Genomic DNA, 576716 nt, shown 5'->3' on the forward strand with positions numbered 1-576716 from the left:
ATCAGGCCCAAACTCACTCCACTCTACTTCAAATATCTCAAACTCTACACCTGTGCTCTCACTCTCCAACCCCCTCTTCTCTTTGAGGAAAACATCAGTGCCCCAATCGAAGGATTCAATTCAGTTCCCACTCTTCCACCTAAAAAGTTATGCTCCCTCATTTTATCCCCTCTCAAATCCATTTAGATGTGTTCATCTTATCTTCCCAACAAGACCCTGAACTCCTTGTGGCAGAGACTGTGCTACACTCTTCCACAGCTTCCATGACAAAACTTACAAAGAACAACTGACTTGAGAGAGTAACCTGATTTCAAGCATTCAATACACTATAAATCCTTGGAAAACCAGCATCTGAAAAGCAGTTTAGCATAATTGTTAAGAATACCTACTTTGGAGCCAGACTGCTTGGATTAGAATCCTAGTTCCACTATTACTACCTGTGTGATATTGGACAAAACATTTTATTTCAAATTTCCAAACATACAAAAACTGAAAAAATTTTACAGTGAAAACCCAAATACCCACCACTAGATACTACCATTAACATTTTTTTGTACTTGTATCTTGTGAATGGGTTTCAGCCCCAGACAAGTTCACTATGGATTCAATGAGACCAAAAAATGACACTGGAACCTGCTTGAGCTGAAAGGGTTTGTACCCAACTTTATTCCCATGGTAGCAGATCGATCAGTTGAATCCTGTCCACTCAGAGCAAGTCTGCACACAGCAATCCAGTCTCTGCCTCTGGGCCTCTTCACCCCGACAGCCATCTCAGTCTCTGTCCTCGGCACTGCCACCACTCCAGTCTCTGCCCTCCTGCAGCCATGCAGCAGCCTGGAGCACTGGGCAGAGCTCTTTATATAGAGTCAGTAACAGCATATTGCCTACACATGTGTAGTGAGTAAGCCAACTAGGGCCAAGTGAGAATCCTGGCCATAGGAACCTTCACTTTATCCACAACTTGTTTTATCATATATACTTATTATCCATCCTTCCATCCATTGATCAGACCCTTTTGTTGCTGTATCTTATAGTATGTTGCAGACATCAGTACATTTCCTCTGACACACTTTAACATGCATGTTATGAACTCGAGTTAAGGGCAATTTGCATTTAACTTCTCTATGCCTCCGTTTTCTCATCTACAAAACAGAGATAATAATAGTACCTACCTCAAAAGATTTAAGGGAGGGTTAATACATATAAACACTTAGAATAGTGTCTGCATATAGAAAGTGGTCCAAAAAAGTTAATTATTGTTATTACTCTAGCAAAACCCACTCAATTGCTCCTAAGAGAAGCAGGCAAGTTTGCATCTCCTCCTTCCTCTCATCCCCATACACATAAATTCATGAAATGTCTTCCAGTTTTTCTGAGGTTCCCAAACCAATAGGAGTTTCTCCTTTCTCCCAAAACAGACAACTTCCTCCAACCTTCACACCCCTACACACTCAGTCACCCTGGCCTGAAACTATCTAGCTTCCTTCTTGGCTTTGGAATTCCTTTCTCATCTGTCTTCACTGCACCCTATTTGGGGCATTTGAAGAGAGAACACTTGCAAAGAGTTGGTGTCTTGCATATGAGTTTCAGCCCTGGGCAAGTTCACTATGGATTCCATGTGACCAAAGAAATGACAGTAAAACATTATTGAGGTGGAAGGGTTATACCCAACTTTATTTCCACAGTGGCAAGTTGTGGATAAAATGAAAGTTCCTGTGGCCAGGATTCTAACCTGGCCCTGGTTGATTTGTTCACTACACAAGTGTGGGCAATATGTTGCTATTGACTCTATATAAAGAGCTCTTCCCAGGGTTCTGGGCAACACGTTGGCATGGCTGCAAGGCTGCAGGAGAGCAGAGCAGAGGCTGGAGTGGTGGCAGCACTGAGGACAGAGGCCCAGAGGACAACTGTGTGGGTAGAGAGGCCCAGAGGCAGAGACCAGCTTGCTGCACACAGACTCATTCTGAGTGTACAGGATTTTAGTGATTGACCTGCCACTGTGGAAATAAAGTTGGTGTTCAGAAGTTGGGGTTCCTGTGGCCAGGATCCTCACTGATCTTAAACCACTTGATAATGTAACTGGCCTGTTGCTAGGCTACTGTTTCCACACCCATAGGCAATAAGCTATTATTGCACTATATAGAGAGCTTGGCCCAGTGCTCTGGGTGGAGGCAGAGACGTTAGTGCTTGACCTATCACCCGGAGAACAAGCTGGGTAATAAAGCCATTCACCCCAAAGAAACATTCTACTGTCATTTATTTGGTCACACTGAATCCATAGCAAACTTGCCGGGGGCTGAACCCATTGGCAAGACAGTTGGGTATAACCCTTTCACCCCAAGAATGTTTTACTGTCATTTCTTTGGTCACATTGAATCCATAGTGAACTTGCTTGGCACTGAAACCCATTGGCAAGACAGAGCATAATCCACTTGATGCCCTTGACAGTTTTCTCTCTTGGATCCATCACCACACTTCTTGACCAAGTTGTATGTGGTAGGCAGAATTCTAAGAAGGCTCCCCAAGATTCTTGGTCCCTAGTGTAAATGTCTTCTCCTATTTATTCAAACTCTAATTTAGGTCTGCTGTGAAGGGATTTTGCAGACCCAATTAAAGTCCCTAATCAGTTGACTATATTTTAGGGAGATTGTTCTGGGTGGACCTGACTTAATAGTTGAGCACTTAATATAAGTCAAACACATTCAAATCAGCAGAGGCTCTTTTACTTGCTTTGGAGAGGCAAACAACCATGTTATGAACTTCCTGTGGGGAAGGCCACACAGAAGAACCTCATGACAACCTATAAGAGCTGAGAGTGATCCACAACCAACAGCCAGAATGAAAACAGAGACCTCAGTTCTACAACCACAGGAAATAAATGCTGCCAAAAATCAGTAAGCTTGGAAGAGGACCCCAGGCCTCAGATGAAATTGCAGCCCTTTATTTAAGTTGATTTCAGCCTGGTGAGACCCTGAGCAGAGGACCCAGTAAATCTGTACCTGGACCCTGGCCCATAGAAAGTGTGAGTTAACAAGTTTGCATTGCTTTAAGTCACTGAATTTGTAATAATATATTACACAGCAATACAAAACTAATACAGCGTGGGGAAATTCCTCTTTTCCCTTAGTTCAGTGAAATAAGGTTGGAATTTGTCAAAAAGAGTTTCTACTGGAGCATTTACACTTCCTGCTGTCCAGGATATTAATCCAGCCACCTTGGTTTCCCCAGATTCCTTGGGAGACCATGTATTACCTGTCAAAAAACAAAGTTTCTACCAGGAAAGTAAGGATAAAAACAAATACCAACATAAACCCACCTAATTTTACATAACATTGAACTCTGATCCAAAGGTAACTCAAGTAGACCCTGAGGTTGGCTTGCCTGACACAGCTAATGGGACATCCCATCCCAGTTCCTTCTTCTAATATCTCAGCACTGTCTGGGATGAGGGGGTAAATAATAAAGCAAGCCACTGAGGTATAGAGCCTCAGGGTCTGTGTTATATCCTGTTTTAGTTCCAAAGCCTCTATAACCTTCTGGAACAGAAAGTCCCCTTCTTTTTTTATCCTGAAGATTATTCTTTGGGATTACATACCTGTGAGAAAAGTGGGCAAGAACATGGTGTCTGTCAGGCTCCCTCACACAGGATATCCAGAGAGGCATGACTCAGTATTATGTCATCTTGCTTGTACTGCATGACAGGAAACATATGCTCCACTGGCACAGGGCCGGCCTTGTCCCCCGGTGGCACTGGGTCGGCTTTGTTCCAGAGCCCTATAAGAAGGCTACCCAGAAAGCTCTGCTGCTGCTTCCACACCCCGAATAAAGGCATGTTCACAGTCTTGTCTGTACCTCAGTTATTCTTCGGCCCGCCCAAATCACAGTTCAGCCTTCCAGGTGCGAATCATCTGCGCTTACAATACCCTTCTGCACCAAACTTGCAGTCACTTCTCTAGCCAATCAGAGAGGTTTTCAGGGTTCTGGCCACTGGAAATCCTGCCTTCTCTCCTGACCTAGCCTGCCCTGTGGTCCGTGGATCACTGACTGAAGCTTACTCAACAGCCAGTTTGTAGGTTTATGCTCTTTAATTAGTGAAGTGGAAACAGCTGCTGATTGAAGTTCATGAAGCTGCCTCCTTCTTCCCTGCTTATAGTATCAAACGTGCCTCCAGAAGCTGCCTTATATTCTCTTGGAACAAGGTGACATTTTTTAACTCCAGTCTCAAAATAATCTGTAAAAATTCTGTAAGATCATGCTCAGAAGTTACAATTCAAATCTGTACAACAGTTCATGGGATAAATAGAAATATACAATGACCAACTATCAGATCTCAAAGGAACCTTAGAGATTTTCTAACTCTGGTACCCAAATGTGGCTTGTTCAGAATCCACCAGGGAGATTTTTGATACAGATCTTGTATCCTACATGCAGGTATCAGCATGCAGGACACCTAGAGTACAGCTCAGGACTCTGTACTTTCAAAAATTGTCTACAGATGATGCCTATGCTCAACTAGGTTTGGAAACCAATGCTTTTGTTTTTCCTCTTTCCAGATATGTGGCTTTCCTCTCCTATACTGCTGTAGGTTATAGCACTGTTGAAGGCTGCCAGCTCCTTAGCTCCATTCACGATCGTCTTACTTTTTGGAAGATAAAAAGATATTTAATCCTCACAAAACTCTGTGGTGTGGAGTATTATTATCTCCATTTTACAGATGAATAAAACTGAAGATTAAGAAAGACAAGTAGCAAATGATTTCAGTCATCTGTGGAGTATAAGAACAAAGAAAAAAACTGAAGGAACAAAACAGCAGCAGACTCACAGAACCCAAGAATGGACGAACAGTTACCAAAAGCAAAGGGACTGGGGAGGATGGGTGGGAAGGGAGGGAGAAGGGGCATTACGATTAGCACACATAACATGGGCGGGGACGCAGGGAAGGCAGTAAAGCACAGAGAAGACAAGTAGTGATTCTATAGCATCTTACTACACTGATGGACAGTGACTGTAATTGGGTATGTGGGGGGGCAACTTGGTGATGGAGGGAGTCTAGTAAACATAATGTTCCTCATGTAATTGTGGATTAATGGTACCAAAATAAATAAATAAATAAATAAATAAATAAATAAATAAATAAATAAATAAATAAATAAAACCTGAGGATTAACTTGTTCAGGGTCACATAGTAAGTGGTGGACCCAGCAATGAAAACCAAGTCTCCTAATTCTGAAGTGCCTTTTGCTGCTTCCATAATGACCTTATTAGCCAAGTGGTGAAGACTTCCCAGAGAGGGTAGGGAAAGGGCTGGAGCAGAAGGGTCTATCAGGCAGGGACTAGGGACAAAGGCAGAGGGAATGTAGAGAAGTGGTTCTCAACCAGGGATCATTTTGCCCCCCAGGGGACATTTAGCATGTCTGAAGACATTTTAAATTGTCACAACTGGGTAAGAGTCTGCAATTGGGCCAAGGGGGTGCTACTGGCATCTAGTGGGTAAAAGCTAGGAATGCAGGTAGACATTGTACAATACATAGGACAGCCCACAAATACACACACACATCCCAAAGAATTATCTTACCCAAAATGTCAACAGGGCCAAGGTTGAGAAAGTTTGACCTAGAGTGTAGGAAATTGGCTGAAGTTGATGCAATATGCTTCTTTGAATTAAACATAGGGAATATGGTCAAAAATAAGGCAAGGGAGGAATGTCAGGGCCAGGCACCACAATATCCAGCTCTTTCCCAAAGGGGTCTCAGATAACCCTTGGAGGTCTTCTGCTTAAGAGCCTTAAAAGCAATGCTCCTATTCTCTCCTCACCTCGAACTTTTGAAAGGACCACAGTTCCCATCACAATTCTAGAACCACTGTCCACACTACTATGAGTGAGAGCAATTTGCCCTCACAGAGAATGTTCATCAGAGAGAGACACAGAGAAAAGCAAAGGAACAGAAACAGAGACATGGGCAGCTGCAGAGAAAACAAGTTTCAGAATATGCACAGGAAGTAGCCAAAAGAGATTCCATTTGGATATTCACCAAATAAATCATGTACCTATTAATCTAAAAGAAAAATTAATCTTAAAGTAAAATGTTTCTGAGGTAGGAGGCAGCTGAAGAGATAAATGACCTTGCTAATCAATGAGCCAGGGATCGAGCTTAATTTGTGGTGAGTTGCAGAGGTCATTCTGGAGATGCCTGGACTGTCCCAAGGTCCAACTGGAGCACAGGGAGATCTGGCTCTATATGCAGGGTCCTAGTCATTAGGAAAAATACTCTGAGCTGGGCAGACTGGCAGCAGGAGGCCTAGAGAAAATCTTGAAATATGATCCTGGAGAATCAGCCAGTATGATTGATGAAGACAGATGAAAGAAACTAAATCTGGACTGGAGCAAGCCTGAGGAGGGAAATGATAGCAGCCTGCCTGTATTTGGACTGTGTAAACACAGCTAAAGGGAATGGATAGGTATGGGGATAAGAGGCCTATTGGGCAAAAGGATACTGAATCTTGAAGGAGGGAAGGGCAAGAAAACAAAAAGGGAATACAAGACAATAATGATCATCATTACCTACATTTACCTATATTTCAAATGTGTTTGGGCTGGCTTTGGGTACCAAAAATAACTCTTGCTTGGTTAGTGGAGAAGGTAAGGCCCAGGACACTATCTGTATCAGGCCCCACTACCCAACCTTTCTTTACCCAGAGTTGTCTCTGGGACAGAGTCAACTCTCAAGGCAATATAGTGCTCTGGGGAAAGAGAGGTCCCTTCCAGGTAAGGTGAGTAGGGAAGGCTTCACAGAGGTTGATTGCCTGACTTCATTTATTGAATAAACCTTCACTAAGAGCCAAAGCATGCAGAAGATTATGCTAGGAAATGTTGGAAATACAAAGGAAATGTTGGACATGGTCCCTGTCCTCCAATAGTGTATAATGTCCTTCAGGAAAACATGCCAACAGAGCCATACAACATTAGTTGTATCACTGTTTGTCACTGATAAAGGAAGGCAGCACATACAAAGAAGTCCTACGGTGCCTAGACAGGCAGACAGTGGACTTCAGACAAGGCACTGAGACCTACTGTCCAGAGAGACTTCTTGGAGGAGCAGGGACTTGGATGATAGGTAAAATTTAGTGGGGCTGAAAGAGAAAAGGAAAGTCTGTCCAGGAGAACAGAACAACCAAAAGCATAGTTTGGGTATAAGAAAATAATCTCATTAAGGAATAGGGGTAGAAGGACCCTTCCTGATGACTCTCAAATCATTCTACATGGGTGACCATAGGATAGGTTACTTACCATTTTTGCCTACACATAAGGTCAGCTTTCAAACATTCCTTTACTAAGTTGGATAAAGCCTTCCCTGGCTTAGCCCTGGATTTATTTTGACTTCCTGTCCACAATGGCCCAACTGGCTGTCTCCTCAAGATAGCTTTTTGAAAGGCGGATTATGTTCCATCACCCACCATCCAAGGTCACTAAATGAGTAAGTATCATCTAGCCATGTTATGTCAGGACATCTAGAAAGGTCTGAATGATTTAATTTCAATAAACATGATGTAGAGATGCATTCCAGGCCTTCTACCTGGGTATGTTAACAGCTATAAATCCTGAAGGAGTTGTTACCACATCTGAGAGCCAACTCAGGTACTCCAGTTGAAAGGTGGAAGAAAACCCCAATGCCCCTTCTAAGTCAGTCTGGTATTTGCAGCCACCAGGTTACAGGAGCTGCTTTTGACAGTTTTCACCATATGCACAATGAACGGATATTAAACTAGTAAAGCAAAGTGGCATTTTGCTTTGGCACCTGAAATGCTTCTTTCTCTCAGTGGAAAATTCTCCATTATACACTGAATACAGTCAACACTATAGGACAAGAGTTACCATAATGGAAATTAGGAACCGACAAATAGTCTCTCCTACCATAGCCGGCAGCCTCCCTCCATAATGACCTGCCCAGAGCCCTGCCCAGTATTCCTCTGTACCACACAAATTCAAGCACATTGTTCATTCTGTTATTCAACTATTCATTCAACAATCTTTACCAAGCACTGGCTATATATTAGGCACTGTATCAGGTACTGGGGATCTAAGCTAATAAAACAATCCCAGTCCCTATCCTCCTGAAGCTTACGTTCTAGTGAGGAGACAGATATTTAAAAATTACACAAATAAACATATACTTATAACCTGTGATCACTGCTATGAAGGAAAAGATCAAAGTATATATCGATTCTCATTATTCTCAGTAGTTATACTCCTAAAGTTGCTGCCAACACTGAATTACTGAATCCCAAACCATTTGTCCCAGGAAAATATAGGTTAACTTCCTGTGAGCCCTTAGTCACATTTTCATCAACCAATCGATACACAACCTTGTTTTAAGTGTATCTGTTTAAAGAGAGTTTATGTAATATATTTTGTTGAGTCATTAACACTGAACTCACAGCCAATAATAACTCATGCCTGAATGGAGCTTATCTAACACACAACTTTTCTCTGTAAGACACATCATAGTCTTAATCTGAGCAACTCTAGAGATCACTTCAGGACTATGCATGAGGACTGTATTAAACAGCAAAATCACCAATAAACAGCAGCAAAGAAATGCAAAATGTGGCATGCAGACCACATGAAAGACTCTTGTTTACAGTATAAGAGCTGAAACAAGAAGGCAGAGTATCACCCTGTTCAATCCCAGCTAGAAACAAATACTTTGGACAACTAAAAATTTTCACTGCTCCATGCCTATCCATGCATGATGGCCAAAGTGCCATGAATATTTTTTTACTTTTTATTCAATTTATTTAAACTAAATAAACCAGTTCATACATTTCTCTAAACACCCAATCCCTGCTTCTTGCACCCACCAATCTGCTCTCTGCATCTATAACCTTGGTATTTTGGTTTCAGATTTTTCCACATATAATGAGAGATCATACAGTATCTGTATTTCTCTGTCTGACTTATGTCACTTAGCATAATGCACTCAAAGTCTAACCATATTATCACAAATGGCAAGAATTCGTGTTTTTATGACTGAATAGTATTCTGTTATACACACACACACACACACACACACACACATAACACAATTTCTTTACCCATTCATCCATCTGTGGACACTTAGGTTGTTTCCATATCTTGGCTATTGTAAATAATGCTTCAATGAACATGGGGGGACGGGCAGACACCTTTTTAAATTAGTGCTTTCATTTTCTGTGGCTGGAAAACTGGAAGTGGGATTACTAGATCATTGGTATTTCTATTTTTAATTTTTGAGGAACCTCTATACTATTTTCCATAGCGGCTACACTAGTTTATATTCCCACCAACAATGCACAAGGATTCTCCACATTCTCACAAACACTTGTTATTTCTTGTCTTATGAAGTGAATATCTCATTGTGCTTTGGATTTACATTTCCCTGATGACTGCTGATGCTGAGCATCTTTTCATGTCCCTGTAGGCAATCTATATGCCTTCTTTGTAAAAAAGTGTATTCAAATCATCTGTCCAACTTATCATCACATTGTTTTTCTGCTATGAAGTTGTCTGAGTTCTTTATATGTTTTATATATTAGCCCGTTATTAGATATATGATTTGCAGTTCTTTTCTCCCATTCAGTAAGTTGCCTTTTCATTTTGCTGATGGTTTCCTTTGCTATGCATAAGCTTTTTAATTTGATGTAGTCCTACTTATTTATTTTTTATTTTGTTGCTTTTGCTTTGGTGTCAGTTCAAAAATCATCACCAAGACCTATGTCAAGGATCTTACTGCTTACCTTTTTTTCTATAAATTTTATGGCTTCGGGTCTTATGTTCAAACTTTTAGTCCAATATGAGTTAAATTTTTGTATGGAATAAGATAGTAGTCCAATTTCATTATTTTGCATGTAGCTGCCCAATTTTCCTAGCACCATTTATTGAAGAGACTGTCCTTTCCCCATTGTATATTCTTGGCTCCTTTGTCATAAATCAATTGACCATATAGGTGTAGTTATATTTATGCACACTTTATTCTATTCCTTTGATTCATGTGTCTGTTTTAATGCTAATACCACATTGTTTTAATTATTACAGGTCTGTAACATAGTTTGAAATCAAGGGACATGATGCCTCCAAGTTTTTCTTCTTTCTCAAGATTGCTTTGGCTATTCAATTTTTTGTGGTTCCATACAAACTTTAAGATTGTTTCTTCTATTTCTGTGAAAAATACTATTGGCATTTTAATAGGGATAGCATTGAATCTGTAGATTTCTTTAGGTAGTATGGACATTTTAACAATATTAATTTTTCTAATCCATGAGTAAGGAATATATTTCCATTTATTTGTGTCATCTTCATTTCCTTCACTAATTTCTAATCGTTTTCAATATATAGGTTTTTCACCTCCTTGGTTAAATTTATTACTATGTATTTTCTTCTTTTCAATGCAAATTTAAATGGGATTGTTTTCTTAATTTCTCTTTCTGATAGCTATTAGTTAAAGAAATACATCCAATTTTTGTGTATTGACTTTGTACACTGCATGGTTACTGAATTTGTGTATTAGCTCTAATAGTTTTTTGATGGAGTTTTTAGGGTTTTCTATATATAATATGTCACCTGCAAATAGTGACAGTTTTACTTCATCCTTTCCAACATAGATGCCTTTATTTCTTTTTCTTGTTAATGGCTCTGGCTAGGACTTCCAATACTATATTGAATAAAAGTGGCAAGAGTGGACATCTTTGATTGTTCTTGATCTTTAGTGGAAAACCTTTCAGCTCTTCACCATTGTATACAATGTTGGCTATGAGCTTGTCACATACAGTCTTTATTATGTTAAGGTATGTACCCTCTATCCACCTTGCTGAGAGTTTTTATCACAAATAAGTGTTGAATTTTATAAAAATGCTTTTTCTGCATCTACTGAGATAATCATATAATTTTTACCCTTCGTTTTGTTAATGTGGTATATCACCTTGACTGATTTATGGGTGTTGAAACATCCTTTCATCCCTGGAATAAATCCCACTTGATCATGATGTATGTTCCTTTAAATGTATCATTGAATTTGGTTTATCAATATTCTATTGTATTTTTGCATCTATGTTCATCAGGAAATTAACCTATAAATTTTTTTTGTAACAACCTTGTCTGGTTTTGGTATTAAGGTGATGCTGGACTTATAATATGTATGTGGAAGAGATCTCTTCTGTTTTTTGGAAGAGTTTGGGAAGAGCTGGTATTAATTCTTCTTTGAATGTTTGGTATAATTCACCTGTGAAGCCATCTGGTCTTGCGTTTTTGTTTGTTGGGATGTTTTTAATTACTGATTCAAACTCCTTACTAGTAATAGGTCTGGTCAAATTTTTTATTTCTTTGTGATTCTGTCTTCAAAGGTTGTGTGTTTCTAGGAATTTATCCATTTCCTGTAGGTTTTCCAATTTGTTGGCAAATAATTGCTTATGATTCTTTGTATTTTTGTGGTACCAGTTGTAATGTCTCTTTCATTTCTGATTTTATTTATTTGAGTCCTTTCTATTTTTCTCTTGGTGAGTCTAGCTAAAGGTTTTTCAATTTGTTTATCTTTTCAAAGAACTAGCTCTTAGTTTCATTGATCTTTTCCATTGTCTTTTTAGTCTGTATTTCATTTCTTTCTGCTCAAATCTCTGTTATTTCTGTCCTCTTAACTTTGGGCTTTATTTGTTCTACTTTTTCTAGTTCCTTGAAGTATAAAGTTAGGTTGTTTAAGACTTTTCTTATTTCTTCAGCCAGTATTTATCACTATGAACTTCCCTTTTAGAGCTGCTTTCACTGCACGTCATAAATTTTAGTATGTTAGATGTCCGTTTTCATTTGTCTCAAGGTATTTTTTTAATTTTTTATTTCTTTGACTCATTGGTTGTTTAATAACATGTTTTTAATGTCCATATATTTGTGAATTTTCTAGTTTTATTTGTGTAACTCATTTTTAATTTCATCCATTGGAGTCAGAAAAGATGTTTTTATATGATTTCAATCTTCTTAAATTTATAAGACTTGTTTTGTGGCCTAACATATGATCTATCTTGGAAAATGGTGCATGTGCCCTTGAGAAGCATGTGTATTCTGTTACTTTTGGATGGAATGTTCTGTAAATATCTGTTAAGTCCATCTGGTATAACCTGTTATTTAAGGCTAATGTTTCCTTATTGATTTTCTGTCTGGATGATCTATCCATTGATGTAACTGGAGTACTAAAGTCCCCAACTAGTGTATTTATATCTATTTCTCCCCTTAGATCTGTTAATATTTGATTTATATTAGGTGTTCCTATGTTGGATGCATTAATATTTACAAATACATCATTTTGTTTGACTGACCCCTTTATTATTATGTAACAACCTTTTTTGTTTCTTATTATAGCGTTTTAAAGTCTATTTTTCTGATATATGCATAGCTACCTAAGCTTTATTTTGGTTTCCATTGGTCTGGAGTAACTTTTTCCATACCTTCACTCTTATATATCTGTCCTTACATCTAAAGTTTATCTCCTGTAGGCAGAATATAGATGGGTCTTTTTTAAATCCATTCATACACTCTGTGTCTTTTACTTGGAGAACTTAGTCCATTTACCTTTAATTATTACAATTTTGTTCATTGTTTTATAGTTTTTTTTAGTTCCTCTGTGTTCCTTTCTCCTTCCCTTACACTCTTTCTTTGATGTTTGATGCGTTTCTTTAGTGATATACTTATATTACTTCCAGTTTATCTTTTGTGTATTCACTATAGGTTTTTGCTTTGTGGTTATCATGAGGCTTACATGTAACAACTTATATATATAACAGTCTGCTTTAAGTTGATAATAAGAAGTTTTATCCCATTCTAAAAACATTTTTACTCTCCCCCAAGTTTAAGTTTGATGTCATATTTTACATATTTTTATCCTGTCTATCCTTTAACTATGTTATAATAATAGTTAGTTTTACTACTTTTATCTTTTAACCTTCATACTTGCTTTATAAGTAATTAATCCATGATTTTTGCTATATATTTACTTTTTAAAGAGATTTACTCTGTCATATGTGTTGTTGTTACTGGTGCCTTTCAGTTTAAATAAGTGCCTTTAACAATTCTTGTAAGGCCAATTTAGTGACAACTGACTCCCTTAGCTTTTGTTTCTTTCCACTTCAATTCTGAATGATAACCTTGCGGGGTACAGTATTCTTGGAAGTTATTTTCTTTCAGCACTTTGAATATATCATTCCACTCCCTTCTGATCTGCAAAGTTTCTTCTGAAAAATCAGCTGATACTTTTCTAGGGTTTACATTATAGGTGACTACTTGTTTTCCCCTTGCTGCCTTTAAACTTTTCTCTTTACCTGTTGACATTTTAATTATAACTTCTTGGTGTGGGTATCTTCAGGTTCATCTTTTTTTCAACTCTTTGGGCTTCCTGGATCTGAAAAACTTCTCCAAGGTAGGAAAACTTTCAGCCATTATTTCTTCAAAAAAGATTTCTGTCACTTTCTTTCTTATTTTCCTGGGTGCCCTCTAATGTAAATGTTACTCGATTTAAAGTTGTTCTATAAGTCCCTTGAGCCAACTTCACTTTTTTCTTTTTTTTTCCTTTTTTCTTCCCTAATTGGGTGAGTTCCACTGCTTTGTCTTTGAGGTAACTGATCCTTTCTTCTGCTACATCTAGTCTACTGTTGAACCCCTCTAGCATATTTTTCAGTTCAGCTATTGTATTCTTTGTCTCTGTGACTTCTATTTGGAACTTTGTCATATTTTCTGTCTCTTTGTTGAAGTTCTCACTGTGTTCATCCATTCTTCTCCCCAGTTCAGTGAGCATCTTTATGACCATTACTTTGAACTCTTTATGAGGTAAAGTGCTCATCTCCATTTCATTAAAGTTTTATATTGTTCTTTCATTTAGAATATATTCCTCTGTTTCTTCATTTTCCTTGACACTTTTTGTTGATTTATTTACAATACATGAAACAACCACCTCTCCCAGTCTTGAAGGAAATGAATGTTTTCACTCAGCCATGCCCCAGCTTTTGCTCATCTCTCAAAACCCTGTGCTTGCCTATTCAGCTGATTAAATTTTTTTATTAAAATATTATTGATATACAATCTTATGATCATTTCCCATAAACAACAGAGTGGTTTCAACATTCACTCATATTATCAGGACCTCACCCCCTCCACTGCTGTCACAGTTGATCAACATAGTAAGATGTCATAGGGTCATTAATTGTCTTCTCTGTGCAGTATTGCCTACCCTGTGACCTACCTATACTGTGATTACTAATTATATTGCCCCTTAATCCCTTTCTCCCTCCCCAACCACCATTCCCAACCCCTCCCCTTCGGTAACCACTAGCACCTTCTTGGTGTCTGTTAGTCTACTGCTATATTGTTCCTTCTGCTTTGCTTTGTTTTTATACTCCACAAATGAGTGAAATAACTTGCTACCATATCTTGGCTACTGTAAATATTGCAGCAATAAACAGGGGTGCATATGTCTTTTCATTTCACAGATATTGGTCTCTTTGGGTAAATTCCTAGGAGTGGAATTACTGGGTCAAATGGTATTTCTATTTTTAGTTTTTTGAGGAACTTCCATATTGCTTTCCAAAGTAGTTGCTCCAATTTACATTCCCACCAACAGTGTAGGACGGTTCCGCTTTCTCCTCATCTGCACCAGCATTTGTTGTTTCTTGTCTTTTCGATAGTGGCCATCCTAACTGGTATGAGGTGATATCTCATTGTGGTTTTAATTTGCATTTCCCCAATGATTAGCTATGTGGAGCATTTTTACATGTGCCTGTTGGCCATCTGAATTTCTTCTTTGAAGAAGTGTCCTCTGCTCATTTTGTAATCAGGTTATTTGTTTTTTGGATGTTGAGATGTGTGAGTTCTTTATACATTTTGGATGTTAACCTCTTATCAGATAAGTCATTTACAAATATATTCTCCCATACTGTACAATGCTTTTTGTTCTGCTGATGATGTGCTTTGCTGTACAAAAGATTTTTAGTCTGATGTAGCCCCACTTCTTAATTTTTTACTATCTTTGCCCTGCCAAAGGAGATGTATCCAGGAAAAGTTGCTCATGCTTATATACAAGAGAATTTTCCCATGTTTCCTTCTAAGAGTTTGATGGTTTCAGGACTTACATTCAGGTCTTTGATCCATTTTGAGCTTACTGTTCTGTATGGAGTTACACAATAATCCATTTTCATTATCTTACATGTAGTTGTCCAGTTTTTCCAGCACCAGTTGTTGAAGTGGTTGTCTTTTCCCCATTGTATATTCATGTCTCCTTTATCATATATTAATTGACCATGTATGTGTGGGTTTGTATCTGGGCTCTCTAGTCTGTTCCATTGATCTATGGATCTGTTCTTGTGCCAGCACCAAACTGTTTTGATTAATGTGGCTGTGTAGTAGAGGTTGAAGTCAGGGTGCATACTCCCCCAGCTTTGTTCATCTTTCTCAGGATTGCTTTGGCTATTTGGGGACTTTTGTGGTTCCATATGAATTTTGTACTATTTATTCTAGTTTATTGAAGAATGCTGTTGGGAGGAGGGGCTCAAGATGGTGGCGTGAGTAGAGCAGTGGAAATCTCTTCCCAAAACCATGTATATTTTTGAAAATACAACAAATACAATTATTCCTAAAAGAGAGACCAGAGGACACAGTACAACAGCCAAGCTACATCTACATCTGCGAGAACTCACCATCTCATGAAGGAGGTAAGTTACAAAGCCATGACCTGTCAGGACCCGAGCACTGCCTCCCCCACCCCAGCTCACTGGCAGGAGGAAAGAAGTCAGAGTGGGGAGGGAGTGGAAGCACAGGACTGCTAAATAACCAGCCCTAGTAATCTGCACCAGGAACACAGACACACATTGCATGGTGTGCTAGATATTAGAGAAACAGAAAGGTAGGGTCCAAAATGAAGACTGCAAGTGGATTTCCACAGCCAGCTCCCCTGGGATAAAAGAAAAGCAGGCACTTTTTAAAAGTCTTAAAGGGACAAGGGCTCAACAGCTGAACAAAATCGTCCAAGCTCACTCAGCTCATCAGACTGGGAGTCTTGAGGAACTTCAGGCCCTCTAAACCCCTGGTGAGTAATGCAGCATCAAAGCCCCTCCAGCCTGCCATTCGTTCCCCCCAGCTGGTGCTACAAGCTAACTGGCTGACCCACCAGAGCTGCGGAGCAGCCGGAAAGCAGCCTCGCCCACAGCAACCACAGAGTCTCCTCCCAGCACGCAGCTAACCGGGACAGGCAGCAGAAGCTGGTGCAAGGTCCGAAAGACAAAAAGGGACACCATTCTCACAGGAGAACACGCCCACCACAGATACAACACCCCCTGCAGTGCTCTAGGCTAGCCCAAATGTGGCCCCGCCTACAGCAGCTCAGGAGATTGTCCCAGAGTCTGCTTCTTGTGTACGGGTAATCAACACAGGCACTGGAAGCCAGAGCAAGATCCAGAAGGAAGGAAGGCACACTGTTTTCACAGGAGAACACACCCAGTGTGGCTGTGATTCCCTGCAGCGCTCTTTGCTAGCCTGAGGGGGGTCCTACCCACAGCAGCTCAGCAGATTGTCCCAGAGTCTCCTCCCAGTGTGTAGGTAACCAGCACTGGCAGCAGAAGCCAGAGCAAGGTCCAGAAGGCATGAAAGGGTGCCATTCTTGCAGGAGCACACACCCAGTGTGGCTGCGACCCCCAGCAGTGCTCTAGGCTAGCCTGAGGGTGGCCCCACCCACAGCAGCTCAAAAGATTCTCCCAGAGTCTGCTCGCAGTGTGTGGGTAACCGGTACAGGCAGCAGAGAAAGGCAAGGTGACCAAAAAACAAGAAGGGACTTTATTCTCCCAGATGACACATGTGCCACCTGCCTGCAACCACTTCTATCACCATAAAAAGGAAGAAGAATCTGACCCAGTCAAAAATCACTCAGACAACCCCAGAGAGAGGGCCTGGTGAAATAGATATAACCAATCTTCCTGAAAAAGAATTCAAAATAAAAGTCATAACCATGCTGATGGACCTGCAGAGAAATATACAAGAGCTAAAGGATGAAGTCCAGAAGGAGATAACAGAAATGAAACAATCGATAGAAGGGCTTAAGAGCAGACTGGAAGAAACTATTAGTGGAATAGAAATCAGAGAACAGGAATACAGAAAGGCTGAGGCAGAGAGAGATAAAAGGATGTCTAGGAATGAAAGAATATTAAGAGAACTGTGTGACCAATCCAAGCACAACAGTATTCGCATTAAAGGGGTACCAGAAGAGAAGAAGAAGAGAGAGAAAGAGGCATAAAGTGTCTTTGAAGAAATAGTTGCTGAAAACTTCCCCAAGCTGGGGAAGGAAAAAGTTTCTCAGACCATGGAAGCCCACAGATCTCCCAATACAAGGGACCCAAGAAGGACAGCACTAAGACATATAATATTTAAAATTGCAAAGATCAAAGACAAGGACAGAGTATTAAAGGCAGCCAGAGAGAGAAAAAAGATTACCTACAAAGGAAAACCCATCAGGCTATCATCAGACTTCCCAACAGAAAGCCTACAGGCCACAAGAGAATGGCATGATATATTTAATGCAATGAAACAGAAGGGCCTTGAACCAAGAATACTGTATCCATCACGATTATCATTTAAGTTTGAAGGAGGGATTAAACAATTTCCAGACAAGCAAAAGTTGAGGGAATTTGTCTCCCACAAACCACCTCTACAGGGTATTTTAAAGGGACTGCTCTAGATGGAAGCACTCCGAAGACTAAACAGATGTAACCAGAGAAAATAAAATCACACAAAGAAAGCAGACCAACAAATACTAACTAAAGGCAAAAAATAAAATCAACTATCCACAAAAACAAAGGAAACACAAAAGAGTACAGAATAAAACATCTAATGTATAAAGAATGGAGGATGAAGAATAATAAGGGAAAGAATTAAAGAATCATCACACTGTGCTTATAATAGCTTAATAAGGGAGTTAAGTTAGATGGTTAGATAGTAAAGAAGCTACCCTTGAACCTTTCATAACCACGAATCCAAAGCCTGCAATGGCAACAATTACATATCTATAGATAATCGCCCTAAATGTAAATGAACTGAATGCATTTACAAATTAAAAGACACAGAGTAATAGAATGAAAAAGCAAGACCTATCTATATGCTGCTTAGAAGAGACTCACCTCAAACCCAAAGACATACACAAACTAAAAGTGATGGGATGGAAAAAGATATTTCGTTGCCTATCTGGATGCCTTTTATTTCTTTGTGTTGTCTGATTGTCATGGCTAGGACCTCCAGTACTATATTGAATAAAAGTGGTGATAGTGGGCATCCTTTTCTTGTTCCTGATATTAGTGGAAAAGCCTTCAGCATTTTGCTGTTAAGTATAATTTTAGCTATGCATTTGTCATCTATGGCCTTTATTAAGTTGAGGTACATACACTCTATATACCTTTTGTTGAGAGATTTTTATAATGAATGGATGTTGAATTTTCTCAAATGCTTTTTCAGCATCTATTGAGTTGATCATGTGATATTTGTCCTTCTTTGTGTTGATATGGTATGTAATACTGATTGATTGATGAATATTGTATAATCCTTACATCCCTGGAATAAATCCCACTTGGTCATGATGGATGATCTTTTTGATGTATTTTGTAATTCAGTTTTCTAATATTTGTTGAGGATTTTTGCATCTATGTACATCAAGGATATTGGTCTATAATTTTCTGTTTTGTGGTGTCTTTGGTTTAGGTATTACAATGATGCTGGCCTCATGGAATGAGTTTGGAAGTATTCCTCTTCTTCTACTTTTTGGAATACTTTAAGAAGTATGGGTATTAGCTCCTCCTTAAATGTTTGATAAACTTCAGCTGTAAAACCATCAGGACCAGGAGTTTTATTCTTAGACAGTTTTTAGATTACCAAGTCGATTTCATTGCTCATAACTGGTCTCTTCACATTTTCTGTTTTTTCCTGGGTCTGTCTTGGAAGGATGTATTTTTCCAGAAAGTTGTCCATTTCCTTTAGGTTATGCAGTTTGTTAACATATTTTTCATAGTATTTTCTAAAAGCTCTTTGTGTTTCTGTGGTGTCTCTTGGGATATTCTCTTTTTTTATTCTGATTATGTTTATGTGTGTACACTCCCTTTTTTTATGAGTCTGAATAGGGATTTATCTAATTTATTTGTCTTTTCAAAGAGCCAGTTCCTGGCAAGGATGTGGAGAAAGGGGAACCCTCCTATACTGCTGTTGGGAATGTAAATTAGTTCATCCATTGTGGAAAGCAGTATGGAGGTTCATCAAAAAACTAAAAATAGAAATACCATTTGACCCAGGAATTCCACTCCTAGGAATTTACCCCAAGAATGCAGCAGCCCAGTTTGAAAAAGACATATGCACACCTATGTTTATCACAGCACTATTTACAATAGTCAAGAAATGGAAGCAACCTAAGTGTCCATCAGTAGATGAATGGATAAAGAAGATGTGGTACATATACACAATGCAATATTATTCAGCCATAAGAAGAAAATACATCCTACCATTTGCAACAACATGGATGGAGCTTGAGGGTATTATGCTCAGTGAAATAAGCCTCGCAGAGAAAGACAAGTATCAAATGATTTCACTCATCTGTGGAGTATAAGAACAAAGAAAAACACTGAAGGAGCAAAACAGCAGCAGACTCACAGAACCCAATAATGGACTAGCAGTTACCAAAGGGAAAGGGACTAGAGAGGATGGGTGTGAATGGAGGGATAAGGGGAAGGGAAGAAAGGGGGCATTGTGAGTAGCATGTACACTGTGGGGGGGCATGGGGAGGGCTGTACAACACAGATAAGACAAGTACTGATTCTACAGCATCTTACTACACTGATGGACAGTGACTCTAATGCGGTATGTTGAGGGGACTTGGTGATGGGGGGAGTCTATTAAACATAATGTTCCTCATGTAATTATAAATTAATGATACCAAATAAATAAATAAACAACATGCTTATAAATATTCAATGGATCAATGAACAAATAAAAATAGAAGTTAAGAAATACATGGAGACAAATGAAAATGAAACAAAAACAGTCCATTTGCAGAATGCCACAAAGGAAGTTCTAACAAGGAAGTACATAACAATACAGTCCTACCTCAGCTCACAAGAACAATCCCCAAATAAACAGTCTAAACTCACAATTAAAGGAACTAGAAAAAGATGAACACATGAAACCCAAAGTTAGTAGGAGGGACATAATAAAAATCATAGCAGAAATAAATTAAATAGAGAAGAATAAAACAATAGAAAGATATCAATGAAAATGAGAGCTGGCTGTTTGAGAAAATAAACAAAATAGATAAACACCTATCTAGAGTTAGCAAGAAAACAGAGTGTGCACACATAATCAAAATCAGAAATGGATATCACAGATATACAAAGAATTATTAGAGAATACTATGAAAAATTATATGCCAGTAAATTGGATAACCTAGGAGAAATGGATAACTTTCTAGAAATATACAACTTTCCAAGATGGACCCCAGAAGAAACAGAAAATCTGAAAGACCAACTACCAGGAATGAAAGCAAACTGGTAATCCAAAAACTCCATATGAACAAAATTCCATGTCCAGATGGCTTCACAGCTGAATTCTATGAAACATTTAAAGAAGAGCTAATATAATCCTTCTAAAAGAATTCCAAAAGATAGAAGAAGAGGGAATACTTCCAAACTCATTCTATGAGGTCAGCTTCATTCTAATATCAAAACCAGGCAAAGACACCTCAGAAAAAGAAAATTACAGATGAATATCTCTGATGAACATAGATACCAAAATACTCAACAAAATATTAGCAAACCAAATTAAAAAATATATAAAAAAAGATCATCCATCATAATCAAGTAAGATTTATTCCAGGGATGCAAGGACAATATAATATTTGTAAATCAATCAATATATACATCACATTAACCAAAAGAAGGATAAAAACTACATGATGATGTGAATAGATGCTGAAAATGCATTTGACAAAATTTGACATCCATTCATGATAAAAACTCTGAACAAAATAGGTACAGAGAGTACATACCTCAACACAATAAAAGCCATATATGACAAACCCACAGCCAACAACAACTTAACAGCAAAAAGCTGAAAAATTTTACTTTAATATTGGGAACAAGACAAAGATGCCCACTCTCACCACTTTTATTAAATAGAGTACTGGATGTCTTAGCCATGGCAATCAGACAACACAAAGACATAAAAGCATCCAAATTGGTAAGGAAGAAGTTAAAATGTTACTATCTCCAACAGGCACATGAAAAGGTGCTCCACATCGCTAACTATCAGAGAAATGCAAATTAAAACCACAATGAGATATCAACTCATACCAGTAAGGATGGCCACCATCCAAAAGACAAACAAGAACAAATGCTGGTGAGGATGCAGAGAAAGGGGAACCCTCCTACACTGATGGTGGGAATGTAAATTGGTTCAACCATTGTGGAAAGCAGTATGGAGGTTTCTCAAAAAGCTCAAAAAAGAAATCATTTGACCCAGGAAATCCATTCATAGGAATTTACCCTAAGAATGCAGCAGCCCAGTTTGAAAAAGACATATGCACCCCTATGTTTATTGCAGCACTATTTACTATGGCCAAGAAATGGAAACAACCTAAGTGTCCATCAGTAGATGAATGGATAAAGAAGATGTGGTAAATATACACAATGGAATATTATTCACCCATAAGAAGAAAACAAATCCTACCATTTGCAACAACATGGATGGATCTAGAGGGTATTATGCTCAGTGAAATAAGCCTGGTGGAAAACGACAAGTATCAAATGATTTCACTCATCTGTGGAGTATAAGAACAAAGAAAAAAACTGAAGGAACAAATCAGCAGCAGACTCACAGAACCCAAGAATTGACTAATAGTTACCAAAGGGAAAGGGACTGGGGAGGATGGGTGGGAAGGAAGGGACAATCAGGGAAAAGGGGCATGATGATTAGCAGACATAATGTAGAGGGTGGGAGCCATGGGGAGGTCTTTACAACACAGAGAAGACAACTACTGATTCTACAGCATCTTACTACACTGATGGACAGTGACTGTAATGGGTATGTTGGGGGGACTTGATGATGGGGGAATCTAGTAACCATAATGTTGCTAATGTAATTGTAGATTAATGATACCAAAATAAAATAAAAATAAATAAACAAAATAAACACCAAAAAAATGTTACTATCTGCAGAGGACATATTATAATACATAGGAAACCCTAAAGACTCCACCAAAAAAACTATTAGAACTAATAAATGAAGTCAGCCAAGCTGCATGATACAAAATTACTACACAGAAATCTGTTGCTTTCCTATATACTGAAAATGAACTATCAGAAAGGGAAATCAGGAAATCACCTCCATTTACCATTACAATAGAAAGAATAAAATATGTAGGAATAAACCTAACTAATTGGTTAAAGGCCTATACTCTGAAAACTACCTATAAGACATTTATGAGAGAAATAAAAGAGAAATGAATTATACACTAATAAATTGAAATCTACTCCACGCTCATGGATAGGAATAATTAATAGTCGAAATGGCCATGCTTCCCAAAGTGATTTACAAATTCAATACAATTCCTATAAAAATACCAGCAGCCTCTATCAATGAACTAGAACAAATAGTCCTAAAATCCATATGGAACTAAAAAATCTACAAAGAGCAAAAGCAACCAAGAAAAAGAAGAACAAAGCTGGGCGATTATGCTCCCTGACTTCAAGCTTTATTACAAAGCTACAGTAATCAAAATAACTTGTAACTGGCATAAGAACAGACCCATAGATCAATGGAACAGAATGGAGAGCCCAAATATAAACCCACACAAATGGTAAATTAATATATGATAAAGAAACCATGAATATACAATGGTGAAAAGACAGCCTCTTCAACAACTGGTATTGGGAAAACTGGAGAGCTACATGTAAGAGAATGAAACTGGATTATTCTCTAACTCCATAGAAAAAAGTAAGATGGAAATGGATAAAGACCTGAATGTAAGTAAAGAAATCAAAAAACTCTTTGAAGAAAACATAGGCAAAACAATCTCTTGAACATAAGCATGAGCAACTTTTTCCTGGACACATCTCCCTGGGAAGGAGAAACAAAATAAAAAATGAACAAGTGGGACTATATCCGACTAAAATTCTGTACAGCAATGCATACCATCAGCAGAACAAAAAGGCATTCTTCAATATTGGAGCATGTATTCATAAACAACTTATTCCATAAGGGGTTAATATCTAAAATATATAAAGAACTCATATACTTCAAGACAAAGAAAACAAATAACCCAATCAAAAAATGGGCAGAGTAACTGGTTTTTTTTGGTTTCACTGGATATGGCTGCTAATTGTAGGTCTGCTTTGGTTATGTAGCTGTATTCCTATTATGTTAATGTGTGCACACAATTTAATTAGTAGTTTAAAACCTATACATGCTTATGTTACACTACAAGAAGATATGACAAAGAAATAATCAATCTTCCCATGTTTTCTTCTGTCTGCTACTTCTATAGCTTTTCTTCTTCCTTCCTAATTACAACCCTTAAGTAGAATTCGTGCCTTATATCGAAATTACCGAGTATCATAATTCTTCCAAGTGGTAAAGATACCTCAAGACAAATGCAGGGCATAGAAGCCACAGGGCATAAATCTGCAAAGAAGTAAAAAGCTAACCTTTTCAAACAATATTGCTTCTCTCTCACTTATCAACTTTACATTTCCCTCTATGACCCGGGAAAATGACTGGTTAGCCAGGGGTAAGATTCCTCAAGGGAGAAACAACCTAAGACAGGCACAGTCGCAGGGGGGCCATCAGGTGAGAAATTGGGGATCAACAGAGGTGAGGCTCAGAACCTCACCCCCCCTGTTTTGAGAGAAATCTTCTGCATCCATGGATGTTTTATTGCCCTTGTCTAGCTTGGATTAATACTTAGTCTAGATGCACACACCTGATCATCTACAGTTCCCCTCTTACAGCACTGAACTATGTTTTCTACCTTTATCTTGCATCTACCTACCACTTCAGCATTTTATTAAAAATAATAATAATAATAATAATAATAATGGAGAAATGTGGGATTCACATATAAATCAAGTATAAAAATCAAACGAATATTCACATTTGACCTGATTGTTTATAGTTCATAATGCGTGATCAAAACCGAAAGTTTCTGTGATGACTGCCCTTGCACTGTTCACCATGTAAGAACTTATTCACTATGTAAGAATTTGTTCACCATGTAAGAACTTGTTTGTTATGCTTCAGAAGATTGGAGACTGTTGAGAATTAGGCTTGGGGTTGATTAATGATTGTGCATTGAGTCCCCTATACAGAATTTTATTGTTTTTAACAACCATTTGATCAATAAATATGAGAGATGCCCTCTCAAAAAAAAAAGAATGAACCATTAAAAACATAATTAAATCTAGGTTTTTTAAGTGGAATCTCTAGAAAGACTGTGTAGGATATGAACAGTTCATTATTAATGGAGAAAAGCAGCAAAGGGAGTTTTTCTTCTTCAGAGTGGCTGGATTCAGAGTGTCACAGCAATAGATAGTGTTCTGTGAAGGGGAAAACATCATCTCCTAAGAGGTTAGGTAACTAGCGGGAAAGTAGTAAGCATTTTTGTCAGTAGAAGAGCTTATAAAACATGGGAATCATTAAATTTAGGAGACTCTAGAGCTAATCTGAAGTTTTTACATGGTTTATCATTGCTATTATAGCTCTTAGAGAAGGTGTATATGACTTAGCTATTGGAATTAATGAAAGACTGAAAGACACCATAGGTCTCTAATGATTCCCTTGAGTCAGTATCCTACAGTACGTCTAAACCTTTTATGCAAAAAAGGGGAAAAGAAGTTTCTGAATCTAGAATTCTAGAAAGATCTTTCGGTACACATTGTGTCAGACTTTGTGCTTAAGCATGAGTATGTTTCTTTTAATTTGAAAGTATTTCATAATTTAAAGGTATTTATGTTAGCATATTTCATTTATGGATATTTCTCTAAAGAAAATAAAGTCTTCACAATTTGTCAGTTTTTACATGCTAAAAAAAAATGGGCAGAGGCCAGAATAGACCACATGCTAGGCCACAAAAAATACCTCAGTAAATTCTACAAGATTGAAATTCTACCAACCAACTTCTCGGATCACAAAATTATAAAACGAGAAATAAATTGTAGAAAGAAAAAAAAAACGCTCACAAACACATGGACACTTAACAACATACTCCTAATTAATCAATGGATTGATGACCAAATTAAAACAGAGATAAAGCAATATATGTAGGCAATGACAACAACAGCACAAAGCGCTGACTTCTGTGGACGCACTGAAGACAGTTCTAAGAGGAAAGCACATTACAATCGAAGCCTATTTAAAGAAGGAAGAACAATCCCAAATGAATAGTCTAAAGTCACAATTATTGAAACTGGAAAAAGAAGAACAAATGAGGCCCAAAGTCAGCAAAAGGAGGGACATAATAAAGGTCAGAGAAGAAATAAACAAAATGGAGAAGAATAAAACAATAGAAAAAAATCAACAAAACCAAGAGCTGGTTCTTTGGATAAATAAACAAAATAGATAAAACCCTAGCAAGAATTATTAAGGGAAAAAGAGAATCTAAACACATAAACAATCAGAAATGAGAAAGAGAAAATCATGACAGACCCCACAGAAATACAAATAATTATTAGAGAATACTATGAAAATCTACATGCTAACAAGCTGTAAACCTAGAAGAAATGGACAACTTCCTAGAAAAATACAACCTTCTAAGACTGACCAAGGAAGAAATAGAAAATCTGAACAGACCAATTACCAGCAATGAAATTGAATCAGTAATCAAAAAACTACCCAAGAACAAAACCACCAGTCCAGATGCATTCACCACTGAATTTTACCAGACATACAGAGAAGACATAATACCCATTCTCCTTAAAGGTTTCCAAAAACAAAAGAGACAGGAATACTTCCAAACTCATTCTACAAAGCCAGCATCACTCTAATACCAAAACCAGGCAAAAGCCCCACCAAAAAAGAAAATCCATCAACATCATCCACCACATCAACAAAAAGAAGGGCAAAAACCATATGAGGATCTCCATACATGCTGAAAAATCAGTCAACAAAATTCAACATCCATTCATGATAAAAACTCTCAACAAAATGGGTGTAGAGGGCAAGTACCTCAGTGTAATAAAGGCCATATATAACAAACCCACAGTCAACATCATACTTAACAAAGAGAAGCTGAAAGCTTTTCACATAAGATTGGGAACAAGACAGGGATGCCTACTCTCCCCACTATTATTCAATATAGTACTGGAGGTCCTAGCCACGGCAATCAGACAAAACAAAGAAATACAAGGAATCCAGATTGGTAAAGAAGAAGTTAAACTGTCGCTATTTGCAGATGACATGACATTGTACATAAAAATCCCTAAACACTCTACTCCAAAACTACTAGAACTAATATATGAATTCAGCAAAGTTGCAGGATACAAAATTAATACACAGAAATCTGTTACTTTCCTATACACTAATGATGAACTAGCAGAAAGAGAAATCAGGAAAACAATTCCATTCACAATTGCATCAAAAAGAATAAAATATCTAGGAATAAACCTAACCAAGGAAGTGAAAGACCTACACCCTGAAAACTACAAGACACTCTTAAGAGAAATTAAAGAGCACACTAACAAATGGAAACTCATTCCATGCTCTTTGCTAGGAAAAATTAATATTGTCAAAATGGCCATCCTGCCTAAAGCAATCTACAGATTCAATGCAATCCCTATCAAAACACCAACAGCATTCTTCAACGAACTGGAATAAATAGTTGTAAAGTTCATATGGAACCACAAAAGACCCCGAAGAGCCAAAGCAATACTGAGAAGGAAGAATAAAGCAGGGGAGATCTCCCTTCCCAACTTCAAGCTCTACTACAAAGCCACAGTAATCAAGACAATTTGGTACTCGCACAAGAACAGACCTACAGAACAGTGGACTATAACAAACTAAAAAGCTTCTGTACAGCAAAGGAGACCATCAATAGAACAAAAAGGCATCCTACAGTATGGGAGAATATATTCATAAATGACATATCTGATAAAGGGTTGACATCCAAAATATATAAAGAGCTCATGCACCTCAACAAACAAAAAGCAAATTATCCAATTAAAAAATGGGCACAGGATCTGAACAGACACTTCTCCAAAGACAAAATTCAGATGGCCAACAGACACATAAAAAGATGCTCCACATCATGAATCATCAGAGAGATGTAAATTCATATGACAATGAGATATCACCTCACACCAGTTAGGATGGCCAACATCCAAAAGATAAACAACAACAAATGTTGGCGAGGACATGGAGAAAAGGGAACCCTCCTACACTGCTGGTGGGAATGTAAGTTAGTTCATCCATTGTGGAAAGCAGTATGGAGGTTCATCAAAAAACTAAAAATAGAAATACCATTTGACCCAGGAATTCCACTCCTAGGAATTTACCCCAAGAATGCAGCAGCCCCGTTTGAAAAAGACATATGCACCTCTATGTTTATCACAGCACTATTTACAATAGTCAAGAAATGGAAGCAACCTCAGTGTCCATCAGTTGATGAATGGATAAAGAAGATGTGGTATATATACACAAATGAATATTATTCAGCTGTAAGAAGAAAACACATCCTACCATTTGCAACCACATGGATGGAGCTAGAGGGTATTATGCTCAGTGAAATAAGCCAGGCAGGAAAAGACAAATATCAGATGATTTCACTCATGTGTGGAGTATAAGAACAAAGAAAAAAACTGTAGGAATAGAACAGCAGCAAACTAAAAGAACCCAAGAATGGACTAACAGTTACCAAAAAGAAAGGGACTGGGGAGGATGTGTGGGAAGGCATGGACAAGGAGGAAAAAGGGTCACTACGATTAGCAGACATAATGTAGTGGGTGTGGGGCACAGGGAGGGCTGTACAACACAGAGAAGACAAGACAAGTAGTGATTCTATAGCATCTTACTATGCTGATGGACAGTGACTGTAATGGGGTATGTGGTGAGGACTTGATGATAGGGAGTCTAATATCCATAATGTCACTCATGTAATTATAGATTAATGATACCAAAATTTAAAAATTTTTAAAAATGGCAGAGGGCCTTAATAGACATTTCTCCAAAGAAATACAAATGGCCAACAGGAACATGAAAGGATTTTACACATCACTAGTCCTCAAGAAAATGCACATCACAACCACAGTGAGTTATCACCTCACACCAGTCAGAATGGCCACTATCCAAAAGGCAAGAAATAACTAATTCTGGCAAGGTTGCATAGAAATAGGAACCCTCCGACACTGTTGGTGGGAATGTAAATTGATGCAGCCACTGTGGAAAGCTGTATGGGGGTTCCTAAAAATACTAAAAATAGAAATTCACTTTGATCCAGTTATTTTACTCCTAAAAATTTACCCAAAAAACAAAATTCCTGATTTGAAAAGATATATGCACCCCTATGTTTACTGATACACTATATGCAATAGCTAGGATATGGAAGCAACCTAAGTGTCCATCAATAGATGAAAGGGTAAGTAAGGGGTGGTACATATACACACCAGTTAGGATGGCCAACATCCAAAAGATAAACAACAACAAATGTTGGCGAAGACATGGAGAAAATGGAACCCTCCTACACTGCTGGTGGGAATGTAAATTAGAATATGGAATATTTTTCAGCTATAAAGAGAAAGGAAATACTGCCATTTGCAACAACATTGATGGCTCTAGACAGTATTATGCTCAGTGAAATAAGCCAGGTGGAGAAAGACAAATACCATATGATTTTACTGATTTGTAGAATATAAATACAAAGCAAAACAGAAGGAACAAAACAGCAGGAGACTCATAAACACTGAGAAGTGACTAGTGGTTACCAAGGGGAAGGTTTTGGGGTTTGGGGGAGAGATATGAGGATAAAGGGGCACAGTTATTCACAATCACAATATAAGTTGATCACAGTGATGGTAGTACAGCATGAAGAATATACTCAATAATTCTGTAAGAACTTTCTACATTGATAGATAGTAACCACACTAGAGTGGGTGAGGATTTAATAATATGTGTAACTGTTGAGCCATTGTGTTGTATATTGGAAACCAGCACAAGATTGTATATCAATGCCACTTCAAGAAAAGAGGGGGAAAAAATTATATGGCAATAAATTGGACAACCTAGGAAAAATGGACAAATTCATAGAAAAATACAACCTTACAACCGGGACCCAGGAAGACACAGAAAATCTGAAAAGACCAATTACCAGTAGCATTTGAGTTGGAAATCAAAAAATTCCTATCAAACAGAACTCCATATCCAGATGGCTTCACAACTGAATTCTACCAAACATTTAAAGAAGTGTTAATACCCATCCTTCTTAAAGTATTTGAAAACTTAGAAGAGGAGGGAATACATACAAACTCATTCTATAAAGCCAGCATCAATCAAATACCAAAACCAAAGACACTACAAATAAATAAAAATTTAGACCAATACCCCTGATGAACATAGATGCACAAATCCTCAACAAAATATTAGCAAACCAAATTCAAAAGTACATTAAAAAGGACCATCCATCATAACCAAGTTGGATTTATTACAGGGATGCAAGAATGGTATAATACTCATAGGTCAACCAACATGATACATCACATTAACAAAAAGAAAGAAAAACCACCTGATCATGTCAATAGATGCCAAAAAAGCATTTGACAAAATTCAACATCCATTCATGATAAAAACTCTGAACAAAATGGGTACAGAGGGTATATACCTCAATATAATAAAGGCCTTGTATGAAAAACCCACAGCCAACATCATACTCAATGGTGAAAACATGAAAGCTTTTCTTCTAAGATCAGGAACAAGACAAGGATGCCCAATCTCACCATTTTTATTCAACATAGTACTGGAGATCCTAGCCATGGCACTCAGATAGGATAAAGAGATAAAAGATATTTAAAAATTGCTAAAGGAGAGATAACTGTCACTAGTTGCAGATGGATGAGATTATACATAGAAAACCCTAAAGACTCCACAAAAAACTATTAGAACTAATAACTGAATTTATAAAAGTTTCAGGATACTAAATTAATACACAGAAATTTGTTGTATTCCTATATACTAACAACAAACTATCAGAGATATCAAGAAAAAAACTCCATTTATAATTGCATAAAAAGAAAATACCTAGGAATAAACCTAACCAAGGAGGTGAAAGATCTGTACTCTGAAAATCATAAGGCACTCATGAAAGAAACTGAAGAAGATGCAAATATATGGAAATCTATGCCATGGTCATGGTTAAGAAGAATTAATATGGTCCAAATGGCCATCCTTCCCAAAGCAATTTACAGTTTCAATGTGTTGGGTAAATGGAAGTTTTCAACAAGAATTTCTCATCTAGCATTCAGTGATATGCATTTGAGGGCATATTTGCATATCAATGGGATGTTTACCTCAGAGAGCCACCTGTTCGATCTGGTATAAGGGGTGGAGAGTAATGGGCATTCTTTCCTCCCCCACTTTCCTGGTCTGTAATTAGTCAGGTACCTGCCTGTCACCAGGGACCCACCCAGAGTTCTCACCAGAGGAAGGGTGGGGTGAGTGGAGCATGTGCCAGTGGCTGGAGGATTGGAGCTTGGGGAGCAGAGCCAAGCGAGAGGAGGTAGAGAGCATGCTGAGACCAGAGAGGCAGAACTTGGGAGCATGTCTTGTGAGAAACTGAGCCACGAGAAATAAAATAACCATTTTTCCAACCTCTCACCCTTGTCTTTCTTCAGTGTCTTCAGATTCATAAAGAACTTCCTCTGAGTGGGGAAACCCTTCCTTCCAGAGCCATACAACACAATCCCTATGAAAATACCAATGGCATTTCTCAATGACCTAGAGCAAAAATCCTAAAATTCGTATGGTACCACAAAGACCCAAAATAGCCAAAGCAATCCTGAGAAAGAACAAAGCTAGAGGTGTTACACTCCCTACCTTCAAGCTATACTGCAAAGCTATAGTAATCAAAAAGTATGGTACTGGCACAAGAACAGACACATAGATCAATGGAACAGAATAGAGAGTGCAGATATAAACCCACTCATATGTGGTCAATTAATATACAATAAAGGACAACATCTTCAATAACTGGTGTTTGGAAAAATGAAAAGCAAGAGAATGAAACTAGATTACCATATACAAACATAACTCCATACACAAAAGTAAACTCAAAATGAATCAAAGACCTGAATGTAAGACATGAAACCAAAAAACTCTTAGAAGAAAATATAAGCAAAAACTCTGTTGAACGTAAGTAAGCATGAGCAACTTTTTCCTGGACACATCTCCTCAGGCAAAGGAAACAAAACCAAAAATGAACAAGTGGGACTACATCAAATTAAAAAGCTTCTGCACAGTGAAGGATATCATCAGCAGAACAAAAAGACAACCTACAGAATGGGAGAATGTGTTTTTGAATGATTTATCCAATAAGGTGTTAACATCCAAAATATATACAGAACTCATACGCCTCAACATAAAAAAAAAACACACAAATAACTCGATTAAAAATTGGTAGAGGACCTGAAGAGACATTTTTCCAAAGAAGACATACAGATGGCCTACAGGCACATGAAAATATGCTCCACATTGCTAATCATCAGGGAAATGCAAATCAAAGCCACAATGAGATATTACCTCATACCACTCAGTATGGCCACTATCCAAAAGACAAGATACAAATGTTGGCAAGGATGTAGAGGAAAGGAATGCCTCCTACACTGGTGGTGGAAAGGTAAATTGGTGCAGCCACTGTGGAAAGCAGTATGGAAGTTCCTCAAAATGCCATTTGACCCAGGAATTCCACTCCTAGGAATTTACCCAAAGAAAACAGAGTCCTTGATTCAAAAAGATATATGCACCCCTATGTTTATTGCCACATTATTTACAGTAGCCAAGTTATCAAAGCAACCAAAGTTTCCAGCAATAGATGAATGGATAAAGAAGTGGAACATATACACAATGGAATATTATTGAGCCACAAAAAAGCAATAAAATCCTGCCATTTGTGACAATATGGATGGAACCTAGAGGGTATTATGCTAAGTGAAGTTGGAGAAAGAAAAATACCATACAATTTCATTTATTTGTGTAATCTAAAAATAAAACAAAATGAACAAAATAGCAGTAGACTCACAGACACTAAGTGACTGGTGGTTACCATAGAGGAAGGGTTGGGGTGAGTGGGTGGGGAGGGGGTGGGGAATAAACAGGCACAAAAATATCAGTCATAATGTAAGTTGGTCATGGGGATGGTAGTACAGCATGGAGAGTATAGCCAATGATTCTGTACCATCTTCTTATGCTGACAGAATGTAAATGCACTAGTGGGAGTGAGGATTTAATAATATGAGCAACTATTGAACCATTGTGTTGTATACTTGAAACCAGTATAAAATTGTATATCAATGATACTTTAAATTAAAAAGTTGGAGGCGGAGCCAGGATGGCGGCGTGAGTAGAGCAGTGGAAATCTCCTCCCAAAAACACATAGATCTATGAAAATATAACAAAGAAAACTCTTCCTAAAATAGAGACCAGAGGACACAGGACAACACCCAGACCACATCCACACCTGCAAGAACCCAGCGCCTTGCAAAGGGGGTAAGATACAAGCCCCAGCCCGGCAGTACCCGAGCGCCCCTCGCCCCGGCTCCCGGCGGGTGGAACGAAACCAGAGCGGTTTTTTTTTTGGCGAATGCTTTTTGGAAGCCTTAAAGGGACAGGGACCCCGGTGCTAGGGAGGCAGGGCAGGAGGACCGGTGAGCAGGTGCCTGGGGCTGGCGCCTGAGGACAAAAAAAATCACGTGTTTTTTCCCTTTTTTTTTTTTTTTCTGTTTCCTCTTTCATTGTTGCTGTTGTTGTTTTGGTCTGGAGGTGCTTTTTCGAAGTCTTAAAGGGGCAGGACAGGACACTTAGACCAGAGGCAGGGAATCTGGGGATCTCTGGGCAATCTAACCCCCTGGGCAACAGGGAGCACAGAGGCCCCTTACGGAGATAAATAGCCTCCCGGCCGCTCCCCCTCCAACAGGGCTCCAGCATTTTGGAGGAGCAGCCCCAGCCAGGCCACGCACACAGCAACAGCAGAGATCAACTCCAAACCAACCGGGCAGGTAGCAGAAGCCCTGTCTGCGCACAGCTGACAAGCATAAGCCACTAGCGGACGCTATTCTCCCAGGAGAGGAAGGCCACAAACCAACAAGAAGGGAAGCTCTTCCAGCGGTCACTCATACCAGCTCTGCAAACTATCTCTATCACCATGAAAAGGCAAAATTACAGGCAGACAAAGATCACAGAGACAACACCTGAGAAGAAGACAGACCTAACCAGTCCTGCTGAAAAAGAATTCAAAATAAAAATCATGAACATGCTGACAGAGATGCAGAGAAAAATGCAAGAGCAATGGGATGAGATGCAGAGAAAAATGCAAGAGCAATGGGATGAAGTCTGGAGAGAGATCACAGATGTCAGGAAGGAGATCACAGAAGTGAAACAATCCCTGGAAGGATTTATAAGCAGAATGGATAAGATGCAAGAGGCCATTGAAGGAATAGAAGCCAGAGAACAGGAACGTATAGAAGCTGACATAGAGAGAGATAAAAGGATCTCCAGGAATGAAACAACACTAAGAGAACTATGTGACCAATCCAAAAGGAATAATATTCATATTATAGGGGTACCAGAAGAAGAAGAAAGAGGAAAAGGGATAGAAAGTGTCTTTGAAGAAATCATTGCTGAAAACTTCCCCAAACTGGGGGAGGAAATAATCGAACAGACCATGGAATTACACAGAACCCACAACAGAAAGGATCCAAGGAGGACAACACCAAGACACATAATAATTCAAATGGCAAGGATCAAGGACAAGGAAAGAGTCTTAAAGGCAGCTAGAGAGAAAAAGGTCACCTATAAAGGAAAACCCATCAGGCTAACATCAGACTTCTCGACAGAAACCCTACAGGCCAGAAGAGAATGGCATGATATATTTAATGCAATGAAACAGAAGGACCTTGAACCAAGGATACTTTATCCAGCATGACTATCATTTAAATATGAATGTGGGATTAAACAATTTCCAGACAAGCAAAAGCTGAGGGAATTTGCTTCCCACAAACCACCTCTACAGGGCATCCTACAGGGACTGCTCTAGATGGGAGCACTCCTAAAAAGAGCACAGAACAAAACACACAACATATGAAGAATGGAGGAGGAGGAATAAGAAGGGAGAGAAGAAAAGAATCTCCATACAGTGTATATAACAGCTCAATAAGTGAGCTAAGTTAGGCAGTAAGATACTAAAGAAGCTAACCTTGAACCTTTCATAACCACGAATCTAAAGCCTGCAATGGCAATAACTACATATCTCTCAAATAGTCACCCTAAATGTAAATGGACTTAATGCACCAATCAAAAGACACAGAGTAATAGAATGGATAAAAAAGCAAGACCCATCTATATGCTGCTTACAAGAAACTCACCTTAAACCCAAAGACAAGTACAGACTAAAAGTCAAGGGATGGAAAAACATATTTCAGGCAAACAACAGTGAGAAGAAAGCAGGGGTTGCAGTACTAATATCAGACAAAATAGACTTCAAAACAAAGAAAGTAACAAGAGATAAAGAAGGACAATACATAATGATAAAGGGCTCAGTCCAACAAGAGGATATAACCGTTATAAATATATATGCACCCAATACAGGAGCACCAGCATATATGTAACAAATACTAACAGAACTAAAGAGGGAAATAGACTGCAATGCATTCATTTTAGGAGACTTCAACACACCACTCACCCCAAAGGATAGACCCACTGGGCAGAAAATAAGGACACACAGGCACTGAACAACACACTAGAACAGATGGACCTAATAGACATCTATAGAACTCTACATCCAAAAGCAACAGGATATACATTCTTCTCAAGTGCACATGGAACATTCTCCAGAATAGACCACATACTAGCTCACAAAAAGAGCCTCAGTAAATTCCAAAATATTGAAATTCTACCAACCAATTTTTCAGACCACAAAGGTATAAAAGTAGAAATAAATTCTACAAAGAAAACAAAAAGGCTCACAAACACATGGAGGCTTAACAACATGCTACTAAATAATCAATGGATCAATGAACAAATCAAAATAGAGATCAAGGAATATATAGAAACAAATGACAACAACAACACTAAGCCCCAACTTCTGTGGGACACAGCGAAAGCAGTCTTAAGAGGAAAGTATATAGCAATCCAGGAACACTTGAAGAAGGAAGAACAATCCCAAATGAACAGTCTGACATCACAATTATTGAAACTGGAAAAAGAAGAACAAATGAGGCCTAAAGTCAGCAGTAGGAGAGACATAATAAAGATCAGAGAAGAAATAAACAAAATTGAGAAGAATAAAACAATAACAAAAATCAATGAAATCAAGAGCTGGTTCTCTGAGAAAATAAACAAAATAGATAAGCCTCTAGCCAAACTTATTAAGAGAAAAACAGAATCAACACAAATCAACATAATCAGAAATGAGAATGGAAAAATCACAACAGACTCCACAGAAATACAAAGAATTATTAAAGACTACTATGAAAACCTATATGCCAACAAGCTGGAAAACCTAGAAGAAATGGACAACTTCCTAGAAAAATACAACCTCCCAAAACTGACCAAGGAAGAAACACAAAAGTTAAACAAACCAATTTCGAGCAAAGAAATTGAAATGATAATCAAAAAACTACCCAAGAACAAAACCCCGGGGCCGGACGGATTAACCTCGGAATTTTATCAGACACACAGAGAAGACATAATACCCATTCTCCTTAAAGTGTTCCAAAAAATAGAAAAAGAGGGAATACTCCCAAACTCATTCTATGAAGCCAACATCACCCTAATACCAAAACCAGGCAAAGAACCCACCAAAAAAGAAAATTACAGACCAATATCCCTGATGAATGTAGATGCAAAAATACTCAATAAAATATTAGCAAACAGAATTCAACAGTATATCAAAAGGATCATACACCATGACCAAGTGGGATTCATCCCAGGGATGCAAGGATGGTACAACATTCGAAAATCCATCAACATCATCCACCACATCAACAAAAAGAAAGACAAAACCACATGATCATCTCCATAGATGCTGAAAAAGCATTTGACAAAATTCAACATCCATTCATGATAAAAACTCTCAGCAAAATGGGAATAGAGGGCAAGTACCTCAACATAATAAAGGCCATATATGATAAACCCACAGCCATCATTATACTGAACAGCGAGAAGCTGAAAGCATTTCCTCTGAGATCAGGAACAAGACAGGGATGCCCACTCTCCCCACTGTTATTCAGCATGGTACTGGAGGTCCTAGCCACGGCAATCAGACAAAACAAAGAAATACAAGGAATCCAGATTGGTAAAGAAGAAGTTAAACTGTCACTATTTGCAGATGATATGATACTGTACATAAAAAACCCTAAAGACTCCACTCCAAAACTACTATAACTGATATCGGAATACAGCAAAGTTGCAGGATACAAAATTAACACACAGAAATCTGTGGCTTTCCTATACACTAACAATGAATCAATAGAAAGAGAAATCAGGAAAACAATTCCATTCACAACTGCATCAAAAAGAATAAAATACCTAGGAATAAACCTAACCAAAGAAGTGAAAGACCTATACTCTGAAAACTACAAGTCACTCTTAAGAGAAATTAAAGGGGACACTAATAAATGGAAACTCATCCCATGCTCATGGCAAGGAAGAATTAATATCGTCAAAATGGCCATCCTGCCCAAAGCAATATACAGATTTGATGCAATCCCTCTCAAATTACCAGCAACATTCTTCAATGAATTGGAACAAATAATTCAAAAATTCATATGGAAACACCAAAGACCCCGAATAGCCAAAGCAATCCTGAAAAAGATGTATAAAGTAGGGGGGGATCTCAGTCCCCAACTTCAAGCTCTACTACAAAGCCATAGTAATCAAGACAATTTGGTACTGGCACAAGAACTGAGCCACAGACCAGTGGAACAGATTAGAGACTCCAAACATTAACCCAAACAAATATGGTCAATTAATATTTGATAAAGGAGCCATGGACATACAATGGCAAAATGACAGTCTCTTCAACAGATGGTGCTGGCAAAACTGGACAGCTACATGTAGGAGAATGAAACTGGACCATTGTCTAACCCCATATAGAAAAGTAAACTCAAAGTGGATCAAAGACCTGAATGTAAGTCATGAAACAATTAAACTCTTGGAAAAAAGCATAGGCAAAAACCTCGTAGACATAAACATGAGTGACCTCTTCTTGAACATATCTCCCCGGGCAAGGAAAACAACAGCAAAAATGAGCAAGTGGGACTACATTAAGCTGAGAAGCTTCTGCACAGTGAAAGAAACCATCAATAGAACAAAAAGGAACCCTACAGTATGGAAGAATATATTTGAAAATGACAGATCCGATAAAGGCTTGATGTCCAGAATATATAAAGAGCTCACATGCCTCAACAAACAAAAAACAAATAACCCAATTAAAAAATGGGCAAAGGAACTGAACAGACAGTTCTCTAAAAAAGAAATACAGATGGCCAACAGACACATGAAAAGATGCTCCACGTCGCTAATTATCAGAGAAATGCAAATTAAAACTACAATGAGGTAGTTTTACCAGTAAGGATAGCTGTCATCCAAAAGACAAACAACAACAAATGTTGGCGAGGCTGTGGAGAAAGGGGAACCCTCCTACACTGCTGGTGGGAATGTAAATTAGTTCAACCATTGTGGAAAGCAGTATGGAGGTTCATCAAAATGCTCAAAACAGACCTACCATTTGACCCAGGAATTCCACTCCTAGGAATTTACCCTAAGAACACAGCAATCAAGTTTGAGAAAGACAGATGCACCCCTATGTTTATCGCAGCACTATTTACAATAGCCAAGAATTGGAAGCAACCTAAATGTCCATCGGTAGATGAATGGATAAAGAAGATGTGGTACATATACACAATGGAATACTACTCAGCCATAAGAAGTGGAAAAATCCAATCATTTGCAGCAACATGGATGGAGCTGGAGAGTGTTATGCTCAGTGAAATAAGCCAAGCAGAGAAAGAGAAATACCAAATGATTTCACTCATCTGAGGAGTATAAGAGCAAAGGAATAACTGAAGGAACAAAACAGCAGAATTACAGAACCCAAAAATGGACTAACAGGTACCAAAGGGAAAGGAACTGGGGAGGATGGGTGGGCAGGGAGGGATAAGAAGGGGGGAAGAAGAAGGGGGGTATTAAGATTAGCATGCATGGGGGGGGAGAAAGGGGAGGGTGGGCTGTACAACACAGAGAGGACAAGTAGTGATTCTACAACATTTTGCTAAGCTGATGGACAGTAACCGTAATGTCATTTTTAGGGGGGACCAGATATAGGGGAGAGCATAGTAAACATAGTATTCTTCATGTAAGTGTAGATTAAAGATTTTAAAAAAAGAAAGAAAGAAAGAAAAGGGGGATACTCCTTGATAGGATAAAACTATTGGTAAATCAAAGATCAACGCATGCTTTAAATATTCTTAATGTTGATCACTTAAAGGGTGTCAGATGATCAGCTATGGAGGTACTCTTTTCTGATAATATTCCTTTCTCTTAATAAAAAAAAAAAAAGCAGTTCCTGTGTGCTGACCTCCAATGAGTTCTGCACAGTGGTATAGAGGGCATGTCAAAGTGTGGGCAAAGGGTCTGTTTGTTTCTATGCAGAAGATCAAGGCCTAGCTTGGCTACCCAGAAAATGAACTAAGATACGATACGAGGAGGAGCTTCCGGCATCAGCACTCTCTGGAGGACTTGTGCCAGGGGATGATCATCAAAAAGCCTCCACAGGGATCCGGACGATGCTGCGGTTGTGGCTGCGTCCACCCCACCGTTTCCTGGACTTGCCATAGGAATGAGGAGGGAGATGTCTAGGCTGGCATGTGCATACAGTGAGACAACGAATTTGACCAGATCTGTACTGTTGGAACTCAACCAGGAGTTGGGAGGGGTGCAAGTTGTAGCACTCCAAAATCTTATGACTATAGACTATCTACAGTTAAAAGAACATATGGGATGTGAACAGATCCCAGAAATGGGTTGCTTTAATTTGTCTGATTTCTCTCAGACTGTTCAAGTACAGTTGGACAATATCCATCGTATCATAGACAAATTTTCACAAATGCCTAGGGTGCCTAAATGGTTTTCTTGGCTTCACTGGAGATGGATGGTAATTATAGGTTTGCTTTGTTTATGTCACCGTATTCCTATTATGTTAATATGTGAGCTCAAGTTAGTTGGTAGTTTAAAACCTATACATGCTTAAGGTACTCTACAAGAAGATATGTCAAAGAAATAATCAATCCTCCCATGTTTTCTTCCATGTGCTACCTCTATAGCTTTTCTTCTTCCTTCCTAATTACAACCCTTAAATAGAATTCGTGCCTCATATCGAATTTACCGAGTATCATAATTCCTCCAGGTGGTAAAGATACCTCGAGACAAGTGCTAGGCATAGAAGCCACAGGGCATAAATCTGCAAAGAAGTAAAAAGCTAACCTTTTCAATAAATATAGCTTCTCTCTCACTTACCAACTTTACATTTCCCTGTATGGCCCCGGAAGATGACTGGTTAGCCAGAGACGGGTAAGATTCCTCAAGGGAGGAACAACCTAAGACAGGCACAGTTGCAGGGGGGCCATCAGGTGAGAAATTGGGGATCAACAGAGGTGAGGCTCAGAACCTCATCCCCCCTGTTTTGAGAGAAATCTTCTGCATCCATGGATGTTTTATTGCCCTTGTCTAGCTTGGATTAATACTTAGTCCATAGGCACACACCTGATCATCTACACTTGCCCTCTTACAGTACTAAACTATGTTTTCTACCTTTATCTTGCATCTACCTACCACTTCAGCATTTTATTAAAAATAAAAATAATAATAATAATAAAGGGAGAAATGTGGGATCCACATATAAATCAAGTATAAAAATCAAACGAATATTCATATTTGACCTGATTGTTTATAGTTCATAATGCGTGATCAAAACCGAAAGTTTCTGTGATGAACGCCCTTGCACTGTTCACCGTGTAAGAATTTATTCACTATGTAAGAATTCGTTCACCATGTAAGAACTTGTTCGTTATGCTTCAGAAGATTGGAGACTGACGAGAATTAGGCTTGAGATGGATTAATGATTGTACATTGAGCATTGACGACCCTATACAGAATTTTATTGTTGTTAACAACCATTTGATCAATAAATATGAGAGATGCCCTCTCAAAAAAAAAAGTTAATTTAGTTTAATTTAATTTAATTGGAATAATGTCCAAGGATTACAAACTGGTTTACAGGAACTAGACAGGTAGTCTAACTGAGAATGTAATTAATAAGGAAATAGAGGACTGTGGCAAACTGGAAAGTACAGATCCTGCCCCAACTTGGCAGCCAAAACTCAGGATAACTGATTGTGGTCAAGCAGGCAACTTGCCTACTATCAACTGATCCTATTATTTTTAAGTTTCTCACTTTTTAAATGTGGGCAGCCAATTCAAAATGTTTTAAAACACTTCTCAAGTCAGATAGGCTGGAAATTCTGGAATTGGCCTTCAGATTCCCACTTGTCAACTTCTACTCATCCCCAAAGAGATCCTGCCTCTCTCAGCCTGCTCAACACCTGATCCTAGATGTCAACAGAGCTCTGAGCCCTTGTCCTGATGCCCTGTCCCAACAAGGAATTAGCCTGGAGTCCTAATGCACTGAAAGCAAATCACCTGTCCATGCCCTATTGGCCCATGAACAATGTTGATATCCACATTTACACATTAAGCCATCCCCATTCAGGGAGGAAATACATCTGAGTCTCCAACAAAGGATGAAATTCCAATACACATATGAATGGAGGCTTTATGAGCTCTCATGGCATTGGCTGGTGTTTAGAGCAACCCGGTGGCCACTGATGCCACAAAGGTTGAGAAACAAGATATTTTCCAACTAAAGTGAAGTGAGGTTCAGCAACTTCCCTCTTCATTCTTCCTCTAGAGAAGTGGGCAAGAAGCAGAGGAGAAGAAATGGCAGACAAGCCCTTGGATGATCTACCAGCCACAAGATATCCTCCCTCTGACAAATTCAGGTCTTCTAGGCCAACTTTTCCTGGGTAACTTTCCCAAAATTTATCTAAGGTTCCCACACTCTAAATGGAGAATATTGAGACCCAGAGTGGCAGCCTATCAAGTCCTGGGTATTTCAGGCATCAGCACATTAAGGAACCATGCTCCAAAAAGCTCAGGCAGTGGCTTTACTTACATATAAAAAAGCAAGGAAGAACAATTTCTTTTCATAGCCAACCCTTGAACTAGAGAATCCTGAAAAGAAGAATCAAAGGACAAATTTACAGAGCATGCATACAGGGCATGCATGCACCCTCAAAATACACACTCATGCCTACAACCCATACAGAGTCACACACAAACCAGCCCTGCCCATACTTTTGTTGTTGGGAAATTCAATCCTGAGAGGTTTCCTTGCATTCTAGGTGAGACCTCAACCCAGGAGAGGGCTCTTGACTCTGATCAAGAAAGAATTCACAATCAAGCCGAGCAGGTGCAAGCGAAGAGTAGCTTAATAACACAAAAATACACACTCAAGAAAGGAGTGTGGGCATGTTCAAGAGGTGTGCAGCCATTTATTAAAGCAAAAGTAAAAGTACATACTCAAGAAGGGATTGCAGGCATGCTTGAGAGATGAGCAGCACAGTGAGGTTTGGATTGAGTAGTCTTATAGCTGGAGTTTCGCAGGTGGTGGAATATGCATCGTGAGAGGTAAGATTTTCTCAGAATAGGGAGGGGACTTCTAGAAAAGGGGCTATGCCCTCTTTTTGTAGTGATGTGGTCCACCTTGGAACTGTCATGCAACCAAGGGGTGTGATTTTTAGTATTCTAGTAAGGGGTTTAGTGAGCTTTGGGGTGATTGTAGGTTATTTTTGTTTCCCATCCCAAATCTAGTTGGTTTGAACTGTTTAGAAACTGTATTCTGTAACTTGCCATCAGTTATTTTGGTAGAATCTAGCTGGTTTGTTTTAACCTATTCTGCCCACTGGCCACACACACTGTCCTCAAGCTTTTCTTGACTTGCCCAGGCTCTGGCTCTTTTTCTGAACTACACTGCCTATGTCACCTGCAAATTCAAATTTGCTTCAGCCAGTAAATCACTTACCTTCCTGTCTTGGTCATCAACACAAAATCCTTGGCATTGATCCTTCAGACACAAAAAACTTATTCCTGCTCAACATCAATAGCACCAGAGGAACTTTGAACTGGGAATTATACCTCTTTCTAAAGGAGTTTAACACTTGGCCAAGCAAAGGCCTCAGGCTATTCTGTGAGCATGTGAAAAGCTTCAGGAGCTGCTTAGGGGTATGAGCAGAAATAATCTTTCCAGACTAATGGCTTTTCTGGGCCTCAGGTCTGATCTCTAAGCCTGGAACAGAGTTCAGCAGGCCTCCTGAGTCAGTGTGACTCAAAACTTATGGAGGGAGCAGGTAAATTGCTAGAGATTAGTTCTGTTTGCTCTTGGAGGCTTCACAAGAGAGAATCCCCCAATGTGGTCCTAGGTGCCTCTGCATGGGTGCCAAATGGCAAGCCCTGTATGGGTGAAAATTAGGTGGCCTCCTATCAGGGCAGGTTGAGAAATGACCTAAGAGGCCCCCTAACAACAACAACAAAACTCAGCCCTCTCTTGCCCAAACATCTGGAATCCACCATTACTCATTCCACCTGGAGCAGAGAAAGCTCCCTGTTGAAATGTAAATATATCATCCAATTAACACCCATTAACACATTAGCATAGGTTTTTTCCTTTTCCAAATTTGGCAAAAAAAAAAAAAAAAAAAAAAACAGCCTAGAGAACAGAAAGTAGAGACCTAAAGGGATGGTAAATAGGTTTAGGTAAAGGTCAGCAAGGCTGGAGGAGAAGGGGTGGGAAAGGGGCCTAAAAAGCAGTAACTATGAATCTTTTACAGTTTACAAACTGCTTAGGCCTCACAATAACCCCAGTAAATTGTTTCTCCATCCTCTTCTTACAAGCTTAAAGAGGATAATTGACTTGCCCGAAGCTAATAAATGGCTAAACTCAACAGTACATCAGCTCATCATTTGAGTTGAGCTCTACAAACATTTCCAACACATCAGCTCCATTAAGGCAATATGTTCTTTGCCCAACAGAGAAGGTCAAGACGTTGTCATCATCCTCGAGAAGCTCAGAGTACATAGAAAATCAGGAGATTGTGAGAGAGGCAAATATCATGAAAAGGTACTTTGAGAACACAGAGAAGTGGCACCTGACCCGGATAGAAAAATGGGGGCAGAGCAAGATCAAGGAAGGCTTCCTGCAAGAACTAAGACTTGAATTCAAATATTCTCACTCCAAACGCCATACTCTCTCCATACCCATGATGATAAACATCATGATGCTTTGACACCTCATTTTTCCCAGCCCAACAGATAAGACATACCATGCTCCAAGATCACAGGCCACCATCACTCGTAGGTTCTAACTCTGGTACTTACAGCTGTGCTATCAGGTCAGCCAGGTTTCCAGACCCTTCCCTCATAATCAGGGCCTCTGTGGGCTACCTGCAACATTGATTGTTCTTCTTCTTTAACTTTTGCACAGTGGGAAAGGGGGGGGACCTGAGGAGTCTGAGTTATGGATGAAGTTCAAGTTCTGCCTCATTGAAAATCAATATTTTGCTCCTTATTTGAGTCACCTTATTAAAAACAAAGGTATTAAGTGCTTACTATGTGCTAGATATTGTCCTAAGCTTTTTGTAGACATCTCATTTCATCCTCCAGCAACTGTATGCAGTAGGTACTATTAATACCTCCAACTTACAGATGAGGAAATTGAGAGTTGGAGAGATCAGATGACTTGGCAGAGAATGGGTTCTAACTCAGGCCTGGATAATGTGGTCTAGTAGACTACTGTACCTGAATTGTAGGTTCCCCTCCCCTGTCTTTCAACTACTCATTCCATTCATTGTCTCATAGTGCTTATTAAGCACCTACATATTTAAGGTACTATATTTGAATATCCTATAATTCAGATACAAAGATATATAAGACAAGGAATTTACCTTCCAGCACTTCGTAGAACATAAACCTGCTGATTTTTACAACTTAAAGATCACATTGTCCAACCCCTTCATCCTACAATTAGTAAACTAGAGCCTAGAGAGGACAAGTGAGTCACCCAAAGTCACATAGCTGGTTACTAGGTGAGCCAGGATGAAGATGGATCTCCCTAATTCACTGGCCCTCAAACTTTATGTGTCAAGACATGTTAGGCAGAAAGACAAGATATGTGTGGGTGAAGGGAGTTATTCCACTGGACTTAGGGCCAATTGAGCCCACTAAATGGGACTCAAAGAGTTAACAAAACAAAACCAGAGAGCCAGAAAGGACTCATAGAGTTAATGAGTTAATTCATTGAAGTTTCAAAGGCCAGGACTGACTTGGAATGTCCAGATATTCCCCAGATAAAGGAAAGTATCAGTGCAGGCCATATCTTCATTGCGCCAATTAGATCATGCCATTGTAAAATCTACTTACTCTGTGAAAAAAGCTCAGCTTAATCTCTATGTTGTTCTTCCTCTTCTTACAGCCCCTTAATCGAATAACTTTGTAACCAGGACAGGAGATAAACTCCCGAAGTGTAAGTAAACCTATGTGGATAAAGAATACTGAAATCCAGACCAACACACTCACCTAAATAACCCTATTCTTAAGACAAAACACCTGTATACGTCATGCTGACTCCTACCCAAAAAGCTCTATAAAACCCCAAGCCCTAAACCCTTAGGGGCACCTCCTCTCTGAGGTTGCCTGCACTCACCTTTCTGTGAGGATGCACCTTTTTGCCTTAAAGACTTCTCACTGCTCAACTTACTACGTTTTGTCTCTATTCTTCTAGTGGTAATTGTCTTTGTTACTTGCTATTTCATTCTGTTCTCCAGACAAGCACAAATCTTTACTCTGCCTGTCTACTTCAGATAAGTAGGGAGGGGCAGCTGAGAACTCTGATTTGAGCTTGCAAGTTCCCATCACCTGGGTGACCCAGATGGGACTGCAGCTGTACAATTGTGCTCTTTAGTGGCCTGCCTGAAAATCTTCTTTCTTTGCCTTTTATAAATTCTCAGAACATAATCTCACTCCATCCAGTGCTCTGCAGCTCCCCCAAATCCTGGGGTGGTAGGGACTTAGTTCCCATCCTATGCAGATTCAAGCAGACACTGGACACCAGGTGACCCTGGCTTTAGAAGTTGGCAAGGGATCTGCCCAATGCCAAGCAAGAGTTGAATGAGCTTCCCTTTCCTGCCTCTGTTCTTCTTTGCTATCTGCTGCCTGCAAGGTAGCTGCCATTCCCTGATACTCTCACTTTAATGAATTCTTTCCTCACCTTGCACTCTACTCTGACTTCCTGTGTCTCTGAACTGAATTATTTCCCAACAGAAGGATCTTCTATCAAATGCAGATTCCAGAGCCTCTCCCTAGAGTACACACTCTGAATCTATGGAGGTAGTACCTGAGAATCTGCACTTAAAGAAAGGCTGCATGTGGTCCATGGACCACACAAAGAAAAGCTGCTTCCTGTGTCCTGTTGCATCATGTGTATCATTGAATCAGCACAATCGAACTCCTTTTACCCTGAGGCAAGACAGAAGAGCTAAAATTGATCAAAAGCAGGAAAATATTGTGGACACAATCTACTTGGAGAGGTAAGACCAATGCAAAGGAAACAGTTGGGAAGAAATACATGACAGTAAAGAAAGTATTAATGAATGTCTTGCCATGTGTTTCAGCCCTGGGCAAGTTCATCATGAATTCAGTGAGACCGAGGAATGACAATGGAACGTTCTTGGGGTGAAAGGGTTTATTACCCAGCTTGTTCTCTGGGTGATAGGTCAAGCACTACAATTAAGTCTGCATCCAACAGTCTGCTGGTCTGTAATCCTCCTTTATCTCTTCCTCTGCCCAGAGCACTGGGCAGAGCTCTTTATGTAGTGACTCAGTCCATAATAGGTAATTGCCTACAGGTGTGGAAGCAGTAGCCTAGCAGCAGGCCAATTATATCATCAAATAGTTTAGCATCAGGTGAGGATCCTGGCCATAGGAACCTTCACTTTATCCACAATGAAATACATAGGAAAGACAGTCAAGGCTATAGCAGTCAGAGGAAGAAAAGCTCTCTGTGGGCTGAGATGATCAGGGAGGCCTTTCTGGAGGAGGTAGGGCTTGTGTCCAGCACTGCAGGACTAGAAGGATTGTGTGGACAGGGAAAAAAACATACCAGGGACAGGAACTACTCTGAGCAAAGGATCAAAGTGAGGACATGCAGATTGTTCAGGAGACAGAGAGGAGGCCATCCCAATTCTTCAAACAAATCAAATTCTGTGTTTGTACAGAACTAAATACAGTCAGCCCCTGCCCGTGGAGCAACATGGTAAAGGGGCTGGGAAGGGGCAATAAACAATCAAATAACCAAATGGTGATTTGGGGTAGTAATAGGTTCTATGAAGACAATAAATAGAATGATATGGCTGGGGTGGGAGGAGTTGTCTAACTAGGAAGTGAGGGACAGCTTCTGAGGAGATACCATTTTTGCCACTAACTGAGGGTAGATACAGAAGAGCAACAGTGAAGAGGACAGGTGTCTTGCCAATGGGTTTCAGCCCTGGGCAAGTTCACTATGTATTCAATGTGAACAAAGAAAATTGACAGTAGAACACTCTTTGGGGTGAAAGGGTTATACCCAACTTAATTTTCAGGTGGCAGGTCAGTCACTAGAATCCCATTTACTCAGAGTGAGTCTGTATGCAGCAAGCCAGTCCTTTCTCTGGGCCCCACTGTCTGCACAGCCATCCTCTGGGCCTCTGTCCTTGGCACTGCCACCATTCCAGCCTCTGCTCGGCTCTGCTGCAGCCTTGCAGCCCTGCCACCGTGTCATTACCAGAGCACTGGGCAGAGATCTTTTCATAGAGTCAACAGCCATGTATTGCCCACAGGTATGCAATGAGCTAGTCAACCATAGCCAAGTGAGAATCCTGGCCACAGGAACTCTCATCCTATCCACACTCCACCCCTCCAGGATTCTCTCCTCTCAATCTATGTGCCCTTAGTCCTCTGCAGTGGTCCCTGTGCAAGGAAGCTTGAACATTGTTCTTCAGCCTCTCCAGCAAAAAGTCTTGCAGACACACAGGCCAGACTCGTGGCTCTGTCTCTGACCTCTGCCTCTTTGGTGTTAATGGCTGGAACTGCTGCTCTGGATTCAGCTGTTGCCATAGATCCAGTAAGGTCCTGTTTGGCTTACTGTCTAATTTCCTTCCATCTACTCCTGCCTGTATCAAATCAACCCATATCTGGGTCCTCATAATCCTCACAAGGCCCCTCAAATTCCTCCTGTGAGTAACAGGTCTAATTTGTTTCCAGGTTTTCATTACTTGAACTACTGTACGTGTCACCTTGCATTTTGTAATAGCTGCCTCAAGGCAGGCTGCACTGTCAGGGAAGACAGCTTTCCCGTCTCTGATCCCAAAACAACAATTCCATCCACCCCTAAGTCCCACAGCCACCGGCTCAGCCTGAGTATAGGGGCAGACCATAGAGTGCTCCACGACCTGGGGAGGGGGCTGTTCCTCTCCTTGGGGAACTTTCAGCTGCTGGGTCTTTATTTTCTTTACAACCACTGGGCATGCTTTCAATACAGGAGGGGCCAGTGCCTCCAGCACCACCCCTTCATCCTTCTCCATCTCCTCCATTTCTGGGACTGATGGCACCTTTATCTCCACTCCCTCAAGTGCCTCCTCTGCTATAGTGCCTTGCAACAATGCCAGCTCAGTCTTCAGAAGGTCTCTTAACCTTCAGCTCAATGCTTCGCAGCTGGCGTTCTCATGCCACCTCAGCCTGTGCTTCCCTCAGGAATTCGTCTTTTTCCTTGATGGCCTCTTCCTCCTTCAGAACACCTGGCAGTGCTGCCATCTTGTCTCCAATGGCACCTTGCTGCCAGCACTCTCGTGCTGCCTTCTCCCACATCAATGCCATCTCCTTCCTCAGGGAATCCACAGAAGTTTGCAGCTCGCATTCTCGTGCCACCATTTCTTGGGTCTCCTCTGTAGACTCTTTTAATACTGTGACAGGCAGCCAATCCACAGTCCCCACTGCCTCACGGGCACTCTGCTTCTCAAAGGATCTGCTTACTATACCAAGTGACACCCCTACGCCTCAGGTGTCACCTCTACCTGCCTCCAGTTCTTGGGTGGGGCCCAGTCCTCCAGGAGGCAAGCCACCTCAGACCACATACCCATTGGGGGACAGTCCACTGTCTCCCCATTCACAGGGGCAGCCTGCTGAAGCACCCCTTCCATAAGGGCAGCCTGTCTTTTTCCCTGGTCAACAATGAACCCTGCTGACTTTCACCAATTGTCTTACCAATGGGTTTCAGCCCCGGGCAAGTTCACTATGGATTCAATGGGACCAAAGAAAATTGACAGCAGAACGCTCTTTGGAGTGAAAGGGTTATATCCAACTTAATTTCCAGGTGGCAGGTCAGTCACTAGAATCCCATTCACTCAGAGCAAGTCTGTATGCAGCAAGCCAGTCTCTGCCTCTGGGCCTCTCTGCCTGCACAGCTGTCCTCTGGGCTTCTCTGCACAGCCATCCGACATAGCCATCCTCTGGGCCTCTGTCCCCAGTGCTGCCAGCACTCCAGCCTCTGCTCTGCTCTCCTGCAGCCTTGCAGCCCTGCCACCATGTTGGACCCAGAGCACTGGGCAGAGCTCTTTTTATAGATGCAACAGCCATGTATTGCCCACAGTTGTGCAGTGAGCTAGTCAACCACAGCCAGGTAAGAATCCTGGCCAGAGGAACTCATCCTATCCACAACAGGAAAGATAGTTGTTGAGACCATCACTGGGAAATCTCCACCCTAGCTTATCTGCTTTCATCTAAGCCCAAGTGAAAGACATATATGGCAGCATTAAGCCTGTTTTTTCAATTTGTTCAAGATAGGATGGGGTCTGGAAAAAGGCAAAATGTATTTCTGGATCACTGGGTAGAATCAGTCTGGGGTCTAGCCTGACAGAGCAGGCCTCATCTAAAGGCACACTTTGCCCTAACATTCATGTCTCACTAAGCCCAAGTCCTCACATACTCTTCCCCTTCCCTCAAATACCCAGCAGTTCCCAAGCTGGTTCAGCTGTCTTAACTCTGTGGGGGCCAGAGGCCCTGCAGCCAAGGCATGACCCAGCAAAGTGACCCAATGCCCAGGTGCTCGGCCTAAAATGGCCCAAATGCACCCAGTCATCTCTCTCCTTTTTTTGAAGCCACAGTCTATTGCTCTACAGTCAGGGCCTGCAGCCCATGCAAGGAAAATGGCTCATTAAACTTAAGTGAATCTTTTATCCCCTTCCCTTCCCTTTCCCAGCAGTCTCAGAACCCTAGCAACAGTAGCCATGACTTGTGTGTACAAATAGCACGTGGAAAAAACACCAGGTTGGTGATTTGTCTACAGCACCCCAACATCCCCTTTCTGTGCCCTTTTCTTCACTTGAAGACAACCTCTCCCTGGCCAGATGTCCAGTACCCTCATGGTTTCTCCTTTCACATCATCTCCTTCTCTCAGGAAACAATAAAAGCCCATTAATATTAAAACTGAAGTAACTAATGAAGCTTAAGAAGCATTTGAATTTTGACAGCATGGAATTATAGGTCTTAGTATATAGATGTGGAAGTTATGTGCTTTTTGTTTTTTGCTTAGGAACCTTATGTGCTTCCCAAACAATGATGTTAGGAAGACAGTTGCATCTTCTGGCAATATGGAGTTAAACTCTGGTTCCCTAAGGCAGAAGCTAAAAGAAAGACAATGAAGGAAGCAAGAAAGAGCTAGGACACAGATTTGTCATAACTGCGGGATGAGTTTATTTGTTTTTAACCATAATAATGATTAATATTATGGCAACACTCTGCATTGTGGGTATAAAAACACAGTCCTCTCCCAAAATATGACTCAGCCTCTGTGCTCCCAGATACACTGAAATTCCTTGGAAGGCAGCTGTGGGCCTTTGTGCAGGCTCCCATTCTTGCTTTTTTCACAGTTGGACAAATCAAAGCATACCACAACCCTACTGCTAGAGGTCCAGTCATAAGGAAAGAGGGACTGAGCCCACAAAATCCCACACAGTCCAGCCAAGCATGTCCTGTTCAGACGAACATTTCCCTCACCCCCAACTGACATCTGGGAAATGGGCTACTTCCAGGCCAAACTCCTGTTTAACAGCGATCCAAACATTTTAACCTGGACCTTTGAGTAGAAGGGTTTGGGAAAGGCCAGAGGGATAACTGTTTGCCATTTTCCTTTATCCATAAAATTCCTATTCTCCCAGAACCCTTGCTCTCCTCTTGCCTGGGAGCTCTGTGATTATATCTTTTATGCTAAAAAGTGAAAAATAACGCAGCTCTTCTACTCAGACCATAACCGTCAGTATGGTTTTTCAGTTAATTGCTTCCTGAGGGAGGAGAGGTAGGATGGAGGGGGGTGGGACAAGGGCTAGGAAGATCTTAAAAGCCCAAATATTCTAATTAACACCACTTTTGTGTGAGGACTCCAATGGTTTTCCTTTCTGTTTATCATACTTATGGAAAGGGAAGCTAAGGCCCCAAAGAGGTCAGGAAATTGCCCAGGGACACACCAAAAATACAGAGTAGAGCTTGGGAATAAGAGCCAAATACTCCATCCAAAAATGTGTGATTTTCCCCAGTGAGTCAGGAAAAAATGCAGAGAAATAGGGTTATCAGAGGAGAGTGCTTCAGTTTGAGTGCTTTCATTCAGCCTCCCAAAATGAACAGGAAAGAGAGACACAAACAGAGCCTAAATGGATGAATTAGAAATCCCTAAACTATAGAGGGCAATGACAGCAAGATGACAGTCTTTCCTGTTTTCAGAGATGCTGCTCCAGCATTGGGCCACTCCAACTGTTTAGATGTCCTTCACTGTCCTGGAGAGAGGGAAGAAGAGAAGTGTAGAGAAAATCAAAGCTCCTAGGGCCAAAATTTACACCTGGCCCTGGTTGACTAGCTCACTACACACATGTGGGTGATATGTTGTTATTGACTCTATATAAAGAGGTCTGCCCAGTGCTCTGGGCTCCACAGCTGCAGGAAAGCAGAGGTTGGAGTGGTGGCAGCCCGAGGACAGAGACTGAGACAGCTGTGCGGGTAGAGAGGCCCAGAGGCAGAGACCGGCTTGCCGTGTGCAGACTCACTCTGAATGGATGGGATTCTAGTGATTGACCTGCCACCATGGGAATAAAGTTGGGTATAAACCCTTTCACCCCAAGAACATTCTGTCATTTTTCAGTCTCACTGAATCAAGAGTGAACTTGCTCAAGGCTGAAACCCAAGAGCAAGACAGAAAATAAGAAAAGGGAGGAGGGAGAGAGAAGGAAAGGATGAAGTGGGAGAGAAAAGGAAAGAAGCTGGGGAAAAGATTTGGAAGAGAAAAGGATGTCTGAATGAATGTTTGAAAAAGAATAACATGCCATTCCAGGATGCTTTGGGACCCTAAGTTATAGTACAGGTTGGTTCCCTTTCTCCTCTATCCCTCCCCAAATTTTGTCCTGTCATGTGTGTATTCTCATTAGTCTCTGAGCCTGCCCCTCTTTCTTCCTCAGATATGCTGGCCCTGGCTCTGCAGCCTTGGGCTTCAACTATTGGGAAGAAATTACTGGGTCCACCCAGCCTATATGCTGCTTGACTTATATATTTAACAGATGTTAGTTCCCTCTGCCATTCCTCACGGGACCTAAGAAAATATAGTTTAGCAGGAAAATATCTATTCCAAATGGCCTCATTATATTTAAAAGGAAAAATGTCACATTTCCTATCTAACATCAAAACAAAAAGGTCTCCTCTTCTTGCCCCTGGGGCAACCCCTTTGGGATATGCATCTTGCCAATGGGTTTCAGCCCTAAGCAAGTTCACTGTGAATTCAGTGAGACCAAGAAATGACAATGGACAATGGAACGTTCTTGGGGTAAAAGGGTTTATTACCCAGCTTTATTCTCCCTGTGGTATTCACTAGAATCACATCTGCATCCAACAGTCTGCAGGTCTGTAAACCGCCTTTATTTCTGCATCTGCCCAGAGCACTGGACAAGATCTTTATGTATACAATGACTCAGTCAATAATAGCTTATTGCCTAGGGTGTGGCAGCATTAGCCTAGCAGTAGGCCAATTATATCATCTAGTAGTTTAGGGTCAGGTGAGGATCCTGGTCATAGGAACTTCAGTTTTCCCCACAGCATGTCTACCTAAACAGGTGGGTGCCTTGCCAATGGGTTTCAGCCCCAGGCAAGTTCGCTATGGATTCAATGTAACCAAAGAAATTGACAGCAAAACGTTCTTGGGGAGAAAAGGTTATACCTAACCTTATTTCCAGGTGGCAGGTCAGTCACTAAAATCCCATTCACTCAGAGCGAGTCTGCATGTAGCAAGCTGGTCTCTGCCTCTGGGCCCCTCTGTCTGCACAGCCATCCTCGGACCTCTCTGCCTGCACAGCCATCCAATACAGCTGTCCTCGGGGCCTCTCTGACTGCACAACCATCCCACTCAGCCGTCCTCTGGGCCTCTCTGCACAGCTGTCCCACACAGCTGTCCTCTGGGCCTCTTTGCACAGTTGTCCTGCACAGCCATTCTCTGGGCCTCTGTCCTCGGCACTACCACCACTCCAGCCTCTGCTCTGCTCTCCTGCAGCCTTGCAGTCATGCCAACGTGTCATGCCCAGAGCACTGGGTGGTGATCTTTATATAGAGTCAAATTGCCCACAGGTGTGCAGTGAGCTAGTCAACCAGGGTCAGGTGAGAATCCTGGCCACAGGAACTCTCACTTTATCCACAGTGGGCTAAGACTATGTCTACACCTCTACAATCTGACTGGCACCTTTGACCTACAGCAGTGGGTTTCACTGACCGCAGAGGAGAAAGGGACCCAAGCCAGCAATAAAACTGCTGAAGTAAGGTGAGAACCACTGTCCAGAACCCAAGTGAATACTATCTCACTCAACCAGAGTTCACTTCTCTGGAAACCTCATATATCTGGAACAAATAAAAGGATTAAAAACTGAGAAGGAAAAAAACAGCCTTGAGGAACTCAAAATAGGTGTATCTATACAGTAAAGTTTGCAGGCTTTACTCATGAAAGAGTGTCTTGCCAATGGGTTGCAGCCCCAGGCAAGTTCGCTATGGATTCAATGTGACCAAAGAAATTGACAGCAAAATGTTCTTGGGGTGAAAGGGTTATACTCAATTTTATTTCCAGGTGGCAGGTCAGTCACTAAAATTCCATTCACTCAGAGTGAGACTGCATGCAGCAAACCGGTCTCTGCCTCTGGGCCCCTCTGTCCACACAGCCATCCCACACAGCCATCCTCTGGGCCTCTCTATAGTCATCCCACACAGCCATCCTCTGGGCCTCTGTCCTCACAGCTGTCCTCTGGGCCCATCTGTTTGCACAGCCATCCCACACAGCCATCCTTTGGGCTACTCTGCACAGTCATCCCACACAGCCATCTTCCGGGCCTATGTCCTCAGCGCTGCCACAACTCCAGCATCTGCTCTTCTCTCCTGTAGCCTTGTAGCCCTGCCACTGTGTCATTACCAGAGCACTGGGCAGAGATCTTTTCATAGAGTCAACAGTCATGTATTGCCCACAGGTATGCAGTGAGCTAGTCAACCATAGCCAAGTGAGAATCCTGGCCACAGGAACTCTCATCCTATCCACACTCCACCCCTCCAGGATTCTCTCCTCTCAATCTATGTGCCCTTAGTCCTCTGCAGTGGTCCCTGTGCAAGGAAGCTTGAACATTGTTCTTCAGCCTCTCCAGCAAAAAGTCTTGCAGACACACAGGCCAGACTCGTGGCTCTGTCTCTGACCTCTGCCTCTTTGGTGTTAATGGCTGGAACTGCTGCTCTGGATTCAGCTGTTGCCATAGATCCAGTAAGGTCCTATTTGGCTTACTGTCTAATTTCCTTCCATCTACTCCTGCCTGTATCAAATCAACCCATATCTGGGTCCTCATAATCCTCACAAGGCCCCTCAAATTCCTCCTGTGAGTAGCAGGTCTAATTTCTTTCCAGGTTTTCGTTACTTGAACTACTGTATGTGTCACCTTGCATTTTGTAATAGCTGCCTCAAGGCAGGCTGCACTGTCAAGGAAGACAGCTTTCCCATCTCTGATCCCAAAACAACAATTCCATCCACCCCTAAGTCCCACAGCCACCGGCTCAGCCTGAGTATAGGGGCAGACCATAGAGTGCTCCACGACCTGGGGAGGGGGCTGTTCCTCTCCTTGGGGAACTTTCAGCTGCTGGGTCTTTATTTTCTTTACAACCACTGGGCATGCTTTCAATACAGGAGGGGCCAGTGCCTCCAGCACCACCCCCTTCATCCTTCTCCATCTCCTCCATTTCTGGGACTGATGGCACCTTTCTCTTCACTCCCCCAAGTGCCTCCTCTGCTATAGTGCCTTGCAACAATGCCAGCTCAGTCTTCAGAAAGTCTCTTACCTTTGGCTCAATGCTTCACAGCTGATGTTCTCATGCCACCTCAGCCTGTGCCTCCCTCAGGAATTCGTCTTTTTCCTTGGTGGCCTCTTCCTCCTTCAGAACACCTGGCAGTGCTGCCATCTTGTCTCCAATGGCACCTTGCTGCCAGCACTCTCATGCTGCCTCCTCCCACATCAATGCCATCTCCTTCCTCAGGGAATCCACAGAAGTTTGCAGCTCGCTTTCTTGTGCCACCATTTCTTGAGTCTTCTCTGTAGACATTTTTAATACTGTGAGAAGCAGCCAACCAACAGTCCCCACTGCCTCATGGGCACTCTGCTTCTCAAAGGATCTTATACCAAGGGCTACCCCTACAGCCTCAGGTGTCACCTCCACTTGCCTCCAGTTCTTGGGTGGGGCCCAGTCTTCCAGGAGGCAAGCCACCTCAGACCACATACCCATTGGGGGATGATCCACTGTTTCCCCATTCACAGGAGCAGCCTGCTGAAGCACCCCTCCCATAAGGGCAGCCTGTCTTTTCCCTTGGTCAACAATGAACTTTGCTGACTTTCACCAATTGTCTTGCCAGTGGGTTTCAGCCCTGGGCAAGTTCACTATGGATTCAATGTGACCTAAAAAAATTGACAGCAAAATGTTCTTGGGGTGAAAGGGTTATACCCAACTTAATTTCCAGGTGGCAAGTCAGTCACTAAAATCCAATTCATGCAGCAAACTGGTCTCTGCCTCTGGGCCCCTCTGTCCACACAGCCATCCCATACAGCCATCCTCTGGGCCTCTCTACACAGATGACCCATACAGCCATCCTCCAGGCCTGTCCTCAGCACTGCCACCACTCCAGCCTCTGCTCTGCTCTCCTGCAGCCTTGCAGCCCTGCCACCATGTCATTCCCATAGCACTGGGCAGAGCTCTTTTTATAGAGTCAACAGTCATGTATTGCCTACAGGTGTGCAGTGAGCTAGTCAATCAGGGCCAGGTGAGAATCCTGGCCACAGGGACTCTCATTTTATCTACAGAGTTTCTCTTGAAGCCAATTTATTTTACACTAAATCCTTGAAAGTGTATTTGTTTCCATAGCCACAATGAGAAACAGCAAATTACAAGTAGGCAGAAATACTGATAACAGCAAAAGTGACAGTTGAATGTAGATTTAGACAGTGAATCAAAGTCTTAAGATTTTGTCTTTTTAATAATACAGCATTACTGACTCCTATCATCAAATGTGGAGCAACTTGCTGAGTGATGAGAAACTTCACAAGTATTGTTGGCCAGTCTTGCCCAGCTATCCACTTTAAGGCATTATTAGTTGTCTCTGGACCATCCTTTCAGCCTGATCATTTTTTTGAGGGGATGATAAGTTGTGATGGTAACAGCTCAGCTAAGTTTCTTTCCTTAAAAAATAAAAACTGAAATAAAACTCACTAAGCCAAACTAAGGTAACCCCAGCCCCATTGTCAGGAATGATGGAGCCCAGAGGTTTGACTGAATGGTGTTTGGGTTGGGATTCAGAGCACCAGACTCTCTCTAGGAAAGGAACTACCACAAAAAAGTCTCTTCCCTGGACTGGTTCCAACAAATCATTGTGGACTCTTGACTGAGGTTTCTCAGGCACTTCCCCCTGGAAAGACAGGTGCCTTTGGAAGGCTGAGCTGTGGGGAAATGGAAATTCCTAGAACCAGGATCCTCACCTGACCCTCAACTACTTGATGATATAATTGACCTATGCTTGCATAATGCTTCCACACCTGTAGGCAATAAGCTATTACTGACTGAGTCACTACGTAAATAGCTCTGCCCACTGCTCTGGGTGGAGGCAGAGACAAAGGTGTATTGTGAGCCTGCAGACTGCTGAATGCAGACATGATTCTAGTACTTGACCTATCACCAGGAAAATGAAGCCAGGTGTAATCCCTTTTACCCCAAGAACGTTCCTTTGTCATTTCTTGGTCTCACTGAATCCATAGTGAACTTGCCAGGGACTGAAACTTTCAGGCAAGACACTGAGCTAAGCAGCCCCACTTGCTCTACACACATCTGTTCATGTTGCTTTTAGCATCAGAATCCCATCCAGGGCCACCAGGTTTAGCTAGTATCAACGGTTTCTGGATGTGCTCTTTGCAGTATGAGCGATAACAGGATCATCAGTTTCAAGGTCACTTGAGTGTATTTGGGTGTGAGGCATTGTCTTGCCAATGGGTTTCAGCCCCGGGCAAGTTTGCTATGGATTCAATGTGACCAAAGAAAATGACAGCAAATGTTCTTTGGAGTGAAAGGTCTTATTACCAGGCTTGTTCTCCCGGCAATAGGTGGGGCACTAGCATCTCTGCCTCCACCCAGAGCACTGAGCTGAGCTCTCTAAATAATGCAATAATAGCTTATTGCCTGAAGGTGTGGAAGTGGTAGACTAGCAACAGGCCACTTACATCATCAGGTGGTTTAAGTTCAGTGAGTATCCTGACCATAGGAACCCCAAGTTACCCACCGGCATACAATATAGACTAGTCGGGAGAAGGAAGACATGAGTCCTTAGGTATGAGGAGAGGAGAGGAGGGATTCATTACCCCACTTAGGCTGGGCCCTGAAGGAGGAACCACTGGACCATAACAATGCACCCTGGCTAAAGGCCTTGTGGATCTCTGGGGTCAATTAGATATAGGAATCAGGATCCTTAGGGGGACAGACAGGCCCAAAAGTAGCCCCCAACAATCAGAGTAGCTAGAGAGTTTAGGTACCAGGCATCAATCCTTCAAATTATACAGATGGTAGTGCTGAGACCATTCGCCACTGAACCTCAACCACTGGGCAGGAATGACAGGGAAAAGTATTCAGCCTGCAGGGGAGTATATTGACAAGACTTGGGTAGGAATCAAGGCCCAAACCAAGAGGACCTTAGCCCAAGCAGAGAGCCAAGACCAGTCAGATGAACAGGGCCCCACAGTGGAGAATAGGAAAAAGCTATGACAGGAGGACTGCAAGGTACTTGGGTCTTCCTTGTGTCTCACTCCAGTCACCAATGGGCTAAGGCAACTGAGGTGTCCCCACACCTCATTCAGAATTGGCTCAGGGTGGGAACTGTGAAATACTGAGGAAGGCAGGGGCTTCTAGCCCTCTTGAACAAAATGACAATTCTGTTATCAGGTTCATCCTCTGTGGGCCACGAATTCACCTTGGATTCCTTAGGCTGTCTGGTGATCGTTGCACATACACTTTTAATAGCTTTATTATGCTATATTTCACATACACAATTCACCCATTTAAAGTGTACAAGTCAATGCTTTTCTAGTATATACACAGGGCTGTGCAACCATTGCCACAGACACACACTTTTTTTATTAAACTTTTTATTTTGAGATAATTGTAGATTCATGTGAAGTTTTAAGAAATACTACAAAGAGATCTCTTATACATTTTGGTCCAGTTTCACCCAATAGCAAAATCCTGCAAAATTATGGTACAGTTTTGCAACCAGAATATTGACGTTGATACAATACACCCATCTTGTTCAGATTTCTCTAGTTCTATTTGCATTTATGTGCGGGGTGTGTGGGGGGGTGGGTTCTTCCTATGCTATTCTATTATCCTTGTAGGTTCGTGTATCTACCACCACAGTCAAGATGCTGTATAGTTCAAACACAAAGATCTTTCATATTGCCCTCATCCTTCACACGCACCTCATTTCTCCTCCCTTCCCTAAACCATGGCAATCACAAATCTGTTCCCCATTTTTAAAATTTTCTTATTTCAATAAAGTTATATAAATGGAATCATATACTATGTGACCTTTGGGGTTTGAATTATTTCACTCAGCAGAATTCCCTTGAGATTCATCCAAGTTGTTTCATATTTCAATAGTTCATTCCTTTTTATCTTTTTTTGTATCATTAATGTACAATTACATGAGCAACATTATGGTTACTAGACTCCCCCTATTACCAAGTCCTCACCACATACCCATTACAGACACTGTCCATCTGCATAGTAAGATGCTATCGAATCACTACTTCTTTTCTCTGTGCTATGCTGCCTTCCCCGTGTGCCCCCACCTTACATTATGTGTGCTAATCATAATGCCCCTTTTTTCTCCTTATCCCTCCCTTCCCACCCATCCTCCGAAGACCCTCTCCCTTTGGTAAATGTTACCCCATTCTTGGGTTCTGTGGGTCTGCTACTGTTTTGTTCTTTCAGTTTTTTCTTTGTTCTTATACTCCACACATGAGTGAAATCATTTGATACTTCTCTTTTTCTGCCTGGCTTATTTCACTGAACATAATACCCTCTAGCTCCATCCATGTTGTTGCAAATGGTAGGATTTGTTTTCTTTTTATGGCTGAATAATATTCCATTGTGTATATGTACCACATCTTCTTCATCCATTCATCTACTGATGGACACTTAGGTTGCTTCCATTTCTTGGCTATTGTAAATAGTGTTGCGATAAACATAGGAGTGCATATATCTTTTTCACACTGGGCTGCTGCGTTCTTAGGGTAAATTCCTAGAAGTGGAATTCCTGGGTCAAATGGTATTTCTATTTTGAGTGTTTTGAAGAACCTGCATACTGCTTTCCACAATGGTTGAACTAATTTACATTCCCACCAGCAGTGTAGGAGGGTTCCCCTTTCTCCACAACCTCACCAAAATTTGTTGTTGTTTGTCTTTTGGATGGTGGCAATCCTTACTGCTGTGAGGTGATATGTCATTGTGGTTTTAATTTGCATTTCTCTGGTGATTAGCAATGAGGAGTAGCTTTTCATGTGTCTGTTGGCCATCTGAATTTCTTCTTTGGAGAAGTGTCTGTTCAGAACCTGTGCCGATTTTGTAATTGGATATTTGCTTTTTGTTTGTTGAGGTGCATGAACTCTTTATGTATTTTGGTTGTCAACCCTTTATCAAATCTGTCATTTATGAATATATTCTTCCATACTGTAGGATGCCTTTTTGTTCTGTTGATGGTATCCTTGGCTGTACAGAAGCTTTTCAGCTTGATATAGTCCCACTTGTTCATTTTTGTTTTTTCTTCCCTTCCCCAGGGAGATATGTTCATGAAGGAGTCACTCACATTTATGTTCAAGAGACTTTTGCCTATGTTTTTTTCTAAGAGTTTTATGGTTTCATGACTTACATTCAGGTCTCTGATCCATTTTGAATTTACTTTTGTGTATGGGGTTAGACAGTGATCCAGTTTCATTCTTACATGTAGCTGTCCAGTTTTGCCAACACCAGCTGATGAAGAGGCTGTCATTTCCCCATTGTATGTCCATGGCTCCTCTATCATATATTAATTGACCATATATGCTTGGGTTAATATGTGGACTCTCTATTCTATTCCACTGGTCTGTGGATCTGTTCTTGTGCCAGTACCAAATTATCTTGATTATTGTGGCTTTGTAGTATAGCTTGAAGTTGGGAAGCGAGATCCCCCCTGCTTTATTCTTCTTTCTCAGGCCTGCTTTGGCTATTTGGGGTCTTTTGTGGTTCCTTAGGAATTTTAGAACTATTTGTCCCAATTCATTGAAGAATGCTGTAGGGATTGCATTGAATTTACAGAATACTTTAGGCAGGATGGCCATTTTGACAATATTAATTCTTCCTACCCAAGAGCATGGGATGAGTTTCCATTTATTAGTGTCCACTTTAATTTCTTTTAAGAGTGTCTTGTAGTTTTCAGGGTATAGGTCTTCCACTTCCTTGGTTAGGTTTATTCCTACGTATTTTAGTCTTTTTGATGCAATTGTGAATGGAATTTTTTTCCAGATTTCTATTTCTGCTAGTTCATCATAATTGTAAAGGAATGTAACAGATTTTTGTGTCTTAATTTTGTATCCTACTACTATGCTAAATTCAAGTATTAGTTCTAGTAGTTTGGGAGTGGATTCTTTAGGATTTGTTATATACAATATCACGTCATCTGCAAACAGTGACTGTTTGACTTCTTCTTTACCAATCTGGATGCATTTTATTTGTTTGTTTTGTCTGATTGCTGTGGCTAGGACCTCCAGAACTATGTTGAATAAAAGCGGGAGAGTAGACATCCTTGTCTTGTTCCCAATCCTAGGGAAAAGCTTTCAGCTTCTCACAGTTAAATATAATGTTGGCTGTGGGTTTGTCATATATGGCTTTTATTATGTTGAGGTATTGGCCCTCTATACCCATTTTATTGAGAGTTTTTATCATGAATGGATGTTGAATTTTGCCAAATGCTTTTTTAGCATCTATGAACATGATCATGTGATTTTTGCCCTTTTTTTTGTTGATGTGGTGGATGATGTTGACAGATTTTCGAATGTTGTGACATCCTTGCATCCCTGGAATAAATCCTACTTGATCATGTTGGCTGATCTTTTTGATATATCTTTGAATTCAGTTTGCTAATATTTTGTTGAGCATTTTTGCATCTATGTTCATGAGGGATATTGGTCTGTAATTTTCTTTTTGGTGGGGTCTTTGCCTGGTTTTGGTATTAGGGTGATGCTGGCTTCATAGAATGAGTTTTGGAGAATTCCCTCTTCTAATTTTTGGAAAACTTTAAATAAAATGGGTATTATATCTTCTCTAAATGTCTGATAAAATTCAGCGGCAAATCCTTCTGGTACAGGAGTTTTATACTTGGGTCATTTTTGGTTACCAATTCAATTTCGTTGCTGGTACTTGGTCTGTTTAGATTTTCTGTTTCTTCCTTGGTCAGTCTTGGAAGGTTGTATTTTCTAGAAAGTTTTCTAGAAATAATAATTTCTTCTAGGTTACCAATTGTTACTATACATATTTTCATAGGATTCTGTAATAATTCCTTGTATTACTGTTGTGTCCATCATGATTTTTCCTTTCTTGTTTCTGATTCTGTTTATGTGTGTAGATTCTCTTTTGCTCTTATTGAGTCTGGCTAGGGGTTTAACTATTTTGTTTATCTTTTCAAAAAAACCACCACTTGGTTTCATTGATTTTTTCTATTGTTTTATTCTTCTCAATTTTATTTGTTTATTTTCTGATCTTTATTATGTACCTCCTTCTTATGACTTTGGGCCTCATTTGTTCTTCATTTTCCTGTTTCAATAATTGTGAATTTACACTATTCACTAGGGATTGTTTTTCCTTCTTTAAATAAGCCTGGATTGCTATATACTTTCCTCTTAGAAGTACGTTCGCTACATCCCACAGAAGTTGGGGCATTGCACTGTTGTTTTCATTTGTCTCCATATATAGCTTAATCTCTGCTTTAATTTGGTCATTCATCCATTGATTATTTAGGAGCATGTTGTTAAGCCTCCATGTGTTTGTAAGCCTTTTTTTTTTCTGTGTATAATTTATTTCTAGTTTTATACATTTGTAGTCAGAGAAGATGGTTGGTAGAATTTCAGTCTTTCTGAATTTAGTGAGAGGCTCTTTTTGTGGCCCAGTATGTGGTCTAATCTGGAAAATGTTCTATGTGCACTTGAGAAAAATGTGTATCTTGCTGCTTTCGGGTGTAGAGTTTTGTAGATGTCTGTTAGGTCCATTGGTTCTAGTGTGTTGTTCAGTGCCTCTGTGTCCTTACTTATTTTCTGTCTGATGGATCTGTCCTTTGAACTGAGTGGTGTGTTGAAGTCTCCTAAAATGAATGCATTGCATTCTATTTCCTCTTTTAATTCTGTTAGTATTTGTTTCACATATGTCAGTGATCCTGTGTTGGGTGCATATATATTTAGAATGGTTATAGCCTCTTGTTGGACTTCCCCCTTAATATTATGTAGTGTCCTTCATTATCTCTTGTTATTTTCTTTGCTATGAAGTCTATTTTGGATGAAAGAAGTACTGCAACACCTGCTTTTTTTTCTCCCCATTGTTTTCATGAAATATCTTTTTCCATCCCTTCACTTTTAGTCTGTGTATGTCCTTGGGTTTAAGTAAGTCTCTTGTAGGTGGCATATAGATGGGTCTTGCTTTTATATCCATTTTATTACTCTGTGTCTTTTGATTGGTGCATTTAGTCCATTAAAATTTAGCATGATTATCAATAGATATGTACTTATTTCGCTTGCAGGCTTTGGATTTGTGGTTACCTAAAGTCCAAGCATAGCTTCTTTACTATCTAACCATCTACCTTAGCTCACTTATTACACTATTATAAACAGTCTTGTCAATCTTTATTTCTCTCCCTTCTTATTCTTCCTCCTCCATTCTTTATATCTTAGGTGTTTTATTCTGTACTCTTTTGTGTTTCCTTTGACTGATTTTGTGGCTAGTTGATTTTATTTTGCATTTCATTAGTATTTGCTTTGGTCTACTTATTTGCTGTGGTTTCATTTTCTCTGGTGACATCTATTTAGCCTTAGGAATACATCCTCTAGAGCAGTCCCTTTAAAATACACTGTAGAGATGGTTTGTGGGAAGTAAATTCCCTCAATGTTTTCTTATCTGGGAATTGTTTAATCCCTCTTTCAAATTTAAATGATAATCATGCTGGATACAGTATTCTTGGTTCAAGGCCCTTCTGTTTCATTGCATTGAATATATCATGCCATTCTCTTCTGTCCTGTAAAGTTTCAGCTGAGAATTCTGATGATAGCCTGATGAGTTTTCCTTTGTAGGTGATCTTTTATCTCTCTCTGGTTGCTTTTAATACTCTGTTCTTGTCTGTAATCTTTGCCATTTTAATTATTATATGTCTTGGTGTTGTCTTCCTTGGGTCCCTCCTTTTGGGAGATCTGTGGGCTTCCATGGTCTGAGGGACTATTTCCTTCCTCAGTTTGGGGAAGTTTTCCACAATTATTTCTTCAAAGACACTTTCTATCCCTTTCTCTCTCTCTTCTTCTGGTACCACTATAATGTGAATATTGTTCCATTTGGATTGGCCACACAGTTCCCCTAATATTATTTCATTCCTAGAGATCTCTCTCTGCCTCAACTTCTCTGTATTCCTGTTCTCTGATTTCTATTCCATTAACAGTCTCTTCCACCTCATCCAGTCTGCTCTTAAATCCTTCCATTGTTTGTTTCATTTCTGTTATCTCCCTCTGGAATTAATCCCTTAGCTCCTACATATTTCTCTGTAGGTCCATCAGCATGCTTATGACTTTAATTTTGAAATCTTTTTATGGAAGATTAGTGATTTCATTCTCCCCAGGCACTCTCTTCAGGGTTTGAGGGATTTTGGACTGAACATGCTTCTTTTGCCTTTTCATGGTGATGGAATTGATCACCAGTGTGTCGGCTGGAAGAACAAAGTTCCTTCCTGCTGGCTGGTCACCTTGGCTATCTCCACTGCTTGTGCTGGTCATCCACACACAGGGAGCAGCCTCTGGATTAATCCCCTGAGCTGCTGTGGGCAGGGCAGCCCTCAGCATGGCCTGGGCACTGGCACTGGCTGCAGGCAATCAGCACATGTTTGCCATGAGAACAGAGCTCATATGTGCTTTCTGGCCTCAGCACCAGCTTCCTCTGCCTGTGCTGGTCAGCTGCACGCTGGGTGCAACCTCTGGGTTTATCCCCTGATCTCCTGTGGGCAAGGAGGCCCTCGGGATTGCCTAGGGCACTGGTGGGGTTTGCAGGCAAGCAGTGCATGTTTGCCACAAGAATAAAGTCTGTTTGTGCCTTCCGAACTCTACCCCAGTCTCTGCTGTCTCTGTTGGTCAACTGCAGGCAGGGAGCAGCCATTGGGTCTGGCCTGGTTAGCCACATGCTGGGAGAAGCCTCTGTGTGGTTGCTGTGGGTGGGGCTGCTCCCAAGTTTCTCCCCTGCAGTGGCAGGTCAGCCTGTTTGCTTGCAGTGATGGTTGGGGGGGATGAATGGCAGGCTGCTTATCACCTTGAGGGGTTTCAGTGCTGCATTGCCACCCAGGGGTTTAAAGCTCCTGAAGTTCTGGTTATTAACAGTCCTGGGGGTTCCACTCCCTCCCCACTCTGATTCTTTTCCTCCCACCAGTGAGCTGGGGTGGGGGGAGTGCTCAGGTCCTACCGGGTCATGGCTTTGTATCTTACCTTTCTTGTGAGATGTTGAGTTCTTGCAGATGTAGATGTAGCGTGGTTGGTGTACTGTATCTTCTGGTCACTCTGTTAGGAATAGTTGTATTTGCTGTAGTTTTAAAGTATATATAGTTTTGAGAGGAGATTTCTGCCACCCTACTCACACCGCCATCTTGAGAATCTCTTCCATTCCTACTTATCTTACATCAATTTTAAGTGAGGGAAATCTACCAATGGCCTGATACAGTGAAGGACAGGGCCTGGAAATGGCAATGCAGCACAAGGAAGGAACTACAAAAGCATAGGTCATGGACCTCAGCAGAATTCTTCCCACTTTGGAGATATGCCTGGAGTCTTGAACTACACTTAAGCACATGGATCCCCCTTTCAGTGGCAAAGTGCACAACTCTATTCTTGAGCAATTATCCACCAGCAGTTGTCACCACAAGACATCTGACATTTGGGGGTTTGACACAGATCAGACCCCACTCTCTAGAGAAGAAATCTCAGAGGTAAGAAATGATTAATCCTAGCAGAGCCTAACCATTGAGTGCTTAATATTCCAGAAACTGTCCACATACTGAGCAACAGTTGCCTTTTGGGGAAGCAAAATCACAGCAGAAGCCAAGGAGCCTCAGGAAAGCCAAAGACTCTTGCTTGATTTTTAGTGTAGAGTTATCCTGAGGAGTACATACTCCAGCAGTCTCACTGGTGCTGATTTCATATTTCTCTTCTTTCACTCATATTGAAAATGTAAAGACTTTCTGCTCCCTCAACTTCTATTTATCCCAGGAACATCAAATTAAGTATGATTTCTGTAATTTACTTTCAAATACTAAAACAGAGACAGTGTGATATTCTGTGTGATTAGTTTAAATATTTGCTCTATGTGTAGGCAGTTGCCTTAATCAAGACTTCTCACACAAAAGCCATACTTTGGAGATGGCTACTACAGCTATCAGCTTCAGCTATTACTACTTCCTTGTTACCACCAGAGCCTATGATAATTAGCATAATAAATGTTAGAAATAAGTTTTCATTGGAAAAAATAGAGGCATGTTAACTTATACAATGATTGCTAAAAATGGGTTCTTATTGGTGAAATCAGTGATATTCAAAAAATTGGGACATATGAATATTCTAGCTTCAAGAAGATATGAAAATCTAGTAGTTCCTACTTTCAGAGATGGTACTTTCAACTTGATTCATGAAGGGTCCTGGATCCCACTGCTATTTCCAGATAATTCTTGGTCTCCTAACCCCAATAAATGGTTAATTAAATCAGTGACTGGCATATTATCACTTTGGTCTCAGGTGAACCTTTCATGCAAGAAAACTAGAAAGGGCAGAGGTCTGAAATATCATTGAGCTTCTACAACAGGTTTTATGAAAATTTTCTGCCGGTTTATTTGTGTGGGGGATTTCACTCTGATGCTTGCTTTTATTCTAAACAGGCAGAAGGCTGTGGGGACGTAGCTAACCCCTTCACTTTCTGCCAAATATTAGTGACTACCAAGTCCTACCCATAAAACCTAACAGTTGTGCATGATCAAATTTGTTTAGGTCACTTCACCATAGGACTCTAAGAAGTCCTAGAGCAAAGAAGGAGCCCTAATGGTAGGATCTCCATAAATCACTGAAAAATCCCAAGACAAAAATTATAAAGGGCAAATATTGAACTCAGTAGAAAACAGCAGTCTTTGTCACATGAGCAACCAAAATAAATAGATGTTAGGTGGGGAGATCTGCAACTGGGCTTCACTGAGGAGGACTTAACAATGTATTAGTCTCTCAAGTTGGATCTCTTTGAAAAATCGACATTTCAAATACTTGAAATCATGGAGTATTAATAAGGCCTTCACAGCCTTAGCTACTGCACAAATCTTTTTGTTTTTCTTTCATGCTCTTTGCTTTATTTCTTAAGGTTGAAATTTTCCATAACAAAAAGTTAACATAATTCTTTACATGAAATAGCAGTTTCTACAGTACCCGGAACATGATGAGCACTCCATAAATATTGGTTATTGCTTTTGGAATGAAGAATAACACAAACTTCCCTTTATTCAAATGGTATAGCTTTTTGCAAACTAGGTCTTTTTTTTCTTGTGGTATCATTAATTTAAAATTAAATGAGAAACATTATGGTTACTACACTCCCCCATCATCAAGTCCCCACCACATACCCCACTACAGTCACCATCCATCAGTATAGCAAAATACTATAGAATCACTATTTGCCTTCTATGTGACAAACAGCCCTCCCCATGTCCCCACACACACACCATGTCTGCTATCGTAATGCTCCTTTTCCCCCTAGTCCCTCCCTTTCAACCCATCCTCCCCAGGCCCTTTCTCTTTGGTAATTGCTAGGCCATTCTTGGGTTCTGTGAGTCTCCTGCCATTTTGTTCCTTCAGTTTTCTTCTTTGTACTTATACTCTACACATGAGTGAAATCATTTCATACTTGTCTTTCTCCGGCTGGCTTATTTCACTGAACATAATACCCTCTAGCTCCATCCATGTTGTTGCAAATGGTAGGATTTGTTTTCTTCTTATGGCTGAATAATATTCCATTGTGTAGATGTATCACATCTTCTTTATACATTCATCTACTGATGGACACTTAGGTTGTTTCCATTTCTTGGCTATTGTAAATAGTGCTGCAATAAATATATGAGTGCATCTGTCTTTTTCAAACTGTGTGGCTGCATTTTTAGGGTAAATTCCTAGAAGTGGAATTCCTGGGTCAAATGGTATTTCTATTTTGAGCATTTTGAGGAACGTCTGTACTGCTTTCCACAATGGTTGAACTAGTTTACATTCCCACCAGCAGTGTAGGAGGGTTCCCCTTTCTCCACATACTCACCAACATTTGTTCTTGCTTATCTTTTGGATGGTGGCCATCCTTAATGGTATGGGGTGATATCTCATTGTGGTTTTAATTTGCATTTCTCTGATGATTAGCGATGAGGAGCATCTGTTCATGTGCCTGTTGGCCATATGAATTTTCTCCTTGGAGAAGTATCTGTTCAGATCCTGTGCCCATTTTTTAATTTGATTATTTACTTTTTGTTTGTTGAGGTGCGTGAGTTCTTTATATATTTTGGATGTCAACCCATTATTGGATATGTCATTTATGAATATATTCTCCCATACTGTACGATGTCTTTTTGTTCTGTTGATGGTGTCCTTTGCTGTACAGAAGCTTTACAGCTTGATATAGTCCCACTTGTTCATTTTTGCTTTTGTTTCCCTTGCCCGGGGAGATATGTTCATGAAGAAGTTGCTCATGTTTATGTCCAAGAGATCCTCTTGATGTATTTTTGAATTCAGTTTGCTAATATTTTGTTGAGTATTTTGCATCTATGTTCATCAGGGATATTGGTCTGTAATTTTCCTCTTTTGTGTTGTCTTTGCCTCGTTTTGGTATTAGAGTGATGCTGTCTTCAGAGAATGAGTCTGGGAGTATTCCCTCTTCTATTTTTTGGAAAACTTTAAGGAGAATGAGTGTTACGTGTTCTCCATATGTCAGATAAACTTCAGTGGTGAATCCATCAGGCCCAGGGGTTTTGTTCTTCGATAGTTTTTTTATTACCAATTCAATTTTGTTGCTGGTAATTGGTCTATTTAGATTTTCTGTTTCTTCTTTGGTCAGTCTTGGAAGATTATATTTTTCTAGGAAGTTTTCCATTTCTTCTAGGGTTTCCAGCTTGTTAGCATACAGATTTTCATAGTATTCTCTAACAATTCTTTGTATTTCTGTGGGGTCCATAGTGATTTTTCCTTTCTCATTTCTGATTCTGTTTATGTGTGTAAATTCTCTTTTTCCTTTAATAAGTCTGGCTAGGGGTTTACCTATTTTGTTTATTTTCTCATAGAACCAACACTTAGTTTCATTGATTTTTTCTATTGTTTTATTCTTCTCAATTTCAGTTATTTCTTGTCTGATCTTTATTATGTCCCTCCTCCTGCTAACTTTGGGCCTCATTTGTTCTTCTTTTTCCAGTTTCTATAATTGTGACTTTAGACTATTCATTTGGGATTGTTCTTCCTTCTTTAAATAGGCTTTGATTGCTATATACTTTCCTCATAGAACTGCCTTCGCTGCATCCCACAGAAGTTGGGGCTTTGTGCTGTTGTTGTCATTTGTCTCCGTATATTGCTTGATCTCTGTTTTAATTTGGTCATTTATCCATTGATTATTTAGAAGCATGTTGTTAAGCCTCCATGTGTTTGTGAGCCTTTTGGTTTTCTTTGTACAATTTATTTCTCATTTTATACCTTTACGATCTGAGAAGTTGGCTGGTAGTATTTCAATCTTTTTGAATTTACTGAGGTTCTTTTTGTGGCATGGTATTTGGTCTCTTCTGGAAAATGTTCCATGTGCACTTGAGAAGAATGTGCATCCTGCTGCTTTTGGGTGTAGAGTTCTGTAGATGTCTGTTAGGTCCATCTGTTCTAGTGTGTTGTTCAGTGCCTCTATGTCCTTACTTATTTTCTGTCTGGTAGATCTGTTCTTTGGAGTGAGTGGTGTGTTGAAGTCTCCTATAATGAATGCATTGCATTCTAGTTCCTCCTTTAATTCTGTTAGTATTTGTTTCATATATGTTGGTGCTCCTCTTTTGGGTGCATATATGTTTATAATGGTGATATCCTCTTGTTGGACTGACCCCTTTATCATTATGTAATGTCCTTCTTTATCTCTTGTTACTTTGTTTGCTTTGAAGTCTATTTTGTTTGATATAAGTACTGCTACACCTGGTTTTTTCACCATATTGTTTGCATGAAATATCTTTTTCTAGCCCTTCACTTTTAGTGTGTGTATATCTTTGGTTTGAGGTGAGTCTCTTGTAAGCAGCATATAGATGGGTCTTACTTTTTGATCCATTCTATTACTCTGTGTCTTTTGATTGGTGCATTCAGTCAATTTACATTTTGTGTGATTATCAATAGATATGTACTTATTTCCTGTGCAGGCATTGGATATGTGGTTACCAAAAGTCCAAGGGTAGCTTATTTATTATATAACCATTTACCTTGACTCACTTATTACTCTATTATAAACACAGTCCAATGGTTCTTTGTTTCTCTCCCTTCTTATTCTTCCTCCTCCATTCTTTATATGATAGGTGTTTTATTCTGTACTCTTGTGTTTCCTTTGTCTGCTTGTGTGGATAGTTTATTTTATTTTTTGCCTTTAGTTACTATTTTGTTGGTCTGCTTTCTATGCCATGATTTTATTTTCTCTGGTGACATCTATTTAGCCTTAAGAGTGCTTCAGTCTAGGGCAGTCCCTTTAAAATATCCTGTAGAGGTGGTTTGTGGGAGGAAAATTCCATCAACTTTTGCTTATCTAGAAATTGTTTAATCCCTCCTTCAAATTTAAATGATAACTGTGCTGGATACAGTATTCTTGGTTCAAGGCCCTTCTGTTTCATTGCATTAAATATGTCATGCCACTCCCTTCTGTCCTGTAGGGTTTCTTTTGAGAAATCTGATGATAGCCTGATGGGTTTTCCTTTGTAGGTAATCTTTTTTCTCTCTCTGGCTGCCTTTAATACTCTGTCCTTCTCTTTGATCCTTACCATTTTAATTATTATATGTCTTGGTGTTGTCCTCCTTGGGTCCCTTGTGTTGGGAGATATGTGGGCTTCCATGGTCTGAGAGACTATTTCCTTCCCCAGCTTGGGGAAGTTTTCAGCAATTATTTCTTCAAATACACTTTCTATCCCTTTCTCTCTCTCTTCTTCTGGTACCTCTACAATGTGAATATTATTGCACTTGGATTGGTCACACAGTTCTTTTAATATTCTTTCATTCCTAGAGATCCTTTCATCTCTCTCTGCTTCAGCTTCTCTGTATTCCTGTTCTCTGATTTCTCTTCCATTAACAGTCTCCTGCACCTCATCTAGTCTGCTCTTAAGACCTTCTATTGATTGTTTCATTTTGTTATCTCCCTCCGGACTTCATCCCTTAGCTCTTGTATATTTCTCTGCAGGTCCATCAGCATGTTTATGACTTTTATTATGAATTCTTTTTCAGGAAATTGGTTATATCTATCTTACAAGGCCCTCTCTCTGGGGTTGTCTGAGTGATTTTAGACTAGACTAGATTATTCTGCCTTTTCATAGCAATAGAAGTGTTTGCAGGCAGGTGGCATGTGCGTCAGCTGGGAGAAAAAAGTCCCTTCCTGATTGCTGGTCTCCTTGCCCTTCTCTACTGCCTGTGCCAGGTACCTGCACACAGGGAGCAGCCTCTGGAATAATCTCCTGAGCTACCATTTGCGGGCCAGCCCTCGGGATAGCCTAGGGCACTGCAGGGTGGTTTGCAGGCACGCCCGGTGTGTTCTCCTGTGAGAACGGCACCCCTTCGTGCCTTCTGGACTTTGTGCTCTCTTCCTCTGCCTGTGCCAGGCAGCTACATGCTGGCAGCAGCCTCTGGGTCTGTCCTGGTTAGCTGTGTGCTGGGAGGAGACTCTATGTGGCTGCTGTTGGATGGGGCTGCTCCCCAGCTGCTTTGAAGCTGTGGTGGGTCAGCAGGTTTGTTTGCAGAGTCAGCAGGGGTGAATGAATGGCAAGCTGCCTATCCCCATGAGGGGCTTTGAAAGTTGCATTGCTGCCCATCTGGTTAGAGTGCCTGAAGTTCCTTAAGATTCCCAGCCTGCTGGGCTTAGTGTGCTGGGATGATTTTGTCCACCTGTTAAGCCTTTGTCTCTTTAAGACTTTTAAAAAGCACCCACTTTTCTTTTGTCCCTGTGGAGCCTACTGTGGGAACCCACTTGCAGTCTCTGTCTCAGATATTACCTTTGTGTTTCTCTAATATCCATTACACCATGCAATGTGTGTCTGTGCTTCCAATGCATATTACTAGGGCTGGTTATTTAGCAGTCCTGTGCTTCCATTCCTTCCCCACTCTTATTCTTTTCCCTCCACTGGTGAGTTGAGGTAAGGGGAAGTTCTCAGGTCCTGCTGGGTCACAGCTTTGTATCTTACCATTTTTGTGAGATGCTGAGTTCTCGCATGTGTAAATGTAGCCTGGCTGTTGTACTGTACCTTCTGGTCTCTCTTTTAGGAATAGTTGTATTTGTTGTATTTTCAAAAATATATATGGTTTTGAGAGGAGATTTCTGCCACCCTAATCACACCACCATCTTGATCCGTCTCACCCCCCACACACAAATCTTTAAAAATCTAAAATCTGAAGAATGCTCGATAGAATAAAAACTTCTCCAAACATCAGCATGAGTAATTTTTTTCTGGATACCTCTCCTTGGGCAAGGGAAACAAAGGGAAACATAAACAAATAGGACTACATCAAATCGAAAAGCTTCTGTACGATAAAGGAAGCCATCCATGAAACTGGAAGACAACCTATCATATGGAAGAATATATTTGCAAATGATATATCCGGTAAGGGGCTTACATCCAAAATATATAAAGAACTCATACATCTCAACACCAAAAAACCAAATAATCCAAATTAAAAATGGGCTGAGGACCTGAATTGACATTTTTCCAACATACAGGTGGTCAACAGGCACCTGTAAAGTTATTGAACATTATTAATCAACAGGGAAATGCAAATCAAAATCACAATGTGATATCACTCCACACCATTCAGAATGGCCACTCTCCAAAAGACAAGAAATAACAAAGGTTGGTGAAGATGTGGAGAAAAGGGAACCCTCCTACGCTGTTGGTGGGAATGTCAATTTGTGCAGCCACTGTGGAAAACAATAGCTTCCTAAAAGCACTACAAATAGAAATATCATACTAACCAGCAATTCCACTTCTGGGAATTTACCTGAAGAAAACAAATTCCCTCATTCACATATGTGAACCTATGTTCATCATAGCATTATTTATAATAGCCAAGGTATGGATGCAACCCAAGCGCCCATTGATAGATGCATAAAGAAGTAGTACATACATATGTGGTAGAATATTAACCACTCATGAAAAAGAAGGAAATATTGCCATTTGTGACAACATGGATGGACCTAGAGAGTATCATGCTAAGCAAAATTAGTCAGATAAAGACAAATACTATATGATTTCACTTATATGTGGAATCTAAAAATAAACAACAAAAAATATATATATATCCATAAATACTGACAACAGACTTGGTTGCCATAGACAGTGGGGTGGGGGGATGGATGAAATAGGTTAAAGGAACAAAGAGGTACAAACTTCAAATTATAAGTGAAATTAGTCATAGGAATGGAAGTACAACATAGAGAATATAACCAATAATATAATATCTTAGTATGGTAACAGTGGGTAACTACACTTACCATCATGAGCATTTAATAATCTATATAATTATTGAGTCACTATGTTGTACATATAAAACCAATATAATATTGTAGACCAACTATATTCCAATAAAAAGAAGAGGGAAAAATAGAAGGATAAGTTCAAAGGAGAAAAACAACTGACATATGTTATGACAAAATAATAAAACTCTGTATCTATAGCCATAAAACAAATATCAAAAACTGTTCTGGATATTTGTTGAGTGCCAGGTATGTTACACACATTAGCTCTTTTAATTCTAAAAAAAAGAAAAAAGAAAAGAATGCCTTTGAGGAAAATGAAGCTCAGAGAAGTTAACATTACTCAATGACTCATGTGGGTTTCTATGGCCTATAAACAATACAACTGGGGTTCAAGCCCCATTTGTCTGACTCCTTCAATTTCACATCATGCTCCCTCTTATCCTTTGAAAAGAAAACCTGATGGATAAAAGGGAAAGCGTCAGACAAGGAAGGAGCACCCATTCACAAAATAGTCCTGTATCATGGTGAAGTCATTCTAACACACGTCTCAAAAAATTCATTATATTGAGTGATCATAGGAATGAAAAAGAATCAAAAGACCCACTAAGGTAGAACCACACGGTCCCTGGTATACATAACACTATGTAACTGTGTTACTAATTCACTGTAAAACAGTATATATAATATATAAATTATTACATCTAAGTCTCAGAATCATGTAAGGCGTAGTAGCTTCAATTACATCTAAGTCTCAGAATCACGTAAGGCATAGTAGCTTCAATTGTTTCCATTTTACAGCAAAAGAGACAGAACTGGAGAGGATTACATACCTTGCCTACAGCTACAGAGCCAGTGATAGAGCCAGGAGTCAAACTCAGATCTGATTCCACCTCCAGTACACCTCACTGCATATCAACCCTTTATCTGATATTTCTCACCTTCTACAAGTTTACTCTTGGACTCAGAGAGAGCCTGAGACCCATCAGTTTTGGTGTGTCTCTAATTCCAGGGCTGTCAGGCCTCAGGATGGCCCAGCCCCAAACCCTTGCTGGAGGTCAAGTCATCCTACCCTCTGCATACAGCCAGCTGGTCCCAGTTATGGTTTAGGAGGCTGAGCAATTACTTTTGGGGATCTCTCTCCTCTCCCTCTCCCTCCCCACTCCCTCTCCCTCCTCTACCTCCTTCCCTTCATTTACTTTTTTTTTTCTAGATTAGGGTCAGTAGGTTAAGAGCCCTCTCCTTTAGAAATCTTCAAGGCACTTGAAGAGACAAAACTTTTTATATCTGTAGAAGAGGAGACCGACCCCTGTCACGTTGAGAAACCATGAGTGTTGATCTCACCCTTGAGCTATCTGCGCTTTGCTTCCCTTCCCCATCCCTCAGCTCTTCCTTTCTGCACACCACTTATAACCATCCTCTAATCCACACTTAGTTCAGGAAAAAGTCAGAATTTTACAAATAGCTTCATGGTCATTGCTTTGAATCACATAGCCCCATGGGTAATCTATGAGATTAAAAATTGAACTTTAAAAGCAGTTGTTTTATGGCTAGCCAAGTCATGATACTGTCATCTCATCTCACACAGGGCAACCTTTTCCTCCACTGTGGGCCTGAGATGCTAACCAAGAAAGGCCTGGGTTTGGGGAGGTCCAGATGGTCAAGAGCCAGTGAAGCCAATGCCCAGAAAGGACAATTTTGTGCTATTTCTTGGGCAGGGGCAGGGGTGGGGGAATGAGGAAATTTATACCTCTGGACCCAGCTGCAGAGATTGTGAGCAGTAGTGTGACTATGTGTGCTGGTCTGGGACATACCGTGATGACCTGTCCAGCTCCACCCCTCTCTTAAGCTACCTAACCCCCACTGAAAAGCCTCTACATTTCTATTAAACCTGGGCTATAGGATTCACTCTGTCCTGAATTAAAGGGTAATATATCTCCTTCCATACCTCACCCACTGAAGCTCGAGTAAGTAGTGTCTGGCCCCGTTTTGATCTCACAAATTCAGTTCTAGTTACTAGGCTCTTGACCCTTCCCTTATATACAGGTACCTGCCTTGTACCCAGTTCCTATGTTTGGGTTCCTGTCTTATTCCCTCAATATCTGAGGCCCTGTAGTTCCCTCAGCACTGAGGGGAAGAGGGGGTTTCCTTGCCATATGCAACCTGGGTCCTTTCTGGCAATTGAAGTACTTAGAAATGTTTAAATTAACATACTGCAATTTTAGATGTTATTTGCTCCTTAGTAAGAAAGATGATGCTAGATGAATAAGTCCTAAGATCTACTGCATGGCATACAGCCTATGGTTAATGATATTATATTGTATAGTTAAAATTTTGCTAAGAGATTAGATCTTATATTAAGTGTTCTTATCACCAAAAAAAAAAACAATAGTAATAAAGAGGATAGAGGAAACTTTTGTAGGTAATGGATATGTTTATGGCATAAATCATGGTGATGCTTTCATGGGTACATATTTTCCTCAGACACATCTGGTTGTATAATTTAAAGATGTACAGCTTTTTGCATGTCAATCATGCCTCAATAAAGTAGTTTAGAAATCAGCACTTACTCATTTCTGCCTATTTTTTCTGTCTGTTGTCACCTCCTTGTTTCTGTTAGTCATATCACTATTTTTACTTTGGATTTCTAACCTATTGCTAATGTGTCCCTGCCACCTGCAACTGTTCTTGCTGGATACCAGTTCTCAACCTAGACCCTTATCCAAAGGCTGTTGTCAGGCTCTGTGGACACTGACTCTGACTGAAGCCCTGCTCCCTGGGCCTGACCGCTGGCTTACAATCTGGTCCTCTCTGGGCTTGTTGAAACCTCCCCTTGGCACTGACTCTGACCCCCTTGGGTGTGTCTCTCCCTAAGTTCTGCTCTAAGGCAGTTATGGCACCACCGAAGCCAGCCACAACCCAGGTCCTGGGCAGGTTCTTTCACTCTGGCTCCCACACTGCGCTCTGAGGTGACTCAGACAGAGGTTGGTAACTCCCCTGCACTGTAAGCTGTCCCATGTTATCTAGGCTTCTCTGAAATGAACTTTTACCAATTACAGAGAACCAGAGGGAATAGCATGCACCCAAAAGACCAAAAATTGAATGGCTTACAGATCAACCTACATCTAATCACAGATGGTTTTGGATGACAGCATATAAGGTCATACAGATATCTTTTTAGCCTCTACTCTTTACCCCAAATTCCTTTTTGAGGGATGTTTTGTTTTGTTCCAGGAATTTCCTACTCCCTGTAGGAGAGGTGTTCAACCCTAATCACAGCCTTCTACAAAAAACAAATAGTGGATGGATTTTCAGAAGATGGTAGCCTGAGTAGGGCAGCAGAAATCTCCTCCCAAAATCATATATATTTTAGAAAATACAACAAATAAAACTACACCTAACAGAGAGACCAGAGGATACAGCACAACAGCCAGGATACATCTACATCTGTGAGAACTCAGTGCCTCATGAAGGGGGTAAGATACAAGCCATGGCCCGGCAGGACCCAAGCACTGCTCCAAACCCAGCTTACTGGTGGGAGGAGAGGAGTCAGAGCAGGGAGGGAGTGGAAGAACAGGACTGTTGAATAACCAGTCTTAGTAATCCACACCAGAAGTGCAGACACACATTGCACAGTGTGCTGGATATTAGAAAAATGGAAAAGTATAATCTGCAAGCAGATCACTGCAGCCAGCTCCCCTGGCACAAAAGAAAAGTGAGTGCTTTTTGAAAGTCTTAAAGGGACAGGGGCTTCACAGCTGAACAGAATGATCCCGCGACATTTGGCCCAGCAGCTGGGAATCCTGGGGAACTTCAGGTGCCCTAACCCCCTGGGTGGCAATGCAGCTCTAAAGCCCTTCACGGCAGTAAACAGACTGCCATTCATTCCCCTTCCTCCGTGACCCGGCAGAGCAGCCTGGGAGTGGCTGCACCCACAGCAGCCACCCGGAGCCTCCTCCCAGTGCACAACCGCCTGGGCCGGATCCAAAAGCCACCGCTGGTGAGCAGCTGCCTGGCACAGGCAGATGAAGCTGGAGCAGGGCACGAAGGGGTGCAGCTCTTGTGGGAGAGTACACTACACTGGGCATGCCTGTCTCTCCCCACAGGGCTCTGAGCTGCCCCGCCCACCACAGATCAGGAAATTAACCCAGAGGCTGCTCCTGGTGTGTCGGTAACTGGCACAGGCAGCAGAGAGGAGCAAGGCGACCAGCAATCAGGAAAGGGCTTTGTTCTCCCAGCTAACACATGTGGTACCTGCCTACAACTACCTCTATCAACATGAAAAGGCAGAAGAATTTGTTCCAGTCCAGAATCACCCAGACAACCCCTGAAAGAGGGCCTGGGGAGAGAGATTTAACCAATCTTCCTGAAAAAGAAATCAAAATAAAGGTCATAACCATGCTGATGTACCTGCAGAGAAATATGCAAGAGCTAAAGGATCAAGTTGGGAGGGAGAATACAGAAATAAAACAATGTCTGGAAAGAATTAAGAGCAGACTGCATGAGGTATTTTGGAACAGAAATCAGACAACAGGAATGCAGAGAAGCTGAGGCACAGAGAGACAAAAGGATCTCCAGGAATGAAAGAATATTAAAAGAACTGTGTAACCAATCCAAATGGAACAATATTTACATTACAGAGGTACAAGAAGAAGAAGAGAGAGAAAGGGATACAAAGTGTCTTCGAAGAAATAATCATGGAAGACTTCCCCAAACTGGGGAAGGAAATAGTCTCTCAGATCATGGAAGCCCACAGATCTCCCAACATAAGGGATCCAAGGAGGACAACACCAAGACATATAATAATTAAAATGGCAAAGATCAAAGACAAAGACAGAGTATTAAAGGTAGCCAGAGAGAGATAAAAGGTCACCTACAAAGGAAAACCCATCAAGCTATCATCAGACTCCTCAACAGAAACCTTACAGGCCAGAAGAGAATGGCATGATATATTTAATGTAATGAAATAAAACAGCCTTGAACCAAGGATACTGTATCCAGCATGATTATCATTTAAATATGAAGGAGGGATTAAACAATTCCCAGACAAGCAAAAGTTGAGGAAATTTTCCTCCCACAAACCACCTCTACAGGATATTTTAAAGGGACTGCTCTAGATGGAAGCACTCCTAAGGCTAAACAGATGTCACCAGAGAAAATAAAATCACACCAAAGAAAGCAGACCAACTGAATACCAACTAAAGGAAAAAATAAAATAAACTATGCAGAAAAAAAGTCAAAGGAAACACAAAAGAGTACAGATTAAAACACCTAACATATAAAGAATGGAGGAGGAGGAATAAGAAGGGAGAGAAAAAAGAATCATCAGACTGTGTTTATAATAGCTTAATAAGCGAGCTAAGCTAGATGATTAGTTAGTAAAGAAGCTACCCTTGAACCTTTGGTAACCACGATTTTAAAGCCTGCAATGGCAATAACTACATATCTTTTAATAATCACCCTAAATGTAAATGGACTGAATACACCAATCAAAAGACACAGTTATAGAATAGATAAAAAAATCAAGGCCCATCTATATGCTGCTTACAAGAGACTCACCTCAAACCCAAAGACATGCACAGACTAAAAGTCAAGGGATGGAAAAAGATATTTCATACAAACAATAGGGAGAAAAAAGCAGGCGTTGCAGTACTTGTATCAGACAAAATAGATTTCAGAACAAATAAGGTAAGAAGAGATAAGGAAGGACACTACATAATGATAAAGGGGTCAGTCCAACAAGAGGATATAACCATTATAAATATATATGGACCCAATAGAGTAGCACCAACAAATGTGAAAGAAATACGAACATAATTGAAGGAGGAAACAGAATGCAATGCATTCGTTCTAGGACACTTCAACACACCAGTCACTTCAAACGACAGATCCACCAGACAGAAAATAAGTAAGGACACAGAGACACTGAACAACACACTACAACAGATGGACCTAATAGACATCTACAGAACTCTACACCCAAAAGCAGTAGGATACACATTCTTCTCAAGTGCACATGGAACATTTTACAGAATAGACCACAAACTATGCCTCAGTAAATTTAAAAAGATTGAAATTCTACCAACCAACTTCTCAGACCACAATGGTATAAAACCAGAAATTGTACACAGAAAACAAAAAGGCTCACAAACACATGGAGGCTTAACAACATGCTCTTAATAATCAAAGGATCAATGACAAAATTAAAATAGAGATCAAGCAATATATGGAGACAAACAACAACAACACCAGAAAGCCCCAACATTTGTGGGATGCAGCAAAGGCAGTTCTAAGAGGAAAGTATATAGGAATCCAGGCCTATTTAAAGAAGGAATAACATTGCCAAATGAATAGTCTAAAGTCACAATTATTGAGGTTTGAAAAAGAAGAACAAATGAGGCACAAAGTCAGCAGAAGGAGAGACATAATAAAAATCAGAGAAGAAATAAATACAATTGAGAAGAATCAATGAAACTAAGGCTGGTTCTTTGAGAAAATAAACAAAATAGATAACTCCCTAGCCAGACTTATTAAGATAAAAAGAGAATCAGCACACATAAACAGAATCAGAAATGAGAAAGGTAAAATCATGACGGACCCCACAGAAATACAAAGAATCTATATGCTAACAAACTGGAAAACCTAGAAGAAATGGACAACTTTGTAGAAAAATACAACCTTCCAAGACTGACCAAGGAAGAAACAGAAAGGACAACAGACCTATTACCAGCAATGAAATTGAATTGGTAATCAAAAAATTATCCAAGAAAAAAAACCCCAGGCCAGATGGATGTACCACTGAATATTATCAGACATATTGAGAACACATAGTACCCATGCTCCTTAAACTTTTCCAAAAAATAGAAGAGGAGGAAATACTTCCAAACTCATTCTATAAAGCAAGCATCACTCTAATACCAATACGAGGCAAAGACCCCACCAAAAAAGAAAATTACAGACCAATATCCCTGATGAAAATAGATGCAAAAATACTCAACAAAATGTTAGCAAACCGAATTCAAAAATACATCAAAAAGATCATACACCATGATCAAGTTGGATTCATCTCAGGGACACAAGGATGGTACAACATTCGAAATCCATCAACATCATCCACCACATCAACAAAAAGAGGGATAAAAACTACATAATCATCTCCATAGATGCTGAAAAAGCATTCAACAGAATTCAACATCCATTCATGATAAAAACTCTCAACAAAATGGGTATAGAGGGCAAGTACCTCAACATAATAAAAGCCATATATGACAAACCCACAGCCAACATCATACTTAACAATGAGAAGCTGAAAGCCTTTCCTCTAAGATTGGGAACAAGACAGGGATGTCCACTCTCCCCACTGTTATTCAACACAGGTCTGGACATCCTAGCCGTGGTAATCAGGCAAAACAAAGAAATACAAGGCATCAAGATTGGTAAAGAAGAAGTTAAACTGTCACTATTTGCAGATGACATGATATTGTACATAAAAAACCCTAAAGACTCCTCTCCAAAACTACTAGAGCAAATTTCTGAATTCAGCAAAGTTGCAGGATACAAAATTAATACACATAAATCTGTTGCTTTCATATACGCTAATGATGAACTAGCAGAAAGAAAAATCAGGAAAACAATTCCATTCGCAATTGCATCAAAAAGAACAAAATACCTAGGAATAAACCTAACCAACAAAGTGAAAGACCTATACCCTGAAAACTATAAGACACTCTTAAGAGAAATTAAAGAGGACACTAACAAATGGAAACTCATTCCATGCTCTTGGCTAGGAAGAATTAATATTGTCAAAATGGCCATCCTGCCTAAAGCAATCTACCAGTTCAATGCAATCCCTATGAAAATACCAACAGCATTCTTCAATGAACTGGAATAGTTTTAAAATTCATATGGAACCACAAAAGACCTCAAATAACCAATCCTGAGCAGGAAGAATAAAGCTGGGGGGATCTCGCTTCCCAACCTCAGGCTCTACTTCAAAGCCACAGTAATCAAGACAATTTCTTACTGGCACAAGAGCAGACTCACAGAACAGTGAACCAGGATAGAGAGTCTAGATATTAACCCAAACATATATGGTCAATTAATATACGATAAAGGAGCCATGGACATACAATGGGGAAATGACAGTCTCTTCAACAGATGGTGCTGGCAAAACTGGACAGCTACATGTAAGAGAATGAAACTGGATCACTGTCTAACCCCATACACAAAAGTAAATTCAAAATGGATCAGAGACCTGAATGTAAGTCATGAAACCATAAAACTCTTAGAAAAAAACATAGCCAAAATCTCTTGGACATAAACATGAACAACTTCTTCATGAATATATCTCCCAGGCAAGGGAAACAGAAGCAAAAATGAACAAGTGGGACTATATCAAGCTGAAAACCTTCTGTATAGCAAAGGACACCATCAATAGAACAAAAAGGCATCCTACAGTATGGGAGAATATATTCATAAATGATAGTTCCAATAGAGGGTTGACATCCAATATATATAAACAGCTCACACATCTCAACAAACAAAAAGCAAATAATCCAATAAAAAATGGTCGGAGGAGCTGAACAGACAGTTCTCCAAAGAAGAAATTCAGATGGCCAACAGATACATGAAAAGATGCTCCACATCACTAGTCAACAGAGAAATGCAAACTAAAACCACAATGACATATCACCTCACACCAGTAAGGATCACCACCATCCAAAAGACAAACAACAACAGATGTTGGGGAGTTTGTGGAGAAAGGGGAACCCTCCTAAACTGCTGGTGGGAATGTAAATTAGTTTAACCATTGTGGAAAGCAGTATGGAGGTTCCTCAAAAAGCTCAAAATAGAAATACCATTTGACCCAGGAATTCCACTTCTAGGAATTTACCCTAAGAAAACAGCAAGCAGCCCAGTTTGAAAAAGACATATGCACCCCTATGTTTATCTCAGCACTATTTACAATAGCCAAGAATTGGAAGCAACCTAAATGTCCATCAGTAGAGGAATGGATAAAGAAGATATGGTACATATACACAATGGAATATTATTCAGCCATAAGAAGAAAACAAATCCTACCATTTGCAACAACATGGATGGAGCTAGAGGGTATTATGCTCAGGGAAATAAGTCAGGCGGAGAAAGACAAGTACCAAATGATTTCACTCATCTGTGGTGTATAAGAAAAAAAAAAAAACTGAAGGAGCAAAACAGCAGCAGACTCACAGAACCCAAGAATGGACTAACAGTTACCAAAGAGAAAGGGCCTGGGGAGGATGGGTGGGAAGGGAGGGAAAAGCAGGGGGTGGCGAAGAAAGGGAGTATTATGATTAGCATGTATCATGAGGGAGGTCACAGGGAGGGCTGTACAACACAGAGAAGACAAGTAGTGACTCTGTAGCATCTTACTACGCTGATGGACAGAGACTGTAATGGGGTATGGGGGGGAACTTGGTGAAGGGGGGAGTCTAGTAAACATAATGTTCCTCATGTAATTGCAGATTAATGATACCAAAATAAAAAATAAATAGTGGATTTTTAAGTAGCTACTAATTAATGCCCAGGGGAAGAAAGACCCCATTTCAGTTTTCTGTGCTTCCTGCCATTGAGCAAGACTCTGGCTGAGGCCTAAGCAGGCCGCAGTCCTGACAGCCTCCAGACCTTTATTCATGCCCCTTCCCAGCTGGAATGCCACTCTTCCTCTTCTCCATTTATCTGAACCATGCTCTTTCTTCAAACCCCCTCTTGCTCTCCTATTACTTCCTCCAGGAAGCACATCTGTGCTCTGCTTCTCAATCTCCTGCAATTAAAGTCTATACCACAGAATTTAGTACTTAACTCACCAAACTCTTAACCCCTGTGGCTTCATTTAAGCTAGTTTAGGATCCATAACAGTACCACAAGAATCCTTCCTAGCCTCTTCCAGGACACTTAGCATAAGCCTGAGCCTGTAATTGGGGCTCAGCAAAGACATGGAGATGCTTGTTCTAGAAACACAATGAGGGATTTCTATTCTTTTTGCACAACTAGCTGGAAAATGGAGTGCTCAGACACAGCTGTGAAAAAAAACCCTCCATCATGCTGGGGAGCAGCTACCAAAGACACCACAGTTATTTCCAGGTCATTGAACCACAAAGTGTTAGAGCAGAAAGGAATCTTAATCATTTACTCACAAACTTTTAAACCAGGGTATGCATACCCCTGGGGGGGTCCATGGCAGTGTGCCAAGGGGGGTCCACAAAGCCACAGGATAAACAGGGCATGCATTCTTAGAGTGTCAATTTTACTCAAGTATAAGAAATTTAAAACATTTCTATATTAAACATGGCTGTATCATGGAGGAGAATGCAAAGTTTGCATGCATTTTTAGGGTAAAACATGAGACCTCAAAGATACTTTTAGCTTGCAGTAGGCTGCTTTAGGTTACCCCATCCATCCCTCTCCCATACCTGCACTAGGGATTTCATTTTCCCTCTCCTCTGTCATTAGGTACTCCAGTTAAAAAGTAAATAAAAGTTTGAGAAGCTTGATCTAGTCCTGCCCCTTCTCACAGTTAGGAAAACTGAGACCCACAGATGAGAAGAATTTTAGTCAAAGCCCAGACAGTGAGTTCAGCGAAAGCTAGGACCACAGTCCACCCAAGGCAGAATGTACCGTTCTTCCTAGTGACTTGCTTAGGTGACTACTGACTGTGAACTGCACTTCTTGCTGCTCCTTGCTAACTCTGTTCTGCACTTGTGCCCATCAGCATTTTTCTCCTTGTCAAAGGTGGCACAGCCTATCCCTAGGGAAGCCTGGGGCACTAGCAGCTCTGACAGCAGGCCAGAAACTTTAGGCCCTTCCTATGGCTTTAGATACAGTGAATAATGCAGCATTTCTCAGAATTCAAAGTGTAACTGGTGAGATTCAACCCTTCACAGAAATAGCATGAAGTCTCCAGGCTTAGGGAGAGACAGTCAAAGCAGGAAGGAGGTCCTGCTACTCAGCAGCCATAGCCAAGAAGTACAGAGCTGATCTTAAGATCCCATCTTTTCCCTTTGTTTATGTAGGAAAGAGATGCTATTAGACCACCTCAGCAAGGCTCTAGGGAAATTGGGCCCTTAGAAGAGCTCCCCCACTGGCCTCCCTATCTTCTGAGTGAATCTGGCTTTAGGCTGTGGGACTAAAATAATCATCTCAGGTTTAAAAGGAAAGAAAGTAACTTTGGATTTAAAATGAACTCAGCTGTACAATCATCACATACATTCTTTGTGCAGATTAGCAGGGGCTGCCTATAGATCCACACACTTACGTCCACTTATTCACATCCTAAACACATAACTCTTACAGTTACAGTCATATGCAAATTCTTCTGTTACACTGTCACAAATCCAAACATAAGTACACTTTGTGTTGGGGAAACCACCACAATCATACTTTCTCCCTACGCTTCTCCCCTCAACGCCCAGCCCCAGACACACACAGCCACCACTGATACCCACATTCACAGTCACACACACCACATTGAGAAGTAACCCAAGTTGTGAGGGTTAGTCACATTCCACAGTGTCCCATTCCTCTCAGGGAGCCAACAGATCATTTCGCAAAGATGTCATCACCTGCCGACTAATGGCAAGTTACAGCCAGAACAAACGGTCCATTACCCACCCCCATTTCAGGCAGGCCCACAGGAGAATGACAGCAGAAACAAAGGAGACTGATCAGACAGGTGAGATGGGGGCTCATTCCAGCCAAAGAGATTTCCTTTTGTCCCTGTGCCCTAGAGCTGCAAGTGGGGAGATGGGAAGGTAGTCTGACTCTCTGCAGACTTCTCAAACTTAAGCTGTAAATCACCTAGGGCCAAAAAAAGAGACTGTTCTTTAACCTGGGTTTTCCTTGTCCAGAGCAGGACTGGGTCATGTTATAATACCTTCTATCTTGAAGAAATCCCCAGTACTTTTTGGACTAGTGCAGGAGCCACTCTCCAGGTCTGGATCTCCGCCCCATCATGTGCAACCTGGGTGTCACTGAGCAAGTTACTTAACCTCTGTAGCCCTTAGTTTTGTCACCTATTAAAAATTGGAATAATAATAGCATCTACCTCATGGTGATATAACATGATTTATATGAAAGACACTTAGATAATGCCTGGCACTTAGGATGCTCAATAAGTGGAATTATAAAAATGATTTCTTATTTTTCTCAGGTCTCCACTCCCTCATTACCTTCATGCCACACAGAGGTGACAGTTTGGTCACCCAGTCTCTGAGACAGGCCTTCTAAAGCCCAGAGAGAGCAAGACCAGCCCAATACCACACAGAAAGAGTAATACAACTAGAATGGATTGATTTGGGGTGACTAGGCCAGTGTTCTCATCTACTTCATTTCTCCCTTAGGAAACAATGAGCATAGCTTGAGGAAGCATTGGGAGGAAATATGACTGGGGCCAGGCAGGATGTAAATAATATTAAGAACAATTACCACTTAATATGTGTCGGGCACAGTTTTGAGTACATTCTACAAATTGTTTCATTGAACCTTCACAGCAGTCCTGTGAGGTGATGATTATCATCATCATCTGCATCATACAGAAGAGGAAACTGAGGCTCCAACACCTAGAACGGCTTCCAGCTGGGATTTGGATTCAGCAGTCTGACACCAGAGATGGAGTGTGCAACCACTACATGATGCTGCTGTCCACGAGGAGAGTGGATGAAGGGAGATAGGAGCAAAGGACAAAGTAGCAATGCGAGTTCTTTCTGAAACAGATGGAGGCAGTTGAGGCAATGCAGTGTTGTGGTTTGGTCCTAACTTAAGATCAAGGGTTTAAGTCTTACCTCTACCACAAGGTATGGGATATCTTTGGCCTCAGTTTCCTCATCTGTAAAATGGGACTAAAACTATTTCTTAAAGGTGTAGTAAGGCTCGGGGAGGTAATGCATGAAAAGGACCTGGAGTGAGCTTTATTAACATCACTATCTCCTCCCTCAAGGTTGCTCCCAGCCTTTGGTCATTTACAGCCTGAGTCAAAACTCTCCTGTTTCTTAAGGCATTTTGTTTTTCCTTGTCTTTTTTCACATAGGTTGCTTTATTTTTCACATCAACCCTGTGAAATATGGGGAAAGGAGTACATAATCTCAGATCTGTTGAAGGTCTTCCATGTGCCAGACAGAATTCTGGGCACTTCCCATAAGGGATTTCATTTCACCCTCACACCACCACTGTGAAGGGGTACAGTTATCCCCACTTTACAAGTGACATCCTTAATCCAGCCAGGTTTGCTTCTTTTTTTATGTACTTTGTCCTTTCATCCCATATATCCAATATAAGCCTGGCCTGAGGGTGCATCCTGCTGAGTTTTTTCTGAAAACCAAATTATTCTGAAATCTCACTGTCCTCAACACACTAATTTTTGCATAATCCGAAGGCCCATAAATTAAGAGTAATTTTCTCCCAGTGGATCTGAGAGCAAATTATGACTCTGCTTCTTATTAGCTATATGATTCTGTGTTAATCACTTAACCTCACCTCTAAATAGGGATAATGGCATCTCCTATTCCACAAGGTTGCAAAAATTAAAAATCTTTCACGAAAGTGCTCTGTCAGTTGGGACATTTCATAGAAACATTATTTAAAATAGAATCATCAGTCAGTTTAATCTCAAAAGAGTCCCAGAAGGGTAATGGATGCTTGTATCTCTGACCTTCAGTCAAGTAGGACTCCAGATCTGCAGCTGTGGTTGGTGACTTTGGGAATGTTGGGGGATTAAAAAGTGCAGAAATTTTTTTAAAAATGCAGAGATTCTCTGCAATGACTGTTGAGGAAATGACCTTTCACCTTTATCAATGTGTGATTTCTATCATCATAGAGACATCTAAATCCTTTACGTCACATTCTTCTCAAAGCAATTTCATCTACATTATTTCATTTGATATTCACTAAAACCCCCCAAAATTAGTCTTTACCAGTTAAAATTGTTCCACTTGCTTTATTACTATTTTTCCCATCTGGAGAAGTGGTCCATCTGAATTTGCAAAATCTTTCCCATCTTCCCTTCAAGACCCATCTATTACAAAGGCCACCTTGGTCCAGGGCCTGGCCTAAATCCCCAGATCAGTCTTCCCTCTGCTTTCTGAATCCACACAGCATGGGACACCTTGTACTGCCCCTTAGTCTACTCATTTACATACTTGTCTTAACCCCTGCCCCTTCTGCCCAATCTTCTCACTAAATCCACAAACTCTTCCAGGGGAAGAATGGGAAGAAGGAATGATTTCTTTGTTGTTTTATGTCAATCCAATTTTTGAAAGTTTTTACTATGGAAACTTTCACATGTGTGTGTTTATGTAGAGAGGGAATATATAATGAACACCCAGCTTCAACAAATAGTAACATGAACAATATTACAGCATCTATACCTCCACTCCTTCTGCCTTCTCTCTCTGGATTATTGCAAAGCAAATCCCAGAGAGCCTGTCATTCCATCCATAAATACTACAATATGCATGCCATCTTTTGCATTTCTGTGCGCCCTACAATTGGAAGACCATTTGCATGTGTGTTCCCTACTACTGGGAGCACATTACAATGTGATTTCTGAGCACCTACTTATATGCCAAACCTTGTGCTTGGCTCTGGAGGTTCTGTCTGAGCTAAGGAAGCACACCAGAACCAAACCACGATGTTCCAAACCAAGAATAACTAAGGTTCCGGATAGCACGGCGTGCACGTGGGAGCCCACGCACACGACCTCAAATTGCACTACTGAATTAAGCGGAATCGGTTTTCCCTTTCCAAGGAGACCCTGAATTCGAACTTGCCGCGTGACACAGGTTCTCCAGCAGGAGGCGCTGCAAAGACGGGGTGGGAACTGGTCGCTACGGTCAACTACTGCTATGGGAGCCTAGGAAGGCGGCCAGAGCCCGCTGGGAGTGCAAACTGCGAGCAACAGCGCGGTGCAATGGGAGGGCAGGACGCTGAGCTCCAGGGCCTGAGGGCGGCCCCAGAATTCAAGGGCTGGGCAGGAGTGCGGGATCGTGGTCCAGGCCGGTCACCTGCTCCCCAGGTCTTCTCGACGCCGCCAGTTGCCCTGACTGCAGCCAGTTCCCGCCACAACTGCCACTCTTCCTGATAGAATATATCTGAGCAGGGCACAGGACAGAGCGAGCAAACACCTGTTTCAAACGAGAAAAGAGGTGGGGGAAAGCCCCCACCATGCTTCCAAAGTCCTCTCATTGCGCTTGCTCTCGAGAGCCTTGTAAAAGCGCGCCCAGAAAGCCAGTAGGATCATTTTTCGAGAAGATCGGTATTTCTTACTATCTCCTTTTCCTAAGCTGTAACGTTCCTTTAAAAAAGTCTTCCCTGAGTGAGGTTTCCCGCTCCTCCCAGACCCCTTAAGGTCCTCGTTTTGGTGACTGCAGGGACCGCCGCCACCCCCATCCCCAAATTTTGTAACCGCCTTCACTTCTGGATTTTTCACTTTCTCAGCCCCCTGCCGACGAGTTACAGGTGGGGAGTGAGACTGTGGAGCAACAGAACAAAGAAACCGGGGAGCCCCGGTACCGAGCCAGGCGCCCCTTCTGTAGCCTCAGACCAGTCAGGGAACAAGAGGGGCTCAGGAACGCATGAACCCTCTATCCCAGGTCCCAGGCCGCTTTCCAAAGGCGAACAGCCTGAGGACGTGTGGGAGATGGGACCTGCCTCCGCGCAGCTGACAGACCTCCACGCAGCAGGCGTGAGTGGCCGTGGATGCCAACAGTCTCCACGCACTGGGCTTCGTTATTTCATCAGCAGTTTCAGAAAAACCTGCCAAAAGCAGTTATGCCTCACTGCAATGTGCAGCTTTTTCCTGCCATTTTTTTCATAATAAAAGAGGGAGCTCGCTCGCTCTCTTCCCCCTCCACCCCCTCTCCCCAAAAGAGCCAAATGGATACAAGAAGGGGCGGGGGGGGGGGAACACACACACCAATCTCCGAAGGGATGCCAGTGAGGTGTGGCTTGTATTTAAATATCCAACATGTCAATGTAAGGGGAGTGGGTATGTATATAAAGTGCAATTTGCATCTGATAGCTTCACGAAACCAGCTATGAGAGGCCTAGGGAGATGGATGCGGAGGGAAGCCGCACTCTGACTGAGAGCAAGGTCAGGAGTGCGCTGCCCGACGCTCCCCGCCGCTGAGAAGTTCCTTGGACGCGAACAGACGTCAACTGCAACTCGGCCAAGCGCGGATCCAGCGAGTGAGCGAGCACCACTGAATCGCCCGCGCTCGCTGAGAGGAGAGGCTGTTCGTGACCCGCGGCCCCGGCTCGGCCCCGCGCGCCCCGCCATGGCGGAGGTGGGGGGGATCTTTGCCTCTTTGGACTGGGATCTGCACGGCTTCTCTTCGTCGCTGGGGAATGTGCCCTTAGCTGACTCTCCGGGTTTCCTGAACGAGCGCCTGGGCCAAATCGAGGGGAAACTGCAGCGCGGCTCGCCCACAGACTTCGCTCACCTGAAGGGGATCCTGCGGCGCCGTCAACTGTACTGCCGCACCGGCTTCCACCTGGAGATCTTCCCCAACGGCACGGTGCACGGCACCCGCCACGACCACAGCCGCTTCGGTGAGGACGAGGCCGGGGAGGGACGGGAGGAGAGCGGCCGGCGAGCTGGGGAGCCGATGGCTCGGGGCTCCCAGCTCCAGTTCGGGGCCCGCGAACCGCCCCAAGCTCGGTGCCTTCTGGGCCCGTCGAAGCGGGAGGCCGCCGGGGACCCGGGGCAGGCGGGACACGCAGTGCGGACACTTGAGCCATGCGGCGTCAGGGCGCCTGGCTCCCTCAGACGCCCTCGGGAGGGGCAGGGACGCCTTGAGGTGAGGCCTCTCCTTTCCCCACGCCGCCCTCCCGCCCTCCCTCTCCTCGGGGGCGAGGCGATCGGTCAGGGACCTGGACGGTGCGCATCGGCTGAAAGCGGAGGGACCTGGGAGAGGGGTAGCTAAGAGCACCCGCCTAGGAGGCCAGGGACGACGACTGTGGCGCGGGGGCTGAGCCTCGAGGGCAGCAGTGTTGTGGCGGCTGATTATCCGGAGTAGACTTCCTGGGCAGCGGCCCGCACCGGAGCCGCTTTTGCCGGGCGGGGACCCGGCAGCCAGCAGTGGCACCTGCCTACCTCTGAGTTTCTCTGCCCGGGCTGGGAGCCAGTTCAGGCAGCAAGGAGTGAATGAATTGGGTTTTGGAGAAACTCGGAAAGCCTCCCGGTGTCCACTGTGTAAGAACACAAGCCCGGGGACCCCTTTTGCCCTACCTCTGGACTCCTTGCCTTGATGTCGAAACGGTCCTGGACCCACTCCCAGCTCCAAGAACAGGTGTCTCCTTGGGCCCAGGACAGCAAACAGTCCCACCTCCATCCAGGTTTTTTCTCTGCCCGCAGATTGTTCGAAGGGCAGAGCCTCCTGTCTCACAGACAATTAGTATAAACCTTGATCTGGGACAGAGATTATTCGGGTTCCAAGCAAGTCTGTTCACTCCTCAGTAATTTGGTCATTTTCATTTTCAATTTCCTGTTCTCCACTAAACCATTATTCAGGGACTGTGACAGCTACCGGTCCTTGGGACCCCCAATCGGCAGTGCCCTCTACTTCCAAGGACCTCATGGCCCAGAACACCTATCCCTAAGCCAGTAAGAGGCTATGCCTCCCCTCAGCCATGATACTGTTCCCTTCTTTCTCCCACCCTCCCCACAAACCTACCCATCCTCCTATTCCGCACACCTTGCTAAGATCTGCATCTGGAGTTCACAGTGAAAAAAGGGGGTGGGGGGTGCAAAGGCCAGCACCTAGGCATGGCCAAGTCTAGCAAATAGCTTAAGGGAAGGGCTGGTCTTCCTTGCTGGGAGAAAGCAGGAACCCTAATGAGGTCTATGTCATCTTGGAAAAATGCACTCACAGAGCTGGAGTACAGTGGGTTGTGTGTAGGGTGGAGGTAATGGAGGGGTGCAGGTGTCTGTATAAACTTGCTGCCGGTCTTCCAAAGGATGATAAGTTGGTGTGGGAGGTGAGGGAGTGTTATCTTAGCTCCTTTCCCTTCCACAGCTTGTGACTTTGCAGTCCCCTTTTGTTCCTCTTCAAAAGAAATGGGACTCCCACCCTGGCCTCAGAGCTCCCCAAAGTCTCCCAGAAATGGCTTGAAGATAGTGGGGTAGCTCATTCCTGATAACACATGAAAGAAAAGTCCTGAGATGGAGAAATGAGGAGTGGGGGCAGCAGAGGCGGAGAAACTATGAGCTAGGCTCCCAGTGGCTACAAATGTTTGTCTGCTCTGTGCCTAAGTTGAGCCCAATAACCTACAAGGTCAACAAAAAGCAGTAATAGGTTCTTGGGATAAGTGGTCTTTAATTACCTCCGTAGGGACACATCTTGATTTCTTTTCATCTGTCAAGCCTGCTAAGGGTGTTAAGTTTAAGGAGAAACCAAAGGAAATAAAACTGGCAGGAGGAAAGGATGTTTTCACTGCCTCATTTTTGGTTTTGCCTTTAAAACAAAACAAAACAAAACACTGCCTGAGGCCATCTCTGCATCACCTTTTCCTTCCCTCCTTCCCTGGCTTCTTCGCAGTTCCGTGTATTTCCTGTAAAGGAAATGATAACTGGTCAAAGCTGTCTTTTTGTAACCTCCCCTGCCAATTTTCAAACACGCATTTACTCTTGCAGTTTAGCTTTTGGCAAAGAAAGAGGTGGCGTTTGAGTTTGCTCTCTCCTCCCTCCACATTCGAGTTAATCAGCCAGGGTATTCCATAAATCGAAACTTTAACATTCTATGAGTGCTTTAGCAGTCAACATTCCAGCAGGGTAAAGTAGGCCAGACCTAAGATATAAAATATTATAGATTTCTACTTGGGGGAAGGAGGTCTCCAAAGGCCATGTAAAGTAAATAGCTATTTGTTGTAACTGGAGATCAGGGCCCCCAGGGGTTACCCTGGAATCCATGTGTTCAGAACAGGTCCGGCTGAACCCAAGAGGAGCCCTGACTCCAAATAATAACCTGTTGGCACAGCCTGTACGCCCCCCGCCCCCACCTCCACTCCCACTCCCACTGTAATTTGGAGCCAGGAGTGTTTCAGTCTCCACATTTACAGGAGGTTCACAGGAACCCTGACATTCCTGAGGGGCACCTGTGGCCTGGCAGAGCATGGAGCTTGGGAGCCAGATGGAAGGAGAGGCCTCCTGCCAGGTGGGAAGGAGCAGGCTCCTGAAGCTGCCTTGGATTTTGAGCAAGCTGGTTCTTACTTGGCAAGGTGCCAAAGCAGCACTGTCTTGGCCCTGCAGATCTGAAAGGATGGCTGGGGGAGCCCAGGTGAGTTGTGGAACCACATTAAATGACACAGTAGCCAGTCATCTAGCTACATTCTGAAGCAGTGGGGTCCAGGACAGATCCGTTTTGACCACAGCCATAAGGGAAAGGGTATAAGAACAGAAAAGTCTGGAAATTGATGAGCAAAAGCCAGAGTCTGAGGTGGACAGATCAAAATAGAGGCAGAGTTAGAGAGAGGTCTTGGGCGTTGAGAGGAGTGAGTGTGCTGAGGACAAACTTTGTCTGCTTAATGCTTTGCCTCAATCCTTTGCTGTTTACAGCCCTCTCCAGCTATAGCTGGGAAAATGTGAAAATTGCTTGTTTTTCTCTCTGCCTCCATGCTGGCTGGGATTCAGGAGAAGGTTTAGGAATATCTGTTCCATTATCATGTGCGACTAGGTTCCCACAGTTTGAATCCAGCTAATAGGAAAGTTGGCAAAGGGAAATGATGCCCAAAGACAGCTGGGCAGGGATGATTCCAGCTGCTGGAGACCCCTGGTACTGGACACAACCCAAGTGACTTCTTGTATGATCTCTCCTTTGGCATCAGGTTTAACAGAGTTGGAGAAAAACTGTGGTGACTCAAGGCAACAGCTCTTGGGTTTCATGATTTGTTCTCACACCAGATCTTGGATGGTGAGATCACAAACTGCCCTCTGCTACTTAATGAGCTCAGGGAGGTCAGAGACATGAGATACTTAGAGAATGAAGGGACTAAGACTTGAAGCTCGCAAGTAGTCTGCCTAAGCAAAGCAAATAACTGAAGGTTCCAGCAGGTTGGTATCCCTCAAAGTTTAGCACCCAGAACTGAGTCATGACCTGGTTTCTCATTTCCTTTCCATACTGGCCACTCTCCTTTGAACACACTCCTGTTTTCTTCATAACCCTCTTTAAACATGAAACTAAAAATAGTACTGTCAGTGTGGTCTAACTAAGGCTGAGCAGAGTGGGGCAGTCCCCTCCCTTATGCCAGTTACTAGACCTCTGTCAGTGCAGCCTTAGGTCACTTGAGCTTTTTTCCTTTTTTTCTATTTTCTTGTATTAGTTCTTTAATGCTGTCATAAATCACCCATACTGAGCTTACTTTGTTCAGCCAAATCCCTTAAGCCATTGTTGTGTATGTTTTGCTAAGCCACATCTCCCCATTCTAAAGATGGGCAGACTTGCAGTTGATAAACATGCACAGAAACACAAAAGAACGGTACGTGCTTTCAAGAAAACATACCTGGTTGCCTGAAGTAGGGAGGAGGATGGGATCACAGTATGGCTATAAAAATAAATAAATAAATAAATAAAAAGCCCTTCCATAGACCATGATAATAGGCCATGAGATAAGGAGCATGATTAACAAAATGTCTGCATTTGAGGCCCACCCTTCCCCAACCAAACCCCAAACCCAAGACGCCTTGGCTAATTGGTGTGGGGACCAAAGTGCTGGACTTTACATTTCTTGTAATTGAAGCTTATTTTGTTGGAGTCAGCCCCTTTTCCCAGTCTCTTGAAAACTCTGGGTTTTGATTGTGTCACCATCTCAGCTGTACGTCTTCTGGAACTAGGGGAAGCTGTCCCCTATGTCCTTACAAGTCATTTATTAAAATGTTAAAGACAGAATCAAATTCAGAACCTTGTGTGATGCAACTAAAGGTTTTGGTCCATTAAATCAGTGTCTGTTTAACCCCTTTTTGGCACTGGATATTTCTCCTTCCCCTCCTACCATCTTGTGTCTGTCTCTTTTCCCTTTGTATTATAAGAGTCTGGTAGCAACTGGTCTGCAGATAAAACTGGGAAGGTTTCAGTGCCAGAGGCCAAAGACCACACTCTGAAGTGTTCTATACAATGGCAGCAGAAGGTCTTTCTTTATATTTAAACAGATCCAAGTGGGCCACAGAAACATGTACCCTTAAGCTGCCACAAATAAACACCCATCTACCAGCCTGAGTCCTCTTCAGGAGGCTGCCCACTGGAGTTTTAAACCTAATTTCAAAATAAGCCACTTACATTTTTTAAGTGATCTTTCAGGAATCAGTCCCACTCCCTATGTAGATTACATAGAAGAATATTATTACCCTTAAGAATTGCATTTTTAGATAAGAGAGCCAGATATGAGCTCATTTCATACCTTTGGATGCCTCTCTGATTCAGTCATATCAAATTTTGGTCTGTATGTTGAAAAACATGGTTAGAGCCAGGAATGCCAAAAGGAATCGAGCTGACCGTTAGTTACACCTATGTCCATATAACAGATGTGCTATCTTAGGACAAAATTATTAAAAACTTCAGTATCACCAGGATGTCAGTTCTGGGTCCTTTTTCCCCTTAATAGTTGATTTTTTTTCCTCTGCTGCTGCTGGGTAAATGAAAATGTTTTCAAATACTCACCTCTAACTTTGTCAGCTAGAGGGACATTGCTGAATGTCTTCCCTTTCCCCCTAAAGTTGCAACATCTCAAATCAGTATTAAGTCCAATACTATCTGCCAACTCTTTGCCATGGATAAACTTAAAATGCTCAAGAGAGAAAGAGAGAATGACAAGCCTGTCAGTCTGGGGCTGCACTGGCTGAGAGCACTTTTTGGGAGGAAGCTCTCAAGGCCAAGTTTTGCCTCCTGCCAGAGGCAGGAATAACAAACTTAGTGTGTGGCCTTTGTTAGTGGCAGCTATGGGCAGTTGACAGCCTTATGTGGCTTTAAGGACAAGAGAGCTAAGAGGGTGCAGAACAAGTTCAGCCTAGAGGACAGCAAGCTAATGATGTATGCTTTAGGGAGGAGGGAATGACTTTAAGAAAACCCAGAAACCTGGACACATTTTTCCATTTAGAAAACTGCCCACCCATTTCTTGAAATGGGGTTTGCCAGCCATGGTACTGTGTGATTATGGAGCTGTTATAGCCAAAGCCTTCGCAGGTCAGAGATTGTTTCCCCCATCATACATATGGGGAAACTGAGACCCAGAGAGACTCAGTGGCTTCTCTTAAGGTTCCATTCTTGCTGCAAAGGATGGTTTCATCTGGCAAGTCACCAAAGGCACACAAGGCTGGCCTCCAGCTGGGGATAAATGACTGGTAGTTCATGTCACCTAAACAGCTTCCTCTTAGCTTGATGTCAGTGATGGAAATGACATTCACTTTTTTGCTCTAGGAATCCTGGAGTTTATCAGCCTGGCTGTGGGGCTGATCAGCATCCGGGGAGTGGACTCTGGCCTGTACTTAGGAATGAACGAGAGAGGAGAACTGTATGGGTCGGTAAGTTTAAGGTTTTTTTTCCACTGGAGGCTATTACCACTGGCGTTTGGATGATGTAAAGCCAAAGTATAAAAACGTTTGTCTAGCACTTGAAAGCATTTTTGTGAACTGTAAAGGATTAGTGTCTTCTTGTCACTTCTTGGCTGGCCAGGAACTTGGTACATAACACTTTAATTTGGCCCTCAGCAAATCATAACCTTTTCTGTGGTATATTTGCTTTTGCCTTTCCATTAGAGGGCCCACTAGTCTGATGATAACTGCAAGCTGTGCGGGTTTGTCAGTAGATGGTAGAGGTTCAGGGCATTAACCTTCCTGAGGAGCACATTCAAATTTTAATGGGTGCCCAGAGGGGTAGGTGACCAGCTGGCACAAAAATAGGCAGTGGAAGAGCTGGCCTTCAGACCTAGAGTTCTGGGATTAACGACACAGTTCCTGATTTCCAGGTTACTTCAGCTGAATCCCAAAGGCCAAATGCAAAAAAAAAAATAAAAGAAAAAGGCTGCTGACAACCCTAAGTCCCCTAGGACTGGGTCAGCTACAGTGTAGTGTGTGCTCTCTGTTCTGGAGGCTAGCCCAGAACTGGGGAGTGGTGAGTGACTTTGGTGACCTTAACCTTTTCAGGGGATCCCAACTCCTGGCTTTGGCTTTTGAGTCACATAGCATGCTTTCTGGCTGCCTGCATGCCATGAAATCAGAGCACATTTTTCCCTGACACCCAAGAGATAGGCCTGTCCCCAGCACTCAGGATCGGCATCCCCAGCAAGTAGCATGGCGGCTGGATCAAGTGTGAGAAGGGACAGAGGAAAGAGACCCAGGAGCTGCCAGCCTGAAGTAGCCAGACTGGAGGAACTTTTCAAGGAGATCTTTTCTGAACTTTCAAACTAACAGGCCTGAGACCTTTCATTAGAAGAGATCACAGCTCACCTCCCATGGAGCTTTATATAGATCTGAGGCTTTGCCTGTCAGTTGACATGGTTAACTATAATCTCAGTGGATTTGAACATGATTAGCCCCAAGTAGGGAGAAAACTCAAGGGTGCCAATGGGGCACGGGAGGCCATAGCTGAAAGTCTCAGGTTCAAACAGCCAGGTGAGGCCATCTCTTCAGTCTCCTGCCTTCAGGAAAGAGCTCACCTAAAACAATTTTGTGTGGCTCATGACAAGAGGATGAGGCAATCTAGATAAGACTGTTCTGTGCTATTTGGAAAGAAGATGCCTAAGTAATACTGGGAGATAGGACAGAAATTTTCTAATGTCGGTGTGCTATTGCTTTTTCAGGGTTTCTCCACCAACAAGGTGGGATGGGAAAAATAGTCATATAATGACTGGGCTTTGCTTTATTTTCTCACCCTCACAGAAGAAACTCACACGTGAATGTGTTTTCCGGGAACAGTTTGAAGAAAACTGGTACAACACCTATGCCTCCACCTTGTACAAACACTCGGACTCTGAGAGACAATATTATGTGGCTCTGAATAAGGATGGCTCACCCCGGGAGGGATACAGGACTAAACGACACCAGAAATTCACTCACTTTTTACCCAGGCCGGTAGATCCTTCTAAGTTGCCCTCCATGTCCAGAGACCTCTTCCGCTATCAGTAGCGGACTCCTAGTGTGACCTCTGTGACCCCTTGTGCTCTGGGGCCACAAACACTATACTCATAGCTTTTCAATCCTCTTGCCTATCGATTTAGATAACAGAGAAGCACTTACTGTTCAACTCAACCCAGCTGTTTCCTTGTTGTTCAAAGTGTATATCAAGGTTGGGTTATTTTGGGGAGGGATGTGGGAGGGAGAGGGTTGCTGGAGGGAGTCATGTATATACTTTTTTCTTTGCTCATGTTCTTTCCCCTGAGGTAGCACAGGAAAAAATGGGGGCCCTGCCAAGGTTCCATGGGTGTCTTGCCCCACAAGCTACCCAAATACCTTGACAATGGGTAAATGAAAGACCAAGGGATCTGCCATATAGATGCTACCTACAGAGCTTTGGAAAAGTCTCATTAAGAGAATCCTTGGAGCTACAGCCCTGCTGCAAGCTGGCCCTGCATGGGCTCTGCAGATTTCTCACCTGTCCTGACATGCAGTTTTCCTGCCATTGGAAGTGGGACATGGGGTAGGTTGCAAGAAAATGATATTAAAATGTAAGGATGGATACTGTGCATAAGGACAAACTATTTATGAAATGTATATGCTATTTATTTTATATATTTATTTATTTCAAAATAATTTTATTTTTAATGAGAGAAGCTATGACTGGATTTTCATCAGAAAGAATAAGGTCCTACTGAAACAGGATAAATGAGTTACTAAAGGCTTTTATTGGCAATAAAATTGTCTTTATATTGTAACTACTGTCTAGTTCTACTGATTTGTACATTTAGTAGGATTAGAAGATTGGTTAGCTTCTTCCTCTCCAACTCATGAGAATCTCCTGATGTCTCCATCACACTGCCTAGGCTAGATGATGCCCCATCACCCACAACAGTAGCATCATCTAGGGGCCTGGTCTGAAGTCCTTCCTGGTTCTATGACTTGACACTTCGTGGTGAATCAAAACTTCAGGAAGTCCTGGACCAGCAGCTCTTCTGTAAGTGGGAACTGAGGATAAGGCACAGAGAAGCCCTCCTTTGGGATTTGGCTTGGGCCCAAAGCCTGAAGGTCAGAAACCCTTGTTGGTGGCTTCTTACTTTAGACAGGAAGGTGAAGGGATTCAAAATAAACAACAATCAATAGGACAACTGATTTTTGGAACCAGTCACCCTCCCTTCTGGAGGTGTTATCCCACTCTCCCAAACTCCCCATGCCAACCAACTCTCATCTCCTACCCCTACATCTCCTAGAGAGTTCTAGGAAGCTGTTAACATATTTCCCTAAAGCAGTAGTTCTCAGAGCCTAAGATCTCCTGACTAACAGCAGCATCTGGAAACTTGTTAGAAATGTAAATTATTAGGCCCTACCCTAGACCTGCCAAATCAGGAACTCTGTGGGGTGAGGCCTAGCACTCTGGCATTCACAAGCTTTTTCAGAGGATCCTGGTGCATCATACAATTGGAAACCTAATAGCCTAAAGGAATAGTTTTCAAAAATAATTCATTTTGCAGCTAAATGGCTTATAAATGAAGTTTTAGGATCATTTCAGTCCATAAAACAAAAATAGAGTGGCTCTAGTTGAAGTGGGGCTGGTATTCCTGGATCTGCTGCTTCTCCAGAGCAGCCCCTGAGATATCTTCATTTAAAATCCCTGGACTCTTTGATGATACTTACTGAAGTAGGAGCACAGTGTTATGTGAATTTTCAAAGCAAATGCTGTCAGGAAATAAGAATCAAAGGAATAAAAGTCTAATTGAGTGCTCAGGTACCATGAACGACCGGTGGGAGTTTTTGGGTTTAGGATATTTCCCCCTGGTGCTCCTCAGTCACATCATATAGGCGCTCACTATTTTTCTAACTAATTCTGTGAGTGAAACAAATAGCTTAAGTAGGAGCTCACTTAAAAATAAAAACCAGAAAGTCTATAAAAACTCATCCAAATCGAAATACCCAACAAAGAAGCTATATCTTTGAAAATGCACACATAAGAGAGTAAATAAGACTATGTAAAAAGTGCTAAGTTGCGTGGTATATGTGATCATAGACTAGAATGCTCACCAATGGACCCACCAAGGCAGAGATCTCTCAGGACCAGCCGCAACAGCAGCCCTGACAGCAGCAAGACTTTCCTTCCCCTCCCTCCACATCTCTCTTTTCATCCCCAGTGCCACAGTCAAATGTTGCTCACAATCAAGAAACAGAGACTTAACCCACCAAGCCCAGACACCAGGAGTTAATTGGAGCCATCAAAGCAGACTCTTTTCCAAAAGGACTTTAATCAAAGGCTTGAAATAATAAAAGAACCTGAATTTATCTTACCTTCAAGTCACTGCAGTGTTCAGTCATGGAATTCCTGGCTGCATAGTCAAATCCATCAGGCTCAGGGTTCTTGTGAGGCCACAGGTCAGAAGGGCCCTGTCCAAGTTGCCAGGAAGTAGGCCTACTCTTCCTGCTCCTGAAGAGGCCAGTCCTTGGGGACTGCTTTCACTGTCTCCAGAGTAGCTGGTGCTACATTGCCTTTCCCCAGCACTTCATGAGAATCTGTTGAGGAGGAATCATGTTTGGGATAAGGGAACCAGAGAGGAGAAAGTCTCTCTTTTAGAAAGGCACATTCACCATCAGCCATCTAACTCCCTTGCTCAGCAGGAAGTTCAGAATGTAATTAATTTGTCCTTCCTAGAGAGCTCCCTGTGTTCTCAAGAGAAAATGGAGGAGGACCTTTCTAATAGGTTCTACAGCAGAGCTGGTACAATTGCAGAGGGATCCCACTGTCTTCTTGACCCTCAATACTCTCAGCAGATGCTGTTTCTCCTCTACATCTTTCTGATTCCCAGAAAAGGTGTGAGATTGGCCCTGTTCTTTATCATTGCCATTGGAGCAAAAGACATGCGAGAACATGTTCCTCAGGTGCTGGCGTCAGACCAATCCCATTTTACATCCAGATTCCTTTTCTAAACCTTTGACCCTGAACATATTCAATAATTCATTCATTAATTTAACAAATAGTATTGAGCACTTAGTACATCTTCAGAGATACAATGGCGAATAATAAGACAGGCATAGGGCCTTTCTTCATAACATGATCTAGTAAGAAAGCAGACATAAACCTGTATGTTGTAATGAGTGCTGTGAAGAAAGAGTGCAAGGTACTGTGGGAGTGTATATCAGAGCAACATAACTTATTAAGTGGGTTAGGGGAAACCTTCCTGCAAAGTGATGCTTGGGGTGAGCCCTGAAATATGAGTAGGAGTTAGCTTAGTTGGGAGTAGGAATAGCTTTTCAGGCAGAGAGAACAGGAATATGTAAAAGTCCAGAGGCAAGAAGAAGTTATGCGGTAAAAAAAACTGCGAAAATCGTATGGCTGAATTGTAGACACAGTGCCTACACCTGTAAGATGGGGGTGGTCATGGTACCTACCTCAAGGACTGCTGCTGTGAAGATTAAGTTGGATGATGTATGGAAAGCTTAACATGCTCAGCACTGTTCCTGGTGCACTCAGTAAATGTAAGCACTCAATAAATGTTAGCTATTGCTGTTACCTTTAGTTCATTATTAATAGTAGCATTAATTTGAGGACATATTTCTGAATGAATGTATGTGTCACTCCATCCCCTCTCCTATGGGTATGATTCTGTTGGGGTTTTACAAAGGAGAGGTAATAGAAAGCAAGATGGCACATGGAACAGCAATGCCATACAAATGCTGGCCTCTTCTTAAGAACATATCATGAGAACACTCACTTGGAAACTCCATCTTCTAATGCACCTGCCTATGAGGCAAACCAACAGACTCCTCACCCAACTTCCATTTTAGTTATATTTTAGCAGTGCATTCTAGGGTCCCAGGATCCTCCCTTGTTCAAACTTCCATAACCGTACCATGAATAGACAGTGTCACGTGGGTCCCATGTATCCAGAACCCACTATCCTCATTTCTCTTGTAGTTATGTCCTCTCAGCCCCATCCCCAGTCCCCTTTAATGTGCCACACACTAGACACCTAGTAAACCCCTTGTGGCAGAAGCATGCTTGCCCTTTTGGTTTCCAATCTCCTTGCATCTCACCAGTTGCAAATGCTCCAAGTTTCCAAAACCCATCACACCATCCTAACCTCATGTAACACTATATCCTCTAGGTTTTCCCAGGATCCCTTCTTAGGTTAATAGACCAACACCCAATAGGTCCCAGAACTCTGTTGCAATATAAACCCAGGGCATAGCCTCCTCACAGTATAATCTGAATATCATGTATTCATCTAGCACAGGGTAATAAGAAGGCCCCCACCCAAAGCCCCATCCAACTCTAGTTTCCAAGTGCCCACTTTCTCTGCTTCTGCTTCCTGGATTGCCAACATTGCTAGATAAAGTTATGAAATTTGGGTCATCACATGGCTCCACTATAAGTATAATCTCATCAACCTCAAATGGACTAGCCCTTCTCTACTTGACAGTCCTTCTAGTCATTTAGTTTTGATTCTGTCTGCCATTCACCATAGCTGATCATAAAAATCCCTAATATCTGAACACCTTCATATTAGCTCAGGGTTAACTAAACTTCTCTGGTGAACACCTGGCATAATTATGTAAAAACACAGACTCCTGGACTCTTTTGGGACTTCCTAAATCAGAATTTCCAACTGGGAGACTTGGTTATCTATATCAATGGCTCTCATACTCTTTGATCTGAGGAACCTTACTTACTTAAAAATTATTGAGGACCTCCAAAAGCTTTTGTTTATTTGGGTTATAGCTGTTGGTATTTACCATGTTAGAAATTAAAATTCAGAAAATGTTATTATCTAATAATTAATTTAAAATAACAATAAACACTAACATTAACATAAGTCACATTTTTATGAAAAATAACTATCTCCCCCAAAATTTAGAGAGTGGCATTATTTTAAATTTTTCCCGATCTCTTTGATGTCTGTTCTAATACAATACAGCTGGATTCTTATATCTGCTCCTACATTCAATGTGTTCCCATATGTTCTTTTGGTTGAAGTATAGGGGAAAAAATCTGATCTCTCCTAGATTTGTAATTAGAAAAGAAAGGACCTCACAGACCCTCAAGAGTCTTTAGAACACACTTTGAGAATCACTGATCTATATATTTAATAAGTCCTCAAGTAATTCTTTTCATGAGAATAGGTGGTAAACACCACATTAGTTGATGTGAGATATTACATATCTCCATTTTTCTCCAGCCATCATCCCCAATCTGTTCTGGATTAGGCAATCTCTAGTCTCTGTAGGTGAAAGCTCCCTCACATTTTACTAAGACCCAAGCCATCTAATAGTGGCTTCTTATCAATAATTTTTTGGTATTACTTAGTTTTGCTTTCTTCTTTTAAAGAAAATATTTTTGAATTTTTTATTGTGGTAAAATACATATTTTAAAATGTGAGATTTTAACCATTTTGAAGTATACAATTCAGGGACATTAATTACAATCACAATGTTGGGCAACGATCACCCTTATCTATTTCCAAAACGTTTCATCACCCCCAAACAAAAACTCTGAAAGCATTAAGCAGTAACTCCCAATTACCTCACCCTCCCAGCCCCTGGTAAGTCCTAATCTACTTTGTATCTATGGATTTTCCTATTCTGGACATTTCATACATGTGGAATCATAATACAATCTGTGGTCTTTTGTGACTGGCTTCTTTCTTGCAGTATAATGTTTCAAAGATTCATCCGTACTTTAGCATGTGTCAATAATGCATTTCCTTTATGGCTGAATAGTGTTCCATTGTATGGATATACCATCTTTTGTTTATCCATTCATTAGTTGGACATTATTAGTAGAGAGGGGTTGCATATTCTAATGGCAGCAATGTAAAGTCATGTTTAAGGGCACACACTTCAGGAGCCATCAGTGCCTGGGTGCAAATTCTGACTTTGCCACTTACCCTAAAATTAAGTAAGTCACTTAACCTCCATGTGATTCAGTTTTCTCAATTTTCACTTCTTTTTAAAAATTATGGAGAACAGGAGCCAAGATGGCAGGGTGAGTAGGGCAGTGGAAATCTCCTCCCAAAATGATATATATTTTTGAAAATACAACAAATACAACTATTCCTAAAAGAGAGACGAGAAGATACAGTACAATATCCAGGCTACATCTACATCTGTGAGAACTCAGCACCTCAAGAAGGGGGTAAGATACAAGCTGTGGCCCAGGGGGACCCGAGTGCACCTCCCACCCCAGCACCCCGGCGGGAGGAGATGAGTCTGAGCCAGGAGGGAGTGGGAGTCCAGGCTGCGTAGTCATCCACACCAGGAGCACAGACACACAGTGCGCGGTGTGCTGGATACTAGGGAAATGGAACAGTAAAACCTGCAAGCGGGTTCCCACAGCCGGTGCCCCTGGGACAAAAGAAAAGCTAGTGCTTTTTGAAAGTCTTAAAGGAACATGAGCCTCACAGCTGGATGGAAGCATCCTGGCACACTCAGCCCAGCAGCTGGGAATCTGGGGATATCCCAGTGCACTAACCCCCTGGGTGGCAGCACAGCTCTGAGACCCCTCATGGTGATGAACAGCCTCCCACCTGTTCCCACTGCAGCACAACCCACCATAGCGGAGCAGCAGTCTGAGACCAGCCACACCCACAGCAGCCATGTAAAGTGGCCTCTGCAGCTGATAAGGCCAGACTCAGTGGCCCCGTCTGAATAATCAATGGATCAATGACCAAATTAAAATAGAGATCAAGCAATATATGGAAACCAATGACAAAAAAAACCACAAAGCCCCAACTTCTGTGGGACACAGCAAAAGTATATCTAAGAGGAAAGTATATAGCAATCCAGACATATTTAAAGAAGGAAGATCAATCCCGAATGAATAGTCTAATGTCACAATTATCGAAATTGGAAAAAGAAGAACAAATGAGGTCTAAAGTCAGCAGAAGGAAGGACATAATAAGGATCAGAAAAGAAATAAATAAAATTGAGAAGAATAAAAACAATAGAAAAAATCAATGAAACAAAGAGCTGGTTCATTGAGAAAATAAATAAAACAGATAAACCTCTAGCCAGACATATTAAGAGAAAAAGAGAATCAACACATATCAACAGAATCAGAAATGAGAAAGGAAAAATCATGATGGACCCCACAGAAATACAAAGAATTATTAGAGAGTACTATGAAAACCTATATGCTAACAAGATGGAAACCCTAGAAGAAATGGACAACTTCCTAGAAAAAGCAACCTTCCAAGACTGACCAAGGAAGAAACAGAAAATCTAAACAGACCAATCACTAGCAACAAAATTGAAGTGGTAATAAAAAAAACTACCCAAGAGCAAGATCCCCATGCCAGATGGATTTACCACAGAATTTTATCAGACATACAGAGAAGATATACCGATTCTCCTTAAAGTTTTCCAAAAAATAAAAGAGGAGGGAACACTCCCAAACTCATTCTATGAAGCCAAAATCACCCTAATACATAAACCAGGCAAAGAACCCACCAAAAAAGAAAACTACAGACCAATATCCCTGATGAATATAGATGCAAAAATACTCAACAAACATTGCAAAATATTAGCAAACCAAATTCAAAATGCATCAAGAGGACCATACACCATGATCAAGTGGGATTCATCCCAAGATGCAAGGATGGTACAACATTCAAAAATCCATCAACCACGTCTACCACATAAAGAAAAAGAAGGACAAAAACCACATGCCCATCTCCATAGATGCTGAAAAAGCATTTGACAAAATTCAACATCCATTCATGATTAAAATCCTCAACAAAATGGGTATAGAGGGCAAGTACCTCAACATAATAAAGGCCATATATGACTAACCAACAGTCAACATCATACTTAACAGCGAGAGGCTGAAAGCTTTTCCTCTGAGATCGGGAACAAGACAGGGATGCCCACTCTCCCCACTGTTATTCAACATAGTATTGGAGATCCTAGCCATGGCAATTAGACAAAACAAAGAAATACAAGAAGTCCAGATTGGTAAAGAAGTCAAACTGTCACTATTTGCAGATGACATGATATTGTACATAAAAAACCCTAAAGACTCCACTCCAAAACTACTAGAACTAATATCTGAATTCAGCAAAGTTGCAGGATACAAAATTAATACAAAGAAATCTGAGGCTTTCCTATACACTAACAGTGAACTAATAGAAAGAGAAATCAGGAAAACAATTCCATTCCCAATTGCATCAAAAAGAATAATATGCCTGGGAATAAAACTAACCAAGGAAGTGAAAAGCCAACACCCTGAAAACTACAAGACACTCTTAAGAGAAATTAAAGAGGACACTAACAAATGGAAACTCATCCCATGCTCTTGGCTAGGAAGAATTAATATTGTCAAAATTGCCATTCTGCCCAAAGCAATCTACAGATTCGATGCAATCCCTATCAAATTATCAACAGCATTCTTCAATGAACTGGAACAAACAGTTCAAAAATTCATATGTAACCACCTAAGTACCCAAATACTCAAAGCAAACCTGAGAAGGAAGAATAAAGTGGGGTGGATCTTGCTCCCCAACTTCAACCTCTACTACAAAACCACAGTAATCAAGACAATTTGGTACTGGCACAAGAAAAGACCCACAGAACAGTGGAATAGAATAGAGACTCCAGACATTAACCGAAACATATGGTCAATTAATATACAATAAAGGAACCATGGACATACAATGGGGAAATGACAGTCTCTTCAACAGTTGGTGCTGGCAAAACTGGACAGCTACATGTAAGAGAATGAAACTGGATCACTGTCTAACCCCATACACAAAAGTAAATTAGAAATGGATCAAAGACCTGAATGTAAGTCATGAAACCATAAAACTCTTAGAAAAAAACATAGGCAAAAATCTCTTGGACATAAACATGAGTGACTTCTTTATGAACATATCTCCCCGGGCAAGGGAAACAAAAGCAAAAATGAACAAGTGGGACTATATGAAGCTGAAAAGCTTCTGTACAGCAAAGGGCACCATCAATAGAACAAAAAGGTACCCTACAGTATGGGAGAACATATTCATAAATGACAGATCCAATAAAGGGTTGACATCCAAAATATATAAAGAGCTCACACACCTCAACAAACAAAAAGCAAATAAGCCAATAAAAAAATGGTCAGAGGAACTGAACAGACAGTTCTCCAGAGAAGAAATTCAGATGGCAAACAGACACATGAAAAGATGTTCCACATCACAAGTCATCAGAGAAATGCAAATTAAGGCTACAATGTGATATCACCTCACACCAGTAAGGATCACCACCATCCAAAAGACAAACAAAAACAAATGTTGGCAAGGTTGTGGAGAAAGGGGAACCCTCCCACACTGCTGGTGGGAATGTAAATTAGTTCAACCATTGTGGAAAGCAATATGGAGGTTCCTCAAAAAGCTCAAAATAGAAATACCATTTGACCCAGAAATTCCACTTCTAGGAATTTACCCTAAGAATACAGCAGCCCAGTTTGAAAAAAAACAGATGCCCCCTTATTTTTATCACAGCACTATTTATAATAGCCAAGAAATGGAAGCAACCTAAGTGTCCATCAGTAGATGAATGGATAAAGAAGATGTGGTACATATACACAATGGAATATTATTCAGCCACAGAAAGAAAACAAGTCCTACCATTTGCAACAACATGGATGGAGCTAGAGGGTATTATGCTCAGTGATATAAGCCAGGCAGAGAAAGACACCTACCAGATGATTTCACTCATATGCAGACTATAAGAACAAAGCAAAAGGAGGGAGGAGTCAACATGGCGTGAGTAGGACAGTGGAAATCTCCTCCCAAAAACATATATATTTTTGAAAATACAGGTACAACTAATCCTAAAAGAGAGACCAGAAGACACAGGACAACAGCCAGACTACATCCACACATGTGAGCCCAGCACCTGGTGAAAGGGGTAAGATACAAGCACCAGCCCAGCAGGACCCGAGCACACCTCCATCCAGCTCCCGGTGGGAGGAGAGGAGTCGGAGTGGGGAGGGAGAGGGAGCCCAGGACTGCTGAACACCCAGCCCCAGCCACCCGCACCAGAGCGCAGACACAGTGCATGCGGGGGATCCTGGACACTAGGGAAACAGGGCAGCAGGACCGGTGAGCGGGTCCTGAAGCTGATGCCCCTGTGACAAAGAAAAGCGAGTGCTTTTTGAAAGTCTTAAAGGGACAGAGACACAACAGCTGGACGGAAACAACACGGATCGCAGTCCAGTGGCTGGAAATTGCAGGGAAAACTGGGCACACTAGCCCCATGGGCAACAGCTCTGAGACCCCTCACGGAGGTAAACAGCCAAACAGCACCCCCATCCATTACCCCTCTGGGTGCTGTGAAAGCAGAGAAGCAGCCTAAGGCAGGCCCCACCCTGAGAAAGGGAGCTTTCTCCATACTGGCCGGGCAAGACACAAATACACAGTCTACATGCAATTACCCAAGACAAGCCACTAGGGGTCACAGTTGTCCCAGTAAAGAAAGGCCAGTAGCAAGTGGAAAGTTTGGCCCTCCCAGCTGACAGTCAATAGCACCTATCAACATGAAAAGGCAAAAAAATATGATCCAGACAAGACTAACCCAGACAGCTTCGGCATCTGCTACATCTTCCCCTGAGAAGGAACCAGGGGAGATAGATTTAACCAGTCTTCCTGAAAAGGAATTCAAAACAAAAGTCATAGCCATCCTGATGGATTTGCACAGAAATATGCAAGAACTAAGGAAGGAGAATACAGAAATAAAACAAGCGCTGGAAGGACTTCGAAACAGAATGGAAGAGATACAAGAGACCATAAATGGACTAGAAAACAGAAAAGGAACGCAGAGAAGCTGATGCGGAGAGAGATAAAAGGATCTCCAGGAATGAAAGAATTCTAAGAGAGCTGAATGACCAATCGAAATGGAAAAATATCTGCATTATAGGGGTACCAGAAGAAGAAGAGAGAGAAAAAGGGATAGAAAGTGTCTTTGAAGAAATAATTGCTGAAAACTTCCCAAAACTAGGGGAGGAAATGGCCTCTCAGACCACAGAGGTACACAGAACTCCCATGACAAGGGATCTAAGGAGGGCAACACCAAGACACATAATAATTAAAATGGCAAAGATCAAAGACAAGGACAGAGTATTAAAGGCAGCCAGAGAGAAAAAAAAGGTTACCTACAAAGGAAAACCCATCAGGCTATCATCAGACTTCTCAACAGAAACCCTACAGGCCAGAAGAGAACGGCATGATATACTTAATGCAATGAAACAGAAGGGCCTCGAAACAAGACTACTGTATCCAGCATGATTATCATTTAAATATGAAGGAGGGATTAAACAATTCCCAGACAAGCAAAAGTTGAGGGAATTTGCCTCCCACAAACCACCTCTACAGGGAATCTTACAGGGACTGCTCTAGATGGGAGCACTCCTAAAAAGAGCACAGAACAAAACACTCAACATATGAAGAAGGGAGGAGGAGGAATAAGAAGGTATAGAAATAAAGAATCGTCAGATCGTGTTTATAATAGCTCAACAAGAGAGTTAAGTTAGACAGTAAGATAGTAAAGAAGCTAACCCTGAACCTTTGGTAACCACAAACTTAAAGCCTGCAATGGCAATAAGTACATACCTTTCAATAGTCACCCTAAATGTAATAGACTGAATGCACCAATCAAAAGACACAGAGTAATAGAATGGATAAAAAAGCAAGATCCATCCATATGCTGCTTACAAGAGACTCACCTTAAACCCAAAGACATGCACAGACTTAAAGTCAAGGGATGGAAAAATATATTTCATGCAAACAACAGAGAGAAAAAAGCAGGTGTTGCAATTCTAGTATCAGACAAAATAGACTTCAAAATAAAGAAAGTAACAAAAGATAAAGAAGGACATTACATAATGATAAAGTGCTCAGTCCAACAAGAGGATATAACCATTATAAATATATATGCACCCAATACAGGAGCACCAACATATGTGAAACAAATACTAACAGAACTAAAGGAGGAAATAGAATGCAATGCATTCATTCTGGCAGACTTCAACATACCACTCACTCCAAAGGACAGATCCACCAGACAGAAAATAAGCAAGGACACAGAGGCACTGAACAACACACTAGAACAGATGGACCTAATAGACATCTACAAAACTCTACATCCAAAAGCAACAGGATATACATTCTTCTCAAGTGCACATGGAACATTCTCCAGAACAGACCACATACTAGGCCACAAAAAGAGCCTCCATAAATTCCAAAAGATTGAAATCCTACCAACCAACTTTTCAGACCACAAAGGCATAAAACTAGAAATAAACTGTACAAAGAAAGCAAAAAGGCTCACAAACACATGGAGGCTTAACAACACGCTCCTAAATAATCAATGGATCAATGACCAAATCAAAATGGAGATCCAGCAATATATGGAAACAAACGACAACAACAACAATAAGCCCCAACTACTGTGGGATACAGCAAAAGCAGTCTTAAGAGGAAAGTATATAGCAATCCAGGCATCTTTCAAGAAGGAAGAACAATCCCAAATGAATGGTCTAATGTCACAATTATAGAAATGGGAAAAAGAAGAACAAATGAGGCCTAAGGTCAGCAGAAGGAGGGACATAATAAAGATCAGAGAAGAAATAAATAAAATTGAGAAGAATAAAACAATAGCAAAAATCAATGAAACCAAGAGCTGGTTCTTCGAGAAAATAAACAAAATAGATAAGCCTCCAGCCAGACTTATTAAGAGGAAAAGAGAGTCAACAAAAATCAACAGAATCAGAAACAAGAAAGGAGAAATCACGACGGACCCCACAGAAATACAAAGAATTATTAGAGAGTACTATAAAAACCTATATGCTAACAAGCTGGGAGACCTAGGAGAAATGGATAACTTCCAAGAAAAATACAACCTTCCAAGACTGACCCAGAAAGAAACAGAGAATCTAAACAGACCAATTATCAGCAATGAAATTGAAGCGGTAATCAAAAAACTACCAAGGAGCAAAACCCCTGGTCCAGATGGATTCACCTCAGAATTTTATCAGACATACAGGGAAGACATAATACCCATTCTCCTTAAAGTTTTCCAAAAAATAGAAGAGGAGGAAATACTCCCAAACTCATTCTATGAAGCCAACCCTAATACCCTAATAAAGATCAGAGAAGAAATAAATAAAATTGAGAAGAATAAAACACCCTAATCACCCTAATACCAAATCACCCTAATACCAAAACCAGGCAAAGACCCCACCAAAAAAGAAAACTACAGACCAATATCCCTGATGAACGTAGATGCAAAAATACTCAACAAAATATTAGCAAACCGAATTCAAAAATACATCAAAAGGATGGTACACCATGACCAAGTGAGATTCATTCCAGGGATGCAAGGATGGTACAACATTAGAAAATTCATCAACATCACCCACCACATCAACAAAAAGAAAGACAAAAACCACATGATTATCTCCATAGATGCCGAAAAAGCATTTGACAAAATTCAACATCCATTCATGATAAAAACTATCAGCAAAATGGGAATAGAGGGCAAGTACCTCAATATAATAAAGGACATTTATGATAAACCCACAGCCAACATTATACTGAAGAGTGAGAAGCTGAAAGCTTTTCCTCTGAGATCGGGAACAAGACAGGGATGCCCACTCTCCCCACTGTTATTTAACATAGTACTGAAGGTCCTAGCCACAGCAATCAGACAAAACAAAGAAATACAAGGAATCCAGATTGGTAAAGAAGAAGTTAAACTGTCACTATTTGCAGATGACATGATATTGTACATAAAAAACCCTAAAGACTCCACCCCAAAACTACTAGAACTGATATCGGAATACAGCAAAGTTGCAGGATACAAAATTAACACGCAGAAATCTGTGGCTTTCCTATACACTAACAATGAACCAACAGAAAGAGAAATCAGGAAAACAACTCCATTCACAATTGCATCAAAAAGAATAAAATACCTAGGAATAAACCTAACCAAGGAAGTGAAAGACTTATACTCTGAAAACTACAAGTCACTCTTAAGAGAAATTAAAGGGGACACTAACAAATGGAAACTCATCCCATGCTCGTGACTAGGATGAACTAATATCGTCAAAATGGCCATCCTGCCCAAAGCAATATACAGATTTGATGCAATCCCTATCAAACTACCAGCAACATTCTTCAATGAACTGGAACAAGTAACTCAAAAATTCATATGGAAACACCAAAGACCCCGAATAGCCAAAGCAATCCTGAAAAAGAAGAATAAAGTAGGGGGGACCTCACTCCCCAACTTCAAGCTCTACTATAAAGCCATAGTAATCAAGACAATTTAGTACTGGCACAAGAACAGAGCCACAGACCAATGGAACAGACTAGAGAATCCAGACATTAACCCAGACATATATGGTCAATTAATATTTGATAAAGGAGCCATGGACATACAATGGCAAAATGACAGTCTCTTCAACAGATGGTGCTGGGAAAACCTCAATAAAGATCCAGGTGCTGCTACAGCTGTAGCTGCATTCATCCCACTGGTTCCTGGACTTGCCATGGGAATGAAGGAGATATCTAAGCTGGCCGGTGTATACAGTAAAACAACAAATTTGACTGGATCTATACTGTTGGAACTCAACCAAGAATTAGGAGAAGTGCAAGTTGTAGCACTCCAAAATCTTACAACTACAGACTATCTCCTGTTAAAAGAACATATGGGATGTGAACAGTTCTCAGGAATGGGTTGTTTTAATTTGTCTGATTTCTCTCAGACTGTTCAAGTACAGTTGGACAATATCCATCATATCATAGATAAATTTTCACAAATGCCTAGGATGACTAACTGGTTTTCTTGGTTTCACTGGAGATGGCTGGTAATTATAGATCTGCTTTGGTTATGTAACTGTATTCTTATTATGTTAATGTGTGTGCACAATTTAATTAGTAGCTTAAAACCTATACATGCTGAAGTTACTCTACAAGAAGATATGTCAAAGAAATAATCTTCCCATGTTTTCTTCTGCCTGCTACTTCTATAGCTTTTCTTCTTCCTTCCTAATTACAAGCCTTAAATAGAATTTGTGCCTCATATCGAATTTCCCGAGGTAAAGATACCTCAAGACAAATGCTGGGCATAGAAGCCACAGGGCATAAATCTGCAAAGAAGTAAAAAGCTAACCTTTTCAAACAATATGGCCTCTCTCTCACTTACCAACTTTACATTTCCCTGTATGACCCCGGAAGATGACTGGTTAGCCAGAGACGGGTAAGATTCCTCAAGGGAGGAACAACCTAAAACAGGCACAGTCACAGGGGGGCCATCAGATGAGAAATTGGGGATCAACAGAGGTGAGGCTTAGAACCTCACCCCCCCCTGTTTTGAGAGAAATCTTCTGCATCCATGGATGTTTTATTGCCCTTGTCTAGCTTGGATTAACACATAGTCTACAGGCACACACCTGATAATCTACATTTGCTCTCTTACAACACTAAACTATGTTTTCTACCTTTATCTTGCATCTACCTACCACCTCAGCATTTTATTAAAAATAATAATGATAATAATAATAAAGGGAGAAATGTGGGATCCACATATAAATCAAGAATAAAAATCAAATGAATATTCATATTTGACCTGATTGTTTATAGTTCATAATGCGTGATCAGAACCGAAAGTTTCTGTGATGAATGCCCTTGTACTGTTCACCATGTAAGAATTTATTCACTATGTAAGAATTTGTTCACCATGTAAGAACTTGTTCATTATGCTTCAGAAGATTGGAGACTGATGAAAATTAGGCTTGGGGTGGATTAATGATTGTGCATTGATCATTGACTCCCCTATACAGAATTTTATTGTTGTTAACAACCATTTGATCAATAAATATGAGAGATGCCCTCTCAAAAAAAAAAAAAAAGCACAGGCAACACATAAAAAAAAAAAGAACAAGGCAAAAACTGAAGGAACAAAACAGCAGCAGAATCACAGAACCCAAAAATGGACTAACAGTTACCAAAGGGAAATGGACTGTGGAGGATGGGTGGGAAGGGAGGGATAAGAGGGGAGGGGAAAGAAAGGAGGCATTACAATTAGCATGTATAAAGTAGGGGGAGGCACAGGGAGGGCTGTGCAACACAGAGAAGACAAGTAGTGACTCTACAGCATCTTACTACGCTGATGGACAGTGACTGTAATGGGGTTTGTGGGTGCTCTTGGTGAAGAGGGGAGCCTAGTAAACATAATGTTCCTCATGTAATTGTAGATTAATGATACCGAAATAAAAAGAAATTATTAACAGAAAATATAAGACCTTGTTCTATAAACATAATAATCACAATGTGTATGTACTTCAGTCCTCTGCTATGACCAATTAAGAAATAGGGCAAGAAGTAAGGAAGAGAGAAGAGAGAATAAGGAAGGGTTAAGAGAAAGACAGAGACCCAAAGTAAAAGAGAAATAGACATACATATAAATTTAGGGACACAGAAAAAGATTTTGACATTGCCATAATATTCTCAGGTCATACGTAAGTTCATGAAACATTTTCCTCACTTTCTCTGGGTCTGGTCCTTAATGTATTAAGTGAGCAAAATAGACAGGGCTCCTGCCTTTAAGGACCTCACATATCTAATAGGGAAACAAGACAAGTAATCACACAAATAACCATTTGTATTAGTTTCTATTGCCACCATAACAAATTACCACAACTTGGTGGCTTAAAACAGCACAAAATGTATTATCTCACGGTGCTAAGTAGGATAGAAGTCTGACATGGGTCTCACAGGGCTAAAATGAAGATGTCAGCAGACCTGTATTGCTTTTTGTAAGTTCTAGGTGAGACTTCTTTTCCTCACCCTTTCCAGCTAAAGGCCACCCACATTCCTTGCCTCATGACCGTCTTCCTCCATCTTCAAAGCCAAGCAATGCATCTTTTCGAACCTTTCACTCCTAGTCACCTACCTGTGGCTCTCCCTCTGTCTCCTCTTCCACTTTTAAGGCCAGTTGTGAGCATACTGGGCCTACCTGGATAACTCAGGACACCCTCCCCATTTTGAGGTCCACTGATTAGCAACCTTAATTCTTACAATCTTAATTCTACTTTGCCATGTAACCTACCTACATTCACAAGTCTGAAGTCAGGATGTGGACATGTTCCAGGGAGAATTACTCTGCCTACCACACCATGTAATTACAAAGTGTGCATTACGGAGGCTATTGGCTTAACTGGGGCTACGGCCTTCTGTGCACAAGTAAAAAAGCATGGCATTTCCTGGAACTATCCTATTTCCAAGTTCTGTTCTGTGCTGCCTACATGTAGTTGTGTTTGCTGCTTCCTCTGGGAGGCTCTCCTCCTCAATTTCTACATGCCCATGTTTTAGAGCTATCTTTTAAGGCCTTACTCAGATGGTACCTAGACTCCATCAGGTGGAAAAATCAAAAATAAACTTAGTTCAGAATACTTCTACCTTAAAGATTCTCAATTGGTGCCTGATTTAACTTGTGAGGAAGCCACTGCATTAAAAATGCATATTTGGTGCCTTTCTTCAAATGTATTTGAAAGTATTCACACTGAATTTCTCAGAACACTTCTGTTTGGATCACAGAAGGAAATGAAAGGATAATGCCAAACCCTCAAGGCACCACTGAAGAGGGACAGAAGGAATTGCCTTGAAAACACCAAGGGGAGGTATTCCATTTCTTTAAGGCCTTGCTTAAAGTAAAAGCAGACAAGTGAGAGCTGATATACAAAAGAGAAAAATGATAAGGTACTCTAAATGGTTTGCAAAGGACTGGGATTAAATCATAGTTCTAGGAAAACTTGCAAGCTTGTCCAGTGGCAAAAACATAGAAGTAGTTACATGCTCTTGCATCTTGCCTCTTCTAGTTAGTCATGTGGCACTGGGTGAATAATTATTTTAAACCTATTTCCTCATCTGTAAAATAGCAATTATGAAAGTGACTAGTCATAGTGACTGATACATAAAAGGTGTTCAATAAATATTGCTATGTGAGAGGAGATTCAGAGAGGTAATTTGTCCAAATTTATAGATAGAACCAGGCCCCTAAATCCTAGCATAATAAAATAATTTTGTTGGTTTTTAGTTATTTGGAAATATGTAAACTACTCATGGTCCTTGTGGCACATCTTTGTAACTCGGTAAGAGTCACCCCTATCCTGATAGAGATCACTACACTAACAGCACTTTCTGTTTTGTTTTCTTGTGAATACATAGCATTTGTCATTTGAAATAGAGGATTTTGTAGTACTTGGTACATCAACCCGCCTTGTCTGAAGAAGGTTGAGTGATTCCATCCTTGGCACTGAAGGACACCGAGATCCACAAAATGGGGGCAGTGCTTCTAGATTCTACTGGTCTCAACTGTGCTGGTGTGGTGAAAGAAGAACCTTTAAACAAATTAAATATCCCTCCCTCTGAAACAAAATCCTGAGGCCAACACTCTGGATATCAAATTAAAGGTTTAGGGGATATGTCAGGGGTCTTCCCATTTCACCATGTCACACAGCAATTTGTGTTTTCATACTCCTCTACAAGTAGAGGTTTTCATACTCCTCTACTTCCCACAAACAGTTCTCATTTGAAAGCTTAGTCCAGTGCCAATCATTCTGAAAATTTGCTTAATGTGGTCCAGCAGATTGAAGAAATGAGTTGGAACATATATGTAACAGGAGATATCTGAATGGAGTGGAGGAAGTGGAATAGAAGCCAGAAGACATGGGTGCCCTTGGGCAGCTCTTCCCCCTTGGGGCGTGTTAGGACCTGATTATAAAAGTAGAGGGCTGGGCTCCAGGGTCTCTGAGAGCCCTACAATCTCTAGCATTCTATGATTCTGTAAGCATCCCCTCCTCCCCCGCTGCCCCCACTCAGCCCAAGGTATTAGAATATAAAGGTGTGTGTGCACATTGGGGTGTGGGGAGACAATGGGCCGAAAACTGCGGGCAGGTACTTCATTTGAGTTTAGCACATCTAGAAGAGTGTGCGAGATATGGGAAGAGAGGGTGGGAACACTTGCTAGTAAAATAAAGAGGTTTACTTTACTTAGAATCCAAGAGAGTCTGTATCCCTAAAGCCTTTGAAGCCCAACATTCATGTTGTATTGTTGAAAACCTACAACGAGCTGGGAATGAACTAAGCAGACCTCAGATAGATTATTTTAATGACATTTCTTTTTTCTTCAGTTTGGTTTTGTTTTCATTGAAATGTATTCAGCAGGCTAGACACAGGCTTCTACTTGCTTTGCTACTGGCATGTGAGGACAAGCAGCTACAGAAAAAAAATGGTTACTATTTCACTCTCCTTAATTTTTGTAGTTTTTATCACAAGATTGGACTTTTTATAGAATCTACATTTCTGTGATTATGCCAGTTACAGTCAACATAACCAAAAATCTTGTCTCCTACTCAACTATAAACTTCGTTCAGACCAGATAATTTAAATACTGTCTTAATTTGGGCTTTACAGTTATTAACAATAGAACGGGGAGTTTCGTTTATATTTGCTTAGAAGCTGACTTTACAAAAGCCGATTTATATTTAACTTGATGTTTTGTCATGTACATAGCCCAATCAGGCGACTGAGAGGTAAGATTCCTGAAACATGTTATCTCACTTTCTGCAGAGTTCCAGAGGCAGTAAACACAGCTCTGGGAGCACCTCTGGGCAAAAGATAAAGGAGCGTACAGCTTGTGGAAGTGGTAATTAGAGCCAATTACAACTTGACTTATCTGCTTTGTCATTAAAATGCCTGTGAGACCTCTCATTTTTCTAAACAGAGGAAAAGAAAAGGTATAGCTTAGTGGGGGAGAGGGTTAGCCAAAGGGGATTTCTAATTCTATTCACAAACTTACTGTGTAACCTTATACAAACACGTTGTTGCCCTGGGGCTCCAAAGTGAGCTTAGCTCAGTTAAACCCTAACTCTTAGAGCTAAAAAGGACCTCAAGAAACTACCTGGGCCAGTCTCGCACCTTCAGGAAAGTAAGTTATTATTATAGTCCCATTTTTCAAATGAGACATGAAAAGACTGAACTAATTTATGTAACTAGAATACATTTTCTGCCTCAAGGGCAATGGATTGTATTTTCGTTCTTTGACTTAAATGCCATGAAAATATAATTGTTCTCACTTTTCTCACAAATGTGTTATATACAGGCTAACACATAATAACCACAGAGCACTTTGAAAATACAAAGGGATACTTAATATATCAACAGAGATACTAGCACTTGAAATGGATGGTTCTCAAGGAAAAGTAACCAGAAGGGTCCTTTTAAGAATTAGCGTGAGGAAAGAAATATTACACCCAACTTGGTTATATGGACCAAACTCACTTTTCAAAGGATGTGTAAGGGTACACTTAGAAGTGACAAAAAATTAATAGGAATGCCACTAGGTTTGGGACCATTAGGTTTGAGAGGGTTATCAAAAGGAGTTAAATTTTGTGTGTAAGATCAGAAATCCTAAAAAAGTGGGTTCCTTGGGGAAGGATAAAAGTAACAGGTTTTTCTGACAACTTAAAAAGGTCACTATCTTCTACAATCTCTAGCAATTGTTTTCCTTTTGTCACTTAAAATTGTTGTCTGGTCACTGAATGCCTGGAATTCATTATCTATGCTCCCATCTCCAATCTTTCCTCACCTTGCATCCATTACTCCAGCCTAAATCACCATCTTTACCTGCTACTTTGATCACATCACAAACCCTTAACCTCCGTATTAAATTACTCCTTCATGATTTCAAGGCCCTTCATCAGTGCACTCCGTCTTTCACAAACCTTCTCTACCCTTGTACCTTTTCTTCCAAATACTGTACTTTCTCCTCATATACCCTGAAACAAATCCCATCCTTTCATCTGGTTAATAAGTCCTCTCTTTGCCTTTCATGAAAACCACAAGTTCTTGTGAGGACTATAGAGAGGGGCAGTCTATTTCAACAGGTAGAAGTGTCTTAGTAGTCATTTGACAGGATTTGCTAAAGATTAAGGCAAGCTCCCCCTCCCTTGGACACCTTCAACAGGGAGGAGTGAGGGCAGAATGGCCAGGAGCAGAATGTGGAGGAAAGCTGCTGGGTAGAGACTGCTTGTAACATGTGGTAGTTCTGAGTAGTAAAGAGGGCCTGTGGTACTTGAGGACTGTCTCACCCTTCCACTCCTTCAATTAAACATACACTGTAAAGGAATTTTACGGCAGTACATACTCTAGGGAGTCTTAACTTTTGCGCTGGAATGAGAGGAACCATTCCATTATGAGATCCAATGTGAGAGATGTGGACACAGTTTGGTTACCTGGCAGATACTGAGCTTAGAAACAGTATATATTTTGGTTTTTAATTTTTATTCATCTCCATATAACAGTATATATAAAATGCTGCACAGACAAAAAGCATTTCTGAAACTTGGTCACTCCTTTGGGATTGGCAGATTACAGACTTGTGAAAAAGAAAAATCAATGGTGGAGGAATCTTCATCTCTAAGGGTAGATTTGATGTGAAGGTAGTCAAAAGTCACTTGAGACTAAGTCTGGTGAAATAAGGTGGGTAATGACCTGAATGTAATTTTTAGTGAAATGAGCACATAAAAGGATGACCCTGTCTTACGGTTAAAGTAAGTATCTATAGCCTCAAACATGCCACCGTCCAAGGAAACAATGGTTACTGGGATAGGTAAGTAATTGTTTTTAAAGTTTTGTTTGGGGCACCGGAATATGTATCTGATTTTATGACACCAGAGGAAGACTGGAAGACTACAAAATACTAAGCTTCTTTGGAGACCAGGTTTTAATAAGGTTTCCATTGAACTGCTCTGGCTTCAGAATGGTAAGCGGCTTTTTAATCAAATGTGGACTGGTAGCCCTGCTTGACTTAAATGAGTGATGCAGCTGTTGGGAAGCAGAAAATGGTGCTAGATTACACAGAGACAACCCAAACTAACACAACACACACAGGCTTCCTGGGTACGTAAATTATTTTTGAGGTTAGAAATCTCCTTTTACAGAATGTAGTATATAACAAGAGTCAAAAACCAAACTTGCTGTCCTCTCAAAATTAAATAACTAAATGTGCAAAAAGAACGACCATTAAGTAGGACATCAAAAGCTATACACTTTTCTATGAAACAGTATGTGCACAGATTTCAAAGCTGTGAAAATGCAATAAAGAGCACAACACATTTGGTCACTTTATTAAATGACATTAAATAGTTTTAAGTTTCAACTACTAAACAGCACTTTGAATGGTGAAAACACAGATAGTATTGTCATACTTGAATGCTTTCCTTTAAAAACACAATTCCAGTCCTTATATATATTACAAAACAGCCTTAAAGAAGTAACATCTTTTCTACAGTACTTAAGATACTCAATACAGAACTGAAAAGCAGTCTAACAAAAACAAAGGCAAGTCTTCACAGCTGTATGATTTCAGCAGCCAAAGCTGGATGACGGACTGAAACATTACTATACAACTGGGACAAAACATATACAATATCACAATACTAAGAAAAAACGCTTTACACCCAAAGAAATAAAACAGGTTACAAAATGTGGAGAATGTAGCAGGCAAATCTGTATTACAAGCAACATTTTAAATCGTCATTTTTTAAGCCATTGCAACTATTTAAAACATCTAAAACAAATATAAAAATGAGCCTTTTTAGTATCTTATTGACATGATTTTGTCTTTAAATATTTGTTAAAACTTGATGTTATACTCAAAGTACATATTATGTAGCTAAAATGTCAAGTGAGAAGAGTTTATGCAAAGTGGTCCAAATTTTATTTCAATCTATTTTATTTCTAATTAGTCTTTCTATGTATTATTCTCTAAGTCACAGTTTCATCCATGGTGAAAAGGTTTAGGTTGCCTAAAATGGTCATATCTATGTCTTTGAGCAAGTAATCAGACAATGTTTAAAGTTCCCAGGTCTAGTAAATCAGGTTTAAAGTATTCTGGACTTGTAGGATTACCAACTGATAACAGCTGGCCAGAGTGTACTGCTTTCAAATATTTATCTCATTAATCTTGTCTTTTTCATTTCTTCCAAAGTAAACATACATCTCCTCCCCTGGCCCCAACTAAATAAATTTGATTATCTGGCTGGCACAATATCCAAATTTATGGAATTTGTTAGTGATAATTCACCATGGGAGGGTAGGGGATGCATCCAACCAAACCTCACAAATTGTGTATCACAAACCAAGTGAGTGCTCTTGGATATTTTACCACTAGTTCTTTCAAGATAAAAATGGAAATCTCCTAATCATCCAAACAACTCAAAGCAGTTTTGGCTAATGTGAAACTCAATCTAATCCAGTGATACCTAGAGCAAGTTTGCCACCCAGTTTTATTTTTTCTGGAATTTCGTAGCTACTTCCATTACCTGTTACATCACCATTCCAAAAATGGTTTGGCGATGTTGACACCCATAGTCTAATTATCTTTTTCTTTAAGAAACTTAACCAGATTGTACATGAATAAACTTAGTTGGTCATTTTTATAGGCCTGGATTAAGAAAAATGACAATGATTTTCTAGTAAAACTTCATGAAAGGGCATTACATGATAAAATTTTAATTTTATCAAATGATGATTCATTTTGATCATAAAATTGCCTCACAGATCTAAAGTAAAAGAAAAAAATCTTAAATTTTGAAATGTAATTTAAGAAAACCTAGGGAAATTGGGAGAAAAAAACATGATGAAAGAAAAGAAGAGCATAGAAGCCAGTGATCCTTATCTTTAAGAGGAATTATTTCACAATACTGACAGCAGTGGGAACTGTTAAAGCACATTCCTGTGTGAACTTAAAGTCAGCAATGGTTCTGCCATTGTGATGTTGTTTATAAAACAGGGTGTGAACCTAACAACCACGATGTCATCCTTAACCTCCTAAAATGCTAGAACTTGATTTTGTTAGTCCACATCCTACTGCCAGCAACAGGATGAAGCACTAGCACTGGCACCAAACAGTTAAGAGATGTGCTTTATATTAGTGCCAAGACAGAAAAATTCATGTGTGGAAGATAATCCACAACCCTGATGAAATTTTACCAGTACTTATTTCAGCACAAATAACTGAAAACAAAGACTAAAGAAGAAAAAGCAATTCTCTTCTTAGGCTGTACTTAAGGCTGTTTATACAATGCTAAGACAACTGCAAGTCTCCAAATTTTAGAGCAGTAGTAGTTAAGAATATTGCACACAATTCTGTGTCAAAGATAACCCTTAGTTTCTAACTTTTAGTCACAGAGATGACATAGCAGGAGCCCAGTTTCAGACTTCAGTCAAAAGAACATTAAAACCATTTCAATCACTTTAATCAAGAAATGGATTAAGTACAAAAGTATTTCATAACTTGAGGAATCAACTCTTAAGAACTCAGCTGTGTTTTTACATGTAAAGAACGAATATATAAATCTGTATTCTTTCCTAAACTCATTAATTTTATGACAATTTTATGGTCGCTAAAAGCAGGCATAAAAATTTAGAGAGGAAATTTGTGGAGTTGTTATTGTTATGGAAGGACTTGTTTTCACTGAAAACAATTTGAAATATCTTCTGTACTCAGTGTGTGTTAAGAAGATTCTAGGCAACATCACTGACAATGTCAGGAAGAAATGGTAGGTCCTATTTAAAAAAGAATTAAAACTAATATGGAATATTGGCATTTAAGGGGACCAAACTATACAGTTGAGTTCTGTTAAGTCATTGATTCCTAAAAAAATAAAAGATCTTTCTATGATGTTTAAAATCCTTTAATCTTTTAGTGCAAAATCACATTGATTTCCCTTGGGAAGGTCCTGGATTTTTGCTTCTCATTGGAGGTGGTGCACGCTGTAATGGTGGTGGCTGCATACCACCAGCCACTGACTGATACATTCCTCTCATATCAATCTGCTGGTAGTTAGAAGGATTCATGATTAAATTTGGAGGCTTCGGCATCATGAGATGACCCAGTGTTGCTTGTTGGTAAGTCATTTGTTGCTGCTGCTGCTGATTGTACTGCTGCTGGAGCCTTCGGTTCATAAGTATTCGCTGAACACAGCTGATTAACTAAAAAGAGAAAAGGGAGCTGTTACAAGTGTATGACCTGCCTCAAAGAGGCAGTATATCAAATTTTGAGTTAAAATCAATTTGTTAAGGGGGTACCATACCAAAAGGCAACCACATTATTGTTATCACCATTACTAATTTGATGGCATTCACAGGAGCATTTACTGCAGAAACCAGTTACACCATTTAGGACTAAATTCTCTTAATGACTTGACTATTGTATTGCAAGCAGCATTTGGGTTCGTTGCCATAGTAACCTGTCCAGCACTGTGATTAGTCTCAAGTATTAGTTACAGCACTCTTTGTCAAGTCTCCTTTCTTTGTCATTCTTTTGAGTATTTCACATGATGACAGGCAAATAAACACCTTTAGTGACAAACAGCAAAGGGAAAAAGAACTTGTAGTGGGAGTAATTCCTACCTGGAATGTCTCAAATTTCCTAATATAATTCAAAACCACAGTGCTTTCTAAGTAAAATTCACACCACAGAAATTGATTCTCTGGTGTCAAGAGTTGAAATTTCCCAGTGCAAGGCAGATGGCTGACAAAAAACTATGCTGGGAAAGATGATCAAGGATGCTAGAATATTGCTAGCCTTCCAAAGAATTACATAATTTAGTAGTAACCTGTGTCACATAGCATCTTGTAGATCCACTTTGTACTCTATAATTGAATATACTAAAAAGTATACTTATTTTGGGAAGTTATTTAAAAGTGGCAAATATGGTAAAAAGGCAAAAATTCCTCTTTAGTTGTCCAGAGTACACAAAAAATAAAATTATGTGCAAGAGATACTACATAAACTTCAGGGAGAACACTGGGAAGTTCTTACTCCTTTGTAACAAAAGATATTACCTTTACGTGACATAATCAGGCTTTCTGACAAAATGTCTGCCAGAGATAACCAATGACTATCTGTCCGTTCATACAAGGGATGGTTATTGACGTAGATGTCACACAAATCCATTACTGCAAGTTCAAGAAAGTTAAACATAACCTAGAGATAATCAGAATTCTTACCATCTGTTGTTTTGTCAATACATCATTGTAGATTGCTTCTCTTCGTTTAACATCAAGCTCCTGGCTGGCTTGTCTACTTAATGCTAATGCCTGTACTTGGGCCTCAGAGAGATTCATGTTTTCCTTCCACTAAAAGAGAAATTTTCTGTTTAGTCCTTATTGCAGTAGAACTGTGGAACAATAATTAAGGTACTTAAAAATATTCAAGACTTTTAGAGTACTTTCTCCTTTTCTTTTACTCTTTTTAAAGAAAACACTGATGTAAAAGCAGAGTACTAAGTTGACCACTATTGTACAAGGGTTAGCTATCTTGGGAATGAAAAACTATTTGGATTTAATCTGTGCAACTGATAATTAAGGTATGTTCATGTAAACAATGCATACATTTCTATGACTGATTGATTTCCCAATTTTTAATATCACCCATTTCTCTTTTGTGCCAACATCTAGGTGAAACTGCTGAGTTATAGCTTGGTACTATTATCCAGTTAACTTGTATTTTACTATTGCAAATCAAGTTGTAAAAACTATGCTCTTTCCCCCCACAGAAGTAGTGAAGCAAGCAACAATTATAAATTAAAACAAATGGGGGGGAGACAAATTGCACATTGGAGTAAGGCAACTGCCAATTAACTTACTACAGCTGAAATGATATCCTCAAGAGGCTGAATCCTCACTGCTGTTACACTGTTTGTTGCTTCCACAACTTTTTCTCTTCCTTGATTAATAAGGTCCTAGAAGAATGCAAGAAGTAGATTATATAGGATATATAAACAGACAGCATAGTTTTAAAGCACGGGGATTTTTTCTCTTGCCAATTTACAGTACTTGGTTTTAAAAGTCCTAAATAATTGAAAAGAACACAAAATTCAGCATAATTAAAGTAGAATAAAACTCATCAGTAAGAGTTTGGTTAGGAAGATAAAAGTTAGGGTTTATTGCACAAGTACTTTAATAATTCAAAGGACTCCATAAGCACATTTTAAAAAGAAACCACAGATTCAAATGAGTTATTAAATTATTGGTATAATAATACCTACTCTTTCTTATTTAATTCTTAATTGATTCTAGTATTAAATCAACTTATTTTATAATACTGGGCACTATGATTTACTTAATGCTGTATCTACACTGCATTAGAATGTAAATCAATGTACGTATTTGTTGTATTTTCAAAAACTAAGTAATTTGTTTATTCAAGATATTCTGTAACTGAAGAAAGTGCTATTTTCCTAGCCAGGCATCTGCCCTATTGTTCATTAATTAAAATAATTCAAACTACATTAATTCAAGGCCTGATTCCCTTGTGCTCACAACAAACCACATTTTACATTACTATGCTGGTTCAAAGAGGTCAACAAATAAAAGAGAAATTTCTTGGTCTATTCAGAGGTAATCTTTTGGAGAATGTGATATTCCTGCATGGGGAACCCTCAACAACAGGGTACTTGAAATTGCCTTTAATTCAAGTTAAACTACTTTTGTACTTCACAACTTACCTCCAGCTGTTGATTACTCATTGCTGACAGGGCTCCCAAATTGAAAGGAATATAAGGAGTTTGAGAGTTGAAACTGACAGGGGGTAAATTGGTCCCAGTTGGTATGTTGAAACGCATGGTCAGTCCCTGAAAACAAAAAATTATGCACTTTCCACATTGTGATTTAAAACTTGAAATTCTACATCACCTACTGGTTTAGAAGAGAATGCACATTCTCAGATCTAGGAAATAACACTCTTCAACACACAAACAGAACACCCTTTTCACCCGAAACCAGGATCTTATTACACGGAAAGCTTTAACCCCTAAAGGTGTACTCTATTTTTTGATAATTCCCACAGAATGGGGCAACTCAGAGAATTCTGATGAGACTTCTAACATCACATTAACATTAAAGAAGTTTGGTACAATGAGGTAGGAGTTCAAAAAGAATTCTGTAATTAGGATAGGTTTCCCATCATCAGGCACATTTTTGCTCAACTGGGTTGGTGTTTAAAACAGACATGGAACTATTTAAATAAAGTTGCTGTTGGAGGTTGACATTAATGTCCAATGGAATATTTTTGTGTCTTGATATTCTGTCAAAATTTAGATTTCATGGTATACATGCTAAAGCAACATTTACTCCTACCTCCAAACTCTATGCTCCTCTATGTCTATTACTACAGTGATGGCACTGATGGGAGTCAAGTGATGCTAAACATATAGCTTCTCACTAATCTCTCAATTCAGCAAGCACTAAGCTGAAATGGGGTCACTACATTTTCTTCTCTCTTCTCCTCCCACTCCACCACCCATAATAAAAAAAAAGCCCTTAAGCAGACTGTCATATTTGGGGACTCTGTTCCTGAAGACTCACTTGTTCCAAATGTGACTCTTTTCCTCCACACTGCTCTTTCAAAGGAGTAACATAAAAACCAAAACAAAAAAGCAATGAACTACCTTTTTCTCTGCTTCATACTCAGCCCAAGCTGCTTTTCTCTCTTCTTCAGTCAACTCTTCTTCTTCTTTGTGGTCCAAAAGAGAATCATGTTCATGATAACCTACAATGTGTTCTTTATGTATCTGAAGAAGTTCTGCAAGTATGGTATCCTATTTAGAGGGGTTGAAATAACAAACAATTATTTTCTTCCTCGGAATCATATCTCCACAGACAGCTCTTTGTTCCAGCCTCTTAATGTAAGAATTTCACATTTATATAGGATGTCATAGTGGTTCACTTTTTTAACGACCGCCTTTTAGCTTTCAAGGTTTCTTCCTCCAACTTTTTTCCAGTTTCTTTTATATGCAGTGTTTTGTACTTTCTTCTGAGTTGATAATAAATGCTAACATGAGTCTACTTAAATCAGAGATTACACTGGATGTTTGTGCTAAAAATCTAAGCTACTCCTGTTAATGTAGTTAACTTTACTTTCACAATTACTTTAGTTACCAACCACTATACTAACTAAAACTAAACCTGAACCAACTTCAACAGCTACAGGACTGTTTACTGGGACATGCACTCCTTCTATTTCAATTGTAGGAATGTCAAATATAAATTACACTGTAAAGACCCATGGGTCAAATTTAAACTGCTGTATCATTGTTTTTAAATTTATCATACTATCTTTTTCTTAAAGTCATGGTGCCTTATGTCAGTCTCTGAAGGTTAAAATATTATAAGCTTAAAAATTGGGATCATTTATATACTCAGCACAAACACCAAATTTCTACTCTGTATAATTATGATGATGAGAGAGAGACAGAGAGAGATTAGGGGAAGGGAGATAAGGCGAACCACAGCTATCTTAATTGATAATGAAAATAAAAATATCCTCAAGTTATTTATTAAGAAATCACAAATGAAAGCCAAGATGATGTGTGAGTAGGGCAGTGGAAATCTCCTCCCAAAACCATATATATTTTTGAAAATACAACAAATACAACTATGCCTAAAAGAGAGACCAGAGGATACAGTACAACAGCCAGGCTACATCTACATCTGCAAGAAGTCAGCATCTCACAAAGGGGGTAAGATAAAAACCATGTCCCAGTGGGACCTGAGTGCTTCCCCTACCCCAGTTCCCCAGCGGGAGGAGAGGAGTCAGAGGGGGGAGAGAGGGGAAGTGCAGGACTGCTAAATAACCAAGCCTAGTAATCCGCACAGGGAGCACTGACACACATTGCATGGTGTGCTGGATATTAGGGAAACGGAAAAGTAAAATATGCGAGCAGGTCCCCATAACGGGCTCCCCTGGGACAAAAGAAAAGCGAATGTTTTTTGAAAGTCTTAAAGGGACAGGGACTTCACAGCTGGATGGAATCATCCCAGTGCACTCAGCCCAGCAGTCTGGGACTTGTGAGGAGCTTCAGACACACCAGCCCCCTGGGAGGCAGCGCAGCTCTGACACTCCTCATGGGTATAAACAGCCTGCCGTTCATCTCCCCTCCGGAGAATCCCAGCTAGAGTGGTGGAGCAGCCTGAGGGCAGCTGTGCTCACAACAACCACCCACAGTCTCCTCCCAGCGCACAGCTGCCTGGACCAGACCCAGGGGGTTGCCGTCGGTGTGCAGCGGCCCAGCGCAGGCAGAGGAAGACGGAGCAGGGTGGGAAGGGGTGCCATTCTCGCAGAAGAGCACAACTGCCATGCCTGCCACTCAACACAGGGTTCTGGGCTACCCTGAGGGCTGGACCCCATATGTGGGTAAATGACACAGGTAGCTGAGAGGGGCAGGGTGAGCAGCAATTAGGAATGGACTTTGTTCTCCCAGCTGACCCATGCGCCAGCTGCCTACCACTACCTCTATCACCATTAAAAGGCAGAAGAATTTTCTCCAGTCGAGAATTACCAAGACAGCCCATGACAGAGGGCCGGGGGAGACAGATATAATCAATCTTCCTGAAAAAGAATTCAAAATAAATGTCATAACCATGATGACGGACAGTCAGAGAAATATGCAAGAGCTAAAGGATCAACTTAGGAGGGAGAATACAGAAATTAAACAATCTCTGTAAGGACTTAAGAGCAGACTGGATGAGGTACAAGAGACCATTAATGGAACAGAAATCACAGAACAGGAATACAGAGAATATGAGGCAGAGAGAGATAAAAAGATCTCCAGGAATGAAAGAATGTTAAGAGAACTGTGTGACCTACGCAAACGGAACAATATTCACATTATAGGGGTACCAGAAGAAGAAGAGAGAGAAAAAGGGATAGAAAGTATCTCTGAAGAAAACATTGCTGAAAATGTCCCCGACGTGGGGAAGGAAATAGTCTCTCAGACCATGGAAGCCCACAGATCTCCCAACACAAGGGACCAAAGGAGGACAACACCAAGACATATAATAATTAAAATGGCAAAGATCAAAGACAAGGACAGAGTATTAAATGTAGTCAGAGAGAGAAAAAAGGCACTTACAAAGGAAAACCCATCAGGGAATTATCAGACTTCTCAACAAAAACCTTACAGGCCAGAATAGAATGGCATGATATATTTAATGCAATGAAACAGAAGAGCCTTGAACCAAGAATACTGTATCCAGCACAATAATCTTTTAAATATGAAGGAGGAATTAATTCCCGGACAAGCACAAGTTGAGGGAATTTGGCTCCAACAAACCACCCCTAGAGGATATTTTAAATGGACTGCTCTAGATGGAAGCACACTAAAGGCTAAACAGATGTCACCAGAGAAATTAAATCACAGCAAAGAAAGCAGACCAACCAAATACTAACTAAAGGCAAAAAATAAAAACTATTCAGAAAAATGATCAAAGGAAACACAAAAGAGCATACAAGAAAATACCTAACATATAAAGAATGGAGGAGGAGGAATAAGAATGGAGAGAAATAAAGAATAAACAGAGTGTGTTTATAATAGCTTAATAAGCAAGTTAAGTTAGATGGATAGATAGTAAAGAAGCTACCCTTGAACCTTTGGTAACCATGAACCTAAAGCCAGCAATGGCAATAAGTACATATCTCTCAATAATCACCCTAAATGTAAATGGACTGAATGCACCAATCAAAAGACACAGAGTAACAGAATGGATAAAAAAGCAAGATCCATCTATTTTCATCTTACAAGAGACTCACCTCAAACGCACAGACATACACAGACTAAAAGTAAAGGGATGGAAAAAGATATTTCATGAAAACAATAAGGAGAAAAAGAAGGGGTTGCAGTACTTGTATCAAACAAAATAGACTTCATAACAAAGAAAGTAACAAAAGATAAAGAAGGACATTATATAATGATAAGGGGGTCAGTCCCACAAGAGGATATAACCATTATAAGTATATATGCATGCAATACAGGGGCACCAACATATGTGAAACAAATACTAACAGAATTACAGGAGGAAATAGAATGCAATGCATTCATTCTAGGAGACTTCAACACACCACTCACTCCAAAGGAAAGATCCACAAGACAGAAAATAAGCAAGGACCAGAGGCTCTGAAAAACACACTATAGATGGACCTAACAGACATCTACCGAACTCTACACCCAAAAGCAGTAGGATACACATTCTTCACAAGTGCACATGAAACATTGTACAGAACAGACCACATACTAGGCCACAAAAAGAGCCTCAGTAAATTCAAAAAGATGGAAATTCTACCAACCAACTTTTCAGACCACAAAGGCAGAAAACTAGAAATACATTGTACAAAGAAAACAAAAAGGCTCACAAGCACATGGAGGCTTAATAACATGTTCCTAAATAATCAACGGATCAATTACCAAATTAAAATGGAGATCAATCAATATATGGAAACAAATGACAACAACAGCACAAAGCCCCAACTTCTATGGGACACAGCAAAGGCAGTTCTAAGAGGAAAATATATAGCAATCCAGGCCATTTTAAAGAAGGAAGAACAATCCCAAATGAATAGTCCAAAGTCACAATTATTGAGATAGGAAAAAGAAGAACAAGTGAGGCCCTCAGCAGAAGGAGGGACATAATAAAGATCAGAGAAGAAATAAATAAAATTGAGAAGAATAAAACAATAGAAAAAAATCAATGAAACCAAGAGCTGGTTCTTTGAGAAAATAAACAAAATAGAAAAGCCCTTAGCCAAACTTATTAAGAGAAAGAGAATCAACACACATAAACAAAATCAGAAATGAGAAAGGAAAAATCATGATGGACCCCACAGAAATACAAAGAATTATTAGAGAATACTATGAAAACCTATATGCTAACAAGCTGGAAAACCAAAAAGAAATGGAAAACTTCCCAGAAAAATACAACCTTCTAAGACTGACCAAGGAAGAAACAGAAAATCTAAACAGACCAACTACTGGCAACAAAATTGAATTGGTAATCAAAAAAACACCCAAGAACAAAACCCTCGGGTCAGATGGATGCACCACTGAATTTTATTAGACATATAGAGAAGACATAATACCCATTCTCCTTAAAGTTTCCCCAAAAATAGAAGAGGAGGAAATTCAAATTCATTCTATGAAGCCAGCGTCACTCTAATACAAAAACCAGGCAAAGACCCCACCAAAACATAAAATTACAGACCAATATCCATGATGAACATAGATGCTAAAATAATCAACAAAATATTAGGAAACCGAATTCAAAAATACATCATGAGGATCATACACCATGACCAAGTGGGATTCATCTCAGGAAGGAAAAGATGGTACAACATTCGAAAATCCATCAACATCATCCACCACATCAACAAAAAGGAAAAAAACTACATGATCATCTCCATAGATGCTGAAAATGCATTTGACAAAATTCAACATCCATTCATGACAAAAACTCTCAACAAAATGGGTATAGAGGGCAAGTACCTCAACAAAATAAAGGCCATACATGACAAACCCACAGCCAACATCATACTTAATAGGGAGAAGCTGAAAGATTTTCCACTAAGATTGGGAACAAGACAGGGATGCCCACTCTCCCCAATGTTTTTCAATATAGTACTGGAGGTCCTAGTCACGGCAATCACACAACACAAAGAAATATAAGGCATCCAGATTGGTAAAGAAGAATGTCACTATTTACAGATGACAGATATTGTACATAAAAACCCTAAAGACTCCACTACAAAACTACAAGAACAAATACCTGAAATCAGCAAAGTTAGAGGATACAAAACTAATACACAGAAATCTGTTGCTTTCCTACAGACTAATGATGAAATAGCAGAAAGAGAAATTCAGAAAACAATTCCTTGCCCAATTGCATCAAAAAGAATAAAATACCTAGGAATAAACCTAACCAAGGAAATGAAAGATCTACCCTGAAAACTATAAGACACTCTTAAGAGAAATTAAAGAGCACACTAACAAACGGAAACTCATGCCATGCTCTTGGCTAGGAAGAACTAATATTGTGGAAATGGCCATTTTGCCTAAAGCAATCTAAAGGTTCAATGTAATCCCTATCAAAATACCAATAGCATTCTTCAACGAAATGGAATAAAGAGTTTTAAAATTCATATGGAACCACAAAAGACCCTGAATAGCAAAAGCAATCCTGAGAAGGAAGAATAAATTGAGGGGGATCTTGCTCCCCAACTTCAAGTTCTACTACAAAGCCACAGTAATCAAGATAATTTGGTACTGGTACAAGTACAGACCCATAGACCAGTGGAACAGAACAGAGAGGCCAGATATTAACCAAAACATATATGATCAATTAATATATGATAAAGGAGCCAAGTACATACAATGGGGAAATGACAGCCTCTTCAACAGCTGGTGTTGGCAAAACTGGACAGCTACATGTAAGAGAATGAAACTGGATCATTGTCTAACCCCACACACAAAAGTAAATTCAAAATGGATCAAAGACCTGAATATAAGTCATGAAACCATAAAACTTTAAAAAAAAACATAGGCAAAAATTTATTGGACATAAACATGAGCGACTTCTTTATGAACATATCTCCCTGGGCAAGGGAAACAAAAGCAAAAATGAACAAGTGGGACTATATGAAGCTGAAAGCTTCTGTAGAGCAAAGAACGCCACCAATAGAGCAAAAAGGCATCCTACAGTCTGGGAGAATATATTCATAAATGACAGATCTGATAAATGGTTGAAATCCAAAATATATAAAGAGCTCATGCGCCTCAACAAACAAAAAGCAAATAATTCAATTACAAAATGGGCACAGGTTCTGAACAGACACTTCTCCAAAGAAGAAATTCAGATGGCCAACAGACACATGAAAAGATGCTCCAAATCGCTAGTCATCAGAGAAATGCAAATTAAAACTACAATGAGATATCACCTCAAACCAGTAACGATCGCCACCATCCAAAAGACAAACAACAACAAATGTTGGCGAGGTTGTGGAGAAAGGGGAACCCTCCTACACTGCTGGTGGGAATGTATGCTAGTTTAACCATTGTGGAAAGCAGTATGGAGGTTCCTCAAAAAAACTCAAAATAGAAATACCATTTGAACCAGGAATTCCACTTCTAGGAATTTAACCTAAGAATGCAGTAGCCCAGTTTCAAAAAGACATATGCACCCCTATGTTTATCGCAGCACTATTAACAATAGCCAAGAAATGGAAGCAATCTAAGTGTCCAACAGTAGATGAATGGATAAAGATGTGGTACATATACACAATGGAATATTATTCAGCCATAAGAAAACAAATCCTACCATTTGCAACAACATGGATGGAGCTAGAGGGTATTATGCTCAGTGAAATAAGCCAGGTGGAGAAAGACAAGTATCAAATGATTCCACTCATCTGTGGAGTATAGGGACAAAGAAAAAACTGAAGGAGCAAAACAGCAGCAGACTCACAGAACCCAAGAATGGACTAACAGTTACCAAAGGGAAAGGGACTGGTGAGGATGGGTGTGAAGGAAGTATAAGAGGGAAAAAGGGGCATTACGATTAGTATACATAATGTGCATGGGTGGAGGTTACAGGGAAGACTGTAGAAGACAGAGAATACAAGTAGTCATACTATAGCATCTTACTACACTGATGGACAGTGACTGAAATGGGCTATGTGGTGGGGATTTGATAATGGGGGGAGTGTAGTAACCATAATGATGCTCATGTAATTATACATTAATGATACAAAAAAAATTATACCAGTAATACTTAAGAACTTAAGTGTATTTACCATCATCTTCATTTTCACAATGGAAAGCCACTGTATGTGAGTTAACTGCCTTTTATAGGAACACGGTTTTATATAGTTCTGAATAAGGAAAGCAGAATTCTTTCCTTTGTACTGCTGTGTAGGACACAAATAAGAGAAAGAAGATACAGGATTTCTGAAACAAACTGTGTCTACAGCTTTCCCTTTTAAATTAATTGCAGCATACTGTCAGTACAAGAAACAGATGATGAGGTTAAGAGGGCAGTAAGTATTTGTAAAGGGATCCTCAAAACATTTCTTTGGGAAAAATAGTTTTGCAAAATCTAGGGCAAGTTATGAAAGTTAACAAACAAAAATTTCACCCCTATATCCACAATCAGGGGAGAGCATTTTCTTCCCCTTGAAGCATGTATTCATATTAGTTGCTATAGTAACACTATTATTGAAAACATTACTGGAACAGAATCTATAATCACCAGGCCAACAGTCCTCAAAATGAGGTTTAAATTACATCCAAATGTGCACCTTTACTTTTCTTTGTCTAAGCTTTATTTTTCCTTAAATAAGTGAAAAACCTTAAAAGCTGGGAAAAGCATGGCCTATATTCTAGCTAGCCTAAATTACTTTAAGCTTTTAAAATGACTAGTTCAATCATTAAAACAAAATTAATGATAAACAAAAAGTTTAAGTTAATTTATTTAGAAGTTTAAAGTATTTGGCAAGCTGACAAAAATTCTTATCTAATTAATTCTGAAATTCAGCCTTGAAAATAAAATTTTAAAAAAACAATCAGGGTTTTGCCTGAGGGTGGGGACAGAGGTTTGCCATGTTTAAAAATATTTTGCTTGCCATCACTATGAATTTGAGTTTTATAATATCCAGAAATAAAATGTCACCGGAATACTTAAGTGCCATATGACCCAGTCAGAAAGCTTTGAAAAAACTTTCCTTTTATTAATTAAATATGCCTAGATCCTTAGTGAAGAATATTCCTCCTCAAAAGAGTTTCTCTTTTCAAATTTGAAGTCTGTTTCTTCCCAAACTACACTAGGGGAAAAATACAATGTATTTGTAAGTAATTAGAGAGCTACTGAATAAGTTAACACACAAACTTCTATCAGATTTTTAGGTCAAGAGCATATAACCATTGGCAAAGAGCATTTATAAATATATCCAGATTCCCAAATTGTAGGTATGAATAAGACAGTGGCACTACAGAACTTGTCACTTTCAAGGAAGAAAAGGCAGGCCTGCTAAGCTGACTCTGGTAGAGTGTAAAAGCCAGAGTCTCCTTTCATAACATTTTCTACCTAATTTAACATTTTCCTCCCTCAATTTAACACTTAAAGAACTAGATACTATATTTACTACTTAACCTTTAAAATTGGTTATCCTTTACAATTATTACAGATGCCACATGCCATTCACTGTGAGATGAAGAGTGTCATTCTAGACTTCATATGGCTATACTGAATTCCTTGGAATCTGCAGTTTTCCAAGTAGAGTTTCTAATTCAACTACATGTGTGCTATAAAAAGGAAATAGAAGACATATGAGTTAGGAATGAAAACAGCTATGTAGCTGTTCAAATTACATTTTAAATAAAGAAAACAGTCAAGATGAAAGGTAAAATGTTAAAAAGAAAAGGATATAAATGACGTCATCGAGTGATTCTTATACTGACCAAATCTCTCCTGCAATTTATATTCCTTTAATGGTCCAGGTAATAAATTATATATAAAAAGCTTAAACATCGGAGGAGGAGCCAAGACAGTGGCATGAGTAGGGCAGAGGAAATCTCCTCCCAAAACCATATATATTTTTGAAAATACAACAAATACAACTATTCCTAAAAGAGAGACCAGAAGATACAGTACAACAGCCAGGCTACATCTACACATGTGAGAACCCAGTACCTCACGAAGGGGGTAAGACACAAGCCATGGCCCGGAGGGACCCGAACGTGCCCCACACTCCAGCTCCCTGGTGGGAGGAGAGGAGTCAGAGCAGGGACAGAGTGGGAGCCGAGGACTACTAAATACCCAGCCCTAGTCATCCACACTGGGAGAGTAGACACATAGTGTGTGGTATGCTGGATACTAGGGAAACGGAAGAGTAAAACCTGTGAGCAGGTTCCCACAGCTGGCATCCCTGGGACAAAAGAAAATCAAATGCTTTTGGAAAATCTTAAAGGGACAGGAGCCTCACAGCTGGATGGAAGCATCCTGGCACACTCAGCGTGCAGCTGGGAATCCCGGGGAATGTCAGGAGCCCTAACCCCCAGGAAGCCAGCATACTTCTGAGGCCCCCTCAGGGTGATAAACAGCCTCCTGCCAGTGCTCTCTCTGGGACACCCTGCCACAGCAGGGCAGCAGCCTGAAACAGGCCACACCAATAGCAGCCGTGCAGAGCTGCCTTTGCAGCTGTCCGGGACAGACTAAGAGAAGAACTTGGCACACAGCTGCCCAGCACAAGCTGCTAGGGGTCACGGTACTCACAGGAGAGGAAGGCAATGAGCAACTGGGAAGGGAATTTGTTCTACCAGCTAACATACACACCAACTGTCCATGACTACCCCTATCGCCATGAAAAGGAAGAAGAATTTGATCCAAACAAGAATCACACAGACAACCCCTGACAGGGCACCTGGGGAGATAGATTTAACCAATTTTCCTGAGAAAGATTTCAAAATAAAGGTCATAACCCTACTGATGGACCTGCAGACAAAAATGCAAGAGCTAACGGATAAAGCTGTGAGGGAGAATACAGAAATAAAACAATCTATGGAAGGACTTAAAAGCAGAATGGACGAGGTACAAGAGGCAGTTAATGGAATAGAAATTAGAGAAAAGGAATGCAGAGAAGCTGAACGCAGACAGAGATAGAAGGATCTCCAGGAATGAAAGATTAAGAGAATGGTGTGACCAATCCAAATGGAACAATATCCACATAATAGGGGTACCAGAAGAAGAAGAGAGAGAAAAAGGGATAGAAAATGTCTTTGAAGAAATAATTGCAGAAAAATTCCCCAAACTGGGGTAGGAAATGGTGGCTAAGACCACAGAAGCACACAGAACTCCCAACAGAAGGGACTCAAGGAGGACAACACCATGACACATAATTAAAATAGCAAAGATCAAGGACAAGGATAGAGTATTAAAGGCAGCCAGAGACAGGAAAAAGGTCACCTACAAAGGAAAACCCATCAGGCTATCATTATCAACAGAAATGTTATAGGCCAGAAGAGAATAGCATGATATATTTAATACAATGAAACAGAAGGGCCTTGAACCAAGAATATGGCATCCAGCATAATTATCATTTAAATATGAAGGAGGGATTAAACAATTCCCAGACAAGCAAAAGTTGAGGGAATTTGCCTCCCACAAACCACCTCTACAGGGTTTTCTAGAGGGACTGCTCTAGATGGAAGCACACCTAAGGCTAAATAGATGTCACTAGAGAAAATAAAATCACAGCAAAGAAAGCAGACCAACCAAATACAAACTAAAGGCAAAAAATAAAATGAACTAGCCATAAAAGCAGTCAAAGGAAACACAAATGAGCACAAAATAAGACACCTAAAATACGAAGAATGGAGGAGGAGGAATAAGAGAGAGAAATAAAGAATCATCAGACTGTGTTTATAATAGCTTAATAAGCAAGCTAAGTTAGATGGCAAAATAGTAAAGAAGCTAACCTTGAACCTTTGCTAACCACGAATCTGAAGCCTACAATGGAAATAAGTACATATCTTTCAATAATCACCCAAAATGAAAATGGAAAGAATGCACCAATCAAAAGACACAAAGTAATAGAATGGATAAAAAAGCAAGACCCACCTATTTCCCTCTTACAAGAGACTCACCTCAAACCCAAAGACATGCACAGACTAAAAGTCAAGTAATGGAAAAAGACATCTCATAAAAACAATAGGGAGAAAAAAGCAGGTGTTGCAGTACTTGTATCAAACAAAATAGACTTCAAAACAAGGAAAGCAACAAGAAATAAAGAAGAACATTACATAATGATAAAGGGGTAAGTCGAACAAGAGGATATAGCCATTATAAATATATATGCACTCAATACAGGAGCACCAACATATGTAAAACAAATACTAACAGAATTAAAGGAGGAAATAGAATGCAATGCATTCATTTTAGGAGAATTCAACACACCACTCACTCCAAAGGACAGATCTATGAGACAGAAAATAAGTAAGGACACAGAGGCACTTGAACAACACACTAGAACAGATGGACCTAATAGACATCTATAGAACTCTACAACCAAAAGCAGCAGGATACACATTCTGCTCAAGTGCACATGGAACAATCTCCAAAATAGACCACATATTCGGCCACAGAAAGAGCCTCAGTAAATTCAAAAAGATTGAAATCCGACAGATCCGATAAAGGCTTGACATCCAAAATATATAAAGAGCTCAACCACCTCAACAAACAAAAAGCAAATAATCCAATTAAAAAATGGGCAGAGGAACTGAAGACAGTTCTCCAAAAAAATTCATATGGCCAACAGACACATGAAAAGATGCTCCATATCGCTAGTCATCAGAGAAATGCAAATTAAAACCACAAATGAGATATCACCTCACACCAGTAAGGATGGCTACCATCCAAAAGACAAACAACAAATGTTGGTGAGGGTGTGGAGAAAGGGGAACCCTCCTATGCTGCTGGTGGGAATGTAAATTAGTTCAACCATTGTGGAAAGCAGTATGGAGGTTCCTCAAAATGCTCAAAATAGACTTACCATCTGACCCAGGAATTACACTCCTAGGAATTTACCCTAAGAATGCAGCAGCCCAATTTGAAAAAGACAGATGTACCCCTATGTTTATCACAGCATTATTGACAATAGCCAAGAAATGGAAGGAACCTAAGTGTCCATCAGTAGATGAATGGATAAAGAAGATGTGGTACATATACACAATGGAATACTACTCAGCCATAAGAAGTAAACAAATCCTACCATTTGCAACAACATGGATGGAGCTAGAGGGTATTATGCTCAGTGAAATAAGCCAGGTGGAGAAAGACAATTATCAAATGATTTCACTCATATGTGGATTATAAGAACAGAACAAATTGAAGGAACAAAACAGCAGCAGAATCACAGAACCCAAGAATGGACTAACAGTTACCAAAGGGAAAGGGACTGGGGAGGATGGGTGTGAAGTGAGGGATAATGGGGGGGAAGGGAGAAAGGGAGCTGTATTTTTGCTGTATTCAACTGATTCGATAAAAAGAAGACCAGTGTCAGCCTTTTGAATTTCAGAGGAAAGTTTAACAGCAGAATGTAGGTTAAATAAAAAAATATATTATTTATAACTTTGTCAGTTGGGAGGCTTTATGTGTAGTGCTTAAGATGATAGGGTCATGCATACTGATATGCAACAGAACTCTGGACAGTGATGGAGAATGTTCTGCATCTGTCTACTAGCCACATGAGGTTTTCGAGGTCCTGCAATGTAACTAATGCAACTGAGGAACTAAAATTTTAATTAACTTAAATGTAAATGTAAATAGCCACATGTACTCAGTCTCTTGTACTGGACAAGTCTACATACAGTCTTACTGTGTTTAAGTCCTAATTCTAACACTGACCAGCCCTGTGTCCTTGAGCAGCAAGTTATCTCTGTGAATCTCAGACTCCTGGTCTGTAAAATGGGCCTAGTAAGTATCTACTTCACAGTATTACTGTGGAGATTAAATAATACGTATGAACTGTTTAGCACAGTGCCTCATTTACTGCTGACCTTTCCACTGCTCAATCTAATGGTCGATTCTCAGATCTGATCCTATCCACCCACCAGTAATATCTGACAAAAATTATTCATCCTCTTCACCAAAATACTTCCTTGACTCCGTCAGCTAACTAAGAGAACTCTACTGGTATAATTTACCACTTTCTCTCACTTTCAAAACTTTTCTAAAGGTCTAAAGCAGACTCAGACTTTAAAAAACAATGTATTCCTGAAAAGAATTAAAGATGGTGGCGTCATGAGAGGTGAGACACAGAACTCCTCCCAAAACCACATATAATATGAAAATATAATTAATACAACTAATCCTAAAAGAGCAACATGAAAGAAGACAGCACAAGAATGCATACACCTGGAGAAAAGAGCAGACCTCACAAAACAGGGCAACGTACCAAAGCCTTGATCTGGTAGGACCCAAGCCCTTCCCTCACCCCAGCTCACAGGCAGGAGGAAGAAAAATGGATTGGGAGGGGGTGAAGCCTAGGACTGCTGAACACCCAGCCCTGGAGATCTGCTTTGGGAGCACGAACCTACATTGCATGGTGCTCTGGAGATTAGTGGGGTTGGAAAGCTAAGACAGGCAGAGTATTTGGAGACTCAGATTCCAGACGTTTGTGTTAAACAGGGATCCACATCTGGCTGCTCTGGGACAAAAGAAAAGCGGGCAGTCTGCCACTTCCTAACAGTGAGAGGGCTAGTAAAGGGGAAAGGATTGCACAGAATTTGATGCTCAAGAGAAAGGATAGGTGGAAAAAATTGTCTGGGTGCACTCTGCCCAGCAGATTGTGAACTTTCAGGAGCTTCAGGCGCTCCATCCCCTTGGCTGGCTACTCAGCTCCAAGGCCCCCCACCATGATACGTAGCTTGCTGCGCCTTACTCCTGGCCTGCCAGCACCGGTCGCAAACCAGTGGTCCCTGCTCTGGTGTCAGGCCAGCCAGAGGGAGGCCCCGCCTATGGCAGATACAGATGCAAAGCACAGAGGCTTCCACCTATGTGCTTGGCCCACTGGTTCTGACAGGGGTGACTGGCACAGCAGCTGGGAAGCAGGAAACAGCTCTTTCCTCTCCCGAGGCACCAGCAACGCTCCCATGAGGCCCCCGACATCACTCCAGGGCTGACCAGCTAAAGACAGTAGAGCTTCTGGGCACTAGAGGGCGCCACATATAATGTGAAATGTCAAAGGAACCTGGTTCAACACAAAATTCCACAAACACCAGAAAAAGGGCAAAGTGAAACAGAACTTATAAATCTTCCTGAAACAGAGTTCAAAATAAAAATCATAAACATTCTCACGGAGGTACAGAAAAATACACAAGAACTCAGGGACGAATTTAAGACAGAGATCCAGTCATTAAGAAATTCCATATGTGAAATGCAACATACAATGGAGGGATTTAAAAGCAGATTAGATGTAGTAGAAGAGGCAGTAAATGGAATAGAAATTTGAGAAGAGGAATAAAAAGAAGCTGAGGCACAGAGAGAAAAAAGGATCTCTAGGAATGAACGAATATTGAGAGAACTGTGTGACCAATTCAAATAGAACAATATTCGCATTGTAGGGGTACCAGAAGAAGAAGAGAGAGAAAAAGGGATAGAAAGTGTCTTTGAGGAGGTATAACTGCTGAAAACTTCATCTGGGGAAGGAGAAGGTCTCTCAGGCCATAGAGGTGCACAGATCTACCAAACCAAGGGACCCAAGGAAGACAACATCAAGACATATAATAATTAAAATGGCAAAGATCAAAGATAAGGAAGGACAGACTTTTAAAGCAGCCAGAGAGAGAAAAAATATCACTGACAAAGGAAAACCCATCAAGCTCTCATCAGACTTCTCAACAGAACCCTTACAGGCCAGAAGGGAGTGACATGATATATTTAATGCAATGAAACAGAAGGGCCTTGTACCAAGAATACTCTACCTGGCAATACTACTATTTAAATGTGAAGGGGGATCAAATAATTTCCATATAAGCAAAAGCTGAGAGAATTTACCTCCCACAGACCACCTCTACAGTGCATTCGGAGGGACTCCTGTAGATGGAAGTGTTCGTAAGGTAAATAGCTGACACCAGAGGAAATTAAACCACAGTCAGAAAGTAGACCAATTAATTACTAATGAGATGTAAAATCAAGCGAACTATCCCAAACTCACTGAAGGAATAGACTAAGAGTACAGAATATGATACCTAATATATAAAGAATGGAGGAGGAAGAAAAAGGAAGGAAAAAAAACCACATCAGGTTGTGTTTGTAATAGCACACTAAGTGAGTTAAATTAAGACTGTTAGATAGTAAAGAAATTACACTTGAACCCTTGGTAACCATGAATCTAAAGCCTGCAATGGCAGTAAGTACATACCTATCGATAATCACCCTAAATGTAAATGGACTGAATGCACCAATCAAAGACAAAGAGTCACTGAATGGATAAAAAAAACAAGACCCACCTATATGTTGCCAACAAGAGACTCACTTCAAACCCAAAGACATACACAGATTAAAAGTGAAGGGTTGGAAAATGATATTTCATGCAACTAATAGGGAGAAAAAAGCAGGAGATGTAGTACTTGTATCAGACAAAATGGAATTCAAAACAAAGAAAGTCACAAGAGACAAAGAAGGACATTACATAATGATAAAGGGCTCAGTCCAACAAGAGGATTAACCATTATAAATGTCTGTGCATCGAACACAGGAGCACCTACATATGTGAAAGAAATATTAACAGAATTAAAGGAGGAAATAGAAAGCAATGCATTCATTCTAGGAGACTTTAACACACCACTAACTCCAAAGGAGAGATCAACCAGACAGAAAATAGGTAAGGACAGAGAGGTACTGAACAACACACTAGAACAGATGGATCTAACAGACATCTACAGAACTCTACACCCAAAGGTAGCAGGACACACATTCTTCTCAAGTGTACATGGAACATTTTTCAGAATAGACCACATACTAGGCCACAAAAAGAGCTTCAGTAAATTCAAAGATTGAAATTGTACCAACCAGCTACTCAAGACCACAAAGGTATGAAACTAGAAATAAATTACACAAAGAAAAAGAAAAAGCTCACAAACACATGAAGACCTAATAACATGCTCCTAAATAATAAATGGATCAATGACCAAATAAAAAGAGATCAAGCAATATATGGAGACAAATGACAACAATAATTCAACATTGCAAAATCTGTGGGACACAGTGAAGGCTGTGCTAAAAGGCAAATATACTGCAATACACGCCTACCTCAGGGAAGAACAATCCCATATGAACAGTCTAATCTCACAATTAATGAAACTACACAAAGAACAAACAAGGACCAAATTCAGCAGCAGAAGGGACATAATAAAGATTAGAGTAGAAATAAATAAAATCAAGAAGAATAAAGGAATAGAAAAAAAATCATTGAAAGCAGGAGCTGGTTGTTCGAGAAAACAAACAAAATAGATAAACCCCTAGTCAGACTTATCAAGAAAAATAGAGAGTCTACACATATGAACAGAATGAGAAATGAAAATGGAAAAATCACTACGGACACCACAGAAATGCAAAGAATATGAGTGAATACTATAAAAATTATATGCTAAAAAACTGGATAATCTAAAAGAAATGGACAACTTTATAGAAAAATACAACCTTCCAAGGCTGACCCAGAAAGAAACAGAAAATCTGAATAGACCAATTACCAGCAATGAAATTGAATTGGAAACCAAAAAGTACCTATAAACAAAATGAACTAGATGGTTTCACTGCTGAATTTTATCAAACATTTAGTGAAGACCTAATACCCATCCTCCTTAATGTGTTCCAAAAAGCAGAAGAGGGAATACTCCCAAACTCATTCTACAAGGCCAGCATCTCTCTAATAACAAAACCAGGCAAAGACACCACAAAAAAAGAAAATTACAGACCAATATCCCTGATGAACATAGATGCAAAAATACTCAACCGAATTCAAAAATGCATAGAAAAGATTATCCATCATGATCAAGTAGGATTTACTTCAGGGATGCAAGGATGGTACAACATTCAAGAATCCATCAACATCATCCACCACATCAACAAAAAGAAGGACAAAAAACACATGATCATCTCCATAGATGCTGAAAAAGCATTCAAGAAAGTTCAACATCCATTCATCAAAAGAACTCTCAACAAAATGGGTATAGAGGGCAAGTACCTCAACATAATTAAGGCCATATATGACAAACCCACAGCCAATATCATACTTAATAGTGAGAAGCTGAAAGCTTTTCCTTTAAGAACAGGAACAAGATAAGGATGCCCACTGTCCCCACTTTCACTCAACAGATTTCTGGAGGTCCTAGCCATGACAATCAGACAACACAAAGAAATAAAAGGCATCCAGATTGGCAAGGAAGAAGTTAAACTGTCCCTGTTTGCAGATGACATGATATTGTACATAAAAATCCCTAAAGAATCCATTCCAAAACTACTAGAACTAATACCTGATTCAGCAAAGTTGCAGGATACAAAAACAGAGAAATCTGTTGCATTCGTAAAAAAAACCGATGAACTAGCAGGAAGAGGAATCAGGAAAACAATTCCATTCACAATTGCATCAAAAAGAATAAAATACCTAGGAATAAGCCTAATGAAGGAAGTGAAAGATCTATAGACTGAAAACTACAAGACACTCGAGAGAAATTAAAGAAGACATCAATAAATGGAAACACATCCTGTGGTCATGGATAGGAAGAATATTGTCAAAATGGCCATCCTGCCTAAAGCAATCTACAGATTCAATACAATCTCTACCAAAATACCAACAGCATTGTTCAATGCACTAGAGCAAATAGTTCTAAAATTCATATGGAATGACAAAAGACCCTGAATAGCCAAAGCAATCCTGAGGAGGAAGAATAAAGCTGGGGGAATTATGCTCCCCAACTTCAAGCTCTACTACAAAGCCACCGTAATCAAGACAATTTGGTACTGGCAGAAGAACAGACCCATAGACCAATGGAACAGACTAGAGAGCCCAGATATAAACCCAAGCACATATGGTCAATGAATATATGATAAAGGAGCCATGGATATACAATGGGGAAATGACAGCCTCTTCAACAGCTGGTATTGGCAAAACTGGACAGCTACATGCAAGAGAATGAAACTGGATTATTGTCTAACCCTATACCCAAAAGTAAACTCAAAATGGATCAAAGACCTGTATGTATGTTATAAAACCATAAAACTCTTAGAAGAAAACATAGGCAAAAATCTCTTGAATATAAACATGAGCAACTTCTTCCTGAATGTATCTCCTCGGGAAAGGGAAACAAAATAAAAAATGAACAAATGGGATTACATCAAGCTAAAGAGCTTCTGTACAGCAAAGGACACCATCAGCAGAACAAAAAGGCATCCACAGTATGGGAGAATATATTTGAAAATGACATATCTGACAAGGGTTAACATCCAAAATATATAAAGAGCTCAAAACCTTAACACCCAAAAGGCAAATAACTGTATATAAAAAATGGGCAGAGGATATAAACAGACCCTTCTCCAAAGAAGAAATTCAGATGGACAATAAGCACATAAAAAGATGCTCCACATCACTAACTATCAGGGAAATGCAAATTAAATCCACAATGAGATATCACCTCACACTAGGTTAGGATGGCCAACATAGAAAATATTAGGAACAACAAATGCTGGTGAGGATGTGAAGAAAGGTGAACCCTCCTACACTGCTGGTGGGAATGTAAACTAGTTCAACCATTGTGGAAAGCAGTATGGAGGTTCCTCAAAAAACTAAAAATAGAAATACCATTTGACCCAGGAGTTCCACTCAAAGGAATTAACCCTAAGAATGCAGGATCACAGATTCAGAAAGACATATGCACCCCTATTTCAAAATATCAAAAAACCACCTAACTGTCCATCAGTAGATGAATGGATAAAGAAGATGTGGTACATATACACAATGGAATATTACTCAGCCATAAGAAAGAAACAAATCCTACAATTCACAACATGATGGATGGAGCTAGAGCATATTTTGCTCAGAGAAGTAAGTCAGGCAGAGAAAGACAAATACCAAATGATTTCCCTCATTTGTGGAGTATAACAACGAAGGAAAACTGAAGGAACAAAATAGCAGTCAACTCACAGACTCCAAGAAGGGACTAGTGGTTACCAAAGGGGAGGGGTGGGGAGGGAGGGAGGAGGGGATTGTGGGGTATCATGATTAGTGCACATGGTGTGTGTGGGGTCACGGGGAAGACAACATAGCACAGAGAAGACAAGTAGTGACTCTGTAGCATTATACTACACTGATGGACAGTGACTGCAATGGGGTATGGGGGGCAACTTGATAATAAGGGTGAATGTAGTACCCACATTGCTTTTCTGGTGAAACATTCATAAGTGTGTTTATCAATGATACCTCAATAAAAAAGATTTTATATAAGCTATACTGTAATAAAATGTTTGGTCTTTGAAAAAGAAAGAAAAAATAATATATTTCCATACAGAGAGAGGTTTTATACTGTAATCTAGTTTTTCTAAGACAAAATTCAAGAGGAGGTTTGATAGGACAGATTATCTGATATCAGAACTGCTCTAGAAAATCCTATGTATATGGCCATTGTAGTTATAGGATGAATAAGTTATTACATGTTCTGAAAATGTATACATCTAAAAAAAATTTAGATGCTTAAAGGATACCTATTACTTAAAATGAGAGCATGAAAAGGCTGATCAATTTATTTATGTGAGACTCAAGTCAATTTGTTGTTCTTATTTTACCAGACACTGAGAAACAGAGAGCAAGTGATTTGTTAGTAAAGTTTTTACAGAAGGGCCTTACTTGACTTTTCCACCCCTCTTCTGAATTCTAAGTTTGCTGCTTAATAGTTGTGTGATCTCTTGAATGTTTTACTACAGAGGGATAATACCCCGAGTAACTCATAGGGTTAGTTAGTATAAGAATTAAATGAGAATCTACTTAAAAGAATATAGCAGAAGCACTCGCTATGTATTACTCCTTTTTCTTCATACCTTGCCTTCTCCTGTGTTTTAAAAAATATTAATCTCTTTTTACACAACATCTGTAAAACATGCCTGCCAGAAATATCTGCCATTAGCCTTTGGGTCTAATTTCCAGTTTACAGAATATATGAGAGAGAGAAGTTCAAACACACCATCAGAAAATAAACAAATCCAGAATGGAGGGAGGGAAGGGAGCTGTAGTAAATTAAAAGAAACATAATGAAGAGACTCAACATCAAAATGCAGTGTGCGTACCGAGTGTCTCTTTATTTGAATAAAGCAGCTGTAAAAGACATTTTTTCAGATAAGTGGGGGAATCTGAATATGGATGTGGTATTAATTGACATTAGGGAATTAGGTTATTAATTATGGTTATAAGAAATGTCATTATATTTTAGAGATTTATACTGAAATATTTATAAGCAAAAGATAAACATAATTTAAAATTCAGAAAAAATAGGCAAATGTGGCAAAATATTAATTATTAAATCCAGGTGATGGGTATATGAGGTTCCATTTTACTTTTCTGGTTTGAAAATTTTCACAATTGGAAAATTAACAACTTTTTTTTCAAATATTTTCTTTGCAATAAGGGAGACAGATAACACTAGACTATGTGGCAGAAGTTTGGGACAGCCCGAAGTCTCAAAGACAGGTCAGACCCTTTTTTTACTCCTAGTTAGCTTGGTATTTAAGCATATCAAAACAGTTTTCTAAAGCTGGGATATGAATCCAAGTCACCTCTCTATAGATTTTTTTTAAAAACTAAGTTTAAAAATAAAATAAAAAATAATCATTGAAATAAATAATGGATAGTATAAATAGCAGGAGAGGTATAGAATAAAGAATATCTTAGGAGATCAGACTGAGGCACTCTTCCAGGAAACAGCTGGAAAGGATAAAAAAATAGGAAATGCAAAATAAAAGCTAAAAGATGTGGAAACTAAAAGCAGAAGGCAGGCATTAAGTAGTAACAGTCTAAGAAAGAGATATATAAAAATGGAGGGGATGATATTTTTAAGGAATAGTAGACACAAATTTCTCATAATTATAGATCAAGAAACTGAGACACAGAAAAGTTAAATAATTTGACTAAGGTCAAGATTCAAACCCAGGTGATCTTGCCCAAGGGCTTCTGCTCTTAACCACTATCCTATACTGACTTAGAGCAGAAGATAATTAAGTTCTTAATTAAAGATAATTAAGGGGTACTGGGATTAGCTTTACCATCCTAGAATTTTGCAGTTAACTAAAAGATGAAATCTGTACTCTCCAATATTACACATCTTAGTAACACTGAAAATGTTGGAATGCAAACTGGTGCAGCCACTATGGAAAACAGTATGGTGGTTCCTCAAAAAATTAAAAACAGAAAAGAAATACCACATGATACAGCAATTCTACTTCTGGGTATTTATTCAAAGGAAACAAAAACACTAACTTGAAAAGATATCAGCACATCTGTCTTTATGGCAGCAATATTTACAAGAGCCAAGACATAGAGCCAACCTAAGTGTCTGCTGGTGGATGAATGGATAAAGAAACTGGTATACATACACAACTGAATATTATTTGGCCATAAAAAAGAAGGAAATCCTGCTATTTGCAACAACATGGATGGACCAAGGGCATTATGCTAAGTGAAATAAGTCAGTTTGAGAAGACAAATACCGTATGATCTTACTTAAATGTGGAATCTAAAAAAGCTGAATTCAAAGAAACAGAGTAGAGTGGTGGTTCCCAGGAGCTGGGGAGTGTTTTATCAAAGGATATAAACTTCCAATTATAAGTTCTAGTGATGTAATGTACAGCATGGTGACAGCAGTTAATAATATACTGTATGGTATATTTGAAGTTGCTAAGAAAGTAGATATTAAAAGTTCTCATCACAATAAAATAAGATTATAAGTATGTGTGGTAATGGATATTAACTAGACTTACTGCAGTGATCATTTTGCAATATATACATATATACTGAATCATTACACTGTATGCCCGAAGGTAATAGAATGTTATACGTCAATTATATTTCAATGAAAACAACAGATGGAAATTTTAAAAAGTGTGAAGTCATATCAAAGAGAGTGCCTCAATTTACTTCTTCTACAAGTTTAATCATATAACATTTTACTGTCAGCACAGTAGACTGTAGTGCTTAAAGAGTAAAGGGTCTGGAGTCATGGCACTGAAATCAAATGCTGGTGCCACGACTCTCCCTATGTTGTAATTTCATCATCTATGCCAGCTTTGTAAGGTGGCTGTAAGGATTAAATGATTCAATACTAGTAAAGCCCTTAGTACAGTGCCTGGCAAAAAAACCACTCAATAAAGTTAGCTACTGTTCATTATTATTCCTAATTCAAAGGCTTAGCTGATAATTATTATAAAGGCAAATCATGCCACTACATACCTTGTAGTAACATCAGTGCAGTGGTGGACCTTGTTAAAAACACAGATTCTCAGGGCCCATCCCCAGAAATTGTTTCAGTAGGTTTTAGATGAAGCCAGGAATCTGCATTTTTACCAAGCTCCCAGTAATTCTGATGCAGGTTAGTTCAAGAACTACATGCAAGGAAAAACACTATTTTAAAGGCATGTCAACTACTGTCTTTCAACAGTCAGCTTGCAATTTCAGGACAAAAATTCATATGTTCACTTGTCACATTTCTAGTGAATACTTGCTATGTGCTAGGAATTCAGTAATGAAGATATACTGACACAATTCCTACCCTCATAGACTAGTAGGAAACTTTTAATCTACAGAGAAAAGATACATCTTTTAATTTGTCAACAAAGCCAAAAAAAAGCCCCTACCATTTAATTCATTTATTCAGTACACATTTACTAAATATAAACCTGGTATTTTAATTTTTTTATTTTTAAAGAGTTCTTTCATTCATTTACTAATTCTAATTAGTTACCTATCATAGGGAAGTACAGTTCTAAGTAATTATTTTTAACTGAAGTACAGTTGGTATACATTATACCAGTTTCAAATATACAGCATAGTGATTCAACGGTTATCTACACTATTAAATACTCACCCCAAATAGTGTAGTTACTGTCAACAGAGAAAGATGTTACAGAACCACTGACTATATTCTCCATGCTCTACTTTCATCCCATGACTAACTGATACAATTGAGATTTTGTGCCTCTTTAACTCCTTCATCTATTCACTCACCCACTCCAACCCCTCCCCATGGTAACACCAGTCTCTTATCAGTGTCTGTGAGTCTACTGCTGTTTTGTTCATTTTGTTTTGTTCTGTTTTTACATTCTACATTCAAGTGAAATCATATGGTATTTGTCTTCTTCTGCCTCGTTTATTTTATTTAGCATTAGTACTATTCAGGTTCATCCATGTTGTTGTAAATGGTAAGATTTCCTTCCTTTTTATGGCTGAATAGTAAAACATTGTATATATGTACCATATCTTGCTTATTCACTCATCTATTGATGGACACTTTGGTTGCATCTGTATCTTGGCTATTGTAAATAATGCCATACCTGACATTTTAAATTTCAGAATTTCCATGACCTTGAGTAGCAGATACTTCTAGTGCTTCAAAAAGGAGACACTTCCTGAAGTCTACTCCAAATCTTTCCCCATGGTATCTTGCATTCCATCCCCAACTCCTTTAGCAAGGCAGCCTCATATACCCTGTTTCCATTAGCAGTGACTTATAAATCAGTTTACCAGGGACAGGGAAGCTGCTATTTAGGGGCATCATTGGCACCATGGTCTCTTTAACCCAAATATTTTCTCTAAGTACTTGGTGACTTTAGCTCCTCAATAGTTGTTTTTGTATGATAAGGTGATATAATCAAAATAGGATACAAAGCAGCACCTTAAATAAAGCCTGGTTAGTCTATTAACAAGTATTTATCTTGTAGTTTGTGAAGGGACATGAGAAATTTCACCTTTAAAAGGACCCTTCACTTTCATCAGCTGCCTATAAGGTAGATAATTCTTCTAAAGTTGTATATATTACTTAAGAAAAAAATCTGTGAATGTCAGAACGGGTAACAGTTAATAGTCAAATGCATACTAACATCACTGGAAGTGACTATCAGTATCTAATAATTGAATATTATATTTACAATTACAATTCATCTCTAGGGGTACTCAAGCCTCAAATACCTATCTCTTCTGCAGCCTACCTGAGATTATTGCCTCTAGTCCATAAATATTTCTAGTCTTCTACTGATCTGTCATATGTGTCAAGCTTTATCTTCTCCTAAGGATCAGGACTTCACATTCCTCTTCTGAAATTTCCAAAATTTAAGTCTATACTGGTTTCAGAGAAATAAATTGTGTATAATGGCAATATTAATAACAACTATGGAAACAAAAACAGCAACTAACATTTAAGCACTTACTATGTTAGGAAGTGTGCTTTACATACATTATTTCCTTGGTGAGGTAGGTACTGCTATCTTATATTCTTAAAGGAATTAAGGCTAGTAAAGTGTATGTAGCTTGTCTGAGATTATACCCTGAAAAGGTTGTTGGCAGATTACCAAAAGGGTAAACAAGGGACAGGGCTTATACCATTTGCTCTTTTTATTTGGCATCAACCATCCCAGCAAACACTGAATAGTGTTTCTATATAACGCTAGTGTATATAACCTACAAAGAAATGCTAGAATTAAAACAATTTCTCTATAGTTTATTATGATTTCTGGTGGTCTATTCTCATTCAGATGAATAATTTTTAAACCAGTGAATACAAATATAGAAACAACAAAACTTATTTTATTAAATAATAAACATACTAAACTTGTGATAAAAGAGGCAGAAAAGTAGAAAATAATGACATCAACTTCATCTATGCTTCAACTGTAAGCATGGCTCCTTAGGGGTACATGTCAATAAAAATTGGGTTCATGTGCCATCATGTGGTTAATATGCTACAGGTTACTAACACTTGCTCTGCAATGAAATGGGTCCTTGTGAACCTTTATTCTCAAAACTAAATGTATGCAAGTTCCCGAATAGACTGCTTAACTATTTTATACTTCACAGCAAATTATTTTAATGGAGTATACTTCCCTCTTATGTTAAGAATGACTAAGGTAAAACCTTATATTACCACCTGCTAATAAAACTGCATAATAATATCTCTGTTCAGTAAACTATGCTTTGAGGTATTAAAACTTAAAGGACTAAAGACAAAGGGAGAAAATTGTATATAAAATCAGGGTGAAGGAAGCAAACCTAAAGCCTCACTTTGGGTACTTTAAACACCCATTTTGTTCTCTCTATAATTACCAAAACAAAACCCACACTTAAAAAGACATAGGTAATACAATGCTGGAAAGGAGAAGTGCAAAAATGTTTCATTGCCAGTTTTACTGACTTTTGTTTCCTTCATAAAGGGTACAAAGCTTAGGCTCTATACCCACTTAAGTGTATTATGAAACATGACCTTGACCAAGATTTTCATCTCTGATATCTGTGTAATTCAAAAGTTTATTACCAGAAAAGCTACTTTCCTTAACATAATTTACATAAATATTAACAGTGGTTAGGTATTACATTAATATTTAAAAAACAGCTAACCAGTAAACAAATCTGCATCACTAGAAACTTGTATCAGACTGTTTCAGTTTAGATAACATGCAAGTTTCAAAAAAACTTATTATACCCTGAACAACTAAAGAGATGCACACTTTGTAGACATGATTCAGGAGACACTATGATCATCATTATTAAAAAATGGGTACAAAGGACTACAAGATCACTGTATTTCAAAAAAAAAAAACAAACCCAGCACCAACAACAGCAAGAAACCAATGAGGGGATTTAATCAAATATAATTCATGGGGTACAGTGGTGAACACAGCTAATACAGCTGACTCAGTAGGGAACTAAAGACACAAATTAAAGCTGCAACCCTTTTCCTTTCACACATCTGCTATGACAGACAAATCACTCCCATTTTACTGCTTGCAAATTAACTCTGATTCTAACACTGCTTTTTGATGATATATGGATCATTACAAAACAATTAAAAAGTCCAGTTAATACCTAGTTACGATAAAGGCAACTAGGATTTCAAAAAAGGCCATATAAAAGTGCCAGCATTGTATTATTCACTATGGATGAAATAAAAGGAGCAAAGAATATAGTTCTTGCCCTTAAAGAGGTGCAAAGATAAAAAGAAAAATAGCAAGTGTTCTTTGTGGAATATAAAAACAAAGCAAAGCAGAAGGAACCAAACAGCAGTAGACTCATAGACACTGAGGAGTGACTAGTGGTTACCAAGGGGGAAGGGTAGCGGCAGGGTGGACAGGGATAAAGGGGCACATAGCAATCACAATATAAGTTGGTCACAGGGACAGTAGTACAGCATGGAGAATATAGTCAATGATTCCATAACATCTTTCTATATTGATAGATAGTAACCTAACTAGAGGGGGTAAGGATTTAATAATATGGGTAACAGCTGAACCACTGTGTTATACATCTGAAACCAGTAAGACTGTATTATCAATGGTACTTCAGTAAAAAGAAAGTCAAGTGGTTAATAAATTAAGTCTGACATATTATATCTAATTATAAAGTGGAGAAGTTAAAGAAAGTAAACAAGAACAGGAATACAAGAAGCAAAATTAGAAAATAATGACTAAAAGAGGAAGTGATAGGGCAGAAAGAGATAATCACATAAAAAGTTGAAAATACATATTCAGAACTACCAAAAGACAAAGAATTAACTAAAAAAAGCATTCAATTTAATCATTTAGATAACAATTTGAGGGGGAAATAGAAATGTACAACTTCCAGCAGTCTTACATCTTAAAAATTATGTATAAAGAGCAAAGTGTTTGCAATTGTACTATAATAATAGGAACCAACTCTGAAATGTGTTTAATAAGAGTGGGTGCAAATACCAAGAAATCCCTCAATAAAAGTATCATAATCACCTAATTGTACTCATTTCAGAGAGGACCAATTTTCAAATTCTCGTTAAATCAAAGCCAAATAGTAGTGGACAAAGTTAAATGAAATTTTAAATCCAAGCCTTGGGAACAAAGTTAACATTTATTGAGTACCTATATTGTGCCCAGTACTTCTCTATCCCCACTGCTACCACCTTACTTCAGGCCTGCATTACCTCTCTTATATCTGGATTGTTTAATAGCATCCTAACAAGTATCTTAACAATCATTTTCTTTTCTCCAATCCATTCTGCACACTGATATCCAAAGTGATTTTTCTAAAATAAAAATTAGAAGGTCTTTTTGTTTAAAACCATTAAATAGATCCCACAGCCTGCAATATAACGTCCAGACTCTCTATAATTTATACTATCTACTTTTCCCGTCTTTCCTCCTGCTTCTTCCCATGCCTACCCCTTACTCTACCACTATTTCCTTACACTCAATTGTTTATTTTTAACTACTTGAGGCTCCTAAAACTTGCCATGCTGTTTTATGTATGTTTCTTTTTCTTCTGCTTCTCCTCTTGAAAAGCCTTCATCTTTTGCCACGATACAAATTCAAACAGCTACCCACATCTATTTTCAACATCAGTTCAAGTCTTCCTAATGTGAACTTCTCATCCCCAACTTTTCCAGGAAAGAACTGAATACTCCTTCCTTGGTGTTCATACAGATTTCTATAATAGAACTCACAAATTTTATTGTATTTACTTGCTTAAGATACGCTTATTAAACTATAGGTTCCTGGGGAGTAGGAACCTATTCTTATTTATCAATGTATCCTTAGTAACCAGCATGATTAGCACACTGCAGGCACCTGAAAAGTTTTTAATCAAGGATGAATAACCAAATTTTATTATTTCAGTTAAATTTTTTTGCTGCCTACCGATTAAAAGCTACAGTCTATGATCAGTTCTTGAGTCCTATCATTTATTTTCTTGAAATGTCTTTTCACTCCACAATCATCACCCTATTATTATATGTTCTCACACTGCATTTTACTGCCAGGTTAATTTTCTGAAAGTCAACATTCACCATACAACAGCCCCATTAGTACACTTATAGTGAATACTATTTTAAATCTAAAAGCCTCCATTATCTTTCATAGCTCTCCATAAGCTGGCCCCACCTTCCCATCCAATTTCAACTATTCGTCTGCCAATTTCTTCATCATACCTTAAGTCTAGTACATAAATTCTCATTTTTCCCTTTCCCCAAATTGTTTCATCCTACATTCACATCTCATTTTCCCCCAATACAATTATATGCTAACCACCATCCATCCTTTAGGGCCATTCAGTCTAATTTTTTCCATCAAAAGTGTACCTGAATGCTCCTTTTTAATCATATACCACGGCAAACACATTTGTACCAGTAACATCAGCAGTTCATTCTTTTGTTTTCAAGGATGTTACTTTTCTCTTTCCAAGTGGACTAACATCTCCTTCAGGAAAATCTCACATATATCAGATTGTATTTCCTTTTAGGTCCCTGACAGTTCTTAGTTACTGTGATAGTTAGAAAGGAATCATGGTATAGTACAGTGTTTTTAAACTTTTTTTTTTAAAAGGCAGTAAAATCCTCCCCAATACATAAACAGAGATAAAAGGCAAGGGGCTGACTGTAATGGGCTGTGATGCTCAGAGTGCTGCCTATCTGGCCTTCCCCTACTTGCTCAGCCACATGGTCTCCCTGGAGCACCTGTACAGATATCCTGGCGTTCCTGTGTATAATTTGAAAACTACTGGGTTCAAGTTCTAACTGTAACACTTACTGGCTATGTACCCTTGGGTAAACTTTCTAAGCTTCAGTCTCCTAAGATAATGAGTATGTATGAGAAAGTCCTTTGCAAACTTTAAGTCTTTCTACAAATTTGAGGAACTGACAATTTTACAAGCCATGAGCTAAACTGGTTATATTATACAATCTTAACTGTTATATCACATGATGCTATTGACTATGAAAGCATTCTGTATTTTTAAAATCCAGCTTTATTTAAAATAAAATAAAGCATTCTAAATGTGATTCCATGTTAGGAATCCCAGGTCCTCTGCCTTGTTTCTCTTACTTGGAATTTATTTTCTTATCTCCATCTGGGGGCAATAAAGTGTAATGATTAAGAGTACATGCTTTTGAGTTGGGCAGAGTGGTGTGAAGGCCAGCTTTACCACTAGTTAGGTTGTAGGCTTCGGTAAGTTACATAACCTCTCCAAGGCTTAGTTCTTACCTCATCTTGGAAATGAAAACAGCACTATCAGTTTTTCAGTTGCTGCTGATTAATGAAGATTATCTGAACAAATTGTTCAGCAGAGTGTGAAATCCAGTAGGAAATCGGTAAATTAACTATTATTCTCCTTTTAGGAAGAGCTATGGGAGACCTGAAGCACTTTATGTTAATGAAGCATTCAGTATTCCTTTTCCTTTTTTGTTCTTGGGCAAAGGGTCATAGTACCAAAAGCAAAATACAGTAAGTAAGGTCTATAAATGAAAAATTCTAACACCTTTGATGATTCAGACTGCCAAGTTATAAAATAGGCGGCTTCTTTCCAGACAACCTATGACAACTAAATAGCACTTCTTCCCTGCAGGTATTTTATCTTCTTTAAAGCATAGCCAATGTTTTGTTCATCTTAGTGAACTCTCACAGTACACCTCAAAGTCAGCAAGTAGTCAATAAATGTTTATCAAATTGAACAGAATCCATACAATCAGAAATGTACCATATAATGAATAACTTCAAAACAATTATCCGTTTTCAAATTGAAATGTTTGCTTCCTATCAGAAATATTATTAACCATGGGCTATTTCTCATAAAAGCAAAGTTTAATGTTAAGTGTAATTTTAGGGATGCTAATTAGATAACAATCATTCCAAAATTGAAAAGGGAAATGTTACTATCTTTAAAATTATAATCATAAACACAAGTCCTTAATTTAAAATACTTCTTGCCATACAAAATTAAGTAACTGATATGAAAGCTGTTAGAGATACAAGTTAAACAAAACAAGGCAAGTGAACACTACACAGTTGTTTTTAAAAAAGTAGAGGTACACGTACCAAATATGGCAAGATGTGAAAAGAGAGAGTTGTAGAACAGCATATATGGTATGATTTCATTTAGGTTTCCAAGCCTTTAAAGGCATAAAAACAAATTTGTGTACAGAAAATTTTCTGATGACTATTCAAGAATTCCCCTCACATTCTAAAGCAACATAATTAAGAAAGCTACATTGCTCTCAATTTAGTATTTCATAATATGGAAACTAAAATGATTCGTGTTTTAAATGTACTATAAAATGGTAGATTTAAACTCCAGGTGGACTTAAGCCATTATCAAAGGGATTTGATAGACGTATTCAATTCACAAAACCTTTCCTAAATGCTCTGTCAGTGAACATTAAATAGATGCAAAGAACACTGATTAGAAAACAAAATATTTGCTTATATAGACAAAGGACATTTAAAAACACTTCCAAATGTTTAATGTTCATGTACATTAAAAATTAACTTGAGAAATCACTGATTTGTATTAGCATTAGAAAGTTATTTATTTATGGGTCTATTTCTTTTTTGTTTGTTTTTTAGATTCTACCACATACAAGTGAAATCATACAGTATTTGTCTTCCTCTGCCTGGCTTATTTCACCTAGCATGATATTCAAATGGAAGTACAACATAGAGAATATAACTGATAATATTGTAGTATCTTGGTGTGGTAACCAGGGGTAACTACACTTACCATGGCAAGCATCTAGTAATGTATATAATTATTGATTCACTATCTTGTACATCTCAAACCAATTTAACATTGTATATCAGTTTTATTCCAATACAAAAGACATTTATTTACCTTTTGTGCTAATTAAATGTCCAGCCATATGAAGAACTAACATACTTTTGAGTTTCTTTTTAACAAATGATTAAGGTGGCTTTGGTAGAGCGACACTGTAATGTGATAGCTGCCTTTCCAACTCTCTTAACAGCTACATGGAACATTAAGTGCTTGAAACTGAAATCAAGGCAATAGAAAAAGTACCCCTGCAATAGTACCCCCAAAAATGGCTTCTTAGATAACTAGACTAGATTTAAATACATGAGCTCTTACTTTAGATAAGAAAATATATGTTTTTCTCTTATGTTTAAAGGGGTCAAAATGGTATCTATCACTATATTAAACTTCTATGATAAGTAATGTTTTCTTATCCAAAAACAATGGACCAGAAGACAAATGTAGATACTATCCTGAAAACTGTGGGCAAGTCACTGAATATTTCTTACCCAAAGTTTCCCCATCTACAAAATGAGATGTCTTGATTAGATTACATCTAAGGGTCCTTTTCAAGTGTAAAATTCTTACTTCCTTTATGACAGTGAAAAATATCAAGTGAATATCAAGTAAGAGACACTTTTGTTTTCTGATTCTTAATTACTATGTAACAAAAAAGAATGTTAGGGAAGAGACTTTAAATTCTATATGGCATTATTAAAATTATGTATGCCCTCTACTGGAAGTTATAAAATACATATTTCAGATTATACTATCTTTTGTGGTATTATTTGGAGAATTGACCAAGCACCCTCTCATTTAAATATGGTTTTACTCTGAAAAATTCTGAAATATAGCCTTTGTAAAGATAACTAAATTTCATAGTACTAGTAAATTTCCTTGGCCCTTGCTGGGTTGTTTTTTAAGCTAATAATCTAAAGATGTTTACCTTTGGCAGCATGGGAGTATCCCTTTTCTTCTTCTTTTCTGAATTAGGGTCATCTAATAAGTCCGGCTCAAAGGTATAAAGTTCAGTAAGCTCATTCATGGTAAAATGACGCTCTACCTGTTGTTGATCAACAACTCGAAAAGATAGTGACTGCTTAGTTACTTGCCGATCATAAATCTTATCTTCCATGGTTCCCTTTGTAAAAAGAAGGAAAAATATACAAATAAATAAAGTTTGTAACCATGAAATTTAATCAAGGAGAAATACAGTTCTTGGTTAATAAGAAATGGCAAAATTTCATAGTAACATACTGTCATAAAGCAAGTTTTATTTGCAATGCTGTTTAATTCATGAGAGATTCCATCTGTTCAGCATAGCTTTTTTTTTTACCTTGACAAAAAAGAAAACTACATTACTGATAATCATTCTCTATTACCTAACCAATATGTACCCATATGTTGCTTTATATGTATCTGTATTTGGTGGAAAAAAAAGTACAGTCAGATAGCAAGGTAAACAGAAACAAAGGAGCACATGAAATAATATTTTAGGGAGTTATAGAAGTCAGAATGCAAAAGAACAGTTTAATTCCTTTCCAGTGGAATATAATAAGCTCTCATCAATCACTATAAACTGCCTTTACATCAAGGCCTACTTTCTATTAATTTCAGGACAGAAAATTATTAACTAAAATGCTGTATGTATTATGTAACATAGCATTCTAAACTAGAATGTAAAAGAGTGCTTAATTTAAGAGTTTACAGTGTAGTTTTCCCAGTTATCTTATGTACTAAGGAAGATCAAACAAGCAAGGAATTACCATTAAGACCCATTCTCTGGTTGAGAATTCCAGATTTGGAGGCAGGTGGAGAGGGTAGTATCTGCTCCCAAAGCAGATGTACCAGTTAAAAGGGTAGCTTAATTCTATAACCTGTATTACTATTTTGAACTGCATCTACCTCTTTGATTTCATTTATTTTTCTTAAATTTAAGTTTTGGTCTTTTTTTAATTCCTAAGTTTATATTTAATGGACAGGACTTTAACATTCTTGCCTAGAAAGTATTAAACATTCCTTATAATTATTCTTTGTTATTATAAAAAGCTAAGTTTTTGTTTCTATTTACCCATATTATTTAAATTAAAAGAATATCTGGTGGCCACTAAAAACAATGATCATTTGACCTTTACATCCACAAGCAAATCAGATTTAGTTATTTGCTTTTCAATGAATGTTCAGTAAAAGAATTATAAATATTTTAATTTCCTGAACTAGCAAGAAAATGCTATACCTTTTTACTCATGCAAACCCATCTCAATCTGAGGAAAATGACACTATCAACATGGATGGACTACAAAACAGAAAATCATGAGAGGCTATAATTTGCTTTCTGCTGCTTTACATATAGGAATGAAGTTTTCAACTTTTTTGCTTCTCTATAATGCATATATGTTCCAAACAACAAAAATATTACCCATTTCACCCAATCTTTCAATATGAAAAAGAATATAAATTATTACCTGAGCTAAGAACCTATATACATACACAGGTTTAGTTTGCCCAAAGCGATAAACTCTGAATATACTCTGGATGTCATAAGATGGATTCCAAGATGCATCAAATATAATCACTCGATTAGCAGCTACCAGATTAATTCCAAGAGATCCTGCTTTGGTGGAAATGATAAACAATCGTCCTCTAGAAATAAAAATACAGAATAAATTAATTTGAAATGAATGCCTCAGAGGTATTTTAATGATAGTAAGACTTTTCAATCCTAAGGCAGTTTTTTAAACAATAGGGAGTTCAGTTGAAGACAACAAGAATTATCTTAGGAGTCAGATTGATTTATATACCCAGGAATAATTTTATTGGTGGAAAAAGAAATAGTCTGATTTAGGGAAAGAGATAAATATGTAAATCAAATGTTTACAATGTATTCAAGATATTTACAGGTTTCTGAAGTAAATGCAGAAAGTTATATATAACTCAAAAGTCCATATTGTGTTCAGTACTGTTATGAGCAGGCACTAATTATGCCAAACTGAAGGACAGTGCCCCAGAGCTGAGTGTGGTTGGGGTGACTGATAAATAATTATAATATAGCATAATAAATATAAGGAGAGAAGTTAAATGCAAGGTACTGAGGTAGATACAACAGGATCAAGAGCACAGAGGGCTCCCAGGAAGGACGTCTTCAAGAAAAATAAAGTGAATCTGACAGATTACTTAATGTACTGGCACACAAGAATATATATTTCTGTAAATTTTCAGAATGAATTTTACAAGGGTGGTAGAGTCATAGAAAATTAAGCAAATGGTAAAACAAACCATTACTTGAACAAAAGTAAACAGTTGCACAAAAAAGGAAAAATAATCATAGTATTCTAAAAGGCTTGTGTGTAAATATTTACATACTAACAGTAAAACAAAACCTCCAAACTGATTTAGGCAAATATTATGAAAAAACGTATTGGGAAAATGAATGAGGAAAAGAATGTGTGTGTGTGTGTGTGTGTGTGTGCGTGTGCGCCAGAAGAATTGACAAGAGTTGAAATTGGATACCTGCAGAGGGTAGAAATCATGGATATAAAGGGGTAGGTCAAGGGACTGGTTTATTTTTAAGCTTTGTAAAACTATTTGTTTTTTGGAAATATGTAAATGTATTATATTGATAAAAGTAAAAATTTAATTCACAAAGATTTTATGTAACATTTTCTTAGATATAAACAAGTTTACAGAAAATACTTACCTCCCTTCCTCAGAAACAACCTCCATTCTAATAAGGGTACACACCTCCAATAGGTTTCTTTTTTTTAAGCATATACACTTCTGGTATCACACAAACAAGATAGTCTCTGTGTATACACTTTTTACATATCATGAGCATTTTGTCAAATTTTGTAGTAAACATGCTTGGTAACTACATTATACTCCATTGGGTGATTACATAGTTGGTTTACTGTTGGCCACTTAAGAGTGATAAGACACCTGAAAATAAAATGCCCTCAAAAATATCCACAAGAACGTCTTTACACATATCTTACTTTCTTTTTTTGTTATCATTAATGTACAATTACATAAGCAACATTATAGTTACTAGATTTCCATTATCAAATCCCCGCCACATACCCCATTACAGTCACTGTCCATCAGTGCAGTAAGATGCTACAGAATCACTACCTGGCTTCTCTGCGTTACACTGCCCTTCCCCGTGCCCGTCCTACATTAAGCGTGCTAATCAAAATGCCCCTCTCTTCCCCCTTATACCTCCCTTCCCACCTATCCTCCCCAGACCCTTTCCCTTTGGTAACTGTTAGTCCATTCTTGGGTTCTGTGAGGCTGCTGTTTTGTTCCTTCAGTTTTTCTTTTGTTCTTATACTCCACAGATGAGTGAAATCATTTGATAATTGTCTTTCTCCGCCTGGCTTATTTCACTGAGCATAATACCCTCTAGCTCCATCCAAGTTGTTGCAAATGGAAGGATTTGTTTTCTTCTTATGGCTGAATAATATTCCATTGTGTATATGTACCACCTCTTCTTTATCCATTCATCTACTGATGGACATTAAGGTTGCTTCCATTTCTTGGCTATTGTAAATAGTGCTGCGATAAACATAGGGGTGCATCTGTCTCTTTCAAACTGGGCTGCTGTATTCTTAGGGTAAATCCCTGGAAGTGGAATTCCTGGGTCAAATGGTATTTCTATTTTGAGTGTTTTGAGGAACCTGCATACTGCTTTCCACAATGGTTGAACTAATTCACATTCCCACCAGCAGTGTAGGAGGGTTCCCCTTTCTCCATAACCTTGTCAACATTTGTTGTTTGTCTTTTGGATGTTGGCCATCCTAACTGGTGTGAGGTGATATCTCATTGTGGTTTTAATTTGCATTTCTCTGATGATTAGCAATGTGGAGCATCTTTTCATGTGCCTGTTGGCCATCTGAATTTCTTCTTTGGAGAAGTGTCTGTTTAGATACTGTGACCATTTTTTAAATAGATTATTTGCTTTTTGTTTGTTGAGGTGCGTGAGCTTTTTATATATTTTGGATGTCAAGCCTTTATCTGATCTGTCATTTATGAATATGTTCTCCCATACTGTAGGATACCTTTTTGTTCTATTGGTGGTGACCTTTGCTACACAATACAGAAGCTTTTCAGCTTAATATAGTCCCACTTGTTCATTTTTGCTTTTGTTTCCCTTGCCTTGGGAGATATGTTCATGAAGAAGTTGTTCATATTTATGTCCAAGAGATTTTTGCCTATGTTTTTTTGTAAGAGTTTTACAGTTCATGACCTACATTCAAGTCTTTGATCCATTTAGAATTTACTTTTGTGTACGGGGTTAGACGATGATACCGTTTCATTCTCTTGCATGTAGCTGTCCAGTTTTGCCAATACCAGCTGTTGAAGAGGCTGTCGTTTCCCCATTGTATATCCATGGCCCCTTTATTGGATATTAATTGAATATATATGCTTGGGTTAATATCTGGACTCTCTATTCTGTTCCACTGGTCTGTGGGTCTGTTCTTGTGCCAGTACCAAATTGTCTTGATTACAGTGGCTTTGTAGTGGAGCTTAAAAGTTCAGGAGTGAGATCTCCCCTGCTTTATTCTTCCTTCTCAGGATTGCTTTGGCTACTCGGGGTCTTTGGTGGTTCCATATGAATTTTAGAACTATTTGTTCCAGTTCACTGAAGTATGCTGTTGGTATTTTGATAGGCATTGTATTGAATCTGTAGATTACTTTAGGCATAATGGCCATTTTGACAATATTAATTCTTCATAGCGAAGAGCATGGGATAAATTTCTATTTGTTAATGTCCTCTTAAATTTCTCTTAAGGGTGTCTTGTAGTTTTCAGGATATAGGTCTTTCACTTCCTTGATTAAGTTTATTCCTAGGTATTTTATTATTTTTGATGCAATTGTGAATGGAATTGTTTTCCTGATTTATCTTTCTGCTAATTCATCATTAGTATATAGGAATGCAAGATTTCTGTGAATTAATTTTGTATCCTGCAACTTTGCTGAATTCAGACATTAGTTCTATTAGTTTTGGAGGGGAGTCTTTAGGGATTTTTATGTACAATATTATGTCATCTGCAAATAGTGACAGTTTGACTTCTTCTTTACCAATCTGGGTGCCTTGTATTTCTTTGTTTTGCCTGACTGCCATGGCTAGGACCTCCAGTACTATGTTGAATAAAAGAGGGGAGAGTGGGCATCCCTGTCTTCTTCCTGATCTTAGAGGAAAGGCTTTCAGCTTCTCACTGTTAAGTATGATGTTGGCTGTGGGTTTTTCATATATGGCCTTTATTATGTTGAGGTACTTGCCCTCTATATCCATTTTGTTGTAAGTTTTTATCATGAATGGATTTTGAATATTGTTGAATGCTTTTGCAGTGTCTGTGGAGATGATCATGTGGTTTTGTCTTTCTTTTTGTTGATGTGGTGTATGATGTTGATGGATTTTCTAATGTTCTTGGGTAGTTTTTTGATTACCAATTAGACTTCATTGCTGGTAATTGGTCTGTTCAGATTTTGTTTCTTCCTTTCTCAGTCTTGGAAGGTCGTATTTTTGCAGAATGTTGTCCATTTCTTCTACTTTGTCCAATTTGTTGACACATAATTTTTCATGGTGTCCTCTAATAATTCTTTGTATTTCTGTATTGTCCATTGTGATTTCTCCTTTTTTGTTTCTGATTCTGTTTATGTATATACACTTTCCTTTTTTATAAGTCTGGCTAATGTTTTTTTCCTCAAAGAATCAGCTCCTCGGCTCATTGATTCTATTGCTTTGTTCTTCTCAATTTTATTTATTTGTGCTCTGATCTTTACTATGTCTCTCCTTGTACTGACTTTGGGTGTCATTTCTTATTTTTCTGGTTTCATTACTTGTGCATTTATACTGTTCATTTGGGATTGTTCTTGTTTCTTGAGGTAAGCCTGTATTGCTATGTACTTTCCTCTTAGAGATGCCTGCCCTGCATCCCAAAGGTTTTTGGGTGGTGAGTTTCTGTTTTGATTTATCTCCATATAGTGCTTGATCTGTTTTAATGTGATCATTAATCCATTTATTAGGAGCATGCTGTTAATCCTCCATGTGTTTGTAGGCTTATTTTCTTTGCATAATTTATTTTTAATTTCATACCTTTGCCCTCTGAAATTTACTGAGGGTCTTTATACGGCCTACTATGTGACCTATTCTGGAAAATGTTGCATGTGCACCTAAGAAGAATGTGTATCCTGCTGCTTTTGAGTGGAGTGTTCTCTAGATGTTTGTTATGTCCACCTGTTCTAAGATATTGTTCAGTGCCTCTATTTCCTTACTGATTTTCTGTCTTGTTGACCTATTGGTGTGAGTGGTGTGTTGCATTCTATTTCCCCCTTTAATTCTGTTAGTGCTTGTTTCACACATTTAGGTGCTTCTATATTGGGTGCATAGATATTTACAATGGTTATATCCTCTTGTTGAACTGACTCCTTTATCATTATGTAATGTCTTTCTTTGCCTCTTATTACTTATTTTGTTTTGAAATCAGTTTTATCTAATATAAGTATTATTATTCCTGCTTTTTTCTCCCTATTAGTTGCATGAAATATCTTTTTCCATCCCTTTACTTTTAGTCTGTCTATGTCTTTGAGTTTGAATGAGTCTTCTGTAGGCAGCATATAGGTGGGCCTTTTTTTTTATCCATTCTGTGACTCTGTGTCTTTTGTATGGTGAATTCATTCCATTTACATTTAAGGTGATTATTTATAGACATGTACTCATTGCCATTATAGTCTTTAGATTTGTAGTTACCAAAGGGAAAAGGATACATTCCTTGTTATCTAACAGTCAATCTTAAATTCCTAATTACTCTATTTTAAACACAGTGTAGAGGTTCTTTTTTTTCTTGCCTTTTTCTTCTTCCTCCTCCACACTTTATACATTAGTGCTTATATTCTGCCCTCTTTGTGAGTACTTGCTTTAATTTCATATTGGCTTAGTAAATAATTTGTCTCATACCTTTACTTTGGGTTTATTTTCTCTGGTGACAGCTATTTAGCCTTGGGAGCATTTCTTTCTAGAGCAGTTTCTTTAACAGATCCTTTAGGTATGGTTTTGGTGAATTTCCTCAACTTTGCTTATCTACCCTGTTTAAATGTAACTGATAATCTTGCTGAGTACAGTACTCTTGGTAAGAGACCCTTCTGTTTCATTACATTAAATATATCATGCCACTTGCTTCTGGCCTGTAAGGTTTCTGCTGAGGAGTCTGATGATAGTAGCCTGATGGGGTTTCCTTTATAAGTAATCTTTTTTCTCTCACTAGTTGCTTTCAATAATCTGTCTTTGTCCTTGATCTTTCCAATTGTAGGTATATGTCTTGGTATTGTTTTCCTAAGGTTCCATTTTGTTCAGTGATCTCTACGCTTCCATGACCTGAGTGTCTATTTCCTGCCCCAGATGGGAGATGTTTTCAACAATTATTTCCTCAGAAAGAGTCTCTATCCCTTTTTCTCTTTTATTTCTGGTACCAGTATAGTATGAATATTGTTTCATTTGGATGGGTCACACAGCTCTCATTATTCTTTCATTCCTAGAGATCCTTTTTTCTCTATGTTCCTCAGGTTCTTTTATTCTTCTCTCATTTCTATTTCTTTTACCACACTCTCTACACCATTTGATCTACTTTTAGATCCCTCCATTGTATGTTTCATTTCAGATACCATGTTCTTTAGCTCTGAGTGGCTCTTTTCCAAGATTTCTATCTCTTTGTTGAAGTCTTCCTTGAGATCTTGAATATTTTTCTGCAGCTCCGTGAGCATTTTATGACTTTTACTTTGAAATCTTTATCAAGAAAATCGGTGATTTCAGCTTCACCAAGCCCTCTTCTGGTGTTTTATCTTGTAGTTTTGTTTGGACCAAATTCGTTTTCCTGTTTTTATTTTATTGTTTCCTATGGAATAGCAGCTTTGTGTAGAGGTGCCCTCTGGTTCTCAGTAGCTGAATTTCCTGTGGGAGCCCCAGCTGTTGGAGTGCAGTGGGTGTGGCACCTGTCTGTCTTTTATTGATATGATTCCAGGTGGGCTCTCAGCTGATCTCACAAGCAGAAAGAACACTCAGGGCGTACTGCTGGAGCTGCTGCAGGTACAGCCACCCTCTGGCTGGCATGCCACAATGGTGGGGTAGTAGTCAAGAGGGACTGGGTGCATGCCAAAAGGAATGAGCAGCAGTGCCACACTGCAGCAGGGAGCTTCTGGACTGCGTTTCAGGCCAGGGGAATGGTGTGGCTGAAACTCCTGAGAGTTCCCAACCTGCTGGGCTGAGCAGGCCGTGATGGTGATATACACCTGCGCTTTATCCTGAGCAGAGAGCTCTGTATCATATTTGACCCTCTAGCATCCCTTTTACTGCTGGAAGTCCTTAAAGCTGAACACTTCTGTCTCGGGCGGCCAATAGTGCATACCTGTTCTCCACAAGCAGCTGTAAGCTCAGCCTCTCCAAGTGTTCCACACATCTTTAATTTCCAGCCCCCTAATCTCCAGAGCACCATATAACATGGGCTCATGTTTTTGGAGCAGATCTCCAGGGCTAGGTGTTCAGCAGTCCGGGGCTTCTACTCCCTCCCAGCTGTGCATCTCTTCCTCCCACCTGTGGGTTAGGGTAGTGGGGAGGGCTTTGGAACTGCCGCATCGCATCTTTGCCACTTTCCTCTATTCTGTGAGGTCTTTTTCTTCCCAGATGTAGGCAGTCTGTTCTGCAGTCTTCAGGTCATTTTCAGGATTAGTTGTATTTGCTGTATTTTCGTGTTTTGTGATTTTGGGCAGTTTCTGCCTTGCTTCTTACACATCTTCTTATGTTGCCAGATATTAACCATACTAGTTGGGGTTAGGATTTAATTATTTGGCTACCTGCTGAACCACTGTGCTGTATACTTGAAAGCAATACAAGATTATATATTGATACTTAAATTAAAAAAAATATCTATCATTCAGAATCACTCAAATAAATGGAATACATGTAAATCCCACAGAATATTTAGTACCTCTGCGCTGAAAACTGAACAATTTGGAAAAGGAGAACCAAGTGGTAGATATCACTGAAACTGATAGTAAGGCTTACTGTATAGCTACAATAATCAAGACTATGAGATAATGGCCAAGGGCACACATAGGCACCGAGGAAACAGAACAGGAAACCAAGAAAAAAATCCCGTACATAGCCATCTGACTTTTCACAAAAGTACAAAAGCAGTGTGTTGGAGAAAGGATAGCATTTTTCAACAACTGGTCCTGGTGTGTACAGACATTCATAGGCAGAAACAAAATGAAAGAAGAAAGAAAATGAAAAAAGATCTTGACCTAAATCTCATCTTATACAGAAATAAACTCAAAATGCCCCTATGACTTAAAATGTGAAGCGATAAAACTTTCACAAGGTTATACAGAAAATCTTCAAGGGTTAGAGTAAGAGTCCTTACACTTGACACCAAAATGATGATTAAGAAAAAAAATGAGCAATCTGACTTAATTGAAATTGAAAACTTTAGTGGTGTGCAAAGGGATGAAAGACAAGCCATAGATTAGAAGAAAATATCTACAAGCCACACATAGTTGACAAATGATTCATACTGCAATTAGATAAAGAATTTTCAAAACTCAACAATAAAAAAGCTAGGGATCCTACCAGGAACTGGCAAAAGAAACAAACATTCACCAAAGAGGATATACAGATGGTAAAGAAACTCATGAAAATATTGTTCAACATAACCAGCCATCAAGGAAATGCAAATTAAGACCACAATGACAAATCACTATGCACCTGTCAGATCAGCATTAAAATAAAAAAATAGTGGTAACAACAAATGCTGGTGAGGATGCAGAGGAAATTGATCTCTCACACTTCACTAATGAGAAGTAAAATGGTGCAGCCACTCGGGAAAACAGTTTGACATTATTTTAAAAAGCTAAATAGTCACTTACCATGCACCCTATCAATTACACTCCTGGGCATTTGTCCTATAGAAACGAAAAGATAGGTCTATACAAAACGTATACACAATGCTCATAGCTTTATTTGTAACAGTCAAACCTGGAAACAACCAAAATGCCATGCAATAAATATACAACTTCTATTAAGCAAACTGGTTATTCCATACTGTGGAATATTATACCATAATAAAAAGGAATGAACTACTGATACACATTAACACATTGCATGGAACTAAAGAGCATTATGGTGAATGAAAAAAAGCTAATCTCAAATGACTCCATATAATATCATTTAAATAACTGTCTCAATATGACAAAATTATAAAGATGGAGAATAAATTAATGACTGCCAGGAATCAGGGATAATGTTGATGGTGGTAAGAATGAATGTGACTATATAAGGGTATTAAGACAGCAAACTACGTTAATATAATATTTCTGTACCTGCTTACAGTGGTGGTTACAAGAATCTCTATATAATGAAAGAATTATATATGTGAAAAAAGACATAGATATACACATACATTGAAACTGCATTAATTTCTGGTTTTAACATTTGAGGTATGTAAGATAATAAGCATTAGAGAAAATTAGGTGAATGTTTCACAGAACCACTCTATACTATATTTCAAAGTTCCTGCAAATCTATAATTATTTATAAATAAAAAGCTAACAAGAAAAAAACAGTATCAACCAGGGATCCCAATAGGCGACCCGAAGACTACTAGACACACAAAACATTAGAAATGGTCATTCTCTTAAAGTTTATCTTAATGTGTCCTGACAATTGCTTTACCAAAAACATTTATTTATATTCTATTTTCTGAAAATTATTGAGTCATGAGAAAATCTAATATAGACAGAACAGACATAATCTCTAACATTTGTGGATTTAATCTGGGCAACTTTAGCTACTCAAGAGTATCCAATCAAATCCAAGATAAATGTGTGTGTGAGTGTCTATGATTAATTTGAATCATAGGCAATTTTTGGCATATGTATAGGCAATTAATTTCCATGTGAGTAAGCTAAGCCCACAGGCTCAGCATCCAGATATCACTTTTGTCCCCAACTTTTAATCACATATGAAAGATATGGGACAAATCCTATGCTACTGAGAAACTTAGGAAGTCAAAGTTTTAGATTAAGTTTGACTAAAATTAGAGTAGGGTAACAATTAATACAATTATTTCTTCATTCTCATGCACAAATAGTTTTTTTAAAACATGGCAGATTATAAAAACATATTCTTAGAGGCGGAGCCAAGATGGTGGGTGAGTAGGGCAGCAGAAATATCCTCCCAAAACCATATATGCTCTGCAAAATACAGCAAATACAACTATTCTTAAAAGAGAGACCAGAAGATCCAGGACAACCACGCTAGATCTACACCTGTGAGAACACAGCACCTCACGAAGGAGGTAAGACACAAGCCGCGGCCAGGCAGGATCCGAGCATGCCCCTAACCCCAGCTCCCTGGTAGGAGGAGAGGAGTTGGAGAGGGAAGGGAGAGGGAGCCCAGGACTGCTAAATACCCAGCCCTAGTCACCCGCATGGGGAGCGTAGACACATAGTGTGTGGTGTGTTGGATACTAGGGAAACGGGACAGTAAAATCTGCGAGCGGATTCCCACAGCCGGTGCCCCTGGGACAAAAGAAAAGCAAGTGCTTTTTGAAAGACTTAAAGGGACAGGAGCCTCACGGCTGGACGGAAGCATCCCAGCACACTCAGCCTAGCAGCTAGAAATCCTGGGAAACTCCAGGCACCTTAATACCCAGGGCGGGAGCGTAGCTCTGAGGCCCCTCACAGCAATAAACAGCCTTTCACTTGTTCCCCTTCCAGCACAGCCCAGCCATAGCATAGCAGCAGCCTGAGACCGGCCACACCCACAGCAGCCACGCCCACAGCTGCGGCACAGAGCTTCCTCCACAGCAGCCCGGGCAAGAATGAGACATCCTGTCTGCACGCAACTGCCCAGCACAAGCCCCTAGAGGTCGCCGTACTCCCAGAAGAGGAAGGCGAGGAGAAAGCGGGAAGGGAATTTGTTCTCCCAGCTGACACATGTGCCAACTTCCCACGAATACATCTATCACCATGAAAAGGCAGAAGAATTTGATCCAGACCAGAATCACACAGACATTCTCCCCTGAGAGGGAACCTGGGGAGATAGACTTAACCAATCTCCCTAAAAAAAGAGTTCAAAATAAGAGTCATAACCATGTGGATGGACTTGCAGAGAAATATGCAAGAGCTGAGAAGGGAGAATACAGAAATAAAACAATCTCTGGAAGAACTTAAAAGCAGAATGAGCGAGGTGCAAGAAGCCATTAATGGAATAGAAATCAGGGAAGAGGAACACAGAGAAGCTGATGCACAGAGAGTTAAAAGGATCTCCAGGAATGAATGAATACAAAGTGAACTATGTGACCAATCCAAAGGGAACAATATTTGCATTATAGGGGTACCAGAAGAAGAAGAGAAAGAAAAAAGGATACAAAGTGCATTTGAAGAAATAATTGCTGAAAACATCCCAAAACTGGGGGAGGAAATAGTCGTACAAACCACGGAAGCACACAGAACTTCCAACACAAGGGACCCAAAGAGGACAACACCAAGACACATAATAATTAAAATGGCAAAGATCAAGGACAAGGACAGAGTATTAAAGGAAGCCAGAGAGAGAGAACAGGTCACCTACAAAGTAAAACCCATCAGGCTATCATCAGACTTCTCAACAAACCTTACAGGCCAGAAGTGAATGGCATGATATATATAATGCAATGAAACAGAAGGGCCTTGAACCAAGAATACTGTATTCAGCACGATTATCATTTAAATATGAAGGAGGGATTCAACAATTCCCAGACAAGCAAAAGTTGAGGGAATTTGCGTCCCACAAACCACCTCTACAGGGTATTTTAGAGGGACTGCTCTAAATGGAAGCACTCCTAAGGCCAAACAGATGTCACCAGAAACAATAAAATCACAGCAAATAGAGCAGAACAATCAAATACTAACTAAAGGCAAAAAATAAAATCAACTACCCACAAAAACAGTCAAAGGACACACAAGAGCACAAACTAAAACACCTAACATATAAAGAATGGAGGAGGAGGAAGAAGAAGGGAGAGAAATAAAGAATCATCACACTGTGTTTAAAATAGCTCAACAAGGGAGCTAAGTTAGACAGTAAGACAGTAAAGAAGTTAACCTTGAACCTTTGATAAACACAAACCTAAAACCTGCTATGGCAATGAGTAAATATCTTTCAATAATCACCCTAAATGTAAATGGACTGAATGCAGTAATGAAAAGACAAAGAGTAATAGAATGGATAAAAAAGCAAGATTCATCTATAGGTTGCCTAGAAGAGACTCATCTCAAACCCAAAGACACACACAGACTAAAAGTAAAGGGATGGAAAAAGATATTTCATGCAAAAAACATGGGAGAAAAAAGCAGGTGTTGCCGTACCAGTACCAGACAAAATAAACTTCAAAACAAAGAAAGTCACAAGAGATAACAAAGGGCATTACATAATGATAAAAGGGTCAGTCCAACAAGAGGATATAACCATTATAAATATATATGCACCCAACACAGGATCACTGACACATGTGAAACAAATACTAACAGAATTAAAGGAGGAAGTAGAAAGCAATGCATTCATTTTAGGAGACTTCAACACACCGTACACTCCAAAGGACAGATCCACCAGACAGAAAATAAGTAAGGACACAGAGGCACTGAACAACACACTAGAACAGATGGACCTAATAGACATCTATACCAAAAAGCAACAGGATATACATTCCTTTCAAGTGCACATGGAACATTCTCGAAAATAGACCACATACTAGGCCACAAAAAGAGCCTCAGTAAATTCAAAAAGACTGAAATTCTACCAACCAACTTCTCAGACGACAAAAGTATAAAACTAGAAATAAATTGTACAAAGAAAGAAAAAGGCTCACGAACACACGGAGGCTTAACAACACGCTACTAAATAATCAATGGATCAATGACCAAATCAAAATAGAGATAAAGCAATATATGGAAACAAATGACAACAACAAAAAGCTCCAACTTCTGTGGGACGCAGCGAAAGCAGTTTTAAGAGGAAAGTATATAGCAATCCAGGCATATTTAAAGACGGAAGAACAATTCCAAATGAATAGTCTAAAGAAACAATTATCAAAATTAGATAAAGAAGAACAAATGAGGCCTAAGTCAGCAGAAGGAAGGACACAATAAGGATCAGAGAAGAAATAAATACAATTGAGACTTATTAAAAGAGAAAAAGAGAATCTACACGCATCAACAGATTCAGAAATTAGAAAGGAAAAATCATGATGGACCCCACAGAAATACAGGAAATTATTAGAGAACTACAAAAACTCTATGCTAACAAGCTGGAAAGTCTAGAAGAAATGGAAAACGTCCTAGAAAAATACAACCTTTCAAGACTGACAAAGGAAGAAATAGAAAATCTAAACAAACCAATGACCAGCAACAAAATAGAAGCGGTAATCAACAAACTACCCAAGAGCAAAACTCCCAGGCCAGATGGAATTACCATGGAGTTTTATCAGACATACAGAGAAGACATAATACCCATTCCCCTTAAAGTTTTCCAAAAAATAGAAGAGGAGGAAATACTTCCAGATTCACTCTATGAAACCAGCATCACAATAATACAAAAACCAGGCAAAGACCCCACCAAATAAGAAAATTACAGACCGATATCCCTGATGAACATAGATACAAAAATACTCAACAAAATATTAGCAAACCGAATTCAAAAAATACATCAAGAGGAAAATACACCATGACCAAGTGGGATTCATCTCAGGGAGGCAAGGATGGTACAACATTCAAAAATCCATCAACATCATCACCACATAAACAAAAAGAAGGACAAAAACCACATGATCATCTCCACAGATGCTGAAAAAACATTCAACAAAATTCAACATCCATCCTTCATAAAAACTCTCAATAAAATGGGTATAGAGGACAAGTACCTCAACATAATAAAGGCCAAATATGACAAACCCACAGCCAACATCATACTGAACAGCGAGAAGCTGAAAGCTTTTCCTCTAAGATCGGGAAAAAGACAGGGATGCCCACTCTCCCCACTGTTATTCAACATAGTACTGGAGGTTCTAGCCACAGCAATTAGACAAAACAAAGAATTACAAGGCAGGCAGACTGGTAAAGAAGAAGTCAAACTGTCACTATTTGCAGATGACATGATATTGTACATAAAAAACCCTAAAGACTCCACTCTAAAACTACTAGAACTAATATTGGAATTCAGCAAAGTTGCAGGATGCAAAATTAACACACAGAAATCTGTGACTTTCCTATACACTAACAATGAACTAATAGAAAGAGAAATCAGTAGAACAATTCCATTCACAATTGCATCAAAAATAACAAAATACCTACGAATAAACCTAACCAAGGAAGTGAAAGACCTATACCCCAAAAATTGTAAGACACTCTTAAGAGAAATTAAAGAGGACACTAACAAATGGAAGCTCATCCCATGCTCTTGGCTAGGAAGAATTAATATTGTCAAAATGGCCATCCTGCTCAAAGCAACCGACAGATTCAATGCAATCCCTATCAAATTATCAACAGAATTATTCAACGAACTGGAACAAATAGTTCTAAAATTCATATGGAAACACCAGAAGACCCCGAATAGCCAAACCAATCCTGAGAAGGAAGAATAAAGTGGGTTGGATCTTGCTCCCCAACTTCAAGCAGTACTGCAAAACCACACTAATGAAGACAATTTGGTACTGGCACAAGAACAGAGCCACAGACCAGTGGAACAGAATAGACTCCAGACATTAACCCAAACATATATAGCCAATTAATATATGATAAAGGAGCCATGGACATACAATGGGGAAATGACAATCTCTTCAACAGATGGTGCTGGCAAAACTGGACAGCTACATGTAAAAGAATGAAACTGGATCACTGTCTAACCCTAAACATGAGCGATTTCTTTATGAACATATCTCCCCAGGCAAGGGAAACAAAATCAAAAATGAACAAGTGGGACTACATCAAGCTGAAAATCTTCTGTACAGCAAAGGACACCATCAGTAGAACAAAAAGTCATCCTACACTATCGGAGAATATATTCATAAATGACAGATCCAATAAAGGGCTGACATCCAAAAGATATAAAGTGCCCATGCATCTCAACAAACAGAAAGTGGATAATCCAATTAAAAAATGTGCAGAGGAGCTGAACAGTGCTTCTTCAGATGGCCAACAGACACATGAAAAATGCTCCATATCACTAATCATCAGAGAAATGCAAATAGAAACCACAATGAGATATCACTTCACACCAGTAAGGATCGCCACCATCCGAAAGTCAAACAATAACAAACGTTGGCAAGGTTGTGGAGAAAGGGGAACCCTCCTTCACTGCTGGTGGTAATGTAAATTAGTTCAACCTTTGTGGAAAGCAGTATGGAGGTTCCTCAGAAAGCTCAAAATAGAAATACCATTTGAGCCAGGAATCCCACTTTTAGGATTTTACCCTAAGAATGCAGCAGCCCAGTTTGAAAAAGACAGATGCACTGTTATGTTTATCACAGCATTATTAGAAATGGAAGCAACCTAAGTGTCCATCAGTAGATGAATGGATAAAGAAGAGGTGGTACATATACACAATGGAATATTATTCAGCCATAAGAAGTAAACAAATCCTACCATTTGCAACAACATGGATGGAGCTAGAGGGTATTATGCTCAGTGAAATAAGTCAGTTGGAGAAAGACAAGTACCAAATGATTTCACTCATATGTGGAATATAAGAACAAAGGAAAAACTGAAGGAACAAAACAGCAGCAGAATCACAGAACCCAAGAAAGGACTAACAGTTACCAAAGGGAAAGGGACAGGGGAGGATGGGTGGGAAGGGATGGAGAAGTGGGGGAAAGAAGAAAGGGCCTCACGATTAGCATGTATGATGTGGGGGGGGCATGGGGAGGACTGTGCAACACAGAGAAGACAAGTAGTGATTTTACAGCATCTTACTACGCTGATAGTCAGTGACTAATGAGGTATTTGTGGGTGACTTGGTGAACAGGGGAGTCTAGTAAACATAATGTTCCTCATGTAATTATAGATTAATGATAGCAAAATTTAAAAAAAAAAGCAAAAAAAAGTTACCTTCAGACTTCAAAATATAACCATATTCTTAAACAGTTATTTAATCAAATGCTTTTATAACTTTTACTATATTCAAAGCATCCGTTTTGTAGGCTCTCCTAGACTACAGGTTTTGAGTAATTAATCAAATTACTCTTCCTGTGGTCTAACTGCAATTTCTCTAGTCTTAACCCTGTGTTTAGTTCAGGATCAGCTAGAATTAAAATGTTTTATACACTCAGTATAGTATCTTTCATACTTTAACACATTTATTAAGGCATCCCTCATTCTCCTGTCATTAAACTAACTCCATCTCTTGATCCTTTCTTAAAAGCCATGCTACCATACATGTGTATTTGAGTGTGCATGTTTATATGTATATATATAAATTTTTCTCTTCCAAATTCAGTTCAAGTCTGTTAATTACCAACACCTTTTAGCAACATCAATGAACACATGCAACACACCCTACACCAACAAAATTTTGAAGTATTTACATTTCCATAATATATAAAGAGATCAGGAATAATTTCTTAACTTTAAAACCCTTTAAGAGATTTTCACCAAAGGTGGTAGAAAAGTAGACAATAAGCATATGAAAAGATGCTCAAGATGAATTATCATTAGGGAAATGCAAATTAAAATCATATGAGACACCATTACATAACTATTAGAATGGGTAAAATAATTTTTTAAAAACACAATAATACCAAGTGCTAACAAGGACACAAAGCAACTGGGACTGATATACATTGCAGGTGTGAACACAAACTGTACAATCACTTTGGAAAACTGGTGGTTTCTTACAAAGCTTAACATGAATTTATCATACAGCCCAGCAATTGCACTCTAGGATTTTCATTTCACTTGAGTAAATCGCTAATATGTGTCTCAATATATGTGATATATGAGTTTTTACAGGAGCTTCCATTTTAATTTCTAAACATGGAAACAACTCTAATGTGTCCTAAGTTGAAATGTTGAAATGGCTAATCAAACTATAAGACAGCCTTACAATGGAATACTATTCAACAATAAAAGGGAACATAGTATTGACATCTGCAATGATATGGATGAACCTCAAATGCATTTTGCTATGTGAAAAAGGTGAGATTCAAAAGGCTCCAAATTTTTTTTATTATTCCATGAAAAGATTTCTTGAAGGATGATGAAACCATTTTTTATCTTGACTATATCTTCTGTTTGGCAAAAATTATAGAATATACACTGAAGAGTTAATTTTATTCTATGTAAATTTAACATGATTTTTAAAAAAACTATACATACAGAAAATGTTTCCTACCTCACATTAGTTTCATCATTAAATTCTTCAGCCCATTTTTTCCTTGATTGCGCAGTAGTGGAACCATCTAAACGGTAATAGTCAATGTTTCGAAGCCACTTCCCTTCACCTGAAAATTTAACAAGAAAGGAAAAAAGAGATTTTATATATATTTTTTCTGCTAGTACTATCTTCCTTGATTTTTATTTAAGAACTGGTTATATATATTCTATTTACACAGCAAAACACTTTTTAAACAAGGTGTAATTCATTCTATTACAAATAAATTCACCACAGATTTACTTCCAAGAGATATTGAACAGCAAAGGAACTTTAAAAAGTATTTTATCTACATGTAAATTTCTTAAAATATTTCCTTGATTAGAATACTATCATACTGTAAAAAGATATGATTAATTTGCACTTTGCTCATGAAGCTTGCATTTATTCAAATTTATAAGTGACCAGGTTTCCCCCTTACTAATAAGTTGATACTGGTCATATAAAACCAGAGACACATATTACATTTATTCAATGAACAAGTATTTATTAACTACTATAATGTGGCAAAAACTTTTCTATGGTCTCTCCACAAATAAACATATATAAATTAATAGTTATCAGACATACCAAATTAGAAACAGTGAAATGAAATATTACCCGACTTACACTGATACTATAACATGAAAGGATTAAGTGCTCATAACATATTCATATTTACTATGTATTTATAATTTAATCACAAGTAATTTTTACTACAATTATTTAACTTTACATATAATGCTACTATATATCCTCCAAGCAAAATTCCTGTAACACCCTAGTCTTAACATTCAAACAGGCTGACATAACGGAGATTTGTATCTTTCAGCAACCATTTTAATTATATTTAGTGAATTTCTTTAAAAAATGCTTTCAGACACATTAATTACTTAACCATACTTAAAGGGCATACACACCGAAAGAAAATTTGATATAGATGGACAAAAAAGTGAGAATATGGAGTCACACTTGCATTAACTGTTTACTTAAAACAGGATAATTAGTTAATATGGAAATCATAACTGAGTGGAATATGAAGATTTGAAAAAGTATTTCAACATGTTCACCTTTCTATGACAATACAAATGAACAATCTGTATTACCACTTCTGTGAATTCAACACAAAAGCTTATAAAGTCAGTATAGGTTAGTAATCAAAACTACAGACAAGATTCAGACTCCCTGAGTTTAATTCCAGTTTCACCATTTATTAGCATTTTGAATAAGGGCAAGCAAATAAAACTCCTTACACTTCAATGTCTTTATCTTTAAAAGTAGTAACAATCTGAGTAACTATTACAAAGCGTTGTTGTGTATTAAACGAGTTAATGTAAGAGAAAAAGACTTTAAACAATACCTGTAATCACACAGTAATTAAGCTTACTGACTACTTAATATTATCACCTGACATCACATAGCAAATTGTATCTACTTCTACTATGACACATATGTGTTTGATCCCTCTAATACACGACTTCTTGTAACACACCTTGAAACTAGTTCAATGCCAAATACACAGCAATCCTACTAGTAGTAGTAGTTACTAATAGTAGTAATCATTCAAAAGATAAACCAAACTGACTGATGGTTAAAACAACTGTTTACTGAAGAGAATTTATAAAATTAGATATGATGAGTAAGCACATAGAAAACTACTGCCTTAACTGTGGTCAAAAAAACACAAATTAAAACAATCAAAAATGTTTTTACCCATTAACAAAGGGGAAAGTATAACTACAATACAACAAGTATACCACAGCATAGGACAAGTCCATTCACTCATGGCGGTATAGTAAATTGATATATTTTTATTTTATTTATTTTTTGAGAGGACATCTCTCATATTTATTGATCAAATGGTTGTTAACAACAATAAAATTCTGTATAGGGGGGTCAATGCTCAATGCACAATCATTAATCCATCTCAAGCCTAATTCTCGTCAGTCTCCAATCTTCTGAAGCATAATGAACAAGTTCTTACATGGTGAATGAATTCTTACATAGTGAATAAGTTCTTACATGGTGAACAGTACAAGGGCATTCATCACAGAAACTTTCAGTTTTGATCACGCATTATGAACTATAAACAATCAGGTCAAATATGAATATTCGTTTGATTTTTATACTTGATTTATATGTGGATCCCACATTTCTCCCTTTATTATTATTATTATTATTTTTAATAAAATGCTGAAGTGGTAGGTAGATACAAGATAAAGGTAGAAAACATAGTTTAGTGTTGTAAGAGAGCAATTGTAGATGATCATGTGTGTGCCTGTAGACTATGTGCTAATCCAAGCTAGACAAGGGCAATAAAACATCCACAGATGCAGAAGCTTTCTCTCAAAACAGGGGGGGGGGGGGGAGGTTCTAAGCTTCACCACTGTTGTTCCCCGATTTCTCACCTGATGGCCCCCCTGCGACTGTGCCTGTCTTAGGTTGTTCCTCCCTTGAGGAATCTTACCCATCTCTGGCTAACCAGTCATCTTCTGGGGCCATACAGGGAAATGTAAAGTTGGTAAATGACAGAGAAGCCATATTGTTTGAAAAGGTTAGCTTTTTACTTCTTTGCAGATTTATGCCCCTGTGGCTTCTATGCCAAAATTTATATATTTTTGAAACATACCCAATGAGATAAAGAAGCACTGTAAAATATAGATTTTTGACTAATAAAACTAATATATACTGATAACAGGAAAACATATTTAACAGAACATCATGTTTAACCATACGCAAATACAGACATGCATACACACTACCCATATATATGTTGAAGACATGTCAATAAAAATGGATCCTTTCAATAAAGAGGTAGAAAATATAAAAATGAACCACCAGAACTGAAGAATAATTAAAATGAAAATACACACAAAACTAATTAACTAATACAGAAGAATAGAAGACACAGAAGAATGCATCACTGACCATCAAGAATGAAGGATAGTGGAAATCATCCAGGCTGAATAGCAAAAAAACAAAGAAATTTAAAACAAGAGGATAGGAAAAGGGACCACAAGGACAACATCAACTGTAGTAATACTCACATTATAGGGGTCCCAAGAAAAGACTGAGGCAAAGGGGTAGATAACATCCCTAACTTGCAGAAGGAAACATTTATCCAGGTCCAGGAAGCACAAAGAGCCACAGGTAAGATGAACCCAAGTGATACACACCAACAATTATGAAGAAAATGTCAAACATTAAAGATAAAGAGTGAGTTATAAGTTGGGATGACTTAGTCAATGGCAGGCTTCGCAGATTTGGGGCTTAAGCAGCTTCTATCAGGGAAGAGGGCCAGTGCGGCTGCTGTTGCAACCCAACTTGATCCAAGTCCATAGATTGGACCATTGGTAGATCAGCCATCCTCAGACACCTCACTTAGGACAGTAGCTGGCAATGGAGAAGTTGCTAGCTTCTTGGCTGAGAGGAACTCCTTAAAATGAGGGAATTAAAACTCTACCAGGGAGGAGAGGAGTACACATGGCAGTGTAATATGTGAGACAAAGGCTTCTTCCTAAAACAGCATACAATACGAAATTTTAATTAACATGACTAATACTGATAGAGCAACAGGAAAGAGCACTGGGCCAAACTGCATACACGTGGAGATAAGAATAAACCACACGGGGTCCTAGCCATGGAAATCAGAGAAAGGAAAGAAATACAAGGTATCCACACTGGTAAAGAAGAAGTCAAACTGTCACTATTTGCAGATGACATTATATTGTAAATAAAAAACCCTAAAGACTCCACCCCAAAACTACTAGAACTAATATCAGAATTCAGCAAAGTTGCAGGATACAAAATTAATACACAGAAATCTGTTGCTTTCCCATACACTAATGATGAGCCAGCAGAAAGAGAAATCAGGAAAACAATTCCATTCACAGTTGCATCAAAAAGAATAAGATACCTAGGAATAAACCTAACCAAGGAAGGGAAAGACCTATACCCTAAAACCACAAGATACTCTTAAGAGAAATTAAAGAGGACATTAAAAAATGGAAACTCATTCCATGCTCTTGGCTAGGAAGAATTAATATTGTCCAAATGGCCATCCTGCCTAAAGCAATCTACAGATTCAATGCAATCCCTATCAAAATACCAACAGCAATTTCTTCAACGAACTGGAACAAATAGTTCTAAAATTCATATGGAACCACAAAAGACCCCGAATAGCCAAAGTAAGCCTGAGAAGGAAAAATAAAGCAGGGGGGATCTCACTTCCCAACTTCAAGCTCTACTACAAAGCCACAGTAATCAAGACAATTTGGTACTGGCACAAGAACAGACCCACAGACCAGTGAAACGAAATAGAGAGTCCAGATATTAAACCAGGCATAAATGGTCATTTAATCTATGATAAAAGAGCCATGGACACACAATGGGGAAATGACAGTGTCTTCAACAACTAGTGTTGGCAAAACTGGACAGCTACATTCAAGAGAATGAAACTGGATTATTGTTTAACCCCATATACAGAAGTAAACTCGAATGGATCAAAGACGTGAATGCAAGTCATGAAACCATAAAACTCTTAGAAGACAACATAGGCAAAAATCTCCTGAATATAAGCACCAGCAAATTCTTCCTGAATACATCTCCTCGAGCAAGGGAAACAAAAGCAAAAATGAACTCATGGGACTACATCAAAATAAAAAGTTTCTGTATGGCAAAGGACACCATCAACAGAACAAAAAGGCATCCTATGGTATGGGATAATACATTTGAAATGACATATCCGAAAAGGGGTTAACATCCAAAATAAATAAAGAACTTACATGCCTCAATACCCATAAAGCAAATAACCTGATTAACAAAAGGGCAAAGGATATGAAGAGACAGTTCTCCAACGAAGAAATTCAGATGGCTAACAGACACATGAAAAGATGCTCCACATCACTAATCATCAGGGAAATGCAAATTAAAACCACAATGAGATATCAACTCACACTAGTAAGGATCGCCACCACTGAAACGACTAAGAGCAACAAATGCTGGCCAGGATGCGGAGAAAGGGGAACCCTCCTAACACTGCTGGTGGGAATATAAGCTAGTTCAACCATTGTGGAAAGCAATGTGGAGGTTCCTCAGAAAAATAAAAAGAGAAATACCATTTGACCTGGGAATCCCATTCCTTGGAATTTACCCAAAGAATACAACTTTTCAGACTGAAAAAGACATATGCATCCCTATGTTTATTACAGCACTATTTACATTAGCCAAGATACAGAAGCAACCTAAGTGTCCATCAGTAGATGAATGCATAAAGAAAATGTGGTACATGTACACAATGGAGTACTATTCAGCCTTAACAAAGAACCAAATCCTACCATTTGCAACAACATGGATAGAGCTGGAGGGTATTATGCTCAGTGAAATAAGCCAGGTGGAGAAAAACAAGTGCCAAATAATTTTCCTCATTTGTGGAGTATAACAACGAAGCAAAACTGAAGGAACAAAATAGCAGCAGACTCACAGACTCCCAGAAGGAACTAGCAGTTACCAATGGGGCGGGGTGTGGGAGGGAAGGGGAAGGGGATTGAGGGGTATTATGTTTACTACACATGGTGTGGGGGGTCACATGGAAAACAGTGTAGCACAAAGAAGGCAAACAGTGAATCTGTGGCATCTTACAGTGAGGGACAGTGACTGCATTGGGGTATGGGTGGGGAGTTGATAATATGAGTAAATGTAGTAACCACATTGTTCTTTAATGTGACACCTTCATAAGAGTGTGTATCAATAATACCTTAATAAAAATTTTTTTTAAAGTGTGAGTTATAAAAGCAGCAAGGAACAAGCAAACAGATACATAGAAGGGAACCCCCTATACCCATATAGGGTTAACAGCTACTTTAACAGCAGAATATTTGCAGGCAAGAATGGAGAGGCAGAATTTATTCAAACTGCTGAAAGGAAACCTAGAAACAAAAATACTCCACCACTAAGGTAATCATTCAAAATTAAAGGAGAGATACTTTCCCAGCAGATGAAGTTAAATCAGCTCATCTCCACTAAACCAGCCTCATAAGGAATATTAAAGGGATCTCATGAGGCAAAAAAGAACCAGAAAATTTAAAATAAAATTACAACCGTAAAACCGAATACATAGCATTAACATCAATCACTTCTAAAGCTATTATGAATGGTAAAAGACTGAAGTATTAAAACCTATTATAGGTATAAGAATTAGTTAAGTGATAAACAAAATAATAAGATGTAAAGAATAACATCAAAAATATAGAGGATGGAGGGAGGGAGTAAAAACAGTGCTTTAGGGGATCATCAACTTAAAACAGATTGTTACATACAAAGGGTTTTATATATGGACCTCATGGTAACCACAAACCAAAACCTGCAATAGATACACAAAAAAATAAAGAGAACTGTATCCAAGTATAACTCTAAAAGAAAAAAAATCATCAAACCACATAGGAAGGAGCAAGAGAATAAAGGAACTACCAAAAGAATCAGAAAACAACAACATGTCAATAAGTGCATAACTATCAGAATTTATGTTAAATGTAAAGGGACTGAATGCTCCATGGTGACTGAATGAATAAAAATCAAAGACCCATCTATCTGCTGCCTACAAGAGACTTACTTCAGACCTAACGAAAGAGACTTAAAATGAAAGGATAGAAAAAGATACTCAATGAAAATGGAAATGAAAAGAAAAAAAAAAAACTAGTATAGCAACATGTATATCAGACAAAACAGACTTTGAAGAGCTGTAACAAGAGACAAAGGAGGACATTACACAGACATACAGCGATCAATCCAACAAGAGGATACAACTGTAAACATCTATGTATCCAACAGAGAACCTAAATATACAAAGCAGATAATAACAGACATAAAGAGTGACATTGACAATGTATAATAAAAGAAGACTTTAACACCCCACCTGCATCAATGGATATATCATCAAGGCAGAAACTTAAGGAAACAGGGGCATTATATGACACACTTTATACACATTCATTTTAAGTAGATAGGAAACATTCTCAAAGAAGATCTTATTACACCAAAAAACAAGTTTCCATAACTATCAAAAGAAAAATGTGTGTATGAAGAAATAAATGAGGAAGTAAGAAATACATAGAGATAGATAAAAATGAAAACACAACTTTCAAAAATCTACAGAAAGAACCAAAAGGATTTCTAATATGGAACTGTATAGCATTAAAGGCCTATTTGAAGAAACAGAAATAATCTCTAATGGTACAACCATACACTTAAGAAAATGAGAAAAAAAAGAGAAAAACAAATCTAAAAGTTAGCAGAATTAAGGAAATACTAAAATCAGAGTGAAAATACATGAAAGAGATGAAAAAAACAATAAAAAAGATCAATAAAAAAAAGAGCTGGTTCTCTGAAAAGAGAAACAAAATTGATAAACCAACACCATAGAAATAAAAAGTATTGTAAGAGACATGTATGAAAAATTATATGCCACCAAACTGGACAATCAAGAAGAAATGGATAAATTCCTAAAAACATATAAACTTGCAGGGCACTATCAAGAATAGAAAATGTGAACAGACAATTATTACTAATGAAATTTAACCAGTAATCAAAAAGCCCCCCACCAAAAATCCAGGAACTGATGGCTTCAGTTGAATTCTACTATGAAGAATAAATATCTATCAAACATTTAAGAAAGATTCCTGCCTATGCTTCTCAAACTATTACAAAAAACTCAAGAGGAAGGAAAGTATACAAATTCATTTTATGAGGCCAGCATTGCCCTGATACCAAAACCAAAAACACCGAAAAGCCAAAAAACAAAATTACAGGCTAATATCCCTAATGAACATAGATGCAAAAATTTCTCAACAAAATATTAAAAAATCAGGGACACATATACAGATGGCAGAGTAGAAAGGTGGAAACCTCCTCCAAAAAACACATCAAAGAAGAAAATACAGCAAACATAACTTAACCTGAAAACAACCTGAAGAAAGCAGAACAGACCACCTACACCGGGAGAAGAAGAAGACAACACAGAAAAGGGTAAAGTGTCAAAACTGATAATGGGTGGAACTAAAGCCCTTCCACCCCACCCAAGCCTACAGGATGGATGGAGAAAAACACAGTGGGGAGCGCTTAGGAGCTCAAGAGTGCTGCACACACATCCCTGGAATTCTGATCCAGGTGCATGAACCCACAAAACATGGGGATCTGTTGAATAGCAGGACTGGAAAGTAAGGACTAGTAGAACATTGGAAGGCTGCGACTCCATCTGATTGTGGAGGACAGGCACACTCTATGAGACCTGACACCCAAAGCAGGAGCAGCAGTTTCCAAGACTTGCAAGGACTGGGAGGGGTGCCAGAGGAGCGAGGATGGATGGAACTCTCTCCTCAGGACAAAGAGCAGTTGGAGGATATCTCCACAGCCCACCCTCACCCAAGAAATTGAAAAACCTCGGGCACCCCAGATATACCATCTCTCTTGCTGGCAATGCTCCGACTTGCCTGCACTGCTGGCAATGAGCCCATTTGGTCCAGCTTTCTTGGCTCTGTTTCAGTGCAACTTGCAGGTACCTGCAAGAGCAAGCCCCAAGAGCTCCTTCCTCTCCATGGGTGGCCAAACCTGGTGCTGCATATCCAACTGGGGCAGAGCCTCATGTCAGCCCGCCCACCCCACTTACCCTACAACCCCACCAATGCTGCAGGGGAGGTAGAGGACAGCCCCGTATGCAATGAGCCCAGTAGACACTCCTGTGCTGATGAAAAAGACAATGGCCAAGCACTCTGCAGGTGCCAATTCAGAACTCTACAGAAGATAAAAAGGCAGCAAAGCTCACTATACAAGAAAGGAGATAGCTAAGTAAAAACAAGCACTGGGGAATAAATAGTATTGAGCTTCTGGGTACCACAGGACATCTTCTTCATAAAAATACTACTCTGTAAGTCAAGAAGCATTAGCACAGCAATCTAATAAAAAGGAAGAAACATGGAAAACCAGACAAAATGAGGAGGCATAAAAATATGCTCTACACAAAATTACAGGACATAACCCCAGAAAGAGGGATAAATGAGAGATCACCAATCTTCTTGATAAAGATTTCAAAATAAAAGTCATAATCATGCTTACAGACTTCAGGAAAAATATTCAAGATCTCAGGGAGGACTTCAACAAAGAGACAGAAGACCTGAAAAATAGCCACTCAGAGCGTAAGAATACAGTATCTGAAATGAACCATATAATGGAGGGATTTAAAGTAGATTACAATACTCCAAGGAAACAGTAAATCATAGGGAAATTAGAGAACAGGAACACAAAAAAGTTCAGGTACAAAAAAAAGAAAAGGTTCTCAAGGAATGAAAGATGATGAGACAGTTGTGTGACAAATCCAAACAGAACAATACTCAGATACTAAGGGTACCAGGAGAAGACAGACACAAAGGGATAAAAATATTCTGTGCAAATTAATGAAATATGGGGAAGAAAATAGACACTCAGGTAACAGAAGTTCAGAGAGTCCCTAACAAAAGGAACCCAAGGAAAACACCAAGACATAAAATAATTTAAAAGACAAAGATCAAGGATAAGGAGAGAGTATTGAAAGCATCCAGAGAGAGAAAATAGGTTACTTATGAAGGACAATCCATCAGGTTGTCAGCAAACTTCTCAGAAGAAACTCACAGGGCAGTAGGGAGTAGCATGATACACTTAATGTACTGAAACAGAAGAACTTCCAACCAAGAATCTGTTACAGAGCGAGATTATCATTTAAATTGAAGCAGGCGTTAAACAAATCCCAGATAAACAAAAGTTGAAGAAATTCACCAACGCTAAGCCAGCCTTACAATGTCTGTAAAATGGACTTATGTAGATGGAAATGACCCTAAGTCTAAATTTCTTTCAGCAGTGAAAATAAACCCACACTAATGGTAGTAGACCAAGTAATTCCAAGCAAGTATGAAATTTAAAAAAACAAGAAAAATCAACAATATATAAAACCAGACAAGGGACACAGAAAAAAAAAAAGAGTTGAATGTTCTGATTTATGGCAACCCTGATCATTTTCCTTGAACCCCTCCTGGGATACATGGCTACGGGGGGAGGCAATGACATCTAATACAAAAGTGTGGACAAGGAGGAAGAAGAAAAAAAGTACTTTAGGATTGTGTAAACAACAGAATAATCAGCAATTTAGGATAAACTCATATAGTAAGAGGCTATCCTTGAACCTTTGAAAACCACAAAACTAAAGCAAACAATAGATAGAAAAAAAATTAAAAAAAGAAACAAATAACACTAAAAAAAACATGAATAACAAGAGAATATAGAGAGGATTGAACACAGAAGAGCTATAAAAAAACAACCAAAAAAATGAACAGAATGGCACGTACTATTAATTACCTTAAATGGAAATGGACAGAATTCACCAATCAAAAGATAAAAATACCACAATGAGATATCACCTAACACCAGTAAAAATCGCCACCATCCAAAAGACAAACAACAGCAAATGTTAGCGAGGTTGTGGAGAAAGGGGAACCCTTCTACGCGGCTGGTGGGAATGTAAATTAGTTCAACCATTGTGGAAAGCAGTATGCAGGTTCCTCAAAAAGCTCAAAATAGAAATACCATTCGACCTAGGAATCCCACTTCCAGGAATTTACCCTAAGAATGCAGCAGCCCAATTTGAAAAAGACAGTTGCACCCCTTTGTTTATCCCAGTACTATTTACAATAGCCAAGAAATGGAAGCAACCTATGTGTCCATAAGGAGATGAATGGAGAAAGAAGATGTGGTATATATACACAGTGGAATATTATTCAGCCATAAGAAGAAAACAAATACTACCATTTGCAACAACATGGATGGAGCTAGAGCATATTATTCTCAGTGAAATAAGCCAGGCGGAGAAAGAGAAGTACCAAATGATTTCACTCATCTGTGGAGTATAAGAACAAAGGAAAAACTGTAGGAACAAAACAGCAGCAGAATCACAGAACCCAAGAAGGGACTAACAGTTACCAAAGGGAAAGGGACAGGGGAGGAAGGGTGGGAAGGGAGGGAGAAGTGGGAGGAAGAAGAAAGGGGGCCTTACGATTAGCATGTATAATGTGGGGGGGGCATGGGGAGGGCTGTGCAACACAGAGAAGAAAAGCAGTGATTTTACAGCATCTCACTATGCTGATGGACAGTGACTAATGGGGTATGTTGGGGGGACTTGGTGAACGGGGGAGTCTAGTAAACATAATGTTCCTCATGTAATTGTAGATTAATGATACCAAAAAAAAAGACAAAGAATAGAAAAACAGCTAAGGAAACAAGACCCATTGATATGCTGCCTACAAGAGACTCACATCAAAGCCAAAGGCAAACATAGACTAAAAGTAAAGGGATGGAAAAAGGATTAAAGATGGTGGAGTGAGGGGAGAGACAGAGGCTTCCTCCTACAACTGGATACAATTAGAAAATACAGTTGGCGCAAATAATCCTGAGAGAGCTACAGGAAAGAGGACGGCGCCAGACAGCATACACCTGGAGAAAAGAGCATACCTCACTGAATGGGGTAACGTACAGAGATGTGGCTGCACGGGACCCAAGCCCTTCCCCCACCCAAGCTAACTGGCGGGAGGAAGAGAAACTGAGCAGGGAGGGAGTACAAGGCTTGGTACTGCTGAATACCTAGCTCCGGAGATGTGCGCTGGGAGCACAAACCTACATTTCATGGTGCTTTCATCATACTCTTCTGATTACAGGGTTGGAAAGCTAGGACAGGTGGAGTTCCTGGGGAAACTGGGATTCCAGCTCCTTGCGGAAAGCAGGGATCCATATCCGGCTGTTCTGGGACAAAAGCTTACACCTGTGTGACCGGCCCACTGGCTCAGGCAGTGGAGACAGGCACAGCAGCCGGGAGGTGGGCAACAGCTCTTTCCTACCCCAGGCACCAGTACCGCTCCCCTGCAACACCCGACACTGCTTCAGGGGCTGAGCAGCTCCAGAATAGAGCTTCTGGACACTAGAGGGCAGCATATAGAAACATGAAATGGCAAAGGAACCTTGCCCAGAGTAAAATTGTTAATACAACTCCCGAGAGAGATTTAAATGATATGGACCTCCTGACTCTTCCTGAAAGGGAGATAAAAATAAAAATCATCAACATCCTAATGGAGGTATGGAAAGACATCCAAGAACTCAGGAATGAATTCAGGTCAGAGATCAAATTGTTGAAGAACACAATGGAGGGTATTAAAAGCAGGTTGGATACGGTGGAGGAGACAATAAATGAAAAAGAAACTAGAGAAGAGGAATACAAAGAAGCTGAGGCACAAAGAGAAAAAAGGATCTCTAAAAATGAAAGAATATTGAAAGAACTGTGTACCCAATTCAAGCAGAACAATATTCACATTATAGGGATACCAGAAGAAGAAGAAGAGAGAGAAAGGGATTGAAAGTGTTGTTGAGGAGGTAGTTGCTGAAAACTTCCCCAATTTGGGGAAGGAGATAGTGTCTCAAGCCATGGAGATCCACAGATCTCCCAACACAAGGGACCCAAGGAAGACAACACCAAGACACATAGTAATTAAAATGGGAAAGATCAAGGATAAGGGCAGACTGTTAAAAGCAGCCAGAGGCATAAATAAGATCACATACAAAAGAAAGCCCATCAGGCTAACATAAGACTTCTCAGCAGAAACCTTACAGGCCAGAAGGGAGTGGCATGATGTATTTAATGCCATGAAGCACAAGGGCCTGGAACCAAGATTATTTTATCCGGCAAGATTATCATTTAAATGTGAAGGAGGGATTAAACAATTTCCAGATAAGCAAAAGCTAAGAGAATGTACCTCCCACAAACCAACTGTACAGCCTATTATGCAGGGACTGCTACAGATGGAAGTGTTCCTAAGGTTGAATAGCTGTCACCCGATGTAATTAAACCACAGTAAGGAAAGTAGAACAGCGAAGTACTAAAAAAATGCAAAATTAAATTAACTATCACCAAAGTCAAACAAGACACAGACAAAAAGTACAGAATATGATACCTAATATATAAAGAATGGAGGAGGAAGAAAAAGGAGGAGAAACAGAAAAGAACCTTTAGATTGTGTTTGTAACAGCATACTAAGTGAGTTAACTTAGACTCTTAGATAATAAGGAAATTAACCTTCAACCCTTGGTAACCATGAAACTAAAGCCTGCAATAGTAAGAAGTACATACCTATCGATAATCACCCTAAATGTAAATGGACTGAATGTACCAATTAAAAGACATAGACTCACTGAATAGATAAAAAAAATAAGACCCATCTATATGCTGCTTACAAGAGACTCACCTCAAACCCAAAGACATGCAAAGACTAAAAGTCAAGGCATGGAAAAAGATATTTCATGCAAACAGGGAGAAAAAAGCAGGTGTTGCAGTACTATTACCAGACAAAAAAGACTTCAAAACAAAGAAAGTAACAAGGGGTAAAGAAGGACATTATATAATGATAAAGGGCTCACTCAAACAAGAGTATATAACCATTATAAATATATATGCACCCAACACAGGAGCACCAGCATATATAAAACAAATAATAACAGAACTAAAGGAGGAAATAGAATGCAATGCATTTATTTTAGGAGATTTCAACACACCATTCACTCCAAAGGACAGATCCACCAGACAGAAAATAAGTAAGGACACAGAGGCACTGAACAACACACTAGAACAGATGGACCTAACAGACATCTATAGAACTCTACACCCAAAAGCAACAGGATACACATTCTTCTCAAGTGCTCATGGGACATTCTCCAGAATAGACCACATACTAGGCCACAAAAAGAGCCTCAGTAAATTAAAAAAGATTGAAATTCTACCAACCAACTTTTCAGACAACAAAGGTATAAAACTAGAAATAAGTACTACAAAGAAAACAAAAAGGCTCACAAACACATGGAGGCCTAACAACAACGCTTCTAAATAAGTCAATGGATCAATGACCAAATTAAAATGGAGATCCAGCAATATATGGAAATAAATGACAACAACAACACAAAGCCCCAACTTCTGTGGGATGCAGCAAAAGCAGTCTTAAGAGGAAAGTATATAGCAATCCAGGCATATTTCAAGAGGGAAGAACAAACCCAAACGAATAGTACAACATCACGATTGTCGAAATTGGAAAAAGAAGAACAAATGAGGCCTAAAGTCAGCAGAAGGAGGGACATAATAAAGATCAGAGAAGAAATAAATAAAACTGAGAAGAATAAAACCATAGAAAAAAATCAATGAAACTAAGAGCTAGTACTTCAAGACAATAAACAAAACAGATAAGGCTCTAGCCAGACTTATTGAGAGAAAAAGAGAATCAACACACATTAACAGAATCAGAAACGAGAAAGGAAACATCACTACGGACCCCACAGAAATACAAAGAATTATTAGAGACTACTATGAAACCCTATATGCTAACAAGCTGGAAAACCTAGAAGAAATGGACAACTTCCTAGAAAAATACAACCTTCCAAGACTGACCAAGGAAGAAACACAAAATCTAAACAAACCAATTACCAGCAAAGAAATTGAAGCAGTAATCAAAAAACTACCCAAGAAAAAAACCCCTGGGCCAAATGGATTTACCAAGGAATTTTACCAGACAGACAGAGAAGATATAATGCACATTCTCCTTAATCTTTTCCAAAAAAAGAAGAGGAGGGAATACTTTGACTCACTCTATGAAGCCAGCATCACCCTAATACAAAAACCAGGAAAAGACCCCACCAAAAAAGAAAATTACAGACCAATATCCCTGATGAATGTAAATACAAAAATACGCAACAAAATATTAGCAAACTGAATTCAAAAATACATCAAAAGGATCATACACCATGACCAAGTGGAATTCATCCCAGGGATGCAAGGATGGTACAACATTCGTAAATCCATCAACATCATCCACCACATAAATAAAAAGGTGGACAAAAACCACAGGGTCTCTGCACAGATGCTGAAAATGCATTCGACAAAATTCAACATCCATTCATGATAAAAACTCTCAACACAATGGGTATAGAGGGCAAGTACCTCAGCATAATAAAGGCCATATATAACAAACCCACAGCCAACATCATAATGAACAGTGAGAAGCGGAAAGCTTTTCCTATGACATCGGGAAAAAGACAGGGATGCACACTCCTCCCACTGTTATTCAACATAGTACTGGAGGTCCTAGCCAGGGCAATTAGACAAAACAGAGAAATACAAGGAATCCAGATTGGTAAGGAAGAAGTTAAACTGTCACTATTTGCAGATGACATGATATTGTACATAAAAAACCCTAAAAACTCCACTCCAAAACTACTAAAACTGATATCAGAATACAGCAAAGTTGCAGGATACAGAAATCTGTGGCTTTCCTGTACACTCACAATGAACTAATAGAAAGAGAAATCAGGAAAACAATTCCATTCCCAATTGCATCAAAAAGAATAAAATACTTAGGAATAAACCTAACCAAGGAAGTGAAAGACCTATACCCTGAAAACTATAAGAAACTCTTAAGAGAAATTAAAGAGGACACTAACAAATGGAAACTCATCCCATGCTCCTGCCTAGGAAGAATTAATATCATCAAAATGGCCATCCTGCCTAAGCAATATATAGATTCAAATCAATACCTGTAAAATTACCAAGAGCATTCTTCAACAAACTGAAACAAATAGTTTTAAAATTCATATGGAAACACCAAAGACCCTGAATAGCGAAAGCAATCCTGAGAAGGAAGAATAAAGTGGGGGGGATCTCGCTCCCCAACTTCAAGCTCTACTATAAAACCACAGTAATCAAGACAGTTTGGTACTGGCACAAGAACAGAGCCGAAGGCCAGTGGAACAGAAGAGAGACTCCAGACATTAACCCAAACATATACGGTCAATTAATATATGATAAAGGAGCCATGGACATACAATGGGGAAATGACAGTCTCTTCAACAGATGGTGCTGGCAAAACTGGACAGCTACATGTAAGAGAATGAAACTGGATCACTGTCTAACCACATACACAGAAGTCAATTCAAAATGGATCAAAGACCTGAATGTAAGTCATGAAAGCATATAACTCTTAGAAAAAAACGTAGGCAGAAATCTCTTGGACATAAACATCAGCGACTTCTTCATGAACATATCTCCCCGGGCAAGGAAAACAAAATAAAAAATGAACAAGTGGGACTGTATCAAGCTGAAAAGCTTCTGTACAGCAAAGGATACCATCAATAGAACAAAAAGGTACCCTACCGTATGGGAGAATATATTCATAAATGACAGATCTGATAAAGGGTTGACATACAAAATATATAAAGTGCTCACACACCTCAACAAACAAAAAGCAAATAATCCAATTAAAAAATGGTCAGAGGAGCTAAACAGTTCTCCAAAGAAGATATTCAGATGGCCAACAGACACATGAAAAGATGCTCCACATCACTAGTCATCAGAGAAATACAAATTAAAACCACAATGAGATATCACCTCACACCAGTAATGATCCCCACCATCCAAAAGACAAACAACAACAAATGTTGTTGAGGTTAAGAAAGGGGAACCCTCCTACACTGCTGGTGGGAATATAAATTAGTTCAACCATTGTGGAAACAGAATGGAGGTTCCTCAAAAAGCTCAAAATAGAAATACCATTTGACCCAGGAATTCTACTCCTAGGAATTTACCCTAAGAATGCAGCAGCACAGTTTGAAAAAGACAGGTGCTCCCCTATGTTTATCGCAGCACTGTTTACAATAGCCAAGAAATGGAAGCAACCTAAGTGTCCTTCAGTAGATGAATGGATAAAGAAGATGTGGTACATATGCACAATGGAATATTATTCAGCCATAAGAGGAAAACAAATCCTACCATTTGCAACAATATGGATGGAGCTAGAGGGTATTATGCTCAGTGAAATAAGCCAGGCAGAGAAAGAGAAGTGCGGAATGATTTCACTCATATGTGGACTATAAGAACAAAGAAAATCTGAAGGAACAAATCAGCAGCAGAATCACAGAACCCAAGAATGGACTAACAGTTACCAAAGGGAAAGGGACTGGGGAGGATGGCTCAGAAGGGAGAGATAAGGGCAGGGACAAAGAAAGGGGGCATTATGATTAGCATGTATAATGTGTGGGGGGCATAGGGAGTGATGTGCAACAGAGAGAAGACAAGTAGTGATTCTACCACATCTTACTACGGTGATGGACAGTGGTTGTAATGGGGTTTGTAGGGGCGACTTGGTAAAGGGGGGAGTCTAGTAATCATAATGTTCTTCATGTAATTGTAGATTAATTATAACAAAATGAATAAAAAAAGTGAAGTGATGGAAAAAGACACTTCATGTAAAAAAAAAAGGAGAAAAAAGACGGAGAAGCAGTAGTTAATTCTGACAAAATAAATTTCAAAACAAACAAAGAAGAGAAAAAAAAGGAAATTACATAATCATAATGGGGACAGTCCAGCAAGAGGATATAATCATTATAAATATCTATGCACCCAACATGGGAGCACCTATGCATGTGAAACAAATGCAAACATAATTAAAGGGTGAAATAAAATGCAATGCATTCATTTTAGAATACTTTAGCACACCACTCACACCAAAAGACAGATCAACCAACAAAAAATAAGTAAGGACACAGAGGCACTGAACAATCCATTAGAAAAGTTGAACCTAACAGACATCTACAGAACAATCCATCCAAAAGCAGCAGGATACACATTCTTCTCAACTGTACACAAAAAATTTTCCAGAATAATCATATACTAGGCCATAGGAAGAGCCTCAATAAATTTGAAAAGATTGAAATTATATCAGGGATCTTCTCAAGACAACAATGGTATGAAACTAGAAATAAAATAAACAAAGAAAACAAAAAAGCCTACAAGGAAAGCTTACAAACACATGAAAGCTAAAACATGTTTCTAAATAATCAATGGATAAATGAAGAAATTAAAACAAAAAACAAGCAATACACAGACACAAAGGAAACAAAAAGCTCTAGAGCCTTAAGTAAGTGGGATGCAGCAAAGCCAGTTTGAAGAAGTACATAGCAATACAGACTTACCAAAAAGTCTAAACTCACATATAAAGACACTAGGAGATAACAAAAGCAGCCCAAAGGTGGTAGAAAGAGGCACATAGTAAAGATCAGAGCAGAAATAAATAAAATGGACAAGAATAAAACAATAGAAAAAAAAATCAATGAAACCAGGGTGCATAGATATTTATAATGATTATACCCTAGGTAGACTTACAAAGGAAAGAGTACACACATAAGCAAAATAAGAAACAAAGGAATAATCAGAATAGATGTCACAGAAATAGAAAGATTAGACAATACAATGAAAAATTATATGCCAATAAATTGAACAACTGTGGCATAAAATTTTAATAATTCCAAAATCTCTTGCCTGGCCTTAGCCCATTTACTTATCAATAGGTGTTTCTTCCCACAGCCCTGGGGGAGAGAGACTGTTCTCTCCTCCCATCTGCAGTATAACTGAACTGCTACCCAACAGTAATCACATACTCACCCATGATGTCTCCACGGAAAGGGGTGGCCAAGAGGTGTGTGCACAAACCAGAAAGGGAGAGATTGGAGAGGGGTGGCTAGAGGGGATGAATGGAGACAGCCCTCTTCTGAGCAATAAATGGGTTTTCCCCAATCTAGTTTTTCTCTTGACTGATTTTGGTCCCACTAGTTTATTCACCCCAGGGCTGGGATCAATCTTCCCTAGAACTACATCTGGCAGTACTCAGCAGGATTGGTGAACTTGAAATGTGTCCTCATGACTGCAACGTTTGGCAGGCTGCCCCTAGATATGGTGGGGAGATATCCAGAAACCCCCTGGTGGATGCTGGAGATGCCCCTGTAGATATTCCAGCTTCACCTGGGAACCACCCATTTGAGTGGTTTCAATTTGGAGAGTGCCTAGTTGGGAAATGGTCCAGGGTAAAGTGCCTCCTGGATGTCTGGGCACTTAACAAGAATTGGAGGAGTGTGGAGAAACTTGAAGACATAGAATTGGCTCTTCATGAGATATGGTATTGCATAGTAGGACTGAGCAGCTGCAGGGTGGCAAGAACTGTGGGGAGGTAAATTCTCAAGGTATTGGAAAAGTTTACTGACCAGAGACGTACTTTGGCACTCACTTGGTTGAGCTGGGCAATGACCTATGAGAAGCACTTAAGGGAACATAACAAGTGAGTACAAAGATTGCAATACTTTTAAAAGACACGCTAGCAGCAATGTAAGAAACAGGTGGAGAAACTGAGCGACAGGAGGCCATGGGGTAGGATGTGGGAGTGGTGCCTTCAGCCCTGGATAGGAACCAGAAGACGATGGGGGAGTGGGAGGAGTTGCGGCCAAGGACACAACTGATGCCAAGGCAACCACCTGAGTCACGAGCCCCTCATGTATTAAAAGCCAGTACAGTTGGAATTACGAAAATAAAAACACAACTACCCTCCCCAGACTGTGGAACACTCTCTGCTCTGCTGATGCCCAGGATAAATTGGTGGATTTGAGAATCTAGTTTTGACAGAAGCCCACAGAACCTCTGCCTACATTCCATTGTGTCTTTGGGCTATTGGGGTTGAAAAAATTGTTATGTCAAGTACTGAACTGGGTAGATTGACTTCGCTGATGACTCACCTTACCCTCTGGCAGTGGCTGAAAAGAGCCTGTCACACCGCAGGGTATCAGGTGCTTCTGGATTTGCTGACAGCAGCCATCAGGGCATTTTGGCATAATCAGGGTGATTTACCATATGTACTCACTAGCTTGAAAATGTATGCAGAGCTCCAGTAGGTGTTATGGGAGTTGGAAATGAAAAATATATCAGTAATATGGACCCCCAGGGCCCCAGTGAGGACAGGAATGAGAAATCAGGTGCCTCTCTCTTTGGGTCCCTATTGACTATTCTTACCCCTCACATAAGACAACCCAGAAGTGAGACTACTTGTACTTTAGCAGATCTGGGGGAGGGTGAAACAATAAGAGCACAGAAAGAAGCATGGGTTATGACTGAAAGGAGACTGAAAGGGCCCCATGAAGGTTTCGAGGACTCAGATGAGGGTTGATTTGATAAAGGCCAGGGTAGTGAAAGCAAAACTTGACAGGAAGACTAATAGAATCTTGTTAGAACTGTGTCACCAATTACAGTTAAGAGCATCAGTTTCAGCTCCTGAGGTCAAGGATATAGAAGCCCGACGCAAAGACACATGTCAGGCCTGTGTCTCTGCAAGACATCCTGGAGGAGAGGTCTCAGGCTCTGCAAGGGCCCTCACGCCCACAGGAGGAAGATTGGGAGTTGTGGCTTGACTCAGCGGTAGGTCAAGGCCCCCACCTTGGGGGGACGTGATTGAGACGGGAAGCCACATGTAGAATTAGCAATTCATTGGTCCCCTGTGGACATACGTGCCCTGGCTCTGATGGACAAAGGAGCTCAATGTTCTGATTTATGGCAACCCTGAGCATTTTCCTAGAACCCCTGCTGGGATATTTGGCTATGGTGGGGAGGCAATCAGAGTGAAGAAAGCCCACATCCTAATGGGGACAGGGAGTTTACCCTCAAAGGAGTATACTGAGTACATTTCTCCCATCCTTAAACGTATTTTGGGGTTGGATATTCTGCAGGGACTGTGGCTACAACTACTGCAGGTGAGTTCAGACTGAGGGTACGTGCAGTAAAGGCAATTCTGAGGGGACATGCTAAGCACCCACCTTTGGTTCTGACTGTACCTCAGTGGGTGAAAAATACTAAGCAGTATAAATTGCCTGGGGTACACAAGGAAACTGGAGAAACACTACATGAGTTGGAGAAGATGGGCATCATAAAGCCCACTCATAGCCCTTTTAATTCACCAGTGTGACCAGTGAAAAAGATAGATGGCACAGGGCATGTGACGAAGGATTAGAAGGAATTGAATAAAGTCACATTTCCTTTACATGCTGCTATCTCCTCTCTAGCAGCCCTTAAGAAGCCCTCAGTCACGAACTAGGGAAGTGTCATTATGTTGTGTAACTTGCTAATGCTTTCTTCTCTATTGAAATAGCACAGGAAAGCCAGGAACAGTTTGCCTTAATGTGGGAAGACCTGCAGCAGACATTTACTGTCCTCCCACCAGAATACCTCCACAGTCCCACCATGTCATGGGCTTATAGCCCAGGACGTGGCCACATGGAAGAAACCCCAAATGGTGCAGCTGTATCACTACACTGATGATATTATGCTCATTCCTGATTCTCTTGCAGATTTAGAAGGGGCAGTTCCTAGACTGCTGCAACATCTACAGGAGAAAGCATGGGCTGTGAACAGCACCAAGGTTCAGGGACCTGGTTTGTCAGTAAAGTTCTTGGGGTTTGTCTCATTGGGTAAAACTTAAGTTATCCCAGAAGCAGTCATATACAAGCACCAAGCTTTCTCTAACCATACCACTGAAGGAGTACTACAAGAGTTTTTGGGTCTTTTGGACTACTGCAGAGTGTTTAGCCCGACCTGGCACGAATTCTGAAGCCCTTTAACCCTTTGGTATGAAAGGGCATCAGGTGGGATGAAAGATGTGCAGCTGCTTAGTGAGAAGTCTAGGCTGTGAAGGCTTTGAGTGTAATGGACTCATCAAGGTCCTGGGAGCTAGATGATCATGTAACCAAAAATGATTACGGATGGGGCCTCTTGCAGTGTGTCTTGAAAAGACGCACCCATCTATTGGCTTCTGGTGACACACAAGTATGGAAAGGAGCAGAGGTCCAATACACCTTGATAGAGAAGAAACTGGCTGCTGTGAATCACGCCTTGCTGGCTATGGAGCCCATCACTGGAAGAGCTCCAATGAAGGTAATAACTACCTAGTCCATCGTGGGAAGGGTGCTAGATTAGACCCAAAAGCCACAGTGTTGTGGCACAGATGCCTTCACTGGCCAAGTGGAATGTGTATTTATAGCAGCTTAGCAACTTTTCCACTAGCCCCTTAAGTGGAGAACTCCAGCACTTATTGGGGCCAATGGCGTATACCAATGGAAAGCAGGAAGAACTTGCTTTTGAAACACAGGTAGCAGATCTCAGGAGGGAAAAGCCCCTATACCTGAAGATGCTTGGTATACAAATGGCTTCAGTCGTGGGAAGCCCCCAAAATGGAGGGCCATAGCTTTCCATCCTACTACTGAGAAAATATGGATGGAAGGACTGAGAGTGGAAGAGCAGGCAATGGGCTGAGCTGCAGGCAGTATGGCTTGTGATCACCCAGGAGCCTTCCACTATAGTTGTCTGTGCTGACAGGGGTGCCACCTATTGGGGCTTGACCCTGTCACTACCAGATGGTACCACGCCAACTGGATAGTTGGTCATTGACTCCTCTGGGGGCAAGATTTGTGGCAAGACCAATTGGCCTCTGGTAAGACTAAGACAGTTACTATGTATCATGTGACTGGCCATTTGCCTTTGGCATCCCCAGGGAATGATGAAGCAGACACATTGGCCCAGGTGCTTTGGCTAGAAAGAAAGCCTGTGATGTAGCCCAATGGTTACATCAGCATTTGCTGTACATGGGGCAAAAGACAATGTGATATGGAGCCTGTTGGTGGGGCATGCCATTGACCTTTAAAGAAGTCAGCAGAGCCCAGAAAGAATGCCTTGTGTAAGTCTAAGAAGGACTTATACAGAGTTCCATAGCAACATGGGACAATAGTAGAGGGGTGGATACCCCTTGTGAAGTTGCAGATAAAGCATAATTGGAGGATTACCCATATTAGAAGGATATTGGTATGCCATGACTTGTCTGGACCCAGCTACTGGACTTCTGGTTGCTTTTCCTGCACATCAAGCAAATCAGCAAATGACCAAAAGGGGCTAGAGAGTCTCTTGGCAGCCTATGGCCGGCTGCAGGTGACTAAAAGTGATCAAAGCACCTACTTTACTGGGCACATGTTACTTGAATGTGTGCACCAATTAGGGATAAACATATAACACTACCAGGGAAGGCATGACAGAGAGGTATAATGGTTTGTTGATATCTGGCCTGAAGTCAGACACTAATAGTCTACAGGGCTGGTCAGTTTGCTTATGGATAATGCTATGGCATTTGAATGAGAAGTCCTAAATAGGAGCCTTGAACCCTGTGGATATGCTAACATGCACTGCTGCATCTTCTATACAACTGTATATGCAAACCAAAGAGGAGTTATTAAAGCCAGGATATGGCCAGCAGAGCAATATCCTGCTGCCAGACCCAACTGCATTAAACTCTGGAGACACTGTTGACTGGACGTGGCCCTGGACATTTTGACACATGGACCAGCGATGGCTGGCCTTTTGGGCACCTTGAGGAAAAGGCCTGGAAGATGGCCTCCTGTGTTTTCTTGGAGTAAGAGCAGAGTACCCCCAAAGGTCATGGTAGTGTACCCAAAACTTCCAGGAAGTAAGAGCATCTCATAGGGAAGTTTTGTTCTATCTTTATGGCCAGTGCATGTGCCTCCAGTAGCCTTATATACTGACCCATGCTTAACTCCCACAGGAACAGGAGTGAAGGTCTAGTACACTAGACAATGATGAGATCCCACTCCTGCCACTGTCTTTTCACAGGATCAGTCTTTTACGTGCATTCTACCTGATGGACAAGATTTGCCTACGCTGGTGTCATTAAAACACGTACCTTATCATCCTTGAAGTTATTTTCTTCTATAGTCCCTGTATCCTGAACCTGTCCCCTGGCTGTAGCTGCCACATGACAACTGCTCTCAACTCCCATTCAGCTACTGGCCCCCTGTGAAACAGGCTAACTATGGACTAATCTGCAAAGGACTTTAAACCTAGCTGAATCTTCCAGCTTGAGAATTATCATAATTTTATTGTTCTTGTTAGTCTGGTTACAGTGCTCCAGTTTTCTCGCACAGGGGTCATTGCGGAAGATGGGGAGTGAGAAGATTGTGAGGCAAGATTTCTAGAGGGGTTCACTGTGGGTAGAAGTGTAATATTTCCAGAATGTCTTGCCTGGCCTTAGTGAATCTCCATACCAATAGGTGTTTCCAAGGGGTGGACAGAAGTAGTCCACCTTTATATCAATAGGTGGTTACAAGGGTTGTGGGAGCAAGGGCATATCTGGACCAGAGAAGTTTAGTAAGGTTCCTTTTTGCAGCTGGGTTGTGAGAGACATGGGCAAGCAGAAGTGGATGAGTGCTTATAGGCAATAAACAGGTTTCTCCCACTTTGTTTCTTCCTTTGACTGATTTTGGCTTCAAATGTTATTTCCCCTGGGCTGGGAACATATTCCCCCCACTGGATTTACACATATATGGTCAATTAATCTATGAGAGAGGCAGCAAAAATACACAATGTGGAATAGATAGTGTCTCTGATAAACGGTGCTGAGAAAACTGGAGAGCTACATGCAAAAGAATGAAATCAAGCTACACTCTTATATTGTGCGCAAAAACAAATTAAAAATGGATTAAAGACTTGAATGTATGATCTGAAACCATGAAATTCCTAACTCCTTGAAAAAAAACAGGCAATAAGCTCTTTGACGCTGGTCTTAGCAAATATTTTTTTGGAGCAGTTCTCTTAGGGAAGGGCAATAAAAGCTAAAATAACCAAATAAAATTACATCAAACTTTTACAAAGCTTTTCAACAGCAAAGGAGACCGTCTACAAAACAAGAAGGTAACCTACTGAATGAAAGAATAAATTTGTAAATCATACATCCAGTAAGGGTTTAATATCCAGTATATAAAAGATCTTAATATTAGAAGATGCAAACAACCCAATTAAAAAATTTGCAGAGGACGTGAACAGATGTTTTTAGCAGAAGACATACAGATGGGCAAGAGGCACATGAAAAGACGATGAACATCACTAATAATCAGGGAAACGCAAATCAAAACTACAATGAGCTATATCACCTCACACCTGTCGGAATGGCCATTATCAAAAAGCCAAGGAATACCAAGTGTTGGCAAAGATGTGGAGAAAACAGAATTGACATACACTGTTGATGGAAACGGTAAATTGGTACAGCCACTATGGAAAACATTATGAAGGTTCCTCAAAAAATTAAAACTCAAACTACCATATGATACAGTAATTCCACTTCTGGGTATTTATCCAGAGTAAATGAAAACACTTAATCAGCACTACTTACGATAGCTAAGATACAGAAACCTCCTAAATGTTCATCCACAGATGACAGATGAATGGATAAAGATAACTTGGTGTGTGTGTAAGATGGGATATTACTAAGCTATAAAAAAGAATGAAATCTTGCCATGAATGGACCTAGATGGTATTATGTTAAGTGAAATAAGTCCAATAGAAAATAACAAAGACTGTGTGATTTCACTTCCATGTGGAATCTTAAAAGAAAAACAAATAAATGAAGAAAAGAAAACAGAAACAGACATAGATATAGGAACAAACTATTGGTTACCAGAGTGGAAAGGAGGCAGGGGGGACAGGAAAAATAGGTGATGGGGATTAAGAGGTAGAAACTTCCATCATAAAATAAGTAAGTCATGGCAATGAAAAGTATGGCACATGGAAGATAGTCAATAATATTGTAATAACTCTGTATGGTGATAGTACCTAGACTTATCATGGAGAACATTACATAATATATAAAAATACAGAATCAGTATGATGCACACCAGTAACTAACAGAATTGTATATCAATTATACTTTTTTTAAAAAAAACTCAACTATAGCCTGCTTTTTGAAAATATTTCTTCAGCAAGAATTGGTTTTGTATCTCAAACGCTATTAAAAGTATGATTCTCATCACTCAAATAACTACAATTATCTGCAGAAAAGTGTTTCCCTTTTATTAGAAAGAAAACCTAAGTGCAATTCCTTGTGTTATTAACAATAGACAAGTATCAACTTTAATATTTAGATAAATAAGTAGTGTAAACAGCATTCATATTGTCCACTGCATTATTCTCAAATAAAATAGTATCCTTAAAATCACTGATTTTACATGAATATTTAACACAATGGTTTTAAAGATTAACTGCCATGATGGCTACTACAGATTATCTCTAATAGTGAATAAGTGAAAATACCAACTTAATAATAGAGGAATAATAATATACACTACGATTTTATTAGAATATTGCATAACTGAAAGGGATACACATTATGTAGTAACATAAAATCATTTACAAAAATGATAAATTTATGAATGATGATTAAAAAAACAGTATTTATGGAGAGAGGAACTTCTGGCTTGACAAGACAAGGAGTTCCACGGGTTTGCTTCTCTGCAAAGGTGGTGAAAATTAACTTTAAGAATGGTGGTGTAGCTCTAGGGGTAAGGGTGTTCCTGGCTTGTGGCAAATCCCCCCTATGAAACCAATGAAGCCAGAGGAAATAAGTCAGAGGAAAGGGTAGGTTGGGAGAAAGGCTTTTATTCCTTACAATCCCTAGCCAGGCATGCTCCGTCCATCTCCTCCAGCTGCAGTTTGTGCCCTGCAGCCACCATGTATTCTTGGTAACTGGTAAATGCCAGCCCAATCATGTACCAGGAAGGGAGAGGAGGAGAGAATGGCCATTTTCTCTCCACCCCTTGCCCCAGAGCCTGTAGTGGTAAACATTTCTTGATAAGTAAACGGAATAAAGACAGGTGGGAGATTCTGAAAATTCTCCCCATTTATCCCACAGGTGGTTACTGGTTGCATGGCAATATGGATGCACTTAATGTCATAGAACTGTACACTTAAAAAAGGTCAAAACTGTAAAAACTCATTTCCCTTCCTATCTCTCCTCACCCAATTTGCATTTCATTTTTCTACTAATTGACTTGTAAAGGGAAGCATGACTAAAACATACTAAAGAGATGTCTGTGATATCTTGATGGCAGAGAGATTAGAGCAACTCATTCCTAAATCATGGAAAGATTCTCCCCTCAATTTCCTGGGCAATTCATTTTCTGTAGTTATTTGTTTAGTATCTGTACTCATCATTAGACTATTAGCTCATTAAGAGAGGGACTACAACTATGCCAGTCCCTTAGAGTATCTAGTAAGTACTCATCAAATACTTGTAATTTAATGTCAATTAATTTTAGATACAAATCTACTTATCTGACAGACTAACAATTATGGAGTTCTCAGTATCTTGTCCCAACTCTCTTACCAGTTTTTAAAATTAGCATTTTTAACAAAATCAAAACACATGTGGTAGAAATCAATAAAAACCATCTTTTACCTAATCCCAATTAGAAGCCGGCTGTGTACTTTTTTAAAACTATAGTAAAAAAAACACATAGCACAATATTTACCACCTTAACTATTTGAAGTGTACAGGTCAGTAGTGATTTGCAAAATTTTTCATCTTGCAAAACTCAAACTCTATACCCACTAAAAAACAACTCCCTATTCTCCCCTTCCTCACAGGAACCACCACCTACTTTCTACATCTGTGAATTTGACTACTTTAGGTATCTCATATAAATGGAATAGCACAGAATTTATTTTTGTGCTGACTTAATTCCATTTAGCATAATGTCCTCAAGGTTCATCCATATTATAGTATGTGACAAGACTTCCTTCCTCTTAAAAGCTGAATAATATTCTATTGTATATATACACCACAGTTTGTTTATCCATTCATCCACTGATACACACTTGGATAGTTTCTACCTTTTCACTATTGTGAATAATGCTGTTATGAATATGGGTGTACAAATATCTTCTTGAGATTATGGTTTCACTTCTTTTGGGTATACACCCAGAAGTTGTAATGCTACATAATATGATAATTCTAGTTTTACTTTTTTGAGGAACTCTCACACTGGTTTTCAATGTGGTTGCATCATTTTACATTCTCACCAAGAGTGCACAAATGTTTTGAATTCTCCACAGCATCACCAACCGTTGTTAGCTATTTTTCTGATAGCAGTCATCCTAATGGGTGTAAGGTTGTACCTCATTGTGGTTTTGATTTATATTTCTCTAGTGATTTGTGATGTTGAGCATATTTTCATGTGCTCATTGCCCATTTGCATATCATCTTTAGAGAAATGTCTATTCAAGTCTTTTGTCAATTTTTTGTTGTTCAGTTACAGTTATTCTTTATGTATTGTGGATATTAACTCCTTATCAGGTGAGTGATTTGCAAATGTTTTCTCCTGTTCTATTGGTAGCCTTTGTTTCTCACTCTGACAAAATGTTAAATTTTACCTTATGAGTATTATTTTACATGAATAACTGTAATAATAAAAACTACCCACAAGGAAAAGCCAGATACAGATGGCTTACTGCTGAATTCTACCAAACACCTAAAGAATTAAAACCAGTTCTTCCTAAACGATTCCAAAAAACAGAACAGGGAAAACTTTCCAACTCATTAAATGAGGCCAGTAATAGCCTCATACCAAGCCAGCCAAAGACATAACAGAAAACTAAAGTAACCAGTATCTCTTATGAATAAGAATGTATAAATCTTCAACAAAATACTAGCAAACTAAATCTTTCAACATATGGACAATTATACACCATGATCAGGTGGAAATTAACCCAGGAAGGTTGGCTTAACATGTGTAGGGAAAGTGGAAATTCTACGGCCAGGAACCTCACCTGATACCCACGGTGTATGTGCAATGGGGTAATACTTAGCCCACTGCACAAATGCATGTTTGCATACCCACCGGCAGTAAGCCATTATTACTGATATTGCTATAAGAGTTCCACTTGGTGCAAAGGGCCGAGGGAAGAGGGAGAGCAGCTCCTGGAGAAGAGAGCAAGAAAGCAGGAGAGAAGAGAGCAGAACCTGGAGCAGAGACTGAGCCAGACAGGATTCTAGTGCTCAACCTACTGCCATGAGAATAAAGCTTGGTATGAGTCCCTTTCTACCCCCAATGTTCTGCTATCATTATTCAATCTCACCGAATTTATAGTGAACTTGTCTGGGGCTGAAATCCTCAGGCAATACAATATGATAAAGTAATGCACCAGTATCAACAGCATAAAAAAATACCATAGGATACGAAAAGTCTTTTGAGACTATCCAACACACATTCATGATAAACAAACACCAAAAAAAAAGTGGAAATAGTAGGAAACTTCTCAACTGACAAACAGCATCTCTGAAAACTCTACAGCTAACACTATACACAGTGATGAAAGATTACAAATTCTCCCCATAAGATTAGGAAGGAGAAAAGGATATCTGCCTCTCACCACTTGAACACTGTACTGGAGGTTGTCACCAGGGAAACTGGGCAAGAAAAAGAAAAGTAATACACACTGGAAAGAAAGAAGGAAATTATCTCTATTTGCAGATGGCATGATCTTGTATATAGAAAAAAAACTTTTTAAATGCACTAAAACACAATTCAAATAAGTGAGTTAATATACAAAACAATTCATACATTATCAGTGAACAATTCAAAAATGAAATTAAGAACATAATTGAATGTACAATGAGATCAAAAGGGGTAAAATAAGCAGGAATAAATATCACAAGAAGTGAAAAATGTACAAACTTAAATACTACAAAACATTCATGAAAGAAATTAAAGACCTAAATAAATGGCAAAATATCTCATGTTCATGGATCAGAAGATTTGGCATTACTTCCTCAGTGAACTACAGATGCAATAAAATACCTAACAGAATCAGTGTTGACATCTCTGCAGAAATTTACAAGCTGATTCTAAAATTCATATGGAATTGCCAGAGACCTAGAGTAGCCACAATCATCTTGACGAGAAAAAAAGTAGGACATTCAAAACTTACTTTTGAAGTGGCAATCAAGACTGTATGTTACTAGCAGAAGCACACAGATAATGGAATAGAGCTCAAAGTCAGGAACTAAACCTATGTATCTAACTGATTTCCAACAAGGGTGCAAAGAACATTCAATGGGGGAAAAAACATTCTTTTCAAGAAATATTGCTAGGATAATAAGAGAGCTTCAGCAAAAGACTGAAGTTGCAGCTTTACCTCACACCTATATAAAAATTAACTCAAAATGGATCAAAGACCTAAATGTAAGAGCTAAAACTATGGAATTCTTTGAAAGAAACACAGGGGTTAATCTTCATAAACTTGGGTTTGGCAATGGTTTCTTAGATATGACAGGAGAACACGTGGACTTGGTAATGGTTTCTTAGATATGACACTAAAACACTAGTAAATGAAAAAAAAATACAGATACGCTGGACTTCATCAAAATGAAAAAGTTTTGTGCAAAGGACACTATCAATAAAGTGAAAAGACCACCCACAGAATGAAAGAAAATATTTGAAAATATACTTGATAAGGGCCCAATATGCAAAAAGTATAAAAGAAAAAAACCTCCTTAAAACTCAATAACAAGAGAAATAACTCAAATCAAAAATGGTCAAAGGATCTGAATATTTTTCTAAAGAAGATATGCAAACTGTCAACAAGCAGAACAAAAGATGCTTAATATTATTACTCCATACAGAAATACAAAATCAAAATCACAATATATAAATAAGACTATTTCAAGTCACCATACAGACATGCCTTGTTTTATTGCACTTCACTTTATTGACCATTACAGATACTGTTTTTTTTTTTTTTTACAGATTGAAGGTTTGGGCAACACTGCCTCAAGCAAATTTATCAATACTATTTTTCCACCAGCATTTGCTTGTTTATATCTCTGTGTCACATCCTGGCAATTCTTATAAAATATCTAACTTTTCCATTATTACATTTGTTATGGGCTTGTGTGATAACTATTTTGGGACACCATGAATCATGCACCTGTAAGACGGCAATCAGTCTTATGTTTATTCTGACTGCTCTACTGCCTGGTGATTTCCATCACTCTCCTCCTCAGGCCTCCCCATTCCCTGAGATACAATGATATTGAAATTAGGCCAAATAATAACCCTACAATGGCAAGTGAAAGCAAGTGTTGCATATCTCGCACTTTAAATCAAAAGCTCAAAATGATTATGCTTAGTGACGAAGGCCTGTCAAAAGCCAAGGTAGGCTGAAAGCTAGGACTCTTGTCCAAACAGCTGAGTTGTGAAAACAAGGGAAAAATTCCTGGAGGAAATTAAAAGTGCTACTCCAGTGAACACATGAACAAGACAGCAAAACAAATAACAGCTGATATGGAGAGTTTTAGTGGTCTGGATAGATCAAATCAGCTACAACATTCCTTTAAGCCAAAATCTAATCCACAGCAAGGCCCTAACTCTCTTCAAATCTGTGAAGGCTGAGAGAGATGAGGAAGCTTCAGAAAAAAAGTTTGAAGCAAGAAGAGGTTAGTTAATGAGGTTAAAGGAAATAAGCCATTTTTATAACATAAAAGTGGAAGGTGAAGCAGTAAGTATTAATGTAGAAGCCACAAGTAAGTTATCCAGAAGATCTAGTTAAGATAATTGATGATGGTGGCTAAAACTAATTAACATAATTCAATGTAGATAAAACAATCTCATCTGGGAAGGAGATGTCATCTAAGACTTTTGTAGCTAGAGAAAAGTCAATGCCTGGCTACAAAGCTTCAAAGGATGAATCTCTTGTTAGGGGCTAATGCAACTGGTGCCTTTAAGTTGAAGCCAATGATCATTGACCATTCCAAAAATTCTAGAAACCCTAAGCATTATGCTAAATTGACTTTGCATGTGCTCTATAAATGCAACCATAAAGCCTAGATGACAGCAGACTAGTTTATGGTAAGTTTATAAATGTTTATAGTTTAGTGAATATTTTCATCCCACTGTTGAGAGGCTAAACAAAATGTTTCTAAATAATCAATGAACAAATTAAAACAGAAATCATGGAATACATGGACACAAATGAAAACAAAATTTTAACAGCCCAAAAGCTGTGAGATGCAGCGAAGGCAGTTCTAATAGGAAAGTATATAGCAATACAGGCCTACCTCAAGAAACAAGAACAATCCCAAATAAACAGTCTAAAATTCCAGTTAAAGAAACTAGAAAAAGAAAATGAAACCCAAAGTTAGTAGGAGGGATATAATAATGATCAGACCAGAAATAAATAAAATAAAGAATAAAACAATAGAAAAAAAAAACAATGCTACAAAGACCTGGTTCTTTGAGAAGAACAAAATAGACAAACCTCTATCCAGGAGTATCAAAACAAAAACAGAGTACACAAACAAAATCAGAAATAAAAATGGAAGTTACAGTGCATACCACAGAAATAGAAAGAATTACTAGACAAAAATACAACCTTCCAAGACTAATGCAAGAAGAAACAGAAAATCTGAACAGAACAATTACCAGCAATGAAATTGAATTGGTAATCAAAAAAACTCTCAAGAAACAAAACACCAGGTCCAGATGGCTTCACAGCTGAATTGTACCAAACATTTAAAGAAGAGCTAATAACAATCCTTCTTAAAGTATTCCAAAAAGTAAAAGAGTAGTACTTCCAAGCACACTGAAGCCAGCATCACTCTAACACCAAAACCAGAAAAAGAAAACACAAAAAAAGAAAATTACAGACCAATAACCCTGATGAACATAGATGCAAGTACTCAACAATTTATTACCAAACCAAATTTAAAAATACATCATGTCGGACACTGCCCCCCTCTGCCTCAGCACCCGTGTGGCCCTCCCCACCGCTCCCTCGGGGGGCCAGGACCAAGGGGAGATTCAGTGCCCCCAGGCCATCCCTGTGACCCTGCTCCTGTGTGTGCACTGCCTCCCAGGGATGAGCAGACCTTGTCAACTTTTCAAGAAGTAAAATCACTCAAACTGCAAAAAAAACAAACAAACATCATGACCAAGTGGGATTCCAGGGATGCAAGGATGGTATAATATTCGTAAATCAATCAATCAATATCACACACCACATTAACAAAAAGGATAAAAGCCACATGATTATCTCAGTAGATGCTGAAAAAGCATTTGACAAAACTGAACTTCCATTCATGATAAAAACTATCAAGAAAATGGGTACAGAAGGTACATACCTCAACGTAAGAAAGGCCATATATGACAAGTCTACAGCTAACATCATACTTACTGGTGAAAACATGAAAATTTTCCTCTAAGACTGGGAACAAGACAAGGATGCCCACTCTCATCACTTTTATTCACCACAGTACTGGAGGTCCTAGCCACAGCAATCAGACAACACAAAGAGATAAAAAGCACCCAAATTGGTAAGGAAGAAGTTAAACTGTCACTATTTGAAGATGACTTGATATTATACTCAGAAAACTACAGAATCCACTAAAAACTATTACAACTAATAACTGGATTCAGCAAAGTTTCAGGATACAAAATTAGTACACAGAAATCTATTGCATTCCTCTATACTATAAACTATCAGAAAGAGAAGTAAGATGAACAGTTACATTTATAATTGCATCCAAAAGAATAAAATACCTAGGACTAAACCTAACTAAGGAGATGAAAGACCTGTACTCTGAAAATTATCAGACACTCATGAGAGAAATTAAGACATAAGTAACTGGAAATCTATTCCATGCTAATGGATAGGAAGAATTAATATTGACAAAATGGCCATAATGCCTAAGGTAATTCACAGATTTAATGCAATACCTATCAAAACACCAATGGCATTTTTCAATGAACTAGGCAAAAAATCCTAAAATTTATATGGAATCACAGAAGATCCCTGAAGAGCAAGTGGTCTTGAGAAAGAAGAAATCTGGGGGTATCATACATCCTGACTTCAAGCTCTACTACAAAGCTACAATAATCAAAAGTTTGTTACTGACACAAGAACAGACCCATAGATCAATGGAACAGAATAAAGAGCCCAAATATAAACCCACACATATATAGTCAATTGATATATGGTAAAGGAGCCATCAATACAGAATGGGAAAAAGACAGCCTCTTCAATAACTGGTTTTGGGAAAACTGCACAGCTACATGCAAGACAATGAAACTGGATTATTGTCTAACTCCATACACAGAAGTAAACTCAAAATGGATCAAAGACCTGAATGTAAGACATGAAACCATTAAAGTCTTACAAGAAAACATAGGCAAAGTCTCTTGAATATAAGCATGATCAATTTTTTCCTGGAAACATCTCCTCAGGTAAGGGAAACAAAATGAAAAATGAACAACTGGGACTATATCAAACTGAAAAGCTTCTGTACAGCAAAGGACACCATCAGCAAAACAAAAAGGCAACCTACACTACGGGAGAATATATTCCTAAACAATTCATCTGGTAAGAGGTCAACATCCAAAATATATCAGGAACTCTTATGATGGAACACTAAAAAAAAACCAAACAACCCAATTAAAAAATGGGTAGAGGACCTGAACATTTTTCCAAAGAAGAAATACAGATGGCCAACAGGCACATGAAAAGATGCTCCACATTGCTATCATTAGGGAAAAGCAAATAAATACCACAACAGATACCACCTCATACCAGAATGGTTACTATCCAAGAGACAATAAATGGATGTGGAGAAATGAGAACACTACTATGCTGTTGGTAGGAATGTAAATAGGTGCAACCTTTGTGGAAAGCAGTATGGAGCTTTCTTCAAAAACTAAAAATAGATTCCACTCCTAGGAACTTATCCCAAAGAAAACAAAATACCTGATTCAAAAAGATATATGCATCCCTATGTTTATCACTACACTATTTGCAGTAGCCAAGATATGGAAGCAGCCTAAGTGTCCATTAATAGATGAATGCTTAAAGAAGATGTGGTATACATACACATGGAATACTATTCAGTCAGAAAGAAGAAGAAATCTTGCCATTTGCAACAATATGGATGGATCTAGAGGGTACTATGCTCAGTGAAATAAGCCAGGTGGAGAAAGACAAATGTGATATGATTCCACTTATTTGTGTAGTATAAAAACAAAACAAACAGAATGAACAAAACACCATTAGACTCACAGACACTAGCAAGTGACTAGTGGTTACTATGGGGGAGAGATTGGGATGGGTAGGTGGCAAGGGCAAGGGTATAAAGGGGCACAAAAATAATCATAATGTAAGTTGGCCATGGGGATAGTCGTATAGCATGGAGAACATAAACAATGATTCTGTAACATCTTTCCAAGTTGACAGATAGTAACCACACTAGAGCAGGTGAGGAGTTAAATAATATAGGTAACTTGTTGAACCACTGTGTTGTATACCTGTAACCAATATAAGATTGGATATCAATGATGCTTCAGTGAAAAAGAAAAAGATACAGACATGTTTATAACTCACCTTTATAAATAAGAGGTTTATCTTTATCTTCTGTCTTCTCTCTACTAGCCAACTCAAGAAAATCTTCAATCAAGTCCAGAGATATAAGAGACTGGCTGAAAACAAGGCTAAAAATCAAAGATTAGTGTTCATGGATTAGTAGATTCATATAGCAGATATATTACCTCTCGCCAAATTGCTCTACAAATTCAATACAATATTAATCAAACCCCAGTATGGATTTTTTGTAGAAATGAACTGATGATTCTAAAGTTTAATATGGGAATGCCAAGCACATAGAGTCACTGAAACAATTTCAAAGAGAAAAAGTTGGATACCTCACTAATAATTTCAACACTTATGAAGCTAGACTAATCAAAACTATAGTTTTGATTAATGGACAAGCACAAATCAATGAAACAGACCATAGAGCCCAGATATAGAGCCATACAATCTACTTAACTGGATTCTGACAAAGGGTTAAAGGCAATTCAACAGCAAAAGGATAGTCTTTTCAACAATGGTCTTGGCAAAATTGGACACCATATGCAAAAAATAAACTAATTTCAGCTTGAACCTCATGCTTTATTCAAAAAACTCAAAATGGAGGGTAAATACAAATGTAAAACCACAGAAAGTTTACAAGAACATAAAGAAGAAAATCTTCGTAACTACGGGTTACACAAATAATTCTTAAACATGACATTATAAGTATTATCTATAAAAAACAACTGACTGACTGGACTTCATGAAAATTAAAAACTTTTTCCTCTGCAAAAGACACTGTTGATAGAATATGAGAAAAAAATATTCCTACTAAAAGTGTGAGTACTTTTACTCAGTGATCAGACCTTCTAAAACATTTTATCATTCCATTTCAAATATGTCTGCAAATTCGTGATTCTCTATCCCAATAGTTTTCTAACTCCTTTTTAGCCATGAAATTCACATAAAATCTTATGTGGTGTTAAAATAAATAATAAAAGCAAGGTGCTCTAGGCATGTTGGGAGAAGTTAAAGTGTCTCTGGTCCCTCACCCTCTGTTGTAGGACACCAACTTTCAAGGGTTCTGAGAAACAGTTTGGAAAACCACTGCTCTGATTTACCCCAATGATGAGAAGTGGAGATAATTATGCACTTAGTATGAAAATATCTAAAAAGAGAATACAGGAGGGCTCATTCTCTCCCTTATACATGCAAACAAAGTAAGTCAGTATACAAGGAACTTGACACCTATAACAAGCATATCTTTGTTTTGTTTTGTTTTGATTCTGAAAGTTGTATTATAGGAAAGAGGTTTATAACTCCAGAGGATTCTTCAACACTCAATGATATATGTCTTCAGACTTAGTAGAACTAAAAAGAACAATTCAAACTATGAAACAGCTGTTAAGAGTTAACAACATACACACTGACTTTTAATATTGTATGCTTCATGAACTCTGCACAATGGGAGTCTTTATCTCTCAGTTGGTACTACTAGAATAGTGATAATTAAATGAATTACTACTGGTGCTCAGTGTAAATGACCAAGGGCTATGCCTTGATCCCTCCTAGATTATCTTTCCCAGAATCAAAAACTTTACTGAATTGATTCTTTCTGCGTTTTTTGATGTTAGGTTTTTGACAGTTTCTGTGACTGTCAAACTAAATTTTTAGGAATACTAATTATTTAATTGGAATTAATCTGGAATTTTAGCCATTCCTAGAAAAAGGTTGACTTGAGTCAGTAAGCATTAAGAACGGTTTTGGGAAACACTGAGCTCATCAAATCTACTATGAAAAAGTTAGTGTTATTAGAACTAAATGGCTATATACTGTTATTCTGTTAACCTTTTCTAGTTATAGATAACATGAAAAACTATTGTTCTGATTGGTAATAATTTCCATACTTATAAACTATTTTGGCTTTATTTTATTAGTGACCCATGTGAACATATAAAAGTAATATTTATCAGACTCTTACACATCAAAACCTGGGAATAAAGATTCAACCAAATTTAATATTTAATGATAGAAAACAGATCAGAAGGACTTGGCTGAAACCAGTGGTATACTGGAATTGGCTGTAACTAGCCTGAAATAGGAAAGTGGACTTTTAGCATCTCTTCCCACTTCTGACATCATGTTGGCAGCTTGAAATTGGCCATGGTGGGAGTATTTATAGCATGAAAATCAAGAAATGCTAAAATCAAGGCTTTTCTTTCTTGCTTGTTTGCTTTCTCTATTATTATTTATTTAATTTGGAGAGTAAGTTGTTAAACACCACTGGCTAAAATCACTAATATTCATTTATCTCTTATCCTAAAAAATATCAAATCTTTATTTGGGTCAAAAGATCAACGAATAGGGGAATCTGATTTAACAGTTCTTACAAAAAGAGTTATAGTTGACCACAAGTTCAATATGAACCAGTAATGTTATTTAGATGTTGGAAAACCTATCAGATTGCATGAATGGGAGCACAGGGTCCAGAATAAACAAGAACCAGCCTCACTACAACTCTGTGTGAATAAGAACTCAGCTGGTGTGTTCTGTTTATGCAATCCCATTTTGGGACATGTGCTGAAGAACCTGAACTATATTCAAGAGCATGTGGTCAGAACTGCAATTATGCCACACAAAGAATAGATCAATAAAGTAAAAATAAAAAGGTAAAAGTAACAAGAGATATAAATCCACCATTATTTGAACAGAAGATAATTGAAATAGTAGTAGTAATGTCTGCAACCTACTTTGAAAGGCATCATAAAAGATGGAAAAACAGATAGTAACAAAGAAAGTAAAATAAAATATAAAATATAGTATAGATTCTAAGTGACAAGTATATGAGTATTCACTGTAGAATTCTTTCCACTTTTTATTATTCTTGAAAATTTCCATAATGAAATGTTGGGCAAATAAAGAATAGTGGTAGTCACAATTCTGGAAATGCATCATTTTATAGAATTAACATTGATTTAACACTTATCAGTTGGGCTTGTAATTAAAAACGGATCATCCTAAGAATGTTAAAAAAAAAAAGCAGTAGGTATGTTCTATTTTAGACCAGAGGGGAAACAGCTATAGGCATAGAGTATAAACTAAAGATAAGGATACATTTTCTAACAATTTGAAGTGTTCTCTAAGATGGCAAATATTCTATCATATACAGGAGAGGCTAGGAGAACATCTATGATGAACATGGTAGAAGGGATTTCTGCACCAGTTAAGAAATTAAAAGACCAATAAAATCCCTCTAACATTTTTGAAATTCTTGTATGGTACCCAAATCAAAATTAATTTTAAACTACAAAAGTTGATAGCATGTCTAAAGCAATATCTCCCTGCCCTTTCAGGAACCCTGAACTCAAACATTTACTTTCTATTTGACATCTCTCACAGACATCTAACAGGCCCCTCAAACTTAAGATAGCCAGAGCAGAACTCCTTACTACCTCTAATAGACTTAGTTCTCCCCTAATCTTCTCCATCTTATTAAATAACACTGTAATCTACCAGCCACTTTGCTGGAAGCTTTGGAATTATCTTTGACTAATCACTCATTCTTACTGTCCTACAATTAATCTACCTAGTCATGTTTCAACTCTAAAATATGTCTTTTATCTCTAGTACTACCTACCACTCCATTCCAAGCCAACATCATCTTTTATCTGAAATACTTGTTTCTATATAAAGTGGCAATATACAACAAAAATAACTTTTAGTATTTACTAGGTGCCAGATGCATGGTTAATAAAAAATAAAACAGTCCATGTCTTCAAACAACTCACTATTCAGTGAAAAGGTGTATTAGTAGAGCAGAGGTATAATTAAAAGGTGGTATGGAATATGGAACATATAACAAGATCTCCCCCTTTGCTGAAGTGCAAAGTAACTAAGTTTGAAATTTTTTTAATATACAAGATTGTTTTATTTTTAGCTTTATATTATTTATTAAAGGCATCACAGATACTCTTTTTAGATATTTTATGATCAGATGTTGGGACATTTTAACAACCTAAAGAATAAGTCTGGTTTAGAACTTTAAAACTATGTTTTTTGAATAGTAAGTTGAAGGATGAAATGGGGGTGGGGTGGTGATCCACGTGATGGAATGGGGTGCAAATGCCAGAGGTAACAAACAGGAAAAAACAAAGGAAAAATGATGAAGAGTATAGTCAGAGGTGAAATAAAGTCTGAGTGGTGTCCATTAGATTTGGGGGTCACTGAGTGACTTCAGAGGGGAAAATCTCAGTAAACTGTCAGGTTAGAAGCCACACTGCATGAACTAACATTCTGAAGATTGTAAAATATAGATATTAACTAGAGGCTTGGCTCAAGGAAATAGGCTTAAGGAGCAATAGCCAGAAGGGGAAAGCAGTACTGAAGAAATAATTGGAATGTACACTCAGAACTAGGGATTTAGAAGGAAGATAGTTGTCTATGACAATACTAACCAAAGAAATTACATCTTTAGAAAGGAAGAGAGTTTTAAAAATAAATTGCATGAGCAACAGAAAGGTTATCAAAAGGTTCATTTATATAATAAAAATAGGAAAGAACTTACACTTTATCCCCAATTTCCTCTGCCATTCGAAGAATTTCAAAGAGAAGTACCATTTTTCCAGAATGCTCTAAAATCTCAGCATCAGCATCTGTAACAAAACCTTTGTACCAGTCTGGAGCTGGGCTGCTTGGACTAGAAGAAGTAGCTTTACCTAAATAAAATAAATGAAACATAAATCAGTAAGCAAATATGAAAAGAAACTGAAAGACCCCGAGAGGGATTAAGAAAGAGACAAAGAGAAAGAAATATAGACCAATGCAGTGAGAAAGAGACTGATAGGGCACGCGTGCGCGTGCGTGCGCGCGCACACACACACACACACACACACGTCCATTTGCCCAGAGAGAAAAAAGACCACCCCAGGAAACATACAGCATTACACTGTGACGTGTAGTGGGGTACAGAGAACAAAACACACATACATGCATAAAGAGGAAGAAAGATGGGGTGGTGGTAGCTATTCCAAGTGAGAGTGTAAGTGAGAGACAGACCCTAAGAAGTACAAGTATGAGAAACAGAACCAAGGAAAGGGGACTCAGAAAGACAGAGACCATAAGAGACAGAGTCCTCCAAACCCTGAGAGAATATAACCTCCAAAACACACCCCAAGATAAAGGGGTCAGGAAAGACAGAGACCTAGAGACCCAAGGAGAGACAAAAGAGGAAAGGTGGAGAAGAGGAGGGGAGAGAGGGCAGACTGACTCAGAATCAACAAAGAACAGTTTGGAGGGGCAGGAAACACTTCACTGTGCTATCAGATTTCTGGAAAACTCATACAAGGATTAATCCCAGAATCACTGTATCATGTTAAATCATTTTGTTATTTTCCCCACAAATTTTGACTTGAAGAGGTATTAAGAAGAAAGTAACACAAAATAATCCATTAAAGATCTAAACAGAGTTCAATTCAAAATATGGAATACACATGTTTACCTATCCTTGTACCATCTTCTATTGCTTTTTATTGAAAACTACTTCAAATTTTTAAAAATTTGCTATAAAATGTTATGTATTCAGAACACTGTACAGAATGAAAGCAGTGTTCCCACATATCAGTCTCATCAAATTTTAACACTTGTTAAATTTGCTTCTGATGCAGCTAAAGGCCTAATATGTGACCCTCCTTAACCAATCCTATTCTTTTCTTTCCCTCCCTCCTTTCTCAGAGGTAACTAAAACGCTAAATTTGACGTTCACTATTTTTGTGCTTTTATATTTTCACATGTATATCCGCCTATACATTTTCTTCCATGTTTTAAAACTATATGTAAATTGTACCACAGTTTGTATTACTCTGTGACTTACTTTTTCATTCAATGCAGTTTTCACTTTTCACTCTAAGTGAGACTTACTTAATTGTTCTACCTTGTAGCAGTCCACTAGATGAAAAAACCATCATTTATTCTCCTGTTCATAGACATTTATTTCTAATTTTTGGCTCCTGCTAAGTAAGTGCAATGAGTACTCAATGTTCTAATATTTTCTAGAATGTCTATCTCATCTAAGTTTAAAATTTTCTGGCATAAAGTTATGTTTATGGAGACACAGTGGAACATGAGCACTCCCCTGACTCCAGCTCACCAGCGGGTGGAAAAAGAATCAGAGTGGGGAAGGAGCAGAAGCAAAGGGCTGCTAAATAACCAGCCCTAGTAATCTGCACTGGGAGCACACACACATTGCATGGTGTACTGGATATTAGAGAAGCGGTAACCTAAAATCTGAGACAAAGACTGCGAGGAGGTCCCTACAGCCGGCTCCCCTGGGAGAAAAGAAAAGCGGGCACTTTTTAAAAGTCTTAAAGGGAACAGAGCTTAACAACTGGACAAAATCATCCCAGCACACACAGCCCAGCAGGATGGGAATCTTAAGGAACTTCAGGAACCCTAAATCCCTGGGGGGTAACGTGGCCCCAAAGGCCCTCACAGGATAAGCAGCCTGCCATTCATTCTCCCCAGCCAGTGCTGCAAGCAAACGGGCAGACGGGCCACAGCTGGGGTGCAGCTGGAGAAAAGCCCCGCCCACACCACCCACACAGAGTCTTCTTCCAGCACGCAGCAAACCAGGATAGATCCAGAGGCTACCTCCTGAAAACAGCTGTCCAGCACAGAGGAAGCCAGAAAAGTTCCAGAAGGCATGAAGCAATGCCGTTCTCACAGGAAAACACACCCGCAGAGTCAGCGACCCCTCGCAGTGCCCTAGGTTATCCCAAGGGAATCCCCGCCCAGGGCAGCTCAGGACATTATCACAGAGACTGATCCCGGTATGAAGGGGAGCTGTTCTTGCAGGAAAACACAACTTGGGGAAGTTCTGTAGGCTTTCATGAGGGCAGCTGCACCCACGGTAGCTAAAGAGATTATCCCAGAGTTTGTTCTATCAGCTGAAACATGTGACACCTCCCTGCAACCACCTCTATCAGCATGAAAAAGTAGAAGAACCTGGTGAAGTCAAAAATCATTCAAACAACCAAAAAGAGAGGGCCTGGTGAGATAGACTTAAGCAATCTTCCTGAAAAAGAATTCAAAATAAAAGTCATAACCATGTGGATGGACCTGCAGAGAAATATGCAAGAGCTAAGGGATGAACTGGAGAGGGAGATAAAAGAAAGCAAACAATCAATAGAAGGACTTAAGAGCAGACTGGACGATGTGCAACAGACTGTTAAAGGAAAAGAAATCAGAGAGCAGGAATACAGAGAAGCTGAGGCACAGAGAGACAAAAGGATCTCCAGGAATGAAAGAATATTAAGAGAACAGTGTGACCAATTGAAAAGGAACAATATTTGCATTACAGGGGTACCAAAAATAGAAGAGAGAGAAAAAGGGATAGAAAGTGTCTTTGAATAAATAATTGCTGAAAATGTCCCGAAGCTGGGGAAAGAAATAGTCTCTTCAGACCATGGGAGCCCACACATCTCCCAACACAAGGGACCCAAGGAGGAAAACCACCAAGACATACAATAATTAAAATGGGAAAGATCAAAGACAAGGACAGAGTATTAAAGGCAGACAGAGAGAGAAAAAAGATCACCTACAAAGGAAAACCCATCAGGCTATCATCAGACTTCTCAACAGAAACCTTACAGGCCAGAAGAGAATGCCATGATATATTTAATGCAATGACACAGAAGGGCCTTGAACCAAGAATACTGTATCCAGCATGATGATTTAAATTTGAAGGAGGTATTAAACAATTTTCAGACAAGCAAAAGTTGAAGGAATGTGCCTCTGAAAAAGCACCTCTACAGGCTATTTTAAAAGGACTGCTTAAGATGGAAGCACTCCTAAGGCTCAGTAGATGTCACCAGAGAAAATAAAATCACAGCAAAGAAAGCAGACCAACCAAATAGCAACTAAAGACAAAAAATCAAATCAGCTACCCAAAAAATCAGTAGAAGGAAAAAAAAAGAGTACAGAATAACACACCCAACATAAAAAGAAGGGAGGAGGAAGAATAAGAAGGGAGAGTAGTAAAGAAACAATAGACTGTGTTTATAAAAGCTCATTAAGAGAGATAAGTTAGACGGTCAGGTAGTAAAGAAGCTTACCTTGAACCTTTGGTAACCACGAATCCAAAGCCTGCAATGGCAATAAGTACATATCTATCGATAATCACCCCAAATGTAAATGGCCTAAATGCACCAATCAAAAGACACAGAGTAATAGAATGGAAAAAAACCAAGACCCATCTATATGTTGCTTACAAGCGACTCACGTCAAACACAAAGATATACACAGACTAAAAGTCAAGGGATGGAAAAACATATTTCATGCAAACACAGGGAGAAAAAAGTAAGTGTTGCAGGACTTCTATCAGACAAAATAGAAATTAAAACAAAGAAAGTAACAAGAGATAAAGAAGGACATTACATGATGATAAAGCAGTCAGTCCAAGAAGAAAATATAACCATTATAAATATATATGCACCCAAAACAGGAACACCTACATATGTGAAACAGATATTAACAGAATTAAACGAGGAAATAGAATGCAGTTAATTCATTTTAGGAGACTTCAACAAACCACTCACTCTAAAGGACAGATCCACCAGGCAAAAAATAAGGACACAGAGGCACTTTACAACTTCCTAGAAAAATACAACCTTCCAACCCTGACCAAGGAAAAGAAGAAAATATAAACATACTAATAATCAGCAACGAAATAGAATCAGTAATCAAAAAACCATCGAAGAACAAAACCCCTGGGTGAGATGGATTCACCACAGAATTTTATCAGACATATAAAAGAAGAAATAATACCTATTCTCCTAAAAGGTTTCCAAAAAATAGAAGAGGAAGGAATACTTCCAAAATCATTCTATGAACCCAGCATCACTCTAATAATAAAACCAGGAAAGGACACAAGAAAAAAAAGAAAATTCCAGACCAATGTCCCTGCTGAACACAGATGGAAAAATACTTAACACTGTATTACCAAATGGAATTCAAAAATACATCAAGAGGATCATACACCATGATCAAGTGGGACTGATCTTAGGAATGCAAGGATGGCACAACATTCGAAACTCCATCAACATCATCCACCACATCAACAAAAAGAAAGACGAAAGCCACATGATTATCGCCATACATGCTGAAAAAGCATTCAACAAATTTCAACATCCATTCAAGGTAAAAACAATCAACAAAATGGATATAGAGGGCAAGTACCTCAACATAATAATGGCCATATATGATAAACCCACAGCCAACATTATACTGAGCAGTGAGAAGCTGAAAGCTTTTCCTCTAAGATTGGGAAGAAGACAGGGATGCCCACTTTCCCCACTGTTATTCAACATAGTACTGGAGGTCCTAGCCACGGCAATTAGACAAAACAAAGAAATACAAGGAATCCAAATTGGTAAAGAAGAAGTTAAACTGTCACTGTTTGCAGATGACATGATACTGTACATAAAAAACCCTAAAGACTCCACTCCAAAACTACTAGAACTGATATCTGAATACAGCAAAGTTACAGGATAAAAAATTAACACACAGAAATCTGTGGCTTTCCTATACACTAAAAATGAACCAATAGAAAGAGGAATCAGGAAAACAATTCCATTCACAATTGCATCAAAAAGAATAAAATACCTAGGAAAAAACCTAACCAAGGAAGCAAAAGACCTATACCCTGAAAACTATAAGACACTCTTAAGAGAAATTAAAGAGGACACTAACAAATGGAAATGCATCACATGCTCTGGGCTACAAAGAATTAATATAATCAAAATGGCCATTCTGCCCAAAGCAATATACAGATTTGATGCAATCCCAATCAAATTACCAACAGCATTCTTCAACGAACTGGAACAAATAGTTCAAAAATTCATATGGAAACACCAAAGACCCTGAATAGCCAAAGCAATCCTGAGAAGGAAGAATAAAGTGGGGGGGTTCTCGCTCCCCAACTTCAAGCTCTACTACAAAGCTACAATAATCAAGACAGTTTGGTACTGGAACAAGAACAGAGTCACAGACCAGTGGAACAGAATACAGGCTCCAGACATTAACCCAAACATATACAGTAAATTAATATATGATAAAGGAGCCATGGACAGACAATGCTGAAATGACAGTCTCTTCAACAGATGGTGCTGGCAAAACTGGACAGCTACATGTAAGAGAATGAAGCTGGATCACTGCCTAACCCCATACACAAAAGTACATTCAAAATGGATCAAAGACCTGAATGTAAGGCATGAAACCATAAAACTCTTAGAAGAAAACATATGCAAAAAAACCCTCTTGAATATAAACATGAACAACTTCTTCATTAACGTATCTCCACAGGCAAGGGAAACAAAAGCAAAAATGAACAAGTGGGACTATATCAAGCTGAAAAGCTTCTGTACAGCAAACAACACCATCAATATAACAAAAAGGTACTCTACAGTATTGGAGAATATATTCATAAATGACAGATCTGATAAAGGGTTGACATCCAAAATATATAAAGGACTCATGCGCATCAAGACACAACAAGCAAATAATCCAATTAAAAAATGGGCAGCATTACAGAACAGACAGTTCTCCAAAGAAGATATTCAGATGGCCAACAGACACATGAAAAGATGTTCCACATCGCTAGTCATCAGAGAAATGCAAATTAAAACCACAATGAGATACACTTCACACCAGTAAGGATTGCCACCATCCAAAAGACAAACAACAAATGTTGGCAAGGTTGGGGAAAAAGGGAAACCCTCCTACACTGATGGTGGGAATGTAAATTAGGTCAACCATTGTGGAAAGCAGTATAGAGGTTCCTCAAAAAGCTCAAAATAGAAATACCATTTTGACCCAGGAATTCCACTCCTAGGAATTTACCATAAGAATGCAGTAGCCCAATTTGAAAAAGACAGATGCACCCCTATGTTTATCACAGCATTATTTACAATAGCCAAGAAATGGAAGCAACCTAAGTATCCATCAATAGATGAATGGATAAAGAAGATGTGGTACATATACACAATGGAATATTATTCAGCCATAAGAAGAAAACAAATCCTACCATTTGCAACAACATGGATGGAGCTAGAGGGTATCATGCTCAGTGAAATAAGCCAGGCAGAGAAAGATAAGAACCAAATAATTTCACTCATATGTGGAGTATAAGAACAAAGAAAAACTGAAGGAACAGAACAGCAGCAGAATCACAGAACCCAAGAATGGACTAACAGTTACCAAAGGGAAAGGGATGGGGGAGGATGGATGGGAAGGCAGGGATATGGGTGGGGAAAAAGAAAGGGGGCATTACGATTAGCATGTATAATGTGGGGAGGGGGGAATAGGAGGGATGTGTAACACAGAGAAGTAGTGGTTCTACAGCATCTTACTATGCTGATGGACAGTGACTTTAATGGGGTTTGTGGCGGGGACTTGGTGAAGGGGGGAGTCTAGTAAACATAATGATCTTCATATAATTGCAGATTAATGATAACAAAATGAACAACAACAACAAAAAGAATCTGTCAGGCATTGGAGCCATGAGCTGAATCAATCGTTTTTTCATGAGCCACCATTTTCATGTGAAAGAATGCCTCATGGACAAACTTGTTTCTCGGATCTGGGTATTTGGCAGGTATCTTCGGGAAACAACGAAGTAAGCCTGTCACCAGGAGACAAACAAGGGGCTTTATTTGTTGCCAATGATAATATTGGAACTTTCAAGTGAAAACTGCAATTGTGGAATACTTGTATCAATTTTGCTGAGCTTGACAGCTTGTCAATACTTAAAAGACATTTCTAGTGAGATGGGCAGTGAAAACAACAAATGTGATTTTTTTTTTGCAATTATATAAAAAGGGTATTGACATATGGAAAAATCTAGATTACTCAGTGAACCAGTGTTTTCCAAACAAGTGACAAAAACATAGTGTTACAAACTCATGCATAAGTGAAAGATCCAAATGGAAGATGTATCACTGCAAAAGGGCCCAGAAAGCTCACTGGTTTGCACCCAGAACCCACACTGCGCTGAACATTTAAGAAATGATAGCTTCAAATTTCAAGGGACTATCAGAGGAGAACATACACAATTATCAAAAAGGCTATTAAAATACTCATCTCTGTCTGAACCTACTTTTGCAACAAATTGATGCAGAAGGAGAAATGGGCACCTAGCTGCCTTCTTGTTAAGGGTGACATCAAAGAGATTTGCAAAACCGTTTGCCACTCTTCTTAATGCATTTCCATAAAAATATGTTATTTCTGTTAAAGCATCATGTAAGTTTATTGTTGTCTGTACATTAAAAAGTATGTATTCTAAAAAAAAAGCCCTAAAGAATTCCACTCCAAAACTAAAAGAGATAATATCTGAATACAGCAAAGTTGCAGGATACAAAATTAATACACAGAAATCTGTTGCTTTCCTATACACTAATATAAACTAGCAGAAAGAGAAATCAGGAAAACAATTCCATTCACAATTGCATCAAAAAGAATAAAATATCTAGAAATAAACATAACCAAAGAAGTGAAAGACCTATATCCTGAATACTATAAGACACTCATAAGAGAAATTAAAGAGAACACTAACATATGAAAAATCATCCTATGCTCTTCGCTAGGAAGAATTAATATTGTCAAAATGGCCATCCTGCCTAAATCAATCTACAATTCAATGCAATTCCTGTCAAAATACCAACAGTATTAATCAACATACTGGAACAAATAGTTCTACACTTCACATGGAACCACAAAATACTCTGAATAGCCAAAGCAATCCAGAGAAGGAAGAATAAAGCATGGGGCATCACGCTTTCCAATTTCAAGCTCCAGTTCAAAGGTATAGAAATCAGGACAATTTGGTACTGGCACAACAACAGACACACAGACCAGTGGAACTGTTTTAGAGAGCTCAATATGCATTTACATTCAAACCACAGATATTAAACCAAACATATGTGGTCAATTAATATACAATAAAGGAGCAATGGATATACAATGGGGAAATGAAAGCCTCTTCAACAGTTGGTGTTGGCAAAACTGGAGAGCTACATGTAAGAGAATGAAACTGGATCATAGTCTAACCGCTTACACAAGAGTAAATTTGAAACAGATCAAAGACCTGAATGTAATTAATGAAACCATAAAACTCTTAGAAAAAAGCAGAGGAAAAAATTTCTTGGACATAAGCATGAGCAACTTCTTCATGCACATTTCTCCCCGGGTAAGGGAAAAAAGCAAAAGTGAACAAGTGGGACTATGTCAAGCAGAAAAGCTTCTGCATAGCAAAGAACATCATCAAAAGAACAAAAAGGCATCCTACAGTATGGGAGAATATATTCATAAATGACATATCCAATAAAAGGTTGACAAGCAAATTTATGTAAAGAGCTCACACACCTCAACAAAAAAAAGCAAATAATCCAATTAAAAAATTAGCACAGGATCTGAATAGACACATCTCCAAAGAAGAAATTCAGATGGACAAGAGTCACATGAAAAGATGCTCCATGTCGTTAATCGTCAGAGAAATGCAAATTAAAACCACAATGAGATATCACCTCACACCAGTAAGGATCGCCACCATCCAAAAGACAAACAAGAACAAATGTTGGCGAGGATGTGGAAAAGGGGAACCCTCCTACAATGCTGGTGGCAATGTAAATCATTCAAACATTGTGGAAAGCAGTATGGAGGTTCCTCAAAAAACTAAAAATAGGAATACTATTTAACCCAGGAATTCCACTCCTAGGAATTTACCCTAAGAATGCAAGAGCCCAGTTTGAAAAAAACATATGCACCCCAATGTTTATCGCAGCATTACTTACAATAGCCAAGAAATGGAAGCAACCTAAGTGTCTGTCAGTACATGAATGGATAAGGAAGATGTGGTACATATACACAATGGAATATTATTCAGCCATAAGAAGAAAACAATCTTACCATTTACAACAACATAGATGGAGCTAGAGGGTATTATGCTCAGTGAAATAAGTCACCAGGAAAAAGAGAAGAATCAAATGATTCGACTCATATGTGGAGTATAAGAACAATGAAAATAACTGAAGGGACAGAACAGCAGCAGACTCACAGAACTCAAGATTGGACTAACAGTTTCCAAAGGGAAAGGGACTGGGTAGGATGGGTGGGAAGGGAGAGATAAGGGGGGAAAGTGGGCATTACAATTAGCAGACATAATGTGTGTGTGGGGCACAGGGAGGGCTGTATAACACAGAGAAGACAAGTAGTGATTCTATAGCATCTTACTACGCTGATGGACAGTGACTGTAGTGGGGTATGTGGTGGGGACTTGACGATGGGGAAGTTTAGTAACCATAATGTTGCTCATGTAACTGTAGATTAATGATACCAAAACAAAAACAAAGAAACAAAAAAAGGCTCAAAGCTTTGTATCCTGTACCTCCTCTGTAGGTGAAAACCAAAGTTGCAGGAAAACAAGAGCAAAAATGAACTCATGGGACTACATCAAACTAAAAAGTTTTTGTATGGCAAAGGACATCATCAACAAAACAAAAAGGCATCCTACAGTATGGGAGAATACATTTGTAAATGACATATCCAACAAGGGGTTAACATCCAAAATAAATAAAGAACTTACACACCTTGACACCAAAAAAGCCAATAACCGAATTAACAAATGGGCAGAGGATATGAAGAGACAGTTCCCCAAAGAAGAAATTCAATTGGCCAACAGACACATGAAAGATGCTCCACATCACTAATCATCAGGGAAATGCGAATTAAAACCACAATGAGATATCGCCTCACACCAGTAAGGATGGCCAGCATCTAAAAGACTAAGAACAACAAATGCTGGCAAGGATATGGAGAAAGGGGAACCGTCCTACACTGCTGGTGGGAATGTAAACTAGTTCAACCATTGTGGAAAGCAACATGGAGGTTCCTCAAAAAAACTAAAAATAGAAATACCATTTAACCCCAGAATCCCACTCCCTGGAATATACCCAAAGAATATAACTTCTCAGATTCAAAAAGACATATGCACCCCTATGTTTATCACAGCACTTTTTACAATAGCCAAGATATGGAAGCAACCTAATTGTCCATCTGAAGATGAATGGATAAAGAAGATGTGGTACATATATACAATGTAATACTCTTCAGCCATAAGAAACAAATCCTACCATTTGCAATAACATGAATGGAGCTGGTGAACATTATGCTCAGTGAAATAAGCCAGGCAGAGAAAGACAAACGCCAAATGATTTCCCTCGTTTGTGGAGTATAACAATGAAGCAAATTTGAAGGAACAAAATGGCAGCAGACTCACAGACTCCAAAAATGAACTAGTGGTTACCAAAGGGGTTGGGTGTGGGAGGGCGGGTATGGAGGGAGGGAGAAGGGGACTGAGGTGTATTATGTTTAGTACATATGGTGTGGGGGATCATGGGTATAACAGTGTATCACAGAGAAGGGACACAGTGGATCTCTGACAACTTCCTGCACTGATGGACAGTAACTGCATTGGGGTATGTGTGGGGACTTGATAATATGGGTAAATGTAGTAACCACATTGTTTTTTCATGAGAAACCTTCATAAGAGTGTATATCAATCACACCTTAAAAATTTTTTTTTTTAAATGAGAAAGAAAATCAAAGTTACTAATCTTAAGACTAGCATAGCCCTATGCTTCCAAGCATACCTTCTTGAACTTAGTGTTTAGTTTATCAGTTCCCTCTTTGTGCTTGGGTCCTGATGCTGTCCACTACTTTTAGAGAGCTCAATATGTGTTTACATTCAAACCACAGTGAACTATTTTCTAAACACATTACTTGTTTGCAAGATCTCATCCTTTTCCTTGAATGTCTTACATTATTTTCTCCCCCTCTTTTCCTGTCATAATTCTATTCACACTTTACTATCTTTAAGAGTCAACTAAAATTTCCTGTTAGAAAGCCTTGCAAGGTTGGCCCCTCACTATTGTCTGAGAATTGGAATGGTAAACAGTTCCCTGTAATAACATAAAATTTGCCCTGGTTAAGAGTGCCCACTCAATGTGCCTAGAGTGCAATAACAATGTGGTTTATTCTGAACACCTCTTTTCTCTCTGGAAGTCTCAAATTTGTTAACAGCCAGGTAGAAAGTACCCATTTGACCAATCCCGAGTAAAATCTTGGGTCCTTAATTCTCTAATGACCTTCTCGGGTAGACACTTCACATGTGTCATAACTTGTTCCTAGAAAAATTAGTACACTATGTGACTCCGCTAGGAGAAAGCTCTTGGAAGATTACGGCTGGTTTCCTCTAGACTTCACTCTCTGTTCCTTTCCCTTTTGCTGATTTTGCTTTGTATCCTTTCATTGAAGTAAGTCATGTCCAGAACATGACAATATGCTGAGTCCTTGAATTACAGAACCTGGGGTGGGCGGGTCTTAAGGCCCCCTAACACACCACTTATCAAGCAAATGTTGAATGAACTCTTTTCTATAATCAGCCAACTAGTAAATAACCAGTGCCTTTGGAGAACTGCAGTTACACAGATTGCACACAATTTCAGCAATGATTACCCAAATTTACTAAAGTTATTTACCTCAGGTGAAAATTTCAGCAATAAAAAAATGCTGAAAGGAAGTTAGCAAATATATGCCAGCTAGAAAAGTCTTGACACTTAGGTGACATTTTTTTTGGAAATAGATTTCATTTTAATTCTGATCCTATTGGACATAATCAGAACAACTTACAATAAAGTCTAAAAAAAAAAGTAATTCAGCAAAGTATGGGCTCTTCCAGTTAATATTCTGTATTTATAATTAAAGCTTACTAATAGCTAATAGATACTTACTCCCTGCTCAATATATATTTTATCATTAACACGAATTAAACATACCATTATAACTTTGTGTTGTGTACATATACATGAAAAGTAACAAGTAAATTAATTAATCAATCAAAGCTACTCCTTAATATCCACTCTGGTTATCACAGAATGCTTTCAAGTTAAGGAACAAAGGAAATACAAATAGAAAGCAACACCTTATCCCTTAATTTCTTGAAGTGTTCTAAATATATAATTATCCTATTTGCATCTGTAAGTTTAAAGATGCAAAGTTTAAAGAAGTTTAAAGATGTAAAGTTAAAGAAGATACACTGTAAGTTTAAAAAGAAAAGTAGCATGCCATTGAAATATTATGTGTATATACAGTAGGAGGAGGAGAAAGATAAGTACCATGAGTGCTTTCAGAGCAGTGCATGGCACATAGTGAACATTCAATAAATACTTGTTGAATTCATAAATGTGTTATTAGTACAAATATTATAGGCCTGTGTCACATACAAAGATTACATTAAAAGTTTACATAAATACAACAAATTATATACATTTACAAATGTAAATGCTTACTGGTAAAGCTTACTCTAAAAATACCGAAATAATAACATATCAAGTATTTTGAAGTAGTTTATATACTGATTTCCTCATCATAAAACTGTCCTAATAAATACTAAAACACAGAAATGGAGATGCAGAAAGGTATAAACTAAAAGGACATTCAAAATGCTGCTTCTAAGACAGTTCAAGGATATAGTGCAAAAGAGTTAAGTAGCAACTCTTTGTAGTGAAAATGAAATACGCAATAAAAATTATATTTGTTTCAATTACAGTGAAATATATAATATCCACTTCAAATTCCAAGGGTAACATTTTAGTCTTTTAATGTTTCCTATTCAGATTTTGTTCCACTCACTCATTCATTCATTTATTGTTATTTTTATTATATCATTAATAGACAATCAGATGAGCAACATTGTGGTTACTAGATTCCCCCCATTATCAAGTCCCCACCATGTACCCAAAATACAGTCACTGCCCATCAGCATAATAAGAGGCTCTAGAGTCACTACTTGTCTTCTCTGTGCTATACTGCCTTCCCCATTCCCTCCTCTATATTAAGTGTACTAATCATAATGCCCCTTAATCTACTTATCCCTCCCTTTCCCCTGACCATTACCGGTCCCTTTCCCTTTGGTAGCTGTTAGTCCATTTTTGGATTTGATTTCTTCTTATGTCTGAATAATATTCAATTATGTATATGTACCACATCATCTTTATCCATTCATCTACTGATGGACACTTAGGTTGCTTCCATTTCATGGCTATTGTAAATAGTGCTCCGATAAACATAGGGGTGCATCTGTCTTTTTCAAACTTGGATGCTGCATTCTTACAGTCAATTCCTTGGAGTGGAATTCCTGGATCAAATGGTATTTATATTTTGAGTTTTTTGAGGAACCTCCATACTGCTTTCCACATGGTTGAACTAATCTACATTCCCAAAAGCAGTGCAAGAGGGTACCCCTTTCTCCAAATCCTCTCCAACGTTTATTCTTTGTTGTTTGTCTTTTGAATGTTGGCCATCCAAACTTGTGTGAGATTTTATTTCACTATGGTTTTAATTTGCAGTTCTCTGAAGATTCGCAATGTGGAGCATCTTATTATGTGCCTGTTGGCCATCTGAATTTTTTCATTGGAGAAGTGTCTGTTCAGATGCTCTGCCCATTTTTTAATCGAATTATTTGCTTTTAGTTTGTTGACGTGAGTGAGCTCCTTGTATATTTTGGATGTCAACCCCTAATTGGGTATGTTCTTTATGAATATATTCATCCATACTGTAGGATGCCTTTTTATTCTTCTGATGGTGTCCTTTGCAGTACAGAACTTTTTTAGTTTGATGCAGCTCTGCTTGTTCATTTTTGCTTCTGTTACCCTTGCCCGGGTAGATATGCTCATGAAAAAGTTGCTATGTTTATATTCAGGAGATTTTTGCCTATGTTTTCTTCTAAGAGTTTAATGGTTTTGTGACTTAAATTCAGATCTTTCATACATTTTGAGTTTACTTTTGTGTATGTATTAGACACTAATGCAGTTTCATTTTCTTAAATGTAGCTGTCCAGTTTTGCAACACCAGCTGTTGAAGAGGGTGTCATTTCCCCATTGTATACCCAATGGCTCCTTTATCATATATTGACTGACCATATATGCTTGGGTTAATATCTGGACTCTCTATTCTGTTCCATTGGTCTGTGGTTCTGTCCTTGAGCCAGTACCAAATTGTATTGATTACTGTGGCTTTGTAGTAGAGGTTGAAATAGGGGAGTGTAATCCTCCCAGCTTTATCCTTTCTTCTCAGAATTGCTTTGGCTCTTCGGGGTCTTTTGCGGTTCCATATGAATTTTAGAAGTATTTGCTCTAGTTTTTTGAAGAATGCTGCCAGTATTTTGATATAGGGATGACACTGATTGCTTAGGCAGGATGACCATTTTGACAATATTAATTCTTCCTACCCAAAAACATGGGATGAGTTTTCATTTATTAGTGTCCTCTTTAATTTATCTCATGAGTGTATTGCAGTTTTCAAGCTATAGGTCTTTCATTGCCTTGATAAGATTTATTCATATGCATTTTATTCTTTTTGATGAATTGTCAATGTAATTGTTTTCCTGATATCTCTTTCTGCTAGTTCATTGTTAGTGTACAGGAATGCAACAGATTTTTGTGTATTAGTTTTGTATCCTGCAACTTTGCTGAATTCAGACATTTGTTTTAGTAGTTTTGGAGTAGAGTCTGTACGGTTTTTTTAATGTACAATATTATCTCATCTGCAATCAGTAACAGTTTGAATTCTTTACCAGTCTGGATGCCTTTTATTTCCTTGTGTTGTCTAATTGCCATAGCTAGGACCTCCTGAAATATGTTGAATAAAAGTGGGCAGAGTGGGCATCCTTGCCTTGTTCCCAATCTTTCAGCTTTTCATTGTTAAATATGATGTTGGCTGTGGTTTTGTCATATATGGCCTTTATTATGTTGAGGGACTTGTGCTCTTTATGCATTCTGTTGAGAGTTTTTTTCATGAATGGATGTTGAATTTTGTTGAATGCCTTTTCAGCATCTATGGAGATGACCATGTGCTTTTTGTCCTATTTATTCATATAGTGGATGATGTTGATGGGTTTTTGAATGTTGTACCATCCTTGTATCCCTGGGATGGGTCCCACTTGATCCTGGTGTATGATCCTCTTGATGTAGTTCTGAATTTGGTTTGTTAATATTTTGTTGAGTATTTTTGCATCTATGTTCATCAGGGATATTGGTCTGTAATTTTCTTTTTCTGTTGTGTCTTTGCCTGGTTTTGTTATTAGAGTGATGCTGGCTACATAGAGTGGGTTTGGAAGTATTCCCTCCTCTTCTATTTTTTGGAAAACTTTAAGAAGAATGGGTATTATGTCTTCTCTAAATGTCTGATTAAATTCAGCAGCGAAGCTGTCTGGTCCACAGGTTTTGTTCTTGGGTAGTTTTTTGATTACTGATTTAATTTCATTGCTGGTAATTGGTCTTCTCGGATTTTTAGTTTCTTGTTGGTTCACTCTTAGAAGATTGTATTTTTCTAGAAAGTTTTCAACTTCTAGGTTATCCAGTTTGTTAGCATATAATTTTTCATAGAATTCTCTCATAATTCTTTGCATGTCTACCGTTTCTGTAGTGATTTTTTCCCTTTTCATTTCTGATTCTGTTTATGTGTGTAGACTCTTTCTTCTTGATATATCTCGCTAGGGGGTTATCTATTTTATTTATTTTCTCAAAGATCCAGCTCTTGCTTTCATGGATTCTTTCTATTGTTTCATTCTTCTCAATTTTATTTATTTCTTCTCTGGTCTTTATTATATCCCTCCTCCTCCTGACTTTGGGGCCTCATTTGTTCTTTTTTCCAGTTTCAATAATTGTGAATTTAGACTATTCATTTTTTATTGTTCTTCCTTCTTTAAATCGGCCTGGATTGCTATAAATATTCCTCTTATAATTGCCTGTGCTGCGTCCCACAGAAGTTGGAGCATTGTGCTGCTGTTTTCATTTGTCTTCATATAATGCTTGACCTCTGTTTTATTATGGTCATTGATCCATTGATTATTTAGGAGCATGTTGTTTAGCCTCCATGTGTTTGTGAGCCTTTTTGTTTTCTTTGTACAACTTATTTCCATTTTTATACCTCTGTGATCTGAGAAATTGGTTCATAAAATTTCAATCATATTGAATTTGCTGAGGCTCTTTCTTGGGGCCTACTATGTGGTCTATTCTGGAAAATGTTCCATGTGCTCTTGAAAAGAATGTGTATCCTGCTGCTTTTGAGCGTACAGTTCTCAAAATGTCTGTTTGGTCCATCTGTTCTAGTATGTTGTTCAGTGCCTCTGTGTCCTTACTTATTTTCTGTCTGGGTGATCTGTCCTTTGGAGTGAGTGGTGTGTTGAAGTCTCCTAAAATGAATGCATTGCATTCTATTTCCTCTTTTAATTCTGCTAGGATTTGTTTCACATATGTCAGTACTCCTGTGTTGAGTGCATAGATATTTATAATGGTTATATACTCTTGTTGGACTGACCCCTTTATCCTTATGTAATGTCCTTCTTTATCTCTTTTTACTTTCTTTGTTCTCAAGTCTATTTTATCTGATACAAGTCCTGCAACACCTGCTTTTTTCTCCCATTTGTTTGCATGAAATATCTTTTTCCATCCCTTTACTTTTAGTCTGTATATGTCTTTGGGTGTGTGGTGAGTCTCTTGTAGGGAGCATATAGATAAGTCTTGCTTTTTTATCCATTCTATTACTCTGTGTCTTTTGATTGGTGCATTCAGTCCATTCACATTTAGGGTGATTATCGATAGATACATACTAACTGCCATTTCAGGCTTCGGATTCATGGTTACCAAAGATTCAAGGGCAGCTTCTTTACTATCTGGCAGTCTCCCTTAACTCACTTGTTATGCTATTATCAACATAGCCTGAAGATTCTTTTTTTCTCTCCCTTCTTTTTCTTCCTCCTCCATTATATATATGTTAGGTGTCACATTTTTTTGTATCCCTTGACTGACTCTGTGGGTAGCTGATATAATTTTTCATTTGGTTATTATTTGTTGGTCTACTTACTTTGCTGTGGTTTTATTTTCTCTGGTGACAGCTATTTAGTCTTAGACACACTTTCATTTAGAGTAGTCCGTTTAAAATACACTATAGAGATGGTTTGTGGGAGGTAAATTCCCCCAACTTTTGCTTATCTCAGAATTGTTTAATCTCTCCTTCAAATAGAAATGACAATCTTTCTTGGTAGAGTATTCTTGGTTAGAGGCCCTTCTGCTTCACTGCGTTGAATATATCATGCCACTCCCTTCTAGCCTGTGTTGAGAGAAGTCTGATGATAGCCTGATGGGTTTTCCTTTGTAGGTGATCTTTTTTCTCTCTCTGGCTGCTTTTAATAGTCTGTCCTTCTGTTTGGTCTTTGCCATTTTAATTATTTTACATCTTGGTGTTGTCCTCCTTGGGTCCCTTGTGTTGTCAGATCTATGGGCTTCCATGGTCTGAGAGACTATTTCCTTCCCTACATTGGGGATGTTTTCAGCAATTATTTCTTCCAGGACACTTTCTATCCCTTTTTCTCTGTCTTCTTCTGGTACCCCTATAATGCGAATATTGTTCTGTTTGGATTGGTGACACTTTACTTCTTTCATTCCTAGAGATCCTTTTTTCTCTCTCTGCCTCAGCTTCTCTGTATTCCTGTTCTCTGATTTCTATTCCACTAACAGTCTCCTCTACCACATCTAATCTTTTAAATCCCTCCATTGTTTGTTTCATTTGTTATCTCCCTCTTGAATTTGTCCCTTAGCTCTTGAATATTTTTCTGTAGCTCCATCCGCATGCTTATGACTTTTGAGTTCTTTTTCAAGAAAATTAGTGATTTCAGTCTCATTGAGCCCTCTTTCTGGTGTTTTCAGGGATTTGGGGTTTAACAAGGTTCTTCTGCCTTTTCATGGTCCTGGAGCAATGGGAGTGTTCCCGGTGAGTGGCATGGGTATGAACTATGAGGACAGAGTCCCTTGCTGCTTGCCAGTCACCATGCCTATCTCTGCCCTCTGTGCCAGTTAACCGCACACAGGGAGTAGCCTCTGGGTTAATCCCCTATGCTGTCATGGGCAAGGCAGCCCTTGGGATGACCTAGGGCACTGGCTGGGATCACAGGTGAGAAGCGCGTGTCTGCCACAATGACAAAGCCCTTTCGTGGCTCCCAGTTTCAGCACCCATCTCTGCTGTCTGTGCCTGTTATCCACACGCAGGGAGCAGCTCTGGGTTAATCTCCTGAACTTTCACAGGCAGGGCAGCCTTTGGGATGGCCTAGGGCACTGGCTGGGGTCATAAGTGAGTGGTGTGTGTGCTGCCATCGTGAGAACAATGCCTCTTTGTGCCTCCTGGTCTCAGCCCCCATCTTCACTGTGCTGGTCAATTGCCTAGTCAATCGTTTTGGTCTGGTACTGTTAGCCATGCACAGGAGAAGCCTCTGCGTTAAGCTGTGTAGTTGTTGTAGGCAGGGCTGCCCTCCAGCTGGTCTGCAGAAATGGTGGGGACAGCCAGTTTGTGTGCAGGGGCTGGCGCAGAGGAAGGAACAGCAGGCTTGTTATCAATGTGAGGGGCCTCGGGGCTGCATTTTCAGAGGGGGATAGGGCGCCTGAAGTTCCTTAAAGTTCCCAGCCTGCTGGGCTGAGTATGTCAGGACGATTTTGTCCACCTGTTAAACCCTTGTCCCTTTAAGACTGCTAAAGCGCCTGCTTTTCTTTTGTGCCAGGGCACCCGGCTGTGGGAACCTGTTTGCAGACTTAGTCTCAGACTTAGCTTTTTAGCTTCTCTAATCTCCAGAGCTCTGTGCAATGTGTACCTGTGCTCCAGGGGTAGATTTCTATCTAGGACTGGTTATTCAGCAGTCCTGTGCTTCCACTCCCACTTCACTCTGATTCTTTTCCTTCCGCTGGTAAGCTGGGGTGGTAGGAGTGCTTGAGTCCCGCTGGGTCACAGTTTTTTACTTTACCCTTTTCCATGAGATGTTGACTTCTCCCAGATGTAGACTGGCTGGCATACTCTCATTTCTAGTCACTCTTTTAGGAGTAGTTGTATTTGCTGCATTTTCAAAATACATGTGGTTTTGGGAGATTTCTGCCACACTACTCAAGCCGCCATCTTTTCCTACCTTCTGTTACATTTATTTTAAGTGATTTTTAAAAAAATGTTACACAGTACCAATTAGACATGTTCATATACAATATCTACTCTGCCTTAAATGGAGTTAATCTGGAGCTAAAGGACAATAGATTTTTACCATCTCTCTATTCTGAAAAATGTTCCTGATAAACTATGCATGTACACAGCTGCAAAATATAAAATACATCTATACATATATGTGATCTCTAGTTGACTGAACACAACTAAAATGAAACAAAGACACTAGACAAGTGGTCAAAGTTTGTCACTTGGAATACACAGCCATCCCTGTAATCTTTTAAGTTTACAACATGTAGCCACCTATACTCTACCCCAGTTCTTTCCAACTTTTTTCACATTATGGCACATATGGACAGTGATCATACTTATACAGCACACCAAGAGAAATGGAAGAGGCTACTCATTTCTGAAGATGACCCAGCTGCCTGTACTTCTAAGTGATGAAGCATCAATACATCAACATACTTTTATGTGTAACCAATTTACAGTACAGGATGAGGTATATATTAGTCTCTTTTTTTAATCATAAGTTATGAAAAAAATTTTCAAAAGGAGTATTTTAGGAAAATCATTCCCAGAAACCATAAACTTTAAGCTATTTCTTTCTAATTATGAGATGAGAGACTGAGGGGAATTTTAACTGAAAGTGCAGATTGGGAGAGCAGGGGAGGAGAAAAGAAGGGTCTCCCATTATCTTAAACTATAATGATTCCTTTACTATTCTTAGAAAAATATTCAGTAAATCTGATTGGAAGATGAACACTGATAATGAACTGCCTTTATGGGGTAACAGGAGACAAGTACAAGGAAGGCAATTTTGTAGCTTAATTTATACTATTTCCCTGATTTCTTAGAGAAGTAAGCCAGAGTCTGAGGTTAGGCTGCCATCTGTCTAATCCAAGGAGGTACTGAAGAGAGAAATGTTTATCATCAAATCACTACATTTACAAGTCTGAGAACAAGCAAGCTTGTCTTGAGCACAGAATCATTCACCGAACTGACAACCCACATTTATCCTCTTCCCGGACGGTCGTCAACTGCTTTGCTCGATCATTCCCAAATAACAAATATTTAGAGATATTTACACTGTTTTATCTTTAGATATTTGATATTTCAAATACTCAGATATTTGGTTCCAGCTTTGGAGTTCCTGGACAACAAGTCAGGTTGCACTAGAAGGATATGGAGACTTAACACTAATCCTTCAATGTAGATATGGGAAAAGACAACTTCAGCCATTGGAAGTTCAACTGAAGACTTTGTGCGTACACTTATGCACAAGAAAAAGAAAGAAAAAGTCAAAGTGGTCACATAAAACATACATGGTACAAAGGAAACCTAAAGTAGACAATTATAGATTATGAGGAATTGCAATGGAAAAAGACTAAACCACTTAAACCAGTTTCACTGTTTAAAATTAATTATAATCATACTTGAATACCTGAAATGTTCTAGTTATTTATATGTTATTAAGTGAAAATACCATGGTGGCTTTAAGAGTGGCTATATCTAGGTCTGAATTCCACTTCTATCAATCATTTATATAAATAAAGATTTCAACAACATTGCAAGAATGCTCAAGAACTGAGTTAGCTAACACAGGTGAAAATAATAGTTTAGGTGCATACATGTAAATAAATGTTAGTTTCTCTCTTTTGCTTTCCTCTTAAATACCAGAGAGAACACAACTACTTGCTTATAATTAAACATCAGTCAGATATTTGTTGTTACTATGTGTACCTAATTATCTTAAGATGCCTCCCAACTAAGAGAAAGATATTCCTTTGAGGCCAACTAGGGAGAATAATTAGTATGTAAAAAAAACACTGACATATTTTCTAAATCAATGTTCCAAGATAAAGGCAACATTCATTACACTCACTTTCTTCCAGTTTTAAAGAAACTGAGGGATTGTTTCCTGTTTCATCCACATTTCCTTCACCACCTCCTCGAGATCTTGAATTCCACACTTTAATCACTTCAACATCATTGTCACTGCCGCTTCCACTTGAGCTACTATCTTTTTTTCCCTTTTTTCCTTTTGTTTTCTTCTTTCTAAACAAAGAACAAATTCAAACTGCTAAGAAGGCATGGTAAAGAGACACAGGAAAACAGAGGACAGTCAGCAAGCAGGGATTTCAAGTGTACCCACAAGGTACAAAAGATATTCAATTTACTTTGTATAATCATCGGAGCTTAAACTCATGGAGGTTTCATCGGAATCTGAAGCTATAAATTCATCCATACTGTCTTCATCAAAATATCCCTAGAGAAAAAAAATGATGAATGTTTTAATAGTTTATTTCAACTTACGTTGAAAATTCTAGTGATGTTTATTTCAATTATGAATAAGTTAACTGTCATGAGATAGGGAAGACCTGAGAAAACCATCAGAGATTAGAAAAAATGAAGGACACATGACAGATGCAACTACTAAATGCAATCTGAGGTCCTGGACTGACTTATGGAACAAAATAGGACATTAACTACAAAAACTGATGAAATCCAATTGAAGTCTTACTTACTTGACAGTATCAACCCAATGTTAATTTGCTTTCATCATATTACTGTGCTTATGCAAGATATTAAAACTGACATTTAATACTCCTATAATGATAATTCAAGCATATAGGAATTACTAGAAATAAAATACATTGAATTACTGTACCACAAAGCAAAAGAAAATTCAAATAAACAGGTCTATTTATAGATCAACTTTTTTCCTAGTTATTCTGCTTCCAACAGATACCATTTTACAAATTTTAGGTTACTTGATTTACCTTATTTTCTTTGCTAATGTAGTCAAGTTGCAAACACCAAGGATGAGTCCATATTCTACTTAACATTTGAAAATCCTGGAAAAGTTTTGCACCTGCCTTTCCTCTTCCACCTTCACTGCTATTACCTACACCTGATTTAAAGAAAAAGAGTTAAGATATGTGAGTTCTGTTTCAACCAAGATGTTTTTAAATTAGGAGTTTTTAACTTTATTTGTGCTGTGTAATCCTCCAGCAGTGTAAAGAAGCTTACAGATCCTCTTTCTTAGAATAATGTTTTCAAATATATAAAATAAGATTATAAGAGAAACTCATTATATAGAAATTATCAAAATATTAAAAAATAAATTTGAAAATGTGTATAATTTATTAATGTATTAAATAACAAAATATAGCAGGAAGTCTAACAATTTACCTGAAATTTTGAAATACCAATAAATGTAAATAATTTTGAAATACCAATAAAAATAATATATAAAAACATTCTAATTTCTATTGCTAACAAAGTCACAGTTACCACCAATACTACTATGGTGTATTGTCTACATTGGTAATTGAAAAATAAGCTACATTTCGTTAGAAGTTATTGAAAATTATTATGTAATTTTTTCTTATTCAGGTTCATATACTCCAGTAAGTTCCCACAAACTCCCTTTGTACACACTCCTTTCGCCACTCTTTCCAACTACTCTTACACAGAAAAGTAGTTGAAAAATTATGCTTTTCATGATGTAAACATTAAATTTCTTCTGCCCAGAGTAAATTAAATAAAAATATACTTTTATTTATGAAAATGAAATGAATACCCATTTCATTAACATGAAACATTTATCAAGGGGTAAAATGCAAAAGAACAAAGCTGATTAAAAGATAAAAATAGCATGTAACTAGTAACATTGTTCTGTCCAGTTTTAAAAGATGTAAATTCACCAACTAAGTCTTGCCTCCCTGAACAAGAGAAAATTTAGTAATGACATGAAACACTAACAAAATTACAAATCTGGTACTGATTATTTTACCTGATTAGTTATTTTCACCATGTATGATAGAAATTATAGCTGTGAAAATGAGGTATGTATTTTCTTGATATACAACTGCTGATAGCATTTCCTTATAATTCTTTTATTTCTATAAGGTCAATAGTGATGTTCTTTCATTCCTGATTTTAGGTATTCATGTATCTTCTATTAATTTTTAAGTACAGATAGAGTTATCAATTACATTAATCTTTCCAAAGAAGTACCTCTGGTTTAAATGATTTACTCCACAATTTTCTTTTCTCCTTTACATGTATTTCTGCTCTAGCCTTTATTATTTCCTTCCTTTTACTTGATATAGGTTTAGTTTATTTTTATTTCACTTTCTTGAGGTAGAAAGTTAGATTATAAATTTGAGATCTTTCTTAATATATGCATTTACAGTTATAAATTTCACTGTAAGTATTGCTTTACCTGCATCCTATTATTTTAGTACCTTGTGTTTTTGTTTTCAATCATCTCTAAATATGTTCTAATTTTCCTTGTGATTTATTCTTTCACCCACTGTTTACAAGCTTATCATTTACACATATTTCTGAATTTTTTCACTTCACTCATTTTTTATTCAATTCCAATGTGGTTAAGTAAATGTTCTGAGGGATGTTAGTCTTTTATATTAATTGAAGCTTGTTTTGTGGTCTAAAATATGGTTTATTTTTAGAGAATGTTTCATGTGCACTTGAATTTTTCTGGGCTGTTGGAAGGAATGTTTTTACAGATATGTCAGGTCTAATTGGTTTATATTGTTTCTCAAGTCTTCTATTGCCTTGTTGATCTTCCACCTATCTGTCCTATCCATCAGTGAAAGATTGATGAGTTTCTACAATTAATGTGAAGGAAAAAGAGATTTCAAAAATGATGAGCTAAACGTAACTATCATTTTACTCTGCAAGAAAGACTGACTAAAAAATCAATTTTTGTTTTGTAGGGAGAAAACACTACTCTAGTACATGTTATAAATATCTTGTATTATACAAAATATTCCTAAGAATTTAGGCCCAAATGGCTAAGGCAGAAAAAGGAGGAAATTTTTCAAGGTAGAAAACTAAAATTTCCTCTATTTATACAACTGACTTGTATTAGAGTTGATATTATTTATAGGGAAGGGGAATCACATAAAAAGGAGTTGGCCAAATAAGCATCCACCTAATAATGTTCTCTACTCATAAGAGCATTGAAAAATATGACTGAAATCATACATGGAAAAATGAAGTACTAAAAAAGGAAGGTAAACACATAATCTGTTATTGAACCTCATTTACATCTACACCTTCTACATGAGATGTTATCATGGACTCTGTGGTAAACTAAATAATGGTCCCCCAACTATACCCACATCTTACCCCCAAGCACCCATGAATGTTATTCTTTATGGCAAAAAGGACGTTGCGCATATAATCAAGATAAGGACTCTAAAATGAAGAAGACCATCCTAGATCATCCAGGTGGGACCAACACAACAACTATGATGCTGTAAGAGGGACCTAGAAGTGAGAATCAGAGAATGTGATGTCATGATATGAGCAGAGATTGTTGTGATATACTTAGAAGATAGAGAATACAGGCAGTCACCACATACTGAAAAAGGCATGCAAACATTTCACCTTCCTAGAGGATCCAGAAAGATCCAGCCGTGCTAACTTAACCCCAGTGAAACTAACCTGGGATCTCTGATCCACAGATTTCTAAGAGAACAAATCTATGCTGCCAAAAAAAATTTGTGGCAATTTTTTAAAGCAGCAATACGAAACCAAAACACCATCCCAATGAAATGTTTTTCAAACCTAGTGCACATTGGAACTACCTAGACAGTTTGCTAAACATGCAAGTACTTGGATCCCAGTCCTAGAAATTCTGATTCCTTAGATCTATGGTAATGTACAGAAACCTAAACTCTCTAAGAAGCTTCTCAGATGATTACTGTGCTGTCAACCAGGGTTCAAGGCAAAAGAAGAGTATTTGGGGAAAACTCACTGCCTGAATTGGTTTCCTATGACTGCCATAACAAATGACCACAAATACAAAATCTTATAACAACAGAATTGTACTCCTTCACAGGTCAGGAGATCAGAAACCCAAAATCAGTCCCACTGAGACAAAATCAAAGTGTCCACAGGGTGTGCTCCCCATGGGAACTCCAAGACAGAATTTGTTCTTTGCCTCTTTTAGCCTCCAGTGGCTACCAGAATTCCTTGATTTAGGGACAGATCATTCCAGGTTCTGCCTCAGTGGTGACACTGCCTCCTGGTTCTGTGCAACAAGAGACAAAGAAGAATATTACATAATGATAAAGTGGTCAGCCCAACAAGAGGATATAACCATTATATATATCGATGCACCCAACACAGGAGCAAATAAGTATGTGAAACAAATACTAAAAGAGTTAAAAGGGGAAACAGAATGCAATGAATTCATTTTCAGAGACTTCAACACACCAGTCCAAAAGACAGATCAATCAAACAGAAAATAAGGAGACAGAGGCACTGAATAAAACATTAGAACAGGGGACCTAACAGACCTCTATAGAGCACTCCATCCAAAGGCAGCAGGATACACACTGTTCTCAGGTGCACATGGAATATTTTGAAGAATAGATTACATACTATACCACAAAAAGGGTCTCAATAAATTCAGAAAGATTTGAATAGTACCAACCAGCGTCTCAGACCACAAAGGTATGAAACCAGAAATAAATTGTGCAAACAAAAAAGCCCACAAACACATGGAGGCTTAACAACATTCTCCAAAATAATCAAAGATCAATGACCAAATAAAAAAAGAAATCAAGCAATATAAGGAGACAAAAGAATACAACTGAACATCCCAAATCTGTGGGATGCAGTGAAGGCTGTTCTAAGAGGGAAGTATATTGAAAAACAAACTTACCTTAAGAAAGAAGAACAATCCCAAATAAACAGCCTAAATTCACAATCAATGATACCAGAAAAAGAAGAACAAATGAGGCCCAAAGGCAGTAGAAGGAGGGACATAATAAAGAGTAGAGCAGAAATAAATAAAATGGAGAACAATAGAAAGAATCAATGAAAGCAGGAATTGGTTCTTTGAGAAAATAAACAAAATGGATAAAACCCTAGCCAGACATACAAGAAAAAAAAGGTGTACACACATAAACAGAAACAGATGAGAAAGCAAAAATCACTACATACACCACAGAAATACAAAGAATTGTTAAAGAATACTACAAAACTGTATATGTGAATGAACTGAATAACCTAGAAGAAACTGCCAGCTTTTCAGAAAAATACAACCTTCCAAGACTGACCCAGGAAGAAACAGAAAATCTGAACAGACCAATTATCACCAATGAAATGGAATCGGCAATAAAAAAAGCTACCTAAGAACAAAATACCTGAGCAGATGGCTTCACTGCTGAATTTTATCAAACACTCAGAGAAGACCTAATACCTATCCTCCTTAATGTTTTCCAAAAAGTAGAAGAGGGAATATCTCCAAACTCATGCTATGAGGCCAACATCACTCTAATACCAAAACCAGGCAAAGACAACACCAAAAAAGAAAATTGCAGACCAATATCCCTGATGAACACACATGCAAAAATACTCAATAAAATATTAGCCAACAGAATTCAAAAATATATCAAAAAGATCATCCATCATGATCAGGTAGGATTTATTCCAGGGGTAGAAGGATAGCACAACAATATTTGTAAATCAATCAATGCAGTATACCACATCAACAAAAAGGACAAAAATCACATGAGCATCTCAATATATGCTGAAAAAGCATTTGACAAAATTCAACATCCATTCACGATAAAATCTTTCAACAAAATGGGGATAGACAGTAAATACCTCAACATAATAAAGACCATATGCGACAAACCCACAGCCAACATCATACTTAACAGCAAAAAGCTGGAAGATTTTACTCTCAAATCAGGAACAAGACAAGGATGCCTAGTCTCCCTAATTTTATTCAACATACTACTGGAGGATGTAGCCACAGCAATCAGACAACACAAAGAAAGAAAAGGCATCCAGATTGGTAAGGAAGAAGTAAAATTGTCACTGTTTCTAGATTACATTATATCATAAATAAAAAACCCTAAAGAATCCACCCCAAAACAACTGGAACTAATAACAAAATTCAGCAAAGTTGCAGACATCTGTTGCTTTCCTGTACATTAACGATGAACCAGGAGAAAGAGAAACCAGGAACACAATTCCATTCACAATTGCATCCAAAAGAATAAAATAATTAGGAACAAACCTAACCAAGGAGGTGAAAGACCTATACCCTGAAAATGACAAGAGACTCATGAGAAAAATTAAAGAAGACGCCAATAAATGTAAATACATCCCATGCTCATGGATAGAGAAAACTAATATTGTAAAAATTGAAACCCTATCATTTAAATTTGAAGGAGGAATTAAACAAATCCCAGATAAGCAAAAGTTGAGGGAATTTACCTCCCATAAACCACCTCCATAGTGTATTATAAAGGGACTGCTCAAGATGGAAGGACTCCTAAGGATAAACAGATGTCACCAGATTAAATCACAGCAAAGAAAGTAGAACAACCAAATACTAACTAAAGGCAAAATAAAATAAGCTATCTACAGAATGAGTCAAGGGAAACCCAAGACTACAGAATAAAACACTTAAAATACAAAGAGTAGAGGAGGAAGAAAAGAAGGGAGAGAAATAAATAATCAGACTGTGTTTATGACAGCATAATAAGTGAGCTAAAGTTAGATGGTTAGATAGTAAGGAAGCTACCCTTGAACCTTTGGTGACCACAAATTCAAAGCCTAAATGGCAATAAATACATATATACCGATAATCACCCAAAATGTAAATGGACTGAATGCACCAATCAAAAGACACAGAGTCGCTGAATGGATTAAAAAAAAAGACCCTTCTATATGCGGCTTACAAGAGACTCACCTCAAACTCAAAGACATATACAGACTAAAAGTGAAGGGATGGAAAAAGATATTTCCTACACACAAAAGGGACAAAAAAGCAGGTGTTGCAGTACTTGTATCAGACTAAATAGACTTCTAGAGAGGAGTGAAGATGGCAGCGTGAGTAGATCAGCGGAAATCTCCTCCCAAAACTACATATATTTTTGAAAATGCAACAAATACAACTATTCCTAAAAGAGAGATCAGAGGATACAGTACAACAGACAGGCTACATCTACATCTGTGAAAACTTGGCATGTCATGAAGGGGGTAAGATACAAGCCGCAGCCCAGTGGGACCCGAGCGCTCCCCTTACCCCAGCTCACCAGCAGGAGGAAAGGAGTGGGAGACGGGAGGGAGGGGAAGAGCAGGACTGCTAAATAACCAGACCTAGTAAACCACACAGGGAGCGCAGAAACACACTGCATGGTGTGCTGGATTTTATGGAAACGGAAAAGTAAAATCTGTGAGTGAGTCAGTGCAGCTGGCTCCCCTGGGACCAAAGAAAACCCAGTGCTTTTTGAAAGTCTTAAAGAGACAGGGGCTTCACAGCTGGAAGGAATTGTCCTGACACACTCTGCACAGCAGGCTGGGAATTCTGAGAAGCATCAGGTGCCCCAGCCTCCTGGGAGGCAGTGCACCTCTGACAACCCTCAGGGATATAAACAGACTGCCATTCATTCCACTTCCAGCATGGTCCAGCCAAAGTGACAGAGCAGACTGACAGAGGCCATGCCCACAGCAGCCACCCAGTCATCTCTCAATGTGCAGCTACCTGGACCAGACACGGTGACTGCCGCTGGCACACAGCAACACAGCGCAGGCAGAGGAATATGGGGCAGGTAGCAAAGAGACACCATTCATGCAGGAGAGCACACCTGGTGCGTCTTCCGATTCCCGCAGGGCTCTGGACAGCCCAGCCCATGGCGGCTCAGGGTATTAACCGAGAAGCTGCTCCCGGTGTAAGGGTGACTGACACAGGGAGCAGAAAGGGGAAGAGTGACCAGCAAGCAGGAAGGGATATTGTTCTCCCAGCTGACACACGTGCCACCTGCCTATGACTACCTCTATCGCCATGAAAAGGCAGAAGAATTTGGTCCAGTTGAGAATTACCCAGAGAACCCCCGAGAAAGGGCCCAATCTTCCTGAAAAAGAATTCAAAATAAAGGTCATAACCATGATGACGGACCTGCAGAGAAATAGGCAAGAGCTAAAGGATCAAGTAAGGAAGGAGAACACAGAAATAAAACAATCTCTGGAAGAACTTAAGAGTGGACTGAATGAGGTGCAAGAGACCGTTAATGGAATAGAAATCAGAGAACAGGAATACAGAGAAGCTGAGGCAGAGAGAGATCAAAGGATCTCCACGAATAAAGGAACATTAAGAGAACAGTGTGACCAATCCAAATGGAACAATATTTGCATTATAGGTGTACCAGAAGAAGAAGAGAGATAAAAAGGGATAGAAACTGTCTTTGAAGAAACAACTGTTGAAAACTTCCCCAAACTATGGGAGGAAATAGTCTCTCAGACCATGGAAGACCACAGATCTCCCAACACAAGGGACCCAAGGAGGACAACACCAAGACATATAATAATTAAAATGTCAAAGGTCAAAGACAAGGACAGTGTATTAAAGGCATCCAGAGAGACAAAAAAGGTCACCTACAAAGGAAAACCCATCAGGCTATCATGAGACTTCTCAACAGAAACATTACAGACAAAACAGATTACAAAACAAAGATCATAAGAGACAAAGAAGGACATTATATAATGATAAAGGGATGAGTACAACAAGAATATCTAACCATTATAAATATCTATGCACCCATGAAAACCTATATGCTAACAAGCTGGAAAACCTAGAAGAAATGGACAACTTCCTAGAAAAATACAAATACAACCTTCCAAGACTGACCAAGGAAGAAACAAAAAATCTAAACAAACCAATTAAGAGCAAAGAAATTGATTCGGTAATCAAAAAACTACCCAAGAACAAAACCCCTGGGCAAGACGGATTTACCTCAGAATTTTATCAGACATACAGAGAAGATATAATCCCCATTCTCCTTAAAGTTTTCCAAAAAACAGAAGAGGAGGGAATACTCCCAAACTCTTTCTATGAAGCCAACATCACCCTAATACCAAAACCAGGCAAAGAACCCACCAAAAAAGAAAACTACACACCAATATCCCTGATGAATGTAGATGCAAAAATACTCAACAAAATATTATCAAACCGAATTCAAAAATACATCAAGAGGATCATACACCATGACCAAGTGGGATTCATCCCAGGGATGCAAGGATGGTACGACATTCAAAAATCCATCAACATCATCCACCACATCAATAAAAAGGACAAAAACCACATGATCATTTCCATAGACGCTGAAAAAGCATTCGACAAAATTCACCATCCATTCATGATAAAAACTCTCAACAAAATGGGTATAGAGGGCAAGTACCTCAACACAATAAAGGCCATATATGACAAACCCAGAGCGAACATCATACTTAACAGCAAGAAGCTGAAAGCTTTTCCTCTAAGATCGGGAACAAGACAGGGATGCCCACTCTCCCCACTGTTATTCAATGTAGTACCGGAGGTACTAGCCATGGCAATCATGCAAAACAAAGAAATAAAAGGCATCCATATTGGTAAAGAAAAAAATCAAACTGTCACTATTTGCAGATGACATGATATTGTATATAAAAAATCCTAAAGACTCCACTCCAAAACTAACAGAACTAATATCTGAATTCAGCAATGTTGCAGGATACAAAATTAATGCATAGAAATCTGTTGCATTCCTATACACTAACAATGAACTAGCAGAAAGAGAAATCAGGAAAACAATTCCATTCACAATTCCATCAAAAAGAATAAACACCTAGGAATAAATTTAACCAAGGAAGTGAAAAACCTATACCCTGAGAACTACAAGACAGTCAAGAGAGAAATTAAAGAAGATACCAATAAATGGAAACACATCCCATGCTCATGGTTAGGAATAATTAATATTGTCAAAATGGAAATCCTGCCTAAAGCAATCTACAGATTCAATGCAACTCCTATCAAAATACCAACAGCATTCTTCAACAAACTAAAGAAAATCATTCTAATATTCATATGGAACCACAAAAGACCCTGAATAGCCAAAGCAATCCTGAGAAGGAAGAATAAAGTGTAGGGATTATGCTCTCCAACTTCAAGCTCTTCTACAAAGCCACAGTAATCAAGAGAATTTGGTAATGGCAAAAGAACAGAACCACAGACCAATGGAACAGACTAGAGAGCCCTGATATAAACCCAACCATGTGTGGTCAATTAATATATGATAAAGGAGCCATGGACATACATTGGGGAAATGACAGCCTCTTCAACAGCTGGTGTTGGCAAAACTGGACAGCTACATTCAAGAGAATGAAACTGGATTATTCTTTAATCCCATACACAAAAGTAAACTTGAAATGGATCAAAGACCTGAATGTAAGTCATGAAATCATAAAACTCTTAGAAGACAAAATAGGCAAAAATCTCCTGAAGATAAGCTTGAGCAACTTCTTCCTGAATGCCATCTTGTCGAGCAAGGGAAACAAAACCGAAAATGAACTCATGGGAATAGATGAAACTAAAAAGTTTCTGCACTGCAAAGGACACCATTAACAGAACAAAAAGGCAACCTATGGTATGGAAGAATATGTTTGTAAATGACATATCCGACAAGGTGTTAGCATCCAAAATATATAAAGAACTCACACGTCGCAACACCCAAAGCACATAACCCGATTAACAAATTGGCAGAGGATACGAAGGGACAGCTTTCCAAAGAAGAAATTCAGATGGCCAACAGACACATGAAAAGATGCTCCACATCACTATCATCAGGGAAATGCAAATTAAAACCATAATGAGATATCACCTCACACTAGTAAGGATCGCCACCACCGAAAAGAATAAGAGCAACAAATGCTGGCCGGGATGTGGAGAAAGGGGAACCCTCCTACACTGCTAGTGGGAATATAAGCTAGTTCAACCATTGTGGAAAGCAATATGGAGGTTCCTCAAAAAACTAAAAAGAGAAATACCATTTGACCCAGGAATCCCAGTCCTTGGAATTTACCCAAAGAACACAGATTCTCAGATTCAAAAAGACATATGCACCCCTGTTTATTGCAGTACTTTTTACAATAGCCAAGATATGGAAGCAACCTAAGTGTCCATCAGTAGATGAATAGATAAAGAAGAGGTGGTACATATACACAATGGAATACTATTCAGCCATAAGAAAGAAACAAATCCTATCATTTGCAACAACATGGATGGAGCTGTAGGACATTATGCTCAGTGAAATAAGCCAGGTGGAGAAAGACAACTGCCAAATGATTTCCCTCATTTGTGGAGTATAACAATGAAACAAAACTGAAGGAACAAAATAGCAGCCGACTCAGAGACTCCATGAAAGAACTAGTGGTTACGAAAAGGGAGGGATGTGGGAGGGCGGGTGAGGAGGGAAGGAGAAGAGGATTGAGGGGTATTATGTTTAGTACACATGGTGTGGGAGATCCCAGGAAAAACCGTGTAGCACAGAGAAGGGAAATCGTGAATCTGTGGCAACTTACTACACTTATGGACATTAACTGCACTGGGATATGTGTGGAGACTTGATAATATGGGTAAATGTAGTAACCACATTGCTTTTTCATGTGTAACCTTCATAAGAGTGTATATCAATAATACCTTAATAAAGAATTTAAAAACCACAATTAATATAAATGAATGAATGAATGAATGAAAGAATGAAAGAAAAAGTACTTAGGGGTATATTACAATAACCTGTAAGGCTTAAAAAAATGCAGATGCCTGAGTTCTCCAGACCCACTGATTCAATCTCTTAAGTATGGCACCTGGACCTGTGTTTTTAGAAATAAGCATGTTACTGTTTTCCATTTATAAGAGTACAATTTAGTTGCATTAACTATAATCACAATGTTGTGCAACCATCACCACTCTCCATTTATAGAACTTTTTCATCACTTTAAACAGAAACTCTGTACCCATTAAAAATAACTCTGCATCCAATCACCCTATACTACACCTTTCTACTTTTTTGCCTCTATGAATCTGCCTAGTCTAGGTATCTCTAAGTAGAATACAGTATTTGTCCTTTTTTGTATGGCTTATGACACTCAGCATGAGTATCTTAAGCATCCATTCATATTGTAACCAGTGTCAGAATTTCCTTTCTAAGACTGAATAATACTCCATTGTATGTGTATGTTACATTTTATTTATTTAGTCATCTGTGAATGGACACTTGGGTTCCTTCCACCTTTTTGCCTCTTATGAATAATGCAGCTATATAAACATGAGTATCTAAGTACCTGAGTTCCTGCTTTCAATTATTTTATATACCTAGAAGTGGAACTGCTAGACCATGTAGTAATTCTGTTTAACTCTGAGGAACTACCACACTACTTTCTCTACAGCTGTGTCATTTTACTACTTTCTATAAACAATGCACCTGGGTTCTAATTTCTCCACGTTTGCCAACACTTGTTTGTTTGGTTGGTTTTTTTTCTATTTATTCATTCATTAGTTATTTTTATCTATTTATTATTTACTTTATCTTTATTTATGTTTACTTATGTACTTATTTACTTAATTGACAATTGCCATGCTACAGCATGTAAAGTGGTATTTCATGATTTTGATTTGCATTTCCCTAATAACTAGTAATGATATAGAGTACCTTTTTATGTGCTTATTGGCCATTTGTATATCTTCTTTGGAGAAAAGTCTGTGGAAGTCCATTGTCCATTTTTTAATTCAGCTGTTTGATTTGTATTGTTTTTGACTTGTAGGACTTCTTTTATCTGGATATTAACCCCTTGTCAGATATGTGACTTGCAAATATTTTCCCCCATTCTGTGGGTTGTCTTTTCACATGCTCCATTTTTGCATGCCTTATGACAGTGTATGGATTTTAATGATTTAAGCTTAATATCAGGTTAATGTTTACTTATTAAAAAGTTAAATATTCACACTTGTAAAACCTAAAGTGATTACTGAAAGCAGAGACTTACATATAAATATAAACTTCTGATACCTGACAATAAAGGGAAGACTGCAGGATTATACTGAAAAAAGGGGAATAAGGGATAATTAAGAGGATTTTATTTCCTGGCAATTCATTACAGTCAATCTCTTATGCCTTTAATTCCGCAAATATTAAGTATATTGTTGTCACTACTCAAATTAACATCAAACTGTTGCTAATATTAAAATAAAAATTTAAGTGAACTTCTTAAAACCAAGTGTAATCCAAAAAGAGTCAAATATAGAAATGAAATAATTTTTGGAATATATAAAAGATAAAATACAAAAAAGTTTTAAATGCAAATGAGATAGGTTCGTGACATTTTGGGAAAATACTCTGATGGTTTTTACTGAGAATCAAGAGTAAGTAGCCTTTAGTATAAGCCATTTGGCCTTTTAAGGAAGTCTTTTTAAAGGGACTACTAACTCAGGTTATTCTTTCTGCTTTAGGGAAAATAAAATGCCACATTTAGATATTTTCATGATTGAAATATTCATGGCACCAAATGATAATTTATCATAACTTTCAGAGTTTACAATCTTTGGCAATTAGTATTTTAGATATTTATTGCTAACAATTAAAGTCAGAAAGAATGAGGCCCCCTCAATTCTTAAATACTGCATTGCTCTCAAAACAGCAGATTTTAAGTGTACTGGAGCTATTAATATTTTGCTATTGGTTATCAAACAAAACAGATTCTCTAGTATTTGAAAACACTGTAGCTAGTACTTCCTCTAATTTAAAACAGAATCTTAAATGGAAAAAACATTAAATTAAATGACAAAATTTAGTACCTTTTATTACTCAAGAGATTAATGAAAGAGGTCTAGACATTCCCCTCATCCTTAAACTGCATAGTATCTACCTCATTGAGATGACTATTATTTGGTTACTTAATTATGTCCCTATTTTTGTCATTCAGAACAGAATAGATCTAACAGCTTCTGATTGATATACAAATGAAAATGTGAGCCTCATTAAAAATGATTTTCTTCCAAACAGTAAGAAAATTCTGTTTCTGTAATATAGCAAAAAAGCACTTCAGTAAAGTACTACCATTCAAATTTTGGTTTCCCCAAACAGAACAATTTTTGAGGGTCACTGTACTCTAAAACGTAGGCAATTAAGAATTTCACTTTACTAATATATGAAGTATCATTTTAGTATGTGTGAACACACTTTCACACTCCATTATTTTTTGATCAATTTTTATATACACAATGAGTAAAGGGTACCTTTTAACCTTCAATCCCTAAATAAACCTGGTACATCAATTGGGAAAAGCTACCAGAATAAACTGACCAACAAGTAAGAAATATCACTCTAGACCAGACACTAGATTTTCCTCTGTGAACAGTGACACCCTTGGGTATACAGTGACAGACACACAAACACACACACATTCATTGATAAAACAATGCCTAGTCACTGCATTTTTAAAAAGCACATAGAAAGAGGAGGAAATAAACTAAAAGTTCCCCATAATGAAACCACCCAGAAAAAAACCTATGTTAACATTTTGGTGTAGCTTAGGCATTTGTGTGTATTTTTATTGTAATGTTCGGAGCATGATACCTATGACCTGCCTGTATTTTGCCTTTAATTTTCCTACAAACTATGACAATTTGATAACTGAGAAATGGATTTAATGGATTTATTTACCTGCCTTTTATTATTAATGTAGTTGAATGGCTATTAAAAATATACTGGATTTTTATATATCTTCTTTCAGGGATTTATTCAATTTATAATTTTTCTGAAATAAAAGCTCTTTACAAATTAAGAGCATTGTTTTATATGTTATGTATGTTTTTTCACCAGTTCATTCCTTAATTTTATTTTAACATTAGATTTTAGAAATATTCTGTGCATAACCTATTTTATTCAAGTGCAAAATTGAAAAACAACTAACATTGTAAAACTACCAAGACAGCATTCTTCAGAAAAAGAATGTCTTTAGAAATAAGATAAAAACAATAAACTAAGTGTATCTGTTACCTGTTAAGTGATCTAAATAGTACTGATAGAGCTTGCACTGAATAGGAGTCATTCTCACAGCTAACACATATTCATGTTTTGGAGGCAAGAACTTTGTTAATGCTGTATAATCCTTCCTCTGTAAATAACAAGAAAGAAAATGAAAATTAGTCAACCAAAATATATGACAGGAATTAACTGCTCTAAGAATTAGCAGTGCTTGCAACTAAAGATACACATAAATAGATAGGGACCAATCATGTAAGAAAACATTCTGTTGAACATATTTACCCTCTTTAATCACACAATGATCCCCACATGATTGCAGTTAATGTATTTCACATAACCACACTATATGATGCACTGGTAAAAAGATACTGCAACACACCAGGCAGGTTTTAAATTGAAGCAGTCATATTACCAAGTGAGCAATTTAGGTTTTCATACTCTCCTCTATATAGGAGAAAAAAGAAAAGAAAATCAGGTGGGGAGGGGATGTAGTAAATAGTGTTATCAAAAAGACTAGCTTTAATCATATAGTAAAACTTATGAATCAACGTTTGATGCAGTATGGGTTGTCCTTTGGGTAAGATGTGCTGATATGCCACAGGATAACATGATTTCAGAGGGAATGTTTGACCAACTGAGAAAGCAAGCCATGTATAAGCACACTTGAAATAATTTAATTATGGGAAAGAAAGAACACTAACGTGCTAGATACAGATGACTACCTAAACCAGAAAAATGTTCCTAATTAGTAGCAGCAATGCAGAAAAAGATTACTAATACCTGTTGCCAACCTAAACAAACAGGATGACTCTGCCTTATATGATGGCAGCATATCCAGCCAGAAGGATAACCTCATTTGTTATCTTTGTGGATACCATTAATATCTAGTGTCTACAGAAAAAGTACGGATCTTGATATCTATTAACTGCTTGCCCAGCCTCTATATACTTCTCTACTCATTAATAGAGATTACTGAAGATCTGTATGTAAACACTATCAGCCCAATTTGAGTTACTGTATGTACTTGAAAGTAATAAAATGTCTTCTTCAAGATTACATTAAAAATGACTCCTCTCATAATTCATAATTGCCTTTCCTACCACCATTTCAAATAAGGTTTAGAATTCTATAGAATTAGGATGAGCACAGAAATTTCAGTCATAATACCTGTGTTTCTTATACATACTCCCTATCATACATGAGGAATCTAAACATAAACATATTAAAATATGAAGCTATAGACTTGGCAAATGAATTAACCAATTATGTTCTAAAATTCTCAATGGGACTTCCCTTTTCAAGTTTAATGTTGTATAAACTTGAGGACAATGCAAGGATATTTAACAGTAAAATTACATACTGAAAACCGGGGAGAGAAAAAACAAGTAAGTTTATATTCAGAAAACATTCTGGGATTGCAATATGATGAAGTAACAATATTTTACTACTGTGCAATGTTATCCGTACCTGTACACATCCAGCTAACATCTCATAGAGAATGTGAGCACGTTTTTTCATCACTCTGACATCTACCATGGTAGAATCTGCACACTGACCATTTTGAATTGGATTTATAAATCGATTTCTGAACTCCTTAATGGATCCAAGCAAATTTTCCTTGATAAAGTTAACCATGCAATGATCTAAGAGAGAAAACATTAGTTCATTAACATTAATGACTAAAAAAATGACTCAGAATTATTCTCTAATAAAATGCTCATGTCAAAATGAATGCCATGGAAGCATTAGAATTCAACTATAAAGAAAGAACACCAAACTAAGTGCAAACTAACACTGGCAACAAGTCTGATCAAAAACTGTATTATCTAAACCAGATGAGAAATTCAAATGAAAAACTACCCCTAAATTCTTGATGTGAACGTTTAAATAAAACAGCTAAGAACATTTTATTCTAACTCACTATGGCTTACAATAGATATGAAGTATAAAACAAGTGTTCTCCTAATTCTGACCATGATTTTAATGGTCACCAAAGATACCTTGTGAAAAATACAGATACTGAATCAAAATAATAAAGTCAGGTAATAAACTGCTATATCACATTTATAGTAACTGATGTAGTACTAGAAGTTCTTAATATTTAACAGTTACTCTATACTATATAGGACCACAATGTGAAATAGCACTTCTATCAATGGGGTAACAGAACAGGGGTAAACTGAAACAAATGAAAATAAGGATAAAATACAGGTTACAGTAAGTAACAAGTATTACAAACAATAAAAAATATTTGAGTTACTATAAATACACTAAATGAAATAAAATATATAAAAAGACAAAGGTAATTAAAACTATTCAATGGGATTATAGTGGCAAATTTTGGTTTGTTATTTGCTGAAAATTCTTGTTCTCTCTTTAGTATTATCACACACGTATAAAAAGGAGCGGAATTCACAAGTTACTTCCTGTGATTCACATTATCTGTCCTCAGCCACAGCAAAACCTATCCTGACATGGATTCGATACAGCTCTCCACCCATTTTGACCTTCCTAAAACATTCATTCACACTTGGCATTTCTTTTCATTTACCTATCAGCTCCTTGCCCCAAATCTGGTTACAATATTTCCTGAATAGTCACATATACATTTATACTTTCAAAGTTATAATTAAGACACCTGATGCTCTTTTAAAATTTTTTCTTTTAATAAGCCATGAGTTATGTTAACTGTATATTTTCCAAAGTACATTTCCAACAGCATATCCCAACCCTTCCAAAAGATTTCAGCAGTCTACAGTGTAATAAAAGATGCTGAATTATGGTTCTTCCACCTTCTCTTTTTGAAACAATATAATCCTAATGACATTAATGGTTATACACTCGTATCTACTAAGGAAAAAATTTACAAGTATCAGAAACCAAGTTTTGGAACTTTTGTATTAACTTTGAACTGAATAAGCATTTTGTGGGTTTAAAAATGGCAGTAGTTTGAACTCAGGACTTCTGAGGGTAGGGCATGAAAGGGTATGTGAATACTGCATTTCTCCATTGGCCTCAAAGTGCCAATTTCACAAAGGGACACATCAGAAGCAAATATGCAATGGTTTCAAAACTTTTACTATGATATAACGATGAACAAAACAGTAATTAGACACCTACCATTTTTTTCTAAAAACAAACCAAAAATATTTAAATAGGAAAATAACTCTGCATATACTTGTACAGATTCTCAAATCATGTTAGAAGGGTCTCACATTCAATGATCAAGAAATTGAAAATAGCAGCAATTATTTTCATTTTAAGAAAAGGTTCCCCCTTTTCCCTCCCCAACCTCAAGTAGTTAACATGAAAGAATGGGCTTTCTTACACATTAATTTTGTATGCATTTGAAGCAACAGTAACCATCAATAATTTGGCATTTCTCTTTACAGTTGCTCCAGAATTTTTTTCGATTTCACACAGCCATTAAAAAGGGTTGCCATGAGAGGAGCCAAGATGGCAGCGTGAGTAGGGCAGCAGAAATCTCCTCCCAAAACCATGTATAGTTTGGAAAATTCAACAAATACAACTAATCCTAAAAGAGAGACCAAAAGATACAGTACAACAGCCAGGCTACATCTACATCTGCCAGAACTCATCAGCACCAGACAAAGGGTATAATATACTAGCCGCGGCCCAGGGGAACCAGAGAGCTCCCATGACCCCAGCCCACCAGTGGGAGGAGAGGAGTCAGAGCAGGGAGGGAGTGGGAGCCCAGGACTCCTATATACCCAGCCCCAGTCATCCGCACCGGGAGCGCAGACACACACTGCATGGTGTGCTGGGTATTAGGAAAACGGAACAGTAGAATCTGTGTGAGGGTCCCAGCAGCCAGAGCCCCTGGGACAAAAGAAAATCAAGTGCTTTTTGAAAGTCTTAAACAGACAGGGGCCTCACAGCTGGACAGAAGCATCCCAGCACACTCAGCCCAGCAGCTGGGAATCCCAGGGAACTCCAGGGGCCCTAACACCCTGGGTAACAGTGCAGATCTGAAGCCCCTCATTGTGATAAACTGCCTCCTATCCATTCCTCCTCTACGGCAGCCCTGCCATACAAGGGGGAGCAGCCTGGGAAGGGCCACACCCACAGCAGCTGCCCAGAGGCTAATCCACAGCCACCCAGACCAGACTCAGAAACACCTGCCGGCACGTGGAAATGCAACACAGAGAAAGTTAAGACAGGGCATCAAGGGTCGCCGCTCTTGCAGAAGAGCACAAGCGGCACGCCTGCTTCTCCCCACGGGGCTCTGGGCTGCCTGGACGGCTGCCCCAACCATGGCAACTCAGGAAAGAAAACCAAAAGATGCTTCCCGTGTGCGGGGCATTGTTCTTCCAGCTGACAGACGTGCCAACGGCCTACAACTACTTCTATCGCCATGAAAAGGCAGAAGAATTTGATCCAGTCCAGAATTACGCAGACAATCCGGGAGTGGGACCCAGGGAGGATAGATTTAACCAATCTTCCAGAAAAAGAATTCAAAACAAATGTCACAAAAATGTTGATGGACCTACAGTGAAATAGGCAAGAGCTAAAGGATCAAGTTACTAGGGAGAATACAGAAGTAAAACAATTTCTGGAAGGACATAAGAATAGACTGGATGAGGTGTAAGAGGCCGTTAGTGGAATAGAGATCAGAGAACAGGAACACAGAGAAGCTGAGGCAGAGAGAGATAAAAGGATCTCCAGGAATGAAAGAATATTAAGAAAACTGTGTGACCAAGCCAAACAGAATAATATTTGCATTACAGGGGTACCAGAAGTAGAATAGAGACAAAAAGGGATAGAAAGTGTCTGTGAAGAAATAATTGCTGAAAACATCCCGAAAATGGGGAAGGAAATAGTCTTCAAGACCATGGAAGCCCGCAGAACTCCCAACACAAGGTACCCAAGGAAAACAACACCAGGACACATAATCATTAAAATGGCAAAGATCAAGGAAAAGACAGAGTATTAAAGGCAGCCAGAGACACTAAAAAGGTCACCTATAAAGGAAAACATATCAGACTACCATCAGACCTCCCAACAGAAACATTACAGGGGAGAAGAGAAAGGCATGATATATTTAATGCAATAAAACAGAAGGGCATAGAACCAAGAATACTGTATCCAGCACAATTATCATTTGAAGATGAAGGCGGGATTAAACAATTTCCAGAGAAGAAAAAGTTAAGGGAATTTGCTTCCCAAAAATCACCTCTACAGGATATTTTAAAGGTACTGCTCTAGATGGAAGCATTCCTAAGGCTAAATAGATGTCACCAAAGAAAATAAAATCACAGCAAGGAAAGCCAACCATCCAAATACTAACTAAAGGCAAAAAATAAATTCAACTACCCAAAAAGGCAGTCAAACAAAAGACAGAGTACAGAATAAAACACCTAACATAAAGAATGGAGGACGAGGAATGAGAATGGAGAGAAATAAAGAATCATCAGACTGGGTTTATAATTGCTTAATAAGCAAAGTTAGGTTAGACAGTTAGATAGTAAAGAAGCTACTCTTGAACCTTTGGTAAACACAAATATAAAGCCTGCAATGGCAATAAGTACATATCTTTCAATAATCACCCTAAATGTAAATGGACTGAATGCACCAATCGAAAGACACAGAGTAACAGAATGAATGGATAAAAAAGCAAGACCCATCTATATGCGGCTTACAAAAGACTCACCTCAAACCCAAAGCCATACAGAGACTAAAAGTCAAGGGATGGAAAAAGATATTTCAGGAAACAATAGGGAAAAAAAAGCAGGTGTTCCAGTACTGCTATCAGACAAAATAGACTTCAAAGCAAAAAAAGTAACAGGAGATAAAGAAGGACATTACATAATCATAAAGAGGTCAGTCCAACAAGTGGGTATAACTACTATAAATATATATGCACCCAATATAGGAGCACCAACGATAATATGTGAAACAAATACAAACAGAATTAAAGGAGTAAAGAGAATGCAATGCATTCATTTTAGGAGACTTTAACACAACACTCATTCAAAAGAACAGATCCACCACACAGAAAATAAGTAATGACACAGAGGAACTGAACAACACATTACAACAGATGGACCTAACAGACATCTACAGAACTCTACACCCCAAAGTAGCAGGAAAAACATTCTGCTCAAGTACATATGGAACATGGAACATTTTCCAGAATAGAGCACATACTAGTCCACAAAAAGAGCCTCAGTAAATTCAAAAAGACTGAATTTCCACCAAACAGTTTCTCAGACCACAAAGGTATAAAAGTAGAAATTAATTGTGCAAAATAAAAAGGTTCACAAACACATGGGGGTTTAACAACATGTTCCTAAATAATCAGTGAATCAAGGAAGAAATTAAAACAGAGATCAAGCAATATATGGAAACAAATGACAACAACAGCAAAAAGCCCCAATGTCTGTGGGACACAGAAAAAGCAGTTCTAAGAGGAAAGTATAGAGCAAGCCAGGCCTACTTAAAGATGGAAGAACAAACCCAAATGTATAGTCTAAAGTCACAATTAAAGAAATTGGAAAAAGAAGAACAAACGAGGCCCAAAGTCAGCAGGAGGGACATAATAAAGATCACAGAAGAAATAAATAAAATTGAGAATAAAATAGAAAAAAAAATCAATGAAACCAAGAGGTGGTTCTTTGAGAAAATAAACAAAATAGATAAGCCCCTAGTCATACGTATTAAGAGAAAAAGAGAACCTACACACATCAACAGAATCAGAAACAAGAAAGGAAATATCATGACAGACCCCGTAGAAATACAGAGAATCATTAGAGAATACTATGAAAATCTATATGCTAACAAGCTGGAAAACCTAGAAGGAATGGACAACTTGCTAGAAAAATACAACTTCCCAAGACTGACCCAGGAAGAAACAGAAAATCTAAACAGACAAATTACTAGCAATGACTGAAGCGGTAATCAAAAAAACTACCCAAGAGCAAAACCCCATGCCAGATGGATTTAATTGGGAATTTTATCACACACATAGAAAAGATATAATACCAATTCTCCCTACTAAAGTTTTCCAAAAAATAGAAGAGGAGGGAATACTTCCAAACTCATTCTATGAAGCCAGCATCACTCTAATTAAACAAAACCAGGCAAAAACCCCACCAAAAAAGATTACACACCAATATCCCCGATGAACATAGATGCAAAAATAATCAACAAAACATTAGCAAACCTTATTCAAAAATACATCAAGAGGATAATACACCATGACCAAGTGGGTTTCACCTCAGGGATGCAAGGATCCTACAACAATTGAAAATCCATCAACATCATACACCACATCAACAAAAAGGACAAAACCACATGATCATCTCCGTAGACACTAAAAAAGCATTCGACAAAATTCATCCAATCATGATAAAAACTCTCAACAAAATGCATATAGAGGGCAAGTACCTCAACATAATAAAGGCCATATATGATAAACCCACAGCCAACATCATGCTTAACAGCGAGAAGCTGAAAGCTTTTCCTCTAATATTGGGAACAAGGCAGGGATGCCCACTCTCCCTACTTTAATTCAACATAGTTCTGGAAGTCCTGTCCATGGCAAACAGACAAAACAAAGAAAGAAAAGGCATCCTCATAGGTAAGGAAGAAGTCAAACTGTCACTATTTGCAGATGACATGATATTGTACATAAAAAACCCTAAAGACTCCACTCCAAAACTACTAGAACTGATATCGGAATACAGCAAAGTTGGAGGATACAAAATTAACACACAGAAATCTGTGGCTTTCCTATACACTAACAATGAACTAACAAAAAGAGAAATCAGGAAAACAATTCCATTCACAATTGCATCAAAAAGAATAAAATACTTAGGAATAAACCTAACCAAGGAAGTGAAAGACCGATACCCTGGAAACAAAAGACACTCTTAATAGAAATTAAAGACGACACTAACAAATGGAAACTCATCCATGCTCTTTACTAGAAAGAATTAATATTGTCAAAATGGCTGTCCTGCCTAAACAGTCTACACATTCAATGCAATCCATATCAAAATACCAACAGCATTCTTCAATGAACTGGAATACTTAGTTCTAAAATTCATATGGAACCACCAAAGACCCCGAAAAGCCAAAGCAGTCTTGAGAAAGAAGAATAAAGTGGGGGGGGATATCGCTTCCCAACTATAAGCTCTACTACAAAGCCACAGTAATCAAGACAATTTGGTTCTGGCACAAGAGCAGAGCCACGGACCAGTGGAGCAGAATAGACAGTCCAGATATTAACTCAACTATATATGCTCAATTAATATACAATAAAGGTCCCATGGACATACAATGGGGAAATGACAGCCTCTTCAACAGCTGGTGTTGGCAAAACTGGACAGCTACATGTAATAGAATGAACTGGATCACTGTCTAACCCCATACACAAAAGTGAACTCGAAATGGATCAAAGACCTGAAAGTAATTCATGAAACCATAAAACTCTTGGAAAAAAACATAGGCAAAAATCTCTTGGACATAAACATGAGTGACTTCTTCATGAATATTATCTCCCCAGGCAAAGGAAACAAAAGCAAAAATGAACAAGTGGGACTATATGAAACTGAAAAGCTTCTGTACAGCAAAGGACACCATCAATACAACAAAACTGCATCCTGCAGTATGGGAGAATAAATTCATTAATGACAGATCTGATAAAGGGTTGACATCCAAAATATATAAAGAGCTCATGCACCTCAACAAACAAAAAGCAAATAAGCCAATTAAAAAATGGGCAGAGGAGTTGAACAGACAGTTCTCCAAAGAAGAAATTCAGATGGCCAACAGGCACATGACAAGATGCTCCACATCGCTAATCATCAGAGAATACAAATTAAAACCACAGTGAGATATCACCTCATACCAGTAAGGATTGCCACCATCCAAAAGACAAACGACAACAAATGTTGACAAGGTTGCGGAGAAAGGGGAACCCTCCTACACTGCTGGTGGGAATGTAAATTAGTTCAACCATTGTTGAAAGCAGTACGGAGGTTCCTCAAAAAGCTCAAAATAGAAATACCATTTGACCCATGAAATCCACTTCTAGGAATTTACCCTAAGTGTGCAGCAGCCCAGTTTGAAAAAGACATATGCACCCCTATGTTTATCACAGCACCATTTACAATAGCCAAAAAAATGGAAGCAACCTAAGTGTCCATCAGTAGATGAATGGATAAAGAAGACGTGGTACATATACAGAATGGAAGATTATTCAGCCATAAGGAGAAAACAAATCCTACCATTTGTAACAACACAGATGGAGCTAGACGGTATTATGCTCAGTGAAATAAGCCAGGTGGAGAAAGACAAGTACCAAGTGATTTCACTCATCTGTGGAGTATAAGAACAAAGGAAAAACTTAAGGAACAAAACACAGCAGAATCACAGAACTCAAGAATGGACTAACAGTTACCAAAGGGAAAGGGACTGGGGATGATGGGTGGGAAGGGAGGGATAAGGGGTGGGGGGAAGAAAGGGAGCATTATGATTAGCATGTATAATGGAGGGGGGCGTGGGGAGAGCTGTGCAGCACAGAGAAGTAGTGATTCTATAGCATCTTACTATGCTGATGGAAATTTACTGTAATGGGGTTTGTGGAGGGGACTTGGTGATAGGGGGAGTGTAGTAAACATAATGTTCCTCATGTAATTATAGATTAATGATACCAAAATAAAAGAAAAAAATTAAACCTTTAAAGAAATACAAAAAGAAAACGAAAAGTGTTGCCATGAAATAGACTGAAGATTCTAGGTAGCAAAGATTCCTTTTGCAACCAATGCTAGGTCAAAGAAATGTAAAGCAGGGCACTACACTAAATTTCCGAATCTAGTACACTAAAAAGAGTGAACACTAGGAAAAGTTATCAATTGTTTTACAGAAGAAACTAAAACTTGCAAAAGCTGATTTTTGGTTGCATAATATTTCACACATCAGGTGGACTGTGGCATCTGCTAATTGAAACAGACATGCACTGTATTTATCCATACCCTATATCCCAGATCCCTCCCTCTTCACCCCTAACAATCTACTACCTTATACCAAGTATTGTGGATATAAGCCCAAGTCATCCAAGAGAATCCAGTGAAAAAAGTTAGTGCAATGCACTGGTGTAAGTTTTTATTATTTTATTTTATTTTATTTATTTATTTTACTTTATTTTATTATTTTATTATATTTTATTTTTTCATTTCATTTCATTTCATTTTTTATTTTGGTATCTTTAACCTACAATTACAGAAAGAACATTATGTTTACTAGGTTCCCCACTTCACCAAGTCCCCCCCACATACCCCTTCACAGTCACTGTCCATCTGCGTAGTAAGATGCTGTAAAATCACTACTTGTCTTCTCTGTCTTGCACAGCCCTCCCCATGCCCCCCATGCCCTATACATGCTAATTGTAATGCCCTCTTTCTTTTTCCCTGCCCTTATCCCTCCCTTCCCTCCCATTGTCCCCAGTCCCTTTCCCTTTGGTGACTATTAGTCCATTCTTGGGTTCTGTGATTCTGCTGTTTTGTTCATTCAGTTTTCCTTTGTTCTTATACTCCACATATGAGTGAAATCATTTGGTACTTGTCCTTCTCCGCTTGGTTTATTTCACTGAGCATAATACCCTCTAGTTCTATGAATGTTGTTGAAAATGGTAGGATCTGTTTTTTTCTTATGGCTGCGTAATATTCCATTGTGTACATGTACCACATCTTCTTTACCCATTCATCTACTGATGGACATTTAGGTTGCTTCCATTTCTTAGCTATTGTAAACATGGTGTGAAGTTTGAGATTAGAAAAAATGTCCCTTTTAATCTTCATCAAAATTTTCCTGTAGAAGATAAATGGTAGCCAAATTCTTATTCTTCTCACAAGCAAAATAACCTTTATCACAAGTTGTTCAGGAAATCCTAATGCCTTTAACCTTTTTATAACTTCTTTTTCCTGAGGTGCTCCTTGAATGTAGTTCATATGACCACTTTCAGTTTCTATAATTCCTCCACTGCCACATCCACCCCTTCCTTGACCACCAGCTTCTTAAACTGGTTCATTTAACATCTGAATAAAATGCTCCTCATATTGGCTAATTTGTTGAAGTAGTTGAGGATTTTCTCTACCTATCTTGTAGCAATGCTGGATAGGAAGGTTTCTGTTGAATAATTTGCCTCATCTGTTGAAACTGAGGCTGATTCCATAAAAATTCAAGGGGATGTCCTCCAAAACTCGTCGTCTTCACAGTAGCTGCAGCCACTGAAGACTGCGGAGCCCCAGTGCTAGATGCTGGTGGGAGGCTCAACCACAGCCTGACTTTATCCCCAGGGACTCCCATTTAAAGATATTCCACCACTCTATCAGGGTTGTTGAAAATGACTGTCAGGGTAGCAATAACTTGCTCTCATTCATAGCCCATTTACATGATCTCAGTTACCATATTCTCATGAGACTGACCTGTCACAACTGCACTTTATGCATCTTCAAAGAGCTTTGACCAAGAAACATCTCCTGATGTACTGTGAGTTGATGTTGGGCTATTAGCCACTCGTGTTTCTGCTGTCTTTTCTGCACGTTTCTCTTACTTCATTGCACTAGCAGGTGCCGGCACAGAAGATGCTGCCAGTGACATGGAGTGGTGGATGCATATGGGAATATGGGAGTGGGAGCCTGATCCACAGCTGGAGCTGTGGGGGTACTAATAGTGCAAGTGGTGGTGGGACTTGACTACTGAGTCGCAGCTGGTGCTGGTATTGTCAATGCCTTGGGTTTTGTCACCATAACCTCCACAAAGTTTTTCTCATCTCTTCTATATTCTTTTAGAGCAGCCTCATCATTGAGGATTTTGCCTGCATAAATTAATTTTTGACTTGCTACAGGAAAGGCACCTTTCACATTTTGAGATTCAATCTTGTCTTCCAGTGTTTTCACCATCCCCTCAGGGTCAATTTCGATCTTGAAGGACTGCTGTTGCAGGATCTTCAGGGTGACCTGCATGGTGATGCCACACAGCTCAGCTGACAGGCCTATTCTGGCTGCTGGCCGCTGGGCAGGGTCTGTGGCCTGACAGGTCCCAGAGTGGCCTGTGGTTCTTGCACATTTGGGAGGTAGGCAGTGGGAGTGAGTGGGGACTTGTCACATTCACCCTGCACAGCCGACTCCCCACCAAGCCCTAGCACCTGGCCCCACCACAGCTGCCTCCATGACTGCAACCTTCCCTGTGAGCTCAGGCCGCTGTGCTTCCTCAGGCACCTGGCACCAGGCACCAGACATCTGATACTTTTTATATATTTCAAATTCTGTTTATATTTGCATGCTCACAATGGCATACTTCCTAACTGTGGTTTACTACTCAAATTTATAAAGCATTCCACTTGAAATGTATGATATTCTTTCACAGTAGACTAAGATGGACCTATTTAGATCATAGTCATAGACATTACTAAAACAGAAGGTGAATGGTAAAGTGGCAAAAATAAATCTGAGGCAATCCCAATAATATACAGCATAACTGCAGATAATAACTCACACTCAATTAGGTTATTCTGAAGTGGTGTCCCTGTTAAAATAATCCTCCTTCTTGATCGTATAGAATTCATAGCTTTTGAAACAGCAGAGGCTTCATTTTTTAGAATATGGCCTTCATCACAAACAACAAAGTCAGGACCTACAACAATGTATAGAAAACAGCAGTAAATTAACACATAATAAAAATGAGAGTATAATTCACTTAAGTATATAAGTTAATCCTTTTACAAGGCTGTTTTTGTGGGAACAAAAGTAATACCATCATATAAGAATAGCCATTATTTTATTGGTAATAAAAAAACCCTCAAAACACAAAATGCCAGGACCACATGGATTCACAACTGAATTCAACAAAACATTTTAAAAGAGCTAATACCCATCCTTCTCAATGTTTTGGAAAGAGTAGAAGAGGAGGGAACACTTCCAAATGTATTATATGAGGCCAGAATCATACGAATTCCAAAACAACACAAAGACACTACAAAAAAAGAAAATTACAGACCAATATCCCTGATCAACATAAATGCAACAATACTCAACAAAATATTAGCAAACTCAAATAAAAAACACATGACAAGGATCATCCATCACAACAAAATGGGATTTATTTCAGGTAAGCAAGGTTAGTACAATATTCATAAACTAAAAAAAGTGATACACATTTTCAAATAGAAATGTAAAAAAAACATGATTATCTCAATAGATGCTGAAAAGGCACTTGACAAAGCTCAACGTCTATTCATGATAAAAATTCAGCAAAATGGGTATAGATGGTAAGTACTTCAACATAATAAAGGCCATATATGGCAGAACCATAGCCAACATCATTCTTAATATTGAAAGCTGAAATGTTTTCCTCCAATATCATGAACAATACAAGGATGCCCACCCTCACCACTTTTAATTAAAACAGTAGGGGAGGTCCTAGCCATAACAACCAGACAACAAAAGAGATAAAAGGCATCCAAAGACAGGCTTAAAGATGGCGGTGTAAGAGGTGAGAGAGAAACCTCCTCCCAAAACAACTTATTATATGAAAATATACCAAATACACCTAATCCTGAAAAAACAACAGGAAAAAAAGCTGCATCAGACTGCCTACACCTAGGGAAAACAGCAGATCTCAAGGAAAAGGGATAAATACAAGAGCCATGTTCCAGAGGAACCCAAGCCCTTCCCGGCCAACCCAGCACACCAGAGGGAGGAAGAGAAACAGCAGGAAGGGAGTAGAGGCCTAGTACTGCTGAACACCCAGCACTGGAGATCTGCTCTGGGAGCATGAACGAACATTTCATGGTGCAATGGAAATTAGTGGGGTTACAAAGCTAAGACAGGTGGAAAGAGACTGAGATTCCAGCCACTTTTGGAAAACACATAAACACAACCCGCCGCTCTGGAACAAAAGAAAGGCAGGCACTATGAGAGACTTCCTAACAGCGAGAGGGAAGCTAAAGGGGCAAAAATTGCACAGAGCTTGTTGATCAGGAGAAAGGACAGGTGGACAAAATTCTCCAGGTGCACTCTGCCCATCAGGTTGGTAATTTTCAGGAGCTTCAGGCGCTCCATCCACCTGGCTGGCTATGCAGCTCCAAGGCCCCAACTGCAATACGAACCTGCCAATCCTTCCTGGCCAACACTGCCTTAACCAAGTGCATGTCAATCACACACACCCCTGATAGGCTATGACCAGAAGGGTACTTTACCTCTGGTGTATTCTTTCAAAAACATATACCCCAGTCCAATCACAAGTTAAACAGTCTAGTAAACATTATACAGGATACTTGCATACTATTCCACAAGACTGACAAGATAATGAAAAACAAAGACCAAGAAACTGTCTGTCATACACAAGAGGAGACTGTGGAGGCAAGACAATTACATGCACTGTGGTATCCTGGATCAGACCCTGCAACAGAATGAGGACATTAATAGAAAAACTGGTAAAATTCAAATATAGCTTGAAGTTTAGTTATCAACAATGCATCAATTTCTTAGTTTTAACAAATCTACCATGGCAATAAAAGATTTTAACCCTGGGGCATGTAGATTCAAAGTATACGGGAGTTTTCTGTGCTGTATCATTTCAGTATTTCAGTAAACAAAAACATATCCCCCCCAAAATCTTTCTGATGTCACTAATTTTCATGGAAATAACAAATGTTACTGTTCACATCAAGAGCTTAACTTTGTTTTTATTTCCTTATGAACAAATTACCATACTAAGCATGTGAAACTGTACTTTAAAACTATTCCAAGGAAACCTTAAAAATTGTAAATGAAGATACTGCAACAGTATTCACCAGCTTTTAGTATTCCAACAATAAAACTATCAAAGGGGAACCAAGTTGATGGCATGAGTAGGGCAGCAGAAATCTCCTCCGAAAACAATATATATAGTATTGAAAATACAACAAATACAACTATTCCTAAAAGAGACCAGAAGATACAGCAAAACAGCCAGGCTACATCTACATCTGCGAAAACTCAGCACGTCCTGAAGGAGGTAAGATACAAATTGCGGCCAGGTGGGAACCGAATGCCTCCCACACCACAGCTTCCCAGCGGGAGGAAAGGAGTCGGAGTGGGGAGGGAGAGGGAGCCCAGGACTGCTAAATACCAAGCCCAAGTAATTCACACCAGAGGCGCAGACACACAATGCATGTGTGCTGGATATTAGGGAAATGGAATAGTAAAATCCGCGAGTGGGTCCCCGCAGCCGACGCCACTGGGACAAAAGAAAAGCAACAACTTTTTGAAAGTCTTAAATGGACAGGGGCCTCACAGTTGGAAAGAAGTGTCCCGAAACACTCAGCTCACCAGCTGGGAATCCTGGGGAACACCAGGCACCCTAAGGCTCTGGGAGGCAGTGCAACTCTGAGGCCCCTCACGGCAATAAACAGGCTCCTGACATTCCCCCTAAGGTGTGGCCCCGCCATAGCAGGGGAGCCGCCTGAAGGCGGCCGTGCCCACAGAAACCGCACAGAGCCTCCCCTAGCACAAGCTGCTAGGGATCGCCGTTATTGAAGGAGAAGATACGACCACCAAGCAAGAAGGGACTTTATTCTCCCAGGTGACACACACGCCAATTGCTCACGACTACCTCTATTGCCATGAAACGGCAGAAGAATTTGATCTAGACAAGAATATCCCAGAAAAGCCCTGAGAAGGAGTCTGCGGAGAAACATTTATTCAATATTCCTGAAAAAAAATTCAAACTAAAGGTCATAATCATGCTGAAGAACGTGCACAGATATATGCAAGAGCAAACAGATAAAGTTGGGAGGGAGAATACAGAAAAGAAACAATCTCTGGAAGGACTTAAGAGCAAACTGGATGAGGTGTAAGAGGCTGTTAAAGGAACAGAAAGAAGAGAACAGGAACACAGAGAAGCTGAGGCACAGAGAGAGAAAAGAATCTCCAGGAATTAAAGAATATTAAGAGAACTGTGTGACCAATCCAAACAGAACAATATTTGCATTACAGGAGTACAAGAAGAAGAAGAGAGAGAAAAAGGGATAGAAAGTGTATCTGAAGAAATAATTGCTGAAAACGTCCCCAAACTGGGGGAGGAAACAGTCTCTCAGACCATGGAAGCCCACAGAACTCCCTACAGAAGGGACCAAACGAGGACAACACCAAGACACATAATAATCAAACTGGCAAAGATCAAGGACAAGCACAGAGTATTAAAGGCATCCAGAGAGAGAGAAAAGGTCACATACAATGGAAAAGCCATCAGGCTACCATGAGACTTCTCAACAGAAACCTTACAGGCCAGAAGAGAAAGGCATGATATATTTAATGGAATGAAACAGAAGGCCCTTAAACCAAGGATACTGTATCCAGCAAGATTATCATTTAAATAAAAAAGGACGGATTAAACAATTCCCAGACAAGCAAAAGTTAAGGGAATTTGCCTCCCACAAACCCGTCTAGAGGGTATTTTACAGGGACTGCGCTAGATGGAAGCACTCCTAAGGCTAAATAGATGTCACCAGAGAAAATTAAATCACAGCAAAGAAAGCAGACCAACCAAATACTAACTAATGGTAAAAAATAAAATCAACTACTCACAAAAGCAGTCAAAGGAAATACAAAAGAACACAACATAAAACACCAAACATATAAAGAATGGAGGAGAATGAATAAGAAGGGAGACAAATAAAGAATCATCAAACTGTGTTTCTAAAAGCTCAGTAAGCTAGTTAAGTTAAACACTTATATAGTAAGAAAGCTAACCTTGAACCTTTGGTAAGCACGAATCTAAAGTCTGCAATGACAATAAGTACATATCTTTCAATAATCAACTTAAGTGTAAATGAACTGAATGAACCAATCAAAACACACAGAGTAATAGAATGGATAAAAAAGCAAGACCCATCTATATCCTGCTTACAAGAGACACACCTCAAACCCAAAAACATACACAGACTAAAATTCAAGGGATGGAAAAAGACATTTCACACAAACAAAAGGGAGAAAAAAGCAGGTGTTAAAATACTAGCATCAGACAAAATAGACTTCAAAACAAAGAAGTAACAAGAGATAAACAAGGAAGGACATTACATAATGTTAAAGGGGTCACTCCAACAAGAGGATATAACCATTATAAATATATATGCACCCATTAGAGGTGCACCAGCATATGTGAAAAAAATACTAACAGAATTAAAGGAGGAAAAAGAATGCAATGCATTCACTTCAAAACACCAATCACTCCAATGGACAGATACACCCGACAGAAAGTAAGTAAGGACACAGAGGCTCTGAAAAACACACTAGAATGGATGGACCTAACAGACATCTATAAAACTCTACACCCAAAAGCTGCAGGATACACATTCTTCTCAAGTGCACATGGAACATTTTCCAGAATAGACCACATTCTAGGCAACAAAAAGAGCCTCAGTGAATTCAAAAAGATTGAAATTCTACCAACCAACTCCTCAGACCACAAAAGCATAAAACTAGAAATAAATTGTACAAAGAAAGCAAAAAAAGGGCTCACAAACACATGGAAGCTTAACAACATGCTCCTAAATAATCAATGGGTCAATGACCAAATTAAAATAGAGATCACGAAATATATGCAGACAAATGACAACAACAATACAAAGCCCCAACTTCTGTGGGATGCAGGGAAAGCAGTTCTAAAAGGAAAGTATATAGGAATCCAGGCATATATAAAGAAGGAAGAACAATTCCAAATGAATAGTCTAAAGTCACAATTATTGAAACTGGAAAAAGAAGAAGAAATGAGGCTAAATGGCAGCAGACGGAGGGACATAATAAAGATCACAGAAGAAATAAATAAAATTGAGAAGACTAAAACAATACAAAAAAAATCAATGTAACCAAGACCTGTTTCTTCGAGAAAATAAACAAAATACATAAGCCCCTAGGACAGACTTAAGAGAAAAATAGAATCCATACACATCAAAAGAATCAGAAACGAGAAAGGAAAAATCACGACGGACCCCAAAGAAATACAAAGAATTATTAGAGACTACTATGAAAACCTAGAAGAAATGGACAACTTACTAGAAAACTACAGCCTTCTAAGACTAACAAAGGAAGAAACAGAAAATCTAAACAGACCAATTACCAGCAACGAAATTGAAGTGGTAATCAAAAAACTATCCAAGGACAAAACCCAGAGCCAGATGGATGTACATCAGAATTTTATCAGACATACAGAGAAGACATAATACCCATTCTCTTTAAAGATTTCTAAAAACAGAAGAGGAAGGAATACTCCCAAATTCATTCTATGAAGCCAACATCACCCTAATACCAAAACCAGACAAAGACCCCACCAAAAAAGAAAATTACAGACCAATATCACTGATGAACGTAGATGCAAAAATACTCTACAAAATATTAGCAAACTGAATTAAAAAAGACATCAAGAGAATCATGCACCATGACCAAGTGGGATTCATCCCAGGGATGCAAGGATGGTACAACATTCAAAAATCTATCAACATCATCCACCACATCAACAAAAAGGACAGAAACCAAATGAACATTTCCACAGATGCTGAAAAAGCATTGCACAAAATTCAACATCCATTCATGATAAAAACTCTGAACAAAATGGGCATAGAGGGCAAGTACCTCAACATAATAAAGGCCAGATATGATAAACACACAGCCAACATCATACCTAACAGTAAGAAGCTAAAAGCTTTTCCTCTAAGATCAAGAACAAGAAAGGGATGCCCACTCTCCCCACTGTTATTTTGCATAGTACGGGAAGTCCTAGCCACGGCAATTAGACAAAACAAAGAAATAGAAGGAATCCACACTGGTAAAGAAGAAGTCAAACTGTCACTATTTCCAGATGACATGATATTGTACATAAAAAAACCCCAAAGACTCCACTCCAAAACCAGAAGAACTAATATCCGCATTCAGCAAATTTGCAGAATACAAAATTAATACACAGATATCTGTGGCTTTCCTATACACTAACAATGAACTAACAGAAAGAGAAATCACGAAACCAATTCCATTCACTACTGTATCAAAAAGAATAAAATACCTAGGAATAAACCTAACCAAGGAAGTGTAAGACCTATACCCTGAAAACTACAAGACACTCTTAAGAGAAATTAAAGAGGACACTAACAAATGGAAACTCATCCCATGCTCTTGGCTAGGAAGAATGAATATCATCAAAATGGCCATCCTGCCCAAAGTAATCTACAGATTCAATGCACTCCCCATCAAATTACCAACAGCATTCTTCAACGAACTGGAACAAATAGTTCTAAAATTCATATGGAAACACCAAAGACCCCGAATAGCCAAAGCAATCCTGAGAAGGAAGAATAAAGTGGGGGGGATCTTGCTCCCCAACTACAAGCTCTACTACAAAGCCACAGTAATCAAGACAACTTGGTACTGGCACAAGAACAGACCCACAGACCAGTTGAACAGAATGGAGACTCCAGACATTAACCCAAACATATATGGTCAATTAATATATGATAAAGGAGCCATGGATATAGAATGGGAAAATGAAAGCCACTTCAACAGCTGGTGTTGGCAAAACTGGACAGCTACATGTGAGAGAATGAAACTGGATCATTGTCTAACCCTATACACAAAAGTAAATTCGAAATGGGTCAAAGACCTGAATGTAAGTCATGAAACCATAAAACTCTTAGAAAAAAACATAGGCAAAAATCTCTTGGACATAAACATGAACAACTTCTTCATGAACATATCTCCCTGGGCAAGAGAAACAAAAGAAAAAATGAACAAGTGGGACTATATTAAGCTGAAAAGCCTCTGTAAAGCAAAGGACACCACGAACAGAACAAAAAGGTATCCTGCAGTATAGGAGAATAGATTCATAAATGACAGATCCGATAAAGGGTTGACATCCAAAATATATAAAGACCTCATGCACCTCAACAAACAAAAAGCAAATAATCCAATTAAAAAATGGGCAGAGGAGCTGAACGGGCAGTTCTCTAAAGAAGAAATTCAGATGGCCAACAGACACATGAAAAGATGCTCCACATTGCTAGTCAGAAGAGAAATGCAGATTAAAACCACAATGAGATATCACCTCACACCAGTAAGGATCGCCACCATCGAAAAGACAGACAACAAATGTTGGCGAGGTTGTGGAGAAAGGGGAACCCTCCCACACTGCTGGTGGGAATGTAATTTAGTTCAACCATTGTGGAAAGCAGTATGGAGGTTCCTCAAAAAGCTCAAAGTAGACATACCATTTAACCCAAGAATTCCACTTCCAGGGATTTACCCTAAGAGTACAGTAGCCCAGTTTGAAAAAGACAGGTGTACCCCTATGTTTATTGCAGCACCATTTACAATAGCCAATGAATGGAAACAACCTAAGTGTCCATCAGTAGATGGAGAAAGATGTGGTACATATACACAATGGAATATTATTCAGCCATAAGAAGAAAACAAATCCTACCATTTGCAACAACATGGATGGAGCTACAGGGTATTATGCTCATTGAAATAAGCCAGGCGGAGAAAGACAAGTACCAAATGATTTCAGTCATATGTGGAATATAAGAACAAAGAGAAAACTGAAGGAACAAAACAGTAGCAGACTCACAGAACTGAAGAATGGACTAACAGTTACCAAAGGGGACTGGGGAGGATGGGTGGGAAGGGAGGGATAAGGGGGTGGGGGAAAAAAGGGGGCATTATGATTAGCATGTATAATGTGGGGGGGCACGTGGAGGTATGTGCAACAGAGAAGACAAGTAGTGACTCTACAGCATCTTACTATGCTGATGGACAGTGACTGTAATGGGCTTTGTCGGGGCGGACTTGGTGAAGGGGGGAGCCTAGTAAAAATAATGTTCTTCATGTAATTGAAGATTAACAATACCACAAAAAAAAATGGGCACAGCAGCTGAACAAACAGTTCTCCAAGGAAGAACTTCAGATGGCCAACAGACACATGAAAAGATACTCCACATCGCTCGTCATCAGAGAAATGCAAACTAAAAACCACAATGAGATATCACCTTACACCAGTAAGGATCACCACCATCCAAAAGACAAACAACAACAAATGTTGGCGAGGTTGTGGAGAAAGGGGAACCCTCCTCCACTGCTTGTGGGAATGTAAATTAGTTCAACCATGTGGAAAGCAGTAGGGAGGTTCCTCACAAAGCTCAAAATAGAAATACCATTTGAACCCAGGAATCCCACTTCTAGGAATTTACTGTAAGAATACAGCAGCCCAGTTTGAAAAAGACAGTTGTACCCCTGTGTTTATCGCAGCACTATTTACAGTAGCCAAGAAATGGAAGCAACCTAAGTGTCCATCAGTAAATGAATGGATAAAGAAGAGGAGGTACATATACACAATGGAATATTATTCAGCCATAAGAAGAAAACAAATCCTACCATTTGCAACAACGTGGATGGAGCTAGATGGTACTATGTTCAGTGAAATAAGCCAGGTGGAGAAAGACAAGTACCAAATGATTTCACTCATATGTGGAGTATAAGAACAAAGGAAAAACTAAAGAAACAAAACAGCAGCAGAATCACAGAACCCAAGAATGGACTAAGTCACCAAAGGGAAATGGACTGGGGAGAATGGGTGGGAAGGGAGGGATAAGCAGGGGGGGGGGCATTAAGATTAAGATGTATAATGTGGGGGTGGGCACGGGCAGGGCTGTGCAAGACAGAGAAGACAAGTAGTGATTTTACAGCATTTTACTATGCTGATGGACAGTGACTAAAGGGGTTTGTGTGGGGGACTTGGTGAAGGGGGGAGTCTAGTAAACATAATGTTCGTCATGTGATTGTAGATACCAAAAATTTAAAAGAATAGTAAAAAAAAAAAAAAAACTACCAAAGGATCTTTAGATTACTATTTTAATCATGGGAAAAAGATACACTTATTATTGGGCCTTAGATTTAAAATGGCAAACTTATTTGGCAGATGTTAATTACAACATTAAATTGCAAAAGAGAACAAAAGGTAAAAGCTTTAAGTTGTAAGATGAATAAGGTCTAAGGATTTACTGTATAACATGGTGACTACAGTTGATAATACTGTATTGTATAACTGAAATTTCCTAAATGAGAACTTCAATATGCTCACACACAAACAAAAACTTTAAATAGGTGAGGTGGTAGATGTGTGTGTTTCTCAAAGGGGGGATGATTCTATTCACAATATATACATATATGAACTTGTACACTTTAAATATCTTAATATTTTGTCAATTATAACTCGATAAATTGGAAAACAAATGAAAATTTTTAAATAAAATAAATAAATAACAGGCAAAGCTATGGCTTCTTCTAAAGAATACTGTTATTTTGGCAGTGACAATTATTATTTTCTCTGCAAATATCTAAGCCCTCAATAGTGTTTTTCTAACTTAAGTACAGTTGATATCTTTTCTAACTTAAGTAACCAGTATGATATTGGTTGCAGGTGTACAAAAATGATTAGATAATTGTATGCATTACTAAGTGCTTACAATAGTATATTAAAGTATATGATAAGATCTAAGTTTGAAAAGGAAAAATACATACTAATTATTAAGAATTAGTTTTTGCAGAGAGTACAACTTGCTGCTTTTCCAAGTGGCAAATAATCAATATCTACATCTTGCATTATGAGGATTTCTATCATAAGGATCAATAATATTGCAAGTATTCAACTTCCATAGTGATGACACTTTAAAAGACATTTAACAAAAAGCATACAGCAAGTCACCTAATGATATAAAGTAAGAATGGCAACTTAAGAACCATTTTCAATGTTTGGTGAGAGCTCTTATTATCACCTAATATTCAGACACTTGGAACACTGTTATTGTGAAATAGGCACCAATGCATTTTAATTGTTTACAAGGACCCTCCTGAAAACCTCAAACACTTTCAGATTCATTAAGTGAATTCTGAACAACTGGCAACATTCGGAGTGATTTTATCTTAATGAAATCATAATATATTTCATTATCTTAATGAAATATATAAGAAGGGAAAAGCCTGAAGGATAAATAAAATAAAAACCATCTTTTTTAAAATAAAACATAGGTACATTTTTTATTCAACTTGCTTCTTTATCTCTGTGAATATTAGTATCTTACCTGGATCAACCAAAGCTTTATTAAATATTTCCTTAAGTTTCCTACTCTTCACATTCCTTCCTTGAGCAAGATTTCTGTACATCTCATAGCCTATGATCATAACACCACCATCTTCTTGCCACCTCTGCAGCATGTAGCTTCTTTCCTGAGGACGTTTTACAGTTGCTAATTCAGAGACCTATTGTGGGAAAATAAAGATTTGTAAAGGTACCTTTTAGAAATGTATGAATATTAAATACTCCCATTGAAATATGCATCATTGGTAATTTACAGTCTTTTTCTTTTATTATATCAATTTCATGCAGTTGTTTTAATAATAGAAAACCTTTAAAATATGATACCTCAAGCTTCTCATTATCTTTTAATCCTTCTTGCCACTTTTCAAATTCATTCATCCAATTCAAAGCAGTATTAAGAGGACAAACCACTAAAGCTGTGCTGAAATCCAATTTGTCACATAAAAGAACCGTATGAAGAAAACTTACCACCTATAAGAAAATAAATTGTCATCTTCATTTAAATATCTGCAAAAAAGTTTATAAATTGAGCAGTCTTACAATTTAATATATATATATATATATATATATATATATATATATATATATATTTGCTTTAAACAATAAAGGAACAAACCAAAGGTCACAATTTCCAAGCCATGCAAAGTACAGGGTAAAAATCTGTAATACTAAAAAGAAGGAGTTGGACTAGATGATGTATAAGGTCCTTCCAACTCTAAAGCTCCATGATTCTATGATCAGTAATAATAATAATATGAATATAAGAAATAACCAGACCAAATAGCTACTTCCTGGTCCCCACAGATAGTCCCTGCAACCTTTCAGAAAATACCATCCTCCATTTGGATGAGAGCTGTGTTACACAGTACTTTTTGAATTTAAAGTATTCTGACTCACTGAATCTATAATTATTATTTTATGGTTTAAAATTACATATATATTCACTAATTTCATGTCTCTGCTAACAACTCCTTCCATTCAAAAATGCGGTGTTTTAATAGTGAAACATATTTTATGTTCTCATTGCTATAGGATCACAGACTGCTGAAAAATGGTAAAGAAGTCCATTTCCACCTCAGAATCTGCAGTTTTTTCTGGCTATGCCTGTAACCCATTCCTTCACTTCATTAGGATCTCTGTTCAAATGCCACCTCCTAAAAGATGTTTTCCATCTCTATTCTCCCTTAACACTTATATCTAAAAGTTATATGATTAAAAGCTCTCCCCCCTACCAGAAGATAAGCTTCTTGAGAGAAGGATCTTGTTATTATTGCTCATTGCTTCATCTCCAACCCCTACAACTGTGCCGGGACATAAAAGAATCCAATATATAGCCTTAAATTAATGAGAGCACAAGAACAGAACACCTTCATGTTCTTACCTGTAAAGTCTTACCAAGGCCCATGCAGTGGGCAAGAATGCATCCTGAACCTGGAGATTTCTTTGTTTTTTTAACAGACTCACAGCAGCAGTCCCACATAAACTGAACACCTAAAAATGACAGCTTACATTCAATTTCAAAGCCCAAGTTAAAAAATTCTTCATTCATAAACACATCAAAAACATAAGCAAAATGTCTAAGAAATAAATAAATAGAGATAAAGAATCTCTTAAGTTTAAATGAGATTTTTTTCCATTCACTAAGGCTAACTACAAAAAGTGAACACAACCACCCAACACAATGACTTTCCTTCATTCATCTTATCTAAGCTATCAGAGCAGACCTCCATTCCTTGGGATGGTCCAAAGAGATATGTGAATAATCTAAAATAGAAACTTTACCAAGACAGGAAAGAGATTCCTATGAAATATACTTTCAGTTTGATTGAGTCAATCAGGAAAAAATCCCAGGAGATAATTTGTCATTTCTCCCTTTACTCAACAGTAAAGACCGAATAAGAAAGGGGCTCACTACCCAGGAAATAGGACTGTAGAACTTCCCTTATGAATCCACTCACACACACATTCAAAACTAACAGTGATTTCACTCTAAGAAAGCAGGGAATAGGAATAATTTGGTATCTTTCTAATACCAATGTTACAATATTAACAGACCTAAAAATGTTGAAACAGCATTTCCTGAAGAAGGCTTTTGGTTAATGGCACCTCTCCCTACCTTGCAGCTGCCCTTAGCCAACTCGCGCAGACTAGGTGAAATTCATATGCTATCCATACCCATTTTGAAGTGGCACTTACTTCCCCTTTATAACACTCATTTTCTTTGCAATCATTTGTATTCTTCCTCATTTGCTTATGTGATCCGTAAGGGCAGGAATCATGTTTGTTTTGGTCACCAACGTACTCTACTACATAGCAGAATATGAAGTACACAGGAGACACCAAATAATGGTAAAATTTAACTAAAAATATTTTAATCTAATAGTTTCTTACCATCTACTTGATGGGGTTTCAATTTGATAACCATATTTCTATGAACCTGCACTAAAGGTTCTTTTGTTTCTTCATCTTCATCTAAAACCAACTTGGTTGTTATTGGACATTTGGTGGGTGAAGCATCTTCAATTTCTATCACCTACAAAAAAGGGAATTATAGACGGTTAAGCTCATAGAAATCTTTCAAGCAATGGAGGAGTATTAGTCTTACTAAGGGAAATTTTCCAACATATATATACATCTACTTCCGTTCCACACATCCAGTATTTCAGTTCAATATGACCAGGACAGACCACAGGTTTACATGTTTTCCAAAATCAAAAACATCCACAAGACTTTTAATTACTGTCATAATGTCAGTAATTTAGCTCATCTGTTCTCACCCTAGATATCTCAACACAAATGATAGGTAAAGCTATGAGAAAAGCAGTGCTCTAATTTATGGCATCACCATTAAAATGTGAATAGGCACATGGCTCTCAAACAATGATGATTCTATTCTTCTAGAAGGCATTTGACAATATGCAAAGGAACTTATGGTTATCAAAATGACTGGTCAAGACTGGTATTTAATGTAGGCAGAGGAGAATGTAAATATAAATGTTGCACAATGTGAAAGACAGTCCCAAACAAGAACTGTCCCACCCAATATGACAAAAGAACCCCCCTGGAAAACAGTGTGAATACACGTAGTGAAAAGGAAAAACCCTAGAAACAATGTTTGAGAACAGGCTCAAATGCATGTTAAGAATATACAATAACCTCTAATTGCAAAAGAGAAACAATTATCTCAAGTGTCTTATTTAAAACTTACATAGACATAAATATTCATAAACACATGTGTGCATATATTTTTTGATGTCTTATCTCAATGTCTAGCCACTATATAATATACTGAAGAACAGTTTCAGGTAGATACAAGCATCCCTGTTTTACAAATGAAAAAAACCTAAGGGACAGAGAAGATGAGTAACTTACACAAAATCATATACCTATTAAGTACCACAACACTAAGATTTATACCCAGAAGCTTGGGCACTCTAGTCTATAATCTCAACCAATATGCAGTACTACTTTAATAAAGAAAATGCTTGCATAAACAATTCTATTGTTCCATGAAAATAAAGATGCATAATTTTAAAATTATAAATATGATTCTTAAGGAATAAAGTTTAGCCAGCATTTAGAACTGTATCTAAGAATGAATGGGTTATTGAATATTCACTATACTAATTTTCAAACATAAACAGAAGTAGAAAGAATAATATAATGAACACTGCTACTCATTATTGAGCTTCAAAAATAATCAGCATCTCGCCAGTTGTGTTTCACTGACATCCTCTCAGCTACTCCACTCCACAGACCCCACAAATGATTCTGAAGCAAACCAAGAATGCATGCAATTTCATCTGTAAATAGTTTAGAATGTCTCTTTAAAATAATTCTCTTTAAAACAGTAACTACAGTACCATTATTGTATGTAAATAAATTAAAAGTCTTAAATTTGTAATTAATTACCTGAATAGACATGCACTTACATAAAACTATAAATGATACACAAATTAGGATTACTACTAGGAGACAGTGTGGTGGAGTATAAACAGCACAGGCCATTTACAACCATTTCAACAAATTACTTAATCTCTCTTAGCCTCAGATTCCTCATCTACACACTAGGAAAGATTATAAACACTCCCAACAGGATTGTTGTGGAGATTACAAAAGGCAATGTGTGTAAAGCATCTAGCACAGACTAAATATTCACTTAAATTTTATTCTGTCCTAGCTTGCATGTGTCCCAGTTTCATACTGCTGAGGCAAATTCATTACTCAAAATGAAAAACCCCTGAATGTTTCCCCTAAGACATAGTGGACAGTATTCCAGAATTGCCCTAAGTTTCCTACCGTCTAAACACCCTATGTAATTTCAGCCCATTGAGTGTTGTAGAGATCTGTAAATATGATGGGAGATCATTCCCATCCATAATTGGGCTACTAACCAGTTGGGCTTCATTTAATCAAAAGGGAGATGCTCCTAGGTGGGCCAGACCTAATCAAGACAAGCCCATTAAAAGAATGAAGAGTAAGAGATGCTCTCTACTTGTTTCAAGGACAAGGAAATTTCCATGTAGTGACAAGAAGTGTCTAGAGGCTAAGAACCTCAGTGCTACAACTACAAGAAACTGAATTCTGCCAAAAAGTAAGCTAGAAGAGGACACAGTCTTAGATGAAAATTGCAGTTTCAGGCGAGATTTGATTAAAGATGGTGGCATGACAGGTGAGACAGAGGCTTCCTCCTAAAACCACATATAACATGAAAATATAATTAATACAACTAACACTGAAAGAGGAACAGGAAAGAGGGCTGTGCCAAACTGCATACACCTGGAGAAAAGAAAAAACCTCACAGAACAGGGTAATGTAGCAAAGCCGTGGCCAGGTGGGAACCATGCCATAACCCCACCCAGGCTCACTGGTGAGAGAAAGACAAACAGAACCAGGAGGGAGTGGAGGCCTGGGACTGCTGAATACCTAACTACAGAGATCTGCTCTGGGAGCACAAACGTACATTTCATGGTGCGTTCATGGTACTTACGTGATTAGGGGGTTAAAGAAATAACACAGGCAGAATACCTAGAGAGACTGAGATGCCAGCCACTTGGGGAAAGCAGGGATCCATATCCAGCTGCTCTGGGACAAATGAAACGCAGTCAGTCTGAGAGACTTCATAACAGCAAGAGGGGTGGTAAAGGGGTAACAACTACACAGAGATTACTGCTCAGGGGAAACGACAGATAGAAAAAATAGTCCGGTAGCACTCTGCCCCAAAGGTTGGGAACTTTCTTAATCTTAAGGTGCTCCAGCTCGAAGGACCCCCACTGTGATACACGGCTTACTGTGCCTTTCTCTCAGCCAGCCCCACTGGGCTGGAAAACCAGCAAAACCCACCCTGGCTTTACCAAGCAAGAGGGAAGCCCCATCTACAGCATCTACAAAGGCAAAGCATAGAGGTGGATACCTGTGGGCTTGGCCCACTGCTTCTGGCAGTGGAGGCAGGCATACCAGCCGGGAAGCAAGAAAAAGCTCTTCCCTCCACTCAGGAATAATTACCACTCCCGTGCAACTCCCGGCATTGATACAGGGGCTAAGCAGCTCCAGGGACAAGAGATACTAGGCACTAGAGGGCTCCATATACAAATATGAAATGTCAAAGAAACCTGGATCAAACATAAAAATATAAATACAACACCACAGTAAGATTAAAAAAATATCAACGTCATGAATCTTCCTGAAAGGGATTTCAAAATAAAAATCATTAACATGCTCATAGAGGTACAAAAAAATATTCAAAAACTCAGGAATGAATACTGGTCGGAGATGAAATTGTTCAAAAGCACAATAGAGGGTATAAAAAGTATAAGAGATATGGCGGGGGAGATGATAAATGAAAAAGACAATAGACAAGAAATATACAAAGAGGCTCAGGAAAGAGAGAAAAAAGGATCTCTAACAATGAAAGAATATTGAGTTTCCATTTGATAGTGACTTCTTTAATTTATCTTAAGAGTGTCTTCTACATTTCAGGGTACAGGTCTTTCACTCCCTTGGTTAGGTTTATTCCTAGGTATTTTATTCTTTTTGATGCTATTGTGAATGGAATTGTTTTCCTGATTTCCCTTTCTATTAGTTCATTGATAGTGTATAGGAAAGCTACAGATTTCTGTGTATTAATTTTGTATCCTGCAACATTACTGAATTCCGATATTAGTTCTAGTAGTTTTGCAGTGGAGTCTTTAGGGATTTTTATGTACATATCATGTCATCTGCAAATAGTGACAGTTTGACTTCTTCTTTACCAATTTGGGTTCCTGGTATTTCTTTGTTTTGTCTGATTACCGTGGCTAGGGCCTCCAGTACTATGCTAAATAACAGTGGGGAGAGTAGGCATCCCTGTCTTGTTCCCGATCTCAGATGAAAAGCTTTCAACCTCTTGCTGTTCAATATGATGTTAGCTGTGGGTATATCATATATGGCTTTTATTATGTTGAGGAACTTGATCTCTATGCCCATTTTGTTGAGAATTTTTTTCATGCATGGATGTTAAATTTTGTCAAATGCTTTTTCAGTATCTATGGGGATGATCATGTGGTTTTTATCCTTTTTTCTGATGTGGTGGATGATGTTGATGGATTTTCGAATGTTGTACTATCCTTGCATCCCTAGGATGAATCCCACTTGGTCATGGTGTATGATCCTCTTGATGTATTTTTGAATTTGGTTTGCTAATATTTTGTTGAGTATTTTTACATCTATGTTCATCAGGGATATTGGTCTGTAGTTTTCTTTTTTGGTGGGGTCTTTGACTGGTTTTGGTATTAGGGTGATGTTGGCTTCATAGAATGAGTTTGGGAGTATTCCCTCCTCTTCTATTTTTTGGAAAACTTTAATGACAATGGGTATTATGTCTTCTCAGTATGTCTGATAAAATTCCGAGGTGAATCCATCTGGTCCAGGGGTTTTGTTCTTGGGTAGTATTTTGATTACCACTTCAATTTTGTTGCTGGTAATTGATCTGTTTAGATTTTCTGTGTCTTTCTGGGTCAGTCTTGGAAGGTTGTATTTTTCTAGGAAGTTGTCCATTTCTCCTAGGTTTTCCAGCTTGTTAGCATATAGGTTTTCATAGCAGTCTCTAATAATTCTTTGTATTCCTGTGGGGTCCGTCATGATTTTTTGTTTCTCGTTTCTGATTCTGTTGATGTGTGTTGACTCTCTTTTTCTATTAACATGTCTGGATAGAGGCTTATAAATTTTGTTTATATTCTCGAAGAACCAACTCTTGTTTTCACTGATTTTTTTGTATTGTTTTATTCTTCTCAATTATATTTATTTCTTCTCTGATCTTTATTATGTCACTCCATCTGCTGACCTTTAGCCTCATTTGTTCATCTTTTTCCAATTTGGATAATTGTGACATTAAACTATTCACTTAGGATTCTTCTTCCTTCTATAAATATGCCTGGATTGCTATATACTTTCCTCTTAAGACTGCTTTTGCTGCATCCCACAGAAGCTGGGGCTTTGTGTTGTTGTTGTCATTTGTTTCCATATATTGCTGGATCTTCATTTTAATTTGGTCGTTCCTCCATTGATTATTTAGGAGCATGTTGTTTAGCCTCCATGTATTTGTGAGCCTTTCTGCTTTCTTTGTAAAATTTATTTCTAGTTTTGTACCTTCATGGTCTGAAAAGTTGGCTGGTATTATTACAATCTTTTGGAATTTACTGAGTCTCTTTTTGTGGCCTAGTATGTGGTCTAATCTGGAGAATGTTCCATGTGCACTTGAGAAGAATGTGTATCCTGTTGCTTTTGGATGTAGGATTCTATAGATGTCTATTAGGTCTGTCTGTTCTAGTGTGTTGTTCAAGTGCCTCTGTGTCCTTACTTATTTTCTGTCAGGTGGATCTGTCCATTGGAGTGGTGTGGTAAAGTCTCCCAAAATGAATGCATTACATTCTATTTCCTCCTTTAATTCTGTTAGTATTTGTTTTACATATATTGGTACTCCTGTATTGGGTGCATATATGTTTATAATAGTGATATCTTCTTGTTGGACTGAGCCCTTTATCATTATTTAATGTCCTTCTTTATCTTTTCTTACTTTCTTTATTTTGAAGTGTAGTTTGTCTGATACTAGTATTGCAACACCTGCTTTGTTCTTTCTGTTGTTTGCATGAAATATCTTTTTCCATCCCGTGACTTTTAGTCTGTGCATGTTTTTGGGTTTGAGGTGAGTCTCTTGTAAGCAGCATATAGATGGGTCTTGCCTTTTTGTCTATTCTATTACTCTGTCTTTTGATGGGCACATTCAGTCCATTCACATTTAGGGTGATTATTGAAAGATATGTACTTATTGCCATTGCAGGCTTTAGATGCGTGGTTACCAAAGGTTCTAGGTTAGCTTGTTTACTACCTTACTGTCTAACTTAACTCATTTATAGAGCTATTATAAACACAATCTGATGATTATTTCTCTTCCTTCTTATTCCTCCTCCTCCATTCTTCATATGTTGGGTGTTTTGTTCTGTGCTCTTTTTAGGAGTGCTCCCATCTAGAGCAGTCCCTCTAAGAAACCCTGTAGAGCTGCTTTGTGGGAGGCAAATTCCCTCAACTTTTGCTTGTCTGGGAATTGTATAATCCCTCTTTCATATTTAAATAATAATTGTGCTGGATACAGTATCCTTGGTTCAAGGCCCTTCTGTTTCATTGCATTAAATATATCATGCCATTCTCTTCTGGCCTGTAAGGTTTCTGTTGAGAAGTCTGATGATAGCATGATAGGTTTTCCTTTGTCGGTGACGTTTTTTCTCTCTCTCGCTGCCTTTAATACTCTGTCCTTACCCTTGATCTTTGCCATTTTAATTATTATGTGTCTTGGTGTTGTCCTCTTTAGGTCCCGTCTCTCGGGAGTTGTGTGTGTCTCCACAGTCTGGGCAACTATTTCCTCTCCCAGTTTGGGGAAGTTCTCAGCAATTATTTCTTCAAAGTCACTTTCTACCCCTTTTTCTCTCTCTTCTTCTAGTACCACTATAATGTGGATATTGTTCCTTCTGGATTGGTCTCACAGTTCGCTTAGTATTTTATCATTCCTGGAGATCCTTTTAGCTCTCTCTGCATCAGCTTCTATGCGTTCCTGTTCTCTGGTTTCTATTCCATCAATGGCCTCTTGCATCTTATCCATTCTGCTTATAAATCCTTCCAGAGTTTGTTTCACTTCTGTCATCTACCTCCGGACGTCTGTTATCTCCCTCCGGACTTCATCGCTTAGAACTTGCATATTTCTGTGCAGCTCTGTCAGCATGTTTATGATTTTTATTTTGAATTCTTTTTCAAGGAGACTGGTTAGGTCTGTCTCTGTAGATCCTCTCTCAGGTGTTGTCTGAACTATCTTGGTTGGACTGGACTAAATTTTTTTGCCTTTTCATGGTGATAGTGGTGGCTGTAGGCAGGTTGCAGGTGTGTCAGCTGGGAGAAGAAAGTCCTTTCCTGCTTGCTGGATGCCTTGCCCTTCTCTGTTGCCTGTGTCGGTTACCTGCTCTCCTGGAGCAGCCACCACATTAGTCCCCTAAGCTGCTGTGGGCGGGGTCTCTGTCAGAGCAGCGCAGAGCCCTGCAGGGAGTGGCAGGCACGCCAGGTGCACTCCTCCGTGACAGCAGCACCCCTGCCAGGCAGCTGTGTGCCAGTAGCAGCCTTTGTGTCTGTCCCGGGTGGCTGTGTGTTGGGCTGGGTTTCCGGTCGGCTGCTTGGAGCATGCCTGCTCCCTCTGGCTCTGCTGCAGGTGCGCGCGAAGCTCTCCCACACGGGCCTCCACCGGGCTCCTCTGGGTCCACTCCCGCCAGTGCGCAGAAGCTGCACCCGGGCTGTTCAGTCGCCGCCGCTGCACGCTCACACAAGCCTCTCCTGGTCCCTTCTGGCGCCATTGGGGCATGCAATCTGCTCCCGGTCCCTTCCGGCGCCGCCGCCCCCGGCACGCACTGCCACTCTCCCGCTACTGGGCTGGTGTGTTGAGGTCCGCAACAGTTGGAGGAAAGACTGGCAGGCTGCTTAGTGCCGTGAGAGGCTTCAGAGCTGTGCTGCCTCCCCGGGGTTTAGGGCGCCTAAGGTGCCCCGGGATTCCCAGCTGCTGGCTAAGTGTGCCGGGATGATTTCATCCAGCTGTGGGGTCCCTGTCTCTTTAAGACTTGCAGAAAGCATTCGTTTTTCTTTTCTCTCAGGGGCGCCGGTTGCAGGGACATGCACACAGGTTTTGCTTTTCCGTTTCTCTAATGTCCAACCCCCCATGCACTTTGTGTCTGTGCTCTGGGTGCGGATTTCTAGAGCTGGTTGTTTAGCAGTCCTGGGCTTTCACTCCCTCCCCGTTCTGACTCCTTTCTTCCCGCCGGGTTCTGGGGTTGGGGAGCGTTCGGGTCCTGCCTGGCCGCAGCTTCTATCTTACCCCCTTTGTGTGATGTTGAGTTCTCACAGATGTAGATGTATCCTGGCTGTTGTACTGCATCCACTGGTGTCTCTTTAGGAATAGTTGTATTTATTGTATTTTCATAAATATATATGTTTTGGGGAGGCGATTTCCTCTGAACTACTCACACTGCCATCTTCCCATGATCCTATCATTTAAATTTGAAGGAGGGAATTAACAATTTTCAGATAATCAAAAGCTGAGAGAACTTACCTCCCACAAACCAACTCTACAGTGCATTTTGGAGAGACTGCTATAGATGGAAGTATTCCTATGGCTAAAAAACTGTCAACAAAGGTAATAGAATCAAACTAAAGAAAGTAGAACAGTTAATTACTAAGCAAATGCAAAATAAAATCAACTATTGCCAATGTCAACCAAGGGACAGAGTACAGAAGATGATACCTAACATATACACAATGCGGAAGGAAGAAAAAAGAGAAGAAAAATAGCACCTTTAGATTGTGTTTGTAATAGCATATTAAGTGAGTTAAGTTAGACTCTTAGGTAGTAAGGCAGTTAACCTTGACTGTTTGGTAGCCACAAATCTAAAGCCTGCAATGGCAAGGGGTACATACCTATCGATAAAAACCCTAAATGTAAATGGACTGAGTGCACCAATCAAAAGACATAGAGTCACTGAATGGATTAAAAAATATGACAAATCTACATGCTGCCTACAAGAGACTCACTTTAAACCCAAAGACATACACAGACTTAAAGTGAAGAGATGGAAGATATTTCATCCAACTAATAGAGAGGAAAAAGCAGGACATGCAGTACCTGTATCACACAAAATAGACTTCAAAACAGAGTCACAAGAGACAAACACGGACATTACACAATGATTAAGGGGTCAATACAACAAGAAGATATAACTATTCTAAATATCTATGTCCCCAACACAGAAGCACCTACATATGTGAAAAAAAACACTAACATAACTAAAAGGGGAAATAGAATGCAATATATTCATTCTAGGAGACTTCAACACTCCACTTACTCTGAAGGACACATGCACCAGACAGAATATGTGTAAGGACGCAGATGCACTAAACAACACATTAGAACAGATGGACCTAAAAGACATCTACAGAACTGTACACCCAAAAGCAGCAGATACACATTCTTCTCAAGTACACATGGAACATTTTAAAGAATGGATCATATACTAGGACAAAAAAAGAGTCTCAGCAAATGATAACCAATTGAAATTGTACCAACCAGTTTCTCAGACCACAAAGGTATGAAACTTGAAACAAATCACACAATGAAAATAAAAAAATCAAGAGACAGAAATACATGGAGACTTCACAACTTTATCCTAAATAACCAATGGATCAATGACCAAATAAAACAGGAATCAAGAAATATATGGAGACAAATGAAAACAATTCAACACCGCAAAAATCTGTGGGATGCGGAGAAGGCCATGCAAAGAGCAAAGTATACAGGAATAAAGGACTACCTCAGGAAAGAAGAACAATCCCATATGAGCAGTCTAAACTCACAACTAACGGAACTAGAAAAAGACAAACAAATGAGGCCCAAAATCAGTAGAGGGAGGGACATAATAAAGATTAGAGCACAAATAAATAAATCGGAGAATAAAACAATGGAAGAATTAATGAAAGTAAGACATGGAGCTTTGAGAAAACAAAACAGATAAACCCCTAGACAGACTTATCAAGAACAAAAGACAGTCTACTCACGTAAACAGATTCAGGAATGAGAAATGAAAAATCATAACATACAGCACAGAAATACAAGGAATTATTAGAGAACTCCAAGAAAAATTACATGCAAACTGGACAACCTAGAAGAAATGGACAATTTTCTAGAAAAATACAACCTTCCCAGGCTGACCCACAAAGAAACAGAAAACCTGAAAAGACCAATTAGCGGATAAGAAATTGAACTGGTAATCAAAAAACTACCTGAGAACAAAAACCCTGGACCAGATGGCTTCACAGCTGAATTTGATCAAACATTTAGTGAAGACCTAATACCCATTCTCCTTAATGTTTTCCACAAAGTAGAAGAAGAGGGAATACTTCCAAACTCATTCCATGAGGCCAGCATCACTCTAATACCAACACCAGGCAAAGACACCAGAAAAAAAGAAAATTACACACCAATATCCTGAAGAGCATAGATGCAAAAATACTCAACAATACATTAACAAACCAAATTCAAAGATATATCAAAAAGATCAGCCACCATGATCAAGAAGGATTTATTCCGGGGATGCAAGGATGGTACAAAATTCGAAAATCCATCAACATCATCCACCACATCAACAAAAAGGACAAAAAACACACGATCATCTCCATAGATGCTGAAAAAGCATTTGACAAAATTCAACATCCATTTATGATAAAAACTCTTAACAAATGGGTATAGAGGGCAAGTACCTCAACATAATAAAGGCCATATATAACAAACCCACAGCCAACATTGTACTTAACAGTGAGAAGCTGAAAGCTTTTCCTTTAAGATCGGGAACAAGACAAGGATGCCCACTCTCCCCACTTCTATTCAACATAGTACTGGAGGTCCTAGCCACAACAACCAGACAACACAAAGAAATAAAATGCACCAAGATTGGCAAGGAAGAAGATAAACTGTCCCTGCAGATGACATGATATTGTACATAAAAAAACCCTGAAGAATCCACTCCAAAACTAGATCTACCATCTGAATTCAGCAAAGTTGCACAATACAAAACTAATACACAGAAATCTGTTGTATTTCTATACACTAATGATGAACTAGCAAAAGGAGAAATCAGGAAAACAATTCCATTCACTGCATCAAAAAGAATAAAATACCTAGGAATAAATCTAACCAAGGAATTTAAAGACCTACACTCTGAAATCTACAAGACACTCATGAGAGAAATGAAAAAAGATAGTAATAAATGGAAACACATCCCATGCTCATGGATAGGAAGAATTAAAATTGTCAAAATCGCAATCCTGCCTAAAGCAATCTACAGACTGAATGCAATTCCTATCAAACTACCAACAGCATTCTTCAATAAACTATAGCAAATCGCTCTAAAATTCATATGGAAACACAGAAGACCCCGAATAGACAAAGCAATCCTTAGAAGGAAGAATAAAGCAGTGAGGATGTGGCTTTCCAACTTTAAGCTCCACTAGGAAAGCCACAGTATCAAGACAGTGCGGTACTGGCAAAAGAACAGAAACAGAGATCAATAGAAGAGACTACAGAGCCCTGATATAAACCCAACCACACGTGATCAATTAAGATACGATAAAGGAATCATGAACATACAATGGGGAAATGACAGCCTCTTCAACAACTGGTGTTAGCAAAACTGGACAACTACATGCAACAGAATGAAACGGGATTATTGTTTAACCCTGTAAACAAAAGTATACTCGAAATGGATAAAAGATCTGAATGTAAGTCACGAAGCCACAAAACTCTTAGAAGACAACATAGGCAAAAATCTCCTTAATATAAGGATAAGATACTTCTTCCGGAACGCGTCTCCTGAAGCAAGGGAAACAAAAGCAAAAATGAACACATGGGACTACATCAAAATAAAAAGTTTCTGTACAGCAAAGAACACCTATCAACAGAACAAAAAGACACCCTACAGTATGAGAGAATATATTTGTAAATGACATACCCGACAAGGGGTTAAAATAAAAATACATAAAGAACTCACATGCCTCAACAGGCAAAAAGCAAATAATCCGGTTAAAAAATGTGCAGAGGGTATGAAGAGACAATTCTCCAAAGACGAAATTCAGATTGGTAAAAGACACATTAAAAGATGCTCCACATCACTAAACATCAGAGAAATACAAATTAAAACCACAATGAGATATAACCTCACACCAGTAAGGATGGCCAGCATCGAAAAGTCTAAGAAGAACAAATGCTGGAAAGTATGCGGAGAAAGGGTAACCTTCCTACACTGCTGGTGGGAATGTAAATTAGTTGGACCATTGTTGAAAGCAATATGGAGGCTCCTCAAAAAAATAAAAATAGAAAGAACACTTGATCCTAGGAATCTACCCAAAGAATGCAGGAGCAAAGTTTGAAAAAGACATATGCACCCCTACGTTTATCTAAGTACTATTTACAATAGCCAGGAAATGGAAGCAACCTGTGTCCAAACGAAGATGAATGAATAAAAGAAGACATGGTACATATACACAATGGAATACTATTCAGCAATAAAAAAGAAACAAATCCTACCATTTGCACATGGATGGAGCTAGAGGGTATTATGCTCAGTGAAAAGCCAGGCAGACAAAGACAAGTACCAAATGATTTCAATCATCAGTGGAGTATGACAACAAAGAAAAAACTGAAGGAACAAAACAGCAGGAGACTCACAGAACTCAATAAAGGACTAACAGTTACAAAAGGGAAAGGACCTCCAGTACTATGTTGAATAACAGTGGGGAGAGTGGGCAATCCTGCCTCGTTACGGATCTTCGTGGAAAAGTTATCAGCTTCTCGCTGTTAAAAGTATGATGTTGGCTGTGGGTTTGTCATATATGGCGTTTATTATGTTGAGGTACTTGCCATCTATACCCATTTTGTTGAGAGTTTTTATAACGATGGATGTTGAATTTTGTCAAATGCTTTTTCAGTGTCTATGGAGATAATCGTGGTTTTTGTCCTTTTTGTTGATATGGTGGATAACGTTGATGGATTTTCTAATGTTGTCCCATCCTTGCATCCCTGAGATGAATCCCACTTGCTCATGGTGTATGATCCTCTTGATGTTTTTCTGAATTCGGTTTCCTAATATTTTGTAGACTATTTCTGCATCTATGTTCATCAGGGATATTGGTCTGTTATTTTCTTTTTTGGTGAGGTTTTTGCTTGGTTTTGATATTACAGTGACACGGGCTTCATAGAATGAGTTTGGGAGTATTCCCTCCACTTCTATCTTTTGGAAAACTTTAAGGAGAATGGGTATTGTGTCTTCTCTGTATGTCTGATAAAATTCCACAGTAAATCTATCTGGCATGGGGGTTTTGTTATTGGGTACTTTTTTGATTACCGATTCAATTTCGTTGCCAGTAATTGGTCTGTTTAGATTTTCTGTTTCTTTCTCGGTCAGTCTGGGAAGGTTGTATTTTTCTAGGAAGTTGTCCATTTCTTCTCGGTTTTCCAGCTTGTTAGCATATAGATTTTCATAGTATTCTCTAATGATTCTTAGTATTTCTGTGGGGTCCGTCGTGATATTTCCTTTCTCGTTTCTGATTCTGTTGATGTGTGCTGATTCTCTTTTTCTCTTAATAAGTCTGGCTAGGGGCTTATCTATCTTGCTTATTTTCTCAAAGAACCACCTCTTGGTTTCATTGATTTTTTTCTATTGTTTTATTCTTCTCAATTTTATTTACTTCTTCTGTGATCTTCATTATGTCCCTCCTTCTGGTGACTTTGGGCCTCATTTGTTCTTCTTTTTCCAATTTCCATAACAGTGATTTTAGATTATTCATTTGGGATTCTTCTTCCTTCTTTAAAAAGGCCTGGTTTGCTATATGCTTTCCTCTTAGAACTGCCTTCACTGGGTCCCACAGAATTTGGGGCTTTGTGCTGTTGTTGTCATTTGTCTCCATATATTGCTTGATCTCTATTTTAATTTGGTCATTGATCCATTGATTACTTAGGAGCATGTTGTTAAGCCTCCATGGGTTTGTGAGCCTTTTTGCTATCTTTGCATAATTTATTTGTAGTTTTATACTTTTATGATCTGCAAAATTGGTTGGTAGAATTTCAATTTTTCAAATTAATGAGGCTCTTTTTGTGGCCTACTATGTGGTCTCTTCTGGAAAATGTTCCATGTGCACTTGAGAATAATGCGTATCCTGCTGCTTTATGGTGTAGAGTTCTGTAGAAATCTGTTAAGTCCATCTGTTCTAGTGTGTTATTCAGTGCCTCTGTGTCATTACTTATGTTCTGTCTGATGGATGTGTCCTTTGGAGTGAGTGGTGTGTTGAAGTCTCCTAAAATGAATACATTGCATTGTATTTCCTCCTTTAATTCTGTTGGTATTTGTTTCACATATGTTGATATACCTGTATTGAGTGCATATATATTTGTAATGTTTATACCCTCTTGTACTGACCCCTTTGTCATTATGTAATGTCCTTGTTTATCTCTTCTTACTTTCTTTGTTTTGAAGTCTATTTTGTCTGATAATAGTACTGCAACATCTGCTTTTTTCTCCCTATTGTTTGCAAGAAATATTTTTTTCCATCCCTTGACTTTTAGTCTATGCATGTCTTTGGGTTTGAGGTGAGTCTCTTGTAAGCAGCATATAGATGGGTCTTGCTTTTTTATCCATTCTATTACTCCCTGTCTTTTGATTGGTGCGTTCAGTCTATTTACATTTACAGTGATTATTAAAAGATATGTACTTATTGCCATTGCAGGCATTAGATTCGTGGTTACCAAAGGTTCAAGGTTAGCTTCTTTACTACCTGTCTAACTTAACTCGCTTATTAAGCTATTATAAACACAGTCTCACAATTCTTTATTTCTCTACCTTCTGATTCTTCTTCCTCCATTGTTTATATGTTAGGTGTTTTATTCTGTATTCTTTTGTGTTTCCTTTGACTGCTTTTATTCATAGTTGGTTTTATTTTTTGACTTTAGTTAGTATTTGGTTGTTCTGCCTTCTTTGCTGTGATTTTACTTTCTGTGGTGACATCTATTTAGCCTTAGGAGCTCTTCTGTCTAGAGCAGCCACTTTAAAATACCCTGTAGAGGTGGTTTGTGGGAGGCAAATTCTCTCAACTTTTGCTTGTCTGGGAATTGTTTAATCCCTCCTTCACATTTAAATGATAATCGTGCTGGATACAGTATTCCTGGTTCTAGGCCCTTCTGTCTCATTGCAATAAATATATCATGCAATTCTCTTCTGGCCTGTAAGATTTCTGTTGAGAAGTCTGATGATAGCCTGATGGGTTTTTCTTTGTAGGTGACCTTTTTTTTCTCTCTAGCTGCCTTTAAAATTCTGTCATTGTCCTTGATCTTTGACATTTTATTTATTATGTGTCTTGGTGTTGTGCTCCTTGGGTCCCTTGTGTTAGGAGTTCTGTGGGCTTCCATGGTCTGAGAGACTATTTCCTCCCATAGTTTGGGGAAGTTTTCAGCAATTATTTCTTCAAATACACTTTCCTTTTTCCTCTCTCTTCTTCTTCTGGCACCCCTATAATGTGAATATTGTTCTGTTTGGATTGTTCACACAGTTCTCTTAATATTCTTTCATTCCTGGAGATCCTTTTATCTCTCTCTGCCTTACCTTCTCTGTGTTCCTGTTCTCTGATTTCTATTCCATTAAGAGCCTCTTGCACCTCATCCAGTCTGCTTACGTCCTTCCAGAGATCGTTTTATTTCTGTATTCTCCCTCCTAACTTGATCCTTTAGTTCTTGCATATTTTTCTGCAGGTCCATCAGCATGGTTATGACCTTTACTTTGAATTATTTTTCAAGATGATTGGTTAACTCTATCTCCCCAGGCTCCCATTCAGGGGTTCTCTGGGTCATTGTGGACTGGATCAAATTCTTCTGCCTTTTCATGGCTATAGAGGTAGTCACAGACAGTTGGCACATGTGTTAGCTGAGAGAACAACATCCATTCCTGCGCCTTGCCCTTCTTTGCTGCCTGTGTCAATTACCCACACATGGAAAACAGCTTCCAGTTTTATTTCCTAAGATGCTGTGGGCGGGGCAGTCATTGTGGCCACTCAGAGCGCTGCAGGAAGTAGTAGGTGCCCAGGGTGTGCTCTCCTGCAAGAACGGTGACCTTTCGCACCCTGTCTCGGCTTCTTCTGCCTGTGCTGGGCTGCCACACGCCAGAGGGGCCTCTGATTCTGGCCCGGGCAGCTGCAGAGGAGGCTCTGGGTATCCGGTGTCGGTCGGGCTCCTCTCAGGCTGCTACCCAGCTATGGCAGGGCCATGCCAGACGGGAAATGGACGGGAGGCTGTTTATTGCTGTGAGGGTCTTCAGAGCAGCGCTGTCTCCAAGCGGGTTAGGGCGCCTGGAATTCCCCAGGATTCCCAGCTGCTGGGGTGATTGTGCTGGGATGCTTCCGTCCAGTTGTGAGGCCCCTGTCCTTTTAGAACTTTCGAAAAGCACTCACTTTTTTTTTGTCCCAGGGGCACTGGCTGCGGGGACCTGCTCACAGATTTTACTGTTCCATTTCCCTAATATCCAGCACACCAAGCAATGTGTGTCTGCGAACCTGGTGAGGATGACTAGGGCTGGGTATTTAGCAGTCCTGGGCTCCCACTCCCTCTCCGCTCCATGTCCTATCCTCCTGCTGGTGGGCTGGGGTGGGAGGAGTGCTCTGGTCCCACTGGGCTGCGGCTTTTATTTTACCCCCTTCGTGAGATGCTGAGTTCTCGCAGATGTAGATGTAGCCTGACTGTTGTACTGTATCTTTTGGTCTCTCTTTTAGGATTAGTTGTATTTGTTGTATTTTCAAAAATATATATGGTTTTGGGAGGGGATTTCCGCTGCCCTACTCACGCTGCCATCTTGGCTCCTTCCTTACCAAAGGGAAAGGGACTGGGAACGGTGGGTGGGAAGGGCGGGATAAGGGGAAAAAGGGGCATTACGATGACCACACATAATGTGGGGAGGGGCACGGGGAAGGCAGTATAGCACAAAGAAGACAAGTAGTGATTCTACAGCATCTTAACTATGCTTATGGACAGTGAATGTAATGGGGTATGTCGTGTGGACTTGATAATGGGGGGAATCTAGCAACCACAATGTTGTTCATGTAACTGTATATTAATAATACCAAAATAAAAGTAAAATAAATAGAAATAAAAAGAAAACAGTGGTTTTGAACAAAACCTTAGGCCAAATGGACTTTATAGGTATATATCAGAAACTTCTATCCCAAAAGGGCAGAATACACATTCTTTTCAAGTGTACAAGGAACATTCTCCAGATAGATCACCCATTAGGCCACCAAATTAATCTCAACATACTTAAGACTAAAATCATATCAAGCATCTTTACAGAACACAATCACATGAAACTCGAAAGCAATTACCAAAAAAAAAAATGGAAGAAAACACAAACGTGGTGAGGGAAAACAAAATGGTACAAACACCAAAGGATCAACAAACAAATCAAACAGGAAAAAATACCATGGAGACAAATGAAAATGAAAACAGGACAGTTGAAAATTTGGGGATGCAGCAAAAGCAGTTCCAAAAGGAACGTTTATAATGATATATGTGTACCTCAAGAATGAAGAAAAACCTAAAACAATCCAACCGTACACCTAAAGGGAGTAGGTAAGAAGGAAAAAACAAAGCACAAAGTTAAGAGAAGAAAAGAAATGATAAACATCAGACTGGAAATAAATGAAATAGATAAAGATCAATGACACTAATAGCTGTTTACTTGAAAGGATCAAAAAAATTTATAAGTGTTTAGCTGTGCTGACCAAGATAGAAAAGACAGGACTCAAATAAAATCAGAAGTAAGAGAGAAACTCCAACAGACATGACTGAAATACAAAGGATTATAAAATAACACTATGGAAAATAATATGGCAATAAATGGAACAACCTAGACAAAATGAATAAATTCCTAAAAACACATATAATCTTCCAAGACTGAATCAGGAAGAGACAGAAATTCTAAGCAGGGTGATTGCTAATAATCAACATGAATCATAATTTTAAAAACTCCCAACAAACAATTAAGTCCAGAACCAGATTGCTTCACAAATAAAATCTACCAAACATTTAAAGAAGAGCTAATGGCTGTTCTTCCCAACTCCAAAAAACAGAAGAGAAAGGAATGTTTCCAAACTCCTACAAGGTCACAGTTACCACGACATTACCACAAAAAAAAGAAAATCACAGATTAACATGCCTAATGAAGACAGCTACAAAAATTCTCGATTAAATATTAGCAAATTGAATTCAACAATACATTAAAAGGATCATTCAACAACATCAAGTGGGATTTATTCTAGGGATGCAAGCATGGTTCAACATCCACAAATTAATCAACATCACACAGAAGACTGACGAACTGATAAAACTCATATAATTATTTCAATGAATGTCAAAAAGGCATTTGACAAAATTCAGTATTGGCTCATTACAAAAACTCTCAACAGATTTTGTTTAAAGGGACGTACCTCACCATAACACAGGCCATTTACAACAAACCCACAGCTTCTATCATACTCAATGGAGAAAATTTAAAAGCTTTTCCTCCAAGGTTAGGAATAAGACAAGCTGTCAACTGTTGGCATGTTTATTTAACATAATACTTTAAGTCCTAGTTGAGCAATGAAACAAGAAAAAGGGTGATCTACATTGATAAGTTAGAAGTAAAATTGTCACTATTTGCACATGACCTGACACGATATATAGTAAACCCTAACAATTCTACCAAAAACACACTAGTACTCAAAAATGAATTCAGGATGCAAAATTAGTATGTACAAATCTGTTGTGCTTCTATACACTAATATCAAATAGAATGAGAATTAAGAAAAATCCCATTTACAATTGCATCAAAGAGTACCTACAAATAAATTTAATCAAAAAGGTGAAAGATCTACATGCTACAATCTACAAATAAATGATGATTCAGTGTAATACCCAACAAAATTCCAATAAAATTTTTCAGAGAACTTGAACAAACACCCTAAAATTTGTATACAACCCCAAAAGACCCCAAATAGCCAAAGCAATCCTGACGAAGAAGTTGGAGTATCACACACATGGATTTCAAACTATATTACAAAGCTATAGTAATCAAAACAGTATGGTACTGGTACCAATAAAAAGATAACAGGTCAATAAAACAGACTACAATGCCAAGAAAGAAACCAGGCGTATAGGGTAAATTAATCTTCGACAAAGGAAGCAAAAATCCACAATAGAGAAAAGACACTGTCTTCAATAAATGATGTTGGGAGAACTGGACAGCTACATGTAAACGAATTAAGCTGGACCACTTTCTTACACAACATACGAAATTAACTTCAAAATGGATTAAAAACCTAAATTTAAGACCTGAAATCATAAAACTCCTAGAAGAAAACTAAGCATTTATTCCTAGGCAGTAAATTCTTGGACATCACACTTGGCATTACTTTTTAAATGTGCTCCTCAGGTCACAGTCAACAAAAACAACAATAAACAAGTAGGACTACAAGAAACAAAAAAGTTTGGACAATGACGGAAACTACAAAATGAAAGGCAACCAACCTTCTGAATGAGAGAATATATTAATATATTTGCAAATGATATATCTGATACAGGGTTAATATCCAAAATATATAAAGACTTCATACAACTCAACAACCAAAACAAACCTGAAAATACTTCTTCTCCTTTTGAGACTAGCCATTCTGAGTGGGGCGGGGTGGGTTTGGGTTTGCATTTCCATAGTGAATTGTGATGTTGAGCATCTTTTCATATAACTGTTGGCCATCTCTATGCCTTAATTTGGATAAATGTAAGTGTTGGTAATGATATGGAGAAAAGGAGACCCTCATGCTCTCTTTGTTGGAAAGTAAACTGGCACAGTCACTACAGAAAGCACTATGGAGACTGCTCAAAAAATTATAAATGGAAATGTCATTTACTCCCAACAATTCCATTTGTTGGCTGGTATTTACCCAAACAAAAGAAAACAGTAATTTGAAAAGATATGTGCACCCTTATGTTCACTGCAGCATTATTTACAATAGCCAAGACATGGAGACAACGTATGTGTCCATAATTGAATGGATAAAGATGTGGTGTGGTGTATATATGTGTGGAATACTACTACTCAGAAATTAGCAAAAAAGGAATCTTGACAATTGCAACAACATGCATGGATACAAAAAACATAAAACTAAGAGAAATAAGTCAAAGAAAAAAATACAAATGAACAAATAAATCAAAGCCGAAACGATGCATAAACAGAGAGAACTGATGGTTGCCAGAAGAAAGAGGGATGGGAGAATGGGTGAAATAGCTGAAGGGAATTAAGCAGTACAAACTTCTAGTTATAAAATAAATAAATCACATATGACATACAGAACAGGATCCTGATATTATTGTAATTATACATAAGTACATATTATATGACTATAGTAATAATTGTAATAATAACAACATTGTAAACCCTCTGTATGGTGACAGATAATATCTACTTATATGGATCATTTCATAATGTACATAAATGCTGAATCACTATGTTGTACATCTGAAACAAATATAACATTGTATTGTCAAATATACTTCAGAAACGAAATTGCTCATCTATTTACAACCAAAAGACAGAAATTGACAGATGTGAAAGGAAATAGTTAAATGTTTTTTCTGCATAGACAACATGATTTTATACATAGAAAATCCTCCAGAAACTTAAAAAGAAAACTAAAACTAGAAAGAGAATTAGGCAAGGTTATAAAACACAAGGTTATTAGCTCACTTAAAATTTCATTTACCACGTCATCAGAGTACATGAACTACATAGGTATAAATCTGGAAAAATGTGTGCTAGAACACTACAATGAAAACTACAGGATTTTGCTAAGAGAAATTAGAAAACTAAATGAATGGAGCGATATACTATATTCATGTAACAGGAGACAATATATTCTTTCTTAAGATACCTGACATGAATATCCAACACACTCCCAATAACAGTTCCAGGGGAATGTTTTAAAAATAAACAAGATTACAGGAAACTTAAAAAACAAATGCAATAAATGATAACAGCCAAAATCACTCTGCAGAAAATGAACAAAACTATAGGAGTTATAATATCTGATTACAGTACTTACTATAAAGTATAAGATACACTAATCAAGACAGTGTGACATTGGCATGAGGATACACATACAGATGGACCTACTCACAAATAATAAAGTTGCCAATGTAATTCAATGAATCAACAAGTCTTTTCAACATAGAGTACTGGAATAACTGACTATATATACAGGAAAACATGAATCTGCAGTCATACCTCAGATATCACATACTAAAATTAATATGAAAGGGATCATAAACTTAAACTTAGAAGTAAAAACTACAAATTTTATAAAAAATTATACAGGAAATTGTATTTTTGAACTTGGGGTACTCCAAGATTTCTATAAAAGGAGCCAAACAGAAAACTACTAAACAATTAATAAGTAGAACTTCTTCAAAAGTCAAAACTTCTGCTTTTTGAAAGATACTGCTAAAGGATATTAAAAAAACGCTAGCAAGGAAGAAAATAGGTACAATATATAAATACTACAATGTTTTTGCATATAAAATATGTAAGGAATTATCACCACTAAATAAAAAGACATATAACCTCAACCATAAAAAGAGAACAAAAGATCTGAATGGACACATCACAAAGTTTAAGTGGCCATTAAGATCACAAGAAGATGTTTAACATCATTACTCTTCAAGGAAATGCAAATTAAAGTGACATCGGAATACTGTACTAAACCTATTAAAATGGCTAAAAATTTTTTTCAATGACAATAACTAATATTGGTAATGATGTGGAAGAATTGAAACTACCATAAATTGCTGGTATTAACTGAAAATGCTACAGCTAGAGAGGGATTAAACATGATGGCATAAGAGGTGAGACAGAGGCCTCCTCCGAAAACCACTTATAACACGTAAATATAATTAATACAACTAATCCTGAAAGAGAAACAGGAAACAAGGCTGCACAAGACTGCACACACCTGGAAAAAAAACACACACCTCACAAACAGGGTAACATACCAAAGCTGTGATCCAGGAAGACCTAAGACCTTCCCCAACCAGAGCTCACCAGTGGGAAAAAGAAACGGAGCAGGGAAGGAGGGGAGGCCCAGGACTGCTGAAGACATAGTCCTGGAGATCTGCTCTGGGAGCAAGAACCTATATTGCATCGTGCTCTGCTGAATAGTGGGGTTCAAAAGCTAAGATAGGCAGAATACCTGGAGAGACTGAGATTCCAGCTGCTTGCAGAAAACATGGATCCATATCTGGCTGCTCTGGGACAAAAGAAAGGCGGGCAGTCCGAGAGACTTCCTAACAGCAAGAGGGCTGCTAAAGTGGCAAAGAATTCACAGAGCCTACTGCTCACGAGAAAGGACGGGTACACAAAATTGTCCAGGCACACTCTACCCAGCAGGTTGGAAACTTTCTGGAGCTTCAGGTGCTACAAGGCCCTCACCATCATATGCAGCCTGATGGGCATTCCTCCCCACCAGCCCACACCTGGCTAACAACAGGCAGCCGCTGTTCTGGCAACAGGCTAGCCAGAGGGAAGACCCACCTATGGCACCTACAAACACAAAGCATACAGGCTTAAAGCTGTGTGCTCGGCCCAGTGACTGAGACAGTGGAGACGGGCATAGCAGCTGTGAAGCAGGAACCAGTTCTTTCCTCCCTGTAGGCACAAGCACCGCTCTCTTCCAACCCCCAACATTGATCCAGGGGCTGAGTAGCTCCTGGGCATTGCAGGACGCCATACAAACATGTAATGTCAAGGGAACCTGGTTCAAACCAAAATCCCACAAACACGAGAAAAACAGTCAAGTGAAACTGAACGCATCTATCTTCCTGATAGAAATTCCAAAATAAAAATCATACACATGTTCATGGGGGTGCAGAAAAGTATCCAAGAACTCAGGAACAAATTCAGGACGGAGATCCGATCTAAACGAAATAAAACCGAGGAATTTAAAAGCAGATTGCATGTGGTGGAGGAGACGATAAACAAAATAGAAATTAGAGAAGAGGAATACAAAGAAGCTGAGGCACAGAGAGAAAAAAGGATCTCTAGGAATGAAAGAATACTGAGAGAACTGTGAGACCAATCCAAAGGGAACAATATTTGCATTAGCAAGAAGAGAGAGAAAAAGGGAAAGAAAGTATCTTTGAGGAAGTAATTGCTGAAAACTTCCCCAATCTGGGGAAGGAGATGGTCTCTCAGGCCATGGAGGTGCACAGATCTCCAAACACAAGGAACCCAAGGAAGACAACACCAAGACATATAATAATTGAAATCGCAAAGATCAAAGACAAGGACAGAGTATTAAAAGCAGCCAAACAGAGAAATAAGATCACAAAGGAAAACCAATCACGCTGTCATCAGACTTCTCAGCAGAAACCTTACAGGCCAGAAAGGAGTGGCATGATATATTGAGTGCAATGAAACAGAAGGGCCTTGAACCAAGAATACTCTATCTAGCAAGATTACTATTCAAATTTGAAGAAGGGATAAAACTATTTCCAGATAAGCAAAAGCTGAGAGAATATACCTCCACAAAACATCTCTACAGTGTATTTTGGAGGGACTGCTAAAGATGGAACTGTTCTAAGGCTAAACAACTGTCACCAGAGGAAATAAAACCATAGTAAAGAAATCAGGACAATAAATTACTAAACAAATGCAAAATTAAATCAACTACACCTCAGTCAGTCATGGGATAGACAAAGAATACAGAATATGCTACCTAATATTTAAAGAATAGGGAAAGAGAAGAAAAAAAAAGGTGCCTTTGGATTGCATTTATAATAGCATACTAAGTGAGTTAAGTTAGACTCTTAGATACTAAGGAAGGTACCGTTGAACCTTCAGTAACCATTAATTTAAAGCATGCAATGGCAGTAAGTACATACCTATCAATAATCACCCTAAATGTAAAGGGTCTGAATGCACCAATCAAAAGACAGAGTCACTGAATGAATAAAAAAACAAGACCCGTCTATACACTGCATACAAGAGACTCACTTCAAACACAAAGACATACAAAGACTAAAAGTGAAGGGATGGATAAAAATATTTCATACAATTAATAGGGAGAAAAAAGCAGGAGTTGCAGTACTGGTATAAGACAAAGTAGACTTCAAAACAAAGGAAGTAACAAGAGACAAAGAAGGACATAATGATAAAGGGGTTAATCCCATAAGAGAATATAAACATTATAAATATCAATGCACCCAACACAGGAACACCTACATATGTGAAACAAATACTAACAGACTTAAAAGGGGAAATAGAATGCAATGCATCCATTCTAGGAGACTTCAACACTCCACTCACTCCAAAGGACAGATCAAGCAGACAGAAAAATAAGGAAACAGAGGCATTGAACAACACATTAGAATAAATGGGACCTAACAGACTTCTTCAGAACTCTACACCCAAAAGCAGCAGAACACACATTCTTCTCAAGGGCACATGGAACATTTTCAGGAAGAGATCATATTCTAGGCCACAAAAAGAGCTTCAGTAAATTAAAAAAAGACTGAAATTGCACCAACCAGCTACTCCGACAACAAACATATGAAACTAGAAATGAATGATGCAAAGAAAACGAAAAAGCCCACACACGCATGGAGGCTTAACAACATGCTCATAAGTAACCAATGGATCAATGACCAAATAAAAACAGAGATCAAGTAATATATGGAAACCACTACTCAACACTGTAAAATCTGTGGATGCAATGAAGGCCATGCTAAGAGGGAAGTATACTGAAATACAGGCATACCTCAGGAAAGAAGAACAATCCCATATGAGCAGTCTAAACTCACCATTAATGAAGCTAGAAAAGCAAGAACAAAAGAGGCCCAAAGTCAGTAGAAGGAGGGACATAATAAAGATTAGGGCAGAAATAAATAAAATTGAGATGAATAAAACGATAGAAAGAATCAATGAAAGCAAGAGTTGTTTCTTTGAGAAAATAAAGAAAATAGATGGACCGCCCAGCCAGACTTGTCAAGGAAAAAAGAGAGTCTACACACATAACAGAATCAGAAATGAGAAAAGAAAAACCATGACAGACACCACAGAAATACAAAGAATTATGAGAGAATACTATGATACGCTAACAAACTGGAAAACCTAGAAGAAATGGACAACTTTCTAGAAAAATACAACCTTCCAAAACTGACCAAGGAAGAAACAGAAAAGCTAAACAGACCAATTACCAGCAACAAAATTGAATCAGTAATCAAAAAACTACCCAAGAACAAACTCCCGGGGCCAGATGGATTCACCGCTGAATTTTATCAGACATACAGAGAAGACATAATACTCATTTTCCTTAGAGTTTTCCAAAAAATAGAAGAGAAGGGAATACTTCCAAACTCATTCTATGAAGCCAGCATCACTCTTAATATCAAAACCAGGCAAAGACACCACAAAAAAAGAAAACTACACACCAATATCCCTGATGAACGTACATACAAAAATACTCAACAAAATATTAGCAAATCGGATTCAAAAATACATCAATAAGATCATTCATCATGATGACGTAGGATTTATTTCAGGGATGCAAGGATGGTACAATATTAGAAAATTCATCAACATCATCCACATCAACAAAAAGGACCAAAACCCCAGGATCATATTCATAGATGACAAAAGAGAATTCAACAAAATTCAACAACCATTCATAATAAAAACTCTCAACAAAATGGGTATAGAGGGCAAGTACCTCAACATAATAAAGGCCGTATATGACAAACCCACAGCCAACATCACACTTAACAGCAAGAAGCTGAAAGCCTTTCCTTTAAGATCGGGAGCAAGACAAGGATGCCCACTCTTCTCCACTTTTATTCAACATAGTTCTGAGGTCCCATCCACAGCAATCAGACAACCCAAAGAAATTAAAGGCATCCAGATTTGTAAAGAAGAAATTAAACTTTCACTCTTTCCAGATGACATGATATTCTATATAAAAAACCCTAAAGAATCCACTCCAAAACTAACAGATCTAATATCTAAATTCAGCAAAGTTGCAGGATAGAAATTTGATACACAGAAATCTGTTGCTTTCCTATACACTAATGATGAACTAGCAGAAAGAGAAATCAGGAAAACAATTCCACTCACAAATACATCAAAAATAATAAAATACCTAGGAATAAACCTAACCAAGGAAATGAAAGACCTATACTCTGAAATCTACAAGACACTCATGACAGAAATTAAAGAAGATACCAATAAATGGAAACACATCCCTTGCACATAGATAGGAAGAATTAAGATTGTCAAAATGATCATCCTGCCTAAAGGAATCCACAGATTCAATGCCATTCCAATCAAAACACCAACAACATTCTTCAACAAACTAGAACAAATAGTTCTAAAATTCATATGGAACCACAAAAGACCCTGGATAGCCAAAGCAATCCTGAGAAGGAAGAATAAAGCAGGAAAGAATACACTCCCCAACTTCAGGCTCTACTACAAAGCCAAAGTATTCAAGATAATTTGGTACTAGCACAAGAATGGAACCACAGACTAATGGAACAGACTAGAAAGCCCAGATATAAACCCAAGCATATATGGTCAATCAATACACGATAAAAAAGCCATGGACATACATTGGGAAATTACAGCCTCTTCAACAACTGGTGTGGAAAACTGTACAACTACATGCAAGAGAATAAAACTGGACTATTCTCTAACCCCATACATAAAAGTAAACTCGAAATGGATCAAGGACCTGAATGTAACTCATGAAACCATAAAACTCTTAGAAGACAAAATAGGCAAAAATCTCCTGAATATAAACATGAGCAAGTTTTTCCTGAATGCATCTCTTCGGGCAAGGGAAACAAAAGCAAAAATGAACACATGGGACTACATGAAACTGTAAAGCTTCTGTATAGCAAAGGACACCACCAACAGAACAAAAGGCATCCTACAGTATAGGAGAACACATTAGTAAATGACATACCTGACAAGGGGTTATCATCCAAAATATGTAAAGAGCTCACATGCCTCAACACCCAAAAAAGCACATAACCCAATTAAATAAATGGACAGAGGATCTGAAAAGACACGTCTCCAAAGAAGAAATTCAGGTGGCCAACAAGCATATGAAAGATGCTCCCCATCGCTAATTATCAGGGAAATGCGAATTAAAACCAGAATGAGGTATCACCTCACAATAGCTAGGATGGCCAACATCAAAAAGACTAGAGACAACAAGTGCTGGCGAGGATGTGGAGAAAGGGGAAACCTCCTACACTGCTGGTGGGTATGAAAGCTATTTCAACCATTGTGGAAAGCAATATGGAGGATCCTCAAAAAAATAAAAATAGAAATACCATTTGACCTGGGAATCCCACTCCTTGAAATTTAGCCAAAGAATACAACTTCTCAGACTCAAAAAGACATATGCATGCCTATGTTTATTGCAACACTTTTTACAGTAGCCAAGATATTGAAGCAACCTAAGTGTTCATCAGTAGATGAATGGATAAAGAAGATGTGGTACATATACACAATGGAATACTATTCAGCCATAAGAAGGAAACAAATTCTACTACTTGCAACAACATGGATGGAACTGGAGGATATTATGCTCAGTGAAATAAGTCAGGCGGAGAAAGACAAGTGTCAAATGATTTCCCTCATTTGTGGAGTATAGCAATGAAGGAACAAAATAGCAGCAGACTCAAAGACTCCAAGAGGGGACTAGTCGTTACCAAAAGGGGAGGGGTGTGGGAGGGCAGGTTGGGAGGGAGGGAGAAGGGGATTGATGGGTATTATGTTTACTACACGTGGTGTGGGGCATCATGGGGAAAACAGTGTAGCACAGAGAAGGCAAATAGTGAATCTGTGGCCTCTTACTACACTGATGGACAGTGACTGCATTGGGGTACGGGGGAGACACGATAACATGGGTGAATGTAGTAACCACATTGTTTATCATGTGAAACCTTCATATGTATCAATAATACCTTAATAAAAATAAATAAAAAATGCTACAGCGACACTGGAAAACAATCTGGCAGTTTATTACATTAAAAGTTAAACATTAATCTGAATAGGCCTATATATAATAAAGAAATTGAAGCAATAATTAATAACCTTCCAAAACCAAAAGCACCAGATGCAGATGGATTCACTGGTGAATTCTACCAAACATTTATGTAAATTGTATCATTTCTTTATAATCTGTTTTAGAGCCTAAGGCAGAGGGAATATTTCCTAACTCAGTCAATGATATCAGCATGACCCTAAACTAATATTAAACCAGACAACAATTACAAGTAACCATAGACTAATATCTTTCATAAACATAGATGAAGAATCGCCAACAAAATGGTATCAAATAATATCCAAACATGTATAAGAAGAATTATACAACAGAAACAGGTAGAATTTTTCCAATATATGGAAGGCTTGTTCAACATTCAAAAATCAGTTAAGTGTGTCATCACATCATATCAAGAGGCTGTAAAAATCATATAATCATTATCACTAGATTCAGAAAAAACATTTAACTAAGATCCAACACCTATCAATAATAAAATCTCAATAAACTAGGAATAGAGGGAAATTTCACCAATTTAATAAACAACAATCCTAGAGCTAGTATCATACAATGGTGAGAAACTAGATGCTTTTCCACTAAGGTAAGTTGCAAGGCAAGGAATCCCCATCACTTCTCCTTTTTAATACTGTACTGGAAATTCTAGCTAATGCAGTAATAAATGGGAAACAAAAGGTATATAAGTTCGGAACAAAGAAAAAAACTGTTCTTGTTTACAAATGAAATCATTTTCTATATAAAAAATTCAAAGGAATTAGCAAAAACCATCATGGAACTAAATGATTACAGCAAGTTTGCAGGATATAAGGTTAATATACAAAAGGAAACTGCTTTACTATATTCCAGCAATGAACAAATGAATTTGAAATGAAAGTTAAACATGCACATACCATCTAAGCCCAAGAATACCTTTCTTATTTTTCCAAGAGAAATGAAAGCATATTTCCCCACAAAGTACTATACACAAATGTTAGCAACAGCTTTACTCACAGGCCAAACAGAACTTAAATGTCCATCAAGAAGTGAATGTATTAACAAATTCTGGTCTATCCATGAAATGAAATCACATTCAGCAATAAAAACAACTGCTTGGTAAAAACTAGCATAAATCAATTTCAAAATTGTTACCCTGAAATTCGTAACACAGCAGAACATACTGTATGACTTCATTTACACGAAGGTTTAAAAAAAGACTAATCTATCATAATGAAAAATGGACCACTGATTCTATGCAGCTAGGCATATAGGGCTGAGAACTTACAAGGATTACCAACTAAAATTTTCTATTCCTGTGATTGCAGCACATGGGAATACACCTTTGATAAATTCTCTGATTGTAAACCTGGTGGAAAACACATCAACAATAATTGGTGGTTATAAAAGCTATATTAAATTTCTTGGGATAGTTTAAACCACTGCCAAGTGGCCAAATATGGCTGAATCAAAATATTTCTTTACTAAAATTACATACAAGAACTAAAAAAATTTGGTGAATACACAGAAGACTCTAAACAGTCAAACCAAGCTTAAGAAAAAGAGAACAAACCTGAGGATATTACGCCCCAATTTCAAGCTACACTACAAAGCTAAAGGGATTAAAACAGTATGTACAGTATAGGCACAAGCATACATACATAAATCAATGCAACAGAATAGAGAACCCTTCTAATACACACCTATATGGTCAAATAATGTATGACAAATGAGGCAAGAAAATATATGAAATGGGGAAAAAGACATTCTCTTCAATAAGTGCTGTTCGGAAAACTGGACAGCTACATGCGAAAGAAAAAATGAAACTGGATCATGAAAGGCCAAACACAAAAATAAATTTGAAATGAATTAAAACCCTAATTATACGATACGAAAATTTAGAAGAAAACAGGCAGGAATTTCTTGAACATCAGCACAAGTTAAGTTTTTTTTTTTTGATACATCTCCAAAGGCACGGGAAACAAAAGCAAAAAATAAACAAACATGACTACATCAAACTAAAAAGCTTCTGTACAGCAAAGGAAACTATTAACACAGTGAAAGGCTGAAAGCTTTTCACCTAAGATCGGGAACAAGACAGGGATGCCCACTCTCCCCACTGTTACTCAACATAGTACTGGAGGTCCTAGCTACGGCAATTAGACAAAAAAAAGAAATACAAGGCATCCAGATTGGTAAAGAAGACGCCAAACTGTCACTATTTGCAGATGACATAATATTGTATATAAAAAACCCTAGAGAATCCACTCCAAAACTACTAGGACAAATTTCTGAATTCAGCAAAGTTACAGGATACAAAATGAATACACAGAAATCTGTTGCTTTCCTATACAATAACAATGAGCTAACAGAAAGAGAAATCAGGAAAACAATTACATTCACAAATGCGTCAAAAAGAATAAAATATCTACGAATAAACCTAAGCAAGGAAGTGAAAGACCTAAAACCACAAGACACTCCTAAGAAAATTAAAGAGGACACTAACAAATGGAAATTCATCCCATGCTCTTGGCTAGGAAGAATTAATATCATCAAAATGGCCATCCTGCCTAAAGCAATCCACAGATTCAATGCAATCCCTATCAAAATACCAGCAGCAGTCTTCGACGAACTGGAACAAATAGTTCTAAACTTCATACAGAACCACAAAAAACCCTGAATAGCCAAAGCAATCCTGAGAAGGAAGAATAAAGCAGGGGGGATCTCGCTTCCCAACTTCAAGCTCTACTACAAAGCCACAGTAATCAAGACAATTTGGTACTGGCACAAGAACAGATCCAGACCAGTGGAACAGGACAGAGAGTCCAGATATTAACCTAAACATATACGGGCAATTAACATACGATAAAGGAGCCACGGATATACAATGGGGAAATGACAGCCTCTTCAACAGCTGTTGTCGGCAAAACTCAACAGCTACATGTAAGAGAATGAAATTGGATCAGTCTAACCCCATACACAAAAGTAAATTCAAAATGGATCAAAGACCTGAATGTAAGCCATGAAACCATAAAACTTAGAAAACAACGTACACAAAAATCTCTTGGACATAAACATGAGCAACTTCTTCATGAACATATCCCCCCGGGCAAGGGAAATAAAAGCAAAAATGAACAAGTGGGACTATAACAAGCTGAAAAGTTTCTGTACAACAAAGCACATCATCAATAGAACAAAAAGACATCCTACAGTATGGGAGAATATATTCATAAATGACATGTCCGATAAAGGATTGACATCCATAACATATAAAGAGCTCACATAACTCAACAAACAAAAAGCAAATAAGCCAATTAAAAAATGGGCACAGGATCTGAACAGACACACTTCTCCAAAGAAATTCAGATGGCCAACAGGCACATGAAAAGATGCTCCACATCGCTAGTCACAAGAGAAATGCAGATTAAAACCACAATGAGATATCACCTCACACCAGTAAGGATGGCCACCATCCAAAAGACAAACAATTGTTGGCGAGGATATGGAGAAAGGGTAACACTCCTACACTGCTTGTGGGAATATAAATTAGTTCAACCATTGTGGAAAGCAGTATGGAGGTTCCTCAAAAAACTCAAAATAGAAATACCATTTGACCCAGGAATTCCACTTCTAGGAATTTACCCTAAGAATGAAGCAGCCCAATTTGAAAAAGACATATGCACTGCTATGTTTATCACAGCACTATTTACAATAGCCAAGAAATGGAAGGAACCTAAGTGTCCATCAGTAGATGAATGGATAAAGAAGATGTGGTACATATACACAATGGAATATTATTCAGGTATAAGAATAAAATAAATCCTACCATTTGCAACAACATGGATGGAGCTAGAGAGTATTATGCTCAGTGAAATAAGCCAGGCAGAGAACAAGTATCAAATGATTTCACTCATGTGTGGAGTATAAGAACAAAGAAAAAACTGAAAGAATCAAACAGCAGCAGACTCACAGAACCCGAGAATGGACTAACATTTACCAAAGGGAAAGGGACTGGGGAGGATGGGTGGGAAGGGAGGGACAAGGGGGGAAAAGGGGCATTATGATTAGCAGACATAATGGGGAGGGGGGGCACAGGGAGGGCTGTACAACACAGAGAAGACAAGTAGTGATTCTATAGCATCTTACTACACTGATGGACAGTGATTGTAAGGGGGTATGTGGTGGGGACTTGATGATGGGCGGAGTCTAGTAACCATAATCTTGCTCATGTAATTGTAGATTAATGATACCAAAAGAAAAAAAGGTGGGGGATGGAGCTAGGAAGCAGCTGTTGCAACTGTGAAATCAGGGGCTTTCCACCTCATGACACCAAATGAAATGTGTCAGGCATCACAGACTCCTATTTAATGAAGATACACAAACAGAAAGGGAATCGCTCTCTTTCCTGGACAACAAACATGAGTACTTGAGACAATAAATAGTTCTTACATCTTCTATTCTCCTAGCCCCCAGTGGGAGCCACACATAGTAATCTCTTAATAAATAGCTGCTGATTTGGTAAAAAAAAAAAGAAAAGGCAACCTACCTACTGTATGGGAGAATATATTTATATATTTGCATATTATATATCCAGTAAGTGGCTAATATCTAAAATATATAAAAACCTCACACAACTCAACAGCAAAAACATAATAACCCAATTAAAAATGGACAGAAGTCCTGTATAGACATTTTTTGAAAGATGACATACAGTCAACAATACATGAAAAGATGCCCAACATCACTGTTCATAATAATAATGCAAATCAATGCCACAGTGTGATCACCTTACACCATTCAGAATGGCTAATATCAACAAGAAATAAGTGTTGTCAAGGATGTGGAGAAAAGGGAACCCTCATATGCTACTGGTAGGAATGTAATTTGGTACTGCTACTGTGGAAAACAGTATAGAGGTTCCTCAAAAACCTAAAAATAGAAATACCATGTGAGCCAGCAATTCCACTTCTATGAATTTACCCAAGGAAAAGGAAACACCAATTGGAAAAGATGTAAGTGCTCCTATGTTTATTGCAACATTATTCACAATAGTCAAGATATGGAAGCAACTGAAGTGCCTATCAATAGAGAAACGGATAAAGATGTCATATACACACAGTGGAGTATTATTCAGCCATAAAAGGAAAAGAAATCCTACCATTTGAAACAACATGGATGGAGCTAGATGGTATTATGCTGAGTGAAATAAGCCAGGTAAAGACAAATTACCATATGACTTCACTTATATGTAGAATCTAAGGAAACAAAACAAATAGACTCATAGATACTGAAAAGTGACTAGTGGTTATCATGGGAGAGGGGTTGGGGTGGGTGAATAAAATAGGTGAAGGGGATAAAGGGGCACAAAATCTCAATCATAATATAAATAAGTCATGGGGATGAAAGTATAGCACAGACAATATAGTCTATGAAGCTTAGAAAATAACACCTAATACGTTATAGAATGATAGTGCAGTATCTTTGTACATTGACAGGCAGTAACTGTATTAGGTGGTGAGCATTTAATAATGTAGATAACTGTTTCATCACTATGTTGTATACCTGAAACAAATATATCAACTACACTTCAAAAAAAGTCAGACTCCCATAAGCACAAAAGAAAGGGAAGGAAGATACTGGCAGAAATGAAATGTCAACAAAATTTTGAAAGCTAGGAAGCATATGGACAAATGTCAAATGAGATAACAGACTAAAGAAAGCTGAAACTTAAATAAGTCTTGAGAAGACAATCAAGAAGATGTGCCAGATTTTATATTGTGCAGAAATTTCAGAACTAGGAGGAATTGGTTAAAACAAATAGCTAGGCAAGTGTGGAGTGAAAGCACGCTGACAGAATGAACCAGATGGCCAAATTAATTCATTAGTGAGGTGACTGCCCCACTTAAAAAATTACGGAAAGTCAGGCTAGCTTTTGTGGTGTGTCAAACAGTGCAAGGAAGTTTGGGAGGCTTTTCTGTGAAAACCTCCCATTAACAAAAGGTGTCTCCTCCAGCTGGATCATATTTGGACACCTTGCCATTGCAGCTTTGACAGAGGACATCAAATGGTCTTGTTAACCTGTGAATTTGGCATAAATGTAAGGAAGAGACTGGAAGAAAACAGGCATGCAGGAGCTCAGACACAGGTGACTTACTGAACATGTAACATTTTCAAAGATGATCCTGCAAAGACTAGAAGGCAAGATGCTTCCAGTAGCCAGTAAGAACATGGGCAGGGAAAGAATTTGGTCTATTTGAAGTTAGAATTATATATGTAGACATTTACTATCAAATAAAATACAAAACGTATTTGGAAAGGGAAACAAAGTAGGAGTTAATGATTTTTTGACTACTCGTGATTGGAATCTAAAATGCCAAAATAAACATTCTACAAGGATATTACTATAAAAAAATTTTTTTTCAATTACGGAAAGTAAAATGCATGGCAAATAAGGATCTAGGGAACAAGAGATCCCAAATAAGAGACAGGCAAGGGAACTCCCAGAGTAGTGAAAGCAGTTAAAACAGCCCAGTTTAGAGTAGGAAAACAAGGCTCCAGCAGTGACAGTTCAAAGGGGGAAAAATAATAAACTAATCAATTATGATCACTTTGAAGTTACTGAGGAACTTTATTTGCATCAAGTAACTTCTCAGACCACAATGTTATGAAACTACAAGTAAATTACACAAAGGAAACAAAAGGGCCTACAAACACATGGAGGCTAAACACGTTTCTAAATAATCAATGGATCAATGAACAAATTAAAACAGAAATCAAACAATACATGGACACAAATTAAAATTAAAATACAGCAGTCCAAAATATATAGGATGCACCAGAGACTGTTCTAAGAGGGAATCACACTTCAATACAGGCCTACTTCAAGACACAAGAACAATCCCAAATAAACAGTCTAAACTCCCAATTAAAGAAACTAGAAAAAGAAGAACAAATGAAACCCAAACAGTAGAAGGATGGGCATAATTAAGATCAGAGCAGAAATAAACTCATGAAGAATAACGCAATAAAAAAATCAACAAAACCAAGAGCTGATTGTTTGAGAACATAAACAAAATAGACAAACCCCAGCCAAGCTTATCAAAACAAAAAGAGAAAGCACACAAATAATTCATTGCACTTTCTGTGGTATACACTGCGAATATTCCTTTTTAGTTGATTAAAGAATTCTATGAAAAATATGGCAATAAAATGGACAACCTAGGAGAAATGAACAAATTCCTAGAAAAGTACAACCATCCAAGATGGACCCAGGAAGAAACAGAAAATTTGAGCAAACCAAATACCAGTAACAAAATTGAACTGATAATCTAAAAACTGCCAACAAACAAAAATCCAGGCTCAGAAAGCTTCACAGTTGAATTCTACCAAACATTTAAGAAGAGCTAATACCCATCCTTGTTAATTTATTCCAAACAGTAGAAGAGTGAATACTTCCAAACTCATTATGAGGCCAGAATCACTCTAATACCAAAACCAAAAACACTACAAAAAAATAAAATTTTAGATGAATATTCCTAAAGAACATTCAGATTCAAAAACCCTCAACAAAATATTCACAAACCAAATTCAAAAATACATCAGTAGGATCATCCATTGTCATCAAGTGGGATTTATTTCAGGAATGCAAGGATCATACAATATTAATCAATCAACATCATATACCATATCAACAAAAAGGAGAAAAACCACATGCTCATCTCAATAAACACTGAAAAACCATTTGACAAAATTCAACATCCATCCATGATAAAAACTCTCAACAGAATGGGAACAGAGGGTATGTACCTCAATAAAAAAAGGGCCATATATGACAAACCCACAGCCAAAATCATACTTAATGGCAAAAAGTTGAAAAATTTTTCTCTAAGGGAAGGAACAAAACAGGATGCCCACTCTCACCACTTTATTCAACATAGTACTTAAGGTCTTAGCCATAGCAATCACACAAACCAGAGATAAAAGGCATCCAATTTGTAAGGAAGAAGTTAAACTGTCACTATTTTGAAGATGTCATATTATACACAGAAAACCCTAAAGACTCCACCAAAAAATTATTACAACTAATAACTGAATTCAGTAAAATTGCAGGACACAAAATTAATACACAGAAATCTATTCATTCCTATATACTAACAACAAACTAGTAGAAATAGAAAACAGCAAAACAACTCCATTTACAATTGCACCCAAAATAATAAAATAGCTAGGAATAAACTTAACCAAGAGTGAAAGACCTGTGCTCTGTAAAATATAAAACACTCATGAGAAAAATTAAGGAAGATACAAACAAATGGCCATCTATTCTGTGGTATGGATAGGAAGAACATATAGTGTCAAAATTGCCATTTCCACAAAATAATTTGCATATTCAATAGAGTCCCTATCAAAATACCAATGCCTTATTTCAACGAACTATACTAAATTATTAAAAAATTCATATGGAACCACAGAATACCTCAATTAGCCAATGCAATCCTGAAAAAGAACAACAAAGCCAGGGATATTACACTCCCTAACTTCAATCTATACCACAAAGCAATTAAAGCACTGACACAAGAATAGACCCATGGAACAGTGGAACAGAATAGAGAACCCTGATATAAACCCAAGCATATATGGTCGATTGATACACAATAAAGGAGCCATGAATATATAATGAGGAAAACACAACCTCTTCAATAACTGGTGCTGGGAAAACAGCACAGCTACATGTAAGAGCTTACTGTCTAACTGTATACACAAAATTAAACTCGAAATGAATTAGAGACCTTAATGGAAGGCACGAAACCCTAAAACTCTTTAGAAGGAAACAAAGGCAAAATCCTCTTGAACATAAGCATGAGCAATTTTTTCCTGGATATATCTCCTCAGGCAAGGGAAACAAGAAAATAAGAACAAGTGGGTCTACATGAAACTAAAAAACTTCTGCACAACCAAGAACACCATCAGCAGAACAAAAAAGCAACCTACAATATGGGAGAATATATTCGTAAATGACTTACCCAACATGAGGTTAACATCCAAAATTACATAAAGATCTCATACACCTTAACACCCAAAAACAAATAACTCGATTAAAAAAATGGGCAGAGCACAGGAACAGGCACTTCTCCAAAGAAGAAATACAGATGGCCAACAGGCACATGAAAAGATGCTCCACATAACTCATCATCATGGAAATGAAAATCAAAATGACAATGAGGTATCACCTCACACCAGTCAGAATAGCCACTCTCTGAGAGACAAGAAATAACAAGTGTTGGTGAGGATATGGAGAAACGGGAACCTTCCTACACTGTTGGTGGGAATGTAAATTGGTGTAACAGCTGTGGAAAGCAGTATGGAGGTTCCTCAAAAAACTAAAAATAGACATACTCTATGACCCAGTAATTCCACTTCTAACAATTTACCTTAAGAAAACAAAATCCCTGATTCAAAAAGACATATGCACCCCAATGTTTATTGCAGCATTATTTACAATAGCCAAGATATGGAAGCAACCAAAGTGTCCATCAGTAGATAAGTCGGGAACGAACATGTGATACATATCTAACCACAACAGACTATTATTCAGCCATAAAAAATCCTGCCATTTGCAACATGGATGGACCTACTGGGTATTATGCTAAGTGAAATAGCTTAATATATGATTTTACTTATTGCTCAAATATAAAAACAAAGCAAAGCAGAAGGAACAAAACAGCAGTAGACTCACAGACACTGAGAAGGGACTGCTGGTGACCATGGGGGAGGGGAAGCAAGGAGGATAGAGGCACAAAAATTCTCAATCATGATACAAGTTGGTTATGGTTATGGTAGTACACAGCGTGGAGAATATACCCAGTGATTCTGTGATGGCTTCCATGTTGACAGATAGTAACTGCCCTAGTTGGGGTGAGGATTTAACAATATGGGCAACTGTTGAACCACTGTGTTTTATACTTGAAACCAATATAAGATTGTGTGTCAATTATGCTTCAATTAAAAAAACTTTTTTTGTTAAATTTTAAATCAATAATGGTACTGTGGTAATATTTAAAATATCCTTTTCTTTCAAATATATACTCTGAACTATAAATATACAGAATGGTATGATTTCTGAGACTTCTTCAAAACAATCCGAATGCAAGGGAATAGATGAAATAAGACTGGCCACAAGATGGTAAGTGGTAAAACTAGGTAATGAGTATGTGTAGATTTATAATACTATTCCTTTTACGTTTACATGTGCTTAAAAATTTTATAATAATGTTTACTCAAGGAATTGACATTGCTTACAGATTTAAGCAATAATTTTTGACCATTTTTCTACTTAGATAAAACACAATTACTTTGGTGGTCATTCAAGAATCTCAACTCTTTCCATGTACCTAATTATATTCATAGAGCCAAATAAGACTTTTAAGGTGAATAAAATATTTCTAGTACAGAAAAGCAAATGTAAGTAAAAATCTGTGGTTGATTACAACATTCTAATCTTGAAATACCAAAATTATATCTATGGATCTATGAAAGTCAAGTATTAAAAAGAAATGTAAATAGAAATTGGCTTACCTCTCTCAATTTCTCTCGCTCACGCTCCCTCTCAGCAATACGCTTCCGCCTCTCTTCTTCTTCCTTAAGTGCATTTTGTGTTTCTGTTCTTAGTTTATCATCTTTAAGAATCTTTCGAATTTTCTTTCTGCCTTTTCCAGAAGACTTGGAATCATCATTTTCATCTTCTTCTTCTTCCTCTTCCTCTTCATCATCTTTATCTGCTTCTTCAGAATTACTCTATGAAATTTAAATGATCAGAGGTAAATATTACAGAGTTGTCTACTTTATTCTTTTCACATCCCAATAATTAATACACCAAGAGAAGGTGGAAGAAAATATACTACAAAATTCAGAATTACACTTTGCAATAAAGAAGAGCATTAAAAAAAATACATCCAGAAAAAGGAGCAGAAGACTGGAACAGACATTTCTCCAAAGAAGATATATAAATGACCAATAACCATATGAAAAGATGCTCAACATCACTTGTCATTAAGTAAAGTTAAATCAAAACTACAAATAAGATACTCCATACCCATTAGAGTGGTTGTTTGAAAAACATAAAAAACAAAAATGAAAAAACAACATGTGTTGGTTGCAGTGTTGTACAGGAGTTAGACAAAGCATGTAGAGAAACGGGATGCCCAATGCATTGTGAAAACAGTATGACATTTCCTCAAAAAGGTAAACATAGAATTAACATATGATTTAGCAATTCCACTTCTAAAGTTATATTGAAAATAATTAAAAGCAGGGATGCAAACAGGTATTTGTATATCCACGTTCACATCAGTACTATTCAAAACAACAAAAGATGGAAACAACCCAAATGTCCGATAAACACAATGATATATACTTACACTGTAATATTATCAAGCCTTAAAAGGAAAGGAAATTCTTATGCATGCTACACCATGGATGAACCTTGAAAACATTTCAATGAAATAAGTCACACAAAAGGACAAATACTGCACAACTCCACTTACTATAGTACCTGAAAAAGGCAAATTCACAGACAAAGAAATTGGAATAGAGATTACAAGGAACCGAAGGTAAGGCAGGGAGGGGAATTACTGTTTAATATGTACTTTTCAATTATAAATGTGATTAAGGTCACTGAAATGTACACTTAAAAATGGGTAAAAGGTTCATTTAAGAAAATGAACCCTCCCAAAAAGAGAATACTGCTGACAGAATAAAATACATTACAGAGAACTTATATTACATAATTCTTTCATATAAGTAACTCAAACTGGCAAACTTCATTGCTAGAAGAAATTTATTCACACTTGAGTCTTATTCAGGATAAAATGCTTTATGTCCAAAGAAAATCACGCGTTTTTCCCTTTTTTTTTGGAGAGTGCTTTTTGGGAGCCTTAAAGGGACATGGACCCCAATACTAGGGAAACAGGGCAGCAAAACTGGTGAGCGGGTGCCTGAGATCGGCGCCTGAGGACAAAGAAAATCGCGCGTTTCTCCCTTTTTTTTTTTTGGCGACTGCTTTTTGAAAGCCTTAAAGGGACAGGGACCCCAATACTAGGGAAATAGGGCAGCAAGATCAGTGAGCGGGTGCCTGAGACTGGCGCTTGAGGACAAAGAAAATTGTGCGTTCTTCCCTTTTTTTATTTTCTCTTTTGTTTTTGCTGTTGTTGTTATGGTTTGGAGAGTGCTTTTTGGAAGTCTTAAAGGGGCAGGAGAGGACACTTAGCCCAGAGGCAGGGAATTTGGGGATCTCTGGGCACAATAACCCCCTGGGCAAGAGGGAGCACAAAGGCCCCTTACGGAGATAAATAGCCTCCCGGCCGCTCCCCCTATATGGGGCTCCACCATTTTGGAGGAGATGCCACAGCCAGGCCATGCCCACAGCAACAGCAGAGATGAACTGCAAACCAACCGGGCAGGTAGCAAAAGCCCTGTCTGCGCACAGCTGCCAAGCACAAGCCACTAGAGGTCGCTCTTCTCCCAGGAGAGGAAGGCCACAAACCAACAAGAAGGAAAGCTCTCCCAGCTGTCACTTGTACCAGTTCTGCAAACTATCTCTATCAACATGAAAAGGCAAAACTACAGGCAGACAAAGATCACAGAGACAGCACCTGAGAAGGAGACAGACCTAACCAGTCTTCCCGAAAAAGAATTCAAAATAAAAATCATGGACATGCTGACAGAGATGCAGAGAAAACTGCAAGAGCAATGGGATGAGATGCAGAGAAAAATGCAAAAGCAATCGGATGAAGTCCAGAGGGAGATCACAGATGTCAGGAAGGAGATCACATAAGTGAAACAAACCCTGTAAGGATTTATAAGCAGAATGGATAACATGCAAGAGGACATTAAAGGAATAGTAACCAGAGAACAGGAACGTATAGAAGCTGATATAGAGAGATAAAAGGATCTCCAGGAATGACACAACACAAAGAGAATTATGTGACCAATCCAGACGGCATAATATTCATATTATAGGGTTACCAGAAGAAGAAAGAGGAAAAGGGATACAAAGCCTCTTTGAAGAAATAATTGCTGAAAACTTCCCCAAACTGGGTGAGGAAATAATCGAACAGACCACAGAAATACACAGAACCCCCAACAGAAAGGATCCAAGGAGGACAACACCAAGACACATAATAATTCAAATGGCAAGGATCAAGGACAAGGAAACAGTTTTAAAGGCAGCTAGAGAGAAAAAGGTCACCTATAAAGGAAAACCCATCAGGCTAACATCAGACTTCTCAAAAGAAACCCTACAGGCCAGAAGAGAATGGCATGATATATTTAACGCAATGAAACAGAAGGGCCTTGAACCAAGGATACTGTATCCAGCACGACTATCATTTAAATGTGGCGGCGGGATTAAACAATTCCCAGAAAAACAAAAGCTGAGGGAATTTGCTCCCCACAAACCACCTCTACAGGGGATCTTACAGGGACTGCTCTAGATGGGAGCACTCCTAAAAAGAGCACAGAACAAAACACACAATATATGAAGAATGGAGGAGGAGGAATAAGGAGGGAGAGAAGAAAAGAATCTCCAGACAGTGTATATAACAGCTCAATAAGCGAGCTAAGTTAGGCAGTAAGATACTAAAGAAGCTAACCTTGAACCTTTGGTAACCATGAATCTAAAGCCTGGAATGGCAATAAGTACATATCTCTCAATAGTCACCCCAAATGTAAATGGACTTAATGCACCAATCAAAAGACACAGATTAATAGAAGGAGAAAAAAGCAAAATCCATCTATATGCTGCTTACAAGAAACTCACCTCAAACACAAAGACAGGCACAGACTAAAAGTCAAGGGATGGAAAAGCATATTTCAAACAAACAACAGTGAAGAGAAAGCAGGGATTGCAGTACTAATATCAGACAAAATAGACTTCAAAACAAAAAAAGAAACAAGAGATAAAGAAGGACACAACATAATGATAAAGGGCTCAGTCCAACAAGAGGATATAACCATTCTAAATATATATGTACCCAACACAGGAGCACCAGCATTTGTGAAACAAATACTAACAGAACTAAAGAGGGAAATAGACTGCAATGCATTCATTTTAGGAGACTTCAACACACCACTCACCCCAAAGGATAGATCCACCGGGCAGAAAATAAGTAAGGACACACAGGCACTGAACAACGCACTAGAACAGATGGACCTAATAGACATCTATAGAACTCTACATCCAAAAGCAACAGGATATACATTCCTCTCAAGTGCACATGGAACATTCTCCAGAATAGACCACATACTAGCTCACAAAAAGAGCCTCAGTAAATTCCAAAATACTGAAATTCTACCAACCAATTTTTCAGACCACAAAGGTAAAAAACTAGAAATAAATTCTACAAAGAAAACAAAAAGGCTCACAAACACATGGAGCCTTAACAACATGCTTCTAAATAATCAATGGATCAATGAACAAATCAAAATAGAGATCAAGGAATATATAGGAACAAATGACAACAACACAAAGCCCCAACTTCTGTGGGATGCAGGGAAAGCAGTCATAAGAGGAAAGTATATAGCAATCCAGTCACACTTGAAGAAGGAAGAACAAACCCAAATGAATAGTCTAACATCACAATCATCGAAACTGGAAAAAGAAGAACAAATGAGGCCTAAAGTCAGCAGAAGGAGGGACATAATAAAGATCAGAGAAGAAATAAACAAAATTGAGAAGAATAAAACAATAGCAAAAATCAATGAAACAAAGAGCTGGTTCTTTGAGAAAATAAACAAAATAGATAATCCTCTAGCCAAACTTATTAAGAGAAAAAGAGAATCAACACAAATCAACAGAATCAGAAATGAGAATGGAAAAATCAGGACAGACCCCACCGAAATACAAAGAATTATTAAAGACTAGTATGAAAACCTATATGCCAACAAGCTGGAAAACCTAGAAGAAATGATCAACTTTCTAGAAAAATACAACCTCCCAAGACTGACCAAGGAAGAAACACAAAAGTTAAACAAACCAATTACGAGCAAAGAAATTGAAACGGTAATCAAAAAACTACCCAAGAACAAAACCACAGGGCCGGATGGATTTACCTCGGAATTTTATCAGACACACAGAGAAGACATAATACCCATTCTCCTTAAAGTGTTCCAAAAAATAGAAGACGAGGGAATACTCCCAAACTCATTCTATGAAGCCAACATCACCGTAATACCAAAACCAGGCAAAGACCCCACCAAAAAAGAAAATTACAGACCAATATCACTGATGAATGTAGATGCAAAAATACTCAATAAAATACTAGCAAACAGAATTCAACAGTTTATCAAAAGGATCACACACCATGACCAAGTGGGATTCATCCCAGGGATGCAAGGATGGTACAACATTCAAAAATCCATCAACATCATCCACCACATCAACAGAAAGAAAGAAAAAAAAACACATGATCATCTCCATAGATGCTGAAAAAGCATTTGACAAAATTCAACATCCATTCATGATAAAAACTCTCAGCAAAATGGGAATAGAGGGCAAGTACCTCAACATAATAAAGGCCATATATGATAAACCCACAGCCAACATTACACTGAACAGCGAGAAGCTGAAAGCATTTCCTCTGAGATCGGGAACCAGACACGGATGCCCACTCTCCCCACTGTTATTCAACATAGTACTGGAGGTCCTAGCCACAGCAATCAGACAAAACAAAGAAATACAAGGAATCCAGATTGGTAAAGAAGAAGATAAACTGTCACTATTTGCAGATGACATGATATTGTACATAAAAAACCCTAAAGACTCCACTCCAAAACTACTAGAACTGATATCGGAATACAGCAAAGTTGCAGGATACAAAATTAACACACAGAAATCTGTGGCTTTCCTATACACTAACAATGAACCAATAGAGAGAGAAATCAGGAAAACAATTCCATTCACAACTGCATCAAAAAGAATAAAATACCTAGGAATAAACCTAACCAAAGAAGTGAAAGACCTATACTCTGAAAACTACAAGTCACTCTTAAGAGAAGTTAAAGGGGACACTAACAAATGGAAACTCATCCCATGCTCGTGGCTAGGAAGAATCAATATCATCAAAATGGCCATCCTGCCCAAAGCAATATACAGATTTGAAGCAATCCCTATCAAATTACCAGCAACATTCTTCAATGAACTGGAACAAATAATTCAAAAATTCATATGGAAGCACGAAAGACCCCGAATAGCCAAAGTAATCCTGAAAAAGAAGAATAAAGTAGGGGGGATCTCACTCCCCAACTTCAGGCTCTACTACAAGGCCATAGTAATCAAGACAATTTGGTACTGGCACAAGAACAGAGCCACACACCAGTGGAACAGATTAGAGACTCCAGAAATTAACCCAAACATACATGGTCAATTAATATTTGATAAAGGAGCCATGGACATACAATGGGGAAATGACAGTCTCTTCAACAGATGGTGCTGGCAAAACTGGACAGCTACATGTAGGAGAATGAAACTGGACCATTGTCTAACCCCATATACAAAGGCAAACTCAAAATGGATCAAAGACCTGAATGTAAGTCATGAAACCATTAAACTCTTGGAAAAAAATATAGGCAAAAACCTCTTAGACATAAACATGAGTGACCTCTTCTTGAACATATCTCCCCGGGCAAGGAAAACAATAGCAAAAATGAGCACGTGGGACTACATTAAGCTGAAAAGCTTCTGTACAGCGAAAGACACCATCAACAGAACAAAAAGGAACCCTACAGTATGGGAGAATATATTTGAAAATGACAGATCCAATAAAGGCTTGATGTCCAGAATATATAAAGAGCTCACACACCTCAACAAACAAAAAAACAAATAACCCAATTAAAAAATGGGCAGAGGAACTGAACAGATAGTTCTCTAAAAAAGAAATACAGATGGCCAACAGGCACATGAAAAGATGCTCCACATCGCTAAGTATCAGAGAAATGCAAATTAAAACTACAATGAGGCATCACCTCACACCAGTAAGGATGACTGCCATCCAAAAGACAAACAACAACAAATGTTGGCGAGGCTGTGGAGAAAGGGGAACCCTCCTACACTGCTGGTGGGAATGTAAATTAGTCCAACCATTGTGGAAAGCAGTATGGAGGTTCATCAAAATGCTCAAAACAGACCTACCATTTGACCCAGGAATTTCACTCCTAGGAATTTACCCTAAGAATGCAGCAATCAAGTTTGAGAAAGACACATGCACCCCTATGTTTATCGCAGCACTATTTACAATAGCCAAAAATTGGAAGCAACCTAAATGTCCATCGGTAGATGAATGGATAAAGAAGATGTGGTACATATACACAATGGAATACTACTCAGCCATAAGAAGAGGGAAAATCCTACCATTTGCAGCAACATGGATGGAGCTAGAGAGTATTATGCTCAGTGAAATAAGCCAAGCAGAGAAAGAGAAATAGCAAATGATTTCACTCATCTGAGGAGTATAAGAACAAAGGAAAAACTGAAGGAACAAAACAGCAGTGGAATTACAGAATCCAAAAATGGACTAAGAGGTACCAAAGGAAAAGGAACTGGGGAGGATGGGTGGGCAGGGAGGGTAAGGGGGAGGAAGAAGAAAGGGAGTATTAAGATTAGTATGCATAGAGGGGGGAGGGAGAAAGGGTAGAGAGGGCTGTACAACACAGAGAGGACAAGTAGTGATTCTATAACATTTTGCTATGCTGATAGACAGTGACTGTAATGTGGTTTTTAGGGGGGACTTGGTATAGGGGAGAGCATAGTAAACATAGTATTCTTGATGTAAGTGTAGATCAAGGATTAAAAAAAAAAAGAAAGAAAGAAAGAAAAGGGGGATTACTCCTTGATAGGATAAAACTATTGGTAAGTCAAAGATTAACGCATGCTTTAAATATCCTTAATTTTCATCACTTAAAGGGTGTCAGATGATCGGCTTGTGGAGGTATTCTTTTCTGATAATATTCCTTTCTCTTTTAAAAATAAAAAAAAAAGCAGTTCCTGTGTGCTGACCTCCAGTGAGTTCTACACACTGGTATGGAGGGCATGTCAAAGTGTGGGCAAAGAGTCTGTTTGTTTTTATGCAGAAGATCAAGGCCTAGCTTGGCTACCCAGAAAATGAACTAAGATACGATATGAGGAGGAGCTTCCGGCATCAGCGCTCTCTGGAGGACTCGTGCCGGGGGATGATCATCAAAAAGTCTCCACAGGGATCCGGGCGATGCTGCGGTTGTGGCTGCGTCCATCCCACTGTTTCCTGGACTTGCCACTGGAATGAGGAGGGAGATGTCTAGGCTGGCATGTGCATACAGTGAGACAGCGAATTTGAGTGGATCTGTACTGTTGGAACTCAACCAGGAGTTGGGAGGGGTGCAAGTTGTAGCGCTCCAAAATCTTACAACTATAGACTATCCACAGTTAAAAGAACATATGGGATGTGAACAGATCCCAGAAATGGGTTGCTTTAATTTGTCTGATTTCTCTCAGACTGTTCAAGTACAGTTGGACAATATCCATCATATCATAGACAAATTCTCATGAATGCCTGGGGTGCCTAACTGGTTTTCTTGGCTTCACTGGAGATGGCTGGTGGTTATAGATTTGCTTAGTTTATGTCACTGTATTCCTATTATGTTAATATGTGTGCACAAGGTAGTTAGTAGTTTAAAACCTATACATGCTTAAGGTACTCTACAAGAAGATATGGCAAAGAAATAATCAATCCTCCCATGTTTTCTTCCATATGCTACCTCTATAGCTTTTCTTCTTCCTTCCTAATTACAACCCCTAAATAGAATTCGTGCCTCATATCGCATTTACCGAGCATCTTAATTCCTCCAGGCGGTAAAGATACGTTGAGACAAGTGCTGGGCATAGAAGCCACAGGGCATAAATCTGCAAAGAAGTAAAAAGCTAACCTTCTCAAACAATATGGCTTCTCTCTCACTTACCAACTTTACATCTCCCTGTATGGCCCCGGAAGATGACTGGTTAGCCTGAGAAGGGTAAGATTCCTCAAGGGAGGAACAACCTAAGACAGGCACAGTTGCAGGGGGGCCAGCAGGTGAGAAATTGGGGATCAACAGTGGTGAGGCTTAGAACCTCACCCCCCCTGTTTTGAGAGAAATCTGCATCCGTGGATGTTTGAAGGCCCTTGTCTAGCTTGTATTAACACATAGTCTACAGGCACACACCTGATCATCTACAATTGCTCTCTTATAACACTAAACTATGTTTTCTACCTTTATCTTGTATCTACCTACCAGTTCAGCATTTTATTAAAAATAATAATAATAATAATAATAATAATAATAATAATAATAATAAAGGGAGAAATGTGGGATCCACATATAAATCAAGTATAAAAATCAAACGAATATTCATATCTGACCTGAATGTTTATAATTCATAATGTGTGATCAAAACCGAAAGTTTCTGTGATGAATGCCCTTGTACTGTTCACAATGTAAGAACTTATTCACTATGTAAGAATTCGTTCACCATGTAAGAACTTGTTCGTTGTGCTTCAGAAGATTGGAGACTGATGAGAATTAGGCTTGAGATGGATTAATGATTGTGCATTGAGCATTGACCCCCCTATACAGAATTTTATTGTTGTTAACAACCATTTGATCAATATATGAGACGCTCTCTCAAAAAAAAAATGCTTTATGTCCAGAAAATAGACAAAACAATTCACATCAATTCTATACTCCAAATAATGTAAAATAATGAATTAGAACAGCTTAAAGTTTTCTTTAAGATTTCATCAAGGAACAGAAAAATTGTAAATATGTCAGCATTAATACTCTGAATATTTAATGGATCAGTATGTGAATCCTCCCACAAAAGTGTAAAATGCAAATAGACCAGTAGAATTCAACTGATGAATGGAATGCAGAAAAGGTAATAACATATTTACTATGGTCTACTGCACCAATTATAATTCAAGCACATGGTAAATGTGTGCCTAACTAACATTAATTACCTTGGTTTCACTGGATGAGTCTTCTTGAACTTTAATGCGTCGCCTTTTCTTTTTCTGTTTGTAACTCCGCTGATTTTCTTCCAACTCTGCTTTCTTTGCAGACCTAAAGGACATTTAAAATCCAAAATAGAATACTTCATGATGAATTTCCTTAAAAGAATTATGTACTATTTTAGAACTGCTTTACCTTTGTGTACACTCCTAAAAATGTTGGAGGATAACAAAAAGCAAAAGAACTTCACTGGTTTCAAAAAGTATAACCCTTAATTCTAAACCGTTGATCATAATTTAAAGTTAGTTGGAGGGAGGTTGGCATATGAGTACTAAGATGGATGGAGCGCTTTTAGGAATATAAATGGCCCATGCCCATATAGAAATGAAAAATATTCATCATCTCTTAGAAGGTAGATTATAAATAATTAATACATATTCTCCATATCAGATGACATAAATTAAAAATAAACGAACAATTTTTCGTGAGAAAAGTACTTCTGGGTTTTAAAAATGGTACAAAAAGTTACATTAATCAAGATAGTATATTCTTGGCTTAAGGGATAGACATGTACATCAATGAAAGAGAAAAGGGAATCCAGAAGTAAAACTTTACATTTATGGTCAACTGATTTCCCACAAGGGTGTCAAGGCAATTCAGTAGGGAAAAAATAGTCTTTTCAACAAATGATGTTGAGGCAACTCGATCATCTACATGCAAAAAATGAAGCTGGACTCCTATCTTGCACCCTATACAAAAATTAACTCAGAATGGATAAAAGTCCCCCTAAGGTATATGTTGTAGCTAACAGATTGCTCATTGTTTTACTGCTGAAAGAGTGAGGAAATGGCTATTCACATATTCTGCTGGGGCAGAGGAGGAAAAATTGACTTCTAAGACAGTCTGAAAATACATAATGACAAGTCTTCAAACTGTACAACTTTGACCTAACATCACTTTTAAAAATTTAAGGAAATAATCACAACTGTGTGAATAAACACATACACATGTATATGTACATATGTGTATTATTACCATATTGTATTAATAAAAATATCTCTATATATGTGTGAGTATGCAAACATTTTTATGACAATAGTATTCATAGTGAAAAATATTGAAGACCATCTAAACATACAAAACTAGAAGATTACTTAAATAACATTTCATAGAGACTATAGGGGAGAAAAAGCATCAAAGTTCTAGATGTAGGAGCCAAAACTATAAAACTTGTCAAAGGAAAACAGCCATAAATCTTTGTGACCTTGGTTTAGACACTGATTCTCAGATATGACACCAAAAGCACAAGCAACTAAAGAAAAAACAAGATAAACTGGACTTTACTAAAATTGAAACTTCCTGTGCATGAATAGATACTGTCAAGAAAATTAAAAGATAACCCAAAGAGTGAGAGAAAATATTTGCAAATCATACATCTGATATGGGACTTGTGTCTAGATTATATATAAAGAATGAATCAACAATAAAAAGACAATACAATTAAAACCTAGGAAAAGAATTCTGATAGATGTTTCTCCAAACAAGATATACGAATGGCCAATAAGCACATGAAAATTGTTGAGCCTCATTAGTCACTTGGGAAAAACCTATCAGAATCACAATGAGATGCTATCGCACACTGACCAGATTGGCTATAATCAAAAAAGCAAAAATGCTAAGTGTTGGTGAAAATGTGGGGAAACTGGAACACTAGTATACTGCTGGTGGGAATGTAAAATGGTGAGCCACTATGTGAAACAGTGTGGTATTTCTTTAGAAAGTTAAGCATAGTATTACCATATGACCCAACATTTCTACTCAAAGTTGTAGTCCTGTGAATGAATATGAAAGCATATGACTGTGTAAAAATTGCACACAAATGTTTGTAGCTACATTATTCAGAATAGCCAAAAAATAGGTACAACCCCAGTGTCCATCAACAGATGGATAAGCAAAATGTGGTATTATCCATGCAATGGAATATTATTCAGCCATTAAAAGAAATAAAGTAGTCAGGTGACCTCAGCAAGGTGACAGACTGGTAAGCCCCAGGCTCTTATTCTCCCACAGAAACAGAATAAACAGCAAACACTACAGTAAAAAGTAACTTTGTGAGGACTTTAGAAACCAGCTTAAGAAAGTGAGGCAGCCGAGTGAACACTTAACCAAGAGTCACTCTTAAAATGGTGGGAAATTTTATAGTTTCTGCTCACAAGTGCCCTACTTCCTTCACTGCTCAGCTCAGTGAGGTCAGTTGGAAGCTGCCCAATCCCCAGCTCCTCTGACAGGAAGGAAGGAAAGGAGAATGTTCTGACTTGTCTGGAGGCTGCCCAAGGGACAGGATTCTGTCTTTTCTAACTCAGAGCATATGAAAACACAGGAAAAGATGTTCAATATCAGTAACCATTAGGGAAAATCCAAATTAAAACGACAATGAGAAACCACCTCACACACATTAGGATGGTTTAAAAATAAATAAATAAAACCTGCAGCATTATTCACAATAGCCAAGAGGTGGAAGCAACCCAAGTATTCACCAATGGATGAATGGATAAACAGAATATGGTGTATACATGCAATGAAATATTATTTGGCCTTAAAAAGGAAATTCCGACACATGCTGCAACATGGATGAAGCATGAGGACACTATACTAAGTGAAATAAGCCAATCACAAGAAGGCAAATTCTGTATGATTCCACTCAAATGACATATCTACAGTAGTCAAATTCATAGAGACAGAAAGCAGAATTACAGTTGCCAGGGGCTGGGGGCAGGGGGAATAGAGCGTTACTGTTTAATGTGTAAAAAATATTAGTTTTCCAAGATAAAAAGTTATGGAGATTGGTTACAGAACAATGTGAACGTACTTAACACTCCTGAACAGTACACTTCATAAATAAATAAGATGACAAATTTTATGTTATGCACATTTGCCATGACTAAAAAATAATTTAAAAAGGATTAAAGTAGTGATACAAACTATAGCATGGATGAACCTTGAAAACATGCTAAGTAAAAGAATACATTCATAAAAATATATATATAGCATGAATCCATTCATATGAAATATCTAGAATAGGCAAATTCATACACCAAGTAGAATGGTTTTTGCCAGGGGATGGTGTACAAGAAGAATGGAAAATGACTACTAATGGGTATAGGGCTTCTTTCTGGGGTGATGGAAAATGTTCTGTAATTAAATAGTAGTGGCAGTTGCATAACTTTGTGAATATTCTAAACAACACTGTCTTCTACACCTTAAAATGATAAATTTTGTGTTATGTGAACACTATCTCAGTTTTTAAAAGTTCGCATTGTATCCTACTGTTATTTTATATTTCCCTAAAGTACAGTATGTTGCTATATTCCAGGTACAACCTCTTAAGTACTAATCTTAAAAAAAACTCAAATGTTTTAAAATTTACAAAAGAAGACACCTATGCGGACATACATATAGACACTCACACAAACACAAACAGATTGCCCATTTGAGAAATTGTATGAGGACCATATATTCTGGAGAAAATAAAACATTTCTTAGAAGCTGAGTATTATCTAAAATACTATGCTAAGAAGGAAGCAAAATTTTAAATAACAATCTAGAACAGTAGCCATGCATACTGAGAGTACAAACATCTTAATTATGCTAATACTAGGAGTATAGCTAACACAAATAATTAGCATTCATGGAGCATTTACTATTAGCCAAATAGGCTCTACTATAAGCCCTTTACATGCACTATACCATTTAATGCCCAAGCTAATCAGTAAGGTAGGTTAAGTATTACTGTAATCCTCCATTATGCAGATAAGGACACTGAAGCACACGGTGATTATACAAACACAAAGTAGTAAAGCCCAGAGTTAGACTGAGGTAGTTTGTCTAGAAGAGCCTCTTATCTACTACACTGCAACTTCACCCCATTAACAATTAAAAATTACAGCAAGAGTGTTTGCACACTGAAAAGTCCACCTAGTTTAGAAGACATAATTCAACTATCCATGTTTACATATACTCTTTTTAAATTAATTATTTCACAAATTATTTTTCAAATAAAAATATTAAATATTTTACTTCACTTTATTACTAACAGCAACCATTCTGCATATAATTTGAAGCATGGTTATACTGATTAATCTCTAATATTTTTGAAAAAACAATGTAAGATTTACCTTGTTCTGGGCCGTTGCACATCTTCAGATTCACTAACTTCTTCACTAACTCCTGATTCCTGAAAATCAGAATCTTCAGAATCTTCACTGCTCACTTGAATAAAATAATAATATTATTAAGTATTTCTCAAAAGAAATGATTCATTTAATTTGTCAGTAACTTCACATTAAAACAGAGCACTATGAGAAGACTATCTGTAGTGTGTACATAAATGGATAATACATCATATAAAGATTTATCAGCTAATGATTCAAAGGGTACTTATAAAAATAATTCAAATGTATTCCGACTATGATTATCAAACTATGGTTCTACATTAAAATATAAGGATTACTTGTATTTGAATTAACAAAAATAATTTACCTGTTGATAAAATATATTAATAATTAACAAAGTAATTAATAATTTACTAAATAAACTAATAATTCTGGTTATTCAAAACAAGCAAATTAGGCAGGCCAAGATGGAGTAAGTATGATAACAGACTCTCTCTGCCAATTATGACAACTATAAACTATCTGAAAGGGAAACAGCAGCAGGCAGATTGAGGACTGAAATCAAAACTTGAATAATGATCCCTCTAAAACTAGGGGTCAGTGGGTGGTTATGAGTGTCATGGGTTTTTTTTTCCCACTCCTTTGTTTCCTGTTATTGACAGGAAGGAAGACTAGATTCCAAAACTATGCTGACAGTGCTGACAGAAAATTCTGGGAGAACTCCATTTCTAGCCACAGCTCTGGGGAAAAAGAACTGTGCCCTGCTATCGCTAGAATATATGAGGAATTTTTTATTTTATTTTTTCTCTCAAAAACTTTATTTTTCTGTACCAAAATTGCCTCTCTGACAGAGACACCTAAAACCCCAGGATACCCATCTCTCTAGCCAGAGGAAGCTGGGCAGGGAAAATATAAGGTGAGCCTGGAACATCTTGTGGTGCTAGAAAGTAAAGGAGTGCTCAAAAAACAATGGGGCACTTTCAAAGGACATGTGATCCAAACTGAAGGAGCTCCCAATAACCAAAGCTAGAACAAAATGAGCAACAAATGAACTGGATTGTAATGCATAGAATAAAAGCCCATATTAATGTTAATAAGGGAAAACAGACAGCTGTTCCTTATAATTACTAAACATATTATAATTACTAAATGTACATTACCCTGCTTATATAAGCAATGAAAGAAATAGAAAATCACCAATAGATAAATATCACAGTAATAACTGCTTCAGGAAAGATGGGTGTTTATATTAGTGAACTTAACTATGATATTAGTGAACTTAACTGCATAGTCTCCAAGTGTCTCCCCACAAGTTATTCATTAAATATTAAGTTTTTTTTCCGGTGGAAAAACCCAGCAGACATCAACATAACCAAGTAATCAAGGTTAACATTACCAATAATAATAATAAGACATATTGTCATCATATATACTTGGTATGATACACTGAAAAGAATCCAGTATCACCTTTAATATTCTTGTCAAATATTAACCTCAATCTAAGTTAGAGAAAGCATTAGACAAATATATATATATATAGATGGACAGTCTAGAAGAGACAATCAATACTCTTCAACAGTACTATGGTCATGAAAGAAAAGGAGGAACTGTCACAGACTGGAGTAGATAAAGGAGAAATTAAAGTTGAATGCAATGTAGAATCCTACATTGGATTCTGCAGCAGAAAAAGGACATTAGTGGGAAAAGTAATGATAACCAAATAAGATCTATAGTTTACTTCAAAAATCAAAACATTTTATGTGAAATGTCTGATGGTAAATATTTTCAACTTTGTAAGCTGTATGGTCTCTTTTACAACTATTCGTCTCTACTCCACTTTGCCATTGTAAACACATGAAAGCTGTAACTGAATAAATACCATATGATTTCATTTACATATAGAATCTAAAAAACAAATGAACACACAAAACGGAAACAGACTCAGAAATATAGAGAACTGACTGCTGGCTGCCATAGTGGAGGGGTTGGGGAGATGGAGCAGAACAGGTGAAGGAAGGAAAAATTTAGTGAGAATGTGCTGTATCTTGATCTGCACAATGGTTATATGATTGTATACTTGTCAAAATTCATCAACCTGTACTAAGATTTGTGCATTTTTTACATGTACCTCAATGTAAAAAAGTTTTTTAAATAAAATGGTGCCACTATTATCCCATGAATGTGGGTATGACAAAAATAGAAGGAGTTATTTGATGAAATACTTGCTGCAAAGTCAAACAGTGTTAATTTTGTCTGAATACACCTATTTGGAGTATTTGCAATGGATAAATTTTGGTCTATTTTTCCTAGATTATGCTATAGCATTCTATTAAAGAATTATCAGGACTTTAATTGCAAGATATTAAAAAGTAGACAGCTGTGGATATGGAACACATTCTGAGTTTGTAATCTAATACTCAAATGATTTTAGTTAAGTGCTGGCCTCATTTCCTTTTATATCTGTAACGTGGACATCCCATTGATTGTTGAGTTCACAGGGTTGAGTTTTGAAGACCAAAACATTGTGCTGTGCTATGCTGGGACAAATATACCTTATTTATAATACCAGTCTTTAAGGAATAATACTTTCTTTGCTCTCTCAGTGTTTTGGAATAATTTCTTTATTAATTTCCTAAATGCCAAATTTTCTATATATACTTAATTTAACCATGATGTTTCAATTATATATAATGTTGTATATCTTTTACCTCAACAGTAAAGATTGGCCATTTATGGCAAAAGTAAATTTTTCCCCCTTGCTTGTATTACAACTCCTCTGAACCCATCTACCTGCTCCCCATTTAGAATTTGGTCTTCTGGGTAAAACTACTCATTTTTGTGAAGTCTGCTCTGGTCACAACCCCCACCCAACAAGAAGATTAAAAACAAAACTCCTTTGTACCACACTATACAGTTACCTCTGTTTTGTATTACATAACTTATGGTGCTACAATTTCTTGTAATACTAATGTCAATAATTCTTACTAAGCCAGTGATTGCCAAACCTGACTGTATCAGAATTATATTAGAGATGCTTTTAAAGCATATGTATACTTAGGTCCCACTACCACCAATTACACTGAAATTGGCTTGGGATACAGCCCTGTCCTAGGTTTATTTTTAAATCCCCCAAGTAATCCACGTGTGTAGCCAGGTTGAAAACCACTATGCAAGACATTGACCTCCTTATTCATTTCTGTATCCTCAATGTTTTACCCTCATGCTGGAAACATGTAAGCACTCAATACAGAAGGATTCAGACTTTTAATACAATGAAAATTTAATATGACTAAATAGAGGTTTTACATATAAGCTTGCATAAATCTACCCAAATTGTCTGCATCTTCTACCTAAGGTAGAAGCATTGTTTCTTCCTGTAGTTATAGGCAATCTAGTATTTTCTACAAAGCCTTTAAGTATATTTTATTCTATTGTACATTTACTTATATTTTCTTATATAAGCATTTAAATAATTATAAATGTTTATACTGAAGTTTACATTTACATACAATAAATGCACAAATATTAGCATACAGCTTGATGAATTTTGGTATGTGTATACACTCATGTAACCATCACCCAGATCAAGATATCAAATGTTCTTATTTTTTTCCCTTCACCTATTTCACCCATTCCCCCACCCCCTCCCCTAAGGTAACTACCAGGCTGATCTTTATATTTATCAGTCTATTCAGTATTTTGTTCATTTGTCTCGCTTTTTAGATTACACATATAAATGGAATCATGTGGTATTTGTCTTTCCCTGACTTATTTCACTTAGCATAATACCATCTGTGTAGTCGCAAATGGCAAGGTTCTGTTCTTTTTTATAGCTGTGTAATATTCTGCTCTATATATGTAGCACATCTTTTTTATCCATTCATCTATCAATGGACATTTAAGTTGTTTCCGTATTTTGGCTATTGTAAATAATATGGCAGTAAACATAGGAGTTCATAGATCTTTTCAGATTCGTGATTTTGTTTTCTTCAGGTAAATTCTCAGAAGTAGAATTGCTGAGTTATATGGTATTTCTATTTTCAGTTTTTTTAGGAAACTCCATACTGTTTTCCACAGCAGCTGCACTAATTTGCAATCCTACCAGCAGTATATGAGGAATCCCTTTTCTCCATATCCTTGCCAACATTTGTTCCTTCTTGTCTTGTTTATATTAGCCTTTCTGAGTGGTGTTATACCTCATTGTGATGGATTGATTGTATTTCCCTATTGATTAATGATGTTGAGCATTTTTTCATGTGCCTGTTGACTATCAGTATGTCTTCTTGAGAAAAAATGTCTATTTAAGCTCTCTACCCAGTTTTTATTTGGTTTTTTGGGTATTGAGTTGTATGAGTTCTTTATCTATTTTGGGTATTAGCCCCCTATCAGATAATATCACTTACACATTAGGTTGCCTTTTCATTTTGTTGATGGTTTCCTTTGCTGAGCAGTAGCTTTTCAGTTTGATGTAGTTGTTTAGTTATATTTTTAATTTAAATGTGTGACTACTAAATATTACAAATATCCTTTGTGTTATCTCTCATGTTTCAGTTATTTACCTGTCCTAACCTATTTCTTTCACTGTCATGTAAGAGAACTGTTGCCAGTGTGCTTGATATTCACTTAATATAGGTGGCCAGTTGTTGGAGTAGACACACCCCAATTTCATTAGTTTATAAATCCAGTATGTTCCTTACTTTCAGAATTAAAATGTCTTACCCTTTCTTCTATTTCGGCCTTTGGCTTCTTTGTGCTCTTTAGGCTTTGTCTTTTTTTCTTCTCCAGATTCTCCATCACTCACAGTCAGTTTGTGCCTCAAAAGTCTATGTCTATATCTTGGCTTCTTAGATTCTTCTGAATCTGAATCTGTTTCAGAATTAACTTGATTTTTTGCTTCTAAATGAAGAAAACACATCAGTAAAACCTGCCTTTTTTCCTTTAAAATGTTCTATAAAACTATTTTGTTTGTTCACAATTATCATGATTTAAAAGAAATATCAGAGCTGTGTTCACCTTGGTACCACTGGTGATACCAGGCAATCACATACATCAGACTTTAATCACTATTTAATAATAGTAATAGATCAGTATCACTGGTACACATTTGCAGATTTTTTAAAAGGTAAAATATGTTGCTTTAATATTCATCTATTTATTGGAAGTAACTGACAAAACATGCACAGTTACTGTCAGATACTCAAAAGGAGTAAAGGTAGTAAAGTTTAAAAAATTTTAATGAACTTCAAATGCATGTATTAGGGATTTCACAATCAGGTAGTCTTCAAAGACAGAACTGGTCAAACAATTAAATTATAACAACCTATACTTTTCTTTACACTCACCTTCATCTCCTGGGTTTTCTTCATTGTGTTTTCCGGTTCTATTTTTTCCTTCTTCTGGTTCATCATCTGAAGACCCATCCTCATCAGAAGAAAGATTGGCTTTAATTTCTTCTAAAAGCATCTTCTTGGCAATTCTTGAGAGTAAAAAGAATAAAAAACTATGTATTTGGTGGTGAAGTGTAACAAATTAAAAATTAAAGCAAATAAGTATCTGTTATCAAAAAGAAGTATGTCAACAGATTTAATACTGTAAATAAAAGACTACCAAACCATGTTTTAACTTTAGCCACCAACCAAAACTTTCGAAAATGCTCTTAGCACTATTTTTTCCCAATTCCATACAATTCTGCAATACACTGAAAAATCTCAGGGACATTTCTGCTTACAATTTTGACCAACTGCAATGTCATACTGGATAACCTTCCAATCCTATACTTGCTCTGCTGCCATCATCCAACAACTACAATATTAGAGAGGCCATAAGAGTAAATCAACTTACTCAGACAAACGGCATTCCAAGACAAATCTCAACGTAAGAAGACTTTTTTCAACAGCAAAACATATTCTTAGAAAATCAGTATATAATAAACCACTTTATTATGAAACAGTGCCTCAAACTGGTGGATAACATTTCTGGCACTTAAATTTAAATTTACTTCATAAATTCTGTTAACCAAATGAAACCATAAGCCAAACAGTAAGTACTGAGGCAATCAGAAATCCCTAACAATATTCAAGCTAGGGGACAGAAGAGGAATTGCATGAGTGCTGTTATTTCTACACATAGTAAAAGAGCAAAAGTTACCACAAATGAGTTTTTACTTTAAAAAAGTAGATAGCGCAGAAGCCTCACTTGTACCAAAATTTCCCAAGATGCTCTTCAAAGATCAATTTGTTAATGGAAAAATCAACTGCTAAAAGCATGAGAAAATACTTTTTTAACTAATACCATCTTATGTTAAAATAAAATATATTTAAAATAAATTCCCACGTTTGCACTAAAGGAAGACATCTGAAAATGTAAGATAGGCTATCATGCAGCTTTTGTGCAAGAAAAGGTGTTTTGCACCTAGATGTCCTTTCATTATAAATTCGTCTATCACAGTAACAAAGGAGTACTTTTATAGAAAGGTTCAAAAGGAAGGTGACATAATTCTCAGTTTTCCATTAACTATATTCTATGGTATAAACATATACTTGCAACCAAGACTGATTCCCTAGCTCAGTCAAAAGCTTACAGGTAAAATTATGGAACTTTTGTTACTTTTAGATTTGAAACCTCTCTTCACATTTATAAAAACATGCACTCACATTTCAATCAGAAATTCATTCAATGGTAGATGTTAATGCCTTCTTAATTTTATTTGAAAGGTAAACTGTTCATTGCTACTTATATTCAAAGATATATAGTAAAGGCATCTAAACAGACTGAATCAAAATATAGAATCACTTCCATAAATGCTTATTATATGCGTTTTGGTGTTTCCCCCACAAAACAGACGGATCAGAAACACTTAAGACAAGAAAGAGAGTTACAAACTGCTAAAGGAAATCACAGATAAGTTTGCTTTTCTGAGGATTCCCACCCTGATTTGTCTTTCAATTAAGAGGAGATAAGTTCACTCTAACTTAAATTCTACTGCAGTTGAGCTATAAAGCATTACTCTTAAACTTCCAGATTAGTGGTGTGCTGACTTGGATTATACACTACATTATCCTTTCCCATGGACAAGGAAAAACATTCTCAAACCAATTTGGGTAAAACCACTGTTCCACAATGAATAAATGCCTGAGAGAGTGTGTGCATGTGTAATGTAAAGCATAAGGTACTAGATTACAAATAGAAGAAAACAGTGCACTTGTCGTTACCAGACCTTATATCACCATTTGGGTAGTAAAATAATAGCCAACAAAAATACATTTATTAATTTAGTTACTCTAACGGTTAGTTTAATCACCTGATTTCAGTTTGTATTTACAAGTTCACACAAAAAGTCTTAAATTCCGTATTATCTGTAAAGATTTGGCTGTTATTTAAGAAATCATGTTACTTTTCTTCTTTCAAACTCCAGACTCCTAAGAATATGTCCTCTAACTGGGAGACCAAATATGTAGACCTACCTAATTCATACACAAGTTCTGGATTGTCATAAAGAAACTAAGAAATATAATATATATAATAAGAAGAAGCAATTCTCTATCAACTAATAAATCATGGAAAATGAAATGAGAACCACACACTTAAGAATTACATGATCTATCAACAACTTTCAGGAAGGCCATAATATAGAGAACAATCACAGTCACTGTAGGAGGAGGAAAAAAATTATAAATTTCAGAGCATAGTCATTTTTTTCCAAGCTGAGAGTTATACAGAGGAGTGATGGAGAATCCCTAAGCTTTACCTCACTAAGATGTTTTAGATTTGCCCTCTAACCCCTTTTGACCAAAGAAAACCCAATGAATAGCCTGTACTGTAAGCCCTAAGAATAAACTTACATCATTTTGCATAAATTACAACTGATGGCTCAAGTCCAATATGTCAAAGACCCATAACCTAGCCTGTCATCAACCTAGCCTGTCTCATAACCTATGTATACACCTCAAAGTTAGAACTTAATTTGAAGAACCTAAGGGCTAGGGGTAACCTTCAATCTGAGTAGTCAGCAAACATGCTGAGGTGAGATCCGTCCCATCTACAAAGCCTGCTGTGATATGCTTTAAGGGAAACTCCACTACCTTAACTCTTGACTCACGGGCCACACAGACTTCAAGGACATCATCACTTGAGAGCCAGCTGAGGCTGGCAAAGCATCATTTTGGAGGCCTCAGCTGGACCCATGCTGGTATGAATGTGATGGATGTATAGTCATGATCCCTAGTTGATTGTTTGCTCTGAAGTTTCCTTTCTTGAGGCTTTCCAAGATGTTTCTGAGAAAATCATCCAGGCAACAAGGTACTACCCCTGGAATCTCAATGCTCAATATTACATCTTGGGGCAGGTGTAGCATCCAAAGCAGTCACGATTCTATCAGAAGCATTAGAGGCACAGGCTGTGCCACTCTTGTGGCAGAAAACCTGGGCAGATCTGGAGGTAATGGAGCCACTCCTCCATTTTCCTGAAAGGGAGGGAAGGGAGAGGGGGAAAAAGCAAAACAATATGGGAGGAAGGGTAAAAACCCACAAACAAACAATGATTGGAACTGATGCATGAGAGAATTAACAGAACCCCCAAACCCACAGTCTTCTAAATCACATAATGAATACCAAGGTAATGCCTTATTACACCTTACAACTTCATCTATTAAAAGAAAGCAAAAATAAGGAATAAGCCCAAAGACTAACAAGCAATGAGACAAAGAAAGAGACAGAAACAGAGAGAGCATGAGCCAAGAAACCCTTCAGTAATTCTGATCTAATCTAGAAAAGAAATGAATAATGTCTGTTGTTCAAGCACTCAAACAGGAAAAGAAAGTAAACTGCTTCTTGCCGGTAGGTAAATGGTAACTGAAAATGTTGAGTTTCTTAAAAAAGGAGTGATCAAGAGAAGGATCTCTTGCACCAGGGAGTTTTAGAGAAACAGCCATTACAAAAGCAACACAAAATGTTAGCACTAGAAAGGACCTTAGAGTCCAAACCTGTCATTTTATGGATGAGGAAACAGGCTTAGAGAGTGGAAATCACTTGGCGAAAGAAAGCTAGTTAGTGGCAAAGCCAGGAGGAGCACCTAAGACTCTGAATCCTAAATCTGCTCCTGATTTACTATACCAGTACTATACTCTCTACTCATTCACTACTTCTGAGCTAACTGAGTGCCTAGGAGAATACACTATACTCACATTCTTAAAGGTACCTGTAGTTTATGGATTTCCAGTGTATGTATTTAGAAAGAACTCAAGATTTGATTTTCAAAGATTTTTTTAAAAAAAGAGTTAGTACAGTATGCTCCACCTCTAAAATGCACTGACAGGCCCTCAGATATACCCTACTATCTACTGTTCCATCTTTTATAAGGTTTTGAATCTGAAAACAAGTTTGAAGAAAATTGCTAAATTAAAAAAAACATTTTTAGAAAGCCAAATACTGTGTATCCATACACAAAGGTAACAGAATTTTTAATTTCTTTTTTCACAATCTGTATACAACAGCATAACAGAATAATTAGTTGAAACAGAGAATTTTGAATAAGATTACAGGTTTAAATGCATGCCCTTCAGAGATACAAAACAACTAATTGCCAGACACTTAAAAACTTTACTCAAACATAAAATACTTCATTTAAAATGCTACTTTTGTTTCTCAAATAAAGGAGAACCTGAGCAATTCTGCTAATCAAACAATACTACCATGAAAAAAAAAACTTTTCACAGCAAAAAAATATTCCAGTTTAAGCAAATTTGTATAGAGAATAAAGGTATGTATAGAAGATGAACACCTGGAAAAGTGTTTAAAATGGAAACTAAAAATCTTATGTCAAAGGTACTTGAGATATACACTTGCCATTAATCTTTGCTGAAATCAGGTAAACAATCATTACGTATCTGCATTAGCATGAACAACATCCAAGAATCATTAATCACTTCCAAAATATGCTGGATTAACAGTACACAGCCTTTATAGGAAAAACACAATCATTTGCATATTTTCCAGTTTGAAAAGAAAAGTATTACCAAATGACAAAATAACTGTAAATTTTTAAGGCTGAGGTATAGCCCCACTATAATTAAGCCGAACTTATATGAACAATGCACAATCTCTAAGCAATTTCCACATCAAATTTTGCTTCTATAAAAAACTTATTTAGCCCCATGGGGAGAGAAATTATGAGAAAAACTTTGAAGTATTACTAGACCAAATTAAGCATTCTTCAACTGTAAAGTAAATATATTTATGTTTGTGCCAGGAGAGGTATCCATATAAAATTATCAGTTCTAAGTCAAAACTGAAGTAAAAAAAAATAGTTATTTAGAAAAAAACTTAGCAATCTGTTTTTTTCTCTTAAAAGCTCAGTTTTAAATATTTTCCACACCCTACAAAAACTACAAATAAAGAATACTCTGAAAATAATTATTTTCTCAGAGGGAAATGGACTCCTCAGTGATTATTTCGTACACAGCCCCCAAAGACACACCTGGTTTAATGATCATCAACACTAAGTGTTAAACTCAAACACACTAGCATCTTATCACTGAGGCTAATTCACAGCATGTATTAAAATAAGGACATTATTAGAAAATGCTCAGTCAAAACATCCCTATTTATACTGAAAACATTAAGAAATTACAATGCATTTTCAATGCCAGCCTGACTAGAATCACAACCATAAAAAATTGTACGAATTCATGTCTTTTCAATGAAAGAACCAATTTAAAACATAACAAACAGGTATTTGAAAGGCAACATTAACCTAATGTCATATTCAAATAGCCGACTTTAAAATTACATGTATAATTTAAATAGCCTGACAAAATGGTACTATTATTCTCCTTTCCAAAAAGCACATAAAACTATAAAATCTGAAGTAAACTCTCAATTATACAATATACAAAATATAAAGTTAGTCTACTATTGATATTTTTTCCTATAAAAAAAGCAACCAAAAAAATCTGAGCAAGTTAAACTGTTGATCAACCTATCACTTTGTCATTATTAAATGCAATTAAGCAGGAGTCAAATGTTAGACCATTCTATCTCACAACAGCACATATTTATTTTCAAATATGAATGATGTTATATAATAGTATGCTAAAATAACAGAAACTCATTCATACCTACTAAAAATTTGAAGACATGGCTAAGTTTTTTAAATGACCCCAAAAGCTATCACAGCTTTGAAACAGAAAAGATAAATAACTAACACAAATACATATAAAAGTATGTATGTTTGGGGAATTATGAAGCATTTATTACCTCAATTTCTAAAATACCAAATCTTCTTTGGCTATAAACTAGTCTATATATATTTTTTCTACCAAAATCTTTCAACTCTCTTGAAAAGATGCACTGTAATTAAAATTAAATGCTTGAACAAGAAAAGTTTTACAGAAATTTATTGCATCCAAACAGTTAAGCATTTGCATTAATATACTATTTACCTCTCCATCAACATCAACACTGAAAATGTATAACAACACTGCTAAAAAAAGGCAAAGCATATGAAATTTATACAATTTATACACAATTACACAATTGTGTACAAATTTACAATTACAATATGCTGTCTACCAAAATACATCCAACTCAAAAATGTGAAATTGATAAAAATAATCAAGACTTATTCATGATCTAACAGATTTTTAGAAGTTGCTTGTCACATATTCAAATATTCTCAAGTAAATCATCTATACTAAAAAAGTTCAAGAAGGTATTTGTATCCCCATCATTAAATAACCCACAGGTATTAGGTATCTCTTTGACATATTGGATATGAAACAAATATAAATGGCGTATTTTATAAAAGCATATTAAAGTGAATATAAAGAAAAACATGCTCAAGACAAAATTCAATTCTTCTCAAAAGTACTCCACAAGGTTGTATTTTTTAATCACAAATACAAGATGGAATTAAAGATACCTTCCAAATAAAATACTTCCAGTTACAGAAAATTATGATCAAGTAACTTAAAAGATGAAAATATTTATGTTTTCACAACCTCTAACACAAATAAAAAATATCATGCCTCAATGATACTCCCATTTGATGACTAAATATGAAATTAAGGTTCACCACTCATAAATTAAGATATAGTATGTTTTAAACATTATTAGCTTTTCAAGGCCTCATGATTTACAGAAATCAAATAGTAGCATAAGTAAATGAAGTAGATTCAAAGCATTTTAAAAGACAGTATTTTTAAATGCTTTCATAATTTTGCTGTGATCATGTACTATGTAAGTATATAAGATCCCTGATGTATAAAATGTATGCCTTTACCATTCCATTCTGGACCCCATGCCTACCTAATGAAATAAATGTATATACATATTTAATTAAAAAAATAAGTAGGTAAGCAGCAGCTGAGTCTTTGTGTCCATGATTAGCTCTATTCAAAAGTGCAAAATAAACTGTTTATTCACCATAATAAAAACGTTCTCCTGTTAAATAAGAGAATCACTGATCTTTGGAACAGGAAAAGCTATTAGCAGAAGCAAGATATAAAACAGAAGTAATAACTAGCCCCACGGCATTTACTAACTCACAGTTAATTCCTTACAAAATTATGACACAAAAATTACATGTATATTTTCAGGTTCTCTTAGTATTAGAGCTTACTAGTGAAGTGCTCTTTAGTAAAACCATCAAGTCTATCATCAATTTTTTGTGTTAGAATTAATCGGAGAAAATTTCAACCAACACTTCTCATTTTAAGATTAGAAAATTTTGGCAAAGAGTAAAGTCACTTTCCAAGATTGCAATAGTTCCAGAATAGTTGTTAAGAATGTTAGAACTGGAAGTCAAATATTCGTATCCCCATTATTCCAAAGTTCTACCCACTACACCACACTGTCATCTAAAGATTATGAGTGTGGTGCACACTATAGTCCAGGAAGGATTTTAAAAGATAAGTAAGAATGTTATGGTTATATTCTTTAGTACCTTTGTTTTCTTTATTCTTCATTGCTAGGATGTGAGTGTGTCTTTGTATTTTTTCTTCTCTCAGCAATCCTTTAAAGTAAATCTATAGATGCTACACTGTTTACATTTAAACCTACTGTAAAAGTTAGTATCATACTGTCTACTATTTTATTTGAAAAATGGCTAAAATCTAAATCAGTCTGGACACTGTAAATTGGTATGTATTTTGAAAATAACTTCTTAATATCTGAGCAATCTTTTTTTCACTTTGAACAGATTTTAATAAATAGAACCACCATACTTGGTGGCAAAGCAATAATCAAATACTGAGAGATGTCTGCTGTCATCAATTTATTGAGATATGACTTACTTGTCAATAATATAATGTCAAAATTAAAATAATCTCAAAAAATATTATCACAGTTCACATGGCAACATAAAATAGACGGTGCTGTATTTATAACACACCCTATGCTAGGTGTGTTAATATTTATATTTACTTTCTCTTAAGATTTCTGACTTTTAGCCCATTTTCTGGCCTTTCTTTCAAATTTGCGGAGACTGTGAGCGAGTCTTTCTAAGGCAGGCACTCCCGGTTTTTACACCCTGCTTGAGGGTCCTTGCTGCTGTTTGTGCCCACGCCTAGGGTGTGTTATAATCTTTTTAAGTCCTTACAGATGAAATCATACCTATTCTCAGGATCATTGTCGTCATCATCTTCATCCACTGTGACAGGCACTGATTTAGATAAGGCTTCATCTCCTTGAGGGGGAAAAAAGTGTACTTAAAATTAGCTTTAAATTATCTATGTAAGTAAAACTATGTAAAGTATTGAAAGCCAAAAACTTCAAAACAACTACTACATTCTACACTGTACTCTGCCACCAAAAAAATGAGTGAAAAGAATTTATAAGGAAAACACAATGGGGAATTTAAGAAGTACCAGCAGTAAAATGATAAAATAGTTGGGTCTTACGTAATTCAAAGTTCCTTCCCAGAGCACGAGGGTTTTAAAGCTCATCCTTCCTAATAGCAAGTCTTTATCATTCCCCACACATTTGCATACATTAGCATAAGTTTCTTACTGAAATAAGCTTTATAGTCATCTATTTTGAGTTTAAAGTTAACAGATTCCTGATTTACCCTGTTTCACTGAGGAACAGCAAAATTGTTATTAATGTTTTAGTAGAAACAAATAATTTCAAAATATATTTGATTATGTATGGTATTCATAGGTAGAATTACCCAGGGATATATTCAAGTCCAGTAAAACCTATTTCCTTATGAAAACCACCTTTCTGTCCTTTGATTAAAAATCTAAAGAGAGTAAGATTCACATTTCACTTTATGTAAATTTCACCTCAAAACAGTGAACTCTACATAATACTATGTAAGGTGAAGTAATTAGGTGAAGTACACTGATATTTATCATTTACTTTGCAATGCATCAAAGATTTCAAGGGCATTACACTGAATGAAAGAAGCCAATCTCAAAAGCTTACATACTTGATGGTTCCATCTCAAAGTAACAAAATTACAGGGATGAAAATCAGATTAACAGTTGCCAGGGGTTAAGAATGAGGATAAGCAACCAAACGTGCACAAGGGAGTTGCACAGGGAACCTTGTGGTAATGAAACAGTTCAGTATCTTGGTTGTAGCAGTGGTTACACAAAGCCACATATGATACAAATGCATAGAACTATACTTACACAAATATACACGCATACACAAACAAGTGAGTGCATGTAAACTGGTGACACCTGAATAAATCTTCAGTTTCCTAGTCTTGACAATGTACTATAATTATGCAAGATGTTACCATTGGGGGAAACTGAACATTTTTTTCCAACTTCCTGGGAGTTTATAATTTCTTTAAAATAAACAGTTAAAAAGGCAAAAAAAAGTTAGGTACATTGATGGTTAGATAGCAGGATATATAGACAAATATGTGATAAAGCAAGAATGATGCAATGCAAATGGCAGAAAATTTCTGTATATTTAAATTTCTTTTCATGATAAAATAATGAGGGGAAATGTTGGAGAAAAAATCCAAAAAGAACATACACTAAACATAGAAAGGCAAAAATAAATCTCACAATATCCTAACAAACTCACAATAAATACCTCATTCAAACAGAAAAATCTTCAAATTAAATATTACTAGCAATACTACTGTAATTCCTCTTTCCTCCTTCTTTCAAAGACAGTTCAAATGCTACCTGTTCTTGTAAGTTGGATCCTCCAATAGTTAACACTAAATTGCTCGCTTGCTATTTATCACAGCCTCATTTTAGATTTGCATCTTTCTACTGCTATTCTTTTTTTTTAAATAATGATTTATCTATATCTACCTTGCTCACTAAGCTGCAATCTCCTAGGATCATGTTCTTTATTATCTTAGTTGCTCATTCCATTCCCATGGCATTCTTTCTAGGAAAATGTTGTACTCTGTAATAGGATAACTATTGCAGAAAATCCTCTAAACTCATGGGAGTAAGGGAAGCTTTTTAAGCATTGATAAAAACTGTCACCTAAATTAAGTTGGACATATTAGGAGAGTAAACAAATACAGTATGTTTATATACACATGCAAACAAACTATTAAGGAATGGCACTGATCACTGCCTGGCACCCTAACTTATCTTAAAAAGCAGTACTTTTTACACAGCAGTTATTTTCAACACCCTTCACATTCTTTTCTAAGTATTCAAACTGACAAAGTCCAACTTTTACATGTCTTAATTCCCCCTAGAAATTTACCTTTCTTTTTCTCACCTAAAATAATCAGTCCCGAGAATTATTCAGAGTAAGAAAATCCAAACAACAAGGCCTATTCCACCAAATAGTTGCAAGACTGACATCTACTAAAGTGCTGAATTTTCAAAGCCTCTCTGGATATAAAAATGAAAAAGATTTACCTCCTAATCAGCACTGGTCCTTCAGAACAGTTACATAAGCCAAAATGGAACATAAGAATCTAGACTAGACATGGGTTGAGGAATTATGCTATGGGAGTGTTTAACATATGTTGCCATCTCTTCTAAACATCAAAGATATACTTATTATTTATAATACTAGGTATTAAAAATTCCAAACATGAGAGGAATATCAGAGAAACCCTCATGTTTGTCAAATCAAAGTTGTACCAAAATGGATAAAATACGTAGGAATAAACCTAACCAAGGAAGTGAAAGAACTATACCCTGAAAACTACAAGACACTCATGAGAGAAATCAAAGACACCAATAAATGGAAATACATCCCATGCTCATGGATAGGAAGAATTAATATTGTCAAATTGGCTATCCTACCTAAAGCAATATACAGATTCAATGTAATCCGTATCAAATACCAACAGCATTCCTCAACGATCTAGAGAAAATTGTTCTAAAATTCATAAGGAACCACAAAAGACCCTGAATAGCCAAAACAATACTGAGAAGGAAGAATAAAGGTGGGAGGATTATGCTCCCCAACTTCAAGCTCTACTACAAAGCCACAGTAATCAAGACAATTTGGTACTAGCATGAGAACAGACCCATAGACCAATGGAAAAGACTAGAGAGCCTGATATAAACCCAACCATGTATGGTCAATTAATATATGATAAAGGAGCCATGAACATACAATGGGGAAATGACAGCCTCTTCAACAGCTTGTGTTGGCAAAACTGGACAGTTACATGCAAGAGAATGAAACTGGATGACTGTTTAACCCCATATACAAAAGTAAACTTGAAATCATTCAAAGACCTGAATGTAAATCATGAAACCATAAAACTCTTAGAAGAAAACACACGCAAAAATCTCCTGAATATAAGCATGAGCAACTTTTTTTCTGAATGCCATCTCCTCGACCAAGGGAAACAAAAGCAAAAATGAACTCATGGGACTATATCAAACTAAAAAGTTTCTGTATGGAAAGGAAACCATCAACAGAACAAAGAGGCATCCTACAATATGGGAGAATATATTTGTAAATGACATATCCGACAAGGGGTTAACATCCAAAATATATAAAGAACTCACATGCTTCAATACCCAAAAAGCAAATGACCCCATCAAAAATTGGGCAGAGGATATGAAGAGACAGTTCTCCAAAGAAGAAATTCATATGGCCAACAGCCACATGAAAAGATGCTCCACATCACTAATCATCAGGGAAACGCAAATTAAAACCATAATGAGATATCACCTCACACCAGTAAGGATGGCCAGCATTGAAAAGACTAAGAACAACAAATGCTAGCGAGGATGCAGAGAAAGGGGAACCCTTCTACGCTGCTGGTGGGAATATAAGCTAGTTCAACTATTGTGGAAAGCAATATGGAGGTTCCCCAAAAAACTAAAAAGAAAAATATCATTTGACATGGGAATCCCACTCCTTGGAATTTACCCAAAGAATACAACTTCTCAGATTCAAAGAGGAAATATGCACCCCTATGTTTATCACAGCACTACTTACAATAGCCAATATATGGAAGCAACCTAAGTGTCCATCAGTAGATGAACGGATAAAGATGTGGTACATATATGGAATACTATTCAGCCATAAGAAACAAATCCTACAATTTGCAACAACGTGGATGGAGCTAGAGGATATTATGCTCAGTGAAATAAGCCAGGCGGAGAAAGACAAGTGCCAAATGATTTCCCTCATTTGAGGAGTATAACAATGAAGCAAAACTGAAGGAACAAAATAGCAGCAGACTCAGAGACTTCAAGGGACTAGTGGTTACCAAAGGGGAGGGATGTGGGCGGGTGGGTGGAAAGGGAGGGAGAAGGGGGTGGAGGGGTATTATGTTTAGCACGCATGGTGTGGGGATCACAGGGAAATCCATGTAGCACAGAGAAGGCAAATAGTGAATCTGTAGCATCTTACTACACTGATGGACAGTGACTGAATTGGGATATGGGTGGAGACTTCATAACATGGGTAAATGTAGTAACCACATTTGTTTTTTCATGTGAAACCTTAATAAATGTGTAAATAATACCTTAATAAAAAAAATTTTTTTAAAGAAATAAACGGGTTTCTCCAAAAAATAATAAAAAATACCATTTGACCCAGGAATTCCACTCCTAGGAATTTACCCCAAGAATGCAGGATCCCACATTCAAACAGACATATGCACCCCTATGTTTATCACAGCATTATTTACAATAGCCAAGAACTAGAAGCAACCTAAGTGTCCATCAGCAGATAAATGGATAAATGGTACATAGACACAATGGAATGCTATTCATGTGTAATAAAGAAACAAATTCTACCATTTGCAACAACATGGATGGAGCTAGAGGGTATTATGCTCAGTTAAGTAAGCCAGGCAGAGGAAGACAAGTACCAAATGATTTCCCTCATTTGTGGAGTATAACAACAAAGCAAAACTGAAGGAATAAAACAGAAGCAGACTCAGATTCCAAGGGACTAGCGGTTACTAAAGCAGGGGGAGGGAGCGAGAAGAGGACTGAGAGTTATTATAATCAGTACACATGGTGTGGGAGGGTTCATGGCACAGACAGTGTAGCACAGAGAAGACTTGTGACTCTGTGGCATCTTACTACACTGACGGACAATGACTTCAATGGGGTATGGTCACAACTCAAAAATATGGGTCAATGTGGTAACTACATTGTTTTTCATGTGAAACCTTCATAAGAGTGTATATCAATGATAACTTAAAAATTTTTTTTTAAAAAGAATCTTTCTGGAGCTGCCGTAACAACTGAAACCATAGCAGCAGTTTTGGCCACTGAGGGTAAAGCAGAGGCTGATGACGGAGCCACAAGTCCGGCGTGTGTTTGCACATCTTCCTATTAGAGTATGCCAACCTCACCAGAACCCACACTGGAAGATGAATGGGGTATATGGTTTGACTAAGGGGAAGGTCAAGTTACCTGCCTGGAGGGACCAGAGGCCACATGTCGCAGTATCAATTCATTGCTCCCCAGTGAACATAAAACGTGTTATAGCTCTGGTAGACACAAGAGCTGAACGTTCAGATTTATGGCAACCCTGAGCAGTTTCCCAGGACTCCAGTTATTACAGATCGATACAGGGATAAGGATATCAGACTGAAATAAGTATGAATCCCACTAGGAATAGGGACTCTACCCCCCAAAGGAGTATACTTTGTATATGTCTCCCGTTCCCAATATAGTTTGGGGATAGATACCCTTTAGGGCCTGTGATTGCTGACCGCTGCAGTTGAGCTCAGAATGAGAATACGTGTGGTGAAGACCGTTCTGAGGAGACATGCTAATCAGCTGCCCAAAACTTTGCCTGTGCCTCGGCAGGTGACTAATACTAAACAGTACATGGCTGAAGGGCATAAAGAAATTGAACAAACCCTCCATGAACTGTGGAAGTTGGGTATTATAAAACCAATCCACAGTCCTTTCAATTTCTCAGTGTGGCCAAGTAAAAAAAGCATAAAATAGCTATAAAGCTCCTGGTGAATGACCAAGGATTACAGAGAATTGAAAGGAATCATACCCACTCTGCACACTGGCGTCCCCTCTACTATAGACCTGTTGGATATACTCAGTCATACACTAGGAATATATCATGTTGTGGATGTTGCTAACGTCTTCTTTTCTATTGACACAGAACAGAAAAGTCAGGAACAATTTACCTTCATGTAGTAAGGACAGCAATGGACTTTCACTGTCCTTAAAGAGGGGTACCTCCACAGCCCCACCATTTGTCATGGACTTGGAGCCCAGGACTTGTGCCATTACACTAATATCATGCTCAAATCTGCTTCTCTTTCAGAGGTTGAAGGTGCAGTACCAAGGTTCAGGGACCTGGTTTGTCAGTCAAATTCTTAGGGGTCACCTGGTCAGGTAACACTAAAATTATCCCAGAAGCAGTTATTAGATAAAGTCCACATCTTTCCTGTGGTATTGTTACAGGAGTTTTGGGGTCTTTTAGGCTACTGCTGAGTGCTCATCCCACACTTGGCACAAATTCTGAAGCACTTATACCATTTGATAGAAGGTGTCAGGTGGCACTGTGTTTAGAAATGCGCATCAGCCTTTACTACAGCAAAATGGGCAGTCAAGGCCTTGCAGGCCTTGAGTGTAATAGATCCATCAAGGCCCTGTGGGCTGGATGTTCATGTAACCAAAGACGGTTATGGCTGGTTTCTCTAGCAGTGGCTTGAAGAAAATGACCAACCTACTGAATTCTGGTCACAACTCTAGAAAGGAGCAGAGGTAGAATACACATGCCACACCTTGCTCACCACAGAACCCATCACTGGAACAGTCCCAATAAAGGTTAATAATCACCTATCTCATTGTGGGGTGGGTACGAGACTGAACCAAAAGGCCATGGAGTGCCATAGCACAAACACCTACACTGGCCAAGTGGGGTGCATACCTACAGCAGCCTTGTACCCTCTGGGAGCCCCTTGAGTGAAGAACTCTAACACTTATTGGAGCCAGTGACATATATTAGTGAAAAGCAGGAAGAATTTACTTTGGAACCATTAGTAGCAGAGATTCCTTACTGGGAGGGAAGAGCCCTTGTATCTGAAGATGCATGGTACACAAACAGCTCCAGCCATGGGAAGTTGTGGGATTAATGGGCTTAATATATAAATCAAGTAATGTAGAAATCAAATGTATGAAGATATGTGACTTGATTGTCTCCTACGACCTCTGATGTTTGGTCAAGGACAGAGTGATTAAAGCCATAAAAAGTTCCTACAGCTCATGACCACCCTCACATGGTTTTGGTGTCCTTGAGGAGTGTCCCACCCTTGGGCTGGACTCAAGGATAGATAATGATCATGTGCTGAACCCCCTACTCAGAATTCTTCATATGTTCATTTACTCAATAAATATGACGAGTGCCTTCTTGGCATCACCCTTGAGCTGTTACGCCTTGAGTCCCCTGGCTGGTCCGTTCAGGTCTTTGATATCTCATCGTGTCACCTCCTTAATCTGTGGGTCGGAGACAAGGAGGAGGCCGACAAGTGGCGCCCGAACAGGGACCCTTGAAACTCAGAGCGAGGAAGCTCCAAAGATCGTCGACCCAGTAAGGCTCCCAAGAAAAGCATATGTAGGGACAGGGTCGAGACGTCAGGGACACTATAATGGGCCATCATGAAACTAAAGCAGCTAAACTGGAGGATCATTTAGAATTACTCTGTGCCCTCCTATAAACATCAGGAGTGAAAATATCTAAAAGAGATTTTGCTCAACTTCATAAATATATTAGGAAACACTGTCACTGGTTGCCGCCACAAGGAACTCTTAAACAGGCTGACTGGAATAATGAGTTAAGAGATTTTAAGAAGGCACACAGACAGGGGGATGTTATCTCTGTGCCTGTCTGGACTTTATATAATCTGATCACTTTCGCCTTACAGCCTCTACAATCTCCCCCACTGACACTAAATCAGACACACATGAGCGAGAGAGAATTGCCAGACGATGTGGTAAAATCAAGTAGACATTCCTCATCCCCACATTCATCAGACTCCTCTTCATCCTCCTCCTCTTCCTCTTCAGAGAGTGAGGATGAGAGACCTGTTCATCTCTGTCATCGTAAAAAATCCTCAGCTCCTGCCTCTGCTGCGTCTGCCTTCCCAGCAGGAATACGCAAAGCCCAGAGGGAAGGTGACATGGATGCTTATCTGGCACCCTTAGTGGCACCAATTAACTTGACTCCTTTTGCACCAGGTAAGGATCCTGATTTTCCACAAGGTGGAGTCAGAATACTTTATACACCTATTCCCTATAAAACATTGAAAGATTTCAAACAAGCCATCTCTACTTATGGCACTAATTTGCCATATGTAGTGGGTCTTCTGAGAGGATTAGCAGAACAAGAAAGGATGATTCCTCATGATTGGGACTTATTAACTCATACCTGTTTAGACTCTTCTGAGTTTCTACAATTCAAAATGTGGTGGTACGAGGAAGCAAAGGCACAAGCTCTGAGAAATCAGCATGCCAATCCTCTGATTCTTACAACTGCTGAACTGCTAGCAGGACAAGGAGATTGGCTGCAGCTAGAAAGGCAAGCTGGGTATGAGAACACCGTAGTGACACAGGTGCATCCATGTTGCCTGAAAGCTTGGGAAAAGATACAAGCGGCTGGACAGCCTGCTTTACCATTCAGTAAGCTTAAACAGAGATTCAATGAACCATATGTTGATTTTGTTGCAAGGTTGCAAGGTAACTTGAGACGAACAGTAGCACATCCAGATTTGAGGGATTTGTTGCATATGTTAGTCTATGATAATGCAAATACAGAATGTCAAAGAGTTCTTAGACCTTTGAAAGCTGCAGGAGCTAGAATGGAAGATTCTATCAAGGCCTGTGCAGATGTGGGTTCTCCTATGCACCAAGCTAATCTGCTAGCAGCTGCTATGAGAGGAAAGTCAAAAGGAAGATTTAAAAGTCTGACATGTTTCAGTTGTGGCAAGCAAGGTCATATAAGGAGAGATTGCTGATCACAAAAGAGGGGTGAGAGAGCCAAATTTTAAAAATAAACCTTGGTCTGTTTGCCCAAAATGTAAGAAAGGGAGACATTTGTCTAATGAATGCCATTCAAAATTTGATAAAGACGATAATCCTATCAATGAGTCTCAGCCTTTAAACCTTCAATTGGGCCAGCCTCTGAGGCCCTAGAAAATAATAGAGGCATTTTCCCCAGTTAAAAGAACATGGCATGATTTACAAGCAGCAACTAGAGGAAGTGCCGCTGTAGATCTTGCCTCTTCTCAATCTGTATATTTGCATCCATCACAAGGAGTCCAATTACTTCATATAGGAACTTTTGGTCCTTTATCAGCTAATTTTGTAGGATTACTTTTAGGCCACAGTAGCTGGACACTAAAAGGGTTAATAGTAAGACCAGGACTTATTGATCAAAATTATATGGGTGAGATTAAAATAATGGTATCATCTGATAAAGCATTATATATACCTCAGGGAGAAAGAGTTGCCCAGTTACTTTTACTTCCCTATCTCCCACCTTCAACAACACCTTATGAAAGGGGACAAGGTGGATTTGGAAGTACAAATAAACGAATATGGCTTAATACAAAAATCACATCTGACAGACCTCAATACAAAATCAGCATTCAAGGCAAGTCTTTTACAGTGTTGTTAGACACAGGAGCTGATGTGCCTGTAATTGCTCTTAAACATTGGCCAAAAACTTGGCCCAAACAAGAGAAGCATATTCAAGTGTCAGGTATTGGTACAGCTTCTCAACTATGGTGAAGTTCAGCTACGTTACGTTGCTTAGGCCCTGAAAAACAATTAGCTTCATTAAGACCTTTAATTGTTGATGTAGCAATTGATCTCTGGGGACGAGACTTAATGCAACAATGGCATACTACACTGTCTTTTGATGAACCTTCCTCAATTCAATCTTTTTCTTAGGGGTCATTGATACACGGCTGCCAGCTCCTATACCATTACAGGGGACCACTCAGACGCCTGTTTGGGTGGATCAATGGCCCCTCAATAAAGAAAAACTGTCAGCCTTACACACATTAGTTTAAACCCAACTTCAGCTAGATAGGTTAGAATTTTCCACAAGCCTGTGGAATTCCCCTGTATTTGTTATAAAGAAGTTAGGAGATTGGAGACCCTTACATGATTTAAGACAAATTAATGCGGTTCTTAAACCTATGGGACCTTTACAACAAGGTCTCCCTTCTCCAGCTATGATTCCAAAAGACTGAAATAAGGCTATCATTGATCTTAAAGGTTGCTTTTTTACAATTCCTTTGGCCATGGCAGACAGAGAAAAGTTTGCTATCATTGTCCCTTCCTTGAATTTGCAGGCTCCTTCAGAAAAGATTTCAGTGGAAAGTCCTTCCTCAAGGAATGTTGAGCAGCCCTACAATTTGTCAAAATTATGTGCATAGGGCTCTTCAGCCTGTACATGAAAAATGGCCTTCTGCTTATATCATTCATTATACGGATGATATTCTCATAATGCTGCCCAAGCATTTGTCCCTCACGACTATTCTCAATGAGACTGAAATTGAGTTAAAACAATGGGGCTTACAGATAGCTCCTAATAAAATACAAATACAATACCCACTGGATATTTTAGGAAGTAAAATCCAAGAAAATTCAATCATTCCTCAGAAAATTCAGATTAGGAGAGATCATCTTAGAACTTTAAATGATTTTCAAAAGCTTTTAGGAGATATTAATTGGATTCAACCATAAGTAGGTATTCCTATTTATAAATTACAACCTCTTTTTAATACCTTAAAAGGACCCCCAGATCTTAATAGTCCAAGAAATTTAACCTCAAAAGCTGAGGAAGAACTCAAATGGATAGAACAACAGATTCAAAAGGCTCAATTATCAAAGGTTGATTTACACAAACCCTTACTTCTATTAATTTATTTTACTCCCCATTCTCCCACAGGACTGCTCTGTCAGTATAACAGTTCGTTAGAATAGATATTTTTACAATATCAATCTAAACCCTCGTTACAACCTTTCATTGACAAAGTAGCCTCCGTCATCCTCAAAGGACGGCAGAGACTAAGGCAGATGATCGGTTACAATCCTCATTTCTTTGTTCTTCCATTATCTAAACAAAATATCATATAATCATTTCAAGAGAATAATCAATGGCAAATTGCGCTAATTTTTGAGGAAATACTAACTGCGATTACCCTAAAAACAAGTTATTTTCCTTTTTTCAGCGTCATCAATGGATTCTTCCTCACAAAACTTCCCCCAATCCACTAATAAATGCTGTGACTTGTTTTACAGATGGTGCAAAATCTATTAAAGCAGCCTATACAAGTTGTTCTGGTCTAGCAAAAAACCTTTCAAACATCTTTTACTTCTGCACAACATTATATATGCTGTATTGCAAGCTCTCCAAGACTTTTCAAGTCCTCTTAATATTGTTACTGACTCTGCTTATACTGCCTTTTCTGTTCCTTCATTAGAAACTGCAACATTAGGCACCGTACAATCTCCTATTAACACTTTATTTTCTCAATTGCAGGTGTGTATCCAACAGCATCTGCACCCTTTCTTTATCACTCACATACGATTACATTCTAATTTACCAGGTCCTTTATCATACTATAATGATAAATTGGACAAACTTGTTTCTCCAGTTAATTACTCACTGGCTCAACATTATCACAACCTAACTCATGCTCCTTCCTTTACTTTGCACAAGCATTTTTCCCTTTCAGCCTCTGAAGCTCAAAATATCTTGAATTCCTGCTCAACCTGTTCTCAAATCAATTCTCCCCATTTACAGGCTGGAACCATTCCCAGAGGAACACACCCTAATGCCCTATGGCAAATGGACATTACCATTGTTTCTGAATTTGGAACTCTTAAACATGTTCATGTTTCTATAGATACGTATTCTTCTGCTTCTTGGGTCACTGCTTTAACAGGAGAATGTTCTCATGTCATTACTCATCTCTTACAAGCATCTGCAGTATTGGGCGTTCCTGCTACCATAAAAACTGACAACGCACCAGTTTACCTCTCCTCTACGATAAAGAAACTTTTCCAGCTATACAATATCTCTCATAAAACAGGCATTCCTTACAATTCTACAGGTCAAGCTCTAATTGAACATTGTCATCTTACTCTTAAACATAATTTCATGATCAAATTAACTGCAAATCAACGATTAATGCATGCTTTACATATTCTTAATTTTGATCTTTTACAAGGTGACGGATGATCAGATATGAAAGTACATTTTTCTGACACTATTTCTTTTTCTAAAACAACAGTAGTTCCTGTATGGTGGTCTCCACTAGGTTCTTCACAGTGGTATAAAGGTCATATTAAAGTATGGGGCAAAGGGTTTGTTTTTACTGTTGCAGAGGATCAACATCTGATCTGGCTACCCAGGAAGAGAATTAAGGTACGATATGAAGAACTCCCAATATCAACACCTTCAGAGAAGTCTACTCCGAGAGATGATCATCAACAGACCTCATCAACAGTTTGTTCGCATCCCACAGAGAGCTGAAGCTCACCAGATGATGAAATTTTTATTCCTGACAATAACATCTACACATACACACACCACACAAGATTGCACTATCACAGCTAGTGTAAGCAACCCTCCATATTTAGATCGAGGAGTAGTCCTTCATTGTGTATCCACCTGCTCTACTCCAGCAGGTCCACTAGTATGTAAAAAGAAGGGTGAGGAAATTTATAGGCAAACAAGTGGAGGAAAATTTGGGTGGCATAATGCTACAGATCACTCATAGAGAGAATAGTCGATATGATATTTATAAAGGTTTTAACTCGAGAAGATATTGGAATTTATACCTGTGAAAAATTCCAAAAAGGATCTCCTGACATATCATATAAGAGTAGTCATGTGTATTTAAATATATCACTTGTTACAGAACAAAAATTCTCCTCACCTAACCTATGGCTGCAACTAGCAGGCCAAGGATTGAGTAAGTCATCCTTTTGTATAGTAGGAGATTCTTCCATTAGTGTATTGTTAACAAAGAATTTAATACGAATAGGACTTCCTCCCATGGTGTTTACTAACATATCAGGTATAAATATTACCCGTTCTCCTGACATTCTTAATGCATGATATTCAATTAAATTTACCTGCTAGGACTACCATAATCACTGATTGTATATGTATTAATTGTACTCAAATACCTTCTTATTGTAACTCTACTATTCGTGTAAAATGACCATATGAATACAGACTCCCAAATGGCTGAGTGTTTTTATGTGACAACAAAACATATCAAGCCTTCTCTTCACAATACCAAGGTGTTTGTGGTGTGGGACATATTCTTCCTGCTCTCATAGATCATCCTGGATATACACATAGGTTTCCTTGAGCTTTACCATCTAGCTGTGACAACAACGTGAAGCTGTTGAATCCCACTGCTGTTGCAGTTGCTGCTCCATTTGTTTTGCCAGTTTCGGCACTTGCTGCAGGGATGCAAAACAAAATATCTAAACTGGCCTGTGCATAGAGTAGAACTACAAATGTGACTGCTTCTATATTATCTGAACTGAACCAAGAACTGGGAGAAGTATGAATTGCAGTACTTCAAAATCATGCTACCATAGACTATTGTTAAAAGAACATACGGGATGTGAACAATTTCCAGGGATGTGTTGTTTCAATTTGTCTTATTTTCTCAAACTATTCAAAATCAGTTGGATGACATTCATCATGTTATTGATAAGTTTTCACAAGTGCCTGGATTATCACACTGGTTTTCTTGGTTTCACTGGATATGGCCAATACTTATAGGTTTATTTCTATTATGCGTTTGTCTTCCTGTTCTTTTAATGTGGGTACATCATTTCATTACCAGTCTATTGAAGCCTGTTCATGCTTGTTATTTTTCAAGAAATGCCTAAAGAGTGATTGTTCATGAGAGTCTGTGCAATGAATTTTTGTACTTTATGATTTTTATGATTGTAGCTGGATGCAGGAATATGAGAAGAGTGTCAATCTACTTCAAATGCCTCTTTTTCCCATATACTATCTCCCTGTATGGCCCCAGAGGATGGCTGGTTAGCCAGAGATGGGTAAGATTCCTCATGGGAGGAACAACCTAAGACAGGCACAGTCGCAGGGGGCCAACAGGTGAAGGCAAGGGGGCCAACTGAGGCGAGGCTTGGAACCTCATCCCCCCATTTATGTGGGACATTCTCTACTGCTTTCACCTCGCTAAGTTGATATCAAGATCTAAAAATGGACTTCTCACTTATATTGCACCTACTGTTTTGGTGTTCTTTAATTAAAAAATAAGGGGGAAATGTGGGATTAATGGGTTTAATATATAAATCAAGTAATATAGAAATCAAATGTATGAAGGTATGTGACTTGATAGCCTCTCCTAGGATCCTACAACCTCTGATGTTTGGTCAAGGACAGAGTGATTAAAGCCATAAAAAATTCCTAGAGCTTGTGACCGCCCTCACATGGTTTCGGTGTCCTTGAGGAGTGTCCCACCCTTGGGCTGGACTCAAGGATAGATAATGATCATGTGCTGAACCCCCTACTCAGAATTCTTCAGATGTTCATTTAGTCACTAAATATGAGGAGTGCCTTCTTGGCATCACTTTTGAGCTATTATGCCTTGAGTCCCCTGGTGGGTCCATTCAGGTCTTCGATATCTCATTGCGTCACCTCCTTAATTTGCGGGTCAGAGACAAGGAGGAGGCCGACAGGAAGCCCCCAAAATGCAGGGCTGCAGCTTTCCATCCTAAGACTGAGATAATATGGATGGAAGATAGTGAGCAGAAAAGCAGTCAATGGTCAGAGTTGTGGGCAGTGTGGCTTGTGATCAGCCAAGAGCCCTTCCCAACAGTTGTCTGCACTGACAGCTGGGCCTGTATCAATGCTTGACTGTTTGGCTACCTACATAGTACCATGCCAACTGGTTGGTTGGTCACAGACACCTCTAGAGACAAGATCTGTGACAAGATTTATAAGCCTGTGGTCAGGATAAAACAGTTACAGTATACCATGGGATGGGCCATTTGCCACAGGCATCCCCAGGAAACCATGTACCAGATGAATTGGCTCAGATATGTTGGCTAGAAGGAATGCCTCATTCTGATGTGGCTCAATAGTTACGTCAATGTTTACTGCATGTGGCACAGAAGACAATGTGGACTATAGCCAATTGCTGGGCCTGCCTTTGACCTTTGAAGAAATGAGCAGAGACTGACAGGAGTATACTGTATGCTCTGAAAGAGACTGACTCCAAGTCCCACAGCAACATGGTACAACAACTAAGGAGCTGAAACTCCTGGTTTCTAGTAGCTTTTCCTACACACTGTGCAAACCAGCAGATGAACAAAAGAGGCCTGAAGCATATCTCTGCAGCCTCTGGCCTACAACAGGTAATAGAGTGAACAAGGCTTACTCACTTTCCTGGACATGCACTATAAGAATGGGTGCAATTTGGAATCAAACTGAAGTTTCATGTACCACACAATCCTACTGCAGCAAGCATGGTAGAGAGATACAATAGTTTGTAAAAATCCATACTGAAGTCAGACACCAATAGTCTATGTGGATGGTCAGTCTACTTATGGATACTGCTACTGTGTTTGAATGAAAAGCCTCATAAGGAATTATCCAATTAAACATGACAGAATAGGAAGGCAAAACAAAAACATCCTCCCAAAAACACATAAAAAGAAAATACAGCAGATGCAACTAGACCTGAAAAACACCTTTAGACAGTAGAACAGAACCCATACACCTAAGGAAGAAGAGAAGACGATACAGAAAAGGGTGAGGAGTCAAAGCCGATATTGAGCTGGACAAAAGTCCTCCTCCCAAATCAGCCTACATGTAGGAGAAGAGGAACAGAACAGGGCAGAGGTAGGAGCCCAGGAGTGCTCCACCCTGGCCCTGGAGATCTGCTCTGCAAACACAAGCCCGCACTGCACTGCATTCTGGTGATTATCAGCACTGGACATTAGAGCAGGTAGAACAATCTGGGAGGCTGAGACTCCAGCAGTTTGGAGATCAAGCATGCTCCACCAGTCCTGAGACCCAAAGCAAAAGCAGCAGTTTGAAAGACTTGCCAGCAGTGGGAGGGACACCAAGAGGGGAAGAGGGTTGGATGAAACTCTCTCCTCAACAAAAAGGGCAGGTGGAGGATATCACCCCAACCCTTCTTCGGCCTAGCAGATCAGGAACTCTTCAGAGCTCCAGACACTCCATACCCGTTGCTAGCAATGCAGGCCCGAGGCACCTCCTTGTACACTGCTGGGAACCAATCCAATTGACACAGTAGCAGCATTGGACTTTTCTACTTGTCAGGTTCACAGAGACTTCCACAGCTTGCATTGGTCGATTTCAGCCCAAACAAAGAGGGACCTGAAGGAGCAAGCCCCTAGAGCTCCTTCCTCCCTGCAGGTATCCAAACCTGGTGCTATGCATCCAGCCGGGGCACACTGGTCCACCCACCCCCATTAACCCTGCAGCCCAAAAATTGTTGCAAGCCAGGTAGAGAGAGGCCTAACCCACAGCGAGCTCAACAGATTCCTGAGCTGATCACAAAGGCAGCAGCTCAAGAAAATTGCCCACCCACACTTAGACACTACAAAAGCCAGACAGAAAGGAGCCCCATCCATGGCATGCCAACAACAGGGACCCCTGCAAAATAGAAAAAACCATTAGAGAGTAAAGAATGTTGACCTTCTGAGCATCAAGCACACATTCTTAATAAAGCTACAACTCTTTAGACCAGAAATCACAGCAACATTTAATACAAAGGAAGAAACACGGAATCACTGACAAAATGAGCAGGCAGAGGAATTTTATCCAATCTCAACTATAAGACAGAAACCCAGAAAGAGGGCTAAATGAAATAGAGATCACCAATCTTGATAAAGATTTCAAAATAAAAGTCCTAAACATGCTCATAGATTTACAGAAAAGTAATCAAGATCTCAGGGAGGACTTCAAGAAAAAGATAGAAAACCTGAAGAAGAGTCACTCAAAGCTGAAGAATACAGAGTCTGAAATAAAGAGGCAAAGGAGAGATTCAAAAGTAAATTAGATAATGTGGTGGAGATGGTAAACAAAATAGAAATGTAGAGAACAGCAAAACAAAGAAGCTGAGGAAGAGAGAAAAAAGGACCTCTAGGAATGAAATAAGAGAGCTATGTGACCAAAACAAACTAAACCATACTCACATAATAGGGGTAACAGAATGAGAAGAGAAGATAAAGGGCTAGAAAGCCTTTTAAGAAAATAATTGTTGAAACCTTCCCCAATCTGGGGAATGAAATAAACACTCAGGTCATGGAAGCACAGAGATCCCCTAACAAAAGGAACCCCAGCAAGACAACACCAAGACCGACAGACATATAATAATTAAAATGGGAAAGATCTAGGAGAGAAAGTGTTGAAAGCAGCCAGAGAGAGAAAAAAAGATTACTTATAAAGGAAATAACATCAGGCTATAAGCTGACTTCTCAGCAGAAACTATTCAGTCCAGAAGCAAGTAGCACTATATATTTAAGGTACTAAAACAGAAGGACCTCCAACCAAGAATCCTCTACCCAGTGAGATCATCATTTAAATTTGAAGCAGGGATTAAACAATTTCCAGATAAAAGCTGAAGGAATTCGCCACCACTAAGCCAGTTTTACATGATATGTTAAAGGTATCGCTGTAGAGGGAAATGACCCCAAGGCTAAAAAGCTGTCACCAATGAAAATGAACCCACAGTAAAAGTAGTAAACAAACTAATTACCAAGCAACAGGCACATGAGAAGATGCTCCACATCTCCTATCATCAGGGAACTACAACTTAAAACCACAATGAGGTATCATCTCATACCAGTTTGGATGGCCACTATCCAAAAGACAGTAACAGATGCTGGAAAGGATGTGGAGAAATGGGAATCCTCTTACACTGTTGGTGGGAATGTAAATTGGTGTTACAATTGTGGAATGCAATATGGATGTTCTTCAAAAATCTAAAAATAGAAATATGATTTGACCCAGTAATTACACTTCTAAGAATTTACCTGAAGAAAACAAAATCCGTGGTTCTAAAAGATGTATGTATCCCATGTTTATCACTGCACTATTTGTAATAGCCAAAGTATAAAAGCAACCTAAGTGTCCACATAACAGATGCATGGATAAAGATATTCGACAAATACACAATGGAATATTATTCAGCTATATAAAAAAAGAGATACTGTCATTTCCAACAAAATGAATGGTTCTACAAGGTATTATGCTCAGTGAAATGAGCCAAGAAGAGAAGACAAATACCATATGATTTCACATATTTGTGGAGTAAAAAATCAAAGCAAAACAAAAGGAACAAAATAGCAGTAAGCTAACACACCAGAAGGGACTAGTGGTCACCAAGGGGGAGGGGTTGGGGCAGGAATGGCTGGGGCACGTGTGCAGAGAGGGTGAAGGGATAAAGGCGCATAATTCACAATCACAATATAGGTTGTTCACAGGGAGAGTACTACAGCATGGAGAATACAATCACTCCGTAATACCTTACTGTGCTGACAGAAGTAACCACACTAGAGTAGGTGAGGACTTAACAATATGGGTAACTGTTGAACCACAGTGTTGTACATTTGAAACAAACATAGGATTGTGTATCAAGGATACTATAACTTTTTTAAGAAAGGCTGCTGCTGCAAAAATAATGTTGTATAAAAAAGTCATACACCGGGATCACGGGAAGATGGCAGCATGAGTAGTTCAGAGGAAATCTCCTCCCCAAAACATATATTTATGAAAATACAACAAATACAACTGTTCCTAAAAGAGACACCAGTGGATGCAGTACAACAGCCAGGATACATCTACATCTGTGAGAACTCAACATCACATGAAGGGGGTAAAATACAAGCCGCGGCCAGGCGGGACCCGAACGCTCCCCCACCCCAGAACCCGGTGGAAAGAAAGGAGTCAGAACGGGGAGGGAGTGAAAGCCCAGGACTGCTAAACAACCAGCTCTAGAAATCCGCACCCAGAGCGCAGAAACAAGGTGCATGGGGTGCTGGACGTTAGAGAAACGGAAAAGCAAAACCTGATGGCACATCCCTGCAACCAGCACCCTTGAGACAAAAGAAAAGCGAGTACTTTCTGCAAGTCTTAAAGAGACAGGGACCCCAGAGCTGGACGAAGACGTCCTGTCACACTTAGCTGAAAGCTGGGAATCTCGGGGAACCTTAGGCGCCCTAAACCCCGGGTAGGCAGTGCAGCTCTGAAGCCCCTTACAGCACTAAGCAGCCTGCCAGTCTTTCCTCCAACTGGCGTGGACCCCGACACACTGGCCCAGTAGCGAGAGAGTGGCGAGTGACGGGGGCGGCGGCACCGGAAGGGACCGGGAGCAGATCGAGTGTGCCAATGGCGCCAGAGGGGACCAGGAGAGGCTTGTGGGAGCCTGCAGCAGCAGCAACCACACACCTCAGGTGCAGCTCACATGCACCAGCAGCAGTGGAACCACAGGAGCCTGGTAGAGGCCCACGTGGGAGGGCCCTGCGAGCACCTGCAGTGGACACAGAGGGAGCAGGTGGGCTCCCAGCAGACGACCGGAATCCCAGCCCAACGCACAGCTTCCCAGGTCACACCCAAAGGCCGCTGTTGGCACACAGCTGCCTGGCAGGGGCGCCACTAGCACAGAGGAGCGCACCTGGCATACCTGCCACTCCCTGCAGGCCTCCGCGCTGCTCTGACGGAGATCCCACACACAGCTGCTTAGAGGACTAACCTGGTGGCTGCTCCAGGAGTGCGGGTAACTGACACAGGCAGTGTCAGAGGGCAAGGCATCCAGCAAGCAGGAAAGGACTTTCTTCTCCCAGCAGACACACCCACAACCTGCCTACAGTCACTGCTATCACAATGAAAAGGCAAAAAATTTAGTCCAGTCCAAGGTAGTTCAGACAACACCTGTGAGAGGATCTGCAGAGACAGACCTAACCAATCTCGCTGAAAAAGAATACAAAATAAAAATCATAAACATGCTGACAGAGCTGCAGAGAAATATGCAAGAGCTAAGGGATGAACTAAGGAGGAAGATTACAGACGTCCGGAGGGAGATCACAGAAGTGAAACAAACTCTGGAAGGATTTATAAGCAGAATGGATGAGATGCAAGAGGCCATTGATGGAATACAAACCAGAGAACAGAATTGCATAGAAGCTGATGGAGAGCGAGCTAAAAGGATCTCCAGGAATGAAACAACTCTAAGAGAACTGTAAGACCAAACCAAAAGGAACAATATCCACATTATAGGGGAACCAGAAGAAGAAGAGAGAGAAAAAGGGATAGAAAGTGACTTTGAAGAAATAATTGCTGAGAACTTCCCCAAATTGGGGGAGGAAATAGTTGCTCAGAAGACGGAGGCACACAGAACACCTGAGAGACGGGACCTAAAGAGGACAACACCAAGACACATAATAATTAAAATGGCAAAGATCAAGGAAAAGGACAGAGTATTAAAGGCAGTGAGAGAGAGAAAAAACGTCACCTACAAAGGGAAACCTATCATGCTATCCTCAGACTTCCAAACAGAAACTTTACAGGCCAGAAGGAAACAAGCTAACAGGCTGGAAGACCTAGAAGAAATGTACAACTTCCTAGAAAAATACAAAACTTCCAAGACTTACCAAGGAAGAAACAGAAATTCTAAACAGACCAATTGCCATCAAACAAATTGAATTGGTAAACAAAAAACTACCCAAGAACAAAACACCTGATCCAGATGGATTCACCACGGAATTTTATAAGACATACAGAGAAGAAATAATAACCAATCTCCTTAAAGTTTTCCAAAAAATGAAAGAGGAGGGAATACTTCCAAACTCATTCTATGATGTCAGCATCACACTACTACCAAAACTACGCAAAGACCCCACCAAAAAAGAAAATTACACACCAATACCCCAATGAACATACATGTAAAATATAGCAAACCGAATTCAAAAATAGAGCAAGAGGATAATGCACCACAATCAAGTGGGATTCATCTCAGGGACATAAGGATGGTACAACATTTGAAAATCCATCAACATGATCCACCACATCAACAGAAAGGAAAGAAACCACATGATCATATCCATAGATGCTGAAAAAGCATTCGACAAAATTCAAAATCCATTCATGATAAAAACTCTCAACAAAATGGGTATAGAGGGCAAGTATCTCAACACAATAAAGGCCATATACGGCAAACCCACAGCCAACATCATACTTAATAGGGAGAGGCTGAAAGCTATTCCTCTAAGACCAGGAACAAGACAGGGATGCCCACTCTCCCCACTGTTATTCAACATAGTACTGGAGACCCTAGTCACAGCAATCAGGCAAAACACAGGGATAAACGGCATCGAGATGGGTAAACAAGAAGTCAAACTGTCATTATTTGCAGATCACATGATATTGTACATAAAAAACCCTAGACTCCATTCCAAAACAACTAGAAGAACTATTAGAATTCAGCAAAGTTGTAGGATACAAAATTAATACACGGAAATCTGATGCTTTCCTATACACTCATTATGAACTAACAGAAAGAGAAATCAGGAAAACAATTCCATTCCCATTTGCATCAAAAAAATAAAATAGCTAGGAACAGAGGCAGAGCCAAGATGGCGGTGCGAGTGGAGCAGCAGAAATCTCCTCCCAAAACCACATATATTTTTGAAAATACAACAAAGAAAACTCTTCCTAAAAGAGAGACCAGAAGACACAGTACAACATCCAGACCACATCCACACCTGCGAGAAACCAGCGCCTCACGAAGGGAGTTAGATACAAGCCCTGGCCCGGCAGGACCAGAGCGCCCCACACCCCAGCTCTGGGCGGGAGGAGAGGAGATGGAGCGGGGAGGGAGAGGGAGCCCAGGACTGCTTTAAAAGCCAGACCTAGCCATCAGCACCAGAGCAAAGACACAGTACATACATGGGGTCCTGGATACTAGGGAAACAGGACAGTAAGACCTGTGAGCAGGTCCCTGTAGCCGGCGCACCAGGGACAAAGAAAAGCGAGTGCTTCTTGGAAGTTTCAAAGGGACAAGGACCCCACAGCTGGACGGAAGCATCCTGGGACACTTAGTTCAACAGCAGGGAACTACGGGCACCCTAAATCCCTGGATTGCAGGGCAGCTCAGAGGCCCATCACGGAGATAAACAGCCTCCCAGCCGTTCCACCTACAACGTGGCTCCACCATATCAGAGTTGCACCCCGAGGCAGGTCACACCCACAGCAACAGCGGAGATAAAATCCATAGCGGACAAGCAAGAATCAAAAGCCCCGACTGCGCACAGCTGCCCAGCACAAGCCACTAGAGGTCGCTGTTCTACCATGAAAGGAAGGCCAAAAACAAACAAGAAGGAAAGTTCTTCCAGCCATCACTCATGCCAGCTCTGAAAACTATCTCTATAGCCATGAAAAGGCAAAATTTGAGGCTCACAAAGACTACAGAGACAACACCTGAGAAGGAGACAGACCTAACCAGTCTTCCTGAAAAAGAATACTAAACAAAAATCATAAACATGCTAACGGAGATGCAGAGAAATACACAAGAGCTAAGGGATGAAGTCCGGAGGGAGATTACAGACATCCGGAGGGAGACTACAGACGTCCAGAAGGAGATTACAGAAGTGAAACAAACTCTGGAAGGACTTATAAGCAGAATGAATAAGATGCAAGAGGCCATTGATTGAATAGAAACCAGAAAACTGGAAGGCATAGAAGCTGACACAGACAGAGATAAAAGGATCTCCAGGAAAGAAGCAATATTAAGAGAACTGTGTGACCAATCCAAAAGAATAATATCTGCATTATAGGGGAACCAGAAGAAGAAGAGAGAGAAAAAGGGATAGAAAGTGTCTTTGAAGAAATAATTGCTGAGAACTTCCCCAAACTGGGGGAGGAAATAGTTGCCCAGACTATGGAGGCACACAAAACTCCCGAGAGACGGGGCCCAAAGAGAACAACACCAAGACACATAATAATTAAAATGGCAAAGATCAAGGACAAGGACAGAGTATTAAAGGCAGCCAGAGAGAGAAAAAAGGTCACCTACAAAGGAAAACCCATCAAGCTATCAACAGACTTCTCAACAGAAACCTTACAGGCCAGAAGAGAATGGCATGATATATTAACACAATGAAACAGAAGGGCCTTGAACCAAGGATACTGTATCCAGCACGATTATCATTTAAATATGAAGGAGGGATTAAACAATTCCCAGACAAGCAAAAATTCAGGGAATTTGCCTACCACAAAGCACCTCTACAGGGTATCTTAGAGGGACTGCTCTTGATGGGAGGACTCCTAAAAAGAGCACAGAACAAAACAACCAAAATATGAAGAATGGAGAGGAGGAATAAGAAGGGAGAGAAACAATCATCAGACTGTGTTTATAATAGCTCAATAAGCGAGTTACGTCAGACAGTGAGGTAGTAAACAAGCTACCCTTGAACCTTTGGTAACCACGAATCTAAAGCCTGCAATGGCAATAAGTACGTATCTTTCAATAATCACCCTAAATGTAAATGGACTGAATGTGCCAATCAAAAGACACAGAGTAATAGAATAGACAAAAAGTAAGACCCAGCTATATGCTGCTTACAAGAGACTCACCTCAAACCCAAAGACATGTACAGATTAAAAGTAAAGGGATGGAAAAAGATATTTCATGGAAACAACAGAGAGAAAAAAGCAGGTGTTGTAATACTAGTATAAGACAAAATAGAATTCAAAATAAAGAAAGTAACAAGAGATAAAGAAGGACATCATATAATGATAACGGGCTCACTCCAACAAGAGGATATAACCATTATAAATATATATGCACCCAATACAGGAGCAGCAACATATGTGAAACAAACACTAACAGAATTAAAGGAGGAAACAGAATGCCATGCATTCATTTTGGGAGACTTTAACACCACTCACTCAAATGACAGAGCCACCAAACAGAAAATAAGTAAAGACACAGAGGCACTGAACAACACACTAGAACAGATGGACCTAATAGACATCTATAGAACACTATATCCAAAAACAACAGCATACACATTCTTCTCAAGTGCACATGGAACATTCTCCAGAACAGACCACATACTAGGCCACAAAAACAGCCTCAATAAATTCCAAAAGATTGAAATCCTACCAACCAACTTTTCAGACCATAAAAGTATAAAACTAGAAATAAACGTTACAAAGAAAGCAAAAAGGCTCACAAACACATGGAGGCTTAACAACATGCTCCTAAATAATCAATGGATCAATGACAAAATCAAAATGGAGATCCAGCAATATATGGAAAAAAACGACAACAACAACACAAAGCCCCAACTTCTGTGGGACGCAGCAAAAGCAGTGTTAAGAGGAAAGTATATAGCAATCCAGGCATCTTTCAAGAAGGAAAAACAATCCCAAATGAATAGCCAAATGTCAGTTATCGAAATTGGAAAAAGAAGAACAAATGAGGCCTAAGGCCAGCAGAAAGAGGGACATAATAAAGATCAGAGAAGAAATAAATAAAATTCAGAAGAATAAAACAACAGAAAAAATCAATGAAACCAAGAGCTGGTTCTTCAAGAAAATAAACAAAATAGATAATCATCTAGCCAGACTTATTATTAAGAGAAAAGGAGAATAAACACACATCAACAGAATCAGAAATGAGATAGGAAAAATCACGACGGACCCCACAGAAATACAAAGAATTATTAGAGAGTACTATGAAAACCTATATGCTAACAAGCTGGAAAACCTAGAAGAAATGGACAACTTCCTAGAAAAATACAACCTTCCAAGACTGACCCAGAAAGAAAAAGAAAATCTAAACAAACCAATTACCAGCAACGAAATTGAATCGGTAATCAAAACACTACCCAAGAACAAAACCCCCAGGTGAGATGGATTTACCTCAGAATTTTAACAGACATACAGAGAAGACATCACACCCATTCTCCTTAAAGTTTTCCAAAAAACAGAAAAGGAGGGAATACTCCCAAACTCATCCTATGAAGCCAACATCACCCTAATACCAAAACCAGGCAAAGACCCCACCAAAAAAGAAAACTACAGACCAATATCCCTGATGAATGTAGATGCAAAAATACTCAACAAAATATTAGTGAACCGAATTAAAAAATACATCAAAAGGATTGTACACCATCACCAAGTGGGATTCATTTCAGGGATACAAGGATGGTACAACATTCGAAAATCCATAAACATCATCCACCACATCAACAAAAAGGACGAAAACCACACAATCATCTCCACAGATGCTGAAAAAGCATTCAACAAAATTCAACATCCATTCATGATAAAAACTTTCAACAAAATGGGCATAGAGGGCAAGTACCTCAACATAATAAAGGCCATATATGATAAACCCACAGCTAACATCATACTGAACAGCGAGAGGCTGAAAGCTTTTCCTCTGAGATTGGGAACAAGACAGAGATGCCCAGTGTCCCCACTGTTATTCAACATAGTACTGGAGGTCCTAGCCACGGCAATCAGACAAAGAAATACAAGGAATCCAGATTGGTAAATAAGAAGTCAAACTGTCACTTTTGCAGACGACATGATATTGTATATAAAAACCCCTAAAGACTCCACTGCAAAACTACTAGAACTAATATCGGAATTCAGCAAAGTTGCAGGATACAAAATTAACACACAGAAATCTGTAGCTTTCCTGTACACTAACAATGAACTAATTGAAAGAGAAATCAAGAAAACAATTCCATTCACAATAGCATCAAAAAGAATAAAATACCTAGGAATAAACCTAAAAGAGGAAGTGAAAGACCTATACCCTGAAAACTACAAGACACTTTTAAGATAAATTAAAGGGGACACTAACAAATGGAAACTCATCCCATGCTCCTGGCTAGGAAGAATTAATATCGTCAAAATGGCCATCCTGCCCAAAGCAATATACAGATTCGATGCAATCCCTCTCAAATTACCAGCAACATTCTTCAATGAATTGGAACGAATAATTCAAAAATTCATATGGAAACACCAAAGACCCCGAATAGCCAAAGCAATCCTGAGAAGGAAGAACAAAGTGGGGGGGATCTCGCTCCCCAACTTCAAGCTCTACTACAAAGCTACAGGAATCAAGATTTGGTACTGGTACAAGAACAGACCCACAGACCAGTGGAACAGAATAGAGACTCCAAACATTAACCCAAACATATATGGTCAATTAATACACAATAAAGGGGCCATGGACATACAATGGGGAAATGACAGTCTCTTCAACAGATGGTACTGGCAAAACTGGACAGCTACATGTAAGAGAATGAAACTGGATCACTGTCTAACACCATACACAAAAGTAAATTCGATATGGATCAAAGACCTGAATGTAAGTCATGAAACCATAAAACTCTTAGAAAAAGACATAGGCAAAAATCTCATGGACGTACACATGAGTGACTTCTTCATGAACATATCTCCCCGGGCAAGGGAAACAATGGCAAAAATGAACAAGTGGGACTATATCAAGCTAAAAAGCTTCTGTACAGCAAAGGACACCATCAATAGAACAAAAATGTATCCCACAGTATGGGAGAATATATTCATAAATGACAGGTCCGATAAAGGATTGATATCTAAAATACATAAAGAGCTCACACACCTCAACAAACTAAAAGCAAATAATCCAATTATAAAATGGGCAGAGGAGCTGAATAGACAGTTCTCCAAAGAAGAAATCCTGATGGCCAACAGGCACATGAAAAGATGCTCCACATCGCTAATCATCAGGGAAATACAAATTAAAATCACAATGAGATATCACCTCATACCAGTAAGGATCGCCATCATCGAAAAGACAAAGAACAACAAATGTTGGCGAGGATGTAGAGAAAGGGGAACCCTCCTACACTGCTGATGGGAATGTAAATTAGTTTAACCATTGTGGAAAGCAGGATGGAGGTTCCTCAGAATGCTCAAAATAGAAATACCATTTGACCCAGGAATTCCACTTGTAGGAATTTACCCTAAGAATGCAGCTCTCCAGTTTGAAAAAGACAGATGCACCCCTATGTTTATCACTGTACTACTTACAATAGCCAAGATATGGTAGCAACCTAAATGTCCATCAGTAGATGAATGGATAAAGAAGACGTGGTACATATACACAATGGAATATTACTCAGCCATAAGAAAAAAACAGATCCTACCATTCTCAACAACATGGATCGAGCTAAAGGGTATTATGCTCAGTGAAATAAGCCAGGCGGAGAAAGACAAGTACCAAATGATTTCACTCATATGTGGAGTATAAGAACAAAGGAAAACTGAAGGAACAAAACAGCAGCAGAATCACAGAACCCAGGAATGGACTAACAGTTACCAAAGGGAAAGGGACTGGGAGGATGGGTCGGAAGGAATGGATAATGGCGGGGAAAAAGAAAGAGGGCATTACGATTACCATGTATAGTGCCTGGGGGGCACGGGGAGGGCTGTGCAACACAGAGAAGACAAGTAGTGATTTTACAGCATCTTACTATGCAGATGGACAGTGACTGTGAAGGGGTATGTGGGGGGGCACTTGGTGAATGGGGGAGCCTTGTAAACATAATATTCTTCATGTAATTGTAGATTAATGATACCAAAATTTAAAAAAAAGAAGTCATACACCAAGAAAACTGCACGTTTCAAGTTATCATTTCAAAACCAACCATAAAAAAACATTTCTGAGACCATTAAGGAAATCTGGATGTGCACTGAGAATTAGACATTGAAGAATTATGTTCAGGGGTCAGGGAGGGAGGTTTGGAGGGAGATGGCTCAAAGGTACAATCTTCTAATTATAAATCAGGACTAGGGACGTTAATATATAGCATGGTAACTGATGTACCATTTGATATATATGAACGTTAAGAGAGTCAATCCTAAGAGTTCTCATCTTAGGAAGAAATGGTTTTCCCTTTAGTTTTTCTTCTTTTATTGTATCTATATGGGAAGGCGGATATTAGCTGTACTGTACTCATCATTTCACAATATATGTACATCAAACTATCATGTTGTATGCCTTAAATTATACAATGATGTATATCAATTATTTCTTAATAAAACTGGCAAAAAACCACTGAAAACTAAATAAATGAAAGAACGAAGAAAGGCTTTCTGGTGCATGTCTATAGAATATAAAAATGGTCTTTTCGTGAACAGAAGCATTGCATTTGACTAGGTCAGAGAAAATTAAACAATGTAGTCATTCAAGACGAAAAAAATATAAACAATAAATTTTTTATTTTTGCATACCTGAAGACTGGCAAAATCCAGTATGAGAAGATAGCACTAAATTTTCGGTCACAGGCTTAATTTTCTGCTCATCACTGCTCCCATCGCCTCCAGAATTCTGTTCACCCCCTCCTATATCAGAAGAGGATGAGGAAGTAATGTCAGCTTGCTTCCTTTTAGTGCTTGACCTTAAGGAGTTTCTCATTTTCTCTTTGACATTGCATGCCTTCTTTTTAGCTGATGTTCTTTGTTTCTTCAGCTTTTTGTTATCTTCAGAACTTTCCTCAGCATCAGATGATGATGAGCCAATTTGTATTTCCTTGGTATTTCTCTTTGAATTTAAATTTCTTCTCTCCCTCAATTCTGTTCTTTTCATTCTCTTATCTGAAGAATCACAACCATCCTCTTTCATGAAATATTTCTCAGTATCAGATGATGAACCATCTTGTCTCTTCCTTGAACTCTTTTCAGGCATGTTGCACCTTTTCTTCTCTTTACCAGATGCTCCATTCTTACTCCTTTTATCTTCTGAAGAATCACAATTATCTCTTTTCCCTGGTAACTTCTCAGCATTACTAGATAACTCATCCTTCTTTTTAAAATTGTTACCTTTTATTTTTTTGCTTCTCTTTACCCCATCAGTTATATGATTCTTATTTTGTTTTTGGCCTTTAAGAAAGCAACAGATTTCTTCACCCTTAGGTAATTTCTCAGTGCCATCAGATGATGAATCATACTGTTGCTCCATCTTAACTACCTTTTTCTTCAAATCTGTAGTTTTCTTTTCTTTTTCCGCAGTTCCCTTTTTGCTTTGCTTTTTATCATCTTCAGAGGATTCATCACTCTGCTCTTTCTTTGGGAACATCTCACCAACATCAGATAAGCCAACCAGTCCTTTCTTACATGTTTTGGTTTTCATATGTTTACTCTTTTCTTTAGTTTCAGCAACCTTTTTGTCTCCTGAAGATTTAAAACTCTCATCTTTCCCAGAAAGAGTTTTATCAGCACCATCAGAGTAAACAGCTGCCTGTTGCTTCTTAGCAAGTCGTTCTCTGAATTCCACAATGGTCTTGTCTTTATTAACTGTGCCTTCTGAAGAGAAATTCTCTCTCTCTTGTTTTCTTTCCATATCATCAGTTGATCCTTGTACAGTCTTCAAACTTTTCTGCCCTTGATTGTCCATTCCTTGACTGTTGTGTTTTTCATCTTCAGAAGAATCATAATCTTCTTTATTTGGAACTCTTTTTTTGGTTGTTCTGACAGCCCCTATTTTACTCATGTTCTTTATCTCTTTTTCTAATTCTGAATCATAATTAGAAGATTCAGACTGGTTTTGTCGTTTCTTTTTAGAAAGTATAGACCTTTTAGCTGTTTTGCCTTTTTTAATATCAAAATCTGAGCCAGACGTAGAATTTTTTCGTTTCCTCTTTCCTTTATCATCTTTCCCTGTTTGAGTCTTAAAATCATACAAAGTCTTCTCATGATCTGTAAGAGTATCATTAATATCAGTATCTGAAGAACTGTTACTCATCCTGGAAACCTCTTTGAGGATTGTTAGCATTTCATCAGAATCTGAATTTTGATCCACAGTTTCTGACTGCTTAGACTTGGGCAATTTAATAGATTTAGGATTATCTATAGCACTGTCAGAACAATTCCGCTTATCCTTTTTTCTCATTGAAACTGGTAATTTTTGTTTCTCTTTAACTGCATCATTACTTTCTTCATCTGAATTAGATGTTGCAGGATTAGTTTCAGTCTGTCGCCTCAAGGGTGTAGTCTTTACACGTGGGGATCTTCGAAGATCAGATTCTTCTAAAAGTAACGGAACTTCAGTTTCAGTCAAATGTTCACTATCACTCTTTTCCTGTCCAAGTCCAAAGTTCTCTTGTTTAGGGTTCAGACGAGAACATTTATAGTCATCTTTATCTTGTGGAATTTCCTGACAATCAGCACCTTTAATTGGGGAATTAGAAAGGGAAACGGGGGTGAGTTTAACATATAATTCTTTTGTTACTTTTGCTGTAGTTTTTGATTTAATACCTCCTCTGTTGTCTTTTGAAGTAATATTTAATTTTACGGAAGAACTCTCCAGTTCTTGCTCAGTTCCACTGTTGCTCTCTCCCTGATACTCAGCTGAACTCTGAACTTCCATACCACTCTCAAGATTCTCAAAAATGTCTTCTGGAACAGAGGAAGGAACAGACACAATATCCATGTCTAAGTCTTCAGAAGTGTTAGCAGGTTCATACTGAGGTTCTTGTTTTTTATCAGATTTCTTATGTTCACCAATGGCATTTTTATTTGCCCTCTGTTCCTCTACTACTACACTCTGATCCAGGTGCTCACTATCTACCTGCTTTCTTGGTAGTTTAGCTTCTGATTTCGGAATATCTTTCCGTTCCAAAGCACAAGATTTTTCTCCTTTTCGCACTTTCGTTTCAGACTTACCATCTATGACTTTATGCTCTTTGGTATTTTTCTCTTTGTTTACAGCATCCGAAGCTCGAATCTCTGAATTCAAATCTTCTTCTAATGCAAGATGTGCTTTCTTGATATCAGCCAACACAGACTTAAAAGCTTTAAGCTTTCGTAACTTTGTAGCAGAACTGATTTCTGAATTATCTGTTGCCTGCTTCAAAAACTTAACATAGCTGGAGTTCATGTTCGCTGTGGTCTCAATCAGTTTTTTTGCCTTCTTAATCATCTCTTTGGGCACAATTAGTGCTGAGTAAGAGTAGATTACAGAACCAGAACATGAATCATCTAATTTCTTTTCTTCTCCATTACAACTTGAACTATTTTTCTTTGGAGAAAATTTGGGTGTATGGTCATAAACTTTATTCTTTTCATTGTCAACTTTTATCTTCTTCTTATTTTGTTGCAACAACTGTTCTAAATTTTCAAATACACTGTTACATGTAGTGACCAAATCCAACAAAGGCTCCGGGTGACAAATGTAGCAATACCATTGGTTATTTTCATCCATTATTGTAGAGAGCTCCTTTCGACCAAGGTTGCGCAAAATGCATTTCTTGCAGAAGGCATTATGACAAAAGTCGCAACAAATCAAGTTTCCACCTTCTGCACACCATCTGAAATTATTTAATGATTTAAAATATTATTCTCAAATGAAACTCATTTCAAATCTTTTCATTATTGAAACAATTTAAATTTTCCTGCTAGCAATTTTAATATTAAAATAATTTAGTTATCTGCTTATTCGTTACTGGAAACTAAAACATAAAACCTAAGACTTTGTGGAAAAGAACCACCTTTATTAAAGGCTTCAACGGTAATACTAAAAAAATGGATATAATAAAACAGACTGTAAGAATTTCCCCCAAGTAAATAGAGAACAATGAATTTTAGTTCATCTTGGTTTATTACCTACCTACACTGTTCATCCATTCCATCAGAGTCACGGCTAATATCATCACTCATGTAATATTTAAAGCAATTCTATTAAAAGAGAAGGGGAAGCAGAAATTTTATTCAAAATTTATAACATTCATAAAAGATAAAATCTTTATTTTTTAAGCCATCAAAAAAGAAAAGGGAGTATGTGCATGTTTTAAAAAGTCAAAACAAAAACACTGTACTGTCCATTACTAGTACTTTCCAGACATAGGAGTATCTCAATAAATTAATTCCTTGAAATAGATTTCCACATTTTCAAGCACCACTATTCCTCATATAGAAGTTAATAAAAGATTTTGGTAAAACAAATTTCTATCTCATAGGATTAGCTACTAAAGTGCTACATAAAAATGTATTTGATGCTGTTGCTAATTAATAAGCAGTCATCATATATAAACAGCTATTATGTGTACAACTAAGCAATATTAACCTACATTATCTTTAAACCTCGAAATACCTACTATGCTAGATAGGAGATCTGGCTCAATTGAGAGTAAAGGCAAAGGTTAATTAATATGTAAATAAATCTCCTAAAGTCAAACCACTAGTAAGAGATAAGGATGGTGTTCAAATTCAACACCTAACTGATTCTAAACTCCTTTTCAATGAGACAGGAAAGTGCGAAGTTTTTTCCATGCCCACTGATGAAATCTATTGGTTACTGAAGTAAGCCAGGCACAACAGACTGGCTCTTGAAAAAAACCAATCTTGCATCTAAGAAAAGAGAAAGGGAATGCACAATACAAATCCAGCAATATGAATTTCAGTTGTCACAATTTAAAACTAGAAGCTACAACATATACCCTAGATAGGCTCTGTGTGAACTGAATTCAAGGAAAGGAGAGAGCCAAACTGCAAAAGGAGGAAGTAATTTTAGTACATTTAAGTAGGTTTATATCTATCAAAAATTCATTCAAGAAAAGATCCAAAACCAGAATGCTGAGGTAAGTCTGGTATGACCCTGTACTTCAAGAAGACATTTTATTGGGAAACAAACTAACAGGATTGATATTAGAAATTAATATGAGTTGAGGAGATGATAATCTTGATATTAAATATACTATAAAATTAACTCCAAGGTATTACTAATAAAAAAACATACACAGATTGTTACAACTACCTTACTCAACAAAGTCGATGTAGAGGGAACATACCACAACATAATAAAGGCCATGTACGAAAAACCCACACCTAACATCATTCTCAATGGTGAAAAGCTAAATGCTTTTCCTCTAAGATCAGGAACGAGACAATATGACCATTCTCACCAACTTCATTCAACATAATATTGGGAGTCCAAGCCACAGCAACCACACAAGAAAATAAACTTAAAGGCATCCATTTGTCTTTCGTGGTTCCATATAAATTTTAGAATTATTTGTTCTAGTTCACCGAAAAATGTCATTGGTATTTTGATGGGCATTACTTTGGGCAGGACAGCCACTCAGATTAGTATTAATTCTTCCTATCCATGAGCATGGGATAGCTTTGGTAAAGAAGTCAAACTGTACCTATTTGCAGATGACATGATACTCTATATACAGAAAACCCTAAAGATGCTGCCAAAAAGCTGTTAGAACAAACACAAGGATTTAGTAATAGAAAATTATACAGAAACTTGTTGCAGTTCTATATCCTTCTATACACAAGGAACTAGCAGAAAGAGAAATAAAGAAAATAATTCCAATTACAATTACATCAAAAACAATATAATACCTAGGAAAAAAACAAACCAAGGAGGTGAGACCTTACTCTGAAAACTGTAAGACACTGAGATGAAAGAAACTGAAGACACAAATAAATGTAAAGCTATCCCATGCTCAAGGATAGAAAGAATTAATATTGTCAAAATGGCCATCCTGCCCACAGCAATCTCCATCAAAATACCAATGGCATTTTTAATGGCCTACAGCAAATAATCCTGAAATTTATATGGAACCACAAAAGACCCTGAATAGCCAAAGCAATCCTGAGAAAATAGAACAAAGTTGGGGGTATCATGCTCCCTGATTTCAAGCTGTACTACAGAACTACAGGGAGTGAAACATTATGATACTGGCACAAAAACAGACACACAGGTCAATGGACAGAAGAGAGAGGGCCCATAAATAAACCTATGCATATATAGTCAATTAATATTATAAAAAAAGGAGGCAAGAAAATATAAAACTGGGAAAAGACAGTCTCTTCAATTCACGGTGGTGGGAAAACTGGACAGCTACATGCAAGAGAATGTAACTGAATCACTGTCTAACACTATATACAAAAGTAAACTCTAAATGAACTAAAGAGCTAAATATAAGTCATGAAACCATAAAACTCTTAGATGAAAACATAGGCAAGAATCTCTTGAACATCAGCATGAGTAGTATTTTTTCTGGATATGTCTCCCCAGGCAAGGAAAACAAAAGCAAAAATAAATAAATGGAACTATATAATATAAACTAAAAAGCATCTGTACAGCAAAGGATATCATCAACAAAATGAAAAGGCAACCTGTTGTATGGGAAAATGTATTTGCAAAAGGTATCTGGTAAGTAGCTAATACCCAAAAAACATAAATAAACTCATAGAAGTCAACACCAAAAAAACAAAAAAAAAATGAATGAAAAGTGGGCAGAGGATATAAATGACATTTTTCCAAAGAAGACATACAGATAGCCAACAGGTAAATGAAAATATGCTCAACATCACCAATCACTAGAGAAATGCACATCAAAACTACAATGAGATATCACCTCACACGAGTCAGAATAGCTACTATCCAAAAAGACAAGAAATAACAAGTGTTGGTGAGGAAGTGAAGAAAAGGGATCTCTCGTACACTGTTGGTGGGAAGGTAAACTGGTCCAGCCACTGTGGAAAGCAGTACAGAAGTTTCTCAAAAAACCGGAAACAGAAATAACTGTATGACCCAGTATCCCACTTCTACAAATCTACCAGAATAAAACAAAATCCCTAATTTGAAAAGACATTTGAACCCCTATGTTTTACCACATTATTTACAACAGCCAACATATGGAAGCAATCAAAGTGTCCATCAATAGACGGATATACACAATGGAATATTATTCAGCCATAAAGAAGAAAGAAATCACATGGATGGATCTAGAAGGTATTATGCTAAGTAAAATAAGAAAGGCCAGAGAAAGACAAATACCTTATGATTTCACTTTTATGTGGAATCTTTAAAAACAAAACAAAACAGAACATAAGACTCATGAACACTGAGTGGTGGTTACCATGGAGGAGGAGTTGTGGGTGAAATGGGTGAAGGGAATAAAGAGGCACAAAATCTCAATCATAATATATTAGTGTCATGGGGATGAAAGTACAGCATAGCGAATATAGTCAATAATTCTGTAACATCATTCTATGAGGAAAGATAATATCTACACTAGTTGGGGTGAGCATTTAATAATGTAGATCACTGTCAAATCACCATGTTGTATATACCTGGAATCAATACAATACTGTTTATCGACTATACTTCAATAAAAATTTTTCTTAACTATCTTCAAACACATATGAAACATTTTTAATTCTATTATCTCCAAGTTATGCCAAAACCTGCTCTACATGCAAAGTTTAGATTTGGGTAATTAGGCTACATAAGAGGGAAGTTTGTAATGCATACATGTACACACAAGCACTCTTCAGATTATCCAACACAACACATTCTCCCTTACCTACCAGCTTTTGAATACCATAGTGCCTCTTCCTAGAATATTCTGAACCAATTCTACTTCACCAGGCTAATGTATATTTATATTTCAGATACCAGCTTATATCATCTCCATTACAAGCCCCTCCCCCACCCCACCCAACTCCAAATTACACAGACTTCTTGAGTGTTCCATAATACATAGTATCTCCCCTATCATGGCACTTATCAGGCTTTATATGTCTGTCTTCCCCACTACAATATAAGCCCTCCAAGGACAAAAACTATTTCCATCTTCATCATCACTGTGTCCTAGAAGTCTAACATATGGTAACTATTCAAATATTATGGAATGAATTATCAACAGATCATTACGTACCTTACAAATAAGTACTTGCAGTGAAGGATGTCTATAGATGGAATCTTTTTGAAAATGATTGACCTGTTGTCCACAAGCTGTGCAGCTCACAATTCCATGAAGCCCATCTTCTAGGAGAAAGGAATGACCATTATTCACACATATACTAAGTTCTAGTTAGCATTTTGAAACTTTCATGTTGGAAATTAAACACCTCATAATCCTTAGAAAAATGACTTTTTAGACACAAGCAATAAGGTTAATTATTTTATGGACTACTAAAAACATGACAACCTGAGCAAACTCCAAAGCTACAAATCCCAACTTGTTTCCTTTTACAGATGCAAACCCTATTTCTCATAATTTGATGTAACATGAAGAGACTCCACAAGAGAAGTTCTAAAAATAGGGGTCAAGAGCTCTTTTTCATTTTACTACTGCTCTACAAATAAAGTCAGTATCATTTCCAAAGAACTGCAAAGCAAGCGACATATATGAATCACATATTTTTGCAATCCTATACTTAAGTTAGGTATGCCATATATGCACAGATCCTTTCAGTGTGGTATTTAAGAACCTGTTAATTTTACATTACCAGTTTCCCTCCTGAGATTTACTCTAATACTATCCACAATCCCAACTAACTTGCCCTCTTTCAATGTTAATTCCATTGTCCACTCCCTATCAGCACTGTCAACTATTTCCAAGTAAGAGTAAGTAAGACTTGCAGGTTTATCTATCTTGGCAGCAAAACCTCAGCATGGCTGGGGAACAAAAGGCAGAGCCTTATTCTACAGTGGCTATAGGAAAACAGACTTAAGATACCCTACACAACAAAGAGTAAGGGGAAACCTCTACTGCTTCATTCTCCTTGCTACTTCTGCTTAGGGCAGTGCTTCCCAATGTGAGCTGAACGTCAGAATCATCTGAGGAATCTACTTAAAAAGAAAGACAGCCATTCCCACCCTTAAACCATGAATTGGAATATCCTAAACTTTTCTTAAATTTTACAGATGAATCTAATATGCAACCAAGACCTTGATCCAATCAAGATGGTAGATTATGATTCAAGAGTTCCATGAAAATGACATTTACAAATAAAAAGATGACTAAAAAAAATAATACACACTCTCTATCCCTAAATAAAAGATAGAACAACCCATATAATTCTCACTTTTTAATTTCCTATTTTGTGTTCTTAGTTTTAAGGTCCAAAACACCACAGACCTAGAAATTATTACAAATATTTTAATTTGCATAAGTTAAAAAAGTTTAGCCAAGCTATAAGGGCATCATCATACTTTTTCCAGAAAACATAGATAATTTGAAGACTTATTATATAAGCTGCTAACATTTTAAGTATTGTTCTGCATTAGTGTTTGAACTTGAGGATGCATATTATTTTTGTAGTTCTTTTAACAGAAACAAGTATACAATGTGCTTTTTCATGTCAAATGATGATTACATTCAGATAAACTAACGAGGTAAATAAAAGCTGGAGTTTGAATGTTCACCCAATGTTAAATAATGTTAAGTATCTCCTATATGCTTCTGCACCTACTCAATAACTAAACAAAACAAGGTGATCCCCTTTGGAGAATTTCTCCCGCATGTGCACAAGGTATAATGTTGCAGCACTCATTAATAAACACAATATTGAATGAGAAATGTTGCAAAAAGAATGTATGAAGGATACTATTTTGTGTGTTTTAAAATAAAAATGCTTTATGAATAAATATATGTACAGAAAAAATATAAAAACATGTATGGAAATGACACACATGCACATGCATACAAACTTTAGGATAATTATTACCTGAGGGGTCGGAGGAAGGAGAAAATGGATGAGAGTAGGACTGAACCAATATTTTAATTGAGATCTGAAGCAAATATTATAACATGCTGAAACATTATTACACACTGTTTCTAAACATGTATGTTTTAAATTTTTATTTTTAGTTACAAAATCTTAATGATTATAATACAGTGTACAAATGGAAAAAGTTTTCATTTCTGAGCTCAATACATTTTAGTAACTTTAAGAATGAACAAAATTATTGTGCCATATCAGTTAGATATGAAATATATTTTTAATGATTAAACTGGGGAAAGGATGTCAAAATAGGCTATACTTAAATAGTAGCTCCTAAAACGGTCAATATAGCTATATCATTATGTTTAATTTTGTTTCAAATTAAAATAAGATTATTTTATATAAAAAATTTACCATCATTGACAGCTTCCTAAATTAGGCTTCAATTTTATAACTAGCTTAGGAAGGAAGTTTGAATATTAACTAGCAATTCAGTATCTCAGGTTTCATTCATGTGTGAGTTTATTCATACACGTATATATAAGTAAACATAGTTAAATTTCCTATGTGATGTAAGACAGTTTAAAGATGTAGCAAATTATTAAAGTAAAAATTAATATGAGTTAAGTGCTACTATATGGCAACAGACATTCAGATTCCCTTAAGCAAGATATAAACATTCTGATACAGAACACTCAATAAAATGTTCTAGAAACGTATTGGCTCAGACCAAATACCAGCAGCATAGCAAAGCGGCACTGAGAAAACCCTCCCCAACAACTATGGTTCCTACTTTATTCTTTCTGGCCTTAATCCACATTTCAGACACTGACTGCTCCACAGTTCCTCCCAAAAGACACCATTTAAGTATTAATTTTGACACCACATAGCACACTTAGTTATCTATCTTCCCTACAGGACCCACAATCAGAAGAAAGAAACTCATGCTACTGGTCCTTACCATCATCTTCTACCTGCTGATTCTCTTGTTCTAAGAATACTAGTTAGCTCTGGTGAGTTGTGTTGCTGCAATGGCAGTTTCCCTACCATGAACTAGATTCTAGGTAAATTTTCCTTACACCTGAAAGGGATAGAACACCCCCTTGTGGACAAAGACTAAGCAACATTTCCTTGATTTTCTTCAACAACCTATTTAACCCGAAAACTGATACATATATATATATATATCACTAGTTCCATACAGATGATATAGCTCTGAAATAAAAATCTACAAATTTCACCAATACAATATGATCTTGCTATAATTTCACAATTAACATGACATTGAACAGACATGCTTCCATTATACTTTCAGTTAGAAATTTATTGCCATGTTCTACCTTTCAGAGATTCATTCCTTTTACAGTAATGGATTGTGGTTCTGTTAATCTGCCCAAAAAATATGTATAGGCACTATTCAAAAATCACACACACAAATAGAACACATATTCCATTGTCATATGAATTCTCCTAATGCTGTCTATAGTTGATTAGCCAATATGGTTATGTGTTTAAGTGAGGATAGACCGACAAAGGGAGAAGCAGCTCAGACACATGGGGGGACAGTTACTAGTTCTAGCTCCCTTCTCCTACCTACAGACCTCTGCATTGCCATCCTTAGGTCAATAGATCTCCAACTTTTAATGTACATAAGAACAAACTGGGGCACATTCTTTACATCATCCACAGATATTCTAACCTGTCAGGAGCAAAGTCAAGCTATTAGCATTTTTAATAAGCACCCCAGGTAACACTAATACAGAAGTCCATCACTCTGTGAAACAATGTTTTAGATACGTGTAAAGTTCCCTGAAGGCCACAGATAAGATTTTGTCCAATTTTGAAATTCTTTCAGGGTGAGAGGGAAAACATGGTATTCTAGAATATAGGCATTACAGAACTAACATGTGCAAGAAGGAAATGCTAGGCTTCTTGAGATAACTTAATAGCCACTGAAGGCAAAGGTGTTTTGATAAATGATGTTTAACCTTTCCTGTTTCAGAGCTCAGAGAGAAACAGAAGTTATTTTTAAGTAGTGCTTTTAATAAACAAAGGGCAGAAAAATGGAGGTATTTTCAGTAAGCACATCAGATTTTCCAATATGGTCATAAACAGCAATTTAAACTCATGTTTTCATTTTCAATTGTATTTACCTCCGCGTTTTTTGAGATTTTCAGTTTTCATTTTACTTCTGCTTCTAAATTCAGGCCCTTTAAAATCATCTTTGTCTTCATTCAGCACTGGCTCTGGTTGTACAATCACTGTACCTAGAATGATTTCATTTAAAAAACCATTACACATATTAAATGTGCAAGTGAAGTACAAGACTTCAGTTCAGATAAAGCCAACATTGCTGGTACATAGCTTTGTTTCTTTCAAGCTTTCAATACTTGTGTAAGGACCTCTCAAGTGTAAATAAAACAGGGAAATGGTAAAAGGGCCAGTTGTTAACAATCAGATGACTTTTTGGAATATAGTTCATAAAAACAGGGGAGAGGAGGCATTAGGAACTAATTATAACAGAAATGTGTGAATAAATTAAAAGCCTCAACCCAGTTCTGAATTTTTATAGTGCCTATCACAAAAGCTATTTTGAACATAACATCCATGCTAAACTAAGTTCCATAGTTTATAAAAGGCCAAGAAGAGAAATTTTTTTAAAAAACATCTTATTCTTCTCATAATCCAAGTCTTGGACTTTCAAGGTTTTTAAATTAATATTGCTTTGGAGGAGGATGGAGGGGGCAATGTGAGAAGTTAGTTCTGCTGTTACTGCTATTTATTCTGTATTACTTCCCAACTAATATGTCAAAGATCCAGTACTCTGCAAAGTCCTTAAAGAATTTTGAACAGAAGATTGCCTTAAGATACGTAAATTCAAGTGCTCTAACAATAAATTGCAGAATGAGATCAATTTTTGGTTCCTATGGAAATATTTTAGAAGAATATAGTTTCTAAGCTATAAAAACATATGAATTGAGGAGAAATGTTGTTAAAACTTTTCATTATAATCTCTCAAGAGCAAATAAAGCAGGGGCACAGTAAAGAGTCCAGATCTCACATTTACCTACATTGCTGGGCTTAGTAACTGGACATTATTGACAACAGTTAAGGAAGCAAAACCAGCTAGCCGTCAGGGGCTGTCTCCCTGAAACATGGGCCTGTTTCATTCAGCAAGCAGATTTTGGCAAGTTACAGCATCTAATTAAATGAATTTCTGAATCTCTGAAAAAAGGGTGGGAATGACAGCACAGAGGATTGAGTTTTTACAAACTGGTCAATTTAAATAATAATCTCCACAAAAGGAAACTTTATTCACAACAACCATTTCACATATTTCCTCAGAGAAGCCATGGCGTTTGAAAAAACAAAAGATTTATAAATAACCAAAAAAAAGTAGAATGCTTTCTAGAATTCTTCTCTAAATGAAAGCAAAGCAGCAGAGTGGAAAAAGCACTCACTAGCTTTGGATTCAAGCAGACCTGGGTTCAAATCTTAGCTTCTCAATTTAAAGCTGAAAAAGTTCCTTGAGCTCTGAATTTGTTCCTTCATCTCTACAAGGAGAAACAATAACTACCTTACAGCATTGTTTTGAGGATTAAATGAGTTAATTTTGTAAGAGTCTGGTACCCAAACATACTCTGTTAACGGTGATTATAATTCACAAATTTAACCTCATGAAACAGGTCCACTTTTGCTTTTGTCAGAGAGAATTACATTTAGTTCAGGTTAGTAACATCCCCTACTAACTTTCTTCCATAGTATCATTAAAAGAAAGACTTGAATTCTTCTTAGCTCACCTAGTGGCCATCATAAGGACTCCTAGTGATAATCACTGAGAATATAACAATCCAAGGTGAGTCACTGCCTATGGGATCAGACTCCCATGTTAACTGTTTCGGCCCTTGGCCACCAAAACCATTACATAAAATTGTCATAGATGATTTGCAAAGCCAAGAAAATAGCAGGCCCAACAATTTTCCTTCTATCTCTCTTTCATTCATTCCTTTTCCTCATTTCATTTCTCATACATTTTAACTGTTAATTTGTCCTAGTCAAGCGATACCTTATCCTCCTAGCCACCATTTTTTAAACTTCTATAATCAAAAAGTGTGTCACAAAAAACAAGTATAGACAGAGAACAAAGCTCAGTAAACACTGCTCTAAATGATCTGTAAGAACATATCTGAAAAATCTGCTAAAAGCATTAGACATATTATTTGAGAAAGGAGAAAATCTAAACTTTTGACTCTGGAAACACTGTGAAATTACCAAGGCCCTTGTCATTCCCTCATCATACAATCATAATGCTCTTAGACTTGGGCTATGAAGAGTACAAGATTTTCATTTGGCTTTTTCCCCCAATCTAATTGATGAGGTTTTAAGATTAGAATTGAGAGTTATAGAACAAGGCTTTTAAAAGAAATAATTAATAAGAAACACATCTAAATCTATTTTTGACAGTTAACTTCAGCTTTGAGTCTTAGGGAATTTAAGAATGCAGTAAGACTACACTAGATGTTAAATGTCTTCTTAAAATGTTTTCAGAATATTCATTATGTTTTCTATAAAGAAAGCACATTAAAATTTACTGAAACAAAATATTAAACTTTTAAACCAACTTCTATATACAAGTATAATTCAGAAACTGAAATCTCTTTTCTAAAACCCAGTGAAAAGAAAATAATTTTTGTTCTTTCCACAGCTGGCTGAATTTTAAAAATTTTAATCTCAGTAACACATATAATCATTATTATCATACTAATACATTTCCAGAACATCACTAATAAAATGTCAGGTTTGTGGTCCTTTACACACAACTAACAGTAATCAAGTGCCAATTTTATACTAATGACATTTTAAAATACATTTCAACTTTAACATCATATGAAAAATTAATACACATTACCTTTTGGCAAGCTTTGCATAGTAATATCATTTTCTGAGTTTTCATTAGAGGCATCCACATTCACACTTTCATCCAAAGGTTTTTCATCATCAGATTCTACATACTTTGTTACAATTGAAGGTTTCCTATGAAAGAATTAAGTCCATAGAATTATAGGCATTTCTAAAAACTGGATAAGCAAAGAACACAAATAACACGTTTAGACTGAACAGTGACTCTTAATCATGGATACACATCAGAATTACACAGACAAGATACATCTCTATATCATATTACTGAAGATCATGATTCAATAGGTGTGAGACAGAACCAGGGCATGTGCATTCTGAAAAAGCTACAAGGGGACTCATGAAGGGAATTCCTCTTTAAGAATCACTACTACTTTTAGAAAATAAGATAGCAACAAGCTGTGTTTATCAAGAGAGATCCCCACTGCTTAGAAACGAAGTCCCATACAATGGACTGTAAACTTCTAATAAAAATCATATTTCACAGTCTGTTATGCATTATATTATGCTTGAAAATAGTTCAGTCCTTATGTATAATTCACTTTGATAATTTAACACAGAAAATTATTTTTAGCATTCTTTGATCTCCTTACACTTTTCTATTAGGTTGGCTGCCATTTCCCAACCTAGAAAATTTCCCATAATCCTAAAAAACCCATATTGCCTCAAGAGGCATTCAACATTTCATTTCCTCTTTTCTCCTTTTTTTGAAGCACAAATATGATCTAAAACACATGATCTACACATTGCAAGGATCACTAATACATAATAAATCCTGGGAAAATTCCATTAAGTAAACCTGGGAAATTCCACTAAAATTCAAAGTCAGAATGAATTAATAACTGTTGAAGCCAAGTGATGGGTACAAAGGATTCATTATATAATACTGACATTTTTAATATGTATGTCTGTATATAACAGCTTACTACTAAGTACAAAAGTGCTTCAAGTAAGTTTAGAAAAAAGATTAATCTTAGAAAAAGAAAACAAAACAACCTGTAAAAGAAAGTTACTTTTTCCCCTTCAACATCAACCAACCTCTTTGATCGTGATGATCCTGACGATTTGGATTTTTCTGAAGAGCTAGATCCCTAAACGTGAAACATAAATACAAAGGTGAGTAAAACTCTCAAAGCAACAGCCTAACAATTAACTATTTCCTTACACCAAGATCTCTGATGCAATGATATGAGATTGAGGCATATAGATAAATAAACATTTTTCTAAAAGGAACTTCAAAAATGAATTCTTATTCTCAGATTTTCCTGATTTAAGATTTTGGTTTTTGGGGCTTTTTCTATTAAATTGTTACTGCTGAAATCTGGTTGATGGGAACGGATAAGGTGCTGTATCATGATCTTGGCTCAAGTCAACAAAGACAAAACAAAAGTGGAGAAATAATCAGATCCCCACAGAGGTAGGAAGTTTTAATAATCTAAAAATGTCTCATTTTCTCTATCCTAACAAATGGCACAGAGTAACTTCTATACTTTGCTTTGAGATGCTAAATTTACCCTCATCTTGCCAGTATAATTAGTATATTTTATTGGATTAAATTATTCATCCTGGGTAAAAAGAATCCCCATAGTGCAGGCCTGGGTATCAGATAAAGGACTTCAGGATAGGTTCCAATAATAATGCTTAAGAGGCTCTGAATATACAGTTTTGAGAATCTCAAAACCATGGAGTACTGCCAGTAACAACCACCCTGAGCACCACTGCTGCAATACAGTAATGTTCAAATACATATATTTCAGCAAGCATCCAGTTATCTGATTTAGGAATATTGCTGTAACAAACCACAACAATGTACAACAACAAAAACAATGAACACCTTCTAAAACTGGACAACTATCCAAAATGAAATGAAGTATCATAATAATACTTGAGTATATCAGTAAACTTCAACACATGTATGCATTAAATAGAAGCAACATAACATATATTCTAGTTGGTTATTAGTAATAAATATTTTTTCAATGCTTCAAATTATTCTTACCTCTTCCTTGCTGTTTTCCATCATATCAGAGTTATTTCCAGAAACACTGATCTTATCTTCAGAAGAAATAAAAACATTATTTACTTCTTCAATGCATTATCAAACAGAACACCAATACCTACAACACCATGAACCCATTTTTCAATCTAAGTATGACTGTATTGGTAATACATAATTCACATTAAAGTATTTCTAGAAGAGTTTTTAAACTAGAATCAGTCTGTTTTGTCACACTAATCCCTTCTTTAAAAGCATTAAATTTCTTAAAATTAGTAATTTGGCATCAAAACATTTCTTATTATAATTTTCTAAGGTACCTTCTATAATAAGAAAACTTAAGCTCCATCTTCTACTAAAATTAAAATCATGCTAAGTTGTATTTCCCTTAACAAGATGCTGGAAAAATAAAAGCAAACTAAACCTAAAGCAGGGAAAATGAAATAAGAAAGAGCAGAAATTAATGAAAAAGGAGAGAGAAAAACAACTGAGAAAAAAATCAGTGAAACCAAGTTTTAGTTCCTTGAAAAAAAGCAACAAAATCAACAAACCTTAGGCTCCAATGAACAAAAAATGACAAAACTCAAATTACTACAAAAATTAAAGAGGGAACATTGTACCTACCTTAAAGAAATGAAAATATTACAAAGGAATACCGTGAACAATTGTACACCAAAAAATTAGGTAGGTTACATGAAATGGACAAATTCCTAAAAACATATAAACTACCAAAGCTGACTCAAAAATTAATAGACTATATGAATAGACCTCTAAGAAACTGAATTAGTCGATCAAAAAACTACGCACAAAGAAAAGGCCCAGATGACTTTAACACTGAATTACACCTAATACTCAAAAAAAGAATTCTTCATAAACTCTTCCAAACAAGAGGGGGCAATACTTCCTCACTCATTTGATGAAACCAGTATCACATCAAAACCAAAAAAAAGGTAAAAGAAAAGGAGAAACACAAAGACCAATATGACTTATGAATAAATATAGACACAAAAATCTTCGATAAAATACTAACAAATTTCAAGAGAATACAAGACAAGTTTTTCTCCCACAGACTGGGAGAAAATATTTACAAAAAGACATACCTGATAAAATACTACTATTTAAAATATACAAAGAACTCTTAAAACTCAATAAAAAAATAAACACTATGATTAAAAATAGACAAAAGGCATCTTAACAAAAGAAATATACAGAAGGCAAATAAGCATATGAAACAATGCTCCACATCATTTCTCATTAGTGAATTGGAAATTAAATAATAACACTATATAAGAATTGGAATGGACAAAATGAAGACGGGTGAGGATATGGGCCAAAAGGAACTCTAATTCACTGCTCGTAGGAATGTAAACTGGTACAGCCACTTTAGAAGACATTTTGGCAGTTTCTTACAAAATTAACCATATGCTTACTGTATGTTCCAGCAATCACAGTCCTTAAATTTACCCAAATAAGTTGGAAAACTAAATATACTTAGAAACCCACATAGAGATGCTTATAAACATCTTTATTTTATATAAATATCACCTTTTGTTTATATAAACATCTTTATAAATTGCTTTACTCATAATTGTCAAAACATGGAAGCAACCAAGATATCCTACCAAAACTGATTAACTATGGTACATCCAGACAATGGAATATCACTCAGCACTAAAAAAAAGCAGTTGAAAGAAAGGAAACTTGAATGCATATTACTAAGTGAGGGAAGCCAATCTGAAAAGGCTATATACCGTATCATTCCAAATATATGACATTCTGGAAAAGGCAAAAGTATGGAGATAGTAAAACGATCAGTGTTGCCAAGACTTGGGGGAAAGGAAGGATGGAAAGATGGAAGAGGATTATTTTCAGTGCAGTGAAACTCACCTGTATGATTCCCTAAGTAGATACATGTCATTACATATTTCTCAAGATACCTAAAACATATTAACACAAAGAGTGAAATCTAATGTAAACTACGGGTTTGGGGTGACAATGATTTATCAACGTAGGTTCACCGATTACAACAAATGTATAACTGTGGTACAGGATACTGACAGTGGGAGAAGCAGTGCATGTATGGGGAGGAATATATAAGAAATCTCTTTACTTTTTATGTTTTGTGACCCTAAAACTGCTCTAAAAATTACTATCTTTAAAAATTTCTTTAAAAAGGAAACTTACCCAACAATCTACAAAATACACACATCTAGCATCATACTTAATGGTGAAAGACTGAGTACCATCCCTTCTAAGATCAAGAAGGAAATCCACTCATGCCCTTCTATTGAACACTGAAATAGAGATTCTAGCAAGAGCATCGTAGGCAGCAGAAAGGTTATCAAGATCAAGAAAAAGGAAGGAAAACTCTCTTTAGTGATGACATTATCTCATATATAGAAAATCTTTAATGAGCAAGATCAGAAAAGTTGAAGAACAAAAGAACAACATGCAAAAATAAAATGTACATCTGTAAGATTAAAGATGGTGGAAAAAAGAGAACAGAAACCTCCTCCCAAAAACACATAAAAAGAGAAAAACGAAATACAGTTAGACCTGAAAAGAACCTGAAGACTGTAGAACAGACCCCCCTATACCTGAGGAAGAAAAGAGGACCACACAGAAAAGGGTGAGGTGGTAAAGCCAAAATCGACCAGAAACCAAGCTGTCCCCACACCCTAGCCTACAGGTGGGAGAAAAGAGAGGAATGAAGCAAGGAGGGGGTAGAAGCCCAGGAGCACAGCACACTTGGCCAGGGAGATCTATTCTGGTAGCACAAGCCCACATTCATTGGGTTCCAGTGATTAGTGGGGCTGGACACCAGGGGCAACTGGAACACTCTGGGAGGCTGAGATTCCAGCCAGTGTGGACGCTCTTCCAGTGCTGGGATGCAAAGCAGAGGCAGAAGTTTGAAAGACGTGCCAGCAATGGGAGGGCTCCTAAGAGGGCATGAGAATTGGATTGAACTCTCCTCAGGGAAAAGAGCAGGTGGAGGATACCTCCACAGTCCTCAACCCAAGAGATCAGGAACTCTCAGCAGCTTAAGCTCCAGCTGTCTTGCTGGCAACACAAACCTATGGCTCCTCCCTGCATCTGCTGCAATTGACAACCCACTAGGCCCAACAGCAGCATCAGACTTTGTTCCCTGGCAGGCAGAGGGAGCTGCTTGCTTGGCTCTTCTTTCAGCCCAACCAGAGTGGTCTGGAGGAGCCAGCCCCAAGAGCTCCTTCCTCCCTGCAGGTGTCCAAACCTGGGGCAGTGCTTCCAGGTGGGGCACACTGATCCACCCACCTCATTAACTCTGTAGCCCAAAAATTGCCTCAGGCCTGGTAGAGGGCAGCCCAGCCCACAGAAAACTCAACAGAGATTCCTGAGCTGAACACAATGAAAGCAGCTCAAGCAAACTGTGCACCCACACTTAGACGACTACAGAAGCCAAACAAAAAGCAGCCCTACCCATGACACACCAACAGCTGGGGCCCCACATAATAGAACCAGGCACTGGAAAACAAAGAATCTTGAGCTGCTGGGCACCACAGCAAACCTTCTTCATAAACCTATTGCTCTTCAACCCCCAAAAAAATAGCAGAAACAGATAATACATATGAAGAAGCACAAAATCCCTGAAAAAAATGACCACACAAAGGAATTCCATCCAAACAAAACAACAAGACAGAACCCCAGAAAGAGGGCTAAATGAAACAGAGGTCACCAAGCTTCTTGATAAAGATTTCAAAAGAAAAGTGACAAGCACACTCCAGGATTTACAGAAAAGTATTCCACATCTCAGGGAGCACTTCAACAAAGAGATAGAAAACCTTTTTGAAAGAGCCACTCAGAGCTGAAGAACACGTATCTTAAATGAATACAATGAAGGGATTTAAAAGTAGATTAGATCATGTAGAGGAACCAATAAATGAAACAGAAATTAATGAACAGGAAAGAAAGTAGCTAAGAAACAAAGAGAAAAAAGGATCTCTGGGAATGAAAGAATGCTAAGAGAGCTCAGTAACCAATCCAAATGAAACAATATTTGCATAACAGGCATACCAAAAGAAGAGAAAGACAAAGGGATAGAAAGTCTCTTTGAGGAAGTAATTAGTGAAAACTTCCCCAATCTGTGGAGGAAATAAGACACACAGGTCATGGAAGCACAGAGAGCCCCTAACAAAAAGAACCACAGGAAAGCAAGACCAACACATACAATTAAATTGCAAAATCGAGGATAAAAAGAGTGTTGAAAGCAGTCTGAGAAAGAGAGAAAGATTACTTATAAAGGAAATCCCATCAAGATATCAGCAGACTTCTCAACAGAAAATGTTCAGGCATGAAGTGGCATGATATATTTAATGTACTGAAACAGAAGACCCTTCAACCAACAGAACTCTACCCAGCAAGATTACCATTTACATTTGAAGCAGGGATTAAACAATTTTTAGGCAAACAAAATTGGAAGGAATTTTTCAGACTAAATCAATCTTATTGTATGTTAATGGGACTACTGTAGCTGGAAATGAAGATTAAATAGCTTTTACCAGTGAAAATAAACCCACAATAAAAGTAGTAGACCAAATAATTACCATTTAAGTACAAAACTAAAACAAAAGAAGCAAAATCAACTATACACAAAATCAGTCACAGGATACACAAAAAGTGCAGATTATGTCAACTAATACAAAAAATGTGGAGGAGGAAGAAGGAAAAGTACATTTGGATTGTGTTTCAAACAGAGTAATCAACAACTTCAGATAGACTATTAAACAGTAAGGAAGCTATCCTTGAACCTGTGGTAACCACAAAACTGAAGCCTACAATAGAGACACACACGCAAAAATAAATAAGAAAAAATCCAATTTAACGCAGAAGAAAAACATCAATAACAGGAGAAGAGTATGTAAGAGAGCAAGAAAGGAACAGAGACGTACAAAATGCATCCAGAAAACAATAAAATAGCAGTAAGTGCCTATCTACCAATAATCACCTTAAATGTAAATGGACTGAATGCACCAATCAAAAGACAGAGTGGCAGAATGGGTGAGGAAACAATACCTTATAAATGCTGCCTACAAGAGACTCATTTCAGACCCAAAGACATTCACAGGCTAAAAGTGAAGGGACAGAAATGACACTCCATGCAGATAATAGGGACAAAAAAGCAGTCGTAGCAGTACTTACATCAGACAAAATTGGTATCACAACAAAAAAAGTAATGAGACAAAAAAACATTACATAATGAAAAAGGGAGCAATCCAACAAGAGGATATAACCATTATTAATACCTACACAACACAGGAGCACCAAAATATGTAAAATATATACTAACAGAATTAAAAGAGGAAACAGATTGTAACACATTCATTTTAGGAGATTTTAATATGCTACTCACAACAACAGACAAGATCAACCAGACATAAAATAAATAAGGAAACAGAGATACTGAACAATATATTAGATCTAATGGACATAACAGATATATAAAGGACTCTCCATCAAACACAGACAAGATACACATTTTTCTCAAGTGTACATGGAACGTTCTCCAGAACAAATCACCTACTAGACCACAAGAAGAGCCTCAATAAATTCAAAAAAATTGAAATTGTATCAAGCAGCTTCTCAGACCACAATGGTATGAAAATAGAAATAAGTTACACAAAGAAAACAAAAACACATGTAAACATATAGAGGCTAAACAACATGCTTCGAAATAATCAATGGATCAATGAACATATAAAAACATGGAAACAAATGAAAACAAAAACACAACAGCCCAAAATCTATGTGATGCGGCAAAGGCAGCTTTGAAAGAAAAGTACATAGTAATACAGGCTTACTTCAAAAAACAAGAACAATCCCAAATAAACACTCTACAAGTACAATTAAATAAATTAGAAAAAGAGCAAATGAAGCCTAAAGTTATTAGAAGGAGGGACATAATAAAGATCAGAGCAGAAATAAAATAGAAAAGCATAAAACAATTTTAAAAAAAACAACCAAACCAGGATCTGGTACTTTCAGGAAAAGAAAATAGATAAACCTCTACAGCCAGACATATCAAGAAAAAAATTATTAGAGAATAGTATGAAGAACTAGATACCAATAAACTGGACAACTCAAAAGAAATGGACAACTTCCTAGAAAAACATGACCTTCCAAGACTGTCCTAAGAAGAAAGAGAAAATCTGAATAGACCAACTACCAGGATTGAAATAGAACTGGTAATGAATAAACTCCCAACAAACAAAATGCCAGGTCCAGAAAGCTTCACAACTGAATGCTACCAGAAAATTAAAGACAAGCTAATACCCATCCTTACAGCATTCCAAAAAGCTGAAGAGAAGGAAATACTTCCACACTCATTCTATGAGGCCAACATCACTCTAATAGCAAAACCAGACTAAGACAACCCAAAAAAACAAAATTATAGGCCAATATCTGTGATGAACATAGAAGCAAAAATCCTGAACAGAATATTAGCAAATCAAATCCAAACATACATCAAAAAGATCATCCAACATGACCAAGTAGAATTTATTCCAGGGATGCAAGGATGGTACAATTATAATATTCATAAATCAATCAATATAATATATAACACTAACAAAAAGGATAAAAACCACATGATCATCTCAATAGATGCTGAAAAAGCATTTGAGAACACTTAACATCCACTCATGTTAAAAACTCAACAAAACGGGTACAGGGAGTATGTACCTTAACATTTTAAATACCACATATGACAAACCAACAGTTAAAAAAACTTGATAGAGTGAAACTAAAAGCTTTTCCTCTAAGATCAGGACCAAGAGAAGAATATCCACTTTCAACACTTTTATTCAACATAGTACTAGAGGTCCTAAAGACAGCAATTAGACAACACAGAGAGATATAAAGCATCAAAATCAGTAAAGAAGAAGATAAACTCTCACTATTTGCAGATGACATGGTACTATACATAGAAAACCCTAAAGTCTATACCACAAAACTGACTAGACCTAATAACTGAATTCAGCAGTTATAGGATACAAAATTGATACATAGAAATCTGATGCATTCCTATACTAACAACAAACTAACAGAAACACAAAGGAAAACACCTTCATTTACAACTGCATCATAAAGAATAAAACAGAAAGGTGGAGCCAAGATGGCGGCATGAGTAGGACAATGGGAATCTCCTCCCAAAAACATATATATTTTTGAAAATACAACAAATACACCTATCCCTAAAAGGGAGACCAGAAGATACAGGCCAACAGCCGGACTACATCCACACCCGTGAGAACCAACCGCCTCGCGAAGGGGGTAAGATACAAGCCCCAACTGGCGGGACCCAAGCGCCCCTCACCCCACATCCTGGCAGGAGGAGAGCAGTCAGAGCCGGGAGGGAGAGGGAGCCCAGGATGGCTAAATAGCCTGCCCTAGCCATCCGCAACCAGTGCGCAGACACAAAGAGCAAAGACTGCAGCAAACTAGCCAAATGGAACAGTAAAACCTGTGAGCGAATCCCTGCAGCCGGCGCCCCTGGGACAAAGAAAAGCGAGTGCTTTTTGAAAGGCTTAAAGGGACAGGGACCGCACAGCTAGACGGAAGCGTCCCGGGACACTTAGCCAAGCAGCTGGGAATCCCGGGGAACTCCAGGCGCTCTAACATCCTGGGCAGCAGCGCAGCTCTGAGACCCCCCACAGCAAAAAGCAGTCCCCTGGCCGTTCCCCCTCCAGCACAGCCCCGCAATAGCATAGCAGCAGCCTGAGGCTGGGCAAACCCACAGCAAGGGAGCTGCCTCCACAGCGGCCTGGCAAGAAATAGAGACCCAGTCTACGCGCAACTGCCCAACACAAGCCACTAAAGGTCGCCGTTGTCCCAGAAAAGAAAGGCCAGGAGCAAGCGGAAAGGGTCCTGGTTCTCCCAGCTGACAGACGAGCCAACAGCATACCACTGCATCCATCAACATGAAAAGGCAGAAAAATTTGGTCTAGACCAGACTAACCCAGACATCCTCCACATCCTCCCCTGAGAAGGAATCTGGGGAGATAGATTTAACCAATCTTCCTGAAAAATAACTCAAAATAAAAGTCACAATCATGCTGATGGACTTGCAGAGAAATAAGCAAGAGCTAAGAAGGGAGAATACAGAAATAAAACAATCTCTGGAAGGACTTCAAAGCAGAATGGATGAGATGTAAGAGACCATAAATGGACTACTAGAAAACAGGGAACTGGAACACAGAGAAGCTGACGCAGAGAGAGATAAAAGGATCTCCAGTAACGAAAGAATATTAAGAGAACTGTGTGAACAATCACAACGGAAGAATATTCACATAATATGAGTATGAGAATAAGAGAGAGAAAAAGGGATAGAAAGTGTCTTTGAAGAAATAATTGCTGAAAACTACCCCAAACTAGGGGAGGAAATGGCCTCTCAGACCACAAAAGCACACAGAACTCCCATAACAAGGGACACAAGGAGGGGAACACCAAGACACATAATAATTAAAATGGAAAAGATCAAAGACAAGGACAGAGTATTAAAGGCAGCCAGAGAGAAAAAAAAGGTCACCTACAAAGGAAAACTCATCAGGCTATCATCAGACTTCTCAACAGAAACCTTATAGGCAGAAGAGAATGGCATGATATATTTAATGCATTGAAACAGAAAGGCCTTGAACCAAGAATACTGTATGCAGCACGAATATCATTTAAATATGAAGGAGGGATTAAACAATTCCCAGACAAGCAAAAGTTGAGGGAATTTGTCTCCCACACACCACCTCTACAGGGTATCTTAGAGGGACTGGTCTAGATGGGAGCACTCCTAAGAAAAGCACAGAACAAAACATCCAATATATGAAGAATGGAGGAGGAGGAATAAAAAGTGAGAGAAATAAAGAATCATCAGACAGTGTTTATAATAGCTCAATACGCAAGTAAAGTTAGACAGTAAGATAGTAAAGAAGCTAATCTTCATCCTTTGGTAAAAACAAACTTAAAGCCTGCAAAGGCAATAAGTACATATATTTGAATAATCAGCCTAAATGCAAATGGACTAAATGCAACAATCAAAAGACACAGAGTAATACAATGGATAAAAAAGCAAGACCCATCTATATGCTGCTTACAAGACACTCACTTCAAACCCAAAGACATGAACAGACTAAAAGTCAAGGGATGGAAAAAGATATTTCATGCAAACAACAGGAAGAAAAAAGCAGGTGTTGCAATACAAGTATCAGACAAAATAGACTTCAAAACAAAGAAAGTAACAAGAGATAAAGAAGGACAGTACATAATGATAAAGGGTTCAGTCCAACAAGAGGATATAACCATTATAAATATATATACATCCAAAACAGGAGCACCAGAAAATGTGAAACAAATACTAACAGAACTAAAGGTGGAAATAGAATGAAATGCATTCATTTTAGGAGACTTCAACACACCACTCACCCCAAAGCATAGATCCACTAGACAAAAAATAAGAACACACAGGCACTGAACAACAAACTAGAACAGATGAACCTAATAGACATCTATAGAACTCTACATCCAAAATAAACAGGATATACATTCTTCTCAAGTGCACATGGAACATTCTCCAGATTAGACCACATACTAGGTCACAAAAGGAGCCTCAGTAAATTCCAAAAGATAGAAATTCTACCAACCAACTTTTCAGACCACAAAGGTATAAAACTAGAAATAAATCCTACAAAGAAAACAAAAAGGCTCACAAACACATGGAGGCTTAACAATATGCTCCTAAATAATCAATGGATCAATGACTAAATTAAAATGGAGATCCAACAATATATGGAAACAAATGACAACAATAACACAAAGCCCCAACTTCTGTGGGATGCAGCGAAGGCAGTCTTAAGAGGAACGTATATAGCAATCCAGGCATATTTAAAGAAGGAAGAACAATCCCAAATGAATAGTCTGAAGTCACAATTATCAAAATTGGAAAAAGAAGAACAAATGAGGCCTAATGTCAGCAGAAGGAGGGACATAAAAAAGATAAGAAAATAAATAAATAAAAATGAGAAGAATAAAACAACAGAAAAAAATCAATGAAACCAAGAGCTGGTTCTTCGAGAGAATAAACAAAATAGATAAGCCTCTAGCCAGACTTATTAAGAGAAAAAGAGAATCAACACACATCAACAGAATCAGAAATGAGAAATGAAAAATCACAATGGAACCCACAGAAATACAAAGAATTATTAGAGAGTACAATGAAAACCTCTATGCTAACAAGCTGAGAAACCTAGGGGAAATGGACAACTTCCCAGAAAAATACAACCTTCCAAGACTGACCCAGAAAGAAACAGAAAATCTAAACAGACCAATTAACAGCAACAAAATTGAAGCAGTAATCGAAAAACTTCGCAACAAAAAAAACCCTGGTTCAGATGGATTAACCTCGGAATTTTATCAGACATATGGAGAAAACATAATACGCATTCTCCTTAAAGTTTTCCAAAAAATAGAAGAGGAGGGAATACTCCCAAACTCATCCTATGAAGCCAACATCACCCTAATACCAAAACCAGGTAAAGACCCCACCAAAGAGGAAAACTACAGACCAACATCCCTGAGGAATGAAGATGCAAAAATACTCAACAAAATATTAGCAAACCGAATTCAAAAACACATCAAGAGGATCATACACCATGACCAAGTGGGATTCATCCCACGGATGCAAGGATGGTACAACATTCAAAAATCCATCAACATCATCCACCACATCAACAAAAAGAAGCACAAAATTCACATGATCATCTCCATAGATGCTGAAAAAGCATTCGACAAAATTCAACAGCCATTCATGATAAACTCTCAACAAAATGGACATAGAGCGCAAGTACCTCAACAAAATAAAGGCCATATATGATAAACCCACAGCTAACATCATACTGAACAGCAAGAGGCTGAAAGCTTTTCCTCTGAGATTGGGAACAAGACAGAGATGCCCACTCTCCCCACTGTTATTCAACATAGTACTGGAGGTCCTAGGCACGGCAATCAGACAAAACAAAGAAATACAAGGCATGCAGACTGGTAAAGAAGAAGTCAAACTGTCACTTTTGCAGATGACATGATATTGTACATAAAAACCCTAAACACTCCACTGCAAAACTAGTAGAACTAGTATCTGAATTTAGCCAAGTTGCAGGATACAAAATTAACACACAGAAATCTGTAGCTCTCCTATACACTAACAATGAACTAATAGAAAGAGAAATCAGGAAAACAATTCCATTCACAATAGCATCAAAAAGAATAAAATACCTAGGAATAAACCTAACCAAGGAAGTGAAAGACCTATACCCTGAAAACTACAAGACACTCTTAAGAGAAATAAAGAGGTCACTAACAAATGGAAACTCATCAAATGCTCCTGGCTAGGAAGAATTAATATCGTCAAAATGGCCATCCTTCCCAAAGCAATATACAGATTCGATGCAATCCCTATCAAATTACCAACAGCATTCTTCAATGAACTGGAACAAGCAGTTCAAAAATTCATATGGATCCGCCAAAGACTCCAAACAACCAATCCAATCCTGAGAAAGAAGAATAAACTGGGAGGGATCTCACTCCCCAACTTCAAGCTCTACTACAAAGCCACAGTAATCAAGACAATTTGGTACTGGCACAAGAACAGAGCCACAGACCAGTGGAACAGAATAGAGACTCCAGACATTAACCCAAACATTTATGGCCAATTAATATATGATAACAGAGCCATGGACATACAATAGGGAAATGACAGTCTCTTCATCAGATGGTGCTGGCAAAACTGGACAGCTACATGTAAGAGAATGAAACTGGATCACTGTCTAACCCCATACCCAAAAGTAAACTCCAAATGGATCAAAGACCTGAATGTAAGTCATGAAACCATAAACTCTTAGAAAAAAACATAGGCAAAAACCTCATGGACATAAACATGAGTGACTTCTTCATGAACGTATCTCCCCGGGCAAGGGAAACAAAGGCAAAAATGAACAAGTGGTACTATATCAAGCTAAAAAGCTTCTGTACAGCAAAGGACACCATCAATAGAATAAAAAGGTATCCTACCATATGGAAGAATATATTCATAAATCACAGATCAGATAAAGGATTGACATCCAAAATATATGAAGAGCTCACACACCTGAACAACCAAAAAGCAAATAATCCAATAAAAAATGGGCAGAGGAGCTCAATAGACAGTTCTCTAAAGAAGAAATCCAGATGGCGAACAGGCACATGAAAAGATGCTCGACACTGCTAATCATCAGAGAAATGTAAATTAAAACCACAATGAGTTATCACCTCACACCAGTAAGGATCGTCATCATCAAAAAGACAGACAACAACAAATGTTGGCGAGGTTGCGGAGAGAGGGGAACCCTCCTACACTGCTAGTGGGAATGTAAATTAGTCCAACCATTGTGGAAAGCAGTACGGAGGTTCCTCAGAATGCTCAAAATAGAAATACCATTTGACCTAGGAATTCCACTTCTAGGAATTTACCCTAAGAATGCAGCACTCCAGTTTGAAAAAGACAGATGCACCCCTATGTTTATCGCTGCACTGTTTACAATAGTCAAGATATGGAAGCAACCTAAATGTCCATCAGTAGATGAATGGATAAAGAAGATGTGGTACATATACAAATGGATTATTACGCAGCCGTAAGAAAAAAACAGATCCTACCATTCGCAACAACATGGATCGAGGTAGAGGGTATTATGCTCAGTGAAATAAGCCAGGCGGAGAAAGAGAAGTACCAAATGATTTCACTCATATGTGGAGTATAAGAACAAAGGAAATCTGATGGAACAAAACAGCAGCAGAATCACAGAACCCAAGAATGGACTAATAGTTACCAAAGGGAAAGGGACTGGGGACGATGGGTGAGAAGGGAGGGATATGGGTGGGGAAAAAGAAAGAAGGCATTACGATTAGCATGTATAGTGTGTGCGGGGCACAGGGAGGGCTGTGCAACACAGAGAAGTCAAGTAGTGATTTTACGGCATCTTACTACGCAGATGGACAGTGACTGTGAAGGGGTATGTGGGGGGGACTTGGTGAAAGGGGTAACCTTGTAAACATAATGTTCTTGCTGTAATTGTAGATTAATGATACCAAAAGAAAAAAAAAGAATGCAGCAGCCCAGTTTGAAAAAGACAGATACACCCCTATGTTTATCACAGCACTGTTAACAATAGTCAAGAACTGAAAGCAACCTAAGTGTCCATCAGTAGATGAATGGATAAAGAAGATGTGGTACATATCCGCAATGGAATATTATTCAGCCATAAGAAGAAAACGAGTCCTTCCATTTGCAACAACATGGATGGAGTTAGAGGGTATTATGCTCAGTGAAATAAGCCAGGCAGAGAAAGACAAGTATCAAATGATTTCACTCATATGTGGAGTATAAGAACAAAGAAAAACTGAAGGAACAAAACAGCAGCAGAATCACAGAACCCAAGAATGGACTAACAGTTACCAAAGGGAAAGGGACTGGGAATGATGGGTGGGAAGGGAGAGATAAGGGCGGGGTAAAAGGGGGCATTACAATTAGCATGCATAGTGTTGTGGGGAGGTACGGGGAGGGCTGTACAATGCAGAGAATACAGGTGGTGATTATACAGCATCTTGCTACCGTGATGGACAGTGACTGTTGTGGGGTGGATGGGGGGGACTTGGTGAGGGGGGAGCCTGGTAAACATAGTGTTCTTCATGTAATTGTAGATTAATGATAGCAAAATTAAAAATTAAGAATAAAATACCTAAGAATACACCTAACCAATAAGGTGAAAAACCTATACTCTGAACACTGCAAGATTCTCATGAACGAAATTAATGAAGACACCAAAAAATGGAAACCTAGTTTGTACTCATGGACCGGAAGAATTAACATTGTCAAAATGGCCATCCTGCCCAAAGCAATTTACAGACTCAATGCAATCCCTATCAAAATACCAACAGCATTCTTCAATGAACTATAACAAATATATCTGAAATTCATATGAACCCATAAAAGATCCCCAACAGTCAAGGCAATCCTGAAAAAGAAGAACAAAGCTGCGGGGATTACATTCACTGACTTCAAGCTCTACTACAAAGTTACAGTAATCAAGACAATTTGGTACTGACACAAGAACAGACCCATTGATCAATGGAACAGAAAAGAGCACCCAGATTTAAACTTATGCATATATGGTCAATTAATGTAAAATAAAGGAGCTATGAATATACAATCGTGGAAATGACAGCCTCTTCAACAACTGGTATTGGCAAAACTGGAGAGCTACATGTAAGAGAATTAAACTGGATTATTTATTTGTATATGTCCAACTCCATATACAAAAGTAAACTCAAAATGGACCAAAGACCTGAACATAAGTCATGAAACCATAAAACTCTTAGAGTAAAACATAAGCAAAAAATCTCTTGAATATAAACATGAACAACTTTTTTCTAAACACATCTCCTTGGCCAGGGGAAACAAAACAAAAATGAACAAGTGGAACTACATCAAATTAAAATGCTTTTGTGCAACAAAGGACACCATCAGCAGAAGAAAAAAGGCATCTACAGTATGAGAGAATATATTTGTAAATGATTCATTTGATAAGGGGTTAACATCCAAAATACATAAAGAACTCATGTGCAGCAACACCCAAAAAAATATACCCTCATCGAAAGTGGGCAGAGAACCTGAACCCAATCAAACATACCGATCAATGAATGGGCAAAGGCACTTCTCCAAAGAATAAATACAAATGGCCAGTAGGCACATGAAAAGATGCTCTACATCACTACTCATCAGGGAAATGCAAATTAAAACCACTATGAGATATCACCTAACACAAGTTAGGATGGCCACTATCCAAAAGACAAGAAACAACAAATGCTAGTGAGATGGAAAGAAAGGGGAACCCTCCTACACTGTTGGTGGAACTGAAAATTGGTGTAACTGCTGTGGAAAGCAGTATGGAGGTTCCTCAAGAAACTAAAAAAAGAAATACCATTTGACCCAGTAATTTCACTCCTAGTAAATTACCTGAAGAAAGTCAAATCCCTGATTCTGAAAGACGTATGTACCCCATGTTTATCACTGCACTGTTTTCAATAGCCTAGATATGGAAGCAACCTAAGTGTCCATCAGTAGATGAATGGATAAAGATGATGTTGGACAAACACACAATGGACTGTTATTCAGCCATAAAAAGAAAAGCAATTCAAGATGTTAAGAAGGGCTTCAACAAAGCAATAAAAAAATCTGAAAAAGAGCTACTTAGAGCTGAAGAATATAGTATCTGAAAATGGAACATACAATGGATGGATTTAAAGGTAGATTAGATCATGTAGAGACAGTAAATGAAATAGAAATTTGGAGAACAGGAAAACAAAGAAGCTGAGGAAAAAAAGGATCTCTAGGAATGAAAGAATGGTAAGAGAGCTATGTGACCAATCCAAATGAAACAATATTCACATAATAGGGGTACCAGAATGAGAAGAGAAAGACAAAGGGATAGAAAAGCTCTTTAATGAAATAATTGTTGAAAACTTCCCCAATCTGGGGAAGGAAATAGACACTCAGGTTACAGAAGCACAGAGATCCACTAACAAAAAGAACCACACAAAACAACACCAACACAATTAATAATTAAAATGGCAAAGATCAAGACTAAAGAGAGTGTTGAAAGAATCCAAGAAAGAAAAAAAGACTACTATAAAGGAAATCCCATCCAGTTATCAGCAGACTTCTCAACAGAAACTGTTCAGTCCAGAAGGGAGTGGCATGATATGTTTAATCTACTGAAACAGAAGGACCTCCAACCAAGTATCCTCTACCCAGTGAGATTATCATTTAAATTTGAAGCAGGGATTAAACAATTTTCATGTAAACAAAACTTGAAGAAATTTGCCACCAGTCTTACATGACATGTTAAAGAGACCGCTGTAGTTAGAAATGACCCTAAGGATAAATAGCTTTCACCAGTGAAAAATAAAGTTACAGTGACAAGAGTAGACATACTAATATCAAGCAACAGGCACATGAAAAGATGCTCCAGGGAAATGCAAATTAAAACCACAATGAGGTTATCACTTCATAACAGTTAGGATGGCTACTATCCAAAAGACAAGAAATCACAAATCCTAGCAGGAATGTGGAGAAATAGGAACCCTCCTATACTGCTGGTGGGGATGTAAATTGGTGTTACCATTGTGGAATGCAATATTGACGTTCCTCAAAAAACTAAAAATAGAAATACCATTTGACTCAGTAACTACAATCCTAGGAATTTACCTGAAGAAAACAAAATCCCTGATTCTAAAAGATGTATGTAACCCATGTTTATCATTGCACTATTTGCAATACCCAAGCTATGGAAGCAACCTAAGTGTCCATCAACAGATGAATGGGTAAAGAAGATGTTGGACAGATACACAATGGAATATTATTCAGCCATAAAAAGAAAAGAAATCCTGCCATTTGCAACAACATGGATGGATCTAGAGGGTATTATGCTCAGTGAAATAAGCCAGGTGGAGAACTACAAATACCACATGATTTCACTTTTTGGTGGAATATAAAAACAAAGCCAAACAGATGGAACAAAACAGCATCTGACTCACAGACACTGAGAAATGACTACTGGTTTCCAAGGGGTTGGGGCAGGGGTTCGGAAGAAGGAAGACTGTTGAACCACTGTAATGTATATTTGGTAATAATTTTTTTAAATAAATAAATAAAAATTGTACCTCTATACAAAGAAATACAAATACTTACAAAGAATAATATAAAAATAAAATTAACAAGACTATCCACTTATGATAGCATCAAAAAGAATAAAATAATTAGAAATAAATTTAAGAAAAGTGTATAAGTTAAACTCTGAAAATTACAAAACATCACTGAAAGAAAGATCTAAATCAATGGGAAAACATTGTATGTTCATTAACTGTAATACTTAATGTTGTTAAGATGGCACTACTCTACAATCTGATCTAAACATACAATGTAGTGCATTGTATGTTCATTAACTGGAATACTTAATGTTAAGATGGCAATACCCTACAATCTGATCTAAACATACAATGTAATGCCTATTAGAACTCCAGAAGACTTCTTTGTAGAAATTGACAAGCTCAATCTAAAGTGAAGAATTAAAAAGAACGCAGAATCACCAAAACAACCTTCAAAGGTAAAAAAAAAATAGGAAGACTCACACTTCACAATTTCAAACCTTACTATAGAACAATTGTAATCACCACAATGCAGTACTAGAAAAAGATAGACATACAGATCATCAAAAAGAACTGAAAGTTCAAAAATAAACCCATACAGGCACACCTTGTTTCACTGCACTTTGCAGATCCTGCCATTTTTACAAATTGAAGCTTTACAGCAACTCCTCTCAAACGAATCTATGAGTACCATTTTTTCCAGGAGTACTGCTCACTTCATGTCTGTGTCACATTTTCGTAATCCTAACAATATTTCAAACTTCTTATTACCATATTCGTTATGGTAATCTGTAATCAGTGACCTTAAATGTTACCATTGCAACTGTTTTGGGGCTCCACAAACCACATCCACAGAAGATGGCAAATTTAATTGATAACTGTTGTGTGTTCTGACTGCTCCACCACCTGGCCATTCTCTGCCTCTTTCCCTCTCCTCAGGCCTTCTTAGACATAGAAATATTGAAATTAAGCCAATTAATAGCCCTACAATGGCCTCTAAGTGCTCAAGTGAAAGGAAGAGTAGCACATCTTTCACTTTAAATCAAAAGTTGACAGTAACTACACTTATTGTGATGAGCATTTAATAACACAGGTAACTGTCAAATCACTAGACTGTATACCTTAAATCAATATAGTATTGTGTATCAACTATACTCCAATAAATAAGTATTTTTTTTAAGATAGAAATGAATAAGCTTACCGAGGAAGGCTGTGTCAAAAGCTGAGATAGGCCAAAAGCTAGGTTGCTTGTACCAAACAGCTGAATCGTGAATGCAAAGGAAAAGTTCTTAAAAGTGCTACTCCAGTGAATGCACAAATCATAAGAAAGTGAAACAGTCCTATTGCTGATAATGAAGAACATTTTAGTACTCTAGAGAGATGATCAACAATTCAACAACATTTCCTTAAGCCAAAGCTTATCCAAAGAAAGGCCCTAACTCTTCAATTCTATGTAGGTTATAAGAGGTAAGAAAGCTGCAAAAGATAAGTCTGAAGCCAGCAGAGGTTGGTTCATGAGGCTTAAGGAAAGAAGCCATCTCTACTACATTAAAGTACAAGGTAAAGCAGCAAGTGCTGATGTAGAAGCTGCAGTTAGTTATCCAGAAGATCTAGCTAAGATAATTGATGAAGGTGGATACAGTAAACATATTTTCAAAGTAGATGAAACATCTTATATTGGAAGAAGATGCCATCAAGGATTTTTGTAACTAGAGAGAAGTCAATGCCTAGCTTCAAATGACAGGCTGACTCTCTTTTTAGGGGCTAATGTAGCTGGTGCCTTTAAGCTGAAGCCAGTGGTCATTGATCATTCCAAAAAATCCCACAACCCTTAAGAATTATACTAAATAGACTCTGCCTGTGCTCTATAAATGGAACAAAAAAATCTGGATGACAGCCTATCTGTTTGCAACATTGTTTACTAAATATTTATGTCAACTACTGAAAACTACTGCTTGGAAAAACAGACTCCTGCCAAGCTATTTCTGCTCACTGACAATGCACCTGGTCACCCAAGGGCTCTGATGGAGATGTACAATGAGATTAATGTTATTTTCATGCCTGCTAACACAACTTCCATTCTGCAGCCCATGGATCGAGGAGTATTATTTAAGTCTTCAAGTCTTATTTTTAAGAAATACATTTCATAAAGCTATAGCTGCCTTAAATAGTGATTCCCCTGATGGATCTGGCCAAAGGAAATTGAAAACCTTCTGGAAAGGATTCACCATTCTAGATGCCATTAAGACCATTTGTGATTTATAGGAAGAGGTCAAGATATCAACATGAACAGGAGTTTAGAAGTGGATTCCAACCCTTATGCATGAATTTTGAGGGGTTCAAGACTTGAGCAGAGAAAGTAACTGCAGATGTGGTGAAAATAGCAAGAGAACTAGAATTACAAGCACAGCATGAAGATGGGACTGAATTACTATTATCTCATAAAACTTCAATGGATAAGGAATTGCTTCCTATGCATGAGCAAAGAAAGTAGTTTCTTCAGATCTAATCTACTCCTGGTAAAGATGCTATGAAGACTGTTGAGATGACAATAAATATTTAGTATTTCATAAGCTTAGTTGATAAAGCAGCAACAGGGTTTGAGAGGACTGACTCCAGTTTTGAAAGAAGTTCCACTTGGGTGAAATGCTATCAGACGGACAGCGTCGTCGCAGACTACAGAGAACAGAGAAACTGTAAAAGAAGAGTAAATTGATGTGGCTAACTTCACTCTTGTCTTATTTTAAGAAGCCACCCCATCCTTCAGCAGTCACCACCTGATCAGTCAGCAGCCATCAACACTGAGGCAAGATTGTCCACCAGCAAAAAGATTATAACTCGCTGAAAGCTCATGATGGTTGGCAATTTTTAGCAATAAACTACTTTTTAGTTAAGGTATATATGTTGTTTTTTTAGACATAATGCTACTGCACGCTTAGCAGATGACAGTATAGTGTAACCGTAACTTTTATATGCACTGGGAAACCAAAAAATTCATTTGACTCGCTTTATTATGATAGTTGCCTTATTGCAGAAGTCTGAGTATTTCCGAGATACGCCTGTATTATCTATTGTCAACTTATTTTCAACAAGGATCCCAAGACCATTTAATGGAGAAAGGATAGTGGTTTCAACAAACGATAGCACAACTGTGTATCCACATGCAAAAATGAAGTTGGAACCCTGCCTCACATCACACAAAAATCAACTCTAAATACATCAAAGACCTAAACATAAGCACTACAACTGTAAAATTCTTCGAAGAAAATATAAGGATAAATCTTCATGACATTGGATTTAGCAATGGGTTCTTAAATATGACACCAAAAGCACAGGCAACAAAAGGAAAATTAAACTGGACTTTATCAAAATTTAAAATTTTGTGCTTCAAAGGGCATGCTTATTTATATTGTATTAATTACATAATATAAAAATATCAAATTATAATATTTATATCAAGAAATTTAGAAACAACAAAGAGAATGGGGGAAAGTATTTGCAAATCATGATATGAACCGAGAACCCACTGACAGATTAATGATAAACTAAACATGGTACATACATTCAATGGAATGCTATTCAGCATTAAAAAGGAAGAAATTTTAATACATGTTGTAACACTGATGAACCTTGAAGGCATTAAGCTAAATGAAATAAGCCAGATACAAAAGGACAAACACTGTATGACCTCATTTGTATCAGGTTCCTAAAACAGTCAAATCCATAGAGACAGAATGTAGAATGGTGGTTGCCAGAGGCAGGGGGAGAGAATGGATTGGGAAGTTAGTGTTTAATGGGTACAGAGTTTCAGTTGAAAAAGGTGGAGAAGTTCTGGAGATGGATGGTGGTTATGGTTGCATAACAATGTGACTGTACGAATGCCACAGACTATATACTTAAAATTGGTTAAAATGGTTGATTTAATGTTATGTGTATTACAATGAAAAGCCTAGAATATATAAAAAATTCTTACACATCAACAATAAAAAGACAAATAGTAAATTTATAATATCAAAAGATACAAATAGACAATTCTCCAAGGAATACACACAAATTACCAATAAGCACATGAAAAGTTGCTCAATATCATTACCCATCAGGCAAATGAGAATCAAAGCCACAATGAGACAGCACTCACATAGACTAGGCTGGCTAAAATCAAAGTCATAAAATAACAACTGTTGGCATGAATAGGGAGAAATCAGAATCCTCATACACTGCTAGTGGAAATGTAAAATGATGCAGTCTCTTTGGAAAGCAGTTTGCTATTTTCTCAAAGGATTTAACATGTTACCATATAACCCAGCAATTCCACTCCTAACTATATACCCAAGAGAAATGAAAATATATGGCCACAAACTTGTTCACAAATATTTACAGCAGCATTATTCACAATAGCTAAAAGGTGGAAACACAACAAATGTCCATCAAGTGATCAAACTTATTTGGGTATATCCATACAAGAGAATGTTATTTGGCCATAAAAAGGAATGAAGTACTAACACATGCTACAACACAGATAAACCTCCAACACATTACACTAAGTGAAAGAAGTGAGTCACAAAGGACCACATATTATACAATATATGTGATCATGAGAAAGTCTGAAAAAGGAAAATCTATGAATACAAGAAAGTAGGTTAGTGGCTGCTTAGGGCTGTGAGGAGTGATAACTAAAGTGTATGGAGTTTCTGAGGTATTAACAAATGTTATAAAGTTGACTATGGTGATGGCTGCACATATCTGTGCACATACTAAAAACTTCTCAATTGTATACTTTAAATAGGTAAACTGTATGGCATGTAAATTATATCTCAATAATGGTATTAAAAGTTTTATTACTCATTAGGGAAATGCAAATTAAAACCACAATGATATATATTTTTTAGAATGTCTAAAAAAATTTTTTTAATAGTGGTAATACCAAATGCTGGCAAGGATGGAGAGAAACTGGACCACTCATACATTGTTGTGGATACGCTGGTGTGCCACTTAAAACAGCTTAGGAGTTTCTTAGAAAATAAATATACAGCCATCACATGACCCACCAACTGTGTTCCCAGGCACTTATCCCAGAGAATATAAGAACTTATGTTGACACAAACTCCTGTACATGAATGTTCACCAGCAGTATTATAATAGCCCAAATCCTGAATCAGCCCAGATGTCCTTTAACAATGAATGGTTAAACTGTGGTACATCCATAACATGGAACATTACATTGTAATAAAAAGGAAAGAACTACTGATACATGCAACTACTTGGATGAATTTCCAGGGAATTATGCTATGTGAAAAAACCCAATCCCAAAAGATTATATACCATATGAGTCCACTTACATAACATGTTTGAAACAACAAAATTTTTTAAATGCAGAACAGATTATAGTGATTGCCAGGTGTTAGGCACAGGTAGGGGTGAGGGTAGAAAGGTAAGCCAGAGTATAAAAAGGCAAAATAAGGAAACCTGTATCTTGACTGCAGTTGTGGATGCATGAAGCAACCTAGGTAATAAAACTGTATAAAACTCATTAAACACATAAGTACAGGTAAAACTGATGAAATTTGAATCAGATTTGCAGACAGCAATAACCTGGCTATGAAAACATAATTTTTTTAAATGTTACCATTGTGGGAAATTGGGCAAAGGAGTTCTGTATTAGTTATTACAACTGCATGTGCATCCACATTATCTCAATAAATATGTCAATTTTTTAAAAATTCCAGAAAATTTAGAAAAGAGGGGAACTTCCTCGACTTAATAAAGAGCATTTACAAATACCATATGCAAGAACCATCATACTTAATGGTGAAAGACTGAATGCATTCTAAGATCAGAAATACCAAGAGAATGTCTGCTATCACCATTCTTCCTCAAAATAATAATGGAATAGAGTCCCACCCAGCAATAATGAAGCAAGAAAAGGAATATGAAGGCACAAAGATGGAAATGAAGAAATAAAACTGTCCCTACTTACAAATGACAATTAAGTAGAAAATCCCAAGGAATCTATAAGGTTTAAAGAAATTTCCTAGAGCAAGTCAACAGATACAAGGTCAACATAAAAAAGGTAAGTGAATTCCTATATACCTGCAATGAACAACTGGAATATGAAATCAAAAATACAAGAGAATTTAAAATAGCACCCAGAAAACTGAAGTACTTAGGTAAAAATCTAAAGTATGCACAAGGTAGTATATGGAAAACTACAAAACACTGGGCCCACTGAGTTTCTACTGACTTTTTTTTTTACTGAGTATGGGTTAAACATTCCTAGTCTTTACATGCATTTAGTTGATTATACAGTTTTACTGGAAAAAGATTATGAAGAGCAAATGTTCTGCACACATTTTATTTTTTCATGTTCTCTATTTTCAAATTGGATTGTTTCTATTAATTTATCATCAAATTCACTGGCACTTATACAGCTACCTCTTGTCAAGTACAAACAATGAGTTGTTATAAAGAAATTTTATTTTTCAGTTCTGGAATTTTAAACTGGTTCTTTTTAACAATTTATATGTGCTGAGATTTCCTATCTGTCCATTCATCATAAATGAATTGGCCTTTTTGTGCTTGAGCATAGTTGTAATAGCTGCTTTAATATATTTTTGTCTGCTAATTTCAACATTTAAGTCATCTGAAGGTTAGTCTCTACTGATTTTGAGCATGCATCACATTTCCTCTTTCCTCATCTATCTTGCATTGTGGACTGGATACTGGACATTTTGAGAGATACTGTGAAGACACTATATTCCTCAGAGTTAATATTTTTCTTAATACCAGATAGTTACCGTTTTTGAAATCAAGTACCGAACTATCTACCCTGCAGTGGAAGCATCTGAAAACATTGTTCTGTTCTTTTAGTCCTAATTGGGCTGCCTGGAATCTGGGCTGCACTCAGGCAATTCAACCAGAGAGAGAGTTTTTGCTGATCTTGGAGCTCCCAATCTTTAGCTCTCTTCTAAGTGGGATAGGTCTCCCCCTCACTTTACTAAAGATGCTGTGGTCCCCCTATATTTCCTGATACCTCATCCAGTAAGAATGCAGGTTTCTAAATCTTAAATGCCACTGATAGAGCTAACTAGCACTTTCCCTAAGGAGAAAGGTTTAACAATTGGGTATTCAGCCATTATTATTTCCTTCTTCATGTGCTGACTCCTCTCCCAGTTGTGTCTGTTTTTTGTCACTGTCCACTTCCTTCACATCACTGTTTTCAGTATTTTAGCCTGAATTTATAATTGATATCTGTGGGAGATATGTTTGTCCAAATGGAGCTACTCTCCCACTACCAGAAGCAAAACTCCCCAACTAAGTACTAAACACAAGACTCTGACAATATAACTTCATTCTAAAGACAAAATGAATACTTAACACTAGTGAGGTTTCTTACCATAATGCTATGGTTAGCAAATCTGAAACCACATAAGTTTGAAAATATAACACATATATTACCTTTTTCTGTATAAGAGCCTGGAAGCAAAGACATCCTGTTGGCAATGAGAACATCATATACCCAGATCTTAGTTTCCAAATACTATGTTCCACTAAAAGGAATCAGAACTCCTTGGACAAATAACTGATTACAGGGCTGGGGAAGGGACAATGCAAAATAAACACTGAGCATCTTATATGAGGGCAGAAAGTAAGGTAATGCTCAAGGATGATGATGACTTGTGAAAGGTCAGCAGAAGCCATACAGAAGGGGCTCCAACTAGCCAATACGGGCACAGTTTGAGCACTGAAATAAATAACGATAGCAAGAGAACATTCATTATTATGAAAAGGAAAGAATATTCGTATATATACTAATATAAACAAACATAGCATAGAATGTAAACCCTTCTTTATAGTAATATACCAAGTAAAACACAGAAGAAATGATAAATTAGAACATCACCATTTTCACCCATCATAATATATATCATTCAGCCAAGAATCATGAATGGATGCAGTAGTATGCAAAACTTCTACAAATTGACCCCAAGATTTCATGCCCCCTAATTCCCAGAACCTGTGAATGTGAGGAAATATTACTCCCATGACTGTGCTACGTAAAACAACACAGTTAAACTTAAAAACGGGAGGCGGGGTATGGGCTAATCTAATCATGAGTCCTTATAAGTAGAAAAACTTCTTTGTGACAGTAAGTGGCATAAGAATCAAGCAAAAGAGTTAAGAGAGATTCAAACCATTAAAAAGACTCAATGTGCTTCTGCTGGCTTTGAAGATGGAGAGGGCCATGTGAGAAAAAATTAACAGCCTTGAACAGCTAGGGGAGAGAGGATACTGGCCAAGAGCCAGCAAGCTAGAGCCCTCAGAATTACAACCATAAGGAACTGATTTCTGGCAACAACCTGAATGAGCATGGAAATGTATTTTTCATAGAACCTCCAGAAAGGAATCTAGTCTCATGACAGTTTGACTTTTTCACATTGTGATACCCTGAGCAGAGCCAAGCAAATCCCAACGGACTCCTAACCTACAGAACTGTTAGATAATAAATTTGAGTTATTTTAAGCTTCCAAGTTTTGTGGAGGGCCAGATGTGACATCACTTCACAAGTATCCGGGCACCAGGAAGTGATATCACCTGAAGTGACAACACCAGATGTGAGATCAGCCTGTAAGTGACATCATTATAAGCTTCTGTATATAAGTGGTGTTCAGAATATAAACTGTGTCATTTGTTTGCCATCAGCAGGCAGTGAACTTCCTGATTCCAGCTTTGATTTCTGTGTCTTTTTTGTATCTTTTTCTGTATTTTCCTTAAGCTCCTCATTCCCATTCCACTCAGGTTCAGCTGGTTTGTGTAGCTGGTCTCCGCTAAGTTTGTGACAATTTGCAATAGAAAACACAGAAATTAGCTTTTCCTTATGAAAAGAATATTTAAGTAGTTCCAGAGTAATCTCCAACAAACTATTTATTAGTTACAAAGGAATAAATCATGACTTTATAATGAATTTATATGTAACAACCATAACCAATTAACCTAAGTTAACATCACCAATTAAGGGAAAAATTTAATTGTGCCTTGTGATGTGATGCACTGACAAGAAAGAACATAACACTACTTATGTAGTAATCTTGCCAAAAATAAATAACTTCAATCTAATTATAACTATCAGAGAAGTTCACGGTGAGGGACAATCACCAAAGTAAAAGACCTTTACACTTCAATGATGTCATTGTTCCAACAGAGAAATTGTTTCAGATTTCAAAAGACAAAAGAGACAAGACAACTATGAGCCATGGGTAATCTTCAACTGGATCCTGAACATGGGGGGAGAAAACTTACATTGTTGGGGCAATTATGATTCAGGAATACAAACTGTGGACTAGATAACTGTGGATTAGACAATAGCATATATTTAATTTTATCCACCTATTTACGCTTCCCATCATTATTATTTCCTATATTTTGGTGTTGCCAGTTCATATTATTTTCCTTCTGATTTAAGAAATCCTTTCAGTATTTCCTCTAGGATAGGCCTACTGACATCAAGTTTTTATTTTTTTGTCTGTCTTTATTCCACCTTCACTTTTGAAAGACATTTTCACTAAAAATAGAATACTGAATTGGCAATTAAATTCATTTGATTCATTAAAGAAATCATTTCACTGTCATCTAGCTTATATCATTGCTGTTGTCATATGAGCTATCAGTGTTATTGCTGTTCCTTTGAAAGCAATGACTTTTTTCCTCTGCTTATAAAATTTTTCTCTTGATTTTTGTTATTAGTTTAATTATATATGCCTAGTTGTAGTTTGCTTTATATTTATACTGTGTGGTTCAGAATGCCACATACCTATGTTTGATGTCTTTCATCACTTTTATGTTGGGGAATGCTCAGTTAATATCTCTTCAAATTCAGCTTCTAATCCATTCTATCTTTTTTTTTCCTTCTGGGACTCTAATTATACATATGGTTGAACTTTTCACTGTGACCTACCACTCTCACACTTTTAGTACATACTGCACTTGTGTGTGTGTGTGTATTCAGCTCTTACATATGTAGCTACCCTTGAAAATCTTCAAAACATGTAGCATACTTTTAAAAAGGAAAAAGGGAGGCAGAAAGGAGGTGTTTTTTATTTTAAAAATATATGTAGCAAATGTACTCAGAGAGGTTATCAAAACAACATATAAACTTAACTCATAATACACGAATAACTGCTACAGTAATGTATTACTGTACTGCTCCTGCCCCTTGTAATAGTACATATTTTTCAGTCAATATTCATCAACCCTTCAACATTTTTATTATGCATATAAAACCATAAGTGCACCCTTCTCTAAACACATAACAATCTTACAGATTTACTTACCTTAATTAAAATCTCTAGTATCAGATATTAGTTAAATACTAACTACATAGGATCATTAAAGTCTTTAATAGCTGCTCTCTCCAAAAATAAATGGAAAATAGACTAGAAGATATTGGACATTCTTTTTCAATTTACCTGTGCTTTGGTTCATTGCAACTCTTGGAGGAGAACTTGTTTCTTCAGATTCCTCTGATGACTGTGCCAGGAAGTCATGAAGCTTCTGCACCAATGTATTCAACCTGCTTTCACTATCAAAACAAAAATATAAAGAACTTCCTTATTAGCAAGTGATTATTTAAATATAAAGTTCCACCAAACTTGAAACATATGTATATTTTAAGTGGTCTGAAAAATATACCTTCAAAATAAAAATGAAATGAATTTTCTTTATTTCATTGAGGATATGAAAACATAGTAACACAATCGACCTGTACCTTTATTTATGATCAAAATATAATTCAAGGAAAATACTGATATTATCAGATTTAATTTACATTATTTAAAACAATAATCAGGAATTGGGAGAAAAGAGATGGCACAGTAGGAAGGCAAGGCTAAAACCTCCTCCCACAACACACAAAGGAAGCAACTACAGAAACTACAACAAAACCTGAAAATGACCTGAAGACTACAGAACAGACCACCTACACCTGGTGTAGAAGAGAAGATCACACAGAGAAGTGTATGATAGCAGAGCTGTAATGGAGTGGAACCAAGCCCTTACTCCATCCCATGCCAGAAGCACGAGGAAGAGGAACAGAGCAGGCAGGGGATAGGCACCCAGGAACTCTGCACACCTGACCCCACAGATCAACTCTGGGAACAAGAATTCACACTGCATTGGGTTTTCATGATTAGCAGGGCTGGACACCAGGGAGAGTTGGAGCACTCTGGGAGGCTAAGATTCTAGCCACTTGTGGAAGACAAACACACTTGCTCAGTACGACTGAGACCCAAAACAGAAGCAGCAGTTTGAAGATCTGCCAGCAGTGGGAAGGGAGCCAGAAGGGTGAGGGCTGGATGGCGCTATCTCTGCAGGAGAAAGGGCAGATGGACGACACTTCCCAAGCCCTCCATAAGCCCAACAGACAGGGCACTCATGGGAACTGCAAATGATCCATCCCTGCGCACTGCCTACATGGCCCACCAGCATCAGACCCTTTGCTTACTGGCAGGTACAGGGAGGCTTTCCTAGCTTTCTCAGCCTGATGTCAGCCCAACTAGAAACACATATGTAAGTGGCAGGTCTAAACGTTTCCTCTGCCTCGCCAGTGGCCTAGCAGTGTGCTGCACACCCCTCCGCTGCCATGCTACCAAGCATCCTCCCACTGTGTGACTCCCCGCTGCATACTAACCCAAGAGGTACATGACCACCTGATTAACCCTGCAGCAGTACGACTACAGCAGGGCACACGGAGGGCAGCCCCCAAGAACAATCTCCGAAATGCAGCTACTTTGCTCACAAAGGGCCAGCTGAAGCAAATGAACTATTGTCTAGGGAGCAGTGAGACAGACCACTGCCAACACACAGACAAAATGGAGGTACCCACAGAAAAAGAACAGCAACCCGGGCTCCGATGCATAAAACAACCAGACCCAGGTGAGTAAAAGCCTTGAGCTTCTGGGTACAAGACACCTTAATAAAGCCATTACTCTCCAGACCAGGAGGCAGAGTGGATCAACATATTAGAAATACAGTAACAAAGACAAAATGATGAGGCAAAGGAATATTTTCCAAACAAAACTAAAGAACAAGACACCAGAAAGAAGGCTAAAGGAAGCAGAAACTACCAATCTTCTTGATAAAGACTTCAAAATAACAGTCATATGATATGTGGAAAAGTGGAGAAGATCTCAGAAGGACTTCAACAAGGAAAAAAAGCTGAAAAAGAGCCACTCAGAGCTGCAGAATACAGTAACTGAAATGAAATATACAAAGGAGGGACTGAATAATAGATTGCTCCAAGTAGAGGAGACAATCAGTGAGATGGAAATTAGAGGACAGGGACACACAAAGCTGAGGAACAGGAAAAAGAATCTCCAAGAATGAAAAAACACTTAGAGAGTGGTGTGACAACTCCAAATGAAACAGTATTTGCATAACAGGGCACCATAAGAAGAGAAAGACAAAAGGACAGATTCCCTTTGAAGAAATAATTCTGTAAAACTTTCAAAATCTATGGAAGGAAAGATACTGAACTCCTAGAAATACAGACAGCCCCTAACAAAAGGAACTCCAGGAAGATGACAGCAAGACATGTAATAATTAAATGACGAACTTTAAGATTAAGGAGAAGGGTATATATACAAAGCAGTCCAGAGAGAGAAAAAAGATTACATATAAGGGAAACTGCATCAGGCTATCAGCACACTCCTCAGCAAAAACTTTACAGGCGAGAAGGGAGAAGTATGAAATACTTAATGTACTGAAACAGAAGGACCTTAAACCAGTAATATTACCATTCAAATTTGGAGAGTAACTGAAATTGTACCAACCAGCTTCTCAGATCACAAAGGTATGAAACAAGAAATAAATTACACAAAGAAAACAAAAAAGCCAACAAAAACACAGAGGCGTAATAACATGCTCCTAAATACTCAATGGATCGATCAATGACCAAAAAAAAAACAGAGATCAAGCAATATACGGAGACAAATGACAACAATAATTCAACAACACAAAATTGGTGGAATGCAGCGAAGGCCTTGCTAAGAGAGAAATATATTGCAACACAGGCCTACCTCAGGAAAGAAGAACAATCCCATATAAGCAGTCTAAACTCAACATTAATGAAACTGGAAAAGGAAGAACAAATGAGGCCCAAAGTCAGTAGAAGGAGGAACATAATAAAGATTAAAGCAGAAATAAAACTGAGAAGAATAAAACAATAGAAAGAATCAATGAAAGCAAGAGCTGGTTCTTCAAGAAAATAAACAAAATAAATAAACCACTAACCAGACTAATCAAGAAAAAAAGAGAATCTACACACATTAACAGAATAATAAATGACAAAGGAAAAATAACTACAGACATCACAGAAATACAAAGAATTATGAGAGAATACTGTGAAAAATTATATGGTAATGAACTGGATAACCTAGAAGAAATGGACAACTTTCTAGAAAAATACAACTTTCGAAGGCTGACCCAGGAAGTAACAGAAAATCTGAAAAGACCAACAATTACCAGCAAAGAAATTGAAATGGTAGTCAAAAAACTACCTAAGAACAAAACCTCTGGACCAGATGGTTTCACTACGGAATTTTATCAAACATTTAGTGAAGACCTCCTTAAAGTTTTCCAAAAAGTAGAAGAGGAGAGAATACTCCCAAACTCATTCTACGAGGCCAACATCACTCTAATACCAAAACGAGGCAAAGACACCACAATAAAAGAAAATTACAGACCAATATCTCTCATGAATATAGATGCAAAAAAAACTCAACAAAATATTAGCAATCCGAATTCAAAAATACATCAAAAAGATCATCCATCACGATCAAGTGGGATTCATCCCAGGGATGCAAGGATGGTACAACATTTGAAAATCCATCAACATCATCCACTACTTCAACAAAAAGAAGGACAAAAACCACATGATCATCTCCATAGATGCTGAAAAAGCATTTGACAAAATTCAACATCCATTCATGATTAAAATTCTCGGCAAAATGGGTATAGCAGGCAAGTACCTCAACATAATAAAGGCCATATATGATAAACCCATGCCAACATCATACTGAACAGCGAGAAGTTGAAAGCTTTTCCTCTGAGATTGGGAACAAGACAGGGATACCCACTCTCCCCATTGTTATTCAACATAATACTGGAGGTCTTAGCCAAAGCAATTAGACAAAACTAAGAAATACAAGGAATCCAAATTGGTAAAGAAGTCAAACTGTCACTATTTGCAGATGACCTGATATTGTACATAAAATACCCTAAAGACTTCACTCCAAAACTACTAGAACTGATATTGGAATACAGCAAAGTTGCAGGATACAAAATTAACACACAGAAATCTGTGGCTTTCCTATACACTAACAATGAACTAATAGAAAGAGAAATCAGGAAAACAACTCCATTCACAATTGCATCAAAAAGAATAAAATACCTAGGAATAAACCTAACCAAAGAAGTGAAAGACCTATACACTGAAAACTACAAGACCCTCTTAAGAGAAATTAAAGAGGACACTAACAAATGGAAACTCATCCCATGCTCTTGGGTAGGAAGAATTAATATCGTCAAAATGGCCAACCTGCCTAAAGCAATCTACAGATTCAATGCAATCCCTATTAAAATACCTACAGCATTCTTCAATGAACAAGAGTAAATAGTTCTAAAATTCATATGGAACTACAAAAGACCCTCAATACCCAAAGCAATCCTGAGAAGGAAGAATAAAGCAGGGGGAACTATGCTCCCTGACTTCAAGTTCTACTACAAAGCCACAGTAATCAAGACAATTTGGTACTGGCACAACAACAGACCCACAGACCAGTGGAACAGAATAGAGAGTCCAGATATTGACTCAAGCATATATGGTCAATTAGTACACGATAAAGGAGCCATAGATATACAATGGGGAAATGAAAGCCTCTTCAACAGCTGTTGTTGGCAAAACTCGACAGCTACATGTAAGAGAATGAAACTGGATCATTGTCTAACCCCATACACAAAGTAAACTCAAAATGGATCCAAGACCTGAATTTAAGTCATGAAACCATAAAACCCTTAGGAAAAATATAGGCAAAAATCTCTTGGACATAAACATGAGCAACTTCTTCATGAACATATCTCCCTAGGCAAGGAAAACACAAACAAAAATGAGTAAGTGGGACTATATCAAACTAAAAAGCTTCTGTACAGCAAAGGAAACCATCAGTAGAACAAAAAGACATTATACAGTATGGGAGAATATACTCATAAATGACATATCCAATAAAGGGTTGACAACCAATTTATATACAGAGCTCATGCACCTCAACAAACAAAAAGCAAATAAGCCAATTAAAAAATGGGCACAGGATCTGAACAGACACTTCTCCAAAGAAGAAATTCAGATGGCCAACAGACACATGAAAAGATGCTCCACATCGCTAATCATCAGAGAAATGCAAATTAAAACCACAATGAGATATCACCTCACACCAGTAAGGATCGCCACCATCAAAAGACAAACAACAACAAATGTTGGCAAGGTTGCGGAGAGAGGGGAACCCTCCTACACTGCTGGTGGGAATGTAAATTAGTTCAACATTGTGGAAAGCAGTATGGAGGTTCCTCAAAATGCTCAAAATAGAAATACCATTTGACCCAGGAATTCCACTTCTAGGAATTTACCCTAAGAATGCAGCTCTCCAGTTTGAAAAAGACAGATGCACCCCTATGTTTATCGCAGCACTATTTACAATAGCCAAGAAATGGAAGCAACCTAAGTGTCCATCAGTAGATGAGTGGATAAAGAATATGTGATACATATACACAATGGAATATTATTCAGCCATAAGAAAACAAATCTGACCATTTGCAACAACATGGATGGAGCTAGAGGTTATTATGCTCAGTGAAATAAGCCAGGTGGAGAAAGACAAGTACCAAATGATTTCACTCATCAGTGGAGTATAAGAACAAAGAAAAAACTGAAGGAACAAAACAGGAGCAGAATTACAGAACCCAAGAATGGACTAACAGTTCCCAAAGGGAAAGGGACTGGGGAGGATGTGTGGGAAGGCAGGGATAAGGGCAGGGGAATAAAGGGGGCATTACGATTAGCATGTACAATGTAGGGGGAGGCACAGGGAGGGCTGTGCAACACAGAGAAGACAAGTAGTGACTTTACAGCATCTTACTATGCTGATGGACAGTAACTGTAATGGGGTATGTGAGGGGGACTTGGTGAAGGAGGAGCTTAGTAAACAAAATGTTCCTCATGTCACTGTAGATTAATGATACCAAAATTTTTTAAAAAGTGAGTGTAAAAAAAGATATGCATACACTGAACAAAGAAACTTACCCTCAAAAAAGCAAATAAAATTAAAAAATGATTGAAACTCATATAAGAAGGATTCTTTTTTAATAATAATTTTATTGAACATGTAGTGCAAGTTCATTTTAGAAATGACAAAGGTGAGGACTAGAAAGGATAAGTGATTTCTCCAAGGTCATACAATCAGTTAAGCAGCAGAGCTCTGACTAGAAAACCTGTATTTGGCTGAGTTCAGTGTTCACTGCTCTTCACCATTAATTCTCAAACTAAGTCTCAGGGTCTCTTTATACTCTTATAAACAGTTAAAATTTACAAAGGCCCCAAAGAGCTTTAGATTACTGTCTTTTAAGAACAACTTTTGAAACCACTTTACCTCCCCCAGAACAACTGCAAGCTTTATCAGTATCTATTAAACTTATTCCCATTTTACAGATGGGGAAACTGAGGTTAAACATCGTGCATGTTAGCTATCAAGCCAATCGTAAGAAAAGCATTAGGATACAGGTACAGAGAAATCCTGCTTAGACACTGTTTTTACTGCCCTGCTATATTCAGTATTCCTAAAGGAAGATGTACACATCATTTTCCAAAGACTTAAACTAAACCATCTGAACAGCTTCTGCCAATGCTGAGGACAGCATTCAAGGTCTGGGGAAAAGGACTCCATCTAAACCCAAAAACTGCCTGTATCCTGTCATCTACTCCATAAATTTAGTCAGAATACAAAAGTAAAATATGGACAAATACACACAATTTCTTACAGAAAAATTTGCCTCAGTATAGAAATTCCTTCAAGTACTCCATTTATCTTATCTTTAAAAATACAACATATAACTGAAAGCTCACAGCAACTACACCAGAGTTGCCAATGAGAACTGGCCTGATCAAAATTAAAATCTCAACTTTCTTTTCATACCAACCAATAATTTCCTTTTGACTATTTTTCACCAGAATCCTAATTTCCTTTTTTATAAACACAAGTAAAAATTAGAACTTTATTCTTATTTTTAAGTGCTTGAAAGATATGATAAAGAAAAAATCTGTTACTGTGTAAAATAAAAGTAATGATAATGCATAGAATTGCTCATATTATTTGTCTCACAGTAGAAAAGAATCAAAAATAATTCAGTACTGTGGGTCCAACTAACTCAAGCATTACCTGTCAGATTATCCTTTTAATTACGATTATGGCTTGAGATAAATGACACCTCAGCCTCAGACAGTTCTTCCGAACAACCACTTGGAGATCTTTCATAGTTAAACCAAGGAGCATCACATACTATTTTAAGTTGATTCTATACATTTATATGTGGCTCTTTATAAAGGATTTTCCACATAACTTAAATCTCCCCTAAAACTAAATGTTTCAGTTATCTCACTATCTCATCTGGACCTAAAAAGCAAAATATTGTAAACAGCTCCAAACTGAAGGACATACAACAAATGACTACAAAAGTAGCTAACATTAACTTCTTCCACTGTAATATTTGGGCTAAATTAAAATGGTCATAATCACTTTAGATCTGGCAGCTCAAGAAGATATTAACGCCTTGTGGTTAAGAACCTAAATCTGGAGTCAAGACTGGGTTCAGTTCTAGCCCCATACTTTACAAAATGAATAGATTTTGTCCAGTTTTTTTACCTTTCTGTGCATCAGTTTCCTGATCTATAAAATGGGAATACCTAGTACCCATGTCATAGAGTTGTTCTGAAAATTAATCAAGATCATACAGGTAAAGGCCAACAAGAAGCACTCAATTTTAGTTATGATTATTATTCTTATCTCCAAGATCTACAAAAATTCAAGACAGATAAGAAAAATTGACCCTGGCATAAAATGAATAATTCTATTCAGAGACTAACAGGTAACTAGTCAGACTAATTAGATAACATAACTAATTTGTTCACCCAAGAATGGGAGAAAATCCAAGTTCAACCTATGGTTTCAAATGAACACTTTGTGAGACTTAGTAAAATCCAGAGGTCGTATTTAACTGTAAATATGAACACCCTTCATGTATATTAACATAAGCACCTTATAATAACCAGTCAACAAGTTTTACTGGGTTCCTCTTATGTGCCCAATACCCCACAAATACAGATTTATTGTACTTGAACCAATTAAAGCAAAGTGAGAAACCAAGGCCACAATCTTTATACACAACTAGGGCTCGATCTATATATATAATCTAAGAAGTAAAGTGTTTTTTCTCAGGAGAGGGAAAACATTTATCTACTGCTCGTTGATAAGGAAAAAAACAGGTATAATAAGTATCATAGGCTCATTCCCAAATTCTACATGCTAGCTAAAGTACTCTAAAAACGTATGCCATCCTAACAGTTACTCAAAGGCACATTTGGCCCACTACGAATGCAATTCTGATCCATGCACCTTGTATTTTGACACTAGGAGCCAAGGATACATCTCACAGCAGAAAAATTACTTAATTCACAAGGGATGAAAAGCCAAATGTCAAACTGCCTGAAAAGCCAGCCAGCCACCTGTGTAAAAGTGGTATACATTTCCTATTAACAACCGTATTTTTAGACACTATCAAGAGCCAAACAGAAGCAGAAGAGAAAAACGGCCTCAACCTAATAAATGTACTCGATTGGTAAGAGGCGGCCTGCCAGGGAACAGCTTCCCTTGCAATAAATCTTCCCGTCAACCTGCTCCCCATTCCTCATGGAGAAAATAAATTAACAAAAATTCATTTACTAATTACTTCTGTTCGAAATTTGCCCAAAAAGTGGAGAAACATCCGAGATCTGCCCTACCACCCATTAACGCTGGACTTTACAAAAAGTAGTACACTGGGGGCCTCTCGAGGCAAAACCCTGCGTCAGAACCCCCTTGCCTAGAGGTAAACCCAAGGATATCTTACAGGAGCTGGAGTAGAGAAGGAAGGTAAATACCTGGCACTACCCACCCGTTCATCCCTAAAAGAGAGCTTGCCCCCAGAGACTATATACCAAAAAAAAAAAAATCCGCAAGACCGGGGTACTGCCGCGTCCGACCACCTGAAGGGCCACCCAGTAGTCCCAGGATCTCACATCCTCCCGACCTCCCCTCCCCCTCTTCTCACCCCTCACCCCCTTCTTCCCCGCGCAGTTTTAGGCCCAAAGATTAAGGATGACCGGGATACCAAAACAGCCTCCGACCTCTGGGTCTCATTTCCACAGGCACCAAAGAACAAACAGAGGAGGCCAACTAAGCTTTTACGGGTTGAGGAAGGTTGGAGGAAGCGCACGACACGCCAGGCCGTGCCCCACCCCCACCCCCGCCCCCGCCCGGGTTACATCCTACCGCCCGAACCCCGAAACCCTTCCCACCTGAAGAGAAAACGATGTCTCTTCCCGCTAACACACAGGCCTAACGCACCATTCCAAAGCTTTGCCAAACACCCTACTCAAAGGGCGCGTAGGCCCAGACCGCGGCGACCCGTGAGACGGGGTTGTGTTTCACCTCATGGGCTCAGCAGTCATGTTTTCGCTTCAACGCCTAGTAGGCTTCGGCAACCACAGGGCTCCGCGCTCCGCTCGCCAGCGCCCGGTTACAAGAGAAATGCACTGGACTCTTTGCCGACACTACAGTTGGTGCTGAATCCTCCCCACAGCTCAAAGGCGGCTATCGCGGCCACCGCCGCAGGAGCCACGGGAACAAAGCGACGCCGCCGCCACCGCCATTTTGTTGGGCCGAGGCTCAGGCAGGAGAATTGGCGAGTCCTCCCTCTTCCTCTTTCCGTCTATTGGCTATCGCCTCCGCAAGTCAGACTCTCATTGGCTAAGGAAATTCACCTTCTTTGGGGGCCTGTTGCTAAGGCAGTCTACGTCATAGACTCCCTCCACCCTTTTGGAGAGATTCCAGTTCAGTCCCATTGACCTGAAAGTTCTAGTGACGTATTTTTACTTTATTCTGAAAATGCTTTTTGACCCACCCTCTTTTCTTTGACATATTGACAAAACCATAAGAGCAGTTTATATTTATTTAGTTTACGGTATGCCCAGGACTATACTAATCCTTTATCCGGATTATTTCATATAATTTGTATATACTTTGAGGCGGACAGAGGCTTTTTACCTAGATTCTACACATAAGCTAACTAAAAGATACGAATTCTCACAGTATTGAAGCCAAGATTCAAACCAAATACTGCGCTCTTAACCACTAATATCTATGGCCATCCTGCATATTTTTTCCTATATTCCAGGTTATCATCAAGGTCTTTGCTTCCTGGATGTTTTATACATAATTTTCAGCACGCTTACAAAAATATATAATACACATAATATAAACATATTGATATAATGCATGATCAAAACTGAAAGTTTCTGTGATGACTGCCCTTGTACTGTTCACCATGTAACTTATTCACTATGTAAGAATTTGTTCTCCATGTAAGAACTTGTTCGTTATGCTTCAAAAGATTGGAGACTGATGAAAATTAGGCTTGGGGTGGATTAATGATTGTTCATAGAGCATTGACTCCCCTATATAGAATTTTATTGTTGTTAACAACCATTGATCAATAAATATGAGAGATGCCCTCTCAAAAAAAAAAAAGTACAGACTTCCAATTGTAAAATAAATAAGTAACCAGGATGTAATGTATAGCATAAGGTATGTAGTCAAAATATTGTAACAACTTTGTATGGTGATAGCTGGTAGCTAGAATTATCATGTATATAAATGTTGAATCACTGTATTGTACACCTGAAACTAATGTAATACTGTGTGTCAACTACCCCTCAATAAAAAATAATTACCTACAGAAATAAAAAATAAATAAATATATTGATAGAAGTCTTTAAATTATATATCAAACATATAGTATATGTTATAAAGACATATACAACATAAAACCAGCTTGAGACCTGAATATATTTATCTCAATATTGAGTAAACTCCATAGCACCTCTTGGAACACACACACACACACACACACACGGACCGTTTCCCTAGTCCGACGTAATGTGTACCTGTAAGTTTAGGGAAAGGAAATACCGGGGCAAAATACCTCTAAAACCTAAATCAGTCAAAGAGAGAAATAAAGTTTAAAAACTGTTTACTGTTTACAAGCTGCAGTCCATCGCCATCTCTCCCCCCTGCTCCGGAAGAAGCAAGCAAGCAAGCAAGCCAGCCCCTCCCCTAAACCTCTCAGGTTCAGACATGCCCTTGGTTGCCCAGGTAATTACCCATTGACATGAAGATGAACTTCTCTCCACCCCTGAAAATAAGCAAATGCACCAAAGCCGGGCGAGGTATTCTGGAAAAGTTAGTTTTATCCACAGGCCACCTTCCAGAAATCTTGCCTCACCATCTACGCGTTCCACTTCTTCCACAATGGTCCCTGGGCGAGAAAACTGGAGCATTGTGATGAGACTAATGACAACAATAGCAACAACAATAAAATCATGACAATCCTCAAGCCTGAGGATTCAGCTAGGTTCCAAGTCTTACGCAGATTAAGTCCATAGCTAGTTCATTCCATAGGCAGGTAGTAGCTGAGGGTTCAGAGCAATGATCATGCGCAGCTGCACCCAGGGGGTGCATTCATGCCACAAGGACTGTCGGAGAAAATTACCTTAAGGATGATAAGATACATGTTTTAATGACACCAGCATAGGCAAATCTTGTCCATCAGGTAGGATGCATGCAAAAGAGTGGTCTTGTGATAAAACAGTGGCAGGAATGGGATCTTGTCCTGGTCTAGGATACCAGACTTTCACACCCCTCCCTGTGGGAGTTACAGATGGGTCAATATATAGGGCTATGGGAGGTACATGCACTGGCCATAAAGATAAAACAAAACTTCCCTGCAAGATGCTCTTACCTCCTGGATGTTTTGGGGACACTACCGTGACCTTTGGGGGCCATTCAGCTGTTATTCCAGGAATACACAGGAGGCCAGCTTCTCAGCCTTTCCCCCAAGGTGCCAGAAGGGCCAGCCATCGCTGGTCCATGTATCAAAATGTCCAGTGCCAGGTCCATTCAATAGTGACTCCAGGACTTAATGCAGGAGGGGTTGGCAGCAGGATGTTGCTCTGCTGGCCATATCCTGGCTTCAATAACTCTTCTTTGGTTTGGTCGTACAATTGTATAGGAGAGGCAGCAAGGTGTGTAAGCATATCCACAGGGTTCAAAGCTCCTTTACGTGGCTTCTCATTTGTCACTGTCCATAGGCGAACTGACCAACCCTGTAGACTATTGGTGTCTGACTTCAGACCAGATTTCAACAAACCATTGTACCTCTCTATCATGCCTGCTCTGGTAGGATTACATGGTACATGAAATTTCCACTTTATTCCTAATTTATTCTTGTATTTATGCACCCATTCTTGTTACGCATGTCCAGTAAAGTGGGTGCCTTGATCGCTCTCAATCACCTGCAGCCGGCCATAGGCTGCAAAGAGATGCTCCAGGCCCCTGTTGGTTTGCTGATCTGCACGATGTGCAGGAAAAGCAACCAATTGTCCAGTAGCTGGGTCCACACAAACCATGGCATACCGATATCCTTCTGATATGGGCAGAGGCCCAACATACTCTATTTGCCACCTGACAAAGGGTATTGGCCCCCTTGCTATTATCCCATGCTGCTGTGGGACTCAGTGTAAGTCCCTCTTAGAGCACACAGGCACTCCTTCAGGGCTCTGCTGACTTCTTCAAAGGTCAATTTCAAGCCCCACCTACAAGCTACAGGCCACATTGTCTTTTGCCCCACGTGCAACAAATGCTTCTGTAGCCACTGGGCCACATCAGAGGCAGGCTTTCCTTGTAGCCAGGGCACCTGGGCCAGTGTGTCTCCTTCATCATTCCCTGGGGATGCCAAAGGCAAATGGACAGTCACATGATAAACAGTAACAGTCTTAGTCTGACCAGAGGACTATAGGTCTTGCCACAGATCTTTCCCCCAAAGGGGCTGGAGACCAACCATCCAGTTGGCATGATATCATGTCGGTAGCCACAGGGTCAAGCCCCAATAGACGGCCCAGCTGTCAGTGCAGATAACTATGGGGGAAGGCTCCTGAGTGATCGCGAGCCATACTGCCCACAACTCAGCCCATTGACTGCTCTCCCCGTCTCCATCCTCCATCCATATTGCTTCAGTCTTAGGATGGAAAGCCACAGCCCTCCACTTCGGGGGCTGCCCATGACTGGAGCCATCTGTATACCAAGCATCCTCAGGTATAAGGGCTTTTCCCTACTGATAAGGAATCTCAGTTACCAATGGCTCAAAAGCAAGTTTGTCCTGCTTTCCACTGGTATATGTCACTGGCCCCAATAAGTGTTGGAGTTCTCCACTTAAGGGGCTAGTAGAGAAGGCTCTGTGCTGCTGTAAATAGGAACCCCATTCGATCAGTGTAGGTGTCTGTGCCATGCCACTCCATGGCCTTTGGGTCCAGTCTTGCAACCACCCCACGATCAGTTAGGTGGTTATTACCTTGCTCGGAGCTGTTCCGGTGGCATGGTCCACAGCTGCCAGTTGCTTCTCTCTCAAGGTGTGCTGGACCTCTGCTTCTTTCCAGAGTTGTGGCCAGAATCCAATTGGTTGGCGTGTCCATTCAAGCCACTACCAAAGACCCCATCCATAACCATCTTCAGTTACATGAACATCTCGTTCACAGGGCCTTGATGGGTCCATTACATTCAAAGCCTGTATGGCCTTGTTTGCCTGCTTAGCAGCAGTAAAAGCAGCTGCACATGTCTCATCACAGTCCTACCTGATGCCCTTTCATACCAACCGGTATAAGGGCTTCAGAATGTGTGCCAAGTGCAGGATAAATACTCTCTAGTAGCCCAAAAGACCCCAAAAAATCTTGTAATACTGCCACAGAGGTAGGGGTGGGGAAAGCCTGGACCTTGCCTATAACTGCTTCAGGAACAACTTTAGTTTTACCTGAACAGACAACCCCCAAGAATTTGACAGACAAACCAGGTCCCTGAACCTTGGTGCTATTCACAGCCTGTCCTTTTTCCTGTAGATGTTGCAACAGTCTAGGAACTGCCACTTCTAAATCTGAAAGAGAATCAAATGTGCACATAATATCATAAATGTAGTGATACAACTGCACTGTTTATGGTTTCTTCCATGTGGCCAATTCCTGGGCTACAGGCACATGATGAATGGTGAGACTATGGAGGTACTCCTGCAGAAGGATAGTGAATGCCCACTGCCGGCCTTCCACATGAAGGCAAACTGTTCCTGGCTTTCCTGTGCTATGTCAATAGAGAAGAGAGCATTAGCAAGTTCTACTACATAATGATACATTCCCAGTTCATGGCTGAGGGTGTCCAGAATGTCTGCTATAGAGGAGACAGAAGCTTGCAAAGGAAGTGTGACTTTAGTCAATTCCCTGTAGTCTACAGTCATACGCCAGGAGCCATCTGGCTTTCTCACTGGCCACACTGGGGAATTAAAAGGACTGTGAGGAGCTTTATGATTTCCACCCTCTCCAACTCCTGTAGAGCTTCCCCAATTTCCTTGTGCCCCCCAGGCAATTTATCCTGCTTTATATTTATCACCCACCAAGGTACAGGCAGAGCTACAGGTGGGTGCTTAGAATGTCCCCTCAGAACTGCCTTTACCACACCTACCCTCAGTCTGAACTCAGCTGCAGTGGTCTGTAACCACAGGCCCGGCAGGATATCTACCCCCCAAATATATTCAGGGATGGGAGAAATGTACATGGTATACTCCTTTGGGGGTAAATGCCCAATCCACATGAGATTTGGGCTTTCTTCACTCTAATTTCCTTACCACCATAGCCATCTATCACAACAGGGGTCCCAGGAAAATGCTCAGGGTTGCCATGAATCAGCGAACACTCAGCTCCTGTGTCCACCAGTACCAGGACACGTTGTACATTCACAGGGGACCAATGAATTGCTAATTCTACATGTGGCCTCTGGTCCCCACCACATCCCCCAAGGTGGGCACCTTGACTACCCCCTTCAGTTGAATGGCAATGCCCAATCATCCTCCTATGGGGGTGAGGGCTCAGGCGCATCCTGAGTACTGTCTTCCATGAAGTTTTGCATTGACAAAGGCTGGGCATGAGGCCTTGACTCTGGTTTCCATGTCCTGGATCTCAGTGGCTGGAACTGCTGCTCTGGCTTTAGTTGGTGCCAAAGTTCTAACAATATTCTATTGGGCTGCCATCGAGTTTTTCTTTCACTACCCTGACCTTTATCAAATCAGCCCACATCTGGGTCCTCAAGACCTTCATGGGGCCTTTTGCAACTTCTCCTTTCAGTTATGGCCTATACTTCCTCCATGCCCATATTATTTCGACCTCCCCCAGATCTGCTAAAGTATGAGTAGCCTCACTTCTGGGTTGCCCTAGGTGGGGGGCAAGAGTATTCACTAGGGACCCCAAAGAGAGATGTGGGAGCTGTATGCAACACCAGATTTCTCTTTCCTATAGTGAACACCTCCTCATCAGGGCCTTGGGGATCCATATTATAGATTACGTTTTTCATACCCAATTCCCGCAGTACCTGTTAGAGCTCTGCATATGTTTTCCAACTACTGGGAAAATATGGTAAATCACCCTGATTAGGCCAAACTACCCTGATGGCAGCTGTCAGCCATTCCAGGAGTGTCTGATTCCCTGAAGCATGACGGGCATTTTGTAACCACTGCTGGAGGGAAGGGTGAGTCGTCAGGGAAGCCATTCTACTCATCCCAGTACCCAACATAACAATGTTCTCTACCCCCATGTCCAAGAGACATAAAAGCCATGTAGGCAGAGATTCCAATGGCCTCTGCCTATACCAGACGCTCATATCCACCAGCTCATCCTGGGTATAGGGGCGGAGATGGAGTGCTCCACAACCTGGGGAGTGGACTTCTCCTCACCCTCAGGAGCCCGCGGTCATTTTGTTTTTATTAATTACAGCTGGGTGGGCCTTTAAAACAGGAGAAGACAGTACCTCCAGTGGTGGCCTGGGTAGCAGATCCACCAACGGCCCTGCCTCCTCTTCTCCTTCAGACTCCTCCACCAACGGCTCCTCCTCCACCATTTCCGGGGCTGAAGGCACTACTCTTTCCTCCCCCTCCCCAACGGCCTCCTGCAACATGGCTTTTCCTGCTGCCTCCCCCCTTGCTGCTAAGGAATCTTCTAGGAGTGTGACCTGCCTTTTCAGTAACTGTCTCTCTTCTTTAATAGCGTCCCAGAGGTTATCGCCCAGCTCCTCCAAGCGATGCTGAAGTGTGTCTCTATCCCACCTAAGTCCCACTCTCTCCTGTATAACATCTTCCACTATCTTGATGAAAAAAGACCCTACAATGCCAGCTGCTACATGGCCCCCTAAGGTCTCTAAGCAGCCTTCCAACTCACAGAGGTCTAATTCTGCAGCTTCCGGTGTTTCCACCCTTGCCCAGTTCTGGGGAAGGCCCCACCGCTCTAGGAGGTACTTTACCCTAGACCAATTCCCCACTAGGGGTTCCCAAATTGGAAAGCCCACAGCTGGGGGGATAATAACTGGCGAAGTGGCACCCTCTGCCGCTGCATCTGCTGGGGCATCACCACCGTCCACAGGAGCAGCCCTCACAAAGGTTGCACACATTATGACAGATTTCAGGTTCAGAGGAACCCTGGTGACTACGCCAGAACGTTAAGTCTGGGAAATGGAAATCCTGGGGCAAAACACCTCTAAAAAGTGAAATCAGTCAAAGGGAGAGATAAAGTTTAAAAGCCTTTTATTGCTTACAAGCTCTAGTGCAGCACCATCTCTCTCCCCTACTCTGTGGAAGAAGCAAGATAGCAAGCCAGCCCCTCCCCTATACCTCTCAGGTTCAGACATGCCCTCTGTTGCCCACTGACAGGCACATAAACTTCTCTCCATCCCTGAGGACATGCAAATGCACCAAAACCAGGTGAGATATTCTGGAAATGTTATAATTTTACCCACAGTACCTCATAAACCAGCTCTTAAGTCAATTTCCTCCTCATTACAGAGGTTAGGCTGGACGATCTCTAAAAACCTTTCCAGCTTTCATGTTCTATACTCTCATTGCCCATTGGTAATTTCAGCAAGTCACAAATCAGTTCTCTAAAATTGAATAGTTTCCGGTTTTATTTCCAAATTTATTCTGCCATACATGTTTTAGTTCATTCTATTTGCTTTTCTTGAAATTGCAAGAGCTTCTATTGTGTTTAGGTGGCATGGTCACTGCTATCTCCTGGAATAGTAAGTAATAAGCCTTTTTTGAATGGAACACTTTGATAATCTGAAAGACTCAGGCAACATTTTAATCGAAAGAAGTCTACACGCATTTCAAGTCACCCCTCAAATGTTCAAGTACCATTGCCAACAGTAGAAACCAGCCTTCTGGATCTGATACACTGATTTTCTTCTTGTCTTACATACATTAAATATCATGTAAACATGAAATTTATAGAAATACATTTTCCTCCTTGGTAGATGCAGTTGCTTTGAAAGGAGATCCACACCAAGAGGGCACACAACTTTTTTTTAATTGAAGTATCATTGATACACAATCTTATATTGGTTTAAAGTACACAACACAGTGGTTCAACAGTTACCCATATTATTAAATCCTCACCCACTCTAGTGCGATTTTTATCTTTCAACATAGAAAGATATTACAGAATAACTGAGTATATTCTCCATGATGTACTAGTGTCCCTGTGAACAACTTACATTGTGATTGCAAATTATTGTGCCCCTTTATCCCCTTTATCCTCTCCCCCATCTGTCCCATCCCCTCTCCCTTGATAACCACTAGTCACTTCTCAGTGTCTGTTGAGTCGACAGCAGTTTTGTTCCTTCTGTTTTGCTTTTTTTTTTTATTAAGGTATCATTGACATACAATCTTATGAAGGTTTCACATGAGCAACATTGTGGTTACCACATTCACCCATATTATCAAGTCCCCAAACAAACCCCATTGCAATCACTGTCCATCAGTATAGTAAGATTGTTTTGCTTTGTTTTTATATTCCACAAATAAGTGAAATCATATGGTATTTGTTTTTCTCCCCCTGGCTTATTTCATGGAGGATAATACCCTCTAGATCCATCCATGTTGTTGGCAAATGGCAGGATTTCTTTTCTTTTAATGACTGAAAAATATTCCATTGTGTATATGTACCACCCATTCCTTATTCATTCATGTATTGATGGACACTTAGGTTGCTTCCATAGCTTGGATATTGCAAATAGTGTGGCAATAAACTTTAAGGTGCATATATCTTTTTGAATCAGGGAATTTGTTTTCTTTTGGGAAATTCCTAAGTGGAATTACTTAATCAAATGGTATTTCTATTTTCCGGTTTTTGAGGAAGCTCCATACTGCTTTCCACAATAGCAAAACCAATTGACATTCCCACCAACAATGTAGAAGAGCTGCTTTTTCTCCACATCTTTGCCAACATTTTGTTATTTCTTGTCTTTTGGATAGTTGCCATTCCAACTGATGTAATGCAATATCTCATTGCTGTTTTAATTTGCATTTCCCTGATGATTAGCAATATGGAACATCTTTCCATGTGCCTATTGGCCATTTGTATTTCTTCTTTGGAGAAATGTCTGCCTCCAACCATTTTTTAATTGGGTTATTTGTGTTCTGGGTGTTGAGGTGTATGAGCTCTTTATATATTTTGGATGTTAACCTTTCTCAGATGAGTCATTTACAAATATATTCTCCCATACTGTAGGATGCCTGTTTGTTCTGATGGTGTCCTTTGCTGTACAGAAGCTGTTTAGTTTGATGTAGTCCCACTTGTTCATTTTTTATTTTGTATCCCTTGCCCAAGGAGATTGTGAAGAAAAAAATTCCTCATATTTATGTTCAAAAGATTTTGCTTATGTTTTCTTGCGAGAGTTTTATGGTTTCATGACTGACATTCAAGTCTTTGATCCATTTTGAGTCTACTTTTGTATATTGAGTTACACAATAATCCAGTTTCATTCTCTTACATGTAGTAGTCTTTTCCCCACTGTATATTCATGGCTTCTTTATTGTATATTAATTGACCATATATGTGTGGGTTTCTAGCTGGGCTCTCTATTCTGTTTCATTGATAAATGGGTCTGTTCTTGGACAGCACACAACTTTTAAACTAGTTCTTGGGGGCATGACTACTTTGCACTGTCAGTAAAATTGAAATATTTCCAGAATCTCTTGCCTGCATTTTAGTGCACTTCCATGTCAATAGGTATTTCAAGGGGTGGAGAGAAGTATCCATCTCCATATCAATAGGTGGTTATGAGGTGGAGTGAGGATATATCTGGATCTGAGAGGTTGGGTGCAGTCACTTTTTGCACCTGGGTCATGAGACATGGGCAAACAGAAGTGGACAACTGCTTATAGGCACAAAATGGGTTTCTCCCACCTTATTTCTCACTTTGACTGATTTTCTTTTCAAAGGTAATTTCCCTGGGCTGGGAAAATAATATCCCTAAGGGACTTACATGTGGTGGTATTTGGCAGAACCTCTGAACCCAAAATCTGTCTTCACGGTTGTGACCCTTGGGTGGGTTGCCCCTAGAGATGGTTGGGAGATACCGGGAAACCCCCCAGTGGATGGTGGAGAGGCCCTAGTAGCCATAGCAGTGGAGGGTGTGGCTTCACCTGGGAGCCCCCTCTCTAGGGGATTCCAATTGGAGAGACCCTAGTGGGGAATGGCCCTAGGGTAAAGCACGTCCTAGGTGACTGGGGCCTACCCCAGAATTCAGGAAGTATGGAGACACAGGAAGATGTGTAATTAGCTCTCCACAGGATAGAAGACTGCTTAGAGGCCTAAGTACCCATGTAGCAGCCAGGATTGTGGGATGTTTGTTTAGTGAGATAGTGGAAAGGGTTATCAAGGATAGAGGTGGACTTTGGCAGGAGAGAGACACTCTTCAGCATTGCTTGGAGAAGGTGGGCATTATAAAACCTACTCATAGTTCTTTTAATTCCCTAGTGTGGCCAGTGGTAAAGCCAGACAGCTACTGATGTATGGCCATGAGTTACAGGGAATTGAATAAAGTCAAACCCCCTTTGCATGCTGCTTTCCCCTCTATAGAATCCCTTATGGACACCCTCAGTCCTGAACTAAGGATATATCATTATGTTGTGGACCTTGATAATTCTTTCTGCTCTATTGACATGGCACAGGAAAGTCAGGGACAGTTTGCCTCTCATAGGAAGGTGAGCAGTGGACATTCACTAATCTTCCACAGGGATATTTCCACCGTCCCACCATTTGTCATGGACTTGAAGCCCAGAACTTGGCCACATGGAAGAAACCACAAATGGAGTGGCTTTATCATAACATTGATGATATCATGCTCACGTCTGATTCTCTTGCATATTTAGAAAGGGCAGGTCCTAGACTGCTGCACCATTTACAGGAGAAAAGATGGGCTGTGAACAGCACCAAGATTCAGGGACCTGGTTTGTCAGTAAAGTTCTTGGACGTTGTCTGTTCAGGTAAAAATAAATTTATCACAGAAACAGTCATACACAAAGCCAAGGATATCCCTAACCCTACCACTGTGGCAGTATTACAAGGGTTTTTGGGTCTTTGGGGATACTAGAGAGAGTCCCTCACGTGGCAAAAATTCTGAAGCCTTCAGACAGATTTAACTCGGAATTTTATCAGACATACAGAGAAGACATAATACCCATTCTCCTTAAATTTTTCCAAAAAACAGAACAGGGAATACTCCCAAACTCATTCTATGAGGCCAACATCACCCTAATACCAAAACCAGGCAAAGACCCCACCAGAAAAGAAAATTACAGACCAACATCCCTGATGAATGTAGATGCAAAAATACTCAATAAAATATTAACAAACCGAATTCAAAAATATATCAAGAGGATCATACACCATGACAAAGTGGGATTCATCCCACGGAAGCGAGGATGGTACAACATTTGAAAATCCATCAGCATCATCCACCACATCAACAAAAAGGACAAAAACCACATGATCATCTCCATGGATGCTGAAAAAGCATTTGACAATATTCAACATCCATTCATGATTAAAACTCTCAGCAAAATGGGTATACCAGGCAAGTACCTCAACATAATAAAGGCTATATATGATAAACCCACAGCCAACATCATACCGAACAGCAAGAGGTTGAAAGCTGTTCCTCTGAGATCGGGAACAAGACAGGGATGCCCACTCTCCCCACTGTTATTCAACATGTACTGAAGCTCCAAGCCACAGCAATTAGACAAAACAAAGAAATACAAGGAATCCAGATTGGTTAAGAAGAAGTCAAACTGTCAATATTTGCAGATGACCTGATATTGTACATAAAAAACCCTAAAGACTCCACTCCAAAACTACTAGAACTGATATCAGAATACAGCAAAGTTGCAGGATACAAAATTAACACACAGAAATCTGTGGCTTTCCTATACACTAACAGTGAACTAATAGAAAGAGAAATCAGGAAAACAACTCCATTCACAATTGCATCAAAAAGAAAAAAATACCTAGGAATAAACCTAACCAAAGAAGTGAAAGACCTATACCCTGAAAACTACAAGTCACTCTTAAGAGAAATTAAAGAGGACACTAACAAATGGAAACTCACCCTATGCTCTTGGCTAGGAAGAATTAATATTGTCAAAATGGCCATCCTGCCCAAAGCAATATACAGATTTGATGCAATCCCTATCAAATTACCAGCAACATTCTTCAACGAACTGGAACAAATAGTTCAAAAATTCATATGGAAACACCAAGGACCCCGAATAGCCAAAGCAATCCTGAGAAAGAAGAATAAAGTGGAGGTATCTCACTCCCCAACTTCAAGCTCTACTACAAAGCCATAGCAGCCAAGACAATTTGGTACTGGCACAAGAACAGAGCCACAGACCAGTGGAAAAGATTAGAGACTCCAGACATTAAAACAAACATATATGGTCAATTAATATTCAATAAAGGAGCCATGGACATACAATGGGGAAATGACAGTCTCTTTAACAGATGGTGCTGGCAAAACTGGACAGCTACATGTAAGAGAGTGAAACTGGACCATTGTCTAACCCCACACACAAAAGTAAATTCAAAATGGATCAAAGACCTGAATGTAAGTAATGAAACCATCAAACTCTTAGGAAACACCATAGGCAAAAATTTCTTGGACATAAACATGAGTGACCTCTATATGAACATGTCTCCACGGGCAAGGAAAACAAACACAAAAATGAACAAGTGGGACTATATTAAGCTGAAAAGCTTCTGTAAAGCAAAAGACACCATCAATAGCACAAAAAGATACCCTACAGTATGGGAGAATATATTTGCAAATGACAGATCCGATAAAGGCTTGACATCCAAAATATATAAAGAGATCACCCACTTCAACAAACAAAAAACAAATAATCCAAATAAAAAATGGGCAGAGGACCTGAACAGACAGTTGTCCAAAAAAGAAATTCAGATGGCCAACAGACACATGAAAAGATTCTCCACATCACTAATCATCAGAGAAATGCAAATTAAAACCACAATGAGATATCACCTCACAACAGTAAGGATCGCCATCATCGAACAGGAAAACAACAAATGTTGGTGAGGGTGTGGACAAAGGGGAACGCTCCTACACTGCTGGTGGGAATGTAAATTAGTCCAACCATTGTGGAAAGCAGTATGGAGGTTCCTCAGAATGCTCAAAATAGATTTACCATTTGACCCAGGAATTCCACTTCTAGGAATTTACCCTCAGAATGCAGCAGCCCAGTTTGAAAAAGACAGATGCATCCCTATGTCTATCACAGCACTATTTGCAATAGCCAAAAATTGGAAGCAACCTATGTGTCCATCAGTAGATGAATGGATAAAGAAGAAGTGGTACATATATACAATGGAATCTTATACAGCCATAAGAAGAAAACAAATCCGACCATTTGCAACAACATGGATGGAGCTAGAGGGTATTATGCTCAGTGAAATAAGCTACATGGAGAAAGACAAATACCAAATGATTTCACTCATCTGTGGAGTATAAGAACAAAGGAAAACCTGAAGGAACAGAACAGCAGCAGAATCACAGAACCCAAGAATGGACTAACAGGTACCAAAGGGAAAGGGACTGGGGAGGATGGGTCGGTAGGGAGGGATAATGGGGGGGGAGAAGAAAGGGGGTATTATAATTAGCATGCATAATGTGGGGGGTGCGAGATAGGGGAGGGCTGTACAACACAGAGAAGACAAGTAGTGATTCTACAACATTTTGCTATGCTGATGGACAGTGACTGAAATGGGGTTTGTGGGGGGGACTTCACATAGGGGAGAGCCTAGTAAACATAATATTCTTCATGTAATTGTAGATTAATGATAACAAAAAAAGAGAAAGAAAAGGGGGATTACTCCCTGATAGGATAAAATCAAAGATTAATGCATGCTTTACATATCCTTAATTTTGGTCTTTTAAAGGGTGTCAGAATATCAGCTGTGGAAGTACATTTTTCTGATACTATTCCTTTCTCTTAAAAAAAAAAAGCAGTTCCTGTGTGGTGATCTCCAATAGGTTCTTCACAATGTTATAAAGGTCATATCAAAGTGTGGGCAAAGGGTTTGTTTGTGTTTATACAGAGGATTAAAGCCTAATTTGGCTACCCAGAAAACGAATTAAGATACGATATGAAGAAGAACTTCCAACATCAACATCCTCTGGAAGAGTCATTCCAGAAGATGACCATCAAAAAACTTCAACAAAGATCCTGGCACTGTTGCAGTTGTAGCTGCATTCATCCCACCCGTTCCTGAACTTGCCATTGGAATGAAGAAGGAGATATCTAAGCTGGCCTGTGCATACAGTAAAACAACAAATTTGACTGGATCTATACTGTTGGAACTCAACCAAGAATTAGAAGAAGTGCAAGTTGCAGTACTCCAAAATCGTACGACTATAGACTATCTACTGTTAAAAGAACATATGGGATGTAAACAGTTCCCAGGAATGTGTTGTTTTAATTTGTCTGATTTTTCTCAAACTATTCAAATTCAGTTAGACAATATCCATCATATCATTGATAAGTTTTCACAAATGCCTAGGGTACCTAACTGGTTTTCTTGGTTTCACTGGATATGGCTGGTAATTGTAGGTCTGTTTTTGTTATGTAGCTGCATTTCTATTCTGTTAACGTGTGTATGCAATTTAATTAGTAGTTTGTTAAAACCTATACATGCTTATGTTACTCTACAAGAAGGTATGTCAAAGAAATAATCTTCCCATGTTTTCTTCCATCTGCTACTTCTATAGCTTCTCTTCTTCCTTCTTAATTACAACCCTTTAGTAGAATTGGTGCCTCATATCGAAAATTACTGAGTATCATAATTCTTCCAAGAGGTAAAGATACCTCAAGACAAATGTTGGGCATAGAAGACACAGGGCATAAATCTTCAAAGAAGTAAAAAGCTAACCTTTTCAAAGAATATTCCTTCTCTCTCACTTACCAAATTTACATCTCCCTGTATGGCCCAAGAAGATGACTGGTTAGCCAGAGACAGGTAAGATTCCTCAAGGGAGGAACAACCTAAGACAGGCAGAGTTGCAGGGAGGCCATCAGGTGAGAACTTGGGGATCGACAGAGGTGAGGCCTCCTGTTTTGAGAGAAATCTTCATCTGTGGATGTTTTGTTGCCCTTGTCTAGCTTGGATTAATACTTAGTCTATAGGCACAGACCTGATCATCTACATTTGCCCTCTTACAGCACTAAATTATGTTTTCTACCTTTATCTTGCATCTACGTACCACTTCAGCATTTTATTAAAAAATAATAATAATAAGGGAGAAATGTTGGATTCACATATAAATCAAGTATAAAAATCAAATGAATAATCATATCTGACTTGATTGTTTAAAGTTCATGATGCATGATTAAAACTGAAAGTTTCTGTGATATGACTGCCATTGCACTGTTCACCATGTAAGAACTTATTCACTATGTAAGAACTTGTTCACCATGTAAGAATTTGTTCATTCTGCTTCAGAATAATGGAGACTGTTGAGAATTAGGCTTGGGGTTGATTAATGATTGTGTATTGGGTCCCCTATACAGAATTTTACTGTTGTTAACAACCATTTGATCAATAAATATGAGAGATGTCCTCTCAAGAAAAAAGAAAGAATAAAATAGCTAGGAATAAACCTAACCAAGGAAGTGAAAGACCTATACCCTGAAAACTACAAGACACTCCTCAGAGAAATTAAAGAGGACACTGACAAATGGAAACTCATTCCATGATCTTGGCAAGGAAGAACTAATATCGTCAAAATGGCCTTCCTACCTAAAGCAATCTGCAGATTCAGTGCAATCCCTATCAAATACCAACAACATTCTTCAAGGAACTGGAAGAAAAAGTTTTAAAATTCATATGGAAACACAAAAGACCCCAAATAGCCAAAGCAATCCTGAGAAGGAAGAATAAAGCACGGGCATCTTGCTACCCAACTTCAAGCTCTACTACAGAGCCATAGTAATCAAGACAGTTTGGTATTGGCACAAGAACAGAGCCACAGACCAGTGGAACAGAATAGAGAGTCCAGATATTAACCCAATCATATACAGTCAATTAATATATGATAAAGGAGGCATGAATATACAGTGGAGAAATGACAGCCTCTTCAACAGTTGGTGTTGGCAAAACTGGACAGCTACATGTAAGAGAATGAAACTGGATCACTGTCTAAACCCATACACAAAAGTAAATTTGAAATGGATCAAAGACCTTAATGTAAGTCATGAAACCACAAAACTCTTAGAAAAATACATAGGCAAAAATCTCTTGGACATAAACACGGGCGACTTCTTCATGAACATATCTCTCCAGGCAAGGGAAACAAAAGCAAACATGAACAAGTGGGACTACATCAAGCTGAAAAGCTTCTGTACAGTAAAGGACACCATCAATAGAACAAAAAGGTATCCTACAGTATAGGAGAACATATTCATAAATGACAGATCAGATAAAGGCTTGACATCCAAAATATATAAAGAGCTCATGCACCTCAACAAACAAAAAGCAAAGAATCCAGTTAAAAAATGGGCAGAGGAGCTGAACAGACAGTTCTCTAAAGAAGAAATTCATATGGCCAACAGACACATCAAAAGATGCTCCACATCACTAGTCACCAGAGAAATGCAAATTAAAACCACAATGAGATATCACCTCACACCATTAAGAATCACCATCAACCAAGAGACAAACAACAACAAATGTTGGTGAGGTTGTGGAGAAAGGGGAACCCTCCTACACTGCTGGTGGGAATGTAAATTAGTTCAACCATTGTGGAAAGCAGTATGGAGGTTCCTCAAAAAGCTCAAAATAGAAGTACCATTTGACCCAGGAATTCCACTCCTAGGAATTTACCCTAAGAATGCAGCATCCCAGTTAAAAAAGACAGATGCATCCCTATGTTTATCGCAGCACTATTTACAATAGCCAAAAATTGGAAGCAACCTAAATGTCCATCGGTAGATGAATGGATAAAGAAGATGTGGTACATATACACAATGGAATACTTTTCAGTGATAAGAAGAAAACAAATCCTACCATTTGCAACAACATGGATGGAGCTAGAGGGTATTATGCTCAATGAAATAAGCCAGGCAGAGAAAGACAAGTACCAAATAATTTCACTCATATGTGTAGTATAAGAACAAAGGAAAACAGAAGGAACAAAACAGCAGCAGAATCACAGAACCCAAGAATGGACTAACAGTTACCAAAGGGAAAGGGACTGGAGAGGATGGGTAGGAAGGGAGGGATAAGGGAGGGGTGAAGAAATGGGGCAATACAATTAGCATGTATAATGTGGGTGGGGGCACTGGGAGGGCTGTGCAACAAAGAGAAGACAAGTAGTGACTCTACAGTGTCTTACTATGCTGATGGATAGTGATTGTAATGGGGTTTGTGGGGGTGACTTGGTGATGAGGGGAGTCTAGTAAACATAATGTTCTGCATGTAATTGTAGGTTAATAATAGCAAAATTAAAAAAATACATATATATATATATTTTTTTTTAAAAAGGACCCCGCCCAAACTCTCAGGTCCAGTTATGCCCTCACTCCCCCTTGTAATCACCTATTGATATGGAGGTGGGCTACTTCTATCTGCCCCTTGGAAACACCTTTTGATATGGAGATGAACTAAGGCCAGGCAAGAGATTCTGGAAATACTGCACTTTTACCCACAGTCCACCCCTTCAGAAATCTCACCTCACTATCTACTCACTCCCCATCTTCAACAATGGCCCCTGTGCGAGAAAACTGGAGCACTGTAACCATACTAATAACATACAATAACAACAGCAATAAAATCACAATAATACTCAAGCTTGTGGATTCAGCTGTCTTCAAAGTCCTGTGCAGATCAAGTCCATAGTTCACCCACTCCACAGGCAGTCAGAAGCTGAACAGGTAGGGAGTTCAGAGGAATCATCACATGGCAGCTGCAGCCAGGGGCACATCCAGGCCACAAGGACTGCAGAAGAAACTAACCTTAAGGGCGATAAGATACATGTTTTAATGATACCATCAAAGGCAAATGTTGTCCATTAGGTAGGATGCATGCAAGAGACTGGTCCTGTATTAGGACAGTGGCAGGAATGGGATCTCGTCTTGGTCTAGTATACCAGACTTTCACCCACCTCTCTGTGGGAGTTTCAGATGGGTCAATATATTGGGCTATGGGAGGTACATACAATGGCCATGAAGATAAAAGAAAACCATAAGATGCTCTTAACTGTGGACATTTTGGGTATACTACCATGATCTTTGGGGGCCACTCTGCTGTTACTGTAGGAATACACATGAGGCCAGCTTCCAGACCTTTTCCCCAAAGTGTTATCAGAGTCAGCCATCACTAGTCCATGTGTCAAAATGTCCAGGGCAACATCCATTCAACAGTGACTCCAGTGATTAATGCAATTGGGGCTGACAGCAGGATGTGGCTCTTCTGGCCATATCCTTGCTTCAATAAATCCTCTTTGGTTTGCACATACAATTGTATATGAGAGGCAGCAAAGTGTACTAGCATATCCACAGGGCTCAAGGCTACTTTTTGGGGCTTCTCATTCAAATGCTGTAGCACTGTCTATAAGCAAACTGACCAGTCCCATAGAGTATTGGTGTCCAACTTCAGGCCAGATTTCAACAAACCGTTCTATCTCTCTATGATGCCTTCCCTGAAAGGGTTACATGGTAGATGAAACTTCCACTTTATTCCTAACTGCAGCACCCATTCTTGTAATGCATGTCCAGTAAAGTGCCACCCTGATTACTCTCAATCACCTGTGGCTGGTCAAAGGCTGCAATGAGCTGCTCTAGGCTCCTCTTGATGGTTTGCTGATGTCCATGACATGCAGGAAAAGAAACCAACAGGCCAGTAGCTATGTCCACACAAGTCATGGCATACTGATACCCTTCTAATATGGGAAGAGGACCAATATAGTTTATCTGCCACTTGACAAGGAGTATTGTCTCCTTTGCAATTGTCCCATGTTGCTGGGGGACTCTGTGTAAGTCCCTCTTAGAGCACACAAAGCACTTCTTCTGGGATCTGCTGACTTCTTCAAAGGTCAACAGCAAAGCTCACCGATGGTCTACAGCCCACATTATCTTTTGCCCTATGTAGAACAAACACTGATGTATCCATTGGGCAACATCAGAGGCAGGCTTTCATTCCAGCCAACACACCTAGGCCAATGGGTCTGCTTCATCATTCTCTGGGGATGCCAAAGGCAAATGGACAGTCACATGATATACGGTAACACTCTTAGTCTGATCAGAGGCCCAAAGGTCTTTCCACAAATCTTGACCCTAAAGGGGCTGTTGACCAACCATCCAGTTGGCATGGTACCATGTCGGTAGCCACAGGATCAAGCCCCAATAGATAGCCGAGCCCAGTTTTATGGTTTCTTGACTTATATTAAGGTCTTGGATCCATTTCAAATTTACTTTTGTGTATGGGGTTATGCAATGGTCCAGTTCCATTCTCTTACGTGTAGCTGTCCAGTTTTGCCAGCACCATCTGTTAAAGAGACTGTCATTTCCCCATTGTATGTCCATGGCTCCTTTATTGAATATTAATTGACCATATATGTTTGGGTTAATGTCTGGAGTCTCTAATCTTTTCCACTGGTCTGTGGTTCTGTTCTTGTGCCAGTACCAAATTGTCTTGACTGCTATGGCTTTGTAGTAGAGCTTGAAGTTGGGGAGTGAGATCCCCCCCCCCACTTTATTCTTCTTTCTCAGGATTGCTTTGGCTATTCGGGGTCATTGGTGTTTCCATATGAATTTTTGAACTATTTGTTCCAGTTCGTTGAAGAATGTTGCTGGTAATTTGATAGGGATTGCATCAAATCTGTATATTGCTTTGGGCAGGATGGCCATTTTGACAATATTAATTCTTCCTAGCCAAGAGCATAGGGTGAGTTTCCATTTGTTAGTGTCCTCTTTAATTTCTCTTAAGAGTGACTTGTAGTTTTCAGGGTATAGGTCTTTCACTTCTTTGGTTAGGTTTATTCCTAGGTATTTTTTTCTTTTTGATGCAATTGTGAATGGAGTTGTTTTCCTGATTTCTCTTTCTATTAGTTCACTGTTAGTGTATAGGAAAGCCACAGATTTCTGTGTGTTAATTTTGTATCCTGCAACTTTGCTGTATTCTGATATCAGTTCTAGTAGTTTTGGAGTGGAGTCTTTAGGGTTTTTTATGTACAATATCAGGTCATCTGCAAATATTGACAGTTTGACTTCTTCTTAACCAATCTGGATTCCTTGTATTTCTTTGTTTTGTCTAATTGCTGTGGCTTGGAGCTTCAGTACATGTTGAATAACAGTGGGGAGAGTGGGCATCCCTGTCTTGTTCCCGATCTCAGAGGAAAAACTTTCGACTTCTCGCTGTTCGGTATGATGTTGGCTGTGGGTTTATCATATATGGCCTTTATTATGTTGAGGTACTTGCCTGGTATACCCATTTTGCTGAGAGTTTTAATCATGAATGGATGTTGAATTTTGTCAAATGCTTTTTCAGCATCTATGGAGATGATCATGTGGTTTTTGTCCTTTTTGTTGATGTGGTGGATGATGCTGATGGATTTTCGAATGTTGTACCATCCTCGCATCCGTGGGATGAATCCCACTTTGTCATGGTGTATGATCCTCTTGATGTATTTTTGAATTTGGTTTGCTAATATTTTATTAAGTATTTTTGCATCTACATTCATCAGGGATATTGGTCTGTAATTTTCTTTTCTGGTTGGGTCTTTGCCTGGTTTTGGTATTAGGGTGATGTTGGCTTCATAGAATGAGTTTGGGAGTATTCCCTCTTCTTCTATTTTTTGGAAAACTTTAAGGTGAATGGGTATTATGTCTTCTCTGTATGTCTGATAAAATTCTGAGGTAAATCCGTGTGGCCCAGGGGCTTTGTTCTTGGGTAGTTTTTTTATTACCGTTTCAATTTCTTTGCTCATAATTGGTTTATTTAACTTTTGTGTTTCTTCCTTGGTCAGTCTTATAAGGTTGTATTTTTCTAGGAAGTTGTCCATTTCTTCTAGGTTTTGCAGCTTGTTAGCATATTGGTTTACATAGTAGTCTTTAATAATTCTTTGTATTTCTGTGGAGTCTGTCGTGATTTTTCCATTCTCATTTCTGGTTCTGTTGATGTGTGTTGATTCTCTTTTTCTCTTAATAAGGTTGGCTAGAGGCTTATCTATTTTGTTTATTTTCTCAAAGAACCAGCTCTTGGTTTCATTGATTTTTTTCTATTGTTTTATTCTTCTCAGTTTTGTTTATTTCTTCTCTGATCTTTATTATGTCCCTCTTTCTGATGACTTTAGACCTCATTTGTTCTTCTTTTCCAGTTTCAAAAATTGTGATGTTAGACTATTCATTTGGGATTGTTCTTCCTTCTTTAAGTGTGCCTGGATTGCTATATACTTTCTTCTTAAGACTGCTTTCGCTGCATCCCACAGAAGTTGGGGCTTTGTGTTGTTGTTGTCTGTTTCCATATATTACTTGATCTCTATTTTAATTTGTTCATTGATCTATTGATTATTTAGGAGCATATTGTTAAGCCTCCATGTGTTTGTGAGCCTTTTTGTTTTCTTTGTAGAATTTATTTCTAGCTTTATACCTTTGTGGTCTGAAAAGTTGGTTGATAGAATTTCAATCTTTTGGAATTTACTGAGGCTCTTTTTGTGGCCTAGTATGTGGTCTATTCTGGAGAATGTTCCATGTGCACTTGAGAAGAATGTATATCCTGTTTCTTTTGGATGTAGAGTTCTATAGATGTCTATTAGGTCCATCTGTTCTAGTGTGTTGTTCAGTGCCTCCGTGTCCTTACTTATTTTCTGTCCAGTGGCTCTATCCTTTGAGGTGAGTGACGTGTTGACGTCTCCTAAAAGGAATGCATTGCATTCTATCTCCCCATTTACTTCTGTCAGTATTCATTTCACATATGCTAGTGCTCCTGTGTTGAGTGCATATATATTTAGAATGGTTACATCCTCTTGTTGGACTGAGCCCTTTATCATTATGTAATGTCCTTCTTTTTCTCTTGTTACTTTCTTTGTGTTGATGTCTATTTTGTCTGATACTAGTACTGCAACACCTGCTTTCTTCTCTCTGTTGTTTGCGTGAAATATGTTTTTCCATCCCTTGACTTTTAGTCTGTGCATGTCTTTGGGTTTGAAGTGAGTTTCTTGTAAGCAACATATAGATGGGTCTTGCTTTTTTATCCATTCTATTACTCAATGTCTTTTGATTGGTGCATTTAGTCCATTTACATTTAGGGTGACTATTGAGAGATATGTACTTATTGCCATTGCAGGCTTTAGATTTGTGGTTACCAAAGGTTCAAGGTTAGCTTCTTTAGTATCATTCTGCCTAACTTACCTTGCTTATTGAGCTGTTATGTATACTGTCTGGAGATTCTTTTCTTCTCTCCCTTCTTATTCCTCCTACTCCATTCTTTATATGTTGGTTGTTTTATTCTGTGCTCTTTCGTGTTTCCTTTAACTGTTTTTAGTGGGTAGTTGATTTTATTTTTTGCCTTTAGTTAGTATTTGGTTGGTCTGCTTTCTTTGCTGTGATTTTATTTTCTCTGGTGACATCTGTTTAGTCTTAGGAGTGCTCCCATCTAGAATAGTCCCTCTAGATTACCCTGTAGAGGTGGTTTGTGGGATGCAAATTCCCTCAACTTTTGCTTGTCTGGGAATTGTTTAATCCCTCCTTCATATTTAAATGATAATCGTCCTGGATACAGTATCCTTGGTTAAAGGCCTTTCTGTTTCATTGCATTAAATATATCATGCCATTCTCTTCTGGCCTGTAAGGTTTCTGTTGAGAAGTCTGTTGATCGCCTAATGGGTTTTCCTTTATAGGTGACCTTTTTCTCTCTAGGTGCCTTTAAAACTCTCTCCTTGTCCTTGATCTTTGCCATTTGAATTATTATGTGTCTTGGTGTTGTCCTCCTTGGGTCCTTTCTTTTGGGAGTTCTGTGTATTTCCATGGTCTTTTCGATTATTTCTTCCCCCAGTTTCTGGAAGTTTTCAGCAATTATTTCTTCAAAGACACTTTCTATCCCTTTTTCTCTTCTTCTTCTGGTACCCCTATAATACGAATATTGTTCCTTTTGGATTGATCACACAGTTCTCTTAATATTGTTTCATTCCTGGAGATCCTCTTATCTCTCTCTATGTCAGCTTCTATGCGTTCTTGTTCTCTGGTTTCTATTCCATCAATGGCCTCTTGTATCTTATCCATTCTACTTATAAACCTTTCCAGAGTTTGTTTCACTTCTGTAATCTTCCTGGCATCTGTGATCTCCCTCCGGACTTCATCCCTTAGCTCTTGTATATTTCTCTGCATCTCTGTCATCATGTTTATGATTTTTATTTTGAATTCTTTTTCAGGAAGACTGATTAAGTCTGTCTCCTTCTCAGCTGTTGTCTCTGTAATCTTTGTCAGCCTCAAATTTTGCCTTTTCATGGCGATAGAGATACTTTGCAGAGCTGGCACGAGTGATGGCTGGAAGAACATTCCTTCTTATTTTTTTGTGGCCTTCCTTTCCTGGGAGAACAGCGACCTCTAGTGGCTTGTGCTGGGCAGCTGCGACGGGGCTTCTGATTCTTGCCTGGCCGCTATGGAGTTTATCTCCACTGTTGCTGTGGGCATGGCCTGCCTCAGGCCGCTGCTCTGATATGGTGTAGCCCCGTTGGAGGTGGAATGTCCGGAAGGCTGTTTATCTCCATGAGGGGCTTCTGAGCTGCCCTGCTATCCAGGGATTTAGGGTGTCCATAGTTCCCTGCTGCTGGACTAATTGTCCCAGGATGCTTCCGTCCAGCTGTGGGGTCCCTGTCCCTTTGAGACTTCCAAAAAGCACTCGCTTTTCTTTGTCCCTGGGGCACCAGCTGCGGGGACCCTCTCACATGTCTTACTGTCCTGTTTCCCTAGTATCCAGGACCCCACGCATGCACTGTGTCTGTGCTCTGGTGTGGATGGCTGGGGCTGGCTTTTAAGCAGTCCTGGGCTCCCTCTCCCTCCCCGCTCCAACTCCTCTCCTCCCACCCAGAGCTGGGGTGTGGGGCGCTCAGGTCCTGCCAGGCCAGGGCTTGTATCTTACCCCCTTTGTGAGGTGCTGGGTTCTCGCAGGTGTGGATGTGGTCTGGATATTGTCCTGTGTCTTCTGGTCTCTCTTTTAAGAATAGTTGTCTTTGTTGTATTTTCAAAAATATATGTGGTTTTGGGAGGAGATTTCTGCTGCTCCACTCGCACTGCCATCTTGGCTCTGCCTCTGTTCCTAGCTATTTTATTTTTTTGATGCAAATGGGAATGGAATTGTTTTCCTGATTTCTCTTTCTGTTAGTTCATAATGAGTGTATAGGAAAGCAACAGATTTCCGTGTATTAATTTTGTATCCTACAACTTTGCTGAATTCTAATATTAGTTCTAGTTATTTTAGAATGGAGTCTACAGGGTTTTTTATGTACAATATCATGTGATCTGCAAATAATGACACTTTGACTTCTTGTTTACCAATCTCGATGCCGTTTATTCCTGTGTTTTGCCTGATTGCTGTGACTAGGGCCTCCAGTACTATGTTGAATAACAGTGGGGAGAGTGGGCATCCCTGTCTTGTTCCTGGTCTTAGAGGAATAGCTTTCAGCTTCTCCCTGTTAAGTATGATGTTGGCTGTGGGTTTGCCGTATATGGCCTTTATTGTGCTGAGATACTTGCCCTCTATACCCATTTTGTTGAGAGTTTTTATCATGAATGGAGGTTGAATTTTGTCTAATGCTTTTTCAGCATCTATGGATGTGATCATGTGGTTTCTTTCCTTTTTGTTGATGTGGTGGATGATGTTGATGGATTTTCAAATGTTGTACCATCCTTATGTCCCTGAGATGAATCCCACTTTGTCATGGTGCATGATCCTCTTGCTGTATTTTTGAATTCAGTTTGCTATATTTTATATCTATGTTCATCAGGGATATTGGTCTGTAACTTTCTTTTATGGTAGGGTCTTTGCCTGGTTTTGGTATTAGAGTGATGCTGATATCATAGAATGAGTTTGGAAGTATTCCCTCCTCTTCCATTTTTTGGAAAACTTTAAGGAGATTGGGTATTATTTCTTCTCTGCATGTCTAATAAAATTCCGTGGTGAATCCATCTGGCCCAGTTGTTTTGTTCTTGGGTAGTTTTTTGACTACCAAAACACTTTATTTGATGTCTATTGGTATGTTTAGATTTTCTGTTTCTTCCTTGGTCAGTCTTGGGAAGTTGTATTTTTCTAGGAAGTTGTCCATTTTTTCTATGTCTTCCAGCTTGTTAGCATATAGATTTTCATAGTATTCCCTAATAATTCTTTGTATTTCTGTGGGGTCCATCATGATTTTTCCTTTTTCATTTCTGATTCTGTTGGTGTGTGTAGATTTTCTTTTTCTCTTAATAAGTCTGCCTATGGGCTTATCTAGTTTGTTTATTTTCTCAAAGAACCAGTTCTTGGTTTCATTGAATTTTTCTATTGTTTTATTATTCTGAATTTTATTTATTTCTTCTCTGATCTTTATTATGTCTCTCCTTCTGCTGACTTTGAGCCTCATTTGTTATTCTTTTTCCTGTTTCCATGATTGTGAGTTTAGACTATTCATTTGGAATTGTTCCTCCTTCTTTAAATAGGCCTGGATTCTATATACTTTCCTCTTAGAATTGCCTTCACTGCGTCCCACAGTAGTTGGATCTTTATGTTATCATTGTCATTTTTCTCCTTATATTGCTTGATCTCTGTTTTAATTAGGTCATTGATCCATTGATTATTTAGAAGCATATTGTTAAGCCTTCATGTGTTTGTGAACCTTCTTCTTTTCTTTGTACAATTTATTTCTAGTTTATGCCTTTGTGGTCTGAGAAGTTGGCTGGTAGAATTTCAATCTTTTTGAATTTACTGAGGCTCTTTTTGTGGCCTAGCATATGGTCTATTCTGGAAAATGTTCCATGTGCACTTGAGAAGAATGTGTATCCTACTGCTTTTGGGTGTAGAGTTGTGTAGATGTCTGTTAAGTCCATCTGTTCTAGTGTGTTGTTCAGTGCCTCTGTGTCCTTACTTATTTTCTGTTTGGTGGATCTGTCCTTTGGAGTGAGTGGTATGTTGAAGTCTCCTAGAACAAATGCGTTGAATTCTATTTTCTCCTTTAATTCTGCTAATATTTGTTTCACATATGTTGGTGCTCCTGTATTGGGTGCATATATATTTATAATGGTTATATTCTCTTGATGGATGGACCCCTTTATCATTATGTAATGTTCTTCTTTATCTTTTATTACTTCCTTCATTTTGAAGTCTATTTTGTCTGATACAAGCACTGTCACACCTGCTTTTTTCTCCCTATTGTTTGCATGAAATATCTTTTTCCATCCCTTGACTTTTAGTCTGTGTATGCATTTGGGATTGAGGTGGGTGTCTTGTAAGCAGCATATAGATGGGTCTTGCTTTTTTATCCATTCTGTTACTCTGTGTCTTTTGATTGGTGCATTCAGTCCATTTACCTTTGAGATGATTATTTAGAGATATGTACTTATTGCCATTGCAGGCTTTATATTTGTGGTTACCATAGGTTCAAGGGTATCTTCTTTACTATCTAGCCATCTATGTTAATTCTCTTATTAAGCTATTATAAACACAGTGTGATGATTCTTTATTTCTCTCCCTTCTTATTCCTCCTCCTCCATTCTCTATATGTTAGGTGTTTTATTCTGTACTCTTTTCTGTTTCCCTTGACTTCTTTTTTTAGTTGATTTAATTTTTTGCCTTTTGTTAGTATTTGGTTGATCTGCTTTCTTTGGTGTAATTTTATTTTCTCTGTTGACATCTATTTAGCCTTTGGAGTGCTTCTATCTAGAGCAGTCCCTTTAAAATATCCTGTAGAGGTCGTTTGTGGGAGGCAAATTCCCTCAACTTTTGTTTGTCTGAGAATTTCTTTATACCTCCTTTATATTTATATGATATTCATGCTGTATACAGTAGTCTTGGTTCAAGGCCCTTCTGTTTCATTGCATTAAATCTATCATGCCATTCTCTTCTGGCCTGTAAGGTTTCTGTTGAGAAGTCTGATGATAGCCTGATCGGTTTCCCTTTGTAAGTGACCTTTTTTCTCTCTCTGGCTGCCTTTAATACTCTGTCCTTGTCTTTCATCTTTACTATTTTAATTATTAACTCTGTGTTGTCCTCCTTGGGTCCCTTTTGTTGGGAGTTCTGTGGGCCTCCAAGGTCTGAGAGACTATTTCCTTCCCTAGTTTGGGGAGTTTTCAACAATTATTTCTTCAAAGACACTTTTTATCCCTTTTTCTCTTCTTCTTCTGGTACTCCTATAATGCAAATATTGTTCCATTTGGATTGGTCACAGAGTTCTCTTAATATTCTTTCATTCCTGGAGATCCTTTTATCTCTCTCTGCCTCAGCTTCTCTATATTCCTGTTCTCTGATTTGTATTCCATTAATGGCCTCTTACACCTCATCCAGTCTGCTCTTAAGCCCTTCCAGAGATTGTTTTATTTCTGTATTCTACCTCCCTACTTGCTCCTTTAGCTCTTGCATATTGTTCTGCAGGCCCATCAGCATGGTTATGATCTTTATTTTGAATTGTTTTTCAGGATGATTGGTTAAGTCTGTCTCCTCAGGCCCTCTCTAAGGGGTTTTATGAGTAATTCTGGAGTGAACCAGATTCTTCTTCCTTTTCATGGTGATAGAGGTAGCTGTATGCAGGTAGCGAGTGTGTCAGCTGGGAGAACAAAGGCCTTTCCTTTTTGCTGGTCGCCTTGTCATTCTTCACTGCCTGTGTCTGTTACTCACACTCCCAGAGCAGCCTCCGGGTTAATCCCCTAAGCTGCCATGGGTGGGGTCACTGTCATAGCAGCTCAGAGCCCTGCATGTAGTGGCAGATGCACCAGGTGTGCTCTCCTGTGAGAGCAGCACCCCTTCGCGCCTTGCCCCATAAACCTTCTTTCATTTCCCAACCCAGGGATAATAACCTACTGGCCTGGGTGGAAATGTGTAGGGTTTTATTTTCTGTTTAGATGAGGGGACTATCTTGACACAAGCTGAGTTTTTACAATTGCTCCACAGCTCCTAACTGTCCTCTCCCCAGGGGCTTCCTTCATTGGCTCATTCTGAGGCCCTTCCTTAGGAATGGCCCCTGGGGGCAGTTTCTGATCCATGGGGGCTGTTTCAACTAGGACAATAGTCAAATTAAGCAATAGAAGAGATGTCAGTAGCCTCCCCTTTGGAGGCCAGCTGTGCAGTGTCCATCCATTAGCCTCCTGGGCTGTGCCATCAGGCAGGTGGTGTAGGTTGGCTCCCAGCAATACAGGAAAATGAAGAGCAATTATGAACCAAAATAATACTGGCTTTTATATTTATACAGTTACATTTACTAGTGTTCTTTATTTTTTAATATAGTTTGAGTTACTTTCTAGTGTACTTTAATTTCAGTTTGACAGCCTATATCATTTCTTGATGGGTAGATGTACTAGAAACATGCTCTCTCATCTTTTATTTGGGAGTGTCTCAATTTTTCATTCAATTTTGAAGGATTTTTTTGTCAGATGTAGTATTCTTGGTTGATATTTCATTCTTTCAGCACTTGAATATGTCATCCCATTGATGTCTGACCTCCTTGCTTTTTAATGGGAAATTTTCTGTTAATCTTATTGAAGATCTCTTATAAGTGAGAAATTTCTCAGTACTTTCAAGAGTCTCTGTTTTGCTATAGATCTCTTTGTGTTTATTTTACTTGGAGTTTGGCAAGGATCTTAGATGTGTAGATTCATATCTTCCATCAAATTTGGGACGTTTTACATTATTTCTTCATATATTCTTTCTCTCTTTTCTCTGTCCTCTCCTCTTGAGACTGTCATTATGTGTATATTGATGTGCATGATGATGCCCCACAAGACTCAAATTCTGCTAATTTTGCTTATTCTTTTTTCCTTTCTGCTTCTTCACCTGGATAATTGTAATTGATTAATCTTCATGTTCACTATTTATTTCTTTAACCAGCTTAAATATGATTTTGAAGCCCTCTAGTAAATTTTTTCAATACTGTTCTCTCTCAACACAGGAATTTCTGTTTGGTTATTCTTGTGATAACTATCTCTGCATTTTTTTACCCAAGACTAATAGGTTTTTTTTCCAGCTTTACTGAGAGATAACTGACATATAGCATTGTGTGAATTTAAGGTGTATAGTGTGATTATTTGGTACACATATATATTGTAAAATGTTTAGTTAACATATCCTTTATGTCACATAATTACCATTTTGTTGTAGTTGTTATGGTCTAGCTCTTTACTTATATTCTCTATGTGTTGAGACATTGTTCATGTGGTTTCTTTAGTTGTTTGGACATGGTTTCCTTTGGCTATCTGAACTTAGTTTAAATAGCTGATTTAAAGTCATTTTCTAGTAAGTTCCAATGTCTGGGCTTCCTGAAGCATAGTTTATGTGAATTTCTTCTTCTTTTCCCTGTGACTAGTCCACACTTTCTGATTTCTTTATGTGCCTCATAAGTTTTTGCTGAAAACCAGACATTTTGAATATTATAACGTGGTAACTTTGGAAATCAGACTCTTATTCTTTTCCCAGGGTTTGTTCTTGCTACATGTTGTACATTGTAGTTTTTGCTCAGTAACCTTTCAAAACTATTTTTGTAAGGACTATATTATTTTCCATGTGTGGACCCTGAAGTCTCTGTTTCACTAGCTTAGTGGTCATCTAGTGATTTGAGAGTGCTATCCTTAAACACCTAGAGGGCAAAAAAGTAAACATTCAATATTTGCAGACTGGTCCTGTGCTTGTATAGTCCTTCAACAATTAGTCTATTTACAACTCTTCCTTAGTCTTTGCTTCCTGATTGCTCTGACATAAAGATCAGCCAAGGTGATATTTTAGAAAACTCTTTTTTGAGTATGCATCCTATTCTGGGTATATAAAGCATTTGTTTCACAAAGTCTCTTCTCAGCTTTTCTTTCCAGACTGTTGGCATATCTATTATTTATCACAACTGCAATGTCTTACCCCAGAGAGCAGTGGTTTGTTCATTTGCCCTTAAATATTTCAAGGACCATCCCGCTCATGGTTGCTTTTCTGCCATTAGAGATTACTGGGTTAGATGAAACCAAGCCATGCCTTCTGTGTCATTTCTTTGGGGAACCCATAGGTCAAAGCAGACAAACAATTTGTTAGGAACAAAGTCTGTTCTACTCTTTCTGGGACAAGCTACATACATGGGGAATGCAGAATGTTGTCTTCAAGACTGCCACACTAAAGTAGAGTGATGGGCAAGGCTAAAACACCACAAAGCTCTGCTACCATGCTTAAATTGCCTTTTCCTTGATTAGCATTCACTTGGTTGCTTTAAAACTTTATTTTACGAAACTCCTACAAAGTTGATTCTGACAGTTTTTGCTCATTTTTTTTTCAGTGCTTCTGTAAAAGGACAGGCCCTCTGAGTGGTTTATTCTGTCATTTCATGTCTTGGCTCTTTTTGGCCCGTCACATTTCCATTTAAATTTTAAAATCAGCATTTCAGTCTTTACACACAAAAATCTGCTAGAATTTTTATTGGAGGTGATATGAAAATTGAGAGCTTTACAAAATTGAATTTAAAAATCTATAGACTTTGGGTATTCTTTAATTCCTCTCAACATTTCTTAGTTTTCAGTATATGTCTTGCACATCTCTTATTACATTTATTCTTATTATCTTAATGTGAATTAACATTTAACAGAACTAGCTAGTCAGTCACTATCAAGGAATTCAATCTTTCATTCTTCCGATAAGCTGTTGGGACTTGAATGTAATACATATAATACTATTACAGCAAAATGGCAATACTGGTACTTTAGTATATATTTTGTGTATTACCAAAATTTTTTTTTCTTAAAATCTGAGATAAAATTGGCATAATCATCTCATGTTGTCCTCCAATGTTGTTGTACCTGAAAAAGGTCCAGAACCGGATGAAGAATTCTTTGTACTTCTGGTTCGAGTTTTTCCAAATAGAATGATTTAAGGAAGAAAATTCTGCTAAAAAGAGATAAGGTGGAGTCAACCTTGTCAGAATAAATTAGACCTTTGAGGGAAAGAAGGGGAGGAACGGAAATACATCTAACCATGCAGGAAGAGAAGTAGTTGGGTTGTCAGGGGTCCTGGAATTTGTCCTAGAAGTCTGCCTCTCCTTTTTCACTTTTCTCCTCAAGTTTCCTATTATCCTCTTTTTCTGTTTCCCTAAATTTTCTCTACCTCTATTCTTTTATTTTATTTTATTTTGGTATCATTAATCTACAATTACATGAAGAACATTACGTTTACTAGGCTCCCCCCTTCACCAAGTCCACCGCACATCCTGGTTAACAGTCACTGTCCATCAACATAGTAAGATGCTGTAAAATCACTACTTGTCACCAAGTTCACAGTCACTGTGCTTCAACATACTAAGATGCTGTAGAATCACTACTTCTCTGTGCTGCACAGCCCTCCCTGTGCCCCCCCAACACTATACATGCTAATCGTAATGTCCCCTTTCTTTCCTTCCCACCCTTATCCCTCCCTTCCCACCCGTCCATCCCAGTCCCTTTCCGTTTGGTAACTATTAGTCCATTCTTGGGTTCTGTGCTTCTGTTGCTGTTTTGTTCCATCAGATTTATTTTGTTCTTATACTCCACATATGAGTGAGATCATTTGGTACTTGTCTTTCTCCATCTGGCTTATTTCAGTGAGCATAATATCCTCTAGCTCCATCCATGTTGTTGTGAATGGTAGGATTTGTTTTCTTCTTAGGGCTGCGTAATATTCCATTGTGTACATGTACCACATCTTCTTTATCCAATCATCTACTGATGGACTTTTAGGTTGCTTCCATAACTTGGCAATTGTAAATAGCACAGCAATAAACATAGGGGTGCATCTGTCTTTTTCAAACTGGAGTGCTGCATTCTTAGGGTAAATTCCAAGAAGTGGAATTCCTGGGTCAAATGGTATTTCTATTTTTTTTTTTATGTGTTAATTTCTTTTTTTTTTTTTTGAGAGAGAGCATCTCTCATATTTATTGATCAAATGGTTGTTAACAAAAATAAAATTCAGTATAGGGGGGGTCAATGCTCAATGTACAATCATTAATCCATCTCAAGTCTAATTCTCATCAGTCTCCAATCTTCTGAAGCATAAGGAACAAGTTCTTACATGGTGAACGAATTCTTACATAGTGAATAAATTCTTACATGGTGAACAGTACAAGGGCGTTCATCACAGAAACTTTCAGTTTTGATCATGCATTATGAATTATAAACAATCAGGTCAAATATGAATATTCGTTTGATTTTTATACTTGATTTATATGTTGATCCCACATTTCTCCCTTTATTATTATTATTTATTTATTTTTTTTTTGAGAGGGCATCTCTCATATTTATTGATCAAATGGTTGTTAACAACAATAAAATTCAGTATAGGGGGGTCAATGCTCAATGTACAATCATTAATCCATCTCAAGCCTAATTCTCATCAGTCTCCAATCTTCTGAAGCATAACGAACAAGGTCTTACATGGTGAACGAATTCTTACATAGTGAATAAATTCTTTCATGGTGAACAGTACAAGGGCATTCATCACAGAAACTTTTGGTTTTGATCACGCATTATGACCTATAAACAATCAGGTCAAATATGAATATTCATTTGATTTTTGTACTTGATTTATATGTTGATCCCACATTTCTCCCTCTATTATTATTATTATTTTTATTTTTAATAAAATGCTGAAGTGGTAGGTAGATGCAAGATAAAGGTAGAAAACATAGTTTAGTGCTGTAAGAGGGCAAATGTAGATGATCAGGTGTGTGCCTATGGACTAAGTATTAATCCAAGCTAGACAAGGGCAGCAAAACATCCACTGATGCAGAAGATTTCTCTCAAAGCAGGGGGGATGACGTTCTAAGCCTCACCTGTGCTGATCCCCAATTTCTCACCTGATGGCCCCCTACGACTGTGCCTGTCTTAGGTTGTTCCTCCCTTGAGGAATCTTACCCGTCTCTGGCTAACCAGTCATCTTCCGGGGCCATACAGGGAAATGTAAAGTTGGTAAGTGAGAGAGAAGCCAAATGGTATTTCTATTTTGAGCATTTTGAGGAACCTCCATACTGCTTTCCACAATGGTTGAACTAATTTACATTCTCACCAGCAGTATAGGAGTGTTCCCCTTTCTCCACAACCGCGCCAACATTTGTTGTTGTTTGTCTTTTGGATGGTAGCCATCCTTATTGGTGTGAGATGATATCTCATTGTGGTTTTAATTTGCATTTGTCTGATGAAAAGCGATGTGGAGCATCTTTTCATGTGTCTGTTGGCCATCTGAATTTCTTCTTTAGAGAACTGTCTATTCAGCTCTTCTGCCCATTTTTTAATTGGATTATTTGCTTTTTGTTTGTTGAGGTGTGTGAGCTCTTTATATATTTTGGATGTCAACCCTTTATCGGATCTGTCATTTTCGAATATATTCTCCCATACTGTAGGATACCTTTTTGTTCTATTGATGGTGTCTTTTGCTGTACAGAAGCTTTTCAGCTTGATATAATCCCATTTGTTCATTTTTGCATTTGTTTCCCTTGCTCGGGGAGATATGTTCAAGAAGAGGTCACTCATGTTTATGTCTAAGAGAATTTGCCTATGTTTTTTTCTAAGAGTTTTATGGTTTCATGACTTACATTCAAGTCTTTGATCCATTTTGAATTTACTTTTGTGTAAGGGGTTAGACAATGATCCAGTTTCATTCTCTTATATGTAGCTGTCCAGTTTTGCGAGCACCATCTGTTGAAGAGACTGTCATTTCCCCATTGTATGTCCATGGCCCCTTTATCGAATATTAGTTGACCATATATGTTTGGGTTAATGTTTGGAGTCACTATTCTGTTCCATTGGTCTGTGGCTCTGTTCTTGTACCAGTACCAAATTGTCTTGATTGCTGTGGCTTTGTAGTAGAGCTTGAAGTTTGGGAGTGAGATCCCTCCCACTTTATTTTTCTTTCTCAGGATTGCTTTGGCTATTCAGGGTGTTTGGTGTTTCCCTATGAATTTTTGAACTATTTGTTCCAGTTTGTTGAAGAATGTTGTTGGTAATTTGATAGGGATTGCATCAAATCTGTATATTGCTTTGGACAGGATGGCCATTTTGACGATATTAATTCTTCGTAGCCAAGAGCATGGGATGAGTTTCCATTTGATAGTGTCCTCTTTAACTTCTCTTAAACGTGTCTTATACTTTTCAGGGTATAGGTCTTTTACTTCCTTGGTTAGGTTTATTCCTAGGTATTTTACTCTTTTTGATGCATTTGGGAATGGAATTGTTTTCCTGATTTCTGTTTCTATTGGCTCATTGTTAGTGTATAGGAAAGCCACAGAGTTCTATGTGTTAATTTTGTATCCTGCAATTTTGATGAATTCCCATATTAGCTCTAGTAGTTTCGGAGTGGAGTCTTTAGGGTTTTTTATGTACAATATCATGTCATCTGCAAATAGTGACAGTTTAACTTCTTCTGTACCAATCTGGATTCCTTGTATTTCTCTGTTTTGTCTAATTGCTGTGGCTAGGACCTCCAGTACTATGTTGAATAACACTGGGGATAGTGGGCATACCTGTCTTGTTCCCAATCACAGAGGAAAAGGTTTCAGCTTTTCACTGTTCAGTATGATGTTGGCTGTGGGTTCATCATATATGGCCTTTATTATGTTGAGGTACTTGCCCTCTATACCCATTTTGTTGAGAGTTTTTATCATGAATGGATGTTGAATTTTATCGAATGCTTTTTCAGCATCTATGGAGATGATCATGTGGTTTTTGTCTTTCTTTTTGTTGGTGTGGTGGATGATGTTGATGGATTTTTGAATGTTGTACCATCCTTGCATCCCTGGGATGAATCCCACTTGGTCATGGTGTATGATCCTCTTGATGTATTTTTGAATTCGGTTTGCTAATATTTTGTTGAGTATTTTTGCATCTACGTTCATCAGGGATATTGGTCTGTAGTTTTCTTTTTCGGTGGGGTCTTTGCCTGGTTTTGGTATTAGGGTGATGTTGGCTTCATGGGATGAGTTTGGGAGTATTCCCTCCTCTTCTATTTTTTGGAAAACTTTAAGGAGAATGGGTATTATGTCTTCCCTGTATGTCTGATAAAATTCTGAGGTAAATCTATCTGGCCCGGGGGTTTTGCTCTTTGGTAGTTTTTTTATTGCTGCTTCAATTTCATTGCTGGTAATTGGTGTGTTTAGATTTTCTTTTTCTTTCTGGGTCAGTCTTGGAAGGTTGTATTTTTCTAGGAAGTTGTCCATTTCTCCTAGGTTTCCCAGCTTGTTAGCATGTAGGTTTTCATAGTACTCTCTAATAATTCTTTGTATTTCTGTGGGGTCTGTCGTGATTTTTCCTTTCTCGTTTCTGATTCTGTTGATTTGTGTTGACTCTCTTTTCCTCTTAATAAGTCTGGCTAGAGGCTTATCGATTTTGTTTATTTTCTCGAAGAACCAGCTCTTGGTTTCATTGATTTTTGCTATTGTTTTATTCTTCTCAATTTTATTTATTTCTTCTCTGATCTTTATTATGTCCCTCCTTCTGCTGACCTTAGGCCTCATTTGTTCTTCTTTTTCCCATTTCTATAATTGTGACAATAGACCATTCATTTGGGATTGTTCTTCCTTCTTTAAATATGCCTGGATTGCTATATACTTTCCTCTTAAGACTGCTTTTGCTGTATCCCACAGTAGTTGGGGCTTTGTGTTGTTGTTGTCGTTTTTTTCCATATATTGCTGGATCTCCATTTTGATTTGGTCATTGATCCATTGATTATTTAGGAGCGTGTTGTTAAGCGTCCATGTGTTTGTGAGCCTTTTTGCTTTCATTGTATTGTTCATTTCTAGTTTTATGCTTTTGTGGTCTGAAAAGTTGGTTGGTAGGATTTCAGTCTTTTGGAATTTACTGAGGCTCTTTTTGTGGCCTAGTATGTGGTCTATTCTGGAGAATGTTCCATGTGCACTTGAGAAGAATGTGTATCCTGTTGCTTTTGGATGTAGAGTTCTATAGATGTCTATTAGGTCCATCTGTTCTAGTGTGTTGTTCAGTGCCTCTGTGTCCTTACTGATTTTCTGTCTGGTTCATCTGTCCTTTGGAGTGAGTGGTGTGTTGAAGTCTGACAGAATGAATGCATTGCATTTTATTTCCTCCCTTAGTTCTGTTAGTATTTGTTTCACATATGTTGGTGCTCCTGTATTGGGTGCATATATATTTATAATGGTTATATCCTCTTGTTGGAGTGAGCCCTTTATCATTGTGTAATGTCCTTCTTTATCTTCTGTTACTTTCTTTATTTTGAAGTCTATTTTGTCTGATACTAGTATTACAACATCTGCTTTTTTCTCTCTTTTGTTTGCATGAAATATCTTTCTCCATCCCTTCACTTTTAATCTGTGCATGTCTTTGGGTTTGTGGTGAGTCTCTTGTAAGCAGCATATGGATGGATCTTGCTTTTTATCCATTCTATTACTCTGTGTATTTTGATTCGTGCATTCAGTCAATTTACATTTAGGGTGATTATTGAAAGGTATGTACTTATTACCATTGCAGGCTTTAAGTTTGTGGTTACCAAATGTTCAGGGTTAGCTTCTTTACTATCTTACTGTCTAACTTAACTCCCTTATTGAGCTATTATAAACATGATCTGATGATTCTTTATTTCTCTCCCTTCTTATTCCTCCTCCTCCCTTCTTCATATGTTGGGTGTTTTGTTCTGTGCTCTTTTTAGGAGTGCTCCCATCTAGAGCAGTCCCTGTAATATGCCCTGTAGAGGTAGTTTGTGGGAGGCAAATTCCCTCACCTTTTGCTTCTCTGGGAATTGTTTAATCCCTCCTTCATATTTAAATGATAATCGTGCTGGATACATTAATCTTGATTCGAGGCCCTTCTGTTTCATTGCATTAAGTATATCATGCCATTCTCTTCTGGCCTGTAGGGTTTCTGTTGAGAAGTCTGATGATAGCCTGATGGGTTTTCCTTTGTAGGTGAACTTTTTTTTCTCTCTGGCTGCCTTTAATACTTTGTCCTTGTCTTTGATCTTTGCCATTTTAATTATTATGTGTCTTGGTGTTGCCCTCCTTGGATCCCTTGTCATGGGAGTTCTGTGTACCTCTGTGTTCTGAGAGGCCATTTCCTCCCCTAGTTTGGGGAAGTTTTCAGCAATTATTTCTTCAAAGACACTTTGTATCCATTTTTCTCTCTCTTCTTCTGGTACCCTTATAATGCAGATATTGTTCCGTTTCGATTTGTCACTCAGCTCTCTTAGAATTCTTTCATTCCTGGAGATCCTTTTATCTCTCTCTGCATCAGCTTCTCTGCATTCCTGTTCTCTGTTTTCTAGTCCATTAATGGTCTCTTGCATCTCGTCCATTCTGTTTTGTAGTCCTTCTAGAGCTTGTTTTATTTCTGTATTCTCCGTCCTTAGTTCGTGCATATTTCTCTCCATGTCCATCAGCATGGTTATGACTTTTGTTTTGAATTCTTTTTCAGGAAGACTGGTTAAATCTATCTCCCCAAGTTCCTTCTCAGGGGAAGATGCAGCAGATGCTGAAGCTGTCTGAGTTAGTCTTGTCTGGATCAAATTTTTTTGGCTTTTCATGTTGATAGGTGCTGTTGAGTGCTACTGACGCGTCTATCAGTTTTCCACTTGCCTCCTGGCCTTTCTGTACTGGGACAACTGCGACCCCTAGTGACTTGTGTTGGGTAATAGTGTGTGGACTGGGTCTTTGTATCTTGTCTGGCTGGTATGGAGGAAGCTCCCTTGCTGAGGGCGTGCGCAGCCTCAGGCTGCTTCTCTGCTTTGGCAGGGCCCAGGAGGGGTAATGGACGGGTGGCTGTTTGGCTGTTTACCTCCGTGAGGGGTCTCAGAGCTGTTGTCCAGTGTGTTAGTGCACCCAGATTTCCCTGGAATTTCCAGCTGCTGGACTGTGACCTGGGATGTTTCTGTCCAGCTGTGGCGTCCCTGTCCCTTTAAGACTTTCAAAAGGCACTCACTTTTCTTTGTCACAGGGGCATCGGCCCAAGGACCCGCTCATAGTTCTTGCTGCCCTGTTTCCCTAGTATCCAGGACCCCACGCATGCACTGTCTGCGCTCCGGTGCGGATGGCTTGGGCTTGGTGTTTAGCAGTCCTGGGCTCCCTCTCCCTCCCCGCTCCGACTCCTCTCCTCCTGCCGGGAGCTGGGGTGAGGGGTGCTCGGGTCCTGCCAGGCCAGGGTTTATATCTTACCCCTTTAACCAGGCACTGGGCTCTCGCAGGTGTGGATGTAGTCTGGCTGTTGTCCTGTGTCTTCTGGTGTCTCTTTTAGAATTAGTTGTATTTGTTGTATTTTCAAAAATATATATGTTTTTGGTAGGAGATTCCCACTGTCCTACTCATGCCGCCATCTTGGCTCTGCTTCTCTCTACCTCTATTCTAAGAAGACATTCATGAGAGACCTTTGGACTTAGATGGAGACCCAAGAATGCTAAGGGTTTTATAAATGACTAACAAATATAAGAAAAGATGTTCAGAGTTTCTAGTAACTTGGGAATTGGTAATTAAAATGACATACCTTGGAAGAATTTTAAAACAGTGCCGGAGTCTAGCTCTGCGGCAGCGGGGGTGAAGCCCAAAAGGATGAGACGGAGTTGGTGCATGAAGAGACAGTACACAGAGTCAGAAGCAGGTGGTCTCTCAACAAAGTGCTGATGACAGCTTTATTTATACAGTTTTGCACAAGGGTATGATTATTTTTTATTCTTTTGAATAACACGCATAGGCAAGCTTTTTTTTTTCTGTTTCCTTCTGATCTATATATGGTTAGCCAAGTGTTAGACAGGTGATTTTTTTCTCTTCCTTGACCTAAACTTTTCTTAGCAATATGTACTCTATTGTGTTTCTTGTTTCTATGCAAAGTGGTTTCTAAGTAATGCATGTGACCACAGAAACGTGCAGCATGTAGCAGTGACTATGGAGTCTATCAGGTCAGGGTGAAATACAGGTCACTCACTACTCCAGTTAGCTAGGCAGGTATCATCATCTATATTTTTAATGCAATGGGTACATTTTATCCCCTTATAATATTTATTCTACCATAGGTAGGTGCAAGATAAAGATAGAAAGCATGATTTAGAACTGTAAGAAGGCGAGTGTAGATGATCAGGCCTGTGCCTATAGACTAGGTATTAATCCAAGTTAGACAAGGGCAACAAAACATCCACGGGTGTAGAAGATTTCTCTCAAAATTGGGGGGGGGGGTGAGGTTCTAAGCCTCACCTCTGTTGGCCCCCATTTTCTCACCCAATGGCCCCCCTGCAACTGTGCCTGTCTTAGGTTGTTCCTCCCTTGAGGAATCTTACCCATCTCTGGCTAACCAGCCATCTTCTGGGACCATACAGGGAGATGTAAAGCTGGTAAGTGAGAGATAAGTAATATTCTTTGGAATGGTTAGCTTTTCACTTCTTTGCAGATTTATGTCCCATGGCTTCCAGGCTTCCACCTGTCTTGAGGTATCTTTACCTCTTGGAAGAATTATGGTACTTGGTAATTTCACATATAGGCATGAATTCTAGTAAGGGGCTGTAATTAGGAAGAAGAAAAACTATAGAAGTAGCAGAGGGAAGAAAACATGAGAAGATTGATTAAGTGTCAAACAGGATAATTCCATTCAGTATTCCCCTATAACTCTATTTCTCTAATTTTCCTATAAAACTCTTCATTGCTAATTTCACTAGCATTGCAAACAAGGGGGGCATTCCCACTTAGGTGGAGATGGGGTAGTCAATGTTTGACTAGCTACCTGCAGGTTTTGGTATTCTATGCCAAGATTGCCATCTGGCCTCTGCGTGTTCTATTCTTCAGAACCACTGTTCTGAGAAGTTTATGTTCTCCTCCTTTCCGTGCTGCTTAGCAAAGGTTAGCTTAGCCCTTGACAACAGTGCAAGTAAAAACAAGGCCAATAGTATAATGGAGAATAACAAAATCAAGGTGGGTAATAGAGGGAGCCAGCTGCGAAGGCCCCTGCTTTGTGAGGATCTTCCTCCAGCCTGAGCTTCACTACACAGCTTGAGTAGCATGCTCCCAGCAAAACAGGAAGAGGGATAAGAGTTGGAAGAATGTCTTTAAAGTACTGCATTCTTATTTAGAAACTTTCAAGTACTACGTAACTCTTTGGGTATTATTCAGGATGTAAATGACTCTGACTTCAGATTTAAGTATTGAAATGATACTACACCAATAAGAGTATTTGGCATTTCAGTACTTGAAAAAAAATTTTGTGAACTAGTTATTCTTTAAAATTTCAAATTGTCACAGAATCCTCTCCCTTTCCTCCCATCCCAAGAAAGTGATCAAACCCTTCTCTGTACCCACAATATGACACATATTTTTCCACTAGCACATAGGATTGCATTTGTTATGCTTGTTTCCAGAAGACCACAAGCAACTCAAGAGTAAAGACCTTTTTTTTTTTATTCAATCAGTGAAAGGTTATTAAGCATGTACTATGTATGCATTTTAGAAAATGAACAAAGAAAGATGATCAAGACAACACCCGTTTCCAAGGAGCTTACAGTTTAGGGTAGGGGAAGGGCAATTACAAGATAGAATAACAGAGAGCAGCATTTACTGAAGAGAGGAAGGGTATAGAACCCAAACTGGGAGGTCAGGAAAGCTTCCCAGAAATTATGTTTGAGCTGCATTTGATGAGGAGAAAACATTTCATGTTTTTGGAAGATGATAAAAAGAACATCAGACCCAAAGATCTCTAGCTGCAACTGCTGGTCATAGAGCTATGGTTAGGCATTATAATCTGGAAGGTTCAGATCAACAGATGATTTCTGAGTCTGGATATGAGGTGGAGGCAACACATCTTGATGTTTTTTCCCATCTGGAAGTCCTTATTTACAAAGCATTCATTAGAATGTATCAATCATCACTGATTCTGCAGGCAGGGTTTATCTGAATGTCCTTAAATTGTCACTGAAAAGAGCCTGAAGACCATGCTTCAACATTCCCACCATGAGTCATTCTCTATCCAGGTGCACTCATATTTTCAGAACAATGATCAACTACAAAGTGATGTCAGTGAGGATATGCCAATATGGGATTAGGGCCAAGGCATTAGTATTTTAGTTTTGAATTGTGCTAAAATATACATAAAATTTATCATCTTTACCATTTTTCTTTTTTGAGTTGTTTAATTTTTATTTTTTTTTTTATTTTTTTTTTTTTGAGAGGGCATCTCTCATATTTATTGATCAAATGGTTGTTAACAACAATAAAATTCAGTATAGGGGGGTCAATGCTCAATGTACAATCATTAATCCATCTCAAGCCTAATTCTCGTCAGTCTCCAATCTTCTGAAGCATAACGAACAAGTTCTTACATGGTGAACGAATTCTTACAGAGTGAATAAATTCTTACATGGTGAACAGTACAAGGGCATTCATCACAGAAACTTTCGGTTTTGATCATGCAATATGACCTATAAACCATCAGGTCAAATATGAATATTCATTTGACTTTTGTACTTGATTTATATGTTGATCCCACATTTCTCCTATTATTATTATTATTTTTATTTTTAATAAAATGCTGAAGTGGTAGGTAGATGCAAGATAAAGGTAGAAAACATAGTTTAGTGCTGTAAGAAGGCAAATGTAGATGATCAGATGATCAGGTGTGTGCCTATGGACTAAGTATTAATCCAGGCTAGACAAGGGCAGCAAGACATCCACGGATGCAGAAGATTTCTCTCAAAGCAGGGGGGGTGAGGTTCTGAGCCTCACCTCTGTTGATCCCCAAATTCTCACCTGATGGCCCCCCTGCGACTGTGCCTGTCTTAGGTTGTTCCTCCCTTGAGGAATCTTACCCGTCTCTGGCTAACCAGTCATCTTCCGGGGCCATACAGGGAAATGTAAAGTTGGTAAGTGAGAGAGAAGCCATATTGTTTGCAAAGGTTAGCTTTTTACTTCTTTGCAGATTTATGCCCTGTGGCTTCTATGCCCAGCACTTGTCTCGAGGTATCTTTACCACCTGGAGGAATTATGATACTCGGTAAATTCGATATGAGGCACGAATTCTATTTAAGGTTTGTAATTAGGAAGGAAGAAGAAAAGCTATAGATGTAGCATATGAAGGAAACTTGGGAGGATTGATTATTTCTTTGACATATCTTCTTGTATAGTACCTTAAGTATGTATAGGTTTTAAACTACTAACTAATTTGCACACACATATTAACATAATAGGAATACGGTGACATAAACAAAGCAAATCTATAATTACCAGCCATCTCCAGTGAAGCCAAGAAAACCATTTAGGCACCCTAGGCATTTGTGAAAATTTATCTATGATATGATGGATATTTTCCAACTGTACTTGAACCATCAGACAAATTAAAGCAGCCCATTTCTGGGATCTGTTCACATCCCATATGTTCTTTTAACCATAGATAGTCTATAGTCATGAGATTTTGGGGTGCTACAACTTGCAGCCCTCCCAACTCCTGGTTGTTCCAACAGTACAGATCCGGTCAAATTCGTTGTCTCACTGTATGCACATGCCAGCCTAGACATCTCCCTCCTCCTTCTTATGGCAAGTCCAGGAGACGGTGGGCTGGATGCAGCCACAACCGCAGCATCGTCCGGATCCCTGTGGAGGCTTTTTGATGATCATCCCCCGGCACGAGTCCTCCAGAGAGTGCTGATGCCGGAAGCTCCTCCTCATATCGTATCTTAGTTCATTTTCTGGGTATCCAAGCTAGGCCTTGATCTTCTGCGTAGAAACAAATAGACCCTTAGCCCACACTTTGACATGCCCTCTATACCACTGTGCAGAACTCATTGGAGGTCAGCACACAGGAAATGCTTTTTTTTTTTTTTTTTTTTTTTTTTTTAATTAAGAGAAAGGAATATTATCAGCAAAGAGTACCTCCATAGCTGATCATCTGACACCCTTTAAGTGATCAACATTAAGGATATTTAAAGCATGCGTTGATCTTTGATTTACCAATAGTTTTATCCTGTTAAGGAGTAATCCCCCTTTTCTTTCTTTCTTTCTTTTTTTTTTTTTTTTTTTAAATTTTTAATCTACACTTACCTGAAGAATACTATGTTTACTATGCTCTCCCCTATATCAGGTCCCCCCTAACAACCACATTACGGTTACTGTCCATCAGCTTAGCAAAATGTGGTAGAGTCACTACTTGTCCTCTCTGTGTTGTGCAGCCCACCCTCCCCTTTCTCCCTCCCCCCCATGCATGCTAATCTTAATACCCCCCTTCTTCTTCCCCCCCCTTATCCCTCCCTGCCCACCCATCCTCCCCAGTTCCTTTCCCTTTGGTACCTGTTAGTCCATTTTTGGGTTCTGTAATTCTGCTGCTGTTTTGTTCCTTCAGTTTTTCCTTTGTTCCTATACTCCTCAGATGAGTGAAATCATTTGGTATTTCTCTTTCTCCGCTTGGCTTATTTCACTGAGCATAATACTCTCCAGCTCCATCCATGTTGCTGCAAATGGTTGGATTTTTCCACTTCTTATGGCTGAGTAGTATTCCATTGTGTATATGTACCACATCTTCTTTATCCATTCATCTACAGATGGACATTTAGGTTGCTTCCAATTCTTGGCTATTGTAAATAGTGCTGCGATAAACATAGGAGTGCATCTGTCTTTCTCAAACTTGATTGCTGCGTTCTTAGGGTAAATTCCTAGGAGTGGAATTCCTGGGTCAAATGGTAGGTCTGTTTTGAGCATTTTGATGCACCTCCATACTGCTTTCCACAATGGTTGAACTAATTTACATTCCCACCAGCAGTGTAGGAGGGTTCCCCTTTCTCCACAGCCTCGCCAACATCTGTTGTTGTTTGTCTTTTGGATGGCAGCTATCCTTACTGGTGTGAGGTGATACCTCATTGTAGTTTTAATTTGCATTTCTCTGATAATTAGCGATGTGGAGCATCTTTTCATGTGTCTCTTGGCCATCTGTATTTCTTTTTTGGAGAACTGTGTTCAGTTCCTCTGCCCATTTTTTAATTGGGTTATTTGTTTTTTGTTTGTTGAGGCGTGTGAGCTCTTTATATATTCTGGACGTCAAGCCTTTATCAGATCTGTCATTTTCAAATATATTCTCCCATACTGTAGGGTTCCTTTTTGTTCTATTGATGGTGTCTTTCGCTGTACAGAAGCTTTTCAGCTTAATGTAGTCCCACTTGCTCATTTTTGCTGTTGTTTTCCTTGCCCTGGGAGATATGTTCAAGAAGAGATCACTCATTTTTATGTCTAAGAGGTTTTTGCCTATGTTTTTTTCCAAGAGTTTAATGGTTTCGTGACTTACATTCAGGTCTTTGATCCATTTTGAGTTTACCTTTGTATATGGGGTTAGACAATGGTCCAGTTTCATTCTCCTACATGTAGCTGTCCAGTTTTGCCAGCACCATCTGTTGAAGAGACTGTCATTTTGCCATTGTATGTCCATGGCTCCTTTATCAAATATTAATTGACCATATATGTTTGGGTTAATTTCTGGGGTCTCTAATCTGTTCCACTGGTCTGTGGCTCTGTTCTTGTGCCAGTACCAAATTGTCTTGATTACTATGGCTTTGTAGTAGAGCTTGAAGTTGGGGAGTGAGATCCCCCCTACTTTATTCTTCTTTTTCAGGATTGCTTTGGCTATTCGGGGTCTTTGGTGTTTCCATATGAATTTTTGAATTATTTGTTCCAATTCATTGAAGAATGTTGCTGGTAATTTGAGAGGGATTGCATCAAATTTGTATATTGCTTTGGGCAGGATGGCCATTTTGACGATATTAATTCTTCCTAGCCATGAGCATGGGATGAGTTTCCATTTATTAGTGTCCCCTTTAATTTCTCTTAAGAGTGACTTGTAGTTTTCAGAGTATAAGTCTTTCACTTCCTTGGTTAGGTTTATTCCTAGGTATTTAATTCTTTTTGATGCAATGGTGAATGGAATTGTTTTCCTGATTTCTCTTTCTATTGATTCGTTGTTAGTGTATAGGAAAGCTACAGATTTCTGTGTGTTGATTTTGTATCCTGCAACTTTGCTGTATTCCGATATCAGTTCTAGTAGTTTTGGAGTGGAGTCTTTAGGGTTTTTTATGTACAGTATCATATCATCTGCAAATAGTGACAGTTTAACTTCTTCTTTACCAATCTGGATTCCTTGTATTTCTTTGTTTTGTCTGATTGCCGTGGCTAGGACCTCCAGTACTATGTTAAATAACAGTGGGGAGAGTGGGCATCCCTGTCTGGTTCCCGATCTCAGTGGAAATGCTTTCAGCTTCTCGCTGTTCAGTATAATGCTGGCTGTGGGTTTATCATATATGGCCTTTATTATGTTGAGGTACTTGCCCTCTATTCCCATTTTGCTGAGAGTTTTTATCATGAATGGATGTTGAATTTTGTCAAATGCTTTTTCAGCATCTATGGAGATGATCATGTGGTTTTTGTCTTTCTTTTTGTTGATGTGGTGGATGATGTTGATGGATTTTCGAATGTTGTACCATCCTTGCATCCCTGGGATGAACCCCACTTGGTCATGGTGTATGATCCTTTTGATATACTGTTGAATTCTGTTTGCTAGTATTTTATTGAGTATTTTTGCATCTACATTCATCAGGGATATTGGTCTGTAATTTTCTTTTTTGGTGGGGTCTTTTCCTGGTTTTGGTATTAGGGTGATGTTGGCTTCATAGAATGAGTTTGGGAGTATTCCCTCTTCTTCTATTTTGTGGAACACTTTAAGGAGAATGGGTATTATGTCTTCTCTGTGTGTCTGATAAAATTCCGAGGTAAATCCGTCCGGCCCCGGGGTTTTGTTCTTGGGTAGTTTTTTGATTACTGTTTCAATTTCTTTGCTTGTAATTGGTTTGTTTAACTTTTGTGTTTCTTCCTTGGTCAGTCTTGGGAGGTTGTATTTTTCTAGGAAGTTGTCCATTTCTTCTAGGTTTTCCAGCTTGTTGGCATATAGGTTTTCATAGTAGTCTTTAATAATTCTTTGTATTTCTGTGGAGTCTGTCGTGATTTTTCCATTCTCATTTCTGATTATGTTGATTTGTGTTGACTCTCTTTTTCTCTTAATAAGTTGGGCTAGAGGCTTATCTATTTTGTTTATTTTCTCAAAGAACCAGCTCTTGGTTTCGTTGATTTTTGCTATTGTTTTATTCTTCTCAATTTTGTTTATTTCTTCTCTGATCTTTATTATGTCCCTCCTTCTGCTGACTTTAGGCCTCATTTGTTCTTCTTTTTCCAGTTTTAATAATTGTGATGTTAGACTATTCATTTGGGATTGTTCTTCCTTCTTCAAGTGTGCCTGGATTGCTATATACTTTCCTCTTAAGACTGCTTTCGCTGCATCCCACAGAAGTTGGGGCTTAGTGTTGTTGTTGTCATTTGTTTCTATATATTCCTTGATCTCTATTTTGATTTGTTCATTGATCCATTGATTATTTAGTAGCATGTTGTTAAGCCTCCATGTGTTTGTGAGCCTTTTTGTTTTCTTTGTAGAATTTATTTCTACTTTCATACCTTTGTGGTCTGAAAAATTGGTTGGTAGAATTTCAATATTGTGGAATTTACTGAGGCTCTTTTTGTGAGCTAGTATGTGGTCTATTCTGGAGAATGTTCCATGTGCACTTGAGAAGAATGTATATCCTGTTGCTTTTGGATGTAGAGTTCTATAGATGTCTATTAGGTCCATCTGTTCTAGTGTGTTGTTCAGTGCCTGTGTGTCTTTACTTATTTTCTGCCCGGTGGATCTATCCTTTGGGGTGAGTGGTGTGTTGAAGTCTCCTACAATGAATGCATTGCAGTCTATTTCCCTCTTTAGTTCTGTTAGTATTTGCTTCACATATGCTGGTGCTCCTGTATTGGGTGCATATATATTTAGAATGGTTATATCCTCTTGTTGGACTGAGCCCTTTATCATTATGTAGTGGCCTTCTTTATCTCTTGTTACTTTCTTTGTTTTGAAGTCTATTTTGTCTGATATTAGTACTGCAACCCCTGCTTTCTTCTCACTGTTGTTTGCCTGAAATATGTTTTTCCATCCCTTGACTTTTAGTCTATGCTTATCTTTGGGTTTAAGGTGAGTTTCTTGTAAGCAGCATATAGATGGGTCTTGCTTTTTTATCCATTCTATTACTCTATGTCTTTTGATTGGTGCATTAAGTCCATTTACATTTAGGGTGACTATTGAAAGATATGTACTTATTGCCATTGCAGGCTTTAGATTCGTGGTTACCAAAGGTTCAAGGTTAGCTTCTTTAGTATCTTACTGCCTAACTTAGCTCGCTTATTGAGCTGTTATATACACTGTCTGGAGATTCTTTTCTTCTCTCCCTTCTTATTCCTCCTCCTCCATTCTTCATATGTTGTGTGTTTTGTTCTGTGCTCTTTTTAGGGGTGCTCCCATCTAGAGCAGTCCCTGTAGGATGCCCTGTAAAGGTGGTTTGTGGGAAGCAAATTCCCTCAGCTTTTGCTTGTCTGGGAATTGTTTGATCCCACCATCATATTTAAATGATAGTCGTGCTGGATACAGTATCCTTGGTTCAAGGCCCTTCTGTTTCATTGCATTAAGTATATCATGCCATTCTCTTCTGGCCTGTAAGGTTTCTGTTGAGAAGTCTGATGTTAGCCTGATTGGTTTTCCTTTATAGGTGACCTTTTTCTCTCTAGCTGCCTTTAAAACTCTTTCCTTGTCCTTGATCCTTGCCATTTTAATTATTATGTGTCTTGGTGTTGTCCTCCTTGGATCCTTTCTGTTGGGGGTTCTGTATAATTCCATGGTCTGTTCGATTATTTCCTCCCCCAGTTTGGGGAAGTTTTCAGCAATTATTTCTTCAAAGACACTTTCTATCCCTTTTCCTCTTTCTTCCTCTTCTGGTATCCCTATAATACGAATGTTTTTCCTTTTGTATTGGTCACATATTTCTCTTAGTGTTGTTTCATTTCTGGAGATCCTTTTATCTCTCTCTATGTCAGCTTCTATACGTTCCTGTTCTCTGGCTTCTATTCCTTCAATGGCCTCTTGCATCTTATCCATTCTGCTTATAAATCCTTCCAGGGATTGTTTCACTTCTGTGATCTCTTTCCTGACATCTGTGATCTCCTTCCGGACTTCATCCCACTGCTCTTGCATTTTTCTCTGCATCTCATCCCACTGCTCTTGCATTTTTCTCTGCATCTCATCCCATTGCTCTTGCATTTTTCTCTGCATCTCTGTCAGCATGTTCATGATTTTTATTTTGAATTCTTTTTCAGGAGGACTAGTTAGGTCTGTCTCCTTCTCAGGTGTTGTCTCTGTGATCTTTGTCTGCCTGTAGTTTTGCCTTTTCATGGTGATAGAGATAGTTTGCAGAGCTGGTACAAGTGACCGCTGGAAGAGCTTCCCTTCTTGTTGGTTTGTAGCCTTTTCCTGGGAGAATAGCGACCTCTAGTGGCTTGTGCTGGGCAGCTGTGCGCAGACAGGGCTTCTGCTTCCCGCCCAGTTGCTTTGGGGTTTATCTCCGCTGTTGCTGTGGGCTTGGCCTGGCTGGGGCTGTTCCTCCAAAATGGTGGATTCCCGTTGGAGGGGGAGCAGCCAGGAGACTATTTATCTCCGTAAGGGGTCTCTGTGCTCCCTGCTGCCCAGGGGGTTAGAGTGCCCAGAGATCCCCAGATTCCCTGCTTCTGGTCTAAGTGACCTGTCCTGCCCCTTTAAGATTTCCAAAAAGCACTCTCCAAACCAAAACAACAGCAGCAACAATGAGAGAGGGAACAGAAAGAAAGAGAAAAAAAAAGGAAAAAAAAGGAAAAAACAAGCGATTTTTTTTTTTTTTTTTTTTGTCCTCAGGTGCCGGTCCCAGGCACCCGCTCACTGGTCCTGCTGCCCTGTCTCCCTAGCACCAGGGTCCCTGTCCTTTCAAGGCTTCCAAAAAGCACCCACCCACCGGTCCCGCAGGGAAGGAACGCTCAATATTCTTTGTCCTCAGGCACTGGTCCCACGCACCCGCTCACCAGTCCTGCCGCCCTGCCTCCCTAGCACCGGGGTCCCTGTCCCTTCAAGGCTTCCAAAAAGCACTCGGCAACAAGAGAGAAAAAAAAGGGGAAAAACGCGCGATTTCTTCCGTCCTCAGGTGCTGGTCTCAGGCACCCACCCACCGGTCCCACAGGGAAAAATGCGGGATATTCTTTGTCCTCAGGTGCCGGTCCCAGGCACCCGCTCACCAGTCCCGCCGCCCTGCCTCCCTAGCACCGGGGTCCCTGTCCCTTTTAGGCTTCCAAAAAGCACTCGCAGAAAAGAGAAAAAAAAAAGGGGAAAAACGCGCGATTTCCTCTGTCCTCAAGTGCCGGTCTCAGGGACCCGCCCACCGGTCCTGCAGGGAAAAACGGGGGATATTCTTTGTCCTCAGGCGCCGGTCCCAGCCACCCACTCACCAGTCCCGCCACCGTGCCTCCCTAGCACTGGGGTCCCCGTCCCTTCAAGGCTTCCAAAAAGCGCTCGCCAAAAAGAGAAAAAAAAAAAAAAAAAGGGGAAAAACGCGCGACCTCCTCCGTCCTCCGGCACCGGTCTCAGGCACCCGCCCCCAGGTCTCGCAGGGAGAAACGCGGGATATTCTTTGTCCTCCTGCGCCGTTCCCAGGCACCTCCTCACCGGTCCCGCCACCCTGCCTCCCCAGCAACGGGGGCCCGTCCCTTTAAGGCTTCCAAAAAGCGCTCGCCAAAAAAAAAAAAAAAACAAAACCACTCCGGTTTCTCTCCACCCGCCGGGAGCCGGGGGGAGGGGCGCTCGGGTCCCGCCGGGCTGGGGCTTGTATCTTACCCCCTTCACAAGGCGCTGGGTTCTTGCAGGTGTGGATGTGGTCTGGATGTTGTCCTGTGTCCTGTGGTCTCTATTTTAGGAAGATTTTTCTTTGTTATATTTTCATAGCTCTATGTGTTTTTGGGAGGAGATTTCCACTGCTCTACTCACGCCGCCATCTTGGCTCCGCCGTCATCTTTACCATTTTTAAATGTACAGTTCAGTACTGTTAAGTTCATTCACACAGTTGTGCAAACAACTTCCAGAATTTTCATCTTGCAAAACTGAAACTCTATGTCTGTAAGATAAATTTTAGCCTAAATAAGCAGGCAAAGAGAGGCAACAAAGGGCCAGGTAGTTTATTTGAATGCCACTCTTGGGTGATGTTCTGCGGTCTGAAACACAGGCCAGGGAAGTCACACCCGGTCAGGGAGGTGGGGGCTTATAAGGGATTAGAAGGGGGAGTAGTGGGCAAGCTGTCCTAGGGAGTGTGGAGAGGTATGATTGGCTAAAGGTGACATAATAGACAACTAGAAACTTTTTTCCTTCCAAGAGGGAGGAGACTGACATCCAGGTCTTAGTTGGCACATCAGAAGGATGGAATTCAGGAAGAGCTATCCCCTTTCCATATAAGGCACGGACTTTGGGGTCTGATCTGTTCTCCCCCTATGGCATCTCTGTTCTGTTTGCATGTCCTTGTTTTTCCTTCCTCCAACCTGACAATATCCATTTAACCATAACTTCTCATTCCCCTCTTCCCCCAGCTCCTGAGAACCACCACTCTACACTGTCTCTATGAATTTGACTACTATAGGTACCTCATATAAGTGGAATAATATAGCACTTGTCTTTTTGTGATCAGCTTATTTCACTTAGCATAAAGTCAAGTTTCATCCATGTTGTAAGAATTTCCTTCCTTTTTAAGGCTTAGTAACATTCCAGCATATGTATATACCACATTTTGTTTATCCATTCACCCATCAATGTGCTTCTATTTTTTGGCTTTTGTGAATGGCGCTGCTATCAATGTAGGTGTACAATTATCATTTTGAGATTTGGCTTCTAATTCTTTTGGATATGTACCTAGAAGTAGAATTCCTGGATCATATAGTAATTCTATTTTTAATTTTTTGAGGAATTGCCATACTATTTTCCATAGTGGCTGTACAATTTTACATTCCTACCACCCAACAGTACACAAGGGTTCCAATTTATCTATAACCTTAAGGGCCCTCACTTACTTTTTTTTTTATAGTAACCATACTAATGGGTGTAAGTGAGACAGGGACCATGGGATTAGACAGAGTAGGGTGAGGGTCTCCGGAAAAAGCAAGGCAAGATATTTACAGTCAAAGCAATGTAACAATGTAAAGTCCCTATGAAAATTCTGTGTTCAGCATTATGTAAAGTCAGGGTAACACTAATTTTTTAGAGTAAAGATACTAGACTAGGAATATAGACATCTTCAGTGAGATCAGTTAAGGGTCAAAAGGCCAGAAGCAACTTGGCCTGGAATGTTTGAATGTTCTGCAAGGGTATCTCAGCATAACCCGTGACTTCACTGTAAACAGCTCTAGCAAACAAACAACCCAGCCCACCTTGAGGGCGGGGCAGGTGGTACAAGTCCACACCCTGAGCCCTAAATTCCCAAAAATCCTCTACTGCCTATAAATCCACTAGATAACGCACCACCCCAGGCTCTCTTGTTCCCTCCTGGCATGAGCCAGGAGCTCTTTCCTCTCACTGTATCTCTCAATAAAAGTGTCTGCCCTGGCTCTCCTACCTTGACTATTTGCTAAGTTCCTTCTTTGACTCTGTAAACAAGAACCCCAGCATCATAAGGTTGTATCTCATTGTGTTTTTGACTTGCATTTCTCTTATGACTGACAGTCACTGGTATTTTTTCACCTAAGTACACTCACAGTTGAGAACACAAAATGAAAGGGATGTATAGAAACAAAGTTCTGGAGTGTAATCTCCAGGCTATTGTTCTTGCATCTTTTGTGAATAAAAGTTTGTCTTCCCACCTAAATTCTACTGTCACACATTAAAGGGAGTCAGTTGAAACTACTTCCTTCTTCTGAAGCCTGCATCAGCTTCTCTTGGGAAATGCCTCTTTCATTAGTACCCTTCTCCCAGCAATCTAGGTGTCAGGAAGCAATCAAGGTAGACTGACTATGGTTTCCACGTCTCCAGAAAGTAATTTGCATCTCCAAGTAAAACCTAATCCATAGGAATTTGCAGGAAAATGGGAAACCTGTAGGCATTCCCTTGGAATAACCTTCAGTAAATTGCTTAACCTCCCTAGGGCAGTCAAAATGAAGGGGCTGATTATATGGTATCTAATGTCCCTTTGGCTTTGACTATAATATTAGCATAGTATTTCAGTTATTGATCTTATCCTTTGTTCATATTTGGACAGAACCCAAATGAAATCAAGATCTGATATTAACATGGATTCCAAGTGTATTCTTTGTAAGAAATATTTCAGTACATATTATTAAATGATTTTCAGCTAAAATAGCCTCAAGAATTTCACAACTTCTTCAGAAAACTGATTAAAAAAATCCTATATCAGTGGCTTTAATTCAACACCAAACCTGAATATCACAAATGATATCTGTTCAAAATTTAGATACATTTTATTATTTTACACCATAGAACAGTTGTGCTGGAACACTGAAATGATTCAGTCCAATGCACTCACATTGATATAAAGAAACAGGTCCAGAGTGGACCCATTTCAAGTAACCAGCATGCCTGTGGTCACATAGCTAGACAAAAACAGTAAATAAAAATTATTTAAAAGCCAGGTCTCTTTACTTCCTGCCCAGTGTTTCTACTCCATGTTATTAAATGAACTGTTGTCCAGTCTCATATAACTTTGATGCCAGGGTTCTTGTTTGCCAAGTCAAATAATTAACTTAGCAAACAGTCAAGGTAGGAGAGCCAGGGCAGACACTTTTATTGAGAGATACAGTGAGAGGAAAGAGCTCCTGGTTCATGCCAGGAGGGGACAAGAGAGCCTGGGGTGGTGTGTTGTCTAGGGGATTTATAGACAGCTGAGGACTTTTGGGAATTGAGGGCTCAGGGTGTGGACTTGTACCACCTTCCCTGCCCTCAAGGTGGGTTGGGTTAGGTTGTTGTCTGTTTGCTAGGGCTATTTACAGTGAAGTCACGGGTTATGCTGAGATACCCTTGCAGAACATTCAAACATTCCAGGCCAAGTTGCTCCTGGCCTTTTGACCTTTAACTGATCTCACTGAAGATGTCTATATTCTTAGTCTGGTATCTTTACCCTAGAGAATTAGTGTGACCTTAACTTTACATAATGCTGAACACAGAGTTTTCATAGGGACTTTACATTGTTACATTGCTTTGACTGTAAATATCTTGCCTTGCTTTTTCCGGAGGCCCTCACCCTACTCTGTCTAAGCCCATGGTCCCTGTCTCAATTTGATAATCTGTCTGGGTAGTTGTTTCAAATAAATTATTTACTACCAAAAGGGAATTAACCTAGTCACAGCATTCACTGACTAGGGCAAAAGCTAGATCAACCACTGCAAACAGCCATTCATCTACTTTTCTTGGCTGTTTTGACTGGTTTAATAGATGAAAACAAAAAGATAACACTGAAAGATAATATATGGAATCCTGGAACAATGTATGTCAATCTAGAAATAGTTGAGGAAATTAGCCTATCAACTCACTGTCATTAGGGCAAAAAATTTAATTGTAATTTCAAAATGGAATATCCCAATATTACAATTGCAGCTTTGTGTTTTAAATTCACTGCTATTTAGATGTTAATCTAAAACTCAGAATTTAGATTGTAAAAGTTTATTGATATAGTCAAAAAGCAAACAGCCAGACATTTGGTTATCTTTGCTACTACAATGTGTCATTCTGAACAGTATTTTTAAAATGCATAACATATAATATTTAAACCATTATTAGAAAAGTAAATGAATAATCTACTTAAGGCACTTCAGATGAAAGCTAATTCCAAAATTTCCACGAAAGTCACAGTACTCCATGTGTAATGAATCTTTCTACAGATTTTAGCCAGAATGCAACGTTTTTCCTTACTGAAGAATGTGCTTTTAAGGGAGACAAAACAAATCCAAAAAACTGTCATTCTTCCAATGCTCACTGCAAATTTTCTGAAGCTATACAGACTGCATGGCAGTAGTATTCCTCAGTTTGTACAAATCAGGGCATTTTCATACAAGTCTCATAAGAATCACTGCATAAACTTATTTGGCCTAAGACAAGTACAAGAACAGCAGATAAGGAATCCAGAATCATACAATTTACAGGGGAGAAATTAACAAGTGGATCCACTAATGAGTAAAAGGTCGACTACATCCCCCTACCCACCAAATCTTGTAACAAAACCCAAGAAACCCACATTAAACATTTCATCTTAGGCAATTATATCTATTTCATTTTGCGAACCTTTATTATAGAAGACTTCTAGACCACATGGGAGAGTTATTAGATGGTAAATAGTAGCAGGCAGTCACAGTATTATTATAATCTAATACTCTTAAGATTTCTTAAGTTTTTATTTTCATAATCACAATTCTCATATTCCCGTAATAGTGGTAGCATTTCAGGATACTCTTTGTAACTATGAAGTTATGGTTATTGTTAGATCTAATGATAACCATCAACTTTCATTCTTCACAAAAATATGGTTAGCACATATGGTTATTTTCACTGACAGGAAAAAAAGACAAAATTAAAACAAAACATCTTAAAATGTTTACTTTGTTTCTCTACTTAAAGTGAGAAAATGAAGGCTAAAATAATAGCAAAAACAGAACAGCTTTCAAGAAACATTTACTTTCTATTCATAGGGAACGACTCAATTATTTTATTTTCCCAATCTAGGGCAATCCTTTCCCTAAACACAAGTTAATTAAATACGTTGTAAATGTAATACAGAAATGAACTTTACCAGATAAGCCTACTTTTTTTTCTCTTAGATACTAATAAAGTAAGTGACAGTCTCTAATTTGCACAAACATTTTAGACCAGTTTTAAGTTATACTGATTTTAGCATTAAGCTACATTTTTATGAGGGGGCCCACCTTAAATAAAATTAGAGAGACAGAATGAACCTGAAATCTTTCCAAATACAAGGTAGTTAACACCACACTCATGCAAAAATCATAATCCTGTATTTAGAGATACTTTTTAACATCTACAGCTACCAAGAAGCACAGCTAGCACTGCATTTCAGTAGGACAGATGGAGGAGGAGGTCTGGCTAGTCTTTTTATCTAAAGGCTAGACATGTATTCTGAAGAATTATGTTTCATTCTCAGAAGACCACATAGCACATATAATTTCTCTGCCCAAAAAGAAAGATGGGCCAAGTATACACATCCATGCAAAGATGGAAAAGCTAAGTAATAGATTCATAATGCAGTTATCTGTAATAGGCATATGCAGTACACCTGGTCAGGTTCCTACCTTTGGATAAGATAATATAAAATCAGACAGCCAAAAGTTAACTAAGGCAGTTTTGAACCTTGTATAATTAAAATTAAGTAGTAGTTTTTAAATGTTTATAATACATTTAATTCTATTAAATTAGGTGTTCCATAAAGTTCATTGGGAAGGGAAGATTCAGAGGAGAATAGTATTCAAATACTTCATGATTTTGACAAGAAATTGCTTGTTAAGGCACTACACATCTTCTTTGGTTAAATGATTAACTATTTAAATCACCTGAAAAAAGAGGTAATACAAAATACACAAATTGCATTCTTCTTTTCAAACACACAAACGTTTTTCATCTTTCAAAATTTCCATTACTCCAGGGTCTACATGTCTCTGGGATCCTTTTTAGCTCATCAAAAAGCTGAAACAAAAATATATACCAATCTATTAGTCTCTGAAAGAAAAGTAGGCTTTATTTCTAATAATATCTTTGATTTTAACAGATCAAAGAGCATTTGGGTGCATATAGAATACACTTTGAGTATCAATAACAGTGAGAAACCCTGAGATACTGAGGTAATCTTAGGAGAAAAAGGAAATAGACATAACCTCAACTTAAAATATCTCCTGAAGAGAGATATCAATTAATAATTGAATCAACAATGGTGATGAAATAAGTAACAGAAGTTCCACCAAGATTACCCTTGTATCCCAGTTAGTATTGTATAGAGGAGAAATTATTTTTAAGATATATACAAAGGAGAATAAAAGTATAAAGTTAGAAGATTATAAGTCAGGAATCAAAGTTATAGTAGGTTTTGGTTATAAAATTAAGTAGGTTTGTAAAAAAAAAAGAAAGCAAAAAGATTAATGTTATTCACTGATCAAAAGGCATCTAGGCATATCACAATATAATGAATCGACCTGGGATTTGTTCAAAATTATCTACTAAAAACTTGTGTTAAAAATAATATGAAGAAATTGTGTCTCAAAAATATCACTTGATACTCTTTACCTTTAGTGTTTGTAATCCTTTATACAACAGGACAATGCTGTTTGGGGAGCGTTGTGTATTTTCCTCAGTCATAAGTGCGTAACCTTTTAACCTTAAACTTTCTCTCTCCAACCTTTCAGGGCATCTCTCCTTGCTGAGGTCGCCTGCTGAATTTGTTCTCTCTTTAAGTAACTTTAAATAAAACTTTTACTCTACTTCACTACTGTGTCTCTGCCCTTCAATTCTTTGTCGCGGCGGGGACAAGGGCAGAGGAAAATACACAACACCCCTCCCCCCTGCCCCCACCCAACATTATTTGGTGCCATGTCTCAAATGGATTTCCATTCCCGTTAAGCCAAACCGACCTCTCCCACCAACATATTTGGTGCTTTGGGCCTTGGATGATTTCCACTCCCGGTAAGCCTCATGTGCCTCACTCCCTGGCTGGCACATCTCACTCACTATCTACCTCTTCTCTGGGAATCCCTCCCTTCCTTCTCTGTCTCTCATGGACCAAAACAGCCGCACTCTGGGCACGGGTTGAGCAGTAAAGACCATGGGGTGTTTGCCAGAAGACTCCCATGACAGGATAAGTTGGTCATGGACCAGGGAAGATTGCATTAGGCACCCCAACGACTGCAAGACAATGTCCATGCAGCGGAGGCACACTGTAAAAGCACCCAACTCCAACCCTGTGGCAAATCCCCACGCAGGGTTTAATACATCCATGCAAAGATTGCCTTTTCTGTGTTCTCAGATTTCTCCTACTCGCTCTATTTCTTTTCTTCTCTCTTCCAAGCTTTCTGTGTTATGTGCTGGTCAGCTAATTGAGGCAAACCCCAAGGACCCCCTCTCATGATCCCTTGGCCATGAGATGTTCACCAGACCCAGCTGGACGCAGTACCCAATTGTGCCCACCTTGTGGGGAACCCCTCCCTGGGAGGCAGGTCACGACTGGCTCCTGGGGAATGTCACCCAGAGCAACCAGGAGATTTCTCCGTTTACTCTCTTCTCTCCAACGGCTCCCTGCAGGAGCTAAGAGCCTTCTCACTCACCTTAATTCTATGATTCTTTATCCCTTTTGCACTAAATTCTTTCTGTCATCATGTTGCCTCTATTTTCTCTATTTTCCATTTAGAGGGAAAAAGACTTTTATTATGATGGGATCTGCAGTTCCCACTTAACTCTAACCTCCCACTGAGAACCTACCTCTCGGGGGGAGTGGGGGAGCACCATAGCCTAGGGCCACAACCTCTTTCTCAGCACAGATTTTTCTCCCCTCACAGCTGCCTCTCTCAGCCCAGGCAACCGGTGATGATCTTTCCTAACTAGTCAGGTAGTCTCCCCAGGGACCGTAACCTCCTATTGTCCCCTGACAAGGCTCCCAGATCTCCAAGAGGCTTGCCTGGCCAGAACACTCCCTTTATATGACTCTAAGAGCTCAGTTAAAAACCGCCTCTCTTCCCTTCTTCCACATTTACCCAGGCATCTGTAATTACTACCCAAACCTTAACCAATTGGGATTCAGCAAATATAGAGACCAAAGTTTTCTTGAAAATCTCTACCCTAGAATCCTATTCTCCCATTTCCTCTGCACTTGCACCTCCTTTGCTGCTCTCCTCTCATAAGCCTTTCCCCTTGCCTGCTTATTACAAGTCAGCTTTCTAGCTATCTGCCTGACTTGGTTGAGCCTCCTTCAGGCTCCCATAACACCTCACTGTCAGCCTTTGTCAACACCTGCCACGTCTCATGGGACCATCTGTAGTAAGTCCCCTTTAACCCTTCATTAGGAGGCCATGAGACTCTAGTTCTCCATCCCCCTAAGCCCTAAACTAGGACTTTCGTCCTCCACCCTGTTATGGGAGACATCTGAAAACAGGCATAGATTTTCAGGTCTTGGGACGCTGAGATCTCTGGGATAGACTCTGGAACACTAGGCTCTCTAACCCATTTGTTTCCTCCCTATCCATATCCCACTTGGAGACGTCTGAGGCAGGATGCGTATGAGGCAGGATGCGTCAGGTCCTGAGCAGCTGGCTGTGCCAAGACCTCTGGGATACTGGGCTCAGATTTCTAACACAGTCCTCAGGACTACAGTCTTCTGTCCTGCTCTCAGAGATGTCTGGGACAGGAAGAGTTCCTTTCTTCCTAGATGAGCCACACTGTTAGACTGCATTCTCTCCCACTGATCCCAATTTGACACTGAGACTCTCAAACTGCAAGTGGGTGGGTAGTTGAGCAGAGGACCCTTACATTCAGGCTTGCTTCTATTTCAGAAGCCAAAAGAACTCTGCCAAGCTTGCAAAATTGATACAGTCCTCTCTTTGCTCCTCTCCCTACTTTACTTCTGCCCTGATGTCAGCTTAAAACTGACGTTAGCAGAGCAAAAAAGTTATTAAAGAGGCTGGTAGGTTTACTAGCAGCCTTCACTTGTCTGATACAGTTTCCTATTAAACTGCTGTTGGCTCAGTAGGCCCAAACAGAAATTATAATAACAAAGATGCTCTGTGGGAAAAAAAAAATCTTCCTCCTGTACATAAAGACATGCTAGTATCACAGTTTACAACAGCTTATTCTTGCACTTAATGTTTCAGTAGTATGTTTGCATACTCAAAAAGACAAAAATCTTAATATTAAAAGAGCTAAATTTTGCTAACAACTATGTGACCCTTTGTATCTGCCTTTAAAATAATTTATTGTCACTTTAGTTACATAAATAACTAAATATTGTTTCTTAACAACATATAATCTTATTTAAGCAAGTACCTTAAAAACTCTCTTTTGACAACTTCCTAAAACCAAATTCAAAAAGGTGCTTTTACCTCTAGTTAACTCTGATATTTTGCAGAGGGCTCCTGGAACATGTCAGAGGAATTTTTTCTCTTCATAAGGAAAAATATTAGGCTAATTAGGCTTATTTATTTAATACATAATTACTTGGGAACCACTGTTAAATGAATGATGCTAAACTTTAGATTACTAAACTGTTACATGTTACAGAAATAACCAAATTTTCTTGCCAATTTTGTTGACCATAGCCATTTCTAAGACTTTATCATTTATAATTGTTTTATTCCAGAACTAGTGAAAAACCAAGATTTGAGCAAAGCAAAAATTAATTACCTAGGGGCGGAGCCAAGATGGCCGCATGAGTAGGACAGTGGGAATCTTCTCCCAAAAACATATATATTTTTGAAAATACAACAAATACAACTAATCCTAAAAGAGAGACCAGAAGACACAGGACAATAGCCAGACTACATCCACACCTGTGAGAATCCAGCACCTGCTGTAAGGGGTAAGATACAAGCCGCGGCCCAGCGGGACCCGAGGCCCCTCACCCCAGCTCCCAGTGGAATGAGAGGAGTCGGAGCGGGGAGGGAGAGGGAGTCCAGGACTGCTAAACAACCAGCCCCAGCCATCTGCACCAGAGTGCACACACAGTGCATGCGTGGGGTGCTAGATACTAGGGAAAAAGGAAAGTAAGACCTTTGAGTGGATCCTGAAGCCGGCACCCCTGTGACAAAGAAAAGTGAGTGCTTTTTGAAAGTCTTAAAGGGACAGGGACCCCACAGATGGACAGAAGCATCCTGTGTCACAGTCCAGTGGCTGGAAATTCCAGGGAACTCCGGGCGCACTAACCCCCTGGGCAACAGCTCTGAGACCCCTCACGGAGGTAAACAGCCAAACAGCCCCCGTCCATTACCCCAACGGGGCCACGCCATAGCAGAGCAGGAGCATGAGGCTGGCCACGCCCCCAGCAAGGGAGCTTCCTCCATACCCGCCGGGCAAGATACAAAGACCCAGTCTACACGCAATTGCCCAACACAAGCCACTAGGGGTCACAGCTGCCCCAGTAAAGAAAGACCAGGAGCCAAGTGGAAAGAGTCTCGACTCTCCCAGCTAATAGACATGTCAAAAACACTCCACCTATCAACATGAAAAGGCAAAAAAATTTGATCCAGACAATATGAACTCAGACAGCTTTGACATCTTCTACATCTTCCCCTGAGAAGGAACCTGGGGAGAGAGATTAAACCAGTCTTCCTGAAAAAGAATTCAAAACAAAAGTCATAACCATGCTGATGGACTTACAGAGAAATATGCAAGAACTAAGGAGGGAGACTACAGAAATAAAACAAGCTCTGGAAGTACATCAAAAAAGAATGGACGAGATGCAAGAGACCATTAATGGACTAGAAAACAGAGAACAGGAATGCAGAGAGGTTGATGCATAGAGAGATAAAAGGACCTCCAGGAATGAAAGAACTTAAAGAGAACTGTGTGACCAATCAAAACAGAACAATATCCGCATTATAGGGGTACCAGTAGAAGAGAGAAAAAGGGACAGAAAGTGTCTTTGAAGAAATAATTGCTGAAAACATCCCCAAACTAGGGGAGGAAATGGCCTCTCAGAGGTACACAGAACTCCCATGACAAGGGATCCAAGGAGGGCAACACCAAGACACATAATAATTAAAATGGCAAAGATCAAAGATGAGGACAAAGTATTAAAGGCAGCCAGAGAGAAAAAAAAGGTCACCTACAAAGGAAAACCCATCAGGCTGTCATCAGACTTCTCAACAGAAACCCTACAGGCCAGAAGAGAATGGCATGATATACTTAATGCAATGAAACAGAAGGGCCTCGAACCAAGACTACTGTATGCAGCAAGATTATCATTTAAATATGAAGGAGGGATTAAACAATTCCCAGACAAGCAAAAATTGAGGGAATTTGCCTCCCACAAACCACCTCTACAGGGCATCTTACAGGGACTGCTCTAGATGGGAGCACTCCTAAAAAGAGCACAGAACAAAACACCCAACATATGAAGAAGAGAGGAGAAGGAATAAGAAGGTAGAGAAATAATGAATCATCAGACCGTGTTTATAATAGCTCAATAAGGGAGTTAAGTTAGACAGTAAGATAGTAAAGAAGCTAACCCTGAACATTTGGTAACCACAAACTTAAAGCCTGCAATGGCAATAAGTACATACCTTTCAATAATCACCCTAAATGTAAATGGACTGAATACACCAATCAAAAGACACAGAGTAATAGAATGGATAAAAAAGCAAGATCCATCCATACGCTGCTTACAAGAGACTCACCTCAAACCCAAAGACATGCACAGACTTAGAGTCAAGGGACAGAAAAAGATATTTCATGCAAACAACAGAGAGAAAAAAGCAGGTGTTGTAATACTAGTATCAGACAAAATAGACTTCAAAATAAAGAAAGTAACAAAAGATAAAGAAGGACATTACATAATGATAAAGGGCTCACTCCAACAAGAGGATATAACCATTATAAATATATATGCACCCAATACAGGAGCACCAACATATGTGAAACAAATACTAACAAAACTAAAGGAGGAAATAGAATGCAATGCATTCATTCTGGCAGACTTCAACACACCACTCACTCCAAAGGACAGATCCACCAGACAGAAAATAAGTAAGGACACCGAGGCACTGAACAACACACTAGAACAGATGGACCTAATAGACATCTACAGAACTCTACATCCAAAATCAACAGGATACACATTCTTCTCAAGTGCACATGGAACATTCTCCAGAATAGACCACATACTAGGCCACAAAAAGAGCCTCAGTAAATATCAAAAGATTGAAATCCTACCAACCAACTTTTCAGACCACAAAAGCATAAAACTAGAAATAAACGTTACAAAGAAAGCAAAAAGGCTCACAAACACATGGATGCTTAACAACACGCTCCTAAATAATCAATGGACCAATGACCAAATCAAAATGGAGATCCAGCAATATATGGAAAAAAACGACAACAACAACACAAAGCCCCAACTACTGTGGGATACAGCAAAAGCAGCCTTAAGAAGAAAGTATATAGCAATCCAGGCATATTTAAAGAAGGAAGAACAATCCCAAATGAATGGTCTAATGTCACAATTATTGAAACTGAAGAAAGAAGAACAAATAAGGCCTAAAGTCAGCAGAAGGAGGGACATAATAAAGATCAGAGAAGAAATAAATAAAATTGAGAAGAATAAAACAATAGCAAAAATCAATGAAACCAAGAGCTGGTTCTTCGAGAAAATAAACAAAATCGATAAGCCTCTAGCCAGACTTATTAAGAGGAAAAGAGAGTCAACACAAATCAACAGAATCAGAAACGAGAAAGGAAAAATCACGACGGACCCCACAGAAATACAAAGAATTATTAGAGAGTACTATGAAAACCTACATGCTAACAAGCTGGGAAACCTAGGAGAAATGGACAACTTCCTAGAAAAATACAACCTTCCAAGACTGACCCAGAAAGAAAAAGAAAATCTAAACACACCAATTACCAGTAATGAAATTGAAGCAGCAATAAAAAAACTACCAAAGAGCAAAACCCCCGGGCCAGATAGATTTACCTCAGAATTTTATCAGACATACAGGGAAGACATAATACCCATTCTCCTTAAAGTTTTCCAAAAAATAGAAGAGGAGGGAATACTCCCAAACTCATCCTATGAAGCCAACATCACCCTAATACCAAAACCAGGCAAAGACCCCACCGAAAAAGAAAACTACAGACCAATATCCCTGATGAACGTAGATGCAAAAATACTCAACAAAATATTAGCAAACCGAATTCAAAAATACATCAAGAGGATCATACACCATGACCAAGTGGGATTCATCCCAGGGATGCAAGGATGGTACAACATTCAAAAATCCATCAACATCATCCACCACACCAACAAAAAGAAAGACAAAAACCACATGATCATCTCCATAGATGCTGAAAAAGCATTCGATAAAATTCAACATCCATTCATGATAAAAACTCTCAACAAAATGGGTATAGAGGGCAAGTACCTCAACATAATAAAGGCCATATATGATGAACCCACAGCCAACATCATACTGAACAGTGAAAAGCTGAAACCTTTTCCTCTGTGATTGGGAACAAGACAGGGATATCCCCAGTGTTATTTAACATAGTACTGGAGGTCCTAGCCATGGCAATTAGACAAAAGAAAGAAATACAAGGAATCCAGATTGGTACAGAAGAAGTTAAACTGTCACTATTTGCAGATGACATGATATTGTACATAAAAAACCCTAAAGACTCCACTCTGAAACTACTAGAGCTTATATCGGAATTCAGCAAAGTTGCAGGATACAAAATTAACACACAGAAATCTGTGGCTTTCCTATACACTAACAATAAACTAATAAAAAGAGAAATCAGGAAGACAATTCCATTCACCATTGCATCAAAAAGAATAAAATACCTAGGAATAAACCTAACCAAGGAAGTGAAAGACTTATACCCTGAAAACTATAAGACACTCTTAAGAGAAATTAAAGAGGTCACTAACAAATGGAAACTCATTCCATGCTTCTGGCTAGGAAGAATTAATATCATCAAAACGGCCATTCTGCCCAAAGCAATATACAGATTCGATGCAATCCCTATCAAACTACCAACAGCATTCTTCAATGAACTGGAACACATAGTTGAAAAATTCATATGGAAACACCAAAGACCCCGAATAGCTAAAGCAATCCTGAGAAGGAAGAATAAAGTGGGGAGGATCTCACTCCCTAACTTCAAGCTCTACTACAAAGCCACAGTAATCAAGACAATTTGGTACTGGCACAAGAACAGAGCCACAGACCAATGGAACAGAATAGAGACTCCAAACATTAACCCAAACATATGGTCAACTAATATTCGATAAAGGAGCCATGGACATACAATGGGGAAATGACAGTCTCTTCAACAGATGGTGCTGGCAAAACTGGACAGCTACATGTAAGAGAATGAAACTGGATCACTGTCTAACCCCATACACAAAAGTAAATTCGAAATGGATCAAAGACGTGAATATAAGTCATGAAACCATAAAACTCTTAGAAAAAAACATAGGCAAAAATCTCTTAGCCATAAACATGAGTGACCTCTTCTTGAACATATCTCCCCGAGCAAGGGAAACAAATGCTAAAGTGAACAAATGGGACTATATCAAGCTGAAAAGCTTCTGTACAGCAAAAGACACCATCAATAGAACAAAAAGGTATCCTACAGTATGGGAGAATATATTCGAAAATGACAGATCCGATAAAGGGTTGACATCCAAAATATATAAAGAGCTCACACACCTCAACAAACAAAAAGCAAATAATCCAATTGAAAAATGGGCAGAGGAGCTGAATAGACAGTTCTCTAAAGAAGAAATTCAGATGGCCAACAGACACATGAAAAGATGCTCCACATCACTTGTCATCAGAGAAATGCAAATTAAAAACCACAATGAGAGATCATCGCACACTAGTAAGGATGGCTACCATCCAAAAGACAAACAACAACAAATGTTGGCAAGGTTGTGGAGAAAGTGGAACCCTCCTATACTGCTGGTGAGAATGTAAATTAGTTCAACCATTGTGGAAAGCAGTATGGAGGTTCCTCAAAATGCTCAAAATAGAAATAGCATTTGAGACAGGAATTCCACTTCTAGGAATTTACCCTAAGAATGCAGCACTCCAGTTTGAAAAAGACAGATGCACCCCTATGGTTATCGCTGCACTATTTACAATAGCCAAGATATGGAAGCAACCTAAATGTCCATCAGTAGATAAATGGATAAAGAAGATGTGGTACATATACACAATGGAATATTACTCAGCCATAAGAAAAAAACAAATCCTACCATTTGCAACAACATGGATGGAGCTAGAGGGTATTATGCTCAGTGAAATAATCCAGGTGGAGAAAGACAAGTACCAAATGATTTCACTCATATGTGGAGTATAAGAACAAAAGAAAACTGAAGGAACAAAACAGCAGCAGAAGCACAGAACCCAAGAATGGACTAATAGTTACCAAAGGGAAAGGGACTGGGGAGGACAGATGGGAAGGGAGGGATAAGGGCGGGAAAAAAAGAAAGGGGGCATTACGATTAACATGTATAATGTTGGGGGGGCATGGGGAGGGCTGTGCAACACAGAGAAGACAAGTAGTGATTTTACAGCATCTTACTATGTTGATGGACAGTGACTGTGAACGGGGATGTGCAGGGGACTCGGTGAAGTGGGGAGCCTAGTAAACATAATGTCCTTCATGTAATTGTAGATTAATGATACCAAAATAAAATTTAAAAAATTAATTATATGACATTTTGTTTCAAATGTTGCTGATCAGTTGAACAGAAAAAGAAGTGTCTGTTTTAACCTTTCCTCTGAAGCTAGCTTACAGCAGTTCAGTAAATTATACCTTTATAATGGAAACATGTATCTTTCTCCCTCTACCTGATCCCTCTAGAATTTAAAACTTTCAGTAACTATTTTCATATTTTATGACAGTATTTTTATTTGCATAAGTTCAATAAGAATCTGCTCTCCTTGTGACAGGAGACAGTTGAAAACACTGGTCAGTACCAAGGCTTTGACTGAAATGTCATATTTGAGACATGTGCATAGACTCAGATATGAGCAGAAAGCTTAAAGGAACTAAGATTGACTTTATGGAGCCAACAAAGCCCCATGGAAGAACTGGCCTGGTACCTTGCTTACAAGGTTCCCAGCAGCCTTACCAAGTAAGGAAGGTCACTTCCTGGCAGGTGCGGTAACCTCAGAATATCTTGGGGACCTTGAGAAGAGAGGAATTCACCCAAATCTACAGGTACTGCGGGCAAAACCTGATGGCAAGTCTGGCTTGGCTTTCCTGCTCAAGAGGCCCTTAAAAGCTCAATCTGAAATTCCTTATGAAAAGTTCTAGCAGAGCACATTTAAAAGATCCTATGTGATCAATTGCTCTTCTTGCTGTACTTATGCAAATAATCAAGCCAAGTGTTCTAAAGCTAAACTTATTTTCTTAATATGGTTTCGTCTAATAAAAACAGGGGTGACTTTAGAGAGAAAAGTATTGTTTCAAAATGCAGCCTTATCTATACTAGATTCTAATACTAGTCATTGTAAAATAAACTAAACCCTAAATTCTAGTTTCCTCAAATATCTGTCTGAGTCTTCAAATGTTTCCAATTTTCTCCCATCTCAATTAAAAATCTTACTATTCCTAATCCTCATATTTAGCCACGCATTCTTTATCTCCTCATCAAGTTTGTTCTTCCAGAATGGAAAATCCAACTCTAGATGTTGCTCAGACAAGTATTTCCACCTCTGTCTCTGACGAGCAGTGAAGAAACTAGCTGATCAAAGCTCTCAGTATCATAAAGAGTTCAGTTCCAACTGGACATCCTGGCTACTACCCTTTGCTAAACTCCTACTAATGCTTCTACTAGCCCCATTGTGTGAACCATGCTTACTAAACCTTTTAACTAAATGTATTTCTTCCAGACTACAGTCCATCGAGATTAAAGTCCTGTTGTCCTGAAAATACAAGCCCTTATGAACTGATAAGTTGGCCAACTTCCTGAGGCCAGTGCCTGATCAGAATGTGCCACATCTATTACATCAGTCTCAACAGACTTTAAGAGAATTTGGGCTTACCCAGGACAGTCTCTGACCCATCAGAGAACAAGCCTCTCTATAGCCCTGGGACCCAAGTTCTCATCAAAGTCTAGAAAGACAGGTCACCCCAATCTCAAGTGCAGATTATTTGGAAAGGACCCTATGCTGTCCTTATGTCTACCCCCTCAGCTGTCAAGGTCCCTGGAGTCTCCAGCTGGATCCATCATTCTCATGTAAAGCTGTGGAAAGATGCAGCAGCACAGAGTCACAAGACCCAAGAACCTAGCTACATGTGTGAGCCTGTAGACGATCTGAAATATTTCTTTGAGCAACAGCCACCTAAGATAAGCGCCCCATAACTCCAGTTCCCTAACTCTTTCTGGGCATCCTTATGAGAGTGGGACTTACTATTCTTTTCCTGTGCTATTGTACAACCCCTTTCCTTTAGCCGGAAGTATTTCTGCCCATTGGGTTTAAACCTTAAAAAGAAATGGACTTATGGGGAAGGAAGTATAGCACAGAGAAGACAAGTAGTGAGTCTATAGCATCTTACTATGCTGATGGACAGTGACTAATGGGGTATACGGTGGGGACTTGATAATGGGGGAAATCTAGTAACCACAGTGTTGCTCATGTGATTGTGTATCAATGATACCTTAAAAAAAAGAAATGGCCTTAAACATGCCATCATTACTATTATTAACTCTCACCTTATTAGTTCCTCTCCTGGCAGCTATACACCCTCTACTGCCAGTGATTAACAAAACTGCTACAGTAACTAACCAAATCAGTTGCTGGATCTGTCCCCACCAAGATCATCTTGAAAATGACACAGATTTTCTTGGCATCCCAGTGTCACTAGAAACTATTGCTAATACAACAGCACAATATTGAGGTTTTTCTTACACAACTTATACTACCATCAAAAATGCAGGAGTTGGTGGAGGCCCCTGACCTCTCAATCTACAGTGGGTCACTCCAACACCAGGTGAACAAGTAGGTAAAGTCCATTGCCTAGCTGCAAAAGCCAGTCTATGCTTTTCTAATTCCTGGGGCACCAGTCCCCCCTTTAGAATCCTCAACTCTTCCTACTGTAATGCAACTTTAATATATAATCACACTTTTCACAAATGGGAACCACAATTCCAGAAGGATTCCCCTAATAATGGAGAACAATTTAATATCTATAGCCTTAACCACACAGTCACCAGAGAGCCATACTTCTAAGGCAACACTTCTGGCCTCTAGTTATGGTGGGGCAACGATAAGTACAATGCCACCAAGTGTTATGCAGGCAAGTCCTGGGCCATAATCAACTATTCATTGGGTCAAAAAAACTCTTGGCATTGGAATTGGGACAGGGACAGTCCTTAATATCTCCAATGTCACCAATCCTCAGCCTTATTCTCCCTTTAACCTCATTCAACTTATTTTCAGAAGCCTTTGCTGACAGATTCCTGCTGCCCACAATGACTCCTCTGATGACAACACTTCCATCTTCATGGGACCACTTTACAGACACCCCTACAGCCAGTCTGAGTCCTCCTTGCCTCAACAAACAGCAACTAAAACCCCTAACTGGGCACCCTTCCTGTCCCAATTTCCACCACCCCGACAGTCAGCAAGCAGAGGGACCCAAATAACCACACTGTCCTTCACAAGCAGGAAGCAGCCAGAGTGGTCCTTAACCCTCACCCCAATGATATGGGTCCCAACTGCTTGACGGGGGGAATGTTAAGCAGGAAAATAGATATGAGCGGGGTGGAAAGAGAATAAGACCAGGAAAGCCCATTAAAAAGACCCAGAGTTAATGAGTTAATCAGTTAAAGCTCAAAAGGCCAAGAGTAACTTGGCCTTCAATGCTTATTCCCCAGATAAAAGAGGGTACCTCAGCAAAGCCCATGTCTTTATTGTGTTAATCATGCAGGCCCAGCTTATTTTTTTAAGTTTACCTATATGCTATTTTTCCTCCTAAAGCCCCAATCAAGTAATTTGCAACCTAGGCAACTAATTTAGCATGTAGGCACAGTCATAAACAACATAGTAAAAGGCAGGAAGGATTCCATCTTAAAGATAAGATTGCAATTTAAAAACCCAGGAAATTAAGAAAATTTTAACTTAGTCTTTAACAAACAGACAATAGCTCAGCCCACCTTGGGGGCTGAGCAGGTGGTCTTGTTTGAGATTCTCCCAAACCAAGACTACCGGTATCTCAGGGAGAAATCAGAGCAATAAATTCTTTGTGTTAAGTTAATTTTAAATATTCAGGGACCACTTAATAAGTCTGCACCCCCAGCCCACGGTCACATTCCTGAAAAATCCTTAAAAGGGGGAAACCCCAACCTTCAGGGCACTTCTCTCTCTGAGGTTGCCTGCACTTTCTAAGTGCATAACCTTTTAATCTTAAACTTTCTCTCTCCAACCTTTCAGGGTGCCTCTCCCTGCTGAGGTGGCCTGTACTTTTTCTTTCTTTAAGTAACTTTAAATAAAACCTTTACTCTGCTTCACTACTGTGTCTCTGCCCTTCAATTCTTTGTTGCAGCAGGGACAAGGACCGAGGAAAATACACAACACTCCCCCAACAATGCTATATTAAAAGGATAGGAACTATAGTAACTCAGATTGTAAAACTCACTAACAACAACCCCATGTAGGTACGTTTCTCTTGGCTATTAAAAGAGTAAAATCAGGAACTTATAACCACTAGAGTAATTCCCTCCCTGAGCCTTAGAGATCTCTTAAGAACATTTCAGGCCAACTAGATCTTAAACACTCTTTGTTATACTCTCTACAAACCAGATACTAATCCAATGTTCTGTTTCTGCCAGCTAAAGAGCCTTGAAAAGTTAAGGTGGGAAGAAGCTTAATAATCATACCTGTATGGATATCCATGATATTTAGATCTGAAAATAGAGAGCATCCAACTGAAGAATAATACAACGAGTCCAATACCAGCCACACACATTACTGCAGAAAGACAAAGGAGTAAAATTAGCATGATAAGCCCACGAACCAGGGCATAAATTGTAGTCAACACTTCTAAGAGTGAAAGGCAAGGCCTATAATTTACTGGTAAATCTCAACTTTCCAACAATTTTCATCCCCATTCTTGTATCTTCATGAGTCTGCTTTCCCCTTTAATTTGCTCCATTACAATTTAATAGAGTAGCTCCATTTACATACTTGTGCAATTGTATGAAATAATGAATTCCTTTAAAGCCATCAGTCAAGAATTTAGTTCTAGAAAATTTTACTACTGAAAAGAAATCACCAATTCACTTAATTAACTTTTAAAGCCTTAGCCTTATTGTATTGATAAACATTGGCTTAAAGATGTCCAGGAACATCATTTTGACAGTCTCACTTTAAAGTACTTTATTTCTACACTGCCTGTATGAGAAACTCATTCAACATGGATTCCTCAGTTGAATAATGAAGGTTAAAAAAACCCTGATTCCTAGCCTTAAATTCATAGCTCTCTACATTAATCTCTTATGCTCTGGTTTAGCACTGCAGTTACTAACCTTAACTCCAGATACTGACCTCACAATGCTTAAGTATGATTCTTGTAACTTGAAGTTCTTTTGAGTCCCTGGACTAAGACTGGCTAAAAAGCAGAGAAGAAGGGATGTGGGAAAGCATTTGTACTACAGCAATGGGAGCTGTAGGGAAACATATTATTGACCAATCCTAAAAACAATCTTAGTTTTGTTATACTTAGCAAACAATTTATTTTTTTATGAGTATTAACACATATTCATTGTAGAAAAGTCTTTTTTTCCTAATCAAACGCACACATGCGTGTTTGTGTGTATAAAATATGTATGATCACTCTGTATATGCTTGTATTCTACTTTTTCACAGACCATACCTAAAAGTGCTTAGGGCAGTTCCTGACACATAATAAGTGCTAAAGAAATGTTTATTATTATTTACGATTATTTCATTAGGTTAGAATCTTAGAAGTAGATCAAATTGTGATTATTTTAACGTATGTGCCCAAAATATTTTACAATTTAAATTCATGTGAGCAGTGTAGTACTCAGATGGCATTTTCCCAATAATGAATACTGAAATAGGCAATTTTTAAAAAGTCAGGCAATGAAAGGATGTATATTGATTGGATAAAAAACTGATACATTAATTGTTTTTATAATATGCAAAAATTCATTTCAATTTAGCAAAATAAATATCTCCCAAATTTGAAATCCAATGTCATCATCTTTTTTCTAGAAAAAATAGTAAATGGACTTTAGCTGGGTCAATTTGATGACATTGAACTTTTAACCATTAAAGGAAAAGTCTGACTTACACTAATTTCATGTAAGTAAAATAAAATTATATTGTTAGCATTTCTTTGCAACAAATACCATTATGTGAATATTCTAATATATGAGAGTCCACCCAGACCAATAGGAAAAGGACTATGACTTTAACAGATTAATGGCAAAAGACAAAAACACTTTTTACAGAAGGGAAAAACACAAACAGCTAATACATTTTGGAAAATGTTCAAATTCACTAATAACCAAAGAACAAAATAATGTAACATTTCCCCCTTAGCCAATTTAGCATACACACACACACACACACACACTTTTAATAAGGCTATCTAATGCTGATAAAGCTACAGTGAAACAAGCATTCTTAAATACCATGAGTAGGAATCTAAACTATTATAATATTTGGGGAAGGAATTTGATATCATCACTTTAAAACATCAAAAGAACTGAAAATACTCATATGCAGGACCAGTCTTTCTACTTCTAGAAATTTACCTTCGGGAATTAATACGAAATGAGGATAAAACTTAATATACCATGATAATCACTGAAGAAATATTATAATGGAAGTTTGAAAAAACACTAAACATTTAACAAAATCAGAAGAGTTTAAAGTATAAATTTAAAATTATGTATAAGAAATTACTTATCAGTGAATTATATAACTCCAGTTAAAAAGGGTGGATACAAGATTCAAAATTTTACCCATAGTTTCAATAATGTTTTTACAAGTGGAAGGTACTATATAACAATATGAAAATTAGCTTTTCGATGGTGGAATAATGGGTAAACTCTTCCCACAAACGTTTCATACTCCTATTTTCTCCATATTTTCTATAATGAGCTTATATTATTTTTATAATAGTAAAGAAGTAAAATAACTAAGGGAGAAAGTCATAGAGGATATTTTTCTGTATTAAAGGCAGAATTGTTAACATTTTGACACATGACTTACTCTTTCGCTTTCCAATATCCATGTCAGATGTAGCAGCTTCACATAAAAGCACCATCCCTAAGGTAACCCCACCATCTTAGAAAATTATTTAAGGAGAAACTCACACAGACACGAACACATACCACTTTAGTACTCCTAGTATTTCATGAAGAAAATTTGAAGGAATAAACCTTCAACTCTTAATTACAAAGAACTGTAACTAAACTAAGTAATTTTATGCCTACACAGAATGACAATAATCTATTATAAAGACATCATAAGAAGTATTAAGGTTGGACAACTGCTTCATTTGTACAAATAAACATTGATTTTTTTTAAAGTCCCACTATTTAATTTATAGATGAAATATGAATTTTCTTGAAATTGTACTTTGAGATAACCTTCCAGGAAATTCTTTCAACTATTGTTCCAACCTCATACACATTCAAAAATATTAAATAGCCATTCTGAATAATATTTCAACCACCTTCTATAAAATAACACACTTGAAATGTGTACATTTAGAGAGAATAGCAACTATTTGAAAAAAACTTCTCAAAAATTCTCCAGTTTCAACAATTAACCTTTAAAGCACAAATTTTTACTAAAATACCTAATTTTGTCCTATTTTAATAAAAAAGAACATCCCACATGCCATGATCTCACTTTTATTCAGCTTAATAAAGAAGCTACATAAATACAGAATAGATTTGCTCATGCAAATAGGGTTATACATGTTATAGTTGGATGCCAAAATAAGCAAAATTGATTTTTAAAGCAAACAGTGTGTTCTAGTAGAAAACAGAGATTCACACTGCAGTTTAGTGACTATAAACAGCAGTTAAAAATGCCAAATTAATTAAGTATACACACATACACATTGTACGCTACAGCATGTGGGTATGATTAAGCAGAAGGGGGAAAAATAGGTTCTCAGATAAGGCCTGAATTTATAACTGGCTCTGTAATTTGTCTATTTATCCCTTCATTACCATTTTGCACTGTCTCTTCAATAGCCTCATTAGGGATTATGCTCATTCACCATATTTTTAGATGATTAGATAAGTCTTCTCCAGTGATTACTTTTTCTTACTGCAGTTCTTTATATCCAGGTATATATATGAAGATTGCTCTTTTCCATAGGCTTTGTTTACAGGGTACTCTAATTTATGGTTGAGACTTTTGTTTTTGAAACAGTTTGTTCTTGTATCATGTTCTATATGCTTTTTCTTTGAATGAGCTTTCCACCTTGCAACATGCCATCCAACATCTTTCTGTGTTATTCTCAGCTATCAAAAGCTATGATGCACTTTTATATGTATTGTTTCATTTCATTTATTCATTCTTTAAACTTTTGCTAACACTTCCTACTACATGGCAGGCACTATTGGTTATTGGAGTAACAGAGTTGGATGAAATATAGACCTTTCTTTGGACAAGTTTATGCTCTAGGGTTATACAAACAATGTAAATAATAAATAATTAGCTAATCATGATTCAGTGTTAATCTGGGAGAAATGAATAGATAATAGAGGAGGTGGAATTCCATAACATGCAAGAACTAAGCTATTAAAAGCTAGTAAAATTAAAGTGTACTATATATCATGAAGACAAAGATATTTGCATGAAACAAACCATAATTACAAAACTGTGGGAAAAAATGTTTAAATTACTTTATTAATCTCCAAAGTAGATTTAAGCAAATTAACAATTTAAACAATGACCTACAATTTCTTTCCCTACTGAGTTAGCAGCTTAAAAAAATGAAAATACATAATGATTGTTAAGACTTTCCAGGGATATTAGTGCACATATATATTTCTGGCAGCAAACATCCCTTCCTTTTAGCAAAACCCTTTTGAAAAACAATTTGGACAAAACATCAGGAGCAACAGATTTGGACATTTGTTTCAAATCTTACTTCTTGGGAATTTAGAGATATGCCAAATTATTTTTGTATCCAAGAAAACAACTTTGCAATATTCAACAACAGAATAATAGAATTGATATATCACTTATATAAACATTGTAAGACTATTTTTTCCTTGCCTGTGTTTCATTTCCACCATGCACTTTTGTAACTATGAAGGCCATATGCTATAAAAAATGCTTATAACACATTAAAAAACCAACCTGCATGCAAAATATGTCTAAAACTACCAAAAAAGGAGTTCCTCCCCATACCCAAATACATATGGATAAAGAATGCAAAAGAATATGCAAAAATAAATGCAGATTTTAATGTTAGGGTTTTAGATTATGGGTGAAATTTTCCCATACTGCTGCTTTGTTTTAAATTCAAGTATATTTAATGTGTGATTCCACTTAGGTAAAGTTAAAAATAGGTTAAATTAATACATGGTACTAGCACTCAAGACAGTAGTTACCTCTGGGCAGGAAGGTAGCAATTAAGCAGGGTGACAAGGTAGGGGATGCTCTGGGATATGAGTGAAGTTTTATTTCATCATCTGGGTGTTGAATACACAGTTGTGTTTATTTTGTGAAACTTCATCAAACTGTACATTTATGAATTGTGAGCTTTTCTACATGAATATAATACTTCAAATAAAAAAGTTTAAAATATAATTTAAAGTTGCTTAGTACATCAGGCAACTCAGTTTGCTTTATTATTCATGAAGTAAATTGTACAATATTAAAATAATGATAAATGTGTGGATATTTTCTAAAATCATTACTACTATTTAAAAGCAGTCTCATTCTATTAATTCTTATCAAAATGGTAACTTTTGAGTTTTGAGTCTTTAGGCTGTGAACACTAAAAAAAGGGCGGGAGGGCTTTAAATTTTCCAAAAAGTTCCCTATCTCCAATGAAGCCAAACAGCTTTATTCATTGTCTTGCTATCATATCCAGTATATAGTGCTTGAAGCAGTCTTGTAACCTGCACACATCTGTTTGTCCCAGTACTATAAGCTCCTTAGACAAATCATATATTTAGAGCATTTAGCAAAATCATTGCCTACAAAATATTAGCTGAACCTTCCCAACCACTACCATAAACACCAAAACAAAATAAGGAAAAAATTTAATCCTGGAGAAAATTCCCACTTTTCCTCCTATTAACCAAATTTACAAGAAATTCCATATTCAAACAGGCTTGCAATCTATTCCAAATGTATGTAAAACCTTAAGTTTATGTTTAACCTTCAGGCAGAAGGAAAAAGAAAATTCCAATTTCTTAAACTTCTTATATGACCACATTTAAAAATTTAGAACAAAAGTGAAAGACCAACAAACTGCAAATTAATTAATATTTTAGAATTTTAACTGCCCTTTTGCTCCATTGTTCATTTCAAAGTATACTTACTTGTGACCATTACCAAATTTTGAAAATTTTCCAAGGTATAACAATTTGTTAATCCACCAATCCACAAATGAGCATTTTCAACTTACATTCTGAAATAATTTGAAATAAGTCAGAGAAACACAAATACCATATGATCTCTCTCATATATGAAATTCAAAAAATATATTTTTTATAATTTTAATTTTATATGTATATAAAATAAAAACAAGCTTACAAATACAGGGAAAAGATTGGTGGTTGCCAGAGCAGGGGTGAGGGGGGGGTGGGAGAAATGGGCAAAAAAAAATTTTAATTTAAATAAATTGAATAAAATAAACAATTTTATTATTTGAAAAATATATAAGGTTTCGGTTATATTTTTCTTGCAATCTTCTTCCTTACCATAGGAACTAGATATTTATTATTAATCTTTTCAGCTTACCATTCCATGGCTGAATAGATTAATTCTCCTGGCTCCGAGCTGTACTTTACTTTTTTTATTAAGGTATCACTGATATACAATCTTATGAAGGTTTCACATGAGCAGCACTGTGGTTATTACATTCACCCATATTATCAAGCCCCCCACCCACTCGACTGCAGTCACTGTCTATCAGCGTAGTAAGATGCTATAGAATCACTACTTGTGACTCTGTGCTATATTACCTTCCCGTGACACCCCTACATTATGTGTGATCGTAATACCCCTTAACCCCCTTCTCCCTTCCTCCCCACCCACTCTCCCTAACCCCTTCCCTTTGATAACCTTCTCTAACGTCCCTTCTAGGAGTCTGTTGCTGTTTTGTTCCTTCAGTTTTGCTTTGTTGTATACTCCACAAAGACTGAAATCATTTGGTACTTGTCCTTCTCAGAGGTGGACTTTATGTAGTAAATTTATTTTCCATATTATGTAAGAAAACTGTTTTGAGAAAATGTCATTTCTCCAAGGGTACTTCAGTTAAAACCAAATGCTTAAGTTCTTCCCAGAGTGTTTCCCTTAAGTTATCTCTATTATTTCACTGACACTGAAATAAAATGGGGAAAGATATAAAAAACACAAACATTTACTAAAGGGGGTATTTCCAGGGGTTTTGGTTTTTTTCATTATAATTGCTTGTATTTTCTAAATTTTCTTTATTAACCTATATTGCTTTTATAATCAGAAAACATATTTTTCTTTTTTTAAGAGATTCAATTACTCTTATTGATTGTACCCACATTCAAAGTTCTTAGCCTATTCTTAGCAAGTACAACCATTTTCAACAGAATAAAGGTTGAACTAGATGACCTCTAAGTTATCTAGACTGATGAGATGAGAAGGCAAGGCAAATGACTTTATCATCAAGTCACTAGGCAGACAGTCTCTAACAGCCTGGGCTACAACTGATTCCAATATGTCAACATCTTGACCTCTTGGCTGAGACACAGAACTTCAGAAACATTACATTTTTTTACCTAGTTTATTTCCCACAGAGTTACTGCTTATATATTTGGGTGGGTAAACTGTGTTCAGTAATACTATGAAATTTAGACTCTTACCTATCTAATGTCAGTTATCTATTGCTAGCAGTTTACAGACGCATCAATTTTCAGATGTGAGGCAGTAAAAATTAGATGGGACTGAGAAAGTAAAAAGCTGCCCTGCCATTTAAGAGGATGGGACAACACACATGAAAAGCAGCTGCAAAGTTCACAGCAAATAATATTTTTCCCTAAGACATGCTGCAGCTGTAAAATATCAAAATAACCTGTCTTTGAGTAATTACTGTTTACTTACTCAGTGAGGAACATTATTCCCTAAATTCATAGAGTGATTCAAATTACATCAATAAGAAGGAAACATTCCATTCATGCTTGGAGAATCTAAGTCACTCAATTTACAAGTACACTTTCTAAGTAGCCTCAATTTACAACCAAAGTACAGAGCTTCAAATAAGTAGTTTCTGAAGACAGCAATCCCACATTCATCTGAATTGTGTATAGTTTCCAGGAAACAGAACCCCAGGTTCACTTCACAATCCAGACCTGATGCTGACCCCTTTATACTTAGCTTGGCTTTGCTTTGAGCTTATTAAAACATTACTTCATTTACATTTTACCTAAATTCCATCTTTCCCCCAAATCCTATAACTAACAACTCTATCTTTCCTTAGGTAAGAAGTCTCATGGTTCCTCTGATATGCAGTCTCCCTTGTAGCAACAATCTAATAAACCTGGCTCTATCAGACTGCATGTTTGTTCCTGGTGTTCTTTAGCTGATTGAGCAAAGACAGGTGACAAAGTATGATATTACGACTTGCATTAATAAGAGAGCAGCCTCAACCAAATTCTGTAAAGAGAATATGAGAATGTGAGAATACAGACAAAAAATGCAGCACCAAGGACTTATTTTAAAAAGGATACTAAACAGAAGAACAATGTGTGTTTCAGCTACAAACTGGGCTTGGCTGCTTCCATGGATGTAATTCTGGGGGAGAGAAAGACAAAAATAAATCTTTAAATACACATACAAATTTTGGTATCCTAATCTTTTTTTTTGTCAGAATCAAAAATATATAATATTTGTAAGTTACACACCAATACCACATATAGGGAAACAGTTTTATCCATGTAGATATTAGGGCTTCGTGACTAATTACAAAATTAAATTTTAAAATTGGAATAAAATAGTACTTCCCAAATATTAGCTCTCCAATTTATGTTGACGTTAGTATGAACCAAAACAGAAACTACAATATTAACTAAACAGTAAAACTAATTTTGATATGAATCAAATATTTGATTTTTGTTAAAACTAAAACTCAGGCTATGTACGTATGCTTATAGGAGGAAACTATACACCTGCAGACTCAAAAATGGCTTGGAGTATTTTAGAGGTTGATACACACATTTTGTGTGTGCCTCATGTTAAAAAAATGATATACCTTACAGTGGATAAGGGAAAGCAATATTGCAAACATACCCTTTTATTTCAATTCTAATTAAGGTATGAGTTTTTTTTCTCATCATGTCTTCCTGTTTTGTTTTGATTTTTTCTCATTGTATGATGGGTTTTGAACCACTTATTTCTGTTTGTCCTTCCTGGCATACGGTGGAATTGTACTTCCTGGTCTCCTTGGGTGCGTAGGTTTTTAAAGGCTAAGTGCAATATGCCACCTCAAAATATGCCCCTTGGCCTAAGGATTCCTTTGAGATGAAGGCAATGGAGAAGAAGCAGAGACAAGAAGAGCCCCTGCCCTCCCACGGCTTCTCAGAGCTGGACTTACATTACAGAACCATGCCTTCCCCTCTCTCCACGGGACAGAAGTTAATCACTGGGGACAACATCGGCCCCTATCAGTCTGGGGATGCACAGTGGACCTACATATTCAGATTTTACTAACTAGCCTTTTCTCTGCCCTTGGAAAACTAAAGCTGCTTTTCTTTATATTACCATGTCTCCACACATTTATTCATTTTTGTTGAAGGGGCTACATAAGCTGGACTTCTAAGCCACCTTTTTTTAATTTTTTTTTATTTTGGTATAATTAATCTACAATTACATGAAGGACATTATGTTTACTAGGCTCCCCGCTTCACCAACTCCACCCCACATCCCCGTTCACAGTCACTGTCCATCAACATAGTAAGATGCTGTAAAATCACTACTTGTCTTCTCTGTGTTGCACAGCCCTCCCCGTGCCCCCCCAACACTATACATGCTAATCGTAATGTCCCCTTTCGTTTCTTCCCGCCCTTATCCCTCCCTTCCCACCTGTCCGCCCTCCGCAGTCCCTTTCCCTCTGGTAACTATTAGTCCATTCTTGGGTTCTGTGCTTCTGCTGCTGTTTTATTCCTTCAGTTTTCTTACGTTCTTATACTCCACATATGAGTGAAATCATTTGGTACTTGTCTTTCTCCACCTGGCTTATTTCACTGAGCAAAATACCCTCTAGCTCCATCCATATTGTTGCGAATGGTAGGATTTGATTCTTTCTTATGGTTGAGTAATATTCCATTGTGTATATGTACCACATCTTCTTTATCCATTCATCTACTTATGGACATTTAGGTTGCTTCCATATCTTGGCTATTGTCAACTGTGCAGTGATAAACATAGGGGTGCATCTGTCTTTTTCAAACTGGAGTGCTGCATTCTTAGGGTAAATTCCTAGAAGTGGAATTCCTGGGTCAAAAGGTATTTCTATTTTGAGCATTTCAAGGAACCTCCATAATGCTTTCCACAATGGTTGACCTAATTTACATTCCCACCAGCAGTGCACGAGGGTTCCCTTTCTCCACAACCTCGACAACATTTGTTGTTGTTTGTCTTTTGGATGGTAGCCATCCTTACTGGTGTGAGATGATATCACATTGTGGTTTTAATTTGCATTTCTCTGATGACAAGTGATGTGGAGCATCTTTTTACGTGTCTGTTGGCCATCTGAATTTCTTCTTTAGAGAACTGTCTATTCAGCTCCTCTGCCCATTTTTCAATTGGATTATTTGCTTTTTGTCTGTTGAGGTGTGTGAGCGCTTTATATATTTTGGATGTCAACCCTTTATTGGATCTGTCATTTACAAATATATTCTCCCATACTGTAGGATACCTTTTTGTTCTATTGATGGTGCGCTTTGCTGTACAGAAGCTTTTCACCTTGATATACTCCCATTTGTTCACTTTTGCATTTGTTTCCCTTGCTCGGGGAGATATGTCCAAGAGGAGGTCACTCATGTTTATGGCTAAGAGACTTTTGCCTATGTTTTTTCTAAGAGTTTTATGGTTTCATGACTTACATTCAAGTCTTTGATCCATTTCGAATTTACTTTTGTGTATGGGGTTAGACAGTGATCCAGTTTCATTCTCTTATATGTAGCTGTCCAGTTTTGCCAGCACCATCTGTTGAAGAGACTGTCATTTCCACACTGTATGTCCATAGCCCCTTTATCGAATATTAGTTGATCATATATGTTTGGGTTAATGTTTGGAGTCTCTATTCTGTTCCATTGGTCTGTGGCTCTGTTCTTGTGCCAGTACCAAATTGTCTTGATTACTGTGGCTTTGTAGTAGAGCTTGAAGTTGGGGAGTGAGATCTCCCCGCCCCCCCCACTTTAATCTTCCTTCTCAAGATTGAATTAGCTATTTGAGGTCTTTGGTGTTTCCATATGAATTTTCAGACTATTTGTTCCAGTTCATTGAAGAAAGCTGTTGGTAATTCGATAGGGATTGCATCGAATCTGTATATTGCTTTGGGCAGGATGGCCATTTTGACAATATTAATTCTTCCTAGCCAAGAGCATGGGAGGAGTTCCCATTTGTTAGTGACCTCTTTAATTTCTCTTAAGAGTGTCTTATAGTTTGCAGGGTATAGGTCCCTCACTTCCGTGGTTAGGTTTATTCCTAGGTATTTTATTCTTTTTGATGCTATTGTGAATGGAACTGTCTTCCTGATTTCTCTTTTTATTAGTTTATTGTTAGTGTATAGGAAAGCCACAGATTTCTGTGTGTTAATTTTGTATCCTGCAACTTTGCTGAATTCCGATATAAGCTCTAGTAGTTTCAGAGTGGAGTCTTTAGGGTTTTTTATGTACAATATCATGTCATCTGCAAATAGTGACAGTTTAACTTCTTCTGTACCAATCTGGATTCCTTGTATTTCTTTCTTTTGTCTAATTGCCATGGCTAGGACCTCCAGTACTATATTGAATAACACTGGGGATATCCCTGTCTTGTTCCCAATCACAGAGGAAAAGGTTTCAGCTTTTCACTGTTCAGTATGATGTTGGCTGTGGGTTCATCATATATGGCCTTTATTATGTTGAGGTACTTGCCCTCTATACCCATTTTGTTGAGAGTTTTTATCATGAATGGATGTTGAATTTTATCGAATGCTTTTTCAGCATCTATGGAGATGATCATGTGGTTTTTGTCTTTCTTTTTGTTGGTGTGGTGGATGATGTTGATGGATTTTTGAATGTTGTACCATCCTTGCATCCCTGGGATGAATCCCACTTGGTCATGGTGTATGATCCTCTTGATGTATTTTTGAATTCGGTTTGCTAATATTTTGTTGAGTATTTTTGCATCTACGTTCATCAGGGATATTGGTCTGTAGTTTTCTTTTTCGGTGGGGTCTTTGCCTGGTTTTGGTATTAGGGTGATGTTGGCTTCATAGGATGAGTTTGGGAGTATTCCCTCCTCTTCTATTTTTTGGAAAACTTTAAGGAGAATGGGTATTATGTCTTCCCTGTATGTCTGATAAAATTCTGAGGTAAATCTATCTGGCCCGGGGGTTTTGCTCTTTGGTAGTTTTTTTATTGCTGCTTCAATTTCGTTGCTGGTAATTGGTGTGTTTAGATTTTCTGTTTCTTTCTGGGTCAGTCTTGGAAGGTTGTATTTTTCTAGGAAGTTGTCCATTTCTCCTAGGTTTCCCAGCTTGTTAGCATATAGGTTTTCATAGTACTCTCTAATAATTCTTTGTATTTCTGTGGGGTCCGTCGTGATTTTTCCTTTCTCGTTTCTGATTCTGTTGATTTGTGTTGACTCTCTTTTCCTCTTAATAAGTCTGGCTAGAGGCTTATCGATTTTGTTTATTTTCTCGAAGAACCAGCTCTTGGTTTCATTGATTTTTGCTATTGTTTTATTCTTCTCAATTTTATTTATTTCTTCTCTGATCTTTATTATGTCCCTCCTTCTGCTGACTTTAGGCCTTATTTGTTCTTCTTTCTTCAGTTTCAATAATTGTGACATTAGACCATTCATTTGGGATTGTTCTTCCTTCTTTAAATATGCCTGGATTGCTATATACTTTCCTCTTAAGACTGCTTTTGCTGTATCCTATAGTATTTGGGGCTTTGTGCTGTTGTCATTTGTTTCCATATATTGCTGGATCTCCATTTTGATTTGGTCATTGATCCATTGATTATTTAGGAGCGTGTTTTTAAGCCCCCATGTGTTTGTGCGCCTTTTTTGCTTTCTTTGTACTGTTTATTTCTAGTTTTATGCCTTTGTGGTCTGAAAAGTTGGTTGGTAAGATTTCAATCTTTTGGAATTTACTGAGGCTCTTTTTGTGGCCTAGTATGTGGTCTATTCTGGAGAATGTTCCATGTGTACTTGAGAAGAATGTGTATCCTGTTGCTTTTGGATGTAGAGTTCTGTAGATGTCTTTTAGGTCCATCTGTTCTAGTGTGTTGTTCAGTGCCTCTGTGTCCTTACTTATTTTCTGTCTGGTGGATCTGTCCTTTGGAGTGAGTGGTGTGCTGAAGTCTCCCAGAATTGCATTCTATTTCCTCCTTTAATTGTTAGTATTTGTTTCACATATGTTGGTGCTCCTGTATTGGGTGCATATATATTTATAATGGTTATATCCTCTTGTTGGAGTGAGCCCTTTATCATTATGTAATGTCCTTCTTTATCTTTTGTTACTTTCTTTATTTTGAAGTCTATTTTGTCTGATACTAGTACAGCATCACCTGCTTTTTTCTCTCTGTTGTTTGCATGAAATATCTTTTTCCATCCCTTGACTTTAAGTCTGTGCATTTCTTTGGGTTTGAAGTGAGTCTCTTGTAGGCGGCATATGGATGGGTCTTGCTTTTTTATCCATTCTATTACTCTGTGTCTTTTGATTGGTGTATTCAGTACATTTACATTTAGGGTGATTATTGAAAGGTATGTACTTATTGCCATTGCAGGGTTTAAGTCTGTTGTTACCAAATGTTCAAGGTTAGTTTCTTTACTATCTTACTGTCTATCTTAACTCGCTTATTGAGCTTTTATAAACACAGTCTGATGATTCTTTATTTCTCTCCCTTCTTATTCCTTCTCCTCCCTTCTTCATATGTTGGGTGTTTTGTTCTGTGTTCTTTTTAGAAGTGCTCCCATCCAGAGCGGTCCCTATAAGATGCCTGTAGAGGTGGTTTGTGGGCAGCAAATTCCATCAACTTTTGCTTGTCTGGGAATTGTTTAATCCCTCCTTCATATTTAAATGATAATCGTGCTGGATACAGTAATCTTGGTTCGAGGCCCTTCTGTTTCATTGCATTAAGTATATCATGCCATTCTCTTCTGGCCCGTAGGGTTTCTGTTGAGAAGTCTGATGATAGCCTGATGGGTTTTCCTTTGTAGGTGACCTTTTTTTTCTCTCTGGATGCCTTTAATACTTTGTCCTTGTCTTTGATCTTTGCCATTTTAATTATTATGTGTCTTGGTTTTGCCCTCCTTGGATCCCTTGTCATGGGAGTTCTCTGTACCTTTGTGGTCTGAGAGGCCATTTCTTCCCCTAGTTTGGGGAGGTTTTCAGCAATTATTTCTTCAAAGACACTTTCTATCCCTTTTTCTCTCTCTTCTTATTCTGGTACCCCTATAATGCGGATATTGTTCCGTTTCGTTTGGTCACTCAGTTCTCTTAAAATTCTTTCATTCCTGGAGATCCTTTTATCTCTCTTTACATCAGCTTCTCTGCATTCCTGTTCTCTGTTTTCTAGTCCATTAATGGTCTCTTGCATCTCATCCATTCTGGTTTGAAGTCCTTCCAGAGCTTGTTTTATTTCTGTATTCTCCCTCCTTATTTCTTGCATATTTCTCTACAAGTCCATCAGCATGATTATGACTTTTGTTTTGAATTCTTTTTCAGGAAGACTGGTTAAATCTATCACCCTTGGTTCCTTTTCAGGGGAAGATGTACCAGATGTTGAAGCTGTCTGGGTTAGTGTTTTCTGGATCAAATTTTTTTGCCTTTTCATGTTGATAGGTGCAGTGGTGAGCTATTGGCTTTCTGGCAGCTGGGAGAGCTAAGGCTTTCCACTTGCTCCTGGCCTCTTTACTGGGACAACTGCGACGCCTAGTGGCTTGTGTTGGGCAATTGTGTGTAGACGGGGAGTCTGTATCTTGCCTGGCCGGTATGGAGGAAGCTCCCTTGCTGTGGGCGTGGCGAGCCTCAGGCTGCTACTGTGGTATGGTGGGGCCCTGGAGGGTAATGGACGGGGGGCTGTTTGGCTGTTTACCTCTGTGGTATCCTAATCTTAATAACATTTTCAAACCCTATGAAATTATTAATTCACGTGATGTATGTAAGCACTGGGTCTGTGGCATTCACTGGTAAATAAATTTGGCTAAAATAAAAGCTGTTTCTGTGCTACTTATTATTTATTCGTCTTTTCATACATATGAGAAAACTAGTATTTCAGTGTGAGTACAATGTAAGCAAGTACTTCAGTAAGACCATGAAGTACATTAATGTAAAGTCTACAAAGACAGGGCCTGTGTTTTTTTCTTATTTATCACTACATCAAATAATACCTAGCACAGTGCCTAGAAACAGTAGATGCTCAAGTACTTGATAAAGTATTCCATTTAGTTGAGGCTGACTTTCATTCCTAGACAACTTAGTCAAAAGGACTCACCAAATGGGATAAGGAACTTCCCACTTTGTAGAGCACTTTATGGTCTTTTCAGCAACTGAAACTCATTAACACAGAGAGATTGAAAAGTCAAAACTAAATCTAGTTCCTTCATATGCTGGCACTGGTCTCACAGGATAAAAATCACTAAGGTTTACTTTGGTATACAATGGAAAGAAATCCTGGACTTCCCTTACCACATGTCCTGTGTGGGGATTCTTATGAGCATATGGTGGTCCTCTTATGTGGTTCCACATTTGACCAGACGTCATAGCAAGCACAAAACACTAGGAAATAAAAAAATAATGAAATAAAACATAATGTTCCTCATGTAATTGTAGATGAATGATACCAAAATAAAAAAATGAAATACTTATATAAATGGTACAGCTGGTCCCACCTTGACTAGATTAATGGGTATGTGATAAATGTGTCTGCTCAATTAATACCTGAAGAAAAAATTTTGAAGATAAATGATTTCTTGATTAAAGCTTATATTTTACCACGAAGATCACAGGAATCAATATTTACTTTGAAAGGGAAACACATTTAAATTATAAATAAGCTGCAACAAGTTTCAAAATTGAGTACTGAAAAGTCTTTTAGAAGAACATTTTCAAAAGGACTGAAGATTTTCATAGGGGTGAAAGTGTATTGTTTTAAGTTGAATAAAAACTGGGCACAGTAAGTGCCTCCAAACTCTGGCCATCTGAATGAGACAATGAAGGAAACAAACTGATTTTAAGGGATAAAAAAGATATATAAAATCCTTTCTTGCAGGTAAGAAATAAATAAAACACTACCTAACAATACAATTTTAGGAGTTTTATTCAAAAACAATTTTCATTCTAAAATTCACTCACCAAAGCTGCAAAAGCCCATCCAGTTTTATTAAAAAGAAATTCCATATTGCTTCTTCGAAGATACACAAGTCCACCGATTACAGCCAAAAGCAATCCCAGCATAAGGGGACCAGCATAATTTGGGGGTCTAATTACTCTAATCTAATAGAAGAGAAAAATATTTAAAATATGAAATTTATTCATTATTTATAGGGTCAAAACCATTTGAAATGAAAGCAATAAAAATTACTGTAATTACTTTCAAGAACAATTACACTTTTTTTCACCCTAACCAAATTGTCCATAATATACCCTGAAATGGGATGGAATAAGTTCAATACTCTGTTTAACTACAATATAACATCGTTTATGTTCAGAAACGATGTGCCAAATACAACTACATAGTCCATGGACTTACTAAGGTCAAGAGTCGTTTCCATGCTAAACTCACTATGTAATCGATTATGTTTTTTAAGTGCACATTTTCATCAGGATGATTATGTTAAATGCCACGTTTGAAGGGTCTGCCATACTATTATCACCTCAGTGATATGGGCATAAGTTCAGTTAGGATCTACCTCCCAGTAAGACTCAAAATGCATCACGGCAAAGTAACTTTTTGCAAAGTAGAACTTACGTTGACATCAGTTCTGTCAGCAATCCACCGGGCAATCTGCTCAGCTGAAAAACCACGCACCTGCAACTCATATGTATCACCCCGTTTGGGTTTCCCTTTTGCAGGAAAGTTGATGAAAGTTGGAGCTGAATTCATGTTTAGCTGAATAAAAAGAAGTCCATGAAAATATATTATCAAGAAAATAATCTCAACAGCAAATATCTTGAAATTTAGGCATTTGACAAAGATGAGGCAGCCCAGGTTTAGGTAGGTTTAGTGATTTGCCTAAGGAAAGTGGTAGTGGTGGAGCCAGGATTTAAACGTAAGGCTAACTATGCTGTTAACCAGTACACTTTACTGACCAAATATGTATTCCTACTAAGAAACCTACATTTTACTCCTTTAGAATGGAAAATCCACCACACCACAAACATTTTAATCTGTTAAAAGTTTATGCAAAAACACACATTTATGACAACTAAAATTGTCTTATGTAATTGAAGCAAGCTCCAAATGGAGTACATTCTCAATTTGGAGTAAAAAAGATCAGGTTAAGATAGTGCTCTAAAATTGCAGTGAAAACCAATACAAAATGGTAGCCACATGCAGAAATATTCAATTCTAAAACATTCATACGTGTTTGTTATTAGGCATCACATTTCTCTATGCACTATCATGAGACCATGGTATGCTTCAGAAGACAATACTGGAATTTTTAAGATAAAGAAACCATGACTGACTCTTCTATATTACATCTTTCCTGACATGATATAACTGTACTTGTAGAAAACATAAATTCTGACTATGTTCAGGGAAAAGATGCTGACTAACAAATACAAGAACTCAGGTTCTCTCAGCAGGTAACCCTATAATGGAGACTGGCTTGTATAAGACAATTATAACTTAGAGACATCAGCCAACAAAATAACCCAACTTGCTTGCTTTGATTCTACACTCACAATAAAACCTTTTTAACGGGTAATATTTTCAGCTTTCCTATAAGGGGAGAAGGTATAGCGACTAGTGGATGTGATTATTTTGGTCTCCTTGACAATATACTACGGAGAATTAATGAATTAATAAACTGGACCTTTGGTTAGCAACAATCATAGATTTTTATGGTTTGTTGAGTGTGTACAAACTCTGCAGGGATACATAAATTCTGGCTCCACTATTAGAATTCAATTTCTGAGCTAAGAATCAGACCCCAGATAGTGACCATGCCACAAAACTGCTGAACAAATAACAGACCAAACTCCTCAATATTTGTTTAGCTATACTAATGTTGGATTTTTTTTAATGTCTTAAAAAAACTAGGTAATATATGAATCCATTTCCCCTGTGAAGTTTTTAAAGACATTATAAGATTATAAGGACCAAACCCAGTCCATTCTAGCATTCACTGTTACTATTTCTAGACCTGTCTGAATTTATTCATATACATGTGTATGTATCAATAAAAAACATTATATTGCTTTCTCTGATGTATTTTTATTTTATTTTGGTATCATTAATCTACAATTACAAGAAGAACATTATGTTTACTAGGCTCCCCGCTTCACCAAGACCCCCCACATACCCATTCACAGTCACTGTCCATCTGCATAGTAAGATGCTGTAAAATCACTGTCTTCTCTGTGTTGCACAGCCCTCCCCGTACCCCACGCACTATATATGCTAATTGTAATGTCCTCTTTCTTTTTCCCCAACCTTATCCCTCCTTTCCCTCCCATCCTCTCCAGACCCTTTCCTTTTGGTAACTATTAGTCTATTCTTGAGTTCTGTGATTCTGCTGCTGTTTTGTCCTTCAATTTTCCTTTGTTCTTATACTCCACATATGAATGAAATCATTTGGTATTTCTCTTTCTCTGCTTGGCTTATTTCACTGAGCATAATACCCTCTAGCTCCATTCATGTTGTTGCAAATGGTCGGATTTGTTTTCTTCTTATGGCTGAATAATATTCCATTGAGTATATGTATCACATCTTCTTTATCCACTCATCTACTGATGGACACATAGGTTGCTTCCATTTCTTGGCTATTGTAAATAGTGCTGCGATAAACATAGGGGTGCATCTGTCTTTTTCAAACTAGGCTGCTACAATCTTAGGGTAAATTCCTAGAAGTGGAATTCCTGGGTCAAATGGTATTTCTATTTTGAGCATTCTGAGGAACCTCCATACTGTTTTCCACAATGTTGAACTAATTTACATTCCCACCAGCAGTGTAGGAGGGTTCCCCTTTCTCCGCAACCTCGCGAACATTTCTTGTTGTTTGTCTTTTGGATGGTGGTGATCCTTACTGGTGTGAGGTGATATCTCATTGTGGTTTTAATTTGCATTTCTCTGATGACAAGCAATGTGGAGCATCTTTTCATGTGCCTGTTCACCATCTGGATTTCTTTTTTAGAGAACTGTCTATTCAACTCCTCTGCCCATTTATCAATTGGATTATTTCCTTTTTGTTTGTTGAGGCATGTGAGCTCTTTATGTATTTTCGATGTCAATCCTTTATCGGATCTGTCATTTATGAATATGTTCTCCAATAAGGTAGGATACCTTTTTGTTCTATTGATGGTGCCCTTTGCTGTACAGAAGCTTTTTAGCTTGATATAGTCCCACTTGTTCATTTTTGCTGTTGTTTCCCTTGCCCGGGGAGATATGTTCAAGAGGAACTCACTTATGTTTATGTCCATGAGATTTTTGCCTATGTATTTTCCTAAGAGTTTTATGGTTTCATGACTTACATTCAGGTCTTTGATCCATCTGGAGTTTACTTTTGTGTATGGGGTTAGACAGTGATCCAGTTTCATTCTCTTACATGTAGCTGTCCAGTTTTCCCAGCACCATCTGTTGAAGAGACTGTCATTTCCCCATTGTATGTCCATGGCTCCTTTATCATATATTAATTAGACATATATGTTTGGGTTAATGTCTGGAGTCTCTATTCTGTTCCACTGGTCTGTGGCTCTATTCTTGTGCCAGTACCAAATTGTCTTGATTACTATGGCTTTGTAGTAGAGCTTGAAGTTGGGGAGCAAGATCCCCCACACATTATTCTTACTTCTCAGGATTGGTATGGCTATTTGGGGTCTCTGATGGTTCCATATGGATTTTTGAACTATCTGTTCCAGTTCATTGAAGAATGCTGTTGGTAATTTGATAGGGATTGCAACGAATCTGTATATTGCTTTGGGCAGGATGGCCATTTTGATAATATTAATTCTTCCTAGCCCGAAGCATGGGATGAGTTTCCATTTGTTAGTGACCTCTTTAATTTCTCTTAAGAGCGTCTTGTAGTTTTCAGGGTATAAGTCTTTCACTTCCTTAGTTAGGTTTATTCCTAGGTATTTTATTCTTTTTGATGCTATTATGAATGGAATTGTTTTCCTGATTTCTCTTTCTTTAGTTCATTGTTAGTGTATAGGAAAGCTACAGATTTCTGTGTGTTAATTTTGTATCCTGCAACTTTGCTGAATTCCAATATTAGCTCTAGTAGTTTCAGAGTGGAGTCTTTAGGGTTTTTTATGTACAATATCATGTCATCTGCAAATAGTGACAGTTTGACTTCTTTTTTACCAATCTGGATTCCTTTTGTCTGGATTCCTATTTCTGTTTTGTCTGATTGCCATGGCTAGGACCTCCAGTACCACGTTGAATAACAGTGGGGAGAGTGGGCATCCCTGTCTTGTTTCCGATCTCAGAGGAAAAGCTTTCAGCCTCTCGCTGTTCAGTATGATGCTGGCTGTGGGTTTATCATATTTGGCTTTTATTATGTTGTGGTACTTTCCCTCTATGCCCATTTTGTTGAGAGTTTTAAGCATGAATGGATGTTGAATTTTGTTGAATGCTTTTTCAACTTCTATGGAGATGATCATGTGGTTTTTGTCCTTTTTGTTAATGTGGTGGATGATGTTGATGGATTTTTGAATGTTGTACCATCCTTGCATCCCTGGGATGAATCCCACTTGGTCATGGTGTATGATCCTCTTGATGTATTTTTGAATTCGGTTTGCTAATATTTTGTTGAGTTTTTTTGCATCCACACTCATCAGGGATATTGGTGTGTAGTTTTCTTTTTCGGTGGGGTCTTTGCCTGGTTTTGGTATTAGGGTGATGTTGGCTTCATAGGATGAGTTTGGGAGTATTCCCTCCTCTTCTATTTTTTGGAAAACTTTAAGGAGAATGGGTATTATGTCTTCCCTGTATGTCTGATAAAATTCCGAGTTAAATCCATCTGGCCCGGGGGTTTTGTTCTTGGGTAGTTTATTGATTGCTGATTCAATTTCGTTGCTGGTAATTGGTGTGTTTAGATTTTCTGTTTCTTTCTGGGTCAGTCTTGGAAGATTGTATTTTCCTAGGAAGTTGTCCATTTCTCCTATGTTTTCCAGCTTGTTAGCATATATGTTTTCATAGTATTCTCTAATAATTCTTTGTATTTCTGTGGGGTCCGTCGTGACTTTTCCTTTCTCGTTTTTGATTCTGTTGATGTGTGTTGACTGTCTTTTTCTCTAATAAGTCTGACTACAGGCTTATTTATTTTGTTTATTTTCTCAAAGAACCAGCTCTTGGTGTCATTGATTTTTTCTATTGTTTTATTCTTCTCAATTTTATTTGTTCTCTGATCTTTATTAAGTCCCTCCGTCTGCTGAACTTAGGCCTCATTTGTTCTTCTTTTTCCAATTTCGATAATTGTGACATTAGAGTATTAATTTGGGATTATTCTTCCATCTTTAAATATGCCTGGATTGCTATATACTTTCCTCTTAAGGCTGCTTTTGCTGCCTCCCACAGAAGTTGGGGCTTTGTGTGGTTGTTGTCATTTGTTTCCATATATTGCTGGATCTCCATTTTAATTTGGTCATTGATCCATTGATTATTTAGGAGCATGTTGTTAAGCCTCCATGTGTTTGTGAGCCTTTTTGCTTTCTTTGTACAATTTATTTCTAGTTTTATACCTTTGTGCTCTGAAAAGTTGGCTGGTAGGATTTCAATCTTTTGGAATTTACTGAGGCTCTTTTTCTGGCCTAGTATGTGGTCTGTTCTGGAGAATTTTCCATGTGCACTTGAGAAGAATGTGTATCTTGTTGCTTTTGGGTGTAGAGTTCTATAGATGTCTATTAGGTCCATCTGTTCTAGTGTGTTGTTCAGTGCCTCTGTGTCCTCACTTATTTTCTGTCTGGTGGATCTGTCCTTTGGAGTGAGTGGTGTGTTGAAGTCTCCCAAAATGAATGCATTGCATTCAATTTCCTCCTTTATTTCTGTTAGTATTTGTTTCACATATATTGTTGCTCCTGTACTGGGTGCATATATGTTTATAATGGTTATATCCTCTTGTTGGACTGAGCCCTTTATCATTATGTAATGTCCTTCTTTATCTCTTATTACTTTCTTTATTTTGATGTCAATTTTTTCTGATACTAGTATTGCAACACCTGCTTTTTTCTCTCTGTTGTTTGCATGAAATATCTTTCTCCATCCCTTCACTTTTAATCTGTGCATGTCTTTGGGTTTGAGGTGAGTCTCTTGTAAGCAGCATATAGATGGGTCTTGCTTTTTCCTCCATTCTACTAATCTGTGTCTTTTGATTGGTGCATTCAGTCCATTTACATTTAGGGTGATTATTGAAAGATATGTACTTATTGCCATTGCAGGGTTTAGATTTGTGGTTACCTAAGGTTGAAGGTTAGCTTGTTTACTACCTTACAGTCTGACCTCACTCGCTTATTGAGGTGTTATAAACACAGTCTGGTGATTATTTCTTTCCCTTTTTTTCCCTCCTTCTCCATTCTTCATATGTTGGGTGTTTTGTTCTGTGCTCTTTTTAGGAGTGCTCCCATCTAGAGCAGTCCCTCTACAATACCCTGTAGAATTGGTTTTTGGCAGGCAAATTCCCTCAACTTTTGCTTGTCTGGAATTGTTTAATCCCTCCTTCATATTTAAATGATAATCATGCTGGATACAGTAGTCTTGGTTCGAGACCCTTCTGTTTCATTGCATTAAGCATATCATGCCATTCTCTTCTGGCCTTTAGGGTTTCTGTTGAGAAGTCTGATGATAGCCTGATGGGTTTTCCTTTGTAGGTGACCTTTTTTCTCTCTCTGGCTGCCTTTAATACTGTGTCCTTGTCCTTGATCTTTGCCATTTTAATTATTATGTGTCTTGGTGTTGTCCTCTTTGGATCCCGTCTCTTGGGAGTTCTGTGTGCCTCTGTAGTCTGAGCAACTATTTCTTCCCCCAGTTTTGGGAATTTCTCAGCAATTATTTCTTCAAAGATACTTTCTATCCTTTTCTCTCTCTCTTCTTCCTCTGGTACCCTTATAATGCAGATATTGTTCCTTTTGGATTGGTCACACAGTTCTCTTAATATTGTTTCATTATTGGATATCCTTTTATCTCTCTGTGCTTCAGCTTCTATGAGTTCCTGTTCTCTGGTTTCTATTCCATCAATGGCCTCTTGCATCTTATCCATTCTGTTTATCAGTCCTTCCAGAGTTTGTTTCACTTCTGTAATCTCCCTCTGGATGTCTGCAATCTCCCTCCAGACTTCATCCCTTAGCTCTTGCATATTTCTCTGCAGCTCTGTCAGCATGTTTATGATTCTTATTTTGAATTCTTTTTCAGGGAGACTGGTTAGGTCTGCCTCTGCAGATCCTTTCTCACGTGTTGTTTGAAGTATCTTGGACTGGACCAAATTTTTTTGCCTTTTCATTGTGATAGCAGTGTCTGTAGGCAGGTTGTGGGTGTGTTAGCTGGGAGAAGAAAGTCCTTTCCTGCTTGCTGAATGCCTTGCCCTTCTCCACTGCCAGTGATGGTTACCCGCACTACTAGAGCCACCACCGGGTTATTCCCCTAAGGTGCTGTGTGCGGGGTGTCCGTCAGAGCAGTGTGGAGCCCTGCGGGGAGTGGCAGGCATGCCAGGTGCGCTCCTCCATGCTAGCAGCGACCCTGCCCGGCAGCTCTGTGCCACCAGCAGCCTTTGGGTCTGGCCTGGGCGGCTGTGCCTTGGGCTGTGATTCCGGTTGGCTGCTGGAAGCACGCCTGCTCCCTCTGGCTCTGCTGCAGGTGTGCACGGGACTCTACTGGGCTCCTCTGGCTCCCCTGCCGCTGGTGCACGCGAGCCGTGCCCGGGCTGTTCGGTCGTGCAGCTTCAGGCTCGCACAAGCCTCTCCTTGTCTCCTCTGATGCCACTGGCACACGGATCTGCTCTTGATCCCTTCCGTCGCCGCCATCCCTGGCACGCACTGCCACTCTCCCACTACTGGGCCGGTGTGTCGGGTTCCACGCCAGTTGGAGGAAAGACTGGCAGGCTGCTTAGTGCCATTAGGGGCTTCAGAGCTGCACTGTCTCCACGGGGTTTAGGGTGCCTAAGTTTCCCTGAGATTCCCAGCTGCTGGTTATCTGTGCCATGACAACTTTGTCCAGCTATGAGGTCCCTGTCTCTTTAAGACTTGCAAAAAGCACTCACTGTTCTTTTGTCTCAGGCGCACCGGTTGCGGGGACCTGCCCACAGGTTTTGCATTTCCATTTCTCTAATATCCAGCACCCCATGAACCTTGTGTCTGCGCTCTGGGTGTGGATTTCTAGAGCTGGTTGTTTAGCAGTCCTGGGCTTTCAGTCCCTCCCTGTTCCGACTCCTTTCTTCCCACCAGGTTCTGGGGTGGGGGAGTGTTCAGGTCCCGCCTGGCTGTGGCTTACATCTTACCCCCTGCGTGTGATGCTGAGTTCTCGCAGATGTAGATGCATCCTGGCTGTTGTACTGCATCCACTGGTGTCTCTTTTAGGAATAGTTGTATTTATTGTATTTTCATAAATATATATGTTTTGGGGAGGAGATTTCCTCTGAACTACTCACGCCACCATCTTTCCGTGATCCCTGTCTGCTGTATTTTAACACAAATGGTATCATATTAATTGTATCATTCTGAAATTTGATTTTTCTATTCAACCATGCTTGAGAGATCTGTTCATCATAGTGCATATATATCAACCTTACTCTCACAGTTTATTAAGTAAATATGCAATTATTGGACTTTTAGAGTATTTTTTGCCTTTTTTCCAATTAAAAATAATACTGCAGTGAATAGGCAGATACATATCTCCCTGCATGTAAGAGTGTTTCTCTAGAAATGGAATTGATAGGTCATAGGGGCAGAAACATTTTTAATTAAAATGAATACAGTCAACTTGCCTTCCAAATTGGCTGTACCAATTTATATTTCTATCCATTAATGTAGGAAAATATGTTTCCCCACATTCTTGCCAAAAGTTGATCTAATGTAAATACTGTATATCACAATTACTGTAATTTATATTTCCATGATTTTTAGTACAACATTTTATACAAATCAGCTCTTGAAAATTATTTTGTAGGCTAAACACAAAATCAACAGTGAAAAGGCAATCGATGGAATGGGAGAAAATGTCTGCACATCATATATCCAATAGGAGGTTAACATCCAAAATATATGGAGAACTCACACAACTCAACAAAATAACAGATTAATAACTGGGTTTAAATAGACATTTCTCCAGAAAATATATACAAATGGCTAGCAAGCACATGAAAAGATGCTCAGACTCACTAATCATTAGGGAAATAGAAGTAAAAAATCACACCCATTAGGATTGCTATTATCACAAAAAAAACTAAAAAATCACCACAAAATAAGTGTTGATGAGGATCTAGAGAAATGGAAATTCCTGTGCACTATGGGAATGTAAAATGGTACAGCCACTACAGAACAATATGGAGGTTCCTTAAAAAAGTGAAGAATAGAAGTACCATATGATTTAGAAATTTCACTTACTTCTTAGTGCATGTAACTAAAAGAACTGAAAGCAGGGTCTGCATGAGATACTTGTACACATACATTCATAGTAGCATTATTCACAATAGTTAAGAGGTGGAAGGTGTACATCGACAGATGAGTGGATAAATAAAATGTGGTACATACATACAATCCAACATTATTCAGCCTTATAAAGGAATGAAATCCTGACATGTGCTACAACATGGATGAACTTCTTGAGGACAATAAGTGAAATAAGCCACTCACAAAAGGACAAATACTATATGATTCCACTTACATGAGGTACCTACAGTAAGTCAAATTCATAGAGAGAGAAAGTAGAATGGCAGATGCCAGGGGCTAGAGGAAAAGGGAATGGGGAGTTATTTAATGTGTAAAGAGTTTCAGTGGTACAAGATGAAAAAGTTCTGGAGATTGGTTGCACAAAAATGTGAATGTACTTACCATTACTGAACTGTACATTTAAAAATGCTTAAGGTAGTACATTTTATGTTATGCATATTTTCCCACAATTAATTTTTTTAAAATCTTGTAGGCTTTGAAAATCCTTGGACATTAATAAGCCAAAATAAGATGTACTATTTTTGATAGGTATCACTTTTCATCCATGCTAAGCTTTTGTATACTGTGGCATATGACACTGTTATTTGGGGAAATATTTTAATTTCTTCCACAGATGGACACACACTACCATCCTTATACTGGTAACTCTAAGTATAGCTCTAAAATCAGCACTGATATTCAAAGCTATTTGATGTAGAAGAAAATTGGTCCTGTATTTTTACAAATCACTAACAGAAATTCTTTGTGTAGATCTTGTTAAAATGAAAGGAATTATAAGTTTTAATTTTGAAAGCAATCCCAGCTTGAACAGTAGAGAATGAGAAAACAATTTCTTAAACTCTAGAAATTGTTTCCTTTATTTTAAAAAGCCAAAATGCATTAACCTTTTAGGTTATAGCATGTTTTATAAATATACTGATTTTGCCTTACAAAGCTGTATGACTAGAATAATGTTCCACACTGTAAGTGGAACATTAAACCATTTGTTTGACATTTACCGAACATCCATTACATGCTTAGTTCTGATAGATACAGGATGTTGGCTCTGCCCTTAAGTAAGTAGCTATACTCTAAGAGGGACTATAGAACCACTATAGGGCTAATTCTACTATAAGATAAAATGTGGATACATGTATAATAGAAATATAAGGAAAGCAGTGTGACAACAGAAGAAAAGAGGATGACTAACATTTCATATGAAGGATTTGAAAAGACTTCAAGGGAGTATCTGAAATAAGACTTAAAGGGTAAGGAAAATTTTTAGAGGGGAAAGAAAGGGAGGAAAGGAGAAAGGATACTTCATGTTGTAGGAAACAATCAACAATGCTGAAATTAGACAGTGCATGACATAATTATGGGGAAGTTGTCTATATGTTTGGAGGGAACAGTGCATGAAGTGAGGAGGACTAAGGAATTTTGGCTTTCATCTATATGCCACTATTTCCAAAAGTGTACTCCATAGAATCTAGCCAAAATGCTCCATTAAGTGGTCCAATAATTTGGGAAATTCTGCATATTACAGCCCATTGTTAGAAGGAAGGTATAATATATATCAGTGTGTTAAAGTCTGTGAAAAGTCCTGTGTTGGGAGACAATTCTCCATGGGTTTCTTGTGTTTCTGCATGTCTTGTGTACAGAGGCACTGCCTGCCTTTGTTCTGGATGATTTTCTCAAAGATGTTTGTATTTGTATAGCCTTAGAAGATAAAAGTCTCCCTCCAAAGAAAAGTGCATGCATGCTTGCTACCCTTTATAGACGGTTTCAGTTTCCTAAAGCCTGGAGTTCTACTGCACCCATTGGCCCTCTTTGCACTGTCATATGGAAAGTGACACTTGAGGCACTGGTGCAAGAAGTGCTAATACTTTGGATAAAGTAATAAACTCCTTTACTCTGACCTGGGAGGGTCGTATTTTTGGCCACCATCTATGAAACTGCGGCAAGCTTACTTGGTAATTTGCAAGTAGAGTAAAACCTTAGAACCATCATAATTCTTGATATTCTGAAGTAAAAAATAAAATTTAATGTTGTTTAAACCAAGCTTTCCCAAATATAATTTTCTCCAAATATTCTAATTAATGTCCTCTATAAAAAGCTTTGGGAACTGTTAGAACATGCAATATGGAGAGAGTACTATATGGATAGTAAGTGAACCACTTAACAGGCTACTATTTTAGTTCAAATTTGAGAAGATTAAGGCCTTGGAATGTAAAGAATGTATGGCTATGAAGATGTTGTAAAAGAAAATGAAAATGACAAGTGCCACTAATGGTAGAGAACACAAGAGGATCAGGTTTGGGGGTAAGTGGGAGGGACATGAATTTCATTTGGGACAGATTGAATTTTTAGATTGGGAAGTCATTCATGTAAAGACATACAACAAGAAATTATACCCAAATCTTTTCTTTTCATGTTTTATACATTTTTGAGTAAAACATGCCCAAAAATATGAGTTAGACACATTTATAAACACACAAAATTGAATCTATGTGCTTGAATCTACTGATTGAGTCTATGTCCCCTTATATCTAAAGGGGAAAGAACTAGTACAGAAGCTTAAATTAAAAATACAATCAAAAGTTATAATTTCTGGTTCTGCATGTAAGTAGCTTAGAAGTTGCCACTCCATTGTAACAAGAAATAAAAGCTAAACTGAAAAATAAATAACTTTTCTTGGATCCCTAAAAAAGGGGAGGACACAGGGCAAATGAGTGTCCCCATGATTGGAGACAGCACACAGATACAGGACAACACAGGTTAACAGAGCAGAGACCCACAAGATGAAACCATTTCAGGAATCATTGCCAGAGTAGGAAAACCTAACCTGTAACTGAATTGCTGGAGGCTTAGTGTGGAAAACTATGAGAGTTAAAAACTCCAGGGACACACATTCATGAGGTGCTCCTACAATATTGTGAGATATACCTCCAGGAGCTTGAGTAGGCTCCCACAGTTAAACACCGGAAAAAAATCCCCTCATATTTCTGACAGGGGGAGGTAAAAAATCTCTTGTGAAGTTCACAGTCCAGAGGCACAGGCCCACTAAAAGACTGAAACCTAATCATAGGACTGCAGAACACTCCCCTCCCCTCATACCTCACCACCACATTACTAAAGGCCAATTTAAAGCAGTTCCTTTTACAAAGGTACATATCATGTCTGCCTATGAAGAAAAACTAACAAGGTACACCAAAAGTAAAAAAAAAAACACCATTTGAAGACACACAGCAAATATCAGAACCAGACATGGCAGGGATGTTGGAATTATCAGACAGGAATTTTTTTAAGAAACTGATTAACATGCTAATAGCTCTGATGGATAAAGTAGACAGCATGCAAAGGCAGATGGGCAATGTAAGCAGAGATATGGAAATCCTAAGAAAGAACCAAAAAGAAATGCTGGAGATGAAAAATACTGTACCAGAAATGAAATGTCTTTGATGGGCTTATTATACACTGGACACAGCTGATAGAAGAATCTCTGAACTAGAGGATATATTGATAGAATCCTCGAAGGCTGAAAAGCAAAGATAACAAAGACTAAAAAAGCAGAACAGAATATACAAGTACTATGTATGAGCCAACTACAGAAAGTATAACACATAATGGGAATAGCAGAAGAAGGAAGAGAGGAACAGAAGAAATATTTAAAACATTAATGACTGAGAATTTCCCCCAATTACTGTCAGACTCTGAATCACAGATCCAGGAAGCTCTGAAAACATCGAGCAAGATAAATGCCAATAAAACAATACCCATCATGAACATATCTCCTAGGGCAAGGGAAACAAAAGCAAAAATGAACAAGTGGGACTATATCAAGCTGAAAAGCTTTTGTACAGTAAAGGACATCACCAATAGAACAAAAAGATATCCTACAGTATGGGAGAATATATTAATAAATGACAGGGCCAATAAAGGGATGACATCCAAAATATATAAAGAGCTCATGCACTTCAACAAACAAAAAGCAAATAATCCAATTAAAAAATGGGCAGAGGAGTGGAACAGTGTTCCAAGGAAGAAATTCAGATGGCCAACAGACACATGAAAAGATGCTCCACATGGCTAGACATCAGAGAAATGCAAATTATAACCACAATGAGGTATCACCTCACACCATGTTGGCCACCATCCAAAAGACAAACAACAACAAATGTTGGAGAGGTTGTGGAGAAAGGGGAACCCTCCTACACTGCTGGTAGGAATGTAAATTACTTCAACTATTGTGGAAAGTAGTATGGAGGTTCCTCAAAAACTAAAAATAGAAATACCATTTGACCCAAGAATTCCACTTCTTGGAATTTACCTGAAGAATGCAGAGCCCAGTTTGAAAAAGAGAGATGTATCCCTATGTTTATCACAGCACTATTTATAATATCCAAGAAATGGAAGCAACCTAAGTGTCCATAGATAAATGGATAAAGAAGATGTGGTACATATACACAATGGAATATTATTCAGCCATAAGAAGAAAACAAATCCTACCATTTGCAACAACATGGATGGAGCTAGAGGGTATTATGCTCAGGGAAATAAGCCAGGCAGAAAAAGACAAGTATCAAATGGTTTCACTCATCTGTGGAGTATAAGAACAAAGAAAAAAACTGAAGGAACAAAACAGCAGCAGACTCACAGAACGCAAGAATGGACTAAGAGTTACCAAAGGGAAAGGGACTGGGGAGGGTGGGTGGGAAGGGAGAGATAAGGGGAAGAAAAGGGGCAGTACTATTAGCAGACATAATGTAGGGGGGGCATGGGGAGAGCTGTACAACACAAAGAAGACAAGTAGTGTTTCTATAGCATCTCACTACACTGATGGACAGTGACTGTAATGGAGTATGGGGGGAGGACTTGATGATGGGGGGAGTCTAGTAAACATAATGTGGCTCATGTAATTGTAGATTAATGATACAAAAAAAATCAGTACCCAGGCATATCTTTTTAAAATTATATAAAATCAGAGATAAAGGAAAAACTCTGAAAGAAGCCAGAAGAATAAAGTACCTTAGCAGAATCAGAGATGAGAATTACCTCCAACTCAAGACAATTTGGTACTGGCAGAAGAACAGACCCATAGATTAATGGAACAGAATAGAGAGCCCAGATATAAATCTATACATACATGGCCAATTAATATACGATAAAGGAGCCATGGATGTACAATCGGGAAATGACAGACACTTCAACAACTGGTGTTGGCAAAATTGGACAGCTACATGTAAGAGAATGAAATTGCATTATTGTCTAACTCCATACACAAAAGTAAACTCAAAATAGATCAAAGACCTGAATGTAAGTCATGATACCATAAAAGTATTAGAAGAAAATATAGGCAAAAATCTCCTGAATATAAACATGAGCAACTTCTTCCTGAACGCATCTCCTCGGGCAAGGGAAAGAAAAGCAAAAATGAACAAATGAGACTACATTAAGCTAAAAAGCTTCTGTACAGCAAAGGACACCATCAGTAGAACAAAAAGGCATCCTACAGTATGGGAGAATGTATTCATAAATGACATATTTGACAAGGGGTTAACATCCAAAATATATAAGGAGCTCACATGCCTCAACACCCAAAAAGCAAATAACCCAAATAAAAAATGGGTGGAGGAGCTGAACAGACATTTCCCAAAGGAAAAATACAAATGGCCAACAGGCACATGAAAAGGTGCTCCACATCACTAATTATCACGGAAATGTAAATTAAAACCACAATGAGATATCACCTCACACCAATTAGGATGGCCAACATCCAAAAGACAAGGAACCACAAATGCTGGCAAGGATGCAGAGAAAGGGGAACCCTCCTACAGTGCTGGTGGGAATGTAAACCAGTTCAACCATTGTGGAAAGCAGTATGGAAGTTCCTCAAAAAACTAAAAATAGAAATACCATTTGACCCAGGAATTCCACTCCTAGGAATTTACCCAAAGAAAGCAAGATCCCAGATTCAAAAAGACATATACGCTCCTATGTTTATCACAGCAGTATGTACAATAGCCAAGATATGGAAGCTATCTAGGTGGCCATCAGTAGACGAATGGATAAAGAAGAGGTGGTACATATACACAATGGAATATTATTCAGCCATTAGAAAAAAATAAATCCTATCATTTGCAACAACATGGTAGAACTAGAGAGTATTATGCTCAGCGAAACAAGCCAGGTGGAGAAGGAGAAGTACCAAATGATTTCCCTCATTTGTGAAGTATAACAACAAAGCAAAACTGAAGGAACAATATGGTAGCAGACTCACAGACTCTAAGAAGGGACTAGCAGTCACCAAAGGGAAGGGGTTAGGGAGGGTGGGTTGGGAGGGAGGGAAAAGGGTATAAAGGGATATTATGATCAGCACACATAATGTAGGGGGGTTACGGGGAAGACTGTATAGCACAGAGAAGATAAGTAGTGACTCTATAGCATCTTACTATGCTGATGAACAGTGAGTGCAATGGGGTGTGTGTGGGGAATCGATAGTATTGGTGAATGTAGTAACGACAACGTTGCTCATGTGAAACCTTCATATGATTGTATATCAATGATACCTTAATAAATAAAATTAAATTAAGAAAAGAAAGAAAGCAGGAAAAGCTGTATGAATTCAGACAAAGCAGACTTCAATACAAGGAAAGTTGTCAGGGATAAAAAAGGCCATTACATGATGATAAAGAGATCAGTTCACCAAGAAGACATAACAATCCTAAATGTGTATATGTCTAACAACAGTGCCAAACTATGAGGCAAAAAATAATAGAATTGTAGGAAAAATAGAGTCTATTATTATAGTTGGAGGCTTTGGCACCCCTACTAACACCCAAAGGACAGATCAGCAGGCAAAAATCAGTAAGAACATAGCTGAATTCAATACTACCATCAAACCAACTGGATATAATTGACATTTATAGGCTTCTTTATCCAGAATACACATTCTTCTCAAACTCACATGCAACATTCAGCAAGACACACTACATTCTGGGGCATAAAACACACCTTAAATTTATAGGTGAAAGGGAGGCACAAAACCTCAATCATAATATAAATGGGTCACAGGGATGAAAGTATTGCATGCAGAATACAGTCAGCAGTTCTGTAACATCTGTGTTGACAGATACTAGCTACACTAGTTGGGGTGAGGATTTAATAATGAATATTACTGCTGAATCACTATGTTGTATACTTGAGACCAATATAATATTGTATATCAACTATACTTCAATAAAATAAATATTAAAAATGATAGAAATCATACAATGTCTGCCCTTGGAGCACAATAGAATTAAACTAGAAATCAGTAACAGAAATAAAACTAGAAAAAGCCAAAACATGTGGAAATTAAACAACCATTTCTAATTAACACATGGGTCAAAGAATAAATCTCAGAAACATTTTAAAGTATTTTGAACTGAATGAAATGGGAAATCAACTTATCAAAATCAGTTGATATAGCAAAAGCAATGGTTTAGAGGGAGATTTATAGCACTGTATGCATATACGAGAAAAAAAAGAAAGATCTAAAATCAACAATTTAATTTTTTACCTTAGGAAACCAGAAACAGAAGAGCAAATTAAATCCAAAGTTATAAAAAAGAAATAATAGGAATTAGAACAGAAATCAATGAAAGTGAAAACAGAAAATCAATGAAACCAAAAGCTTGTTCTATTTGATAGCACAGATGAAATGGAACAATTCTTTAAAGACACAATTTACCAAAACTCACCCACAAAGAAACAGATAATCTGAATAGGCCTATTATCTATTAAAGAAATTGAATCAATAATAATGACCTTCCAAAACAGAAAGGACCAGGCTTAGATGAATTCAATGGTGAAGTCTTCCAAACATATAAGGAAGAAACTACCAATTTCTATGATATCCTTCAGAGAATAAAGCAGAGGGAATGCTTCTAACTTAACTTATGAGACTGGGATATCCTAATACCAAAACTAATAAAGACATTACAAGAAAAGAAAACTACAGATCCCTCATGAACACAGATGCAAAAATCCTAAGAAAAAAATAGTAAATAAAATCAACAATGTATTAAAAAAATTATATACCACAACCAAATAGGCTTTATCCCAAATATGCAAGGCTGGTTCAACATTCTAAAAAAAATCAATTAATGTAATCTATCACATCAATGGGATAAGAAAAATCACATGATCATAGCAATAGATTCAGGAAAAGCTTTTGATAAAACCTATTTATGATAAAAACTCTCAGAAGCTAGCAGTAGAAAGGAACTTCCTCAACTTGATAAAGAAAATCTGCAAAAATCCTACTGCTAGCATCACACTTAGTGGTAAGAAACTCAGTGCTTTTCCACTAAGATCAAGCACAAGGATGTCCCCTTCCACCATTTTTTCAACATCATAGTGGAAGTTATAGTTAATGCAATAAGACCAAAAAAGGAAATAAAAGGCATACAGATTGGGAAGGAAGAAATAAAGCTGTCTTTGTCCACGAAGGACATGATAGTCTATGGAGTAGATCTTTAATACTTAACCAAAAAAACTCCTGGAACTAATATGTGATTATAACAAGTTTGCAAGATACAAGGTTAAATATGAAAGTCAATTGCTTTCCTATATACCAGCAATAAGGAAGAAGAATTTAAAATAAAAAATATAATACCATTTACATTAGCATCTCAAAAAATGAAATACCTAAGTATAAATTTAACAAAATATGTACAAGATCTACAGGAGGAAAATTACAAAACACTCATGAAAGAACTCAAAGAACTAAACAAAAGAAATATCTTGTGTTCATGGATAGGAAGTCTCAATATTGTCAGTTCTTGCCAAATTCAGCTATTGATTCAATGCAGTTCCAATCAAAATCTCAGCAAGTAATTTTGCATATTTCAACAAACCAATTCTAAGGTTTCATGGAGAGACAAAAGACCCAGAACAGCAACACAATATTGAAGGAGAACCAAGCTGTATGACTAACACTACCCAACTTCAAGCTGTAGTGATCAAGACAGTGTGGTATTAGGAAAAGAATACACAAATAGATCAATGGAGCAAAATAAAGGGCCCCAAAATAAACCCATATAAATACAGTCAACTGATCCTTGACAAAAGATAAAAGGCAATTAAATGGAGAAAGGATGGTCTTTCAGCAAATGGTGTTAAAACTGGCCACCCTTGAGCAAAAAAAGCAAAAACAAAAACAAAAAAGCCCCCACTTAATCTAGATAGACCTTACACCTTTCACAAAATTGATTCAAGATGGTGGCATGAGAGGTGAGACAGAATTCCTCCCAAAACCACGGAGAGTATGAAAATGTAGTTAATTGATAGAACTAAACCAAAAACAACAACAAGAAAGAAGGCTGAACCAGACTGCACACAGACCTCACCAACAGAGCAGACCTCACGAAACAGGGCACCAGCTCCACTCCCCTATGACCCCCAAACTCACTCCAGGGGCTGAGCAGCTACAGAAACTGGAGCTTCTGGGTGCTAGTGGGCACCACACAGAAATATGAAATGTCAAAAGAACATGGTTCATACCAAAATCTCACAAACCTCAGAAAAGGGAACAAGTGAAACTGAACTCACCAATCCACCTGAAAGAGAGTTCAAAATAAAAATCATAAACATGCTTATGGAGGTACAGAAAAATATTGAAGAATTCAGGAACAAATTTAAGTTGGAGATTTAATCATTAAGAAATTCGATATCTGAAATGAAACATATAATGGAGGGATTTAAGAGTAGATTAGATGTAGGGGAAGGGATGGTAAATGGAATAGAAATTAGAGAAGAGGAATACAAAGAAGCTGAGGCACAAAGAGAAAAAAGAAACTGTAAGAATGAAAGAATATTGAGAGAATTGTGTGATGAATCCAAACGGAACAATATTCATATTATACGGGTATCAGAAGAAGAAGAGAGAGAAAAAGGGATAGAAAGTGTCTTTGAAGAAATAATCACTGAAAACTTCCCCAATCTGGGGAAGGAGATAGTCTCTCAAGACATGGAGGTGCACAGATCTCCCAACACAAGGGACCCAAGGAAAACAACATCAAGACATATAACTAAAATGGCAAAGATCAAGGATAAAGACAGACTTTTAAAAGCAGCTAGAGAGAGAAAAAGATCACATATAAGGGAAAACCCATAAGGCTATCATCAAACTTCTCAACAGAAACCTTACATGCCAGAAGGGAGTGGCAAGATATACTTAATGCAATGAAGCAGAAGGGCCTAGAACCAAGAATACTATACCCGGCAAGGTTATCATTTAAATTTGAAGGAGGGATTAAACAATTTCAGGTAAGAAAAAGTTGAGAGAATTTACCTCCCACAAACCACCTCTACAGTGCATTTTGGAGGGACTCCTATACAAGGAAGTGTTCCTAAGGCTAAATATATGTCACCCAAGGGACAGACAAAGAGTACAGAATATGATTCATAACATACAAAGAATGGAGGAGGAAGAAGAAGGAGGAAAAAATAAAGGAGAACCTTCAGGTTGTGTTTGTAATAGCACACAAAGTGAGTTAAATTAGACTGTTAGATAGTAAGGGAATTACCCTTGCAACTTTGATAACCACGAATCTAAAGCCTGCAATGGTAATAAGTACATACCTATTGATAATCACCCTAAATGCAAATGGTCTGAATGCAACAATCAAAAGACATAAAGTCACTGAATGGATTAAAAAATAAGACCCGTTTATATGCTGCCTACAAGAGACTCACATCAAATCCAAAGACATACACAGACTGAAAGTAAAGGGATAGAAAAAGACATTACATGCAAGTAAGAGGGAGAAAAAAACAGGAGCTGCAGTACTTGTATCAGACAAAATAGGCTTCAAAACAAAGAAAGTAACAAGAGAAAAAGAAGGACATTACATAATGATAAAGGGGACAATCCAACAAGAGGATATAACTGATATAAATATCCATACACCCAACACAGAATCACCTACATATGTGAAACAAATACTAACAGAATTAAAGGGGGAAATACAATACAATGTATTCATTCTAGGAAACTTCAACTCACCACTCACTCCAAAGGACAGATCAACCAGAGAGAAAATAAGTAAAGAAACAGATGCACTGAACAACGTATTAGAACAAATGGACCTAAAGGACATCTACAGAACACTCCATCCAAAAGCAACAGAATACACATTCTTCTCAAGTGCACATGGAACATTTTCAAGAATAGATCATATACTAGGCCACAAAAAGAACCTCAGTAAATTAAAAAAGACTGAAATTGTACCAACCAGCTTCTCAGATCACAAAGGTATGAAACTAGAAATAAATTACACAAAGAAAATGAAAAAGCCCACAAACACATGGAGGCTTAAAAAAATGCTCCTAAATAATCAATGGATCAATGATCAAATAAAAACAGAGATCAAGCAATGTATGGAGACAAATGACAACAATGATTCAACACAAAATCAGTGGGACACAGCGAAGGCTGTGCTAAGAGGGAAATATATTGCAATACAGGCCTACCTCAAGAAAGAAGAACAATCTCAAATGAACAGTCTAAACTCAGAATTAATTAAACTAGAAAATGAAGAACAAATGAGGCCCAAAGTCAGTAGAAGGAGGGACATAATAAAGATTAAAGCAGAAATAGAGAAGAATTAAAAAAATAGAAAAAATTAATGAAAGTACAAGCTGGTTCTTCGAGAAAATAAACAAAATAGATAAACTAGCCAGACTAATCAAGAAATAAAGAGAGTCTACACACATAAACAGAATCACAAATCAGAAAGGAAAAATCACTACGGACACCATAGAAATACAAAGAATTATGAGAGAATACTATGAAAAATTATATGATAACAAACAGAATAACCAAGAAAAAATGGACAACTTTCTAGAAAAATATCAACCTTCCAAGGCTGACCTAGAAAGAAACAGAAAATTTGAGTAGACCAATTACCAGCAAAGAAATTGAATTGGTAATCAAAAAAACTACCTAAGAACAAAACTCCTGGACAAGATGGTTTCAGTGCTGAATTTCATCAAACATTTAGTGAAGACCTAATACCCATCCTCCTTAAAGTTTTCCAAATAGTAGAAGAGGAGGGAATACTCCCAAACTCATTCTACGAGGCCAACATCACTCTAATACCAAAACCAGGCAAAGATACCACAAAAAATGAAAATTACAGACCAATATCCCTGATGAACATAGATGCAAAAATACTCAACAAAACATTTGCAAACTGAATTCAAAAATACATCAAAAAGATCCTCCATCATGATCAAGTAGGATTCATCCAAGAGATGCAAGGATGGTACAACATTCAAAAATCCATCAACATCATCCACCACATCAACAAAAAGGACAAAAACCACATGATCATCTCCATAGATGCTGAAAAAGCATTTGACAAAATTCAACATCCATTCGTGATAAAAACTCTCAACAAAATGGCTACAGAGGGCAAGTACCTCAACATAATCAAGGTCATACATATGATAAACCCACAACCAACATTATACTTAACAGTGAGAAGCTGAAAGTTATTCCTTTAAGATCGGGAATAAGACAAGGATGCCCACTCTCCCCACTTTTATTCAACATAATTCTGGAGGTCCTAGCCATGCCAATCAGACAACGCAAAGAAATAAAAGGCACCCAGATAGGAAAGGAAGAAGTCAAACTGTCCCTGTTTGCAGATGACATGATATTGTACATAAAAAGCCCTAAAGAATCCACTCCAAAATTATTATATCTAATATCTGAATTCAGCAGTTTGAGGATACAAAATTAATACAGAGAAATCTGTTGCATTCCTATACACTAATGATGAACTAGCAAAAAGAGAAATCAGCATAACAATTCCATTCACAATTGCATCAAAAAGAATAAAATACTTAGGAATAAACCTAACCAAGGAAGTGAAAGAACTATACCCTGAAAACTACGGGACACTATTAAGAGAAATTAAACAGGACACCAATAAATGGAAATTCACCTCATGCTTTTGGCTAGGAAGAATTAATATTGTCAAAATGGCCATCTTGCCTAAAGCAATCTACAGATTCAAAGCAATCCCTATCAAAAGACCAACAGCATTCTTCAATGAACAAGCGCAAATAGTTCTAAAATTCATATGGAATGACAAAAGACTCTGAATAGCCAAAACAATCCTGAGAAGGAAGAATAAAGCAGGTGGAATTACGCTCCCTGACTTCAAGCTATACTACAAAGCCACAGTAATCAAGACAATTTGGTGCTGGCACAACAACAGACCCATAGACCAGTGGAACATAATAGAGAGTCCAGACATAAACTCAAGCATATATGGTCAATTAATATATGATAAAGGAGTCAGGGATATACAACTGGGAAAAGACAGCCTCTTCAACAGCTGGTGTTGGCAAAACCCAACAGTTACATGTAAGAGAATGAAACTGGATTATTTCCTAACCGTGTACACAAAAGTAAACTCAAAATGGATCAAAGACCTGAATGTAAGTCATGAAATCATAGAACTTTTAGAAAAAAGCATAGGCAAATATCTCTTGGAAATAAACATGAGCAACTTCTTTATGAACATATCTCCCTGGGCAAGGGAAACAAAAGCAAAAATGAACAAGTGGGATTATATCAAACTAAAAAGGTTCTGTACAGCAGAGTATACCATCAGTAGAACAAAAAGACATCCTACACTATGGGAGAATATATTCATAAATGACATATCTGATAAGGGGTTGACATCCAAATTATATAAAGAGCTCATGCACCTCAACAAACAAAAAGCAAATAAGCCAATTAAAAAATGGGCAGAGTAGCTTAACAGACAGTTCTCCAAAGAAGAAATTCAGATGGCCAACAGACACATGAAAAGATGGTCCACATCGCTAGTCATCAGAGAAATGCAAATTAAAACCACAATGAAATACCACCTCACACCAGTTAGGATAGCCAACATCCAGAAGACAAACAACAACAAATGCTGGTGAGGTTGTGGAGAAAGGGGAACCCTCCTACACTGCTGGTGGGAATGTAAACTAGTTCAACCATTGCAGAAAGCAGTATGGAGGTTCCTCAAAAAACTCAAAATAGAAATACCATTTGATCCTGGAGTTTCACTCCTAGGAACTGACCCTAAGAATGCAGCACTCCAGTTTGAAAAAGACAGATGCACCCCTATGTTTATCGCCGCACTATTTACAATAGCCAGGAAATGGAAGCAACCTAAGTGTCCATCAGTAGATGAATAGATAAAGAAGATGTGGTACATAGACACAATGGAATATTATTCAGCCATAAGAAGAAAACAAATCCTACCATGTGCAACAACACAGATGGAGCTAGAGGGTATTATGCTCAGTGAAGTAAGCCAGGCAGAGAAAGACAAGTATCAAATGATTTCACTCATCTGTGGAGTATAAGAACAAAGAAAAAAATGAAGAAACAAAACAGCAGCAGATTCACAGAACTCAAGACTGGACTAAGAGTTACCAAAGGGAAAGGGACTGGGGAGGGTGGGTGGGAAGGGAGGGATAAGGGGGAAAATGAGGCATTACAATTAGCACACATAATGTAGTGGGGGGACATGGGAAAGGCAGTATACACCGAGAAGACAAGTAATGATTGTATAGCATCTTAGTTCACTGATGGATAGTGACTGTAATAGGGTATGTGAGAGGGGTCTTGATAATGGGGGGAGTCTACTAACCATAATGTTGTTCAAGTAATTGCAAATTAATGATATCAAAATAAAAAATTTTAAAAAATGGATCACAGACCTAAATGTAAAATGCAAAAATATAAACCTACTAGAGGATAACATAGGAGAAATCCTAAGAGACCTTGGGTATAGTGATGAACTTTTAGATACAACACCAAATACATGACCCATGATAGAAAAAATAAGTTGAACTTCATTAGTTAAAAGCTTCTGCTCTGTGAAAGATAGTCAAAAGAATGAAATGACAAGACATAGACTGAGAGAAAAATATGCAAACAACACATCTGAGAAATGACTATTATGTAAAATATACAAAGAACTCCTAAAATTCAACAGTGATAACAAATGACCCAATTAAAAAATGGGCCAAAAACCTTAACAGACATTTCACGAAAGAAGATATACAGATGGCAAATGAGCATTTGAAAAGATGCTCTATATCATATGTCAGAAGGGAAATGTAAATTAAAACGAGATAGCACTGTACAGCTATTAGAATGGCCAAAATGCAGAACACTTAGATAGCAAATGCTGATGAGGATGTGGAGCTGTTGTGAATGCAAAATGGTAGTGCCACTTTGGAAGAAAGTCTGGCAGTTTCTTACAATGCTAAATGTACTCTTAGCATATGACCCAGCAATAATGCTCCTTGGTATTTACCCAAATAAGCTGAAAACTTATGTCTGCTGCACAAAATCCTGCAATTGGATGTTTACAGCGGCTTTATTCGTAACTGCCAAAACTTGGAAGCAACCAAGATGTCCTTCAGTAAATGAATGGATAAACAATCTCTAGTACATCCAGACAATGGAATATTATTCAGCACTAAAAGAAAAATGAGCTCTCAAGCCATTAAAAGACATGGAGGAACTTTAAACACACATTACTAAGTGAAAGAAGTCAACCAAGAAAATCTACATATTGTATGACTCCAACTATAACATTTCAGAAAAGGCAAAACTATGGAGAGAGTAAAACAAACAGTGGTTACCAAGGGTTATGGGGAAGGGATGAACTGGCAAAATATGGAGGTTTTTTAGGGTAGTGAAAAGTTCTTATGATACCATACAGATGGTATCATACATGGTACACATGTCATTATACATTTGTCCAAACCAGTAGAATGTGCAAGAGCAAACTGTACTGTCAACTATGTACTTTGGGTGATTATAATGTGTTAATGACGGTTCATCAACTGTTAACAAATGTACCCATCTGGTGGGGGATGTTGATAAGGGGAATATTATCCATGTGTGGGCAGCTACCTCTCAATTCAGTTGTGAACCTTAAGCGGCTCTAAAGAACTAGTCTTAATTTTAAGAGAATACAGGTGACAGAGGTCATGATTGATAGAGCTCTGGGGTATGGGATCCAGGGCACAGGAAAAGGATTAAGCTTTGAACAAGAAGAATGAGCTTTTACAATAAAAGAAACAAGGGGGTAAAGACAGGTACCTAGCTCTAAGAACTTCAATATTACATAATGGTAGCATAATGGTGGGATTCACATTGTGACTTTAAAAGTTATGAGATAAATTCTACATTTAAAGTGGTTAAAATGGTAATTTTTTATTATATATATTTTACCACACCAAAAAAGTACATAAAACCTACTTGATCACTACCCAATTTACATATTCTTATAGGTTAGCCTTGATCATCGTATTTCACAGTTAGCTCAAATTTAGTTTTTATCTAACTACTCTAGATCTTGCACGAGGCCAATCCTATTTAACTTTTTGTGGCCATTGAAGAAGATGTATTCCATTTTATCCATATTTTCGCTATTCCCACTTAACAGAATAAACCAAAGGTCTTACCATCTGAAATACATCGGAGCCTTCATCAAAATCCACCATAGCAAAAAATATCCTGTTGGTAAATGCACTGGAGTATCGCCAGGAATTTGCCAGGATCTGGAATTCTTCATCAGCTTGTCTGGATACAATCAGGTTTGTGAAAATAACATATAAAACATTTTAAAAAGCAATCTAGTTTATCAGCAGTAAAACAGAGCCAAAGAAGCAAAAGCAGTTTTCTAATAGAGGAAATATAAAAAAGAGAGAGCAAGACAAGCAAGTCAAGCTCTGCTGACAGGATTAGGACAAATCCTTGGAAACAGTGACATTATTTGGGGATAAAAAAACTTTATCCCAAGTGCTGGAGATTTCAACAGAAAGTAGTAACTGCCTGACTCCCCTTCATACTTTGTGCCTTTTCTTATCTCAAAGCTTGTCAGTAGTCACTGGAAAAATCCAGGTGTCTCTACAACCTTGCCAACATTTGTTGTTGTTTGTCTTTTCGATGATGGCGATCCTTACTGGTGTGAGGTGATATCTCATTGTGGTTTAAATTTGCATTTCTCTGATGATTAGCGATGTGGAGCATCTTTTCATGTGCCTGTTGGCCATCTGGATTTCTTCTTTAGAGAACTGTCTGTTCCACTCCTCTGCCCATTTTTTAATTGGATTATTTCCTTTTTGTTTGTTCAGGCGTGTGAGCTCTTTATATATTTTGGATGTCTATCCTTTATTGGATCTGTCATTTATGAATATGTTCTCCCATACTGTATGATACCTTTTTGTTCTATTGATGGTGTCTTTGCTGTACAAAAGCTTTTTAGCTTGATATAGTCCCATTTGTTCACTTTTGCCTGTTTCCCTTGCCCAGGGAGATATGTTTATGAAGAAGTCACTCATGTTTATGTCCATGAGATTTTTGCCTATGTTTTTTTCTAAGAGTTTTATGGTTTCATGACTTATATTCAGGTCTTTGATCCATTTAGAGTTTACTTTTGTGTATGGGGTTAGACAGTGATCCAGTTTCATTCTCTTACATGTAGCTGTCCAGTTTTGCGAGCACCATCTGTTGAAGAGACTGTCATTTCCCCACTGTATGTCCATGGCCCCTTTATCAAATATTAGTTGATCATATATGTTTGGGTTAATGTTTGGAGTCTCTATTCTGCTCCATTGGTCTGTGGCTCTGTTCTTGTGCCAGTACCAAATTGTCTTGATTACTGTGGCTTTGTAGTAGACCTTGAAGTTGGGGAGTGAGATCCCCCTCACTTTATTCTTCCTTCTCAAGATTGAATTAGCTATTTGGGGTCTTTGGTGTTTCCATATGAATTTTCAGACTATTTGTTCCAGTTCATTGAAGAAAGCTGTTGGTAATTCGATAGGGATTGCATCGAATCTGTAAATTGATTTGGGCAGGATGGCCGTTTTGACAATATTAATTCTTCCTAGTCAAGAGCATGGGATGAGTTTCCATTTGTTAGTGTCCTTTTTAATTTCTCTTAAGAATGTCTTGTAGTTTTCATGGTACAGGTCTTCCACTTCCTTGGTTAGGTTTATTCCTAGGTATTTTATTCTTTTTGATGCAATGGTGAATGGAATTGTTTTCCCGATTTCTCTTTCTATTAGCTCATTGTTAGTGTATAGGAAAGCCACAGATTTCTGGGTGTTAATTTTGTATCGTGAAACTTTGCTGAATTCCGATATTAGTTCTAGTAGTTTTGGAGTGGAGTCTTTAGGATATTTTATGTACTATATCATGTCATCTGCAAATAGTGACAGTTTGACTTCTTCCTTACCAATCTGGATTCCTTGTATTTCTTTGTTTTGTCTGATTGCCGTGGCTAGGACCTCCAGTAACATGTTGAATAAAAGTGGGGAGACTGGGCATCCCTGTCTTGTTCCCAATCTCAGAGGAAAACCTTTCAGACTCTCGCTGTTTAGTATGATGTTAGCTGTGGGTTTATCATATTTGGCCTTTATTATGTTGAGGCACTTGCCCTCTATGCCCATTTTGTTGAGAGTTTTTCTCATAAACGGATGTTGAATTTTGTTGAATGCTTTTTCAGCATCTATGGAGATGATCATGTGGTTTTTGTCCTTCTTTTTGTTGATGTGGTGGATGATGTTGATGGATTTTCAAATGTTGTACCATCATTGCATCCCTGGGATGAATCCTACTTGGTCATAGTGTATGATCCTTTTTGTGTATTTTTGAATTTGGTTTGCTAATATTTTGTTGAGTTTTTTTGCATCTACGTTCATCAGGGATATTGGTCTGTAGTTTTCTCTTTTGGTTGGGTCTTTGCCTGGTTTTGGTATTAGGGTGATGTTGGCTTCGTAGAATGAGTTTGGGAGTATTCCCTCCTCTTCTATTTTTTGGAAAACTTTAAGGAGAATGGGTATTATGTCTTCTCTGTATGTCTGATAAAATTCCGAGGTAAATCCATCTGGCCCAGGGGTTTTGCTCTTGGGTAGTTTTTTGATTACCACTTCAATTTTGTTGCTGGTAATTGGTGTGTTTAGATTTTCTGTTTCTTTCTGGGTCAGTCTTGGAAGGTTGTATTTTTCTAGGAAATTGTCCATTTCTCCTAGGTTTTCCAGCTTGTTAGCATATAGGTTTTCATAGTATTCTGTAATAATTCTTTGTATTTCTGTGGGGTCTGTCCTGATTTTTCTTTTCTCATTTCTGATTCTGTTGATGTGTTGACTCTCTTTCTTTTAATAAGTCTGGCTAGACGCTTATCGATTTTGTTTATTTTCTCCAAGAACCAGCTCTTCGCTTCATTGATTTTTTCTATTGTTCTTTTCTTCTCAATTTTATTTATTTCTTCTCTGATCTTTATTATGTTCCTCCGTCTGCCGACCTTAGGCCTCATTTGTTCTTCTTTTTCCAATTTTGGTAATTGTGACATTAGACTATTCATTTGGGATTGTTTTTCCTTCTTTAAATATGCCTGGATTGCTATATACTTTCCTCTTAGGACTGCTTTTGCTGCATCCCACAGAAGTTGGGGTTTTGTGCTGTTGTTGTCATTTGTTTCCATATATTGCTGGATCTCCATTTTAATTTAGTCATTGATCCATTGATTATTTAAGAGCATGTTGTTCAGCCTCCGTGTGTTTGTGAGCCTTTTTCTTTCTTTGTACAATTTATTTCTAGTTTTTTATATTTGTGGTCTGTAAAGTTGGTTGGTAGGATTTCAATCTTTTGGAATTTATTGAGGCTCTTTTTGTGGCCTAGTATGTGGTCTATTCTGGAGAATGCTCCATGTGCACTTGAGAAGAATGTGTATCCTGTTGCTTTTGGATGTACAGTTCTATAGATGTCTATTAGGTCCATCTGTTCAGTGCCTCTGTGTTCTGACTTATTTTCTGTCTGGTGGATCTGTCCTTTGGAGTGAGTGGCGTGTTAAAGTCTCCCAAAATGAATGCATTGCATTCTATTTCCTTCTTTAATTCTGTTAGTATTTGTTTCACATATGTTGGTGTTCCTGTATTGGGTGCATATATGTTTATAATGGTTATATCCTTTTGTTGGACTGAGCCCTTTATCATTATGTAATGTCCTTTATCTCTTGTTACTTTCTTTGTTTTGAAGTCTATTTTGTCTGATACTAGTATTGCAACACCTGCTTTTTTCTCCCTGTTGTTTGCATGAAATATCTTTTTCCATCCCTTGACTTTTAGTCTGTGCATGTCTTTGCGTTTGAGGTGAGTCTCTTGTAAGCAGCATATTGATGGGTCTTGCTTTTTTATCCATTCTATTACTCTGTGTCTTTTGATTGCTGCATTCAGTCCATTTACATTTAGGGTGATTATTGAAAGATATGTACTTATTGCCATTGCAGGCTTTAGATTCGTGGTTACCAAAGGTTCAAGGTTAGCTTCTTCACTACCTTACTGTCTAACTTAACTCGCTTATTGAGCTATTGTAAACACAGTTTGATGATTATTTCTCTCCCTTCTTATTTCTCCTCCTCCATTCTTCATATGTTGGGTGTTTTGTTTTGTGCTCTTTTCTGTCCCTTTAAGACTTTCAAAAAGCACTTGCTTTTCTTTGTCCCAGGGGCGCTGGCTGTGGGGACCTGCTCACATATCTTAGTGTCCTGTTTCCCTAGTTTCCAGCACCTCATGCATGCACTGTGTCTGCATTCTAGTGCGGATGGCTAGGGCTGGCTGTTTAGCAGTCCTGGGCTCCCTCTCACTCCCTGCTACGACTCCACTCCTCCCGCCGGGAGTTGGGGTGAGGTATGCTTGGGTCCTGACGGGCCGCAGCTTGTATATTACCCCCTTCGCCATGCGCTGGTTTCTCGCAGGTGTGGATGTAGTCTGGCTGTTGTCTTGTGTCTTCTGGTCTCTCTTTTAGGAAGAGTTGTATTTGTTGTATTTTTTAAAATATATGTGGTTTTCGGAGGAGATTTCCGCTGCTCTATACACACTGCCATCTTGGCTCCCCCCTCCTGTCTCTACAATTTTTAATACCCTAAATTATTTCTAAGACACGGCTGAAGTATTTTCCCAGATAAAGTAGGCTATAATATTAATTTGTTAAAAAATCTTAACTGCTAATAATGCTTAGTAAATAAAAAGTCAGATGAATTATTAGGGTGAAAGATAAGAAGAATGGGGAATTGAGATTAACTGAAACCTCAAGTCAAGTTTGACTTTTCCCTAATCACCCACATGCTTTCAGTTTTGCAGATCAGAGAATTCTTCATTTGTGATAATCTTTTAACTCCATCCCTTTCCATTTATTTTCTTTGCCATCATCTAAAGTCAGATCCTTAATATCTGGTATTAGATTATTAAAATACTTCAGTTTCTCTTCCTCCAATTCTTCTTACACTGTAATGAACATCAGTTTTCTTAAATTACTACTTTCCTGAAAGTTTTACTCTTCTCAGAAACCAATGTTGCATTTCTATTATTTTCAAAACATAGCTCTTTCACTGATTATTCAGGGTTCTTTATCATCTAGTTCCAAGTAATGTATCTAATTTTTATGCAGCTGTATTAGTAATGAGTCTCAAACAGGATTTTATAATTCCAGCACTTTATTTACTCCTATTTCTGTACCCTTGCACACATCGTTGCTTCTAACCAGAATATCTTACCTTTAAATCTGATATATCTGTCTAGCCCTCATACAAGTCCTATGTTCCCTATTATGCCAAGCCTAACCACTCCTGTTACAGTTCTCCCTGAAATTTTGCAGTATTTGTTACGTACACAGTTCATTGGTACTTAATCATATACTGCCTTTATATTGTCAGCTAAATTTTCATACGTGGAACTCATTTCCCTAGACAGGTAATAAGGGTAGGGCATCTGTTATACCTCTCATCCTGATAGCACCAAATATATAGCATTGCACACATTTTTGGCGCTTAATTTTTACTTTTTGAATGAGCTTGTGGTAATGTGAGTTCATTTTAAATTTGGTCTTGTACAAAGTAAGATATTTATAAAAACTTCAGTTAATAAGAATTCCATTAGTTTGTACTTAATACAGAATTATGAAGGATTTTATGTTTGTTCCCCAAAACTTTTGTATACACTTGATTGCTACTGAGTAGACTTACTGAATTATGAATTCTAGATTTTAAGCTTATTCATAATTAATATCTATTATTATTTTTCCTTCTTCTATTTATTTTTAATTTATATTCAGCACCCCCACCCCTAGAAATAAGTACTCTAGGACCAAATACCTTAACTATCTCCTACCTCTCGGGAGAAAATCCTTTAAGTTAGCAAGGGTAGGGGTAGCATAACAACACATTACTCTGAAAGAAAGCTGTCTATTCCTTCACATGGGCCCAGGCTATTAGAATTTAGAAATCCACCAAGATTTTACTAAATTAGTTCTTTACAGGGTAGCTTTGTCATTTCATTTATAATGAATGCCCAGATCACACACAAGTTAAAAAGCACCAAAAAGCAAAACCTATTTTATTTTTTAGTATCCACTATTTTTAATTATCCAGTGCTTTTGTTTAAATATCAACCTTTATTCCTAAGGTCATTCAGAAACAGTAAAATAAAATCAATAAACATTTGTTTGATGAAAGTTTAAGTGAGATTAGCTTCCATTTCCACAGTTTACAATCACTACAAAGTACTCTTGAAAAAAGAAAAATCTCTGTATCATGCATCTTTATTTTCTAAAAACGTTCTCTAGTAATTTGAAATTTGGATATAGCCACCATTACTGCATTAATAAATATATCTAGCTTTGGGTAGACCACTTAAAATTTTGGAACCTGTTTCTTTGAAAAATGAGAGAATATTCACTTTACCTACCTTCTGGTGTAATTGCGATACAACAAGAGTAGGAAGTTGAAGGTACTTACAAATAAAGCACTACATCAATGCTATTGGCATACATTTATATTAAGTTGATAATTTATAAGATGATTATTAGATTTTTAAGTCATTCCTATGACAGCTACCATAATGCTTTATCCTTCCTCTGTTTTTATCCATTAATATGGACAACCAAGAAATTATTGTAAAAGAGCAGTAGAAGTGTATGTTACTACAGACACCAAAATACACACATTGTTTATGCACCCACTGAACTAATTTAGTTATTCTGGGATTGAAAAATGGTTAAAATCTTATGAGTTATTTAATTTTAAAGTGTAGTTGAAAGTTCATACTTGCACACAACACATTGTCTATGAAGCTGGAGAGCAGTGAACATGACAATAACAGAGTAGTTTCTTGGTGGAGCTTTAACAAGGCGACGGAATTTGTCTCCATTCATTCTTATTACAGGTCTTTTATGGGTCCATTCCATCAGCTGACTAACCTTTTCAGATAACACCACCTAGAAAAGACAAACAGAGCACACTGTTTGTTAATACTTTCAGCTGGGTATTTAAAGCTCCTAGTTAACAGTTCCTCTTAACTAGGAACGTACTTAAAACCAAGACTAACAGGAAGAGAGGTACACAGAAAAATGTGAGATCTAAAAATAAAATTTGGTAATTGGGCCTGATGATGATAATTATTCTTAAAATATTATTTCATGATGTGATTTAATGAGCCACTACACTTTTTATTTACTAATAAACAAAATAATATAAAATCATAAAGCTTTTCATTTGCCAAAGATGCCAAAGAATGTTGACTCAAACCTGCCAGCTAGTTTTATGTAGGATTTGCTTCTCAAAAAAAAAAGAAAAAAAAACTACACCTACAAAGAAATTAGCTAGTAAAAACAATCTTGAAAAGAAATAATAATGTTGGAATAACCACTCTGCCTGATTTTAAGGTTTACTATATAGCTACAGTAAGCAAGGCAGGGTGGTTCTGATGAACAGATAGACACATAGATCAATGGAAGAGAAACAAGAACCCAGAAATAGACCTACAAATGTATAGCCAACTGATTTGTCACAGAAGTGCAAAAACAAATCAACAGAAGAAAGATAGCCTTTTCAACAAATGGTGCTGTAGCAACTGGATCCATAGTCAAGAATATGAAATTTGTACTAAACTTCCCACCTTATAGAAAACTAACAAAATGTATAACATACTTAAATGTAAAAATGAAAATTATAAAAATTTTAGGGAAAAAAAGTAGGAGAAAATGTTCAGGATAAGGGTTCTTAGAGCTGACACCAAAAAGATGATTCTTTTATTTTTTTAAATTTTATTTATTTATTAAGGTAACATTGATATACACTCTTATGAAGGCTTCACAAGAAAAATAATGTGGTTACTACATTCACCCTTATTGTTGAGTCTGCCCTATACCCCATTGCAGTCACTGTCCATCAGTGTAGTAGGACCACAGAGTCCCTACTTGTCTTCTCTGTGCTACACTGTCTTCCCTGTGACCCCACACACACTATGTGCACTAACCATGATACTCCACAATCCCCTTCTCCCTCCCTCCCCACCTGCCCTCCCCCACTCCTCCCCTTTGGTAACCAATAGTCCCTTATTGGAGTCTGCGAGTCGGGTGCTATTTCATTCCTTCAGTTTTGCTTCGTTGTTATACTCCACAAATGAGGGAAATCATTTGGTATTTTTTTCTCTGCCTGACTTATTTTACTGAGCATAATACCCTCTAGATCCATCCATGTTGTTGCAAATGGTAGGATTTGTTTCTTTTTATGGCTGAAGAGTATTCTATTGTGTCTATGTACCACATCTTCTTTATCCATTCATCTACTGATGGACACTTAGGTTGCTTCCATGTCTTGGATATTGTAAATAGTGCTGCAATAAACATAGGGGTGCATATGTCTTTTTGAATCTGAGAAGTTGAAAAACATGATTCTTAAAGAGAAAACTGTTGATAAAGTGGACCTCATCAAAATTAAAAACTTTTGTTCTGTTAAAGACCCTGTTACAAAGATGGAAAGACAAGCTACAGAGTGGGAGAAAATATTTTCAAACCTCATATCTAACAAAGGATTAGCAACTAGAATATGTATTTTTAACTATCAAATCTCAACAATGAAGAAAACACAAACAACTCAATTAGAAAATGAGCAAAAGATATGCAGAAACATTTTATCAATGGCAATCTATAGATGGCAAACAGATGAAAAGATACTCAACATCATTAGCTGTTACGGAAATGCAAGTTCAGAGCACAATGCAGTATCACTACATACCTGTTACCAAAATAAAATAGTAACAATACGGAATGTTGGTGAGGATGTAGAGAAATTGGGTCTCTCATGCACTGCTGGTGGGAATGTACTATGGTACAGCACCTCTGGAAAACAGTTTGGCATTTTCTTAAAAAATCAAGCAACTAACCATACACTAACTATATAATCCAGCAATTGCACTCCCAAACATTTATACCAGAGAAATGAAAATTTACATCTATACAAAGAGAGCTACATTTTGTTTGTTTCTTTTTAATAGCCAGTCATCATGAGGCAATGGAAGAGAAGCATGGTGGTTCAACAACAATTTCAGTTTGAAATTAAAAGCAATCATAATTATTTATCCTTCCCCTTATCTCCACCCTTATGCTCAAACTTTACAAGAGTAGTAAAAAGACAGAAGGGATAAAAAAGAACTGAAGATAAGAATTTTAATGCAGAGTTAATGCTAATTTATAGGTTTTTTTTTTTACAGGGATATACTTATTAAGGCCTGGGAAATTATGGAGTGGTTCATTATTCAGAAGCATTTGACCAGTCATATTTCCCACTACTTACATTAAAATTTAGTCAAGGCACTGCTGTTCCAACTTTAAAAACAGTTCCCTCCCATTAAATTCAATCAGAGAACAGATGTAAGGATGTGCCTTTTCACTTTGGAAGTGAATGATGAACCTACTAGAGAGACAGCAGTCTTTGAAAGACAGCTGCCAGTAATACAAATGAGTTACCTCAGACTTAGGCTAAGAAAAAGTAATCCCTAGAACCAGTAAGAATAGCTTCTGTGGCTTTAGTCACCTCAACAATATTCTCAAAGAATGCATGTCCATTGGGTTGTAACTGAGCGACCCTAAATAGTTTTCATAAATGGTCAAGGATCAAGAACACGAGCATATTAAAATCCCCACCTCTGCTAAATGTTTCACACTTTTTCCCTGTATTCTAGCACTTACCATTCTAAGACACTTTGACATGTTTCCTTTTCTAGACTAGTAGCTACTAAAGAGCAGACACACACAGTACTTCACCATATAGTAGGCATTCAGGAGTGTACAAAATTTCTGTGTAATGGAACCCAGCTGCTAATGGATTCATTTGCATACATTAGATAAGGAAGAAAAGATGATTACACATATAAACATTTACATGGAAATGGAACTTGTTTTTACCTTCAGGAAGGGAATAGTAACATAGATTCTACAAATGTATAACTTACCTTTAAAGCATGCCTTAACTCAGCCAATACTGAAAAAAATTTTATTTCCTGACTACATCTCTATAAATGACAGAGAAAGATGGCATAAAAATTAGTTTTGTAGCAGATACAAATTCCAGTAAAAGCCACAAAATGAGTATGTCACACATGGAAAACTGAATATAGACTCTAAGCCCATGGAGAAATATACACTCTCAAAAGAGTGGTATAACAAATAGTTACAAGACTTGTGGAACAATGAGTGATACAAAATAAATAGACCACTGGTAAAGGCAGTGGAAGAGAGTGAACTAGAAGGCAGGCTGGATAAAGAGCAAGCAGCAGAAGCTGGTTGTTCATCTTTAGTAACTGTCAAGAGTAGGGAATATTTAAATTAAGGTATGCAGATTAAATTTATTCAGTTTGTCCAACAAAATTAATTATTATCCTATGATACAGCCTTAATGATTCTCACAGCTCGGAATATTTAAATGGAGAACAATTTAAAAACATGCATTCTATGTTTTAAAGCAGTCATTAATTTTGTTATACCTTCAGATTAAATTCAACAGTTACCAGTAAATTCAAACATGATTTCACTATTTTATTTGTCATGGCTACAGATTATTTTGGGGGCCATTTTAGAAAGAAAATGTAAAGCAGCAACAGCTATTGAAATAGTTTTAACTACTGTGTCGCATATTTGAAACTAATATAAGACTGTATATCAATGATACTTCAATAAATAATGAAAAAAGAAAGTTTTATGTAGTCTACCTCTATTTAATCACATAGATAAATGACCATTCCAACAAAACAAATGTATGCACTTTGAATCAGCTATAAATGTATGTGGTCTTAAACAATAAAGTCTTGAATAGACTTTTACAACCAGATCTACATAAAACATTTACAATATTCCTCTCCCTGTTTATTCACAGGGTGGAAAGACCAGATTTCTGGCTATTCAATCCCCAAACAATTTAGCAAGTAGAAATTAGCTCAAAGGAATTACAAATTCTCTTTAAAGCTCCTGTAAAATGGGATTATCATCTCAAAAAACTGCTTAATACAGAGGCAATCAGGTTACTTTTTGAATTCATTCATTTCCTTTAAACTGAAGACAGATCACAATAAAAGATGAACTAGTTTCAAACTTTTACAATAAAATGACATGAACATAGTCTGGAACATGATAATTAGAAGTTATAATACTATTCACAATGATCTAATGTTTTACTGTTGTTAATATTTTAGTGTATCTTAAAGTAAGCCTATCTTGAATTGATTTCATGGAGAAAATAGCAGCTACTATTTGGATTGCACTATATATATAAGGCAGCAACTTCTTATAGAGTATTTAATCCAATCCCCCAAACAACACTCTGAGGTAAACACTCTATTTTTATGGTCATTTAACTGTTGAGTAAACAGGATCTAAGAGGTTAAGTAACTTGCCTAAAGCACCACACTCAGTAAGACAGAGCTAGGATCCAGAACAGCCCAGGATCGTTCCAAACGAGTGTTTCTCAATAGCAGCACTCTGGACTGCTTCAGGCAGATAAACTGGTGTGGGCGCTGTCCTGCAGTTACAGGCTGCTGGGCGGCATCCCCGACCTCTACCCAGTAGATGCCAGTAGCACCCCTACCCTCAGCTGCTACCACAGCCAAAAAGGTCTCTAGACATTGCCAGGCAATTCTTGGAAAGCAAAATTCCCTCCTCTCTTGCTGAGAACCATAGTTATAAACTGAAAAGAATTTCCACAGTATAATTTAAGTTTTTACAATCTTACTATGTATTCAAAAAAATTGTTTTTATTTATTACTGGTCAGAACACAATATTAAAGCTTTGGTGGTAAAGCAAATCAAAACATTTACAGGGCAAGCCCTTAGTGTAATGGACAATAAACTTTCTAGCCTGGTCTTTCTCAAAGTGTGGCTGGTATAAAGGAGCCTGTTAAAAATGCAGACTTCCAGATTTCATCATCCAATAAATTTGGTTGAGTAGGTCCAGGATAGGTTCCAAGAACACACAATTTTTTTTTTGCTATGAATCCAGACCCCTCACCTCTTTTTTTTTTAAGTTAAAGTCTCATTGACTGACACTTTTAAGATGGTTTCAAGTACAGGACACAGTGGTTCAACAGTCTCCCATATTACCAAGTCCTCACCCCCTCCACTGCCACCACCATTATCAACATAATAATATGTTAATGAGTCATTAATTGAAGAACATAGAATTTTAACATGTACCTCAAATGATTCTTTATATACATTTAAGTTTGAGAATTACTGCTTTACATTCTAATTCTTACAGGTAGGGTCCACATGTTACTTAAATTTCTGTGCATGCTATGCATAGAAATTAAACTTTTAGCCATTCAGATGATAAACAGAGAAACACACCATTCCTAATAATAAACTACCACCTGATCTTCCTGGAATGGTTGAAGAATGTGATATATTCTAGTACCTCAAATACAACACCATATTAATTCCTAGACACTTCTTTCACTAGTCATCTTTTTTCTTCACTAGCATGTGATTTCATAAAGAAATTTATCTTTTCTTCACATTTGAGTCAAAAGTTTCCTTGATTGGAGTCAATCTCTAGTCCCAACGTTCTTCCTTAGGGTGCCTCTCATTCATTGTCAAGAGCCCAGTGGTTCTAAAAGATATGGCTCAGAAATAAAATTTTTTTCTATAGCCTTTACACTAAGTCCCACTATTCACCCTCCATATATTCTTTAATCTTCCAAAGTCAAACCCTTCAAAAGTTAGGGATTAAAATGTTACCTGTTCCCATCAGGTCTTTCTATTTACTCTTAACTACTTTAAAATTATTAGCAAGAACCACATTTTCCAAGGACTATAATACAGAAAAGTAAGAGGTTTATCAAGTTTATCTCAGCAACTCAAAAAAGCAACTGATTTGGAAACAACTCTTATTGCAAATACTTCTTCCACTAATAGTTTAAAAAAACATTATGAAAATGTATCCACCCAGTTTTTTATTTACATCGGATATATTTACTCAAAGCAAAATACAGGCTTACTATGGAAAAACATTAAATGTATATGCAAAGACTTTTTCCCTGTCTAGGAGCATATTATTTATATTCAGTGATTCAAATAAAACAAAAAGAGCTATAATATTTGTAATTAAAATATAATACCTACAGATTTAAGTAAGATTAAAGTCTTTCTCTTCCTTTGAAACTTCAACTTTGGTTAGTCTGGCCACAAAATAATCTCACTAACAGGAAGTCAATTAATATCTCTAATCATGTCATTAATAAACAAGTGATGAACATTTTAGGGCTTGCAAGGGATTAAAAGGGCCAAGAAAGGGCAGTGAGACAACAGTTTAATTTCATTCTACCTACTTGCATAATATTTACCTAAATTACCTCTAGCAAAGTAGATTAAGCCTTAACAACTACAAATTCTCCTACTATCACTGAACATATATGAAAATATCATATAGGAACCCTTTACCATTTAAAGCTAAAACCAGATCCTGCCATCAAGATTTCTTTTGAATTTCAGAAGTAGTAAAGCTAAGCATCACAAGTCTGAAGTCCTCTAAAATACACGCCCTTCCCCCAGCCCAAACTAATTTGATTGTGTCTGTGTTCTAGACCATCAGGGTTTATTATAATAATTCTTGATATTTTTAGCTTTCCTGATCATCTTCAGGTATTATTAAAATTAAATCCCTGGTTAAGTAATACATTTCCAACTCCATCCTTGAACTAGGAGTGAAACTGAACAGACCTGGAAACATAACTGGCAGTTAATGACTGAAAGGCAGCGAGCATAGGAGAGACCATTTCTAATCCTTAAATGCTATCTGTTCCATTCTCAGCTCACCTACTTAGTGGACAGGACTGAAATAATCCCACTGTCCCCTGTCCTTGATGTTTTATTTTTGGGGGGTGTCTCAATCTGTTTGTTTTACAACTACTACTGAGCCTTTGGTTCTTAGTAATGAGGTATATTCTAAAGAATTGCAGGGGTTTTGCACATGTGATACTGTTCATGTGTCAGCGTGCTCAAAGAAACATCAGAATGTAGGAGTTTTTCCAATAATAATAGCCTGTCTTGTTAAAATAGGCAGGTAACTCTATTTTCTAAATAATCTTCATAAAAACATTACAAAAAGATTAATTGAGAAAAAAAGTTTACTATCACAGGGGAACAAAATCATATTTTATTTTCTAATATTCATCTAGTGTCTTCTACATGCCAGGTACTGCATTAGGCACTTTACAGCCCTAATCTCATTTAATTTTCACAATACACAAAGAATTAGGTATTTTCTCATTTTCCTGACAAGGAAAATGAGACTCCGAGTAACTTGCTAAAGATCACTTGGGTTGAATTAACATACACGCTCTTCAAAATGTTTACAGAAATTTCTGGAAAACTGAAAAACGGGAGCAAAAAAACTATCTGCCATATAGCATTATTATGATCATTTCATAATGCTTCAGTATGCTTTGTGTATTCACTCTTTTCCATATTTCATATTGTCTCTATTACAGATTCCCAGAAATAAATCAAGAAATATGGATAATTTTATCAAAGGCCATGCTTTTTCACTTTTATCATGTTTTCTCCCTAAAACACCACCAGCTGCAAGCACAAGCAACTTCCCTTCTACTACAGGGGAGATATTATTCACCATAAAAAATAAAGCAAGTCACTGCAAAACACAAGCCTTTGTGGCCTAGCAAAGAGCATGGTCCTTCAAGGACAACCAGTTAGGCAGTTACTGCAATAGATGTGCAAGAGTGATAAGGGTACAAACACTGGGCATAATGGGAAGTGAGTAAGAATCTAATTCCTTTAAAAAGATGTTTTATTGAGATAAAATTTACACAACATAAAATCCACTATGTTAACCACTTTAAAGTATGTAATTCATTGCTGATTCCTTTTTAAAATAGTCTCCTTCCTGCTAGGCCTTTTTACTTCTAGTTCAGTGAAAGATTGAATGTATAAATATAGTTTAACTGCTATAAATACTAATTTTAAAAAGTCTTCACTTCTTTATTAAAAGGGTTAAATGGTCATTGCAAAAATTCAGACAATACCAGTACATAAGATCAAAAGTGAAAGTGCTCCCCTAATGAAAAATTCCAACTACTCAGAGATAGCCACTGTTTAGCAGACTGTTGTATATCTTTACAAAGATTGCTGTATACATATACGTACACTTATATAATGGGTCTTTTTAAATATAAAAGGCCTGTCGAATATAAAATCATGCATTGCTGTTTTATCCATGTAAAAATGGCTTGACCCCTCCTAATAAAACGCACATCGATTTCTACTTCCAGTGTATGAGCCTGCTCACTTCACCATACCTTTGAAAACTGTATTTTTTATTTTGCTTTTTGCCAAACTAACAAGTAACTCTTCCTTTTAATCTGATGGCTTGCTTTTTTTTATGGAGTGGTTCAAACATTCAGAAACAGGCAAGTTCTTTTTAAAGTAAGCACAAGTTGACAAGCATCTGAGATATTCAAACGGTATTTTAAAAGTGCATGTACAGGTATTGTGTACTAGACGAAGGACAGAATGTACAGGAAAGAGAATAAGGCTGACTAACCTAGGGGTTTAGTCCTTGTTTTGCAAGAGTTAACTGTGTAAGCTTAGAACTCAGCTCTCCACATCGATAAAATTAGAAAGGATAATTGCTAGTAATTTTTAATTTCTAAGACTATATGGCCCTAAGTCACAATGTTTCAAAATATAAGGTTAAAATTACTTCTGCTCAGATTGGTACTATATCTCCTCCACTTGCCAAAGCCAGTAAAATTCAACAAGGACGGATGTCAGTTTTGTTCACTTTGTATACCAAACAACTAGAACAGTCCCTGGCATGCTTGTTACTTGGTAAATGACTGAGAATGATTTAAGAGCCTCCACTCTGGTAAACTGCTTTGAATCAATTACTTGGATAGTGCAGTAAACATGGCATAGTTTCACTCTCAGTTTCTTACATTCCTGGAGCAAAAATACTACAAAGTATGTAGCTCTTACACGACTATAAAAGAGTCACATCTATGAACAGCAGGAAGACTCGGATACTCTAACCCGTGGACCTAATCCGAACTTCCCACCACCTGATGGGGGCCCATGCTCGAAGAAATGTCAGAATTCGTAAACTCGTACCTTTGTATATGAACAGGCCTACAGAAGATAAATTGTCACCTACCCCAACCCACTCTCACACTCTACATCCCCAGAAGACAAGGAGTTGATTTCTTTTCTCGCGAAGCCCACAACTCCAAAATCGGCGCAATCGGAGCCAGCTGACACAACGAGAGGAGTAAAGGGATCACGGATCGCGAGGGAGAGTACAGACGCTCTCAAGCCCCACTCACTGGGAAGAGCCCGTGTTTCTGGAAACAGCGTCCTCACCTCTTTCTTTCTTTGGGCAGAGACTGAAGGAACCCTGTAAATGAGCAGTAGCGCCACCGCCATGATCGCAGAGACACACCAAATCCACCAACGCGCTGCCATATTCCCTCCTCTACGTCCTAGAAGCGAAACTTTCCTCGGACTGGGTCCGAGGGTTGGGCGTGAGAACTGGCAAACCAGCCCCTTGCCCCTCCTCATTGGTCCAGCTCAGCCCCGCCAGGCGACCTCTCATATTACGTCAAGGCGCTCTGCTGTTAGACGCCCGCTAAAAGACAGTTCACTTCTAATTGGTTTCCGTTAGCCAATAGAAAAAGGATAATCTGGAGATTTTTCATTGGTTCGTTTAGGATGATGGGCCGCCCCTTTCATATACGTTAAAAAAAAGATGCGCGCAGCTGCTCCTCCAATGCGCGTGCGCACTTGGGAGGCTTTGCAGCTTTTTGCAGTCAAAACGGCTTGAGGTTGCTAAAACGGATTGTTTTCTGTCTCATTTAAGTCTCTGAAATCCACCTCGTTCGTGTAGTAGCCTACAAAAATTGGACCTAGCTAAGGCATTGATAGGAGCTATCTTAGTCCTTATTCTGCCTCCAAAGAATTTCAAATAAAAATGAAAACGAAGTAAAAGGAAAGTAAAGGTATGCTTAATATCACTCAGAGAGATTTTTAAGAGTAAATGAACAAGAGCTTGTTGGATACCTTCTATATCCCAGGAACTGTGCGCTGAATGGAGCGGACATCAAAAGTTACTTCTTAAAGTTTTTATTTATTCATGACATAAAAATTGAACTTCTTTATTTATTAAGGCACCAAGAAAGACTTACATTTCGAGTTATAGACAGCAAATGCTTTGTTTTTTTATGTGTTATTATTCCCTTTGGGGAATGCGTGAAAACCTCAGGTTGTAAGGAAGCGTTTCTCTCTTTTTAAAGTGTTTGTGTCAAAGTAGGTTTTCATTAAACTTTCAATTCCCCTATCTAAAAAATAATGAAAATCCTACAGAGCTGCAGAAGTTTCCATTTATTCTGGCCCAGTTCTGTTTATCATGGTGGGTTGTAAAACTGGGATGATTTTACTAGAGACTAATAATATACTGAAGAGGAAAAACAAACAAAATCAATTGTCTATAATTTAGATTTACTTTGATGGTGTGGAACATAATATGACTACTCTTTTGGCCCTACTTGGAAACACACACACAGAAGAAATTAATTTTATTGTGTTGGAGAGACAAGAGATGGGTATGGAAGGGAAAATAACTGGTTCTGAAGTGAAGAGATGTGATCTAGAGAGATGAAAAAAATTTAAACGTTTACAGACACAGACAATAATAAGAAAAAAAGAAAAAATTACACTGAGACATGCTGTATAATTTCATTTCTATGTCATTCTGGAAATGGCAAACTCAGGGACAGAGGACAGATCATTGACTTCAGGGACTGGAGGTGGAAAGGACGGTTGACTACAAAGTGACCACACAAGGGGATTTTTGTGGAGACGGAACTGTTCTGTTCTTAACTGTTGGGGTGGTTACACTAGACGTCACTCAAATCTCACAGAACAATACACCAAAAACAGTGAATTTTCTGTGTGTAACTTTAACAAATAAAAATTATGGTAAAAATTTAAAGTACATGGAGAAATCTCACCTATTGTGTTGGCAAAAATTCAGTATCTGCTGTCATTGAGGGTGTGGGGAAACAGCACGCTCATATATTCATTGCTAGTGGGAACGCAAAAGGGTACAACATCAACAGAGGGTAATTTGAAAATAATTAGCAAAACTACATATGCATTTATCCTTTGACCAAGCAATCCCACTTATAGGAATCTAATGATAAGAAAATACATGTGCACAAAGTTATTCGTTTCAGCACTATTTGTAACTGAAATATTCTCAGTTACCTAAATGTTCAAATACAGGAGACTGATTGAATATACCAAAGTACATTGTTGTTTTACAAACTGGTGCAGGTGCACACAGGGCAAGGAGAGACCAAAGAGAAGAAAGAGGCAGACCATTCTAGTTTAATAGGTGGCAGTTTTAATAAGCAAGGGAATTTAACAGGCTTGTCTTGGGAGGCTGCAAGACAAGTAAATCTCTGCACCTGCCCACTAGAATCGTGAGACTTTATGGAGAGGCCTTAACAAGGTTTACCCAAGTATACTGTCCAAATGGTCTCAACAACACCTTACTCTCACAAGGCTATGTCCTTGGAACAGCTCCACTGTGGAAACAGTAGGCAGCATGTACAGTCCAAGGACAGAGGAGGCAGTAAAGAGCATTTGATTTCCCAGATCCAGCTCAGAGGTTAACTGGTGGTCACATCCACTGAGTACCACCTCCAACATGCATAAACACCAGGGAGTATTTCACAATTATAAAAAAAGGAATGAGGAAGAGCTGTGTAAATGATGTGGATTTTCAAGATCAATTGTTAAGTGAAAAACACCAAAGTGCAAAAGAATATATGTATTATGCTACATTTATATTAACTAGATATTATTTATGTATAATTTATATATAATATTTGCTCATTTTTGCAAAAGAAGGTACGAAGCTTAAATCAGAAACTAATGAAACTGGTTACCTAGAGGAGGTGGAGGAAATGGAGTGGACTAGTTATGGGAGAGAATGATGTTTCTCTAGGCACACCAGTTTGTACAGTTTTGACTTTTGGAATAATGTTAATACTTTTTAAGTAATCAAAATATAAAGCCAAATCATTTGGTTTTGTAAGATGAGAAAAGTTCTGGAGATGGACGGTGGTGATGGTTGCACAAAAATGTGAATGTACTTACGTTGATGAACTGTAAACTTAAAAATTGTTGAAATGGTTAATTGTATGTTATATATACTCTACCACAGTTTTAAAAGTAAATTTAAAAAATTAAAAATCAAATAAGTAAGAATGGGGGGAAAAACTTCAATTGAATATGAACAGAAAAAAGGAAGCCCAACTCTATTTCAAATGAAAAACAACCACACTGAAGAGAAAAAGAACTGAATAACTTATGAACACATTACTTTGATTATATACCAGTAGTCTGAAAAAAAAATAACTACAAGCAAACCTTGAACTCTACTAAAGTACATTTGTTTTTCATAGTGATATGAGTATAGCAATTCTAAAATATATTGTGTGTAATAATGTAAAAACATCGATGTTGCTGTGAGCCAGTATTCTCACTGTTGAAGGAGGGAGATACAAACATGAAATGAGGGAAAGTAAAGAATAACTTTTTGGGTTGAACTGGGATTAGAGATGTTAATATAAACTTCCTCTTAACATAGATTTGTAGCCCTATTAATTGCAAGGACTAAAAGCGATGACACTCCAATATTAATGAACACACCTAATGCCAAATGTAGGTTGCTAAACACCATCACTGAAAGAAATTAAAGCTCCTTTGAGAAATGGCTGATTGCAGAACTGGGGCAGGGAAAGTACAAGATAAGCCTTGAACATCTTGTGTCAGGAAAGAAAGACATGATCAGAAAAGTGATGAATATGTCAAAAAGGACATATAGCCAGCTTGAAGGGAATTCTATTGAACACATCTGGGACTTTCAGTCATTAAAATGAACCAAGATAAACAAATAACCCAATTAAAAATAGATAGAGGACCTGAACAGACATTTTTCCAAAGAAATACAGATGGTCAACAGGCACATGAAAAGATGCTCCACGTTGCTAAACATCAGAGAAGTGCAATTCAAAACTGCAATGAGATATCACTTCACACCAGTCAGAATGCTCACAATTCAAAAGACAAGAAATAACAAGTAAATTGTATTAAAGATGGCAGCATGAGAGGTGAGACAGAGACCTCCTCCTAAAACCATATATACTATGAAAGTATAATTTAATACAACTAATCCTGAAAGAGGTAATGAAAAGGGATAGACAAAGAGTACAAAATATGATACTAATGTATAAAGAATGGAGGAGGAAGAAAAGGAGGGAAAAAACAACCTATAGATTGTGTTTGTATTAGCATACTAAGTGAGTTAAGTTAGACTCTTAGATAGTAAGGAAGTTACCCTTGAACCTTTGGTAACTATGAATCTAAAGCCTGTAATGGCAATAAGTACATACCTATCGATAATTACCCTAAATGTAAATGGTCTCAATGCACCAGTCAAAACACATAGAGTCACTGAATGGATAAAAAAACAAGACCTGTCCATATGCTGCCTACAAGAGACTCACTTCAAACCCAAAGACATACACAGACTAAAAGTGAAGGGATAGAAAAAGATATTTCACACAACTAATAGGAAGAGAAAAGCAGGTGTTGCAGTACTTGTATCAGACATAATAGACTTCAAAACAAAGAAAGTCACAAGAGACAAAGAAGAACATTACATAATGATAAAGGGTCAATCCAACAAGAGGATACAACCATTATAAATATCTATGCACACAACACAGGAGCACCTACATATGCGAAACAAATACTAATAGAATTAAAGGAGGAAATACAATGCAATGCATTCATTTTAGGAGACTTCAACACAACACTTCAAAGGATTGGTCAACCAGACAGAAAATAAGGTGCTGAACAACACACTAGAACAGATGACCCTGAACAACACATTAGAACAGATGGACCTAACATAAATATACAGAAGTCTCTACCCAAAAGCAGCAGGACACATTCTTTTCAAGTGCACATGGAACATTTTCCAGAATAGACCATATACTAGGCCACAAAAAGAGCCTCAGTAAATTCAAAAATATTGAAACTGTAAAAACAACTTTCAGATCACAAGGGCATAAAACTTGAAATAAACTTTGCAAAGAAAACAAAAAGGCTCATAAACACATGGAGGCTTAACAACATGCTCCTAAATAATCAATGGATCAATGACCAAATTAAAACAGAGATCAAGCAATATTTGGAGACAATTGAAAACAACACCACAATGCCCCCAACTTCTGTAGGATGCAGCAAAGGCAGTTCTAAAAGGGAAGTATATAGCAATCCAGGCTTATTTAAAGAAGGAAGAACAATCCCAAATGAATAGTCTAAAGTCAAAATTATTGAAACTGCAAAAAGAAAAAAAAATAAGCCCAAAGTCAGCAGAAGGAGGGACATAATAAAGATCAGAGAAGAAATAAATAAAATTGAGAAGAATAAAACAATAGAAAAAATTAATGAAACCAAGAGCTGCTTCCTTGAGAAAGTAAACAAAATAGATAAACCCCTAGCCAGACTTATTAAAAAAAGAGAGTCTACGCACACAAACAGAATCAGAAACAAGAAAGGAAATATCATGATGGACCCCACAGAAATACAAAGAATTATTAGAGAATACCATGAAAATCTATCTGATAACAAACTGGATAACCTAGAAGAAATGGACAACTTTCAAGATAAATACAACCTTCCAAGACTAACCCAGGAAGAAACAGAAAATCTAAACAGATCAATTACCAGTAATGAAATTGAATAGGTAATAAAAAAACTATGCAAGAACAAAACCCCTGGACTGGATGGATTCACCGCTGAATTATATCTGACATTTAGAGAAGACATAATACCCATTCTCCCTAAAGTTTTCCAAAAAACAGGAGAGGAGGGAATACTTCCAAACTCATTCTATGAGGCCAGCATCACTCTAATACCAAAACCAGGCAAAGACCCCGTCAAAAAAGAAAATTACAGACCGATATCCCTGATGAACATTGATGCAAAAATACTCAACAAAATATTAGCAAACCAAATTAAAAAATACATCAAGAGAATCATACACAATGATCTGTCGGGTCCCTTCCCTGTCTCTGACCCACAGATGAGGGAAGAGACATGATTGGTCGTCAAAGATCTTAAGGAGCAGCCAGGGGACTCAAGGCGTGACAGCGCAAGAGTGGTGCCAAGAAGGCATCTCTCATATTTATTGATGAAATGGTTGTTAACAACAATATTGGGGTTTCCATGCACAATCATTAATTGAGTCCAACTCTCAGCAGTTTCACCTTCTGTAGGATAACGAACAAATCCTCATGGTGAACGAACACAGAAACTCTTTCTGTCTTGGCTACTGTTTCTGTCTTGACTACGAATCATGAACCACAAACAAACCATCAAGGCAAAAGTGCTTATACATATGATTTTATACTTAATATATAAATTCCCACATTTCCACCCTTTTTTTATTAAATAACTTTGAAATAATGATTGTTGTAACTCAAGCGAAAGATCCGTTTTTAATTTTTTAAGTATGAACTTAGCTGGACAAAAGCAGCAGAGAATGCCTCATATAAATGGGGGGACGAGGTTCTAAGTCTCACCTCAGTTAGCCCCCACCTCCTTGCCTGTTGACCCTTTATGACTGTGCCTGTCTTAGGTTGTTCCTTCCATGAGAAATCTTACCTGTCTCTGGCTAACCAGCCATCTCCTGGGGCCACACAGGGGGAGAACATGTGGAAAAAGGAGGCATTAGGAGTAGACTGATGCTTGTTGATGTTTGTTTTCATACTCTTACTCTTATGTCCAGACTTAATCATAGAAATCACAAAATACAAAGATTTAGTGCACGGGCTTTCATGAGAAACAATGCAAACAAAGAACAATCAACTTTTAGACATCACTTCCAGGAAAGTAGCATAAGCATGCATTGGTTTTAACAAACTGGTGACTATATGATGCATCCAGGCTATCAAGACTGGAAGGCAAATACACAAAAGAAGCAGGCCTACAATTACTGGCCATATCCAGTGAAACCAAGAAAATCACTTAGGTAACTCAGGCATTTGAGAAAACTTATCAATAATATTATGGATATTATCTATTTGATTGTGAATAGTTTGAGAAAAGTCAGACAGATTAAAACAACTCATGCCTGGAAACTGTTCACATCCCATATGTTCTTTTAACAAAAGATAGTCTATAGTAGCGCGATCTTGAAGTATTGCAACTTGTACTTCTCCCAGTTCTTGGTTGAGTTCAGATAAAAACAGAAGCAGTCAGATTTGTTGTTTTACTGTATCATGGCCTGTTTTACAGGCCATCTTGGATATTTTGTTCTGCATTCCTACAACGAGTCCTGGAACTGGTAAGATGAATGCAGCAGTGACAGCTACAGCGACAGGATCCAACAACTTCAAGTTGTCATCACAATCAGATGGCAGGGCTCGAGAAACCTGTCTGTGTTTATATCCAGAATGGTCTATAAGAGCAGGAAGAATTCGTCCCACACCACAAACACCTTGATAATGTGAAGAAAAGGCTTGATATGTTTTGTTATTGCATAAAAATACCCAGCCATTTGGAAGTCTATATCCAAAAGGCCATTTTACACGAATGGTAGAATTGCAGTAGGAAGGAATATGAGTGCAATTAATACATATACATTCAGAAACTATAGTAGTACTGACAGGTAAGTTCAATTGAACTGCACGAGTAAGAACTTTAGGAGAGTGAGTAATGTTTATTCCTGAAATATTAGTGAAAACAGAAAAAGGGAGTCCTATACCTATCAAATTCTTCTTTAATAATCCACTAATAGAGGAATCTCCTGCTACACAAAAAGACGACCTGTTTAGTCCTCGACTTGCAAGTTGTAACCACATACTAGGTGAAGAAAATTCCCTCTCTGGAGAGAGAGATATGTCTAGGTAGACATAACTACTTTTATATAATATATCAGGAGATCCTTTTTGATGTTTCTTACAAGAATAATTGCTAATATCATTTCTGGTCAAAACTGTTTTGTAAATGTTATAGCGAGTATTATCTCTTTTAGACTGATCAGTTGCATTATTCCATCCAAGCTTTCCTCCATACTTTTGTCTATATATCTCTTTGCCATCTTTTTTCCACACTACAGGACCTACAGGAGTAGAACAGGTGAATACACACTGAAGGACTCCTCGGCCTAAATATGGAGGATTGCTTACACTAGCTGTAATAGTGCAAGCTTGTACAGTGTGTGTATGTATGAATGTTATCACCAAAAATAGAAGTAGAAACTTCACTATCCAGGAAGCTTCCTTCCAGTGATGAAGTTTGTTGTTGGCCATCCTCTGGAACAACTCTTTCTGAGAATGTTGATGTTGGGAGTTCTTCTTCATATCGTATCTTAATTCTTTTTCTGGGCAGCCAAATCAAGCATTGATCCTCTGTAATGACACAAACAAACCCTTTGCCCCACACTTTAATATGACCTTTATACCACTGTGAAGAACCTATTGGAGACCGCTATACAGGAACTGCTGTTGTTTCAGGAAAAGAGATATTGTCAGAAAAATGTATTTCCATAGCTGATCATCCATCACCTTTTAAAAGATAAGCATTGAGAACATGTAAAGCATGCAGTGTTGATCTGCTGTTAATTTTATCATATCAGGGAGTAAGTAATCCCCCTTTTTGTATTAATAAATAATGTTTAAGAGTAAGATGATGACGTTCAATTAGAGCTTGAACTGTAGAATTGTAAGGATTGCCTGTTTTATGAGTAATATTATACAGCTGAAAAAATTTCTTTAGCGTAGAAGAGAGGTAAACTGGAGCGTTGTCAGTTTTTATGGTGGCAGGAACGCCTAGTATTGCAAATGCTTGTAAAAGATGAGTAATAATATGATGAGATCGTTCTCCTGGTAAAGCTGTTGCCCATGAAGCAGCAGAAGAAGTATCAATGGAAACATGAACATGCTTAAGAGTTCCAAATTCAGGAACAATAGCAACATCCATTTGCCATAGGGCGTTGGGACGCATTCCCCTGGGAACAGTTTCTGCTTGTAAATGAGGAGAATTAATTTGAGAACAGGTTGGACACGAATTCAGGATATTTTGAGTTTCAGATGTAGAAAGAGAAAAACACTTCTCTAAGGTGAAAGAAGGAGCATGAGTCAGGTCGTGATATCGTTGAGCTGGTGAGTAATTAACTAAAGAAACAAGCTTGTCTACTTTATTGTTATAATATGATAAAGGACCTGGTAAATTAGAATGTGACCGTATATGAGTAATGAAAAAAGGATGTAGACGTTGATAGATACATGCCTGTAATTGAGAAAATAAAGTGTTAATAGGAGATTGTATGGTACCCAATGTCGCAGTTTCTAATAAAGGAACAGAAAAAGCAGCATAAGCAGAATCAGTAACAATATTAAGAGGATCTGGAAAATCTTGCAAAGCTTGCAATATAGCATATAAGTCATTTTTGTTGTGCAGAAGTAAAAGATGTTTGAAAAGTTTTTGAGAAACCAGAGCAAGTTATATAAGCTGCTTTAAAAGATTTTGTACATCTGTAAAACAGGTAACAGTAGTTAATAATGGATTAGGAGAAGTTTTTTGAGGAAGGATCCATTGATGGCACTGAAAAAAGGAAAATAACTTATTCTTAGGGTAATGACAGTCAATATTTCCTAAGTAATCTGAAAGTGCAATTTGCCAATGAGTATTTTCTTGAAATACTTGCATAATATTTTGTTTAGATAAGGGAAAAATAATGAAGTGAGGGTCTGTCTCTGTTGTCCTTTAAGAATAATGGAAGCTACTTTGTCAATGTAAGGTTGTAAGGAGGGTCTAGTTTGATACTGCAAAAATGTCCATTCTAACCAACCATCACATTGACAGAGCAATCCTGTAGGAGAATGAGGAGTAAAGTAAATTAATAGAAGTAAGGGTTTGTGTAAGTCAATTCTTGATAATTGAGCTTTTTGAGTGTGTTGTTCTATCCACTTCAGTTCTCTCTCAGCTTTTGAGGTTAAGTCTCTAGGACTATTAAGATCTGAGGGTCCTTTTAAAGTATAAAAAAGATGTTGTAATTTATAAGTTGGAATTCCCAATAATGGTCGAATCCAATTAATATCTCCTAAGAGCTTTTGAAAATCATTTAAAGTTTTAAGATGATCTCTCTAATCTGAATTTTCTGAGAAATCATTGAATTTTCTTGAATTTCATTCCCCAAATAATTCATTGGGTATTGAATTTGTATTTTATCTGGGGCTATTTGTAATCCCCATTGTTTTAATTCAGTTTCAGTCTCATTGAGAATATTGGTAAGAGATAAATGCCTAGGTAGGGCTATGAGAATATCATCAATATAATGAATGATATAAGCTGAAGACCATTTTTCACGTATTGGCGGAAGAGCTCTGTGCACATAATTTTCACAAATTGTAGGACTATTTAACATTCCTTGAGGAAGTACTTTCCATTGGAATCTTTCTGAAGGTGCCTGTAAATTTAAAGAAGGGACAGTAAAAGAAAACATTTCTCTGTCTATTATAGCTAAAGGAATTGTAAAAAAAAAACAGTCTTTAAGATAAGTTATAGCCATGTTCCAGTCTTTTGGAACCATAGCCGGAGAAGGGAGGCCTTGTTGCAAAGGTCCCATAGGTTTAATAACTGCATTAATTTGTCTTAAGTCTTGTAAAAGTCTCCAATTTCCTGATTTCTTTTTTTATAACAAATACAGGAGAATTCCACGGGCTTGTGGAAAATTCTTTTAGTGTCAAACTACTACGTGTCATCGTACCCAGCTTGTCTTTCTATCTGCAGCCAGTCTCCTTGTCCTGCTAGTTGTTCAGCAGTTATAAGAACTGGAGGATTGGCATGCTGATTTCTCAAAGCTTGTGCTTTTGCTTCCTCATACCACCACATTTTAAAAAGTAAAAACTCAGAAGAGTCTAGAGAAGTACGAGCCAATAAATCCCAATCATGAGGAATCATCCTTTCCTGTTCTACTAACCCCCTCAAGAGACCCACAATATATGGAGAATTAATACCATAAGAAGAAATAGCCTGTTTAAAGTCTTTTAATGTCTTGTAAGGAATAGGTGTGTAAAGTGCTTAAACTCCTCTCTGCGGAAAATCAGGATCCTCACCTGGCCCAAAAGGAGTTAAATTAACTGGTGCTACTAAGGGTGTCAGATAAGCATCTATATCACCCTCCCTCTGGGCTTTACATATTCCTGCCGCAAAGGCAGACATAGCAGCAACAGAGACTGGGGATATTTTACGATGAGAGGAATGAACAAAACTCTCATCATCAGTCTCTGAAGAAGAGGAAGAGGAGGATGAAGAGGAGTCAGATGGATGTGGGGATGAAGATCGCCTACTTGATTCCACCACATCATCTAAGAGTTCTCTCTCACCCTCTTGTGTTTCAGACAGTGGGGGAGTTTGCAAAGGCTGCAAAGCTAGAGTGATCAAATTACATAAAGACCAAACAGGCATGGGGATGACATTTCCCTGCCTGTGAGCCTTTTTAAAATCACTTAAGACATTATCCCAATCAGCTTGTTTAAGTGTCCCTTGTGGTGGTAGCCAGTAACAATACTTTTTAATATACTTGTGAAGTTGCGTAGTCTTTTATAGAAGTTTTCACTCCTGATGTTTTTAGGAGGGCACGGAGTAATTTTAAATAATCCTCTGGTTTAGTTGCTTTAGTTTCATTTTGGCCCATTTTAGTGTCCCTGACGTCTCGATCCTGTTCCCTACGTACACTTTCCCAGGAATCGTACCGGATCGACGATCTTTGGAGCTTTCCCCACCTTTGAATTGCAAGTGCCGCCTAGCGGAGGTTCTCCGCCCTTAGTTTTGACCATCTTTCAGGTCCCTGTTAGGGCGCCACTTGTTGGGTCCCTTCCCTGTCTCTGACCCACAGGTGAGGGAAAAGACATGATTGGTCATTGAAGATCTTAAGGAGCAGCCAGGGTACTCAAGGCGTGACAGCGCAAGAGTGGTGCCAAGAAGGCATCTCTCATATTTATTGATGAAATGGTTGTTAACAACAATATTGGGGTTTGCATGCACAATCATTAATTAAGTCCAACTCTCAGCAGTTTCACCTTCTGAAGGATAACGAACGAATCCTCATGGTGAACGAACACAGAAACTCTTTCTGTCTTGGCTACTGTTTCTGTCTTGACTACGAATCATGAACCATAGACAAACCAGTATCTTACTGCCTATCTTAGCTCAATTATTGAGCTGTTATATACCCTGTCTGGAGATTCTTTTCTTCTCTCCCTTCTTATTCCTCCTCCTCCACTCTTCATATGTTGGGTGTTTTGTTCTGTGGTCTTTTTGGGAGTGGTCCCATCTAGAGCAGTCCCTGTAAGAAGCCCTGTAGAGGTGGTTTGTTGGAGGCAAATTCCCTCAGCTTTTGCTTGTCTGGGAATTTTTTAATCCCTCCATCAAATTTAAGTGATAATCGTGCTGGATACCGAAAGTTTCTGTGATGACTGCCCTTGCACTGTTCACCATGTAAGAACTTATTCACTATGTAAGAATTTGTTCACCATGTAAGAACTTGTTCGTTATGCTTCAGAAGATTGGAGACTGTTGAGAATTAGGCTTGGGGTTGATTAATGATTGTGCATTGAGTCCCCTATACAGAATTTTATTGTTGTTAACAACCATTTCATCAATAAATATGAGAGATGCCCTCTCAAAAAAAAATAAAATAAAATAAATTTTTAAAAAAGTACCAGCAAAGCACATTAAAAAAAGCCTGTGTAATCAGTCGCTCTTCTTAATGCACTTATGCAAATAATCAAGCCTGTGTTAATTATTTTCTAGAGGAAAGCATTGTTTCAATAATGCAGCCTTTATCTATACTAAATCCTAATACCAGTCATTGGAAAATTAACTAGATTCAGAATTCTAGTTTCCCCAAAATATCTGACTATGATTCTCTTGGTATGTTAGTTTCCTCCCACCCTTTCAATTAAAGTTTTGCTATTTCTAGTTCTCATATTCAATCATGTATTTTTAATCTCATCAAGTTTGTCCTTCCAGAATGGAAAATCCAACTCCAAATGTTCCTACTTAACCTAATAACACAATTTGTTCTATCTTGCCTGGAAGCCACAAAACTGCAAATAGTAATAGAAATGGAAACTAGAAGTGCCCATCTTCCAAGTCCCTCTCAGCTGAGAACTGATGGAGACCTAACAGCACCCCTTCTTAGCATGAAGCAGCCAGAGAAGTTGTCACCCATTTTCCCTTGCAGCAGCTAGTGTCTCCATGTGTAGAGTGGGGAATGAGACAGGGACAGTGGGCTTAGACAGAGTAGGGTGAGGGCCTCTGGAAAAAGCAAAGCAAGATATTTACAGTCAAAGCAATGTAACAATGTAAAGTCCCTATTGAAACTCTGTGTTCAGCATTATACAGTCAAGGTCACACTACTTCTCTAGGTAAAGATACCAGACTAGGAATATAGACATCTTCAGTGAGATCAGTTAAAGGTCAAAAGACCAGGATCATCTTGGCCTGGAATATTTTGAGTGTTCTGCAAGGGTATCTCAGCATTACCCTTGAGTTAATTGTAAACTGTCCTAGCAAACAGACAACAATCCAGCCCACCTTGAGTGCAGGGAAGGTGGTACAAGTCCACACCCTGAGTCCTCAATTTCCCCAAAACCTCAACTGCCTATAAATCCCCTAGACAATGCACCACCCAGGAATCTCTTGTCCCCTCCTGGTGTGAGCCAGGAGCTCTATTCTCTCAGTGTAACTCTAAATAAAAGCCTCTCCCTGGCTCTCCTACCTTGGGTGTTTGCTAAGTTCATTCTTCAACTCCGCAAACAAGAACCTTCACATCAATAAGATTTAAATGAACTTATGGACTTAAAGTTGTTACTGTATAATGTTGATACATTCAGAATGTTGGAATGGGGTGTACTGTCATTTCTATATGAGATAAAAGTACATTGTGGAGGACCACACAGCCAGCTATGATATGCATTGTAGTGATCCCCTCTAGATGTCTACCTCCTAATCTTCAAAACCTATAAATGTTACAATATTAATAAAATGTCTATACCTCAGTCTGAAAAAAAAAAGGAAATTCATCCCATGCTCTTGGGTAGAAAGACTTAATATTGTCAAAATGGCCATCCAGCCTAAAGCAATCTACAGATTCAATGCAATCCCTATCAAAATACTGACAGCATTCTTCAATGAACTGGAACAAATAGTTTTAAAATTCGTATGGAACCACAAAAGACCCCTCAATCCTGAGAAGAAAGAATAAAGCAGGGGGGATCTCATTTCCCAACTTCAAGCTCTACTACAAAGCCACAGTAATGAAGACAATTTGGTTCTGGCACAAGTACAGACCCATAGACCAGTGGGACAGAATAGAGAGTCCATATATTAACGCAAGCACATACGGTCAATTAATGTATGTTAAAGGAGCCATGGATATACAATGGGGAAATGACAGCCTCTTCAATAGCTGGTGTTGGCAAAACTGGACAGCTACATGTAAGAGAATGAAACTGGATTACTGTCTATCTCTACACTAAGGTAAAGTCAAAATGGATCAAAGACCAGAATGTAAGTCATGAAACCATAAAACTCTTAGAAAAAAATGGAGGCAAAACTGTCTTGAGTATAAACATGAGCAACTTCTTCATGAACATATCTCCCCAGCAAGGGAAACAAAAGCAAAAATGAACAAGTGGGACTATATCAAACTAAAAAGCTTCTGTACAGCAAAGGACACCATCAGTAGAATAAAAAGACATCCTACAGCATGTGAGAATATATTCATAAGTGACATATCTGATAAGGGGTTGACATCCATAATATACAAAGAGCTCATGCACGTCAATGAACAAAATGTAAATAATCCAATTAAAAAGTGGGCACAGGATCTGAACAGACACTTCTCCAAAGAAGAAATTCAGATGGCCAACAGGCACATGAAAAGGTGTTCCACATCACTAATCATCAGAGAAATGCAAATTTAAAAGCACAATGTGATATCACCTCACACCAGTAAGGATGGCCACCATCCAAAAGACAAACAACAACAAATGTTGGTGAGGATGTGGAGAAAGTGGAACCCTCCTATACTGGTTGGAATATAAATTACTTCAACCATTGTGGAAAGTAGTATGGAGGTTCCTCAGAAAACTAAAAAACAGAAATACCACTTGTTCCAGCAATTCCACTCCTTGGAATTTACCCTAAGAATGCAGCAGCTCAGTTTGAAAAAGACAGATGCACCCCTATGTTTATCGCAGCACTATTTACAATAGCCAAGAAATGGAAGCAACCTAAGTGTCCATCAATAGATGAATGGATAAAGAAGATGTGGTACATATACACAATGGAATACTCTTCAGCTATAAGAAAACAAATTCTACCATTTGCAACAACATGGATGGAGCTAGAGGGTATTATGCTCAGTGAAATAAGCCAGGCAGAGAAAGACAAGTATCAAATAATTTCAGTCATATGTGGAGTATAAGAACAAAGGAAAAACTGAAGGAACAAAACAGCAGCAGAATCACAGAACCCAAGAATGGACTAAGAGTTACCAAAGGGAAGGGGACTGGGGAGGATGGGTGGAAAGGGAGGGATAAGGGGAAAATGGGGCATTATGATTAGCACACATAATGTAGGGGGGTCAAGGGGAAGGCAGTATAGCACAGAGAAGAAAAGTAGTATTTTCATATTATCTTACTACGCTGATGGACAGTGACTGTAATGGAGTATGTGGTGTGGACTTGATAATTGGGGCAATCTAGTAACCACAGTGTTGTTCATGTAAGTGTGTATTAATGATACCAAAAAATATTTAAAATGAAAAAAGAAATAACGTGTTAGAGGGAATGTTGAGGAAAGGAAACACTCCTTTACTGTTGGAGAGAGAGCACATTGGTGCAGTCACTGTGGCAAGCAATATGGAGGTTCCTCTAAAAAACTAAAAATAGAAATAACATTTGACCCAGCAATTCTACTTCTAGGAATTTATCTGAAGAAAACAAAATCCCTGATTCGAAATGATATATGCATCTCTATGTTTATCGCTGCATTATTTACAATAGCCAAGATATGGAAGCAACTGAAGTGTCCAGCAATAGATGAATGGATAAGGAAAATGTGCAAATATACAATGGAATATTATTTAGCCATAAGAAATCCTGCCATTTGCAACAAAGTGGATGGATCTAGAGGGTGTTGTGTTAAGTGAATAATCCAGGTGGAGAAAGACAAATACAACGTGATTTCATTTATTTGTGTAATCTAAAAACAGCTACCCACATTATTAAATCCTCAGCCCAATTAGTGCAGTTAGTATCTGTCAACAAAGGAAGATGTTACAGAATCAATGGCTACATTCTCCATACTGTACTACCATGCCTGTGACAGACACCTATTATCCTTGAGATTTTTACGTCCTTTTATCTTCCTCACAGTAGAATACCCACTATTAAATATAGACGGAAGCAATTATAGAGTTAGAAAATTACCATTTTGCAACTTTCATAATGATAACTGATTTGGGCAAAAATCGTCGATGGCTAAAAAACTAGAGGGTGAAAATTTGATGAAGAACAGAATATTCACATAGTCTCAAAGTATTCCTCAGGTTACACATTTTAGTGCAAAGGGAAAATAGTAACTTTATAGTGTAGGAAGTTGGAGCACACTCCTTCCAACAAATGATTAAAGTTGGCATTACCAATAATGGGACAATCTAATATTATATGGTTCCTCATAAAGATGCCCTAAGATGACAGTATTATTGTAACAATATAGTAATTTATCCTCCATTTACTCCGTGGTCCTAAGCATATTAGCTGGTGAGAAATAAGCCTGGGCTTATCTGGGGCATGCCTGGGCTTACTCTGCCTTATCTCTAAACAGCCCGACCCTCCCCAATTGCAACAGGTCAAGTGTACCCGCCAAAATAAAAGGCACCATGCTGCTCCCCTCTTTTTCTTTGTCTCTGTCTCTCTGTTCCCCTGCTCTCTCTCCCCCTCTGTCACTCTCTCTGTCTCTGCTCTCTCTGTCCTGCTCCTCTCTCTCCCCCCACCCCCCCTCTTGGGCAGCCACTCTCTCTTTGACATAATAAAGTCTCTTGCGTGGGCCCGTGTCTCCTGAGTCATTCTGGGTAAGGAGGGTCGAGGCAAGATACCCTTTCATTGGTGCCATGACTCGGATGAGGTTCTCCCATTGACTTTGCTCTTCCTCTGGGAACCTGAGATTCTTTGGGAACCCTCACTGCCCGATCCTCCTCCACGGATTTACCATCCACTTCCCCAGTCGCTCATCTTCTCGCCCAACACCGGCCTTCGATTTGGTGAGTCTCCCCTTCATGGTTGACTTAAATGTAACTTTGGAACCTGGGAAGTGACCGTTGACTGTACGGCACCCCCAAGGGCTCCTCTGGGACAGGGGCACCCCCAACCATGACTTTCAGAGTCACGGTTGATTCACATACTCAACCCTTCTCTGTCTCCACATGGTGAGAATCCTCATCCACTGAGGCCCAGTCTCCCTTTATCTATGTTTCTACTCTACTCGTAAACTCCTGGTACCAGGTACCAAGCCTCCACAGCGTTTTCGCCTCGACCCGACAGTTAGAGGTGGTGACGAACCCCTAACTGTGCCTGGTCTTCTCCGCGACCTTCTCAATCGCTCCGGGATGCCTCAACAACTTCTAAACGGTCTCGTTCTCTCCATGGGATCTGGCCGCTCCGTTGCTGCAGATTCACCGCTAGGGTGCTCACTCAATAATCTAAAGCCCCTCCACCTCACTCCAGACCTCAAACCTTTTCCCTACTGTAATGAGATCTGGCCACAATATCCCTTGGAAAATCAGTCTAAATGGCCTCCAAATGGCTCTTTATATCCTAAAATTCTCCGTGACTTATACAACTTCTGTGAGTGTACGGGCAAATGGAAAGAGATCCCATATATCCAGGCTTTCTCCTACCTCCGAACCAAGCTCTCTCTGTCTCCCCTGCAATCCTAAACACCTACTACTTGCCTTAAAGTCCACACCCCTAAGCTTTTTTCACTTTCCCAAATATCCTCAACTGCCTATAAAACTCCTAGACAATGCACCACCACGGGCTCTCTTGTCCCCTCCTGGCTCACACCAGGAGCTCTGTATGTCCTCTCACTGTATCATTACGTCTCAATCTGTACGTTTGTGTCTAAGTGTGTAAATGAAAAATATTTTTCTACCTCCGGATGGTATTAATAAAAATTGATTTAAAGACAAGCGCTTGTAAAAATTGGGCATTCTAAAATTTCCAGAAAATTCTTATAGAAGATATTAAGCATTAATGCTAATTTAAGTTGAACTGAATAGACATGTCCTTATGGTTATCAGCTGCCTAAGTTTACATAAAGTCATTTAAGCTGGTGGTATGTGTTAAATCCTTCAAAGACAAATGCTTAAAGTGAAGTGTAGCTTTGTCTAATGTGAGTAACTATTTAGGCAAGTGCCTTAAAACTTTTAACAGCTTCCCAAAATCAAATTCAAAAAGGTGCTTTTTACCTCTAGTTCACTCTGATGTTTTCCAGAGGGCCCCTGGAACATGTCAGAGGAATTTTTTCTCATTGGAGAAAATATTTGGCTAATTTGGCTTATTTACCTGTTAAATTACCTAGAAGGCACTGTCACAGGGAATGATGCTAAACTTTGTTACTGAATGTTTTGTGTTTCAGAAATATCCAAGTTTCACTATGACAACTGTCTTACAGTAAGCTCTCATCAGATCTTTAACCATTGTCATTTGTAAGTCTTTTGTCATCTATACTCACTGTTTTATTACTCCTAAACTAGTAAAAAACTAGATTTCAGCAGAACAGGTATTAGTTACATTGGATTAAGTAAACTAAAGAAGATGATTTGGTGGCTTTTAGTTTCAAATGTTGTTGATAAAGTGTTTTAAGCTTTTTCTCTTAAGCTGGCAACAGTTTAGTAAATGACTGCCTTTATAAGCAGAATTGAAACTCTATCTTTCTCTCTACCTGATCCCTCCAGAATTTAAAAACTCTCAGTGACTATTTTTATATTTCATGGCAGTATGTTTATTTGCATAAGTTCAATAAGAATCTGCTTTCCTTGTAAGAGGACCAATTAAAAACACTGGTTACATTACCAAGCCTTTGACTGGAACCTCATACCTGAGAGACACGTGTGTAAACTCAGATATGAACAGACAGCTTTAAGGAACTAAGATTGACTTTATAAAGCCAACAAAGGCCCTTAGGAGAACTGGCCTGGTACCTTGCTTACAGAGATCCCAGCAGCCTTACCAGGTGAGTAAGGAAGGTCACTTCCTGGCAAGTGCAGGATACTCAGGAATGTCTTGGGAACCTCAAGAAGAGAGGAATTCACCCAAATCTACAGTTACTGCAGGCACAAGCTGATGGCAAGTCTGGCTTGGCTTTCTGGCCTCAAGAAGCCCTTAAAAGTTCAATCTGAAATTCCTTACAAAAAGTTCCAGCAAAGCATATTTAAAAGAGCCCATGTAACCAATTACTCTTCTTGCTGCACTTATGCAAATAATCAAGCCAACTGTTAATTATTTTCTTAATCTGGCTACTTCTAATAAAAGTGAGGGTGATTTCAGAGAAAAATATTGTTTCGATAATGCAATCTTATCTATACTAAATCCTAATACTAGTCATTGATATAAACTCGATCCAGAATTCTAGTTTCCCCATGATACCTAGCTATGATTCTCAATTAGACTCTTCATATTTCTAGTTCTCCTATTCAGCCATGCATTCTTAATCTCATCAAGTCTTCCTTCCAGAATGGAAAATCCAACTCCAGATGTTGCTACTAAATCTAATAACAATTTGTTCTATCTTGCCTAGAAGCCACAAAACTGCAAATAGTAATAGAAATGAAACCCAGAATAGAAGCGCCAACCTTCCGAGGCCCTCTCTACTGACCAGTGATGGAGACCTAGCTGCACCCTTTACTGCGCCCGCTTCTCAGCATGAAGCCAGAGCGGTCATCGCCCCTTTTCCCTAGCAGCAGCTAGAGTCTCTATCTGTAGAGGGGAGAATGAGACAGGGACTGTAGGCTTAGAATAAGGTGAGAACCTCTGGAGAAAGCAAGGCAGGATATTTGCAGTCAGAGCAATGTAACTACATGCAAGGAAACCCCACTACTAAAACTCTATGTTAAACATTGAGCTCTAGAATCATTCTTCAGTGAAATCAGTTAATGTTCCCCAGATAAAGAAGAGTAGCACATGTTTTGTTATGCTAATCATTTGTAATCATGTATAAGATTGACTTTAGCATACTAAAAGCCCAGGGCTATGTGCTGTCTTTCCTCCTTCAGATCTGATGAGGTTATTTCGCAAACTGAGCAACTGACTTAGCATGCAGACCCAGCTGTAGACTGCATAGTAAAAGGCAGGATTCCTTAGCAAATAGACAATACCTGAGCCCACGTTGGGAGCTGAGCAGGCAGCCTTTTGATATGCTCCCAGACCAAAATGCCGGTATCCCAGATATTTCCCAGAGAAAAATCGAGGCAGGAGATTCCTTATGTTAAGTTACTTTTTAATATTCAGAGAACACTTAACAAGTCCTTCCCCAAGGCTTTAGAGATAGTCCCCACCTTTTTGGATTGGCTCTAACATAAGACCTCAAATCCCTTACTCTCTGGAGCTCTACCCTCCTTCAATATGTAGATGATCTTCTCCCGTGCAGTCCCTCCCTACTAACCTCTCAACAGGATACTATTCTCCTTTTAAACTTTCTCTCAGAACACAGCTATTGAGTTTCACCCTCCAAAGTTCAGCTGTCTGCCGCTCAGGTCACATACCTGGGAGTTCAGCCTTCCCCGTGCTACAAAGCCATTACCATAGACAGGAAAAAACTTCTCCAAACCATACCCATTCCAAACACCAAGCAACACCATCCCTAACGCCCAAATGGCAAGGACCATACACAGTAATCTTTTCCACGCCAACTGCAGTTAAACTCCAGGATCTTCTCCTCTAGAGACACAACTCCCACCATAAGCCATTTGTCTCCCCTTATTCCCCTCCTACCAAATCTCCCACAGGTTCCTACTACTCCACCCTGACACTCTCTGCATTTCACACTGCTCATCTCCACTTTCACCCATCACTGAAGTTTCTGCCAGCACAGAGTCCTAAGACCTCCCTTACAACCACCATGCATCATGCTTCAGGATTATTAACCCTGGTCTCAACACTTAACTCTCACCAGACCTATCTTCCCAACACCAGCCCTTTCTTCTCTTTCAGACTGTACAAAAGATTGCCCCATCAAGGATTCCCTTTGCCCTACAGGTTGCTTTGTTGCCTACACATATGTCCCCCAAAATGCTATTAATTCACCCACCAGCCCAAATGCAAAAAATTTCTAACCAAACCTTTAACCAGCTTATATTACAGGATTACCAACCCCTCTCCAAAGACGATGATCCTTATTGAACCTGGAAAATGCCATTGCCACTGCAGACCAAGGGCTCATCTGAGGACCGCCCCCCATCAATACAAAAATGAACTTCATTGCCCCTAATCAGGGCAGGAAGCAGTTACTGAAGACTAACCTTCACCCCTTCCCAAATTCTCTACCACTTATAAAACAGAAAAGGGAGGAACGTAAGAATATAGTAATTTATCCTCCATTTACCCCATGGTCCCAAGCACAGAAGCCAGTGAGAATTTTGCCTGGGGCTTTCCTGGGCTTACCCCGCCTTATCTCTAAACATCCCGACCCTCCCCCAAAGCAACATGCCAAGTGGATCCGCCACAATAAAAGGCACCACGCTGCTGCCCTCTCTCACTCTCTGTCTCTCTGCTTCCCTCCCTCTCCCTCTCCCTCTCTGTCTCCCTGCTCTCTCTCTCTCTCTCTCTCTGCTGCTCCCTCTCTCTCTCCACACCCCCGTCTGGAGCAGCCACTCTCTTTCAGATAATAAAGTTTCTTGCGTGGGCCCGTGTCTCCTGAGTCATTCTGGGTAAGGAGGGTCGCGGCGAGATACACTTTCATAAATGACTCAGAAAATCAAGATTGGGCAAATTTAAGTGGTAGAACTAGTTATGGACCTTCTGACAGGTCTGTGTTCTGCAGTATTTTTGAAGAGCTTAGGCTAATTAGTTTCTAAAAGTTCTCTCTAGTTGTGTGTACTTGACGTTTTCTCATAATTAGATTCAGTTTATGCATTTCTGGCAGGAATACTACATATCAGATCATCATAATTGAAAGGGTATCTCACCGCGACCCTCCTTACCCAGAATGACTCAGGAGATACAGGCCCACACAAGAGACTTTATTTGAAAGAGAGAGTGGCTGCCCCAGAGGGGGGGTGGGGAGGAGGAGAGAGCAGGGAGACAGAGACAGACAAAAATATGGCAGCAGCATGGTGCCTTTTATTGTGGTGGATCCCCTTGGCCTGTTGCTTTCAGGGAGGGTGTGAGATAAGGGGGTGTAAGCCGAGGCAAGCCCAAGCTTAATTCTCACCAGTTTATGTGCTTGGGACCATGGGGTAAATGGAGGATAAATTACTATATTCTTACATTCCTCCCTTTTCTGTTTTATAAGTGGTAGAGGATTTGGAAAGGGGTGAAGGTTAGTCTTCAGTAACTGCTTCCTGCTGATTAGGGGCGATCAAGATCATTTTTGTATTGATGGAGGGGTGGTCCTCAGATGAGCCCTTGGTCTTTAGTGGCAATGGCATTTTCCAGGTTCAATAAGGATCATCGTCTTTGGAGAGGGGTTGATAATCCTGTAATACAAGCTGGTTAAAGGTTTGGTTAGAAATTTTTTGCATTTGGGCTGATTGCTATGTTTACATAGGATGGCTGAATTAATAGCATTTTGGGGGACATATGTGTAGGCAGCAAAGCAACCTGTGGGGCAATCTTTTGGACAGTCTGAAAGAGAAGAAAGGGCTGGCATTGGGAAGATAGGTCTGGTGAGAGAGTAAGTGTTGAGACCAGGATTAATAATCCTGAAGCATGACACATGGCGGTTGTAAGGGAGGTCTTAGGACTCTGTGCTGGCAGAAACTTCTTCAGTGATGAGTGGATGCGGAGATGAGCAGCACGAAATGCGGATAGTAGGAGGTCCCGTCGGGGTGGAGTAGGAACCTGTGGGAGGTTTGGTGGGAGGGGAATAAGCTGAGACAAATGGCTTAAGGTGGGAGTTGTGTATCTAATGGGGAAGACCCTGGAGTTTAACTGCAGTTGGCATGGAAAGGATTACTGTGTATGATCTTTGCCATTTGGAAGTTAGGGATGGTGTTGCTTGGTGTTTGGAATGGGCATGGTTTGGAGTTTTTTCTTGTCTATGGTAACGGCCTTGTAACGCAGTGAGAGCTGAACTCCCAGGTATGTAACCTGAGCACCAGACAGCTGAACTTTGGAGGGTGAAACTTGATAGCTGTGTTCTGAGAGAAAGTTTAAAAGGAGAATAGTATCCTGTTGAGAGGTTAGTAGGGAGGGACTGCACGGGAGAAGATCATCTACATATTGAAGGAGGGTGGAACTCCAGAGAGTAAGGGATTTGAGGTCTTGTGTTAGAGCCAATCCAAAAAGGTGGGGACTATCTTTAAAGCCTTGGGGAAGGACTTGTTAAGTGTTCTCTGTATATGAAAAATTAACATACGGAATTTCCTGCCTTGACTTTTCTCTGGGATACCTGCGTCTTGGTCTGAGAGCATATCAAAAGGCTGCCTGCTCAGCTCCCAAGGTGGGCTGAGGTATTGTCTATTTGCTAAAGAATCCTGCCTTTTACTATGCCATCTACAGCTGGGTCTGCAGTTAGTTGCTCAGTTTGCAAAATTACCTCGTCAGATCTGAAGGAGGGAAGACAGCACATAGCCCTGGGCTTTTAGTATGCTAAAGTCAATCTTATACATGATTACAAATGATTAGCATAACAAAACATGTGCTACTCTTCTTTATCTGGGGAACATTAACTGATTTCACTGAAGAATGATTCTAGAGCTCAATGTTTAACATAGAGTTTTAGTAGTGGGGTTTCCTTGCATGTAGTTACATTGCTCTGACTGCAAATATCCTGCCTTGCTTTCTCCAGAGGTTCTCACCTTATTCTAAGCCTACAGTCCCTGTCTCATTCTCCCCTCTACAGATAGAGACTCTAGCTGCTGCTAGGGAAAAGGGGCGATGACCGCTCTGGCTTCATGCTGAGAAGCGGGCGCAGTAAAGGGTGCAGCTAGGTCTCCATCACTGGTCAGTAGAGAGGGCCTCGGAAGGTTGGCGCTTCTATTCTGGGTTTCATTTCTATTACTATTTGCAGTTTTGTGGCTTCTAGGCAAGATAGAACAAATTGTTATTAGATTTAGTAGCAACATCTGGAGTTGGATTTTCCATTCTGGAAGGAAGACTTGATGAGATTAAGAATGCATGGCTGAATAGGAGAACTAGAAATATGAAGAGTCTAATTGAGAATCATAGCTAGGTATCATGGGGAAACTAGAATTCTGGATCGAGTTTATATCAATGACTAGTATTAGGATTTAGTATAGATAAGATTGCATTATCGAAACAATATTTTTCTCTGAAATCACCCTCACTTTTATTAGAAGTAGCCAGATTAAGAAAATAATTAACAGTTGGCTTGATTATTTGCATAAGTGCAGCAAGAAGAGTAATTGGTTACATGGGCTCTTTTAAATATGCTTTGCTGGAACTTTTTGTAAGGAATTTCAGATTGAACTTTTAAGGGCTTCTTGAGGCCAGAAAGCCAAGCCAGACTTGCCATCAGCTTGTGCCTGCAGTAACTGTAGATTTGGGTGAATTCCTCTCTTCTTGAGGTTCCCAAGACATTCCTGAGTATCCTGCACTTGCCAGGAAGTGACCTTCCTTACTCACCTGGTAAGGCTGCTGGGATCTCTGTAAGCAAGGTACCAGGCCAGTTCTCCTAAGGGCCTTTGTTGGCTTTATAAAGTCAATCTTAGTTCCTTAAAGCTGTCTGTTCATATCTGAGTTTACACACGTGTCTCTCAGGTATGAGGTTCCAGTCAAAGGCTTGGTAATGTAACCAGTGTTTTTAATTGGTCCTCTTACAAGGAAAGCAGATTCTTATTGAACTTATGCAAATAAACATACTGCCATGAAATATAAAAATAGTCACTGAGAGTTTTTAAATTCTGGAGGGATCAGGTAGAGAGAAAGATAGAGTTTCAATTCTGCTTATAAAGGCAGTCATTTACTAAACTGTTGCCAGCTTAAGAGAAAAAGCTTAAAACACTTTATCAACAACATTTGAAACTAAAAGCCACCAAATCATCTTCTTTAGTTTACTTAATCCAATGTAACTAATACCTGTTCTGCTGAAATCTAGTTTTTTACTAGTTTAGGAGTAATAAAACAGTGAGT

At 38.3% G+C, this 576716-nt stretch overlaps 3 protein-coding genes and 1 pseudogene across 11 annotated transcripts; 1 reads left to right on the forward strand and 3 right to left on the reverse strand.

Annotated features, from left to right (window-relative positions):
• Nucleotides 1-89060: 89060 nt before the first annotated feature.
• FGF16 (fibroblast growth factor 16) lies at nucleotides 89061-97915 on the forward strand. Its single transcript, XM_017669001.3, has 3 exons — nucleotides 89061-89614; nucleotides 95473-95576; nucleotides 96933-97915. The coding sequence occupies exons 1-3, from the start codon at nucleotides 89341-89343 to the stop codon at nucleotides 97176-97178; spliced, it is 624 nt and encodes a 207-aa protein (XP_017524490.1). The 5' UTR covers nucleotides 89061-89340; the 3' UTR covers nucleotides 97179-97915.
• A 21412-nt stretch (nucleotides 97916-119327) lies between these two features.
• ATRX (ATRX chromatin remodeler) lies at nucleotides 119328-424072 on the reverse strand. Of its 7 annotated transcripts, XM_037021778.2 has the most exons (36): nucleotides 423821-424071; nucleotides 414497-414609; nucleotides 387279-387334; nucleotides 386318-386370; nucleotides 385272-385396; nucleotides 382516-382629; nucleotides 378571-378680; nucleotides 374502-374569; nucleotides 373559-374202; nucleotides 371129-373063; nucleotides 343037-343109; nucleotides 334772-334905; nucleotides 334149-334325; nucleotides 329433-329526; nucleotides 325266-325368; nucleotides 315817-316035; nucleotides 277414-277555; nucleotides 276404-276513; nucleotides 275347-275493; nucleotides 275006-275183; nucleotides 264397-264534; nucleotides 253342-253517; nucleotides 251887-252004; nucleotides 237802-237932; nucleotides 237199-237287; nucleotides 236904-237076; nucleotides 215496-215646; nucleotides 210968-211074; nucleotides 175771-175879; nucleotides 158822-158999; nucleotides 157303-157497; nucleotides 125686-125835; nucleotides 124744-124869; nucleotides 123883-123978; nucleotides 123245-123373; nucleotides 119328-122224 (listed from the first exon to the last, which is right to left on the reverse strand). In XM_037021778.2, the coding sequence occupies exons 1-36, from the start codon at nucleotides 423838-423840 to the stop codon at nucleotides 121946-121948; spliced, it is 6960 nt and encodes a 2319-aa protein (XP_036877673.1). In that variant the 5' UTR covers nucleotides 423841-424071; the 3' UTR covers nucleotides 119328-121945. The 7 variants fall into 7 exon arrangements, with proteins under 7 accessions (XP_036877673.1, XP_036877669.1, XP_036877668.1 ...); XM_037021774.2 differs by having other exon boundaries at nucleotides 371129-374202; nucleotides 378571-378677; XM_037021773.2 differs by having other exon boundaries at nucleotides 371129-374202.
• On the reverse strand, nucleotides 262335-264385 carry LOC108404276 (UV excision repair protein RAD23 homolog B pseudogene; annotated as a pseudogene).
• A 53481-nt stretch (nucleotides 424073-477553) lies between the features above and the next one.
• Nucleotides 477554-551826, reverse strand: MAGT1 (magnesium transporter 1). Of its 3 annotated transcripts, XM_037021928.2 has the most exons (11): nucleotides 551614-551826; nucleotides 542015-542184; nucleotides 535374-535491; nucleotides 510007-510147; nucleotides 509391-509531; nucleotides 508725-508814; nucleotides 501553-501616; nucleotides 495866-495940; nucleotides 494171-494234; nucleotides 493504-493594; nucleotides 477554-479600 (listed from the first exon to the last, which is right to left on the reverse strand). In XM_037021928.2, exons 1-10 carry the CDS (start codon nucleotides 551809-551811, stop codon nucleotides 493525-493527), a joined length of 1131 nt encoding a protein of 376 aa, XP_036877823.1. In that variant the 5' UTR covers nucleotides 551812-551826; the 3' UTR covers nucleotides 477554-479600; nucleotides 493504-493524. The 3 variants fall into 3 exon arrangements, with proteins under 3 accessions (XP_036877823.1, XP_017497174.1, XP_017497184.2); XM_017641685.3 differs by lacking the exon at nucleotides 494171-494234; XM_017641695.3 differs by lacking the exons at nucleotides 494171-494234; nucleotides 495866-495940 and adding an exon at nucleotides 499592-499640.
• Between the last annotated feature and the right edge of the window lie 24890 nt (nucleotides 551827-576716).

Source organism: Manis javanica, chromosome X (assembly GCF_040802235.1).
Source record: "Manis javanica isolate MJ-LG chromosome X, MJ_LKY, whole genome shotgun sequence".
NCBI lineage: Eukaryota > Metazoa > Chordata > Mammalia > Pholidota > Manidae > Manis > Manis javanica.

What these genes read in the sequence shown, in the direction of transcription:
- FGF16 (XM_017669001.3), top strand. Translation starts at nt 89,341, where the DNA reads ATGGCGGAGGTGGGGGGGATCTTTGCCTCTTTGGACTGGGATCTGCAC. An exon ending in CCACGACCACAGCCGCTTCG is followed by an intron (nt 89,615 to 95,472) that starts GTGAGGACGAGG and finishes TTTTTGCTCTAG; the next exon opens with GAATCCTGGAGTTTATCAGC. An exon ending in GAGGAGAACTGTATGGGTCG is followed by an intron (nt 95,577 to 96,932) that starts GTAAGTTTAAGG and finishes TCACCCTCACAG; the next exon opens with AAGAAACTCACACGTGAATG.
- MAGT1 (XM_037021928.2), bottom strand. Translation starts at nt 551,811, where the DNA reads ATGAGGAGGGGCAAGGGGCTGGTTTGCCAGTTCTCACGCCCAACCCTC. An exon ending in CTGACAGAACTGATGTCAAC is followed by an intron (nt 509,532 to 510,006) that starts GTAAGTTCTACT and finishes CTCTTCTATTAG; the next exon opens with ATTAGAGTAATTAGACCCCC. An exon ending in TCATACTTAAGCATTGTGAG is followed by an intron (nt 493,595 to 494,170) that starts GTCAGTATCTGG and finishes GTCTTTCTGCAG; the next exon opens with TAATGTGTGTGGCTGGTATT.
- ATRX (XM_037021773.2), bottom strand. Translation starts at nt 423,840, where the DNA reads ATGACTGCTGAGCCCATGAG. An exon ending in ATGACTGCTGAGCCCATGAG is followed by an intron (nt 414,610 to 423,820) that starts GTGAAACACAAC and finishes TTGTTTTGATAG; the next exon opens with TGAAAGCAGGTTGAATACAT. An exon ending in CTATTTAGATCACTTAACAG is followed by an intron (nt 237,933 to 251,886) that starts GTAACAGATACA and finishes TCTTTAAATCAG; the next exon opens with GTGTAGGTAATAGCAGTGAA.